This window comes from Aythya marila (genome assembly GCF_965140915.1).
Source record: "Aythya marila genome assembly, chromosome: 7".
Lineage (NCBI taxonomy): Eukaryota > Metazoa > Chordata > Aves > Anseriformes > Anatidae > Aythya > Aythya marila.
This window is the reverse complement of record NC_139048.1, coordinates 27911257-28407048: the sequence shown is the minus strand read 5'-3', so window position 1 is coordinate 28407048 and position 495792 is coordinate 27911257. Positions and strand designations below refer to the sequence as shown.

Here is a 495792-nt window from a genome sequence, read left to right as displayed (position 1 = left end):
CTCAGTAGGCACATTTCTGTGTTACCCACTGACTGAGACTAGTCTCTTACTATCATCAGACTCTCAAAACAGGGAGTCAGACTCCTTGACAGGACACAAAATACTAGGGCATGTGATGCCTCAGGAGTTTCATGATCTAATCTACGTGTGTGTCTCTCTCCCTCTCCACCCTCAATGTCCCTAAAAGCTCTCTCTTTGCTGTCACTGTGAAGGAGTTGTAAACTGTGAAGGTTGTAACTACGATTCTATCATAACATTTTGGAGATGGTCAGAGAGGAACAGCTGCAGCTTTGGTAGGGGTACAGTCTGTGTAGAGATGGTGGTAGGCTGCAAGGCTGGGACTGCTCCTTTCTTCTCCCTGTTTACACGGAGATTGACAGGTGAAGTGGCCCAGGTCAGCCTGTGAGGAGCTCAGGTGCACAGTGGTGTAGGACATAGGAGGACTTCCATCAGGGAGAAGTGAGGCTTGGATCAGAGAGGGCAGAGCACCCCCAGCAGCCAGAATGTGGGGGCTTGGGAGACCTCCAGCTGGGTGTGGAAAGGTGAGGCATTGGGGAGGTGGGGAAAGTCCTTACTGAAGCTGGGGCTGGAGGAAGGGAAGAGCTATAGATAAGGCCAGTTGCACGAAGCTGACATATTAGATACTCAGGGTGGGGCAGAGGGTGAAGGGGAGGAATAGCTAGGCTGACTCGTTACAGTCAAGGAAAGGTCTTGTAGCAAGAAATTAGGGTACAAGAAGCTCACATACGAATTTATACAGAACGGGTTAGCAAAGAAGGTCCAGGATCCCACCTAGTAATTTTGAAGTCAGCAATGCAGAAGGGTGACTGCAATATGTGTAAGTATAGCTGAGCTAGCTTGTGGAGTCGCAACAGAGAAAATGCCGCAGCACAGGCTTCAGTGGGAGCTGTACTAACTTGACAGAGCCCTGAAAATTTCCTTGGACAGCTAATCTGCACTGTAACGCATGCCCTGACTCCAGCTGGTGTCTGAGCAAGTGAGATTAAAGCTAGTTTACATATCACTGTGTGAGGTACAGTGATATCTCTGAGTGAAGAACAGAGATACCCTGAGGATTATCATGTAATAAATTTCCTGTTTTGACTTGTGCTGCTTCATAATATGGTCCAAAAGTAGGGAATCCACTTACCTGCCCTTGATATCTGTAATAAGATATATTTTTTGCACATATGCGAACCAGAAATTTGTGAATAGTAGTATAGTATTTTAACTTTCACAGGGGTAGAATCCCACCTAACTGCTGATACTCTTCTGCCACATCTCACCTTTGTGATATAGGGGGGAAGACGCATAGATAGATCTATAATTCAGAATAGGGCCCTGCAACAATCACTGAATACAAATGCTGTACAAAAATAGTGTTTGCAAGATGAATAATATGTACTTGTTTATGTTTTATGTCTTGTAACTGATGCCTGGGATAAGTCATAAGTTCCTCTAAATATTTATATTCATTCTAATTAACATGGGACTTTACATAATAAAATAAAGATCCTGGACCTCTGAATGATCAAATAAGAAGAGCCATCTTTTATCTAATTAAAAAGTGTTCAGTTTCTTTTCAGTCAGAGGCTTCAAAAGTGATCTTAATGCTTTTTCTCTTTTTCTGCTGCTTTTGCAGAAAAGAGTAAATTAAACATTTCCAAAGAAAACTTTGCTTTTATTATCTGAAAAAAAAGCAGAACACTGACCTGACTTCTTTTTCATGTTAGTTTTTAGTGTATTGGATTCACACACGGCGCATTTCTAAAATTAATTTAAAACAAGGAAAAGTATTTTACTTTGGTCCTTCAGTGGTCAGCACTTTGAGTGAAATGTTTTGTTAAAGACTATTCATATTTATGTTTAATAATGTGAATGTCCACAGCACTGAACACACTTATTAGTGTCTAATGCTGGGCACACTAATATTTATTGGCAATACTTGTCTCCAGGTAGCAGATGTTAATTTGTTTAGTATTTATAAACATTGGAATTTGAAACGGAGTGATTTCTTGCCTGCAGTGATCATACTAGAAGTCTAGGTTTTATAAAATATTTACATGTTAACTTGATGCCACAAGTGCCCTTGCTTTTAGATACATATTTTTCTTAAGTTCCTAGTTATTTCAGAAACAAAATATAGCATGGTTTATGAGGTGTGAGTAACTGTACTCTGCATGGATTATCTGTGCCAACATGAATAAAACAGTCTAGTAATAAAAGAAATGTACAAATACATTTAAAACTTTATGATTTGGGTATATTTATTAATATGGCATGTGAACAACTGACAGCTTTCAGTCATGTAGTACTGATAAGAAAGCATATACAAGGTTGTATTCTCTACTTCAGATTTGAAAATAAAAGCATTGGGTTCAACTGTATTGTATGTCAGTCTTGAATGTTTTATTAACCAAATTATGCTGTTTTAAACAAATATTAGTGTGCTTAAAAGATGCAGTGTATTAACAGTACATGTTGTAACTTAGCACGACTTGTATATTCACAGACCTTATTGTGTCAACAACTACTGTTTATAGTAACTTTACGAGGAATGGGTAACTTCTGTCTTGAGTTACATGGATGCATCTGAGAACAAAGTTTGGTTGCCTAAATTCAGGTGGGTGTTCTTCCGTTTCTTAGCAGAAGTGACTTTAAATAATATACAAAATGCTTTAAATGTTCTCATTGAACTCCAGTGCCAAAAAGTACTTCGAAATGAAAGGAGATCTTCGTATAGCAGCATGGCTTATTAGAACAGCCATTTTGTGCATTCCTAATCCACACCCCTCAGGCATGCGGTATTTTTAAAGGTACAACTAATTATATTAAAGCTAATTAAAAACTTAGATAATAAATGGACAGACTTGGCTTTAGATGGCATTTCAAAGTACAGCATAAGGAATTGCAACTTTGCACACTCTGATTTTATTTTATACCATAATTTCTGTTTACAATGTGCCTAAGGTAAAACACAATTCATAAGAATGACTAGAACGTACCCAGTTTGCTGTCAGTTCTGAACTGCTGTTTTTCCAGATTGTCTGTTCTGACCTTTAACTTTGGCATTAGCCATTTGTGCCTAAACAGTGCACCACGATCCCGGGAGAGTTCAGCTGTAGGAAGTGGAAGCAATAGAGGCACAGTACTGTGCCAGATAATAGGGTGCAAAAAAGTGAACAGAGCAAAGTTCATTAGAGAAGGACGTGGTTCAAAATAGCTTGACAAGTGTTGCATTAAGAGCTTCTTAATAGAAGAGAGGTTATACTTTGCTCTGAAGAAAATGGTGATTTCAAAACTATAGGCTTTGGCATTGTTTTTCCCCCTAAATAATGAATCTTAAATTCTGCCAGTTTCTGTTGATTAAGAAAAAAAGGAATGTGTGAATGAGATTGCTGAAACCATTATTGAATACACAATGAAATGCTTTGTTCTCTCGGCCAAATCAGAGAGTTATGGATGAGATTCAGATTATATTCAGGCACAAATTCTTTACCGTATGCATATAAAACATGCCCTTAGATATCTGTTAAAAGTACAGTTCCTCCTCTCTCAGGAAGATTGGATCAAAAGAAAACAGAAACAAATGTATTAATAAGGACTGTCAGACTGAGTCACACAATTTTTCAGTGTAATAAGCACAACCGGATTTTTTTTTTTTAGAAACTAACCCTTTGAACATATTTTTCCTTTAAAATTTTCCAGATTTTAACTGTGAGGGAATAATCAATAAATATACATAAAGTGTCGTTAATACATCTTCCTTTACTGTAAAATATTTTATAGTCTTGCTACTTTAGAATTCAGATTATTTTCATTAATGACAAAGATGTGTTATGGGAATTCTGCTTACTATGTGCAGTGTTACCAAAAAAGAGTTGAGGTCTTTCTGAAACTGAAGTTATTATTTATTTTTCCTTTAATTACGAGATGTACATTAAAAAGAAAAAATATAACTTTCAGTTTAATAAAAGAGATGGTCCTTGTGGAAGGAATACAACTTGCTACCAGAAAGCTAGGAAAGTTGCTGTTCTTTTGGAATGTTTTATTCTTATGGTGCATTATAGGGGTTGTTCTGGATTTCTGGGAAGCTTTATAAATATCTATATCCATAATTTCAAAGGCTCTTATTTCAGAAGAAAAGAAACATTTACAGTATTTTATTAATTTTAAGATCTAATCAAAGATCTTTTATTAGATTTTAAGATCTAATCAAAATTAATTTTAAGATCTAATCATAGACTGTAAAATAGTGTTGGGATCAAGGTTTAGCTTGGTTTAAAGACATCTTAATGCTGATGAATGCAACCATGCATAAATGCATGTATGGAACATGTGCGTGAATTGAAACAAGACTCGACTCAGAATTGCGTCTCTGGTTCCCTTTAACTGGATGCATTTTGTACTTGCAGTATTTCAGCCTAAATTGTTGGAGTCGTATAGTCCATTTACTATACACAGCATAATAATAAAGCATTAAACTGTATGCACTCAGAGACCTAGCTTTTGTTGTCAGGTATTTGTGCTTTATGAGAGAGCTCCTCTAGACTTGGCATGGCATAGGAGATGTGGGAGCAGAAAGAAGGGCACACTTTCAAGAATGTGGCTTCATATAAAAACACACCACTTCAGATGACAAATAAGAACTTTATTTATGCATTATAAACAAAAAAACAAACAAACAAACAAATACATTTCATAACCAGATGTTGTTCTGCAGTATCTAATGCCAGTGTTAGGCCTGCATCTTCCATGACCGTTTTTATTTTTCTTCCTGGAAATTCTACCCTGTGCTGATTCTGAGGACGTAATAAATTTGTCTATGTTTTCTGCACATGTGGAAACCTGAACTGAGTTACTGTTACACATGCTTGCAAGCTGTGTAATAATTTGGGGTAGGAAGCAAAGTAATGTGCTGTGAAGTTAAGTGGAAATGTACTCAGTCTAATGCATCCTGGAAATACCAGATTTACTGAAATTTATTGTGGATACACAATATATATGACAGTTACCGAAAGTTTCTGCTTTACTGACTGTACATTACATAGCATCTATGCTACACTGAACATACTTTTGGCCAAAAAATCATTGCAAGAAATGTGGTAGTCCTAGCCAGAGGGGTTCAGGTTCTAGCTATCATATCAAATATAGTGTACCTGAATCTAAACTCTTGTCATGGAATAATGACAGAGTACAGTTAGCTTTTCAGACAGTATTTCCACCAGCTGCTGCAGCAAAATATATGTGAGCCAGCAGTGTGCTCAGGTGGCCAAGAAGGCCAACAGCATCCTGGCTTGTATCAGAAACAGTGTGACCAGTAGGGCTAGGGAGGTGATTGTCCCCCTGTACTCGGCTCTGGTGAGGCCGCACCTCGAGTACTGTGTTCAGTTTTGGGCCCCTCGCTACAAGAAGGACATCGAGGTGCTTGAGCAGGTGCAGAGAAGGGCGACGAAGCTGGTGAGGGGCCTGGAGAACAAGTCCTACGAGGAGCGGCTGAGGGAGCTGGGCTTGTTCAGCCTGGAGAAAAGGAGGCTCAGGGGCGACCTTATTGCTCTCTACAGATACCTTAAAGGAGGCTGTAGCGAGGTGGGGGTTGGCCTGTTCTCCCACGTGCCTGGTGACAGGACGAGGGGGAATGGGCTAAAGTTGCGCCAGGGGAGTTTTAGGTTAGATGTTAGGAAGAACTTCTTTACCGAAAGGGTTGTTAGACACTGGAACAGGCTGCCCAGGGAAGTGGTGGAGTCACCATCCCTGGAAGTCTTCAAAAGACGTTTAGATGTAGAGCTTAGGGATATGGTTTAGTGGGGATTGTTAGCGTTAGGTAGTGGTTGGACTCGATGATCTTGAGGTCTCTTCCAACCTAGAAATTCTGTGTGAAAAGAAGGAGAATACAACTGTATTTTATTATGTGGATGATGATTTTCTGCCATCTGTATTATGTAGACTGGTTTCTGCAATGGCAGCTTTTCTGAGTTGGCATTCTGTGGTTACTTTTCTATGACCCTGACTAGACTGAATTCAAATTTGCAAAGATTTTGGTTCAGTTGGCAGAATTTATCTGTGCTTCTGTTGAAGGACTCCACTATTCCGCCACAACACTTATTTTGTGATTTTACACATCTTATGGATTTTAAACAGGCTGGTGGTGTTAATTACACCTATGCATGCCTATGGTTAGGAGGAACATCCTGAGGGATTAAATTCTTAGTAGCAAATACAAAACACGTTATCCCCCTTGTATAGACTTACATGGCTATTGGAGACTTCACTGATTTTCTAAGCCATCACAGAAGCTGCTCTCTGTTTGGAAGCACCCTAAGCAGAAAAGTTCAGTGTTACTAAAAAGTAGACAGTAAAGTTTGGGGGCAGCATATATCACTAGGGACCAGATTTGCACTATTTTGTACAACCTCAAACAGTCTTTGCTCTCACATAGCTCTCACCAGAGAAGAAGAAGGAAAAAAAAAAAGCGGGTAACAGAAATGCTGAGCTGTTACTACTGCTTCCTAACTCTGGTAAGACTCTTCATCCCATCCCCCTCCAGCTTCAGGAACTTTATTGGCACAGAAGGATATAAATTACATCTGTGTGCCAGCTTCAGAGAATCTGACCACAAAAACTTAAGCTGAGAAGATTTTTACTCATCCTGCTAACGAACAGTGACAAAGTCTTGTTTCTTCTGATCTAGTAACGTTATAAGAAAAAGCAACAATCTTCAAGCCAAATGTTTGGTCCTTTCATTATTAAGTTCCATTACTTAAAAATGAACCATTGCTATTAAAGAGGGCACATGTGAAAAGAGTAAAGTTAGATATAAATGTAAGAGTGTGAAAATGTAAAGAGAAAGTGCCGTTAACACTACAATTAACCACCCAATTTACCCTTCCTTTATTCATCACAGGATAATTCATTGTAACTGAATTAATGGTGAAAGGTTCAGTAATAGGCCTTCCTAAGGAAACAGGAGCAGTGTATCAGGATATCCTTCTTCCGCCCCAGAGTACCAATACTTTCAATTTTATATACAACGGAAGCAATTAATTGTAACACAAAGAAGCACAGCTGCGTTTCCTGATGGTCACACGTGCAATACCTACTATTGTTTAGCATTTTGAATGTGTACACTGAGAGCTGTTTGATTGCTTTGAACATTTTGTATTTTGGGTAGTAGCTTTTGAATTTATAATGGCATTTTAATATGCTACTATCTTAGATCCAATCCTGCATTCCTAATCAGGTAATGTTTTGCTGATGTCAGAGGGAGTTTGAACTGAATGAGGTATAGCTGCCAAATCCAGAGACGTGCAGACACAGGCCATTTCTCACTGGAAGCAAAGGAGGTTACAGATTGTTTGTCACCAGTTGTTTTTAGTTGCACGTGATGTTTTTTAAACTTGTTCAAGGTCCTGTGCATATTCAAGTATCTTCAAGACTGAGGGAGAAAAGCCTAATTTCTGTGCTTTTAATTTCATTACACATTTTTAGATTAGGTGGCTGCTGTGACTGAAATACAAGCGTATCCTCTTCTTTTTGATTTAGTAGACCTGTATTATATTGTTTGTGCGAGAGTATGGAAGAAAGAGGTCAGAGTATTTTGCTGCATTTCTTCTTATTTACTGGTGATGCATTCATGGTTAATTATAATTACTTGGTTCATTTGTTTTGTATAGGATTCAGATCTCTTTCATTCTAACAACCTTGGAACACAACATTTTCAGTTCTGTAAATGTCCCTCTTTGTAAATCCCAACACTACCCACCATAGCTGCCAGCAACAAAGCTGCTTGAATCCACACCTCTTGAGGACAAAGTTATATGAAGACAGACTTTTTTTCTGTACTATAAAGAGTTCTCCTTGTTTAACAGCAGGCTAAAAAACATTTTCTATTTTAGCATTCAGTTTCTGTAGCTGAAAAGGACAGTGGTCAAGAACTGTATTATTTGTTAAAAAGGCTTGAAGAGATGAAGCTTCAGCATCAATAGGAGAAAAGTTAATATGATATGGTTTTGGATCTAAGGATTACCCAAACTTGTAAAGGAGACTAACAAACGCCTCCTACAATAAAAGGTAGAGAAACACAGATATATTAACATATAAATATTCTCAGAGAGAAGCTAATAATTAAAGCTTCCTTGCAGATCATTTGGCACTGCAGAGTGGCAGTTAATTCTGAATGTCATGTTAAAAATAAGCACTGGACTCTAACCCTAAACACTTAATCTTGTTAGAGCAAATGAAGACTTTCTAGATTTGATTTGCCTGCATATAGGGGAAAACATATTCCTAGCTCTCAAAAAAACAACACGAGAAAAAACAGAAACGCGAAGCTCAACAAGGCATAGAAAGGAAAGGAAAAAAAAAAAAAAGAAAAAGCAACAGGAAATTTGGTTCTTGACTGCAAAATGTCTCCTAGAGCACTTGTAAAATCAGGCAAAACACTCCCATTACTACAGCCTTTGGCAAGATGCAGTTGTGGTCCCTACTACACAGCTCATTAAGGAATCTGTTTGCATCCCACAGCAGCTGCCTAAGGCACGTCACAGGTACAGACAGCTCTTATGTCCTCCTTCCTTGCTGTCTGCATGCACAAGGCTAAAGAAGAATCTGGTCGGCAGAGACCAAGAGGGAACCCCGGAGTACACCAAGTGCTTCACTGTGGGAAGAGTTTCCTGTTTCCTCCCGCCTGTGCTCTGCACATTGAGCTGGCACTCTGGAGTCTCTCCCAGTGCTCTCCAGTCCTGCCACGTGCTTGGTTCCACATCACGCCTTTTGGGCTGAAGGTTGCACAGGGCTTGCGATGCTGATGAATACTTCCTCCTTTTTAATATCAGTGCTTCATGAGCAGAAAGTTTTGCAAAACATCTTCCCCCACAGATAGATTGATTCTGCCTTATCAAATTAATTATGCTTACATTTAAAATACTTAATACAATCCAAGATATGTCTAACTAATAGACAGCTCAATTAATCTGTAATCAAAAGAATGTGTTTTCAAGTAAAACAGTTCTGGAAAAAGGCAAAGCCAAATTCACATCATTTAAAGTGAAAAAAATTGTGTCCCTGTCTGAAGGGTAATATTCTCTTAATATGTAACATGGAATATTTATTTTGGTAACAGTAACAGAGAAGCACTCATCTAATTGCAAACAGTTTTCAAAATTGCATTTGGCTCAGATTTTAGACATATGAATTCCAGAGACTGAAGTGAAGAAGGATCTACAAAGATAACGTCCTATCACATGGATGACCTTCTACCTATACATATGCCTTTGTTCTTAAAGATCTTATGATATTTAAGATTTGCAGTTCCCAAGTGATTCCAAGAACTAATAAGAAATTTCTGTAGAGGAAATGACAAAGAAAGCAGCTGGAAGGCTATCCAAAAATCATGATTTTATTTCTTTAATACAGCTCTTTTCATCCTGACAATCTTGAACTGCTCTTTCTGTATTTCATGCTAGGCTTCCACAGCCCATCCTGGCCAAATGTAGAATGAATACATGTTTATTTTCAGATTTTCAGACTGCAGTGTCTATGAGTGTTGCTCTATTAACAAAATAAATACCTCATGTTACCAAAACCTGACGTGTCCAAGTTTTTGCAGATTCCTAAATCCTGACCAGGTGACATGTCTGTTACTGATAACTAGCTGACTGGAACCCTGCATCTTTCTGAGTGCCTATCACCTGAAGTATTCGTCTTTGATTTAAACAGGTATCTCTACCTATCCAGCAAGGTAAACAGGGCAAAACAGATCAAGACAGGTTTGATTCTTCGTGTTATCCTTGACAAAAATCTGAGGTTAAATTTTCACAGTTACTCTCATTAGGAGAAATACAACTAGGCTCTTGCATCACCAGGTCGAACGTCTCACACATCAGCATTGGCCAGCAATCCCCTTTTCTCACACAGTTGTATGACTGTCAGTGCGGAATTTTACTTTAAACACATTGTTTTCATAGTTTTGTTGTTAATCCATACATTTCAAAAAATCAGTTTATACCTATACAAAATTGGAACCATACTGTAAGTTCTGTACTGTTTTGAAAGATGCCAGTACTTTCCACACGATGTTTCATCAGACATCCCTCACAATCCTGCGATCCAAATACCTTTTAAGGTTGTTCTGATTCATCATTTTACATCAAGATTCAGCTCTGTCTCCTACAGCCCTTATATTATGATAACGTAGTTTACTTTTACTGAATTTATTTTGTGATTAAGACTAGTATTTACACAGCCCGATACTCCTTACCAATGCAAAAAAAGATACACTGGTATGGCAATGAAAACCTCATTCTCAGCAACATTATTTCTGACCTAACGGGCTATCACTTGAGTGATACCACTTCAGTGCCTGAGTGACTTAAAAAGTAGCAGCTGAGAGAGTAATTTCTGTGATTTGCAAATTTACTTATTAGAGATTGGCTGAAAACAATCTATTTTGTACAAGGTTCGAAATAGATTTGTTTCGATCAAATTTCAAGGCTAGTGGCTTTTGCCAAATCCAGGCACACTGGATTCAAATCACTATCTAGCATCTGAAAAGCCCAGCACTGTATTACCACACAGATCATTATTTAAAGAGATGCTAGCTCTAACAGCTTTAGTTCTGCTTGGGAGCACACACACGCATGTTGCATTCTTCTTCCATATTGAGTGTCTATTCTGTTGCTATAATCTGATAGTAGACAGAGTGGAGGAACAGCAGACTCATATTTTCCTTTGAAATTATAAACATAAGCATAAAGGTTCTGTATTGCTTGGCATGAACACCGTGATCTTTTCTTTCTTGCAGGCTGTCTTTGTTTTGGACACTGACGGATTTTTCTGGATCATCAGAATTCTTTTTCCAAAAGTCTAGTAAGGCAAGACCTGTATTTTTAAATGCTGCTCACTGTAGTATCTGGCCACCTACAGTTACTGGGTGTGCCTTTAATTGTCTGCTTTTTAAAAGAGTCTGCAAAGGCGATAGGTTTGAAATTACATTTCCTCTTTTGTTTTGCTATATGGGATGGTGTGCAGGCTAAGCACTTGCCTAACAATCTGTGTGTATGATGCATGTGAACTGTAATGAATGTGAGAGCGCTGAGGTGCCATCTCTAGAGTGGAGCACACAATACAGATCCTATCTGAAACAAGCATGCAAACTGCAGCTGGGCTGTGGAGAGGCCATCACAGTGGGCAAACCAGTGTTTCCCACAATATATGCACATGTGGCTGTTCGGCATCCCTGAGTGAATTGGTTCTCAATTGGTTACTCTGTAGAAACAGTTTATCTGGGCAGGCATCTTGACACTAGCAATTGCTTACCATTAAAGGGTGTTTGGGGCTACAGCAAAGGAAAAGTCAGTAGGTTTTTGTTATCCATATGCCCCCATAGCTGGCTTCGCGTACGAAGTTCTTGATGCAGAAGAACCACATAATGGGACAACTGAAAATCAAGACCATGTCAACAACACAACCGCTGCCACTCTGCTGAGTGAAGAATTAAAAACAGCAGGCAGGGTGGGAACTGTGCAGCCTCCTTGTCATATAGCATACTATCATTAAGGCTCCTTTTGCACTGCTCTTGGGAGACATCCCTTGAAGACAGACAGACGAATTGTTACTTTGGTAATTCGCCCTAATGACGAGGAGCTTGGAAATGCAATGCAAATCATGGCCTTTAGCAGACTTATCAGCGAGCAAAGAAGCTCGTTGCAGGAGTTATAATGTATTTCGATCTAACTAACCGGGCTTATTCCTTTAGAGACACAGGAAATGGAGGAAAGCGAACAATTCTGGTCTTTGCAGCGGCACTCTCATCCCTCGCAGCGTCACTGGAGCGTCAAATTTCCCAGCGCCATTTTCCCACAGAGCCAGAAGGCCCGTTCGAGCCGTTCACTTCTCCACACGCAGCTGCTCGCCGCCCGCCCGCCCTCGCACGCAGGCCCCCCTCAACTAGCCTCAAGCACAAGCTACCGTGCTCGTCCCCCGCACCGCCTCCTCCGCGGGTCCGGCCGGGAGCTCCCTCCTGCAGCCGGCGGCCGCTCCTAGCGCGGAGGGGGCGGCGGGGCCCGTGGCGCAGCGCCCAGCCGGCTGAGGCGGCGTTGGGCCGCGGCCCACGCTGCCGCCCGAGGAGGGGCTCCAGGGAAGGAAAAGCAGGCCCGGCCGGTTCCTCCCGGCCAACGTTATCCCGGGGAGCCCGTGGGGAGGGACGGGGCGGAGGAGGAGGAGGAGGAGGAGGAGGAGGAGGAGGAGGAGGAGGAGGAGCGGGGTGGCCGCCGCTCTGAGGGGCCCCAACGGCCGCCGCCGCCCAACGGCTGCCCCGCGCGCTGAGGCGGGAGGTGGGGGTGGGGCGAGGTGGGGGTGAGGCTCGCGCCCGGCGCCCCTCAGCCGCCGCCTGAGGGCGGGGGCGGCGCGAGGCGGCCGTTGGCCGTCGGGCTGCGCGCGCCCCCGCCGCCCCTCTCCCTCCCTCGCGCCGTGCACGCGGCCGGCCGCGGCCCCGCCCCGCGCCGGGAGCGCCCGCCCGGCACCGAGCCTGCGCCGAGCCCGCCCCGCCCCGCCCCGCCCCGCTCCCCCCTCCCCTCCCCTCCCCTCCCCTCCCCTCCGGCCCGGCCCGGCCCGGCCCGACCCGTCCCGACGCGCGGCCGCCGCTGCGCACCCGTCTCGGCGGAGCCGCGGGGCCCCGGCGCGGCCTGCGGGGCAGCGCCAACCTCCGCCCGCAGCCCGCCCGCGGAGGATGAGGAGCCCGCAGCGACGGTGAGTGCGGGGCCGCGGCTGCCGCCGGAGCGCCCCGTCCCGTCCCGTCCCGTCCCCGTCCCGTCCCCGTCCCGGTGCCTTGGCGCCGCCGATCGGCCGCTCCCGCCCCGCCGCGGCGCTGGGGGCGCTGCCCGTGGCCCGGGACAGCTCCTGCGGGGGCCTGGGGGCCGCCCGAGGGCCTCCATCGCCTTCCCCTCGTTCCCCCGTGCCGCCGGGCCCTGCCCGCCCGCCGAGCCCCGAGCCCGATGTGGGGCCGGGCACCGCGCCTCGGGAGGCTGAGGCGCTGCCATGGCGCCTCCCTCCCTCCCTCCTTTCCTCCTTCCCTCGCAGTTTCGCCTTGGCTCGGCAGCGCGGGGGGTCGCGGCGGGCCCAGGCCGCGGTCGCTGTGGGTCCGTGGGGCCCTCGTCCCTGCGGGCCGGGCTCCCCGCGCCCCCCGACGGGCCCGGGTTGCTGGCAGCCCGTCCCCGGCCGCGCTCTGTGGCTCTTCGGGGCCTGCTGGCCCTAGGAAGGGAAGGGCTCGTTGGGTGGCTTGTGGCGGAGCCTCGTCCTCAAATACAAACCTGCGTGAAGCCATCGCACGTTGAAATGCTTCGTTTTCGTCTCTATCCGCTGGAACCCCCGTGTCGTGGCATTTGTAGCAGCCTGATCGAGTTCTCGTTGACAGCAGGTGTCGGCGGGAGGCAGGGTGTTGTTGCTGTCTGTCTGGTGCTTCCTTAGGGATGGCTGGTTTGTGGTGTCGCTGCGCCTGGGTTTTTTGGGTGCGAAGGGACGCGTGCGCCCCGGTGGGCTTTGGATGGGAGGTTTTGTGGAGGACCTTCTCGTGCAGCCATGAGTTTCAGCTGCCAGGTTTTCACGTGTCCCATTGGCGGCTCTCTTCCAGGGACAGTGAGTTTATGTGGCCGGACCTGAGTCTTAACCTCTGAAATCGTGAAGTTGTTTAGTTTGGAAGGGACCCCTAGTTGTTACTGGGTGCAGCCCCTGCACAAAGCAGAGAGGGCAGCTGTTGGTAAATGGCTAGCAAGGAACACCCCGCAGCTTGGAATTCACTGATCAAGTAGAGCTTCCTAAAGCCAACATGTGGGATCCATCTCCCAGTGGGTTTGATGGTGCGGTGCTCATCAAGACCCTTGCAGTGAGAACTTAATGCTTTGTTAGGAGAATTACAAATACATAATGTACCGTAAGCAATAAATGTACTTTTTCTGGGTGCCAGCGTTCAGGAATGAAGGGTCTAAAGCCGATGTAACCAAAGTCAATAACCGTATTCTGTGTAGTAGTTGGCATGCTTATTGAACTACTACAAGTTAGGGCCAGCCAAATTTTGATCCCATTTGGGATTGACTGTGGTGCTTTCTCAGAAGTGCAGTGCACCAAGTCTGCTAACTTCTTTTAAAATGGACATTTGCTGTAGATGAGTATTGCTGTGGTGTGAAATGCCATGGAGGGTTGCGCTGCGAAGAGAAAAGTGCTCTGAGGAACCAGTGCACGGTTCTGTCTGCTTCCTGCAGTCCTGAAACGCAAGCAGTTGATGGATGGCTTGATGTTTTTTTTTTCTTGGTTTAAAATTAGGAATGGCGGTCATGTTGTATTTGTTCTCTAAGAAGAAGTATAGAGATCACATGGCTGCGTGATGTATTAAAAAAAAAAAAAAAAAAAAAGCAGGGAAGGGCTTGCTTGAATATTCCCTAACTTAAAATTTTATGAAAAACCAATGCAGAATATATTTATATCTTAAAAGAATAAATTGCATTGAAAATAATGGTATTAACTCTGAATTAATGGAATCTCTCTTGAATTGTGCATCAGTCAATATAACTAAGAACTTCTGCAGCTTTCCAGAGCAGTGTCAGGCACAAATATGTCATGGGTACAGTTAAGGGTTTGAATACATCCCCTTCATTGAAGGGATCAAAGAACGGGTGATCCTGGTGCTTGCACTGGTTTTGGTATAGCCAGACTTTCAAAAGGACCAAACTCATCTTCTCCAAAGTCCTTAAAAACGAAAAAGGAAAAAAACAAGCTCTTTGTTTCCTTGTGGCTGGTAACTTCTCTCATGAGGACAGCGCCTTGTTCCAATGGCAGGTAAATGTCTGACATGTGGAGCTCTGTAACTTCTTCAGTCAACTGGGTGGATAAATGAGACGAGGCAGGATGTGACAGAGTGTATTAACACATGGGGACCTCTCTCCTGTGTTTGGCAAGCATCAGCTCAAGCCTTGTCTGTCTGGGTGTTTGGGAAAGCTTCTGGTATTTCTTGGTTCCCCAGTTTGTTTGTGTCTTGTGTAAAAGAGCATGTCTTCAGTGCCTGGGTTTTGCTTCACGTACCTTAATAGTTTCTGTCAATAAATCATGGAAGGGTCGTGGTAATTTGAAGATGGATCACTTCAGAGCTGTTACATGGACTCTAAGCGTTGATGGAGTGCTTAGAGCCTTGTTTCACTCATTAACATTCCCGAAATTCAGGGTTTGGGGGTGCGGAGACTGTGTGTGCTTAAATTGGACAGCAAACTTGCCTCTAGCTTATGATTTAGTGTTTTTTTTCTTTCTTGAACAAGATCTGCAAAATCTTCTGCAGTTGCTTTACCAAACTCTTGCTGATTATCCCTAGTCATGATGATGTCATGGAGTTTCTATGCCTTCTAAAACAGTTAGCACTTTAAAGGGAAAGCAGGGAATTTCTTCTCTCTTTCTTGTAACACTTAAAAATCGCAGCAAGGTCTGTAGAGTGGTTGATTTTCTCAGATGGCTTTATTTATTCAAAAACTGTTTAAAAACAAACGCAAAATTTAGCCTGCTATATTGTATCCTAAAAAAATTATATGGAGATTGTAGTAGGTGATCCTTGAAATAGGGCAAAAAATTGAAGCAGTCACCTCATTTATCTTAATTGGAGAGCAAACATCATGTTTGCATTCTTAATATTCTTAATGATATGCACCCAGTAGCCATTTTGTGAGGGGCTCAGTGCAGAGATGTATGCTCAGTCCTTTGCACTCTGCGTATTTATTTTGTGCCGCCACCCCCCACAAGCGATTTTCACCCTGGTCTTCAATATTGAGAATTTAGTTCTGTAGGGAGGGTGAATTTCAGGTTCCTTTGGTTTCTCTGAGAGACGGTGTCCCGATCCGTGAGGCAGTGGGGTGCAACCTCTGGAGGATCTGACGACGGGGGAGCAACTACTGTTGTAGTAGTTGGGGTGGATTGAGAGGGTGGAAGACTTCATTCGTGTTATGGTAGAGATAAGATGTGTTAGTTTCTGTTTGTGACACCGTTGTTTCAGCTGTATGAGGATGCTGTGGACGATATGATCATTATCTGTTAGATTTATATATTATCTGTCAGATTACTCCTCGCCTTTTTCTGTCATGTAGTGTCATGTAGTTGCCCTCCTATTTCATTTGAGTCGCGTGCGTTTCACTCAGCTGGGCTGTTACATGATGGTCTGTTAAATAAAAACAAGTATTAAAGCAGGAAAATCAGTTCTAGTTTGTGATTGCGTTAAAATGCATAGGTTGTGTAAGTAAAAGCAGAAGCAACACCCAAGCCTTAGTTAAGGTCCAGTGTGTTCTGCCTCAGAGTTTCTCCCTATGGGATGTGTTGCAGTGAAATGGGCTGGCTTGATGGAGCGCTTCCTGTGAGCTCATCGCTGGGATTGCATGCACTGAACTTATCAGTCTTTGTGTTCGCTGGGGGAAACGGCGTCCTGAATAGCGTGAGGGGTATGTGCATTATTTAAATACTTTAAAAGGTTCTGATACGATAAAATCTGTGAAGTAATAGTTGGTGGGGTGTGGTACCTGCAGCGTGCGGTTCAGTGCTCTGATACTTCTTTCTGCCCCAAATGGAATTTCCCAAAATAGAGATGAAAATGTGGTAGCTTTAAATGTGAGTTTTATTATGTGGTAGGTTGGCTGTACATTAAAAGGGGGAAAAGTCAGTAGTATTAATGCAGATCAACAGTATCGTGGCTTAATTTCTACGATACCTTATAACAGCAGCAACTTTTTTTTACAGAAGCTTGAAATCACATTTTCTCCATGTTTCTTCAGATAATTGTTTTTGGTGGCTTCAGTCAACTTCCTTAGCATAAAATGTGGAAGGAGCTAGCAATTCTTTGGCCATATTCCCTCAGTTCACCATGGTACAGGAGAGAAAAGAAGGGTCAATCTTCCTGAGTTTTGGCTGATACAAATACAAGCAGATGTAGCAGGCATAAGTTGGGAATATATCAAAGGAAGTCTCAGAAGTCCAGAATACAGACCTGGTTTGTGGAAACTATTTCCTTTTCACTGTTGCAGCCATTAAAATTTTCTGTATTTGCTTTTCCTGAAGTCTCTTGCCTTTACAGTGTTAATTATTAACCACTTTTTCTTGATTTGAGGGGGGAAAAAAAAAACACGTTCATGCGCCTTCACACCTCCCGTGTAAGAGCCTGATCCCAAACTTCCAAACTTGACTGGAAATCAGTGGCAAATCGTTCTTGTGAACTTAAAATCACAATGAAAATTGATAGGTTTTGGGGCCATGTCTGTCACATTTTCCAAGCTGAACCAGTGATCCTATTAGTGATAATTTCTCTTTAAAACTCTTATTGTGTACCCAAATTTAAGCATGACTGTATCGAGGTATCATTGATGCCTTGGTCTTCTGCTTTGGTTAGCTGAATGAAATTGTTTTTTGAACCGTGTTGACTCCATTTCCATATCTTGGTGCAACTTTTGCATGAATCAGATCTTCACTGAAGTAATTGAAGTTGACAGCCACTGGTATTGGTTTATGCGGATCTTAATGTTTTGTAACACTGTTTTGGTACGTGGTGAGTTACTTTTTTTTTTTTTTTAATTACAATTATAGTTTGTTTAATACTGTTTTTAGAAAGAATGAGGAATTGGAATGCTTTCCTACCGAAAAGTTAGGGCAGAGGACTATGGCGAAGTGCAGGAACATTCCCATATAGCTGATATTCTTTAGTTTCCTGCTCTTAAAATTTCATGGAAGGAATGCAGTGAGAGAGACTTGCCAATTTGGGTTGAACCAGGAACTGTGAAATAAAAGCCGACCCAGACAGGACAGTTTTTATTCAAACCCGAGCCTCCGTTGAACTGTCTGTTTTTGTTCCGCCCCTGGCCCTGCTTCACTCCCCCACCTCTCTTCAAATTCACAAGTTTTTAAATGCAGAGATGTTTCTAATTTAGAAAATTATTTTGGCGTAATGAACTAAAACAGAAAGGAGGGGACTAAACTGAGGGAGGTCAAAAAACAGATGGAAATAGAAAATCTGAAAACATCTAGTAAAAAAAAAAAAATCACTCTTGAAATAATGTAATCTAAATGCTGAAATTACACATCTGCTCGGCAGCTGTGCATTCCTCAGGCAGGGGTTCTGCTGCAGAAATGGCATTGGTAAACTTTTTCTCAGAGTTTCAGATGCCGTTGTATAATATTTATGCCGCTTCGGAATAGTTCAGGTGATGGTCTTAGAAATCTATGGAGGGGGGAACAGAGGTGGAGGGACGAGGTGGTGAAGCGGTGTGAGAATGCCCTTTGTCAGCAAGCATCTGTAGTGTTCAGCCTGTTCGCTGCACCAAGGTCTGTGACTTCCTTTCTCAGTGGTTCTTTGTGGGTATCTTTTAATCTGCTGGCTTGTAATTTCAAAGGTGAGTTGGTCACAGAAAAAATAACCAAATAAAAACACACGGAATGACAGTGCACTAGCAAAAGAAGAATGGTATAGATAAAGAAACCAGTCTCAAGTGTTTTGCTCCCAGCAATGGCCAGCATTAGCACTCCGGAGGAAAGCATGAGACAGTCTGCAGCAGGCAGCTGTGGAATTACACCACTCTGTGGCAGCTTCTCCCTAAATCCCAATAACCCGAAGCTACTGGAGACATTAAGTATGTTTATGTATCCACAGCATGTTTCTATACACTATCTTAGTATTCTGAAGAGTTCTGGTTTTAATTGAAAATGTCTTCACGAGCTATTAAGATATAAAAGTGTGTAATTTTACATCTTCCTTGGCGCTGCTTTTTTCTTCCTACTGTTCTGATAGCATTGGTTTTAATCAGTTGCTTGTTGATACTGAAATTTACTTATATGAGAATAGGCCTATGAGCACAGGTTGTAGAAACAGCGATTTACTCAGCGTAAGAGCCTGTGATGGCCTTTTGTTCTGTAAAAAAGGTTACAACCAAGATAATTTTGCTTCAAAGAATTTGGGCCCAAATTTTAAATATTGAGTTTATGTAGCGTACTACTAAAGGTATTTTTTTTTTTTCAGAAATTGAGAAAAGAAGCTCTGAGTGAACTGCAAATACAGGTGACAGTCTCCAGAGGATCTGAAAGAGCAGAAACAGGGCTTGGGGCAGGAGGGCTCGGGCAGAAGGAGACAAGACAGTGGGACAGCGAGGAAGGTTGGATGGATTTGAACTCTGCAACACAGGAGGGGGTGGGGTGGGCACTGTGTGCTTCCTTCCCCCTGAGAACTGCTCATGGTTCTCCATTTAGTACTGCATCGCACCTCTTTCCTTCTGTCTGTGCTTTTCCTCCCAGGAAGTAGTTTGCTTTCCACTGTTGTCATTTTTTGTTTCTCGCTCCAGCATCTCTGACCTCAGCACAGTGTGATAGGAGGTTTCCACTGCTGAAGTTTTGTCAGGATGCCGGTTCCCTCCACGCGTTTTACTGCTTGTATTTGCGTATTTTGATTTGACTCCACGTGCCACGTACTGTGGGATATACTGGGAACAAACAGGAGAAATCAGAGGCCACTGTCCCACTGAGATCCTGCGGTGGTACAGGCTGGGGACTGGCCTAACAGAAGGGCCCTGGGGTCCCTGTGGACAAGTGGACCATACGCCAGCAAGGTGTGTGTGCAGCAATGTAGGTGAGTGGTGTACTGGGCTGCGCTGGGAAGTGTTGCCAGCAGGTCGAGGAGCGTCGTTGTTCCTTTGTCTCGGCACTGGGAAGACCTATCTGTGTTCCCCGTACACGACAGACGGTGGCTAGTGAAGGGCCCTGGTGGTGCTAAGGGACTGGAGGACCTGTGTGTGAGGCAGGGCTGAGAGAGCTGGAATAGCTCAGCCTGGAGAAGAGTGCTCAGGGGTGTCCTACCAGCCTGTGTCAATACCTGAGGGGAGAGCAGAGCGTAAAGGAGATAGCCCCGGAGTCTTCTCGGTGGTGGTCAGTGGCAGGGCACAAAGTACAATAAAGGAAATTCCATTTAAGCATCAGAAACACTTCTGTGCTTATTCTTTAAAGCCTGTGAGGTTGCTCAAATAATGGCTCAGGTTGGCGGGGGGGCTGAGGAGTTTTCCATCTTAGGGATACCCAGAACGTGACCAAACATGCCTCTGGGCAGTGTGGGGCAGCTCACCCCGCTGTGAGCACTGGGCAATCTCCAGGGGTTGCTTTCCACCATTCTGTGTCTCTGTAAATCTGGCTTCAGTTGGTAGAAACCTCTTTTTTGCTGAAACCTCTTTCAGCCTAGACAAATCTGGGTATTCCCTAGGTATTCATTCCTCCTTAAACCCTTGGCTTTTCATTACCTCTCCTTCTGAATTTCTCAGAATATTATCTTTCAGTTTAGCCTTTCATTCTTAATTTTTTCAGGCCTGCTGCCATGTCAGTTGCAATTTCTGTTGGTTAGTTTCAAGTTGGATGAGTAAGGGAGCTGTGTCTCTGAAATATTTTGGCTGTTGTATGGAGTGAACGGATCCTCTACCTCCTCCATCTACCGTGCCATTAACCTGGGCTAGCATTTGTCGTACCCCTCTAAGTTAATTCAGGCCGCTAGTACAGCAGACGACCAACCCAGCCAGAGGGAGAATCAGCGTGTTACTTCTGGATTAGCAAGTTAAAATGACTTGTGGAAAGACGTGATGAACCAGAGCTGGTGCAAAAGGAGGCAGGGTGTCTGCGCTTTTGCGAGAGGGAAGGAAGGGAGAGAAGGGAGCTCTTAAATCTACCTGGTTGTTTGCAGAGCTGTGCCTGAATGTATTCAAGAGAATTCATCTAACAAGCATTATGTGATCTTCCTGAGGGAAGGAAGCTTCCAAGTTTTAAGTAACTCTACCAACTGCATTTCAGACAGGACTTGAGGGGAAGGCACTGTTCTCGCTCGGTTACTCTTCTGAACTAACTGGAAACTCGCTGTCCTCCATACTGGCTTTGCCACTTGCTCTGGCTTTGAAAATAGTTGAGCTGCTAGCATAACTTTTCTTTTTTTTCCCCCTCTGTCTGCAGAGTCACCAGGATTCAGAATTTTTCTCGATCTTTAGTATTCTGGCTAATGGTAAATAATTTTCACCCCTGTCTGTTTTTGTTGGTTTGTTTGGTCATTTTTTTTCCTTGTTTTTATGAGTCTGCTAACGAACTTCTGTCTGCTGCAAAGCATTAACCAAGTGTTGGAATGCGTAATTTGTCACACAAATTACCAGGGTCAAGAGTTTTAAGGGGAATCACTATGAATTTGCTTTCTGCTCACATGACTATTTTAAATCTGTGTTCTCTGAGAGAGAAAGTGAAGGTGGCAGACGTGATGGTAATACTGAGTATTATAGGCATGAGATATTCAGAACTAGGCCAACTGGTATAATGAACTATGATGTGTATATGCAAGTATTTGCACACACATATGCACAGACTGGGGAGCAGGCATGCAACTTGTATAAGCAGAGGTCATACCTTTCTTGTTAGACTTTCAAGGAACAACAGGTATTTGGTTAGCAGTATCCAGTTCATGAAGTCGTCTTGAAGTTAGGAAATATTTATGTCCACTGAAAAGAACAAAAGGCCAAAAAGCCCCCCCACCCAAAAAAGGAAAAAAGGTAGGGGGATAATTCTATCATGTGTCAATAATGGATACAAAAGAAATGAGGGGAAAAAGTAAGAAATTTGCAGTTATTTGTACAGTGGAAAGGTACTAACAGCTTCTTGGGAAGCAAGTGGCAGGGCCTGTTCCATTTTGTGTGTTCAGGAATGATTTGGAAAGGGGAGTGGACAGTGATGAAACTTGTAGAGGATACAGGGCTCGTAGACTTGCTGTAGCACTACTGAATGTCTGGAAGACAAAATACTACACTAAGTGCAATGGGATTTAATTCTGATGGGGAGAAACAGACTCAAAAGTAGGTATTAACATTCTGGGAGATCTTGGGTAGTTTTCTGAACAGCTCTTCATTGTGAAGATCTAACTTTAGATTGTAACTACCTGCTTACAGTTATTAAAAAGTCTTAAAAGTCTTAATTATTATTATTATTATTCTCTTCCATCCTCTTCTTTGTCTTTATGCTGTCAGTTTTGCATCAGAGCTAGTAATTGTGGCCAGGTGGAAGGTCAGATTTGCTTGCTGATCTGACTGAAAACTAACCCCTACAAAAAAGGCCTGGATTTTCAGCCCCTCCAGCTCGCCATGAGACCAGATGTGAAGTAATGCGAGAGGAGGGGCAGCACTTCCCTTCTTGCAATCAGCACAGTCTCAAATAAGCTTAAGCCAATTTTGAAGCAGCATTCTATGGAGTCATTATACGTGTTTTTTTAAAAATGTGATTATGCAGCTGTGCACATTGATTATACATAAACATGCGTATTATATAACTCTGGTAACACAATTTCAACAATCCCATTAAAAGTAGAAGGTTGGGGTTTTTGTTATTCTTTTTTTCTCTTCTCCCAGCAGTACTAATGGGATGCAATACTAAATAGACATGGGCTTCTTGAGTCGGGAAAAGGAAAAACAACTGAGAGGGAAATGTGAAGGTAATCTATCAAACCTTAAATGATGTTAAGAAATTGATAGGGAATAATTTTCACCACTTTTTTTTCTTTTCCACAACATAAGGAAAGACATGCTACAAGCACAACAAAAGGTGGAGTTCCTTGCCCCTCTCACAGCGATACTGTTGTTGAAGAGTGAATGGAGGAATGTGTGGCTTGGGCCAAAAGCATCGCAGGAGTTCAGGATGACACAGATGTGTTGAAGGAGGTGCCCATTAATGGCAATAGTGTGGTGACTTGTAACGTGGGTTAGGGACTGCGTGGGCTTCTGGGGGGGGCAAGGGAAGGTGCTGTTCCTCCCTTCTTTCCCGACAGGTCTGGTTACAGGCAATGTCCCAAGCAGAGGACTCAGCCAGACATCTGGTACAATCACTATGCTAATCCTTAGGCCTTTTATCACGCTCACACGCACACCCAGGCACATCAGCTTCTCTGCTGTGTATTCAGAAGTGTCTTTAACACCTCCTTTTTGTTACATTGCGCTGGCGTCTAGCTGCCTTCATTGACACATTCATTGGGTTTGGTTTAATGATATTGCCATCAAACGTGAAGTAACATGTTTTTGCTGTCTAACTTGTCTTGAAGATTTTCTGTTCAGGTATTTTATTTTGCTTAGTGTGGAAAGACTGATGATACAGTTTCCTGAGGACTGCAGCTTTACAGCCAGATAGGCTTCCATTGATGTCTGCCATGAAAATCTGCTAGACGAATAACTAACTAGCAGACTGAGGGTGGGTTTATGTTACAGATAAGCAAGCCCAGCAGCGAGGTGTGCTAGAAAGGCCAGTTCTGCGCTCATTACCACCACCCATGCGGCTCCTCACCTTTCCCTTTTCAGCAGCACTGTCATGCCGCAGGAAGTCAAACTACTGCCTGAAAGCTTTTTTCTTCTTCTATTTTTTTTTTATTTCTTTCCCCATTGGCTTCGCTTTTTGCCAGTCCAGCATGGTAAAGCTGAGGGCGGACCGAGCACCGTGTTGGCCTAGGGAATGCCCCTTGCAGCTGCAGCGTGCCGGCAGCAGAGCTCAGTGGGAGTGTTAGCCATTTGGGAACGCTGCTTTTCATTGCCTGGAACAATAGTCTGCCCGTGTAACTTCTTAGTGTACAGTGAGCACGTTCTCCCTTCACCCCCTAGGCAAAAATGGGATGAGTAGAAACTGTGTCTTCCTGTCCCCACATTCATCTTTGTTCTTTTCCTTCTGCAGTGCTGTCCTTTGCTTCAGTTTTGTTAAGTGTTTCTGTATCTGATGTAGTATGTAAGATTTTTGGATTTTGGCAAATCTCTGGTCCTGAAACTTTAAAAGACAAGCTGCACGTATCAGCAAGCTTGAAGGTTAGGTGTTTGGTAATATTATGGAGTGGATGTGTCACTGTTTTGATTTCAAAGGACTCAATCTGTGTTCGTGTCCCCAGAGATGAAGGATATCAGAAGTGTTTGGTAAGCTTGTAATGCCTGATGAGGGGAAGTCAATATGCACATGCAGTCCAGCCAGCGAGACATTGTTCGGCACCAGGAGATGTGGGAAGGAGACTGGTAGATAGCTGTGGTTAGAGGAATATGCATGTCGGTAGAAAAGTGGCTGCACTGCAAAGGATGGTGAGAGTGAAATCCTACAGGATATGGGGGGACAGCTGGAGCAATTGCATTGGGAAAATATGCATACCAAAAGAAAGCATACATCTGTAGGAAACCAGGCCTTCCTAGGTCTGTTGCCTGCTGTGCAATTTGTTTGATGGGTGGTGACTTTTTTTTTCTTCCTGAATGGAGAGAAAACTTGAAATGAAAAGAGTAGGAGAGATGTAAGAACCAAGAAATACCATGGTAATTGGCTTCGTGGCCAGGGCAGGAGTTGTCACTTCAACTAAGTTCTTTTGTTCTGTTTTCTTCGGGTAACTCAAGCTTCAGAAGAACAGAGAAAACAATAGAATCTTTATGGAGCAGCGTATATTCTGTTCCCAGATCCAAGCAATTTTACATAGTCAAAAGGAGCTTGAAAGGGCATAAATCTAGTAAGTGAAATGCGGATGGTCTTTTCTGTGTATTATACAGAGCTGGCTCATAGCTATGAATGGGGAAATACAGTTGAGAGCTAAATACAGTATACTTAAATGTATTTTCCAAAGAACTGCTGCACTTGAAGCAGAAGACCCACTTTTTGACAGTGGACATGATGGAAATAAATGCCATCTTCCCAGTGCAGTTGCTGTGAGAGAATAATCTAAAAATAGCATTGAAATGTGCAACAAGGTCCAAGGAGTACCGGTGTTTATACATTAGTATGTATGCAGTCCACACTCCTCCACCTACCAAACCCATTATATTATCCTAGAAAACAGGTTTTGTATAAACTGCCTGTTACAGGGTCACTTATTCCTAAATATGTTGGATTTGCTGAATGCTTTTGCACTGCATTTTCTTTCCAGTGGGAAGCATTAATTATTGTCCAGAGCATGCAGCTTTGGGAGGTATACCAGGAAATAGTTTATCCTCGTGAAAACTAATTTCCCAATTGCTATTGTTTTTGTTTATTTTAATTTGCAGAGTGCAAGTTTCTAAAAACATATTTTAATTATAACTTTTTTTTTAATATATTTAGTTGCATGTTGCAGAAGACTTTCTTCGTTTTTGAAAGCAGTAACATAGGCATAACTTCATTTGGTTAGACTCACTTCAGTTATAACACACTAGGACTACTTAGGCACAGTTACATTACAGATTGGTGTCTAAAGTGGCCCTTATTAAAGCTGTGAATGAAGTTCACAATTGCATTTCTCTCATGAAGTACATTTGGAAGGATGGTTGGTTTAGAAGGGCTTTTGTCAGGCTCGGTATACACCTAACCTTAGCACAATGAAAAGAAGTTAGAGGATGTTTTCCATTTCAGTACTGCTTTTTAACAGTAATTATTGTGCAACCATTTAACTGTAATTTATTTTGTCTCTTTTCTGCTGATAATCACCATTCCGCTATGTATTTTTCTTTGATACATGGTCTGTAGCTTTCAAAGAAGGTTGTGATTGTGAAACCACAAAATTTGTTACAAGTTGGTATGTTTCCTGACATTACTTGTCATTTATTACAATAATTTCCATGCAACTGTTTTGACCAAAAAAAAAAAAAAAAGGGAACTGTGTGAGATACACAGATCAAATAACAACCTAAAATAGTGGATTCATTTTAGACCTAACAGTCTGGGGAAGAAAGCAGAACTCCAATCTTTCATAATTGTTCTCCCTTTTCAATATGTTCTGGGAGCTTAGCGTTTTGGAGTGTTTTTTTTTGGTTATCTGTTCAGTTTTGTTTTTTTCCACTCCAGTGACTGGCTGTAATCTTTGCTGGAATGAAATCTGTGTTGAAGTGAAGTACTGAAGGCATTTGTGAGTGTCCTTATAAAACTTCAGAGTCATATTTTCCAACTGCTCTCTTGGAAAGCAGTGCACCAGCAGAGAATATCTTCAATAAAATATGTGGACATGTTTTATTTTAGGGTGGTGGGTTGTGTTGAAGACTTCAGGATGACTGTATTTTCAGTGTCCTCTTTATATATAGTGCCCTCTCTCTCTCTCTCTCTCTCTCTCTCTCTCTTTATATATGTATATGTATATAGTGCTTGTGTGCAGTATACCATTAAAAGGTCCTGGGGACCAGAACGCAACCTATGGGAGAGGAGAGTTGACATGTAAAGAAAAGGAGAGAGGGAGGCACAACTGCAGAGAAGATGCTGAGGATGGAACTGTTATGTCAGCCGTCTGGAGAAGACTCAACACTCCCAATGTTGTGCAAGCATTTAATATCTGTAGGGTAATCATGTTATGGTGGTTTGAACTTCAATTTTAATGTGTAAACATACTTGCTTTTCCACTCCTGACCACCAATTTGAATACATTTTATTCCAAACGAGTAAGCATTATTAAATATATTTTAAAAGAAAAATAACTGATTGTTTACTTTAGAATATTTGGGGAATTTCCTGTTACCTTGAGTTTAATACAGAAACATGATGTAAAACAGAAAATACAGTTAGAAATCATGATCTTGCTTTGAACTTTAGATATCAGATCCCAAGTTGTAGATCAGAAGTAACTGTTTCTGAAATAAATTCAATAGATGAGTAACAGATAAGAGCTGTAATACCCTTTTGTTTGGGGGCTGGGGGGGGGGCGTAGGGAGTAAAGATTTAGAGTTTTGCATAATGGGAAAAATAGAAGGTGTTGCATGTAATGCATACAGGAAAACAACTGTTTTGCTTTCTGTAAAATAAGGTCTTGCAAATTTAAGTCAGCATTTGCAGTAAATGAAGATATTGTGTAGAAAGTGGTTATATTTTGTAAGTATCAGAGGCATCTGTGTAAGATTTTTATTCTGATTCATCACAAAAAAAAAAAAAAAAAAAAAAAAAACACTCTGAATTTACTTTGCCTAGAATGTAAGGGTAAAATAGTTTGCTCTTGGTGCTTCTGATACTTACAGTGGTTATTGGTTAAGGTCAAAAAATATCCATAGCGTTTTGTTGTGTGTTGTTTTGTTTTTTTGGGGGGGTGGAAGGTGTTAAATGTATTAGAATATAGATAAGGGTGATATTTATAAACATCCAGTCTACTGTAATTTCTCTTCCACGTCTTAGGCCTTCTGGAAGCCCCCATCATAGTGGTATTTGACCTCCCTTACTGCATTCTGGGGTTTTATCATTAAAGCACTGCTCCAGTTCAACATCTCCCTATTAGAAATTGTTTCCATTTTGTAGTTGGAACCAGAACCAGAAACTGAGAGTTAAGGATTGTGTATCTAAAGATCCTTCAGCTCTGAATTTCCATTGCTGACTTCTTACATATGTTTTAAAATCTAGGCCCAGAACTTGATGACAGTTACGAGTTTCTGGCAGCCTTTGTTGCTAGTGAGATGTGTTTTTACACGAACAAAGCGATTCTGCAGACACAGAATACACTGTCTAAAGGTCTTTTCCTGGAAGAGGAGCAGAAGAGTTGCCACCCTTACCAGCGTTTTACACAGTCCTGTTTAGTTAAGCCAACAAAAGCACAAACCACCTCCTATGAAAGTCATGTAAGAAGAAAGTCAGTGTGAGCTCCTTGTCCTACTGATGCCCTAAAGACGCAACTCTCCCAAGGTGCCTTGAGGGCTTTTTTTTTTTTTTTCCTGTTCACTGTTCCTGATAGAATAACATTTGGTAATGTGTTGAGTAAGTAAAATTACTACTGCTGGAAAATGTTTTTCAGTGTGTTTTTTTCCTCGCTCCGTACACTGTGCTGTTACTAGAATGATTGATTAGTTATTTTCTGCAAGTCTTTGTCTCTTATCTAGTAGGATAATGGCATCTTACTAATTTCAGTATGTTCAGAATGGTAAAAATCTTGGCTATTTTGTTTACAGGAAAATACTCTGACTTGCAGCTGCCTTTTTCATGCTACAGAAACGCTGTCTTAGAGAGAAAAGAGGGAAAGGGTTTGTCTGTAAGATCAGCTTTTGTGTTTTCTTGAGGCATAGCTTCGTTGTGGTTATTTCTGTGCATGTGGGTAGGTGAAAACTTAGACTTCGTGGTGTAGTTGCATTGTGGACTGTATGGATACAGTTTGAAAATGAAATGACTTGATAATGAAGTCCCTTTCATTTGGGGTTATGAAGCGGCATTGCTCTGGGGGGGGGGGTGGGTCCCGGTTTTGGTACACGAGGCTTTGCTAAGGTACAGCACTGGTCCTGGGGCTCTTGCTCCTGTTCCTGGGTGCAGTTTATATTCCCCAGGTCACCGACAGCAAGGGGCTTGGAGCCCAGCTGGGGCCGGAGGCAGCCTTAGGGAAGCAGTGGGGGCTGCCAGGAGCAGGCTGGCCTTGAGAGGCAATCACTGGGCACACCGGCTGCAGGCGCCAGAGCCAGACGTGCGGCAGGCCCGGTTCCTCCATTTTACTTCAGGAGAGGCACGTTTATTTAAAAAAAAAAAAAAAAAAAAAAAAAAAAAAAAAAAAAAAGCTCTTTCCCGTGGCGGCAGAGCAGGCCCGGCCACGGACATTTTGTGCGGGCGGCTGAGGCGCTCCCGCCGGGCCGGGCACGATCGCGTTACGGCCCCGCGCAGCGCCCGGCCCCCGCCCACGGCCCCCGCCCGGCGGCTGCGGCTGGGGCCCAGCCGGGGGAGGCCGGGCAGGAGGCAGGGAGGGAGCGAGGGAGGCAGCGCCTCGGCCTCGGCCCGAGGGTTTTCAGCCGGGGAAGGGCTCGGAGATGGCGCTGCGATGCCGAGTGCTGCGGCCGTGTCGCGCTGCTGCCCGCATCTGCAGCGTAACGCACCTTCCGAATCGGTGTTCGCAGAGAGATGGAGGTTGGTGTGTTTCGCTCGTTTTCCCCCTCTCATGAATACGAAATAGCAATTTGAAGTAGTGTGTTTTAAGGATTATGTAATTTCCATTTAATGTCTGCCTTGCAGCAGTGCTGTTCCTCGGAGGCTGTGTACTTAGCACACACTTTTTAAAGGTTTCACCACTTAAAATAAATAAAACCTTCAGTAGAATATCATTATGGCTTTTTTTTTTTTTAATATAATTATGTTTGTATTTAAAGTTTCAAGTTGACTTTGGAACAAAATGCTCTGTGCAGTGTTTATTGCAGTTGTTATGGTCTAAAGATACAGCAATATCAGCTTATATCTGCTTCACCTCTAGGTCATTAACACATCATCTGTGTGCTTCTCTGCTGATGCATAAGTATTTTCAGGTAACAAAAAGTAAGGGTGAAATAAAAAATTGGAATTCTGACATGTGCTTCTGTGTTTTTTGTTGTTGTTGTTACCTCCCCCCCACACACACGTTTTTTGCCTCTACCTTCTTTGTGAGAGCACAAAAATGAAATATATAATGACTCCAGACTTGCTTCAAGAGCTCAGTGCAAGAGTTCATGGGTTGTCTCATCAAGGTTACAAAATAGCACGTCTGTTGGAGCCTGGATGGTGAACACTGTCTATATATCAAGTGCTGTGAAATGTACAGAACAAACCATCTGCAAATATATAACTTGTTGGGGTTGCATTATTTGTAAAATAATAAGAAGCTGTTAGATCATGGAATTTTTCGTCATGGCATGTAACCTCTTTGTAGCAATAGAGGTAAAATGATCCTGGTTGTGGTTAGCAATGCAGCTCTCATCAAAGGAATTCCTTTTATTCTCCTCCCAAAAATAAAAGCAATCGCCCACTGAAATTGGGAGTCCTATGTCAAAATTCCCCAGTTGTTTTAGTTAGCTGGCACAAAGCACTCACGGAGTATCTTGTTCTGATGAAAATTCTTTCTAGAAGCTGCTGCTGCTTTATCCCTGTATTCTCCCAGATCAAGGATCAAACTGTTTCTTTCTGTTTCACTGCAGTGAGTCTTTTCTGTCTCTCCCCTCTCCTACCAGAAGTGTCTTTCTTCTCTGCCTGAACATCAGAAATCTGTTCTCCACAAATTACTGTCTGCTGCACACGTTTAAAATGTGAACATGAACTCTGCAGGAAGGTTGGATTTACCCCTAAGAGTGAAAATGAAAAGAGACTTTCCATCTCATTTCCGTAGTGAGACTGGATATAGTAAAAATAAATGACTTGATCATCCATTCCTTGGCCAAATTTCTCTTGGTGTTTGCTCAGCTCATTGCGACCTATAACTGTCCTTGAAAATGTGTGTAGTGTTGGCTGAAAATCTTTTTATTCCAGAAAAGCAGCATGCAGTGGATGCAGCTGCAGAAAATGCCACAGAAAACGACTCCAAACGCACTCGTATTGTATTTTACTTAGGTACTTGTGCCAGATCAGAAACTTCAAGCGGCTTAGTGCTGATGGTGAACTCACTGTGCTGAGATTCAGGGCAGACCAGTGGATGCAGAGTGCTCTGTAAAACTACATCACCAGCACCCAGTTTCTGCCTTAGTTGAAATAGCTGCTGCAGTTGGGCTGAAAGCTAGCAACAGGCATATCGGAATTATGTAGCTTCTGCCCACACGTTTACCTTGCAAAATGTTTGCATAGATCTTCATAAAAACACTTCCCTTAATGTGCCGTGGCAAGCAACAAAATTATTTTGGCACTAAAATAAATTGGTGTTTCAGCTAACAACCGTGCAGATGGATGTTTCCAGTGTTGCTTTCTCTGTAAAATTCTCAGGTGTTTGTTCATCTGATAGTGCAGTGAGATAATGGCCAGAGAGGTGGATCTGCACCTTTCACTGCTTTTGTTATATTCCATCCAGCAACTGTGACAACTGGGTTAAGTCATTTCCTTTCTACTGAGCTGAGAGAGAAGTAAGCTGTCAAAAAAAAAAAAAAAAAAAAAAAAACCCTACCCCAAAACCATCACATCAGTTACTTGAGGAGCTTCATCCTTTGGTGAAGTGAGTACTGTCTCTGGTCTTTAATCGGGGGGTGGCGGAAAGGGCACTGTGGGACCCAAGCTAAACCTCATGGTTTTGGCTCATGGTTCTGGCAGATGGGATCAGAAGCCCTAGCCGGGTGCTGTGTGTGCTCGGCCTGCGAGGTGTGGGGCCACAGGAGGGGAGAGCCGGCCACAGCGGGGTGACTTGTGGCTGAGGGAGGAAGGGCCGCCAGGCCGAGGTGCTCAGTGCCTGCAGAGCAATGGCGAGTGGTGGCCTGTTTGGTGTCCTCAGCCACCTGGCACGTGTTCTGGGGAAGGTGGAGCTCGACTCTTCCTGGAAGTGTATTTTGGAAGGGTGAGAAATCAGTGGTTACGCATTACAGCAGAGTAACTTCTTACGGGATTTAAAAAATAATAATAAAGCCCAATTAGAATGGTGAAGTACTGGGGGACCTTACTGAGAAGTTGCAGCATTGCTGTTCTTGGAAGCGTTCAAGGTACTACTGGGCTACGTCCTGAGTAACTCAGCTTCACTTTGACTCTTTGGCTTTGTGTTGGGCAGGAGGTTGGAGTAAGCAGCTTCTAGAGGTCCCTTCCGACCTCAGTGGGGTGGTGGTGCCACTAGCAGCAAATCAGGCACGTGGGGTTGCTGGTTTGTGGTAAGCGGTTACCTTGTCTGCCTCCAGAGCTCTCGGCTGCTGCCCAGCCCCGTCTGACAGCTTGCTTGGTGGATCCTTCCTATTTGGCATCGTTTCACTTTACTTAGTCAGTGGAGGACAGGAGCAGGAATCTCTTGACATTGTCAGGCACCAGCCATGTATGTTTACCTGTCTGCCGTGGTTAAATTTGATTTGTGTGGCTTATCAGGAAATTAAAATGCAAAGTGGAACTTCAGTGTTTAATTTCCAAGTGTACCGGGATCTTCTGTTTGTTTCACACTTAAGAGAAGAACTCAGATAGTAGACATGGCATTGAGTGATGGCTTGTGCTTAGGGTCAGATGGGTGAGCTTTTCTAGTAGGTCTTTCTTTAGAAGGCAACCAAACAGAATTTATTGTTTTTCATATCATTTCTAAAATTAGTTACTTGTCGCTGGAGCTTGTTTATTTCAGATGGCCTGAATTCGAGCTTTCTGAAGGTTTAGGTTGCGGCATGAAGAAATATGTAGACTATTTTTTCTGTTTATCCCTCACTTGTGGTAGTCTTATTCCCTGATTTAAGCCTGTCTGTATACAGAGAACTGAGGCAGGAGAGCTGCCAAATGGTTTAGTGCTACAGGCTATCTGAAAATCTCAATCTGAATATTTTGTCAGTGGGAGCTGTTGGGTGGATGCCTAGCATTTTTTTCTTCTTTTTTTTTTTTTGTCTGACCACTTAATTGTCTAAATAGATCTGGGTTCCTATTTTATTTTACATTTTAGCATCTGAATTAACAAAAGTAGCTGTACGTAGTCTTGTGCTACAACAATTTCTTCTATTTTTAAAAAAATATCAGTGTTTGTGACCTGGGAAAGGGAACATAATACGATGGATGTTAATTGTTGTTTGTTTCTAAGAGCATATTTGAAACAATGGAAAGACTTTAAAAAATGCTGAAGTTCTGAAGTGTTTCTTCTGTCAGTGTTAGATTTGGCAGTGGTTCACAAACACAAGAAACAGTATGCCAGGAAAGGAGTAACTCTTCATGTACTTCTTGTGAGACCCATGATTTTTCAGCAAACATTAAAATCATATTGTAGGACTTAGAAATAAACTCCCCGCCCCCTCCGCTGTTAGGTGAGCTAATCGTAGATTTCTTTCCTCCTTCTGTGAGGTAGGATTTGAAATGGCTGTATGTGAAATTGTTGACCTGTAAGCAATTATTTTTATATATGTAACCAAAAACTTGCAGCAAATTTGTTCAGCAAACATCTATGCACATAGGGTTTTCTAACTCAAACGACAGTGATATTTCTGCAATAATCACTAATAAACTCTGGCAGGTTTTGAATTGGTGTTCTGACTATCTGCAAGTCTCACACGAGTAAATCGTTGGTTTTTTTTTTTTTTTCAGTTGGATTTTCTTGGCTATGTTAGCAGATGTCAGTGTTATCATCCAACTCCCCAGAATCCTTTTTAGTTTAAATGCTTAAATTAAATTGTTAAAGAAACCATGTTGGAACTTGATGGAAGACCAGAAACCTTGAGGCAGATTACAGAAGTAGAGAAAATTCCCCATATACTGAAGGCACGAATCTTCTTAACCTGCTGTTCTTTGTCTTTTTTCCAGGTATAAACTTTATACTGGCATTACGTAAGACCTGTTAGTCTATTGTCCTGTGACTTCATCTTTCAATTCTGACAGATGAAAAATGACAATTTCTGTAGCACACATACCTAAATGTATGGTGATAACTTCAAAGGGCCAGCGTTAGCTTGCAAATCATGTTTATCTGTAAGGTGATGCATATGTGTTAAGCCAGAAAACAAAATATTCCTTTATTTATGTTCTACATTGGTAGCATTTCTGCAACTGTTACTTCTTTTATATAGCCTGTTTGTTGTTTTTTTTTTTTTTTCCCCTAAACATCATTATAAGGTGGAAATGTAAACATTTAATATCTTTCTTGGCTTTTATGTAAAACTGTGTATTTGATGTTTTTCTTATTGTTAATTACAATTTACTGCAGCATCAACAAGAAATAGAATGAATCTCTGAACTGGAAAGCTTTCTCAAGTGTGGCTGTAGTTTTATCAAAGAAAAGTTAAGAAAATGTCAGGCCAATACAGTTAGTTGTCCTGTAGCAGAGGGGGTTGCTTATTTTGTTTTGTTTTTCCACTTGGATTAAGCACAGACTTTAATAAACAGTCCCTTTCCTTGGAATTCCTTGGAATCTGAGGTTTGCTTCCTTGTCTTTTGTCTTTTTTTGTTTGTTTGTTTGTTTATCATTTACATTTAAATATCATTGCTTTCAAAGTAGAGGTGCTTTTGCAGAGGATTAGATAATGAAATTCCTTCCCCTGATATTCTTTGTAACAGCTATATTGGAAAAACTTCACATATAAAAAATGACCTTTTTCATTATTTTATAGTAGCACATAAACTGAATAGCATCAGAGCAAGCCCTTTTTACAGTGGAAAAAATAAAGATAATAAGATGTATGTAATAAAGATAAGACTGGCATCTTCCCATTATAGTGGTTCACTGTTTCTCAGTGCCACAGTAGCAGGAGTCATGATTTCCAATAGTTCCTAGATTCTCCATAAACTATTCTGGTTTCACTGTTGTTGACAGTGGCTTGGAAGACTCTTTATCTTCTTCTCAGTGGCAGCTGTGTATCCCAGGGGTGTTGTATAATTGGTGTTTGTCACAATTATTTATCCTAAAAACATAACATTGGAACATTGTAAAGTATTAAATGGGCTTTTCTGTTTGTTCAGCACCGTATCCCATCTTGCTTTTAAGTGAAAAGAAGCCCTTGTAGCTCATCAAAATACCTCCAGCTTTAGGTGCACATAACCTATTAGAACTTTTAACAGTCGTGACCAAATGAAAGAAAGGGCAGCTGACTAAAGGGTGAGTTTAGTGGAGTAATTGGGAGTCAAAAAATACCGTTTTTAAAATGTGTGTTTTTATTTTGTTTTAAATCATCTAGGCACTGAAAGACCGGTAGAAAAATAATAGAGTATCCCTGCAATAATGCAACAATGGTTTGTCATTACTCTGTGGACAGTGGGCGATTTGCTCATGGGCTGCAGCACACCTGAAGCAGCGTGTCAGGGTGGTGGAGCCCTGAGGTGGGCGCTGCCTGGGCTGTGCGGCCAGCTGGAGGGCTGGAGCTGCTTCATCAGTTCCTGGAGGAGTGGTGGCTGAAACAAAGCCGTTCCCTCTCCGTATCCTTCCCTTACCTCTGCCGTGCTGCTACACAGCCTTCTTCCTATTCATCCCATTCAAAGTATAAATATTTTCAGTTACTCAGTTGTTTGAAAGTCCCTCCTGTACACATTGCTGAACGGACAAGCTTTGTTTTGTGACCTTTGAAGCTGACGGAGAATGAAATCTTGTTCTTCCTTCCTCAGCTGGTACCTGTTGAATCAAACAGAAAGGTACAGCTTCCTTCTGCTGGTAGTTTTTTGGCTTAACCCACTTGGTACGTTTAAGAGCATCTCGATCATCATGTTTTTGAATGATCAGGTGTCTTTTTTTTTTCTTCTTTCTTTTCCTCCCCCCAGCAGAGGCAGGTAATAGGGCTCCAAGGCTGGTTTTGAGTTTGTCAGTTCCAGGATCAAGTTACAATAGTGCGATAAGGATTATGTATCTAAACCACTGCTATTTTTCAGTATCTGAGAATGTTCCTCTCAAGAACTTAAAAATGTTTTTGCTACTTATAACAAGTAGGGAGGAACTACAGGCAGGTCTCAGCTTATTTAACAAAGCACACACGCATACCTCCCCCCCCAGCCAGCCAAGGAAACCCCACCTCCCTTAGACCAGTTTGCCGAACTCTGCATTTAAGAACTGGTATCACCATTGAACAAATTGCAGCGTATTAGATTCTGTTGACAAAGAGATAAACCTTACCCCTGAGTGAGCACGCAGGCAAGGAAAGCCCACAAGCTCTTCATTCATCACAAAATAACCTGAAGCCATTCTGTGTTTTTGCAAGCCTTGGCAAGACTTACCAGGGATGCTGTCAGGAATTCTTTGCTTTGGATCATGTGAATCTGCGTCCCTTGTCGCTGCCCCCATGTGTTCCCCAGTCCCTTCTCTGCTTTTAAGAAAGACCAAGACCCATGTAGTCCAAACTAGTTGGACGTTTTGTTGGCTTGATAGTCTAAAACTCATTTAATCAGATCACTGAATTACCATGAAACACTCTTGTTTATTAGAGACAGACATTCTGTGTATCAAAGAACTTGAGTATTTCTGGGTCTCACCTGACTTCCAGACATACATGCACAAGCAAAATATATTACAGCGTCTTGAACTCACTCATTACTGGGTTTCCTGTAACTTCAAGGTCATTTGTTTTATGTTGTTTTTGTTCTTATCCCAGATATTCTTTCTAACTAAGGATGAGTTAGATTATGGAGATACTTATACTAAACTAATGGCAGGCATCTGCTCCAGCGACTGCCAGAATATGATTGCATGCTTCTTTGATCAAGATTTAGTTGCATTGCTTAGATCTTTCAAGTTCTGTTTTCTTCTTAAATATAAAGAGCTCTAAGCTTGTTACTGACTTGTGTGGTTCTGTTTAAATTACTCAAATACTTGTTCCATTCCAGTTTTGAGAATATATTAATGTGAGAAGGAATGTGCAAGAGCACTGCTTTCATGCAGCACAACTTCTATTTAAATATTCATTTGTTTCTGCTTGCTTTGATAACTTTTCTTGTTTTATCTCACGACTCTTTAGAGCTGGCACAACCACGTCATCTGTTCTAATCTTCCTCGTATGCTTGCAAGCTGTTTCCTGACTTGCAGTCGTGTATACTTGAACAAATCACTTGAAGTAAATGCAGTGGCGTATCTGGGTGCATGCTTTCTCATGCAGAATCTCCTTTTGTTAGAGGAAAGCCGAGGAAGTCACCCATTTTTGACCCTGTGTTGAGCTGGTAGGGCCAACACAGTTTGAAAGGCTATGTACTTCTGTGGGGCGAAGTGAGAGGTGTTCAGACAGAGGGAGCCTGCTGATGCCTGACAGTGTAATTCTGTGTCAATTTCTTCTTTTTTGCAAAACTACTCTTAAAGAAAAGGATGGTTATTTCAACCTTCCTTATACTATGTGGCTTACTGAGAAGGGGCTATGTTCTTTTTCTGTTTTAAATGCAGCATCTTACAAATTCAGATGACTTGAATCTACAGCTCCTACATTTTTCCCCAGTTGTTTCCACAGTTGCATTTGGGGTTTAAACAAACAGAAGTGGTCATGACTGTGTGTATGGATCATGTTCTTTTGTAATCCTGTGTAATTGTGTGGTATTGGTGTTGGAGTTTGAAATTGATATATATTTGTGTAAAAACAGGCAAAATATTAATTACCAATCTTTTATAAAACGCTTGAGGGGAAAAATGACTTCATCTGTCATTTCCTTTCATTTTGCTCTTGTGCAGCATCTTACCTTTCTTCACCTGAACCAGGAGGTTGCTACCCCGAATCTGGATTCTTTTTTGTTTCCCACAAATACATTAGAAACTATCCGTTAAAATCTATCAGTACTACTGAGTGTCACATACTCATCACGTGGAGAATGCTGAAGTGCCAGGAAATCATCAGTGAGCTGAACTTCCTTTCTGCAAGGAGGATGGAAATTAATTGGCCTTCGGGTTCAGTGGGAACGATGTTATGCTGAGAAGGCCAACCTGAAAGCTGATGCTTCAGTCGTATATCTATTTAAAGTATGAAACTATTCTGAGGAATGCTCCCTTTGGTAAGGCTTGTAAGTCATATGGAAGCTTGTCACTTAATTGTAAACCTAGATGAGGCTGAACTTCTTCAGAGCCCCGGAGCTGTTTGTTTGGAGTTAGGCCCTTTTCTTGCTGAATCTTTGGGTACTGAAATGCATGAACTCTGTTCTGTATAATTTGCATTGTGTTATACTACAACATTAAAGCACAGGACTATATGAGGTAAGATAATCTAACAACCTTAAATGGGAGGCTTTACTGGTTTCCCCTGAGTTTCACAACGCTGATGGCTGTTTTACAGTTTCATAAGTTGCTTGGGCAGCTGCTCCGTAGAGTAGGGTAATACGAAAAGTCTTTAGCTGCAGCTCTGCTTAGGAGTCACAGGGAAGGGAGAGTGAAAGTGGTCTGTGTAATTTTATAAAATAGATGTCATGCATTTGAAGTGTTAATCAGCTGAGGTTCATATGGAGATTTAGAGTAGCCTATAAAGAAGCTACCAATGTTAAACATTTCAGTGGTTCTCTTATTTCTCTTTGTATTAATCCTGGTACTTGCTTGACAATTTAATAGAATCCAGATGGTTCTCAGTGTAGAGAGGGGCAGAGGTCAGCTCTATATTTGAACTCCTTTTGCATTTTTCCTTTCTTAAAACAAGAATTTTATTCACTTATTTGGATAGAATCTAAAATACCTAGGTTAAGGAAGCATGGAAAGATGCTCTGTTTTTTTTAGCTCTTGAATATCCCAGAATGTAATAATGAAGCAGCAGTTACTTAAGGTAATTAATCACTTAGTGTGTCTGTACGATTTATTACTTCAGCTTTTTTGTTAAAAGACTCGAGTTACAGGGTGTAATAGTGCATACATCTGAAATAGCTCTACTTTAAGCTTTTTTCCAAGATGATTTTTGTAAAAGCCTAAATATTAATTAGGAACAAATAGGACAGTGCTGGAAGAGAAGAGATCTTCCTGTGATAGTCCTTGGTCCGTGCAATGGGATTTTCTCTCCAAGGAATCCAGAGTGGTCCTGTACGTGGTTGTGCTTTGCTTGGGCACAGTTTTCAGGTGTGAGGAGTTTCATTTTAGTTTGTTTAAGGCAAGAAGAAATCTAGGTAAATGTCTGCCCAAGTGTGCCCTAAGTGCATGTAACTGCAGTGTATCTAGTGTGTCTTCTCGCAATGGAGAATTCACTGCAGTCATGAGTGAATCAGTCTGTAATTGATAACTCGTATGAGTGTATTTCCTGTTTGAATTTAGATGAAATTCAAATGTCAGCTGTTGGCTCTTGTGCCTCTGCTAAGTAGAAAAAGCTGCTAGCATCAGAGTTTTTCTTCCTTTGTTAAAGAGAAGGCACATTAAAGCAACACCATCAGGTATCTTAAGTTTCTTGCAAGGAGGCAAACCTTCCAGAACTAAAAGAAACATGGAAGTTAAAGCAACCAAACTTACTATATACAACTACTACATATAACTACAAACACTATAGTTTACAAATTACGTATTTTCCCGATGGAGCGTCTCAATGTTGATGGGAAGCTTTTATATTATTTTATTACAATGTAGACTTCACTGTTAACACTACCGAGAACTATGTTATTGTTTTATCCTTTCCTTGAGTACGAGTCCACACGGTTATACCTTCTTGCAGATGACATGCTTTCTGCGACAGGAAGTCCGAGGAGTCGTGCTTCATTAGATGAGGGGGATTCTATCCCCCTTCTCTGTGTCCCAAGAATAAGTGACCTACAGTTCGGAGTATGTTTTGCTCTAAAGCAAATATTAAAATTTGTGGCTGTATTTCAGCATTCCTTTTCCACCCCACATATGCTTAATTGTTTGGCTGTAAAACAGTTCCTCCCTCTGGCATGGGCCTTCTTCCATGGGCCTTGTGCTGCTCTCTGTAAAGAGGTGTCTCTTCTGTAGGCACAGTGGAGAGATTGCCTGCGTTCTCTGGGTCTGTCTGTGTCTGTCATCCAAAGCCTGTAGGACAGTGATACAACCTCTAGATTATTGAATTAAAAGTCTGTTTGAAGAGAAGTGTCTGACAGTTACAGTTCACATGAACATGCCCCCATTGTTGGAGTGGTTAAAGATGCATGCAGAACACCGAGCAGGTTAGACTTCTCAGCAGGCTTAAGCAGATGAGCTCTTTTCAGCTTGAGCAGTAGCAAACCTCTGGCTGTAGAGCTTTGTTGACAAAAACCTCTTCATGGCTGAAGAAGCTGAGCATCAGGTAAATCCTGCTTGTGGTGCCTAAGTCTTTTCATGGATTACATTTAAAAATTCTTTGTGAAGTTACTTTGGTCCAGGTTATAGCCAGTCTTTTACAGTATTTGTTCACAGATGGGTGGTCGTGCTACATAAAGTGAACCTGTTTCCAAGCAGTTAATTGTTCTCTGTGAGTGGCCTGTCACCAGTATTAAATACAATTTAATGAAAAAAAAAGATTGTTTTTCTTCAGTTCCTTGATGAAGGCACCAGTAGTCCTGTGCATTTGGAGAAGAGAATTTGAGAGTGATAGAAATTATTTACAGTTATTTACTTTTACTTATTATATACTTTTGAACATGTAAGTCAGTAGGACATGCAAGAGGCCAGATTTGAAATTCAGATAATTATTCAGTGTCCCAGAACTCTGTCTTGAGTTTTCCTACCTTTTATTTGTCTAAGCCCTTAAGGTCTATTCTGTATGTGTTTTTTGTTGTTGTTGTTTTGGTTTGGTTTGTTGTTTTTTTTTCCCCACAAATGTGTCTTTAGGTCAAGTTGAAAGGGTCCATGATTTGGTGGCCAAAGAACTACAGGCATACAGTGTTTCAGCACTCTGAACTTAAAATTGTTAGACTTAATAGTTAAAATGGCTGAGGATTTGGGGGCAGCTTTGTCCCTATGCTGAGTTACCTGTGGGTATTGCTTCCTGCATGATGCATTACCTTTCTCTAACCTGTTGAGCTCTGTTTGAGAAGTTGAGGCCACAGCAGCCTGATAGTTCAGACTTGCAAATCACATTCCATATCACCATGCAAATGGTAAGGGGGGCAACTTCTTGTTGTGGTCATTTTTTCCAAGATTCTAATGAGTAAAATGATGCTTTAGCAGGATCCATTTTATATTTATTAATAATTTTGGGGGAATTTTCAGGGACCAAGATTACAAGGATAAGTCCCTAGTGCAAACTTTTAAATCAAATACTTCTGATTCAATAATTATTGCATTATTGCTCTTTTTTTTTTTTTTTTTTTTTTTTTTTTTTTTTAGTGGTGATGTATATACTTACTTTAATGTATAATCTTTTTTTCAAAAAAAAAAAAAAACAATTGTTTTCCGGGGATGGGACTAATCATTGTCTGAATAACAATCAATCTTTCCATACCGAGAAGGGTTATCTGAAGGTATGACCCCATTTTTTAAACAGATGAAGGAAAGTCCAGTCCACTTGAGATCAGATGTAATCAAATGCTACCAAGATAATTTCATATAGTTTTCTGGGTTATAAAGCACACCTTCACTTTGCCTTACCAATAGAAGTTGAAGGGTTTTGTACCATTGATTTACGAAAAAATGGCAAAAATTTTAGTTTTGTGTCTTCTCTGCTGAAGATGTATAGTATTTTTCTGTAATATCAGTTATTTGCATAAAACCAGACCATCCTTTAAGATAACCTTGCAGAACATTTTGTGCTGGAGGAATATCAAATCCTGAATTCCTGAAATTTTATGCAAGAGAATCTGCTCTATAGGCTGTGGAAATAGTTAAGTTTCAGATAAAGCACTTAGAATAAATTCTGAAGTAGTCTAGAATAATTTGCAGTATTTTTATATGCCTTTCTTTTCTGAATTTGTTATGCCACCATAATGTATCTTAATGCCTCTAAAGAGAGCAGGGGGCTGGATGGGATCTCGTATTCTTAGCATAAAGCTGTTGTGTGCAAAAGGCTCCTGTCTTTGGTTGTCTGCTCTATAGATTTTTGGAGGTGAGTCTAGTGGTTCTCCACATGGCCTATCACCATTTCACATGAATGTGTTTGTATTCTGGGAAATATGGGTGGGTCTACTGGGAACCAAACTTACATATAATGTTCTTACTCCGGCTGTTGAGTCATCTGTATCACCAAATCATGCACGGGTCTCTTGCAGCTTTGAGCCTCCTTACCTGACCATCCTTATTATAGTCAGTTTTTTCTAAAGCAGTATCGATAAATCATAACTAGTCTGAAGGGAAACACTTTGCAGTACATTTTAATAAAATTCTAGTGTTGATTAAAGTATGACTAACCAGTTACACAAAATAAAGTAGCCATTGTGTATTACAAGGGATTACATCATTACATTTATGGTTTAGTATATAAATACAGTCTCCTCCATGATGTTGATGTAACGTGCACGGCATGAACTTAATTCATACTTGCCTTGATTTAATAGTCGCTGCCAATTTTAAGAGTTAATGATAATTAACTGATTCTTTTATTTTACTTTACAATGGTGGAAAGAAATGCAAATTTTAAGGTTTATATGTTTAGCAGAACAAATTTCTGTTGGGCAAGGCAAGAACTCTGTGTTTTTGTGCCTCCAATGCCAATAGGATTTTGGTTTCAGTAAAGGCCATTTAATGGAGGATGTGTATTTTTGTAGCCCCAAGGGTGGAGGATTAAACTCTGTCTCTGTGCCAGTTGCTAACTTCTGGACCGTAAGGTTTCCATATTCTTTGTAAATTGTTATCATCACTGACAATCAAAAAAAAAAAAAAAAAAGCATGTCTGACCTTCAATTGCTTTCTGTGTGTCAGATTTAAAAGTAGAAAGGATTCATACCATAAGCCTCTTGTTGTAGAAGACCAAGTTAAAGCTAAGACGCAGGTGCTTACATTGCTTGTGAAGAGGAACACTTTTTGGGGTATTAAAAAGTCTTTTTATGATTTTAGAATGAAGTTAATTTTAAGGGCTCTTACAATACATAAAGTCTGTTTAAGTTGCTGAAAATTACTTTGTATATTCTTGTATCTCAAAGAAAAAGTAGTATTTTTTTGAGTTTTAGCACGTCTAAATATTTTCTGTTGGGGAAAACTTCCGTACCTGATGGGTTTGCTCATGGTGGAGGCCTTTAACCATTCTGTGTGTGTGTTTGTGTGAGAGACTGATGGTTTCTGTGAAGGTTCAGTCACCGTTTCCATGTGCTCAGGACTGTTGTGGTCATGGCTCTATGTTTTTGGTGTGAAAGGACCTGAAAAAGCGATGGGTGGTTTTCATGTACCAGGTTTTGGTTTTTGTGTTCAGCTAATTCAGAAAGTGTGTAAACTAAGAGGAATGTTTTGTAGGTTTAAAGGCAGTGTTTTGGTAGTGTCCAAGACCATGCGACTTTGAAGTTGTAACGTATGTATATAAATGTAAGATACAAATATGTAATAAATAAATAAATAAAATCAAGGCATTCCTGAAAATCTTTATCACATTTGAATCACTCCATGAAAAGGCAGATCGAAGAAACACTTGACCTTTTTGCAGGAATCATAGCAGGAGGAGGAAAAGGATCACCTAGCAAAATGTGGCCTAGTGGGCCTGCAGCACAGGCAGAAGGTAGATTTCACTGGTGCTTTTGTCAGAGAGAAATTGAAGCCTGGGCAGCATTCCCAGGATCAGTATTATGATAAGAATGCGCGCCTCTAGGTCTGTGTGCCAAGTGATCACATATTGTTGTTACTTTCATCTGCATGAGGCAAACTACTAGCCAAGTGATAGGGCCCAGGCAGGTTTTGAAGCACATCAAGAAGCTGACTATGAAATTTGATTGATGACTGAACAGCGTAGAGCCTAAGTGTTTTTGATGACTTTCCAAAATTTAGGAAGACTTATTAAGTACATGGTATCGCAGCTAGCCGTGTTTTCAGGGACGTCAAATGCAGCTGAAGACGGTTAATTGTGAGGCCAGTCAGTCTTCACAATTCTGAGAGCAAGCTTAGGCTGTGGATGGGGGAGCTAGCTTTCTGCTGGGTATCTCCAAAGTTGAGGTAAAAGAGTTTGAGTTTTAGATCTCTTAAAAACAGAGGCACTTTTCAGGACTGTTTTGGGTACTTGGAGAGCTGTGAATGAAAGAAGTACTTGCAAAGAAAAGTCTCTTGTCCAGTTGTTTTAGTTACAAAGCTTGGTGAGTGGTATTCTGTTTTGACTTCTCCATGGTGATGCATCAGAGCAGGATTGTTCATCAAGCAAGTGCTGCAGGCTGATGGGGTTGCCTTTGGGGATGGCAAACTACATAATTGTTTTTGATTCAACACCAGGCTGTTGTCAGATAGCTTTTAGCCCCAAAGTGTAGAGAGTCAGCTGATATTTTTTCAGTCTGACTCATTGGACCTGTGGATGAAGAACATTTGAGACAAGTGAAAGAAATACTGAGGCTTCTTTGTGAGCGTAGAGCCTGCTTGCACAGTGGCTAAAGAGGATCAGCCTTGTGGAGTCCTTCAGGTGACTTCAGGTGATGTAGCTAGCTATGCCAGAAAGAAATATTCAAGATATCCTGCTAAGGAATGAGAAGGCTTCAACTTTCTGCTATAGGAAATTGTGTCTGTCAAGATGAGGTAAAAGCCTGGTAGAATTATCTGGCCCTACTGCCAAAGCAGACTTTTGTTACAGGTCTAAGTCAGTATCGCAGGAGGTTCATGTCTGGATTTTCATCATGGCTCCAGTAATAAATTCCTTGTGTCACAAGGCCTTCTGGAGGGTGCAGTGCATTGCGATTTATACAGATTCGTGTCACTATGTAAAATGCATCCTCTTTTTCTGTCTGTCTCATACTGCATGCGACGGTTTCACTCAGGAGTTTCTGTTCTCATCTTTCCAGATAGGCCCTGGGGCAATGATTTTTCAGAAGTTTGAGCATGTAGAACACTTTGTCTTGTGTCTCAGCAGGGAGCTCAGATGATGACAACAGAAACGCATAACAAGCACAGAGTAGAGTACCAAGCTGTGAAGCAGGGTGGGTCCTTCAAATACTACCTACTTAGGGTGTCTTCTGCCTTTCAGTAAGTTTGCCCAGTTGTAAGGCCTCGCAAGTAAAGCCTGAGGTTGTTCAGGGACCCTCTCCCCTATTTACAGGGGGGAGAACTGGTGGGCAGCACTCGTCCTACCTGCCTGCACAGGCCATCAGCCAGGTTAGATAAGTACTTCAGTTGATCCGTTGGTGTTTAGGTCTGTATTATCTATACGCAATATCTTGTTTTCATCAAACTGTTTCAAGGTAAGTTCAACAAATGTGCCAACAAATGATAAAAAGTTGTGGGGTTTTTTTTGTTGTTTTGTTTTTTTTTGTTGTTGTTTTTTTGCCATAAGGGATCCATACAGTAATCAGTGAAGATGATGAAATCCACGCTTTCTGAGAATAACTTACAGGTGCTAAAAGATCAGTGATATCGTGAGCTATTTTGAGAGTCACGGCCAGATGTGAAACATGATGTAGTGCTGGAATATCTTATTGTTCCTTGCATTTTAAATACCTCACAAGAATAAATTGGTGATTCTTTATTGAAATTCAAGGGAATACAGCCAGGCTTAAAATTAAAATTTAAAATCAGTTTTCATGCAGATATATTCTTAATGAAGTAGGAGATCAGTCAAAACTGGCTTGCCTCAAGGGTTGGATAAATGTGCTTGTACCATTTTTCAGGCTCTTCTTTCACAACTTGCTACTTGGTGCTTATAGGCTGCATACATGTAAGCTTGTTCAACCTAAGCATCAGTTTATTTCATGAAATGGTCCCATATATTTTGGAAGGGCTGTTTGCTCCAAGATCCTCGTATACCTGCAGTGTTTCACTGACAAAGCCATCAAGCCTAGTGTGTGCTGCAGTCAATATTGTATTTGCTTTACCAGTGTAGTGTGGGGTTTTACTCACATGTAAATTTATTGAAAAAGTTTTCCTTAAGAAATTCATATCCTTGGATGTGAACTTTGAAGTAGGATTTGGAAATTTGCTATGGCAGCTTTCCCTTTAGAATTCCACTCAAATTTCATGGCTACAGTAGACTTCTCATAGCAGTGTAATCACCATTTTTGAACTGTTTCTAGCTTACAGGAGCTCTGGCTAAATTTGCTAGTGGCAGTCATGAGACTGTTGACTAAAGCATATTCCACAGGCACAGTCTGGGCTTTTGTTATAATTTATGCATACCCAGAGTTATAAAAAAAAAGCCCCCCCCCCCCCCTTTTTTTTTTTTTTGACTATATTTTACCCTAGAATGGCTAGCTCTGCTTCTGAGACCTCTCCTGTCTGTTAGCAGAACCATCAGCTGGCTGTGAACCCATCTGCACTGCTTACAGAGACGTGTTGCCAGCACCACCTGATTTCCTCATTCTCCCTTTGCTCAAACCCCAAGTATCGAGTGATGAAGGTTATTGCCCCTGTTGTTTTCTGACTGTTATCACCCAAGCCTGTGATCTGAATTCACAGGAACATTAAAGCAAAGTTCTGTTTCATAAACTGTGATAAAGGTATGACTGAACTCGTGAACCCTGCAGAAGGGAAGCAGTGGTGGCTGGATTACTTAGGAGTGAGGAAGATGTAACTGGAAGCTGGAATGAATTGACAGGTCTTTAACCCATCATCTGTACCCATGAATTCTTCTGTGATCATGTACTTGATTCCAATGAATTACTTCAACTGCTATGTTACTTCAAAATTGCTTTCTAAACTTGTGTTCCTTAAATATGCATAATTTTGCATTTAAAATGCACACCTGAGTTACAGGAGCTTAACAGAAACTTCTGTGCAAATAGTTGCACTTTTACCCTTCTGTTCCTAAGATCCATGATAAGTCAGTTTCCATGTAAAGGCAGAGCCCTCCTGAGTCTCCTGTCCTTCACTCGCAGGCTTCCACTGTGCCAACCTTTCCTGTCTGTTTCTAGACTAACAGCTGTGGTGGTTATTCAGCTATAGATTTGTCAGCTATTACATGTTTACAGCCACATAGGAATAGCCCCTCGTCCACCTCTGTTTTGTTCTGCTCTAAAATTTCTAACTCATTGAAGGTTCCTTTTTTTGATTCTTTTCAAAATGCAGGATAATTCTCAATTTTCCCCAACTGCAAGATAAAAAAAGGTGTGTTTATGTGGAATAGATCATCTAAGAGAAATAAAGTTAACTGAGATGAAAACTGGTGAGGCAGTTGGGGATGTAGGAGGAATGACTTGGAGAAACAAAGCCAGGGAGAGTCAAGCACCAGGCAACTTCCTTCTCATTGAGAGTAGTGTGGACAGGTAAGGGGAGTGAGTTGTATGTGGCCCTGGAGCTGGAGGAACGGGAGCTGCTGTGAAGGGAAGCTGATCCTAGAGATAAGCAAGACGACAAGGAGGAGGAATCCACAGCTGGAGTCTGGTTTCTGCTCTGAGCTTTGCCACTACAAGTCCCTCCGTTCTGCCTGTCCTGCTCAGGGCTGTTCATTCCTGCCCCACATTAGCAGGAAAGCCCTTCCTCCTGCCAAATGAGGCTAAATCAGCTCGTGCTGGGTGTTTGGACTGTTCCCTGTGGCCTGCTGGTGACTGCAAAGTTACAGCTCTTTGGGTTAGCTAGTATATTATAGTCAGTATATTAATGTCATTCAGATTTTTTCTTTTCTTCAGATTGCAGGGCAATATTCCAGACTTAATAGTGTATGAAGATCCTAAGCTTAATCTTAATGATGCAAAAGTTTTCAGATAAATCTGGATTCAATATGTAACTAGTGGCAAGTGCTGTGAGCCTGTGTACTCTTGAATTTGTCAGTGCTTCTTGCAGCCATTGTAGTAGATGAAGTTCTAATAAAATGAAGATGGAGTTGTGTGAATAACTTATTAAATAGTTTTATTGGTTATCAACAGCATTTCTTCTGGGAAAATGCCATCAGGAATGACATTAAATATTTTGAAAAACTAATCCATTAATAGCTGAGCATTTTGGATAACTATAAATATTTAAGTCAATTGCTTTTTATAAAATTCAGTTTGTTCTTAAGTAGCATTGCATGCTGATAAAGAAATTGAAGAAATAGAATACTGAGGTTACTCTCATAAATTAGTAATTAGCATTAACTTCACTCATCTCTGAGCTTTTGTAGTTGTCCTTTTTTAAAAGGCAGACGTGAATTTGGAGCTGATGCAGAAATTGAGAGAGTCAGGAAAGAGTCTGTGTCCACATTACCCAGCAGTGTGGCTAAGAGAATGGGATCTGTCAGGTGCTGAGAACCTGACAGCCATGCTCTACAGGTTGTGGGGGTTTTGTTTCAAAGCAGTCCTCCTCTGAGTCTGTGGCTGAATTCCTGTGAGTGGTTGGAGCATCTACGATGTGCTTTCTGAAGCTTGTTTTCTCATCTACATATACTCAAAATAAATCTTCATGTGCACAGAGGCTGCCTTGCTGTGTAAAGTAAAGCAAGGAAAATAGGGGTGTTTAGGGAGATGGGTTTCTGAAGAGCACTACTGATTTGAATTCAAGTATGAACATACACAGTCATGTGAATCAGGAAGTTCACTAAAATCATTTTGTTTGTTGAGGGAACTTGGGTATCTGATACATGGGAGTAAGATCAAGAAATTCAATGAATACTTTATAGAAATTAACATTTACTAAGAATTTTCATCAGTTTGGGAGTCTGGAAAGAGGACATCATTTAAAAAAAAAAAAAAAGGACTAGCAGTGTTCAGAAATGCCTTTACAAAGCAGGCTTTTTAAATAATACAAAGTGGTCTTTGTATAATCAGATATTAGATACAGGGGATTTGGCCATGTTGTAAAAACAGAAAGCACACTGACCTTTTTCTGTTTATAGTCCTGTCTTCTGGAGTCCAACAGAAGGTGAACTGGAGTCTTGATGAGAGAGAGAGTGAGATGGATTTATTTTGCAGATTTTTTACAAACTCGCTTTAAAAAAAGCAAAAACATTCTACACAAACACCTTTGCATGGTGAGAATGTTTTTCCAATTCTACCGTGGAAGAAATAGCAATCAAGTGTCAGCCTGTCTGCTCCATGGAGACAGTTGTCTTTAAGAACTGCTGCTATCTGATATTCAGGATGGTTTCGGGTTGCCATTTTACACAGATTTATTATTTATTACCAAGACTATTAAACCTCAGTGTGTTAGAAACAGTGCTTATAAATGGACATGGAGACAGGAGTATCCTGACCTTGTAATGGTAAAGGTCCTTATAGAGCTTAGAAAGGAGAGGAGCGGAGAGGTGGACTCTGAAACTTTTCCTTTGCTAAAAATCATGTTAGGCTCATGATTCATGCAGTACTGTTGGTTTCCACATTCAGAAATAAGGTATTAAATCTCTAGATTATAAGATTGGTTGTATATTTTTTAACAGCACGTCTGGGTTGCTGATGCTGGAGCATTTGTTACTTTCAGGGTTATCTTTGCAGTTTTAAGACTAGAAGCTCTTATATTTCTGAAAGATTTGGATGATGGAAGCATTCACAAATTGTGACATTGTGATAAAGTGGGAAGAACTGGCAATATGTGCCATATGCTCGAGTTGGAATCTAAGTAGTAAAGCCGATAAGCCCAAATTAGCTTTCCACGAAAATGTTTAAAATCCATGGGACTTGACAGAAATCAGGCTTACTACGACTGTTAGAATGCACGGTAAGAGCTTGCTCCTTGCTTTCCTCTGATGCTTGGATGTAGGACAGTTCAAAAACATGAACAAAAAATGAAGCCCACCCTATTGCCAGTATTTTTACTTTTTTTCCCAAACTTCTTGACTTGCTTTTTCTTTCCAGGAACAGTCATACCTTTGCGTAGCTATGATAAACCTACTGCTTATTTCTCTGTATATTTTATTATTATATTTTATTTACTATATTATTATTTTATTATTATATTTTTCTCTGTATATGGCTCATTGTGTACTAGAACTAATGGGGTGACACCAGTGGAATTGTGTTGTGAGGCTTCAGTCTTGGATTCTTCTGTGTTTAATAAAGATTGACTTGGGCATCATTTTTGTTGTTATTTTTTCCATTGGTGTCACCACACAATGTGTCCTTCCTCTAATCTGTTGCATAGTTTTAAAAACAAATAAAATTGGAGAAACCTAGTGGCTTGCTAATCAGGTTGGTGCAGGCCAGGTGAATCAGAGTGTTATTGGGAAAGATTAGAAAGGCATATTTTCAAAAGAAAACAATACACAGGGTTTTTTTAACACCCGTCCTCCCAAGCATCTCCCTTCATCTAGGACAAATGTGTATGTAGTAGAAATAAAATTAAATTTAAATGCTTTTTAGTATCAGTGTTTTACAAATATACTTCAGCTGTACAACTACTACAAATGCAAGTGTCTAAGAAGTTTTTTTCTTGAGGCAGTTCATAATAGCAAAGGGCTTGTGTACCTCTGGCTATCAGTTTCTGCAGTTTGCATTATGTACTAGAAACTGACGATACAATTTCTTTGGATAACGCTTAAATCAAATTCTCTTACTGTTTTACAGATTGATAGAAATATGCATTTCCATACTATCACCTTTGAACTAATGAAGTGGAAGTACAGATGAAAACAGTCTGGAGGAAGCTTGAAGTACAATACAGTTTCATTCAGTTTCCTAATTCTGAGATAAGGTAAATGCATGCAAAGTTGTATTTTGAATGTTTCAGGAGTAAATATGCGTATAATAAATAGCCACCTTATCTTGCCTTTAAATTTTTTGAGCCTTTTATGCTGATAACAGAGCTTTTAATGCCATTCTGAAACAGCTGTTTGAACTATTTTCTGTTCAATGTTTCAGTTATGAAAAGAGACAAAACAGTATCAGCTACAGATACCTCTTTTATGGAGACATACTGGAAAAAAGTTACCGTACCATATCAGTCAAATTCTGTTCACTGCAACCTGTTCAGTCACAACTATTAGTAATCCTGTAGTTGAAGTAAATGACTATGCTGCGAACTGATGTGCTAGTTGGGCACCTTGTCTTCTGGCATAGTGCTTGATGGGTACAAAATTCTATTATGCTGTCCTTTTTATTATTACTGCTATTAATAACATGTTTTTTCATGATAAATTCCACTGCCTTGATAACTCAGTCATTCCTGTAATTGAGTGATGGGTATGGAGGTGTGTTGTTTCAAATTTACTGCCTTGTGGTGTCTAAAGCTTTTTTCGTATATGTAATTAAGATGTACAAACATCCTGAAACATCCGATTTCTGACACATTTCAGGACTCTCTCCTGAAGCACTAACTCTGTTTCAAGATAGTGATCACTGGCCCTCATACATCTAGCTTCTCATTGTTCTAGTTTTGCTTAACTAGAACTTAGGCAATGCCCACATGCAGTGTTGAAGATGTGATAGTGTTGGCCCTTCCTCTCACTTTTTCCCATTTGGGTAGAAACAGGGTTTTATAACAGGTGAGACAGCTTCAGAGACTTATGCTGCCAAGATTGATCAGTTATCCTCTGTTCTTTCTTAGAAGAAGTTTGTGTCTCAAATTATTGTAGTCCTGTAGATTGTGGCCCCTGTTACAAACTGAAATTAATCCCCTTTCCAAGAAAATAAAGTTCACTTAAAGCAGGATGATACCTCTTCCACTTACAGAGACTAACCAAGGAAGGTTAACCAGAATTCATATATTTGACAGGTATAACCTATCCATATAGGCATTTATCCTCTTGTGGAAGTGTAATTTTAGAGAAAAAGCTCCAAGGGAAAGATCAGCATTAAATTCAGGTAACCTGTATTTTTCTTATGCTGACTCATTACTCAAAAGTAGTAACTTCCTGTACACTATAAACACATTAACAAAGGTATAAAGTTAAACTTCTGTTGGCAAATGTAAGAGTTGTAGTCAATCTTCAGGTGAGGAAGATCTTAATCTGGTCTACATTGAACATGTCTTGATGTATGTTAGCTTCTTCCATGTTTCTGTTTTACTCAGGTTATTCTATGCTTGACAGTGCAAGAAGACAGGCAAGTGCTATTTTTTTTGTGTGTGTGTTTAATCCATATTCCACATATTGAAGTAAGGGTAATTACAAAGCCAGTTCTACTGTGCATCTTGCAACTAATATGACAGATGTAGCACACTTCCGTACTGCTAAAAAGTAAAGGGTAGTGCTGAAAATTAAAGGCTTTGTACTGTGACATGACCAAAAACTAATTTCCTCCCTTTTTCTCCCTGTGGGAGGGAGCAGATCATTTCTCATCCAATGACAGAGACAGTTGAACAACACATAAATTCTCTTCTCTCTCTCTCTTATCAATAAGGAGGACTCTACAGATGTGGCAGTCTTGTAAGGTCACTCTTTCACCTACCAGGAGTAACAGTTTCTGTTTTCAGCCATGTAATTACAAGAATTTCAGAACTGAGGTTGTGGGGAACATGTGCATACTAATAGGAAGCTGTAAACATTAGGGGCTATTTGTAGCAGTAAATAGCTTCATTAACCTAGACAGTCTGCTCTGAACACCAGAACCACATCTGCTATTGAGAAGAGTGATTAATGTGCTGTGTTTGCTTAAATCTCAAGGTTTTATAAGAATAGAGAATTGTAAGGGGTCGGGTTATCATAAAACAGTTTTTTATTGCCCACTGTTCTCAGTGATCCCACTCCCAATGCATTTAGAATTGATAACGATATTTATGCAAGTAGTCTTTTAAATTTTAATGAAAAAAATCTCATTCCTTTCATATAAGAGATTTGACAAAAGGTGAGTGTTTGAAGATACCAAGTATAGATGAGCTCTCTATGGAAAGAATACCAGTAAATTTCATTTTGTGTGTCTTTGAGATACTATCTGTATTTCCCTTTTAAGTATTCTTTGAAAATTAATTTAAAAAAAAAAAAAAAGAAACACCATAGCTCCACAGATTGCCCTCACTCCTTCCCCTTTGTCCATTATATTTTTTAATAGTATTAGCAATAGATGGGGGGGAAGGTGTTTTATGGTTTCCCTGTAAGTAAATAGGTGATCTGACAAAAAGTAAAATAGCACCACTGCTCCACCACAAGATTTCACTATCTTGACACAGCTTGTCCTGTTTTTACTAAAGATTGTGGACTTGTAAGTCAACAAGCATGCAAATAACAAGAAGGAGTGTGTTAGAACCAAATAAAAACAGGTTATTTTGCCAGTCGTTTGTGTTCCTACATGCTTTATCTCCTCTTTTTATACCTTGTAATTTAATTTCAATAGCCAAGTGACAAAGACAAAAGATGAAAAAAATAAGGTTATGAAAGCCAAAAGAGGGAAAGAATATGAATACTGGATATGGACAGAGTATATCTGCCCAGATGTTGATCAGCCAATTTATATACTTCGAGTGAGATCAGCAGTGTTGTATTTCACAGTGTGACCTGCTTTCAGTTGAATTTTTTTAGCCCATTTGTTATTTTGACACCCATAAAGCTCTGTGAAAGTGAATGCTTTAATCTTAAATATATATCATATAAAAGAAGATGTTAGCATCTAAAATTGGAGCATAGTTTGTTAGTTCCTAGATGGTGTACAGAGAAAAGTTGCAATTAACATGGAGGAGATAGAGAGATTTAAGGTTCAGTGAAGCATATCATACATGTCTGACAGTTTTTAAGATCTCAAGACGAGGAATAATCCTAGTTTATTTTAATCTTTAATACAGAATCTGATGGTAATATGGCACTTCTTGTAGTTTAGCTAATTGTACTTTATTTTTGAGAATGCAAAATTCTCTTAATGTCTTAGCAGGATACACGTCTTTTTTAATTGTAGCTGTGAATCTGTGCAAGTCTTCAACATTTGCATGATGTAATTGGAGAAATACAGTTTAGTGTTTTCCACCTAATCAGTATGGCTGTGTATGCTTAATTACCTTCTGCAGCTAGTCTCCTGTATCATGTTGTGTCTTTATTTAACATAAAGATTTTGTTTGTGTGATTACATTGCTTTCTTTAGAGTGCTGAAAACTGAACTTGGATTGCTTCTATGTATTTTTTCCATTAAACTGTGATATAGTCCCTTAGTTTGTCTTTCTTCTAGCAAGGCAATAATTAAAAGAAGATTAAAGGCCTGTGATACAGAGCTGCTTGGCCAGTAACTTCAGTTGATGGTTTTGGAATAGCTTCCTACTTTTCAGCTTCTAGTGCCTGTAGAATCCCAAAGTGGTGTTGGTAGAGCCATCTCAGCTCGTGGAACGGAGCTTGTTTGTTTAGTAGGACACACGTCAATGTCTCAGAACAAAATCTTCAAGTGATGAGATGTTCTTGTGATGATTTTCTTATTAACCATCAAGACTATGCAAGGTCTCCATTCACTTAGGAAGCTGTTATTCTGTAAGGTCGGGGTAGCTGTCACTGAATTTCCTTGGCAGCAAACTATTTGCTCAGAGTTAATTCCATAACAAACAGGCTCAGCCACTTCCGGCTCAAACCACGAATGGGGAATGTAGGTCAGCGTGCTGAAAGCATTTTCCAGGAGTGGAGTAACTAGAAATGTGTCCTCTTTTTAATCTGCTGATCAAAACAGGAAGTGTCAGTGATTCAACTGCAGAGCTGTTCTCTACTAAAGCATGTTGTCACACACTTTGCTGGTCCTTTGGAAAGTAAATTATGGCTCGTCTGTGGTCAGCATCCTCCTGGCACTACTTAAACCCACTTGTCCTGGTTTAGCCCAGGTTGTGTGAGTAGCATGACCATCTCAATCTCAGACAGCTTAAATTAAGAACCTTCCCTGCTGGACCTGGACTGCCAGGTTCAGGAAGATCACGTTATACTGTCCTACAGTCCCTTTATTTATTTATTTATTTTTAAACATTGAACCTGTCAGGCTCAGAAGCTACTGTTGAAAGTGTAGCATATCTCAAAGAAATCTGGGCAAGTTCCTATGTAGTAAGGGGAGACTAAATTTTGTCTTATTTCTGTATCTGAGTATGGGAATTTATGGTAGGATGGAAAATTAATTAAAGAATTTAAGGTGAGAGAAGTACATAGGAAATGCATTTACCATACAATCTGAAGATATTTATATTAATGTATTAATATTTTGCAATGAGATAGTAACACGAATGTGCGATTAGAAACATACACAGCTTTCTGTTTTGCTTATTTGTTGACTTGCTGTTTAGATTAAGAATGGTAAGATGTGGTTATCTCCTAAACAATAACACGGCTTGTTTTGTTTTCATTTGAAGAATAGGTTTTGTCTTGCTACTCCCCCAAGGCAAAACCAAGCAGATAAACACTTATTTATGATGGTACTGTTTTGAAACATTAAAATATTAGATATGGACTAGGATCCCCTGAGCTAGGATTAAAAGTTAAGGATGTCCTTCTCCGGAGATTCCAAATTGCTAACATTATGGTAAGCTTCATGAAATGTTAGGTGAAATGTTTCTGAAGTGTTAGAGTTTATAAACAGAATTACATGGAAATAAATATAAGAGTCCAGTTAAAATGCATTTTAAAGTAATAAACAGTTACCTGTTACAATAGCAAAATCTAAAGTTAGTTTAGATAAGGGTCCTTGTATAACATCCTTAATGTCCAAAAGAGGAAAAAAAAAAAAAAGTGTGATAGGAAATAATTAGTTTCCTCATTTCTAATGTAAACATGTGATATCCTTTAAAATATTAAATGTGAACTGTAGCCAAGTCTTGGTAAAGGCGGCGTATTTTTATCATGTCCTTAAAATATATTTTTTGCTTACGACGCAGTACAGGTTTTAAGGATCTTGAGTAATTTCATTATTTTCAAACCTAAATATCATGTTTTGAAATTCCTCTTTGTTAAAATACCGACAGTGGAATATAATCTGAATAATCAGGCAGTAAATATTCATGGCTTGGTTAGTCATATGCCATTTAGTTTAAATATACTGCTATTTTTTAGAAACAGGATAATCTGATAATACGTAGAATGGAGAATTGTCTGTTGATGGTGCAAGTTACTCTTAAAACAATTTACTCCATATACATTTTGTTGAAGTGACTTGTGATTATGGCAGTAGTTACTTCTAATAACATGAACCAAGTATTAGGATGGTAATGTGTGTGCATAGGGAAAAACAGATGTAAAACACACTGGCTCAACTGTTGCATGAGCAGCTGTGGCTGCCAGTCTGCATGGCAGCTCTAGATTCTAAGCCACTTCTGCTTGTTTGTAACTGAGTTAATAAAAATGGAATAAAAATACTCAATTTTCATAATGGAATAGTTTGAAAAAGGGGAAAAAAAAAAAAAAAGGCCAATGAGGTGGCTGTCTGCCAAAAGGTAACACTAATTTAGCTGTATTTCTTAATAATTTTGAGAGCAAGCTAACAGGAAAAATGCAAGATTATATAACTTGGAAAAAAATAAAAGGAAAATAAAGGAAGAACACAACTGTAGAATGACTGGTGATGAAGGAAAAGGTTACTTGATCTATTTAGTGTGAACTTAAGGAAGGAAAACGTAACTATTCAGGTAGAATGAGCAAACAAATATTTGCTTTAGTGGAAATGAGGCAAGCCTTGCTGCTGCCTTCACTAGAACGAGTTCAGTGTTGTCACAGTAGGCATTTATTTAATCAAAGTAGTAAGGCAGGTGGTTGTAAAATATTAAAACATTACAATAGATAAGAAATAGAGATGTAGACATTGAAGTCCTCACTGCCAAGTTTTAGAAACGTGATGGCAGAGCTGCGTTTGGAGAGCTGTGGGAGCCTGTGTCACCTTGATGAAGAGTGAGTGACCTGCCAGAACTGGCCTGGTACCTTCCTGGGAGCCTGGATACTGCCACCTCCAGTGCGTGCAGAAAGCTGACCTAGTGGATCTTCTTCTTCTTCGCCTTATCTTCTGCGACATTGTGAGTGCACAAGTCTGACTGCTGATTTAGAACCAAGGACTTGGTTTTACACAATCCTCAGAGGTTTTGCCTCTGTGAAAAGTTGTCAGGAAGAGCATTTAATATGTGTATTAGGAGAATAGTCATGTGGGGGGAGGCAGGGACAGGGCATAAGCTTTTGCCTACATTTGTGTATTTTGTGTACAGACTTCTGAAAAAAACAGAAGCTTCAATGCTCGTGACTTTTCTTAGTTTAAGTTTCCTGGAAGCTGCGGCTTGCTTACAGTAATGAGGAAGTTATGCATGGATTATTCCATGTTCTGATAGATACAGGGCATCGTACACCCAGGTTTTAAAGGTCTGCAATTGGTCACACTAATAGAAAATGCAAATCTGTTGGAGACAGAGTAACGTTAGAGGGGTCATGAGATGATCAGTTTCAACAGTGAAGTTGTACAGAAGGTCCTCCAAGGTGTTCAAATGCTTGTACTTATTCAGACATGTAGCTTCAAAGTGCTAGTTTTTGAAGGATGGGTTGCTTCAGTTGTCAGATAAAGCATATGAAAAGCTTTCACATTAACAGTAGCTGAAGCCTTCTGTGGGCATAAAGTCTCACAAAAATAAAGCATACTGTTTCAGTGATTGGAAACTTAAAAAAAAGGCATCTGAAAAGATTTTTTTTTTTTAATTTTGAACTTGTAGTTCTGCTTATGTACAAATGCTTGAATGTCAGATCTAAGGGGAGCAGTTATAATGTGGCATGTGATGCATTTATACGTCTGTTGTCTGGGAGGCATGTCTTCGATATGCTGTGCTGCTTCTCTGTGCTAGAATATTAAGAATATTGAAACTGTGCTTCTGATAGAGTGGATAAACAAAAATAGCTTGCTCTATGTCCTACGCTGTCCTGGGGGAGGTGAGTAGTAGAATGATTCTACGCATTAGGGAAGAAGTTGTACAGTTTTCTTGTCAAACTGGAGTTTGGATAAGGCATGTTCATGTACTTTGTGGCAACCAATTGATTGCTTATCAAGAACATTTGTGAAGGTGTTAGTATTAATGATCAGTTTCTAGGTTTGTGAGTTTTTGTTTTTAAATGTAGGGCAGAGCTACGCAGTGGTATTCGGTTATTGCAAACTGTTGTAGAGACTAAAATTTTGAATGGATTTAAAGGGGTAGATGGGTAAAGTCATGATGAGTAGCGCCTCTGTGGATATTGGTGTTATAGGTATGTTTTGCAGCAGAAGAAATGAAAGAAGTGGGACGTCTGGACAAAGAGCGTTCTAACTGTTCTCTGGGTTTTATACTCTTGCCCAAAACACTGCTTCTTGACCTCCTAAGGACACGGTAAGGTAATAGGACTAATCTGCCTCTTCAGCAGAGGTGTGTAAAAATACTGCAGCGGAGCTGTGCAATAATACCACAGTGTTTCATTTACTGGTTTTGTTTTCTATACTCTTCTAAATGTTTAAAAACTGTCACAGAAAAAAGAAGGGAATGGAAAAATACTGGGGAAGTGACAAAGGATTGGTCATTACAAGATACTGTGCTGCATTTGCTAGACATGGTTTAGTAATGATGACTTCTTCTGTCTGCCAAAAATAATTGCTTACACTCTTCACAATAAAAACTATTTCCATTCATTGAGGTTTTCCTGTAACCCTTTCTTTTCCCTTCACAGATTTAAATTGACTAATCAGTCATAATTCTCGTTACATTATTGTATGGCTACGTTAAGTCACAGTAACCAGCCCTGAAACACAAGTTTTTACCCAGTTTTATCCTTTCCCTTGTCACCTCTTTGTGGACCACATCCAAAACAATTTACAAACATTGATGCAATTTTATAATCTAGAAAGTTCAAAGAGCACTGCCAATGAACCTGTTCCATTCGGGAGGCAGAAATAATCAGCACTATTTTGTTCTACTAGCAAATGATACAGTTGTGCTGTTTTTTGAATTTTCCTACCCTCAGAAAGTTACTTCTGAAGTTACTTCACTTATAAAATTACGAACAGGAAAGAGGACTCTGCTGACAACTTCTTAAAGCAGTTAAAGTAATTTTGTTTTGCATGGGAATTGTCTTTTTTAGTTTCTATCTTGAGAATGTGAATAAATTCAGAAATCAGGGATGCCCTTTGTTAGACTTCTTGATACAAAAAACTTTTAGAGCTTGCAGTAACTTTTAAGCACTTGGAGGATTTCAGGTGGTAGAGATGAGAGGAAATATATATTGAAAGAATAGGATTTGGGGCTATTTCATGATGCAGAAGCAAGCTGTGTTTTACTTGAAAGTCAGTATGAATTGCTTGACAAGCATCATGTGCTTGAGCATTCTTCTATCCAGCAGTTCTGTGGAGTGCTTGCATGCAACTGTTGTGTCACAGACACTCGATGCAAACGCAGGTTTTGGATTGGGTTCGTACATGGTTCTTTCCAGCAGCAAGTTGAGTTCTGCCAGTAATACTTAATTTTTTCATTGCATCTGTCATACTTGCTCTAGTCAGCTGTAATGGAAGGAGTACCTGTTACCAGGCAGACCTGTCCCAGTGGCACAGCCTGGTGTTTGAGGTGTGAAGAATGTCTTTTAAGTTTTGCAGGTGAGAGGGATGGGGGCCGGTGACCCTCAACCCTTAGACAATTATACTGAAGATCACTGGTACAGCTAAGCCACGGTGAAGGTAAAGTGGGGGGTTGCTCTCTGCTTCACCTTAGCAGGTGATGCCAATACTTGATCTTGCTGTAAAGAAAGAAAACCAAGAATGAAAACAAAGAAGAAAGAATTAGGAGATTGGATATTAAATATTTCCAGTATGTGTATCTAGATCTGTCAACAACAAGATGTTTCTTTGCTGGGAATGCTCTGAGGGGTTGGGTTTTTTTGTTTGTTGTTTTTTTTTTTATATGTTTACATTGAGTGTTGAAAGTAGTAGTTTGACAACCAATATTATTATCATCGCAATGATTCCACTCTTCTTTTCCTTTATGCCTTATTAAGGCTTTTTTTTTTCCTTCCCATTCGTAGATTCGGTTTATATTCTCATCATCGAGGCTTCTATGGAGTTCTTCACCTTGACAGTAGTTCCTCCATAACCTATAGCTGCAGTTTTGGGGAAGTTAAGTACATCGTGCGTAGGACAATATGAATTTCTCACTTTCACAGGAGTTGGTAAAAACAGAAAGTTCAGATGTTTATGGCACAGCTGGTGTGTGAGATTGTTTGTAATGACCAGTAATAAAACCGGTGCTGTGTCTTGTGTTCTGTTTGTTCCTAAAGGACTGTGGCAGTCTCTGAGCAGACTATAAATCTTACTTCCTGCTCTTTGGCTTACAGAGAAAAATAAATTATTAATAGAGTGTTATATATTGATAGTGTTATCTGAAAAGAGCTTATTTACTTACAACTAAAGCCAGGGGTGGAGGGGAGCTTAGGTTAAACCTTGACTTCAGTTTTATAAGACAGGTGTCTAGTTATTTTACTGCAGTATAAAATGGTAGTAAAAAGTCAGGTATGCTTACGGACTGTTTCTGTGGTGCAAATGCACTGGACCGTTGAAGTGTGTGTAAGGATGGGGAGGTTCATCCTTGAAATACGAAGTAACTTATGCACTAACTAGGAGGTGATCAGTGAAAGATAAAGGATCATGAAAGAAAGAAGGTTTTGATAGTGGAGATGTGGAAGGATTATGTGACTTAAATGTGCTCATTGCCTTAACAGAAGTAACGTGGAAAAAGGCAGGATGTGGTGGTTACATGAAAGTGATCTTGAATGACTGGGGAATAACTCCTTTCCTGGTATATTTAAAATAACCTGTTTGCACTAAGAAAAAGAAGTGATGTAATCTCATGAGTACTAATGGGAAATATACTAATAATAAAACTATTAAACTGTAAGTTTAAATATTTTAATCTTACTGTGCTTTCCAATCGTGCTCCTTGTGTGTTTGTTTTAAGTGAATTTTGTGTGAAAAAAAGCTAACAGTATTGCTTTAGCACTTCACTGAAAGGAAATAGGGGACTATAACTGTTGAAGTATAAACATTACCTTTGAACTCTGTCATTGTCTGCTTATTGAAAGATTACAGTGTTTGGATTTAGAAATGTCTTTGAAGCCATATTCGATGAAAGTACATTGTTCAAACTTATGAGGAGTAGTTTGTGTGACATGTTGTTACTCTAGTTACTTAACCAAGCGAATCTACAGTGCACTTAGAGTTTAAGCAAATCGAGGTTAAACTCTCATTTTCATCTCAGCAAGCCTTGCAGAATACCTTATTAGAATACTAACAGGGTCAGAGAGGCTCAGCTGCATTCATCCAGTCCTGGAAAATTCTCCCAAAGCTGTCATGCTTTCCATGCATACTTCACAATTAAAAGCTAAGCACGGGGGATAAAAGTAGAAAGTGAATGTAGCACAGAATTAATTCTAGATTTGTACTGTGGAAGCACTTTCTTAGTATAGACATCTAATTTAATACCTCCAGTATTGTGAAATAACTCTGTACGTGAGCGTGGCATGCTTTGTGTATGAGCTTTTATCACTCTGCTATTGAGAACTGCATAGAACTTGGAAAGTATGAGGTTAGATAATGAATGTTGTAATTACAGAACGCTTGTTCTCAGGAGGATTTTGGTGTTTAACCCCCTGCCCTCCTTTCTGCTTGCGCCTGCTGAAGCTTTGTTAACCTCCTTGTATGTGTCAGGGCTGTCCTCGCAAGCCCCAGGAGTTGCTGGTGTGAGGGCTTGGGAGGTTGCTACCCCCGGCCACCGTGCTCTTTTGCTGGAGGTCAGTGCCTCTGAGGCAGTATTGAGCATGTGCCAGCTCATCGCTGCAGCTGTTCAGAGCCCAGCATATTAATTTAAACTGCCAGTGATTCTGGTTTAGGCTATGCTAGACTTGCCACCAACAATGCTTGCTCACTTCTTGTGCCCTCACTGTGGAGGTGGTCACCTCCTCATGTTTTGTGGCTGGAACTTGTAACCTCTTAAAAATACCCTAATGTGAGTTTCCAGGGTGAGTGTCGAGGCTCAGGGCTGACAGAAGGGCTGCTAGCTGACTGTTCGTGTAACTCAAGAGAATTATGAGAAGAGGTTAAAAGGGCGTGTTTCAGCAATTTAAAGTTAGAAGGGCAATGTGACTAACAGGGATAGCAGACTTGAGAGTTACATGTCACTTGTGAAGTACATACCTAAAATCTTGTTTCTGTAGTAAGTATATTTAAAAAAAAAAAAACTTTTCCCCTGCCCCATCTGTGTTAGAGGAGTTTGAAGGAGCAGCAGCTACCACTTCTTTATTCAGCCTGTGCAGTTATTGAAAGACCTCTTTGGAAGATTGACAGAGACTACGCTTTTGAGAATAACTGTGCTTTGTTTCTACAATGATTTGTGAGAGCAGCCATCCTGAAAATTTTTCCTATCAGCAGGCTATGGTGCTTCCATGGGCATGGCAAGCATGTGAGGAAAATGAGGAGTAAGGCTTACCTTGCCAAGACGCATTTTGTATTAGCAAGTTGTGATGATGTTGAACTTGTCAGCCTCGTCTCTTTGTGTTTGTATTAAGTAAATATTAGTAAAGAAAAATTTTTCTCTTTCGCATAGCAATGAGGAGTGAGTTTGATGATTTAAAAAATGATGTGGCTTATTTATGAAGTAGCGTTTGCTGTGTTTATCTTGTTCACAAAATGATCTGTGAGTTAATTTGGACATCAATTACCTCTAAGGGTAGCTTAACAAAAAAGTATTTGTGTTGACAGTTTATGCAGTTTGAGGCAAGCAGTCTGCTTCTCCTGAAATACTCTTTTGTTGACCTTTTTCTAATGTTGGTCACATGTCATTGGCATTACAAGGGACACTGGTGTCTTGGTCAGATACCAGAGGAGAAGTATTTGCAGTTTCAGGTAGGCAGCAGAGATTCCTGTGTTGAAGATGTCGCTACAAGCAGCTGGGGGGTTTGGTCAGTAATGCTTTCTGCCTGCTCCCTCCTGATCTCAACTTGAAATTCCATCTTGAGGAATAACTAAAAGGAAAGGGGCTTTCTTAAGGTCTCCATTCCGCTGCTTCCTACCAGAAATTATTTGCTACTCACTCTGTTTAGGAAGCATGTCATTTAAAATAAGAAGTAAAATTATAGCAGTTGATTTCACACACTTTAGTGTGAAGAGCAAAGGCGCTATGAGCAGCATTGCCAAGTTGACTCCTGTGACCTTGCTAATTACTGCTCTATTCAGCCAGGTATTTCTGAGCCTTGTCAGCAATGGTTATTGAGCACTTTATTTCATGCTTAGTTCTGGGAAGTCTTGACTAGGAAAAGACGATAGATGGAGACAATCTGAGAAGGGAGGGGAAAAGAAAAAAAAGTAGAAACCCCAAACCATGTTGTTGGGAAGGTCTTCTGGAGGGGAGCAGGCTGGCGGCCGAGGGGAAGCCGGTGCCACCATGCTAATCCCCGCTGCGGAGGGGCAGGGGGCAGCCATGCGGACAATGGTGCTGGAGCCAGCAAGTCTGCGTGCAGCCTTGCCGGGCGCCCGCGGCTGCACAGGGAGGGCCGGCCGGGGGCTGCGGTGCTCACTGCAGCTGGCAGTCGGCCGCAGGCCCGCAGAAAGCCCACCGCCTGCGGAAGGCGTCTGGGGAGGGGATGGGGGCAGCGGAGAGGGCTCCCAGTCAGTTCTTTAATGGAGGTTGGGGGGAGGATCGGCCCGTTGCAGATGCATTGCTCTCATTTTCTTCTCGGCACCAAATCTGACATCAGAGCGGTGCTTTTCGTGTGGTAACTGCGCTGTGGCCAGGCCACATTGCGTGTCGCGGCTGGGCTCCGCTGCAGACAGTTACAGGCCTGGCCGGAGGCTGGCTGCAGTCACCAGGAAAAAGCGCCACAAAACAAAGAATGGGTGCCAGAACTTCCAACCAGAGTCCAGGTGCTGGAGAACTCACCCCGCACCGGGGAATTTGCGTGGTTGTCCTCACTGGGACACCCAAGGTGGCCAGGAGGCCCCTTATCTGCCTTGGGCAAAAGCCAGCAGTGTAACAGCAGCGGGCTAACACCACGAGACCGAGCGTAATAAACTTTGCCCTGTCACTTCTCTGGTTTGTTTTTTTTTTTTGACATAGATTAATGAGCAATTGTTCTTAAATTAAGGAAAAAAAAAAAAAAACCCACTGTAAGGCTGTTAAAACATTCATTAATCATCTTTGTAATGCTGAAAGGGATGTTATGTGTTGAAAACCTTCTGATAAAAGCATTTGTATTTCTGAAGGTACTGGCCCTGACTTTAGGTCCATGCCTGCATTTTTAAATGGAAATAAATGCAGTGTAAGGATGTTCCCATCCCCAGCTTAGGTGTCTTATTTGTATTAAATACAGCTCAGAACCGAAGTACATTCTAGGTCTCATAGGCAGTGTAGTATGACCACATAATATCTTCAATAGTGACATGTGAAATTTGTAACAATTTTAATGGCTTTTTTCTCCAACTTGCATTGACTGGCGTGACAGTAAGGAACTAGCAAAATCGATAAACAGATACTAAAAACCAGTTAGGGGCGATAGCTTCTAGTAGAATAGCAGAAATCAATGCCTTCTGTGGTAGGAAAGAGCCTGGGTGTCCACTTGCCACTTCTCTTAAGTGCAGAAGCTCCCAGCCAGCTAATCACGAAAATGGTGCAGTTGAAAGAGGGAAACTGGGTCAAGATGAATAAAAACTGTGTAGTGAGATCCTGTTTGAATATGTTCAAATAACAGAATGTGTCATGTTTATAACACACAAGGATATGTGTGAATACCTGATGGCACTGGGAAAGTAAGTTTAGTGAATTTCATTACTGTTAATTTAATGGCAGAAACTTTGTAGCAGTTAATTGGAATTCCAGAATAACAGTAAGATGGGCATTCAGGAGTCCATTGAGTGGCGTCCCCAATTACCTAATTGTGCTGGGCATGGTAAAAAGCAGCTATGCTTTAATTTCTTCATGGTTAACAACTTTGTTTGTGAAACGGACAGATATATCATAATTCAGTAGTTTGCTTTCTAAAGTCTGCAGTAATACACGCATTTGTTTCTGGCGAGCAGTGTGAAATCTTCCTTTTGTAGGATTTCTGTTAGTGCCCAGGGTGGATTTTGGTGACTTCTCTTCCGGCTGCTCACAAATAAGTCCTTTCTTAAGAATGTTAACACTGCTGCAGAAGGTAATTGTTAGAGTTTATGGTTTTTGGATGAACAAATCCACCATTGCAGTAGGTGCATTATAAACACGTTTATAAATATTCTCTGCATAGCACTGAGATATGTTCTTCATTTCAGTCTAAAGGAGTGTATAATGCACACACACTGCATTTAATATTTCAAATTTTGTAGCAGATTGTGAAGGTAAAAAGAACATGGAAATAATTTAAACAATCTTTTTAGTTTTTAAATTTTGCAGTCACTAATAGTTTTAGATTAATATAATCTGCAGTTCAGTGGAATATTTTTGCGGACTTGCACAAATTAGCACCTAAACAAAAACGGCCTTCTTTGGAGTAGTTTTTGTTGCTGCCATGCAGACAACTGGCTTTCAGTATTTTTTTTTCCATTGACTCTATGATTTCTTAATAGATTTTAGCAGTTTTACCTTCATTTTTTTAAGGTATCATATTTGAAAAACATTTTAACTAGTTCTGTACTACCTATGTTTAACTTCTACACTTCTAAATAGTTTGTGAAGGCATGCCTTGCAATAAAATAATAGAGAGTTGTTTTAAAAGTCTGAGGAAAATAGGCCTGTACGAGTATTTGACAAAATTATGCCAGTACAGAACCTGAAACTTACATTTAAACTTCCTGTTGTTGTGGAATTGACTGAAGTTAAATACAGCCCTTTCTATGAACATGGAGTTGGAAGGGCTCTCAGATCAGTTTGTTCATTTCCCGTCACCTGCACCTATATCAGATGGTGGCCTTTATAAGCTACAGAGAAATTAAGTTTTTGGACTCTATTTAACAGTCTTCCCTAAAACCTAACCAGGGTTCAGAAATTGTCTTCCAATTTCTGATCTAAACAGACTTTAATAGCTAATCCATACCTTATCGTTGTTGAGCCAGTAGTTCTATTCAGATTGAATGCTTGCCCATCTTTCCATGTGTTTATTCATATTTTGTATTTCCAAAGTGTAATTATTTCCTAGCCAACTTTCACTTTATTAATCTTTTTTTTTTTTTTTTTTTTTTTTTTTTTTTTGTCTCCATTCATAGGGTTTTCCTATTCTCCAGATAATATTATCAGTCCTTTTAGGCATATGCTGAATTTATCAGTTGTATTGTCTCTTGTACAGTGCTGTTCATGCTTTACTGTTTCCTCTGGAAAATTTTCCTGCACGGTCTTAGAGTCATGTTTGCCTGTTTCCTAGCCACATCTCACCGGTGTCTCTGACATGAGGTATTCAGTTAGTGTACTCAAGTCCTTGGTTATAGCTGTCTCCTGTGCACGAATTCCTAGGCTACACAGAGAAGAAATTCTTCCTTATATGTTTAACTTTGCCGCTGTCGTGCCATTGTATTTTATTCCAGTCCCAACGCTTCGATTCTTCATGTGATCCAAGTCCTGCATAGAAACAACACTCAACTGAATTGACAACTCATGTTAGCCAGTGTGGCTTATCAACATTCTACTCCTTGTGCTTAGTTCTGTAATGAAAGTTGATAAATACTCTTGAATCCAGGTCTTTGAATGTTGTTTGAACTGTGGTTGTAATCTCTTTTCTCAGAACTACTTATTGTCTGCTCTGTAGTGAATTCTTTACTGTTATTTTTTTCATGCAAATCAATAATTATAGCACCATATCAGGTTTTCTAAAGCTCTAATAGTTGTAATAGAAAAGTTGCTGTTGTATGCTGGCTTAGACTGACAATCCAGTTTCTCCAGCATTCTGTGCAACCTCAAAGTTGTATGTATGATTGAGGCAGCATGCTTATAATTACCTCAACCACGTCTTGCACCCATTACACATAGGGGCTACATCTAATATTTTCCAGTTTTGCTTTGCCAAACAGATTTACTTGGTACTGTACGTACTGCTGCAAATGTTTTGAAACATATCCTGTGTGTTGAAATGGACTTGATGTTTTAATTCTTGGGAAGTTAGAGATTGATGTTTCTTTTGATACATTCCCTTTTTACAAGATAAATTCCCTTTTTACAATACTGTCTTTGTTGCTATGTTCAGCACTATCATTCTTTATTAAAATCTGGGATAGTGCGGCTCATTTGGTTTGGGGATCATGCTGTTAAAACTATTACAGAGCCACATCTAAAGAACAATTACAACTAGATTCCCTACTTCTAAAATCATTTCAGACCATACAACAAATCTTGTGCACTTTTGCTTCGTATTTTTGGAGTCATACAGAGCGTAGGGCTAGATGCCCATGCTGGTTCATAAATTCACAGCTGAGTTCCAATTTCAAAAAAAAAAAAAAAAAAGTTATAATAACAAAAGCATTATCGTCAATAAAATATTTCTAAGAAAGATAATAAATTCCACTGTAGACAAATCAGGCTTTACGATTTAGGAATAAATTGCTTTCTGAAAGATTATAGTTGAATACTTCTTCATGGTTATAACAGAAAAAATAGACATTGAGGAGTTTGAAAACAACTGATTGGGTTGTGGTTTTGAAGTTCTTCAGCATTACTGTGTTGGCAGACCGATGTTCCAGCAGTTAATTGGTGCTTTAACACATTTGAAGTGCTCATTTATTTGTGTCATTCTAGACTATTAATACCAGGCAGTTTTGGGAGAAATTCCAGCTATTACTTACCTCAGTGTGCTACAGCATGGCTGCAGACTTTGTGGATTCCCATCAATAAGGAACAACTTTGAAGAGGTGCAGCTGTGGCCCCTTCAGTTCTGTCAAATGGACTTTTTGTTGTTTTGTCTTGTTTTAATTAAAGATATTTTCAGACGAAGGTCATAACAACCACTCTTTGGGGTATGGTGTTTGCTAGAACAACTAGTCTGTTTTAAAACAGTCTGTTTTTTCAATCTGTTGAACTATATAGCTGTATCAGAGTACCAGGTCATGTTAAGAACTAAATATTTTCAGTTTCCTCACCTGAGAAGGAACAGCATAGGCTGTTGAACTAATTCTCATAGCTTAGCTCAGAAGCTGAAATCATAAAAAGGAAGAGCAGCTCAAAAGATGAATAAGAAACACCTCAAATCGTGTATGATAGCTGTGGCAGAGAAGCTTTGTTGGATGTTAGTGTGGTTACTGAAAAAATTGCCTCAGCCTGCCCACATCAGGTTTTTGACATTCATTTGTTGCTATTGAAGTGTGGGCAATAGAACAGGACATGTTCTCATAGTTTGTGTTGTGGCACTTTATTCTAAATCTGTTGGTTTTTGTTTGGTTTTTAAATTTGTGGCTTAAGTTTCCCTGCCGCACCATAAGACATCGTCACTGCAGCTGTAAGTACAGCAATATTTGTAGCTCCCATCTACCAAGGCCTTAAACCCGCTGCAGGGCTTTCCTGGCTAACAGCAAACCTGATGCTTCAATGTTTGACACTACAGAAAGATAATTCAAGTAACAATGTGAAGTCATATCATGTATGGATTTCAGGGGAACAGAAGGGAATTGCAGTCCTGCTGGGTTTTAGTTTCCATTTTTTGATGTATTCTTTTACGTGGTGATAAGCATTCTAAAACCAGAGTATTTAAAAATAGGGAATTAAAATTTGTTCCTGTTGTCATTTTATTACATACACTTTCATGTATATATTTATACGTATTTGTCTTCTGAAAAGTGAAATATTAGTGAAAGGAGGACCCAGGTACAAAATACGGGTTCTAAGCTGAGAGCATTATATCCTACAGGGTTGGACAAAATTTTTTGAAAACTCTTAGATTGTCTCTCAGAAACTAAAATCACCATGAAATTGGAAGTGAATTGCCTTAAAATGGTCTTTTTTTTCAATTTTTTCCTGATGCTATGGTAGCGTACTGTGTTGTGCAGTATGTAAACTTTTCTGAAAGTTTCAAACACTCCTCCTCTTGAAATGTGAAAGACAGTGAGAATAGGTGGCAGTTACAGAAATTTGCATGAAGAAGTGCAGAAATGATTTTTAAATGCACTTTAATCAGATTATTAGAGGGTTTTTTCCTTGATGGACTGCTACAGTGGTGTTGTAAATTAAACCTTTGCTTAACTATGTACAAGGTGTTGGCCGCTCATATCATCTATGTGTTTTATTGAGGATTGAAGTTCATCACAACTGAAACAGGAACTGCAGTAATAATATATAGTTTTATGTCGGTGTCCTGACATTTTTGTAATTAGAAGGACGTCCCCTTCAGCTGTCGGAATCGGTTATATTTCTTTTGATTGTGAAATGCTAAAGAGAGAATAGTTTTGTTACCACATTGCTTTCATTTTTGCCTGGAGAGGAAGTTTATTTTGCAGCTAGGAGTGTTCGAGGATGTTTGCAAGGCGTCTTGTTGTAAATACGGCCTGACCATAGGACAACCTGCCTTCCCTCATGGCAAACACCACTGCCGTGGTCGCGTCCAGGCGCAGCACGGCAGCTCGGAGGCGGCCTGTCCGAAGCGGACCCCGCGGCTGCCAGCGCCCAAGCGCTTTGTTGCTTCATTAGGGAGAAGTCAGAGATGTGTGAAAAGTAGGGCACGGGTCGGAGGCTGCATGCCCCTTCCCTGCCGCAATTGAAGTGACAGTCACCTCCCGGCTCTGCTGCTAATTTCCCTCCATGGCAAATGCCTCTGAAGCACTAATTAAAATTAAAAGTTCTCGGGTCTCACCAGCAGACAGATTGAGTTATTTATGGTGGAAGCGGCCACCAGCAGTAATTGCAGCACATCCTTGCACAAATGCAAGTGTTTGCATTCATGAGCAGCGCCAGGCTGACAGGGGTCAGGGGGTCAGGCCCACTGAAACAAGAGGCCGGAGAGAGGCAGAATCAGGGTTCTCCTCCTCTTCCTCCTCCTGCAAAACCGCTTTCGTTTCTCTTAACTGTTTAGGTGTGTGAGCTGCTCTGTAGTCTTTTGAGGCTTAATTACGCTTCCTTTGTTAATCACTGTAAAAAGTTTATTAAGCAGAACATGACCACGAATATGCACTGAATTGATGAGTAGTATTTGACCACTGTGGTCCAAAGAAGTAATTTTTTTTCAATTTGACTGTCTTATCTGTGTGCTTGTCCGCAGAATGAGAACAACTCCGTTTAATTTCAGAGCAAATTATGTGCACACATGATAGTGTAATATTTTGGGAATTGGGGTTATATACATGAAACTGGAAAGATACCAGGACTTTGAATTGCAGTTAACATTATTAACAAATTTTTGTTGATGCTGTGGATTGGACCAACTTTGTCTTCTCCAGCAAACACGATATAACATGCTAGTTTCCAAGAAGAGGGATTAGAATACAATTGATACTAAATAAAATTTATTCTTTATTGTTCGATGTTAAATGTTACTCGGTTTGTTTGTTTTTTGTCTTCTGAAATAGTACAAAATCTTTAAAGTAATATTGTAAGTAAATTACTTAACTAAGTATTTTAGTACAAATTTGGTTTTCATCCAGCTGAGAGGCTGGGTTTTTGTTGCTATGATCTTTGCAAGCATTTTTCAGCTGGAAGCAAAATGTGTTGTTCTTTTAGAAAATAACCCTGCTGAATTCTTCCTTATGAAAAATAATGAATATGAACTTTAATTCATGTAAAGGAAACAGGTTTTAAACATTAACTTTTGCACATTAATCTATTAAATGTTACCTATGTTAGCTGTATAAAAGTCTAAAATACATGGCTGTACCTAATGAGTTAATAAATCTAACAATTTCGATCTGAATATTAAAAAAAATGCTGTGAATCTGGTTATTACCAAGTATATTTCAGGGTAAAAACAACTAATGTTTTCAATTATTAATCTTAATAAATATATGCCTTTTTAATTATTTGAGCAACCTAGTTATGCTCAATGCAGTGAAGTATCGTGAGTTTTTTTTACCTATTTTCAGAAATGCAAGTAATGATTTAACATTTTGCTTTACTGTGTCTTTCAGGAAACAGACTTCGAAAAATCGCAAAATCATCTTTGCAGTCAAGCACCAAATCTGGTAGTAGGCTTCACCGAACAGACTAAGCTCAACGTTTGTCAAGCAGAAGGGCCACTGCCTTGCACAGGAAGGATTAGAAGTGAACAATGACTCGACTAAGAGTTTGTGAGCGATTGCTTGGAGCCTACCTGCTTATCATTTTACATGTTCAAGGTAAATATCTGCTAGCTGCAATAAGTGTATTTCTATAACTGAAGAATATGTGTATTCCAGTGGCTTTTTTGTTGTTGTTGTTTTGTGGGTTTTTTTTGTTTGGTTGGTTGGTTGTTTTAGAAATGAACTGTTTAAACACGAGGACCATTTTTTTCCAGTCAGGTGGCTTATCTGCCTGACATGCCATGCAGAAGCTTGACAAAAAAAAGCAGCGTTATAGTACGGCGGTCATATGTTGTTGTAGGGTAGATCATGGAGTAAGTCTAGTTTAGCAAATGCTTGAGTAGTTACCAAAAATACGTAGTACTCTCTGGAGCAACTTACGTGAGCATCAGATCTGCGGAAATTCTGTGGTGCAGAATTCCTTCTGAATTGCAATTTCCTGTAACTGTCTGACCCTTTTATACTTGACCCACTGAAGAAATTGCAGCATGGAATTCTCTATGCCTTCTAACATTCCCAGCACCTTGGATGGTGTGGCATTAAGTAATCTAAATGAATTGCTTGTCCTTATTAATTGGATGAAGTGGGACTACATAGTGGTCATAAGAGCCTGGTTTTAGTTTGTGAAAATACTCATTTGTGAGTCTGTTGATCACTGCTTATCAAAAAAAAAAAATCTGGACTTAGAGTTGTCATTAGGTCTCCTGGTCCTTTCTCAAACTGGGTTAAATTAAAATGTATTTGGAGTAGACAGACCAAAGTAGCTGTCACCTTGTTCTGACTCTATATGGAATTGAAGCTTAAGTATAAAGGCTATAAGTAGTTCTGTGTGGAGAAAAAAATAAACTGCCTGTACTGTACTGTTCTGATGGGTGCAAAGAGAATACCACTAGTGGTTGTTAGGATGGTGTCAGTGAATCCATTTTATTAACCTGTATCTGGGAATTGCCGCAGCTGCTAACCTAGGTGAGGAGAAGCACTTACACAGATTACCAGACTTTATCAAGCAGTAAATATAAATGATATTTCAAATTAACAATGGAAATCTCTTATTCTACCCATGTTGAGCCTAGCTTTTGGCGGGGGTGCAGTTGGACTAGACTGACATGAAAGATTCTTACCTGGAATTGACTGAGAGAGCTGGTCAGCTATACAAAGAATAAATGATGAGCACTTCTGTGCAAGGCTGATTATCTGTCAGCTTGTTCTGGTATCATCCCACTCACATTCACAGCTAAATTTCTGTGGAACACAAGTCCTCTCTCTGGATCTGTGCAGAATTGCAGTTTGTTAAAGGTATTTAAAGCTGCATTTCTTTTTGGCTGTGTTTGCACACATTTCAAGACTGGGGAAGAGCATGGGTATTGATTTGAAGCTTTGTGATTGTAGCAAAGATTTCAAGGTTAAAGGCAGCAGTACAAATAAACATGAATCTGAGTCTTGGCTACATTAAGTTGGGAGAGGGAAATCCTCAATACTGGTCCCTCATCCCGTTGTGAACGTGCAATCTTTAGTTAGCAAGAAATAGCTCAGTCTATTTAGACAGAAATAGCATAGTTTAAGTATAGTTGAAAATAGGATTTACAGATATTCAGAGATAGCTCTGTGGTAATTTTAGTGGTAACCAGAACAAATCACAATAAATGAAATTTGGGTGAGAAATTGAGGGGTGGGAGCAAACGCACAGTGAATGTGAACAAGCATAGAACAGGCTGCCTGAGAACTTGTCACACGTGTCCTTAGAGCTGTCCAGAACTTGATTGGAATGACTGAGCAACCTGGTCTAACTTCCAGGATGGTCCTTCTTTGACCGGGGGTGTGGTACCAGGTGCCTTCTGGAGGTCTCTTCCACGCTAGGTTGTTTTCAGACTTAGCAATTTGCAATAGAGCTTGTTTCATCAGTCACTTTTGCTACTTCTTGCAGGAGATACCAGCTTCTCCCAATGAAGAAGTTGGAAATTTGTTTTGTGCTTTATACTGAAATTGTTACCTGTTAGCATAGTCAATACTCGGTATTTTACTCCAGGTGGGAGAAACTGAAGGAGCAAAATTGTTTCTCTCTTATCTCTGAAGTAGAAGGAAGATAAATATGTAGGTCTTACAGTGACTTACAATTAAACTAGATTAATTCTTCATTTTAACAATGCTTCAATGTGTACCTTCTAATGTATATTACAATAATAAATTTCACTAAATAAAGTTGAAATACACTGGGAAACATAAATAAAATTTCAGCTTCTAAAGAATGAATTACTCTTAAGAATATCCCTGACTTTCAAATCAATACTGAGCAAGTTCTGAAAGCCCTGGGAAAGTTGAGCTAGCTGAAATGTTGTTTCTTTGATGCAACTTGCCTAAGGGCTTGTCTTCAAACACATGAAATATGTTTGGTTTCTAGGGGTGGCAAGAAAAAGTCGTCTCTCCGCTTTTTGTTGCATTCTTGGAGGAGTTGTGTTTGGGGGTGTGTGTGAAAGTTGATAGTTATCAAGTATTTGAAATTTTCATAGGAAAGGAAATCTAATGTGAAAAGAACAGTGTTGACAGGGAAGATATTTGCAAGATGTTGCAAAAATGCATCAGTGTACATATAGAAACCAGCAGAGGTGGAGAACACACAATAGGAGGAATCAAAGAGAATCTGTGTAACTTATAGAAAGAGGAGAGAAGAAGGGAGACGAGGAAACATTGAGCACATGTGCTTTCAGGGAGTGGTACCAAGGTTTGCTCGCTCAGTTGTGTTGGAGGCTGCTTCAGAACTGTGGGAGCTTCAGGGCTTACTGAGACCTGAGAGGATAGATAACAAATGTCTGTATACGTGCAAGTATATGTACACACATTCCTTAATAGGTAACTTCTAAAAAACAAGTGGTTGCATGTGTTGATTGATGTGAAAATATTCTTCCAACAAGAGCAGAAGGCAGGCAAATCCATGAAATTACTGGGGAGCAGCTGCTGCTTGGCTGTTGGTACTAAGGAGCAGGGGAACACAGCGGTCACCTTTTGGACAGGGTCCTCTTTTCAGTTTATGGGACACTGCCCTGGTTTCTGTCAATAGAGAAATGAACAAAAATGAATCTGGATGGCAGATAACTAAGTTGAGTAACAGCTGTTAAAAAACAAAATGCAAAAAAACATTGTTGTATTTCCTTTCTCATTGTGGAAGGCCTTTGCAATATCTTCAGGCTTGTGATTTGTTCTGCACTCACTACTGCTTTACATAGTCACCCACCTACCTCTGCTCATCTAAGGCTAGAGCTCGTCAGCTTCAACAGCAATTAAGTACTGTGGTAAATACGCTTTTGTCTTACCACTAGTGCAGGTTTTCAGTTCAGAGAACCAGTTATACTTCAGAGCAGCATTCTTTGTTTTTACAGTGCACTGATGAGCAGAGCTAATCAATATGTGTAATGGAGTGGTCAAGTAGCTTCAAATATAATTAAATGTGTTTTATGTTTTGCACTTTGATACAGTATCCTGACAGTACGAGGTAATATTACATATGTAGATCATCATGTTGTTGTGTGTCCTTCAGACATGCTGCAGGAGACCAGTATTTTAATCCTTTTAAATGAGTTACAAAGAAGTATTAATCGCATTCAATATGCATGAAGAAGTTTACTAGAAGTTAAATTTTCAAGTAGTATTAATATTAAATATTAAAAGACTTGTTAAAGTTGGTGTTGTCCATTCATGAGCTGAAAATAAATCTGTTGAGGCTTGTTTCAGTATTGTACCTCCTTTTAGGTAAAGATTTGATACAAAAAATCAGTTAACTTTTATGCACTTCTTGAATTTCAGGTGGAATAGTTTGTGTTTAAGTTCAGTAATTAATCTGGAATAAAAAATCTAAAATCTGCGAAAGGTATTTAGAGTGTTCAGAAGCTGATATTTTGTTGAAAAGTATTGTACTTCTGTTTACCAATGGTTTCCCCAATTAATGGCCACATCTATCTTTAAAGCATTGACAACAAACTTTTTAAATTATTATACATGAAAACTTGTCAATTATTGTTAAATATTTGGCTTATTAAGTTACTTTAATGAATTACCAAGAGATTATATATTTCTATATTGTAATCTGAATGATAGTTTTGAGTAACTTTATTCTTTAAAAATACATTTAATGTAAATTAAAATGCAGTATATATATTTTTTAAAGTAAATTATAAAGAAAATCTTGTTTATGTCTCTTGTATTTAAAGCACAAGAGCAGCAAACATTCTTCAGAAATGACATTTCAGGGAAGTGAGACCAGAGGCCAGGGTTTGCTGGGCTACCTCTCAGTGATGACCACCACGGTGTAACTCCTGGGGTAGCTGGAGGGTGGCAGTGAAAGGTTTTAAACAAGTAGGCTGGGAACTTGATGGAACTTCTGGTCCTTTTTTTTTTTTTTTTTTTTTTCTCTCTAGGAACCAGTTCTGCTAGATGGAGCTACCTCTAACGTGCCTGGTCTTTAGAGATCATAGGCTTGATATATTTAAAAGAAAAAAAAAAAAAAAAGCACTATGTGAACAATTAGCGTAAAAATGCCAGAAGCAGAGCTAATAGAAGTACTGAAGATGTTTCCTTTGTACCCATAAACCTCATTTTTGTGTTGTTTTTCTTTACTAGTGTTTTTAATGGAAAGCACTGATATTTTCTTCAAGCTGTATCAGTTATACTAAGGTTTAATTCATATAGCAGTACATGTTAAATCATTGTGAAAGTTTGTTATAGGCAGAAAGGTGACAAGTCCTTGTTGTAGTAGATGATTTGCAGCATCTGCATTGTGAAGCAAGGAAGAAGTAATTTAAACTGCCACATAAAAAAAGTTCCAATTATTTCTTTTTTATAAGCCAGGCCTTCCTAACATAAAAAAGGTTTAGATTAGTGGAGTTCTTCAAGGATAAATGCCATTTAAGGATAATTTATTTTGCAGTCAAAATGTTTTTATATATGTCTATATTAATTTTGTTAAACAAATCAGGGGAAAACTTATGAATTCAGAAAGCTGTTGAAGAACTTGACTGCTATAGGCTACTGGTTTTAGCCTTACAACTTTATTTGTGGAGATAGAGGTGATATAGTTGAATAAGAAATTATAGGCATAATTTTGGCTTTTGTATTTCTACCTTCCACTTTTTGTCCTCTGTGTTTCTTAACTGTTTTTTGTGTTAAACCTTGTCTTAGATCAGAAGACTTGGTCAAATGATATATGCAACCTGGCATTGAATAGCAGCTCAGTTCACAGTGGCTAATAGCAATTCACTGTCTTGTTCAATACCTTTTTAGGATTATCCATATTCATATTAGTGGTTGAAGATTTGAAATACATTTCCAGCCTAGTGCGGTTTTTCGTATATACTGTATTTTCTTAACATATGCTTGCAGTCTAATGTTGTTCTAAGATTGGAATAAGAAGTTTTTTGGATAATTGATGTTTTTGATCAACGGCTGAGTATGATACATTGGTAGGTTTTATTTAAAAACAAACTGGTTTTATTTAAAGAAGTTTAGTGGAAGTTTAGTGCTGAAGTCATTTTAACATCTTCCTGTCTGCAGCAGTTGCTCACATTTTTCTTCTAGAAATCTGTTAGAAGCAATGCAGTGCATGTGAGACACTGTCGTGATGGTCTGGAGCAAGTGACACTGAAGTTCCATCAGCTTCTCTTTCTCTGGCACTGTGGTTGCACAAAAAGATAATGCTCCAACTCACACGGATATTTGAGTGTTGTAAGTTTTAGCAATGGGATAAAACATCTACTGTATGGGAATTCCTATTTTAAAAGATAAATGGTGGAAGTATTCTCAAGGGTGGACAAACAGGCTGAAATTGGTCCTCAATCGTGATCAAGTTCTCCAACGCATGACTGTTCATGTAATACTAATGTATATTGCTTAGCTCCACCAGGCTTTTGCAATTTATGGGCAAAGGGTAGGAAATAATGCAGAAAGGAGCTTTGCTATATCTGAAGTCTCTGGTTACGTAGTAGAAAAGAAGCCATTAACTATATTGTCAAGGCGCTTCACAAGACCTCTAAAATGTAATTGTCTGTCTTCTGATACCCAGAGGAAGATAAAGTAGAGTGAATGTTTGACAGGCAGAGCTTTAACGTGTGGCAATAACAAGAGTGCTGGCACAACACTGCCACATGATTCCTGAAGCAAAATGTTATTTATTATATCCTTCATTCACACTTGCTTGTTTACTCAGTATCTATTAACCAGGAAAAAAACGCAATGAAACACCTTTGTGCCCCCATTTGGGTCGTGGTCTGCCCCTTTCACGTTTCAGTTGAATGGGAGCCAAATTATTATCCCTATTCATCTCCTCAGACCTACCATCTTGAAGATGGGCACTAATCACACTTGAAATGCTGAGGTTGAATTGTAGTATCACAGTGAAGGATATAGTGGGGAGCAAAAACTAGCTGTGAGCTATTAACTTTCTTGTGAAGTAATCCCAAACAGACTATTTTCCTTGCTCTTCCTTCCCTTGATACTCAGTGAATTGTCTTTTCTGTTTAATAGGAGTTCTCTTTGTCCTCTTAGAAAGTAAAAATGCAAGAGGGATGTGGTGTTTTTTTTTTTTGCTTTGTACAATTCAAATACAGCCTGCAAGACGAAAGCAGGCTACCATGGAATATTGTTTCTCTTTCCCATTCAAACATAATGAAGTTGTATTTTTGCTTTGAATAGAAAGCTTTGCCTTATAGACTGTACAAAATACAAATATATGAAAATACTGTTATCTAGCATGGATTTCTTGGGGTATTGATTTTTCATAAAACTTGCAATGCAAGTCATCTTATAGAATTAAGAGGAAAAATTAATTTCATCTTAACATGTACTGTTAAAGGGTGGTATATATGTAGTCATGCTGCAGTGTTAGTTTAAGAATAATATTGCTTGAAAAATGCCAGGCTGGTCATAAAATAAAAATGTTAGATGGTACCTTTGCACTGGCAGTGAATAATAAAAGTTGTGCTTTACAGATTTTTCTGTCACCAATCCTGGAGAATGATTTAGTCTATGTTAGCCTGGATCTATTGCAAACTGCAGTTCAGTATTTTATTCTTTCTCCCCTGAGCTAGGAGAAGCCATGCATTAAGGGTTCCTTGATAGTTTCTTCTAACAAATTGAGAAAATGCATTTCATGTTCAGGTTAGGAAGATGAATGAGCGACTTTGAGATGTAGATCATAAAGTATGCGGGCCTTTAACATCTGGAATGTCCCTGAAGTTAAAGTGTTGGTTTTTTTGTTTGTTTGTTTGTTTTTTACAATATTAACTATTTAGTTCCTAAATCAAGGAAAGATGCTTTAGTAGTTCAACAGAATTAGAAGGCAAGATAATATTTGTACATAGGCAGTGGCTTTTCCTTTAAGTAAATATTAAGTGGAATTACCTGTTCTCTGAGCAAGTAAGGAGCTCTTAAATGTGAAAACAATGTTGTATAATGTCTGCAGCACAGTATTAAAATGAGCTTTTCAGTTTTTGCTGGGAAGAAAACTAGGCAGACATTGGAGAAGTTGCCATTTCATACACGAAAATTTTATTTTTATTAAATTGGAAATACCTATCTCATGGGTAAACTTGATGTGAAGTTAACAAGAAGGTCCAGTGTGAAAAACAACTTGCGCATATTAGAGATATTTAACTCGGATAATGCTGAAATACTGTTTGAAAACTACATTTCAAATAAAACACGGCTTACTGGTTTGAGCGTTTAGGTAAATTAGGATGTACTCTTAATTATATCTGAAGGAGACACAATGTACTTTCAGGGAAATGGCTGAATCAGGACAGTGCGCTGGGTGTGCTGTATTAGAAAATTAGAAAAAAGAAAAATGATCAAATTTCACAAATATTGAATTGCACATTTGGCTGCATGACAGAGCAGATGTTAGAACAGACTCATGCAGAAGGTGATAGCTGTACAAGTTTTTCATCTTTTCTGCAAGTCTTCCAGACAAGGTGCAGCATTAGGGTAATGTTTTTATTACAGCTAGTGTTCAGTGGGTTTGACAAGAAGATGCAAAAATCTGTTAAAAGAGACCATGAATGTCCTCCAAAATACCTTCTATTCTTAGATAAATTGAAAGTTGTCATTGCAGCAAATCTTTTTGAGAGGTATTGAGGTACCTGTACTTGCTGAATTAATAACTGAATTCTTGAAAGCTTCCACAGTCCCAAGTGGCTGTTCTTTCCTCTTGCATGCTACGCATCCCACAGAGACTGACTATAAATTTTGTCAGTGCAGGTGACAGGCTGTTCCACTACTCTTCTGACTTTATTTGGCTCACACTTTGGGGACTTCCAAGTACTGAGAATACTGTTAGGAAATGAATAGAAAGAGGTTTTCTGTCAGTGACGTTATGTGCGATAAAACTGGAAGAAATGGGTGAAGATAATCTCATCTCTCATAGTGGTCACAAAGCATCTTCTGAAGGAGGCAGTTAATGTTCCTTTTTTTTTTTTTTTCGGATGTTCTTGCCTCAGAAGAAGACAGATGGTATTTTTCTTATGAATGCCTACATTCAGAAAAGCACTTCAGCAATATGAACTAGAATATATGATGCTCAAATCTACTAATGTTGAGAAATTGAAGGCTACGTGGAACATTATTTAGCCCTATTTTTATTCTCTGAAAGCTCATTTGTGTGGATGTTCATGTCATTTACTGAAATTTAATTTGCAAACAAGATTTACTTTAGCTGTTTTGAAGTACTAATGCATACAGAGATCAAAAAACCCAAGAGATTTTGGTGGAGTTATTACTACTCTTCTGTGAGACTGTGAATCCATAAAAAATGACTTCAGTTCAGAGAATTACAAAATTGCATATTAAGTATGTTTGGTCATGCATAAAATTAGAATGTTGTGCTTAACCAGCGGCCAGCATTTTGGTTTTCTGAGCAGAGGAACGAGAAGGGCTTTCTTCAGAAAATTGGTACCAGTCTTGTATCACTACTTTTTTGCCCCGTCTCAAAAAAAGGAAAAATATCCTTTCTGTTTATATTGATTATGGCTGGAAGATCTACTACTAACATAGAAAATATGATCTAGATAGTTCTAGAGTAACGTTATTAACGTGAATTTCTACTGTAATCTCAGGGAAGTTCTGATATCTTGCATAATTACTTGATAATAAAATTATTCTTTTGTGGTGGTGTTTTTTTTCCTCTGAAGTTCCAAAGCAATTATCAGAGATGCAGAAATGAATTTAAAAAAAAATAAAAATATTTCTATTTTTTAAATGTCCAGGACAAAATCTAGACAGCATGCTGCATGGCACAGGAATGAAGACAAATCCTGACCAGAAGAAACAAGCAAATGGGGTAACACTTGCTCCAGAAGACACCTTACCGTTTCTTAAGTGCTACTGCTCAGGACATTGTCCAGATGATGCTATTAATAACACGTGCATGTAAGTACTGAATACAGGAGAGAATGAGCTCTTGGAAGAGGCTTTTTGCTCATGAGAGCATGAAGTATCTCTGGTGTGCTGACTTAGGTTCTCTTGGGTGGTTTGATTGTACTTGATCAGAAACTGACTAGTTCTGTGGAAAGCTGAGAGTTAAAATCTGCAATCATCTGTATGTAAACAATAACCGGATCTTAGCATCATTTGCAACCAGCCATTTTGCCCCCAGCAGCTGCTTTGAAGGACTAAGGTTTTAGTGACCCATATGTAGCATTTTGTAACTGGGTGAGCATTAAATGACCCAAATCTACACCTTCTGATACAACCACATGCTTGTTTACATTTCTAATGTATCTTCACATAGAATTCAGAATATAATACTATTTTTTTACATAGCCGTTTGCTGAGAATTGTTCTTGTTATGTGTATGTTATTTGTAGAGGTGAGTGAGGGAAAGGCAGGGAGGGAGTCTCTGAACATAGGATATCTGGGTAGCTTTTAACTTGGATAGGCATAGGTATCTTATGAATCTTTTGTATCTGTCTCCATAAGATGTTTTTACTTTTATGTCCTGAAATGTCCTTTTTTCCCTTTCATTTTTTCGTCATTCACCATGTTCGATTTTTAAGGCCCCTCTCTTTTCTTCCTTAATTAACCCAAAGGTATGTAATAGAAAGCGTATCTCTTTCTGATGTCGCTTCTAATCGCTTTCTAACTCTACTTGAAACCACATTAACTATCTAAAACTGTCGTTTGGCATATAGTTTTTGTGGAACCTAAGGAGCTGGAACAAACACTGACAACATGTTTTGAAATGCAAATACAGGCAGTATTTTCCAAACATAACTCTACACCTAGAAAATTGTCAGATATTACCCAGTATTTTGTCTTAAAATTTCCTTTCGATATTTATTTTTTGCTTTTTATCGCCCTCTAGTGTGTAAAGTTGGGGTAGCCATTATTTTTTTTTGCCTCAGAAGTGGCTAATGGCAATATGAATGATTATTCTGAAATAAAGCTGTTAAAGAATTAGTAATGCATATGCAGTGAACGTATGCAGGGTACTTTATGGAATTACATTTCTCAAATCAGAGTGTCTTTAATTAAACAATCTTTTTGGGAAACAAAAGTATTTGGGGTTTTGTTTTCTTTAATGTCTGTGGTGAGGTAGTGAATGAATTTTGACCTTATAAAATCTTAAATTTATAAGTGTGGAAAGCACGGGCTTTGGGAATTGCTTTGGTATTACTTAAAAATATCATTGAGGTTTTCATATACTGTTGAAATCAAAAATGTGCCTTTTTTTTGTTAATAAATTTTATTCATGGCTGTCAGCTTCAGAAAGTGACTGTGGGTGTTCTGTTCAGAGTTGTTTGTTGTTTGCTTTCTAGTGTTTTTTGTTTTGTTTTGTTTTTTAATGTAGGTTGTTGCACCTTTTAAATAAAGATAACCAATTTTCACATACTGGGACTTTCTTTTCCATCATTGCAGCTTATCGTTATCATTGCAGCTTCAAGAACAGACTCAAGGGAAATGTTGGGCTTCTTCATTTGTTTTATCCTATGCCATCGTAAATCAATAAGCCGATTTGGTCCCATCTCCACTCACGCACCCACCTCAGTTGTTTCTGAACTAACTCTTTGTGTGGTTGGTTACCAGCAATCTGGAAGTGATGGGGGTAGGGAGGGAGGGTAGTAAAGGCAGAAACTTGGTAGAAAACATCCCTGCAATGTTTGATTTGAAAATAAGGGTTGGAGTGTGTGTTTGATCTCAAACTGTATGGCAACCACTGTGTTACAAAACATTTTTTTAGATACCACAGTTTCAGTATTTTTAATAAGTTCATAGTAATTTCTAATGCTGCATGTAAAACACCAAACAGAATTGTAAAACACAGTTGATCTGTTTATTCCAGAACTAATGGGCATTGCTTTGCTATTGTTGAGGAAGATGAACATGGGGAACCAACGCTTGCTTCTGGTTGCATGAAGTATGAAGGTTCAGACTTCCAGTGCAAGGTAAATGGGTGAAATGGGACATCATTAAGATCCAAGATCTCCTTGAAGATAATGTAGGGAAACTGCATAAGCAACAATCTCCATAGCTTGACTGCCAGCATAGAGTTTTGCATTTTGCTCTTTGCTATTGAGGAGAATATGACTGGAGTGAATAGTCATGGGTGAGCAGTGATAGAAAGGGCTCTTGATGGTGCTTGAGCAAGGATTGGAGTAGAATCCTGGCTTGATGGAGTTCTCTGGAAACATTTGCAAGTCACTGACAAAATGAAGAGAGGACAACAACCTTTTATTTCTGTCAGCTGTTGAAGAGACAACTTCACAATAAATCTAATTGATCCAAGGAGCTTAAGTTTTGATTTGTGATTCATCGATTGTTTTAATTAGTAATCTTTTATATATTGTTTTTGAAGATGTTTTCGAAGCAAACAGTGCTGCTGTGATGAATGCAAGATAAAAACTTGTAAAGAGTTGTTTTTTGTGTGTTAAAAGCAGTATTTATTTAATGTACAATTAACTGCTTTTAGCCAACCTTAAAAATTCTGCAGCGTATAAATTAGCCAGTTAAACCACAAGTGTCTTTTTGTGCACTAACATGAAAAATAAAAAAAATGCAAACACAGAACTTATGCACCCAAAAAGGTTGGATGGTGCGTGTCTGCCAGTGTGAAGACACCACACACCATATATTAAATGGTGAGGTGGAACTTTTTTTTTTTTTTGAAATAGAATGACCTAAACCTTTGTATCTGATGTTATATCTGTAGCATCTCCAGTGTCTGTCCTAGTCGATCACTTCAGAATCTGAATGTTTATTCAATTCTCCTTCAACAGGATTCACCAAAAGCACAGTTACGTCGGACAATTGAGTGCTGTAGGACCGACTTCTGCAATCAGGATTTACAACCAACTTTACCACCACTTGATAGCACAGGTAAACAGCTCCTAAGCATTCATACTGCTGCTTATGCTATTTAGGTTGTCTTCCTGATCAACAGATTAAAAATAAGGAGAAAATGTAATGTAATTACATGTATTGTAGTAATGTTTTTTCCTTACTAAGTCATTTTGATGTGAAGCTCAGAACTATGCTGCATACTCTTTCTCAGTTTTCTGCCACTTTAAATGAGGTTTTCCTCCACAGTCGCTTACAGTACGTTTACTCCATTCACTCATTCACTCTTGATCTGCATGTGATCTTCTGATCTGTTTATTTACACTGATGAATTTCTTCTGAGCCTTCTCTGAGCTGAGCTGAACGGTCCCAGCTCTCTCAGCCTTTCCTTTAGGAGAGGTGCTCCAGTCCCCTTCAACATCTTCATGACACTGTGCTGGACTGTCTCCAGTATGTCCATGTCTCTCTTGTGGTGGGGAGCCTGAAACCAGGCACAGTGCTCGAGGTATGACCAGTGCTGGACAGAGGGCAAGAGTCACCTCCCTTGACCTGCTGGCAGTGCTCTGCCTAATGCAGCCTATGATACAGTGCCTTTTTTGTGGCAAAGGCACATAGCAAGCTAATGTACGTTTATGAAGTTTGGAGTAATTCATCACTCACTGTTTTCTAAGCTCTTTGTGGTTTGTTTTTTTTTGTTTCTGTGTTTGTTTTCTTTCATTACCTTATAACAATCAGTGACAGTGATACAGCCATTCTTTGTGGCTTTTGTGATCTGTTTTCCCAAAGAAAATTTTGCAGTCACTATAACAACTTAATGAATCGTGATTTACTCTTAAAATACTTGGTCAGTATATGGACTGTGATTCCTGTGTTGAAAAAATGAATAAATTAATGAGACAAGTGGATAGATGAACCTCATGTTCTTGAGGTAGATTTGTCATCTCCCTTTTTTTATGTCACACAACTGCTTTTAATAACATTTAAAAGTCTGGGGAAGCAGATGAATTTTAGAGAATCTGGAACACTGTGAAATTTGCAATATATGAATTCTGTAATATCTCATGTGTGAGCTGGGACACCAGATTCTACTTAACTGTTCTTCCATTTAAATGAATTCCTGTTATATATTGTTATCTCTAATAAGCGTTTCCATTGGGATGACAGTATGGATTCCTAGAACATGTCTAATAGCAAATGAGTAGTTCTTAGAGACTAGCAAGCTCTACTTAATAATTTGCCAGTATAAATGTCTTGAACGTTGGCAGTTAAGAGTTTACATAGGGGGCCCTAGGTGCATGTTTTAGATAAGCTATGTTTACACCACATGTTTAATTGATAGACTGCATTGGAAACTTTTTTTTTTTTTTTCAACAGATGGACTCTTTGATGGCAGCATTCGTTGGATGGCAGTGTTGATTTCTATGGCAGTCTGCATAATTGTCATGATCATCTTATTTAGCTGTTTTTGTTACAAGTAAGGAAAGCTCTTCCTTTATTAGTGACATTTTTCATTTCCTAAGTGATTGTAAACAAAATAGGTTGGAGGTAAAACCATTGCAATTAAATTTCACGTCTATGTGGATACAAGTTAGCATTTTTAGGTTAAAATTAAACATTCAGAGCATAGAATTTAGATGAATGTGGTCCTTTACGCTAGATAACAAGGTCATTGCAGTTTTCTAAGCTATGTATAACTTTACTGTAGTATCTACAGCATCCACTTTAACAGGAGTATGTCAAATAATATTTGTATATTTGGATCTTTTTCAGTGATTTATCAAAATCACTTTTGATACCAAAACTTGATCTACTTCTGAGATTTACCTGTATATTCTGATTTTGCAAACGTTAAACAGCAAGGATGTATTTTCTGACTTCTGCTGTGTTTATAAGATTGACTGCCTGCTCTGTATGGTATCTATGGTAGTTCATACAGGTGCAGTTTAATAGACTGTGCCTGCTTCTGTCTGCTCCACCCCTTTGCTGGAGCTTAGCATTATTCTGGCAGCTTCAGCAGCAACGTCCATGTGTCAGCCTCGTTTGCTGTGGTTCAAGGTTCAGTCCTTTCATGTAATCCAAAACCAGTGGCGGGTTACATTAGTAACACTGGCTGTGAGCTGCTTGTTAAAAATGCTGCTTTTCTACATGACTCACAATAAATTGATGTGCTCTCCATGAATTGCAAAAATTTTTTTAATATTAAAAAGAACCTCTCTAGCTCATTTTTGGATAAAATTGTACAGCAAAATCTGCTTTGCTTAAGAAAAGTTGTACATTTGAATGGGGAAAAAAACTATTTAATAAACTGCATACTTCGAGTGTTTTGGAGCTCAACTGTACTTCTACCATTAATATTTGCAGGCATTATTGTAAGTCAATGGCAAAGAGGCACTGTTATAATCGTGACCTGGAACAAGATGAAGCATTTATTCCAGCTGGGGAGTCATTAAAAGACCTTATTGACCAGTCACAGAGTTCTGGCAGTGGATCAGGACTACCGTTGCTGGTAAATTATAAACTAAGATTTTCTTCACTGAATTTCTCTCCATTAAATAAAAAGTTTGGGTTTGTACCTAGTGCCTAGAGTAAAGCAGTTCATCCTTTAATTATTTTTAATATTCAATTACTGTGGAACATACAGTACAAACTGAATAAGTATGGGAACCTGTCTTCACTTAGTCAACTAAAGCAAAGTACAAAATTAGATTATTTGTGGGATCTCTCGACATCAGCAAAGCACAAAGAAAAATTAGAGCCTTAAAAACATTAAGATGTAAATGTATTGAATGGTTAACACAAGTATGCAATTCAGGGAACTCAAAAGATTTTTTTTTAATTTTTACCTTTTCATAAAATATACATGCTTTTTATTGGTTTGTGGTTGTTCGTATTTTCTGATTCAGTGTCATGTTTAATACTTCTGTGAAGATTTAGCAAGTGACATGGATGATAAATTTGTAATCTAGAAATAGAATGCAAGAGAATGCATCTTATTTAAATAGGAAATTGAATTCATATCTTCATAGTTTGTTAGACAATTCTTCCCTAGATACAGTAATTTTGGAATGAGATTATTGGAAAATAGTACAGAACAAATTTTCCAGCAGAATCAAAATTCAAAGCAATTGGGGCTTGACAAGCAGCTTGCCCGTATCTGTTTGTTTAGCTGCTTGATATTCTTCTTCTCCCTGCCACTTCCGTTCCTTTTTTTTTTTTGTAGGTTCAGCGCACCATTGCCAAACAAATCCAGATGGTGAGGCAAGTTGGAAAAGGACGATACGGTGAGGTGTGGATGGGCAAATGGAGGGGTGAAAAAGTTGCAGTCAAAGTCTTTTTCACCACAGAAGAAGCCAGTTGGTTCCGAGAAACAGAGATTTACCAAACTGTTCTAATGCGTCATGAAAACATCCTTGGTAAGGAAGCAGTGTGTTGTTTGTTTGGCAGGCTGGTGTTAGGGTGAAGGAGGAAGAGCTTTTAATGAATGGGATGAGGAGCATATGGCTTCTGCTATGGAATAATCAGTAAAATGTTATAGAAATAGTGAAAATATAGAAATAATAACCAGTAATATGTTATAGAAATAATAGATTCTTGCTGCTCTTGGTTGGAAACATGCGTCTCCTATCTCTTTGCTGCTGACCTCGTTTAGGTGAAATCTTAACTCTTTGTGTCACTAGTTTTCATAAGGGGAGTGGGTACCTTTTGGTACAGTCCTAGACAATATATTTTTAAGAATTCTTACCAAATCTGTTGAATAAAGAACTCACATGCAAATAAATTGTAACCTTATTTATATATTTGATAGGTTTTATAGCTGCAGATATTAAAGGAACCGGATCCTGGACACAGCTTTACTTGATTACAGATTATCATGAAAATGGATCACTCTATGATTTTCTGAAATGCACTACACTAGATAACAGGGCTCTCCTCAAACTGGCATATTCTGCTGCGTGCGGTCTGTGCCATCTACACACAGAAATATATGGGACACAAGGCAAGCCTGCTATTGCACACAGGGACCTAAAGAGTAAAAACATCTTGATAAAGAAAAATGGAACCTGCTGTATTGCTGACTTGGGTCTTGCAGTCAAGTTTAACAGGTAAATAGGCAAATCCTGTATAAATGGGAAAAAATTTATTTTATACATTATTTTTAATACACCAGATATCCAGTTTAAAATTGAGACTGAGTCATTTGGTTTCATGCTTTCAGGGTTTTGTTGTTGTTTTGAGATTAAAATGCAGTTAATCTCTTGAATGCTGGTAAGCATCAAGATGAAAATAGGTTGTTAAGAAGAGAACAATGAAAAAACCCTCTCCTTGTGGAAAGGAGTAGTTTTGTAGAGGAAAGGAAGAGAAGACTAATTTATGCGTTACTCAAAACTGACCTTTTATAGTAATTGCTATGTAGTTTCACTATAAATTATCTCATAGAAAATGTGAACAGTATAAAAGGAGTTGAAATTGATGAAATTAATGGTGAAAATAGTGAAAGTAATATGGTAATAGTACTCTTGATTATATATATATATATATATATATATATATATATATATATATATATATATTAAATCTCAAGAAAGACAGAAATGTCTCTTTCGACACTAGTGCCTGAAAGAAAGAATAAGCATTTGCAAGTAATTTTCGTCTAAGTTGCTGCCAAATACGTGTATCTTTATAGTGGTTTTTAATTCTTTTTTTTGTTGTTTTTAACATATTGCAAAGCAGGATGTGAGCTGCCATCTTCCATACTCATGTTTATTTTCATGTATAATCTTTTTCAGGGGGGTACAATATATTGTAATTGTAGCATTGAGAGGGAAATGCCAAACAAACAAACAAACAAACAAAAAAACTTCTAAATGGGAACTTTACATTGTAGTGATTGCATTATATAGGATTTCATACCACATCTTGTAGCATTCCACAATTCACTAACTTCTTCTCATTTTCACGCAGTGACACAAATGAAGTTGATGTTCCCTTGAATACTAGAGTGGGAACAAAACGTTACATGGCTCCAGAGGTCCTAGATGAAAGTCTGAATAAAAACCATTTTCAACCATATATCATGGCTGACATCTACAGTTTTGGGCTAATCATTTGGGAAATGGCTCGGCGTTGTGTCACAGGAGGTAAACTTCTAAATATTATATATAAAATCTACAAGGCCTTTGTCTTGCTTTAACAATACTCCTCCAGGAAATAATGTAACAAGCCTGCTATCAAAAGGCTTGTCTTATTTTGAAGCAGTCAAAACAACCTATAGCTTTTTCATATAGCTATATAATTTCATATATAATTTCATATAGCTTTTCATATAGCTATATAATTTCATATATAATTTCATATAGCTTGAAAAGCAGTGAACTAAACCTTTCTGATTGTTAGTTAAGCAGGTCAGGGTTTTTTTCCTTACTCAAATACCAAAATACCTGGTCTTGAAGAAGTAGTGGGATGTAGTTGTATTTCAACTACTGTGCTGTCAATGCAAATTCTAAAATGTAATTGTTGGGATATTTTGCTATAATTTATTGTGCTTCTGTTCTAATTCAGTGTTCTACACATTTTTGTGACTCATCCTTGCTTTTCTCTTTACTGTTCCTTTGTGGTCCTCTGGCTTGTATTCTGTTCTTCCATCTTACACTTTCTCCCTTTTTCTTTATAGCATAAGAGTGGGTTAGAAGATGCCAAATTCTACGTTATGTGTAAAAAGCCAAAGGAACTGCAAGGGATTAAATTTAAACTTGCTTTTCATAGTTGCTGGAGCTTTTCTGTTAAATGATTGTTATAATGATGTTTTTGAGTTTTTATTACAGTATAACAGTATGTTGCATTTGATTTGGCACAAAATTGTTATTTTTGCTCCTGCTTAAGGAAATTTGATGGTAGAAACGTTCTTTTTAAATTATTTTATTACTTTTTTCTTAAATGATGCTTGTTCTTTCACAATCATCTCCAGGTATTGTTGAAGAGTATCAGTTGCCATACTATGACATGGTGCCAAACGACCCATCCTATGAGGACATGAGAGAAGTGGTGTGTGTCAAACGTCTACGCCCAGTAGTATCTAACAGATGGAATAGTGATGAAGTGAGTATGCTGAAAGGAAGAATGAGTTCAGTTTGTTTATTACTACAGAAGGGTATTTTAGTTTAGAAATGTTAGTGTTGTAAACCACATTCAGTTATTCTGATATTTTTGAACCACACAGCAACAGTAGGTTAAAGATCTGTTTGAAATCAACACAAAATACCATATTTTTACATATCTTTTCAGTGATTTAAGAGGAAGACATCCTTAAGCAGTGCCCAACTGTATGAATACTGCTTTAAGTGCGATCCTCTATTTAGACAGTGGAGTGTTTTTTCAGTGTTCTGACCAAAGCTAAAACTAAATTTTTGTTTGTTTTTTACTAGTTTTAATGTATATAGCATATGTATTTGTGACATTAGGCATTTTGTGGAAAATAGAGCAATTTCATTACCCTTATTTTGGACAGTATATCCTGAGTTCAGAATATCTGACCCTGGAATAGGGTTATTAATAGCGTTATGTCGTGTGATTATTGTGATAGGAATTTTTTTCTTAATTTTTCTGGTACATTCCAGATCAGTCCTTCATTTTCAAAATACATTGTATTTATGCTATGATATTACTAAAATATTAAATATGAATGTGCTTTTAAAGGGCCACAGCTTGAACCCAATTAATAAGAATTAACTGTTTCACAGAAAGCTGCATATGCAGCTTTTCTTCTCCAAATACTTGATTTCTTTTATAGGAATTCCCACTTTTCCCCATAGTATTTTTGGATGGCTAAGAATTTTTGTCAATTCTTCATTTTCAGTGAGAAAGTTGTCTACAGTTTGTTTTGCTGTATAGATGGAGTGTTTTCTGCTTATTGCTATCGTTACACTGACTTCCTTGAGTTGTAGCAATAAATCATGGCAATTCATCTCTGTTAAACTAAAGAGATACTTCAGTTAATTCCAACTATTATAATACTAGGTAGTGGAAGGGAAGAGAAAGTTCTCTATGAACAAATTTGCTGAAAATGTGGATGTTTTAGATTTGGACTTGAGTTCTCTAATTTGGGTTTGACAGTGAAGCAAAATTATACACCTCTCAGGTCTGTCAGTTGTTAAAATACTCTTCCTTTGTTTCTTATTTAACAGTGTTTAAGAGCAATATTGAAATTAATGTCTGAATGCTGGGCTCATAATCCTGCCTCAAGACTCACTGCCTTGAGGATCAAGAAGACGCTTGCCAAGATGGTGGAATCACAAGATGTCAAGATTTGACTTAGTAAATTGACATTGGAGAGCAAAGCTGGACTCCTAGAACTTTTTCACCCAAACGTGGGTGAGACCTATGTGGAAAGAGGAAATAACTGAGATTCAGTATATTTTCTCACCACGCTTCTACAGGCTGCTAATCCAATCTTTCAGTACTTCATAGACTGTGATACTGAGAGCCTCTGTACACTACATGCTACATATATGGACAGCCTTGGTAAAATACACATTTTGTTTTTGTTTGAGCTGCATTGAGACTTCAGTCACATTTAGTGAGTCTCCAGTAAAACTCTGGGTACTGAATTGAATGTTCAGGTTACAGTGCTTTCTGTGAAAGCCTAACAAGCTATATGGATTCAACAGAGATGGAGAATATAAGCTTTTTATTTGCCTCTACCTGATAAAAACTTAGTCAATCCATACCAAGTTTTTGTGAAACAGCTTGTAGGTTTTGAATCTGTTTATGATACTACTCAGTTTAACAGTTCTTTATGCCTTTATGTGTGTGCCAGGATTGTTTTGCTGCCATTTGGAATAGATAAGAAAACATTTAAATGAACCAAGTTTTATTATCGGGGTTCTATTGTGTGGCTCCACAATTAGAGTTTTGCTACAGAACTTACTCCTTGCCATTAAGTTATCCTTCAAAAATCTCAGTTTTATTTGAACTCTTGTTTTGGTCACAAGGAGAACTGCTAAAATGTGAACAATTAGTAAATTAAGAAATGCCTACCTGGTCTGTAGAGCACTTGAAACAATCTTCTCTAGAGGTACAGACTGCCTTGGTCATCTTGCTTACAGAATAGTGGGCTCCATAATTGGATGACTGAAATTTGGTATATTCTTCACAATGCCACGTGCGGCCAGTATTCTTGCTGTAGGGTACTTTATATCTGAACAGAAAGGCCACTGATGTTGTGGTTTTGCCTTTACGCTTTAGTGGAACTCACTGGTAGGTGCCTGTCATAGTCTGAATTTTTCCGTACAGGAGGGAATTAGTCAGCTGTAGAAGTGTGCTTTCTCACTGTTTGACAAAACTAGGCAGAAGGTAAGTTTTTAAAGGCTTGAGAACCAGTATCATTTTAAGACACAAAAGGAGGAAAGATTAGAAGATTAGAGAATACAATAAAGGTCAAGACCTGCAGAACAGAATACGTGAACTGTTGAAGGTAAGATCCACAACATGCAGAAGATTTTGTGCTAGGTTGCTCTGATGTAAACGCAGGAGGTCATGTCTGTGGGACACTTAGTGGACGGTTGTAAAATTAAAGAATTGAGAAAAAGTAAATCAGTGGGTGTTTTACGTTCTAGTTAGCCACATTTTTGAGGAATGGCATTGAAAGATACATTATGAAGATACAATAAATTAGTATAATTGCAAAATTTGGTCCTATTGTGCCAAAGTTTGGCATGCACAAGAAACTGTAGTTCCTTCCTTTTCTCCTCTGATCCAGACAAGTTGGTTGAAAACCAGAACCCCTCCATGAGGTTACTGTAAGGCAGAAGTAATGATTTATAGTTTCTTTGGCACTTCTACTTTGAAGTCAGAAAATAGTACGATAAAGTTGAAGCTTCAACTGCATGAATCATCAGAAGAATGAAAACACAGTATTGGAATCATTGAACCTATTTGATAATTTAAGTGCCTATAACTTTGTACTGTAAATCTTGTTCTAGATAACTTTAAAAAGGGAAGTTATTTATACAGTGTGTTTTGTGCTTTATTAAAAAAAAAATCTAGTCCTATGTACATGTGTATAATTAGATACATGCGTGCACACACACATATATGCCATAGCTGAGATTTGAAGAAAAAAGGAATAATATGAAAATTGAATAAAAAATGGTAAAACTTCAGATTGCTTTATACCAGATTATCTTTTGTCTTAAAGTATGTACATGGAGATTGGTTTGTTATGTTTAAATTTCCCTTGAAAATACATCTGATAAAAAAGTGTAATGCAGAACTGATGTGATTTGTGAACAACTACAGCCTTCTAACATGCTTTTTTCTTTTTAATTCTGTAGTAGACATAATGTAAATGGTCAGGCAAAAGATAGCAGTATTTTTATTTTCTATTGTGATGTACAGACTTTATTTAACAGTGCTACATATTTTATAGATAACTAGCTATTTCAAGGGACGTTTCTTTTTTTAAATAAAGTCATTACTTTTGTTCAGTAATGCCTTTAAGTATTAATATGTATTCTGGCTGAAAAGTTCATAGGTGCATCAATTATAATTTTAATTTATTTGAAAATGGTAAAAATACACAATATTGTGCCACAATTCTCATGTTAAAGGTATTTGTAAAAGAAGGTTTCTCCATCCATTGCCAAGAAATACATGACACGTTTTAAATGGTTAATCATATCTTTGCGCATAATTTTTGCACAGGTAGTTGAAAAATAATTGGTATGAGCCAAAAAAGTAAGGGATAAGCTTTTTTTTGTTCTCATCTCTAGAATTTTTATCAATAAGAAGGAGAAATGTTTATGTAGATACCCTGCTAGCTTAAACTTTCAGAGCATGGAGATGTTTAAATTAACCCACTCCTATTTTTGTTTCTTTCAGAAGTTGCTACAGCATTATAAGCGGTAAACTTTTTTAAAATTAGTTGATCTCAAATCTTCAAGAAGCCATTGGTGGTAGTATAAGCGAAAGAAGGAAGTGTGACTTTCTATAGCTTTTAATTATTCATCTGTTTTCTCCTCTATTGTTTAGGCATTTGCAAGGCAATAGGATGGTGATCTTTGGTAGACATCTTAAGACTTGAATTGATTTATCCATCCATTTTAACACAGAAGAAGTAAGCTGACTGCTGCAAAGATGATGTATGATACTTGTGAGAAAAAAAAATCCTTAATCTGTAAGGTTAAGCTTAATTTTTTCAGCACTTCAGTTAGTAGGTTCGTATGCAAACATATGTTGCACGTGCAGTTTTCATTGTCATGAAGAGCTGCTAGATGTTTAGGTATTTTTTGATTCCTTAATATTAAGAAGAAAAAAAAAAGCTAACTGCTAAAGGACCTGGTTGCATAAAGCACTTGGCACATCTACATTCTATGCAAAGTAATCCACTGATTGGAGCTTAAGTGTGACTATACTGATATTTTAGCTATTTAAGCAGATCTTAGCTCTAAGCCAGCCTGTTAATTATAACATAATTAAACATACTCTTAATCTAAGCCGTTGCTTTATGCAATACCATAGAATTCGGAAGCCTTTAAGGTTAGGGTATGTGTAATTGGATTTGTCTGTCATGTATTTACCTCTCTTTGGATGAAATTTTAAGGATTTGTCATCTTAAAATAAGTCTCCTAAACCTAATGGATGGTTTATATATGCGCATAAATATATAAATAACAATCAGAAATGTGGAATAAATGTTGAGAGTATTAAGACTGCCTTAGAATTTCTTACACTCATGTACAGAAGGTTTATTTTAAATTCAACTTACTCCATGTGACTTTAGTTAGCTGGAAAATAATTTGAGTAATTTACACAATTATTGCTCTTACAGTAGTGGAAATATTTTGTGTTCCTGGCTAACTTGCAAATTCCACGATATTCCCACAATAAAATGTAGGTTTTCCTTTTGAGTTTTTTGAGTTTTAGTCAAAATGTTATTTTTCCTGAGTTTTACTCAGGAAACAGACAGTTTTCCCAAAATGCATCACTTATTTTAATCATCCTGATTATTTTCTTGATTAATCTATCTTGAAATATTCAAGATGTGAAGTGTAAAATGAATGTTTTAAGTTACCTCCATTAGATCTTGATCTAAGTGACCAATTGAATGTGTTTGTAAAGTGCATCATTAGGACACACTTCATCTACTCTATTTTTATAGACTGTATTTCCGCAGTCTAAAATGTTTGAAAAGCAAATACAGTAATTTATTTTTTTTTTAATTGGCTATAGCAGACATTTCTAAAGGGAAGTTACACTCATCTTCAGTCAAATATTAGAATGGTTTAGCACATGCTCATTTCTTCTGAGAGTGCCTCTGAAATCAATAGATTTTATCTGGTGCCCACAATCTTTGTTCCAAATAGGGAGTGATGTCTGAAATCAGCTGGCAGTGTTGCATGATACAGTGCTTTATGGAGCCATGGTGTATTAGCCTTGTTTGGTATAGCAGAAGTGGAGTGCACATTACTTTTAGTTTTTGAAAAAAATTTATGTAATTGTTGCTTTGTAATATTTTATATTTGAATGCAGTTACAAACACCCACATCATGTAGTAGTGACGTTTGTGCTCTGACATGCCGTGCCCAAAATAAAATGTACTATATTGTATACAAGAAGAATAAATAACATTGTAGTTAACGTATAGAAGATGTAAATAAAGTATGAAAGAAGAGTGGAACAAGGTAAATGGTCACACTCTCGTGTGTTATATGCCAGAAGTGTAGAATACTCCTTTAAAAATGTAACACGCTAATGTATTTTGTACAGCATCTGCTTTAAAAGGTGCCTTACTGAGTTTACCATGAATTGCTTGTTCTGTACACAGATTATGTCCAATGTATCATTTTTAAGTAAATAACCTTATTTTAGTACACATTAGTAATGTGTTTTGTTACTATAACATTTTGCCTTAAAAATATAATGGCTTGGAAGTCATAATACCCTAACTAAATACTCCCAACTTTTTAATACTTCGTATGTGTCTTTTTCCCACAGTTGTTGGTAACTTTGACTATGCAGTGGGGTTCAGAATTGCTTAGTGCTTTAAGTTTGTATTCCTTGGCCTAAAGTTGAGCACAGTGGTAAAACCAAAGCTTCCCTAGTCTGATTTTTATACTTGGCTTATAGCAAAGCCAGAAACAAGTGTAAGTTGAATATTTATCTTTTTGAACATGTGCAAGTTGACTACATGCTGCTTTTATCTATAAAAATTCACCTCAGCCAGTCGAGCTCACCAAGTAAAAAGGGAAAAATAAAGGGATGAGGGGATGTTTTTCACAGAGGGAGAACACATTCTTTTTGTGTAGTTTTATCCAGATAATGAGATTTGAGCTAATATGTGCTGTTGGTTACACAGTTATGTAGTTGTTTCTGTATACCTTAGGTTCATTCTGCTTTATGGTTCAACTAAATGAAGACCAATGAAGGGGATATCTTGTCTGTGAGTACACAGTTCTTTAAAATCTGTGAATGTGTTTGCTCATTGCAGTAATGCACCAGCTACTAAACTGCATATAGAGTTCAGGTCTAGTTTGCAAGGAGGAAAAATAAAATCAATTTCTACCCCTTTTCATCTGTGTATAGGTATGTTGGTATCAGGCATAAAATTTTCTTTAGACTTAGCTTTTTACAGTAGCTGGAAATGTTTCATATCTGAACACCACATAAACAGGTACCAGTATATTATAAAAATTTTAACATTTTTTCCATAACTTCAAGTAATATATTTGTGCATTAGTGTTCTAGAAAGTATTGTATTTAGTTTTTATATGTTTTTTTTTCCCCTCAACACATTATTGCAGAAATTTACAGAGCACAAAGATTTGCCCTCTTTACAGTTAGTATCTTGAAAGAGGAAACTTTCTCTCACCGTTGTGGCTATAGTTTGTAGAGTATCTTCACAGATAGCACTGATTGTGGTTGGGATGAAAATCTGGTTTTTAAATCATATTATAGGAGGACATAATTTAGGACTGTGGGTAACTAAAACTTTTGCACTAGTCTTTGTTTTGACCAGGCAATCTAATGTAGCTCCTTGAAACGGCCACAGGATGGTGCCATATCCTAAAGATATGAAAATCTTTCTGGAAAAAAAAAAGTGCTTAGATAACTGAAAATGACAAACTTCAAATTGCAGAAGCATCTGCAATTTGCAACTGTTTACATTAAGGATTGGGTTCAATTCCGTAAATTTCATTAATCCTTTCTCTAGCTTTATCATCACAGCACCCCAAGACACCATTTCAGTCCATCTCACTGATGTTAATGTTTTCAATACCAGGTGTGACTTGGATTCATGAGAGGACTGTTAATTATAGGTAAATCACCTTATGAAACTGGCTCATGAGGGGCGACCAATGTGGATTTCAGAAGCTGGCATGATGTGGATCTGTGAAATGGGTTCAGGTGAATCTGACCAGAGAATACAGGCATTGATAGGTATATAGAAAGTAAACTTTTTGATACACAGCGGGTACATGAATTGTGAGTGAAGTAAGGAGATCATCTTAGTAATGCAGAAGGAAAAAAAAAAAAAAACACATGAAGAGACTTTAATTTTAAAATGCAAAGCACTATAAGGTACTGACATTCATAAAGCAGTAAAAGTTTCACTGACAAAAGTTCCACAAAGACATTGAAATATGTAGGGCACTTTCTTAAAATATATATTTTATAAAGCTTAGTGGTTTCATTTGGAAATCAAGAATCTGGAACTAACAGCAAGGTTTTCTGGCAATTAGAGGATTTGGGGGAAGTACTCCAAGAAGTTGGAAAATATTTTTAAATACGAGTCTCAGGTTGATGATAGTGGTGGGTGGGTATATTAAAAAATAATAAATAAAAAGAAAAACTTCCTGGTTTATGCAGTCGATAGAATGTTTTAAACCATTATATTCCTTAAATTTTTGATTCATAATGCAAATACAAGAGTTTTCCAGTCAAGTATCTCTTCTTTGTGTATTCAGGTAGTTAACTTAAGCATGTATTTGAAGAATACAAACATGAAATCATCTTTATATTAAAGTTGTGTTCACACGAGTTGGTGATCTCTGAACTTGTCTGGCTTATTCTTCAACAAAAATAAACTCTGGTAAGCACGAAGATAACAAACCTTTAAAAGTCCTACCTGGATAACTGCTAGGACCAGAGATGACATATAGACCTTTCTCTGTTCCCTGCTATCATAACTACTACCTACCTTGTCCCTTTCCAAGCAGCTGTGTGGTTTTCATTCCACTTGAAGTTTTCTGTCAAAGCTTTAAAAACCAAGCATGTTTATTTAAATACATACATATGTACATATATGTACATATATATATGTACATACATATGTACATATATATATGTACATATATATATCCCCTCAGTGTGATTAATTTTGGCATTTGACCAGTAGCTGCAGAGTTAATGTGCCAGAAATGAGGTGCAGAGTTAGTGCACCAGAAATGAAGTGTTCCTTATTCTCTCCTGACCTGGGCAGTACACTTAACACTGCAGGATGCTGCCAGCAAAGAAGTCCGTAGTTGGAGGACTGCTGGTCAAAATGGCTGGGTCACCTCAGTACAATGACTTTTTACTAAAAGAACCCAGGCTTATAGATTGATCATTTTCTTCCTTTTTGACATTTCACCTCTTTACATTTTTCTTCTCTTCTTTCCCTCAGATACTTGAGCCATGTGAAGGGCAGAAGATGACGCTGAGCTTGTGGGCGCTCTGTGTTGCCTACTGCAGAGCAGTGCAGGCCTGGCTCCATGCCGGGTAGATGGAGAGACTTGTCCAGTTAGTCTCACACGAAGGGGAGCACTGACTAGGAGTATGTGGGGCTGCTAATCAGGTCAGAAATGGCATTTTCTCTTTCCAGAGTTATGAACATCTTCATATGTGGTCCTCTGTTTTTGAAACTCTGGAAGGAATTTAATCATACCAATTTTCAGATCCATAACATGAAGCAGTACCTTTTTACTTGTTTGTTGCCTTTTTCTGGAAGGAGAGTAACAATCTACCTAGCAAGTTGTAGCTAAGTTTTAATTTTATTTCAAAAGATGCTTGTCAAACTTTTGTCTTAGATGCAGTGTTTACTGGTATCAGTGTTTTTAATTAATTATCCTGTAGTTTAATGTTGCTCAGAATGCAGATAGGTGGGGAGAGAAACTCAAGAGCATTTTTCTAGTAATTGTTAGAAAATGCTATCTTAAAAAGTCCTAAAGTACACGATTGGAATTTATCTATTTCATCAAAACTATTGGGAATTTTTAGATATATTTCATTTTGGCAAATCTAACATTTTTAATATATTGTTTTGTAAGGTAAAAAATATGGTAAACAAGGAATAATATAACTTTAAAATGAAAGCCTTTGGAGATATTTCCTTTGACAGAAGAAAAATTTAGGACATGACCAGACATACTCATTTTGAGGTTTTTGAAAACTTTAACATCGGCAGTTCAGAAATTCCGCTCTTTGGTTTACTCTAACTATAAATTTATTTTATATTCAACAGTGGCAGTAGACCAGTGAGCATGTCTATTCGCTGTTGCTTGCTTGCTTGGTTTTAAACTACTAATTACATTTTGGACTGTCTGTGCTATATTCCCAACATTCTTCAGGAATAACTGTAGAAATAAGGAGCAGTTTCAACAATGTTTTTGAATATCATCGACATTTTCCTGATGTTAGGATATATTAGAGAAACATCTGGACAATATTATATTACTATTAAATTTTACAGTGTAGTTGAAATACAGCACAGACCTACAAGGAAAAAAACTAGGCTGCTTCTAAGATCCTTGCTTAACAATAAGTGTTACAGGGTGCACCTTACTGGGTTTGATAGATCTGTACTAGTGTTCATGGTATGTACGGACAGAAATGTTGAATTTTAGTGAACTGCAGAAGTTTGTAATAAAACAGTGTGTGACTGCCTATGGACCACACAGAACAGAAAGGTAAAATTGTCCTGGCTTCTTGGTTTTGAGCAGCTACATTTAAGTGTTAAAGTATCATTCTTCTTCATTTCTCTTTTTTTTTTTTCTTGACGATGAGGATATTTGCCATAAGGAGGGTGCTGTTTTTGCAGAGTCATAGAATGCCTGAGGTTGGAAGGTACCTTAAAGCTCATCTACTTCCAGCCCCCTGCTATGGGCAGGGACACCTCCACCAGACGACGTTGCTCAAAGCCCCATTCAGCCTGGCCTTAAACAGTTACAGGGATAGGGAATCTACAGCTTCTCTGGGCAGGCTGTGCCAATGCCTCACCACCCTCTGAATAAATAATCTTTTTTCCAATGTCTAATCTAAATTTTTCCTCTTTTAGTTTAAAGCCATTACCCCTTGTCTTACCACCTCACTCCCTGACAAACATCCCTCCCCAGCTTTGCTGTGGGCCCTCTTTAGGTACTGGAAGGGTGCTATAAGGTCTCTCTGGATTCTTCTGTTCTCTAGACTGAACATCCTCATCTCTCTCAGCTTGTCTTCATAGGAGAGGTTCTCCAGCTCTATGACCCTCCTCACTGCCCTCCTCTGGAGTCATTCCAACAGATCCACATTCATAGTTCGAGGCCCCAGAGCTGACTGCAGTACTCTAGGTGCTTGTGAGAAAGGGGGAAAGAGAAACAAGTTGTGATGTAAATTAAGAAAGTCCCACAAAGCATTTTTTCTAATTAGGTATAATTCTCATGGTGGAAGGATTTGGGAATGTGTGTCCTGATAACGTTTGGAGTCCAAACCATTAGGTTATCACTTGAAAGGAAATCCATTGCTGCTTATAAGCAACTAATCAAAGCCAAACACTTCCAGAAAAGAAGCTTGAAGACAAATCTAGAGTAGTGCTATGTTTAAACACATGCAGTAGGATTGAATACATCACAGATGAAGCAATAGTGAATTGATCCATTGCATCTATGGAAAAGATACCAGTAAAACAAAATGTCACTGTTCAAGTTTTAAATAGTAGGAATCCACCCATTGTTGTCCCGGGTGGACTCCGTTTTACCACAGAGCCCTGCAGCAATTCAAACCATACTTTCTCCCCTTTCTCCATTTCTGCCATAGCAAAAGTAGTCATAGTATTTCCAGTTGGTGTTTTCCTTTGACTGCTTGAGAGAGTTCTTTTGTACCCACGGCTAAAAGAGAGTTGTCCTAGTGCCGGTCCTGATCTAAACTCCACAGAGATGACAAAGAAGTAGACACCTTTGTGTGGTGCTTTAAAGTAGCCGTGTTCAGGGAAATAGCTCTGTCCATAATTGAGGTATGTTTCATTAAGTCTCAGAGTTCTTTCTTTATCCTTCTGGTCTGAGAATCCTACATGGAATGCCACCGATGAGTCTGAAAAAGAGAGAAGAACAGAATTTTAGCAATGAGAGACTAGAATTTTTAGCAATGAGCATTCTCTCTCCAGCTATTACTTACTATTTTATCTATACAAGAGCCCAAGCCATGAAACAGCTTTTTTTCATTGATAATTCTAGATCTAGTCTTTTAGAAACATTGTCTGTGATCCAAAACACATTTCCTCTTTTTAAACATAGAAGTAGTACTTGTTCTTGCAGCTATTATAAGATTAACATTATAAAAAGTGAGAGGTCAGGAAGAGGTAAAACTAGACCAGTTCACATCATTGGAAAAAAAGAACTGAAAATATCTGAAAAGCTTTTGGACATGAAAGCTCTTCTTTAAGTCATGCCTGAGACTGTTAGCAGAAGTAGAGAGCTTGTAAAGACATGCACCTGTGAGCCACACAGGGCTATGAAATGCCATGGTTTACTCTACACTGAAAGATAACAGGTTGCTTTCCAAGCTTGCTTTGAGACTGGGGGCGTTGCTTCCTGTGAGAAAATACTGCACTGCAGCCCTCCAGGAGCCTGCCCTCCTCAGCTGCAACGACAGGGGTGCAAAAGGCAGGAGCATTCCCATCGCTTCAGCCTCCTGGTTGTTATCTAAATGGAAACAGTTTAATAATTATTTACTCCCAACACTATTTTTATTGTAAAGAAATGCTACATACAATTGAACTTCTAGGACTGAAAATTTGGTCGGGAGATCTGTCTGCACATATTTTCAGGAGTAGTTTGTATGTTGCAGTATGTTTTCAAATTTGTGGAATGTCTTCTTGCAATTATCCTTTTTGGAGAAGCAAACAAGCACAAAGGAAAATTCCTTAATCAAAGAAAAGCCTCTTTCATTGAGATCCTGTGACATGAGTAGACTCTTAGTTTTCTATTAAAAGAATGTTCCTTTCTTCTTTTCACGTAAAATCATTAAATTAGGGTTCTCAGGAGAAAGATAAACATGTTTTAGAAAATACTTCTGTTTTGCTGGCACATGAGACATCTTATTCTTGGGAAAGAAGCAAAGTCAATAGAAGCTTAACTACAGTTTAAAAAAAAAAAGTTCAGAAATAGCTGAGGAAACAAATGTAGATTGATGTAGCTGAAGAAACAACTAGTTGTAGTGACTTAGGCAGATGTCACAGCAAAAACAGGCCTCAGTGATGTCTCCATTAAAGTTACTGTTAGATATAAGCTGGAAAACTTGTCTCTAAAGCTTAGCGCTGAGAGAGAGTTTCTCTGGTCAATCCTCCATGTTCTACTTGCACAAATTATAGTGAATTTAATGCATCTGTCCAGATAAGCTAGGATTTGTTGCTTTGAGTACATTCCTTCTAGGCTCAAGTAACAGAGGAACAAGAAGCAAAACAAGGAAGCCCAGCACTCCCTATCAGCTTTGAAAGAGAAAACTGTTACTGCATCAACATGAGCACCTAAAGACAGAATTTGTGTTCTAAATATCTGAAGTTCAATTAATTCAAGGCCAATTCCCTAGCAGCTGTAATGGGTGTCATTTTATCAGCTTTGAACAAAGTTCACCAGTGCATCGACTTGGTTCTCACTCAGAGTGTTGAGATGGAGGGGCATGATGTAAATTGTGTCAAAACATCTCCTTCAACATCCCATAAGATATCTGGCAGGTCACAATTCATATGCTTTGAGAGGGAGGAGCAGGACCTGTAGCAGGGCCCAAAATGAAGCTAGACCTGCACGCTAGCAAGTAAAACAAAAGAACCTACCTTTTTCCAGAAGTTCTGTCTGCACTGTATTTCTTCCACTTACTATCTGTGTATTTTCTCTGTGCTTCTCAAGCTTCTTTTTGTGTCTTTGCTTGTCTTGACCTTTCTGTTGCCTTCTCACTTTTCTGGTCAGCATTGACTGAATCTTTGCAACATCCAGGCTTATATTGGAGGCAACTAATTCTTCATTGCTTCCAAATAGCTTTTTGAAAATCAGCAGATGTTCCTCCAGCTTCTCTTTGATGGTTGCTAAATCTCCTGAGAGAACTTCCACAGAAAAGTTCAGTGGCTCCACTACATTTGTTATTGTATGATTGCAGCAGATATTCATGTCATTTCTGGCTTCATGCCTCTTGATTGCCAGGCTCAGATGTTTGATGTCATTCTTCAGAGTCATGATGTCACTATATGCTGAGCTATCCAAGGAGTCGTCTTTGGAAGCCTCATAATTAGGTTCCATATGCTCTACATTGCTGTGCTGACTAACGTCATCCAGTGCAGAGGGTGTCTGAGTTTCCTGTTTGGAATGCTTTGAAGATACACGAGCATCATGAGTACTCCATTGACCTCTCTCCAAGAGATGAAATCTCTTTACAAGAGATTCTAAGGTCATATTTTGTTCTTGGAGTTTATCTGAGATCTCTCTGAGAGATTCTTGCAGCTGAACCACTGATGTTACAAGGGTAGTAGGATCCTCTTCAAACAAGAATTCCATAAACTCTTCTCCCAGTAAAGCCTCCAGGGCTATTTTGTGCCGCATGGCATCTTCTAAAAGAGAACCAAAAGAACTGTTGAGATACTTGATGTGTCTATGAATTTCTTCATCTTTCTTCTTCAAGAGGACTATGTCTCCTGACAAAGATGTAACTTGTGACTGAAGCTGTCTGTTCTCTTGATGGAAGCTAAGGGACTGATGGATAGATGGAAAAGTTGAGGAGAGCTTTTCAATTTCATTCCTCAAGAGATCTTTGAAAACAGATTCTAACTGCTTCATATCCTTTAGGTTTGATTGCGTGCCTTCAATTGAGTAAGTGATATTCTTGAAATCTTCCTCGAGTATATCAGTGTCTGAAGATATCTTCTGGCAATTACATTCCTCCATGTACCTCAACAGATCTGAATAGTTTTCCCGAAGATTTGAGAGAGTATAGTTTAGCTCTGATATCTGCCTTTCCACTGCTGCTTTGTTTTCTTCTATAAGAAGTGATTTCTCCATTAAAGTTATTGTTAGATCTTCAGGCCTATACTTTGAGATATTTTTTTTTAACTCCTTAAACCATCTCTCTAAAACTGCAATATTCTGAAAGGCCACATCTGACTCCATGTAAAGTTCTTTAAGCTGTTTTCCATGCCCTGACAGCATATCATTTATTTGTCTGATGGCTAACTGGGTGGTTTCATCTTTGGGACCATGATGTGAGGAGAGTTCTGATAAATTTTTTTTCAAAGTATCAAATTTATTTTCAAGTTTATTTTGCTCGTGTTTCATGTTTGTTAAGCTGTTGTTCAAAGCTAAGAAATGCGATTGCTGGATCTTGTGGTACTTCTTGAGCTTTGTGTCAGTATCAGCCTTGATCATGGTGAGGTTATAGTGAATACTAGCCTGCTGCATTTGCAATTGATTTTCTATATCCCTTCTTATGTGATCAGCTTTCACCACATTTTCCTGGACTTTAGATTCAAACTTAGTTCCTAGCTCTTGGAATTCCCTCTTAGGTACAGTGCTCTCTTGAAATCTTTCTATGCTTTTCTTGTTGACTTCCACATCGTGGGACAGGTTTCTCACTATGTTGGAGAGGTTCTGTAAGCTTCTGTTGAAGCTTGCCCACATTGGGTTAAAATGTTTCCTAAGAAAATTCTCCACATGGGGAAACAAAACTTGCTGCAGAAGCCTTTCCTGTAAATCTGTTAACACAGAAAGATTAAAAAGTAATTAATTAAATTTAAATTCTGCTTTAAGAAAGCATCTTAATCTGGCCAGGATAACTTGAGTATCTATTTTTCCACAGTAACTGACATCTTACTCCCCAAAATCTGAGCACATGCAATAGTTTTTACAATTGCAAAAATAATCTAATTTTAAATCCAAGTTAGTGCAAAGCATGCTGTATCTTTAAGTCTGCAGACAGTAACTTAGATATATATTGTCTGCCCCATTTAAGTCTGAAAAATACTGCATTTTTAAACCCTTAGAGAACAGTTTTGTTAGTGGCCATAACTGCCCATTTTCACAATAATTCTCATTTGGTGTGCTTATTTGACTTTTTCATGCTGTTCTTTTTCTGATGCTTTCTACAATGTACCTTCTACTTCACAAAGTTAGGCAGCATCCTAGCATCTGAATATTCCAGGCCAGGACTCAATAACTTGAAAATTCTGTGAGTTATCTGTACTATGTGTGCATTATACTAAGGCTTGATTTTTAACTTTAGGGTTCAAACTGAGTGACTTGAAGTTCAGTGAAGACAATAGTCTGTACATTAGAAAATGTTTCTGTAAGCCAGTGGCTCGCATTAGTAGGTCAAATGTTGTTGTTTTTTCACTGCAATATACAGCAGGAATAATGTTTTAAATAAAGGGGCAAATTATTTTTATTACATACACCAGTCTGAGATTCAGCACATCATAATATCTAGCATGAGTATGAAAAAAGAACAAAAACCAAACCTAACACTGCATCCCCGCAGGAAAGAAGCGGCCAGAGAAGCAGAATAGTAAGCTAACAAATTAGTACAAGCAACCTCTTTATTATGTGGTTAAGGCAGATTCTGAAAGTTCAGGAAAGTACAAAGCGATCTGCCTTTCATCTCATCTCCCATTTCAAGTTTTGCTTGGATTTGGTTTGTTAATTTGTACTGGAATTTCACCCACTTTCTGCTCTCTTTGGAAGCTACCTGCAGACCAAGGGATATCAGTGTATTCTTGTTTCCAGGTTTTCCTTCTGATCTGCATGGTTTTATAGGGCCTGCTGGCAGGCTGATAATTCGTCAGACCTCTCACCTGCATTGCTCTGGTTCACTTCAAACACCATGCTTGTACCGTTGTTTTCAAATATTCTCTGTAAATCACCTAAGTTGCTGACTGCTTGATGAATATCACTTTGAAGATCATCCAGTAATGCCTCCTGATTTTGAATGACTTCCAACAGTTCTGTTGAATCCACTGATGTTGACACTAATCACAAGATTCAAGAAGAAAGTGTCATGCAATGGAGTACAGCGCGTATTCCTACAAGACCTGTAAGCTCTGAGAACACCACTGTACTTCTTGCTCTGGAAATCTTGCACTGACATTTAGGGGGTTATTGATTTACACTGACATTCTGACATTTAGGGGGTTATTGATTTATAGTAGCTTAACTCAGTTTCTTTGCAAAGTTGTTTTTTGTTTTTTTTTTTATTTTTTTTTTCCCCAACAGTGATGGAAACTTAGTATGTATTTAAATATTAACAAAAGACCTTCAGCCACGTTTGCCATCATGGCAGTAAAATATTCATGTAAGACCTCCCCGTGCCATAAAATATTATGGAATAATGACTGCTTTCAATCCAATTGAATGAAAGGATTGCAAAGTTTAACAAACCAGAATAAAAGGACAGGATGAAAGAAAAATAAAGGTGTTTCAAGGATTCAGGAGCATAGGGTTTACATGTCACAGCTGACTCTCTCTGAGTGGCCCTTTAACTGATGTTACTCTAAATAAATACCTGCTAATTTGAGCTGTAGAATTCAAAGTGTATGCAGAAACCCTAACTGCGCCATCCTCGGGGCCTCTTGCCCTCCAGGGTTACCTTTGACTTTTCAATCTAATGTTTTAGAATCTTGAATCCTCTAGAGCAACTGCTTGCTTATTCACTCAGTGCTGAGAGCATAAATTGAAGAAGACTCTCTCTTTCAGGGCTGTAATGCTACCCTAAACCCAGTTGCTAGAAGTTATTTAATAGCACTATGGGCCCCACCTTTTCCCAGAGGGTAAGGAAAGGTCCTTCTTGAATATTAGACTGGCAGGGCAGAGTGCCTGAGGTACGGTTCTGTGGTATTTCATAACAATATTCTCAAAGCTACTGGGTAGTTGCTCTGAAGTGGCATTTTGAATAGATATTTTTTCTGGTAAATCTTCTGAGCATGGTGTGCTTTCCTGTGAATCCACTGAGCGGAACAAGGAGTTAAACATCCGTACTAATGAAAGGTTTAACTCTACCAGTAGGTAGTGTTAAGGTTTAACACACCAGCACTCACTAGGTGTCAATAATGACTGACCAGCCAGCAGCTAATTTTTAAACTTTTGGCTGTTTTGTCAAGAGCATTCATGCAATGTTATAGCAAAAGCCCTCATTAGTGCCAATAAATGAAATGTCATCGAGTAAAAGCGTTCCCAAATAATGCTTTCACTACAGATAGCATTTATAGCTTATCATGTTAAAATAGCAGCTAAAAATGTGTCTTTTGGGGCAGTGACTGAGAGGTAAGGGAAAGGCAAGTAAAATAAGTTCAAGAACATACTATGGTTTGAGAACTCCTCTTCCCATCCTTCAGTTTCATTTCCTGGCACTGGAATGAAATTGGGATCTGCAATTGACATGTGATACATCTGTGAAAACATTTCAGATACAGAAACCACTACAGCTCAGCAAGGCAAGACAGGGCAATTTCATGTATAATGTGACAGATGTGGAGACAGGCTTCTGCACTGCAGGTTTCCTAGGGCAAGCAATATCATGTCAGGAGAACCTCACCTGTGGCACTGCACTGACATGCAGCACTGTGTAAATGCTAATGCTGTGTGGTAGGGGGGGTGTTTTTTAAATTCATGCTGTGTTACTGATAAGAAATGTGTCTGTTACAAATAGATGCTTGTTTTCTGGAGAGTCCTATCAAAAGCTCTGCAGATTCCACTTTGCTACTCCAGTTACCTGAATGTTCTGGTGGTACACCAGCTACAGCAGGTGATGCTCTACAAATGAGGAGATAAGGAAGCAGCTGGTTTTGGTCAGTGAGTGTAACAGAGGAGGGGCTGGACAAGATGCACTGCATTTGGTAAAATCCTGCTAACATTACAAATGAAAGCACATGCATCACCTTAGAGATAAATCTATGAAGAAAAGGTATCTGCAGAGAAAAGCTAAACTCACAGAGATGTAAACAGAAACTCCAGTTTTATCAGCGGAGTCCGTTTGGGTAGGTGAATTGGACAAAGATTTTCACCTTAATGTTTGACTCTTGATTGTCTTAATTACTATGGGGAATTACCTTTTTTCAACTTTTATTCTTCCACTTTCAAATGAAGTATTATCTGCTAAATCTTGCTAGTTTCATGAAGCAGTCCAGTCTTAAAACCACACCGTCCTCCCTTCTCTTTTACTTAGTAGCTGCAGGCATCATTATGTAGTGTTAGGAGCTGTGGTAGTTCAGGGTTTGTCTGAAACTAGATACAAGGCCATTTCCCTACCAAATTACTTTTTCCTGTAAACTAACTTTCAGACAGGCCATAAGCTTGTGTTGCTACCTAATTTCTTCAGTTTCTACAGGGAATTAGATGTTCCTAGGTGGAGCTGTACATCTGGCTGCCCCCCTCCTGCCCTGGCTAAATGAATACCTCTCTCAATCCGTGAAAATTAGAGAAAAGTAGCTGATGCTATACTAGCCTTATTTGCAGCTAATTATACCTATTGCTTGCCCCAGATCACTGCATAGCAGACCAAAGAATATAAGGCATCAATCCTCAAACAGGAAAAACAAATAGGCAAACTGCTATTTCTTGCCACAGTGAATATCATTTAGTCTGAATTCTCATGCTTGCTCTCTGGCTTTCCTTACCACGTTGTTCACAGTCCTTGCCAGTAAATCCAGGGCAGCACTTCCACTGCAAAGATTTCAAAACCTTCTGTTTGACTTGATAGATGGGCTTCAGGGCTGTCCTGTACCTAAAGAATAAGGGTCCAGGTGTTAGAGTCCAAGCTGCTGTCAGCTGATGGAAATTCACTGACTAACTGTAGTCTGGTGCCAAGTGTGTCCTAGATGACTAATACAGAAAGTGGTTAAGAAGTTTGTCATAAATTCTATCATTATTGCTCAGTAACATTTAAGCAGTAATTGACAGCATTTTTTTCCCCCGCATAAGATTGCTTTTCAGGACTGCTGCTTCCAGCAGGAGGTGTATGGAGATTCATACATGCTGGCGGAATATAAATGGTATTCAGTTAGCAGGGCTGCAGCAGTCTACTTCACACCCCTGCTGTTGTCCAGCAGAGACTTTTTCCAAAATATTGGCACTAGTATGACAGGAGTCTTAGAGAGATGTTACAGCTGGCAAATTTCTGTAACTATCAGAAATGCAACTTGAATATTTATTGTTTTAGTCCTTTGCACTTGAGCTTGGACTGAGCTTTAACATTTGCCATGTGCTGATGAGTTGTAGAGAAAGCTCTGTTTTTAAGCAACCATTGCAGGATGGCACTGGCACCAAGAAAGACATAAATTTGTTAAAACTGCCACTAGAAGTGATCGTAAAACTATTTTTGTTTCAGAGAAAAATGAATTGTAGTAACAAATAGCAAAAGCACTTCTATTTCACAAATCAATGAACGACATAAATGTGAAAATATTTATTAAATGGGTATTAAATATTGCTTCATTTAAGAAGTGAATTTAGAATCAATGTCTTACAACTATAAAAATGCATCAAGTATGGTGCCTTCAGGGACATTGCTGGCTTCCACCAGTGCCCTTTGGGCAGCCAGTCTTGAAGAGTGAGCACTTGGGCAATTGCGTGTCTCTAACTGTGAACAGTCTCACTGATGGCCACAGGCAGCAGTTGTTTTTATTTTTATTTTTTTTCTTTTTGTTTTTGAAGTTACTTGTGTGTGTGTGGTTGGTACTTCAGTTCTTTTTTAAACATGCCATTAAATAATTTTGAAAGTATCATTTAGATACTTCACAGAAGATTCTGTTGCCTCCAGTGGCTTTGTATGGGGTACTTACATGATCTTCTGGCAGTCTGAAGCTCCGTTCGCACAGGGCTGCTGGGAGTTGACAATGTACTTCTCTTTCATGCAGGCTTCTATGTATGTTACTAGGCGGGACTGCATGAAGGAACACCAGTTCCTGATGGGGGGGGGAAAAAAAAGTCAGGAAAAGAATTTGAAAAAGGTCTTTTAAAGTCTATTTGTAACAGTGTGAGATGCAGAGGGACCACCTTTTTTTTCTTTTTTTTTTTTTTTTTCCTCCAGCTGGAGAGATTTTCCTCATCATCATAGAAGTGGAAAATGCTTGCTAGCTTCTCCCTCAACTCCCAGTTCCTTTGTTTTCATTCAGAATGCTTATCAGAGTTTGTTTCAGAAGGGTTGATTGTCTGAACTTTGATGCATTAGTTCCATTTCCAGGCCTTTCATTTAGCAGGAGGCATTTGCAGCCCACGATAACCTGCAGGTTAATGTCACTTTAAATGTCAAATTGCCTGGGTCGGCGTGTTGCCAGTTCAGATGCTTCGTGTCTGACTCATCGTGTCTGGGCTGACTGCTTCTGGAAACTTAATCCTACAGAAATTCCATTAATAATCGGTGTCTTCCGAAGCATTGCTGCTTCAAGACGATCCAGTAACTAATCAGATTTTATTAATTAGGCTAACTTTGAAATAACCTCTTGCCATGCCCTACAGAAAAATAATATTGGGGAAATGAAGGTTATTTTCTTGGCTTTTGTGCTTTTGTCAAGGACAAGTGAGTTTCACTAATAACTACCTCAGTCAGTTTTCCAAAACAGAGCTGTGTAGATATCTGTTGATTTCAGAGTGCAGATGAGCATCTTTATTTTCAGGAGTTAGAAGTCAAGATGAAGTGTATTGTTGGTTGAAATTTGATGTTTAAAAACCAAGTTCACTAATGACAGGGTGTGAGAAGTAATAACTCTAGGGGGAAATGGAAAAAAAATACGATGAATAGCATCTGATTAATGTGTAATTGCAGCTATTGTTGGAAGTCTGTACACATATTGAATGCCTTATTTCAGATGACATGTTTACAGAAGTTCACCAGTTAAACACCAAGGCGCCCTGGTGCGCTCCATGGGTAGCGATGCGTAGAAGAGGGCCGTGACAGCTTTGTTGGGACCAAGAAGCTGTACAGAGACCAGCAGTCCCTGCTGCCTCACTGTTTATCTCTGGTTGTAAAATCTTGAGAGAGGGTCACTGAACCAGCAGCTGCATTTTACACACTACCCACCTTAAGGACAGGCATGGGCCTGGTGTCCCACAGGGGTTTCTGGTGGTGTGGCTCCGCGGTCCTGGCCGCTGCAGGGGAGCACGGGGATCTCTGGAGCTGTATGTACAGGGCCATAAGGAAGTCGCAGCATAACATTCAGCAGCATGATGAAAATGTGCTAATCCTCTTCCTTTAGGAAGAGGTAAGCTTGAGCAGTGGGGAGAAATAAGTGAAAATTATATACCGCCGTCATGGCTGAAGATAATTCAGCTTAACTTTCCAGAGCCTCTCAATAGAGGCAGGTGGAAGCAGGCTGCTGTGGGGCTGGGCAGCCTGTTACCACAGAGAGCTGATGCGCTTACTGTGAGGCACCAGCTCTGCCAGCTCGGCCTCTGCCTGAGGCTGTGCGGCCGCGGCTTCACACAGCCCATGTGGCCTGCAGGAACACAGCCCCTACAGCACAGCTCCCACTCTGCAGCAGGACCTGCAGTCCCTCAGAGCTGCTGGGAGTCCGAACCGAGACACACAGCTCCACTGTGTATATTCCAGAAGGAAATTCTGGCATGAGATTGGCTGCAAAAGCTGTCTGAGATCTTCATAACTCCTTATGGTAAGGCACCCGCAGAAGAACCACCCTTCTGATGGCCATGAAATTAGCTGTCCTGGTTGAAGACCACTGAAATCTCAAAAACTGAGCTGCTCTGCTGTTGGATGCCCAAGTGACAGGTGTATTAGTGATGGCAAGATTTGTTCATTATGGTTGTCTCTTTTGTTTGGTTGGGTTTTGTAACCTTGTTTTTCCTGATGCTGCCGCTAGCAATCTCATAGTCAGAAATTTGTTGCTGGAAAGTTTGAATGCACAGGACTAAATCTGGTGTTTAAACAGGTGCTATTTTCACATTATGATTTTTTTTCCTTTGTCTGCCATCTCTAACAGTATGCCTGCAGGCATACTCTCCCTGCCTGCAAGCATCCCCTATAGTCATAGCCATTGCTGTGAACTTACGGCTTGCAGGTGTCAGTACGTGCAGTGTATCTGCTTAGATGAAGCCTGAAGGGAAATTACAAATCATATTATATGCCATTGTGCATGCTGTTAAACTATTTTCACATAAGAAATAATCTCTAGATTCTCAAAAGCAGATTCAGGCCTTTTATAATACTGGTCATATCCCTTGGGATATTTGGAAAGATTGGGAGGTTTTTGTACTCCATGGGTTTGTGTTAAAACGGAGCAGAGCATTGTGTGGGGGAGAGCTGTGCCTCATAAACAACAACTGAACTTTAGGCAGTATATTTTTAAATGGGAACACAGGAACCAAATCTCTGATAATCAGCATATATGGAAAAAGTTTGCCTCTCTAACTGAGTTGCAGAAACAATGGGGAACCAGGTCGAACACAAAAGCAGAAGCTGTGGCCACAGCAGCGGAGGGAGAAGCAGGGCAGCCTGGAGAAGGGGAGGAAGCTGGAAGCATGGAGAGGGAAAGCAGAAAGCCTGGGCAAAGTGGGCACATTTTTCTCCCAGGCCTTCTCTGCTCCCTAGCTCCTCAGGGGGCAGTGTGACTGAGACATCAGTGAGCACCCTGCAGACAAAACTGTTCCTTTCTGAGAGGCAGGTGTAAAAGCTGAGCATTGAAGCGATGTGCTGTAGCTTTTCTTCTGATTCCAAGCCGAAAGAGCTGTTTTGGTGAGCTGTAGTTTTAAGTGAATGGCTGGATGAGTTTTTGTGTCTATTTTCTGTGGGAGCTCTGCCCCTAGGTACTTCTGCTCCCTAGGACTGAACCAGAGGTCAAATCCTCAAGCTTTTGTTAAATTATTACTCTTGAATAATCCAGTGCTCTGCCTGTGTGACCAGGCAGCACAGTTAATGTCAGGAGGCCAATGTACACGCTTTGGCTGTCACTTGGCTCCGAGGTGTGTGCAAGTCCACCAGGTTTTAGAAGTCTGCATTGCTTTTCAGTGGCAGCATACAGTTAATAACCCAGAAACAGAGACCTGATTTGTGCTTGTATTTATGCAGTCCTCTGTCACGTGCCTGGCAAGCCATCGCTGGGAGTGACTTTTCCAGCTCAAATCCCCTCTGCCCTTTTTTCTCTGGGGAAATAACTTGACCTGGCCATGCTGTTAGACCAAGCTGGCACTGGTACGAGGTGCAGTACCTCGGACCTGCCTGGTGGGATATCTGCCAGATCCCGGCAGGACCTGCATTCAATGTGAAAACCTCCTTTTCAGATAGGATTCTTTTGCTTTCATGTTTTGCTTTTCCTCGATGAAAACAATGCACGCCCCATGAATCATAATCTGTGCTGATTTGCTTTTCCCACCATATGCAGCTCCCAAACAAGTCCTTTGAGTCATGTAAGCCGTACAAATCTAAACCAAATGTTTACATGCATGAGCATGCGTGTGACCGAGAATGAGTGTTTTGCTATGTTGCACATCCAAACTTAGTAGAAAATATTAGGATTCTCTTCTAAGCCCACTGATGTGCTGCATGCGTCTTGTGTGTGTACTTCTAGTTTCCCACCAACAGAAAGGCGTTGTGAGCTATCAGGAGTTGAATCAATGTTTGATCCCAAACTGATGCTTGTTTTGGACACTTATGCATTATGCAGGACTAGTATGAACAACAGAGAACTTGACAGACTTTCAGTAAAAACTGTTTTTAATGATGGTCATGTTTATTTCTGTTTTTTACCTTCTCACTAGTTCTCCTTTTCCTAATATTAAAAGCTTACTCATGGAGCTGAGTAGCTGTATAATATCAAGTTTGGGTTTTAACCACAAAAAGTTCTGGTGGTTTTGAGTTTGAAGTTTACAAACATTTATTCTTCCATCAAGTACATAAAGCATATTTTCCCCATCTGTAATAAGCTGCAATATAGATATGTGTGCCAAAAGGTGAAATTTCTATTGCAGTATTTTTTGCACATCTTGTCAAATGCTTCCTTTAAGGGAACTTCGCTATCTACTACTAGAAATACTTCTTGACTCTATTAAACTTGAGGGAAATGTGTCATTCTTTATTGTTAGTGGAACAATTTAAAGACTTGAAAAGGCTTGATTTAAAGTTCAGTGAGGCGAGCGGGAATTCTGCTGCTGACACCAGTGGGCTATGAAGTCTCAAAGAACTGCCCTTTCACACATAGGAGTTTCTTTATTCAGCTTGTTTCTGGGACACAGAAGCTTTGTGTTCTGCTCCTGCATTTTTTCATCTTTGTGACTGTGTAGCTTCACTCGCTGAATATATATAACCAACTTAACACCCTCTGCTTTTGTTCCCTTTAATAGGGTTTCCTTTTGATTTAAGCCTCTGCTACCAAGGAGAGGGGAGTAGAATGAAGCTGCTGGGTGAGGAGAGCAGAAGAGCTTTCTCCCCAGGGGAGGGATTGGTAAAGTTTATAACAGAACTGCAAGTTGGAGCAACGCCTTAGTGAACCCTAGCAAACCAGGGCTACACATTTGTTCAGTTGCTTTTCCTGTTTTACAATCCAAGTAAATTGATCTTCTTTTAAACCCAGAAAAAAGCATCTGAATAGTTTTCTTTACTAGACTAGGTGTTTGTTTGTTTGTTTGTTTTTTTAGTCTTTCTTCTAATCTCCATATTGAATAGAGTCTTAACATGCATCTATTTCTGCTTTATTTTGAGTGAAGTGTATTGTTTTCTGTGAGGTTAAATAAATTTGGCTACAAGACAACCTATATTTAAATAAGATTCAGCAGATTTAGGTTAGTTTAAGCTCCTTTTATTTTAACCTTTGAAGTCTTAAAACTAAAAATTGAACTTAGAATTATTGTTTTTTTTTCTTATATGGCATCCTATCCCTGCTTCTACTGAAACATAGCAAAATACGGGCAGTTCTGTCTCTGCTTTTAGGATTTGGTCAGACATCCTGCTATTATAGCAAATGGAACAACTCTTCAAAAGGTAGGAGATAAAGCAAGGTGCCTAGTCTGCTATCAGTAACATCATGCTAAAATTAATGTAAGGTTGGCTCTTTTTTCATACAGCACTACAGTGCCAATAGCAGCGTGATGGTGGATGTGAATAATGTCCTCCTAGCTCAGTTATGTACTTACACGTTTATTTTTCTTGTTCTCCTGATTGGCACTGTAATGTGTTGCTGTAGACACTTGCTAAGTCAGTGGAATTTTTGCCTCAAAAGCTTCAGGACATTGTTTTTCCATAAGTTTTATTATTCCTTTGTCTGTACTCGTACAATTGAGTTGTCCTTCACGTCAGTTTCCTCATGTTTCTATCTCAAGGAAGCCAGTTTCTGTAATTACTTTGAAAACTCCTGCCCAGCCATTTGTGTCTATCACTGACAGAGTGCAAAACTTTTCAGGCCCCTGGCACTTTCATTTGCTGTGCAGTGCAAAGATATGCAATTATTGCTGCTAAAATGTGCTACTAGATGACAATAGAGGACTGCTCTGTTCAAATTTCTAGTGATTTTCCACTAAGTTATATGAACTTCTGACATTTATCAATTGAAGTGGAAAAAAAGATTGAGGTTTTAGCTGCAGAACAACTTGTGTGCTATTTTCCTTGCAGTGCAAAATTCTCACCAAGAAAAAGCATTCCATAAAACAGAGATCGAGCATTACATTTAATTTAGTGTAAGCCAGGGCCATGTGTGTCAGTTTGAGGAGGACGTATCTTTATTCATTGTGGAATGCCAAAGGGATTAAGTACTTGAAAAAGGTACTGGCTCTCAGAGGGAACAAGGTGTGGCCCTGCTTTTAATTAGCAGCTGGCATGTGATTACTGCTTACTTGTCAGCACATCAGTGAATTCTGCTCTGAGCAGCCAGCAGCGTGTATTACAGTCAGGCAGCAGAAACTACTACATTTCCTGCGTCTCTGTCTTTCCTTGCTAATGGGTAGAGCTCCCTCTTGGGCAGGAATCTGGGATTTTCCTGTACCTCATCCCATGGACTACTCCAGTTTTCCTTTAAGGTTAATTAAGGTAGACTGACTTATTAGCAGTTTACCTAAAGCTAGGCTGAAAGAGTGGCAGTGGTAGTGTCAAGTATTTGCATTTCCCTGCAGTGCTGCAAGTCTGCCACTGCCCAAAGCTGGTTAAATGACACTTTTATTTCAGCAGTAGTGCCTGTTAGTATGTTGTTAGTTGTCAGTTGGCTTGCAGAATGTTCTAAAAACTTAGTGCAATTAAGGCTTTCTGAGTAAATCCTGTCCTCAGCTTGGAGCCTTGCTGTAAGCAGGTGTTCAAGAGAAAGCAGACTTGGCTGCAACTGCTTTTGAGGCAAGCCCAACTGCTGTACAAGCTACTTCAGAAAAATAAATGCAGGAGGCTTTTCTCTCTTCACAAAATGTCTGCAGCCATTACCTCATGTATATTATCCTTGCAACAATACAAGTTCTGTGGCCCGCTCTGAGGGCAGCCTACACTTGGATTTCATCTTTTGATTTCTGCAGATGAAAGTTCACTGCTAATATAGCACTCTCACTTCTTTGTCAGACTTTGCCTTGAGCTAGTGTCACAGCCAGTGGCCACTTCCCAGCATGGCTGTGCTGGTGCCAGGGAGTCAAAATGCAGAGGAAGGCAAGCTTGCCAAACTGCGTGCACTCAGGGTGAGGACAGTGTGCACCAAGGTCTGTCGTCGTCGTCTTTTGGCTGGCCTTGGCAAAAGCTTCAGTTTGTTCAGGGCTGGCCACTGCCGACTTGTTTCAGGGATATTGGTCCCAGAAGCAGGACAGCATGGGATCCACCTGCTGGCAGTGCTGATGGGGAGTCTGTCACTGTACTAACAGGAGACCCCTTGCTGTCTGCTGAATTGCTTGAAGCTTGCACTAATGAGCTGTGTAACAAAGGAAGTAAGACAATCCTTTGGACACCAAGGGTCTGGTAACTACTGTATCACATGCAATGAAGCAGTGTTTCGTCAGGAACTGGTCATTCGCATCAAGTACACTAGTGGGGAGCCACTCCACGTGCTACTCAGGAGAGCTGGAGTCAAATAGCAAGCGGTGTTCTTGGCCAGCAGTCACCGTCTGAGGCAGAAGCTTTATCAGAGAATTTCCAAAAGTCCTGAAAGGAGCCAAGTGCCTAATTTTGATAGGAAATCCATTGCTCCTGTTAACGAACTTGGCACTGCACAAGCTATTGTTGAGCACTCAATGGCCATTCAACTCGTGTGCAGGATGTCAGGGGCTGAGGATCACATTTAGCTGCATTTCTTCCAAGGCCTGTTTTATTTTAAGCCTATGTTTTATTCCACTTTGGTGGGAAATTTCAGTATCCCATCAGCTTCCTAAGAAAGCCCCTGTGTAATTTGGAAGAAATAGATGAGTCAGTATTAAACTGGTCTTAATTAAATTAATGGATGTTTTCCTGTAAAAGCAGACAAAGAAAACAAGCTATTAAGGATGAGCATTCTAGACTTTCTCTAGAATAAGAGAGATTTTGGTTTTCTCTGCTTCTTTACACTTCAGAGGATAGTTGTTCCATATTTTGACACCCTGGCTAATCACAAGAAGACGCCTGCTTTGTGGCTGTCTCAGAGCAGAGCTGAAGGGAGAGGCGTGTGTTTCACTGAGATAACAATGCTCCTGCCTGACATCAGGAAGCCGCACTCTAATCAAAGGATGACTTGACAGAACTGCATATACAAACCTTGACATATGTTAATACAGTCAAGGATTTACTTATTCAGCAGATTTCTGCCTTTTCTATTTATAATTAGGGATTCTTTTTTTTTTTGGTAAATATTTTAATTGTAAGAAAAATTGCAATAGATGGGAGACTGAGCATGTGTTTGTGAAATAAAGGGAAAGGAGAACTAAACGACCTGCCCAACTTGGAGATACAGTAAATCTGGGCAGGGGCTACTTCACAGTGACTCCACTTGAGGAAAGAGAGAAGAACTTCTGAGAGACTCGGTTACAGACAGGGAATCCAGCTTTAGTTCCTCTGCTCATTCCCATCTCATCACCCCAGTCCATTTCTTCCTTACTGCGTGAGCCATCCATCTGGGACCAACTCTGTCAGCGTGGTTACTGAGGGGGAAGGTTAAAAAAAGCTTCTGCTTTTTCCTAAGTTTATTTTTAACCTGGAACACTTAAGTGGTCTCATTTACAGTGTTACTTGACAGACAGATCAGGCCACCTGAGGACACAGAGGACTTGAGGCTGTGCTGTCCAAGCTAGCATGTGATGGAATTGCACCTTTTAGATGCTTCATTTATGTTTTTAAATGAAATATGAACACTAAGTGCATGAAATCCGAGTTGTCAACCTGACTGTTCTTGGGGCTGCAGGCACACGGATTGGATTAAAGCCAGCCAGCTGTAATTCTTCTCAATGCTGAGAAAATATAAGAGCCTTCCACTACAGTGCTTTGGTAATGGAGCTGTGCTGCATTGTTTGGTTCAAGAAACAACCTGTTTGGAGGAAGGGGAAAGAAACCCTTCTGAATGTAATTACAGTATAGGTCCTTCCATGGATCTTAGACAAATAGAGGTGGGTTGATGGCAAGGGTACAGATAAAATGTTGTGTTCTTCCCTTGGCCAGGGACCTTTTTGTTTCAAAGGCTGGTTCATCACATTCATCAGCTCAGGCTCTGGCTACCTGTCATCAGCTATCTGATGGAAGTGGTTCTGAAGAGACAAAAATCTCCAAGGTGGCTTGTCAGTTTATGATGAGATTTCACAAGCTATCAGGTGTCGTTTACATAGCAATTTTCAGGATAACAACTGTGATGTATTATCTCCTTGATGTATTATGCCTTTCAATATGACTTGATCAGACAGTAGTTGAACTGGTTACACCTAGTGGTAAGTATTACAGTAGGTGATGAAGTGAGGCAAACTTGTAAGCTCTTATTTCATGTTTTCTGGATCACTTTTAAAACATCCACATGTCCCCAGAATGTTTTCAAGGCTCAGTTTAGCTGTCCATACCCACACAAAGGAAAGTCACTGGAGACGACAGAGCATTCCTATGAAGTTCAGCATTAAGCATCTGTTTCACATGGGAGATGAGGAGTGCACATGTATTATGGGTATTATGCATTGAGTATTTATGAAATCCAGAACTTGGTTTTATTGTTCTTACTCTTCATCTTTCATAGCTAAAACAGATGCTAATATGCTCCATATCTCCCCATATACTTGTGCTTTCACTTCCCTTTTTAATTCTGATGGAAGTGTGTGTACACATGGATCCATTTACCTCTTCCATGAGGAAGTAAGTAATGTCAAACTGATCAGATCATATGAGGCACAGCTGAGGGGAAAAATGAGAGAAAAAAAAAAAAAAGAAAAAGATGGTTTCCTGAGGAAAACTGTCTGGTTTTTATTTTGTAAATAACACGTACAAATACTTGCCCACTTTGAACATGCAAAGCTTCTCTGGTGCACTCAGATACAAGCAACAGCTAAGATACTAAACTCTTGCCTAGTTCTTCCTCTAAGGAACAGGCAAAACAAAAAGATTATTGTTCACACTTTTCTCATTAAAAGTCACCTGAGGCCAGTGACTTCTAACCAATTTTCTGATTTTAAAGCCCTTATTATTGTTATTCTGAGAAGAATTCATTAGTGAAGTCACATATCCAAGCATTTGAATGAGATCTAATGAGTCATTTCACGTTACATGCTGAAACAGAAAACAGGGTATTCTCTCTAATTACTGTGGACACATTAGTCATTATGATCTCCAATTATTCAAATAGCCACAATAAGAAAAATCATACTCTAACATTTATTTTAAAAAGATGTAAAGATATTTTGTAACAACCACTATTTTTGATACACTGGGGAAACAGCAAGAGTTTGGGCAAAAAATACCATTTTTGTGAGAAAGACTAGAAGTCACAGGCAAAGTTATATAGCCATAGCCTGTTGGTTTGTTTCCCCCACCTCAGCCTGTTCTATGGAGTGTGTTTGTCTCCCTGTGTCTCTTAGTTCCTCATTAACTCCTGGTGCTTTTTTCCTAGTTCTCTCTGGCTTCTCAATGGTTTTTCCAGGACACGTGTCACATTTGCAGGGAGGAAATACCAAACTCATGATAACTTCTTGTGTATGCACAGCAGGCTGCTCCGGCCACAACTACCTGATACGGACTTAAGGGCTTCAGGAGCCTGAAGGTACATTGTTTCAGCCATTTGCAGTGACTTGAAGAATTTGGAGCGCAGGTACAGGTAGAGCAGTGCCATCCCTTATTATCACCACTCTTTCCGCTCAGTTTTGGCCACAGTTCCTCTCAAAGTCTTGCATTTCTTTACTTGTGCACTATATATGTGATTTCTTCAGCAAAAGAACAAATACCTTAGAGTTACTGCCAGATTAGATTTTGATTGCCTGTAGTCATCAACGTTACTTTATAATTGAGGGAACATTGTGATTTGACTCATTACGCAACTATCTCCATAAAAGGAGGAAGTATTTCTCTTCTTGGGAGGAAATTAGGATGAGTAATAGCTTGTGCTGAACAGCATTACACAAGTTGCTGCTCAACAAAGTTACATAGCAAAGGAAGAAATCCCTATTAGCATATTATATTACAGTGTCTTGCTGACCTATGTGTACACCTTTTTTACACCTTTGAGTTTTTGTAATATTTCTAGTTTTTAGAATGCCCTCAGCGCTTCAACCAGTAATCAAATGACTGCCACCTTGCAGCACAGCATGCACGGAGGGCCAGGGCGCTGGTTCTGCTTTGCTTTCCTTGCTCTGACAGAGCATTAGTCAGGAGTTAGTGAGTTAACAGTATGTATCGTTATTGAACGCTATCCATCAGAAAACTGCAAGTCAATACTTGCAGGATTTGGAAAATGACTTAACAGTTTGAGCTACAGATTTGTGGGAGGATGTACTATGAAGGGAAACACCATGCAGAACAGAGGCCTTAATTTTACATGTAGATATGATTTAGAAACATGACTGCATACTTTCTTTCATTTTCACAAAAGGGAAACATGCCATGAACAAGGTTTTATAGTCTCTTACCAGCTCCCTTTTTTCCTTGCCTCAAGAGCATTTGAAGAAAAATATCGGAGCACCCTGAAGCAGTGAGCTGTGAACAGCACTCGCTGTGCTGCTCTTTCAGCTCTCCCAAACAAGGCTCTGCAGTAGCCTTCCATCAGTGCTATAAAAGATTCATACACTGTCCTGCTTGGTTTTCATCTATTTTAAACATTCAGAGACCTACTTACATGCTCTGTAAAACTCAAAAATGGCAGCGTTTGGAAATCTTTCTAGTGCAGTGCATTCTTTTTCTACTCAGACTGGCTGTGCTTCTGCTAAAGATGACCATGATGACAGTGAGAAGCATTTCACTATTGTTAAAATATGGTGTTTGTTTGTTTTTCAGGAGGAGGAATGCTTGAATCTGTAGTCATTTTCATGCTTATTTGTTATTCCTTTTATATTTATTCCTCACTATTTTTACTTAGCTAACATCCTGCCATTCTCTTTCCCACCTTTCTCTTTCCCAAGGCCCAAGTCTGCAGCTGGTATGTTCTGGTGCTAGGCAAAAGTTGCCACAGTCAGCAAAAATCCATAATGGGGTGCAAAGAGAAAAAGGCAGTAAATGAAGTTTGTCTAGTTCTGCTTTGCCAGAAACAGTGGTGGGTTTTTGTTGTGTTTTTTTGTTTGCTTGTTTGTTTGTTTGCTTTCGTCTTGTTACAAGAAAGCTGCAAAGCCCTGACCCCATGGCTTTGCTATGCCAGGTGTGTCCACGCACCTCAGTCCATTCAGCTGTCTTGGACTAGGAGAAAGAGTCAGTCCCATCTATGGTTTCATCCTCCACAAGCAATTAAATTGTATCTTCCTGTAGATAAAACATTTAAACCCCTCCTGTTTGGATATAGATAGTTCCCTAAAATCTAGTGTGTTCTAAAGAAAAACTTTAACCAAAAAATGTCTTTCATCAGCAGGATATCTTTATTGAACACGGTTCCACTATCGTTACGTGTATAACATGCATATTTGGGTACTTACCCATTTTGGGACTGTGAGCTTGCAGCTTCAAAATCCGCTCTTTCTTCTTGATGTGAGGAGATGATGCTTGAAGGGTAGTCTCGTACATCCTCCCTGCGCCTGTCTGCCTCCCAGTAACCTTCTTCCTCACGTGAGAGAGGAGTCCTCTGAGAGTACGCAGAGGTCTCGTAATTTGGTGGCTTTGAGCTGTGCATGGGTCCCTCGTGATGCCCATGATGGTCGGAGTGCCTGGCCAGCTTTGCCAGTCCTACTGCATGATAGAAGAGCAAAAGCTTCACAAGCATCGTGGGCTTTTTTCCTACCTGGTTACACCTGTCTCTTGTTCTTGTCTCTGAAGCGCAGCCTGAATTAGTTCTGGAATGCCCTGGCAATATTCTTTAACTGAAAAGTTGGAAGAAGGAAGGAAAAAAAAAAGATTTGTAACAAAGAGCGGAAAAAGCTTTCGACCCTCCCAGCTACTGTGGAAATGTCTGTGGCCATCGAACAATGTGAGCCTGGTTCCTGTGTGGGGCTCAAATGCCTCTGACAGAGGAAAGGAGAAAAAAAAAAAAAAAAAAAAAAAAAAAGGTGGTAGGAATATAACTTATTCAAGGAACTTCTGAGTTTGGCTGCCTTCTAAACTTATCTGTGAACAGGAACTCAGCTTTTATCAACTTGCCTTCTCCCTCAGGCACAGGAAAAGGATGTTAGCTCTAAAGGAAAGGAAGAGAAAAGAAAGGAAAGAAAATATTGAGTGGTGTAACAGGCTCCTGTTACTGTGCCAGAAAATATCACAGACCTGCTTACTCTAATATCTGCATTTTTTCCCCAAATGTAAAGGCTGAAATACCCCGGCTTTAGCGACGGAATGCTTACAGTAGGTGCAAAAAACTTAGACATCCATTTTTTGTGTGACTTTGCAAAATAACTCTGTGGATCTTTTTCTATTCCCACCAAATTTTAAGATTTTCAAGTAGACCTTCAGAGGGGTCAAGAATATTGAATATTTTTAGGAATTTTGGGGGAGTTGTCATCTCTAAATCTTAAGCCTAATTTTTTTATTTGTTCATTTTTAATCGATATCACAAGAAAGTATTTGCCAAGAGCTCCTATATGGAGCTACATCTGCCACCTCATCCTAATAGTAATAATTTTTAAAAGGCTGTGGAAAATTGATGTAGGTTTTTTAACTGGTTTTGCTTCACTTTATGGTGCTGCTTTTAGGTTTGGTTGCTGTCATAAAGCAGAGTATATTTCTTTCCTCCCTGTCTTGCAGCATGATGCACTCGGTCATTTTTTAAGAATAAAATTAAAACAGGGTTATGCTCCCTGACAAAGTAGGTGGGGATTCTGGTGCAGGACTGCTGGATCATGTCTTGGTTTGAATGATGAGATGTGCATCCCAAAGTTCAGGCTGTCCTGTGAGTATTAACTGTAAAGGGGTTTTGGAGTCATTCCAATGTCAGCTGAAAAATTGAGGGTAAAGTCTCTCTGTTTTTAGAAAATCTTGTTATTAAAGACTGTAGGATTGTATCTCCTTATCACAGGTTAGATCTGGAGCCCTCTATTCCTGCTTGCACCTCCTGTATGTGTAATGGAAGTACCTAGAAACATGGAGATGCCCTCTCTGACTGGTGGCTGTGACACTGCAGGGCAAGGGCACAGCAGCGTCACAGGGGAAGGCAGGGAAAGATTTTGGTCTTTCTAAGGACAAAACCTGCTCTTGCTATTGCAGTCACTCCTCCAGGGAGACGAAATCACAGATTCTGGACTTACGACTGAAAGAAGCAACTTCCCTCTGTTCCTTCCTGCTGCTTTTATTACATAATTGTGCACATCCTGCTAATATAAGTTAATGTTGATGTGTGACTGTTTTATGTGCTGTGTTTCACATGCAAATGTGACTTTCTTATAAGGAACTGGACCTGAGCATTGTGTTTGTTTATCTAAGGTGACCCTTTATAGGGAAGGAACTGAAACAAGCATGAGGCAAAATAAACAACAGGCTTAAAACCTGAATGGCTGTATGATCATGACTTGCAGAAAAGTGATTTTGTGCTGGAGATGATGAAGTTATCCCATTTGTGACCTATTTTCTAACCCTTTAGTCTTGTCTTTCAGCATACACCATTCCACTTAGTCAGCCATTAAATCTTTATTCTTCCCAGGTGTGGTATCTCACAAGTAAGTGGGGCAGAGTTGCTCTGCCATCCTCCCAGCTCAAACATCTGCTCTTCCTGCAGGTGCAGGAACTCGCTCTCTGTCTTTGCAGCGGTGCTGCCCACAGCGCAGCAGTTGGGAGGCACAGATTACTCAGCCATTTGCAAGTTGATAATTTAACGTGACTTTTGGGTAGCAGTTATGAAAGACATTAAAATATTGAGCATGCCAGGGACTGACGTCTCTTTCCTCGTGACGGGCATAGCACAGGATGCTGATATGAATACAGAAGGCGAGAATTATTCAAAGTACTCTCATTACCAAACAACACGAGTTAAGATTTCTGTCTAATTATTAACTGTCCTGGTTTAGGGTCCCTGAATAACATACTCAGTTTATACTGTTGGTTCATAACAATTAATATATTAGTGGACTGAGATGGAAGTTCTCATGTTTAACATCTGCAGAGGAGAAAGGTGTGAGGAGTACCTGTTTAGGAGCATGACACATCACTACATCACTTTATTTCTTGAGCTGTTGCTTCAGCAAGGAACCAGGGGAAAATAGACACACAAGGTCATTTTCTATGACAGTTTGCTCTTTGCCTTCTGAGGTCAGTCTCCTCCAAGAGACACCTACTAGTTGAGAAAGACAAGCGTGCACCAACTAAGTAGATGTCTATTCACTATTCCATTACTTACCTTATTGGAAACTCGGTGCATTTTACAGAGCTGTATGCCACTGCTGGAATGGAAGAAATGGGTGAGATAAATCAAATTTCAAATTTAATTTGGAAAATGATTTGGCAGTAGATGTTACTCCAAGAGTATACTTGAAAGCCTGTCAGTAAGTGACATAGTAATAGTGGTGCAGAGACATTTGGAGCTGCCCTGATACTTCTCAGAAGTTTCTAGCAGGTCTCAGAACAGCTAGAGAAAAACAAATTTGCTCTCTATGTTAGCAAATAATTTGACAGGAGAGATGTTTCTTCCTTCTTGGTTCCCAGTCATTAGTGGCTTTTTTCCTGTGCCCTTATTCATGAAAATACTTCTCTCCCCAGTATTTCTGAGAACTATTTCAAACGGTCTTCAGTCTTTAAGGAGTTGATAACAATACTAACACCAGGCGCATCCGTGCGCCCTGTGACCTTGCCAATTAACTGTCATGACTGCTCTTGCCTTCTGTTAATTACAGCTGTTTATGCTAAGCATAGCTCTTTACCCCCTTCCATGTTGCCTGCCCTGAGAACTCAATATGTGTTTTGTAGCTCCATAACCAAGGTGCCAAATAACAGTGCTGACTTCTGGGTGCTTTGTGGAAGACGTGAGATCCAGTTTCTCATCTTGGCCCCCATCTGCTTGCTTAGAGTCTGAGCCCATGTCGGAGCTGGACAGGAGGTGGAGAGCACAAGGTAAGCAGCGCCAAGCAGCGTGCTTGAGAAATGGCTTCTGTGCACTTGGAAAGCAAATGCACTGGTCATGCCAGACAGCTTCTCTGGAAAAAAAGAGCCCTTAGAATCGAAATTTTTCAATTAATACATTCAGACTATTTTTTGTTTCTTTTGTATCTTCCCAGATTCACTGCTATAATATATTAGAACAATTCTGTAATGCTCTTAAATTAATACTATGGCCTTAAATTCAGAATCTAAGAGTTTAAAAAGAAAAAAAAGATCTTTGGGAAAAATGTTTAAAAAAAAAACAAGAGAAGCTGGATTTATTTTAACAAGCATGAGTTACTCCAGATTTGTTTATCCCAGCTTCAAATTTCTGAAGCAGGCTGAATAATTGAATGCATTTGATGTCTGTGAAGAGGAATAGGACAATTTTGTTGATATCTGCACAGCAAGGGGGCAGCTACTCGTTCGCCATTGGCTTTTAGGTCTGGAAAATGCTGTCTCATCCTCTGCTCGCTGCTGCAGGCCCACGTGCGTGCACCCAGCCGGGCTCCTGCATGTGCAGGGCAGCAGCAGGAGCGCGACCTCCTCCTCAGGCAGGCAGCCGGGCTGGAAAAACAGTTCTTCAGTGATCTGTCCTTCAGGGGAGGAAGGTGAATTCTTGTTGACTGTGTATGTATCATTCTGCTCCAAATCCACCAATGGTGTTCAGCAGCGGAACTCAGCCCCTAAAGCCTGCCGTGTGCTGTACGGGCAGCGCCCTGCACGTGTGCCTCGCAAAAGGCTCCTCTGTCAGCCACCCGCTGTTATGGTCGCTCCCTGGCAGAGGAAATCATTCATTAGCTATGCAAACCTACGTACCCTACCAGCTTGGAGTCGTCAGCTGTGTGCCGGGAGGATGTCGAGCAGAACGGGTTGTTTACTTGGGAGCACGAAAATGAATCATCTGAGACAGTTCTTTCTGCATTTTGAAGTGTTCATAGATGGGGGGAGAGAGAGAGGATTTCTGTTTGTTTAGAGCGAGGTTTGATCCTGTTACTGTTAGTATTGTTCTCCATACAAAAGCATCCTGAACAAAGGATATGTACCAGCCACAAAGCAGCCTGTTTTTCCTTTCCGTACCTGTATTCCAGACATCATAACCCCTCAAAATACTTCAGTAGAGTATGACCAAATCCCAATCCTGTCGCCCAGCGAGATGCCTTAATCAGCTGACAGTCTGCAGAGTAAGTTCCTTGTTAAAGGACAAGGTTAAGGTGTTGTGTGCAGAGTAACTGACGATTTGGAAACTGAACGAGGGAAGAGAGACAAATTAATTAAAATTATATTTCAATCCATCATAGTCGCAAACAAAATGGCTCTAGAGGACAGGAGTCTTTTTTTTTCTTTCTTTCTTTCCTTTGCATTCCTGGATTTCCTTTTGCATCTGTGCTTTTGGGAATAGGTAGACTTGAGGCAGACCTGTCTTGCACATATTGCAGAGTCACTGAGAGAACCTGTGCATTGCATAGGCCTACAGGTACTAGCCGTTACCCCCAGGGAGAGCTGTGGTGTGTGGGATGTGGGATCAGCACCTTTCGGAGACTGTCAAGAAAGAGCGGTGGTGAGCAGCAAGAGCCTCCAGTGGGCAAGCCTGACCCAGCAAAATTCAGACTTTAAACGAATATCAGCTTGATGGTTTGTCATTACAGAGATGAAACAGGGCTTTCTTTGGTATTCTGCAGATCCACTGAGTTTTGTGAGGTACAACTTCACAAAGTGGTACGTGTTAAGCAAAGTAGAAACAACTGGGAGCTGACTGCAGCCCAGGTACCTCAGAAATGCCTGTCTTAGCTGGCTTCTGCACTATGTCCCCGGTAGGTAACAGGGAAAAAGAGGCTGCCACCAGACGGGGTGCAATGCAGAAGCCTGGGTTCTCTGAACTGTCCTTTGGAGGAACTCCTAACTCCTCTCTAGCTGCTGATTAAGTTGTTCTATCTACTACAAGGGAAGAACAATTTTTCAGGCACAAAATTAACCTGCTGTTATGTTCACCTGAGGCAGGACTGGCAACAAATGAAGATTAAATCCTTGGCTTAGAGTAGAAGTGGGGTACAAATGCCATGGGGTGGCCAATGTTCAGGAACTGCTATAGATGCTTGTCCTATATAGGTCACCTACAATGTTGTATTGTGTCCAGAGCTTTCCTAAAAGTGTTTCAAGGTAAAACAATGCCTGTGCAAGCTGCCTGCTGTCTTGGGAGTGATCCAGAGAGTTTTAAATACCTCTTGTGAGTTCTGTCTGAAGGTCATCAGGAGAGGAGAAGGCAGGAAAGGAGTATCCCACTCAAATGTGGGTTGATGCAGTCTGGTGATGACTCATGTTGGATAGTGCAGGATGGGTTGATATTTCATGTATTTGTTAACTTCTATAACAATGCCAAATATGTAGCATTTAATTGTACGAGATCCAGTGACAGAACAATAGCTTAGCAAAATCAAAATATACTTCTCACAGCCTTACCAGGCTAGACGTCCCCATGGAATACCCTGGGGGTTGAGCACTTTGAGTTGTGGTCCATTCCGCTGAATCTGGCATGGGATTTTTTTGTTTGTTTGTTTGAATTAACAGCTGGCAAGTTTATTAGTCTATTTAGTCTGTCAGAGACTTAGCTCCTCTATATTTGAGTTGGGATTTGTGCTTTATCAGCAAGGAAAACCAGTGGTAAGGAAAAGACTAAGAAATCTGTATCTTATTTTCCAGACCAACAGTCTAGTCTTTCGGTTGTTTCAGTATGGAGTAAGTCAGCACTCAAAAAACCTAAAGAAATGTGCTGACTTCAGCAGCCTGAGCTCTGTTTGTGTGCTGCCCCCATCCCACTGCTGGGCCTTGGTTGTTCCTTCTCCATTTGCCTGGGAAAGGAAAGCAGCCAGAGCTGGCCAGGGTCTGTGTGTGCAGAGCGGGGCTTCACAGCTACAGGTATGGCACCAGGAGCAAAATGCCACCTCATTGTACTGGTATTTGATTTCACACTCGCTTCTGTTCAATTTCAGTTTGCTAGTGAGAGGAAAGCTGATTTGGGCCAGTTAGGGGCAATTTCAGAAACAAACAAGCAAAAAATAAGCTAAATTACTAAGCACGTTAGGATATCCAGCTGTGATTAACGATCATGTGCTTTGATATTTTTGCTGTTTTTTTATTTTATTTATTTATTGTTATTTTTGATAATTTGAGGCCTTGAGGAGGGGAGCATTTTTGGCGGTGCAGGCTGCAAGGTTTCCTCCACCAATTGTTCCATTGAGGCTGCTTCTGCAGTGGCTCGGCCAAGCTCTGCCTACAGCCACTCCGAGAAACAAAGAGGAAACAGGATTTCCCCCAACAGCCACCGGGTTTTTCAGAAGAAAACCATTGTAACGGGACATGCAGATGAGCAAAAACCATCATTTATACTCCATGCCTTGGGGACCAGCATCAGGCATTAAGGATGTGGCTCACGGGACTTCCAGCCCCCTTCCCTCTGGCACCAACCTTTAGCTGGTTCCCCTTTCCTATCTGTGCTTACTAGAAGTAATGTTCTTGTTACTGTTTTGTGCAGGATGGGTTCTGGTAATGGCTAGACCAAGAGACCTGACCCTGTTGGGTTTGTTGCAAACACTTTACATGTTTTCTACCTCCTGGGAACCCATGAGAGCTTGTGCTTGCAGCCCCTGGCAGAGGCACTTTCGGGATCTCAGCTCTTTAGCTAAAACCTCTCCCTCTTTGCTTGAGAGCATCCTTGAGTGAGAGCGCTGCAGCGTATTTTAAAAGCTTCAGCTATCTGGAAAATTTCCAGTAAGTCCCTTATGTACCTCTGTCCTCCTCTCCCCCTCCCTTCTTAAATCTTACCAAGCAGATCCATATCATTAATATTTCAGTATCAGCTGTTCACAGGCATTGGCTACTCTGCAGTGCACTTCATCAATAAGAGCCAGCAAAGGCTGCGAGGTTTGACACACCATCCTCATCCAGCAGAGGAATAAGAGCAAAGACAGAGACTGGCAGGGAAAGCGAGCATCCAGCAAGGTCAGGGTTGCAGACTGCAGTCTCGCTCTCGAGGTGCTGCTTGCTGCTGCCCCTCACTCAGATCGTCCAGGTAGTACCCGAACAAGCAAAAAGGATGGATGTCTTTAAGAAAGGTTTCTCCATTGCTAAAGAAGGTGTGGTGGCTGCTGCAGAAAAGACCAAGCAGGGAGTGACAGAGGCTGCAGAGAAGACTAAAGAAGGTGTGATGTATGTAGGTAAGAGAGAGCTGCTTTTTATCTACATTTGAGCATGAACTGCCATGTAGATTGTCTCTGAGAAAGTCTGGGGAAATTATTCTGTGGCTGGAGCTTAGGAGTGAACATCAGGAGGTCTGGGTGATGTCCACAGCCCTGTCACAGAGCTGTATAAGCCTAGGATACCATGTCCACCCCGTGCCTCAGTTTCCCCAACTGCCAATTAGGCATAGGAACTGCTGCTGCCTGGGGAAGGCAGCACTGGCATGGTGCTGAGCAGCGTGCACCTGGGTGGCGGGTCTGTGCTGGGGCTGCTGGCCGGGACTTGCAGGGCATTGCTCGATCCCTGCTGCACCTTCTGCTGCATTCTGACCGGTCCCTGAGGGCCACCAGCAGTGTCAGTGTCAGGGCAAGCGCACCTTTCTGTCCTGAAATCCTTCCTTTGTTTGCCAGCCTGCATTGTTCCCTGTGCACACATTCATCTCACTTTATGAGAGACACCCTAACTCACTATGTACAATGGGAAGGCTCTGCGTCCTCTGCCCTGCCCAGAAATCTCTTGATTAAACCTCCCAGCTCAAGGTCACCCTTGGGACCCAGTACCTGCACTAGCTAGTGCATGCGATTTCATGGCTGGGTGGCCAGATACCACAGGTGCTATAAAAGCTGCAAAGGCCTCAGTTCCCAAGACTGATTACCCTGCTGCTTATTGCTGCCCCTTGTACAGGTTTTATATCTGCTGGATGAGGGAGATGTTTTTTTTAGAAGGAAAGTTTACGTGCAGACTCTTCCTGCTGTCATGCTTCAATATCCACAGCTGTATCTAGCTACTGTATTTAAAACAGCTATTTTGACAGTAGCTATACGTATATATGTACACATATAAATTAGAAATGAAATATTAATTTTATGTGCAGCAGATCTGATAATGTCTTTATCCCTGATTTCTAAACACTCAGCTATTGGTATGCTGTAAATGAACATGCGTAATGGTTCGCATTTCGGTTTGAATCTGACTTGCAAGAAGAAAAGTAAACAGCATCCCTGTAAATAATTAAACCAACCACAGTAATTGAAACACCAGCCTGTGAAATGTCATGTCTAGGTGTCAAACTGTGGCATCCCTATTGCTTCTGCTGCTCCCTGGTCTGAGCAATGTCAGAAAGGATTCTTCTGAATTTTTATACCTAATTCCTTGCATCTCCTTTTGGTAGTGTTTTATGTCTCCATATTCCGACCTGTTTTCCATTTTCACACAGCCATGGGGCAAAGTATGAAGTCTGCTCGTGTGATTGCAGCCTCTTCAGTATTATTTTCTAAAAGCCTTAAAATGACTGAATGAGGATCAAGTAAGGATCAAGGTAGAGATGAGGAGGTTTGTTTTTCTTTTGTATACCACCAATTCTGCCCTGTCATGCACTGAACAACACTTGGTCCTTCACGGACATAAGAAGCAAAGGCCAGATGCTGATTAGCTCACAGATCTGCTTTATAAATGAGCAGAGAAGGCAGAGGCCAGGTATAGCCATTAAAACTAGCGATGAGCACACAGTGCACGATGCCTTGTCTCTCTGTGTGCCACATAAAGGGTGAATCGGAGACCTGCGCTGCTCTTCCCGGGCACAGCCCTGTCCCAGCAGGTTGTGATGGAGCCACCAGAACAAAACACTCGCCGTGGGGTACCCACGGGTGCCGTGCTGCCACCTCTGCTGTCTCCGAGCCACACTGCCTCATCCTCAGCCTGTGCACCCCTGAGTGAGATGCAGTGGGAGAAATCAGGCAGCAGCCTCTGCCCAAACTCTGTCCTCCCCCGGGTGGTGGCTGCCCGGGCATCGATGGGGGTCTCACGTGGACAATGCACGTGGGCAGTTCGGTCAGCCGCTGCCTGGGGTGGGTTACATGGGGGATAAGTGATGCTAAGGTTAATTCATGAAGACAATGCAATGTTGCATCAGAGAAATGAGTACACAGTCATTAATGTAATTTAACATTCAGAAGCACTTCTGTTTTGCCAGAGCCCCTCTCAGTCACGCACACGGCAGAACCTCAGGCCTGGCCCCGCACCTGCAGCACAGAGCACCCAAGGCTGACTCCTGCAGAAGGGGCAGGATGCATGAACACTTAATTCCGTGTTCACCAGCCGCAGGTGAGGACTAAGGAGTGAAATGAGCTTGAGCATCAGGTGATCGCTTTCTGATTCAGCAGCTGTTGGTGCTGGCAGGGGCGCTTGGCGGAAGGTCGACCCGCATGTGGAGCTGGCGGTTGAGTCACGGGGCGCGGCCGGCTCCCCCTGGGCTGCAGGCAGCAGCACCTCCTACTGCTCTTGCTCCTGACTGAAATGTGTTCGGGTGCTTTTCCTCTGCCTGTGTCTCTATCACAAACAGTGCCACCTGCCTTTAAACCAAGAGCCGTGTAAATAAATGTACAGAAGTACAGCTCTTGTCTTGCTATGTTTAATGCAAAGCTGAGGCCAGGACAGCAAATTAAGTACTTGGTTTACCTCAGGCCTCCATCTGAACTGATTTTGGTGTACCCGGCCCATCCAGGAGCTCATGTTCATGGCATAAATGCAACGTGCAGCTGCTCTGCTCACTGCTGTACATCTGTGCACACTTGTCTCTCATGCACATCATTTTAAAATCCAGTTCACAGCAGTGCACGCATAGCATCTGCATAATTAGTAGATGCAGTCTGCAGCCGTAACAAGCACAAAGTGAGCATTTCATCCCTTCAGTTTTATCACAGTTTGGGAGGGTGGAGGGAAATGTTCAGGGCACATTGTAGCAGGACAGCTTTGTTTTGCCCTAGGCAACCACTGCAGCCACCAAAATAAATTAACAATTGAGAATTACGTTCAATAATACATACCATTATATCAGGCAGGCAGGAGAGAACTGGGCTCAGGCTGTTGTTATCAGGGCCCTGCACCTGTTTTGCTTTTCAGGCTGTTAATGGGAACGAGGTGTGGCTGACTTCTCCCACCACACCCAGGGATGCTCCAGTACCACTGGAGTTAAAGGTCTGACTCACTCTGTATTTCTATCGCTTTGAAACCTGGCCATAAAAACCATTTTGTTTTGTTAGTATGGAAAACTTGAAAGGAGTCTGCATAGGTACAGATGACTTACAAAAGGCAGCACAAAGGAGCCAGTGGAACATTTTGGTGTGTGTTTATTCAACTTCGAATAGAGAGATTTGTTCCTTTTTTTGGTTTTTGAGTGCTTTTTCCCTACTGTGAAATGACATCTAGTTATTGGGGGTGGGGGCTGCCCATCCCCTGTGTGATTCCACATAACATACGTGCTGCAGCGCGCAAGCAGAAGGGACGTACAGCAGGTCATTTCATGTCTGGAGGAAAGCTGTGGGGATTAATTATTCCTCAAGGGCTACTTCTGTTGTAAACTGAATGCCTCACATCCTGTTGGCTTTTCTGCCTTGAGAACAGCAAGATAAGTTACAATGTAAGCATATACATGGTGTGTATTTATAATTGTATATACAAACATCTGCATTCTGTTTATTGCTACCAGCAGGCACTTACCGCATGGTCTGAGGCACTGAAGTGGGAATCCAGGCAGTAGGTACATAGTAGGTGGGTGGCTGTGTTGTAGTCAGCCTCGAGTTTCTCCAGACTGTCTATTAAAAGTATGGGACGAACCTTCAAATGACCACTGCAGCCCAATACCCTGCTGAAAGGCAAGAGAGAGTCCTGGGTGTAATTCCATGTGAAAGAGTGAAATAAGCGAGATTTTACCAGTACATGTTTGTTTTGACTCTTAGCCTAACATTGACTTACCTCCACTCAACTGTTCTGTTCATTTGGAAGCACGCCAGGGACAGTTTTTTCATACTTAATCTTGTTAGAATCAAGATTTCTCAAGTCTGGGCATCTCCAGCCCACAGGTGGTTGGAGTTAACCTACTGCCTGCACTAAGGTACCCCCTGGCTTCTCTGGGGAAGGAAGCCAACCCCTTCTGCAGGCTGCATGAGCTGCCAGCAGTACCACGGCTCCCCCCCCCCATGCCTCAGAAGGCCAAAAAGCCACCCACGTCCAGACACCAGAGGTTCTTTGCCAGATAACACCGACTGACCACTTGTTTCCTTTCACAGGTACCAAAACCAAGGAAGGCGTAGTGCAAAGCGTAACCTCAGGTAAGTGCACAGCCCTGGGGGAGATGTGGAAATCTGTAATGGGTTGTTGTAGCCCTTGATAAGGCCAAATGCAAGGTCTCTGGGGAGCACCACTGATCTGTGTGACCTTCCATTTGATGAATGGATAGTGCTTGCCAGGAGCAAGGGTTCAGGGTCTGTCATTTGCACTGCACATGGATGGGAGAAAATATTTAATCAGCAGAGCAGGTCAAAAAAAAAAAAAAAAACAAACACCACATCTAACAAATGTTACTTGGCCAACTGGGCTGATTCACAGCAGTTTCAGCGTTTCACAAAGGCATACGTGCTGCGTGGCCTGCAGGGGCTGTGCCTGCTTCAGCTCCTGCTGGGGCACAGCCATGCTCTGTGGGACTCATGCCAGGTACTGTGGCCTGCCAGTGGCCCGCAGGGACTTTTCTGGGAGCCACAAGCTCTGAGGCAGTGAATGGTCTGGACTGCCTTGAAGAGAGGTGAATGGATCCCTTCTGCGGAGAATTTCCTGACTGACTTTCCTGACTTTCTACCCAGCTGTATTACGTTAAACAGAACAGACAAATAGAAGATACCTGGAGAGAGGTCATACACAGTCTGAAATCCAAAATACTTTATTTGCTCAATTATCTCTTATCATTTTACAATGAATTTTTCACTCCCCAGTTACCCATGAAGGCTTCAGCACCTGCAGCACCCTGAGCAGCATTTTGGTTGAGACAAAGCCCTCACACGTATGCTCTAAATTCTGATGTGCTCTCCTATTAAAAATAAATAAATAAATAAAATCCAAATAAAGTCTGTAACAGAGCTGATTCCTTCCCTTACCTTGATGCAACCGTTTTATTGTCCTAGCTAATTTGGCAGCCTTCTAACAGTGCCTCACTCATTGACTTTCTGCTGCTGTTGAAATCCCAGTTGCTGAGAAGACCAAGGAGCAGGCCAACGTGGTGGGAGAAGCTGTAGTAGCCAGCGTGAACACAGTGGCGAACAAGACGGTAGAAGGAGCAGAGACCATCGTGGCTACTACAGGAGTTGTAAAAAAGGTATCCTTGTGTCTTCTTTGGATTTTACTTTAATTATCTGCAAATGTTTGCAGTTTATGGTTTCACTTATTTAAGGTTTTCAACAATATCTGTTATTAAATAATGCTTTATATTATTACAAAATACTTAATATACAATCACAGAATCATCTAGTCTGAGTCCCATAACGTCAATGACAGCAGGATAAGAGCAAGTAGTCCAGGACTGTGTCCTATCAGGTGTCGATTATCTCTACGGATGGAGACTCCACAACCTCTGTGGGACACTTATACCATTGTTATGGTATAAAGAGCCTCAGGAGCCACAAGGCTGGCAGCTCTTTGGTAAGCCTGGTTGTTTTTGCCCTCTTTTCAGAGTTGCATTCAATAGCGCTGATAGTGACATGAGCCAGATTAGTCACAAAACACCCAAACCCAGAATCAAAGCAAAGAAAAGCTGGCCAAATTTGGTTTAATTGTTCAGACAGTTGGCTGATGAATTTCCTGACCTGAAAGTAAACACATTGTGATGTGAAATGGGGCTTTTACACACCACGTAAATCCTGAGAGAATAGCCTAACAAAAGAGGAGAACAGCAGCTACAAGTGATGCAAAATGTCCTGTGAATATGCAGAAAGGGCAGATAGAGAAGATCTGCTAAGCCCTTGGTATAAGGTTAATCTCTACTGCTCCAGGAACCAGCAGCTAGGCTGCAGGACTGCAAATATATCCCCCATATGCAGGAGTGGGCAACTTCTTGTACCTTTTGAGTGACCAAGCACAAGGGTGGTTGGCCCAGGAGAGGTAAGAATTTGCTGATGGCATAGGTCTGTCATTCAGACCTGAGCTGCCTGCACGTCTGGCTAGGGCAGAGCAGCAGTAGGCAAGTTTTCCACAGGATTAGGCTTCTGAACTGTCATTTTGGCACCTTCTGTCGATACCCGCCTGCTTAGAGTTAAAATGGGGGCTGATCAAGAGGAAAAAAATGTAGGATGTGTCATGCCAAAGGGCAGCATACAGGAGGGAGCCAGGAAACTGCTTCTGATACAATATCACAGTGTCATGCCAAATAGCAGAGGTGGGCAGCAGAATGAAAAGGGGGGGGGGGGGGGGGGGGGGGGAGCAAAGCAAACAAGTCACAGGAGAAATAAATGGAAGGAAAAAAAAAATTTTTTTTTATGAAAGAGAGGGGTTCATCTACTCTGGTGCTGTAGTTTAGTTTGGATTAGGAGTGCCAGTCATCCTCACTCACCATACTTCAGCTGTGCCAGTGAGGCACCCGGCCTCTGAACGCACCCCGAGCATGTCCTGGCTGCAAGTGGGCTGATGGCCATGGGGCCAGAGCTGCTCAGAGGGGAGACCTGGAAGCTGGGCTCTTGCACCAGTTGCTTTCTTTCTCTCCAGGCCTGTGCCTACCTTGCTGCTCAGTTTGCTAATGGAAATACAGCCAGAGGCTGCCAATAGCAGTACGGGGCACTGTAATGCATTTGAGACCCATTAGAGATGCACTAAGACAGAAAAAGGATAGCAGTTAGATGTTTAAAAATTGAATACGTACTGTGAAAACCTTGCAGTCCTGAGATTATAGGCAAGTGTTCCAGCCCTGAAGTTTGGGATAGCTGTTGCATCCCGTCCTGAGACTTGTCCGTGTCCAGCTGGTCCTTCTTTTCTACTGCACAGAGCAGCTGCTGAAGTCTTGCTTTTGTCTTCAGCTGCCCCCAGCATAGCTCCCTGCTGGCTGTATGGCGAGGCTGCTCTGTGCGAGGGTCTCTGTGGGTAGGTGGGGGCAGTGAGCAGTGCTGCAAGAGCCGGGTGGCCGAGGAGGCACATTCCCAGTATTCGTATCAATTACGGGTGGCTTGTGGACATTTAATCTGCACGTTTGACAGCTGGTGCCAGTGACAGACACCTACAAGCAAGGAGGAGAGATTCATCATTACATTTTGCTCTGGGCTGCCACCATGGGGTCTTTGAGCAGCACGGGTGCAGTAAATGGTGACTTTGGCTTATGGGAGTGCGTAGGCTTGGAAGAACCCAGCTCTTCCTGGTGGCATTGGCACAGCACGGTAGGGCCTTGTTGCTGCCCTGGTCACTGCTAACTGAGTACGTGAAAGGACCAACAGTTTGTGAGGAGTTTTTAAAATATATTTAAGTTAAAAGATTATAAACACTCCACGTATTTTTCTGATTTGCAAAGGAATAAGACCCATCAATAATGGGTTTTGTCTGTGGCTGTGTACCCATCTCAGTCCCTGCAGTAGACAGTTGAGGGATTTCAGTGAGATAACCACCCATTAAATATCCCTGTCTGAGAAGAGGATTAATTGTTTATCTGCATGACACAGCACAAACTTTGCTGCATTGCAGACACCGTGTGGCTGGGAGCGAGCACGTGTGCCTAAGCACACAGGCTCACACACGCACAGCAAAAATCCCTGGGGATGGGGGAATTTCCCCAGCAGCTAATGCTTCCCCGCAGTTCTCCCTCCACCTCAGTCTTCCCTTTACATCTATTTGTCCTGTCAATTTTCATATGGTTTAGTTGTCACCTCGTAGCTCTGCCATGCTAAATTGGTTTTGATCATTTTCCCTCTCGCTCCATGGACAATTTTGGCAGGTGTCAGTTCTGTGCAAGCACTGGGTGTGTTTGTGGCTCCCGTTGTTCCTCCTTGGGCTGGGTCTGGTGCACATGTGCCATGCCCGAGCCTGCAGCTTTTATAACCACTGCGTTTTGGATAGGAGCAGTTCGTGTACGTGTACTTAATTCTGCTTATGTGAAGACGGTTGCACCAGAGGAATTAAAAGCAGAAGCTGACAGGGCCACTCAGCATGCAGCCTGTGCTCTTTTCTCACTTGTGCACCCAGGAGTTGCACGCCTGTCCCGTGCAGAACAGGACGTCAGTAGCACCCGTGAGGCTTTGAACTCCACAAGGCTTGGCAAGCATGTTCCTGCCTGAGGGCTGTGCCCTGACCATCCTGCCAGATAATATTTGAAATACAATAAAAAAAGTCTTATTTGTATAAGCAGCCCCAGGAAACCCTTCAACAGCCTGGCTGTGAGGAAGATGAAAATCCCACCACCCAGAGGGTTCGCCTGGGCCTGCGCACCCACAGTGCCAGGGGGAGGCTGCACTTGCTTTGGCGTCAGGGAGACCCTCAGCCAGAGCTCTCAGCATTGTCCAACTGTGCTCAGCCCCAGGCAGCCCCCCACAGTCCCTTCACAGGCTCCTGGGGGCTCGGTAAGGCTGCCCAACAGCGTTACTTGTGCTCCAGCACGAGGTGCTCTGCTGCTGCAAGGGGCCGAGCCCTTCTCTGCCTCATGCCATTGGTGTCCCGTGGCTGGTTGTTAGATTTGTGGCAGGGTAGGTTGCCAGTGCACCTCTGTGGTTCTACACCTTTAAAATAATAATTATTTATATCAAATAATCTTGCTTGCCAGTGAATTTGTGTGTTTGGTACCTCATATTTCAGCATCCAGCATTTAAGAGTCTCCCTCCTTAACTTTATCAGGATTATCTCCCTATTTATCTCATAATTTGCGGGGCTGTTAAAAAAAAATGCCTAAAGCATAATATGGATAAACATATGAATTTAATTTCATGTACAAACAGAGAAGCATACAGCTCCAAGTGTGAGCTGAAGAAAGGAATTTCACAGAACCTGTAAAACAGAGAAATCAATATAGATGAACAGAAATCTATTCCATTGAGAAATGTAGAAACAGAGAATCAAACCGTAAATAATTTATTTGCAAAACCTGTGAATTTTTTAAATCTGTTTTTCACGAGCGATATCTGAACAGATAACCATGGTTCATACCTTTGAGAGAGATTATTTACAAAAATCTACTATAGTGTATATATTCTATATGCATATATATATAAAATCTATGTAGTATTCTTGTAATGAATCCTAAGGTTTTGTTTCATTCAACTATTATGTTAAATCATTTTCTCTCTACTCTAGCCAAAACAATTCAACACCTGCCCCCCAGAAAGTAGAAAACAGCCCATACCAATTGCAATGAGTTTTTTTTTTCCCATTTTAAATAATTTTTCTAAGACAATATATTTCTGAGGAAAAAAATAATTATCTGGTTGTCGTTCAAGAACAGGAGTAACATTTAACAGGTTACGTCATGGTTGCAACATGCCTTTCCCTTAGAACATTTTATTCTTTTTAATTAGAGGATGAACACTGACAGCAATGTCAAAGCTCTTGCTGTCCTTCATGAGAAGCTGGATTTTCACCCCTGCCTTCTTGCCCAGCAGCACACTGCGTATTGCTGTTACAGCTGGGGTTGTTACCTGTGAATCTCTGGCTCCTCATCCATCACGAAGCCCCTTACAGCACGTGGCCCGCTGTATGTATTGTTTTACTGGCTAGTCACCAAAAGCCCGGCCAGCTAACACCCAGCTGAAGAATGCAGCCGGTCCTCCTCTAGTGCTGGCTATTCTGGGCAGGGTGGGGAGCGTGTGAGAAAAAGGCTGCAAGGAGAAATCCTTAACACAGACTGACACCTCTTCATCCTGCAATTGTGCTGGTTCCTGCCGCCACTGCTTAGGAAAGCTCTCAGAAAGCATGGTTGCTTCCCTTTCTATAAATAGAGGGGTGAGTCACTCCTACCCTTTGTAACTCAGTCTTGACAGAGAGCACAACGTAAGGGATGCACCGGGCAGCACAGGGGCTCAATGGGGCATCGGCAGCGCGCTCCTCGCTCAGGTGCAGCTTCCTGAACGGGGTCCTGAGGGAGGGATCTCCTCAGCTCCCTGCTATGCTGGAATATAGATCTCCATCACATGCACAATTTAATATTTTTGGAGTGCCTGGGCTCATTTGGCGCAGGCCAGACCAATGCTGGCAATAATCACCTCTGCCAGCAATGCAATACAAACTAAGCACACATTTCTTAGGGAAAAAATCCCTCTGCGCTCATCATATGGAGCCACCCCCAGTGCAAGGCTCTATTTACAAACAAACAAGTCAGATCTCAGGAGCTGGGTGAAATGAATTCCCAAAGCTGCAGTGGGAATGATTTCTGGGCTGCCACTGGTACTTTGGCGATTGTCTTTCCAGGTGGCTCCATCTCTTACAAAGAACGTGAAGTTCAATTTCCTGCTTAAATTTTCAAGGGATCTGCCTAATACTCATAACTGTGAAATACGTGCTTTTTTTATTTTCTTTTAATTTCACATCATGTCTTCTTTCTTAATTCAGTACTAAAAGCAGCAGTGTTGGTTTCCCACTGCTGAGAGCGGTTGTGATGGGACAGGAAGGACACATGTAGAAGTGAAGGGTACCTAATAGCATTTTCATCCAGATGCAGTCCTAAAAAGCAGGAAAGCACTCGCAGATGTAGAGACAGACTCCAGGGAAGCTTTTTAATTTGTTCCCCAGGGATGTGGGGCTGTTCCATAGAGGCGCTGTTATTTCTGCTTCCTCCTGCTCTTGCCGATGACCTATGCCAATTGCATAAAAGTGCATCTCTGCTCTCTGTGCATCTGCTGTGCACATCCACCATGTTCAGGATTTGTGTCTTTTCTTCTCATGTGGTAAAAATCACTTTTAAAGTAATTTCCTGTAATATTTTTTTTTCTTTTTCTTTGAATGGGAAGGTAGCTGAAAGATGTGGGGAAGTAGCTAAAAAAAAAAAAAAAAAAAAGTGCTTACAAAAATGCTTGGATTTCAAACATAAAGAAAAGCTTGTCTTTTGATAATAAAATTTTATCTGAGTGATATTAATGCTACCACAATGCTTCTATGTAAAATTAGTTTTAGTCTGTGCAACCAGTGCTTAGGGTAAATGGGATAACGTGGGGGAAGGCTGAGCATGATCGTACTCTGCGTAAGTTTGTTTCTCCCAAGTTTCTTCAAACAGAAAGAGTCAAAATCCTCTTTGATCTCAGTGACACAAAATAAAACCTCAGGAAAAGAACTGATATCACATATGGTAGAACCTAAGGCAGGCTGCAGGAAATCAAATTTCTTTTTCTTAGGCCTCCTCTCTAATAAGCTACACAAAAAATGGATTCGGAGCAACACGTACCCCCTGCTGTAGCGTTTTACTCGCACATGTACCCTTGAGACCCAGTTTGCGCAGCCCCCTCAGGCAGCCAGCCCAAGCTGAGGGTGATGTCTGTGCTCGTGCTGCTGAGACCAAACTTCTCCTCTGTGGCTTGGCAGGAGGAGCTGGCCCCGCCGCAGCAGCCGGGGGCCGCGGGAGAGGTGGCCACAGCTGGGAGTGCAGAAGGCAGCAGAGAGGTAAGGAGACGGACGCCCCAGCCCAGCTTCCCTGCAGCCCCCCAGCTCGAGGCTGCACCTGGTTGTCCTCCGTGGTGGTGTTTTTCCCCAGGAGGGTTCTGCTCTCTGTACGGTGGTGATTGTGAATCTGCTGCACATTAAGCCCATTGGTGTTTCCCTATTAATGAATTATTGGATGAGAGCTGAGCTCAGAGGTTGTTTTGCCGCTTCCTTTTTAAGGACCAAGAGGTTGCCATGAGTGACAGATTGTCAACTGCTGCTTGATTTTGGCTTATTTTGGAATGTAAACACACATATAATAGCTAACGTTTTCCTATGGTTTTATCATCACACAGAATAGCTTTTCCCTGGTCTCAACCAGACTTTAATTTTTTTTTTTTCCCCTACTCTAGCTGCAATGCCCTTTTAAAGCCAAACATCAGTTTTGGGGTCGGTTCCAGCTCTTGAATTAGGGCAGTAGAGCTCTTGTTGCACAAGATGGACAAATACTGCCCAAGTGGCATTTCCCTGCCAACTTCAGTCCAAAGACCCCTGGCTGTCCCACAGTTTATATATGTTTTCCATGTGAAAATATGTAACTGTTCTCCTCTTACTTCTCTCACAGGGTGAAAGTGAAGGCAATTAATCAACTTAATGACTTCTAGCTCAAAAAAGGGAATCCCAAGAGCATACATGGAAATACTAGCTGACACTGCAACAAGGAAGTCCTGCTGTCCACAGACTAACTGCATTCAGCACTGTTGTCTTTCATTTGCCTCATAAACCAACCTTACTGTACAATGTAAGTCAGGCTCCCGATTGTAAGGAAAGTGTGACACTTGACCAGGGGTGATCCCCCTTCCCTCCATTTCCTTTGTGGCTTCCTGACCCCCAGCTTTGCGTGTTCTGGTGCTCTGGTTTGTTTTGGTGGGGCTCACTGATCCATGGCCCATGTCCACCTGCACTGGCACTTGGGATCTCTAGGTATTGTGGATTATTATTTTTTTTAAAACTAATAAAAAAAGTGTTTGAAAAAAAAATTGTTGGTTTTATTTGCACAGTTTACATGTCAGTACTTCTAAACTGAGGATCTCTTCCTGTGCAAGTGTGCCACCAAAATACAAGCATCTCCAGACCATGAGGGCCTTAGATCATGATATAAATGATGGGGAATAGTGACAACTTGTATTTCTGAAGTCAGCAGCGTAGGTAGGCCAGCTTTCAGTCTCTCAGGGTTGAAAAATAAAGACTTTCATTTTTTAAGTAAATAAAGTTAAATACAGACTTCACGCTTTTTAAGAATACCCTTGTGTTTAAGAGATTGTATATAAGGGGAATTGGGAAAAAGGGTGCTTTATAAAGGAATATAAAAGTCACCTTGAGCTTAGATGGCATTTGTTCATTGCTGTTTACCCTGTGCACACCAGAGCTTGAAAGCCCTATCCTGCAGCCTTCTGGGTGCAATGAACAGCCAGTGTGTGATTAAAGAAACGTGACGGACATGAGCCTGTGAGATCTAAAGTGTGTTACTGCTGGTACAGGCAGGTGGGATTACTGTGAAATGAGTGTGGTAGCAGATGTCAGAGAATTATTAGTTTGATGAGAACATGTAGGCTGCTATCAGTTATCACAGCCAGGCAGTCTGCAGGTAAGCTGCTGGGTGAGGCAGTAGAGACCTTCTGCATTCACAAGCGTGGAGAACTGAAAAATGTTACAAATTTATTTCTGTAAATATTGAAGAATAGTTTTAAAACACATCAATATGTATGGATCTAAAAGTGTTATATTTTATCAACCAATAGGCAGAGCATCCCTGGATTCAAGAGAAAGCAGTGTAACCTGTAGAGATTTAGGCTGCTTCAAAATCAGGCTGTTGACCTTCATTAAGGGGCATAATGATAACTACTGAAGGCGCTGCAGGAGAGACTAGCTATAGTGTGGAAGGATGTAGCAAGTGAGATACCAGCATCTCTCACTTATTAATGCTATCTATAAAGCTCTGCCTTGCAGAGCGTGACAGATTTCCATCCTCGCAGATATTTGATCTCTACAAGGGCAGGGAACAAAAAAGCACTAGCAGAGATAACAACGTCCCTCAAAGGGCTTTATATCCAACATGTGCACTCTTTTCTGATGCCTTGCAAAACATCTACAGAATTCGCCCATAAAATAACAAAAGCTCAGGACAAGATAAGAGGGTGTAAGGGGTTGTGATGCTCATGCTTAGCAGTGGGAGGCTAGCGGCTATTCTTAGTGCTCACTGGAGAGAGGCAGGAAAACAGACCCCTTGCTCCGAAGCTTTGCTTAACAGTGATGCAAAAAAAATGTTCTGCCAGGCAGAAGGAAGGTGGAGCTGAGCGCCCTTGCTAGCTCCAGCACATGGGGAAGGTAGGGGCACGCGTCAGCCTAGCCAAATTGTAAATCAAAGCAAGGAGGAAGCCACTCCCCAGACGCCTGTTGTCTCTTGCAGGCTTTGCCCTGGTTCAGAACAGCTTAAAAGGGAGAATTGGAATTGCAAAGCAAGGGGTGCAGAGGCACTGCGCTGCAGCAGCAGGGTCTATAACTGCCTGTGGGAGTGGCCTGCAGCACGCCACTTGTGGACGCTGCAGCATTGCTTTTCCTGTGGGAAGAAAATGATTTAACTGATGTTTACACACCTGTATCTTGATTTTAAAACACTAAAAACACTGCCCAGCTACTGCATAAATACCTGAATGCTGCCCAAAGCTCTGCTTCTGCTCCCACCAGTGGGCAGTTTCCTGGGCAGGCTGGGTGGGTTCGGCCCCTGCACACTCCTGCTCTGTCCCAGCCGTGCTCAGAGCTGCCAAGGCCATTTTTGGGCCTCGGGCAGGAGGTCAGGCTGTGCCCTTTCCTCCTGCCGCAGCACCTGCCTCACCCTGCCCACGCGTGGGCTTGGCAGCTTCCTCTTCCTCCCCGCCGCTGCCTCAGGCTGGCCTCAGCCTGGGTGAGAAGAGCGGAGGGCACAGCCCCGGTGGCCCTGACAGAGGTGAGGAAGCTGGAAATGTGCCTCCCCTGAGGGAGAAGGGTCTGCGTGAAAGAGCTGAGGGCTTGTCTCCTAATTACTTCATTGAGCTTTGTGGCATGCAACTATTTGGTTCGCCGTGTAGGAAGGACACCTGTGCTTTTAATGGGTGTTCACACAGACATAACTACAGGCGATGGAAAGAAACTGAAAAGCGTGAGCGTGGAGATGTGTCAGACAACATCCCATGGTGGGGCCTGAGGGAAACGCTGGCCACCTCACTGCCCCAGGTGAGTGCTGATGGAGATGAACAGGCCAAAAGGAGTCTTCTGCTGACAGGCCGTGAGCTGGGAGACCAAGAGGTTCTTCTGCACATCTCATGCTGTGAGTTATTTAGGTGGACATTGTCAGCATGGCACTGCTCTCACAAAAAATGTTAATTCAGTCCTGCTGTGGGGTGGCAACGCCAGCTTCCATCCCCGCTGCTTTTGGCTGGAGCTTGGTGGTCCCATGAGGCAGGAACAGCCGCTGCTCCATGGAGGTTCAGCTTTACTGTATGAATGACCAAAAAAAGGCTGATTTATTTATTTATTTCCCTCCATGTAACAGCAGAACTTACTTTCAGTGTAAAACCAGAGTTAGGCTCGATCAAGTGGTTTGTTCTGATGCAGGTCCTGGTCCTTGGGGGGGTTGTCCCCCCACAACCAGGCTTTAGCCAAGGGCTGAGGAACACACAGGCCAGGGTTTCCGAAGGGGTTTACCTGGTGTGCAGGTAAAAAAGCAGCGGGTCTCTCATGAATGCCTTAACCTGTGCTTGCTAATTTAAATGCAAATCAGGTAATAATAGACTTCTTAAAGCCCCACTTCACCAGAAAGCCCAGTTTTCATGTCTAGATAATGCATGCCCTAAATAAAATTCAACTCAAAGACCTGCGGCTCTTCTTCCTTTCCATGTATCTAGAAAATATCCACGGCCATCCCATGGTCCTCACCTCAGCTTTGAGCCCAGCTCAGCACCTCACCAGTCCTGGGAGAGCAGGACCAGGTCTCTCTTCCACAGCCTTGTGCCAGATCTCAAGGTGGTAGTCCAGGCTTTCTTATCTTTTTAACTCTTATAATCTAAGGACCAGACTTATTTTTTTTTAACTTTTTTTTAATTATTATTATTTTTATTTTTTTATTGCCTGACAATCCAGGAGTTACAGGAGAAGTCCATACATACTGGCCTTATTTTAATCTCAAGTCTGAAGCAGACCTGACTGGGGATTTCTGGGGGACATTACTACCCCTGCAAGGTAAGACTCAGTCAGACCTACTTTTCTCCCAGGTGAATTTCTACATTTGAACTGGAAGGTTAATTTAGTTTAATTAGAACAGCTTTAGCTTGATCTTTAAATGAGTAACACTTGACTTACATCTTTTTTGTCAGCAAACAGTTCTGTTTCTTAAGGTAATCATCACATCCTGGCCACTCTAGTGCCAGGCTCTTATAGCAAATGGAGATGTTGGATGTCACATACTTTGTTAGCTTCAGAAGTGACTTGTGCAAAACTTTTCAGCCCTGATGCATCATTGTATTTACCTTACTGTTGGAAACTCCATTTATCTATAAACCCCAGCCCTGGTAAAAGTATAATAGAACAACAACAGGAAAAACAAACAAACAAACAAACAACAAATACATGTCAACACTTTCCACTTAATTAACCCTGTTTGGCTATTTTCATGTGTACAACATGAGCTCTAGCTGTTGTTGAGTACCTCTCACACCTCTCAGGTAATGCGACCAGAAAGGCTGTGTTACTGATATATGTGAGGGTGTTCAGAGATGTGTCCTGCCATGGTGGAGGTGGGAATAGAAAGGAAGTCAGAGTAATTCCTGGTTTCCCTGCAGTGCCTTAAGCTTGGCTTTCAGTGTCTCAAAGCTAGTTGGGCTGCATGTTCAAAGGTGCCAACTAGCTCCAGGCAGAGCCGTGGCTTGTGGAGCCCTCCTACAGCTTAAGGAATCAGTGTTTGTTTTTCTTCCCCCTGAAAGGAAATAACCCACTGCTGATCAAAGGCACTGTCGAGGCATCAGACTGAGAAGGTGCAGATACAGAGAAGTCTGAGGAGCCAGGCAAGGAGCATCTTGGTGGGACAGGGTGCACACTGGAGGAGCCGTGCTGCCATCAGTAGTGATGTTTCTCCACATCTCAGCTCTGGCCAAGCAATGTAAGTGATGCACCCACACAGAGTAACTTTTAGAATAGCCTGAAATGTTAGGGGAATCTCAGCATGCAGCTCTGCCTGCACAACCTGGTGCCACAGCTGGTGTTAACTGGAGTGTCTGAAGTCTCAGCAAATACTAGGGACTGAATGGGGCAAAAGTCCAAACCAACTTTCCACCTGTGGGTGGTTCGATTTGACCTTAGGACACACTGAATGATGCAACCCAAGACCAGGAAACCCATTGAGAAAGAGGTAGTCCTTGGGAGGAAGAGGAGTAAAAAGCTGTAGGTGTACTTAGAGGCTGGAGCAGTGGGTCAATATCATGGAGAATTGAAGAAACTGAGAGCACAGAGGCCACAGGGTGTTGGCATACAACTTTCAAAATACTTTATAGTACCCTGCCCCACCCCTAGATTTTCTTTTCCTGAGACAGCACAGTTGAGCGCTGACAATAGCAAAATGAACAATCCCACAATACTTGCAGGTCAGGTCCATCAGGAGAGGGATGGATCATCTCTGACAATGGTGGCAGACTATCAAAAAGCATACAATAGAGTCAAAGCAAAGACTGGGATTAATGAAGACTCCAAGTTACTGAAAAAGCTCACCCAGATGTTCAGGATAGCTTAACTCCTACCGAAGCAGAGACAGCACTTGGAGTGCTCCCCAGGGCACCATGAGTGCACTGAAGTGCAGCTGCAGGCACAGGCTGGTGCTGGGGGGCTGGTGGTGGCCACCCACACCTCGTGGGCTCGGTACTTCCAGGGCACTCATGAGAGATCCACGGCAAGCCCAGCATGAACATGCATGGGGAGATGCTCGGTGAAACGTCTGTCAGGTGACCTGTATCCTGCAGGAATTAATGTAAAACCATATGGTTAGTTTGCATAGTTCATGGATCTAAAATTAGAAATAAGTTACGTTTTTACTTTTGCTATTCCTTAAATAGTCTGTCTGTTTCTCTTGTGATATTACTCCCTTTGGAGGCCAAGACAAGGCTAAATAATTTAGAGAAATACTTATTTGGTAAAAGCAGAAATAGATTTGATCTACATTAGCAATCTCAATATTCATAACAAAATGAAAACACGGGAACAAACTTCTGCAAATTCCTGAGCAAATGAAATTCAGGTCATCATATTTGCTCATGTCAATCATCCTTTTTATTTCTGAGCACTCTGATGTATGCCTAACATCAGTCCTAAATGCTTCATATGAGCTTTAAAAGTAACATTAACTCACAAAGTAAATAAAGATGATGTAAGACATTTCAGGAATTTTCTGAGGTGGCTTCATAACTCTGCAAGCCACCTGATGCACAGACCTTTTGGTCCCATCATGTGGGGCTAATTCGTACCCTACCATGGAGATACGGTGGAGAACGTATTACCTGGAATTTCTACATGGTAGGGTATGCACTAGCCCAATATGATTATTTCTTCTATTCTGGATTGTATTATAATGATTTACCATGTCATTTTGTTGGGGACATGTAATTGTCTTAACTTGGTTTTGGATTTGTGTATTCATTTATTTGTTTTCTGTAGTTGGGACAATTATATTAATGATAAGGGTTATATTAATGATAAGGATTACATCAGGGTAGGAGCCATACTGCTGTGCTGCCTCTAAAATACTGTTACAATACAGGGCTTGTTTAATATTCAGTACAAGCATGTTTCAGTTGTAGATGTTATCCAAATTCCTTTTCTCCCTTCCAGGCAGACTCCCTCAGCCAGAGCCAGTGGGGCCCTTGAGCTGAAATTCCAGCAGCACAGAAGAGATGGGAGGACATCTCTCTGGAGCTGTGACAACCTGCTTGGAGGACGCTGGAAAGCCTCTTTCTTGCTTTTGATAGTACGACTCCACACACAATTAATTGAGGCGGCAGCAAGCTGGCTGAGGGTGCTGAGAACTGGTGAAATCTGACTGTTGTGGTTTTGTTGTTGCTAGTTTCTTGGGTTTGAGCAAGAAAGATAAGTAGGTCTGTGGTGGTGTTTTTGTCAAAGAACTGCCACGAACCCCAAAATATTGGTGTCTTTTATCAGAGATTTTGCAAAGCCAAGTAAGAAAATTGATCAGAAAAAAGAAATCAGCAAGGAATCAAGAAAGATATGTGATGGGAATGCGTAACTAAATGCTAATTGACCTGTCTTGGAGGAAAGAGGATTGCTGTCTGAAATAAGTGAGCGGTGCCAGCAGTGCAGAAGTTGAAAAGAGCTCTGTGCAGTGCCAGCCCAAATAAAGCCGCGGAGGGAAGCAGTCTGTGTTTGGGCTTGTTTTCTGCTGCTCTTGCTCACTTGGGTACTAATGAAGTACTGAACTTACAAGAGCTGTCACTTCCCACCCTAGTTTATCCACGGTATCTTGTTCTTGTGCCCATTTCCCAACAAAAAGGCTTTACTCAGGAAGATGAATGTGGCCATGAGCGTGAACATCTGATCCAGGACGCTTTGTGCACTGGAGGCTGGTAATGAGGAGCCTCGAAGCTGGCAAACCCACTGCCCCTCAGCTCTGCCCAGGCACAGCGGTTTATTTGTACCGAGTTTCTTTGTGCACAGGATTGGTGGCAGAAAACATAAATTTCAAAAGCTGGCAGGAACCTGTGAAATGCCAGAGGTTAAAGCCAGAAACTGTTATTTAAGTAGTGATGTTAGGTGAGGAAATGATTTTAAACAACATTGCTGTACCAACAAAATCTGTAATACGAAGTCATACTAGGAAATAGTGTTTTTTCTTGTCTTTCTTGCTTCATGTGAGCTTTAAAAGTAACATTAACTCACAAAGTAAATAAAGATGATGTAAGACGTTTCAGGAATTTTCTGAGGTGGCTTCATAACTCTGCAAGCCCTGTATTTTTATAGAGTAAACATTTTCACACTTCCCCTTCCCATGATAAATATTAAACCATGGTGCATTCTTTTCAAGCTTTTTTTTTTTTTTTTTTTTTTTTTTTTTTTTTTTTTTCCTAGCTGTCACCCAGCCTAGGCAAGGCCTTCACAATGTTGGCTTTTTGCAATCCAACATAAACATGCAACTGGGAGGATGCCAGATTTGCATTTTCGTATGAAAACACAGGTAAAATTACAGCCCTCACAATCAGAAAGTATTGCATCTGACCAGAAAAGTGCATTGTGATTAAAACTGCTAAAATCTAAATGAAGTTTGGGCTGCAGCTTGTCCTCAGGAGGTTCAGCTCTGCCATAACACTTGGGGAAGGAAGGAGGAAGCCAGCTTGGCTAGGGTGAACTCTGTAGTAGTTTTCCAGACCTCTTTATGGAGCTTAGCTCAGTGGTTTTCTCTGTCTGTTATGGTGGAACAGGATTTTTTTTCTGGTTTTGAATTAAAAAAAAAAAAAAAAAAAAAAAAAGCACTTATAAACAAAGACAAAGCGATGAAGCAGAAATCTCCACCTGGGCACACCTTCTCATTGGGAAGGGTAAATAAACGTCTTTTCTGTTTAGATTTTCAGTTCTCATTCCTCAAATTCAAACTCCACCCATCGCACCAATCATCCCCAAAAGCATCGGCAGGTCTCCTGGCACATGTATAAAAGCAGACGGGGCAGGACACCCCTCACAGTGTGCTGTACGTTGCCAGGTGTTGAACTTTATTGAAGCAGAGGGCTGCGAAGAGGCATCAGGAGCCACCATGTCGAGTAAAAGCTTCCAGGGACTGAAGGAGCAGGCAGAAGGTGCAGCAAAAGATGCTGGTAAGAAAAATGGAATTTCATTGTCTTTTTGCAGGGGGGTTAGTATCTGCTTTCACTTACCCAAACCAAAATCTGAAGCTACAATTCTAGCTTCATTGTAGCTGATTAGACTTCCCGTTAACAGATAACATTTGAGACTGGACAGTAAAGGTCCTGACAAAGAGATGCTGCCCTGCTTGCAGGCAGGCCCACGCTGAGAGCAGGGCATGGCTTTTCCTTTCCTCTCCATCCCTGGGGCTACACTTTGGCCATCACCTGGAGCAGGCTCCAGCCCTGGCTCTCAGCACAGCCCAGGCACCACCACTGCCTCTGCAGAGCTGGTGCAGGCACTGCTGAGCACGGTTCTCCTTCAGCTCTCCCCAAACAGATCTTAAACCTGGTGGGTTTGAAGCATTGGAGCCTTTTTTTTTTTTTTTTTTTTTTTTTTAACGCTAATGACCTTTTGTATTTAGCATTTACTTTACTTTGCTCAGTGTGGTCTTTTTCCGTTCTCTGTGGTGGTTTTTAAGCTGCTCTCTGTTCAAGAGTTGGAGTTGGCCTTGAATGTTTGCTACTTGGCCTGAATACCAATGCCTTCTAGGAATACCTACATTGATCAAAATGGGCTGTTTGTAAGAAATAATACAATTGTGTTTCTATTGTAGTCTTATCCATCAGTGACCACCAGATTTTACATGGTTATATGTAAAATGTATATGTCATAAATATTCCCGTGTTGTAGGACCAAGTACTCTATTGTTATTAGCACTGTGCATTGGAAGCCAACCTTGCAATGCAAAGTATAATAGCTTCACCTTTAAATGAATTTAAAAAAAATAAAAATAAAAATGTGTATAGCTTACTACAGCGTTTTATAGTATGATCTTTAGAGTTTGTGTGCAGACCATTCCTAGGAGGGTATAACTTGTATTCAATACAGTGCTGGATTTAGGTCCTGCAAGCACTTTGCAGTATAGCTGAAACTTGTGAGTGACTCCACTGACTTCTTTAGAGTTGGAATAAGGTAGAGTAGAGTACTGCACATCTGGGAGCAAATGTAGAGTAGGCACAGAGACCTGGTGGTACTCCTTTCTGAAAAAATGAAATAACCCTTGCTGCTTCCTGAACGTATTCCTGGCATTGAGGGATCATTTCACCTTCTAGCAGAGGCGGTAAGGTAGCTGCCACTTTGATAAGCTGTCACACAGCTTGGCTACAATAGCACAAGACTATTTTTATCTTCTGATCTGTCATCTGTGTGCCCGGCTATCAGTAAGTGCTGATGACAATCTCACAGCAGCCTGCTCTGGCAGCACCCATACTTCATAGGGTGCTCATGAGCAAACCCCACAGCCCCAGCGTGTCTGTGGCAGGGACATAACCTTCCACCAACAGGGAAAGCCTACTGACACCTGAAACTCCTATGAGCATAAGTGTGAACAGATGGAAATGTATGTTTTGTGTCCCTAATTACAGCAAATTCACTGGGACAGGCTACACAGGATGCAGTCAACCAGATTACAGATGCCAGCCAGAAAGGTATGAGAAATTAGGTTCAAGTCAACAGGAGATGGAGCAGCTGAACACACGCGCAGCAGGCAGCTCCCATTGCCCCCTGTCCCATGGGCACGCTCAGGATGACAGTCCTCTGCTGTCAGTGACAATTTTGGCCTTTCACAAAACCCCTGGGAAAGGATCTCTGGATCTGCCCCTTGGTAGCACCATGTGCTCACCAGCAGATGTCCCACAAACAATGACCTGCCCCCAGTCACCGTGTCTGGTGCATGGCACTCAGCCTCATGCTCAGACTTCGCCTTCCTTTAGAGAAAACTTGTGGCAACAGAGCAGACAAAACTTTGTTCTTCCTCCCTGAGGCTGCAGCAGGCTGGCGATGCATCCCGCCTCCTCCAGCCCCGAGGGCAGGAGTCCACCCTGGCCCAGGCCAGCCCCGAGTGCCTGCTGAGGCAGCAGCTGGGGTCAATCATTAATGATCCAAGCTGGAAGGGCGCCGAGCACAGAGCTTTGGCAGCTCATTTCTTATCACTGGACGCTGGCAAGATATATCCCTGTATTCTTATAGACTAAACATTTTCACACTTCCCCTTCTCATCATAACTATTAAACCATGGTGCATTCTTTCAAGCTTTTTGCTTATCTGTTAATTTTTGTCCCTCTCTTTCAGTTATCGATAAGGCTTCCAAGACAGCACAGGATGGTGTAGAAAAAGCAACTGGACAAGCTGCAGAAGCCATGTCTGGCTTTGGGAAAAAATGTGGACTTAAGAAATAATGTTAATTTAAGCAAACAGTATTGCATGTCAAATCCATCTTAGTTCTGCAACTCCCTACTCCTGTGTGTGGAAAACTGAAAGCTGTTTGAGATCTGGATGACTACTCTCTCCCCAAGTAAAAAATCATAAGGCAGAATGCTCTCCTTATCCTTCCTATAGGAAAATTACATCTCTTAGCACATCTTGTAACATCTGTTCACAATGTTCTGTTCAAAATGGACTGTAAGGCTTCAGCAATGTTATTGCCCTGCTCTTACAACAGTGCAATAATTGTTGCCACATTTGTTGAGTGTACTTACAAAAATAGCAAAACTGTTAATTTTCTGGGGCTCCAGAATATTCACATGATGAAATTAAGTTTCCTCTCAGTAATCAAAAGTTAAGCTGGTGTTATATTTCATGGCGGTTGTTCACTCATTCTATTTTGCTGTATTTTCAGATTGAGATAAATAAAAAGTACTATTAAGATTTCCACCCCTCTGCCTCCCCGAAATATATCACCTTGTAAAGTACTCTTGCTGCGTCATTGGGCTTTCAGTAGAGGATCGCAACATGTCCTGCCAGCCTCTTTTGCTTTGAATCCCAAAGAGGCCAGTGACCGTCCCATAAGGTAGGTGCAATGAGCAGCAGTCCCTGAGCACTGGTCACAGGTACAGCACACACAGAACAGTGGGTACCCACTCTCGAGGTGTTGGTGCTTAGAGCTGGCTGTGCTGTAGAGCAGAGTGGGCAATCTGCTGGCCTGGGAGATGGAAATATTTATTTTAAATTGCTGATTGCTGAGCAATCAGAGCCTGGCTGCAGCCTGGCAGGATGCCCACTTAGGCTTTCCTTTGTCAACAGAAGGCACTATTACCCACTTATTCACAGTAAGTGCTCTTACCTTTGCCTTTGGATGTTTCTCATTGCTAAGCAATTTTGGCAATATTTGCCTTTTTTTTTTTTTTTTTTTTTTTGACTGTATTGAAGCCTCACCAGTCTGTTTTGGGTAAAAAGCTAATCTGGGCCTTACAAAAGAAAACCAAAGACTAACTAAAGGCATCTGGATCTAAAGAAACAGGGCAGCCCAGGCCAGGTTTAAACACCACTGTCTCACACCTGCTGGCCAAGAGCTGAGGGTGACAAGGGATTTTTGTAAGCTCTGATGTTTGCTGGTGCAGTCCTGGGACAGAGCAGCCCACTGTTGAACAGGAAGAGCACTGAGAATTGGCTGCAATCTGCTCAGGACTGCACAGACTGAAAAACCTTTAGAGGAAGCTATACGTGATGCATCACCTGTGAGCAAACATAGTCCAGGGCTTTGCACTGAGTGTCCCAATGCAATGTCCACTGTCATTTAAAGCTCTAAAAGCCTAAATATTTACCCAAGTGCAAGCTCACAGAAAAAGAGCAACACTATTGCACTGTCAGTTACCAGGTGACACTCAATAGTACTTAATTATTTAGTACTTTCCATGGTTACTTCCTTCATGGTGAAATCTTCAGAAAATGAGCACTTAGGCTGGAATTTCACAGCTTGGTGTTGCGTTTGTGGGTAATAGTAGGCCACGCACTGGTCTTCACTACACTTTATTTTCTGCAAAGCATTTCTTAGTTCATATTACCAAAAAGATTGGCAGTGTGTGTTTGTTCTGGTTTTCCCAGTAAAACCACTTATTGTCTTAAACAACTGATACTGTTCGTGGTGCTCTGTGCTCCTGGTACAGGCCAGACACTCAGCATGCAGGTTGCATGTTGCCTCGCTGCAGCCACAGAGGGGACTGCCAGGCTGGGGGCACACTAGAGGCCAGCCCCCTCCTCCACTGAGCAGAAATGCCAGTGTCTGTCTGGCTAAGGAGCACCAGGAGGCAACTCCCAGCACTCAGTGCCAGGAGCAGGGACGTGACATGAAGCCCTTGCTGCTTCAGCACTGATCCCAGGAGCCTGAGCAGAGTTTGTCACAGCTCCTTTGTCCTGAGGGCAGATGCTGTTGCACAGGCACCCGTGAGGCTGAGTCACTTACTGGCAAGTATTTATAGGGCTAAACTTTAGAGCTTTGCTTCACAAATTAGATCACCACCTTGTTCACAGTGCTCTTTGGCCTTGAAGTATTTGGGGCTCATCCTTCCCTTGTGTACCACACAGGCAGCCAGCTCCCAACCGAGTGCTGTGTATTCCTATCTAAAACAAAAGGCTCTGGATCAAAGCAAAACGAGAGCCTTACAGCTCCTACCAGCTCATGTGCCACGAGCCACAGGGACACGTGGAGTTATCTAACACCTGAGCTTCCACCAGCTGTGTTCTCAGATTCCCTAAAATTTGTTCCTGGGTGTGCCCCTAGCTGGCTGAGCCTCGAGGTCTGATCAAAGCAGATTCACCCCCAGCCTGGCCCCACCTGCACAGGTGAATGCTGCCAGCAAATAAATACCTTTGGGCTATCAAGGAACAGAGTTTTATGAACTCCTTGTACCCATTTCAGCTTTGGCTGCAGCAGTCCATTCACTAGGGCTGTTTCCCTGATTGCCATCGGCAGCAGCAGTAGGGACAACTCAGCCTGTAATCCTAAAGGATGAAATACCAGAACTGAGTCTACCGTCTCAGCTGCTCCTAATAACTTTTCCCAAACTCATTTTTATTTAGTAAAGATGTACAAAATCCAGAGAGTCTTCTCTAAAACAGAAACAAACGTATATTTTCAGTTTTCCAGACGTTTTTCCGTTCTTGTCGAGCAGCTCGCGTGTCCCCCAGGCGCTGGTCTTTCCCTGCTGTTTCCGTCTCCGGCCACGGTGTGGGGCAGGAGGCCACGGCTGCCACCCGGGGCCACGCAGTCGGTTTCACGCCCGACCTCACTCCCCCGGCGGATTGCAGCCTGCACCGAGCCCTGTGGCTGCAGCACCTTGTCCTGCTGCTGGCTGGGGAAAGCCCCTCAGCCTTTGGGCATGCAGGGGCCACAGAGGCAATGCCTCTAGCTTCCCTTTTGATAGGAAATGTCAAAATATTCAGATAGCAAATTGCCAGGAATTTCAGGCAAGCAATTCCTGTTCATAAGTAGCTACTTCTTCCCATTTAAAAGTAGTTTGAACATATACCTTTTCCCTTTTTGAACAACTTGCAGATCTGCCCCAGCGAGAACCACCTCCCTTAAGCATTTCTAGCACTCAGGGTTACTTCTAGGAGCTGGGCCAGCAGAGTGTGAGCAGAGTGTGTGTTAAACCTAAGTGGCAGAGAACACAAACACTCTGTGCAGCAGGCTGGCTTGCATGCCCAGGGAGGCATGCAGTGTTAAACATTAACTGAGCCCTGGCTAGGGGAAGCCACGGATGCCTCTCCTGCTGGGCTCAGCATAGCCAGCCCCATAGCTGGCCACCAGAATGGCACCCTGTCTCAGTTTCCCCCGGTTCCTGCTCTCATGCCTGCTTGCTTTAGCTTCTGCCTATGTCACGTGCCCAACCCAGGGCACATGGGTTTATGGAATACAGCCTCTGTCCTGCAGGACGCACCCTCCCAAATCAGCATCTGTGCCGTCAGCATGGCACCTGCTGCACTCCTGGCCCCGCAGCCCTCCTGGCCCTCCACAGGCAGCCGCTGCCCCAGGCCCTGGGACAGGGACAGGGACAGGATGGGGATGGTTGGGGTACGGGTGGCTGCTGGTGAAGCTGCCGTGGAGGCTGCTTTGTACTGTGCTGTTGTGTCGTGACCAGAAGTGCCAGTGCAAACAGCAGGAGCAGCACCAAGCCGTGGCAATAGCAATGGAGATTTGGGGGATTCTGGCAAGCTTGGATGTTCTGCAGCCTGTTCTCTCTTGTCCAAGCAACCATAAGTGCTGGACTGCAGATGTTAGAGGGGCCATCCTGGCCTGCTCCCTCAGGCCTCCATGTATGAACAGATCTGCCTATGAACTTGTCAAACCTCCCTTGGCATTGCCAACGCTGTCTGCTCCCAGAATCCCAGGTAGCAGCAGGTTCACTGGCAGTTGCCACTTGTGGAGGATGATCTTCTCTTCAGAGCTATCTCTTACCACTTACAACAATTGCCCCCTCACCCTGGCCAGGTTTGGCAAATAATGGCCCTGCTGTGGCAGGGCAGGGCACAGAACCTTCCTGAAACTGCCTCCCCCTGCCCCAGCTGAGGCCACAAAATAGCTGCTGGGGGGCCTGGCTGCAGGTGTGATGGGAAGATACAGCAGGAAGGTAGGAGTGCGAGGTGATTCCGCGATCTGGGGGAGAAGGGGGTGATGTGTGGTGGCAGTGGCTACCTGTCATAGAGGGTGTAGATGTCCTACAGCCTAGGCTGGTGATGAAAGGTTCTGGATTTTTTTTTCTTGCACGTACTGTCTGTCAGTATTTGCCCATGGTGGTTGACTGAGCTTGGCGCAAGTACCTGCTTGTGCCTTGGCGTCTTCAGACTGTGCCTTTGGTGCTGAAGAGAGGTGTTTTTGGTGCCTCTGACTAAGGCAAACCGTTGTTTTGTGAAATGTGCAAGCCTGTGGCTGATTTGTAAGGCTTGTTGCCCTCATGAATCTCGTACTGTGAATAACTGGAGCAGTAACAGTACAAGACTAGGAAGTTGCTGTTTCCTGAAAATGGATCTAGGTGTGGATAACTGAGGATGTTGTAGAGAACAATAGGTGAATTTTTTACTGCTCTGATGTTGTGCAATGGTTTTCCACAGGTCAAATGCTGTTCTGGGTTGTCAGAAATATTTCAGGGTTTTGCTACATTGTATGTTCTTTCCTATCTTCTGTCAAGTTCTCTTAACTTCAGGGAAAACTTTAAATGTTTGTCATGCTATTGTTGTTGTTTTTAAGTATATTTTGGTAAAAATTGTTTTCATATATGCTGTCAGAAGATAATATGATGTAGATGTGTCCCTCTCCATGCTCAGAAATCCCTCTGTATCCTATACAATTGAGTGCAATGGCCTACTCTACGTCAGTGAGGAACTGCAACAGTAAAATGTCTCTTTACTATGTAAACTGCAATGGTAAAACTGGAACTGCAATGGTAAAATGTCTTTACAATTCGCACACAGGTGGACAAATTGTAGAGGAGCTGTTCATGAAGCTAAATGTTTGGGGTAGAGAGAGGTACTCATAGAGCCTGCTGTGAGCAGACCAGGCTGCCCAGTCAGCATCTTGTTTTACGGTACATTACATTTCTATCTACTTTTGCAACAATTGTTTGACGAACAGAGTGAGAGATGCTTATACGTAGTGTGGAAGGGTGCAAAAAGCAACTCTACTAGAAAGCAGGTGATCTCAGCAAAATACAGGCCTGGTCACCATGGGTATGAATAGCCGGGTAGTGCACAGGAGCTCTCTTGGAGAAAATGGAGTGGGGATGAGTTGCCCTGACGCTTTCTGCCTCTTCCTTTCCCTGTCACAACTATACTCCCTAGCACAGGGATATCCAGAGGCAGGGCTGCATCCTGCTCCTCTGGTACAGCGTGAGCAGGACATACTTGGCAGCCTCCAGCACAGCGATGGCCTGCTGCCACATCCTGTCCTACCCAGCAGGGTGGGAGCACCATGGGCTTGCAGTGTTTTGCTATTGGAAAAACCCGTCTGTAACTGTTCCTTGAGCCAGACCCTGCAAGCGTGCACTGTGGGGAAGGAGGAAGGGCACCAGCCTTCCATTTTCAGCTTCCCCAGCCGGGTATTGGAAATGGAGAGTTAAAATGTTATGATACACCATGAAATTATTAGGCTTGTCTAACACAACAAAGATTTCATCACATACTTTTTTAAAAAAGCAATGTTAGCTCCGCCTGTTTTTTTTTTTAACTCTGCATTTTAAGTCTTGACTGGAGGGGGAAAAAGTTGGCAAGAATCCTCTGAAACTGGATACTTTTCTATGTAAGGCTTTGAAATATCAGAGCTGGTTTAGGCAATTCTTCAGCTGAGGATTTTGGATGTTTTTCTGCCCCCAGCAGCCTCCTGGGATGGTTTCATAAGGACAGCTGTGGAATGCGCTCTGTTTACCAACTTATTGCCATGGAAAAACAAAGCTTTTATTCCTGGGCTATGGAAAACTTCTGCCGATTAATCCACACCCCCTCTCTGGGGAGGAAAGCACAACAAACAGCAATGTCTGTTCACCCTTTTATGCATCGTATATTAATCACCTAACAAGGGCTCACAGCTATCCCGTGCTCCAGCCTGCATTTGCCCTCTAACTACTGGGAGGAGTTCTGCTTTGTCTATAAAAAGCTGCACTATGCTGAACACCGTAACAGAACCAAACTTAGGGACCTGATCACCCATCCTCTGTGGAGAGAGCAGACTGAAAACAGCCATGTTTGGGATTGGGAAGAAGCTCGCTGAGGAAGCAACACAACAAGCTGAAAGTGCTGCACAGGTGGCAGGTAAATGCAAACCACTATTTCCCTCTGCTTGTACCTCTTTTTAGGTGTTCAAGTATGTGCCCTGCTTGCACCCCAGTGGGCTTTCTGTCCTGTAGCATGGAGCAAATGTCTCATGTGTGAACTTGGCTTTATAGATGCTCTCCTCAGGGCTGTGGTTGGTATGTCTCCAAAACCCTTTGGTACTACAGTAAGTGAGGGACCAGTATGAACTACTGATTTCTACATACTTCTGCTCACTTTTAACAAGTGGGTGTCTAGATGATGTCCTGAAGAGATGAGAGGACGGTAGAAAGCAGATAGAGGAGGTGAGATGACTTAGGCTTTTTTTTTTTTTTTAACTATGAACAGCCATGATAAATACCAGTTTTGAAGTAGTGTAATGGATTAGCTTCCTGAGGCGCTGAGGTCTTTGATCTGTTCCAGCCCAGCTGATGTTGTAGCTACTCATGCCACTAAAAGCCTTGGTGTAATCACTGGGGCTTGGGCACCTGAGGCTTGCTGCTGTGACACACTTCCAGCATTTGCCCAGAATTAAGTAGCGTGCCACTGAGGTGAGCCACTGCTGGTGAAGCCAAGCAGGCACTGTAGTGATGCAATTCCTGAGGTGTTAGTGCTTCATATAACGTGAATGGTTGAGATTACCTAACGTCATGGAAAGTGAGTCTTGAAACTGGATACTGTGACCTCAAATGCAGTCGAAATAGGAAATAATATTAAAAAAGAATCTCTTTATGGGCAGATCGCCAGGCAGTGCTCAGTGAGGCAAGTGTTAAGCCTGCTACTAATTTACCATCTATTCCTGGGTCAGCTTGCTAGGAGATGAGAGCCCTAACCTCGCACCCACTACCCCCTATTCCTAAGAATTTGAGTTGATTCTTAAACCAACTATGTTTATGCTGAACCATGAAATAAAAACACCAGGAATTGAACAGAACTTTTTGTTTTTGAATGAAGATTCCCTCTTGCTTTTGCTATACAGTGGCCCTAGGTGTTTTTTTTTTTTGTTGTTGTTTGTTTTGTTTTGTTTTGTTTTGTTTTTGTGGAGGGTTTTTAATATTAATGCTCTGTTCCTTAATATTAGAGGAACATTACTGGTTTTTTTTGTTTGTTTTGTTTGTTTTTTTCTGCTAGAAGACTGACACGGAAGTCTTAAACGTGGCATTTGTCCATTTTAGCATGTCACTTTCCCCTTTTGCTCAAAGTGCTCGATGCTGAACCAGCTCTTTGGATACCAGCAGACACCTTGGCCTGAACCCCATGCGCATCTTTCCAGCATGCCCCATGTTGCAGTCCAGCTTCTCTTCCAGATGGAGCTGGAGCAACAACAGGAGCTTCCAGGCACTGGCCTGACTCTGGCCACTTCCATGCGCTGCTGCATGCCTTGCTGAGAGGCAGTAAATAAACAGCACGTGGTGCTCAACTTGTGCTGTGTCACTGCCAGTGCCGCACCCAGTCTCGGAAGTATTATCAGTGGAGGTATCCTCCAAATCCCCATTAAATGAAAACAAAAGGGGGAAGGAGGTTGTTTGTGCCATTTCTTTCAAAGCACAACAAGACTGTCCAACTGGTGGTTCTGCAGCTATTAATTAAATTATCTTTGAAATATTTGAGTGGTGCCTGCGTGTACCCTGAGGGCTTAGTCCCCTGAGCCATTGCTAAGTTTGGAGTGGAACAACTGGTCTTTGCCAATCTGAAATTGGCACCTGCTCCAGAGCTCCTACAGGGAGCCATGAACTTGGATGTGACCTGGGATTGGTACAGAAAGCATTTTCCTTAGCCTTGATCAGCCTGCATCATCCACCAGTTAGTAAGCTGCATCAAAAGACGATGCATGGTGATAATTAGCATAGCTTTTAAGCAGTAAAAGCTCATAGAAACTGAGGTTGAAATAGGCTGCTGGTTTATGAGATAGCGTTAATGCAACAGCTACTGCTGGAAAGCCATTCAGTCCAAGCCTGGAGGAGTTCTTAGGTGGGTGGGGGGTGTCTAAAGCTTCAGTGCTGTCCTCTCACCCAAGCAATAGCCCCTCACAGCGTGCTTGCATCCTCTTCTCTTTCTGGCTCACTCAGCCTGTCCTGCAGTGGCTGCTGGGCAGAGCAGATCAATGCCTTTAGAAGGCAGCATTTGGAGCTAATGTCAATAAAACATACAGGCTGAACTGAAGGCTGTTTACACCCCCCCTTTTTTTTAGGCAACCCTTCAAAGTTGTCATTACTGAATTTTGGAGAAAGATAGACTGCTTAATTTATGCTTACGTTTTCTTAATTCCAGTTAACACAGTGGGTCAGACTGTGCAGCAAGCAGTGGATCAGGCTAAGGATGCTGGTCAGAAAGGTACAATACTGTTTCTACTTCTTTAAATGCCATTCCAGTGAAATCCCAGATAGATCCCGCACCCCTCATCTTGTGAGAGGCTCCTGGATGCATTGGTGCCCTCAGTGACTGCAGCAGCAGGGAAGAGTACTTTCCCAGTACTCTCCACCCAGACTACAGCACTTCAGTGTTGATGTGGGGGCTCTGGGGATACAGCTAGTAGGGCTGTGCTGTGGTCCTAGGGCTGACCAGCCAAAAGCAACAAGGCCACGTCAGCCACTTTGCCTGCCTGGGCAGAACTGTACCACAACCAGACTCCTTCAGTGACTCCTATTATCCCCTCTAGACTCCCCTCCCACCCACACCTGGTGAGAAAGAGCAACTATTGCAGGAATTCTACAGTTTATCTTTGTTTTTCTGTTTTAAAAGCTCTTGATGAAGTCTACAAAGTTGCTGAAACTGGAGAAAAAGCTGTAAAAAACGTAGCAAATCAAGCAACTTCCTGGGGCAAAAGCTTTGGACAATGAGGATAATAATGTAACACCACTGAACTTTTTGTAAAATTTCTACTGCATGTACTCTTAAATAAATAAAACCCCTATAATCTACATGGTTTGCGTGCATTCTTTGGGATTACTTTGATTACACACATTGAATCGTAGTCATTGGTGTAGAAAGACTGGATTACTGCACAGAGCAGACTGCTGAAGTGGTGCTATGCTGTTAATCCAGCCAAGCACCATGTCTTTGTGTGAGCTACAGGATAGTTTTGAGTGGACACAACACAAGCCAAGGACTTGCAATTTGGGGTCCTCTCCCGTTTAGTCACTGAGCTAAAATTAGGGCCCCATCAGAGCAAGTCTCAGAAGCTGAGCACATAAACACCCATTTCAAGAAAAGGTATGTACCTATTCTGTGACTGCTCTCACTTCTGATCTTATCTGTAAAATGGTGATTAGGAATTGTGCAAATAAAGGCTGAAGCATGTTTAAGGTGTACAGAACAACCATAAAACAGTGCCACGACACTTGAACCAATGCTAACAGCAAAAACTGCTGGCCAAGCACTTAACTCACCGCTGAACTGCTTAATGGTGCCTGGGCTGGATTGTCAGTGCAACTTCAACAGCTCTCCACAGCAAAGTGTTGATCTGTAATGCAGTGCACAGTACAACAAAGGAGGCATCATTTGCATGGTTCCCATCAAATGCAGACAGACAGTAATGAAACATGAGCCAGAAGAACCAAGAACAAGTGGGCTGAAACAAAGTCACCACCCTGCATGTGTATGAACTTCAAGAGCAATGAGAAAAGAACTGATTTGCTACTTCGATGAGGAAATGGATACTACAAACTTGCTACTTTTTAATGGTATAATTTAGAAATCATTTAGCATCACAGTGAGAATTATCATGGTTCCAGCACTTTCTCCTGATGGTAACAGGAGCCTTCATTGAAAACTGATGTAGTACTCATTTCTCTGCTGGGATGAGAAATGATTGGCATACAAAATAGCCAGTAAAACAGATTTTTTCATATTTTGTAGCTTGCAGGATGCAGGTAACTGAAAACTGTAGTTGTCTTTATTGGGACTCAGCTACAACTATCCCCGTAGCACTTGCTCTAGCTAGTAGGCATGTTTCACAACCATTTCAAATCTGTGCTCAAATCAGACTTGAAGCATTGACTGGCTCCCTACCAAGCATCCTGGCAAATTTCTTGGTGAAGCGTGTAGTGGCGCGTCAGTGAACGCAAGCAGTGACAGTGATGCTAGCTGGAGGCAAAATGTGTGTGGCAAGTGTCTGTGCAAGGAGGGGAGTTCTTCATAAAGTTTGATCTCAGACTGAATTTGTGTTATAGTTATTGCAATAAAACATTATGGTTATATTTATAATCTATGTCCTAGGGCATGACTGCTTTTTTCACCTGTGGCTACAAAAAGGCTAGGGTTGCTCACAGCAAATGTGTGAAGTTTTACTACTTTTTTTGTGTGTTCCTGTTGCCTGGTTGAGAGAGAGGGAGGTGCTAAAAAATGTGATAAGGAACATTTTTTTTCCTTAACTATGTAATGACAATGGAACTAAGCTCCATGTTGCACTTATACTCAGTACTAGTGCACCTTTTAATGTAGGACATCACTTCAGTGCAGGACATCAATCACCAGAAGTCTGGATTCACCAATACAACTTGGTTCTTGCATTTAGCTACAGGCAAAGGGCAAATCTTCAGATCTGCTTTAATCTGAAGTCAAACCCCAAAGGTCAGTCTTATCAAGAATCCAGTCTCTGTCAGAAGGTACCCCAAGTTCTCCTTATGCTGAAAGTTGTGCCTCACAGGTCTCCACAGTGACACTGTTAACAAAAGGTCAGTGCAGCCAAATCGGCTGAGGGAGAAATTCAGTCAATTTTAAAGGCTTCTCTCTGGTAAAGGCTCATCTCTAGGTTTGGAGAAATCATGGCTGGTGGTAGGTCTGATTTCTTTGAGGATATCTTAGAGAAGCTCCTGGGAAATCACATACAAATGGGTGGGTATTACAAGACTGTAAGATGCTAATGAACTGGGGGATTTAAAGCTAGGCACTGCACAGCTATTACCTTTTTTTCTCTTCAGCCAGGACAGAAGGTAGAAAATTCCCCAGTTAGCTACCTGTGCTGGCTTCCTATGTGCTTCAGTACTGAAAGGGTCCCACTCTTCCTGTTTGCACAGCCAGATAGAAGTAGTGAGAGAGTAGTTTACTAGAGGGAAGGAGAGGGGGATGGGGGGGAGAAAACAGACAATTAGCCAAGTTTCTTTACTGCTACTGCACTCTGCTTTCACTAACCATGTCATCAGATAGTGTATAACAGCTTTTAAGATTAATTTTCAATAATACAGTTTGTGAATTTTTGTTCTCCAAGTTTTAGCCGAAGTAGACTGCAAGTTGCCAGAGGCATGCAGTCTTAGTTTTGTGTAATTATCTAGCATCTGCACCTGAAAATATGATCCAAGATACAGATCTTGCATTTAGAGATCTATCCCTTGATCACAGTATTTATGTCGTGCTCACAGCTTTTTTTTTATATAAATGTCAGGGTATTTATGCTGCATTTAGGTGATTTAAAGCACTTTTATAACCCTGGCTATTAGTATTTGTGATGGAGTAAGCTATTGGATAAATGTATCCTATAGCTCCAAGATAACTATGAGAGTAGTTCCCACTGCTAGAGCAGTTCTCTATACAAATTTACAGGAACATGTTAAAGACCTGAAACTATTTAAGCCATATATAACTTCAGCCATCTTGTTGACTGGCAAGTTTGATATATAGAGATCTATATTAGTGAGCCCCTTTCGATAACTAAAAGACAGTCTCTTACCAGTAGCCAGGTAGGGAATATACAAATGTGTTGTGACAATTCAGTTTGAAAAAACCTGAAGGCTATTTCATGAAATAGAAGACAGTAATACACCAACATAGTAGGTTTGGAAAGGTCAACTTTTTTTTTAATAACTGCTCTTCTCTCCATGTTATGTCATGCAGTTACAAAGTAGATAGAAAAAAGCATGAGTTTCTGGGAGGGACTAGTTGTCTTTCTTAAAAAAAACATTCATTACATAAATAACATCTGGCACTTCAAGGGGACTCCACTGGACAAAAGCCTTGAACTTTAAGAACTGTGCTTGATACAATATTGTGTTGAGGTCCATTTTGTCATATTCAAATATGGTCAAAACAAAACTTTTGAGATCTTCTGATGACCCAAAAGAAAAAAGGCTATGTGTTAAGACAGTGGATCAAATTTATAGCAGCATTTTAGCTCCTCTGTAGTTTGGCCAATAACTTCTGGGTTCAATTTCACTGTAGTTGTTCACTGAGGCAGCATCTAATTTTCAACAAGCCTCTGAAACGAAAAGACTGAAAAAAGAATGCTAAAAACCTAGGTATGATTGCTTACCAAAATTCAAACTATCCCTTTAAAAAAAAAAAAAGAAAAGAAAACCTGTAGTCAGAATAATTACATAGAAGCTTGATTTTAAAAATGTAACTAGAGTTGCTTGATAGTTTCAGCTTATAAAAATATTAGTTTGTCGACTCTACATATACTTCATGGTGATGGTCAAGCTAACTTGAACAAGCAATAAAATGCAGTCCTATAACAGCAGCACAGTAAAGAAAAAACATTGCTTAAAGAGAACCAGGCCCGAAGCTTTACTACAAATAAAAATTAGACTCCTATCAAAGTTAATCCCTGCTAGAGGCCCATTCTTCCTCTGACAATGCAATAGCATTGATCATACAAGGCCTTATTGAAAGTGCCAAAGCCAAAATTACATCATTAAACAAAAGTGCATGAAGTAATAATGAGCTAAGTGCTCATCTAGTACAGTATCTGATCTGAAGTTTGAGAAGTGGCTCAGGTGGCAAGACCACTCGTTCACACACAAAATGTACCATTTTGCTTTGTAGGTGAAATACCCAGAATGGCCCCCACAAGTGCAGATGAACTGTTATCTTCAGATACGTGCCTGTATACAAGTTCCTAATCCGTGGGTTTTTATTGTAAAAAAAAAAAAAAAAAAAAAAAGACTAGTTTGGACTGAAACTAATTGAGAATAGAATCCACTATAATGTCAGAAGAAAATAAATTTTTGTGGTTACATGTAAACTTGTGATAAGCTTTTCGAAGAAGAGGGTACATTTACGGCAAGAGGGATGGGATACAACAAGAAGCAGTGATGGCCTGCTTATGTAAAGGTCAGGCCAGCCTCATTGTACACTTTGAAGACTTTCTCAATCGCATTGACATAGGCAGCTGTTCTCAGGTCCAGACCCAAGTTGTACTTCATGGCAGTCCGCATGATTTGCTGAAACAGGAAAACTTACATGAGATTGTTGCAAGTTTTTCTATAGGAACTGTGTGAGATTTTGCTCATAGGATAGAAGTAGTATTTGAAGAACTCCTATACCGGTATCAGGGCTCATATTCTTTAAGGATCATGTCTAGAATCTCTCAATTAATCTCTGAGATCTAAAAGGGAACCAAATCTTTCACAGATTTCTGTTGCTTTTTATCAGGTCTTGGATCCATGTGTACTCAGATACAGGAAGCAACCAAGTTTCACATAGTGGGGCAAAAACTAATTAAAAGTACTGCATAAAGAGAGAAATCTAAAACTGCCGATGGCAAAGTAAAGCACTCTAAAGTATTTCTCAGGTACAAGAAGACAATTAATATGTTTCCAGTCACTATAGCTTCTTCCAGAAAATACCTCCTGATATATGTTAGTCTGTCTTCTGTGCCTAGTGAAACTTGGCCACCCTTGCACAGAACATGTATTTCAGAATCAGTGACATCCACTACCACCAACTGTGTGTATGTCGCTAAGCCACATTAAGTTCTTCCTGTAAGTATGGTTATTAAAGCAACACTTACCCGAGCAGAACGCTCCATTGTATAAGCCAGCCCAGAGTGGACAATGTCCTTCTCAGATGCACCCTGCAACAACACAGAATGAAATTAGGATTTAATCTAACGAATAGAAAGGTATTAGTCATATATTGAAACAATGGATAGGAGTCCCATAATTACTTGAAGCTTGCTCTCATTTTCTTCTAATGACTAGTGTAAGACAAACTGAATTGCCTACACTGTGTTACTTAAGTGCTAATTACAGTCAATTCAATCCTAAAACCTTAGATGTAAATCACTGAAGTCTAGCTTCTAGATGCGTGATGCTAGCATTTCTAGGGATGTTGTAACTACTGCTTTCAGCCTTCCAAACACACGGTAAATGTTAAACAAAAAAAGCTCTCAGAAGTCAATAATCTGTAGAAGTTATTTGTAATTATTCTGAAGACAGGTTTTAGGAAGGGTGTGAATCCCCAATTCATATATGCCGTGTCAGCCCTGTGCAACTCCAGAACCACTTGGTTCCCATTAGAATTTAAATACACTGAACAATAAATAATTGAAGATAGCCTGAATTGGGATGACTGAGCATCATCTTCCATGGTCCATCATCCTGACTGTTGTCACTTACTAATGATGGGGGACTTGGATTCATGAAGTACATGCTTGCCTTCAAATACCAATTTGGTCTAGGTGAGCAAATTCCTATACCGGTTTCTTGGGCTTCTCTTGAAGAGATCACAGCAATCACTAAGCCACTGAACCTATTTAACATACTAATCATTCACTCTAATGTTTTTGAAAATGCTAGCACCCTACTGGATCAGGCTAAAGATCTAGTTCTATCATCTGACAGCAGACCAAGTTTACATGTGCTTCCCCTGATTTCTGTCATTTACTGATATTTTTTTTCCCTAGTTATTTGTCTTATCTACTGAACTTGTGTTTAAAAAACAAAATCAAACAAACAAAAAACACCCCCCAAAAAACAAACTGGCCTGTACACCCCTCAGCAAGGTATTCCACAACTTAACTGCCTGTTGTGCTAAGAATCATTCATTTTCTTCATCCTGAATCTCCCTCCACTGGTTTTGTTTAACAGCACCTTATTTTTGTTCGCTCTTCCTTTCCAGTGATGGCTATTTTTATCCATCCATTTTCACACCTTTCATTTTACAGATTAATCTCCATTCCCAGACTATTTCAGGCTAATAGGGCCTAGGTTAGATTGTTGTTCCATGTATGAGGTGCTTTTGTATCTTTGATTATGTTTTTCTGACCTCTTTCCCCATTAGAGTGTTTTAAGATAGAGAACAAACATGCATGCATGATTGAGAAGGCAGACATGCTCTGGATTTATATTGTGGTGTCATCATAGTAAGTCTTATTCTTTTCCTTTCAGAACAGTCCCTAACACTGGATTTGCTTTTTGATCGCTATGGATTTCTAAACTTGTGTTGTCATTACCTGCAGATCTTCCTTCTGACTGCAAACGCATTCAAATGAGCTTACAACCTATCATTTTGTATAAAAATTTTCCCACTGTATGTTATTACCCATTAGATAACACTGAATTTCACCTTGGCTTTTATTTTTTTGCCCATTAATCCAAGTCTTAGAGGAACACTCTACAATTTTCAATCAGCTCTTGTCTATTACTTTGGAGTTACAGAAACAGCATATGAAGCTGTCTGGGATCTTACTGAAAGCTGTTTGGATATCCAGGCAACCTCTACCAACAAGATTTCTGAAACAAATTCTGGTAGTGTTTGAAGCAGAATTTCCCACTACAAAAGCTTGATAATGTCTTTGATGCCTGGCTATCAAAGATTAAAAAACATCAAAAGCATCCAAATTTCTAGTGTTACTGCACAAAAAGAGGCTGTATTTGATACTTTTATAATAGGAGATTGGTGTAAGCACTGCTCAGTAACAACTACAAACCCGTAGTGTTATCAGTATTATTCTTATCTTAAATCTAAAACACAGCACCATGCCTCAGCACCTAGCTACAATGAAGAAAATTAACTATATTGCAGCCAAAACTAGGACAGCATTTTAAATACCAATCTGACACTACAAAGCAGTTACAAATACAAAATGGGTCTGTACTAAAACTGCAGCTTTTCAACAATAGTGGAGATATATTGCAAGGCCTTATGAAAAAGAAAATCAAAATAGCTTACGTCCTGTATTCCTTAGTTCAGATCACTTGCTTCCTTTAATTGTTTGGCCATCTAGCTAACTATGCACTAATGCCTTGGGGCAAAAGCCTCTGTGATAGCTAGAAAGGTGAAATTTTGATTACTGTTAGTTAGCTGTATCCTGGTATTATAACTATAAAAACAAAAGGCACACCCACAGCATCTACTTACTGATATCCTATCCTGAAATTCTGCTGTAGGCACAACTGGTATAGTTCCACCATGTTTCCCAAATTTTCTCTCCAAGCTTTCCTGGACAGACACTAGAAGGGAAGAAAGCAGAGGAAATGTAATGGACAAGAAAAGGACAACTGCTAACAAAATTAGCTGTCCCCAAGATTACTAGCATTCCCTGGCATGAAATGCAGATTGTAGCGGCTAGGGTGACAGAAGGGTCATCTTAATTTTGTTTCCTGTCAAACAGGGAAGATGTTGTTTCCAATTTTTATATAGAGGGGAATTCCTCCAGTATTAGTAGTAAAATTCTTATAGGACTATTTCATGTGGCAAGCAACTGGGCTTTACTTCTCCCACCTCACTAAATTCATAAAGCTGACAAAAGCAATCAATATCAACATTCATAACTTGACCGGTAGCCTTAGACCGAATATTTCTTGAATTTGAAGCCATCAATTATCCCCTATCAGTAAAAAGAAGTGTAGTTTTAGCATTTTTTTTTTCCTTAGGACATCAGAAATGCTCTAATATTTTTAATCGATTGTTTCATCTTAATTATTGAAATATAACTAATAAGGTCTCATAAACCAACAGAGTATTTCAGAAAAGAACATTAACGGTAAGAAAGGGATTTCAGCTGGAATTACCAGAATCCTCAACCACTTCAGAAACACCTTGATGGGTGTCACTTACAAGAAAAGGCTGTATTTAAAAATACTCAGATGTCACCTTACTCAAACTTTGAATATTCTTCAAATACCACGTGTACAGGTGAAAGACATTTGTTAAGTAATAAATAATAGACCTAAGTTCATAAAGTGACTTCAGTACTTTCACAAAACTGAGCAAAGCCATCACTTCATGAATTACAAGATAACTGAAGTAAGCATTTATCCTCATTTGAGTTGTAATTCGGTTACCCTATCAAATCTTTTCTTCTCTTCAGCATGCAGCAATAATAGACTTACGGGAAACTAAGGTGAATTTAAAATAGGCTCTATACTCATTTCTCCCACATTTGGTGTTTACTAGTTCAATCTATCAATTAGGGAGTAAAAGCAGAAGGGTAGCACTTACTGAGCAAGTGGTAGTTTGAATCCCTTTCATATTTAAAAGTCAGGCGACCATAGCTGACATGGTTCAAGTTTTTCAGCCACTCAAAATAGGATACTGTTACCCCACCTGCATTCAGGTAAAGATCCTGCAAAGAAATAGTACGTGTCTTGAAGTGTTACCATGTGATAGACAACACTGTTGTATTATGGAAAAGAAAGCAGTATTATCTACAAATTTAAACCACAATACAGAAGACAATCCAGATAGCATTTCTATATATGATATAATATTTATCTTCTTCTGGCATCTACCGATTACTTCTACTGATTTAAAAGAGAACTTGACTTTAGAAGATCTGAAGTTCAGGTGTGCTTGACTATTTTATTTTAGCACAATTTTCTAATAAAGAAAATAAGGGCATTCTTGGTCTATGTCAATGAGTTAGAAGATCAGCTACTCTTTCTAGCTCTTCTCTCTGGATCAGGACATCCTTTCTCTGGGAAAAGGTATTGTTACACCTTTAGATCTTCAAAATAATCTCTATGTGCAAACACTTACTCTATACGATCTGCAATAAACAATTCTGTCGGAGCACCGCTTGTAGGCCCTGAGGTCTACAAACTGCCCAGTATATTTACTCTGCCTTCATTCTTAGTTTAGTAGGCTAAGTAACCAAGTATCAGTTCAACAGGCAAAACTACAGATTTAAGAAGTAACTGAATTTGCTCTCTTCTGAATATGTAGCCTTTGTGTACTAGCTATATCTTTGGGCATTTACAGTTGCAGTTGAGATCTCTGAGTAATTACTACCAATCTTGAGCAACACTAATACCCATTTCCAAGATACCAGTTGTTAAATGCTACTCTGAGAGAATGAATAAAAAATTTTCAATAAACAATGTCTTGCTGTAGTTTACAGAAATACTACCCTGTAATGAAAATCAAAGGTCATAATAGAATCTTACAGGAATAACCATGATATTCCTCTCCAAGAAGATTTTGTCAGCTTCAGGAGTTGTAGGCCCATTGGCACCCTCAGCAATAATCTGAAAAAAAGAAATTAAGAGAAATATGTTTCTGTTCATACTAATCATTGAATGCCAGTATTTAAACTGGCCTTTTCTACTTCTTATTTGTATTTGAGCTCTCCAACTTACTTTTGCTTTGACCTTGTGAGCATTGGCCTTAGTCAACTGCTTCTCGCTGGCAGCAGGGATGAGAATGTCACAGTCTGTTTCCAGAATACTGCCCTCAAGTATCTGTGCTTTTGGGAAGCCCATGATTGTCCCATGTTGCTGTTGGAAGGAAACAAACCAGAGGGATTTTAGTGTGTACTCATTTCACTCCCAATTCCTTCTTCTAACTTTTCAAACAAGAAAAAGAGAGAGAAAGGAGAAGCATCAGTAAAAAACATCTGACAGAAGCAGAAAGAGTGCACTTCTAAGTGTCCATGTGCCTGATTCTCAAGACAGCAATCTTTCAGAAACCTCCCTGCCCTGTTTTCCTGAGACATGCCTCATAGTTTAGTCATAAGAAAGGCAAAATAATCATGAACTCCAGTTCTGAAACCAAAATAATTAACCCACATGCATGCAATCCCTTGCCATTTCTTTGAGTCGGGTCAAAGGGTAAAAAATGTACATTATAAACCAAACAGACAGCTAAAGCCAAAAAATCAGTTAGCATTAATCACCTACATTCATATCGGGGATGAGGAGAAAGTCAGAAGAATCAATGTTCCTGCACCATTTTTTAAAGTACTAACTGCAGCATGATTTAACTATTACATATAGAACCTGTCTGTAGTCACGCTGTGTGCTTGCAGAGCTGGCAAAAAATGAAACCATTTCTGCTAATCACTAGCTAAATTTCTTACCAATTTGTAATCTTCTAGTTCCTTTGGGTCAATCCCATCAGGATTCCAGATAGAACCATTAAATTCTCCAACAGCAACACATTTTGCTCCAAACCGATGCAAGTATCTCATAGAATGCAAGCCCACGTTACCAAATCCCTGCATGTGAAAAGAGAAAGGGAAAAGTAGTTAACCTTTCAGCTAAAATGATGATTGTTGCTAGGGCTTATATAGCTTTAAATAGCTCTCTGTTGGTATGTCCTAGCATTAAATGATGCGTATGGGAAAGATGGAAAACATCTACATGTGTTACTGGCCTGAACAGTATTGTAGAAATTATACGTCGTAGCTGGCAACACAGTTTTGCTAAGTTTTTTGTACTGGAAAGACAAGTGCCAACATTACTATGAAAATAAAAAAGGATGTTTATCCACAGAGGAACATTACCAATACATATTCTGTAACTGCTATGGTCTTAAAGGGATTCATGGATTTTTCTATAATGACTCTGAGTTTTGACTAACATATGCAAGCTAACAAATATAAAACAATGCAAGTTGTCACGTTAAAACATATGAATTAGTAGGAAGGCGTGTTGTTTCTAATAAATTTCTGAAACTGTCCAATTCAAAACTAAGTTTAGATAACCTTGTATTTCATTAGCATTTCCTGCATCCCTCCCAGTAAAAAAACAAACAAACCCACTAGTTCTAAGCCATTATTCGACCTTCTGGAAGCAAAGGCCAAAGACCAAAAGGTTACACAATCCATGTAAAAATCTGTAGAAAGATTCCACACTGGTAAAAAGTTGAATATGAAATTCCAGTAAAATATACTTCAATTATGTTTATGATTTTTATATATACATTAGAAGAAAACTTTGATGCAGTTCATCACGCACTAGGTCTGGTTGTAATGCTGTGTCCTCGTTTTCCCAGATGAATTTTCAGTTATTTTTTTGGCCAAGGTTTCAGTCTGAGTTATGTTTAAGTGCCTGTCAGTCAGCCCTCTGCCAAGCGTGAGCATGCTTAAGTGCAGGGAGAGCGCGTCCTGCTGCATCAGTGCAGGGCAGAGATGTTTGTCTGAGTCCACTGGTTAACTAGAGGACAACTTGGAGGTTACTGTATTTCAAGAACCACTGCGTTGGTACTAAAGACAACTCAAAGCAATCCCTTAAATCCTCAATTTAACTTTCTTTTCTGAGCTGGTGAATAGAATGAGTTATTTCTTTGAAATTTTAAGAATTACATGTGTTACTGCATACCGAATCCTTTAAAAATTCAACTACATAAATTAGAGACTTGGGAAGTTTTATGGACATCAACACCAGGAGGTACATTCAACCCTACAATTTTAGGATGAGGTGTTGGATTCTGCTTTTCCAACTACTTATTCCTTAGTGGAACAAGAACATCATTCTCTTCCTAATTTTTTAATTCAAAAAGGGTGTAAAAACTTCTGTGTAGGCAGAATCAGTGTCATACCTCACTGAAAAGTGTGCAATGCCTTAGTTTATGGAACCCCTGTAATCTATTTCACTTTGCTCTTTGCAGTCTGTGTTTATAACGCCTGGAAATTTGGCATTGTACACATAGAGTGCAATTGAAAGTTCAGTTTCTATAAAACAGTCCAAAATAAAGGGCACCTATGTTGCTTGAAAAGCATTTCTAAACTTAAGGAGTAAAGGTTAACTTGGAAGTCATAAAACCCTAACAGAGTTTATTGCTACAGCCCTTTTTCAAAGTAGCTCTCCTTGAACTTTCTTTACCACTTTTTCCATGCAGTTGAAGGAAAAAAAGTTACCTGAACAGCAAATGTTTTATCCCCAAATCCCGGAGTCATTCCTAATATACTCATATACGATGCCTCATTGATGAAATTTTCAATCCCGTGGAAGAGACCACGACCGGTTGCAGATATACGCCCATGTATCCCACCCTGGCTGATGGGTTTGCCAGTTACACATGCATGTGCGTTAATATCCTGTAAAACAGGGAAGGACTTGTGAGTTATGGGAGTCATCAAAGAACAGCTGGAACAGGAAATTTTGTATGCTTCAGGGACAGGACAACAGGTATTGTGGGAGTTGGTACATGATACAGTTCACATACATTTAGTTTGTAAAGTCAGTTTCCTTCCTGAGCTTGTATGGCCAGCATCTCAGAAGCACTCTTGCAGATGTGAGAAAAGCTACCTAATGCAATGCTGGGTATGTGCTGCAACTTTTCTGTCGCATTAAAGTGTTTGTTAACTTGAATCTGCAGCTAATTACAGTGACATCTTCAGTGCACAGTTAGCACAGAGCAGACCTTTGGTAAATCAAAGAGCTCTGAGGGATGTGTTTCTCAATATTTGCTCCTATTCCAGCCGTATACTTTCCATCATTACTCTTGACATTTCAGTCTTTCAAAGGGCTTAGACACACCCTTTGGCTGGTCACAGCTAAAGCTGTTTCATCATCTATAAACATTGTTTAGTGTTCCTTAATAACAAAATCAGTTTTTTAGAAGCTACAACACAGGCCTAATACCTTCCTGTTGTTAGAATACATGGATATTTGATCTCAGAGGAAAATCTACAGCATAAGGGTCACATAGGAGAAGTCAGATAACCATTTACTGCTTTTATTTCAGAAAAGCAGTATATGCATTGACTGCTTGTATTCAGAAACGCAGTATATACAGTCAAGACTACTGCTTTATGTATGCTAGACAGCTACCCAAGAAAAAATAGACTATGTAAAATCAGACTAACTTTTCAGCTGAAATTAGTAATTTGAAAAAACTTCTCCCAGACTAGACGCTGCTCAGGCCTCGCTCTTCTGTCACCACCAGTTCCCACGTTCCCACACCCTCGGAGCACAGTCAGACAGTGCCTTGGCACCCGATGCAAGGGAAAGAGTGGGGATGAAAGGGAATCCACTGAAATGAGTCTGCCAGCAGCCGGATGGGTTTCTGTTCCACCAGCAGCATAGTCACTGGGAGGCTCCCTCCTCTCCATTACTTGTGCCAAATCTTTGCATGCCAGTGGTCTGAGTGCAAGATGCTTGGTGAGAGGAAGGAAAGGAACGCACAAAAATAAGTAGAGGCGAAATGGTAGGAGACAGCCAGAGCCATAATGGAAAGTAGAGCTACTTATTGTTTGAAAATAAGAGTGAGGTACACATAATCTCTAACTGCCCCTCTTTAAAAGCAATAAAAGGAATGGTAGGCTTGACACGCAGTTCCTAATTCCCAAAACATAGCTGCGTTTCTCTGACTAAGCTGTATGTATGCTCCCTCTGGTGGCATATCAAACACAAGATCCGTGGTGGTGGTTTGCTAGGAACAACTTGGGTGCGGTGTTCCGAGTATTACCATGTTTTTATTCTGTTCTTAGGACCGAACACACATTTTTAGCCTTTGTGCATTCACGGAGGAGAAAGTATTCTTTATAAATCATAGAATCACATGATAAAGACTAGAAGAAATATAGCTTTCTATCACATACAATACTGTATTTATTAAAGTCCCTTCAAATGTCATGTCAAACTGACTAGTAAGACAGGAAGTACAGAAGAGGGGCGAGGATGAATTTAATCCAAAACTGTAGCCATATTCTGTTCAGCAACCCAGTAACTCAGGATGGATTTTCTGGAACAGTTAACATGGTAGTTATTAAAGACTTGCATGGTTTGACAAGAAAACAGAGCATGAGCTGAGGGCAGGTCCCAGTTTTCTTAAAGTCACATAACACAAACCACATTTGATGTTGGAGTCCTGAAAACTTTGCTTTTATGTTGATTAAAAAAAAAAAAAGCGTATCTCAGGACAAAAGAAAGACCATGGTTTTTAATAAGGAGCTGGTAAAATGGCTTATGGCTATCATAAAAGAGTTCTGCGTTAGTCTTTGAACTTCGCTGGTGAAGTTCAGCCACTCTGAACTTCTGCTTGTTTCTTAACCCTTTTCCATGTTGCAGTAATGCTCTGCTTGTTTCTCCAGCTTTGAGCCTTTGTATGGTAGGTTTCAAGCAGACTTTCCCAATCTGTTCATCTCTTATTTGACTTTTCCTTTCCACATCAAGTTCTCTAAACACATCTGTGTGCAACCACACTGATTCATTGGGTCTGTAGATTTTTCAGATAGCTCCCTCTCACCAAAGAGTTATGTTTCCACCCAAGAGAACGTAGTCCTGTGCATAGCTTCTCCCTTTGCTCTCAGTTATGGTTAGCTTCTGTCCTTTTTTTTCCTCTTAGCTTGCTTTTCCCTCCTTACTCCATATATATCGTGTAGTTCCTTAGTCACCTTCACTTTTGTTCTTTGTGTCTCAGCCAGATACTTACCTGAAATATACTCCTCTACAGACTATTTCTGACAGATTATTCCACTGTTTTGCAGCCATGCCAGAGGTCTCACCTTCCTTCTCTACACTTGCTCGTTTTCCACAATAGCTTACAAGTCCCACTATGCTGCTGTTCTTTCATGCAGTCAACAAAATTAAGTAACCATGATTTAATTTTTCCTTATTATTTCAATTCTAATTCACTTTTCTGAAAAAAAAAATATCTAAATCCTCTCACTTGTTTTTGTTCAACATTAAGACACTGCCATGCAGGGAGAAGCTAGGAACAAAAGAAGTTGTAGCATAATTGGGATGTGATTTTATCTTCACAGTAAAGACAAACTACATCTTCAGTAGTTGCTTTCTTCAGTGACATATACATGTGTAGGATTACATAAGCTGAGATGACAAGGTGGAAAGTATAAGAAATTCAGCCATTTAAACATCTTCTCCTGGATGAACATTTAGTTTTCAACCACATTTAAAATGAATACACAACTGTATGTGAACTGCCTATTTAGAAATACAGCAAAAATTTAACCACGATGTGTGCTGCAAGCCTTCCGTGTCACTTTTAATACAGCAACACTATTGAATCACAGTGAAATATGCAGTTTAGTGCAAGGAGTTAAATATTAAAACTTAGAGTGCCTTGAGGCAGTAGTTTTCTCAAGTGTTGCAATGTTAAGTTGTGGCTGGGGAGCAAGTTGCTGCTTTGCACCTTTACGTCTTTCTGAAGTTATATTTTTGGCTTTTTATCAGGCTTACAGTTTTAAATAAGATTTATATATGTGAATAACAAAAGGGAGGTAGATGTCGCTGACTAATTTCCCTGACAGTTCTGTGCACGTGCCATTTAGCTTGAGTAATCAACAAGCTAACAGCCTATTCCTCAATCATTCACACACACACACACCCTGCAACATACTTCAGATTGTATTTCAGACCTAGAATAAAGCATGCCATCCCCTCCTCCTCTCGTTTAAGGCAACTGACAGCACAAGACTAATATTCTGCCAAGAGACTGCTCTCTCAGGAGAGGCAGACTCATCTGGTACAGGTATGCCACACAGAAATACGTGTCTGGCGGCTCTAATGCCTTGTTACTGGGAGTATACGCCCTGCTGTACTTCTGAGAAACTTTCGGAAGTAACTGCGGAATGTGAAAAGAAAGCATCTTAACAATTCAGAAGGACCTGGGTTAGGCAACCAAGCAATAGCTTAGCGTATTTACACCCTACAATGAAACTACGGTAAGATTCTTAGGAAAGTATGACCTGCTGAAGTAGCAAAAAATGTCTGAAAGGCAAGCTAGAAGGATTAGATAGCATGACAGTAGTGTTAAGTTGTCCAAAATACATTTTTCTTCTGTTCAATCTGTCAGAAGTATATAATGTAAGTATTTGCTTGATCAACAGTCATGGTGTTGGTACAGTCAACGCAGGTACAAATAACCTACTAAGCAATATAAGGACAAAGGTTGATTAATGGGCTATAATTAAAAATTAATTTTCGCAGACTTAAAAACATTTTTTTTTCTGTGTTATACCAGTAAGTGAGAACTTACATGGTCTCGAGTGCACAAAATCAAAGCATTTATTTAATGAAACTTGAAATTCAATAGCCTGAAAGTGAGAGATGTCAGTACTTTAAGATTATACCAACTATTATTAAATGATCATCTAGCAAACACAAAACTGTAATTATAGTACTAATGAAAAAACAGGGCAAAATGGTAGAAAAAGAAAAAAAAATCTTAGCCTCAGACTTTTAAAAAAGGTACAATCCCTTTGCTGCATGGTTGCTATCAGTATGGGACCGGACAAACTTAATTTAAGCAAATATAAAAAAGATTAACCTCTAGGTTGTTTTTTCTTTAACTGTACCCTAAAAACTCATATCAATTGTTACAGTTGTTAAGAATGTATCTAGATCCACATAATCAAATACAATTACGTGATAAAGCAGCATAGTAATAAATTTCTAGATAAAAGGACTTTTATAAGGCAAAGATAAAAGGCAAAGATTGAAAAAGCTTTTCTACTTCCAAGCCTCTGCTCAAAACTTACATAGTGTCCTATTGTACTGGCATAGGTGTCAGCAATCCAGGACATCTCCCTTTCCCCTGTGCTCATGTCAGGAGCAGGCACATCAACTCCAGGACCTGTTGGCAACAGCAAAAATATCATGTTAGATCCCTAAAAGAGGATCTAACATGAACAGTTATCTTCAAACATGACTCCCTTGGGAACTAAGCAGGGCTTGGCAGAGGGGAACTGTTTTCATGTTTAATCCTCAGTTCATTATTCAAGGAATTGCTTCTTCTGGGTTCAGTTCAGTTTTAAACATTACACCATAACACTGTCAAAACCTCCAACTTTTCACACATGGCATTCAGTAAACTGAAAGTCAGTTTGTCAGGGAGACAGAGTAAGATAATGCATCAAAACCATAATTTTACTTCTTCAATGATCACTGCTGCAGCACGAAGGGCAATATCTAGGTATGACTTCTATATACCATGCCATATATTTTTAATTAGAATTTCTGTATTGTTTCTGGCTGAGTATTTTTTTTGTTTAAAAATTTAAGATAGGCTCTCTCTAACCATTGCACTGTAGCACATACTTGATTTTACCCCTCCTTTCAAGAAAGAGTTTCATCTTCACAAACTAAGCCTTTGAAATAACTGGCACACATCTGTTGCAATAAAAGCAAATTCCGTTTTTCTACATAACTAAATAGAGCATTTACCCAACCTATATGAGATCAGAGGACCTTGATCAGCATGATCTTAAATCCAATTCTGACTCTACGAATTTGTTTTCTAAGTATTTAAAAAAGTCCTTTAAAAAGGACATAGCACCAGCCACAGGTTCTGTTATGACAGGCACCTATAGTTCTTGCCTATGCTTCCCTTGCAGCCTATGGTTGCCATGGGTGAAGCCAGCAACTTTCTCTGGGGTGGATCTTCCTTCCTGTTTCCTCAGATACCTGCCAAAAGCCTCAACTGAGGCTACAGGAAACAGTTGCAGTGAGCAGCTTGATATTAGAGATTAAAATTGCAACAGACTTGGTCACAACTTTATAATCTGTCTCTAAGAAAAACATGATTCATTTTGGATCCTACAAGCTCAACTCTTGTGGCTTTTCGCAGCACAACAGCCCACAGAAAAAGGTTAAGATATAGTTCCTTTTATGAGGTACTAAGAAGCAATGACTCAGTTTGCAGCTTCTTGCTGAAACTATTACACCCAAATTATTTACGGTTCTCAAATGCAATTCTTTTAAGGACAGTATCTAGTTGATGCTGCCAATGTACAATAGATCAGACAAATTTTAGCAGTAAAATTTATGTACGTAAGCAACATACCAATGAAACCCTTTTTTGCCAGCTCCATGGTAAACCTTCTTGTGATTTTTTCCAATTCATTGTCCTATAAAGAAAATGCCATAAATATTACAAGAAATCATTAGTGTTTAGGAATACTTGCTAAAACTTACACCCAAGTAGAAGACGACACCCTTTTCTTTTAGAAGAAAGGACGATTCATATGTTTATGTAGTTGATGTGCCATTTCCTAACAGCCCCTTGGTATATAGACAGCACAAGGAAATGTTCGACTTTCTTTCTGTACATTCTGATCCGTGACAAGTCAGGAGTGCAATGCAGTAAGAACCACCTGTGCAGACATTTCCAGTACACAAATCTGATATCCTATGTGAGAGATTTATACCCAGCGACAGCAGTAGCCAGCCTGTGGGTTACGTAATCAACACAGTTGAGTTACTTTGCACAAATCCTTACAGAGTGTTGAGTTCAGAATATCTGGTACGTATTCTATCTAGTATTCCCTTCTGTACAAGTTATTTTAATTGGGGAAGGAAGGAAATTCTGCAGTAAGCTTTTTATAAGCCAAGTTAGTTGTTATTTGCACTGGAACACTGCATTAAAAGGTTTAATGGAGCATAAAACTATGTCAAAAATAAACTAAAACATTAGCTTTCCGCTTGGAACAATTAAAGTTAAGCCTTTAGTAACAATGTCAACTTAAAAATATTCAAGATACGAATTATTTGTAGTCTTTTGAATTCCAAGATAACTAAGTTAAAGGATTCAACCTTTGAAACACATTTTATTTTATTTTTTTTTACCTATTGCATGCACAAGCTAAATTCCACCTCTACAGAAGCAGAAGTGGGAGGAAGTTTCAATAGGTCAGTAACACCCTTAGAAGAACTTTTTAAACTGGCTGGCTTCAGCACTACAGTTAACAGGGTATTTGTCTATGATTAATTAAGCTTACTGTGTAGTTCTTGGGATTGATCTTGACACCAGCCTTTGCCCCACCAAATGGCACATCTACAAGAATGCAAAGGAAAATAATTTTACTTTTTCAACAATACAGGCAGAATACATCAATAATATGTGTGAGTAAATAGCTTTTATCTTTGATTTTTGCACTGAATTTGCTTTTTTTGCTGCATTTAGGTCTTCACAGTGTAAGCTATAACCCAATCTAGGTACTTCTACTAAAATGATATATCTTTCAGGGGCAGCTTGAAAATGGCCTCTGAAATGCAAAAGTTTATGATTTAAACTTGCTACACTTCCAGCTTTTGTACTTAGCACCTGTAGAAGCAGCAAGTTCTACAGCATATATTTTACTGTTTTATTTCAGAAAATTGTTTTACAAGTCCTAAGTGAAGTGGCTCTATAATCAAGAAAGTATTTTGTTTTCCATCAATTGATGTGTAGATTCTGTCTAACCAGTCCTACAGTTTAGCAGCCCGTACTTCATTATGTCTGTAAAGGAAATTTATCCCTCCTCTCTCTCCACACTTTCAGCCTGAATCCTTCACAGGCTCTATCTGCTCCCTTAAAATTAGCCCCCTCTTAATCAAAGTTTGTCACACATTTGAGTTAAGGGAGCAGTACTTTTATAGGGGAATAACTAGCGGAGTTTGAACTTTCCAACACTTAATTTTATCCTTAAGATGCTTTTCTGTATAATACTTCAGTACTGATAGCAATTAAAGATCGTATCCTTACTTGAAAAACCATCACTTACCAACAACAGCACATTTATATGTCATTAGAGATGCTAAGGCTTTCACTTCATCCACGCTGACATCCAAACTATAACGAATACCTACAGAAGACACAAGAGATAAAAAAGAATTCACTGAACAACTTCACAGGCATTTACATATTGGGAAGGTTAATTCTAGACCAGGATGCAATTCATCAGCTTTCTTGCTTTAGGACTTTGAGAACAGTCACCCATTTTTCTACTTAAATATCTATTCTTTATCAAGAATTCAAGACTCAAGCAATTCTGTATGAAGTAGTTTAAAAGCAGCAACCAACCTTGGAGCAAAAGTGAATGTTCCTTCAGAGGAAGACAAGCCGATAGGTAACTCAGAGCAGTTTTTAGGAGGCTTATAATACTCATCAGCAACCTGTAAGATCTTTAGCTTTGAACTTCATTCATTGTTTAGACAAGATGAACCATGTTTCTGACCGTAACTTACCTGTGCATGTTAAAATCAACATCTCCTTACTAGAGTAACGCAAGCTGCTGTTAAGTTATGAGCCTTGCAACATATTGGCTGCGGTCCAACAAAACTATATGCTGCTTCAGGGCTCTGACTGCTAGTCACTGCCACGTAACAGAGAGCTGTAAGCCACTCCTTTAATTCAACTTTGCTTTAAACATTTTGATGGAATAACTCTACCCCAGAAGCTCGTGTGTGAGCAGGCCACCTGCCCTATACCATGTGGAAGCCAGCCCACACCTTCATCTGCTCTTAGTCACCAGCAGAACTGCAACCATGTGCTGGCAAATGGTCCAGCTGCAGATTGAAATCGTTGTGGTCTGATAGCAGCTAGGTTGCAAAATGGGCGATCACTGCCTTCAAGGCAGCTCAGCACTCAGCAGACAATGATTACACAGGGGTAGAGATCTGTCACCTGCCGGACTCTTACACGTCTTCTAAAACTGGGTTAGAGCTGCCCAATAAATAGAGTGGATTAAATGCTAAAATTCATGTATGCTGGAGGTAGCTGCAGAACAGAAAATATTTGTTACCAAACTGACAGCACACATGAGCCTAAACAGGAAGTTTAAAATCAATGTCATGCCCAAAGTGATGGGGCAACAGCAGAAAAGAAAAACACACTCTACAGCTGTACTTGCTTGTACCCAAGCTTCTCCTGCACCATAAAATAGAGCCCTGATGGATTTATTATTTCCCCCCTCTACTTCCCAAATCCTTGGCCATAGGTTGTGCCAAGTGGCACGGTGGATTGTAGCAGGCACAGAGTGTCCTTTGGATGCTAGGATATGGCACCGCGAATTTCCTATTATGTAAAGAGAAGACCATATTCAGGCCCTCAGGACTGAAAAAAGGCCAGCATACATTACCCAAACTAAAGCACTGTGCCACTCTGAAAGCCAGTCCTGAATGCTCTGGAAACCATCCCAGTTTCAGAGGAACTGAGTGCTGCTCAAATAAAGCTGAGGGCCCAGCTCTGCTTTCTTATGTGATTTCAATCAGCAAAAGAAAGGACCATGCCTCCATGGAACAGAATTTAAATTGTGTGTATACATGGGGGAGGGGTGGCCTCCAAAGGCGAATTCACTGGTTTCTGACTTAGGTAGCTTAAAGGTGGTAACAGCTGGGCTTTCAAGAACCTTCTTGCAGGAAGTAATGTGTGAAATCTACATGGTACCTATTAAAGCCCAACCCAACAGTAAGTTACAACATATGCTTTTACAGGTCTTACTGATCTTTCAGAGAAGCAGTTAGCTTTTTGTTGAGCCTTGAGCAAGAGCAAACACCACTGGTGGCACTGACCGTCCTGCCTGGGACCAGCGGTCCCTCTTGGCTGAGCAGGTACGCTCAGAACAGGGCTCCTCTGAAGGCCTTGCTCGAGCCAGCCAGCTCCAAAGCCCCGTCTATGCTGAGAAGAAATGAACTCTGCCCCTCCAACCCCATCTGAACTAGGTCACTGTGTATTGATTCAACCCATATATTTATTCAGACTTCAGCAAGTTGTGTACACAAAGTGGTTTTGCCAAAACTATGACAGAACTACTCCTGCAGGCACACAAAATGTTGTTCATGGATATACAGAAAGCACTAGGGGGGTGAAATAGTTTAGGATAGTTGTTCTGTATATCAACAGGGAAACAAAATACAAAAGGAGAGAGCAGTCTGTTTGCACCTCATATGGAAGACAGGGCATGAAAAGGTGAACAAGCAGCAGGTTAACCAGACGCGTGCAAAACAGCTCCATCTCCTTGTATTATAGTCACAGGTTGCTATAAACTTTCTTGTAATAAACTTTCAAACCAAATGAACTGGGGAAAAAGACCCAACACTATCAGAAGTATCAAAATGCCTTCAGCTGAGGCACATCCTTGTCACCCAAATACGCACACCAGAATAGGGACAGCTTTTAGACTTGAGGCTGAAATTATACTTTTCTGGGCAACTTTGCATTTTTAAGCAACTTTGCTTCTTTCATAGTCTTTTAACCAGTTTTAATTGAAATGGCTTGTTGGGTAGCTCATCCTAAGTAGGTGATGAGACAATTCAGAGTCATATTGACTTTGCTAGGCACTTTACTCCAGTTTATCCAGTAAAACATTTATTACAATGTCAGATGCAGTTCTGGGTGTGGATTTCAGGTTCCCTGAGAGGTGACAGGAAGTTCCTGCCTCCTGTGGCACGGATGGATAGCATTTAAGATGTGCTAACAGTTTGTTCCTTTTCACTGCTCAGCTAGTTACTGTTTTCCAGGAACCGTAATCCTTCCACAGGAGGCCCACCTCTGACAGGGAAGTTATTTGTGCTGTGCTGCTAGGACTGATGAGAACCAGGCATCTGAGAATGCTGCACATTCCAGCAGCGAGAGGATGCACACAGATAAAAGACTTAATTTCTGTTCTATTTGGACATGAGTGAAATTTAGTTTGACAGCTTCCTAATTTGGCAGGAGGAGAGCATTGCCATGCATTAGTATGGCTCTTTTGGCAGTGTTACTCTGCATTCAATAACCCAATTCTAAAAATGGACCACAGATAAAGTGCTGCTTTATTCGTTGTTTTGTTTGATTCTGAATATATAAGCAATTAAAGCCACCGCTGCACAGCAGTATAGTTTTTTAAACCCTGGCAAGTTCCATATAGTGAAGTCTCTGGAAACCTATGACTTTTACAGCCAGCTAGCTAGACAAAATAGTTTGAAGAAAGCTTCAAGTTACAGTGTGACTCACTGCTATGGAAAATACTTTTCATTGAAAAACATACAGATTCTTGTTCTGCTTGAGAATTCTTTTTCCTTGCCACACCCCACGAAGTTAAACAGCATGTGAAGCTGGAGTTTGTTTTTCTAAGCAGAAGACAGTCAGTCTAGCTGAAGAATTATTTTCATCTTAGTGTTGTTCATTACTGGTCTGTATATAGTTTGGGCTTTGCTACCACACTGCACTGTCGTGGCTTTTAAAGCTTCCATTTTACAACCTCAATTTGGGAGCTAAACTTTACCCAGTTAACTCCTGCACTGAGCCCAAAGCTTGTTTTGCTCAAAGTAAAATTTGCTTATGATCTAAGCTTAGATTCTTAGCTGTTACAGACTAGTTTTCCCTTTTGCAAAAGGAGATAGCAAAGCACTTGAGGCACAGCATTTTTGAAATACACGTCAAAGCAGCAATTAGCAGCGTGACTGTATTTTGGGTTCTGTGCTCACACAGTGAGTTACCATGCTAATCAGCTGGTTTCTATTAAGCATTGTACTAACAGGCACGTAGCGGGGCTCTGGATTTAAAAACAAAAACTGGCTAGGTTTAATGTTGTGCAGATGCCAGTATGTTTGTCATGCTGCCTCAGAAAAGCAGCACACAGAACCACCGACTGCTGGAGGATGATTGCTAGCTACCTCCATGTGATACCACACGCTTGAAATAAGTTAGTGTCCTTATGGCCCCATCCTGTAGTGAAGCGATGACAAACAGTGCCTACCTACGCTAAGAAGGAGCCCAGGCCAGGCCCCAAAACCAAACCGTTACCACAGCAACACGGAGGCAAAACACAGCGAGCCATGGCCTCTCATGTCTCCCGGGCCTCAGAGGGAAACTTCCCCACACCACCCAGCAAACGCCAGGCAGACCTCTAACAAAGCCAGATGAGTAATTCGGTGCTGGAAAATAAGAACATCGTATAACAATCGGCAACAAGAATTACTCATTCCTAAATTCAATTCACTGACTGCCAAGGGAGGAGATAAAACTATTTGTTTCTTCACATACAGCGTTAGTCAGCTACAACCTGGGACACAAAAGAGGCTCCCCTAGGGACAGGTCCCACCATCCTGACAACCAGGTTTCTCCCTGCAGTGACCAAGTGACCACTAAGGTACCAAGCCAGATAAAACACTTCACACCCTGCTGCTTCTTGTGCGCCTTCAGTAAGCTGCTGTGATTTGAAATGTATCTGTAAACATACATGTATGGTTTGTCCAGTTCATGAAGAGGACACTGGAAACAGTTTGTGGGGCATTAGTGAGGTCTTGCACTTTTAAATGTGAACATGGCAAGTTTTGTATACTGCCAGGGAGGCACGTAGTACCTGACCCTACAATACAGCTAGGAGGTAGGGTCTCACCTACAGAACTACCTTAACACTAACTAAAGGACAAGGATGTTCATTCAGCTGCACTCAGCACAATGTAGTGCTAAGGACTGATACAAAGGGATACGGCAACACTGCTTCCATGCAGATATTAATACCATGTGCATGGGTGTGCGCAGAGGGCAGAAATAACAGTTTGGCCATGGCTAGTTCAAATGCCATTGGAGCCACAAAACAATAAGCCACCACAGCGCAGACATGAAAGAGGCGAACTTTTATGCTGTGCCTGAGAGTTTATTCCCTAACAAGATGGAGCTGATGCAATGCATGCAAATCAGATGCAAAAAACACCTGCTCAGATGACCCAGAGAACACGAGGGAGACAATCACGCAAGAGGTTCCCTCCTCGCTCCCCCAGCACGTGTTTATCCAGAAAGCCCAATGCTGAGAGGTATGATCTCTCTATAAATAGACAAGGAGCCAACAGTAGCAAGGGAAAACAACTATTTAAGATCAAGGACAAAGCTGGCTACTGCACAAACAGTATGAGCTGATTACATGAGAAAGCTGAGGCTGAAACAGTTCGTAGCCAGAAGAGAATGGCATACATACCCTCCTGCAAGAGGATCAGAGGCAAAAACCCAAACTGATACAACTCGTTGAGAATTGCAGCTATAAAAAGACAGCAATAGCATAGGCCACCCATTTCTTATCCTTTTTTTTTTTTTTTTTTTTTTCTTCATTTTATTTATATATCCAGTATTAAAGGTTTGGTAAGCTACAATAAGAAAACAGAAACCTGTGAAAATGAGGTGTTCATGTAAGCTTTAGCTATAATGGTGAAAGTGTTATCACAGGCTAATTACCATTTTTTTTTCTGTTCAGCTCTCAGATTCCTTCAAAGTTAGATCAGCTTCCATGGTTTATTTCAGGTTGTTGATGGTCTAGGTTACCCTTCTGTCGGTTATATGGCCCCTAAGATAAATTTCCATATATTGCCTTCTAAGCCCCTGAGTCAAAGACATGACCCTCAGAACTTCAGTGCATTGCTTGAAAAAAAGAAAAAAAAAGCCATAATAACAATCCAAGATAAAAACAGCCTTGTGGAAGTGAAGGTACCTTACATTTTCAATCCTTAAACAAAGTTAAGAGGTAAAAAACCCACCTCCAAAGGGGACCCAACAGAGAATAAACTATGTCACAGTAGCCAAGCCAACACAAGGGGCTGTGCTGCTCTGTTGCAAACAAGGTTAGCATCATGTATGCATGCTGTTTTAAACAAGGTCATGTGCACAACTGCAGCTATTTGGTGACTGGACACTGTGATTAGCATCAGCCATAGATCTCTGCAACTGGAAAACTGTGGCAAGGGTAAGATGAATAAATGTCACCTTGTACAGTAAGAAGCTCATTAACATGTACTTAGGTCAAGGGACAAGGAAAAATTCTGATAGGCAGAACAGCCAAAACCAGAAAATTGGAAAGTTTTGTCATACTGAAAAAAGCTCCTTCCACTAACCAGCTGAAAACCACAAAGAAAATCAGATCTGTTCACCTCCAGCTCAACCGAGGAAATGAAATGTTATCTGTATTTTAATACCAATAGTAAACATGATTTTTGAAGTAACATATGACAAAGTTTTTCAAAATCCCTATTAAAATTTAAGTCAGACTAAATCTGCTCTGGAACGAAAGATGATTTTTGGTCTCTGTGAACTGAGCAAGCAGTTGAAACTCTGTTAGGGCAATCTGGGTGAGCGTAAACAACAGGTTAGCCTGTTTGCCAATTCTGATTGATTTGGGTTCATTGACAACAGACCTACTGGGCAGTCAGTTAACATGGGAAGGCTTTAAAAAGTTTTAAAACCATTTAATAGCTTTAGCCCTGCAGTAAGTGCTGCCTAGCAAACATGGAATCAGTTCCATACTACTGAGCAGGTAGGAACTCAATGAGCTTATTCGTATTTGCACAATGGTTATTTTCACTAATCTAGTCTCTCACATGGACCTATGAATGGAAACAGTTGTCAGCAGCTGCATGAGAAAGCAGCTTAACCAGTTTTATACCTTTCACAGAACCCAATAAAATTATTTACAAAGACCCATTATTTTAAATAGGAACTGCATGGGTACTTTTCAACAGAGTCATCTGTATTCAGCCATCTCATTTCCTGTACCCTGTTTGGTTTGTTTTAGTTCAGGCAGCTGTCACTGCAATGAACAAGAGCAGCTGTGGTTTCCTGTTAGTGCTGGCCACTAGCACGCAAGTCACCACACAAGCAAGGGAAAGAATAATCTGACCCGCAGCATTACTTCAGTTACCACTGAGCATCAGCCCAGTCTCAAATACTCAGCTTGGACCAAAAGTAACTGGAGTTCCACCATGCAAGAAAACTGTTCATGTCCAACTTCTCAAAGGGGTGAGGAGGCATCTAATTAGTTTCCTGTCCTGCAAACAGCTAAATTACACAAAACAGTCTTTAAAACCTGGATTTGTGTGCTGCAAGATCTACTACTTTAGTGGGTGTATTCAGGACCATCCTGTAAAGATACCTACAGCACAGAAGAGAAGCACACCAAAAGAAAAAGAACCACCGCCTTCTTGAGTTGCAAAAGTTTGCAGTCTTGAAAACAGAATTAAGGATTATTTTCTCTAAAAATGAAATATGTAAGTGCCAGAAGAAATGTTATTTCCAGGTTCCCTTGGTGATGTGAAAGAGACATTTAAGTTATAATCTAAAAACAAAGCACATTTCAGTACATAGCGCTCATTTTTCCTGAAAAGCATTTCTCTGGACCCATTGAAGATTCACATGTACTACTGTGTAGCAACAACTGTGTCTGACACAAATTGACTTGTGTTTCTGTACCCACTTGGTGGGAGAGGAGGGTAGGATAAGTAAGCCATGAAATAAAATCCTATTTATGTTAGCTGTGTATCAGAATGTTAGATCTGGGGCATTAAGAGCATCATACCTATACAGAAATAAGTCAACTTTCCCATCAAATTACAGAAGGCTTGCTATGCAAAAATTTATGCTTGATCTTGAATTTGCCTTCATCCAGCCCAGCCCATGTGGTCTGCTATTCCATGTCTGTATCAGGCCATGGTCTTCCACTCATGACCCTTATTTTCAAAACATGCCTCTTCTGGCGCTTGCTCTGCTCACTGAGTTCTATCTACTTGCAGGCAACAAAAGTGACTGCAGATAAGAAGGTACAGAAGGACCAGTAGTCAAGGAATGAATGGCTCAATTTCAACCGGCAGGTATAATTTGCATGCAGTTGTGTGTTTTAAACTTGCTTTAGAAAGATCAACTTTCCAGATTGGGGCTGGACTACTAGACAGGGATTGAGGTTTTACCCTAGGGGAGAATGAGCAGGTAAAAAAATTGAGGATGACATCGGTAGCTGCAGGAGACAGATTAACTGCTATGATTAAGCTGACACTTTGTAGAAAAAGTAAGACACTGCATAAACTGCAGAATTATTAAAATATTTATGTCGTTTGTTTCCCCAAGTAATCAAGCTGTCTCCAGGTTTAGAGCATTTCAATCAAAAATTTATTCGATTTACAGTACAAATTCTTGGTTAATTCATGGTTAAATCTGTAAATTATCTCACACAAAAAGGTATGAAGATGTAACATACAGTCACTTATGAAGTATTTTGGTATGGACATATCTAGAAATAAGAAGCAATTGAAGTAGGACAATCTTTAAAAGACTAAACGCAACCCATTGCTTTTTTGCATCCCATACATGAATCTTAGAGTGCTCTTTCATCTTCTAAGCTGCATACAGAAGAATGTATTTCACATTCTTCAACCAGCACCTCTTATTCTTCACCTTATTAATAAAAAGCATACCATGTACATTTTCTGTAAACGCACTTCAAGATGCAAAGCCAAATTCGATCACAATTGATAGAACATGTAAGGCTCAAGGAACACACAGGAGATGAGAGTTTAAAGTACAATGCTCCTTAAAAGAGTGACAGAGATGACAAAGCATACCTACTTGTTAGCAATTACCTAGCAGTAACTGAAGGCTCTTAGTACATGTCCATAAAAGCATTTGATAAAAATAAGATTTCCTGTACCAAACTTGGTTTTTCAGGCAGCACAAAGCCGAAGTTCACAAGTCTGCATCTGAAGAGACGTAGGAGCTGTGTTCCTCCTACTGCTCTGAAAGCCTTCCAGATGCCAACTCACCCCCTTCTTTTAAAAGGTGACCTTCTGTCCCTTGCTGTTTCTTGCTGGTGTGAATTACTTGCATCATACTCTGGACTCCACAGCATGTAGGACACTTACTTCAGCAAGTTTTTCCATTTCATACTACGATAAGAGTTTGAGTTGCATTTCCCTGGGCTTAGGATTTTTTTCCCCTGGGGAATCTATTAAGATCCTAGTTTAAAAGTTGTTTAAACAAAAGCTTAAGTTCTTGGTGCATTCCAGAAGGATGCAGAAATATCTTTAGCAGCCTTCTCTCTGCAGTTTAAGAAGAAATGTTCCAGTTCCCCCCACCTTTTTTACAGCAGGTCACAAGCAGTCTATCTACACATGTATCTCACATCCCATTTAAATTTACTACAAAGCCAGACCTGTCACCTGATAGGGAGCAGATTCCTAGAGAGCATTAGAAGGTGAAATCCATTTACGATCATGGTACTGAATAGAGTGGAAAGGAAATATCATTTGCAATTCCTTCCCTAAGCCCGTGGAGGGGAGTGGCATAGGAAGAAAAGCACAAACTGCTGAGAGCGGGTGTTTTCCTCAGCTGTCATTTCCAACTGCCTTGACATTTTCTGTGTGAGACTACATTTCATTAGCCACGTCATTTACTTTTTACATTCTAATTTCAGACCCCAAGTACGGACACCTATAGAGCCAAGGAGCAAACCCCAGAACGCGTCAGCTTGAGGAAGCTGCCTTGGACCGGCCTGGCAGGCAGAGCCCTGCCCTTCTGTACGCGCTGCAGTGCTTGCTGCCGCGTCAGAGCGGCGGGGCGTAAGAAACGCTCCTTCACCAAGGGTTTGTTTCTACCGAGGGTTTAGAAACGCAGGGATCGGGACAGAAGGCACCCGAGCCCCCCGAGCCGCGCCCTGCTGTTACTGCGGGAGGGCGCTGCGTGCCCGCGGTGTCAGGGCGCTGAGCTGCGCCCTGCGCTGGGGCTAGGCCAGCAGCGACCGCAGGCAGGCCGGGGGAGCGAGCCGCTGGGGAAGCTGGGGTTGGGGGCAGCGCTGCCCGGGGGCCGCCCCGCCCCGCCCGCGTCTCACCTCCCTTGCAGGGGGTGCGGTGCTGGCTGTGCTGCGCCCGGTAGCCCTCGATCACCTCCCACTCGCCGTTGTCGCGCTTGATGGGGAAGGAGACGCTGAGCACGTGGTTGCAGGGCTTGATGATGCGCAGGATGCCGCGGACTCGGTGCCGCCGCTCCTCCATGCTCTCGCGGGTGCGCAGCCCCTCCACCAGCTTGTCCTCCACGATGCTGGCGCCGCGGTCGAAGAAGCCCTCCACCATCTTGAAGAAGTTGGGGTCGTCCTCCTGCCGCGGGGACGCCGCCTCGCAGTAGCGGCGCCGCGGGCAGCGGCCGCGGCCCCACGCCGCCACCACCACGGCGCCGGCCGGCTCCGAGCCGGTGGCGGCGGCGAGGCGCGAGGCCAGCTGCTCGCCCAGGCAGCGGTACATGGCGGCGGCCGGACGGTGACGGGACTGCCCCGGGAGGCGGGGGGCGCCGCCGCCGCCGCCGCCTTTAAACGGCCGCGGGGAGGGAGGAGGGAGGGGAGGGGGCGCGGGGGGGGCCGGGGCACCGCCAGCCCCGCACTGCGCCTGCGCGCCCCGCCCCGCCCCCGGCGCCATTGGCGGAGGGGCCGAACGGGGCGCGGCGCGCGGGAGCCTGGCGGCGGGAGGGGCGGGGGGGGGGTGGAGGCTCGTGCTGTAAGCATGCGCGGGGCGGGAGGGGCGCGGCCCCGCGGAGGGTCCCGCTCCTCGGGCGCTGATAGGGCGGCGGCGGGAAGGGGCGGGGCTTCGCGTGCCCCCGCCGCTTCCTTTTGCTCCGGCCGCGCGCGCCCTGACCGTTAGGCGGCCGTTAACAGCTGGCAGCGCCGTGAGGTGAGGGGAGGCTGGGGCGGGCCTCCGCGGGGCAGCCCCCAGTAAGGTCAGCGGGGCTGTGCGGGAACGTGCCGCCTCTGCCCCGCAGCGCCCTCGCCAGGTTGGTGCCCGAGGAAGTCGGGCTGCCCTGGGGTCAGGCGCTCACGGGGAGGCTGCGGCTGGGCGCAGGGAGGCCGCAGGGCAGCAGCAGCCAGGAGCGCTCAGCCCTCAGGAGCTGTCTCTAGCCCAGGCTGGGGGAAAGCAGCGTGCCTTTTGCGTCGTTTTGTCAGCTAAAAGCATAGGTTTCTGCAGTGCAACTCCTCGCGTGAGGCACTTGATGTTCCAAGTGGTGTTTTTTAACCCTGAGCATCATAATAAGGCTTGTGGCTGCTAAAAGGATAAGGGTTGCCTCTTCATAATGAGGGTGGGTGTTAGTTGTAGCATGGAGAACAAAAATGCTTGATAGGAAGCGACAGGGAAACAACAAACTCCTTTATTGTTGTTAGCCCAGTTTGTTATTTGGGCGTTCACACCATGTCAGAGACAAACTTACATTCTCACATCTCTTTTGTTGCTAGCATATGTAGGTTTTAGATAATTTCCACTATGGTATTTGTTTTTATTTTGAAGCTTTGTGGTGTTCTTGGTGCTTGTATCAGTTTTGAGCTGTGATTTGATGTCCCTCATTTGCAGGTTCTTACTAGCTAAAGCTGAATTTCTGTAAAGCTTTTAAATTTTGTGAACCTGCAGGAAAAAAGGTGGTAATACTTGGTAAATTAAGTGGTAAGTAGTCCCTGTGAGCTAGGGATGTTCACCTTATGCTGTAGGTTATCTAGAATACCACTTCATACAGGAAGGTTGAATGAAAAAAAAAAAATAAATCGTTAAACCAGTTTGCCCAAGTGCATTGGCTTGGATCAGAGGGAGAAGGTGGACATCCTTAGCTGCTACACTGCCTTCAGCTGTGGCATCTCTAATCTATATGGACTTTACTCTATTATCAGTTGCTTGCAGCATCAGGACATCTTTACAATGCATACCTGTGAATGCGCTTTGCTGGGAGTGGGACCCTCAAAAGTGGGTCTCTCCATAGACTTGGTCATACAATTATATTTGGCGTAGTGGCAGTACCACAGTTGTACTATTTTCTAAACAAGTTTGTTTTTTAGCAAAAGGATGAAGCTGCCTGAATACTTAATAACTAAATCAGCATGCTAAATTTCTTATCTTTTCACTTACAAGACTTAAATAATAAGTAGACATTTTTTGCATGTTTTTGTGAATGAATGAACTTGCATGTACAATTTACAGGCTCTTTATGGAAACCAGTAGTTCCCTACTGTATATATATTTTTTTGCTTCACATCCCACATGGAGGTGAGAGTAACCAAGCTGCCAAGAATCATATATACAATACCAAGCTTCTTATATGGCTGGTGGTGACTAGTCAAAGCCAAGTTTCCGTAAACAGGAATCTATAATCTATAAAGAAATCTAAAAAATCAAAAAAATGCTTTGGAAAGAAGGCTATCAGGCTTGAGAATGACAACAGCAATGATGAAAAATTAACAGCATCTTCTTTGTTCTTGCAGTACCTGTGGTGCTGTCAGAAGATCCGTATTTGAGCAGCATCAGTAGAAAAAAATCCTGTATGGCTTCAGAGGTAATTTATTTGTTCTTACAACTAAGAGTTGCATTGCCTTTTAGTTTAGTGTTGAATATATGTACCTCCCTTCAGATGCAAGCGTGTGTGTGTATATATATATCTTTTTTTCAGTAGTGCCTGTGTGGTTAGGAGCTGTCTGTATTACTCATGGTCTTTGTGATGTGGTCATTTTTAACTGTGCATGTGGTAGGTTGGTATAAGTTGTTACTGAAAATGTGTGGAGTGTAGGTGAGGAAGATAAACAAGTTGGTGTAAGTTTTTTCCTAAGCTTTTGAAACATCTTTATATACACTGTGAACTGATTACTTTTTAGATACATGAATAATAAACAGCATCATACTTTCCTCACAGAAATCAGTTTTAAGGTTGATATTATCAAGTTCAAAGCAAATGGAGTAAAATGTAATGTGTCAAGTCTTGACACATTACAGTTGAATAAAATGAGATCTAATCGGAAATCAGTAATGTCTGCTTTAATATGAGAATCTTACTTGAAGTATTAGCTGTTTGACAGTATCTAGGTGACCAGGGTAATCTCTTTCCTGTGTTTAACATCATTAACAGCAATGTCATAAATGGAGAAAAATATTGCTATAAGGTCAGGTTCGGCATAGTGTTCTCTATCAGTGTTGGTTAAAATGTGCCTAAGATGTCCTGATGCTAAATTCTCTCAGAAGCTAGGATAGCTATTGCCTGTTCACATCCTGGTCTCTGTATTAGCTCACCAAAGCAGGTGAGAGATCCAAGAAGCTTCAAGTGAAGCTCTTAACAGCTCTGCTTCTTGGCTGGCTGAGCCCCATTGAACCCAGGGTTAACCCCAGGGTTACCCCCAGTTTAGTGTTTTCAGTTGGACCATCTGTTAGGCAATGTTCAGGAGTAAAGCTGATCAGTATAGCAGGCAGAGAACTAATTCATTTGGAAACTTGGCAAACTGTGTAAATTCCTTGGTAAACTGAGGAAACATTCCTCTGGGAACAGGAATGGATTTTGAAATACACTGCAGATGGAATTACAGTTGTTTCAGCAAGCTTCATTTTGAGCTATCAACCATATATTGGTAATTTACACATGTAAGACATGTTATTTCTGGAATAACTTGAGGAAAAAATGTAGAGAGTTGTAAAACAAATGTTCCAGCACAGTGGGACAGCTAAGAATCCCTTCGATGAGTTGAAGCAAAGTCATGTTCCCCATTGAATTCCATGTGAGTAGATGTCCCTTCCTAATTTCACTAGAAATGACAAAAACATTTTTATTGGACTTAAGTGTTATGCAGCGTTGCTTTGTGCCTTTGTTTTAATGTAACTGTCATAAATCTAAGGAGTGATTAGAATGACCTAGTCCTAGCTTTCATTCCAAATTAGTTAGTAATACTCTCTCATTTAGATCTGAACCTAAGTGCTGCTTTCCTTGTTGCGTTCTTTCTTTTTTATGCAAAGTTGGTGCTTGATATAACAGGGATGAAATGAGAAGTGTGGCATGGTCATCTGGCTTCACAGTCAGCATTGCTAGAGGGCTGGTTCTAAAAGTTGCTGTTAAAGGCAACGTATGAATTAGTTACATCCCAGAAGATGATTTATTTTGGCTTGTCTATATAAGCACTCCAATAGAATGGACTTGACTAGAAATCTGAATTTATTTCAGTCACTTCATTACAACCAATTAGCTGATGAAAAGGCTTTTCACTGGTAGTGTAAGGTATCAATGCCTAAAAATACCTGCATAGAGACTAACAGGGCACCAGGTGAACTTAAATTTCTGGTAAACCTCTATGAGTCCCTTAACTGTCTGATGTCTGAGAGGTGACTTTTCTTCTAAATAGCTTCATCTGTGTTCAGCCGTACCAACGTTAGGAAACAGACTGGCAGGTTTTCTTTATTGGCGCCGTTTGCCATGCTGTGAAGACTTGGCTTCAGTGGCTCTCCAGGCAGGCTGCAGAAATGAGATATGCCCATGCTGGAGATTTGGGATGTGAGTTCTGTAATGCAGCAGAGCTGGAGAAAGGGGTATGTTGGTGACTTTGAAATAAGACTTCAAAACTTCGAGTATATATTGTTGTTAGTGAGATGCTTAGATACCATTGTTGGTTTTTTTTTTACTTTTTTTTTGTTTTGTAATTAGTGTGTTTTCATGATTACTAAACTATAAACTGCTAACATCTTGCTTTTATATATATATATATATATAATATATGAAAAAAATGTTTTGTCTGTCTATAGCACTATAACAGTGGGGAATGCAACTTGTACAAGGAAATGAGTAGCCTGTCAGATTCAGGCATAGATTCAAGCATAGATTGCTTTCTATGCTTGAAGCATTGCTGCAAAAGTAATCAGCAGCAAAATCATGATTAAATTATAATTTAAACAATTGGAAGGTTTACTTGTTCTGAACATTAGAAACAGGGTACCCTTTCTTATTTTACAGTTATGGCAATAGAATTAGTAGGTTGTTTTGCAGAATGTCAGCTTGAGAGGGTTTTCCTAATTATCTGAGTGAAAGGTACTTGAAAAGCCCTCAGTAAGTGGAACGGATCCTCTACCAGCATTTCAGAGCAAGTGTCAGAGGGCAGCATTCTGAGCTTTTTAAATGTTAATAATTCTGCTGCAGAGTCAGAAAATATTGAATTGATTCTGATAATTGCTTCGTGAGTAAATACACTTTTGATTGCTGTGAAAAGTGGTGGTGCTTGTGTTTGTCAGCTTTGAAAGACCTTCTGTCTCCATCTGTTTATATTGTTGCTGTGCATGATGACTGAGGTTGCCAACTGCTTACTTCAGCTCTGTGACAGAACAGATATAAAAAGCTCTTCAAGTACACAGGAGATAATGTCCTCATCTCTTGTTTAGACAGTCTATAGATATGCAAAAATTTTCAGTGACATGTTTTGGTACTGTGTTACTGTCAATATGTTAACTAATAGCTGTTTGTCAGATAGTACACTTGAAATATAAAATGCCTTTTTTAATAGCATTTATGGTAACTTCATTTCTGGCTTTCAGATAGGTAGGACAAAATAATTTTATCTGGAGGCTGCAGACCTGATCTGAAGCTCACTGAAGTCAGTAACAAATTTGATTTTGGTGACCTTTCAGTGAGCATGGCAGTTCGTTATGCTATAGAGGTTCTTAGGGGTCAGTTGGAAGACTTGCCTTAGTTCCTGTATTAGTGAGAATCTGTTAAAGCAGTTGTTTCGAGTCTTTGTGGAATAGTAGCTGGATTTTGCTTGGTGCTTTCTCACTTTGACTTTCAAAGACAAACAAGGGGATGATACAGTTAGAAGAAGCCAATATATTTGAGATTCTCACCCGACTGTTAAACACGTTTGAAAAAGCTATCAATGGGAAAGCTGATAGGCGTACAGGCATAAAAACATTCAGGGATGCACTGAGCTTGAAGCTTTGGTCCCTTAAATAGAGTGAGGAGGGAAGATATTTTAGTCAATTTATTTCCCAGAAGTTACTCTTTTTTTCTTTTTTAGAATTGCTGTCTATTTCAGTCAGCATAATAAAGAGTAGAAAGTATGGTTTGCTAGGGCAAACAAAGCATTGTTAGAGAGCAACATTTACAGATGAAAATTCTATTTTGCGTCTTTTGCTGGCCTTGGTTGTCTGGCTGAAAATTACAGCAGAGATTCTGTCAGCCTGGAATCTCAGCATCGGAGATAGCAAACCAGTTTTTTCTTGCTTTAGTACTGAACTGGCAATCAGAAGTTCTTGTTGCCATAAATGAAGTGTTTGTTGTTTAAATAATAAGCAAAGCTATTAAGGACTAGGGGATACTAGTCTACTGTAGTGCTTTTGTATTTCTTACAACAAAATCAGCTTTATCCTCTTTCATTTTTTAAGACATTGGATATGGAAGTCTTAAAATACTCAAATGCTTAATTCGAAAAAGATGATAGCATTAGTGCCCTTTGGAAAATGTTGTTATCTCAGCCATAGATTGAAGGAGTTAAGCTTGTTGGTATAGTTGAAACAGTTGTTGATCCGAAAAGTCGAGATACGTGCTGGCTGGTAGTTTTCAACACTAGAGACTTCCAGAAATTTTTCACTGGTTATGCTAAATGCTAAAAATCATGTGATACCTTTTCTTTCACAGACCTAAACATCCTTCACAGTATCTAGAGATCCAAAGCAGAAAGTTACTGTGTTACATAACTCATCCCCAGGGAATCTCAGAATGAGAAATCAGGTCAGAAGAAGATATATTTCTGTTTTAATTGAAAACAAACAAAAAAAGCTAGACATTTTCCAGTCTTTTTAGTTTGTCTTCTAGTTAAATGACTTGGTTTGTGAGTCATGCCTTCCTGTAAAATATTAGAGTTCTTTAAAATGACCTGTTTTGTATGGTGTTTAAGTGCCAACATGCCAATAATGTTAAATAAATAACCATTATAGAGTTGTGGCAAAACATGCACAGACAAAATCTGGTTTTCTCCTCCTTATCCTGGAATTGCTTCTGGACTACTTGTTGCTGCTATTGTAGCTTGGTGCCAGTGTGGGAGCAGTGGAGCAAGGCTGGGATGAGTCCAGTGGTCTCTGGAGGTATGAAGAGCATCTGAGAAGTATTCCCAGTTGATGTGAGAACACTTTGCTATTACTGCCATAAACCTTCATCCCAGCCATAAAATCTGATTTAGATAAGCGTTTCCTTTTAAATGCCAAATTGAAGACTGTTGTATTTCAATATTTCTTGATTATTCTTTGTTGTCTAAGCTTGTCAATGTTGGCAAGATAATGTCTTACTTATTATCTGTTTTACTTTATCTCCTCTAATTTTTTTTCATTGAAAGTCAGGATGTTGAGATAAGCTTATTTTGAAATACTTGTAAGGTAGAATGTCTGCATCAGTGCTGGTAACTGATTTTTTTTGCTTTTGGAAGGAATATTATATTGCTGTCATCTGACTGCCAGTTTAAAATGGTCATGGAATTTGTAAAAACACTTACCTTGATTTCTTTTGTTTTGCCTTATCAGTTTTTTAGATAAACTGGCGTTTGTCTTCAGTAAAGGAAGTCTAACTGGCTGTCTAAACATACACTTTTACATTGTTCACAGTTATCATTAGAGAAATTAACTTGAACACACGATCACCTCAAGTTTATAGGATATACTGCTATTATGGCAGTTACTTAAATGTAACACTGGGCTATATAAAAACTGTAGGCTATATAAGCAGAAATGGAGCTGCTGCTTCCATGTGATAAATGCGTCATGAAGGTAATAGAGGGGAAGGAGGGAGAAAGCCAGTCTCCTTCACCGTTTCTTTTCCCTCTGTACACTTCATGCATCACTTAGCAGTGAACCAATACTTGTAGTGCAAGTCCATTAGTGTTATTTAGTACTAGATTTAATTTATTCTTGTTTATTACTTGGCTAATTCAGTGGAGGTTATTTTAAGTCAAGGAAATTAATGGGCCTGTTAACGAAAAGAAAAAGATTTTTAAGCAAAATGTTGTACCCTCATCGCCTTTTTTTTCTCCCAGAACATGCAAGTCTTAAAGCCACATCAGAATATAGCACAGTATCTGAGGAAATAAATCAAAAGGTAGTTTGCAACATTTTGAAAATCTTAACTTTTGTGTGGGTTGGTTCTGCACAGTACATAAAGAAGCTGTTAGTTTATAAAGAGAGAACATGTTTGTTTCAAATGGTATGAGGTTCAAGAACTGAACAAAAAGAACACTAAGCACACTATGTTAATACCAAATTTGAATTAATTGGCTATTTATGCTTGTATAAATTAGTACCTCAGACCTGGAATAAGGAATAAATGCTTGAGGACAGTGTCTTACACTACAGGTAGAGAGGAAATTAGATATAGAAATGGGTGGCTAAACAAAGGTGGTAAATATTAAAATGTCAACAGGTAAGCTGAAAAGTTAAAAAGGATATTTCTGTGATAGTTACCTTAAGTCAAAGAACTACACATTGGGCTATGGCTGCGCAATGTTTGAAGGATAAGCATTAAATGTTTGCACAAAGTGAGTTCTCTGCTAGCTTCAGCTGATTCTGTGAGCTGAAGTAAATCACTTAATCTTTCTTGGCCTCAGTTTCTATAAGAAAGGGGTGATAATTCCGTCCCTACTTAAAGGTATGGGGAGGACAAACACACTAAGTATCGTTCAGAACTTGATCTGTTTTTGCGATCTTCCAGTTGGTGATGAATGTAGGACAAATTATGCGAATATACAGTATTTATTCTCTGAGAAATTAGGAACTCAGAACTTGCATTTTCTAACCAGCTAATAGAGTTTTTCCTCTCCAAAGTAAGGTTTTCTCAAGAGAGAAGTCTTAAGATTGTCTAAAGTGATAACTAAAACTTATTGTCTTGAATGTTTATCCTTTGTATCAGAGCATAATCTTACTCAGCTATTTTTCTTCCTAGGAACAGAATCCATGAGCTCTAATGGAACTACAGTTCACTTTTTTGTAGAGTATTAAAGAAAACTAATGAAAAATTAGTGTAGAATTTTCCAGGTTCTGTAGAATTAAGATAATCCGTGGAAATTAAAGAAATAAGCAGAAGTTCTCCCCGTGGGAATAACAAACACTTACTGTAGCTGCCTCTGTAAGGTATTTCAATACATCAGTTCGGATGAAAGGAATGATTATCAAATATCAGTTAAGTAGGTTTTTCCAGTAGATTTTATTTCAGTTCTTTCCATCTACTTAACATGTATGAAATCAGACTCTTAAAGGAAGTCTGAAGATGACAAACGAAGAGAAAGTAATATAACTTGATCTGTGACTGTATTTGGTTATAAAGCTTTCTAATATACTCATTGAGTTGAAATTACTTAAATGAAATAGATGTTGGAATTGGCATGAGCTGCTTGGGCATGTGCTAGTGTAGACAGGACTGCCTTTGGGTATGCTGAGAAGACATGTCAGATCAACTTAAACTAGTGTAATTTCTTGGGCTGCATCTGCACTCATCTTTCCATTTTGTTTTTCCATCCAAGATAGATCATAAGATAATATAAATTAATAAGAATATAAATAAAATAAGAATATAAATTCTGGAGGTGAGAGGGACCAAAATGACTTTCCCTATCAGATCATAATTGCATGCACTGCCAATTCTGAATTGATCTGTTGGAGGACAAACGTCACGGTTCAGCTACTCCCTGGTCTTCCAGTGAATAGCAAATGGGACCCCAGTGGACAGAGCTTTGACTCCTCAGCTGGGAGGTGGTTTGATTCCTACACTAAAGAGGAATGTTTTTTCATCAGTGCTTGTAAAGCTCTTCTAATCTTAAAGACCAATGACAAGCCTTCCACCAATAGTGCTGCTCTTGAAATTTAGTTCTTGGCCTGAGAAGTCAGTAGTGTCTTCTAAAGGTAAAGGTATTAGACCAGTCTTTGAATTAGAGCAAGCACTGTTAACTAGTACAAAGCATGGTGGCAAATTTCTGTCACGGAGCCTGGAATTAGACCTGAAATATGAAGTAATATGGAAAAAATGTAGGTAACTTTTAAAAGGGAGCTGTTCAGTCCCTGCAAAATTGTATTTTGCCTCATAAAAGATTTGTTGTTGAGTAGGTACTGTACAGTTCCTTCTAAGTCTCACATGATATTTCCCCACCCCTTTGATAAATACTAATGTTGTCTTAGAACAAGATCGGTTTTTGAAAGATAAATGTGAATCAAGGCCTTTCTTTATGGTCTTTCATTTTAACATTTATAGTCTTAAATAGCTGAGTTGTGACCGGGGAATAAAAATAAGGTAAACTTGGTATAACACAACTGTTCTATACAGCAGTACAAATGGCTTTGCATTTCTTAGCAGTGAAGGATACTACTTAAGGACAATCTCTATTTTTACTTGCCAAGCAAAAATCTTCAAGTTGCCTACTAAACAATGTCATTTCTTTTAGTTTAAAACCATTATTCCTTGTCCTGTGACTGTCTGTGTAAGAAGTTGCTCTCCATCTTCTGATAAGCTTCTTTAAGTACCGAAAGCCTCTGGTGAGGTCTACCTGGATCCTTCTCTTCTGCAGGCTGAACATCCCCAGCTCTCTCAGCCTTTGTTCATAGGAGAGGTGCTCCAGCCATCTCATCTTTATGGCCCTCCTCGGGATCCACTCAATCAGTTCCATGCCCTATTGCTGGGGGCCCCAGACTTGGATGCAGCACTCCAAGTGGAGTCTTGTAAGGGCAGAACCAAGGGGGACAGTTGCCTCCCTTGACCTGCTGGCCATGCCTGTGTTGATGCAGCCCAGGACACAGCTGGCCTTTTGCAATCTGCAGATTTCAAGTCTCATCAATTAAATTCTTTTGAATAAATGGTCTAAGTGTATTTCTGCCTTGAAGTCAGTGAGGTGGAGGAGGCGGTGAAAGGTTACCTGTCTTTGAAATGGGGAAATTTACATCTAAAAGGCACCTTTGGTTCGGTCAGCTGTGTTGATAGTTACTCAGTGTCACCTGTGCTCTGTTAAAGCTTAACTCACTTGCTAAACTAACATCTATCTAAACCATTGAAATGTAAAGGCTTATCTATTAAAAAAGCTAATGGTAATTTCCTTTATGTAGCATATCTTAATTTCTTCCTAGGCAAATGCTAAGGAACTCTTAAACTTTGAGTTCAGATGTATTGCTTCAGTTTTCACAAATTTAAAATACTGTGAAATTTTATCTTGATTTTTTTTTTTCTGGTAGTGCTCTAGTAAATTAACAACCTTGCTTCTTATCCATAATGGCTGTGAAAGTTTTTGCTTGGCTGACATTTGTACAGTCCTATAAAGAAAGGGGTGGGTATGCTGCTTCTGTAGCCACAGTAAGAAGCAAGCATGTGCAGTGAACCATCTGTGATCTTTGTAGTGCCATTCACTATTGTACAGAACCAGCTTGGCCCGAGTCTGAAGGTTATAATTACTAGAAGGAGCTTTATCTCTGAAAAAATTTACTTTCTAACTTGTAGACAGAGAAATATATATTTTTCAGTAGCTAAGATCCCCAAACAGCCTGGTAATTTTGCTGCATTTACAAGAAGAGCAACTGACTTGTATTCAAGTCTCCGGTGTTGTTATCATGTAGTTTAAAAAAAAAAAAAAGGTGATTTTTGTTTAAAATACAATGCTTACATCAAAAGCATATTGCACACTATCCTTTGGAGGTTTCAGTTTTATAGAGAAATTGTATGGAGACAACTTCTTCCTGAGCTATAAAAGTATCAGCAGAGATTACCTGTTTAATATATCCTATCACCACTTAGTTTGCACCTCACAAAAACAAACTGACACCACATGAAGGATGTAGTTGTGTAATGAAGAAAATGAAGAAATAGTTGGAATTTGTGGGACATATCTGTATCTTGGGGGGGGGGGGGGGGGGGGGAATGGAAGAAGTCTGGTGCCATAGACTCAGTCATACTAGAAAATACTTGTTTGTGTTTATAGGAAGGTTAAATATTTGTTACTCTGGAGGAATTCTATGTAAACAGTGAGGGGGAGAATGAACTTTTGAGCTGTTGGTGTAAAGAGGTCTTGAGGGTTCTGTGCTATTTGGCTTCTGAAACTGTTCAGGTGGCTTCTAGTTTTGCACAGCCTTCAAGCGTGCGACTTCGTATCTCTGGTATGACTCCTTTGGGTGGCTGGCTGGATTTTTCAGTTAAGCATGTAACTTGAGTTGCTTAATGATGCTGACAAATGAAAAATACCTCACTAGACCTCAAAATGCAAGAGGAAGTGTGACTCTTGAACTCTAGTGCTAATGTCCACTTGTGGAGAATGAAATGTATGTAAGTAACACCTACAACTGATTTGCATAAAATTGTGTTCATTTTGTGAATGATACCTTCTCACCACCCTGTCTCCCACAATACCAAGGCAAAAGCACAGCAGTCTTATCTCCCACTGTTGTTCCGAACACCAGTGATATCCCATTTTGTGTCTAGGAATGTGCAGTCAGCATCCACATGTTTATAACTTTCATTTTTGAGTCACCTTTTTGTAAAAGTAAGAAAATAATGGTCCTTTGGTATTGTAAATGACTTTTGTCTGCCATAGAATTTACTCATCCATACTGTATTTCCCAAACCTCTAAAGCAACTGCAGTTGTGAGAGCAGCCTTTCATTATGGCTGTGTGCTACAGCCAGCTAAAGCAAGTAATAGAAAATTCTTGCAGAAGATGGATTCTAGTAACTTTGGTAAAATGTGAAATACCAGCTTGTGTTTTGATCCTGAATAAGGATCTTGGATTTTTGGAGAAATAACTATTTGTGCAAGATGTACTTGGTTAATATTATGCGTGTTGCACAACATTAGTGATGTTCTGATATGAATACTTGAAAGGCATTTACTAGTCCAGAAATAGATTTTACAGAAAATCATTAAATCAAAGGCCAGTGAATTGTTGCTCAGTTTGGAAACCAACTGTGTTCTACTGCTCAAAAAGCTGTTTCAGAAAAACAAGATATGAGGCTTGCATCAGTTTTTATTTTCTTCTTGGAAAAGTCTTTGATTTTTATCTTAATCCTAATAAATCTACATGCAGTTAATCTGATGTAAATAGGTCTGTTGTTGTCACGTTTCTTGAGTATGACTAGCTGCCTCATTTTTGTCTTAGGTTCTCCCTGTACTTCTTTATCAACCTCAGTTTATCAAAAGATTAAAGTCCTAAAATAGGTTTTCATTGGTAATGATACCTTTGGATAATTTTCTGCAGACTTGGCTTTTCCTTCTGAAAACAAGCAATAATTATGTCTTTTTAGTATTGTGAGGTTTTGAAGTATACTGAAATACCTGAAAGAATATCTTTTTTGACAGATAATATAGCAGTTCAGTTGACTAAAATAGTTCTCAAAGTAGAGAATGCATGTTCTTCAACAAAACGTGCACGTAACTTCTGTGTATCTTTAACCTTTTACCTTTATCTCGCCTTCCTACTCAAAAGGTCACTGTTCTGAAGAACTTTTAACTTCTTTTGTTTGTAACAGCCACTGTGTTCATCTCTATTTGTGTTTTTGAAGTATTGCAAAACAAAAATCAATAAACAATGTTTATTATTTAAAAGGAGATCTTGCAAGGCACAAAAGGAGTGAGGAATGAATTATTAATTGAAAAACACAACTACTTCGTTTACTCATTTTTTTAAATGCAAGGAAGATTATCTCAGTGACTGAACTGAAAATGAATTGTCTGAGCGTCCATATTTTCGCATCATTTAGTTTCAAAAAATAATCTTTTTAAAGTGATGTCTGATGCAACTGGTAAGTAGATAGCTACATACAATCCAAACACAGAAGAAATGTCTCTAATTCAGTTCAAAGAAAATACTCCTCCTTGCAGCATAACTTTAGAAACCATAGGCCTTGATCCCGCAGGCATTTAGGCATATATTAAACCTAACAGTGCCATTTGATTTGTTGCCTTAGCTATTACTGAACTATTATAATAACTATGAAGAACAACAGTGTGTTTCTGGCCTTTTATTCTGTATTTTGATTAGTATTGTATTTTGAAAAATGTCAACCTATAGAACTGTTTAAAACACTGTCTAGTTTTAGGCTTAAATTATTGATCTCACTGCTTAAGCTTGCAGGAGTGCTTAGGAAGGTTTTTCATGAAATGCCCAAACCATAGGTGTTTAATATTTAAAAAAAAAGTGTTTGATTGCTGACAACTCCATGGATGGGAAAAAAGTTTATAAATCTTTTATGGCAATACACACACACATCTATTTGTAAACCAGTTGTGTATGTCTTGAGGCCAAGTGATACAGTAGTCCTCAGGTAATAGCAAGTAACAAATTCAGTACTAATAGATTAAAATGTCTGCTATTTAATATAAATAAGTATTAAAAGAAATGTATACTGAAAGAAATAAACTATTCATGTTATATTTAGAGGTAACTTTATCCTAATTATTACGGCAACAGTATTCCTACTATCAAGTGAAGGCTGGTGACTTTCATAAATTCAGACACTGACTAGCACAGTTATGGCTATACAACAGTATCTACCCATGGATGGCTGCCCTGTGCACAGTATTTTGGAGAATGGGAGCTAAATAACCATCTTGAGTTAAATTAACAAGCTTAGTTATAGATAGGCTTTCAGGTAAATACTGTAGATCTGTATTAAGACTTAAACAGTATATGGTGATAGTAACTATCACCAATGGATATAAGGAAGGAGATGAAAATGTTGAAGTAAGGGATGACAAAAATGAGATCTGTTATGGCCTGTCCTATTCATTTTCCCTGTTACTCCTGTGCATATGTACTCCTATTCTCCCAAATATGTGTTCTCTTGATTTCTTGGTAGGTCCACTGGCTTAGTCTAAAACAATCTATTCAAGTCTCCTTGTGCTGCCAGTGCACCAGCAGAAATATAATCTTAGGTCCATATGGTACATCCCTTACTCAGATGTAGAGTATTAGACAGCTTCTGTTATGAGTTGCTTCACTTAATTTCTTCTGACAGTCTGTTTTCCATAGGGCTGTCCTTAATACATGCAAATCTGTATATTGGGACCAAGCACCTTATTGGTTGGGTGGGTAGGTGCTGCTGCTGATGATTCACATGTAGTGCAAGCAAGAGCTGTTGGTATTGGTAAGGTCATTTTTCTCGTTTCTCGCACAAGTTGCAATCAAATGTGTAATATTTGGGATTTAATCTCTTAATCCCAGAATTGTTTCAGACTTTAAAAGTATATGAAACTGTCACTACGTTGCTTGCAGTTGGTTCAGTTTTTTTCTTTTTTTTTAAGCCAGGTACTGCTACTGTACAGAGAAAACTTAAGTACTGAGGGAAAACTTGAGCAGCATGGTAAAGGTGTCAGAAGATTTTTCAGTGATATAATAATCCTGTATGCAGTGGTTTATTTCATTTTTTCCTTTGACGCATATCTTAAGGGATTTTCTATTCAACCATCATAGGGGACAACTTTATTCAAAAAGGATACTATAGTTTGAATTTATTTGAAAGTGGATAACCTGAAGATGTCTGTTAAGAACTCAGTTTTTCTGTTCTGAGGTCAGTGAAACTGTCTTCATGCTACAGATAGAAATATAGAATTAACCATACAAATAAGAGGGAGGTAAAAAGCTTACAGTAAAATTTAAGATTTAGAAGTTAAAGAATATCCTACTTATAGGCATTTGTTATCTAAAGGGCTGGCATTTGAGCAGGTGATGGCCAGTGTTTCTTTGCATATTACAGGAATCACGTTATGAGCTACTTAAAGGTTAAGAAGTTCAACATCAAATCAAAGCTGCAAGTTAAATGCACATGCTTTTTTGTTTTACCTCAAAGCTTTGGGGTTTGTAGGTGGTAAGAATTTCAGAGGGGAAAAGAAGCTACATGTTTGTGTTACATTTCTTTAACCCTATGTCTTCTGATATGTTACTGTCTGTATTTGTGTATATTTAATGTATAAAGCCATGTTGTGTAACAGACATATGAAGAAATTGTTAGTGAGAGGTGAAACTCCTGCAGTTTGCTTTCCATATGAGCAATGAAACATTTATTAAAATCATATTGGATATAATTTTTGAAAATGGGTTTAGGCATTTGGCTATTGATATTTAAGACTGATAGGCAGCTGAAACTGACATACACACTTTTAAATTACCTTGGCTGAATGCTTAAGTTATGCATGGTGAGTTGATACCATTAATGAGAACTGAAATAAGGAATAGAAGTTATCTTTTAAGGTAATTTAAGGGCATTAATTTAGCTTCACACAAGGTTGCTGAAGAAAAATCTTCAAGCTGCTTTGAAAAGTATGTCTTATACATAGCAAATGACTAGAGATTAATAAACTGTTAGTGACAGTAGTATGGGAATTAAATTAACAGTATTTAATATTACTGTGTAGGTTGGAGGACACATGTGCCATAATGTATTTCTTGTCATAGGTGCATTACTCCTTTGTTGCAGTGTCTTGCAAATGTAAAACTTGCTGATGTAGTTAGTGCTTTTAAAAGATCATTGACCCGTCAATCAGACTCTGACCATTTCAGAGATAAAAAGCGAGGCTTTCATTGGCTCTATGAATAGAGCACCTTTTCACAAATTAAGAAATGGTGTAATAATTAACAGGCATAATGGATATGTGCATTCAGGTTTTGGTTATATCTTTATGAGCTTTAGCTCCTGTTATCTTAGTAGCTAACCCTCTGTCCACCCACGGATCCTTTAAATAAGTGATAAAAATGAATCATTTTGTGGCAGTGATATCTGGTAATATGATTAGACTGATAGTTTTCTTTATTTTAGAAGATTTATAATAGTCTGGAAGAAGAACAAAAGCAAGACAAGTTTAATGACAAATTTAATTAAGTACTAACTCTGTTCTAAAGATTGCTTAAACAATCATTGTTATGCTATTTTACATATGGAAAACTTATCCAAACTTAAAAGCATTTTGTTAATTTACAGATGTAAATAGTTATAAATACAGATGATTACTGATACTGCAGTTAGTGTTTTTAATATAACAAACCATTCAAATTGCCAAATAAAGTCCCTTGCTAGTGGACCTATTAGGCGAGTCAGGAAGTAGGTACTAATCATTCCTAAGATCTTAAGAATCAAAATTGAAGGCTTTGGAAACATAAATGCTTCAGTTTCAAAAAGTCATTAAGTAATAGAAAGATTCAATTGCTTTGATGTAATACCCTTATACTGCTTAAAGATAGGAATCAGGAAAAGACACCTAAGTTTAGAGAATTCTTGGAATTGGAAAGCTAAGGAAAACTTCCTGAAATTACTTATAACATCATTAAAGAGAACCAAAAAAAAAAATACCCCAAAGAGATAGTTAAAGGAGATGAGAGGTTTAGCCACAAGAATCTTATTTTTATGTAAGAAGAATTTATCTAGTTGAATCTCGAGGATAAAAAAAAAATAGATTTTTATTAAGACCTTATGGCAAGAATATAGTAGCTTTGTCTAATTGAGACTGCATAAGGAGTTTGTTTTCCATATACGGTGTGTGTGTAGTGGGGCTATTGAGATGCATTTAAGTTCACATTTTATTGCTTTTATAGGTTGATAAAATTTTTTTTCTTGAGAATTAAAAAATGAAGCTAGTTTCCATGGTTTTAGTCATAGGGATTTTACAGAATTACAAATTAAAAAAAAACAAACAAACAAACATTGTAATACTGTTCTTCAGTGATTTTTTTCCTTGAAGTGTTAAACTGAGTAATTTATTATTCAACATGATTTATAGGAAGAATGCATTTGAAATATAGTACAGGATACCTCTGCTGGAAGTCGGGTGAAGTACAAGTACATTTCTAGGATCTTAAACTTAATTTCCTACTGAACTTCAGGTATTGAAAAGACATGCTTACCCATGAAATACGTAGTTACATAAAAACCTTCCTTTAGTACCGTTTTCTTCTCCTTAGCGATTGATTCAAAGATCGAAGCCGAAATTCCTTTAAGTGGTATATTCTTTATTGCAGCGCTGGATGCACGGGGGATCTCTCCACCTATCGTGCATACCCAAAGCAAAAAGCAGTCTTGAATTTATACAATCAATCTATCAATATTCTACAAGCACCTATACATATGCATTACCTATCCCCGCCTTCCCTCGCTTCTCATGCTAATTAGCCTTTTGGCACCTTGCGCCTGCGTAGAGCCTTCCAAGAATTGTGGGCAGGGGTCTTTGGGACGTGGGCAGGGGTCTTTGGGAGGAAGACCCCGAGTCTTCCTCACAGTGTACTTTTCACCTTTGGTCAGGAATCTGCTGAATTGGCAGGTTTATTAATTGCAAGAGCTGGTTGTTGCTAATTCTTCCGTTTGTTGTATCTTTATAATGAATTCCAATGTCCAGTTTTGAGATTTATAGTCCTTACATTCGTTTCTCTGTCCGTCTGCCGCTTCCTTATCATGAGTTCCAGTGTCTTGTTTCGAGATATACAGTCCATGTCTGGGGATTGCCCTTGCCTCCCCAATGCCTCCCCAATACCTCCTTAATCAATCCCCCCTTTTCTTTTCCCATGCAAATTCTTTTGCATCAGATACTTTCATTATTTACAGTAACACAACAAAGCAGGCATCTAAACAACATGCACACAAATATTCCTAATACTACTAATGCGATTAGAGCAATGAACACTTGTTTCAACCATTGAAAATTGGGCAACCAGGAGGTTAACTTATTCCATATTTCACTAAAACTCCATGAAAGATCATCTTTACTGATCTCATGTAGGATCCTTGTCTGCTTCCATCTTTCTTCCAGGTCGGTAGAGATCCTTCCACTCTGATCTACATACATACAACAACTTGTGTTTATTACTGTACAGACTCCCCCTTGAGTGGCCAGTAACAAGTCTAGGGTCATCCGATTTTGTAATACTACCTGTGATAAACTAGATATCTCTTCTTGTTGAGCCTTTATAGCATACAGAGTTTTGTTTTCTAACTTCTCTATAATTGCAGAAATATTAACTATTGCCTTTTCCAATTCACTCACTCCTAACCATGTGATAAACCATCACACAAAACTATGAAAAGGGGTGTGTCTCTCTACCAATGTATTGTTAATTTTTCATCTGATTCTCCGGATATGATTTCTCAAGTAACCTCGAGGCACTACATCGTGTACTGTCATATTGGGGACTACCGCTCCAAGAGTGCAAGTTCCCTTCCAATTCTCAGGCAAGACCTTACGGGCTGTATCATTGCATAGCCAATACCACCTTTTTCCTTCTGGAACTGTCCAGCTGGTTGAATTTGCCCAGCCGCTAGTCGTACTAATATCCATTGTTCAATTACAAGATGTCTGATTTCCCACATAAGTAGTATCCGTATTTATACAATGCTGTTTTCCTATACCCTTAGGCGGGTTACACCTTTGTACACATACATAATAGGATTCTAACGGCATGAAGCTACTCACTTCTAGTTCCAAAACTTCTTAATATTTTCGACCCCAAGATGTGTTTTCCCACAAATTAGTCCAAGATAAGTTTGCAGGCAAGGGAATCCCGATTAACGATACACCCTTATTCCCATGCTGTGGCAGATGGGTGCATACCCAACAGTTCGTCTTATTAGTTACTTGAGAAATTGTTTGTATTAAGGTCAGGTGTAAGTTCTCATCCCAAGTTGCCCACCCCGAATCCGAGAACCGCACCCCTGCAATCATTAGGATCTGGAAAACCATAATTTTGTTGGTCCAATTGGAGTGGTGGTCTATATCCTCGCCGGGACCTTCTTCACCCTTGAATTGTGGATCCAAGCTGCTTGCTTCTTAATCTTAATGGCGGTGTGTGTTGTCAGTAATACTTGGTATGGTCCCATCCACTTTCCTTCCATTTTTCCTGTAGGGGTTGTCCTGAAAAAGTCTTTATATATATATAATTCCCGAGCTTAAAGGGGTGGATTGGTTGATCCAACCCTCTAGCCCTGGTCCCTAAAACAAATTTATGTACTTTATTTAATTGTTTCTGAAGTTCAGTTATATAAGCATATAAATATTCTGATCCTAACTGCGTTAGGTCCTCTCCACTAAATAGAAATTGCTATGGCCTTCCATATAAGATTTTGAAGGGATTCAAATTCCCTTTTATTCTAGGTTTAACTCTAATTCCAAGTAATGCTAAAGGGAGGGATTGAGGCCATGACAAATTAGCTTCTTATCCAATTTTAGCTATTTATTGTTTAATTAAATGGTTCATTTTTCTACCTGTCCACTTGCCTGTGGTCTATAAGGAGTATGCAGTTGCCAATCTATCTTTAGAATCTTACTTATCTGTTCTACCAGTTGTGCACAAAAATGTGAACCTCTATCAGAAGACATTGCTACTAGAATCCCAAAGCATGGTATTATTTCATTTAACAAGACTTTAACCACTTCTCTTGCTTTGTTTCTTCGACAGGGAAAGGCTTCAGGCCTTCCTGAAAACATGTCAGTCAGAACCAGTAATAATGATATCCCCCTTTTCTAGGGAGTTCTGAAAAATCAATTTGCCACTGTTGCCCCGAATAATTTCCTTTACCGATTATTCCAAATTTTATTCTATTCTTGGTATTGGGGTTATTGTGTAAGCAAATGCTACATTGTTGAGTTATTTGTTTTATCATATCGTCCCACTAATGTCTGACTCAGGCTCTTATGCAGTGTGCCAGCTCCCCAATGCGTTTTATTGTGTTCTGTAAGAACTATGGGCCATGTCAAACTAGAGGGTATTACTATGTGGTTATCTTTTAAATATACTCATCCATCTGGTTTCATTTTACCTTTCAAATCTTCAATTAATTTTAAGTCTTCTTTTGTATAATTTGGATATAGTTTGGATTTTACTGTCTGGTATCAAAGACAATGCCTTCACCTCAGTTATTTCAGCTGCCTGCTTAGCCTCTGCCAATCGATTTTCCAATTTCAAAATCGGTGTTCCCCTTTTGGTGTCCCTGACAATGCACGATAGCTACCTTTTTCTGGTTGTTTTACAGCCTCTAACAATTTTAAAATTTCTTCAGCATACTTTGTGTTTTCACTGAGCGGTCAGCAATCCATGTTCTTTCCAAATTGCTCCATGAGCATGTACCACGCCGAATGTATATTTAGAATCTGTCCAAATATTTACCCTTTTTCCCGCTGCCAGTTCCAATGCTCTCGTGAGAGCAACTATCTCTGCCTTTTAAGCTGATGTTCCAGGGGGTAAAGGCTTAGACTCGATTACCTGCTGAGTAGTTGTTATAGCATATCCAGCTTTACGTTGTCTTTGCATAACAAAACTGCTCCCATCCGTGAACCAAGTTTCTTCCGCATCTTCCATGGGCTCCTCCTTAAGGTCTGGTCGGCTGGAATACACAGTCTCTATAGTTTCTAAACAATCGTGAATCACAGGTTGTGCTGGAGCATCACTAAGAAAAGAGGCTAGATTCACAATATTAGTTATCACAATTTCCAAGTTGTCCTGTTCTACCAATATTGCTTGATATTTCAAAATCATCAATTCTTGTTTAAGTTGTTTAAAGACTTTTTGTGCTTCTCCAGTCCAGACTAACTTTGACTGGTTAATCTTTATCAATTCACATAGAGGCTTTACCAATAGTCCATAATTATAAATCCAAAGGCGACACCAACCTGTCATTCTTAAAAAGGTTTGTAGCTCCTTTACCATTTGAGGTTCTGGAGTCTGGCAAATGACTTCCTTATGTTCAGTTCCTAGTACTCGTTGTCCTTCCGAAATTTCAAATCCCAGATAGGTCACACTTTGTTGAGCCAGCTGGACTTTCTGTCAAGAGACTTGATATCCATTTAAACCCAGAAAATGAAGACGACTTATAGTCCATTGAATACAACTCCCTTTAGTCTCGGTAGCTATTAAGAGATCATCTACATATTGTAACAAAGCACCTTCAGTGTCCGGAGGCATCCATGTTTCGAGTTTCCTTGCTAATTGGTTTCCAAAAATAGTGGGGCTATTCTTGAATCCTTGAGGTAGTAATGTCCACCTAAGCTGCGTCTTTCTGCCTGAATCGGGATTTTCCCATTCAAAGGCGAATAGGTTTTGGCTTTCTGTGGCTAAGCCTAGGCAAGAAGAAGGCATCTTTTAAATCCAGTACGGTAAACCAGCTTGACTATTCTTTAATTTAGTCAGCAAAGTATAAGGGTTTGCCACTACTGGATGTATTTCCTCAGTGATTTTATTTATGGCCCTCAAATCCTGAACTAGCCTATAGCTTTTTCATCTGCCTTTTTAATTGGCAATATGGGTGCCTTGTATTCTGATTCGCATTCAATCAATAATCTATACTGTAAAAATTTATTAATTATCTCTTTAATTCCTTTCCTATCTTCTATCCTCAAAGGATATTACTTAACCTTAATGGGTTTCTCTCCTGGCTTTAATTTAATAATTATTAAGGTCACATTTTTACCTCTTTCAGGGGTTTCAGTAGCCCAAACTCCTGGGCATACTTGATCTGTGATCTCTAAAGGTATTTCAATTTAGGGTCAGTTTGTATTAGTGCCAAACTTAACACATTTGTTAGTTGTTCTTCTCCTATACTTAATTCCATTTTCCCTTTTTTCAAAAACAATTTCTGCTCCTACTTGCTCTAATAAATCTCTACCTAAGAGTGCCCATGAGGAGCTAGGCATATATAAAAATCTGTGTATGCCCCATTTTTTCCGTAACTTGTACTTCAAAGGTTCACAAAAATAAGCCTTTTCGGTTACACCTTGTCCTGGTTTCAGTTAGAACAGAGTTAATTTTCTTCCTAGTAGCTGGTAGAATGCTGTGTTTTGGCTTAGGATGAGAAGAGTGCTGATAACACCCCGATGTGTTAATTGTTAAAGAGCAGTGCTTATACCAAGCCAAGGACATCTCAGCTTCTTGCTCTGTCCTGCCAACAGGCAGGCTGGGGGTGCAGTAAGAGCTGGGAGGGGACAGACCCAGGACAGGTGACCCAAACTAGCCAAAGGGGTATTCCATACCATCTGACATCATGCTAAACAATATATAGGGGTGGCTAGCCGGGGGAGGGGGCCGGACTGCTCGGGGTTAGGCTGGGCATCGGTCAGCGGGTGGTGAGCAATTGCATTGTGCATCACTTGTTTGTACATATTATTATTATTAGTAGTAGTAGTACTATTATCATCATTGTATTATTATTATTATTATTATTATTATTATTATTATTATTATTATTATTATTATTATTTTGTCTTATTAAACTGTCTTTATCTCAACTCACGGGCTTCACTTTCCATTTCTCTCCCCCGTCCCAGAGAGGGAGGGGGAGGGTGAGCGAACAGCTGCGTGGTGTTTAGCTGCCGGCCGCGTTAAACCACAACACACCTTTTACCCTAACATAATAATTCTGTGAAGGCATTAATGCTTGATTTAGAATTGAATACGTTGCCCCATATCAATAAGAAATTTCACTTCCATTCCTCCCCTAGCTTCATTATAACCAGTGGAGGATCCGCTATGGTAGATTCCCCAGGTCCCCGTTATTCCTGTTGAAATCAGGGGTCAATTACCCTAGGAAAAGGCTAGTCAATTTGTCCTCCGAAGCCAGGTCCAAACCATTTTGTTTTATTTATTTATTTATTTATTTTCATTACATTTCAGAGTTGGTCCAAAAATTCCATAGGGGTTTCTTTTAGACCTTGTTGGAAGCATATTCTCAATTCCCAATTCATCCAGGTTTTAGTATTTATTTAACCGTTCATAATTTTCAGGATGATTTGGGTCTTAGTGGGGGTCGGTCAGGGGAATGCAATTGTCCACAGTTCCCTGAGCGGTCCCATCGGCAATCTGAGCTCGCACATGAACTCAGGTTGTTTTAAGAGTTAACTGCTTTTCTGTTTCTGTGACAACTCTCTCGGACCCATCGTGGTCCCTTTGCCCTAAAGGGCTAACACCCGTGATTTTAAGATCTCTGCCTCGGGCAGAGGCAGAACTATTAACATTCCTACATCCTCTTTCCCTGCTCATTCAACTTCAAACACCTTTAACACTTTCAACAACCCTTTTAACACTTCCTTTATCTTTCTCCAGCCTGTACTTCTCTAATGCCATCATCAAAGGCTCAGTCAGGGGCCAACTTAATTCCATACCTTTTCCCACCAAGATGCTGAAACATCAGTATACAACATTTCATCCTGTTCTGCTTCTCAAAAAACAACATTAACTGTAGCAAAATATTATAGTTTAAAGTTCCATTTAGGGGCCACTTTTCTCCACATTCCAGCTTATAAAGCGGCCACCACTGATTACAATATTTCATCAATGTTTTCCTGTTCACACTTCCACCGGCAGATCCTCCAATATCCTTCCAGTGACTTAAAACACATCCTAACACACTTTTCTTTAAAATTTCACTGCTTGTTTGCCCCCCCCATTTTCCAGTTTACACTTTCAGAATACACATGTTACTTGCAAAAGCGTATCACAAAACGTATCACTCACAAAAATACGGGCACGCAATATCTTTCAGTAGCGATGTCACAAAGCTACTATTACCAGCAATATTGCTAAAATCACAATAACAATAGTCAGAGTCAAATTCCACATGCGATAAGTCAGAAAACCGAACTGTGTAACACCGTAACGATATCTCTCTTATAACAATGCCACAAACCTACTATTACCACCAGAAAAATAGCCAAAATCACAGTAACAATAACCAAAGTTAAATACCATACTCCATGAGTCAGAAAACCGAAATAGACAACACAATTCCAGATGGACCTTAAAGCGAGCTCTTTCCTTAAGGTCCCCAAATATACTTATGGTGCTTACCACAAAGTATATACCAAACACTGCCTCGCAGAAGATCACCTTCTGACTTACAGACAGTTCCAGATACAGATGGACCCCAAGGTCCCCAGATATACTTGTGGCACTAACCACAAAGTATATACCAAATACTGTCCTGCAGAAGTCACCTTCCGACTTACTGGACAGTCCCAGATGACCGGTCTACCAGAAAACCAAACCAGAATAAAGAATATACTCACTTACAATGATGGGGTCCTTGTCTGCCTCCGCAGTGATCCGGTGAGTCGAGGAGTCCCTCCGGGAAATCCCGGGGGTACCCTAGGGAGTCCTGTCCCCAGCGGGTCCTGCGGTCCGGCAGAGAGGTTGTCCCATCTAGGGTGCCAGATTGATTCAAAGATCGAAGCCGAAATTCCTTTAAGTGGTATATTCTTTATTGCAGCGCTGGATGCACGGGGGATCTCTCCACCTATCGTGCATACCCAAAGCAAAAAGCAGTCTTGAATTTATACAATCAATCTATCAATATTCTACAAGCACCTATACATATGCATTACCTATCCCCGCCTTCCCTCGCTTCTCATGCTAATTAGCCTTTTGGCACCTTGCGCCTGCGCAGAGCTTTCCAAGAATTGTGGGCAGGGGTCTTTGGGAGGAAGACCCCGAGTCTTCCTCACAGTGTACTTTTCACCTTTGGTCAGGAATCTGCTGAATTGGCATGTTTCTTAATTGCAAGAGCTGGTTGTTGCCAATTCTTCCGTTTGTTGTATCTTTATAATGAATTCCAATGTCCAGTTTTGAGATTTATAGTCCTTACGTTTGTTTCTCTGTCTGTCTGCCGCTTCCTTATCATGAGTTCCAGTGTCTTGTTTCGAGATATACAGTCCATGTCTGGGGATTGCCCTTGCCTCCCCAATGCCTCCCCAATACCTCCTTAATCACTATAAGGTGCAAGAACTTGCTTTAGTATACTACAAGAAGCCTGCAATTATATTCACAAGAAGCAGTCTAAGATGTGACAGTTCTTAATTTTGAGTACTTTATGCTATGTATGCATTGTATCTATTGGTATAAGCACTAGCTTATAGCCTCTAACTGTATTATTCTAATTCTCACTTATTCAGCAACCAAAGTGCCCTTCCATTTTCCTCATAACTCATCAAAAACTAGGTGGATTCACTGCCAGTGCAGTTGAATCTTTTTCCTTACAAGAAAATTTAGAGCTCTGTTTCTTATAGGCTTAATCTGAGGGTAGAGAAAATAGGTATGCAAATTATTTTGACCTGATCACATAATGAATTATTAACTTAATAAACTTATAATTAAATTAATAATCAAATTATAATGAATATTTCTGCAATTTGATATACAAAAGCTTGAGAGTTTTGCAGAATTTAGATAAGCCTCTGAAATCTCTTCTAGGTTAAAAAGACATGTGACAGACAGACTGGGACAAGACTGAATCTTACGCCTGTGGCAGGTCAGTATTCTGTCCTTGTAGAAGCTAGGATGTTGAAATGAAAGAACTATTCCTAATTCTACAAAGCCCAGTTTGACATTATTTCACCGATCTTTTAAGTTCTTTAGGAATAGCATAGATCTCTGTCAGATTTTAAGCACTTTTGTATTACACATGGAGAATAAAACTGTTTCCTATTTCATTTGAGCCTTTTATTCACTTGAGCCTCCTTATTAGTAGACATATTGTTCCATTGTAGGGTATCTAAGGTTATCCATATGTAACCAAGGCAACTGAACTAAAAAAAAAAGCTGCTATTAGACAATACATTTTGAGATGGAAGAAATAATTTAATCTTCTCAGTTGGGTTGCAGCTCTAAAGTTCACATTCAATAAGGATAAGAAATTCTGTTGTAGTGTATCTATCTGTTCCTGAAATTGTTTTAACTCATGTATTGGGGAGACTTTTGCCTCTTACCTACAAAAATTGTTAACATCACTTAACTTCTTCAATCTTACTGGATTCAGTCTTACTGTCACTTTTTTCGTTCTTACCTGATACGTTATTGCGTTGAACAGTTCATTCTGTCTTTTCTTTTGCTGAGTTGTGTATTATTATTCTATAATTATGTAATATAATGCTTTCAAAAGTATAATTGTCCTTTAAAAACAGCTTTATGAGCATAAATTTAAATGTATAACTGGAGAAATTTGGATACTCTTCGCGAATTTAAGTGTTACTCATTTTGGAAAACTACAACACGAGTTCCTCTGTTTTGTAGCTTCTTTATATTATGTTGACATATTTAATTTCAGCAGTTGTACACTGTTTTTCTAGTTACATCTCTAATACACCTTAGTTTGGTGTTCCAGGATGTTTGCAGTTTTTCTGTTACTATGAGCTTTGTAAATGTGCAGATTTATTGACCCCTAGTGGATTGTGAACAAAAGATCTCTTAATTTAATAAGTGTTAAATGAAAACTGCAAATATTTTTGATTTGTTTCATCTTTTAATGTTCTTTCTTCTGCTTGCAGATGGATTAGTTCCTGAATTTATCTGCTGGTGTTCTGTTTTCTACCTCGGCAGAATTCCTTACAGCAGTAACTTATTAACAACACTGCCAAAATTTACAAACACGTAGTTAGGTGTCTGCATTTTAATGCATAAAATGCTTGTAGCTGTAGCTGAGTACTTTAAAATGACAATATAGCAGGTAACTTTAAAAAATCTAGGATTTCTCTTTTGTGGTGTGTAAGGTAGGTAACTTTTTAATAAGCTTAGAAGCTTTTGAACTTGAACAGTATGATAAATATGTGGATTAAAGCAACTTGTAAATTGTTTGCTCAAGCTTCACTGTGACCTCTTAATGCTTATTAAATACTTTTAAATTTATTGATAATATCCTAGAATCTGCCTTTAAAATATTCTCTTACTAAATACAGTATATTTATGCTAAAAGAGTGATGTTAAATTTATAGCTATGTAAATTATGAATTTCTACTGATTTTTTCTGAAATTTTAAGAGACTCTACTATATTTAATTTAGTTAAAATTGATGTTTTTTCCAGGGGATGAAATTGTCCCAACTGTTGTAAAAGTTTAAGGCACTTATTTCACATCAGTTAAAATGTAAATTCACATGTTTATTAGTGTAATAAGTGAACTTAAGTCTGCTCAGGTGATAGAAGACTAATAAAAGTTAAGTTCCTGGAAACTTTGTTAGGGTCTTCTCAGTACATACTGAACTTCACTACAGGTCTGCATCTGCTACATGTTTCCAAGTATCGGAATCATAAATTAAGCCCTATTGTAGATTATTTACTGGGTCAAGCTTATATAACATACTAAATTACTTCCTTTTCTATCATGCATTTAATTTTATAAGCATTAACTAGTATTTTTACTAGTAAAATTATAGAGTATTCCTTTGAAATTTAGGTATTTTAAACTAAGAAAAATCTGAAATCATTTTTGTTGTGCTATTGTTTAGTGTTGTAGTTACTGCATAAACCATACTGTTCAAAGTCAAACTTACCCAACAATCAAAAATGTCAAAAAGATCTCAAATTCATATTTTTGTTGGAGCACCCACTATTCCAAGCCAAATGGACATGTCTGAAGAAAGTAGTTTGGCACCTGCTGTTGAAAAATGGAGAGAACTCCACTGTTCATTTGATATACACAGTCTTTTTTCTGAAAAAATCAAAGGGACAGACTGCTTAATGTTTAAGGCAGGAAGCTCCCCAGTCACAGCAGTTTCTGCAAATGATGACAGCTCTCAGCAGCCTGAACAGGGGCAATTAACAGCAGCAAAAGAATATTTGTCATCTTTTGTGCCTATGGTGGGAACGTGTGCCAGTACACCCCAAAAGACCCGAAGTTTAATTCATTCTGATTGTCAAATATCCAGAGATGGACAGGAACCTGCAAACATAAATCCGGCTGCAGATCAACACCTTCCTCAAAAACTTGTGAAATCCAGTAGACAATGTAAGCAATCACAAGACTGTTCAAACATCACTGAAGTAAAAGGCAGTCATTTAGAAGATAAGGGTTCTGACATTTCTAATTTGGTGGCTAGTACAAAGGAGATTAGCATACACCTAAGGTCTGTGGAACAAGGTGTTCAATCAGATGATAGAAATGATCACCATGAACATCTAAGTCAATATCTGGATATGTTTTTCCCCCAAAATCAAGAGTCAAAACCAAGAGGAAAACCAAGTGCTTGTGTAGACCTTGCAGTGTCAACTGATACTGAATTTCGTAGTATAATGACTTCAAGTCAAGTGGCTGTTTTTGCACAGAATCACTTTAAGAACCAGAATGAGATGCAGAGAACTGTACAGCTGTTAGAAACAGAAACGGGAAATAAATGTGAAAGACCATGTGATCACTTTAAATTTGAATCTGATGCTGGAACATGTCTTAGTGTGGTTGAAAATGGCTGTGGGCAGGAGTATGCAAGTTCTCTTGAACTTTTCACTTCGCAGTGTGATGAGAAAAACATTTGCTTTGAAGCTACAAGAGAAGTGAGTGCTCATGAAAATTCAGTGAAGTCTCATGAATCTCGTGTTCCTGCTGTGCAATTTGAAAATGAAATCCATATTGAACAATTGAGCTCAGGAATACTGTGCTCTCAGGTAGAAAGTTCTCATAAGAGCTCTTCTAAAAGAGCCCACAAGTCTGAAAATTTTTTTCATATTTTCCCATCAACATTTAAAAGGCAGCTGAAATCCAAGAGACCAAAATTGAATTCTCCTCCGGTTGGTCCTGGAATGAGAGTAGATCAAGAAGGGACAGATTTCAAGCAGTCTCAAAGGAAACTACTGTCGCCACTTCAGAACTGCTGCTGCAAGAATCTAAAGTACAATGTGTTGGTTACAATAGTACATCCATGTCTTATCAAAGAAATACAGATTAAGGCTAGACCAAAATCTTCATGTAAAGTGCCGGTAGCAACAATTGTAGTTACTGACCAGTCAGAGATTGAGAGGAAGGTGGTGCTATGGCGTGGTGCTGCGTTTTGGTCACTCACTGTGTTTCCTGGGGATATTGTATTACTTTCAGGTGAGAATTCTCTTTTTTTTTAAATGTGGATCTTTAATAATGTGGATCATTAAAATGCCTGTTACAGCTAGACCAATGTGTAATTAGTAATTTGGAATTGCCTAAGCATCTGTTGGTATCTTTATTACATTATTTATATTGCTCATATCGCTTAGTATTGGTTTGAATTCCTGTAGTCATACTGCTATTGGAACATTGAATATCCCATAGAAGATGTCAATCTTTCATGTAGTCTCTGATCAGAGGTACAGCAGTGCATAGACACTGGAGCTGTGCTGTGGGTAGTAAGGTATGTCCTGAAACCTACCAGTGTTTTAAAACAGCTGTTTCTGAAAATGTATATGTGCTGCTACAAACCAGATGTGCTAGTATGCATTGACTTCTGTAATTCTCTGTTGGACCAGCATACAGACCGGAAAATTGTGATGTTTGTATGGTCTCAGGATGTGAAATACTCTTTTGCTCATGTGAAAGATTTGTACCTTAGCGTTAGCATCTTAATCTGGATTATGTTGTGAATTACTGATATAGACTGCATAAACTTACTGTCTTCAGTTTCTTTTTCTTATCAAGTCAGCTGGTAATAAAGATTCCTCCCATTGAATCCTTTGTATTTGTTAATACGTAACAGGAGAAAAAAAATCCAGGATTAATAGGATACATGTCATGTAAGAGAATGCAATACTATCAAGGACTTCATTATACTAGAGCTGGAGTTGACTAGAACTTGATAGTCATCTGGCCATTTAGTTATTGCAATTTTGAAACAAAAACCAAATAAAAAAAAAAACTTGTTTGAATACTTCTGTGGTTTAAGATGCACATGTCTCTTTGTTAAGAGTTCTTAAAGGGCTTACTTTGCAGTGGTAGTTATTTTAAAATGATTTAAGATAAGCTGGGCTTTCTTTGCTGTTTAGACTTTCTTATCCTAAAAGACATCAAGTGTTTCTACGTAAGCCTAGTACTTTACTTACCTGAAATGTGGCATAATAAATTATCCCGTACTGTTAGCAATTTTGTTTATACGCTGCTTCATATTGGGTTATTAAATATTTTATAAGAATAATTAAACTACTGAGCAAATGTGATTAAGTCTTTGTAAGTGGTTTTGGTAGGTCCTAAAAATCACTTTGTTTTCAAGTAGTCTCTTTCAAACTCAAATCTGTTTATATAACTCCAGAAAATGTGTGGGAGTTACTGTAGTTCTGACACCTTCTGGCATCCTGCCATTTATTAAATTTAGCAGCTTGCTCTATTGTTGGCTGTGTGTATCTGCTCCCGTATTGCTCCCCTTTGGTGGCTTCTTGTCAGTCTCCTGCTTGCACTGGGTAGCAGCATTCAGCACGAGCAGACATAACGCTTAGATAGATGTGATGACAGTGGGTCGGCTGGGAAAGTAGTTGGTACAGACAGTTTTGTCTGTTTAGGTTGGCACATAGACTGTTCTGCACCCAGAATGTAACAAGTTTTTCCTGCGGAGCCACTAATAGCATACACAGCCATGGTTTTTGGGTTCTGTAACTTTTTTCTCTTAAGTGGCTTAACTAGTATTTGCCACTTTTGAAGGAAGTCCTTTAGTATTCCTTTTTACTCTGAAACATTTTAAGATTTTTTCTCATTTTTTTCTCTTACCATGCAAATTGTTCATTAGTAGCAGTTCAAGAAATTAAAGCAGATGTACAGCTCCCAGTGATCTTATGCAGAGCACTGTATTGTTATGCTAGTTTCAATGTGCCTTTCATACAGCTTTTCTGTCAATTGTCCATTGGAAATGGTAGTAGATGTTGATGTGCACGCTACATGTGTCTGAATTGTGGAAGTTCCTTCAGTTTACTGTCTATGTCAAAGAACATATCATAACCGTTGGAATGACTTGATTATGTGCATTGTCTGCAAGACCCTTGTAATTATAAATGTCGGCCATAGTTGGCATACCATGAGATGCAACAAGTCCTCAGTAATGAAGGGAACCCCTTGGGGGGGGAGGTAGCCATTTTAGAATGAAGTATACAGTAGATAATGAGGTTCTGAAAGAATAGCAAGGTGAATGGAGAGGATTCAAAATTGAAGTTCTGATCTAAAGCCAACTTCAAGATTTTTGATTCTATAGCCAATAATATGATACACTTCAATATTTTGGATGCATGAATTGATAATTTTTTTTTTCCTCCAGATATCATGATGTATGAGAATCTTTGGTATGGAGAAATCATGCTGCAATCTACATTTACTAGTCAGTTACTGAATCTGGGGAACTGCTCAGCTCTCAATCCAGAAGAATGTAAGATTGTGCATAAGTTTTCCCCCAAAATCACAGTAAAATACCTATTCAAAGTAGTCCATTTTATTTGGAATGCCTCAAAATACACAGGGTGAAATAGAAATGTGAATGACTGAGAGTTACAAAACACTGCGGTAACGTTTTACAAAAACAGCTATTAGAAAATGTGGCCACAATGCCATCAGATAGGCATGTGGAGTTTATGGCGAAGTTGAGTGGTTAACATTCAAAACTCTGAATCTCTTGATCTTAGTTTAAGAAACAGTAGTTATCACAGGACTCAACTGCAAGAGGTTTGAGATTTCATGAGGATGAAATTGTTTGGAAAAATTTTAGAGACTTAATTGAATGGATAACATTCAGGGAAAATAATTAATTGCTGGTTATTTAAACATAAAGACTTCAAAGATACATGAGCTATGGAGCAACAGAGGCTAAGGGAAAATACAGTGGAAGTATCATTGAACTTGCATTGTTCTTAGTCTTCCTGATGGCTGTTGCTGTCAGCGATTTAAGAGAGGTTCAGGGGTAAATGATCAAAAGGCTGTCCTTACCAACTACAAAACCAGGTCTCTTTCCAGGTTTTGGTGTAACTTAAAATACCATAACTGCGCGTAATGTTGGAATGTTATCAAGAGGAGGCAGATAAAGTACAGTTTAATTTTCGATCAAATATTTCAAATCTCAATAATTTCTTGCCTTAGAATTTTGTAAGTTTTGGGTTTGCTGGTTTAAATATGTACCAATTTTATACTGCTAAGTTGAAAAAAAAAAAAAAGTGGTCCATCTAATTTTCGTTGTTTTTACACAAGTTTATCATATAGTGGATGGTGATGTTCTCCATGGCTTACTGGCATACGTAGCATCAGAATTTCCTCACTTTGGACACATTCCACGAAGGCAAGTTCAGAGACTGAATAGTGTTCAGTATGCTCAACTAGACCAGCTTCAGCCAAATACATTGGTTCACTTGATCTTAAAAATCGTCAGCATTGCCATATTAACAGGTAAGTTCATGCACTGGACTTCAACTTTCAGAACTTCAGAATGGCCTTGCAAAATGACTGTTTAAATTTTACCTATTGCTGGTTGTTTCTCATTCCATACTCCAGTCTTTGATAGGAGTCACAAATAAAACCTTTGTGAAGATCCACTTAGAGGTCATAGCAGGTGAAATGGAACTAATCAGGAAGGAAATAATGACTGAAGTCAGCTGCTGAGGGAAGTTACTGCACACTCTGATCAATAGCGTACACATCTGTTCAAAAAGCACGCAGTCAGAGCACTGATACTCAGTGTTCTTACTTGCTGAAGGATTGTTATTTTCACTAAGGAATGTATAGTAAGAGCCCTGAGAAGAGAGAGATACTGAATGTACAGCAAAGGAACAAACTTGTTTTTAATGGCTCTTGAAACTCACAGGTGTGTTGTTGTGATAGCCTGCTGCTTGGAAAAGGTGGCTGGTTTATAAAAATGTCACATGGGACAGTGAAGTTTCACTAATTCAAACCTTGCTTTCCAGATACCTTCCATGTAAGCCTCCTGTTATTAAAGGAATACTTGTGGTTAGACTCTAAATCATGTGGTTTTCAAAATGAAATGAGGAAATTATTATTTTAATGTACTGTTCTAGGATTTGCTCTTTTCTTCGTAGTGGAACTGTTCTCTTTCCTGATGCTTTATTCAGAACACTTTAATTATTTCTTTCTGTTTTTTTCCTAGGTAAAATAGATTTTTAAAGCTAAGCATTTCTGGTGTCTTACATATCTGCATTTGTGTTATTTCTTTATTGTCTTTACTTGTATGCCTATTTATGTAAGTTTTCAGTGCTGAATTCCCAGTGTGAAATTAGTGTCTTACTGCAATACTTACGTTTCCTTTGCATAAGCAGAACAGAAAGCTACCTCGTTAATATATAACTTATTCACAAAATTTTTGTTTCCTGTGTATTTCTTTGTGTATTTGCAAAGACTGCTTTCTCAAAGTGTCTTTGTCACCAATTCATGTGTTTAATGTGATGGGTTTTGTTCTTTCACACTACTTAAAATAATGAAGGTGGTTATTTTGGGATTCCTTTTACTGAAGCTGTTTTCCCCATTAAAATTTGTAATTTGTTTCCATTACTTCACAATCAGGCCTTACAGCTGCTGCTTAACATTTTGTCCTGGTTTCAGTTAGAACAGAATTAATTTTCTTCCTAGTAGCTGGTGGAATGCTGTGTTTTGGCTTAGGATGAGAAGAGTGCTGATAACACCCCGATGTTTTAATTGTTGCAGAGCAGTGCTTATACCAAGCCAAGGACACCTCAGCCTTTTGCTCTGTCCTGCCAACAGGCAGGCTGGGGGTGCAGTAAGAGCTGGGAGGGGACAGACCCAGGACAGGTGACCCAAACTAGCCAAAGGGGTATTCCATACCATCTGACGTCATGCTAAACAATATATAGGGGTGGCTAGCCGGGGGGAGGGGGCCGGACTGCTCGGGGTTAGGCTGGGCATCGGTCAGCGGGTGGTGAGCAATTGCATTGTGCATCACTTGTTTGTACATATTATTATTATTTTCCTATTATCATCATTGTAACATTATTGTTATTATTGTTATTATTATTTTGTTATTATTATTTTCCTGTCTTATTAAACTGTCTTTATCTCAACTCACGGGCTTCACTTTCCATTTCTCTCCCCCGTCCCAGAGAGGGAGGGGGAGGGTGAGCGAACGGCTGCGTGGTATTTAGCTGCCAGCCGGGTTAAACCACGACAGTCTTTTTGGCGCCCAACGTGGGGCCCGAAAGGTTGAGATAACGGCAGATCTGACCACAGTGTGTTAAACTAAAATTTGTGTAAGTATTAGACCTGCTTAATAGTCACTTGTCATAATGCTGATTGCTTTAATCTCAACTCTGCTGCGCCTGTTTTCCAAATTGAGTATTATAGTACATTATTTTCCGTATTTGCTCTCTGTCATGTTGTTTATCCTCTCCGGGCCCTGGTTTCAGATCATTATGGTACTGAGTGTTGTAGCAATGGCTTATGAGACGATGAGATATCTGGTCATGACTCTAACTTGGTATTTATACTCAGTAACATCGTCGACTCTGTATTTTGGAAACTGTATCTTGGAAACTATTAGCAATTATACCTATTGTTTTTTTCCATTAGGGAGTCAATCTGTGGAGGGGAAAGGGGAAGATATTTTTTCTTACTTGATTACTCTCCCTTTCTCCTTCACCACCCCTGTATCCTCCTGGATCACTCTGCCTTCCTCCTTCACCACCCTCTTACCCTCCGAGCTTGCTACAATAGCTCTCCAAGATATTGAATATCCTTGGGATACTCAGACCAGCATAGTCTTGTTGTTCTGCCTCCTGAATGCACTTCAGGTTCTGCTTAAAGTTAAACAACTACTTAGGAAGCTCATCCGGAGATCTGCCCAGAGGCAGTATAGTTGTGGGTGGCAGGGAGTATGGGAGGATATGGGCAGGCATCTAGAGCAGTTGGCACCCCCAGTGTTTTGGAAATTCACCCCTGAACAACTGCAAAATCCTCAAAAACTGGCAGAATGCTTGAGAAAAAGGTGTCGCGATTCGGGAAGTTCCAAAGTAACACAAATCATTGTAACATGCTGGGGCCTGGCTCATGCCTATCGAGCTGCCATTGATACTGCTATCAACTTAGTGACAGACCCTGCGGCCACGCCAAGCCCTGTGACAGATCCAACGGCCACTGTGACCCCTACGGTGGACTCTGCAGCCACTCCAGTCCCAGCTCCTGCAGCCGCTCCAGTCCCAGCTCCTGCAGCCGCTCCAGTCCCAGCTCCTGCAGCCGCTCCAGTTCCAGCTACTAAGACTGTCTGAAACAGACAATCTGAAACAAACAAAACCTAACTGGCCTGGGGCTTTCTCAGTACTTTATGCGGTGTTCTGCCGTACTTTTTCTAACCCATGGGAAAGGAGTTTTCGTCTTCTCCCTGCTTAATCGTTCTGATGGTCTTCCTTTCCTTACAGTACCACTGTTTCTCAGTGCTTGACATAATGCTTTTCACTTTGGTCATGTTCCACTGGCATCTTGTATTAGTGCTTGCATCAGTCAAAAATTCAAATGACTTTATCACTGTCAATGTCACCTTAACTCATTAGAAATTGAGATTTATTTGAAGATAGAAATCTCCATAATTTATTATTGTACGTAGGTCTCAGAATGATTAGGACATTTAAAGCAAGAGTTTTTATGCTAGGATTTGGTTGATGAAAAGTGTTTAGGAACTGAAATGTACAGGTATTACCTGTAGGTATCTTAATCATTTCAGTTAATATATACAGTTACCTTTGTGCTGTCCATGACTGTAACTTTATGAAAACTTGTTGAGAAATATTTCTTTCAATATATTCCATAGGAACTTTAGTTTCCCATTATGGCAATCGATTGCTGAGAGATTGAGTACATTTTTTTTCTACTTCTATCAATTAGGATGAGTAAGGGGTACTCAAAGATATTCAGATACCTGCTATTTTAAAGGGAGAGGTCTAGTTGCCAAGTAGTTAAATGGATAAGGGTAAATTAATACTCTTTATGCATTCCTTTGAATTAGATTGATCTTACTGAAGAAATCATTGTTTTCATTCTGTCCTGAAGAAATTGTAGGTGTTTTCTTGTTTGTTTAGAATTAACTCAAAATGTTACAGTAGTATGATTTTATCTTAATGTTGAGGTATGTTCTATATGCTTTCTACTATATAACAAACATGTCATAAATTCAAACTTTCCAGAATCTGTGTATAGCTACAGAGGCGGCAACCAGAGAAAAGTTATTCTATCAGTAGAACAGAGCAGAGATCAACACTACAGAATGGTGCTGTGGGGAGCAGGAGCTGCCTGGTGCCCTCAACTTCAAAGGAGAAAAGGTAAAGTCTTTACCTATAAGTAGGTTTTTGTAATAGTATTTCTTTGATTCTATTAGTAGCTTTAACATACCCAACTGGTGGTATTTCCCATTCAACCTTTATATACTGCCCTAGAAAGGGCAGTATATGTTTTTTTGAACTTTAACACTATTTGGAAATAGTGTCATCAGCAACAGAACTTGAATGTATTCTTTTTACAACATGGTAGAAGCATGTATATTCAAAAATTTGAACCTAGATACAAACCTAGTCATTAACTGACTAAAAGCATCTCTTGTAAGAACTACATAGCCAGTGTCTTAGCAGTGCCTACTACTGTTCTTTTAAAGTACCTGAAACTAGGTTTTTTAATTGGAAACTAGGTGTTTAAATTGATTACTCCAGAATTTGCCTTTCTGATCAGTGGGTACATTTAGGAACAACCTCAGTGAATATTGACTTGAGTTCTGACTTTAAATTTAGAAATTCTGAATTCTGCCAGTTCCGCTTCAGTTTAGTAATTTACACTCCTTAAAAAATAAATAAATAAATAAATAAATTGCATAACTGCAAGATCTGCCTCTTGGACTACCTGAAGAAGACAGTCCAATTTAAGTATTAACCAATTAACTTTACTTCATAAAACCTACATGGCTTTTACTGTTGTGCATACTTCAGTGTAGGCAGGTATATGCTATTTATTAGATAAATGCTTAATTTTTCTATAAAATTTAGTATGCTAGAATATTAGTTCTTAAATATACAATTCTGAAGTATTTTTTATTATGTATTGGAGCTGCAAAAAAAAATTGAGTAGATTCCACGGGTAATTTCTAAGACAGAAAAATATGTAATTACCTGATGTTTAAAGTAGAAAAGCAGAAAAGATGGTGCAGCTCTGTAGTGTAAGTGCTTATTGTGGTAAAGCTTGTGTCTTATTCTCCAGCTAGAGTTCTGTGTATCTAGCGGTTGGTATTTTAATGATTAAAAGATTATATCTGAAATTCAAGGTAAGAGTGATTTCTCAACTGTTCAAATATGCATCATAGACAAACTGTGAACATTTGATTCTCGTAAAATAGCAAAAAGATATCTCATGATACCAAACAAGCATATACAACACAGCAGCTAATAGTGTGAGTGGGTTACAGGAGGAAAGCACGTGATATTATTCTTGCTTCTAGACACAGATGAACAGCTGGGACATGTGTTACTGTTTATACTAGTAGTTTAGGTAACTCAGTTTTGTAGTGGAAGGGATGGAGACTAGTAAATTTTGAATGGTGTATATATTTAAAGTACAGATTATACAGCTTTGAAGCATCTAAAAATCATTGCCGATAAAAGTTAAAATTTTCATCTATTTCTAAAAATTGGTCCAAGCTTTCAGTATACAATCATCAGACATTCAGTAAATACGTTTTACACTCATCTGCCATGTGCTACCAAACACATCAAATACATTTCTGTAAACCAGCATTCTTGGAGGATGAGGATAGCTGTTACTAACATGGGGTGAAATTCTGAACCCATTGAAGATTGATGGGGAAAACACAGAATAAGCTTTTTAAGATGAAGTAAATACTAAAAAGTGGCATTTCCTTTTGTTATAGGAATGCCTTCATAATTTAATGAGGGACAACTTGTAGAAAAAAAGTTGTTTTGAAAGCAATAGGTAGCTTTCTTAACATTTTAGCTCTACCCCCAGAGGGGTTAAACAGTATAATAGTGTGCGTGCTCACATGATTTATGAAAAATCAACCACTGCAAGAACCTGATCTGGTCTCTTAACATACCATGCAAGCTCACTGGTTCTTCAAGGATACTTCTGTCTCACTGCAATGTCAATTCTTCTCCAAATAATCCTTTGTCATAACTGTTATTTCTGCAAATGTCTGTCTTTTTGCCCCAGAACTTCAACAGAAAAGGTTTGAAAGATTTTTAAAATTTTCTTGCTGAAACCTGAGAAGCAGCAATATGCACAATAGAGATTCTTAAAGAGAAGTACAAGAAATTACGGTGTAAAATGTTCCCATTTGAGCAAACACTGCATCAGTATCACCTACCTGACCCATTCCAAAAACATGAAAATGTTACTTATCTTTTTTATGCTTAGATTTTTTTTTTTGAGCCTTCTCTGAAACCTCGAAAATGTTTTTCTGGTATTCTTAAGGATCCATGCAATTCTAATGTAAAGTTCATAGAGAAAGGGAAAAAACATGTATTTCATGAGGCTTGACCTAAACTTGCTGGAACCAACAGTATTAGAAAGTTTTGCTGATTTGTTAGTCAATCTTGTAAATGACTTCAGTTTTCTGTAAAGTAACCAAGATATAGAAATTAAACTCTTGCTTTGTTTTCTGCTCTGTAGGTCATCTATGGGACTTTAAATACCTTCTGGTCCAATGTAGTTCTGTCTCAGGTGACTTGGAGCTGCACACAACTCCATGGTCATCCTGTGAGTGTTTGTTTGATGATGACAAAAGGGCCATTGAATTTAAAGAAAAGTTTCAGAAAAGCAAAACCACTGTCATGAAAATGACAAATCTATCAGCACATTTGGATGAAAAATGCTCAGGTAAAGTTGTTATTCTTAGTACTGTGGTATCTGTATAGTGCGGTGCATAGCTAAGCAAAATAGATGCTTCTTATTTAAGTTAAATGTTTTTTTTTCGAGTTAACATAGTTCTGCTGAGAGTCCAAACTGTGAATGCAGCCTTCATTCAGGGAGCACACAACTGAGATAGCTGTGGTATGTGGTGTCATACAAAGATAGCTTTGAAACATATGGGGCAGTGCTGCCTTTTGTTGCCTATGTCAACTATTATAATAATGCAATTAACCATTGGAAGAGTTTGTGGAAAACTACTTTGGATACTGTGGAATACTCTTGAATTCCCTGAAGCTAGAGTAATACAGCTACTGCTATTAGAAACTTCTGTAAGAAGATCAAAAAAATCTGTTGGACAGTCATCCCCTCATAAATAGGCCTAGAGGATTGCTAAGGTTGGTGTTAAACTTTAATAAATCAGTAAAATTGATTTTTGCAGCGCTTAACTTCTTATTTATGAGTATAGCAGCAAACAGCTTGTTAAATCTGTTTTTTAGTGTCTATCTCTGAATCAGAGTGGAGGCAAAGCAATTAGTTTCTGTTTCTGATCTAATCATGGCTTATATTCCACTTCTATTGACACACCTCCTTTTCAGAACAAAGTTTTTAGAACAGGTAGGTTATTTTACCAGTATACTGTGTGAATGCATCTAATACATCAGATCATGGACTTGACTTGCAGGAAATCCACGTGACAAACTTCATAGTATTTTTCCATATCTATAACCTGTATCCAAAACTTGTATAATATGAAATTTACTTTGCTTGTATGCATTGAGATCTATAGGTGTTAATGAAATCATTTTCCATTTGTTTTGAATGTACTTATTTCATTCTGTGCACTTAAACTCAGTCTTCACCATTGTGTTCATGTGATATAAAAGCAACTTAAGCTTCTATTGATAATTTTTCTTAAAGATATTTTGATTACCACAGAATAATGTTTGGCCTGCCACATTACAAAAGTTGTCTTTCAAGATTAACAAAGTCATTTTGATTGTTTTCTGGTACTGCTGGATTTCAAATTTTTTTTTGCAAAATTCTGTGATTTGATCCTTTATTCAGGCTCTTCTATATTGGGAAGGCTCTTCTATATTGGGATCTACTACAACAGTAACAAAGTACTACAGAGTTAGGTGTATTTTATAGATGTAGTGTTAAAGTACGATGAATTTTCACTGTTGAAATTCTCTCTTATATTTGAGAATGTGCTTCTAAAGAAAAAAAAATGCTTAAGGTTAAATTGATGACTTTTGTTTTTGAATCAGCTGTACCTCTTACTTTGCTTTATCTACAAAACTGAATGGAAGTTTGATTGAAATTGTTGTTTCTGTAGGAGTGATTCAAGTGAAAGCCCACATCATAGAGCTGAAGTTTACTGTTTTAACTGGCCAGTACAGGCAACTCATCTTCCATGCTGACACTTCCCTGGAGTGTGTGTTGGCTTCTCTGCCTATGATTACGTATTCAGGCTGTGCTAAATGTGGCTTGGAACTACAGGCAGATGAGAACATGATCTACAAGCAATGTTTTAGATGTTTGCCATACAACAAAGTAAAAACATTCTACAGGTAAATAAGATAAAGCTAGAGTATATACTATTAAAGAAATAAACTACAACTTTTCTGTTTTAAGTCTCACTTATATCAAATTGTGTATTTAAGCTGTGGTTAGTACTTTATGGTGTTCTAATGAATTTTCAACAATGTGTTCATAAATTGCTGTACTAGATTTAAACAAAGAATGTCACCTAGAAGTAATGTAACTTTTTACTTTCTTTGAATACTGTGTTTGGTAACAAGGTTTATCCAGTACTGTCTCAGTGAGTTAGGATGAAGTAGAATGTTCAGGACAAAAGTAAAATTCCGTGAGCCTCATATTTCAGCCTAAGTTTGAAATTGTGTGAACACACAACTATATTTCTAAACTGGTAAATCTGTTTTAGCCTTTTGGGAATAGAACTAACAAATGTTTTCATTAAATATTCTGAGGGAGCAGGGATGCAAGATCCGGTAGATGGCACTGTGACTCAAGATGAATATGGATATTTACTAAAGAATATGAAATTCCAGCTTATTTGGATTTGGTTGATGTAGAAATACCTTGAACAATAAGTAGTTACATTTCAAAAGCTCAAAGTAAATTTAAGAATCATAGTAACTTGAAAGACTAGTAGGTACAGTGAATTCTAAGACAATCATAGAATGAATAGAATTCTAGGATATGTAAGTCTTCAATCAGTTTTCTTCCTATAAAATTATTCCTAAATTACTTCATAGTGAGTTACATTAGTGAATCATTGCATACTCAATAGTATTTTACTTGACTTTGATTTAAATAATATAAGCCTATTTGTGTAACTTTTGATCATTCTCTGCTCTGTAAAATAGTTCTGCATCTTAAGAAAGCATTACAGCAACCGAAGTCTTCAAGAAAAGGCGTAGTAGATATGAGTAAACAGAACAATTTTTTTTTTAGTATCTAGTTAAAAATATCTATATTAGTTTGTCTTCATGATAGAACCAGTTTTGCCTGTCAACTAACAAAAGAAAACATGTAAATCACTAGAAATGGAGTAGGTCTAAAACTCATAGGATGAAATTGGTAATTAATAGAGAAAACATCTGGATGCATGGTTTTTCGCGTATATTTATTTTGCTTATACAAGACATCAGATAACTTAGCAACTTGACTGGAGCAAGACAGCTTTTTATTTATTTATAAAAGTGTTCAGAAGACATGGACTTCTATCACTTCATGTGCAGACAACTCTCTTTTTTATTCAGATCAGGACAAGTGCTACTTGTTAGGTGAATTTCTTCCAGATCTGGTATAGGTTATGTTCGCATGTTTAGGTTTTTGCCCTGAATATTATCAGAAAAAAGTATTGGAATACAAGACTGAGCGTTTCTCAAGTTGACTGATAAGGTTCGGCTTTCCATTGCTATTACAGTTCCTTTTTACATTTATCTGACCTGAGAAATTTGTTTCTTAAATGAAGGAAGATTTTTTTAATTTTAGCAATTAAAAGCTCTATCTTCAATCCACTTTAATCTCGAGAAGTGAAATTCAGGCTTTAGCAGAAACATCAAATGTTCAGCTTCATGACATCTTGACATGTTTATGCTTTCAGGAATTAAAAACATCATTTGGTGCAGTTCGCATCGTCTTTCAGGAAAAAAGCTGATGTTGCTTAAAGGATTGTTTTTTGCAGTTGTCTCGAAGTAAGGCTTGCTTAATAGCTTTAAAGTTATTTTTAACATTGTGTAGTGAAGTTCAGTATATATCAAGCTCATTACAGCTCTACAGATTTGACTGGTAAGAGCATACAGATTTTCTAGTTCCTGATATGTCTGAGGGTAGTATTACATCATATTACTTTAATTTAGAAATGTTACTTAAACCAGAAAAAATATTGCAGCTAACTTCAATGAGTCTTGTGTTTTCTTACCTAGGCCTGCTTTGATGACAGTAGAAGATAGAGGATGTGAAATTAATATTCATGTGGTGTCTGAATTGATGGAAAAAATCTTCCTCAATATTCCTGCCGACTGGCTGAACAGATCAGTAGGTACTGTTTCATGAATTGTGGTAGAAATACTATGGGCAGCAAAGTTTGCTAAATATTCAGCTACTAAATGGATTTCTCATAGAAAATAAAATCCCTTAGAAGTTTTTAGAAATAGTTGCCATACATTAATTATGTAAATTACTATAATGGTGTTGTATCAGACAGGCTTCCACTGATGATACTTCAGTTTGGATTATTGAGGTGGTGTATATGATTCACAAGCATAGTTTAATGAGAAGCACTCTGCATATTGCTGTCTTAAAGTGATGAAAACTGAAATCTAATATCCTATTTGGATGTTAGATTACATTTCCAGTAATTCAGTGTAGCTTTCATGGATGTAGAACTTAAATGTTAGATGCTATTATGAGAGTATGAAGTAAATTGTTCTGTCTTTTGCAGTTCCTTCCTCAGATATAACGTACAGCACAATAGTAGCAGATCTGTGTCATTCACTGCTAGCAGATACAGAAGCATTGTACTTCTTGGAAATTAAGAGCCATTTTGTGCTAGACGAAAACAGCTATCCTTTGCAAAAGGATTTCCATCTGCTAAATTTTCACCCTGATCTTTGAAGCATTGACCTCTGCCACAACTGAATAACACTGTAAAAACAAGATTGCAAGCAGAAGAAAGGTTAATTAACTCAAGGAAGCAAATATTTTTTAAACTACAAGAAGGATTTTTGCATTTAACTTATTTCCCCTCAAAAAAAAAAAAAAGGACTGGTATGGAATATCTGCTAATTATGTATACTAGTGCTGTAAAACTGATGAATTGTCATAAAATGTATTTTTATATATATATTTTTATTTTAATAAACTCCTGGTGGTATCTGTTTTCTACTCTCCAGAAAAGTTTTCTAGTATTAAGAGACTGAATTTTTCAGATATGGCATATTGGAGGAAGATGGTCACAATTTAGTAGCATCATTGTAGTTAAAAAGACTTTCATCCTGTCTGTTACATCTTTGCGCTTTACTATTCTATTGTGATTGCTTTCTGTCTTTTAACAGAAAGATTTCTGCTGCTCTGCGCCAGGATTATTGCTGTTTGTTTTCTCTTAAAATAGCTCTCTGAGAATCTAATCTTGCGTAGCTAGAAGTTATTGCATCAGTTTGAGTGGTCTTAAACAGTTTCAAATGTATAAATTTTATTTGCCAATGTTGTTTTGACATTCGTAGTGGGCTTCTCACCTTTTTGGTGAGGCTACTCTGCATGGTGATGCAATGCACTGTAGTCAGGCCTGATAACATCATTGTCAATTCTTAGGTCGTTTTGGGTTACATCCAAATAATGGGTTATCATTTGTGTGCAGAATTCAAAACCAAGAATTGAAATTTACTAGTCAAAATAACTAATCCTGGTGATCATATTTGTCTTCCTGTTTGTTCTGCTGAATGTTAACTAAATTGGAAAAAACATTTTTAAGAGGGGGCAAATGGAGTTTCAGCCCACCAGAGACAAGGTCTTCTGTTTGTGTTTGGGGAAGGAAAAAATACAGTTTCTTTTTTCTACCCTTGTCTCCTTTGTGTTAAATGATCAAAGGTTTTCTGCCCTTTTGGGCACAAAAATAGCCTTTTCCATAATGTCCATACACTAATGAAAGATTTTCATGAGGTTATGAAGGGCAGTGGAAGCTTCTCTATTTTAAAGGTGGTTTTTTTTGTCTGTTTAAAAAGCCCATTTCTAAGTTCAAATATAAGACCAAGCTGATTTGCCTGTGTTCACATTCTGTAACTTTTATTATTGTATCAGTGAGAATTCTGGAAGTGTCCTAAGAGACTTCCTGCCCAAGTTGTGGCACTTTAACTCTGTCCATTTCAAATGTATAGTGTCACTTTAACAAATACACATTCTGCACATTCCAGCCTTGACCAGGATCAATTTGTTTTCTCTGCTTCTCAGCTGATGCTGTGATTATTCATGCTTCTCAACTGCTTCATATGAAAAAATAGTTTTGATTTCTAAGAGAAAGTTTATCTCTAGAACAGCTTAGATCAAGCTGAGAGTGTAATGTTTTGTGGAGCTACATGTTGTACTATAGTCTAACTTTCTGGTTCATTTTCTATAATGTAACATGTATCTTGTGGTGTGCATGTCTAGGTCTTGTTTCTTACCTTGGCCTTTAGAAGTGAAATTTTTACATAGTCTTTTATCTATGAAGTTGTATTTACTATACTTCAGGGTTATCACCAAGATGTCTTAGTTTAGAATAGAGGATAAAGGTATTCATTTTCCCATCTTTATGATCCATCTTTATGATTTTTGTAGTGTTAGCAACAAAAGCAAGGAGTCAGGCCTCCAACTAGGAATATATATTTCTTAAATATTTGTCTTTTTTTTTTTGTTGTTGAACTTTGACATGTCTGCCTCCTGGTTTTGGAAATGTACATAGCTCATTATCTGGGAAGAAACCAAATACTGTGATTCTTGCTGCATTTGATGGGCCTTTACATATGGGTGATTTCCTTACTTCGGTGGTGGTTGTTTAGCCCTCTTGTTTTGTACACCAGAATGATAATACTGTGTTTTTTTTTGTGGCTGCTTGGGTGGAGGCTTTCTTCTAGCTTCAGTGAAGTTGAAACTGACGTGGAAAAGGCAGGCATAAGCACTGGAAGAGATATGTAGAAAAGGTAAGCATGATCAGCTGCTGTAATGTTGCCCTTAAGCCTTCTGAAAAATAGGAAGAAAAGTCATAAATCAATTCAGATTGTTTTTAAATGTCAGAACACTCAGTCTAAACAATATTCTCTCACAAAACAATTTTCTAAAATGTATTGATTTAAAAATATGTTCACTGTGCTTCTGAGACACCAAATTAAATGTTTGCATCTTTTACCTTATGATGGATTTTATTTCTTAAACTGGATATCTTCGTGAAATATTTGCTCAATGTATTTCACACCATTGTGTTTACAGTGAGGTTGACTGCATGTAATTACTAAATGCTGTTTGCAGGAACACCACGTGGCAGAGGATAGAGAAGTACTTAAAGACAATAGAGTGGTAGAATCAGAAGCACCAGTAGATCCTTCTAACAATAAGTAGTTTCAGCTTAGTTCAGTTGGCAGTTTCCCTCTGAAGTCTAATCCCTACTGGAATTAATACTTTTGAAGTTACAACAGATTGCTTTCAGTGAAAGGATTTTTTAATTTAATGTTAAATTATTTAAATTTTAATTCCATTTGGCAGCTCTAGGCGTTTTATGTGAAATATATTGGAGTTCTACTGCCTTTTCCACCACTTCCTTTTATTTGTGAATTTTAACTTTCACAGTGGTGGTACCCTTCAGCTAGAATGGCTTCTATAAGGAAGGATATCTTTTTTTTCCCAATTACAATGTGACTAACTTTGAGGCTAGTGTATCAGTCAGGGACACAATAGACATGGAGCTGTAGGGAGCACTGATGGGCACCCTAACTACAACAAACGGTTTACATGTACATCAAGAAGCATAATTGTGAAAGGCAGAAATAATAAGAATACTTAGAATTTCCATAGGGCCTTTAGTTCCCAGGCTCTTGAATTGTGCACCAGCTTTAATTACTGGTAATTAACCATCATGAAAGCTTTTTGAGGTAATAGTTAATGTTATCCTTATTTTATAGGTTGCTTAATATTTGGAATTCCTCCAGATTCACACTTAATGAGATAATAATTTCTTCCCACAACCTACTATTGGCTTTGAACTGGTATTTAGTTCTTAGCTTTAGCTTGCTATGGAGATGTGACTGTTTCATAAAAGAAAATGTACTCTGTCATGAAGTATCCTGTGGTGGATTTATTCTGGGAGCTATTTGTCAGTTTCCTTTCAAAAGAAAAGTTGGGAATGGAAGAGTAAGGGCATCCAGAAGGGAATGGGTCTCCAAGAAATGTTTTGTCGTGGTTTTCCTGATGACTGTTGTTGAATGCTTTATGCACTCTGAGTGGCCAAGGTCACAATCCAGAACTGGTCAGCCAGTAATACTACAGGTATAAAACAGTCGGGGTTAGAGACAGGGCCAAAACAGAGAAGAGGAAAAAAAAAAAATCTTTGAAAGCTGCTACATTTGGTGCCTTTAGGACCTAGGGAGAAAGGCAGCTGAAAAAATAAATAAAAGATAGCTGTAACCTAATTAAGGAACCCTAGTTTGTGGTTCCTACTTAGTCCAGGAAAACCCCTGACACTGTAGCTAACCTTGATATTCTTCATAGAGAGTCAAGCCAAGCTTCCAACTAAGTTTATCTGTTCCACCAGTCTCTTTCTAAAGCAGTGGAGCCTGTGAGCTTATGAAGTACTGCTACAGCTTGTGCAGAACATGCTGTGCAAGATAGACTTTTACATACTTTGCTCTTTTGCTGGGTATTTAACTCCTTGACAGACAGGGACACAATGCATTTGCTTCCTCTTCAGGGTCTTCTTACAGGTCTTCTCTCAGCAGTGTTATAGTATGCCTACTGATATGACAGTGCACATAGGTCTGCGTATCACCAATTCTGCAGAACTGTTTCTTTTTCTACCTTACATTTTTAGTTTTGCTCACAGTATGCTGTAACCATTGGTTTTCCCTAATCATAATATTTATGCAGGCTGTAGCGCCACGTGCTGTCCAATGTTGGGCTTTGGTGTGCATTGATAGAGTGACACAAAGTTCTCTTAAAGGTGACTTTTTTTGGTATGGAACTGAATGCAGAAGATGTCCTATGGCTTTTAGATGACCTTTCCTGTTTCACAATAAGAATTTCAGAGATACTAAGTCTGCTTTTACTGTAACATGTTTGCATAGCTTATTTTTGCTAATGTAAATTGCATTGAAAAAGTTAACAGTTACTGCTGTTCTAAGGAAAAAAAAAAACACAGTACAAATGTTCCTTTAGCTAGACTTCTGTTAGTAAGGACCAAATTCACAGATGTGTGCAAGGCCTACAGAGACTTTTTTTTTTTTGCAGAGATGACTTGTGAAGCTCTGGGTCACACGGGTTTAGAGCTTTCTGGGGTTAATGTCTGGCTTGTAGTTTTGTATACCACCTACCCTTGGTAGTAATAATCTAGACTCTGTAGCTTTGACAAGGCCTTGTGAGATTACTTGTGTACACATGCAAAGTGAACTGTTCACACAGCTGTAGCGATGAAGAACAAATGTTGCTCAAAGGCAAAACTAGTTTTTATTAATTTTTAATAGGTGTTTTTTCCTAACTTTCAGTCCCTCTGGAATAGAGAACAGATTTAGACCAAGCATAATGTAAACCAAGTATAAGAAGTATAAAGCAAACAGGGAGGGATTGCTAACCATAGATCTCTGTAGGCAGAAATGTATCACGAAATTTGGATGAAGTGTAGAAAAGCCCAAAATCATATATAAAATAATATAAAATATAAATATATTAAATAAAATATAAAAATCACAATTATATAATATATGTATAGGATTATGTGATTTTCTGCATAATGGCATAGGTATATATAATGGCATAGGAATTATGTCATATTTAACATAAATCTAATTGATACAGCCTTATGGGATTATAAATTTATGTCAAAATTGGATCTTTGTTTGGGGAGTAAATAAAATCTGTTTATTTTAACTTGTGATTGTTTCTGCAGGTACATAGATCTAAAACTTTTGTGTATAGTAATGACAGATTTACAGATGCCATCCCACGCATTTATGTTAAAACAAGCAACAACAACAACAAAAGTAATTAAGCAATGGTGCCTAAAAATCTGAGTCTATTTAGTGAGACTAATGAGATTTTGAGGATCAGGGATGTCCCAAGAATATCCTGACGGTAGGTGAAAAAGAATAAACTTTTCAGCTAATTAAGTCCTTATTTTATCCGTGTAAGTGATCCCCTTTTTGTACAGCCTCTGGGGGCTGCAGGCAGCTCGCAGTTCTTTGGCTCCCTCTGGTGGATTGCAATGTGCAACCACTGCACAAGTCAGAGCTAAGTGACTGACCCAACTTCTGTCAGACTGAATGAATCAATATGATCACAGAATCCACTGGGAAGCCATCATAATGCATAAGGGGACTTTGTATAAAAAGGCACCGTGCCTATTCTTGCACTGCTTTTGCAGCAAACAGTGATATTTTTGCAAATTGTCCTGCAAATAAATCAGTGTCTTGTGTGCATCAAAAATAAATTATGATATGTCCTCAATACACATAATACAATCGGGTTTGGCCCTAAATGCACCTAATTCCAAATGATATCAATGGACTTTGGCCTATCCATAAATCCTCAATGCTAAGGATTATTTCGTTGGAAAATAAATCAGGAACAGTGTTGGTATCAAGAAGAAAAAAGTGCCACATGGGCAGTATCATAGCAGCTATGTGAACTATTCAATTGACAGATATATATATATTTTAATATTTTTAATTCAAATACTAAAAAAAAAAAAACAACACCCTAGGTTAGTGCTTAGCCAGACGAACAAGCCAACAGAGGTAAGTGCTCACAGGAAGGGCTGAAATAAGCAGATGTGGGCAGGCTAGCAATTACTGGAACTGTCTGCTGCGGCCAGAGTGCTGCACACTGTCTGTTCCTGTTGCTTACTTAAGGTATATATTCTAAAAAAAAATTCAAGAAATACAGGAAGGGTACAAGTCGGTCTTACAAGCTAGCAAGAATCAGTGTCATTCCCACAGGCACTGTTTCTTCACTTTACTGAGAAGGGTGGTGTCTGAATGGTTGAAAGCAATTTCTTTTCCCTTTTTTCCCCGCCAGAAGCCAAGTAAACCATTTCTATTCCTGTCCTAGCCCGAGGTTCAAGTTGTACATTGTGCATTGGAAATGCTAACCTGAAGCATTCCTGCCTACTGTTATCCAATTTACTATGTACTTTTGGTTGTATATAAGTTGCTTTTTAGGACTTGAGTTGATACCTTTTTTGCCATACCAACCTAACTTTTCCTCAGAGAATGAATGAGATCTCTGACAACCTGCTTGTGTACTTGGCAACCAGGGGCTAAAGGATGTGAGAGAGTTAAACATTTTCTTAGGATTTCTGAGGCCTATGAGTCAGTATGTCCATGAGCAAAGGTTACATAAACTAATAGATTAGAACAAGATTTAGTTGCATAAACACTGTTACTGCATTTCAATCTGTCACAGAGTCAACCCTGCACATTATTGCAGGCAGAGCTAGCCTTGGGTTTACAGTCCATCCTGCTGGACTCCCTCTGGCACTGGTCACATGTGAAATAGCATTACTCCCTTCCTGTGGGGCTGTTCTGAAATCTGTGTACTTCACAGGTCTTACCTGTGCATGCCATATCTAATACACAGTACTGTTGCTCCCTGTGTCTAATTTGGAACATCACAGTGTATTGCTCGCGTAACAATTTCCTCTTTCATTTAACCAAGGACCATGCCTCTTGTGAAGGTAGACCAATAAAGGCAGCCGGAGACTGTCTAAAGCCCCTTCAAATTCCCCCAACTTCCCTGAAGTATGTCCTCTGTCTCCCTTCCTTCTGTCATACTCTCCCCCAGCATATCCTGAATACAAGAGGCATCAGGAAGACCAGTATAGGAAGGCATGGGGCGGAGATGGGGGTGGGTAAACTGGCCAAGCATGTTACCAAGGAAAGGGAGGCTAGATCAGCAGTGTTGAATGGGCTGGAATCAGTCCATAGGCCATCTGACAACTGCGTTATGATGACCGTAGGCTAAATCAGTTGGGAATATTCCAGGTCATGAGAAAACAAAGCCTTTCTTGGAGCCGCAGAGCTGTTTCTTCAACGTGGGTCAGAGTCAGAAATTATTTTCCCAAGCTGCTTTCTTCTTGTACAGTGTTTTCCTTGGTGCTTTCCCCAGTTTCTTGATACTATTTCCTCATTTTACATCTGGTTACTGAGGCATCCAAGTTCAAATCCTTATTTAGATGTTTAACTTGGTCTAAGACGGTTAGTAGAGCTAACTGTCTATACAGCAGGCTTTGTTCATAGCACTCAGCTCTGGGTACAAGCTAAAACTCAGAAGGCTGCAATACCTTTGTTTGTTGTACAAAGACCAAATAATTCTTTGAATTATATTTGTGAAAGAAAACTAAGGAGGATCACTATATGAATGAACGTGCTTTTGAAAAGACTTCAGATCCAAGTTTGCAAGGCATAAAACCGAATGATTGGGCTGCTCAAAGTGTAATGTTTTGTCCTGTGGTGTGTTCTTTTTTTTTTTTTTTTTGTGGGAGCCTGAGAGCAACAAACAGGTGGAAGACAAGCAGCAGATAGAGAGTGAAGCTAAAAGTGATTAAAACTCTCAAAAAGAACAAAGCCCTTATTCTGTGAAAGGCAGCTTAAAGCTACCCTGAAACTGGCTTGAAGGGGTTTTGCTTTTTTTTTTTTTTTTTTTTTTTTTTTCTTGCGTGTATACAATTATTTACTGCTTGTTCCTCCTGGATATTGAGCGATTGCAGAGAACAGGGGAGATGTTCTGGTGGTTGTGCATTGGGGCAAATGAGGTCTGGGCAAAGGATAAGTGAGAGCAGAGTGCCCATGTGACTGTCCCTTGTTTTTAGATGAGATTTTAGGTTTCACATCATGAAATAATTTGTTTACAGCAAAACTTGTTTTAAGGAGGGATCAGCATTCTTTGTAATCAGCTGTTGTTCTATTCATTGGATAAAACAAACAAAAAAGCAGTGCTGGGTAGAGATTTGCAAAGTCTTTGAAATATGAGATTGCTTATATCAGCAGGGTGCCTTGCAAACTGCCAAGGTAAAAGAACTTGGCTGCTTTGTTGAGAAACCTGCTCTCAAATCCAACATGAAAGAGAAAGGAGATGACATGGCTCAAAAACACCAATTTTCACAGCACTAAAAAGCCTGACAGCTTTCAAAAAGATTAATCCCCCAAAGAAGAGTACCACATCTATGCTGCTCCTTGAACAAAGTCACGTCAGGAGCATTAGGGCATTATTACCAAGAAAGATGAATGTAGATGACCTGCCAGATTTCATAATGACTTTATGAAACCAACAGATGAGATAAACCCACAAAAATCATCTTCCTTTTTACAGAAAAATAAAGTTAGAGAATATAGGCTTATTCAGGGGCCATGCTGGCTACGGCTGGGCTGTCTTTGCAAACAGCTCAGCTTCTTAGAGAAACCCTGCACATGAAAAGAATGCCTGTAGTTTCAGGTGTTTCTAATAAGGGAAGCATTTCTATATAAAAGGCATTGCTTTCTTGTGTTCAGATGGTTTAATTTGGTAAATTATCATTGAATTACAGCTGTTGGAGGTGTGTAATTTTACTTTAATTTGAAGTTTTTGTGATATTGTTCGTCTGACAGTTGCTTTCTCTAAAATTCTATTTTTAAAAAATTGTGCTGCCTATGTCAAATAGTAGGTGATGGTCAGTTCCATGCTTTCAAACAGTCCCACTTACATTTTATTTGCCTACAGTGCATGTGAAAACAGACACTCTTCTAGCTCTGGTACTGGACTGGCTGGTACTCATTCGGGTTGGCATGAGCACTCTCCTGGATAAACACTGGCAAAAACTAAAAATCTGGCACTGCATACGGGATGCCAAGTTCAGTAAGAGGTTAGCAGTATCTAGAGTGGAGAGCTGCCAGCAGGTTTTGTGCATAGTGGAAGTTAATTTTGGCTATGATTTTGAAGGCTCACTCAGACTGTACTGAAGCGCTGTTACTCTTCAGAAACCCTCAATATTTTACAATGGCAATGTCTGAGACCTGATCCAAATTGGCTGTGGCAGATGACATTCAGGCAATTGAGCAGTGTTGCCCACAAGACAGCATACTGTTCCCGGAGGGCTACATTATTGTCATAAGCTAGTACATATACCAGAAATGCATTAAGCTAAAATTGGCCTGGTTGCAGGTGCAGCTTCACTGGCTTAAGTGGCTTTGAATCATCAGACAGCAAATATCAGCCTTCCAGGGGTTGCGTACAGAGTCTGCAGACAGAGAGAGAGGAACAAACTGCAAGCAGCATTTTGTGAGTCAGCTCAGAAGGGCACTTCTGAGTGGGTTCAGGAGGGGGTTCTTCACAGAGAGGGTGGTTGCACACTGGAACAGGCTCCCCAGGGAAGTGGTCACTGCACCGAGCCTGTCTGAATTTAAGAAGAGATTGGACTGTGCACTTAGTCACATGGTCTGAACTTTTGGGTAGACCTGTGCGGTGTCAAGAGTTGGACTTGATGATCCTTAAGGGTCCCTTCCAACTCAGGATATTCTATGATTCTATGATTCTTCCTTTCTTCCCAGGAGAAATCCACAAACATTGTCTGGATTTATTCTAATGTATCTAAAGATACAGTAGGCTATTGACTTCTCAATTTCCTTTAACTGTGAGCTTGGTTAAAGAAAGAATAAATTGTGCAAACGTGGGTTTGAGACATCTTTGTGCCTTTTCTTATTAAATGGAAAGTTAAAGCTATATACCCCTCACAATGTTATGGGTGTTATATGTAACCCCTTAAGGTACAAGTTCATCACCACTATCTTTCAGTAAGCATGTTTTATGCTTTCAATAAAAATAGTCAGCCTTGCTGGACATACCAATTCCAGGATGAGTAAGTTATGATACTTCATCCTGTGGAGGGTTTAAAGAAAATGTGATGGCATCAGCACATTTTATTGTGTATGTTCTTGGAATATTGGACAATTTGCAACAAACTTTGAAAATGCATTTGACTGGAAGGGTTGTGTGCTGAATCACTTCACAGCTGGCATCTATGGAACAGTGCTGGAATATCTGCAAGTGCCAGAGTGTTTCTCATCACTGGCTTTCTGTTGGAATAGAAAGGAAGTAAAATGCTGTGAAGTTGTACTCTCCCCATAGCACTCACAAAGTCCTATACCACTGTGGGGAGATCTGCTTGGACATGATCCCGGGCTACCAGGAACACCAGTAAGAGTGCTCAGGAACAGAAGGGTTCAAGGAACTTCTGTTTTTCCAGCCTTGTCGGATGCATAAGGTCAGCACAAGCTGCTGACTTGAACTGCCTACTCTGCTTCATTATTGTAATAAACATGGCAAGTAAAATGAAGTGGCCGGAAAGCTGCTGCTGACCTAGGCATAGCTGTTAACTCCTGAAATGCTTTCTGACCTGCAGCCTAAAGGAGTAATTGCACATTGTGTGTGTGGAGAGGTCTTTTAGGTGCAAAGCCTGGCTTCACATGGACATTGACTTTGTTTTTGTAGCCTGTTTTGAAGACTCGAGAAGCACTCTTGTGTTCACAAAAGCATTAGGTGGGGGGTCTTGGTCCCCCTTTCCCAGCTGAGTGAGGTGTGATGGGAGGGTACTAGGTGAAGACCCAGGAACAGACTGAGAATGTGCTGTGTGTGTGTGGCTTTGGTTGACTTACTTTTTTAATGTTTTGGATTACTTGAAGCAGCGAGTGTATCCTACTGGTATTTTTACATTTCCGTGAGGGTTGAAATTGAACACATGCAGGATAGCTTGGTCCAGGTGCTGGCTTCTTCGTATAGCTTTTATCATTTTTTCTCCCTATCATTTATATTCCTTTCCCTCTGCTCCTCCTCTTCCTGCCTCTTTGCCTCCCCTCCCTGTGCTTCCCTGGCGGCATTGCCGGCTCTGCACAGGCCCAGTTTCTCTAATCAGATGAAGCTGCAGGATTATCTCTCTCCCTCCCTCCTAGGCTCCATTTTATTTCCTTTCCAGCCAAGGGGGGAGGCAGGAAGGGGCGTCACCTCTAGGCGTAGGAAATCCCATCTCCCAGTCTCCTGCCTTTGATGCTCTCTAACAATCCCCCCTCCTTCTTAAATGCTTACCTTAGTGTCAACAGCATCAGGCAGATCAAGGAGCCCAGTTTCTAAAGGAAATCTGAACTCTTTTGGCTTTCATTCTCCTTACATTTCTGAGCATCAATTTCAAATCCCCTCCAAGTAACTTGGGCAGGGAAGCTGGATGCGCAGTCTCTGAGTAGCAGGAAGGTAAGGACTACAGGAGTCAGGCACTGCCCGGTCTCTCGCCTCCTGTAAGGACACCGAATCCTCTCCGTTTTGCCAGCAGGTCTTTGAGAGTAACAAAGCAGATGAGGGGAAGGGAGAGGAGCTGCAGAGAGACAGACCCAGGCTTCTGTAAGTGCTGTGTTGGCAGTAGGGGACTGAAATAGCTGGACTTGAAAAGCATAGGAAATTGTAGTTTTTAGTTCTACTAAAAAAAGGGACCTAGGCTCTGAGCTTTGATCAAATTTAATGTCGTTGTGTAGAAGGTGTTTTTCTGTGGTCGTGTCTTTAACTTAGGTGTGTATGTGTATGCCTTTTAGCATGTGTTTGTAGAATATACTTGTTACTATATTTCTAGATTTTGTATAGCTTTAAATTGTTACTGTTTGTACTAATCTGGTTTCTTTTTATTTTCCATAAAGTATAACATGTCTTTTTTAAAAATTCCTAAGATGTTAATATCTGATACCGAAAGAAAAACTGAGAAATATTTCAGTGTCTTCTGAATATCAGCTCTGTTTTTATGCTTTACTAAATAGATGATCAATCACTATTTAGGATGACCAATAAAATTTTCTCTCAAGTTTTCATTTTTTTTTTTTTTAAGTTGAAGGTTTGATTTGGTTTGGCTTTTAGTTGTCGTTACAGTCAACATTTTAAATCAGAAACCGTAGCAGAAGACTGTTTCTTCTGTATGTTGTGGATTACAACCTGTGATTAAATGTAAGAGTTTGTGCTGGTGCTCTTCTGGATTTTGGGGAAGAGGTTTAAAAAGGAGAGGGAAAATGAGCAGTTACTTCTGCTTAGAGAACTCTAAGCATGACAGGTGACAGAAGGTGCCAACTGCATAAATATGTAATATGTTGAACTTGTGCCTAAATAAGATGGACCATATAAAGATCAAAATCTATCTCTTTTCTAGTGACTCTTATTTCAAAGTAATCAGCCAATACAAAAATATCAGTGATTTCCTCACCAAGATGTTGATTAAAGCCTGCCCATAGTTTTTTGCGTGTTTAAGGTTAAGCATGTGTCTGAATGGTTGCAGGACCAAGATTGCAGTAAGGTCCGAGCTCAAAGACCTCTGCATGGGGTCTATGTGTAAAAAATTAGGTCTGGGGAAGGTTTCCTTTATGATGGTGGCTTTGTTGAGGGCTTCATGTTTTCTATGTCATGGCTCAGTCACTCCATAAATACAGTTCTCTGGTTCTGTTGATTTTTGTCACCCATGTGTTTTATCTTAGCTGTACTCGTACTCTATCTAGAAAGTTGTCGTTGGAGTCTAGATGTTGGCACTTAACTAGGATTGCATAAACAACAAAAGCAGTAAATTCTGTACAGCATAGTGGTACTTGGGCTGGTTTACATTACCAAATCTCATAATTCCCCTTTAGTTAACCGCTCCAAATCTGCATTTTTCCTTCCATGATAAACTACATGTTCTCAAAATCAACTTTGGAAAAAAGAATGTATGAGGGAGAGTGCAACAGACATAAATTGTTCCTTATGATCACTATAGTTCTAAAGTTTAGTATTCTTTCTGTTTAGAGCAATGGCAAAATTACGTAAATCAGAGGTAGCTTTAAAACACTCCAGGTGAGCAGAAGTATTTGCTGCATCAGTGAGATAATGCTATACCTGTCGGCAGGCTAGTTAGTTCTGTGCAGAACAGCAGCAGAATCCTCTTCCCTCTTCAGCAACTCTTCTGGAGATTACAGGCTGAATTTTACATTCCTTTCCCCTATATTTAATGTTTTTAAAATGAAAACGGAGTGTGTTTGATGGATCCCTTGCATTTGTGTTTGCAAGCAGTTTTACACCTTGTAGGAGAATGCAGTCCAGGAAAGAAGCTTTCAATGGGTTTTATGAGCACTAGCCTTTTGGTGAATCCTTGCAGTTTCCTTGTACAGGAATAAGAAAAATACAGAGGAAGAGAACGGGAATAAAAAATTAGCCTTTGCAAAAGAGGATTTATATTCTAAGTTACTCTGCACATGGGTATATAGAAAGTAGTGTTTATGATAACACCTGACGCTGCTTGTATTTCCCTAGTAGGAGTTCATGTTGATGTCCTTTCCTAAGATAACATCACTGATGCTTACTTGAACGTACATGAAGAGTAGTCAGGTACATTTCCCAGGGAATGCTGATTTTTTTTTTCTGTAAAAGCAAAAAGAGCAGGGGGAATGAAAAAAGGAGTACAGAGGTTAGGAGTATCTGCAGGAGGCATACAATGAGAACACAATGAGGGATACTGAGAGATTTTCGATGAGGCATTCTTTGGTTAAGATCTTCGCAAGATTTCTTATGGATGCATTAAAACTATTGAATTAATCTGAAGCTACACAGCTGATAGTTCATATATGTGTTAAGGATCTTCCTGCAGCAATACCCTTCATTTCTTTAGTAGGTTGTTGGAAAGGTGGTCTTTCCTTTACTAAAGCTGTTAAAGATCTTCAGAATGAAGTCCCACTTAGGGCAATTACATTCAGCAACAGGAACCTCCAATAAAAACACTTGGGGACTGCTCAGGAATATATATTTGTTTAGAACATGGGAATAGGTACAGGCTTGCTAAATGAAATCCCCATCAGCCAGGTCTTTGCCAGCATGGTGTTCAGTGTGAGCATGAGCATGTGAGTTATTTCCAAGTGTCATTCTGCACCTACAAAGCATCGTAAGAAAGATCGCCTTTGAAATTGTCTGTCCCTCTTTGTGCATCTTTAAGCTGTGTGTCTTCACAAGTTATCACTTAACTCTTATGCACCATGGATTTGATATGAAACAGAGAAAGGAGTGGGAGTCTTTCTCTATCTGCAGAATATTTGCTAATTAAGCTTCAGCAAGGGCATACCTCAGTGTGCAAATGAAGGTTAATGGGATTGAGCAGATGTTAGACCTACATTTGGCTTGCAGAAGCTTTACTCCAGTCAACAGTGCATAAGACTGATGGAACTCAGTTCATCTAAGCTGAATTGGACAGCTCAGCTTCCTTTTTGACTCAAACTATGCGAACCTGAAGTAGAAATTGGAGAGACAATGGCCAAAACCATCCTAACTCTTCTGAACTGGATTGTTTCTAGGCTTTTAAAAATATTTTATTGCTTCTTGCCAAGGATCTGCTAGGATGTTCAGAGTTTGTGACTGAGTGAATGTACAGGGTGGCTAAGTGTCTTAACATATTGTTAAGGGAAAAGATGTATTACATTCCAGCAGCTTTATTTGGTTCTGAATGGTCTCTAAACTGTGGAAAGAGTTAAGTGCTTTTGTTGATTTTGTAAGAAAAAAGGTGTTAACACACTGGAAAAAAAAATGTTTGGAATTCATTGCCTCTTTCATATGTATCACCTTGGCCATATAATACAGGGATCCCTTTTGCGGTTCCCTTCAAAACTCATTTTTGTTTTACCTTGTTTCAGTAAAAGCTGCAGATTCCACCCAACTGTTAAACAAATGGTTTAATATTGCAGAATGGTCACACATTTCAGCTTGAGACACAAGATGAGAAGCTTCGCATTGGCAATGACAGATGGAAACACAAAAGAATGGAAACAAAAATAATTGAATCATTCAGTTTTGAGGAGTCCTTGGGACCTCATCTACTTCAACTCCTGCTCAAAGCAGAGATGGCTGTGAGGCTAGATCAGCTTTTTAGGCTTTTGTTTACTGGGGTCTTGAATATGTTCAAACAAATGTTTGAAAAGCAAGTAATTTCTTTAACAGATGTCACAGTTCTTCATAATTGGTATCTTGTTGCTAGCAGATAACAGGAGATGCTTAACTGTCTAGGTGGTACAGGTGGGATCTTCCTCTACCCTGGTAATCACCAGAGCCTGCATTGTCTTGCAGTTCCTGGGTCACTCTCTTTATACCTCAATGTTTTGTGTTCCTGACATTGCTAAATGTTAATAAGTGGAGACTTCCACAGCTCATTTTGTGGTTGAGATTAGGGAAGAGGAGGGGACACTTGCTTTTTTTACACAGAAGGGTGTAAGTATACGTTCTTGAGGAAGTTCTTCATATGCTTGGATTTAGAAAATATTTGCAAGCTTTAGTCTGCTACTTTTCTGTGTCTTTTTTTTTTCCCTGTAGTGTTTGGTGTCAAACAAGCTTTGGATAGCATTTTGTGAGCACAAACCCCTCCTCTACCCAAGCTCCAATGCTTTTTTTTTTTTTTTTTTCCCTCTCAGTCCTGAGAGAGTAGAGAGATGTTCCCTGTTTAGACGTTTGTCTGCTTAAGTCTGATTAGACCACAGAGGAACTGGAACAGTTACTTTTTTTTTTGAGACATCACAGAATGGCATAATAACTACTATTTGTGATGAAATAACAATTTTGAAAAGGAAACTTATTCTTCAGTTCCTGCTCTACTCTTTGCTTGTATGGTTTCAAAGCTAGCATATGCTAGCTTATGCTACAGTAGGAAAAAAGGAACTTTTAGCAGTGTTAAAAGTATAAATGAATAGACTTCTTTTTAGTCCTTTTCCTTTGTGAACATGTGTATTACCACTTATCTGTCTGGAAAGAGATTGTCAAGTCTTGTCCAGCTTAAGTATATGGAAAAGACAACTTGCAGTGTGACTCAAAGCCTTAAATTTGTCACAGAATCTTCTGTAGCTCCTGCTGGAGATTTTCATGAGAATAATCATCACAGTAAATGAAAGCATGCAAGTGAGTGAAGCTCTGCAGGACAACATGATCTCCAGTTGTCAGCTTTGCTTATAAAGGTATAATGAATCTACTTAAAGTAAATCATTGCTGCATGATGTAGCTGGTACTAGCATGCATATCATATATCTTATATGATATATAACATATACATGATCCTATTTGAGAAATTACATAGGTTTTAGTGACATAAAACTGCTGTTAATAGTGGTTTTATATATTTGGAATCCTTAAGATTATTTGTCCTGGCCTGATGCTGGGAAGAGGAGGTGCTTTAAGCAGATGCTTCACAGACACACATAGTAGCTGAACTGGACCAGTTAGATGAGTTTTCTGCAAGTGCAATAAGAATTTCATGTAAAGAGATGCTCTGTTTATTTGTTTCAAACCAAATATTCTGAAAGAACCCACAGAATATCTTCTCAATGTCTTATATTTAGTGCCTTTCATCCTGGGATTTCAGAGTGCTCTGCAATCATGAATTAAGCCTTAAATTCTTACATCAGGGGCTTCTGTATCTAATCCCTGAGTCACGGATGAATAAACTGAGTCACAAAGTGAGTGACTTGCTCAAGGTCATACAATTATGTCAGTAGACAGAAGCAGAAGGCAATTGTTTCCTCTTTCTAATCATATCAATTCTTATTTTTATTATATAGAAGTCAGTTGTCTTGCTCTTTTAGGAGGCTGGGCATATCAGATAAAGGGTCAGCTGTGTGCTTGGGCCACCACCTTCCAGGCAGCACAGAGCACACATGTAACTGTCCATCAACTCACGCAGGTTGTGACAGAGCTTTAGGTGTCAAATGCATGTTAATTTGTCAGGGTGGAGTGTCTTAGTATCTTCATGCTCTTCTTAATCAGAAGTAACTAACCACAGTGCTGAATCCTGAAGTTAAAGCTAGGATATCCATATGGCAGGGAGGCTAAGCCAAGCTGAGTTCATCTCTTTCCTCTATCTGTTCCCATTAGGCTTTCAAGCAAACAGCGGAAATGATTTGAGTATTTTCTAGTGCGACACATGAATTTACAAGGAGATAGTTTAATCACTTAGCCAGTTTGGGTGATTTTTTTCACTGATGTGTGAACTGCTGGCCTCCTAAGCAGGTTGCATTAATATGCAGCTGTACTCCCTTGCTGTGAGACTGGAAGTAGGCTGTAGCTGGACTTCTGATTTTCTGTATGATTATGATGTGATGCTTCACAAGCAACCGTGATCCATGCAGTTTGCAGGGTTGGGCCTCTGGTGGGTAGAAGCTTGCTGAACAAGCCATAGCCATGTGTTTTTACACAGTTGCAGATCAGTGGGTTTGCTCTGGAGGCATGCTGTTTGCAGCTGAAGAGTGGACCCAAAAAGGGAGCTCTGAGGAGGACGAGTCATTTGATAGCAGACTGACCCTGACACCTCCGAATTCATACATGTGATGAAATAGGTTTTGATCCTCTGCAATGAAGAAGAAAAAGTTCGCTCACATCTGTCTCTTTGAAATAAAACCAAATGTAGATAGGTCATTGCAAAATCTGTTCATTAAAGATTAATTCCTAAAGAAATTATGAAATATTTTTCTCATATGACTTCTGCAATAGCAGCGGATATCAGTAGCTAGCAATTCTTACTAGCATAGGTTTGGCACTTGAATTAACAGTTTCATTTTGCATAATTCTGTTCTGCTTCAACCAACAAGGCAATTTTATTAATGTGCCACTTCTGTAGGCACAGTGTTCACTGTAAGTATGATTCTATGTCACTGTTGCCTGATCTCATCATACTTGATGTTTTTTTTAAAGCCCCAGCTGCTGAAACCATCTGATTCCATGAGCATATCAGCATATTCCATTCGTAATTTAACAAGTTCTAACTCTTTTGACTGAAAAGGTGAGCCTTGAAAAATTGAACTGGCACTATATTAACAGTAAGCATCAAGCACAACTGTACAGTATCTCATGGTGTTTTAGCTCTGTCAGGTTGTACAGTGGAATAGGTCTGTGTGTACAAGGAGATACAGTGGCAGTAATGTTTGCATGTAAGTTTATTCTAAAAAGTACCAAAATCCTAAGCAGATCTTTAACATTGTTTCTGGGACAGATGATGAAACAAAGAAAGGTGGTGAAGAGGACGCAGGCTTGCGCAATGCATTGTGTGGTGGTGGTGGCGGGGCTGCATCCCAACATGTGCCTCCCTTGTGATACCCCTTTCTGGTTTCCCAATAAGTTGTTTATAGCCCAGTGTGAATTCTCCTTGGGAATTCCACTGAAATTATCATAAAAATAGCCTCCTTTTGGTTCATACTTCTCAGCCTTATCTCCCATGGCAATCTCGTTTTAGAATTTAGACTTCCCAGCTCTTCTTTCCTGGCTCAGACTTTGCCAAGGCCATTTCAGCCTTTTATTTTTCTTGGGCTTGGTTCTGAATGTTGATTTACTGCCTCTAAGTGCTTAAATTCTTTCAAGTGTGCAGTGATGTAAACAACTTTGTAGCCTGCTGGTATCTAGGGTTCAGCCTCGGGCTACTGAATTTCTCTTTCCTGATCCCATCTAACAGCTGAGTTTTACCCACTTCAGAGGATAAGTACATTAATAAGAACTAAGACTGATTCCCAAAATAACATGCAGCTCGCTTTTACAACTGTTTGTGGCGGAACTCCCCAGAAGGGCTACGGGCTGTGCCTGATGTTTTTAAAAGGGAATGCTCATCCTCTTATGTGACATTTTTGTAGGTAATTGTGGACACACTGGTCTTGTTATGTTGCCTGGAGGCGTACGTATGAACAAATGTTTGAACCTGCTTATTTCTGACATGGTAATTATTTAATTTATCTGCTGGTGAGGTCACTGGTGACAAGGCTACCCGTGGTAACTTTAGTGTTTGGGAGAAGAGGTCTCTGCTTGGATCCTACATAAGGAAATAGCTACGGTTCAGCAATTCCAGTAAAAGGGTACTCCTTCTTGTTGCCACACACAGAGGTGTCTGTCCAGACTGCTTAGCTTCAGCTGGTAGAAAGACAAAGTCAGGGCTGAGAATTTTAAGCTGAGTCTGACAAGCAAAATGATAATTAACAGCAATGAAAGAGAAGCTGTGAATAGTCAGTTTATATGAATATAAAATATATGTGATTTATGCTTTAGATGTGATGAGTACTGAGTGTCATAACTCTTCTGCTCTTGTGTTTTCTAGCCTGTCAAATGTACTCTGCCTCCTACAAGGGAGCTCTGGTGATCATCACTGTCACCAGTGCTCCTTGTGGTGCAGGGGAAGCAGCAATGTACTGTCAGAACTGAAAAATAATCCCATTCACATACGCAGTATGTACTTGTCTGTTGTGTGCATATGATGGTATTTGTAGATACCCAGATCAGTCTGTTTTCTAGAACTGACTAATACTTGGAAGAATTACAAGATGACACAAATTACTAAGAAGAAGGTATTAGCAGATTTAACTGAGCAAGACATAGTCAACATACAATGCCATTCCAAAATGGAAAGCCTAAGGGAAGATGATGGATTACAGGTTAAGTAATTGGGGTCTCAACCTGATTCTGTATTAATCTAGGTGCATTGATTTAGTTGTATTTACAGATTTTAGATAAAATCCTCAAAGTTCCTTGATGAGGAAGATCTTTTCCCCTTTTCCAACTCCTCTGTTTCTTCCTTTCCCTTATAGCTTACCAAAATAAAATAACAATTAAAAGGACAAAAACTAATCCCAGACACTTGAATCTTTAAGCTTTTTAACATGGCTAATCCTGTTTTGCCAATGCCTTTTGAGTGGTTTGACTCTCCCCCACCCAACAAGTGATGCTAATGATTGTTAATGGACTATTTCTTCAAGGGGGGTAAAGGAAGGAAGACTCATAGGTTTTATAAAGTATTATCAAATAGCACGTCAATCTTCATGTAAATGCAGAACAGGTAGATCTTTCTTACCTTGTTCAAGTTATCACTAATTTGCAGTGTGGGCAGGCAGGACCAAATTTTTAGATACAACCATACTAAAACTTATAATTTTGTTGGTATGAGTCTCTTTAAAATTATTATAGCTCTACAGGAAATTAATGTTTTATTAGAAAACATTTCTTTTTACATAATTTGCCTATGGTAAACTCTATCTCAGAAGTTCAGTTGTAGACACTAACAATGAGGATGCATTGCTTAAAATTCCAGGCCTGAAGAGAACACAGTGTGAACATGCTGCATTGCTTCTGATGCACAAGGTAACTTGACTATTTAAGCAGAAGTTGAGTTTTCTGTGTGTGCTGCATTGTGTCTCAGGCAATGTTTATGGCTAACTGACAGCTGTCACTTAGGTTGGAATGAAAGTCGCCTTATTTTAAAGGCTAGTCTTGCCTTTTCAAATTTATAACCATGGTGTCTGTAATAAGATTAAACAGAGTTAAGAACCTAGATACAGCAGCCTTCTATTCGAGTAAATCTTGTAAGTTAATTAAAATCACACTATTCCTCTGGTATAAAACATGCATGTGTTTGTCTTGTAGAATGGTGCTATTGCAGAAATTCTGTGTTTCTCTTATGCAGCGGATTATTATACAGGTTAGCAAGTGCCAGTGCATAGTGGGGCCCTGGAATGATACAAAGGAAGTAGTGAATTTCTTGCAAAGACCTAGCAACCTCTTAATGTTTTGTGTTTTCTTAGAAAGTGCTGCTGCTTACCATGGAAGGGTCTTGTCTAGTACCTGCAATTAACAATTGTCATCCTAAACTTTTGGTATGGATCAAATCACCCAGCTCTTCCAAATTCCACATGTACTTATTAATGCTCTCAGCTCTGTAGCAGACCCTGTTTTTGTCATTTATTTTGTAGTTAGATGCTAGTTTTAAAAACAGAACATTAGATGACAAAAGAATTTTCTTCTGATGCTTCTAAAAAATAGCTTTTTTTTTCCTGATTGTAGGACCAGAAAGGCCAATGCAGGGAAGAAAGCAATCACTAGCACATAAATGATGCAGGAGCTAAATATGATCATACTGAAATATCGTGTGATATTACATATTACATAAAAGCTTGGTCTGTATATTGACATGATCATAAAGAACTACTCTTCTTTTTATATCCAATTGTTTGTTGTCAAAATTGTACTTAAAAGTATGTGCATGCAATATAAAAATGCTGAAGAATTTGAAAATGATATTTAACCTATCATGGAATATTTCAATTGGTGACATACATGGTATTTAATACTCTGAGACTGAATTTCCTAGTGCAGTAAATAGGTCGCAACTTTAATCATAAGTCATAGCAAAATACACATTTGTTGCTTTAAAGTAGTTCAGTGGAATTAGTGAAAGCAGACTAGATCCCCTCATAAGCTATCTGAAGCTAAGCCAAAAATAGTGGATGTTAATTCCATTTCTATCCTAATCCTTTCTCTGCTTGTCTAACAATTTTCTATATATTCATAGCAGGGTGTTTGTCTCAAAGTTCATGCTTTCTTGTTTGCATATTCAGGTGCAGATTTCCTTTGAATTTTCAAATGAAAATCTCAGCTCATTTCAGAATATACTATAGGTATTTTTGAATATGATTACTGTCCTAGAAATGAAGAATTTCCTTAAAACAAACAAAAAAACCAACAAAGTTAAGCAAAGCAGTCTTCACCCAATGTGTGTGAAGTTCCAGGTCTGTAAGTACCCAAATCAGCTGTGTTTGTGTTCATGTTTCACACGGGTAATCCATTTCCTGGTTAGCTGGAAATACACAAAAGACACAAAATGCAGTGGCACTGCATGACTATAAAATTGTAGCAGAGAGGTTCCTCATTTTGATTTTTATTTTGCTTGCTTTTTAAACAAGCATTGCACCATTCTCAGCACCTGTCTCCAGCTCCTCCCTGGTAAGCAATAAGTGTTGGTGTACACACCTAGACACATCTGCTCCTTCCACTTCTCAGAAGCCATCAGCTGGATGCTGTCTGCCTGTACTCATGTAGGAAGGATGGTATCTCCAGTGTGTGTGCATGCGTTGTTGTGCCACCTCTTCTAGGGAGGCTTATGTACATGTGAGTTTTTGCATGCTCTGGGGAATCAGCTCCAGCATTGTGCATGTGAAATGAAGATGTTTGGGAAGGCAGGTACGGAATTGCATGTAATTTCCAAAGTCTTAGGAAGAAAGGCACCACTTGTGTGGGTTTCCTCTGGTTGCAGTGGTAAGTGTTTCTTCAGAGGGGATGGTCTTTGTTTCCTTCCTCTGCTGCCATTAGTGATCAGTGCAGCTGGATGTTCAGCTGGATTGATGATCTGATGTAGTGAGTGCTGAGCCAGTTTAAAAAAAAAAAAAAAATCTGGGTCAAGAAGCAGATGGAGTTTGTGACACAGTTGTGTGCACACTCACGCTAATATGAAATGTAGTGGGAACACTTGGCTGCAGCGGAGGTGAGCAAAGGCCAGGTCTACCAGACGTTTGTTCTGTATTGCCTTTTCCAGAGCTCCATGTGGGCGCGTCTATCTCACAGCCCTGCCTGTGTCAGGTGGGCAAAATGTACTGGTTGTGTAAGGGCTTGTAGGTCTCTCAAGAGTAGGAAGGGAACAGGCAGTAGAGGGGGGAAAGCAATAGGTGGCCTATAAATGGGGAAATGTTCAGGCTGTGTGTGAAAATGTGAGTTTGGATTTCAACATGACAGAGAAGTGCATTATTGTGAAGGAAGCTGATTCATCTTGTTTCAATGGGGCTTTGTTTTTTTTTTTTTCACTTTTTTTTTTCCCCATCCTTAGCTATGTCCTAAAGTACCTGGTGAGGTGCTGTTTTGCTGAACTAGTGTGTGCTCATTGGTTTTTAAGGTCCAAAAGTCATAGGGTAATAGTTACATTTGTGCTAGCATGGAGGAATGTTTGTGTATCTGAGCAAAGATAACATTCAAATGGCGTTGATACCTCTTGATTATGCTGTTATATATGTATTGGTACATGTGTAAGATATGTAGCATTGGCCCATGTTTAGTTATAATTTCAGCTGCAGTAGGAGTCTATATGGGTGCGACAAAAAATACGACTCTCGGGTGTTCTCTGAAGGTTTCATTGCAAACATCACACAAGATGTTTTCAGTGATGTATACTTGGACTGTTTCATTCAGGAGAATGTTTCTGCTTCTCATTCAGATGATGAATCAAACTGAAATTTGCATCAGCTCGTTACACAGGTGTCTGCAGAAATGCTATGTAAAGCACAGATCTTGTTACCTGTGTATGCATACACATTTAAATCTTGTCAACTTTCTGAGAGAGCTCTTTAAAGCTTCCATAGCCTTATAGCATTTACAGCAGGTTATGTTTGAAGTTTTCTTTTGCTTGAGACTCAATATTTGTTACAGGATATTCTTTAGTAAATGTCATTTCATCCAAGTGTGTGAGAGCCTTTGCAGGTGTTATCTTGTAAAGAGATTAAATATAAGGTCTTCACCTTGCAGACAGCTATGCTCTGGTGTTTAATCCTATTGACTCCTTTGAACTCTATGTGGCAGACTATACCCATAGGTGTAAGCGGCTGCAGGATAGATAACATTCTGGAGGAGGGGATGAGGGAAGTATTTTAAAACTGTCCCTTTCCCAGCTCATGCTTCTCTTCTAAGTGTAGGGGGAAATTTTGTGGAGGCTTCTGAAAAACTCATAGAAATATAGCAATAGCCAGCCTGGCAAGAAGTGATTGCTCTTGACTGCAGCTGCACTCAGCAGCGCCTCTAACCCAGGAATCTGACATTTCATACCTAGAAGAAAATATGCTTTTGTTGCTGGCGTTTGTGGGGGTGTTTGTTTTTAATGTTGGCATCTTTGGATGCCACCAGTTGGTGGAGTCCCACAGGCCAGAGAGGCTACGTGACAAATAGAGCAGGCTTGCTGTGGTTGCAGTCCATAACGAGTTTAACTTCTAACTGAACAAATATGAATGAAGGAGGGGAAATTGCCTTTTTTGGCATACAGTTTTGTCCAAATTTGAGCAAAGCCTAATGCTAAAGGATATTGCTGCCAATCGCAAGTCCATGCTACAAAGTGCATGTCAAGACTCTTCTCAGAGAAGTGATTCTACCCACTGTTACTTGAAATGTTGTCTTGCTCACAGTAATTTCATTATGAAAAATAGCCAGCCCAGGTGGATCTCAAGTGATGGGAAATTTGCAAGATGAACTGCTAGCTTGCTAAAGTTAGCAATGAAAACACAATCACAAGTGTAAGCGCTGATGGCTGTTTGGATCAGCAGAAGAGCACTTGGTTTGTAGATGGAGCAAAAGGTGTGCTCTTTATCAGTTACGTTGGCAGTTGACTCTCTGATCCTGTAAATATCATATTAAAAGAATCATGTTAAAAGCTCCTCACTGAGAGGTTTGAATGTGCTCCCTTGCTGGTCTCTTGGTGTTATGAGTGAACTTGCATGTTATGTTTACAGAGTGCTTTTGTCCTCCATGTGTACATAGCTGTCTTGTTCCATGCACTTGTTTCCTCAGTGAATATGGTTCACAAGAAATTGTGAGCTTTTTCTGTAGGAGTTCTGCTAGGGATGCAGAATGTATAGAGCAGCTCATCTGGTGGAAAGCTTCTGAAAATGGTAACTTGTGGCTCCCACCATACTTTGACACAGCAAATTACCTAGCTGTACTTGACCTGGAAGCTTTATCTGAAGCAAAGAATTAATGCTCAAGATTTTTCTGCTCAACGGAATGAGCTTGATATGTATGTGTCTGTGATACAGGTATACTTCCAGTATTTGTATAGCAAGTTATTTTAATATGCAAGACATCTGATGCTGAAGGAATGTGAGTTGACTACTCACAGTGGAAAACCTGATTCAACTGGAGAAAAAAAAAAAAAAGGGGACTACTAAATCTGGGTAGATTCAGAAACTGACAACTTCTCCTAAATGTGGGTGTGTTAACACACACTAACAGTTTGGAAGGGTAACAAAAGGATAGTATGCTAATCAGTTGACGCAAGTGTTTTCCAACACCGGCAGTGGCTGCATGCGCTACAAATAGGACAGAACTGATTTTCCATCCAGCTCAGTGGGTCTTGGGGGAGTATCACCTCTGGCCTTTCACTGGATGATCCCTCTTTGCTGCCACCTCCTATCATGTCAGTGGTAAGCTAGAAGGCATGAGAACCATGCTGTGGGCCAGGTGGGTATCTTCGACCTATGCTCCCCAGCTTACCGGTTCTGGGAACACTGGCACTGACTCTACACCAACTTGGCAGGACTCATCTCCTTTTGGTGGTCAAAATGGTTTTGCCCACGTCTTCTGTATGGGAACTACTTGATAAAACAGTTGACTAATGTAGTGGTGGTCTTGTGAAATGGAGTTGAAAGAAGCTTGCTAGGAAGGGTAAGGAAAAAGGGAGAACTTGTTCATTTGTTTAGATTCTCAATATCCTTTTTGTTTGAAAACTCCAGTGGTGATTGAATAATTTTTGAAATGATAACATCAAGAGACTAAAAACAGTATTTTGCTTCGTTTTGACAGTACACTTAGCATTGCTGGCTGATGACCATCATGGCAAAAGCTGTCTTTTTTAAAAACATACCTGCCTTTGCTTAACTTGCACGATATCTCTGTATGTCCCCAAAAATGGCTCCAGTAAATTCAAAGGACATGGTACTTGGCACAGTTTGGATGACTATTTTTAGAAGGTAGAAACCAAGGAGAACTTTTTTGTATTGCCTTCTTAAACTGCTTCTTTTTCTCCTCCACTATTTCTTGCAGATTCTTCTTTTTTGCCATGTCAGCTGACAGCCACCAGCTCCACACTCATTCCCACAGGGACACACTGAGTCCTACTTGTCATGGTCTCTTGAATGTCAACAGTCACCCCCTGTCAAAGAGCTCTTCGAGTCTGATCTGTTCTGGGCAGTCAAGCTTAGAGGAAACGCAAAGCAACAAACAGGAGCTTAGGAAAAGCCATAGTAGCACTGTCTGCCAAACTCTGGGAAATGAGAGTGATGCCAGGAGTGTGCCAAGTCCAAGATGGTCCTTCTCACAGTCTGGGTTGATGGTACCAGATGGATCAGTAGTCCAAACCATGAGCAATCTGTCACCTGATAACAATTCACAGAGCAGAACTAAGCCTGCAAACCATTTCCTTATCGTTGAACGGTCCCCAGCATCCTGGGAAGTGGGTGACACTAAGATGTGTGTGAAGAGCAGCACTGTTGAGAATATTTCTTCAGCCTGCACTGTACACCAGCATAGCACACGCCAAATTGAAGAACCAGGAATTGCTCTTCAGAGAAGCCACTCAGACTTAACTTGCAGTTGCAAACAGCAGAATTACATCGCTCATGTAGAAACCAGCGCTACTCACTCCAGCCTAAGTTCTTCCAGCAGCAAGCATGGTCCATCAGTGGCGAGGATGTCTTTCCAGTCAGAGAGAGATGCATCAGAAACAAATGAAAACACATCTCACTTTCAAAACCTTGGGACTCACCTTTCAGCAATACCTACAGACCAAAAAGTACCCACAAATAGCTTTGACAGTGGTGGTATTCCACGTAACACTACCATTTACACAGATCCTGGAACATTTCACAGTGCTGTTCTTGGACCCCACATGCCTGGCAATGGTTTCCCCAACAGAACAATGTTCAGTCAAGCCACTGGGATTATTCACGGTGGTCTGATTTATGGTAATGTTCCAAACTCTGCATACTCACCGATGGTGGTGCCAGTTCATAACTCTGCAGCACCCTGTAATATAAGGCAGGACTCCTGTCTGAAATTAGATGCTACTGTCCCTGCCTATTGCCATTCTTTGCCCATACCATCTATACAACTTGTTCCACGGTTGGTGTGCTCGGTTAGCGAGTCAGGAAAAGAGCAGGCAGCCCCTGGCTATTTTCATTCCTTTTCTACTTCAGACATTCTGACATACCCTAAGCTTGTGTCTTCAGTAAGTGAATCAGGCCTGGATGCCAAGAGAGTCCTGAAGTGCTGTAGCATTCCTGGAGAACAACTGCAGCATGCTCCGCACTGCACTCAGCAGGAAAGATCTCCTCCAGAAGCACAGGCTGCCTGTGCTGCCTTTAGCAACCATCAAGGCACAGATGTGGTAATGAAAACCAAGGATATGTGGACTATGACCTCTGTGAATGATCTAACCAAAGGACTAAAAGCAGCTCTTGAGCATAGAGATGCCGAGGTACAAACTCTTCCCACCATGGAATGCAAATCTGTGGCAACAAGCCCAGCAGCTGCAGCAGAAGGTCACTCACACGTGTTCCCAGAGGTGAACCTGGAGCAGCAAGACCTGGAGGCCCCCAAATCTCCTGTACGTGAAGTGAGATGGGATGATGAAGGAATGACGTGGGAAGTGTATGGGGCATCTGTGGATCCAGAGGTCCTTGGCCTAGCCATTCAGAAACATCTTGAGATTCAAATAGAACAATTCCAGACAGAGCCCCTTCAGCTGGCTGGGAAAAGAAAGGAGGATTCTTTCAATAAGGAGACGACATCTGATAAAACAGGGAAGAAAAGACCCTTCAGAACAATGATGCATTCCCTGAGATACCCCAGCTGTTGCACTCGTTCCAGTACTGCAGTGGAGTGAGCATAGCTGTAGGACAGCCATGCTTTTTTTTTTTTTTTTTTTTTTCAATTGTAAATAATGCTGGCTCTTAAGTGTGAACACAAGTACATGTGGACAATCCACTTTGGGATAAGTGGGAAAAGTTCAGTGGCCATCAGCTACACAGCAAAGCAAGGAAAAACTCATGATTGGGCAATACAACAGAGGACGTAGGGTTGTCTCTGTCATGTCATCTGACTGCTTTGACTGTATTTAATGTAGCCCTTACTCTTCTATGTTGGTTTTACATAATATTGTAAGGAATAAGACCTTTTATAAATGATGCATCTTTTTAAAATAATGTTGATTTTTTTCCGTTTTTTAATAATTTAGGGTTAAGCAGAGTTAGGAAATGATGCTTTAATCGAAATTCTTAGCTTTCCATCCTGCTCACTAAGTTTCGGTAGCTACTTTGCTGTTAATTTATGCTAATACTGACTGTAAACCCACTTGAGTTGTAGACAAAATGACAAAGTGGTGAATGCTGTATTACAAATAACTAACTTTTGCTACACAATTCTGTGATGTGACTGTTATTACTAGCCTGAACTCATCCCTTTGCAAGCTGATGTGTAATTGGAGGATGCTCCTGCAACTTTCAAAATAGTCTGTAGTTATGATGAATTACACCCTCAATATGCAGAACTGATGTTTACCAACTGATGCAAATGTGAAGTATTACCAAAGATGACTCATGTAATGTGAATTGCGTATTGAATGTTTATTTCTTGAAGACACGAAACAAAAGCTGTTCATAATAGTCTGTCACACTATCATACCCTACAACTCAAAAGCAGTCTTGTTTTTCTTATATTAAAAGTAATTTCCAGAGAGTTCCTTTTATGTGTGTCTGTCCTGAAGTGGTTACTTTGTTGTGGCATAAGCCACAGAGGACAATTTGCATGTAGTGTTCACCAGTCCCATGCTCCATATCTGATCTGATGTCAAGTGTCTGATTTTGTCTTCATCAAAGTACAGCTCAAAATAAGATTATTTGTTCTGAGTGCCTTAGTCATTCAGGCAGCTTAAGGATTTATTTTCTCTCCAAAACAATTTTGTAAAGCAAACAAATTCCCATTGAGAAACCTTTTTTTTATACTGTAATACAGATATAGCGCAGAGCCTGTTTGAAGTGAAAGAATTGTCAAGAAACCTGTTGGTAACAAAAATAGTGTTTGTATCTATGGATTTCCTATGATTTGGGAAAGGTTTAAAATACAAGACATGTTAGTGCACACTTGGAAAAATCCCTACTCATCTGAATGTTAACTACGTGGATAAAATAAGTTGGTTTATTTGTATGGTGAATGCATGTTTAAAAAAAAAAAAGATTCACTGCATTTGGGTTCTTTTTTTTTTTTTAATTGAAATTCAATCAGGTTGTACTTACATATTCTTCATGTTAGATCTCTGTTCAAATGTTAACTGTTGTAAATGTGAGTACTACCTCTGTTTTTGAATGCTTTCTAACTTAGGAAAATCAAAATCCATTTCATTCTACTTTATATATAAGTAGAAGGAAAACATGTTCTAGATTTATAGTTGAGTGGATCTATGCTAAATCTAGATGTTTGTCAAGCAAGGGTGAAATCGGAGTGTGTTCTTTTCTTGAGCCCATTTGAAAAACAGTTAAATTGGGCCTGCGTTTGGTACAAATCCTCAGTTTCCAGAACTGGCAACTTTAACACTTCTGCTATGGTGCTCTTTCTTTCCTTTGAAACATGGGAACAGCCACCTGCAAATGCAATGTTCCAGATATGGTAAGTCATCCCTGCACGGTAACTGATGTCTCTAGAAGGACTGAACTGTAAATGCTGCTTGATGGCTATGGGACTGATAATGGGCTGAGGTGCTTAGGTCAGTGGTTTAGCACAGACTGATGATATCAGTATGCTGATAAAACAGCTCTGAAGAAGTTATAATAATTAATTTCACTCAATTATTATAGTAACAAAGGAGGTATGTCACCATATTTACTGTTACTGTTCCCAGAGGAGAGGCCAAGACCTGTCAGACATTTGTCACTGACTGAGTTCATTATCACACGTGTAATTTGAGGTCATCTGTGGCTATAGGATTAATAGCTGAAGTAGAGACTGCTTTTCTTAATGCTTTAAATAAAAACCTTTCATAGTTAATTCATTCAAATAAAATAAATAAAACTACCCTGAAGAGTTGCTTAGTCAGTGTAACACCAGTTCTAAAACCATTGCTTTTATTTATTCGGTCTTCTCTGGCAAATTTAATTTGCTTTTGGCCTCGTGTTGCTGGAAGCGATCTTTCAGTTGCTAGCTGTTACAGCCTGGATCCTGAGCTGGTTCTGTTAAGAATGGCCACAAATCTCACCCTTTTTTTTCTCTTTTGCTTTAGGAACATCTGCGCTAGAATAAGCTTCACTTCTGGATGTAGCTTGAGAAATTGTGTCCTGTGCAGCTGAGCCAAAAGGCCCCACAGAGCAATGCTACTCCTGGTCTGCTCAGACTGGAGTGAGTGGGGAGGAAAATGCAATCAGCTGTCCTGTGCCCAGCTGTAACCACAGATGTTTCAGAGGAAAAAAAAGCATCTCTGCTGTATGGCCTGAGGAATGTATTTCTTCCTGATCGCTTCTCTGCTTATAGACAGTAAGAAATAATGGCAAGCTGGACTAATTGCATTATTGGATAGACATTTAGTCTTTTAAATCCAAAGTAGTAATGACCTGTCTGGAGACATGCTGAGGTAAGAGGCCTTCTGGAAGGATGTTATTCCTCGTTAAAGATGGAGTGATACAAACTGTGCAGCTTTGCTCAGGAGAAGCAATGTGTGGTGAGGTTAGAATAAAGCAGAGTCTCTGGGCAGAGACAAGACCAGGGGTCCTGGCTCCAAGCGTGGAGCAGGGCCAGGTGCCCTCCAGACACTGCTAGCCCCCTCTTTTGGGAGCTTTTCCAACCGTGAAATTGCAATGTTAATACTTCGTTGCCATCTGTTCCCTTCAGACATGTTGAGGTGATTAATTCGTCTTCCTAAGCCCCTTGAAAATGAAAGCAGTCTATTAGTGCTGTTAATTGGCAAAAGAGAGGGAGGCAGCATGTGGGTTTATGAGATGGAAATAAATCATTCTAATCAACTCCTGCCATACCAGTTAAATAACCTGGCTGCATCAGTCACTTGTGCCTTTCCCTTTTAGGACTCTAAGTGAGAAGGGGGAGTTTTGGTTTCTAAGCTGTCTTTTGTTTCCTGCTATTCACAACTATAGATCTGAAATGATGAAAACAACATGCCTATCGAGATTCTTTCCAAAGCCTTGTTATTTAAATAGGTCAAAAGATCCAGCTGGCTCTCTGCAAATAAGGAGACTAATGCCTGTGAGCCTCTGGGTAGAGCCCTAGGCAGCTCGTGTCCGTGGCTGAGAGATGGGGCAGTCAGTGGCAGCCCGCTCACCTGCCCTGCAAGGGGGCTAGCTCTAGAGAGCACCACATGGTTTGTGAAGGGGAAGAGATGGGTAAGTTGTATGGCTTAACGGGATTTTGTTCCTTTTCTCACTCGTAAAGAAGCTTGCAGCCAAAAATTCTGCCCTGTATAAAAATGGGTGTGCTCCTTATTCACCTATGTAAGCTTAAACAAGCATACCCATTTTGTGGGGCAACACCTCTATACTCCCCAAAAAATGGTGTTGCTGAGTTATTTCTTCTTCCAGAAGATGCTTTGCAGACAGGTCCTTGGAGAGGGGCTGAACTGTGAAGTCCTGGTGCAGGACTAAGTACCCCATCTCTTGTGCTGACTGGCATCAAAGAAGGAAATGAGTGTTCAGCTGTTGGCACAGTCACTTGGGTGTCCAGCTTCCATCTTTCTGGGTCGCTGCAAATGCTGGGCCTTGAGTTGGCAGCCATCACATGTCCAAGGGCCAATGTGTGTTCAGATAGCAGAGTACTAAGCTGTAGCTTGTAAGTCTTTAGAAGCATTAATCCTATCAAATATGTGACCTAAACAGATGTCATCTATCTTATTATCAGCCTTTCAATACACTATAGCTACGCCACTCAGACAGCATGTGAAGGAAGCTTAGAAAACGCAGAAGAAAGCCCGAGCGAGGAAATGACGCTGCAAACCTCCATCCTGTTCCAACCACCTCCTGCTCACTTACTGGCAAAAAAAAAAAAAAAAAAAAGGCAACTCCAACAACAATGCTGTTTGTGTGGCTGTGGCTCAGCAATGTAGTAAAGGAGAAATTTCGTCCCCCCTGCGGTTAAAGGTAGCATTATTTCACAAATCTGGGTCAGGAGCCTTCCATGAAGTATTGTGCAGTGATGCTGCTGGCCAGAACGCATCTCCTAGCTCCACCTGGTGCTCAGCCTGGCAGTACAGATCCACTCCTCCCCCCTTATGGTCCCTGCTTCTATCCTGCAACTTTAACTGTAAAGCAGAGATGGGTTCACAGCTCCCTGTGCAGTGAACCTTGCAGAAACACCCGTTTGTTTGTGCCTTCCAGTGCAAAACTGCTGACGAGCAGCTCTCTGCTGCGTGCTAAGCAGGCAGAACCATTGGGGCTTGGGTGGTGTGATCTGACCTGTGCTATACTGCCCTGACAGCAGGAGCTGGTATTTCGGGTCCTTCCCCTGCCACAGACACTTCACCATCAGTAATGATACATGCACAAAAAGTCAGTCCTTTCTCTCTTTGCAATAGCTGCAGATAATTTACTTGCCCTACTGCTAGCACTGGCTGTACTGCACGTTTCTTCACCCCACATTGGGACTGAGCTGAAATCCCTGCATGCGTATCAGTTTAATGCTGCCCTGTGGTCGTGTTGTCTGGAAAACCCTACAAATACTATTGCCTCTGAGAATCCAATTTCATGCAAGCCTGTATATTAATTTGAATTTATGGTGTTATGGTTTATGTTATTCATTTCTTCCTTGTTTTCAGCGATCTGTATTTGCTAAGTGTTATGACTTTTCAGCATCAACCTCACTCTAACAGAATTATGGGTTAATTTATGGGTTAATTTAGTGCCATGCTGCTGTAGTGGCTTTCTTTAAAAGGATCTTGGAAAAATATAAGTGTTTCTGAAAAAGCAGAAGAGACCTGTTTTGGCTGCATAATGTCTGTTGTTCAGCAAACCACTTCTGCCAAATAACAGCAAACCCTAGAGCATAGCAAAGCTGTCAGATAAAGCAGCCCTTGTGCCTTAAGCCTACGTTGGGATGCCTTTCCTGTTTCAGTTCTGGCTGGAGTGTTTGTATAAATGTGTGTGTGTGTATTTATATATGCATATGAGGAAAACCTTACACAGCTGTTTCATTACAGTCTGAATCTGTGATAGATCTGAAGTAGGCTGAAGCTTTGTAAAAACCAGTTTTAGGTGAGTTAGATTTGTTTGACGTTGCACGCTGTTCATATGCCTCCCTCCCTGCCTTTGTGAGCCTGTGGGTGCTGTGCATGAGTGCTGACAGAGCCCCTGCCCCCCAGGGCTGCAGAAAGCAGGTCCCCGGCTCTCTGCTGCCATCACCTCCCCGGCAGCCCCACTCCTGCCTTCCAGTACAGGTGCTGCTGTGGCGGGGGAACCCACCTGGGTCAGCTCCACGCCTTCCACACACCCAGGAGCTGGATCCAGCCTTTGTGCTGCAGGCACCACGGCAGCAGTGTTCAGGGTGCTTCGTGTCTTCTCCTCAGGTTCTCATTCAAGATAGTCCATGTTTCTGTGAGAGAAACAACAACAATCTGGGTATTTTATGGCTCTGTGTGACATAAAGTATTTCTTTCAAGTGGGGACATGAAAATTGGAGACTCCTACCCAGTACCAGATGCTCTTCCCTGCATCATTTTCCTGGCTTTCTAGCTTTGCAGAAGCCAAATGTCTTTTGCCAAGACAATTAATTATAACCTAGTCAAGTTCATCCCTCCCAACCCTGCCATAACAAGCAGGAGGTAATGGATGATTGGAGAAATACACTGTGCAGGAGTACTTTTTTTTTAATGCTTTTTATATTTCTAATCTAGATGCAAAGTAAGTCTCTGGGAACAATGTTTCAGAGAAGATGTCCTGAGGCCACTGGAAACTTTGTGTTCGATAACTGGGCACAAAACTGATTGCTCACCCTTAGCCTGCCTCTGAGCCATCCTCAAAGCAGCCAAATGGAAAGCAGCTGTCCTGCCCTGTCCCCCCGTCCCCCAAACCAGGTAACTGCAGGGTGAAAAACACAGGGGCTTGCAACCCAAAATGCAGCTCTTCAGGAAACTAGGTTCCTGAAATGTGAGCAGTGAGCTCTACACGCACATTGTAAGCTTCTCCATTGATGTTCTGACTTCTTAACTTCACAGCCTTTTTAACATCCCACGTGTGCTGTGTAGTTATTAAAAAATGACCATGTAGTTTATACAGGACGTTACAAAGGACTTGTTTACTCAACTCCTTCCTCGCTATTTTAAGTTGTTGGAGCCACTGAGTCTGGGATCAGTGAACCACTGTTGGGGTATGCCTTTGCTTATTGAATGTATTTCTCTGTATTTTAGACTGGCCAGCACACTGTGGCAGAGAGTATTTTCAGCCAAATGCCACAGGGACAATTCTGTCAGGCGCTGAAGCAAAGCAGTAGTCCTGGCCTTGGAAGTCTAGCTACAGGTATGCACTGCCTTTATGACAATTTTTCAGTGACACAAATAGTGTGAGTTGGAAGTGGCTGCTGTTGAACCAGTTACTGATAAATAATAGATCATGTGAGCAAAGTTTTGTCTGGCTTTGGGCCATGCCTGCTTACACTGAAGATGTGGTCAAACCTATTCTAGTCCTACAAAACACATACAGGAATTCCTCTCATTTGTAAAGCATGGTGAGTAGCACTCTGTACACATCATATCTGAACTGAGGGTGCTTTCCAGTTGGTAACTGGGAAGATGTAATTTCTGGCCATCAAAGAATCTCCTGTATCTGCAGAAGCTTATGTGTGTATGAAGTGGTCACAGAGATGTTTCTACCAGCTGAAGCTTCGGAGGCTTTCAGGAGAGAAAAAGGGGGAAAAAAAAGGCAGATCAAGTTGGGTGAGGATTAAAATGACTGTATTGGTGGTTTTTACTTTCATTACATAAGTGAAGTATGTGTATAAAGTACACACGTACTTCCCTCGACCATTTGGGACTGTCAGCTGCTGCCTGCCCAGGACCAGCACTGGGGGACAGCTGGGGATGGATGTGTGTGAGGCTGCTAGAAGGGGATGAGGCGCAGGCCCCAGGGGCAGACGCTTTCCTCTTTGCCTGCAATGATGCCTTTTCTCTAATTTCTGCTGTGCTGTGGGTCCACTGCGGCTGCCCTGTCCTGTCTGTCGTACAGCCATGGTGCCAGCTCAGCTTAATAAAAGTAAATTATGTTATGGGGTGCTGTCAACACAGCTGGTTCCCTCAGATTACTGCCATTATTGAAGGACGTCTGGTCTAACTGAGTGCCAGAAACATTCTTTTAGAGGCTGTGCATAAGCCCTGTCCCATTTGCGAAGAAAATCGCTGTAGCAGCGAGCGTTCCTCAGGTGCCGTGGTGGGGCTGGTGCCGAGGCACAGGGTGCAGCAGGGCGCTCTCTGAGACCCCGCTCCCTCTTCAGAGGGGGCAGCGGGGCTGAACCCCCGCCCGTGCTGCCGTCGCCCCGTGGGGCTCCGCCTTCGTCCCCTCACCGGCCCCGCCGCCATTTTGTGTCCCCTCGGCTCCGCGCCCCGCCCGGCGCTGCAGCCGCTCCGCCGCGCCGCCAGGGGGCCGAGCGGGGCGGGCTGGGGCGGGGCTCTCGCGAGAGCGGCCCGGGGTCGCCGTTGAGCCGCGGCGCCGCCAGCCCGAGGGAGCGCTCCGCGGCAGCACGGTGAGGGACGGGACGGGGGGAGCCCTGCGCGGGGCCGGGGGGCTGCGGGTGCCGCCGGCCTCGGGACTCAGGGGCGGGCTGGGCCGGGAGGCGGTGGGCAGCGGGGAGCCCCCGGGAGGCGGTGCGCGGCCGGGTGGCTCGGGCACAGCCCGGCGGCCGTCTGCAGGGGTAGCTCCCCGCCGCGGGGTAGGGCCCCTCCGGAGCGCTGGGGCTGAGGCTCGGGCAGGGCCGTGCCGCTCCTCGCCGCGCTGCTTCGGGTTCTCGCCTGCTGCCCAGCGCCGCAGCTGGCTGCCCGCAGAGGGCCCGGCTCCCAGCCCCGCAGCACGGCACCCCCCGGCTGAGGCTCCGCACAGGTAGGCCGTCTGTGGCGTTGGCGCCGTGCTCGGAACGGCGCTTGTTATTTTTGGATTGAAATGGAAATTTCTGAGATTCGGCTCTTACGCCTACGGTGCTTCGCTCCTTGACCGCAGCTCCCACGCGCCCACCCCGGGATGGTCCTGACGAGGAGCTCCTGGTTTGGTGGGGCAGTGTGGGAGCGAAGAGGGCCTTCGGGTCAGACAGGCCAGCTGGTGGGAAACCACATGAAGCCCGGGTGGTGAGCCCTCGGGAACAGCCTGGCCCTGGCAGCTCAAAGAAATCATTCCGTATTATAAATAGTCTCTTAAACGCGAGTTTTGTTCGGGGCAGCCTCCTGGTAAGGGCTCGGGAAGGTCATCTTTTTGAGGGTTTGCACTGTGCATTGGCAGTGGAAAACAAGGATCTTTTCAGCAGCAGCAGTGGTGGCTGTGCTGGAAGTGAGAAGCCAGGAAAAGCAGTTTTCTGCCGGCCTGTCAGCAAGCCGTGTGGGAAGAGAGGTTGTCCTCTGCTCCCAGCTGCACTGTGCATAATTACAGCCTTAGAAAACAATTTCTGGCCAGGAGGTTGAGCTACAAAGAAAATCAAAAGATCCCAAGGCTGAGATTATGCAGAGCATTAAGGGGGGTGAAGCTGTCAGCACCAGGTTTAGCTGAAGGGGTTTTGTAATACCAGCGCTCCACTGAAGTTTTTGGGTACTGAGAAACAGCCAATTTTTTCTCCCCTCCCCTGTAAAGACAAGTATTTTATGAGCAGCAATTACATTATCTTCAAGCCTTGTTCAGGCGTGTTGTTGTTTTCTAGCCCCAACTTCTCCCCCGATTACGTGCAGGGAGGCGTGCTGCCTTATCAGCCGGTGGGGCTGCCAGCTGAGCCCTGTGCCTCTGGGGCCGCCGGTGGTGTTGGGGGCGGCACAGCGGGGCCTCACCATGTCCCAGGGGACGGGAGAACTGAACCGAGGAGCCAGATCTGGCTGTTGGCTTCGGCTGGGACGCTGCTCGCAGTGAAAGAACGGCCATTTTAGGGGGGCTGCAGGGAGGCTCCGGTGGTGCCAGAGAGAGGCTCGTGCACAACAAAGAGGAAAAAAAGAAAGTATTTTCAGAGATCATATGGGGACCGTGTAGGAGTTTCTTAAATTTACCTGTGCCAGTATGAAGTTGCTAATCTACATTGTAAAAACTGAGGCAGCTTGTCTTCAGGCATCCTGCAGAATTCCCCTGTGACATAAATTCAGAAAATGCTTACATAGCAGTGCGGTATACTTTGCTCGGACTTGGCATTTGTAGATACACGCATAACGTCATTTGCATGACAGCCCTTTAAGTGCATTATTTATGCTGTAAGTAAACAAGGGAATTGCTTTCAGCCTTTCAGACTTTGACTGTGGTTGTTGCACAAGAATATAATCAAAAAAATATATATTTTTTTTATTTTGAGTATACAACACCTTTGAATATATCTTGTGTCATTCTTTTCTTGGCTGGGTATCTCCCTGACTTTGTGGTAATAATTTTAGATTACTTCTGAGAGCTGGGCTCCCACTTAGGTTTTCCTGCAGGATGTACGTCAGACAGTGGATACGTATTTAAGCATTTGGATCGTACAGGTACAGCCATCCAAAACAAGAGGGGCAAGAAGCAGCTCTGTTGGTTCATGTTGTATTTTTCGTGTTGTATTCATGTTGTAAACTGCAATTTTTGGATTGAAGTTTGTGCAGTTGTGGAGTTTGGCAGTTGCGGACTAACTAGCTGCTCAGTAACATGAGCTCTGTGGTCTTGTTGTATTGGAAATACTCTTTGAGTTACCTCCAGTGGGGTGGTGAAATCTGTAAAGTACTTTGATTGATAGATGTAAACCTCTTAATTCTGCTGATGGTTTCCATAGCTGTTATTGCTGAGTTTTAACATTTTAAATGGGGTGTTTTCTATAAATCTTAAGTTCAGAGATACTGTGAAATTCTTCAGGGATCCTGTGAAACTGAACAGGAGAATTGAAACTCTGGGGTAACAAATACCCATTGTTTAGAAAACATGTTTTTAACGGTTCTTCCCATTTTTCGCTTAAAATCTGTATTTAGTTTTTTCCCTTATTTCCAAAATCCTTACTAGCATAACTTCTTAGAAATTTTGTATCTGAGCCCTGTTGAGGATATGCTGAAGCTAAGAAAGTTACTAAGGCTGTGACCATAACAAAAATAATGGGCAGCCACAGTAAGTTTTGGCCTTTGCAGCTTAGTAAAAAGAGTGGTCTTTGTGTCAGTGCTTGGTTTTTGAGCTGATCAGACTGTGTAAGAATTTTCTTATTTACGAGGGAATTTAAGGGAGCTGATTAAATTGCCCGCAGGTGAAAAAAGGATGACTCAAATAGTGGCTGCCACTTGCCAGGCCATTCTTCCCAGCTCCTGCAGCTCTGCTGAGCCCTGCTCGGATCAGCTCCTGAGTGCTGGAGTCTGCTGGCTAGGCACAAATGCCAGAGGAATGTGAGCAGCTGGGAGGATTGCCTAAGCTCCTGTGGTTGGACCTGTTGTCAAGAATCTGTTGGTTTTCCTGTGGTTGTGTAAATTCCCTGGGCAAAGGCATTTCTAGAGACCGGTGTCAGTTGCACAGAAAGCTTCCGTCGGTGTAGGGTCTTAGGCTGTTTTGTTCACCTTAATAGCGAAGCAGTGCAGATGGTTCTTCATGTGATGCCCTTCTTCTTCCCTTAAAGAGGAATAGAAACTATTAAGATTTTTTTTTTGTCCTATTTTAGGAATACTTTAAGAATGAGTCCACCACAAGATAGAAGTAGAAATTCCTGCAGCAGCGAGCCACTGGCAAAGTGCCTTCAAGCAAAGAAGGACTTGGAAGCAGCTATATCTGGAATTGTCAAGGCTGAGCAACAGATTAAAGAGAACTGGCGGGAGGTAATTTTTAATTCATTAGAATGCATTAATAACTAATATGACTTTGATGACAGTTTTAATTGCTCTAGAGTACTTTATCATATAATGATGATATGAAATCTCCCTAGAGACAGGCAAGTATCATGGTGTGTAACTTGGGTGTGTTTTTGATAAAGTTACTCCTGTGCTACCAGCTTAGGCACGCAGAATTCTCTGTAGCTGTTGGCTGAAACATCAGAAAAGAGAGAGATTGCAAACAGCCCTGTTATTTGATACTCCTTCAGAGGTAGCCTTGGAACTTGCACTGCCTTGTGAGTCATGTGCTGCGGGCAACTGTGGTTAGCGTTTGAGAAATAAATGGGTACAGAAATACCACTTCTCTGTGGCAAATGTTTTGTAATTAGCACAGTATATGCTTGTTGTGTGACAGATATTACAGAAGTGGTGCCTGTTGCCTTACAGGTAAAAGCTAAGATTCACAGCCACATAAGTCGCCACCTGGAATGCCTGCGCAGTCGTGAAGTTTGGCTGTTCGAGCAGGTAGACCTCATCCAGCAGCTGAAAGAGGAAGCATTGCAGCAGCAAGCTCAGCAGCTGTATTGGGTAAGATCTGGCTGCAAATTGATTTTGTTGCACTGGGATTTTTAAATAAATTGTCTCTGCAAGTATTTTCTCCATTGTAACTTGAGAAGCGAAAGCAGTAATGTGTGTTTTGTCTTTGTGCAGTATTTGGGACAGTTCAATTGCCTTATTCATCAGCTGGAGCGCTCCTACAGTAACGAACTAGCAAACCAGATTTCAGTGTGTCTGGAGAGGTAAATATTGTCTCTGCAAGCTAGCATAATTGGTATTTATTTTGACTTAAGAATTTAATCCAGTTTGTGATTCTAGGAGAACTAATAATAGATCTAATTCATAATAGTTAGTTCCTAGAAGTAAGATCTTTAAAGCAGTCTGAAGTATGATTCCTCTCATCTTTATCAGATTGAAAAACCCAAAACAGAACCATGAAAAGCAGTGGGCTTGGACGTGCAGACTTTTTCAAATATTAACTGTTGAAATGTGAAGGAAAAACTTGTGTTTTGTTGGCTGTTTACTTTCTTCATGGTTTGTGAACAGGCATCTCCCTATTTTTGTGCAAACGGTAAAAATCTTTTAGTTAATTAGTGCCAAATCACTTTGGAAACCTTCTTATGAAATAAGACTGATTTCCCAAAACATGACAGATGACATGTAGAAGGTTGCAATTTTCTTTTTAACATTTCTGTAACTACCATCTTATTTTTTCAGACTGGAGAGTCTTACTCTTAAACCAGAGGAGTCTTCTGTCCTGAATTTTGAGGCTGACACATCCTACCTTCGCCAGGCTATTACCTCATTTGGTTCAATTAAAACAATGGTAAGCATCAAGACTTTTCCTGGACTGCAATACTTCATACACACACAGATATGTGTATATATAGGCAGTATTGCAATATATCCCAAGTAGTATTTCCACTTTCAGTCAGAGCTTGAATAAATCTTGTGTACAAGTCATGTAGTTCTAGCTATGTAATATATACACGGTGGTTTATTAATTATGCACCTAATTGTGATTTTCACTGAGCTTAGATCTAGTTTTGTATATGTTACTTCAATATTTTGGCAGAGACAGAGGGAATTATGGTTCCAGCAAATGAAAACTGATGATAATATTTTCTTTAGATGTTAATACTTACATTGTAGAAAGCTGTCTGTGATTTATAAATGTTTTGGGATTCTTACGTAAGCAGTGTATCTTCTGTATTATTGGAGATAATTCTCTTAAAAGGCAGTAGAGTGGGAGCAGTATTTTTAGAGCAAATCTTTGTGTTTTTTTTTTTAAATATTGAGAAAATGATTAGCTACAAAGAGCTGACCAGCTGCAACTGCGCTTTGCTTCTGCTTCATTGTAGAAATCATCCTTGAAACTGGACAAAATTGAGATTTAAATTGAATTTCACTCTTCTTTCCTTATAGCAGACCTCAGAGAGAGAGAATGCTTCTCCCTGGTTCCCAGGGCAGAATTTTCCCCTAGTGAACTGTGAGCAGGTAAGATTAGGACTTGTATCTGTGAACGTTTCACTGTAAGCAATGGTAAAAGGAGAACTCACGCATAGTATGTTAGCTGGCTTGAGAAATGACTTTTGTTCGTTCAGACGTTTGAGCAGCCAGTAGCAGTTGCTGTGGTAAGCATTAGTAATCTGATGTTCTAGCTGCTCCAGGAGCAGACATGCAAGGAGATACATGAATGTGAATTTGGAGTTTGATTGTCAGTCCAAGTATTTTAACTGAATGTTGTCACATCAGGACTTGGAACTATCCAATGAGGTTTAATCCAGGAGTTCACAGGAAACAGGATGTTGGGCTCTGCTCAGAAACAGTGTCAGTGAAGATTCAGAGGGTAGCAAATTAGTAACAGGAATTGAGGTCAAAAGGAGTGTTACGGCTGGATTATGCATCAGACCTGTGCATTGTAGAAGTTGTCTTTTCCTTTCTTATCGTTCCCTCTCTGAATAATCTAGGATCACAAAACAAGTCATACAGGTGATCGAAGATCTTTTTTTGTTGTTGTTGTTTTAACTAGAAGGAACTTTGGGTTTTTCTTTTGGTTCAGAAATACTGATGTGAGGTATTGCTCGTTTTGATGTTCACCATCAGTTGCCTCAGCAATTACACACTTCCATAACCAAGAATGCTTTTTACCAGCAGAAAACATTGTGTGGGACAGTGGGTGCCTCGCTTGCTGACTGGTTACTTGGAAGCAGACCTGTGGGTGTTTGCCAGGCTCCATATGTTCCCAGCACCAATCTTGAAGAATGGGTTACCCAGAAATGCGTGTCGGAACCCAGCCAGGTACGCCTTTTATGCACTAATCTAGTTTAATAAAGGGGACAGTGGTTAGAGATGCATCACAGTGGGAATTAGATCTTCATTAATTCTCTTTACTCTGCCTCATGCTCCAGTAATACTTCTGCACGTACCAGAATATTCTATGATAAAATTGTGGCAACAGGTACTGAACGTTGTCTTTTAGTGCTAATAAATGCATTTTGATGTGTTTTTACTAGGATTTAAGTTCTCCCAAAGTCTGTTATTTTGAGCAAGCCTGGGGAAATCTGAAAGATTTGGAAAACTGGCTCCTGCAGAATCAACAGCACAATGTTGCTGGGAAGGCAGATTCCCCTGCTTGCAAGGACTCCACCTCTACTTTCAACTCATCCTTTTCCATGGAAAAGGTGGAGGAGTTGGAATGCCTGGAACAAGAAGAGGTGGACCTTTCTGACTGGCTGCTTACGCCTGTGGTGGAAAATGGAAGTAGTGCTTCAGATGAGAAATGGAAGTATGAATTCAAACCTTTTAGGGAAGAATTTAATATGAATGATTGGCTCCTCAAAGGTGAAATGTGCACCAGTTGTTGTGGCAGCCAGGTCAAAAGCGTGGAAATTGAGAACCTGGGAAACCTGAAGTGCCTGAACGAGCATCTTGATGGAAAGAAATCACCCACTACATCTGCCGTAAATGCTTGGCTTCTTCAGCATCCTCAGGCCCCTTTCAAAGTGGAAGATGTGTGCAAAGCTAATGAGCTATGCACCAGCTTTTCAGAATGCGTCTGTGATGAAAACTGTGGAAAAGTGGCTCTATGTAAATGGCTTCTGAAGAAGGAAGGGAAGGATAAAAACGGAGTTCCAGTAAGCCAGAAAGCTGTACCAAACCCTGAGCATGAGAAGACAAAGTCCCTTGCCAACACCTGGCTTAACCCCTCACAGCAGCTCGCAGGGGAGCCTGTTAGCGTAGAGAAAGTGGATTATTCAGCAGAGATAGCAGAACCATGGAAAGTGCTGCTTGAAAGGCCTCTGACAAGCTGGCTAGCCAAGTCTGAGCACAAAACAGAAAGTGCAGAAGAAAAGGCAAGCAGGGAAAAAGCGAATAGTTTCAAGAGTCCTTTTGTAGACCTCTTGGCTCCATTCCACCTCCCCTTGAACGTAAATAGTTGGGTGTTGACTTCCAAGAACCTAGAAAATGCTAACCCACCTCCAGTGGAAGATAAATGGCTCCTACGCAAGAAAGCACAAGTGAGCATGCTCCTAAGTTTTTGCTACTGCTGTGTTTTAAGCTCTTTTAGTGTTTTCAGCAATTATTACTTAAATAATTAAGTAGATGAGGCCAGTGTTTAACATACAGAAAGAATTAATTCTGAAGTGTCTTAACTAAAGTAGTCTTAACTAAAATGAAGTTAGTCTGAAATGAGTCTTAAATGAAGAAGGTATTAATCTCAAAGGCTCAGGATTCAGTTTTATTTTCTTTATGAATGCCTGACAGAATCTGAAGAGGCACTAGCATGTCTTTATGTGTAGCTATCAGTAATTAAAGTGATTTCTTTTCCAGGAGTTTGGCCTTCCTACAGTTTGTGACCTTTTTGCCTGTATGAAGCTCAATGGAGATAACGAAAAATGGCTGTATCGCACTCCTTTACAGGTAGGATACACAGAATGAGTACCTGAGCCTAAACATAAATTGGGTACAGAACAGAGGAGGCAGCAGCTTTCATCTTCAGAGATCTATAGAAATGGTATTTAACAGCATCAAGATCAAAAAAGGACTAGATGTAGAACTTAGTGACATGGTTTAATGGATTTGGCAGTGCTTGGTTAGACTGGGCTAGCTGATTTAGAGGTCTTTTCCAGCCTAAATGATCTCTGTGGTTCTGTAAAACTTCCTTCCCATGCACCTTCTTAGCAGCTTGGGCCATTCTGTTTTGTTCACTACTCCTCTCTTGATTCCAAGCCAGGAAGGGAAGTTGACTAGATCACAATTAAACATTGATATTTGGTGAAATCTTGGTAACTTCTGTTGTAACTAAAACATGTAATTCATCTCTAAACGTCTAGGCGACTTCTTTCTTATTTTGGTAGTGTATTTGCACCATGTTTGTCCTCTCTGCCAAGATTAACTCTTAATCGTTGTTCTTAAAAATGACAAAAGGCATTCTTCTTAGCAAGCAGGTGTTAGCAACCCCTACAAGGCAAGATACCGAGTTCTAGAAACTGTTCTAGATTTTTTTCTAGTGTCTTATACGTGCTTTTTCCAGAACTACTGTTTTCTGTGTGTCATAGATTGAAAAGAATAATCCTATTTTAAATTTGTTTAGATGTGAAGAACTGGAAGCACTGAAACTGTCCCCTTCCTGCTGATCAATCGCACATCACACTGAGTGACTGCAGCCAGCTGATTTCTTGTGTTTGTGTTTGGCCATCTGCTTTTTCTTCTAAAATTATAGCAAAAAATATAGGAGTTATGATGCAGAAGATGCCTCTTTGTTATGATTAATTCTGAAATGTACACCCACTGAGCATAAGCAATCTGAAACTATAGAGGTATTAGTAAATTCATATCTGTTCTGGGACTACATGAATCTTCTTGTAATGGATCATCAATTGAAGTATACTGAAGCCAATGCAAGTATAAAGCAGAATCTCTCTGGTGCTGTCAAATGTCCACCTCTGGCATCAACTTCAGAAATGTTGCATTTACTTTCAGCTGCTACAACTTTGATGTGGGTTGGGTTCCAGCTTATTGGGGTTGTGAGGTAGCTTAGGCTGTCTTTGGAAGCATTTTTTTTTTATTGAGCAGTTGTTTACTATAAAGGTTTTGTTTGCATCGTGTATCGCTGTCTCCCAGCTGAGTATGTGTAGTCTAGATTTTGAAAAATACATGAATGTGTGGGACCTGACACAAGACAGGAGACTTGGAAACATAGTTCTAAAAGAAAACTTTCTTGCAACTTTTTGAGCCAGTCAGAGGACAGGGTAGACATGGGTTTGTCAAAGAAATAGGGCAAAGTTGGATTGATGGGCTTTTCTAGAGTATTCACTTTCAAGCATCAGTAGATCCAGAACCTACTGTGTCCCCAGCCTTCAGTAACTATTTGAATTTCCCTGGAACAGCTGTAAAACGAAACGTGTATGTTTCTGGTAGTTTTAGATAATTCAGAATGAACTTCTGTTGACTAAGCCACTGGAAAACAGGCATCTTGGCCACATGGCGCTTAATGGTAATACTTGGGGAATCAGATGCTTTCTCATCAGATCGATGTTTTAATTGGGAAGCACTAACTCAGCAAACTGTGGATCCCACTGTCTGTTCCACTGTAATGTTGTAGCTGTGGAATTCTATTGTTGTGCATATAAAAGTGGGGTTCCAATAATTCTGATCCTTATAGCTGTGGACATATGAACACTATATTTAACCTTTTGAGTCCATAGGAAAAAAAAAGAAGTCAGATAGAAATGTGGATCACATCTGTCAGTTTGCATGAAAAAACTGAAGTTTTGTAGTTTCTGGTACAGCTTCCACTCTCTTTACTCTTAATGACTACAGAAAATAGCTCCCCCTCTTCCCCGTCACTGAAGCCTGCCTGAAAACAAAAGTGATTTAAATTCTTTGCAATGCTGTAGAAAAGAAACTAGCAAGATCCAACACGTGACCACATTCCTGTCTAATAACCTGTGTATTTAAGTTTTGAGACGGGTACACTGCACATCTGCAAGTAGACCCCAAAAGGGCTTAACATCAGCGGACCACTAGAGGCTTGTATGTTAATAGTTGGGGCTTGCTCCTGAAAGCAGAAAGATGGTTTTGAAGTTCCTTTTCCCCTTTGAACGTGTTCTTGTTGCTGCACAGGAAGACCGCACTGTGACTAACTCCAATAATAGCCTAATTTGATTAGCAGTTGAACTTACTGAAGGTGACCGAAGTGCAGCCCACCTCCTGTCATTCCTTGTAGTCCTCATTGTGTGCTACCTTGTCAGTTTCATTGTAAGCCTTTCAGACTTGGGGTATGTATTCCTTTACTTACTAACTGACTTATCACTAATTGATATTTATGTAAAACATCGATTTAGTCTTTTCCATTAAAAATAATTGCAGCCAAGGTGTGTGATACGGCTTCTTTGTAAGGTGGGTAACAAAAGAGCGCCGAGGAGACTTGCCTGGTTAACGTATGCTTGGAGGCTGCCACAGCAGCGCACCCATCCCAGAGCAGGGCTCACGGCTTAGTTCTCTGTGTGGCTGCTGCCCACGTGGCCGTGCAGTCAGCTTTCCTAGCCAGGGAGCCCTGGTGCACTCCTGGTGGGCAGCCTCCTGTTGGCCTGCGCTGGGACAGAAGGCCTTGGGACACTCAGCTGGTAGGGCTACAGCACCCGGCCTTTATTCAGGTGCTGCAAGAGACAGATTTAGACAGAATGGTGCGTTTGAGTCTTACTGCCCTGAGTATTTAAGGAGGATTTATGGATTTTTTTGTTCTAATGTGTTCCAGTCCTCTTCTGTGGCTGGCAAATATACCTTGTCTGGCTGCCAAGTTAGTCCTTCTCTAGCTCTTATGCTGTCCTTGTATTTGAATATCAGACTGACATATTTTATTTCTCCTTTGAGGATTTTCTATTCCTTTAAGCTGCTCTGTACCCTGAAGAGAACATTCTTGTGAGACAACACGCAGCTGGGCCTGGCAGCCTTCCAAACAGGATAGCCTGAATTTCATTTGTGGGTGTGTGCACATATACGCACGTTTTCTTCCAGATGTACTAGAGCTAGCCTTAGAAGCAGCTACGTGTGGAACTCCTCAGCATGAAGGCTGAATGTACAGCTTTCAGAGACAAGGCATAAATAGTTCACACAAGACAAAGTAGCAGGAGCAGAGAACACTATTTGTGGCTTCACAAGTATTTGGAGAGGCTTTTTTTGAGTGAGCTGAGATTATTAGTGATGCCTCCTACTGAGGAAGAGGGGTGCTCCAACACCCAGTTCCACAGCTGTTCCAGGTCCATAGGGAGGAAAAGAAACCTCCCCTCCTCCCTTAAGTGTTGCATTTCCCTAACGAATGGAGACTCTAACTAGCTTCTGTGCAAAATAACCCACCCGCTCTGCGACCGCATAGTGCCTGCTGGCGAAAGCAGGGAGCAGCAGCTCTGGGCGGGGGGACAAGAGCCTGGTCCAAGCCTGCTGCATCCCGGCACCAGGGCTGCTCGAGGGGCATTACACATGGCTCCTGGGGGGATGTAAGCCCAATGTTAAGAACACCGAGAGCACTGAAACAGGCTCTAGTACCCTCTGGAGTCACTGTGGTGCCTGGCATGCAGGAGCACCACTGCTCGCAGTACACAAGGCCCCATTTAAAGCATACCAATTTCCTAACTGTCCTGCTTTGCTGAGGAAGTTGAGCTTGCTGGGCCATGCCTAATGATTTTTCAACAACTTTTCTCCAGCTGTAAGAGAACTCACTTGCTGAAAGGGAATAGTGAAAGAGGAGTTTGCCTTGCTCCATTCCTCAGGCTACACAAAAGCAGCTTTACAAAATTCATCCAGTTTTCCCTACACCTGTTACCTTAGACTCCCTCACTTGCTGCCACAGCACGGAAAGGTGCCGTAAATCTATCAGAACTCTATCAGCAGAACTTGATGCTGTGACTGGCACAGCAAGCAGATAAAACAGCGCCCTTGGGGCAGCTGAGACCTCTGGTGCCCACAATTCTGTAATTCTCCATGGGAGGACTATGGCTTGCTAACCGAACCCTACATTTGCACCTTGCTTTTACTTCCTTTTACTCCTACTGAACTCAGGTGCGCTTTTGGTCACAGCTTGAAGAAGCAGCAGCTTTACACTGAGTGCGCACCAGTAAACTGTGAATGCAGCAAGTCCTGTAGATAAAGCACAATGAAGAGATTCCTTACAATGCAGTTTTGCTTTGGAGAGCTTGGAGCCACAAATACAAACAGAAGCTGATGCTACCAGATGGCCACTGCTCTCTCCCCGCTTGATAGCAGTGCTGCACCCAGAGCTCACTTCAAGTGCTCAGCCCCAGAGCCAGCCCCCGGCTGCTGCCATTGTGGTTATGTTTGGTACCTCAAGCTAAGCATCACTGCATGCAAACAGGTTACAAACCAAAGCTTCTAGTGGCCTTAGAAACAAAGCTACTGCAGAAAATCATACAGCTCTGCCCTGAGGCAGGCAGTTCCCAGAAACCTGAGGTGACTGCAGACCAGATAACAAACTATGCTGCCTCAGAGTCAGCCTCACCTTGGGGTTGTGGCACCTTTTAACGCAGAAGCTCATTCCTATGTTATCCACAGTGCAGCTGAAGGAGGAAAGCCATTTGCTCCAATTCACAGCTTTCCTATTTCAGCTAGGAGCAGAGAGCTCCTGGGTCACATTTCATTCCTGACAAAGTCTCTAGCAAAAATACGAGATACCTGGCAAAGTTCCAGACACTTAAAAGCAATCCTCCTCCACCAGCAGCCCCAGAAGTGGCCAACAAGCCTCTGTTGTTAAGCGCATAGGAGTACAAATCCTATTAAATGAAACCAAGAAGCACAGGAGGGGAAGATCCCTCTGATGCCAATGAGGAGAGAAAAAGCAGCCTGGAGGAAAAAAAAAAACATATGCATTTCTCTCGTGTCCTGCTGCGCAGCTAGCACCCCAGTCACCTTTCTGCAGTCTGCAGGTAGGACAAGAGTTTCTTGTGGTACAGCCCTGAAAAGAGTATGCACTAGGTGGGCTGACTCTTACACCACAACACTGATACACAACCTACTGAAAGAAAGCAGAACGTAAGTAAGGTTCAACAAGAAACAACATTGACAATGCTGGTGAGAAAACAGTCTGCTTTCCTTTGTGCTACATCTAGCTCAGTGCTGGCATGGAGCATCTGCTTTGAGCTGGTAGCAAGCAAAGCTAACTGAGGTCAACTGTGAAGGCTCGTTAGCTAAAGAGCTTGCTATAAGAAGGTGGTCTTCAGACCTCTCCTCCTCAAGAAAGGTTTCTTGACAGAGAGAGAAAGAAAGGTAAGCACTTACACTTTTTTTCTACTGCCCTATTGTTTCTGTTTTGTTGGGTATATCATAGTTATCAAAAGTTTTGCATTACGTTACCTGCTGAGCAGTACAGTACATTTCTTGCCTTTTTCCCTGACCTTTGCATTATCTCTGATCTATTTAGTTATCCTACTTAAAAACTTAAATAGCTTTTATACAATAATTTTAACTAGCAAATTAATTCACAATTCACCATTCAATTCATTTGCAAAAAATACTTCATACCTGCTTTTGCTTCAACACTGAAGAACACGTATATCTATCTATCTTGCCAATAACCTACCAATACTACTTAGGGAGGTAGAAGGGAATGCATTAATTATAAATCCTGTAATAGAAAACAAGAGTAGCACTTCTGTGTCTTGGTTTCTGATTATTGGCTGAACAAGTTTTAAGGTCCTAGAAGGCCTAAATGTTTTTATAACCCAATGACAGGGGTCTTCCAACAGTTACTGGGTTTCAGGCACAGCACCAAAAAACAACTACTTTTGTGTTGGTTACAAGTCAGGGAGCAGGGTCAGCCAGCCCCTGCCCAGTATGCCTCACTACCATTGTGCATCACCCATTAGTTCTTTTCCTCTCACCCAACTCCCTCATGACTCTATCCCAGCAGTCCTTCTAAACTAAATTAAGGAGCAGCCCCTCATTGTCTTAGCAGCAGGAACAGCAAAGCATAGGAAGAAGTGTTGCGTAAGTACCACCCTTTTTATTAATTCCAGTATCCCTTTTAACAGCTTATCCTGAGCTGCACGAGTGCCAAGCCTTGCCCTGTGCCAGCCGCTGCTGGAGCTCTGGGTGTTGAAGGAGTGCAGTGCAGCTCTACGGACACAGACTTTATTAGGAGGCGCTGTCGGGGTGGGACATGCCACCCAACCGAGCAGCAGGTACAGCTACGGGACTGGAGCATGCTGTGGAGCTCTGGCCCAGGGCTAGCTGGCGAGCATGTCAGGGAGACTCTATCTCAGTGGCCACTCTGCTCACTCGCGGGTCCAACAAATATTGCTGCCTCCAGCAAGCAGCTGGCAGGAGGGAAAGGGCCAGTCCAGCCAAATGGTGTCAAGAGGTTCCTCCCAGCGTAGCTTCCCTTGGTTTCACGCTAATTGTAAATAAAATAGGAAGGGGCACCAGACAGGTCTTGCAACTGATTTGATTGGTGACTGCAACCGTGTCCTCTGTCCAGCGCTGGCTGCCCTGCTCAGAGCGACTGCCGGGCTATGGAGCCCTTCATGTGCTCCCAGTTGTTGTACAGAGCGTAGAGGCCAGTGAGCGTCAGGCCTGCGATACCACCGCGTGCTATCCCACGTACTCCACCTACAAAGAAAAAGATTAAAACTCAGAGTTCTTGCTTCCAAGAAATGGTTAACTGCAGCAACTTCCAGGAATTTGTCCAAATCCAGAAACATCTGAACACCGGTTTGCTTTTTTAGAGTAACCTTCCAGCAAGGGTACCTGTGAGACTTCCACCCTCCCATCAAACCAGCTCCCAAGCTCAGGAGAGGTAACTCCCTAATCCACCCACTAATTCTGATGGTTTGGCTGCCTGTCAAATTCCTGCTGACGTATTGGCGCTGTGGCCTTAGCAAAGCACTACAGAGCAGTTCACACAGTAATAACTGACCACAACAGGAGCTGCTGTAGACATAACCTGGGGCACTAGAGAGTCATGAGGGCCATCAGACAGAGCCTATCGCTGCTTTCGTGTTTTGGGAATTTTAAGAGCTTGGTGGAGGGGGAGGTGGAGATGAAAGGGATCAACTGGCAAGAATTTACTAGGGCATGCACTGGGTAACTTTCTCGATTTTTATTACTATTCATCTTCAAAGTCACCTTGCAATGGCAAAAACTGAGTCACATGGACAAACATGTTTCTTAAAGCTGCTTACTCAAACCTTGGTCAGGCTGTGTGCAGTTAGCAGTGTGTTCTGGGAACACCTGAGCACTTGAGCCTCCAACACTGGGGAAAATTCACTGAGTTTTGATTCTGCAATGTTTATCAATCCCAAACTAAGCAAGCCAGATATGTGTACAGTATATAGGACAAGGACAGTTTCAATGTACAGCTAGATAAAACCTGCCTGCTTTATTGGCAAAACTGACAGTGGGATTCAAGCTGCTCAGTCTTTGAAAGGAAATGCATCCCAGCAATTGGTGATTTACCCCCCCCTCCCCCCCAATTATGGCCCATAAACTGTCTCACAGGTTTGCCTTTAGGCTTGTAGTGAGGCAGGAAGCTGTTGGCTGCAGCTACACTGAGGCAGCCTTACATGTGTTGCAAGGTTAGATGGATGTCAGCGGAGCTGTTAAAGCAATTCTGGTTGCCTGGGCACGCAGTGGAACCAGGAAGCTGCAGAGGGCACAGCCGCACTCGGACTTGGAACTAGAGGTCACAGCTGGCTACGCTGCTCGGAAGCTTCATTGCCAGGCTGGCTGTGGGTTGGGTTTTTAGGGATACGAGTTTGCTGCCCTAACTGCTGAGAGCTCAACAGCTCTAAGCAAAGCTCCAAGCAGTACGGAAAGCTGTGCCACTTCGGTACCTACCTGCCTAAACCAGGCTTTAAGGGGACTCAAATATAGGTGCCTGCTTTTGGTAACTTATCCTCAGTTTGTTGCACAAAAAGCCTTTTCACATGAAGGGCTTGCAGCTGAGTACACAATGGTGTGCACAGGATAATCCAGCTGCAAACAGCTTCTGGCAAAAAGCCACAGGTGACATTTAAAGGACACTTTGTGCAACACTGATGTGTGGGATTACCTGTAAAAATACTGAATGCTTGTTACTTTGTGGGGAAAAATGAATGAAACATGAGCCTGGTGTTCTGCTGTTTATGTGAAGTAGCAATTCTTCATGGAAGAAACTTCCAAAAGAGGGCTCCTACCCTCTTGCAGCTATACAGGGAAATGCGTGAAACATGAACATCCTCACAGAGCACAATGCAGTACAGGGCTATGGCTGTTTCTGTAGGCCCTTTCCTTGACCTCCAGGTCTAATTTCCCTCTTTTCACCTTGAAATGGTGTTCTTCCTAAGGAAGAAAGGTAGGTTGGAGACTGATCAAGCCTTGTTTCAGGTTCTGGGAAGTTAGGATTGTCTAAGAGAAATATTTTTAATTTGGATAGCTGAGCCATTTTGTAGCATCCATACAGACTTGGGCACGGTGCTGCTAAGATGGCTTCAGCATATGGAAATACACACACCTCTTAACACCTCCTTTGTGCCAGGAGCAGTACACCAGGTGAGGATGGCAACCCTAAATCCACTTAAAACGTTTCAACTGCATAGGCCTAAAGCAATCTGTGGCTCCTGTAGCCAGTTTATGGTACCTACGACTTCGCTGAAGATGTTTCAGTAGAAGCCTTTCATGAACAGAAAATAACCTTGTGCAGTTCATATTAGATGCATTACAAGTTAGTTTGGAAAGTAATCAGAACAGGAACCCCATGAGAAGTGTTTCTTAACAAGTTCTCTGTTTCTGCTATGAAGTTTTACAAAAAAAAAAAAAAACAAACACAAACAAAACAAACAAAAAAACCCTGCCCTGTAACTTGGTCTCTGAGCTACCCAAAGTAAATTAAAAAAAAAAAAAAAAAAGATTAAAGAAAGAACTTTCCTCTCCACAACTGGTTAGATTTGCATTTGAGTAAAAACCTCCAGGTCTGTGGCAAACATCAAACAGCAATGCACTGCAGAATGCAGCCCAGTTGCTGGGCAGGAAATATTAAGCCCTCTGAGAAGATTACCTTGTGTTTAAAAAAATAAAATTCTCCACTCCCATCTCAGCTGTGTTTCCACGATAGACCAAGTTCTCACCCCTCCTCTACAGTCACCCTTTGCAAGCCTCAGATACCAAGTCTGCCTTGATAAACCCTGCTAGAAATGTGGTTATAAGCCTCTAATCTTGCATGTTGGAGTAAGATAAAGTTCCAGCTGACAGACACTTGTGAAAGCAGGTATTTTTGAGATCGGGCCGCTTTCACAGCAGTTGAGAAGCTGTGGCTTTCTGAAGGACCATCTGATGATCTCTAAAATGACAACTTCATGTGCTGCTTGGCTGCAGCTGATGCACCCTTCCACCAGAGTTCTGTCCCTATGAAATGTTTCAGAGTAGACTGCAGTGACTCCACACTCTAACAGCACAGCTCTGCATTTCTCGTGGCAGGAGCCACTTCTAACACTGCATTTGACTCACAGTAAGGAAGACCATGACCTACATCATATAACATAAGAACAAAATCTTTTTTTAGGACCTCACTGCCTCTATTTTCAGAATGTGTTACTTCACTATCACTTTGTGAGATATTTAAAGCAAGAACATCCAATGGTAAACATTAGAAATACCTTAACTGAAAACCCAGACCCTTATATTGCCATACAAAAGCACTGTAACAGCTAAAATATAATTAGTTTTGCCTTTCTCTCCGATACTCAGAATGCAAACAGCTTCCCTTCCTTTAGGGATTCTAGGAACAAAAGTATTTCTAAAATGACTTAAAAGGGTTGATTTTCCAGATGTACAAGGCAACCTCAGCTTTGATTCCAAATTGAAGTGTGGTGGTAGCTAACTGGACACTCCGAACCTTCAGACAAATATTTGTTGAACATCTGTGGGTGGTCCCATTTCAGGAGAAAACTCTAGGAGTTTCCTTCTGTTGCTCCATGGGAATAATTTAATGAAATCTTTTAAGTGTGGGCCAAGTCTGTGGGTTCAGGAATTACCGAGGAAACTGTAATAATTTTCCTTTCAGAAGCAAGAAACATTGCAGAGAAATGTTCTGTTTTCAAACCGCTGCAGCTCAGACAGTACCTCGGTGAAAACACAGAAACAAGAGCCTAAAAGTGAGAAAATTTCCTGTAGCAACCATGTTGAGAAGGCCACATTAGGAAAAAATGGAAGCATTTACCATTCAATTTACAATTCATAGCTATTAAAGCTGTTGAAGTTGTATGGCATGCAATAAAATTCCATCTTACTGAGTGAGGCCAGCAGCACTTAGTTACAGGAGACCAGTGCAGGTACTGTAAAAGGCAGCACGAACCCTGCAGATCTCTGCAGCAGGGAGAGCTTCGTTTGCTGTTTCTGCTTAGCAGATCTGGTCAGATGGCAGCGCTGACTCAGTGGCCACGAGTATTGTTGGACACGAACCCTCAAGTAACCAAAAAAAAAAAAAAAAAAAGCCTTGACAAGCTGTTACCTTGAACATCTGCTTGGAATTTGCCCTTATCTTGCTCACTTCAGACCTGAATCAAAATTCTTTCAGCAGGCACCATTTGATTAATAGTCCTATAGACTTGTTATGATGTTAAAGGAGGTTTTAACAGAGATTACTCATTTCTAAAGTGGCTGACATAAAGCTTAAGTTCAGAAGCAAACCATTTACTTGCTTTTCTCCAAATAACGCAGAAAACTAAGATATCCCAGAGCCATACCTGCAGCAGTCTGCAAACAGCTCCTTTCCATCTCCCCCACCTTCCCAAACAGAACTGAGAGAAGCCTGTCTGGCCCTAAGAAAAAGATTGAACCCAAAGGGAAGATCCTCTTACAGCTGTAGATGTACTTAGCTTACCCAGCTGCCCTCAACTCCTACCTGCTGCAGTCACAACACTGATCTTTAGTTCTGTCTAGACTTTACTGCTAGCAATATAATATTTATCCCTTCTTAATTAATTAGTGATATATTGACTGAGGTCTTAAAAGGACAACTATTGCCTTCAGTTATTGCCAGCATGCATTTCTCTTCAGATGGAACGATTTTATACTAAATGATGTACCATCTGCTGTGCAAAAGCATGAGGAATCCTATCAGTTCCCTACTGCACAGAAGTACAGTAAACAAAATAATTTAATTTGTCCAAAGGACTAGTCTGTTCTTGCTCCTATCTCCTCTGCTGTCCAATGGAAAAAAAAAATCTAAGAAACAGAACAGCTACAACCTGAGTAATGCTCAGATAAAAGTTAACAGTTATTTAATTTTTCTGTTCAGTGAACTCCATGTCGGGAGATTCAGTGAGAAACCACTGCCTGTCACCCTGGGTCAGAGCAAAGTCCCACCTGGTTCGGTATCTTTCCTCCTGACGGATCAATACCGTGAGCCGAAGAAGGCGGGTAGGATCCTCACCCACCTGTACCTTTGTGACATGGCCGGAACCACGTGCATCACTGATGGGTGAGGGGGAATAAGTGGCAGAGTGCACAGGGACAGGCAGCGCTTGGAGTTCTGCTACTTTCAGAGTCCAGTATAACAATGAGAAAATGAAAGATGTTTGATTTAGAAAAGAGCTTGAAAACGTATACAAGAGCTAAATATGTATTTGTTCTGAGCTGGCAGAACTAACAGACCTTCATTTCTACCTTGGTTTGAAGCTGAAGAATAAAGAGTAACGTCTGATTAGAAGGAAAAGCCATCCTGGTGGACTTAGGGAATCAGACTGCCATCTAGTCAATCCTGTTTTAGTTTTGCTATGTTGCAACACTATTTTGTATGCCACTGACAAGGAAACACAAAGACTTTTTTTTTTTCATCCATCCCATAAACTGAGAGTTCTGGATAAAAGTCAGGGTGGGAGCTTGCAGTGTAGATTTCATGAAATGCAAAGTTTAGTGTAGCTAGCTAGTGCTGTACTTTAGTAATGCAACATTTGGGATAAAAGCTAGCCAATAATCCTAGTATTAAATTTCACTTCAAACCAGTGTGAAAGCTAGAGGTGTGCTGCCTCCAGGTTCCTCTAACTAGTTCTGCTTTCAACACATCTGTTCACCTAAGGCACACCCGAGATGGGTTCTACGTTAATGCTAACTGTGGTGAGCTGACAGCGCCTGACTCACTGCAGGCCCATCAGAAGCCTTGGGGGCTGAGCTGCTTCAGTCACTTGCAATGGGGAACTTTCAGTGACTAACCCTGCTTCCAACGAACATAGGAGGACAGAACGTCCACAGTCCTCACTGCAGGCTTTTTTAGACCTCTGTGCATAAGCTGTGTGAGTTAGGTAGCTTTGCACAAAACTGCTTGCAAACCAATGGCTATAGAGTGTGGGTGCCTCAGAAAGCTTTTTTTTTTTTTTTTCTGACTGCTAGTATTTTGGTAATGATTAACACCTCTGCAAGGACAACTTGTGAAAACTGGGACCAGTTTGGGGCAACAAATTTCAACCTTCAAGAAATCTTTTCCTTCTGTCCACTCATCCCCCTCACCAAAGGCTTCATCACTCCAGTTTCAGAAACTCTGTCTCAGGGAGGCTTTGTATTATACACAAAAGGGGATTTTTTTTCTGTGCAGCGGAATTGCTGATGTTTGTTCCATCAGTGCTATGCCAGGAAGTCATAACAAAAAAGCCAGGAAGTCATAACAAAAAAAGTTGCCTTCCTTTATACAGTTTCTTTTTAAACACATTCCTTACCTCTTTACAAAACAGAAATGATGGAAGTGGAAACTCTGAGTGCTTGAACAACGCTGCCTCTACCAGCTCTGTGTCCACCCCTTCTGAATTACAGAATAGTCTTGATTTGATAAGGGGTGTTTGTGGGAGCTTCTGGCTGTCACTAAACTGATGAGGGCTTTATAGGAAATATTTCAGCCTTCCAATTTTTCTTTTTTAATGCCAACACAACATGGCATTCCACAAAACCCCATGATTACAAGCTTAATACACACCACAGATATGAACTGATCATTTGCATATGGCTCTAAGTATTTCAGGCTTTTTAGATACAAGTATTGACGCTGGGTAAAGGTGTAGCTTTAAAAGGAAGCTCTACCACACTGAATTAGGAAGGGCACTCTGGTATAAGGTGACAGGAAAGGAAGCATGGGAGAAAAAGCAAGATGGGTAGAACAGAGAAAGGGGGGATGGAAGAAAATAAGGTTGGAATTCAGCTCCTCAAACAGTTGTAGATATCTTTCACACTTCCAGAATTAAGGCTTTACCTTCAAGATCTACTTTGCCACTCAAATTCCCTATATATGGTGAAAATACATTTTAGTTCCTGTGCCTTTAGTTCCTCCTCCTCCTTAAGTAGGAGGCATACTTGAAATACAACACTGTAATGAACACAAACTTATTCACTATGTTTACCTTTATCAGTGTGACTATTACCTCAATAGATCTTATGTTACAAAACAGAAGTGCCACTGTGCTCGGGGAAGGTATTATTATGTCAGATGATGGCATGTGACAGGAGTACTTATGCATGGTTACACAGCACCAAAAGAGGCTGCACATCATGCCACCTCTACTTCTGAAAGGCACGGGGGAAGCTTCCTCTGGAGTGCAAGATGGCAATTCTCCTTAATGACTTTGTACAGAAAATGTTAGAATTCGATACTGCCAACCTATCCTGCTGTTGTTGGCAATCTGACACATCACTCATGAAATTCCAAATAAGTAACATTACAAGAGAGCCATATGTTCTTGCAAGGGTAAGTGCACAAGCTAGCACTTACAAGACTGCTCAAGCCAATTACTTTTGCTTTTAATTAGGTTAGGTGAAGAAGAGAATAAGATTTCTCATGCTGTCTTGTTCTATATATACAGATGACATTCAGGAATATTTCTAAGGCACTAAGGCTCAGTAAGGTATGCAAAAGCACATGGGTTAGCTGTAAACTATCTCCTTAGTAACATACAATCTAACCTTTACCAAGATACTTAAAACTCATGTATTTTTTTCCCATGGTAATGTCAATCTGTGGTACCCAATAATCCTCTTAAAAAAAGCATTTTTTCAATTGTTGAGCCTGGAATACGTGTTAGCAGAAGCTTTGCTGATGCAGTTCAGCCCCCCTCTTCTGCAAACAATTCAGTATTCATCAGCCAGCTAACCTTAAATCCACGCTGTTCTCAAATAACATTGTTTGCTGGTCTTGATCACTATGCAAAGAGTAGAGTCCTACCATAAGGCAACAGCTGCACAAACAACTAAGTTATATCTTTACAAATATATTGATTTTTCTGCACATTTTAATGATGTGAATCCATAAAAACTCAGCTTTACCAAAAACTTTTCTCAAGTATTAAATCTGAATTACTGTGTGCTTTTTTTAACCTTCCTCGCAAGTGATTTTAATTAACTCTCATTTCAAAAGTAATTCTGTCTCAAATTATTTAGAATTGTACTGGACAAATATCACTATTTCATCTACGGTTAGAGAAGGCCACAGTCTCACCTTACTTTAATATATCTGGTCGTTGCTTAACCTCAATCTGACAGCATCAACCTACGTTTTTTTCTTTACTTGCATAAATAAATAATTTCCATTAGCTGAAAGAAGATACTTAACTTCACTGAATCTAGCAAATAACTGAGACCTAACCCAGCCGTTTTTCATGTAGCTAAGACTCCTGATGGGAAACTTGCACTTCATACAAGTTCCTTTTCTTTCTAACTTGCACAGACCTAACAATAATCCTGAAAGCCTCTGTTTGTTATATACTGAATAAACAGCCTAGTGTTTACTTAGGTTTATAGTGAGATCATACAAAATGCACACCCAGCTCATTCTTAGCCATGTTTTTCAGGTATAGCAGGAATAAAAACCAACACTCTCAAGTCTGCTAGTGGATACAAGGGAATGGGAATTGCCATCCACAATGAAGGGGAGGTTTGGGATGGGAGGTGAGGAATATACAGAACACAACCTGATTGCTTCAAGGCGAAACCTGCTGCAAGTGACATAGCAACAGCTACCTTCCAGTTCTGTGCCTAACGAACCATTTTTATACTCTCTATTATCACAACAAAGCAGTATTTAGGAAAATTAATAATCTTAAAAGAAGAATAAAGCACAAGAGGAAAACTAGAAATATTCCGTCACTCTACCAGTGCTTTTGTATAGCATTCCTGTCAAGGTTCCAGCAGCTATGGTATTCAGGTCATCCTCTGCACCTCGTGTTTTTTCAATGACGACTCCAAATGCACTGTAAAGTAGAGCTGGAAAAGAAAAGCATTAAGAAAGCCATGTTAAAAGTCCCATTCTCTGAAATGTAAGGCTTAGAATTCAGGGTCAGTGTAAATACTTAGAGTATGCACAGATTCTTCCCTTTTCTTAAAGGGTGAGAATCCTCTACCAAATTCTGTCTGTGGTTTTTATGCCAGACCTATTTGTTTCCACAGATGATCTTTCCTTCTCTAGCTGTAATTTGGTTATAAAGTAGAAATTAGTACTAGACATCATGAAAAATGCTACCTCAAGACCCAACAAACAGAATATCTAGAGCACTGACAGAAGCTTAAGCCTATTTTCCTAGTTCCAATTGTTTTATAAAGCTTCTGAAGGTTTAACTCCATACTGGCAGGCTTTATATTGCCCTCTGCATGACACTACTAAGCTATAATATATGTATAATGCAAGTTTTTTAGGTGTAGCATTCAGATTATGGTATCAAGGACTGGACATCAATGGCCTACGTTTCCTGTATATATGCTTATTACATTGCTTAGGATTTGACATTTATGATTGCTTCACCTCTGCCTCATATGACAGCCTTGTCCCAAGGCTCGGGAAAACTCTGAGGACTGTCCCAGAAGGATTACAGGGTGTAATGCATGGGTTTCCAGTACGTATGCACATATAAACTAGGCTTTCTGAAGAAAGGAGAAGCTCCCCCATCTACCCACAAGGAGTCCTGTGATATGTTTCACGGTTACAAAGAACAGGAGTAGGTCGGTGTCTTAAAGTGAAAAAGACACTGCTACTTTCAGCCCTGGCCCTCCAAGAATTAAAATCCTTCCTTCTGCTTTGAGTTCTTCATAAGCAACCATATTAAAGTCAATGAGACAAAAGCATCTTTTTCATGCAGCATAGGCAATGATATTTTCCTTGTCTTAGTAGCATGTCGTATAAACAATGACGGAAAGGAGGAGCCACATTAACCCAGGTGTTAATGTGGGTCTGCTTAGGAACAGAATGACAAAAATTATCAGTAGGGACAAAAGGAATTTGAGACACAGAAATACTGCAGAAGTGAAATCATATGCAAAAATAATTCAGCTTTTTTCAAAGATGTCTCATAACCAGGACAAGGCAGAGCTCAAACCAACTCCCAAAATATCAGTTCTGCTTAACCCTGTGACTCGGGAGCTTATGCTTTACAAGGAAAATAACAATTTGTTGTTGGAATGCACAAATATCTTCTTGAGTAATCTTTCTTCAAACACAGCTGAAAGAAACAGTTAATGTGTCACTCATCCATGAACCTTGAACTGCAGTGTCCCTGCATCTCATCTTTCAGACATGTTTTGATTAGAGTTGAAAAAGAAAATCCCCACCTCAGGCTCCCTCACAAAAAAAAAAAAAAAAAAAAAAAAGAGAGAGAGAGAAAAAACTACTAGGCAATAGGCATCCCCTATGGAAATTGTCATGCCCGCTGTAGTCCAGGATCCCGTCTCTAGCCATGGCCTCTACATTATGCCTCAAAAGTTGATGCCTGAATTAAGCAGCAAGCTAACCTACTCTTTAAAAATAAGACTAAAAAAAAATGTAATAAATGCAACTTAGCCTGTGCTTAGTATTTTTTCAAAATTAAAATATTTGTAGAATGGATTATGATGTGATTTAACTTGTTTTAAAATATCGATGATTTTTCTTCCATTACCACTTTATGGTGTAATGAGTCCCATCATTAGTCTACTTCAAAGTAACTTCTTTTCATCAGTTCTTTCTCCTTTCAAAGTATCTGAGCCTCATTTGTTCTTTTAAGACTGGGGAGCAGGAGGGGAATATACAGAACAAACCCAAGGGTTTGTTCTCTAGGGCATTAGTTATTCCCTTCACTTTTAAGAAGTTGTTTTTCTGAGGCAAACCATGTGATTCTCCCCTCTCCCCAACCTCAGCCTACAGAGAAGTTTCTTTCTCACACCAGGTTTTTGATTGCTCTTTGCCCCTTTTTAACCAGTAGTAATTCAATCTGTCTTAGTTATAAGCAATGTTTAGATCTGAAGTGGGATAGAATCATCTGCAATTTTTCTAAGCTACCACCATAAAAGGATAAATCTTTGTAGTTGCTATCACATTACTTTCACAGAACATTTTGACTTTTTAACTGGAGACAGACATTAGGCAATTGCTCATATGACCAAAATCTTTTTAGGTTGTTAAGGTTACTTCAAAAGGATTCATTTTTTTTTTTTTGCCTTAGGTTGCAAAATTAACTGAAACTTAATAACAAATAAGCATTGCCTACAGTTTTCTGTTATTCTTGTTATTCCATAGCAAGAGTTCTTGCTTCTAATATGCTAAAAATACTGTTTTCTAATTACAGGCCTCTGGCTACTTGTGCTTAAAACTCAATTTTGGCCTTTAATTCCTTTCCAGTGTCTGCTGAAACAACCTCATGTCTCAAAGGAACCTTTGCATTTCTTTTTTCCTGGGGGAAGTCATAAGTAACATTTAGAAGGATACACTTTGCCTTCAAATAGTTACATCTTTATAAATTATTTTCCCATAAAATAACAAGTTCACTTACCCAGAGATCCCAAAGTATTGGCCCATAATGCTCCTTGCCTTGTCACCATATTTAGAATTCTGTAAGGGAGTTTAAAAGGTATTAAAAGCTTTAGTACTATGTTTACATTGAAGGAGCATCCAAAGAATTAATGCTATAGGGTTTATGACAGCAGGTGTAAAGTGTTTACACATTTATTAATAAAACTGAACAAATGAACTAAAAAGACTTCCAAAACAAAGCAGTGCTGAGAAGCACACAACTCGGTAGTACAATCTCTTCTATCATGAATACTACAAATGACAGTGGATGCAATACTCGAGGCAAATATTTATCCCTGTCAAGTCTTAAGAAGAATATCTTTCTTTCACGTCAGACCTGCACCATACCAAGAGTCCGATCTCTTCCTTACAAATGACTTTCTAACCTTAGTACCTTGTTTGTTATGCAGTGACTTCATGTAGCTATTGGGAATGACTGATATGCTTATGCTGATTTAACTGGGTAGAAGAGCTCTAAGAAAGCTAGAGTGCTCTTCCAGAAGCTGCAGGCAAAACTGGCATTGTGTGTCAGGGAAAAAATGGAGTAGATATCAAAAGCAAGTCTGAAAAAAGAGCACATCAGGAGGAAAAGAGGCAGTCCTTCTGTGCTTCCACTTGTCAAAGGCAGCACACAGCAAAAGCAAGGTACCCTGAACATTTCTGCGTGTATGCTTCCGGACTAGCACTAGAGGGATAGCAAGCCCTTAGCACACTCTCATGGAAGCACAAGGCCACTTCTCCTTGGTTTCAGCTGTCTCCAGAACGGAGACAACAGCCAGAAGAAGTGACTGACATTTATCTCCCAGCAGTGTAACACCATCACAGGCACTGTGCTGCCCTGGACAGTTGACTACCACTGGAGTTTAGTGCATCATTTAATGAAATGACACTATCACACACTGTGTTCCTTCTGATTTGAGTTCATTTCTTGCTACTTTTCCTCTTTTATAACTTTCATTAGCAGACACAGGCCATTTCCGAATGTGGTTAGATAATCAGCTAAATTATTATGGAAAACTTCACTTTGAAATCAGAAGAACACCCAAGAGACTGGGGTATTGATAATTTCATTGAGATTATAATCCCCATCTTTTTTTTTGTCAATATTCCATAAGCTTAGAATTGATGAGAAAATTCTAACTTTAACATCTATGACATACCATGAGCTATCCGATGATGGGGGATTAGTAGCAAAATTCAAATTTCAAAAGAAGCATACATTAAGGATAAAATTTAAAGGAAATCTAGAAATGCATGTCACCTCCCTGCCTCTGACTAGGAAAACGTGGAACTTAATATGCTGCTTCAAGACGATGATGACCTTCAATGTGCCTTTTCCCTTAAAGGGCAAGGGCTAAACAGCAGCCTGGGCACTGACTGCCACCTGCTGGGCTGGAGCCATCAAAGTCACACTTAACAGGTATTTGACTCAGCTCATCATGAATGCGTAAGATACAATTCTGTTTATCTAGAACATTACAGAAGAGATGTAATTCTAGTGGAAATACTTTGGTTCAATAGTTTAAAAAGAGTGCAGCTAGTATAAACGGTACTGTGAAATACTGAACTCCTCCTCTAAAATTACCTCTTCCAAAGTATTTTGGAAGAATGAGAATGGTTTCCCCCAGTTATTTCACTTCTCTGATTTACTGTGGCTTCCTCACAGCCACTTGTTATTTTAGTTGTGTCTAAACTACCAGTAACTCTAGGAGTAGCAAACTGCATGAAAAAGGTGTCCCCAGTTTTATTGCAATATTTCAAAGTATCAGAGAAGGTGACAACGTGGGAATGCCATGAGTGTTCGTGGAGGCTGTGATCCAGAAAAAACTGTACCATGCAATGCTTGCTCAGTAGCAGACAGTAATTTCATCTCTAATGCAAATCCAGGCAGGTTCCCCCATTCCTCCAAACTCTTTCTGGTTTTGAAAAGTTCAGGAATGCAGAGAACTTGCTCTTAAATAAATGTGAGGGGGGGGGAAATATCTCAGATTAAACTACATTTCTTCTGGAAATATTTTCAACTCATAAGTGTTTTTATATGTTGCAATAGATTTCCAGTAAATATTGAAATAGAAACCTAGTCTCAAGTACTAAACATAAGTCAGGGAACCTACCGATTGTCACTAAATGAAAAGCAAAAACCTTGAACTGAACAACTTTATAACTAAAAGTGTTTCATAACTTGATGTTGATAAATACCAACTCTCGTTTGTCCTGACCAAAGATACAAAAAATACATTTATTTTTGCAACTTATTCGGATCTTTGTGCAAGCTAGAAGAAAAAACTTTGTCACCAAGATGAACTTTTTATTTTGCAGTAAGGCACTTACTGTACATTTCTAGGTTTTGACCATGCCATGTTCTGAGTCTCCTTCAAGCCAAGCCGCAAACCGTTCAGTGCACCAAATGCTGCCCCTGGCGTTACCAGGAGAAAATGAACAAAAAGACAGTATCAGAAGCAGGCATTGAGAATATTCAAAGTGTACAGTGTGAAGTTAAATAGCTGTTTATGCAAGACTATACATAAAGATTGCAGAATGAGACACTTAAGATCTCTAGTTACTGCTGTAATCAGTTTCATCTGGACAGCTGGGAAACGTACAAACATGACCACCTACCTGTCATGCAACATCCTCCAATGGTAAAAAATGCTAGCTCAAATCTACCCCGAGTTTTGTTGGCTCCTGTAGGCAAGATGAATTCATCTGTATCCTGGCAGGGGAAAACAAACAAACAACTTTGTATTGTGTACCTGCTTTGAAATGTAGGCCTTTTTTTTTAAATGCATGCAATGCTCTAAAAGAAAAGCAGATACAATGAGTATTTCTGGATACCTGTTGTCTACAGCAGCATTCAAATGGAATATGCAACTTATCTATTCTAGTAAGAACAGAAATACTTCAAAACTATAAACTGATTTGAGTGCTCTTTCTTTTCCAGATGTCATAACTTTATAAATGGCATCAGGCAGCCATGAAATTTATATTCTGTGGTTTTTTTTTTGACAACTATTTGCTTATTTATTATCTTTAAGCAGGCAATACAAGACCCACTGTACTTTAAAGGCTCTCCTCTTGTCTGTGTAGTTCCTCACCAAGCAGCCTATACGGATGCAGTAATGCTTAAGGCTTCCCACTACTTTGACAATAAAGGGAAAACCGTCCTTGTATTATACAAAGTATTTCCCTGCACTCAGATATGTGACCTACTGTGAAGAAATGAGAAAAGTAAGGAATGCATTCAAAACCAGTGATGATTAGGCATGAAAAATATGAGGCTGGCAGTTTTTCATTTGTTGTCTTTCTCCCATGAGGACAAGCTTGTGTTCTTATAAAACTAATTAGTCTAAAAAGATGAACCGATAAAAAAACCTGCTGCTAATTAGCACGTGGTAGAGGTATGGTCAGCCAAAGCACTTTTTTCATTATGAGACACTAACAAGATGTACACATGTTGATAAGGTGCCTAAGCATTAAAACCTTTTTTTATGTTTCTGTGCTTTCTAGCCATGGTATTATTCATCCCCTTTTTACTTGGTGCATCACCACAACTGCAGGCACAAGGAATTTGACTCTAACTGGTTTTCTTAGTCCATACTTGGCACTAAGGGTGGATCGTAATAGAGAAGGACATGCAGCTTCTAAAATTATGAATATAGTATTAATAAACTGAACCTGTAACATATTTATCTCCTCTGTAACTACATATTTGGAGAACCGTGGCGTATACGCTAGTTAGCGATTTGTCTACAGCTTTTACTATTCTCCAAAAAGTGGAAATTGAGCAATCACTGTATGTAGTGTCTGTTTTTGCACAGACAAAAACCTAGGAAATCCACTCTCTAGTTCTGTGGCAGAATGTCGTGCCTATTTATAGTGGATGCCTGATGAAGTAAACAAAAGCATTGCAGAAAACGCATTGGTTTCAACCTGCATTGAGGAATTAACAAAGAAAGTAGGTTTTAAAGTCATGAGTACCACCACTAGAGCGTTCATTATGGCCAGCATTCCTGGCCTGTAAGGGCAGGATCAAAATTAAAGATTCTCAACAAAAACACTGGCTTTCACAGGGAGAACTATTCACTCAGTGTTCTGAAAGTGTATTGATGCTCTTTAAATACAAGAGCTATATAAGATGACTTTGGAGAGTATTTTGGGTTGAAGTCTAAATTTCTTGGTATTTTTTTTATTGAATAGTCAACAACAGCAAGCACGATAATTGTGCCAGTGAATCCCTTCCAAGCAGAGGCTGTACTGGGTCTGGCTGGAATGTCCCTTGTTGCCTACCGTTACAAGAATGTTAGGTTGCAATTTTGACTAGAACAGCTTTTAGTGAAAGAAATAGAAAAAACAGCCCTCACTACCACATTCAGAGCTTTCCACTTACAAAAGATGCGGTGACCTGGTGTGCCATGAAACAAAAGGCACAGATTAGCAGATACTATGCAATGGTTGACCTTCAGTGCTACTGCTGCAAAATTTCACGTTCGCACACAATGTAAGCCATATATAAATAAATGAAATAATTGACATGCATCCTTACTGGATTAACTTGAATCTTTTCAGCCTTTGGTAAATATTGTTGAAAAAGAAATACTGGATTTTTATTTTTTTTTCCTCACAGTGGATTGTAGGCTATCACGTTAATTACTACAAAGTCATTAGTGCAATAGCCATGTTATTCTATGGGAATAAAACCCAAAGTTTTACTTCATAAGGGCTTCACTCCAGCTGAGAAGTGACACAGGAAAAGCAGCATAAGATTTATGGCTGCTGTGATGACAGCACATATCTTTGTGGAACCCGTATCAGGTTTTGGCTGAACATCTTTGTCAACTGCTTCAGCTCGCCACAGTACAGAGCGGCGATCCACGTGCACTGCAGAGCTCCTGGCTGCTGTTAGGGGTTGGACGGGCTCGGGGGAGGGTGTGCCAACTTGTGCAAGGCGTGCTGGGCCCATGTGCCTGGAGCGGGAAGGAAGGAGAGCAAGGCCTCTTCTGCTCAACAGCAGTGCGCTGACACAGCTGCCTTGCCTATATTAAAGTGGGTTTTCTTCTAGATGCCACGGCACTGTACGCTTTTAGTGGGAACAACGTAAAAAAATGATTCTTTCAAGGGCTGAAGCCGGGCACGCAGTGTGGAGCACTGCGGGCATTTTGAGGTCTTTGTGCGTGACCGCCTCACCTCGCCTCACCGCGGCCCGCGCTGCGCTCACCTGCACAAGATACCTGGGGTCCAGGTTCAAGTACGGGGACAGGGGGCTCATTCCCGTCACTGGAAGAGAAAAGAAACGCTCGGTCACCGCGGCCGCCTCCCCCCGCCCCGTCAGCCCGCGGGGGCTGCCCGAGGCCGGGCACCGAGCGGGGCTGCGAGCCCCGCACGCGCCGCGCGGGCTGCGCCTCAGGGAAGGGAGCGGGCGGCGCCATCTTGAGCCCGGCAGCCCCTCAGCCCCCCGCCACCCGGCCGCGCCTCGGGGGAGGGCCGGCGGCCGCCCGGCTACTCACGGGGCACCCCGGCCAGGTCGGCGTGCGAGTACCCGGCCCCGCCGGCGCCGAAGAGGCCGCCGAGGCCGCTGCCCTTGGAGTTGCCGCCGCTGCCGCCCTCCATGGCGCCGCCGGGCCCGCGGCCGCCGCTGCCGTAAAGCCGCCCCGCTTTGCGGCTGCCGGCGGGGAGGAGTGCGGTCGCCATGGTGACGGCGCCATTTTGCTGCGGGCCGCGGCGGCGGCGCCCCCCGCTCCCTCCGGCCGGGCAGCAGCGGAGCGAGCGCGGAGGATGCGGAGGGGCGGAGCGGACGCCCCGTCGTCTCGCCCTCCCCGGGGGGCGGCTGCCGCCTGGCCCCGGCGGCCGCTGGCGGCCCGGAGGCGGCCCCGCCGAGGATGAGCGCGGGCTGCGGGCGGGACCCCCCCGGGAAGAGAGCGCGGCTCGGGCCCGGACCCGGACCCGGCCCCCGCCAGGAGGGGCCCGGGGGCAGCAGCTCCGCCGGCGGCAGCCCCGGCACCGCCGTGGGGAACAGAGGTGGGCGCCGGGGGGCGGTGGCTGAGGCGCGGGGGGGGGGCGGGGGGGACCGGCCCGGCTGTGGGGGCTGCGGCTGCATCCCCGCGCTGCCGGAGGGGAGGGCTCCTGTCAGGGACGGGTTTGCTCTCTGTAAGGCTTAAATGCCCTGAAGCTTTTCACCCAACGAGCCAAAGCTGTTTTGTTCTGTTCCGCTGCTGCTGTTGCTTCTGTTTACTGCGCTAGGTAATAAGCTTGCCTTTCTCCACACGAGTTTTTACCTCAAAAGTTAGCTGCCTTTGAGGAGGTTTTATTCATCCCCCATTTCAAGAGGGGATCCCTTCTGTTTTATCTGGCTGCTTCTTTTCCCCTCCGTGGTACAGGTATGCTTGTGTCCTTAATCTACGTTTCTCTTGACATTACTCCCCAGTGACCTAGTCTCACATGGGCACAGTTTTTGCACCATTGTTTCTTTCGGATCAGCTTAAAGTTACTTAAATAATTTGTGGAGATTTCCTCTTTGTGCTAGAAATTTTATACTTTCGATGAAAATATTTGACAGTCAGCTGTGGAAAAGCATTCAAGGCCTTGGCTGTTAGGGAAAGTGTCACTGAAGCAAAGTCCTGAAGTTGCCTATGGCCTAAAGTACCTGTGTTACGCAACTTCCAGCAGTAAAAGGGTGCCTTTCCTTAGGGACCATGAATCAGTATAGCTGAATCTGTTGTACTGGTTTTTAAGTTCTGCAAATCTACTGTTGCAACGAGGGAACTAGTTTTACTTGCCTGCCTGACAGCAGTGAGGAAACACCTTGAAAGTTAGAAATTACAGGCAGGTAAATTCACCCAGCGAATAGAAAGAAAGGGAACTGAAGCCAATTGCCAAATGTTCAGAACTGGGTTTGAGAAACAACAACAAAACAAAAAGAAACCCTGCTTATGCTAACGAAAATTACTTTCCAGTTGTGAAATAACTGCTTTGAGTTTTTTTCTTCCTCCCAGCCCTCCAGAGTCTCTGCATAATTATTTTATGAGATGTTCTTCTATTGAAAGCTTGTCTGAACTGTAGCCTCATGGAAGTGAGGCAGGTCAAACAAATGTGATCGATGTGGTTGGTATTGAACGTGACAGAAACATCCCTCGTGTTTTGTTGCTGTTTAGGGGAGTAAACATCAATAGGCTTTATCAACAGTTTATGGTTGAAGGGAAAAAAACAAGTCCTTTTTTCAGCAGTGGTCACTTGTAATATGCACAGTCTTTATATTAAGTCTCCCTCAGGATGCTACATATAAATAAAGTTCTCAGCTGGATGTTTTAGGATGCCTCCTCAACAGATTTTGCTTTTGAAGTTTTGTACTATCACTTCTTCGTTCTGAAATCCCACACAAGTCTTTCAGGGCTTACTGTATTGGTGGCAGTAATTAAAGGTGATAATGACAGCAGTAAAATTCAAGTTGCTATTTCTTTAAATCTTAAGATTCACTGTGCAGTTTTAACCTTATTTTTAAAATGTGTTGGAGGGGAATAAAAACAAGAAGCCTGGAGTTTTTAAAGCTATACCTGCTTGCTATGTTACAGATGAAATACTGCGTCGCAGGTAGTTTTAGTAGTACTGGTGTCTGAATGCTTCCTGTGCTAACAATAATAGACCTAATGGAGATGTTTTTATCTTAATCCAATACAAGTTGTCTTATTCATATGTAAATGTGTTGCAATTTTATCATTTTCCATGTAATAATGTAGTGGATTGTGTTTTTTTCAGCTTGTAAACAACGGACAATTACCACTTGGCTGGAGAATAAAGGACCCAAGACGACAGAGTCTACAAGGTAAAATGCACAACATACTTGTTCATGAGCAGTGTTCTCTGAGTGGGCTTGTGGAGAGCTGAGTGCAGGTTGCTGGTACAGCTGACTACTGAAAAAAGCAATCCCATTTCTGCTGTGTTCCTTACAGTGCCTCCTGTCCTAATTATAACTGCCCAACAGAGTTTCACTACAAAAAGCTAATTAGACTCTACTGAAAAAAAAATGTTTTGCTGACTTAGCTTTCTGAACCACCTCACTGTTTTGGTTGTTCTCTCAAAGGAATAGGTGAGAACGTGCAGCAGGGGAAGGCAGAGTGGGACTGCTGCTATCAGTGGCAGCTGCCGTTAGGTCAAGTTAGCTCCAGTTATCAGGCTGTGTCCTTAGGCAACAGCTCTGCTTTAACATAACTTAATAATAGCTGGGGATTTGGGCTGTATTCATCTCTCAGTTCTGTTGTTAGTTTACAGACGAAAGTCAGTTTTGGTTTATCTCGTTGGACTGTGATTGTAGTATAAGTACATGTAACTTAATATAATTTTACCAGAAATTACAGGGTGTTCAGATGTGCATTCAAGTGAAAGATATTATATAAGTGTTACTTTTGAATGGTACCAGCTAAAGTTTTGAGAATATTTTCCCATTAATGGAGTCTGTCAGGAGCTATGTTTGCAATATAACATTAAAACAAGATACCTGAGCATGTAACTATCTGATCCAGACATATATCAGATATCACTCTTCTGTCATTACAATTATAAATATGCAAGTTTATTTTTTGTTGGTGTTTGTTAATAATTAGAGATCAAAATCTATAGCACTGCTAAAATGATCAACAAAACCAAGGAAAACTTGTGAATATGATTAATCCAGCAGTATGGAGGGCTTGGTTACAGGCTCACGGTTGCAAAGATGTTAAAAGGATGCTTAAGGAGGAAGTGAATCTTTCTTCTTTAAGGCTCCCTTTAGAGTGTTGCTTTTAAATGCCCTTCCCCAGCCTCACTGACCAACTAAAGCCTAGTCAGTTTTAACCAGTTAAGCAGCCATGTAAACACTTAGCCTTCCTCCCTATGGCTACTATTGGCATGATTTTAATTTATTCTATTGGAATTAGAACACAGCATTTTTTCAGATTTTTATCTCATTTTAAGTTGCCAACATGTTTTGTCAATATCTTTAACCAGTCATTGATTGAGGTGGTTGCAGTAACGTAACATTAATTTTTCTTCATCAGAATTTTGGTGCAGGAACAAATGCATGGTGGGGATAAGGTAAATTGTAATATGAAAGCCTCTAACATCCAACTAATTTTTCTATGGGATAAGTTCCATTTTATCGTCTGTTATTCCAAGCCCCCTGTGTTTCTGGTGCTGTGTTTTTGTTTTGTTTTGTTTTGTTTTTTTTTCTCCTCTTCTGTAGTGATAAGGGTGTGAATGCTTTCTTTTTGTCCAGTGCTCTTCTAGAAGAGGTTCTGTTCATTTGTGAAGCAAATGAATGCCTTCAAGAATCCATTAAGATGTTCAGTTGCTGAATTTAGGATTGTGTGATACTTGTGTATTTCCCTGTTAATTGTAGATGGGGAAACTGGGCAATAACCAAAGTTTAACATGCTTAGTTTGCATATGAAATGTTTTAACAATATGTTCAGGAGAAGGTGTTGTTTGGAATGGTATGTTGACCAAGACTAGCCTTTTTTTTTTTTTCTTTTTAATATTCCTATATCATCTTAATATTTCTCCTCATCAGTCAGCAGACACTAAGATTAGCACATAGGGGTGAAATGACTTGTCAGTGCCTTCCCGAGAAGTTTCAGCAGATCATATGAAGTTTAGTGCATTTTCCCTTGTAATTGTTAGGACATATTTGTTTCCATTCTTTGTATAAGACTTGGTGCAGGACAAAAAAAACTAACAGTTGATTTTATGTGTCTTTTATTGTTTTATCATAGAATCATAGAATCATAGAATATCCTGAGTTGGAAGGGACCCTTAAGGATCATCAAGTCCAACTCTTGACACCGCACAGGTCTACCCAAAAGTTCAGACCATATGCCTAAGTTCACAGTCCAATCTCTTCTTAAATTCAGACAGGCTCGGTGCAGTGACCACTTCCCTGGGGAGCCTGTTCCAGTGTGCAACCACCCTCTCTGTGAAGAACCCCCTCCTGACGTCCAGCCTAAATTTCCCCTGCCTCAGCTTAACCCTGTTCCCGCGGGTCCTGTCACTAGTGTTAATGGAGAAAAGGTCTCCTGCCTCTTGACAACCCCTTACGAGGAAGTTGTAGACTGTGATGAGGTCCCCCCTCAGCCTCCTCTTCTCCAGGCTGAACAGGCCCAGTGACCTCAGCCGTTCCTCGTACGTCTTCCCCTCAAGGCCTTTCACCATCTTCGTAGCCCTCCTCTGGACACTCTCCAACAGTTTCATGTCCTTTTTATACTGTGGTGCCCAGAACTGCACACAGTACTCGAGGTGAGGCCGCACCAGCGCAGAGTAGAGCAGGACAATCACCTCCCTTGACCTACCAGCAATGCCGTGCTTGATGCACCCCAGGATACGATTGGCCCTCCTGGCTGCCAGGGCACACTGCTGGCTCATATTCAACTTGCTGTCTACCACGACCCCCAGATCCCTCTCTTCTAGGCTGCTCTCCAGCGTCTCATCGCCCAGTCTGTACATGCAGCCAGGGTTTCCCCGTCCCAGGTGCAGGACCCGGCACTTGCTCTTATTGAACTTCATGCGGTTGGTGATCGCCCAGCTCTCCAACCTGTCCAGATCCCTCTGCAAGGCCTTTACGCCCTCATTTGAGTCCACAACTCCTCCAAGTTTGGTGTCATCAGCAAACTTGCTCAAAATACCTTCTATTCCTACATCCAGATCGTTTATAAAAATATTGAAAAGTACCGGCCCTAAAATGGAGCCTTGAGGGACCCCACTGGTGACCGCCCGCCAGCCTGACGCAGCTCCATTTACCATAACCCTTTGGGCCCTGCCCGTTAGCCAATTGCTCACCCATCGTATGATGTTTTTATTTAGCTGTGTGGTGGACATTTTGTCCAGTAGGATCCTATGGGAAACTGTGTCAAAAGCCTTGCTGAAGTCCAAAAAAATCACATCAGCTGGTTTCCCTTGGTCCACCATACGGGTGATCTTATCATAAAAGGAAATCAGGTTAGTTAGGCAGGACCTACCCTTCACAAACCCATGCTGGCTGGGACCAATGACTGCTTTGTCCCCCAGGTGCGCCTCAATAAGTCCGAGAACCAACTTCTCCATGATTTTACCAGGCACTGACGTGAGACTGACAGGCCTGTAATTGCTAGGGTCTTCTTTCTGACCCTTCTTGAAAATCGGCACAACATTTGCCAGCTTCCAGTCTACCGGGACCTCTCCAAATTCCCAGGATCGTTGAAAAATAATTGATAGAGGTTCCGCGATGACATCCGCCAGCTCTTTCAGCACCCGGGGATGAATCCCATCCGGACCCATGGACTTGTAGGGATCCAGGTGGAGTAGCAAATCCCGCACACGTTCAGGGTCAGTTGGGAGTTTGTCATCCCCACCGTCCCGGTCCTCCAGCTCAGGGCACCCTGGGTCCCGAAGCCCATCATTGGCATTGAAGACAGAGGCAAAGAAGGCGTTAAGCGTCTCTGCTTTGCCTACGTCATCGTCTGTGAGGAGACCTTCCCTATCAAGGAGCGGCCCTATGTATTCTTTAGTTCTCCTTTTTCCATTTACATATCTAAAAAAACCCTTTTTATTTTCTCTCACAGACACAGCCAGCTTCAACTCTAGCTGTGCTTTGGCCACTCGAACTTTCTCCCTACAAACACGAACAGCATCCCTGTATTCTTTCCATGACGCCTGGCCCTCCTTCCAGTAGCGAAACACTCTCTGTTTCCGCCTAATCTCCATTAGAACATTCCTGGTTAGCCACGCCGGCCTCCTGCCCCGCCTGCCTGACTTGCGATATTTTGGAATTGCCTTATCTTGTGCTTCTAGGAGGCATCGCTTAAAGAGTGACCAGCACTGGTGGACATCGAGGCCTTCAAGAGCAGTTTCCCAGGGGACCTTACTGACTAGTTCCCTGAGCAGCCTGAAGTCCGCTTTCCCCATATCTAGGGATGAGGTTTTGGTGGCACTTTTCCTTCTGTCACCATAAATTTTGAACTCAACCACTTCATGGTCGCTATGACCGAGGCGGCCACCAATCACCACATCTCCCACCAGACCCTCTCTGTTTTCTAGCAACAGGTCTAGGAGGGTCTTTTCAGGTCTAAATATACAGTACTATTACAGATCTTCCAAAATCAGAATACAAAAGCAGAGGTTGCTTATAAGACTAAGGAAGGAATATGACACTGTTGAGATTGTGGGTTACTGTGTCCTGCTTTTATAACAGATGAATTTGTATCACTGAGGGAATAGCTACAAAATTCAGTTCTTACTCTTGCTCTATTTAGCTGATTAAAAATAAAGTTAAGGAGGATGATGACTTTGAACTTTTTATTTGGAGAAAATACTTAAAAAACAAACAAACAAAAAAGACTTAATACTGATTTGATTTGAAAACAAGTATAATGAATGACTGGAATAGATCACTAGGGTGAGCAACTGATTTATCATCCTTTAGATCCTTTACATGGAAATAGGCTATTACTGGAGTACATTCTTCATTTCAGTAAAACTTGTTGGTCCTGACAGTGCTCGCTTAGGGTGTAATGGGTGAAATTCTGTACTTCCTATTGTGTGCTTATAATGACTCCCTTAAAAAAAAAGAATACAGAAATTTCGCTTGGAAATAAGACATTAAATTTCTTTACTTCTCTTCCACAGTGACAATACTGAAGCAAGTACCAAGATGACTTCCATTAAAAAAGAAAACTTCTGTGAGCATGATGTGAAAAAGCTAGAGAATGTTTGCCAGCAAAATTATCAAAAAACATCTGTGGAAGTTGGTGCAAAGCACGTAAATTTGCCTCAGACAGGCAGCATGTATAACTGGGAGGCTGAGGACAAAGATCCAATCTCGGACAGAGAGCCTGTGAAGGTCGGGCAGTCCGGAGACCTCTTTAAAAACGCCAACATTGATCAGATGCACAAAACTGGCAAGCAGGTTCAAAGAGGCTGTGAAGAAAGCGGTGATGCTTGGACTCAGAGGAAGCTATCATCGGGCCGGTCTTTGAAAATGGGAAATACAAAACTTTCTTCAAAAGACACTGAGATAGATGGACAAGTGGCTTCGTGCAATTCGCAAAAGCCGAAGAGTTGCAACTCTGTCAATGTGGTCTGTTTAATGGGTGAGCAAGAAGAAGGGGATGTAGTTCCAGAGAGCCCACTTTCAGACGCTGGGTATGATGCTTGCGTACCTGATCTGGGGGGTCCTGGGAAACTGAGCAAATGTCCAAGTAGTTCAGGGGATTCACCTGCTTTTGAGAAAGAAAGTGAGCCAGAGTCACCAATGGATGTAGACAATTCTAAAAATAGCTGTCATGGCTCAGAGGCTGATGAAGAAACAAGTCCCTTTCTTGATGAGCGAGAGGAGAATAATATGTCCAAATCCATAAGCAAGTCTTTTAGAATTCAGTATGGGGATGCTGAACTGGAGTCAAGGAAGTCACGATTTTCTGCCAAGGGTTGTGAAGGCTTTGAGGGAATAGATAACTCCCTCAAAGAGGACGATCTGCATACAAAATCACCTGGGATCGCTCCTGCTACATCATCAGAATGCAAAGGTGCAAAACCAAGTGTGAAGAAAGACTCCAAAATCACCTCTCACTTCATGAGGATACCTAAAACTGAGGAAAAAAGGTAGTGTTTTGTCTGCCTCTTCATCCATCTGATTCACATTGAAAATTTCTCTATTGATAAACTTCAGAGGCTTGTGTAAAGAGTATTGCAAAACGTATTTTAAGACATAAAGACTGCTTTGATGCTGGCTTGAAGTAATTTATTTATAAAGGGACTACTTTTTTTTTTTTTTTTAAAGGATACCTTTGCCCAGTGCAATTTTCTTTAAAATCATTAGAGATTTGTTAAAACTGGGAATTAATGATACTGTAGGAAGGTGATTTTCTTTATTGAAGAAGTGATTTAAGATCATGAGATTTGATGCTGGAAAACAGCTGGTGGTACAGGATTGCTTTACAAGCATGGTTCTAGCATTCATTATTTCATTTATAACATTTAGGGAAACTGACGTATTATAGTTTTACTTTAGTTTTTATCTCTGCTGTCAAACTACTGAATCAATTTTGTTGAAGCAGCAGTGCTCCCGATGCTCTGATTTAGATGGACATGAAAAATTTCATTTTTGAAAGAAGTTGTAAAGATGTGGTTGTTTTTTGGTCTTTCTAATCTGGTGGAGAGGAGGACTAGTGACTAGATACTACATCAACAGAAGCCTGAACATGACCCAGGACTCTGTATGCTAGATGTTCCATAAGGACTAAAGGATAACCTCTGTCCTGAAGAGCTTAGGTTCGAGAGGGATCTGAGAAAGTGAATAAACAGCAAAAGAGAAAGTGGAAACGAGGACAGTGTGTGTTGGTGCCAAAAGCAATTGTCTCAGTAAGCTGTCTCCTCTGAAGTCCCAAGGTAGGGCAAGAAGGTGGCTTTGCACCTCTTTGTTGGGAGCTTCTTCCAGACATGAGTAGCTGCAGAACCCGTTCTTTCCAAGGAATTGAGCCAGAGGGTGCTGGAGGGTAGCTGCCTGTTGGGAGGAGCTTGTGTTTGGTAAATCTTGGGAGATGAGTAGGCTGGGGGTGGACTTGGAAAACAAAAAGCAGAAGTTTTCTAGAAAGTTGGATGGAAAACTTTCTAAAAGTATGGAAAAGGTGGTCATAATGTTCAAAGTGGGAGTGGGGGTAATTAGTGAATATTCTTTTCACTAAATTAAGTAGTGGCTTTTGTAACAAAGCAGCAGAGGTTGAGAGAGGCAGGCCTGCAGTTGTCTGTGTAGGCACATAGTATGTTGCCATAATTGCATGTTTAAGAAGGGAAACTGACAGTTTTTGCTGTATGGGTAGATGGAAATCCTAATAGTGCTTTACAGAATAATTACTGGGTAGGGGACGAGGCTGTGGAGATGTTCTGAGTCTAAGCAAGATGTGAAGGTTATAAACCCCAGTGCCCTGCAGGGTAGTGGTGTGGTCTGTAGTGCTTAGAAGGCAATTAAAAAATACTAAAGCTTTCCTCTGAGTCTTCATTAGACTAGTTCTACAGCGGAGAACTTAACTTGGGGAGGAAGAAGCAGAAGTGTATGGAACAGGTATCAGTAACGGGTAACTCTGCCAGAGTCGCTGTTTGGCTGTCAGATAATGCACAGCAGGCCCCTACCAAGCATGGTGGGGCTGTGCCAGTTTGCAAGTGATGAGGTCGGAGCATTATCTGTGCCTGAAGGTGCTGGCTTATGCAGGGACACAGCGAACAGGTTGGACAGCATCTTTATCCAAGGGTGGAGCAAGTTTGCTAAGGGGAATTTAGGGGTGTAAACAGGACCTCAAAGTGTAGGCTTTCATCTTGTTTTGCATTTTGCTCTGTGAGCTTTTGGTTTTGCATGAGAAACATCTGGTTTCACATCAAATATACAGCTATGGAGAATTCAGATCTCTAGGAATGGTCATAGCTGCAGTGCAGAGGCTCTTAGCTGGTCTGGCCAAACTAGGTGGTTGTGATCCAGGGGGGAGAGGAGTAGGAAGGTCTGCTGAGAACAGCATAGGGGCAGCGTAGAGAAATGCAAGCTGGGCAGACATGCAGTTAGCACGGTCAGTGCAACATGCTGAGTGACACTGCATGTTGTGTGATGGGGGTGTTTGTGCTGGGGGAAGGGAACCAAGTTTGTAACGGACTGGCATTTCTCTTCTTGTTAATTTCCAAGTAATATTTGTCTCCTGTGTCAGTTTACAAGGCTGCTAAACTTGGAACGCATTTAACGCAACAGTAATCTAAAAGCAGCCTTCTCCAGAAATAAGGTGTAAGTTAAGAGGGTTTCCCTGTAGTTATATTTTCTGATATCACAGCAAAACATGGGGAAAAAAGAGTTGTTTTTTTTTTTTTTTTTTTTTTAACAAATCGTGTGGATTATATGCTTAGCTCCACAAACTTTTTTTCCTGTTTGAATCTTCTTTAAAGGAAAATTAGTGCACCCATTGCAAATGTTCCATGCTATTCGAGCAGAATTGGTAGAGGTTTCATTTTTGTCTTAGGAAAAAAAAAAAAAAAGGAAGCTAAAAACAACAACAAACCGAAAAGAAACACCAACAGAAGAAACTGGCACATTCTCTCTTATGGTATAAAATTTTTGATGCATTTCACAGCTTCTCAAGAGCATTACTGCATCAAATGCTCAATCAATATGATTATATTGATAAACTTGTATCCAAGTTTTATTTCTATCATAGGATAGATTTAGTTCTGTTACTGGGCAAAAAAGGTCTGCTTTCTCTGTATCTGTGTGTAACGAGAGTCTCTTTTTTTGTTGGTACAGAGTTGGTTTGTTGGGCATTTGCATGTTTTGTATGGGGGTTTCAGCAGGTTCAGGTTTTCTTCAGCAAAATGTCTTGGATCCGTGGAAATACCTATGATTGTTGAAGATGCTTTGTTCACCTGTGTTAGGTTACTTTTAAATTTAAACACTTATTGCAAATATAGTTGGCATGACAAACACAACCCTGGTGAGAAAAGGTGATAGAGTAGGTACTAGTTTAAAGGAGTATGTGCATCTGTGCATGCACGCATCTGTATTCTTGAGAAGAGTCTGTAGAAGAGATTCTGGCAAATGCTGACCTGTCTTCTGTGCCTGGTGAGGTCTTTGCTAAGGAACAAGATAATGATCGAGCACGTGGTTAAACAGAGCCTGTTGGGAAAGAGCATGGCTCTTCAGAGGAAAAAACTGCCTTGCTAACTTCCTGCAGTTCAGTGAAGGTGCCTGTAGAGAAGAGCGTTTTGATGGGCACTGTGTACGTGGATGTGTCAGGGAGGAGGCTGTTAGTGGTAGGTGTTTTCCCAAGACTAATGTTTAACCTGGGCTCACAGCAAAGACTAGCAAATAAACTGGCTTGTTTATAAATGTAGGCTGAAGTGAAAATAAAATGTTTCAATGTATTTCTGTTTTAACAGCAGGAAAGAAAAGTGTGAATTCAAACCCCAGAGGCCAGGACGGAAGACTCCTAAATATATGCCACCTCCTCTTCCAACTAATAAGAAGTGGTTTGGGACACCAATTGAAGAGATGAGAAGAATGCCCATGTGTGGGGCCCGTCTTCCTCACCTGAGACCCTCAGCAAATCATACAGTAACCATCAGAGTAAGATACTTATGTGCTGAAATCAAATTTCATAAAGAGTTGGTCAATAATGTGAAATGCCATATGTTAGTCTCGCAGTAGTAGCAGGTTTTGGGAATCTTTCTTTGCCATTCCTTGTGGGACAACTGACTTTCCTGAAAATTGACTTTTTGATGCATAAAATTAGGGTATTGGGATTCTAAAGAAATGTAATTTGGGCTTTACTGCCTCTAGACTATTAGGGACAAATATTTGTCTTTTGCGTAGGAGCATGTGTCTGATTTGAGAACTGTGGGAGTTTAAATATATCTGCAAGTAAAATTTATACTTCAAAACTTTTACGTTATATTTTAATTTTAATGCAATTCTGGTTTTGGTTTGGGATATACAAAAGGTTCAAAGTGTTCAAGATATGAAGAGAGAAAGAAAAGACAAATTGCTAGCAATTTTATCACTGTATTTTAGGCCAAATCTGACATATATGCCTTACTACTTTGGAGTAATATGCAAATTATTTTTTAACATAAAATGTGACCAGTAACCTGTAAGGTTATGGGTGAATCCTAAACAAAAGAAAAGCACATGAGGTTTGAATGCAAATAATGAGAAAATCAGTGCTGCCAGAAAGATGTACAGCAGATTAGATCTTCAACATCCCATCACTTATTTTTACATTTCTGATACTCTGTGGAATATACTTGAAATATTACTACATCTGTAATGATTTATCATTCTTTTCAGTCTCAGATTAAAGAATGGAATTTCTATACATGGCAATGGTTACATTTGGAACTCTATTTTAAGTATTTGGAAAATATTTGCATGAAACTGTATAGATGCTTAAATTTATAAATGAGGAAGTCTTCAGCTGATGTTTGGGACATAAAAATAGTGTCATGTATAACCTTTATTTCACTATGCATCAAGAGATCAAATGATAGTTTTTTCACCAAGTTTAAGACTTGAGGGGATCTTCAAGATTCTGTAGTTTTTACCTCTAGTCTGAAAGGAGATACTGAATATTTCCCACTCATTTGTCACTGCACGTACATCTTTGGCTTTGAGCTGTGTCTAACGTTACTGTGGATTTAAAAGAGTGAAAGATGGATTTTTCTAACCAAATAACTTGTAGCTTTCCCTATTCCAAAAGAGGTAGTTATAGATGAGCTTTTTCTTAACTAAATTTCTGATCTTTATTTTTTCCATTAAAAAAAAAAAGAAAGTAGACCCTAAGTGTTTTCTTTTTCCTCCTTCTTTGTTTTAGGTAGATCTTCTGAGGGAAGGAGAGGTGCCTAAACCTTTCCCAACTCACTACAAAGATTTGTGGGACAACAAACACGTTAAAATGCCGTGCTCAGAACAAAATTTATACCCTGTAGAGGATGAGGTAAGACAAAATACTTACAGGAGTGCAGTAAAATAAAACTGACTTACATATAGATAAGTTTTCAGTGTACTGTGTTTTCATACATACTTGGTTATCAAGCTGTGTATGGAAACTGTAAGATCTAGTAGATGAGCAGCTGGTCTGAAAAAACTGAATTCTGGATTGTGATGTTTCAAACAAAGGGGAAGACTTTTTCTTTTAGTTGTTTTACCTAACCCTCTATGTGATTATGTGATGGTGTATGTTACATGTTTAGTGTTTTTTTTTTTTTTTTTTTTTTTTTTTTTTGGACACCAACAAATATGAATGAAAGTGATACAGAGGTATTGTGCAGGTACTCAAAATATTTTGTTTATTTTAAAGAAATTCACAAAGTAACCTTTAAAATTTTGTGGCAAGGAAGTTAGTTATTACTAAATATATCATTCTGTTTTGAATAACTTCATCTGACTTTATTTTGGGCTTTTGTTTTAAAGAATGGAGACAGAACTGCTGGAAGTCGATGGGAACTAATCCAAACTGCCTTACTTAACAAATTTACATGCTCCCACGATTTGAAGGTAAGTTTATTGGTTTGAAATCAGGTCTATATACATAAACGTATAGAAGTACTTTCAGTCTTTCTGTGTACTGTTGTCAAGAAGTCTGGTTCAGTCCTATATATTTGTTATTAAAAATAAATGAATAAACAATCTCTGCTGTTCAAGGCATTTCGTAATGAATTCTACAAATTCAAAGGTGGAAGTTGGGAAACGTTTTGATTTTCTCCCTGTGATCACTTCTGGTACCTTAGATTTTTATTAAATAACAGCTTTGCTGTACTGCTGCTCTGAATATAATAGCTGCTGAACAGCATTATCAAGGTCGTGTGTTTAATTCTCTTAAATGAGGTGTGTGGTGTTAGCTTATTGTCTGTTTTTTTAAACTCAATTATAAAAAGATTATCACACTGTTTTTGGAACTTCAGTGTATAATCTATTTCCTTCCCAATTAGGACTCTCTGGTTAATTAAAAGAATTAAACTGAAGGTTTAAAAATAGTACTTTCGGTTGTTTGGAATCTATAGTCTTCCTCTACCTTTTTTTCACGTCTTCTGATATAGTTCTATTTTGAAGAACTCTGCAGGTTATTTGATGCTTGAAAAACAGCTGCTCAGAGTGCTAGGCAGCACACGCATTGAATAAATAATGCCACCAGTAATTTTAATCAGAAATTATTCAGCAGTCAGTTACAAAGAAATTACTTTATTGTGGAAGCTACAAAGACCTTCATGATAAAAACGTCCTTTGTAAATGGCAAGGACGTCACGAAAACTGGGTTGTGATGAAGCTGCTCTCGGTTCCTGTTAGATTCTCTGTTGGCTTGTCATTTCTTAGATCGTGGGATGGAGCATAAATATCCCTGTTAGCTCTGCAGTTCCCTATGCAGATGCAGAAAGAATTCTAAATTTTCATCTGTCTAATGAACTGTTAAACCTTGCTGAAGTCTTTATACTGACATCTGCTGTCAATATCAGATGCTCATACATGACTCTTAAACCTTGGTATTTTGCTGTATCACGTTTAATCAGGGAAAAAGATTTTTATTACTGTGTTAAAGAGGCGATTCTATCTGAGAGTTTCTATGGCTTGCTTGATGTGTTTTCTTGTTACCATACTGCTTAGAACAAAGTCCTGTATATGCAATGTGCTTGCATACAATGTCTAGGAAAAAAGTTCAGGTTCTTAAGTGTTCCCACTGAATTTCTTAGCTCTTGTTAAAACAAATTCTACTCCATAAATCTATACAAAGCTGTCCAGAGGTAGCTACTGCTTTGTTGATAAATATAGCATGCAGGCTTCTTCTATAGCCAGGAAGGTAGGGTGATGCACAGAAAAGTGAGTTTGAAAAAATAACTGTTCACAACAGCATGCTCAATTCTAGTTGCTGCAAAAATCTTCAAGTTTTGGAGACTACTGCTCTGTTGATAAATCTTACTGTTCTTGTTGGCTCTTCCATCAGGAATTAATGAATTTTAATTTGTAGCAGCTTAGAATTGCTATTAGTGTTTTTTTTTTCTTTTTTTTTTTCCTAAAATTAACATTATTCAGATTATCCCTGAAAGGCAAAGAAGACTATAGAAAAGCTGCAGATTCACTTTAGATAACTTCTGTCCCCCAGCAACTTGTGAAACTTACTTTTGTTAATTTTGTTTTTATTTGACTTTTTTTTTTTTTTCCTGTGAGCTTTTTAAAGGCTGAAGGGTCTAGTTGATTTTGTTATGGTTCTGATTCTGTAGTCTGCTAAACTGGTAAAAATTCTGCTAGACTGCAGGGGGATGCTTTTTCTACCTCTATAAAGAAAGCAAGTTCTGGGCAGGGTGGAATGTTTATATTGTGTGTTGTAGGCAGATGCAGGTGTACCGTGGAGCACTACCGACTCTAGTGTGCTCAATGCTGGACCTAAAATACGGGGTTCAGTATCATGCAGAGCTGCACCATATTAATACAGTTGCATGGATTTAGGTAGGCTCTGTGACAGGTTGTATCCACTAGATGGTACTATTCCTTCAAAAAGGAAATTAATAAAATTATTTTTCTTTTGTTAACTGAATGTCTCTGCTTTATTTTGTTGTGCTCTTTCCGCAGGAGGCCATACTGAGATACAACGTTGCTTATGCCAAGAAATGGGACTTCACAGCACTTACTGACTTCTGTGACAAGGTAAACCAAGTCGCTTGAAAATGGGAAGAAAGGCAAAATGTAAATGACTTTTGTCTTTGTGTCATAGTACTTCTGGCTTCCTTTCCCTTTTCAAGAGTAAAGGTATTGCAGTCATTTATGGGGATAGTTACTTGCCAGATAACTCAGTTAAAATTATAATTAGACTTTATAAACTAGATTCATTTTAAATCATAAGAAGCTGATTTGAGTGCATTGTAACTACTAAGGTTACTGAAGGTAAGGTGAGCAATGCGTTTTTTTTATGGAAACTGTGCTTATTAATCGTTTGTTTTGACTTTTCCAGTGTCATGGTTTATTGTTTTTAAAATGTTGCTTTGTACTTCCTTAAACAACTTTAATGCTGTATTACAGTGATGTTTATATAGACCGTGCTTTGGTGGTCTAGTGTATGCTGGGATGATTAATTTAAACTGTGAAGACTCTTGAAAGGTTGCAGTGGTTTGTATCATTTTGTATTAGCTTCTCAGAAAAGAATGGAATAGAAAAATGAGTAGTAGGTGACAAATGCAGGTTGGGCTACTTTTAATATATATCCTGACTGATGGTAAGAAACTAGGCTAGTTAATACAGTACGGGAGATGAAAATGAGATGTAATAGAGAGCATATTATTTTTTTGCAACTCAGAAGTTGTGTGTACCTGTGCTTGTTTTTTGGGTAAGGGGTTGCTAAGTTGAGTTAAGGTTCAGTAGAAATTAAATTTGATTTGAAGTGGATTTGTTAGTTACATATGTTTAAAACAGATGTCTGCTCTGTTCATGTGATCAGAGGACTGTTCTTTGGTTGCCTCTTTCCGTTGCTGTTAGGGACTGCTATTTTACAGGAGTTTTGTTTTGCATGCAATGCAATGTTACTGCTGAGAGAAGGTAGCTACAGAAATGCTGGTGGTATCTCTCACTATCTGTTGGGCATCAAATCTTTCACCAAGAGTGAAAAGGCAATTTCTGTCACCTGGGAATGATGATTTACTTCTGGGACTCCCCGATGAAGGGAGAAAATCAGTTTAAAAACATGTATTTTAGACTAACTTGAAGAACATGCAGCACTACGTTAAACGAGTAACAGTGAAGCACTATAGAATAGTGGCCCCTTAAGTATGTACGTAGGAGCAAAATCCTAGCCTGGCTTTGTTTGTGGAATATGTTGAGTTCAGTGAAGGGAATGTGTGGAGGGGAAACATGCAGAAAGATGCTTAAAATTGCTATTATCAACAGAAGTGGGAGCTCTTCAAGCTTTGTAAATCAATGAGGCGTCTGCTTTCAAAGCATTTACAGTCTGCTTATCTGAGCAGCTTCTCAGTGAGAAGGTGAGATCCTCTCTGGAAATGCCCTGAATACAGTAGCTGTAGTGGAGTGTACCTTTTGGAGCTCTTGTATTTGGGAGCTAATGATTAAGGGCTTACCATTGGCTGTGTGTTTTCTTGTTTATCCCATGGTTTTGAGGGAATAGGGAAAGCATTTCAGGTGATATTTGCTTGCCAGAAGTTGAATAGTTTGCTTGAAAAGAAAGCTGGCTCAAGTAATCAGGCAAAGGGTGGAGCAGCCCAATAGAGAGCTGTGGGAAATAGTCACAAATATGTATTAAAAGAAAAAGATAAGACAGTCCTTGAGCCTCAGACATCTGTGCTCCTGGGCACTGTCAACTCCTAATACGTTCTTAACCAAGAATTCTGAGGTCTGATTTAGAAGGGAACTGGTTCCACAAATCTAATGGTGTGTATTTCAGTGCCTCATTTGGGCCATTGTGTTGAGATAGTACTTTAATAGGCCTGTGTTTGAGGAATTATAAAGCCTCATTTGATACTGTATATTCCAATTCTGGGCACAGCTCACCTCATCTATTAATCCGTTAAAGTTTTCGTATCAATGGGTTTCTCTTACTTTGTGTTTCATACTTTAAGTAGCTTCCTTCCAAGTTACACAGACAAAATAGGTGATCTTTTGAAAACCTACCTGTGAGTTTCAAATAAATTTTCATCTAATAGTAATTACCAATTTCTTGGACTTGTTTTTCTGTAAGATGAAACACTTTCAACTTTCTCAAGCAATAGGAAATCAATGCTGTGTATGTTTTCTGCTGTGTAGGTGTGGGTCATATTTTTTCCACTGTCTGGTACTAAGATGCATGTTCACTACCAAAAAACAAATTGACATGAGTAGACATCTTTGTCGTCCTGTGCTATATAGAGACACTTACTTTTGAATCTGTCACATTGAATTAGTAAAAGAGTGATTTTTGTCTCCTGAAGTGGACTTTTCTGTCTTGCTGAAGTTTTCTTTTTTAATGGTCAGACTTGTTGGGTGGCTTGGTGGAGGCTTCCAGGAAAGCCTGGTGGTTTTATGCAGACTGTATGGCTTTACTTGGTCCCTGTGCCATTGCTTGCTCTATAGGGCTGACCGCAATACTGATGGTTCTTGGATGGCAACAGGAGTTCAGTGGTGCATTAAAGCAGATGAAGAAATGTATATGCAATAAAATAAGTGCCCCTCTCCCTCACCATCCTTTATACTTGCAGTGCAGTTCCTGGCATCCAGAGGTAACCCCAGCATGTGGTGTAGAGCTGAGCATCTTTGTCTTTTCCTAATACTTAGTTTGCAAGGTACGCCCCTTACGGCTGTGGACAGTATGCTAATGGCAGTCTTCCAAAGGTAGCTCATTTCTTAGACCTGTAACTCAAACGCAACATTAAGGATATTTTCCTCCTCTTAAGATTCTCTACCATACTCGGTCTTCTGTGTAGCTGTGAACAAAAGTCTGTAGAATAAAATGTAATATAACGAGCTCATTCGGGGAGACAAGTTTCACAGGCCAATTCAACTTCGTCACATAAAGCCAACAAGTTAATTGCTTTGGAATACCCAAGCAGCACCAGGCTAAAGCTTTGTTTTATTTTATAGTACTGTTTTACAGAAAGAGCTGTTATTTGGGAGAAAAAAATAAAGTCAGGTATCAGCACAGTAATGGTTACTTTTGATGTGTTTCTGGCTGGGTATGTTTATGAAGTTCATTGTCCTTTTTCACCAAGCTTTATCCCAAAAGTTTGTGTCTATTTACAGTCTTCAGGCATAAATGGAAAACTAGGCATTTTGACATTGTAGGCATAAATTTATCAGCAACAGCCAGACTGGATTTTGTGACATATTTTGCTTCTTTGTGTTTCAAATCTTGGATTTAAAATATAATAGAAGTCTTTCTGTATTCTTCTCAACACAAAAACAAACTAAGAAAAATGAAACATGCATACATACCGTGACAAATAGAGGTGGACCAGTCCTACAAAGCTTCGTCAGAAGAGGGAGCCCTCACACTATTTTCAAAAAACTTCAATGCCAGTCAATGTTTGAAAGTAAAATTCCTATTTGTACAGTGAAGTAAATTTGGGGGCTTGGTGCTGTTTTTTCTGTTGTTGTTTCTTTTAAAAAGTTCACGGTACCCATCAGTAATGTACGTAAAGCTCTTGGTGGCTTATTTGCTTCAGACATCTGACAGGTTTGTTGTCCTCTGTGGAATTTCCGCACAGTCATATTGATTTGTTCTTCCGTCTGTTTGTTAATATTGGCAAACAGGCTTAGGATTTATTCAAGTTATTACTTACTGGGTGAGAATTATTAGTGCTAACATTTTTCATCTTACTTGCAAAATTCTTGTCATTTGAAAGTCATCCTTGCATTATTTTCCCAGAAGTTAACTAGAGACCAGAGAAGAAAGTACAGAAGGCAATCAGAAAAGGGAACATGAGGAAGCTACTGTGGATTCAGCTGTCTTGAGACCCACACCAGTGTGCATGTGGATGAGCTTTGTTTACATGAATGATGATAGCACGTAATACATGGACAGTCTTGCAATCTACACTGCTATGTACTATAGTAGGTTATTTTGTGTTTGTTTGTTTTTGTTTTCCCTTGTAGATTGGCCCTTCCGCTTCCAGGCAAGTCCAAACACCTCTGTTCTTTCCAGAGTGCAGGAAATAAGTCATCGTTCAGGACTGAAGCTTTATACTTACCTCTAGCAGTAGCGCCTTTATTTAAAGGGAAAAAGACTGTTTATCATTTAAGATGATCACGTGGCCTGCTGCTTTAGTTTGGGCTTGTTGTACTGGACATTCTTTATTATTGCATTGTTCTAAAGTATCTTAGTGCATAGGCATAATTCTTATTAAGGCTGTTTTATGAGTTCTTCCTCTTAAGGCTTACATTTGTTCTGTTCTTTCAGGAACAGGAAAGTGTTTTTAAACCTGAAAGTTACAGGACCTTGTATACATGGTACCTAAATTCCTGAATAGGTGATCTTTTAATAAATAAATAAATCCGTTTTAGTTGTGTAGTGTACGAGAACTTAAGTCTGTAGCACTTAACATTGTGAAGCTTCAGGAACTTAATGATATGGAACCACTGTCATCATTAAAATCTGAGCTGTTCTTAGATGAACCTGTCTGTGAACAGCCTCATGTTTTGTTTTTGTCCTTTGCACTAGAACTGCATGAAATTGAATTATTGGGTCATACCTGAAACTTGGGAGATTTAGCAGCAATACTTAATAACAAATCTACTGGAAAATATGCAGGAAAGGCACTTAAAGTTTCGAAAAGGAACTCTTTATGCAATGAAGCAACAATGGGAGCTTTTATTGCCTACATTGTTTAATTTCAGACTTCTAAAGTCCTTTGAAACCTGGAGGATAACTATGGCACTTGCATCTTAGTTTTAGTGTCAGAAAACAAAGGAGTATTCTTTATAATTTTACCTTGCAAGCTATCTAAGTTATAGGTTCTTCTCATATGAGTTCTGTGAGTTACTGAAAAAATGTCATACTATCTCTTACAGATGTTCACCTTGAATCTGTAACTATTTTTGTTTGTCTGGACTCCTTGAGCTTGATCCTATTAGTGAAAAGCTTGTACCTGGGAAATGGAGAAGATAAAATGAGAGGAGTCAGGAATGGATTAAGGATATGTAATAGCTTCCATATGAGGAACATTGAAATAGTCTAGGAATCTTATTTTTCGTCTTAGTTGAGAGAGAGGTGAGGAATAGATATGACAGTGGTGTCCTAAAGGAATATAACAGTCAAGAAGAAATGACCATTTATTCCTCTAGTACAACAGTTAAGGGACACTGCACAAATATTCCTATTAGGTGTGGATTTCAAAAATGAACAAAAGGAATTACCTAATTAAATAATGCATAAAAAGCTGTGGAACTCCTTTTCTCAGGGGGAGTTGAAGATGCTAAGGGTTTACATCAGGTTTTGAAAGGACTTGCACAGATCCCTGGTACAGAGATCCTGTTAACGTATACACAGATACTGTGGTGGTCTCTGGGCATTTTTTAAACACTGATTACTACAAGTAATGGTGGTGTGCTGAGGGAGTGTTGCTGACTGCTTGCTGTTAGACTTTGCTAGCCATCTTTTATTCATCTCTGTCAGACAGGTTTGAGGATATTGTGGACATTTGTCCATTTTTACATTCTTCTGACTTTGGATTGAGGATGAGAGGCAGAAGTAGCCTTCGCATTCAGCCTGCACTGTGTTGTAACACCAATATGAGATGTTGCTGACAGAAAGACATGGGAATCTATATGCTACTTGCTTTTAGAAGGACAAAATAGTTATGTTAGTTGACACTTTAAGTGAGCATCACTTGAAGGTGCTTATGCCTTTTAAAATTATTTTTTTTCAGGTGTGCTGCAGAACTTTAAACCCCTTGTTCCTACTTGATGCAAGTAGGAAGGCTTGAATGGAATACACTATCATTATCTCTACAAAGAAGCTCTCTTTCTCCACTACATAATGCTTGGTTTTCACTGACTGGGTTTGGCTTTTGATGTTCAAAAAAGCACGCGTGTGGTTGCAGTGACAATTTATGGACATTCTGTGGTCTTTTTGTCTTCTGGGAAAGCTGTTTGAAGCCAATCAAACTGTGTAATGACAAGGATATACACAATTGATTACAGTGTAAGCAAGACTCACTGATTTAAACCTTAAAGCTGGCTATTAGAAGTTGTGGGTATGTGGGTTTGGTTTTGTTTTGTTTTTCCCTTATGGCAGTCTCCTTATGGCAGTTTCCCTTATGGCTGATTCTAAAATCTGGTACAAAGTTATGTAGCAGGAAAACAAGGTCAGTTGTCACATTGAAGCAATGCATTGTAATTTTTCTTCACTCTTTGTGCTTTTATGTGATTATAGGATATAGGCTATTAAAAAACATTGTCTTAAAACTGCAACTAATTAATTTTGAACCAGGATTAGAAAAGGAGTCCTACTTCTCCCTGCTTCTTTCCATTAAAACTCACATGATGATCATTCTTCTGGATGTTAGATCCTTTTGGAAGTCTGGAACAGTCAGGGCATAAGGCTTCATTGTCATCTATTTTTATGCACAGGAGTCTGTAAATTTCTAGAAGAACAGTAACTCTTTCAGATTTCCTATAAATATTTATTAAAATTTATCAAGTTTATATATTCATTAAAGATAAACGTGTAGCAAATAGGCAAATAAATTTATAAATACAAATGTATAGTCTTTTCTATTTTCTGTAAATATCATGCATCCATATTACAGATGTTTTGTTCTTTCAAAAGGCTCATCTCCTTGTTCTTGAAAAAAATTAAGTTCTTCATTGTGCTACAAATTTTACATTTACACAAATATTTATTGTCTAAAATTTGGCTTAGCAACATTCATATGGAAATGTGCCCATACTTTATAAGTTAGCACTTTTTTCTACTGTAGATGTTCTGTGCAGTTTCTAGAATATAGGAGGATGTTCTTAATGAGTGGTGCAGGAGTCTCCTCTACAAGGAGTCTTATTCCTATTAGTTGGTGCTTTGTATTTAGGAATAATACAAAGAAATGGAAAAGAGATGTGGTATGTTACACTGAACAATGTAGCAAGTGTGTTATGTTGAATTGTGGCATAAAACTAGTAAAACCTGGGATAAAATCTACAAGATGCCTTTACTGTATCTTTTGGTGGAAGTATAGTTTCCCATTTGAACGTGTTGCCACATAGTATACTGGTGCATCTGGCATGAGCTTGTTACTTTTAGAAGATGTCAGATACAAGTAATTGATGTAAGAGGGACCACATTTAAAGCTTGATAACTTAGTATTTGCACCTCTGATTTTTCTACTGACAGTTTGTCTACTGCTTCTCTAAGACTTCCTTGTGTTTTGAGATCACCAAGCTGATAAGAATGAAATTAAAAAACATGCTCTTAAGTAAATATTTCCATTGAAAAATTGAAATTGCAAAATTTCACAACCACAGAACCTCAGCCTGTGGTCTTAAGCTTTATTAAATACCTTTAAATTTAAGATTAAGAAAACTTAGAAAATACCTGGACAATTTTGGAAAGGATACTTCCTTTGTTTTAAAACATTATTTCCATCTTTTCTTCTAAGAAAGAGAATGTAAACTCAACATATCTGAAGATGATTTGACTGTAGTTGGATTATGACTGAGCTCTGGATTTTCCTTCATTTTTTGAAAAGGACTACACTGTTAAGAAAACTATTGCTGTTTAGTATATGTGTATCCTGAGAGATTTTTGGTTCTAATAAGGCTTTACGCTATTCTTGACTCCTAGCAGGTCTTAGGAACTATGTCAGTCTTTCCTGTATGCTTTGTTGTTTGAATGACCTGCTGGAAGAAAATGATTGCTGTAATCAGAGGTATTGGAACAGAAAGAATTTTAAAGGACCAAATTGTTCTGGTGACTGTTTTTTTGATAAATCATTTTTATAATTGTTTGGACAGTACTAACAGAAGTGAGCATTGTACAGAGATGTCAGCATTACAAAGGTAGGCTTTTAAGCAAGAAACAAAATGTCCCAAGGCTGAAAAGAGCCTATCCATTGCTCTTCACTGGATTTCATTTTAGTCCAGATGTTTTCAAACAATTTTCATTGCATCAGCCTACCTTTTTCAAATCTAAACTGAAAATGTCTTTTTGAATGTGCTGAGAAGGGTTTCCTTTTCACAGCATCAGAAAGGAATTTGTCCCCATATTGTAAAAAAAAAAAAAAAAAAGTAAGCTTCTCTGGGGAGAGAGGGAAACATGCATTTTGTACCCATTCAAAATGCTAGTAGCTAAGCATTGTAGAGGTGAAATGGCAATGTGTACTGAATTGCTTATTGTTCGTTTTCTGTACTTCCCAATAAAACAGCTGAGTATTTTTGAAGTGGTGCTTTATAAGCACCATCACAGTGACTGTTGCATAGACTCAGGATTACCAGGGAAGGGATTTCTACATATACCAGTTGTAGTTCTAATTATAAAGTCAAAAGTGTTTGTGGATATGTAATGCTTTGAGACAATGGAAAGATAACCCGTAAGATCTCTTCAATAGTTTTACCCTGTATTGGGAACATTCCTGTTTAAAATAATAATAATAATGAATACGAAGATCTGTGGTTTAAAGTCTACCTTCTGTTAGTTGTTTTGTTTGTTTGAGGGCAGAATGCTGATGGAAAATTTTCTTTGCTTCCATTAGATTACATTTTTTATTTATCCATACTTTACCCTGCTATCGCAAATGAATGAAAGAAACTTCTTTTGTTTGCTATGGTTTTCCTTAGCTGCTTTATGCCTTTAAGTTTTTAATGTCTGGAGCAGTTAAAACAAAAAAAGTGGTGGTGGTAATAAAAAAACAACAAAACCTCATGAGATACTCTCTGAAATAATAGTTAAGTATCTGATAACTTTTAGATGTTCCCCTAGTATAGGTCTTAGCAGATGTTTTCAAAATCATAGCAGTAATGAACTTTCCCCGCTGCCCAAGTATTTTTTTTTTAGGGAGGTAAAAGTTTTGAATGAATGTGGAAACTGATCTATTTTATCCTCATCTTTTCAGTCAGGTGAAAGATGGAGGTTTTTCCCTCGTGTTATGGCCCTGCTATAAAAACAAGGCCATAGCCTTTTTCAGTGCTTTGTACTTCCCAACTCAGGAGCATTTGGAAAGTGGTATTTGACTCTTCCTTCCAGGAGTCTGCCATTGCTTTGGATATGGTTGTGGCACTTCCGCTCAGGATAGAATTGCTTTTCAAGCATGTGCAGGTGGAGCCTGCTTGTGGCCTGGGGAGAGCTGGGACGCAGGTTTCACTCCTTGCCAATGAGCGTGGTTGAGGTTAGATTTCTGGTACAGAGGAAGTATAAAAGGGGTTTTTAAAACCATTAAAAGGAGATGCAAAATTAAATATATTTATTTTTTTTTCCTCTCATAAATGACTGGACTTTATCTAGAATGTTGAAAAGCTTTAAGAGCAAAGCTGCAGTTGTTAGGGATGATACACCTGAGAGAGCATTTCAGGGCTGGATTGGCAGAAGACGTGAATGAGCCTTCAGGGGGGAAAAAATAAACAAAAGTGAATTAACCTCTGCCTTGTAAGCTGTCTTCCTTTTTCCTTTTGAAGTGTCAGTTTGTGGTTTTGATAAATGTCAGAAGCATTCTTCTTCTCAAATAAGAGTCTTTTCTGCATAATCCTGTGTTATGTCTTTTTTTTTTTTTTTTTTTTTTTTTCTTCCTCCCTCCATAGATTACTTTGTCCTTGCTCTGGTTTCTAATCAGACAAGGGCTCAAGAAATGAGATGGATTTGACAGCTAAGTGTGTTTCCTACTGAATTAGTTTTGTAAGGGAGCTAAAGGAGGCAGGTGAGAGTTTATTATTTCCTGGACTTGTAGAAGTTCATTAACTTAAATAGGAACTAAAGTAAAACATTGGGTTTTCCCTGCCCCCTCTCTCATCTATTCCTCCCCCGTGCTTTGCTTCAAGGTTTCAACCTTGTTTATACGTATAATATTTTGCATTATGGCCAACAGCCTGTTGTACATATGCATACAAGTCAGTGTGCTGCAGCCTGAAGTCTCTGTCTAGGTACTGGGTATGCCAGTAGTGGAGGCACAAGAAGTTTAAATAGAGTTCATCTGCTCTCTGGCCAGAAGAAAAGACTTTCCAGAGAGTATGATTTAGTGAAGCTTTTTATTTCATGCATATTAAATTAATATACTAGTTTTCAAAGTCACTTAACAAGAACTTGTTTGGGCTTTTTTGTTTTGTTTCCCAGCTGTTCCGAATAACCCATTGAGAAAGTCTGCTTTCAGGATTCTCTGACTCTTAAAAGTACTTATGAAAAGAATGAAAGTAAGGAAGGCAGTGCAGATTGGCAATCTGAGGCTGTTCTACGTTCTGGTAAAAGACTTGAATAGTGTAGTTCTGGTATTATAATTCTGCTAATAGACTTGAATATAATGGACAATGGCTTGGTTATTTTATTGGCACTGAAGTGCTTTAGTTGTGGATGGAGACTCAACCAGGTTTAAGTGTTGCACAAACAGTGAACAAAAAGCATTTGACTTCTATTTGGGACAGAGGAGAACAAGTATGTAAGTGTAGCGTGCTCAGGAATTAAGAGAAAAGGAAGACATTATACTGTACACTAACAATCTGTTACATGATTGCTTAAATACACAAGTTTTTGTATAACCATCATCTCAAAGGAAAGCCTTAGCTTAAGGGGAGACACTTCAGGATGTCTCGGAGGGTCTTTTGTGGAACACACTTTTGGGAAAAAAAGTGGGAAATGGAAATTATGAACATTATCAAAATGTGGACAGGAGCTAATATTATGTAGAAAAGTGAGAGCACAACAGAGCTTTTCTCTCAAGTCAGCAATAGAGGACCTCTTGGAAGGGAGGTACAGTCTGTGCACTGAATGGGGGAAAAATATCATTTTAAATGCTTACAAATAGAAAAAAGGTTTTAATGCTCTTTTTAATTTCTTAAGAAATTAAGCCTTCAAACACAAGTTCGTATTCTCCTTTTTCTCCCAAATTAGTTCTCACTTTTTTCAGTTTTCTGTTTTCCCTGTAATCCTCACCAAAATTGAAAAATCACAAAAGTTGATCAGACTTCTATTCAGAAAACCATTCTGAGTTGCATTAGGCTTCATGGTTCAGACTGATACCAGATTTCTTGCATGTGGCACTGAGCTAGTCTTCCTCTTTGGAAAAACGTGACTAGTACTCCTTTGTTCACTTTCCTCCTTCAGGTCTGCGATTCAAAGACAAGGAGATATATTAATGGTATGTATAGGTAAACTAGATACGTTATATGCTACGCTTCTATTTGCTGTCAGGTTTCTCAGTTCGGAAGTGTTTGATATGTAGATCTTAATGCCTTGTAAATAAATACAGAGTTTGTTTTATTTGAGACAAATTGAAGGTAGTGAGGAAAGAATCCTGAGACTAGTAGAATAAGATTACTGTGAATACAGTAGATAGAAGTTACCCAGTTGGTCTAATGTATTAGTTAGGAGGCCATTACCACCTGTAACCCTATGAGATCTTACATTAGAGCAATTAGGAAAACTCACTGGAAAGGCAGTTCAGTGCAGTAGCTGATTATACAGTGCATTTACAAGCAGGAACTGAAATAAAGCAGTTCTAAGAAAGTACAGGCAGCACTGTGACAGATGGGAAGGAAAAAGGAGGCTGAAACCCATTAGAATTAGGGAACGAGACATCAAGTCTGAAGTCTGACCTCTGTTTTTCCTCTTCGTCCTTAAGAACGTGCGTGGTTCAGGTGGTCATTGTCCTGCTGCTGAAGTTAATATGGGGAAGTAAAAACAAATTGAAAACATTAAGCTATTGCTGTCTTAGCATCTTGTTTTGCCTGCTGACTTGATTATTCTATCTGTCTTCCCATGTGATAGATGGAGGTGTCCAAGTTTGTGTTCTGTATGTGTAGCTGGTTTGGTTTGATGAGCTGTCAGATTTAGATTTAAACTCTACCATCACTATCAACCCATGCTACCTCAGATCCTTCTTGCTGGGACTGTCAGGCATGCTCATTCGTTACATTTTGGAGGACTAGTTTATAGTGACAAGAGGCTATTACTTACAGCAGTAGTTAGACCTCTTTGCTGCTCTGTAAATGTTCATTTTGTAAAATTGCAATGCAAGTTTGGCTAAGAGCTCTTACCTCTGCTACAGCTCGCTGAACCATTTGCATCTTATGAATTGGAGCCCTAAGTCATTTTTGTTTAGTCAATCACTCCACTGCAAATACTGATGAAATCGCTGAGGGATTTCTTTGGAAAAAGGCAATTCATGTTTTGTAACTCTGATTACATGTACTTTCCCGTTGGAGATAACCCCTGCTCTTATTCCATTCCTAAATAATTTTTACATGATTGGAGGACTATGAATAAAGTCAACAATATATTTTTGTTTTGCTTCGAACCCTGAAAGAAGCTGCAGAGGGTATGTATGTATAATAAGGAAAGGAGAAAAAGATCAATTCTTTTAAAAAAAACAAAATTGCTATGGTAGCTAATGTATTTTTTATCAAAAACTCTTGAAAACCATTTTGTATTTTAGAACTCTTTAAGTTATAAAACAAATACTGAACATTCAAAAATGAAATTCACTCCTTTTTCTTAATGTTTGCATAGTTGCAGCCTTGAAAAAGACTGTATATAGTTAAAAGCACATTACTGAATAAAGTTACTGAATTTTAAAATACATACAATAAAATACAGGTGTCCCTGTACTAGACATTCTTCAGTGAGATTCTTCTTGCAACAGCTTTGCACTAACTGCAACGCTGCTTCTTCAGCAAAGAGTTGCTTTGTAGCCCATTGGCAAGGGGACTGTCTGGTTCTGTTTTACCTACCCTGCACCGGGTTGGTAATGCATGACCCTTTGGTAGGCTGCTCTGACTTACCTGTCCTCCACTGCACTAGTCCCCCGGGTTATTTTCCTGTTGGGTCAGTAAGCTGAAGGATCTCAAGAACATGGGGTGGGTGGGTGTATTTGAGGATGAAGAATTATACATCCCTCTTTCAGTGACAATAAGTAAGTAGAATATGCAGTACGACTCTAAATAGGTTGCTTCTTATATCAGTACAAGTCATTGCTTTCTGAAAAGAGGGTTTCCTTCTAAATAAATCTGTATTCAGTTCTGTGACCAGGTGTTCTCTGTGCTGCTGCAGGGTTCTCCCATGCTGGTGTTTGTATCGTGGGATGTCTGTCAGGTGTCAGCACTCCATATCCTGGAGTCTGTTTACCTTCCATGGCTGTCATTTTTTTTCCTTTTTTTTTTTTTTATTGTTTTCTACGTCTGAGAAGTGTGTTACAGATGAAAACCAGGCTCCACACAGCACTGAGCATAGCTGAGAACATGTACTGATAGTGGGTGGCCTAAAAAGCTGCTGGTATGCTGCTTTGGTGGTCAAGAGGATGAGGGTGAAGCAGACAGGGTTTTGCAGGTGTTCTCTGCCTATGAAACCTCATAGGAAGAACCTGGGCAGAAAAGGTAAGGGTAGGATTACACTGATGTGGCTGTGACTCAAGTTACTTGGTTCTCTAGGAACTTAAAGGTGAGGAAGGCTGTGTGCTTCTGACTTATTGCTGCTGTTCAGTAATGGCTTATAGCCTCAAGAGAAGCACAGGACTGAATATTGCACCCAAAGAGTTGTTTTTAGGGAGAAAGTTTTTGGGAGAAGTCAGAAGAGCTGTGCCCAAATAGGGGAGCATTTAAAACAGGGACATTTAGGCTGCTTGGTTCAATTAGAGAAGGGTAGAGCTGGCAGTTCCTTGGCAAGGTTTGTGAGCTTAGCTCTTGTAGTGGTCGTATTGAAGTTGTGGGGTCCTTCAAGTGACTTACCCTGTGACAATCCTTTCAAAAAATACAACGGCAGCAATAAAAAGTCGTTTGTCATTTAGATGTAGGAATAGCAACAAAAAGCCATTTGTCATTTTGATGTAGGCATAATCTGTCTGAAGTCCAATGAAAATGCTTCTGAGCATTAACAGCTTGCGATTTTGATGGTTTTGTTAGCGAAGGTCTAGTAAAAATTGTGTATGGGAATAATTTAGAAAGGAGGCTGTTCTGGTACAACATTAGGAAGATAAGGAGAATGAAAAGTAGCATTTCAGAGTTGAAAAGTAAACTTTCTGGTTATGTATTCTTTCTGTATCAGAGCTGAGCTGAACAGTTGCTGGCCCTGCTTCTGCTTTGGGAAGAAATCGTCTCATACCATTGTTATATTGTTTTAAAAGAAGCATAAAGAGAAGGTTGAAGCCTTGACAGCTATGACAAAGTCCGGTGCCGTAATGTGTCACCAGATAAGTGATACTGTACAGTCTGTGGCAGTCAGCAAAGCACAGCAGCCACTCTTTATGTGTCAATTCTAGAAGAGAGGAAGTGTTACCCGAAGGGGAGAGAGTATCAGAATTTGACAGCCTGGTAGACATCTGAGGTTAAGTGTCATCTCTTGAATAGATTTAACTTACATATTCATTTTATTTATTGAGATCTGAAATTCAGTCCTTAAATGCATATTTGGTTTGTTTCTGGTAAGTAAAAGCATCACACATAAGAACAGGGAAAAGTTTCCTGCTAGAGCAGATGATGATAAAGTTTGGGTGATAATTTTCAGTATCTGACCTATTCTGTGTAAAACTAAGTATATATGTAGCCAACAGCAGTAGAAGTGAGATGAACATTTATTAGTCTTAAAGAAAAAAAAGTTAGTTGCATTCCTCCTCCATTGAATGATTTTCAGATCTCCTAGGTTTGCTGTTCTTTGTAAGTTCTTGTTTCAATTCACAATTAATTCACCTTGTTTGTATGTATCCCTGAGCAGCATACGTAATGTATGGGAAGTAACTATGTAGGCATTGGGATTATTATTTTATTCTTTCATACAGACACATACCCACAGTGTGCTGTTTGTTCTCTATTTGTTTTGTTGTTTGTTTGTTGTTTTTTTTTAACTTCCTGAGCACTCGGCATTTCATATCACTTGAAAGAGGATGGACTAGAGCAGAGATACTTCTGTTATTTTAATGATCTCAGAAGATCCGAAACTGCTAGCCTCCAAACAATATTTTCAGCTTGTGTTTTATGGGGAACAGTACGTGTTGGAAAGTAGGCATCTTCATTTCCGTTGGTTGAGCTTGGAACTGGCATTTGCAACTTAGAAGAGAGAGCTGGGCTCCTTGCTGGCAGCTCTGGCTGCATTGGCTTGATAACCAGATTGGACTTGCCAAAGCTGCCAAACACACAGGCTGCGGGCCAGGCAGTGTCAGGAAAGGAGTTGAGAATGGGGCAGAGGGGCTGGGTGTGACCAGGTCTTGAGTGTAAAAGCTTTGAAAAACCTCGTGTAGTTGCGGTCTCTCCATCTGGGGAAGCCAGTTACAGGAAGAGGCCGGTGAGGTGGCAGCTTCAGCATGGGAGAACTTGAGGGACCCGGCAGGTTGCATCCTTTAACAAAAGTAATCCGGTGGCTGTGGGTACTGGGGGAACGTGATGAGATGGGGGTGAGGAGCAGAGTGGCCAGGCTGGCGTGCTCTTAGAGCATTTCCTGTTGCTGCTGCTGAGGACCATCGGTCTGCCCCACAGTGTGTTCCGGTGTCCTTAACAGGAGAACGTTACAGGTGCTTGCCTTGGTGTATGGCCTGAATATGAAAGTAAATCAAACCACGCCAGTACTTCAGTGGTTATGTAGTGATTTGTACTAGTGGAGAATTTGGTTCATTGCTTTGAAAAGAGTTAAACTAACTTATTCAAGATTCTTTTGTAGTGCATTTGATGACACGCAACTTTTTAGAGAGAGAGAATAGTTTGTATATTTCAGTTTAGTGGATTATTGCATAGTAAAATGCAGTGAGGTACTATGATAATAAATGCTATGGATTTGAATTAAGCTAATAGAACCTGTTTTTTTCCTTCCATTTCTTTTGAATGCATCCTGCCTTCACAAACTTGTTTTGTACAGTTATTTCTGAGATTATTTTTTTAAATTATTCTTTATAAAAAGGTCTATTTTTTCCCTCTTGAATAGGTTCTTGAAGATGCAGAGGCCCAGCATTTGTTTCAGTCCATTCTTCCTGATATGGTCAAGCTTGCGCTTTGTCTCCCTAGTATCTGCACACAGGTAAGTAAACATAGCTAGTAAAATGTTCTCTGGCAGACCGGTTTTCTGCAAACTGAAACTAATGGCTAGGGTCAAAAGATCAAGCTTACATTATATTCTTAATAAAGATATAGCTTTCGTATTGAATGTAGCTGAAGCTGAGGGAACAGAATGGACAATACACATCTATAACAATATAATAGAATCACACTTATCAACTGAAATACTTCAATAAGCTTGAAACACCTGATTTTCACTTCTTAGAGCGTAGAAGTAATGTTTTCATAAAGCATTCTGTGAGAGCATACTTTATCCTACTTAGAGCATTGCAATACTTGTGCACATAAAAACTTCAACTAATTCTTTGTTATTGTTACAGGAATCAGTTCTGTGGGTTGTAAAGCTAATAAAAGCCTTACTGTGAATAATTTCGTTGAAGTGAATAGGACTAGTCAAACAAGTGAGGTTGCATGATAACACACTGGCAGGATTAGGACTAACTTCTAAGCTCCTTTGTCACAATTTTCTACACTGATTTTTGTTGAACTGGTGCAAGTTCAACAAATTTTTTCTTACTTCGTGCAGAAGATGTTCTATGACAGGTAGATAATTTCAAGCAATATGAATATTGAAGCTTTTGCTTTCACTGGTAGGACAATTTTTTGAGACTGCCAAGAAGTTTCTGAACACAAAGTAACACACAGGATTCAGAAGTTCATGTAGTAATGCCTATTATAAAGATGTACTGTTAGCCAGTACAGCCAGTTCTTAACCATTAATAAATGGTTAAGGACTTCGTCAGACTTCATTTTTGGGTTATATGAAGCTAAACTTGTTCCAGTAAAATATACTGTTCAGCATAACCTAGTTTTGTAGGCTTATAGGACTGAGAGCTTCTCAGACTTCTTTTCCCCCCCTCTACCTGTGTGATTTCAGACATCATAATGTAGCTTGTTACTTAAATAGGCAGAAAACAGAATGAGATGCAGTGAATGTAGTAATTACAAGAATGAAGGAAAACTTGTGTTGTGGAGTAAACAGGGCTGTGTATTCAACAGTCTAAATTAGCAGCAACTTCTGTATTCATAACTGCAAGGATTAAAAGGTAGCTGCTCAGCTCTGCTGGGGCTAGGCTAATGGCGAAGGCTGAGTGTTGGAAGAAGTGAAAACTCTGTTCTCTCCCTTCTGCCAAGGGGATTTATCATAATTGTTACTGACTCCTTGGTAAATAGAGGTGCATTTTTTATTGCTTTTTTGTTTTTGTTTTGTTTTTAAATAAACTACCTTGAATGTGGTGAGGGAATATTCCATATCAATAGACTAAACCCTGATAAAATGGAAGATGTGTAACACTTCAGGTTTGTTCCCCTCCAATTTTGTTTCTATTTAAACTGGAAAACAACAACAACAACTAGAGTCAAACCCCAAAATGAAAACCAAAATGAAGCTGTGCTTTTTTTTATTCATTCAGATTATAAAAGAATCAATGATCCTATACTTCCTGCAAAGATTATCAGTCCGTTTTCTAGTTCAGGGAGGATGGAAAAAAAATGAAGTCATAGGATGATCTGTGGAGTGACCTCCACCTTTCGTTGTAAAGTACAATGCTAGATTATTGTAACTGAAAACATTCATTAGGGGTTTTTAACTGTACAACTGTCAAAATTGCTTTTTTTTTTTTTTAATTCGGTTTTTAAGATTGCCCAGGAATTGCAAGCCCTGTCTATTTTTTGTCCTCTCTTTCCCCTGGTTTTGTTTGATAAGTTGTGTGTTCTTGGTCTCTTTTTTTTTTATTATTATTATTGATTAGAAATCTGCAGTTTGTCAAGCAAGCTTTTTCCCAATTGTCTTGAATAAACTGTTCTTGACTTTAATGGTGCTGCTGATTAAAGGGTTCGCCAATGGCCTAAATTACTCTTGCTCTAATTTAACAAATGTAATTTTGCACTGCTGTTTTTTCTTTTAAAATGGGTAAGCTAATTATTTTTCTCTCTCCTTCCCTCCCTTCTCTCCTGGCTCTCCCTCCCCCTCACTTCTTTTGTTCCCACTTGGTAGCCAGTACCTCTACTGAAACAAAAGATGAATCACTCCATCACAATGTCACAAGAACAGATTGCTAGCTTTCTGGCCAATGCTTTCTTCTGTACTTTTCCACGTCGCAATGCGAAGATGAAGTCCGAGTATTCTAGTTATCCAGACATTAACTTCAACAGGTATGGCACTCTGTAGTAAATGGAACTGTTAACCCTTCAGTAAAAATACTGTACTTGTCATTTACAGGTAGAAACCTCTTTCCTCTTCCATGTTTTTAGAAGACTGTGCTCACTTGTTTCAGTAGTTTGTGTTCTTCTTATTTTCTTCTTACCTCTAAGGGACAAGAAAGCTATGCAACTACTTAAAAAAAAAAATAAAAATGGGGGGGGGGGGCAACAAAAAACTTGCATGCAGGAAGATTGTTTAATATTTTCTTTTTTGTTTCCTTGTGCGCATGTGCACAAGGCACACTCACACTGGCACAAATAAACTGATGCAGTTCCCTGCTTCTGTATATCCATTTGTCTATGAATGGCCTAGTTTGGTTTTGCTTCAGATATTTTGTATGTATTTAATTTAAAGGTCAGGGCTTCCGCAGACATGTTCCTGTTGTCTCCTTTGTGTTAGCAGTAGTGATCGGCATGTTGAGTTGGGACTAGGACTTGATTCTTCAGTAACCATACATCTGCCTATCATTTTAAGGCAGTTGTAGAGCTTCATGTTAAAATAAATCTGTCCTGCAAATTAGTCTAGGAAGCTTCTAAGACCACAACATTAATTTAACTGAAAATACTTTGATTTCTAAACAAGCCCTTATTCTTTTTTTTTTTTTTTTTTTTTCCTCAATACTAGCATGCATATAGATTTAATTGAAATATTTTCTTTGTATCTTTTATTGCATAAATGTCCTTATTTCAGTTATAAATGGGGGAAGGGATGAGATCATTTTCTGCTGCAGGATAGTGTAGTTCGCACAGACTCCTAGATAGATAGTTTCTTTTCTCTGGTCATTTCCGTACAATTCCATGTGGATTAACCTTAGGTTTATTGGTCTTGGACAGATCATCATCTGGAGGTTTTCCTCATTCCCCCACAGTTAACACGTAGCATATATGCTCTGAACATTGAGACGAGATACAAAGATGCAGTGTTACCTGTGATCCAGCACTTGAACATTTGTGTCGTAAGAGCTACACTAGGCTCTAACTTCCTGAAATAAATCATGTCAAATGTGCTGGTACACTGGTTTTGGTGCTAAGAGTTAGCTTAAGTTTCTCTACACTGAGTATTTCAGAAGAGAGACCAGAAAGGTGTACTTGGTAAATGTTTCCTGACTTGGTGTTTAATCCAGCAGTGCAGTGGGGTAGAGAAGTGTGAGTGGTCATTTGTGCCCCCTAGGGGCTCAGCGTATTTTGCACCATCAGCTCCTAAGTACAAATAAGTGAGAAGTAACCATCCATTCGTTAAAGCAGCTTATGTTCAGAGTAGTGGGAGAGGACAGCAAGGTTCTGGACAGGGGCCTGTTTGACTGTTTGTTTTTGTTTGTTTGTTTGTTTTTTAAAGTACTTGTATCAGGTTTTTATTGTACCTTAAAGATAGTCTAAACCAAGCAGTTAAATTATCAACTGTAGAATAAAATGCTGCAAAGTCATTAAAATAAATTCACACAGAACATTGCACAGGTACATAAAGTCACAGTATTAGTGTAGTGGTTAACTCTGGACATAACGTTTTGAACTACTTTTAATACAAAAAAAGCCTTGGAAAACTATTAGGTAAATAAATTAGTGCCATAGATTTAAAGAATAGCCAGTAAAAAGCTCTAACTGTTCAGGATTTTTGCCTTATTCTGGTCAGTCCTTTGCTCTTTCTTACTTGGCTTCGTAGTGCTATTACTCTTAGTAAATTCCTGTAATATTATTTAAAAGGGATAATACAACAGGCAATCTTCCCTCTTGTGTTGTGTCTGAAGTAATGCTCTGCTTTTGGTCACAGAAGGTAGAAAGGCAGTTTTACTTGCCTAAATGCAAGAATGTTGTAACCAAACTGGAGAAAAGAAGGAATGCTGATGTCCTCTTTCTCCTGAGGTTTAAAAGTGTGCGTTCCTCAGCGTTTGTCAATGCATGCTTTTGTGTGTTCTTGTATAAGAAGGCTTATCTTTGTGATCCTTTTTATTTAATCATTTGTTGGCCTAAGGTTATTTTTTCCCGTGGTATTTTGCATTTGATAACGTGATTTTTTTGATTAGTGAAATAGGAAAGAGGTGTGACTAGCAGTAGATAAAATAAGAGCAAATGTGTCTGTGAGAGGGGAACTGACGGGATTACAGCAGGAGATTGAAGTGAGCGGTGTAGAGAATACTACAAGAAATTGCACTGTGTTCTATCATGCTACTGTATATAACCTGACTTTGTTGAAATCTAAAATGAAGGGGAGGAGGATGGGCAGTATCCCATTTCTCTTCCTCCTGCCAGTCCTGTATTTTCTCATCCTGAAAAGTTTTTTAGGAGCAGGAAAAGACAAAATGTCATGTTTTCAGCTATTTTTTCTGTGTACAAGATGACAAGGTTTGTTCCGCTGCAGTGTGTATCCTCAGGTTTTACAGAAAAGCCTTTCATGAGAAGCTGGATGTGTTAAAAAGGCAGCAATAATGGCTGAAATTAAGATTGTTGTGACTTTTTTTTTTCTTTTTACTGGTGTTTTGATTTAAAGGCTTTACAGGCTATTGGTCTGCTCTGTTTAGGGATGGGCATAGCAAATTGTTCTACACAGCAGCCCTTTCTCCCCACAGTATTGTGAACCTGCAGTTTTTTCCAGACTTGGTTCTTTCCTCAGCATAATTTCTGCTGCATGACTATGAATGAATTATTGCATTCTTGGGTGTGGAAAAAAAAGTAAATCTGCCATGATTCCCTAATAAAGTAAAATTACTAAGTGCATGCTAGCATTTGGGAATTTTTTTCAGTGAATGCTGTGTTCCTTAATTCCACTGTGCATGCACCTTATATGTTCATACAAAAGGCTTCCTTCCACTCTTTCCTTCAACTCTGAGACTGAAAAAAATAAAACTTGTGCCTTAAGTTAGAAACACAAGTGTGTAATCTGTTTCTTATGTTTACAGTTTTAAACAGTAATCATATATCAATTCACTTTATGCAGACTTAAACATCAGTAGCTGTTTATCCACTATAAAGTAGTTATGTTTTCTGTATTTTAAGTGCTGTCATGTTCCCTTCTCCCTTCCAGTCTTTGCCCTGCTGTAGGTTTCTATGTGGTGTTAAGTAGGATACTGTGATACCCACTGTCCACGCCCAATCAAGACACGAATCTGACAAAATGACAGATGCTGAGTGCGTATAAGATATTAAGAATACATTTTTTCCTCCTCTGTTTAGTACTTTCTGGTGTAGCAGTGCTTGGCACTGTTGCTGCAGGGATGATGGCATGTGGCTTGAATGCTGGTGCATGCGCTAACAGCAGCAAGTGATTGGAAGGAAGGGCATTTTGTATGTTAGTATTAACAGAAATCATCTGTGCCCCTCCTCTCCTGTCTGTGTTTCTGGATGAAGGGAGAGGAGAGCGAGCCTTCCTCATTTGACACTGAAGCACTTGGGTTAATGGTATGTTGTTACACTGAGTGTCTAGTTTGATTGTTCATCATGCTACAAAGTTGCTTGTATAATGAAATACTCTGAAATTTAATTAAATTATTTCCTTTAGAACTTGGCAAGGATCGGCCTCTTACAGTTCTTAAGTCATTAATGACATAATTCATTAAAATTGTAGTTAATATAATGGCATTCATAGTTTAACTTTGAGAGCTTGAATGGTTATGAATTTTAGTAGATGGAATGACATCTGTTCAGTGGCCAAATAATTAAATCATACAAAACAGCAGAAAGCGTTGCTTTCATTCAAACCAAACATCAAACCAAAATTTAAAAGTTCAATTTGAAAAATATGCTTTTGTAACATACAAAAAGAATAATTATATTTTTCATTTTATCCCTCATACTGATAAATTTCCCGTAGAAGTTGCATGCAGTTTGAATGTAAAGAATGAGTTGTATTGACTCTTTGGAGATCATATCTCAGATTATGATGATGCTCACATTTTAAAGCACTTTCTTCTGGCAATACTCATAATGAATCTTCTTTGTGGATACTTCGTGTTTTAGTGTAGAATTTTCATAAAGCATTTTCCTTCATGAAATATATCAAAGTTAAGAAAGAACAATGCTTTCTTGTATTTATTTTTGAGAAGATACTGAAACCCGATACAGTCCAGTGTCATATAAGACTTTGCTCTGGGGAGTTTTTTCTTCCCTGTGTATCTTAAGGTTATAGTATTTGGTAATTTTGGAAAACTATCAAGTCTGATTATATGTAAAAGAAAAGTATAAAGAAAAAAACCTGCAATCTCGAATCTGTTTTCTAGATGACTGAAATGGAAACTGGTTTGTTGAAGAACCATTCTTAGCTGTAGTGTCAAGTTGCAATAACTTGTTTATTTTCTTTTTTTCAAAAAACTACTGTAATTAAACTGGAGATATGAGGCATCTGTAATAGTTCCTGTCAAAGCAAGCGAGGCTGTAATACAATTAAAAATAGCATGTCTAGTAACAGAAGCCTGGTGGATCTTTTAGCACATACCTTAGTGAGATGCTCTGGTCTGAAACCACCGGCATTCTACTAGGACTGAATTTCTTCATCTTTATCAAACAAGCTTTTAAAGTAATTTCAAGTGATTAGAAATGAGGGGAGAAAAAAAAAACAACAACAGTAGTTAAGATATATATGTCTTTTATGGATTGTATAATATATGAAAGGAAATGGGCAAACTATGGTACGTTTATACAGGAGAATTGAAATCTAATTTTCTAGTAATGCAATTGTCTCTTCATAAACAACATCCATTTTGCAACACTAATGAGGGTTCTCTGGGGAATAAATTATCTAGTGACTTTGAGAGAACTTGATTTGGACAGAGAGATGTATTGCACCTCTGAAAGGTAATTCTAGGTTTTCTTTGTCTATAGGCAGTGGTCCTGTTACACCTGCCTTAGGTCTATGTACTAATTAGCATAGATTTCAGTGGAGCATCATTTCCTGGGAAAAGTTAAAATCAACGTGTGTGGTGGATGATGAAATGATCTTTAAATAGATGGCTTAGAAGGACGCCATTCCTAACAAGTCTAGTAATTACTTTGCTCTGGTGATTGCAGCAGTACTCTGAGTACTTCTTTGATACCTCAGTAAATACAGTCATTGACTTCAGAACTCAGTTTTACCATGCTGTGGTAAAGCTTTTTGGGTTAGATGTTCACTTTGAAACATTTTACCCTGCTGTTTCTTGGTGTTGAGTACTTGGGGTTAGCATTTTTATCATTCCATCAGTCATATATCAGCATGCTGTTTCTTAGACTCCTAAGTCACTAAAGCTTTTTCTTAGGAGCAACTTAAAATACTCCAAGTTGCTTTCCAAAATGAATGAAAGCACAAAATGAAAAGTACAGAGCAGGAGTCTGGTTGTATGTGAGAAGGAAAGGTGGTTTTAGCCTCTAGACGACTAACAAAGTCACATTGCTTAATTTCTGTATGCTTATACAAATCTTAAAAATTGATATTTAATCCAAAGATGGAGTCCTAATTAAACAAAACGGTGTTGAATGGTATGATGCCTTAAATAACTTTGAGATGATGACAGCTTATACCTATAACACAGCAGTAATTAAGAAATTGCCTATGAGGTTGAATCATTGAATATATTGTTTTTATCCCACTTGATGCCAAGGGAATTCAAAACCTCTAAATTGCTTTCTGTATAGACAGAAATAGAAGGCTGTTTTAATTCAGAAAGCTGGGATTTGGGTTATTAAATGGGGAAGACGTACACTAGCCACCAGAAAAACAGAACTGATGTTGCTGTACTTGACTCACTTAAGGTTGTGCTGGAAGTGTGAGATCTAGATAGTGACTTCTCCTTTTGTGCTCTCACAGAGCAAGTTATTTTGTCTGCCTTTTGTCTCTGGGCAGGTTTCTTATCTAGATTGTCCTGCTTTTGATTCCTATGAAGTCCAAAATACATGAATTGAAATTTTGCTATTGAAAAGCTTTATTTTTAGTTCTCACTTAAACTATTTTCAGTAGTAGCAGGACTTTCTAGTAAGGGTTTCTATTTTACATTGTATGTAAGAATTCCAATTTTTAATTTGTTTAAGATGATTTCCTCGTCTTAGATTGTGCAACTGTCATTTAAGTTTTTAAAACTGTCTAGGGCAGGGGTCTCCAAACTTTTTTGATCATGCACCCCAAGAGAAAAAGTTTTTTGAGCACATAATATATGTTTATTTTTTCCAATACATATACTACTGTGGTAGCATTGTCTGTATTTTATGAAACACAAAAATAGGAATTAAAAAAGATGAAAGTTTTAAATAACCATTGTTTTAAAAATGTTTTTTATGAATGGTACAAAATTTTTTTCTTCCTGTAAGAAAGTACTCTTTCTGTAAGAAGGTACCTGTGGTAGTTGAGGAAAAAGCTCAGGTGGTGAATTGTGGGGACCATAACTATAAAGTTGTGCACCCGTATTTTTTGCAAGCAGCACATATGAAATGTCATGGATTTATGAATGGGAAGTTTGTACGATGCTTTGAAGTATAATCCATACTGCACATTTTTGCGTGTTGTTACAGTGTTGACAGTTTTCTGGGCCTTAGGATAGGTTCCAATTTCAGTGTTAGAAACACCTGTGTACTCTTTGCCAAGGAGCATTTAAAAAAAACTGCAGCCTGGGGGTGGGAAGATGCAGGCTGGGAATGGAAATACTGATAGGAAATTCATGTTAACTAGCAGCCTAAATCACAAGGTTGTAATGGTTCTTTCTGCTTGGGAAATTACAGAGTCAATTCTTGGTGTAACATCAAGGGATCAGTTTAGCTCCTTGGAAATTAAAGTTTACAAGTAAGCTGCTATATTTTGAATTACACCTTAATCAGAAGCAGTGCGTTATGAAACCATTTATCTAAACAGTTTCAGCTTTTCCCCAGTAAACTGTTTGCATGCCAAGGACACTTCTGAGTAGCTCTTCATGTTATTAGATCATGTTGATGTTGCTTCATTGGAAGGGTACCCTTAGAAGTACCTTTCAGATTGACCACTTGCCAAGATACTTTAGATGTATAAAACGCCACGTGAGAATGTGTTTCTTCCATTTGTGTATTTGACACTCTTTTGCATCTGTGTTTCTTGAAAAGACAACATGGTGTTTTCAGCATTACAAAAAAAAACAACTTAGGTTTTGGTTAGAGAACTGTTTACAGTTTCCAACGCACCAGCCCCATGTGAGGTGCTCTTCGAGGCATTTACAAGCAGGTTCCTCAGAGCTCTGCCTTTCTTTTTGCTTACTGCCTTTCCAAGGTAGAAATGTTGGTTGAAAATAAGACAATTCTGAATTTGCAGTCAGTGAGGCTTCAGAAAGCAGAATATTGATTATACTTCTAAAATACTTCTTCCACCCTAAGATTTCAGGAAAACATTACTATAAAATAAGAGCACCTGTTTTTGCAATAATAAATATTGAAACAGTGCAAACTATTGCCTTAAAACTTTACTGCATGTTTATTGATGGATGTTGAGAATTTTTTTTATTGAGCACTTTTTTTTTGCATATTCCCAGTAGCTGATCTTGCTGTTGTTGGTGTTTTCTTTCTCATGTAGAAGATTTCTCTTCAAAAAATTGAAGTAGGTGTCTGACTTAGCTAGGAAAGAGTCTACATGTCGCCACAGTGACTTTAATAATCTTTAACAGTTTTACCCAGTGCTACAGGGCAGGACAGAAGTACAGATCTCTCTTATTGTTGTAATTATAGAATGTGTTTTGGGAATTTATCTGCTGTAAATGAGATTTCCGAAGCAATCAGCATTACTCTAGCTTTAATCCCAGGAGAGAAAGAAAAGAGGTATTTATCACAGCACTTAACAAGAGAAAATACAGTCTGTTGCTGATCACTTCAGGTTAAAAAAAATGTCTATTTGGTTAAAATTCCCTACTGACACGGTGACTACATTTTGGTGAGTAATTGTAATGGATGAAACCGAGTTCATCTGCCTTGCTGTTGTTCCCTTTTAGCTTGATCTGCCTATTCCAAGCATAGTTTTTTCAGCTCTGGACTTTTAGCACAGTGTGCTAGTTATGCTAAATCATGTACTGCCTTTGTGCCATGAAGAACTCACTCCTGGGAATGTGCAACATGAGCAAGATTTCAAGTTGAAGTTGAGGCAAAAAAAATAATGATGAAGGCATGATTAGGCTAATATATAAACTAACCAGTTTAAAGGATTCATACCAAATAAAACTTCCAGATAAAAAGTCAGAGATAACATAGGGATTTAGGCAAGACTTAAGTGCATAAAGACTTAACTGCTTTTTATGGAGCCCCTTACTAGTTGAGAAAGCACAACCCCATGCTAGAACTTAGAGATGGGTCCGTTTTAAAGTAGGACATGTACATATAAAGTTTGCCTTCTTAAAGTCCTAATTTGTTGTTCCAAGACTGAGGTTTTTATAAGACCTTTCCAACCTTTATTAAATGTATTAACATTACAGGTACTACATCTTGCTTACAGATTCTGGGTCAGGTTTCAGATTTCATGCAGTATACCTATTTAGTCCTTTGTGACAACCTAAAATTAGCTTCTGTAACTTAAAACAGATTTTGGATAAAATTTATGTCTTCAGCATGCGTATCCCATAAGAATTTTTAAATACTGGAGAAAAATCTATTTTGCTTTATCACTAAAAGCTAAGTTTACCTGACAGTATTCTGCTTTTAAAGGCAGGTTATCATTCCAATGCATGGAAAGAAATGAATAATGTTGTGTCATTGCTTTCCTCACTGTTGTGGCTTTTGTGTTGTGTTGTTTGTTTGGAGGGGATGGGGGCTGTTGCACCTTACATCCTCAGGGCTTTCACTGTATCAGACATCTTTTAGTGACCTTCCTGTTCAAAAGATATTATTTCTGAAGTCCCCACTATTCTTCCTTCCAGATAAATTCCATTATGTTTTGCCAATAACAATGCCTTGTCACTTTATTGGAAGTGAAATTAAGTAATGCCTGTTCAACTTGCTGGAAGATGGATGACGCTGTAAAAATATTTCAGTTAACCTTAAAAGCATACATTCACTTAATGGCTAAAAATTGGATGCTTCTTTTTAATGCTTAGTTTTTTACAGATGAGTTTGAGAATGCCAGTAGTAGCTCAGTGGATAAAGCCGTTTCTGCAGGGGGAGGATTCATTTCTTTAGAAATGCTGCTGGTATGATGCAGCTCTTCAAAGCAATATAGTTGCATTATATTCTCTTCTGCAACTCACTGAGCTGTAAGTAGGGTAAGGCATTTGGATCCAGGAATACTCAATGTGCTTGTTTTCACTCCGGGTCACTGATTTCAATTCAAGACAGTCTGCTGCAAATAAAACTCATAGCTTTCTTGGACATTCATATTGAAATTATATTTTTTGATATTACAAAATCAATAAAAGATGGATATTTCGTTATCATTTCATCAGAAACTCATCGAGTGAATGAACCTAAGAAACAGCTCTACTTTGAAGAATGTGCTTTTATGAAGGTGTATGGTTTTGACTGTCTGCCTTTAAAGTGTACTACACATATAAGCACGTAAACGTACTTTCCAAGTAGCTGTGGGAAATGCATCATCTCAGTGTTTGTGTAGAATTCAAGCCTGTTATCTGAATAATGAGTGGTATGAACGGCATAGTTTCTTTTCATGATCAAGGCAATGGAGGCACAGTGTAGCAGCCTTGTGAGTAAATACTTTATGGAAAGAACTGCTTGGACAGCCCCTTTGTGGCTTAGAAGTGGTTGACTTTACGGAGGGCAAACTGCTTTTCTGTTTTTACATACTGCGTAGTAATTAGGCGAGGTGTGTTTCCCTGAAATCTAATCAAATTGCTTCTATGTCTGTTTTCCAGATTGTTTGAAGGACGGTCACCAAGGAAGCCTGAGAAACTTAAGACGCTTTTCTGCTATTTTAGAAGAGTCACAGAAAAAAGTAATTCTTGTTGTAATTCTTTTTTTTTTTTTTTTTTTTTGAGCTATGAAGCAGACACATGAAGAATTTAATCCCATTCAATTTAGAAATGGCTATGTGGCATTATGATGGAAATGTCTAACAAAAGGCAGCACACCGAGTGCACTGATATTCTTCTTAGTGTCAATTTATCCCATATAGATGAGACATGCAATTTCATTTTTTGCATGGAGCTTATTCTTTGTTCCTTTTTTCTGAAGAGTGTTTTTATGTATGTCTAAAATATCTGTATTTGCATACAGATATTTTTACACACACATTTATATAAAAGCTATATATCAAATGTGTAGTTCTGTATCCATAAACACATATTGTGTGTGTGTGTGTGTATAATATATGCAAATACTTGGTGCACCATACCAGAGTGAGAAAGCAGAAGGAACTTAACAACATATATAGTCATTAAAATTACAGGTACTATCTCTTGCTTAAAGATTCTGGATCAGTTTTCAGATTTCCTGTAGGATGCCCATTTAGTCCTCTGACCATGACATTTTTAATTCTAAGTGGTTTTTCCTTGCTTGTGTTGATACTTCAGGTTTTTCCCTTCTGTTCATCCAAAACAAAGCTGCTGTGAACTTTTCCCAGTTTAAAATAAAGTAAATGGTATCAAGAAGTGGGATGTCTTCAGCTCTTTTAGAAATTAGCATGGTAGTTTCCTTAGTGTGCGTGGTCAAATATTCTGTTGTTGCCATTAATTTGAATGCCTGCATAAACTCTCAAAAATATATTTATCAGAGTATGAACTGTATCAGATCTTATATATTACATTTTTAGGAGAAAGGGATTTTACTGCTGTTGCATATGTTGCATCTGCAGCAATATCTTACAGAATTTTTATCGAACTTTCTCTTTTTGTGTCAGTATTTCACTATTAGCTTCATATTCTCTCAGAAGAGTTTGTTCTAAATAGGAAAACAGCTGCAAGCTATTATAGAAATCCTTGTACTTGGTTCAGTCCATCTTTAGTTCGTCATTTTCATTCACAACTAATTAAATGCTACCTCCTGTTTCAGCTAACAAACTTTCAGCAGTGTCAATAGAAATAAATCTCTGGGGTAAAATGTAAGTTGTGATCTATGTGTGTAAGTGAGAAGGGCTGTAGTGTACTGGCTTTTTCTTACTAGTTTAGTAGTGTTTTAAAATTTTTGCAGCTGTCTCTGGCCCCCTGTGCATCAGAAATCTGTTGGGAGCATGCTTTATCAAAACTACTGTATTACATTTCTTAATGTTATAACTTCAAACTACTTAATGACATTTTTGCATGTTGTTTTCTTGAATTAAAAGTTTGTATTACACTTTTAAGACCCAATTTCTTGGTTTGTTTGTTTGTTTTGAAAGGAATTAGTAAGACAATAGTAACTTAGCTCTATAAATGACTGTAATAATTTCACAACTTTTTTATTGCAAATGGTAATTGAATTCCTTGTAAAGGAATACAGTAGGGGCTATGTAAACTGAAGATGTTGTCAACAGGTGAATGCTTAATTTTGTAAATAAATAAATATAAATAAATAAAAATATAATAACAATATATATAGCGCCACTGATAACAGTATTCCCTTGTAGAGAAGCATTCATTTATTGAAAGCTTTTTGTTTGTTTTTAGAGCAAGCAAATTTATTTTTGTTCTCCTCAAACCCATACATGCTTTTGAAGTTAACTTCTGTTTCTGTCAGGAATTATGCTTGTTGTAATTAAAATAATCTAAAAGCCTAGCAGTTAATACTTTTTTTTTTTTTTTTTTTTTTTTTTTTTTTTCCCCCTGGGGTTTGTTTGCTTGTAGAACCTACTGGGTTGGTGACGTTTACAAGGCAAAGTCTCCAAGAGTTTCCAGACTGGGAAAGGTAAGTCAAATGTCTCGTTAAATGTAAGAATTTGCTTAGTGATTAACCTGAATCCCATTAAAGTTGAATTGATTCAGGCCAGCAAGTGATCCGGAAAATAATGTTTGGTTTGGCTTGCTATGGAGAGAAGAACAGAAAGAAGTGGGTGAATGGACACCGACAGTTAGTGTGACTGGAGCTTGTATCTGTTTGCCTGTGGAGCAGACGAGTCTTAAGAGATTTTTTTAAAACAGTAATACCTTTTTGTTTGTTGCTTGAGAGGAGAGAAAGTGAGAGCTGACTTGATGCCAGAAATGACAGAAAATATAATGAATTAAAATGCTATGCTTGCAGCTTTTTTCCTGGTTAGCAAGTTAATGTGGTACAGACTCGTGTGAAAAATGTGGAAATGAAACTTCACTTTTGGGGCTTTGTAATGAAAGAGGTGGAGAAACTGAACCATTGACTGTGTTATTAAGCCTTAATAAATTGTTTCAGAAAGGCAAATGCATTTTCCTTAATCCTTTGGATTTTTTTAACCACCTTACGCTTAGGTGCATAAAAAGCTAGGTTTTAGACGGGTTTTCTCTTAAATGGATGTCTCTTTGGGGATCCTGTAATCATCTTTTCTGTGCAATATTTTTTTTCCTCAATGATAGATCTCAGAAAAAACTGTCTAGATTACATGTCACCTATGAGGGCACTATTGAAGGCAATGGACAAGGTATGCTACAGGTAAGTGCATATACCAGTAAATGTGGCTTTATCTCATGTTTTTGTCATATTTTTTAGAGTCTGTCAGTTTAAAATTGTTTATCCTCAATTGACTTAAGTGACAAAGCGTTATGCATGTAAATGAAACATCAAGATGAATTCCATGGGCAGAATTAGTGATATCAGTATTCCCTAGCTCACTGAGGCTGGTAGATGTACCTGTTACAGAGCTAGCTGACAGAAAATCACAAGCCCTGGACAGCTTCAGGTCCTTTGGTTCAAACTGGGATCAAAGATTGACAAGATAAAAGTTTCAGGCTGGAATTTTGATGAGCTGCCAAGGGTTTTGGTGTTCTTATGCCTTTTTTTTTTTTTTTTTTTCTTTTTTGTTATGATGGTTGTGCCCCAGACAGTGACCAGGTCAGGAGTTCAGGAGACTTTGCTGCTACAGCACCACTGTTCTGGTCTGAGAGCCAGTCAGTTGAAATAAATTGATAAAGGAAGATGTCCTGTCCATATCGATAGCAAGGAATACACTTGAGTTTTCAAATAACCTTAAAGAAAGAAGGAAAGCAGTCTGTCTTCTAGAGTTCTGTTACCATAAATTAATTAATTAGAAAAAAATTAGTACTTCTTGAGACAGGAAAAAGTGGTGCAAACTTCTTAAGGGTTGGTAACTTACATAAGTAGTAATTTATTGAATAAAGCAATTGCTTTTAAAACTGTTGTCTATATAAAAAATGTATTATTGTAGCAAAAACTAGAGTCCATAGCTTCCCTGTATCAGGCAGAAACTTTGGTGATCAAAACGATGGCGTGCCTTGTTCCAAGTGTGTTTCAAGGACAATCCATAAGAGATTCCTCTAAGTACAGAACAACTGGTACAGGGCAGTGCTGAGCTAAAAATGCTTCTGTGTGGACAGCCAAGGCAGAAAGCTTATTAAAGGACAACTTAATAATTCTTCTGTGTCTGTAAAATGCAGGAAGGATACTGTAATCTGCTGTTTCCATTTTTCACACTTACTGAAACTTTTTATAATTACATGCATGCCCTTTCAAAACTAAAAATGGGATTCAGAGCCTTTGATATGCAGAACTTTATTTTGCTGTATAATATCTCACTTGTCTCATTTTGATTTTTCTCAATCAAAAGAAAGGGAAGAATGAGATGGGCATGCTGTGAATCAGGTTCTGTCCTGCTGTTTGTATTTTTAAATGGTAGCAGTGGATCTCAACAGAGTTGAAATTTGTACAGGACTTTATTTACCTCAGTAAATGAAAGGATTTTATGCTGTTTGCTTATCTCTTAATCCTCCTGAATATATTTTTGTTAGGTTGATTTTGCAAACCGTTTTGTTGGAGGTGGTGTCACTGGGGCAGGACTGGTACAAGAAGAAATTCGGTTTTTAATCAACCCAGAACTGATTGTATCGAGGCTCATCACTGAAGTCTTGGATCACAATGAATGTCTCATCATCACAGGTTAGTTGTTGCAGTATATGTTTCACATCTTGTTCTGGTTTTCTATGTAGAAAAATATATTTCAACTTGTTCAGTATGCTTAAATGTTGTAGGAAAATAAAAAGATTGTACTCACTTAACAATAAGTTTCCTTGTTCACCCGACTTCTTAAGACTGTAGGGCCACTGTTCCAGTACATCCTTTTTGAAGGAAGGAAACAATATGAGCAGATGAGGTGTTACAGAACTCTTCTTACCTTATATAAATTTGTTTAAGGACTCAGCATCTTTAGGCCTACATAAGGAATACTGTTGGGCAACATAGGTAAAAGACAATTACTAGCTATTAGCAGGTAATGCTTCTGATGTGCCAAAGCAGGGTGGGTTTTGTTCCTGTCTGGAATTTGTAACATTCAATGTAATCCATGGGACTGAAAGCTCAATCTGAGAATAGGAACTGTCTTCTGGTTACCAAACAGGGAAGGAAGCGGTAGAAGAAAAAATGAGCATCTGTTAAAAATGATAGAAAGTCAGGAAATGTTTCTTGAGAATGTTGATTTAGTAGGTTACAAACATGTGTTCATATTACTTGTTATCGGTTGTGTTCATAACTTGCAACATCAAAAGCTAAGTGCTTCTCCAGTATATTGTTGTGAGTCTGTGTGCACTGTCTGTCCAGTGCTTCACTGAAAATATTGTTCCTTTTGTTCACCATCTGTTTAAAATTTGTGATGTTTTATTACACATTGGATCAAAATAATTAGGTGAGAAAACAGCTAATGTCACTGGTAAGAACTGGCCAGTCCCAGGTAATGCTGCATCCTGGTTGTATACATGGTAACACAGCAGCTAGACACTGTGTGACTGGCAAAATAATAAAATGTTGATAGATTTTTTTTCTTTATAGCTATTCTTTGGAGTAAATAAAAAATATTTTATCAAGAGATACACTATTTGCTTGGACTAATAGATTATGTATGTTATTTTTCAACCTAGTAGAGTGTAAAAAAAAAAAAAAAAATCGTTTTTCATTACCTGAACTGACTCAACAGACTGGAATTTGTGGAGGCATTGGAACAGTTTTCTTGGAAAAAGTCCTTCCAAAGCACTCATTCTTTCTTACATGCATGGATGGTAGAAATTTGAGCTTATATCTTCCAAATCTTACCCTGCCCTGAAACTATTGGTTGTAGTGGCCAGCACCTCTTTTGTTTTCAGTCTTAACCTTGGTAATCTTTCACCCAGTGTTTTGGTTTGTTTTTCCACCCACCAAAACCCTTGCCTTTTCTGTGAAAACTTTTAGGTAAACTTGCTTTTGTGATTATTTTTAAAAATAAATGCTAAATTTCTTGGCCAGTTCTGATTGTTGTCTTGTGTTTTGGATATGATGCTGTAACAAAAGTAATTTATTCAAGTATTGTCCTCTGAGTGAGCCTTTTTTGGGGAGCATAAGAACAGAGTGCAGCTATCTGTCTGTGTACTAACAGATTCCAAATACAAACGTTTTGAAAGAGCTGCTTCCATCCTTCTCTAATGGAAATGGCCATCCCATCATTTTCATTTTATCCCTGGACTTCTTCCATCTCAGTTAATAGCCAAGCCTCCACTGCATGTCACAATCCTCCTGATGAATTAGTTTTGTGATGCATCTTGACTCAGTGGCCTAATGGGTAGAACTGCGTAGCTTAAATTTGCAGTAGAGTCTGAGAAATGGGAGAGAAATTGAATTCATTGTGATTGCATGGTATCTGGTTAAGATCACCGCTGTGCTGAATATGGAAGTGGTCATGCACAGTCAAGTTCTTCAACACAGACATCTACCTACTGAAATGTCAGCAGCAATGCCAGAGATTCCTACAATTGCATTTCTGGTAGAGCTGTGAAAGCGAGTCACGGGTTTTCATTCAGAATTTTTTCTTTATTATGGTATTTTTTTGGAGGGTGCGTTTTTTGCTTTTGTTTTTCCTTCAAGTTTGCGTATATTCAGACACTGTTAAGAGTCAGTGAAGCTGTGTTCCATGTTTGCTTTAAAACTGCAGATTGAACAATGGCCAGTCCTATCTGTGCCTCAGTGGTGCATGTTCAGAGACTTCTAAGCACGTTGCTCATGCAATGAACTTGATCGGGTAATTTGTGCAGCTGAGAATTTACTTGTGATAATGTGTTTTTTCAGCTGGATTGGCTGATCATGCCATTGTCTGGAGGGCCAGGAGAGCCAGAAGACTAATGCTGATGCATATGTAATAAGTCAGAACTGGTTGAAAGACAGAGCAGGACCTTCCCTCATCTTTGGCAGTAAATGTGCATTTATGGCAGTAACTACAAAACCACATCCTTGTTTTTTCCATGTACTAATTTTTATGAGGTGCTAGTGGTACTATTTCTTAACAATCCCTCTAAAGAAAAACGAGAGGGGACAGTGTGGTACTTCTTTCATCCCTATCCTAGGGAATTTGATAATGCCACATGAATTGTATGCAAATGAAGAGCGAGACTGTGGAATCTGAGGAGGGAGGGGCATTGTCCATTTCATGGACCAGGTCCCATAAGTGCTAGTACTTGGAGATGTCATTATTCTTCTGCTGAAGAAAGTTTCACTATGGATGTGTTTTTTCAGTCATCCTTGTATATACTTTGTTTTGACTTTGGGTAAGTCAAAATTCTTTTGTGTATTTTGTAGTTGCTTTTAAAGGTCAAGCTGTGTTATGCTGCCTTGTTTGGCTCTTTTTTTTTTTTTTATGGGATGTGGAAGGAAATTCACCGGAAACAAACATATCCAATTTATCCTGTATTGCTTCTAATCTCCCAGCAATAGCAGTTTATATCCCAGTGGTTCACAGGCCAAAGTGTTGCCAGTTGAATAATTGTTTTTGTCTGACATATTTCCAGAGCTTTGCTCATGAAAACCCATTGATTTTCATTATCCTTGGGTTGCTGGGACATGAGTTTAGTGTTTGTGTGTTTTGACTTTTTCTTCTTTTTATATATGTGCTTGCTTGCTTGTTTGCTTCTTGGTGCTTTTGTCATTATGCACTGCACTTTCATAAAAATTAATAAAAACAGCTTTTGAAAAAATAATCTTAATACGTTGTAATTTATCTTGTTACAATATCTTGCTAATCCAGTCTTTTCCCTTCATATGCTTTCCATGTGCTTTCCATTTCCACAAAGGAAATGCTTTCTTCGCAAAATTGAAGTTTTGTTGGTTGTCCTCTAGTAAGGGTTGTCAGGGAAGTTAAACGCTTCTCTTGTTTGCCTTTTCTTATTGTTAGCTCAGACACTATTCCCAAGTATATCAGTAAATCTGAATTTTAGCTAAGTCAGGAGGTCTTAACTGACAATTGATAGCCTACAACTCAGTTTGAAGGCTGACCTCTGAATATCTAAGCTAATCACGGTTGTCGTGTGTGTAAGGTCATGGATGAATATGACTGTATAGGAATGTTCTGCCATCACATGGTTGTTTTTTTTACTTTGATTTTGCAACAGTGGGTTCTTGGTGAGCAATCTTTTACCATCACAATCACTTCGATTAGCAACTTTCAAAAATAGCCTTGAGTGGAGCTTTTGTCCTCAGTGTGGTTAATCGTCTAGACATATCTAAATAAATAACGAGTGGATAATAAGACAGATGAGTTAAAGAAGCACTGATAAGTCATCTTAGTAAAAATGGATTTGTGTAAGTGGGGAAAATGTCTTGAAATATAAGCATCAATTTAAACATTTTTAACAGCTTGTGTTTCATATAGTTAAGGCTACTGAAAACAAGCATCCAGGTTTCCTTGTCAGATAAGATTAAAAGTGAGCAGTTTTATGTTTCTGATTTTCAATGTTTTTAATTTCCTATTTAGAGATTGAAAAACTTGTCTTCTCAGAATATCACCAACCTGTGCAATAGTTAGGCATGACTCTCTTCTTAGTAATCACTCATTTTGTGCTGTCAGTGATTTTGAATGCTTACAGATCTTTCTAAACTCTATTTTTCTGTTATATTTACTGGCATAACTGATGTTGCTGTTTGTGTTTAAGGGGTTGCTTAGCAGTTGTCATCTTTTTTTTGCACTGTTTATAACGTGCCAAACTATACCGGTATGAGCAGAAATTTTCCAAACAAGGTGTTCTCTTCAATCACCCACCTTTTGAAATTCAACTGAAAATAGTTCAGCTGTTACAAGCCCAAAACGGGGAAGACTGATTTTGCTGTGGCAAAATACTTCAGGAGTGTTTCTTTGCATTTTTGCATATTTGAGTTTTGAAGCAGGAACCTGAGGTTAGGTAAGATGGAGTGGCCTGTTAGGGTTATGATCTTTACCCCCTGTTAAAATGCTCTCCTTGTTCTCAGGGTAAACCTTTGAAAAGTAGTTTGTGTAGTAGAGCAAAAGAGCTAAAATGACTTGAGCTACTTAATGTGCTACTTTCCTACAGCCTTTAATGCTTGCAAGATACCCTGCTGGGCTTCTTCACAGGGCAGCCAAGTATGTACAAGACATGATTTTCTGGGTCCTCAGGCTTTTACAGAAGTAGCCTCCTGGTACTGGCCACCACAGCTGGGAACAGCGGCCTTTCAATATGTTCAGTGCCATTAATTGCAGTAATATTTAAGAATTCATGTCAGCAGTCATAGTGCCAGAATCATACTGAGCAAACGCAAAACAAAATAACAAGAGGAAAGGAGGGATTACTGGGCAGTGAGACTTGGAAGCTTAACAGTCCTACCTAGCCTTATATAGGGTTGCCCTCAAGAGGTTGTAGGGCAGCAACTGGAGTAACAGTAGTGTGTTGGAAATCTTTGTTCCTACCATTGGGCTTCTCTGTGGATTTGTAGACACTAATTTTGCGTTAGAGAAATAAAATAATTCAGTGGAAACATGCAGCCTGCCACATACACTTAAATCTTCTTTATATCCTTCATCTCATGTTTCTTAAACCATCAGCTCAGCTTTTGGCTAAATTGTGATGAGGTAGTATTGCCAGGTTTTAGGTAGTGGAGCAACTCGTGTTTACCTCAAAAATGTCCTTAGATCTGAGTTGTGCTAATTAATAACTTGTATCATGTAGTGAGTATAGACTGCATGTAAATGGCATGGTTTTTCTTTGATTCATTTAGAATTTATTTCTTCTTCCCTGCTTGGTTCCTATTCCAATTTCAAAGCACTGGAACTGAGCTGCTGTCTTTAAGAGAGTCCTGATGGTTAATAAACATATGCCAGTCTACCAAAAACTATGAAATTATCTAGTTTTTAGAGGTTACCAGGTAATCAAAACTGAGAAATATCCTTGCTGCTCTGTTTTAAACAAAACAAAGCAAAAACCAGCCACACCTATGGACTTCTGGTTTTCTATATTATTCAAAAACCATAGCCTTCCTTTGTTAGCCTGACATTGTATTCCAGTAATGCTGACCAGACACTTTTTGCTCTCACGTTTTGCTCCTCAATGCATTTTAAAGGAAACCTTGCTTTCATTTTGGTCCCCGTGCTGGAGGGGAGACGGGCAGTCTTTGTTAACTACATATTAACCAGGATGACTTCAAAGAAGACAGGCAATTTATTGAGAGCCTATTTGATATGGGGGTGGAAAAATCAAAAACTACCTTCTAGTTATATACTGGACAGCACGCATACAGGACAGCATACATACAAGATCTATGTTTGCAATGTCTGCCACAGAATAAACATTACATAAGGTGACAAAAAAGCCCGTACTGGTTTCAAGAATTGTATACAGCGATGAATCTCTAGCTTCTGTTGATGCTTCTGAGAGGTGCGTTTTCATTCAGAGAGGCAGTGATTCCTATGAAAAATTTTCCAAGAGAAAGAAATATCTAAATATTTTGTATGTAATATGGTAAATCATTTGTTTCAGGTACTGAGCAGTACAGTGAATATACAGGCTATGCAGAAACTTACCGGTGGGCAAGAAGCCATGAAGATAAGACCCCAAGGTAAAGTTCCACATATATATTTCAAGTGAAGGAATAAACATACGTCTTAAACTTGAAAACTTGAGTATTTGTCTTAGCAGAAAAATGTATTGCTTGATCCTGTTCTCTTCAGTAGACGCAACAAGCTAAGAAAGTTATCTCCTAATCTATTGTCTTCCTTGCTTTAATGATACTAATGATGGTACCTGCCAACTTGTCAGTCCTTAAATCAACAGCTTTTATGTTACATGTATTGAATCCAAAATTTTCTGAAGATACTGACTGAACTGTGGATTTTAATTTGTCACAAGAAGTTTGACAGTGGTACTCTGAGTGTCATGGTATCATTGTATACATCATACTACTATTCGTATGGCAAAATCAGATTTAATATTGTGAGTCTAAGTAGAAAGCTCTTAATTGTCTCTTGACAGCATTGTCAGGAAATTAAATTCATAAATATACAAAATTATCAATTTTGTATGGAAATGATTAAAATAAAAAAAATAAAATAAAGTACTCTCCAATATCAAGTGTTTAAGGTCAGGTTGTATGGGACTTCTAAGCAACTTGCCTAGTGGACCCATGGTGGTGGCAGGGAGTTGGGACTGGATGATCTTTAAGGGTCTCTTCCAACCCAAACTATTCAGTGATTCTATAAATTTTAGAGGTAGGTAAAGAACCAATGTACTCTTTTTTTGACCATATGGTGTTCCTCTGTACCTAATAAACAGTATTGTTTAGATTTGTGCCACGTTTCTACTTATACAATCAAAGTCTAGGACAAAGTATTTGTAAATTTACACAGAAACCTGTCTCTCTTCTGATGCTATATTCAGTGCCCCATTGTTCCAAGAGTACCTTTCTAGCTTCTACGAATGGAGAAGCTCTGCAGGGAATTGCTTATTTTAGATCATGACTATGTAGCCAATGATAATAACAATAAACACTAATTTTACTGTCATCTTTTCTTCCTCCAAATTTAGGGATGAATGGCAGCGACGCTACACTGAAATTGTAGCTATAGATGCATTCCACTTCAGATGTTTCCTTGATCAGTTTGGTCCAGAGAAAATCAGAAGAGAGCTCAACAAGGCAAGGAACTTTTTACAACAGCCTGCAGTCTAAGGCTGTTTCATTGTTTGCCATAACTTTCCAAATATTTTTGTATTATCATCTTCAAATAAGAAAGTTTTTGCTCAGTTGTCTTTTACAATAGCTGTATTTCAGGGTTTTGCTGTATGTTGTTAAAGTAGAAGCTTGTCAAATAGAATGATTTATGTGGCATGGATTCAATGGGTTCAAAGGGGCATTTTACTTCATTTTCAGAACTATAAATAAAAGCTATATGTTTTGCAAATTCTTCCCTGTCCTGCTTCTAAACTGGTAAGTTCTCTCCATGATTGGCTCTGCTGAATCCCAATCAGCCTTTCGGTCAAGGTGGAGAAGGGGGCACCTCATGTGTTAACATGGTGACAAAACATAAATATGGTGCCACTTCCTTCTCTTCTACCTTTCATGTAAACTCTTGGAGTATTTACATACTATGTGAGTTGTTTGGGGGTTGTTTTTGTTCTGTTGTTTTGTTTTGTTTTTTCCCTTCTTGCTTTGCTGCTGCTGCTTTTCTTGAAGCAGAAGTTCTTCAAATTCTTGAAGCTGATTCCCGTCTCTTGAGATTGTGTTTTTGCAATGACTAATGGTAGTTGCCATCAGGGAGCTGTTTTTAAACCAGGGGCTCTAGTTTTCAGCCCATATTAATGTTTTCAAGACCTTTGCTGTTATCTCATTCTTAAATTGTGTCATAACAAGAGACACCTGTCATCAGTCTGCACACAGCAAATTCTCATAATAAGTTGATAACAGGGCCAGATGGAGGGCCTTGTGTGGTTAGCATAAGGCATAGGTAGTGCAATGTCTGCAGCCTGTTGTAGCAATGGCAATGTGATTTTTCTGGGCAGTTGAGTGCAAGAATGCTTATACAGTTACACTGTATTAGTGTGCTTATGTTTGGGTTAAAAACAGGCCAACAGTCTGTGTAGCGTGCTTGTACGTTAATAGATGCAGCAGGCCTATGCTTTACCTAGAGGGTTAAATATAAGGCCACGAGCCTACAAGTGTTAGGTCTCCTACTTTCTGTGGTGTAGGAGGGTATATAAAATATTCTAGGGTGCATCTGAAACTTAAACGTAGATTAGATTCCTTATTTTCAGCTAAAAAGAGAAGAGGAATGCTAATCAATTTTTTTCCTCCCAGAAATGATGTACAGGACTGAAGGACTTAATCTAAGGTAGTTTTAAAACCTTAGCCCTGTGACTAAAGTAACATTCATCAGCTCATTTCTTTATGGTTGGCAATTAAATTATCCCTGAAAAAGACAGTAAATCTTGTAAACTTCAGTGATATCTTGGTACAAAATTCAAATTACCTATGAAAGTGGATTTATGATCTGCCTAAAATTTTCAGCATTATTAATTGGATTTGGATTGTTTTAAAACAAATCATGGTAGATCCATGGAACTTTTATACAGCGTATCAGTTTGGATGGTGGTGTTTGATGAAGACTGGTTGGTATTTAAATAAAATCTTAATGTGAGTAAATGATATTTTATAGTAGTAAACAGAATTAAATTTATTGGAGACTAATGTTCTAACAAATCAAACACCTTCAAATGTACTGTAGCAGCTTTTAAGTCTGTTTTAAAATTTGTATTAACTTTAAGATTTGCTCATGGGTGTAAGCAAGTTGACAGAATAAGCTGCATCTTTATATCTACTGTTTTCCAATAAATTAGGACTCCGTAAGGACAGTATATGCACAGAGGCTGTAAAATATGAGTGTATTATGGATTGGTAGATGTAACTCATCCTCCCTTCGTTTCCAGAGGCTCTTTTGTCCAACTGTAATTTTGGAACAATAGGAGATGATTGAAACAACTAGAATGGAGGGGTCCTTCTTACAGTTCATGTTTTCTTATAAGCCTGTATGATTTTTCCTTTATAAGATCTGTTTGCTTTATGGAACCAGATGTTCACAATCAGTTTCCTTGCAAGCTGCCTGTCTGAGGCTGACCCTTGCTTCTAGTTTAACTGAAAACAAGATTAATAGTGTCTAAAGTCACCTTTTCAGAATGAGGAAAAAAATGGCATCAGATTTCAACATTAAGATTTGCAGATATTTTTGTAAGAGATGTGATCTTTGTTAGCTTTGCTAGCCCCTTGAGTTTATTGCCTCATGAAGTCAGTCCTATCAATAACTCTGTCACCATTTCCCAAATGCTAAGGAACAACTGACTTAACAGTTGTGCTTGCAATCCCGGTCATAAATGTCATGAAGCCTATTTTGATGACCACTGATTTAAAAATAATTAAAATTGCTACAGCTTCATACTTGGCAAGAAATGCTTCCCTAAAAATTATGGTACACAGAACAGTTATGTTTCAAACAGGCTTAGCTGTGAGAACTGTATTGAACCATTTTAAATGAAAAAAAAAAAAACAACTAATTATAAACATCACACAACTTCTAAATAAGGTGAGATGCAATTTATAGAGGGTTGCTTATAACTTAAAGCAGATTCATTCATGTAGTTCAAATGGAACAGCTCTTTTTTTTCCCATACAGAAGCAGTTGCTTTAAAAGTACCTAGGTGGCTTTCATGTTTTTGTATTCATAGGTGAAAGCTATTTAAAATATCAGTGCATTGTTTCTTTTCTGGGAAGTGATTAGTTCTAGCTTTATCCTTTACTTGCTGTAAAAAATCATAGGGGAGTGAACACTCACTTAGATAGTCCTTTTGCTGCTGGTGTCCTTCCAAGCATTTGCTGACTTCCTTACTGTGTCTGACAAGACAGTTTTTATTCTGTTTTCTTTCCTGGCTAGCTGATGAATACATGCCCATTAAGTAGAATGTGAGAAGAAAATGTCATCCTATTGTGACACCACTCCATTTCTCTCACTGGGAGGATGGAGATGGATCATTTTCCAGACAGCCAGAGTATGCTTTTGCTTGGCCCGCTTTATGTATGCATTTAGTTAGTCATTATAAGCATGCTTGGGACACTGAGGGTGCTGGTAGTTCTGACTCGAGAGTTTAAGAAGCTGGAGGCACCTGATGGTGTCAAAGTGCTCTTATGCAAATTCCGAATCATGGCACACTGCTAAAAATGTAAGTAGCAGAAGTGTGAATTTACTGCTTAGATCAGGTAAGAGTGAAAACATGTACTGCGATCTGTACCAGTGTTAAATAATTTTTTGTATCATTGAAAAACTTCCTAGAGGGATTTAGACACTTTTTTCTGTATATGGAAGCACCTGCCTTTACTCAAGATTTTAGATAGTATTTGCTTTTTTCTCCTGTCCTTGCTTATTGTTTTAGACCTGTATTCTAAGATGTCATTTGGTATCTTAGTTTGTGTTAAGGAGTTTTAGCAATACTGGCTGCAGCAGTTTAGCTGTCATGTTCAAGTGTGCCAACAAGAAACAGATGTAATATCATCTACTCCTGAAGTTATATTCTCTGCTCCAGCTATCCTGAAAACTTTCCTGTAGCTTTGAAATCCTTAAGAATCTGCACCTGCATCTAATTGTTATCTTGGATCCAAGTAAGGCAAAATTCTCACCTTAAATTCTTTATTGATACCATGATTGACTTTGAGTTTAAAGAAAGACTAGTGATATACTGAGTTTATTTTGATGTTTTTATTGCTACAAGACAGTACTGATTAATGTTATCATCTAGTTGTTTGAAAATAGCATACCAGATTGCCTGTCAACTTCATCTTCTGACTCATGTCTGCCTGTATGTCTGCCTGCAGGCCTACTGTGGCTTCTCTCGACCCAGTGTTCCGCCACAACATCTCTCTGCAATAGCTACAGGAAACTGGGGATGTGGTGCCTTTGGAGGGGACTCCAGATTAAAAGGTAAATTGTAGTAATACATTAATGTCCAAATGAATCAAGTAACTTAAATTTTGATTTTTGACCTTACTCTTTTTTTTCCAGGTAAGTACATTTTTTGGCTTTCTATAGTGTATTAACTGTTGTTCTGATTCTTGGCTAAAGTTGATTAAACTGTTGATAGAACTAGTTCGTTAGCATTGATATTTAGTATATGAACAATACGATCTTAAACAATAAAAATGCATGCTGCTTTTCTATGCTGTTTTCAGTTTAAGGTTTGGAATAGGTACGTGGTGGTTTCTGAAATGCCAGGCTTACAAGGATTTGTAGCACTGAAAATTTCAGAACCATGGATATTCAATACTACTTTGCAAAAGAACCTACGCATTCTAGTTCTCAGTCATATAAATCAGTTGATCTTTCTGGACTGGTCTTTCTAGCCTATGCCTAAAAATTCATACTCTGCAAAGAAATTCACGTTTTTATTATTTTCAAACATTTGGAGAGTACTTTTTTTTTCTGAACAGCTTTAGGGCATTACATTATCAAATAAACAATCATCGGGCTATCAGTTTCATTAGTCTTCGATCTAATCATCTCTTACTCATTGAGAATCTATTTTTTTTCAAATTTCTTTGTTTTCATGACAGTTGTTTTTGATTTCCGTTAAACTGGTTGCCAAGTGCAGATTGTCAATACCAAAAGTAGGATCTGATCATGTTTTATTAAACCTTCCTAGCATGAATCATAATCAATGTTTTGATTTACATAAGGACTCCTAAGGACCCCTCTTGGATCTGATTATAATATCCCTCTTTTTCTGTTGTGTTGGTGTCTGATAAAAAATACTGCTCATCTGTCTAGGCTGTAACTTGTTCAGCACTGGATGTAACTTTTGGCCTAAGGAGTGCTTCCTGGATTGCTTTATTTCTCCTCCATCAGTCAGAGCTCAGAAGCAAGGTATACTGACAAAGACCACCAGAGTTGAGTCCATTTGTTGAGGAAGCCCATAAGAAAAGATGTCTTTGTCAACAAAGAAATGAGCCATGAGCTCATGAGAGTCAATAAATCTGCAGTGAACTCTCTTTAATTTTAACATAAATGAAAGCTCAAAATAAAATATTATGAACTTTTCCTCTGGTTTCAGATCAACCTTGTTTTTCCCCCCAGTTTGCCAGAATTAATGTTTAACAGCCAATTGCCGCTGTTATGAAAGTGCTCATTAAAATGTGTGTGTACTCTTAAGTCATCTCCTGTTCTTTTGGCAGGCCTTACAGAGAAAGAGATCAGTAACTCCTCAGTCTAATGTTGCTCTCTTGGAAACTGAGCTTAATTTCTTAGTTGACTCCGCAAAATCAATACTTAATAAAGAGAATTAAATGACAGGGACGTGCTATTGGATATGGACATAGTTTTTAGCATGTGACATCTTTCTCTGAGCCAATGCTGACTGGAAATAAGATGATTTAATTTTTTGGTAGACGATGAGCTAAGAAGATGGTACAATAATTTGTCTTGTGTGTTTTTTATGAGACTTAGAGTTGCACTTGATTTGTGATAACCAAGTGAAACCAATGTTTCTAGCTCAGATGCTTTTACATGGCCTTAAGTAGTAAAGGCGTTTCTCCCTTTGTTCTGGAATACTGTATAAGGTTGGTTTAAACTGCAAATTCTCTCAATGGTTTCCACTTCTCTTTAACCAAATTATACTGCAGAACAACCTTTTATGCTTCACAGGGATTCATAAATTCCTTGTTTCAGAATGTTTTTGAACTCTAAGATTATCAATACGACAATGTTATGCAACTCCCCAAAATCTTTTTTGATTACACTGGCTTGGCAGCGCATTGTAATGTCAATTTTCATAATTATTAAATTAAAGATGAAAATACTTTTCATGTGATATTCTTAAATATATACACCGTTATCCTTTCAAATGTAGTATCTGGATCTGTAACAGGGACTTCAGAACAACCAAGTGACTTTATGTAAATGGATATAATTGGATAAGTTCCATAATGCAGTATCGTATTTTACCATGATTTCTTTAGTCATGAATTGAAGGAACGTGACCATGTATAAAAACATGGATACAATCAAGGTCATAGATGTTGTGAAAACTGAAGTGTTTGAACTGAATCTGGCTTTATGAATGAAAGACCTGATAGCTGGAATTTTTCTCATTTTATCTAAGTTAGGGATGTTTCCACAAAACATTAGTGTGAACATAAGACTTCAAATACTGAAAATGTATGATTATATGATTGGGAAAGTTGGAAGATCTTGTCTTGGTTTTGAAACCAGAGGATGATTTAACCATTTATAGGTGCAGGTAACCTGCTGATAACCTCTTTTCCTCTGGGAAATTGGACTGAAGCAGAACTTTGTTGTTCCAGCTGCTGGGTCTGCAAGGCTGTGTGGGTCCCCGGGAGGATCTGTATTATGCTGGTGTCCTGGGCTCACCAGGTGGTAGAAGAAGGTCAAGGATGGCAGCAAAACCACTCCTTCGGGTGTGGGTCCTGCAGAACCAAACACGGTCACATCAGGTGGGGCACAAGGGACATGAGTGCTCCAGTCCCCTGTACCCCAAGCTCTGTTACTGGTGGTCTCTTGTGTTGGTACGATGGAGGTTTTGGATGGCCTCGTGTATTGTTAATGCCTGGAAGACTGTGAAGCCTGGCTCTTGACAGAAATTTCGACCCCTGTTTCATGAGATTTATAGCAAGCCAAAATAAACAGTAGAATACTTTTAATATGTCTTGTGTAAAGTGAAACTGCATTGTTTGTTTGGAATGAATATGAAGATTCATTAGATTCTGTTCCCCTATGCAAGCTAGTTAATTAGGCCCTTTAAAAGCTGAACTACTGAAGCTTTACCAAATCCACAGCTGGTTCAGTAGTTTAATTAAAATATCATTCCCAGATTGAGATTGATTTCGCATGTGAATCATGTAATTTATAATTTTACCTATGGATTTACAAGAGTTTTTTGATTAGAGAATGCAATATTTTATTAAATTTCTGTTCAGAGCTGAGCTCTGAAGAGCTTTCTACTTAGTTTCCACTAGCAGGTAGTAATTCAGTACATATGCTGTTTTATTTAGAATAAAATGTTTTCTACCCCGTAATTAATTAAAATGTGATTAATATTGTTATTGCAAAGATGATTATTGAAGCAGTACCCATAAGACCCCCCCCTTTTTGGAGGTCAGAACAAGCCATTGTATTTCATGCTGCATACTTCTATTACGAGTAAAATTGATACCTTAAATTGCACAGTAAGAGGCTGCAGAATCACAGATCTCTTGGGAGATGGAAGTAAGATCAGCTCCTGCTTTGTGTGGCTAAGCCAGTAAAAAAGTAAGCTCCATTCCTTCAGAAGGAAGGTGGAGAATAGAAACTGTGACTTGCTACAGTCACTTTGTACCCAACAATTTTGACTCAATTATAAATAGGTTAAACCAGGATATAAAGTTTCTTGGCTTGTTTCCTTATGCTGATGCACATGTTTAGTGGATAAGTAACAGCTGTGTGCATCTTGGGACGGGGGATGGACTTCACATTTTTATTCTTACTTTTTAAAGAGTTTATCCAGAAAGTAAGGGCAATTATTGCTAGTGGCTGCACCAGAATACTTGAGTGTTCTGAGCTGCAATGCCCAATATTCTGTACTTTGTTTTAAAAGTGGAAGCAGCTTATCTGCCTATTGTTCAAATTGCTTTGCAGTGTTCACCTGGAGATGGGTGGTATGGTGATTTGCTGTAAACCTTAAGCTGTTTTTTCCCTTCAACAACTTGTTTTATCCTGCATTCATGAGTGTAATCTCGTTTTCTGTTATTTCAGCCTTAATACAGATATTGGCAGCTGCTGAGTCTGGACGCGATATTGTTTATTTTACCTTTGGAGATGTGGAGCTGATGCGAGATATTTACAGCATGCACACTTTTCTCTGTGAGAAGGGCCAAACTGTTGGTGAGCATACAAAAATCTTTTCATTCAGCAGAGACTTCTCTATAAGTGGAAACTGTCCAGTAAGAATTACTGTAATCAAGTTCTGAACCCAAGCAAGTGGATCTCAGTTTATTTGCGCCTGTTTTCAGAGCAGGGAGCTCTTGATTCAGGGTCAGCTGAACAATGTTAATCTGTTGGACTTCCAGAATCCCTGAATAACACACTTTGGAGTTATGCTCCAGAATTTGGAAAATGAAAATACATATGGTAGACCAAAGATTTGTAAAAGTTTTTTTTAATGTAACTCAAAATAATTCCCCCAAAAAATATATCTGTTTACACCTTCTTCACATTGTTAATAGAGATGTCTTATCATGGTTCTGGCTTAATCCTGTAATACTGTAAGAAGAATTAGTAGTCAGATCTGTTACACAGCAGCAATACAAGAAAAGCAATACATCCCTTGCCCCACTGTAACTGAAGTGTCTGAGATAGAAGCACAAAGCTAGGTAATTGGCAGTACGTTTGTAAGTGGTACGTATGCAAAGTAAAGGTCAGATAGCTTCTGCAGAGAGCTGAACAGAAAGTGGAGGGAGTCCACCCTATGTTCTAACAAACTTGGAAACAGGAAGGCTCCCCTTATGCAGTTGTCTACTTCCTCATTCACTTCTCATGTAAAGAATGTTCCTGGAGAGCGTTTCAGTGTGTGCGCGATTCTAGTCTTCAGTTGCAGCCATACATTCTTTGCATAGCATGATCTTACTTTTTTTTTAAACATTACTCCTTTTTATTTTTAAGGGGACATTTATAGGCTGTTACTCAGATACTACAACGAAGAATGCAGATGCTGTTCTGCTTCAGGACCAGATGTCAAGCTGTACTCGTTCATATATAACACCGTTGAATCCTATGCAGATTCTACTGACGATGATGATGAAGAAAAAGGGTTGTGCTTTGAGGACTAAAATAAATGTGTTTGGTCAGAATACTGTTCAGCTCCTCCTCCCACTGGTATATTGTTTGAATTGCTGAGTGTAATGTATGAATTGGATAACTTAATATATATTGATTGCATTGGTAGTTATCAAACATCAAACAAAAATTGAACTATGAGAGGTTTTTCTGTTTGTTTGATAGTTTCATACATGAAAACCTTGTTCATGTGTGTACAGAAGGGATTTCCTTGGTAAATCTAGTTTGCATTATACCTTGTTAAGCAGGAGATTTTGGACACACTTGTATTTCAGTCAAGAGATTGCTGAAGGACTTCAGAAGATTTCTCTGTACTCTTTTGCCTTTATTTTTGAGAGATCTTATCTAGATTTCTTACTGAACTTAGTGCTGGAGTATGTGGAGCTCTATGGCTCCTGGGTTGATTTTAGAGAGAAGCATTGTAAGGGTCACTTGTACTGAAAGTTGTAATAATTTGATTACCTCGTTAAGACTGCCACGGTACTTTCATTGTTCTTACCAACTTTTTCATTCATTTAACTTAATGTCCTGTTTTTAATATACTTTTTAATAAATGGCTGAAGACGAAAAGATTGTGGAGGGAGCTGTAAAGTATTTCACAACTGCTGTATCTTTACCAAATCAGACAAAAAGTTATCATGAAGAAGTAGAGAAAGTCTGAAGTATAGAAGGCTGGGAAATGAGAAACATGATCAAAGTTACAAACAAAAAGAAACATTTTTCACATCAAACTTAAAAGCCATTTTGTTGGTGCTGTTACAGCACGGAACAAGGTCTTAAACATAGTATATCTGAAGTTTCTCAAAGTTCACTGTTGTTGGCAACTTCATCAGAATTAATCGTGTTTATATTCTCATATCAGTTCTCCTTTATTGCAATATGTATGTATGTGAGCATAAAATCCCCATGGGATAACATAAGGTAATGGAAATCGTTTACTTATCAGTGGGAGGAGCATCTTCAAGCTACAGATAAGAACTAAGGTCTTGTTAGTTGTTTGTGCCCTTGTCTTTCGAGACATGGGAATGATTATGTTGAAGAAGGGTCAAAAGCTGTGTAAAAGCTGTGCTATTACTGTCTCTGTGAATAACAAATTAATGTTTCTATAGTACATTAATATTTTACACAAAACTGCAGATGAATCTGTGAAAAAACTTCTCCAGGTCTGCATACAGGGCCAATTCAATGGAATGTTAGTTTATCAGAAATTTAAACTGAGATTAAGTTTAAGCCCAAATTGCTTAGTTTAACCTCTTCTGTATTAGATTTGTCTGGTCTGTCATAGCTATTACCAGCTTAGCAACACAAGTAAAACAGCAGCAGGAAACGTAGGGAGCTGAGGCTGTAGTACCAACACATCCTTTTGGCTAATGTCTGATAAAACCTCTCTAATCCTGAAGTATAATTTAGACTACCAACAGCTTCCAGCATTTAGTTACTGCCTTGCAATAAAGCACTCACTGCTTGAGCTGCTCATGTGGGAGAGCAGCAGCAAAGAGTTTTGGTCATTTGCAAGTACCTGCAGAATTGACACTGCAGTGGGAAGGTTGGAAGTGTGTTGCTCAAAAGGTGATGGACACAGCAGCTTAAGCGATTTCTTCCTATTATTCTTACCAGCTGTGGTTTTCTCTACTTGTGTCCGTTTTAAGAAAAAAAAATGGGATAGAATTTCAGGCTGTTTGCAGCTTGCATCCTCTAGGTTAGTGGAACTCTTTTCTCCTGCTCCTAGTGTTTCAGTGTTGGTTGAGATTCTGTCAATAGGAGTAAGTGTTTTATCATAAGCTCTTATTCTGGCATTTAGGTTTAACTATGACAGCATTTCTAGATGCACTGCTGATGACAAATGCCCCTGGTTAATTAAGAAGAAAGAAAGAAAATTGGTGCTAGCTGCCAAGTTTTCTTCACTTAACTACTCAGGATTTCCTATAGAAAAGGTAAACAGAATTTGTTCCTAACCAACTGGAAGAAGATATAGCAAAAAGCTTTAGGTGGCTAGAGGTGACCTCCCCTTTCTTGTAAATAAATACATCTTTATTAGTGCAATATTGTGAGGGGAAGTGATGTTTTTGTGTATGAAAAATGTACCAAATAAGATGGCAAAAAAATCTACTTCAACTCTTTTGAATCAGCCCAATATGTGTTCTGCATCTCACTTCTTCCATCCAGCCTCTGTTCTCCATTTATAAACTACCTGAGATATTTCCTTCAGCTAGAGATGAGTTTTGGTGCTCTGTTTGGAGCAGTGTGGAGTGGAGAGGCTGAGGATCTTTGCAGCCTAGTAAGCTTCAGATTCACTCTTCCAGAAACTTGTTTATGGAGTATTGTTTTTTTTGTTTTTTATTACTTTAAGGATGTTTGATATATGTTTTCAAATAAACTTCTTACCAAAACTATTGTTTTATACTTGTTTTAGCAGCTAAATTGAATCCTTAATATGAAACAACAACAGGCAGTCATTTAGATTGCCATGTTGCCTCATAGTAAAGTTGGTGACAGAGCGCTTCTGTTTGTTTTACAGCTCTTTCACCTAAATTCCTCAGTTATGAGGTGTTCTTACCTTAGGATGAGTACCCATTACTGTATATATTAATTTATAGACTGGTGAACTGTTCCTGACATTCTTCAAAACTTACAGTTTATGCATCATTATATTATATTGATTTTTTTTTCTGGATCTGTATGCTAATGTTTACATGATTTTTGTAGGAATATAATTAAAAAAAAAAAAGATTGAAGCAATGTGGTCTGCTTTGTCTCTTAATATACTTCTGAGGACAGAGAAATTCCCAGCACATTTGAATGTAGATGACAATGCTAGTGACTACAGTAATAGTTGTACCTCGTGACTGTTAATCCTACAACAGTAGTTAATCTAATAATTATTCTGTCTCAAAAATAATACGTTTATGCTGTATGACAATGTAGCAGATGATTCAGTCTGCACAGCAATTTAAAACGGAAGTAACTACTGTGAATATGGAGAGTGTGAGCATTAGTGGGAGATTTCATAAATGTATATAGCCATATGCAGACATTTTGATATTAATCCCTAATTTGTGTTTGAGAAGCAACTAATTGTTCAGTTAGTCTTTGAACTTCATGAAGGAAATACACCTAAGAGCCTAAGGAAACAAACAGTGAACGTGTTGTGTAAATGTTTTTCATGGTTTGTAAAAGTGGGACTGGTTCCTCCTAAATGGGAGAATGTTACTGAGTTTTTTTTCAAAAATCAGTAAGGAATTGTATTTTTAACATTACAGAAAATTAAGATAAAATAAGCTCTGATTGCTCCTAAGGTTTTAGATGTATCTGAATTTATGGAAGTTCGCTGTGTGATTGAAGCCATTAAAGTCTATAGTCCAGCAGCAATTGCAACAAAACATGGATTTCCTTAGAGATATTTTAACATTTGTATCATTCCAGCCAAATATGTTGGATCTTTGGATTTCTCAAGTAAGAATCAAAAATGACATTTGGTGCGTCTAAAGAAGTTGCTGTTTATAATGTCAGTGGCCTTGTGGGTTTTTCATCTCTATTTTGAAAGAAGAGGAAGCAGGATTAAAAAAAAAAAAAAAAGGGCTTGTTTTTAAAAGGTGCAGTTGTAGAATTAGTAAAAACCTTCACTTGCAGTGTGCAAGCAGCCACCACGTTTACTGTTGCAGTAGACCAGGGGTCTGAGCTGGTTATTTGCTACCTCAGGGCGTTTCAACTAGCTCTAGCAATACAGGGTGGTGTTTATGTGGGGGCAGATGAACCAAAGACACTGAGAACCCAAGTTCTCAATTACCGTGAGCAACTGAACGCTAAAATATTTTTCTTAATTTGCCTCCTCAGTTTGGACATGCACTGAGGATGTTTGTGTATTTAAATACCATGCAAATCAGCCTTAAGTCAACCTCAGGGCAGTTCAAATGGCAATCCCTCAGAGCAGCTCCTAAATTAGATGCTCTTGGTGATTGCTCCTTCCTATTGCTGTTCCATCCTGCAGTTGCTCCCATTTCCTGGCTTATTTATGACCCTCTTCTTCTAAGAGTAAGCCATACCTAAATCTGCTGTGTGTGTTAAGTAAGTTAACAAATATGCAAATCTATCTAGCGTATTTGGTAAAGGAAGGTTGGTCTGAGGCAGAACTGTGCTTGTAATGCTCAAAAAAATGAGTCTTTGGTGGCAAACAGAACAGGGAGGGCCTGATAACGAAGTGAACCAGAACCACGTGAGTGAGCGGTGCTGACCAGGGGTGTCCTGCGCAATGCTCTCTCCGGCTGCCCATGTGCTTGCTACTACACAATAGTTCTCCCTTTATCCTCAAGCACTGCTTGTTGTTTCTGGTTTTAATCTTTCTCGCACAAGTGGCTGCAATATTATCACTACGTAAGAGGCATCTGACTAAGCATTGGACAACCTGGAGGTGGTAGGCTTCAGGTAGTTGGACTGGGTAGAACAGGGTTGGTGCCGTTCATGTTATAACCTGTAAATCCCAGGTGATGAGGAAACATGAGAACTTGCTCCAAGACTCTGCTTCTGCTTTGGGAAAGCGGCTGCCAGTCTCCTGTCCCAACCTGCCACCAATCTAACTGCGGCTGGCAACCTCACTTAGGAATAAATTTTGTTAATGGCAAGTACAGCCCTGACGAGAAAACTCCTTGGGGATAAACCACAATTGCAATCCCACAGTTGTCTTTTTCTTTCTCAGTTGCAAACCATTGGCTTCCCAGCTATGTCAGTACTTGGATACTGGAGTCCCAGACAACCAAATTTCTCAACACCCAATGTTTACATTCCAAGCTGTTAAAATGTTCTCTCAGCCTAAGCAACTTCCCAGGAAGGATGGATGGATGGATGTAGAATGCTGGGTTACCAAGAGCGGCTTCAATTTCCTTCAGGTTCACCAATGTATTTGTGGATCAGCCAGAGTATGGTGAAGCAGTATTAGTGAAATCTGGATGGAGAACTTGTGTGTGTGTGTGTGTGCGTGTGTGTGTGTGTGTGTGTATATATATATATATATACACACATCAGTACATATCTATATTTATATAAGCATCCATATATCTACCAAAACCCTCCTTTTTGTATTTTGTGGTACATTTTTGACAAGAGTGAACACAGCCATAAAGCCATGGAAATTGCAAGATGCTGCAGCTGTCTGAAGTTGCTTAAGTTGCTTTTTTTTTTTTAAAAAAAAAAAAAAAAACAACTAAAAATTGAGTATTTATGATCTTGGTTTGTGCTAACAGTGTTTTATGCTCATTTATCTATCATTGCTTAAGTGAGTGTGACCTGGAAGCTGTACAGGAGGTATCTGTCACTGATAACTCCATTACAGCAATACCATCAATTTTTGTTTAACGGAGCTGTCAGCTAGGGTTAATTACGTGGTTCTGGCAGGTGGCGCTTGGTGCGCAGTTAAAGGAAGCCCTGGTATGTTCCAAGTCTTCTCAGTAATACTGTGGCGCAGGGCCAGGAGGTTTATGGAGGCATGGGGATGCACACACACCATGCTGTGCACGCTGGTTGATGCATATTTTGCAGCAGCTCCAAGAAGCTGTCACAAACAATTGGGAGAGCAGGTTGTTAATGCATAGTTAATCAGCTGTAAACCTCCCAAGCAGAGAGCAGTGGAACCTGTACACAGCAGAGCTTCTGCAAAATATTTTTTTTCCCATTGCAGGAATTTGGACTGTTTCACTTCGAAAGGAAATCTACTTGCTGAATTAATCTGTTATGCTGTTTTCACATCAGGTGTACCTACAAAGGAACGAACATTCAGGCAAGTTAATTATCTCAAACGATGACCTGTATCATAGAATAGAATCGTCGAATATCCCAAGTTGGAAGGGACCCAGAAGGATCATCGAGCCCAACTCCTGGCACCACACAGGTCAACCCAAAAATTTAATGTGTGTATAAAACTGTTTATTTCCAGTTGGAAGCAAAGGAAGCTAAATCAAGCCAATTAATTTTGAGGAGTATCCACTTAAGATTTAGATGTAATTTACTAAATCTGCTTTAGAGATGCATCGGAAGAACCCTCTTGTGTGCCTTTATTAGTAAGGACATCACTCCTGTTCAGATGTACACTGCTTTCAGCTGGAATTTGATGGAAAGTGCTGAATTTGTTAATTTATTTCATTCTTCAGAATGCCTTGGCACACCAGTTACAAAAATGATATTGTATAAATCAAAGTGTGTGACCATGGCAAGAAGTTCATTTTGCTAAGATCTGAAGATTTACATTTTCAAAATTAAAGGTTAAGAAAACTGCTTTGAATAGCTAAATTTCATCATTGAATAATGACAAGATTTTCTTTAATGTACTAAGAATTGATTGGATCCGAACCAAAACGTCATGAAAATAAATTAAGGTAATTGTGTTTTGCACCCTTTTATATAATGGATAAGGTCCTAAAAAATTGTATTTTCAAATCCAGAGCTAACTCTGTCTTCAAAATGCCTGCATTGTAAGGTAATTATTCTGCAGGAGCTTTAAGTCATTATTTTGCCTGTTGCCTGAGGAATTTTACAGCAGAACAGTATTAATAAGATGCCAGGAGTACAAATTTAATAACTTAATCTCTGTCATAAACAAAATTCGTATAAACAAAGTGGCATTTTCATTCATAATTACTTGACCTACTCCAAATATGGGTCAGGAATTAAGGGATGCCTGATTGCTACAAGCTGTGGAAAATCAAAACTTTTGCATTTAGAGGAGAAAGACAAAAAGATCAGTGTGTGCTGAGGAAGGACTGAACATACCATAACTGGAGAGAAGGCGGCTTCTAATTCTTTCATGCTGTAAATCTCAGCCAAGTGGCGTTTAGACTTTATTGTTGGTGATGACAATTCCCTGAGCATTGATGATGAAAAAAACACCTACTGATTGATTGGGTCCACCAGTCCTTCATTCTGCCATCTCCACACACAAAAAATAACAGCCAAATACAGGAGATTAATAATGCAATGAAATTTAAGCTTTTTTTTGCTATCTGAAATTTGACCACTTGATTATGGGCAATCATGAGGACTAGATTTTTTTTTTTAGTGCAAATTAAGTACCTAGTCAGGTGGAAGACAGATGACTTTATGATTTTTTGTTTTTGACTGCTTAAATTCGTTTGTCAGTCATTGGCATGTGAGATCCAGGAACAATCAGATGAACTTGCACCTTCTGCATGTCAGTTTTGGGCGTTGTTTCCTTTGCCTATTAGGAAAACTTTTGGTCCCAGCAGTTTCAAGGGTTTCAAGGCTAATTGAATTCCTGTTTGCTTTAAACAAACATCCCCATTTTTGCCTCAAATCTTGATTACATGCAACCTTCAGATAGCCCCCAAAATGTCAATAAATTACTTTTAGATTGGTTTCTGTTACAGTCCAGTAAAAGCTCCTGACAGATTTGTGTAAAATTGTACCCATTAAAAACATTTGGTCTATGGTCAAATAATGCATTTACACATTTAAATGACCAGGCTAAGTAGGGCTTTGCTGTTCTGAAAACTTGTGGCAATGATCCGATAGAACTATGACTTCAGAAGTTAATTCCAGCTTCAAATCCTGATCCCTCGTAATACTCAGCCAGTGCTTTATTGAATGGTGTGCATGTGATGTTTAGATCACAATGACCAGATCTGTTGTTTCAAAATAAAAGATAATGCCAGGTATTCACTGCTGCTTTAGTATTTCTTCAGGGTTGAGACAAAATACAAGTAACTGGTGGCCAGAGTACCATACTGTCATGTTTAGTAGTTTGTATCTTAGGTATTTCCAAAAATGAATATGCCCAGGTGGGGGAGATTATCTAAGGTCGTCTGGGTGAGAGAATGAGACAGAAGGTCAGGGACCTGAGCTGCTGTGTTAGGGTTCAGGTGATACAGGTTGTATGTTTTTGTTACAAAGGGAGAACAGAGAAGTGCCACAAAATTTGACCTCCCAGATGAGACCCATGTGTGTTTTGGCCTGTGTTTGGGAAGGTGCTAACTCTGTCTGAAAGGCTTTGTTTACACAAAATGCTTGCTTCCTCTCTTTGTGCTCTGGTCTGCTGGCCACATTGCAACTCGGCTCCTCAGTGGTGTCTCGCCGATGAGCTCAGCCGTGGCCTGCAAGGTTCACCCTGTCTGCACGAGGGATCGTAATTCAGTCTCCACCTCGCTCCATCTAAGCCTCTGTCGCACGCGGAGCGCCCGTGGTGACAGTGTGTGCCAGCTATTCTTAGCTGCTTTAGAGCACTGAGTGAACTGTCAGCTTCAGACCCATTTACGTAAGACTTGGGCTAATCACAGTCCCCAAAGTGACACGCAATCCTTGCTACTCAGAGCTAGATCCTTCTCTTGCTACAATGTGCAGCGGTGGTAATGAGTGAGGCTCATGACTTGTTGGCTGGATTGAGTATGAAATGACAGGTAGGATTTATCTCTCACTTTCCAAACATCTTTACAGAGTTCTCTATTTTTTTCTTTAATTGGCTTCAGTGACAGCCTTCCACAAACAGTGTGCAAGTCCATGGGAGTGGGTGTTATACCAGAAAGGTCCTCTGCTCTTTTAAGGCAATGTCTGTAATTGCCTTTGACTGACATGCAACGGGATAAAAATAGGGATAAAAATCCAAACCTAACATCATTATGATCTAAATCTCATCTCACTGTGGCTTCTGCTTTTCACTTGATGGTTTTCTTCTTCATGTAGCGTACTGTGCGATCAAGGTGATATTATGATTAATCAGCCCAGGATTTCACAAACGCACTCAAAATGCTTTAAAATAGAGCTGTAGCAGCACCGCTCTCACCTTAGTGAAACAAACGCCCTAAAGGCGCCCTTTGTTTGCTGGCCTGGCAAGAAAACTAGAGAAACAAAAACTTACAGTGTTGGATCCAGAGCACCACAACTGCCTCATGTTAAGAAGTGTTGATATGATTCAGTGAGCTCAGCATCCAGATGAAGATTTGTAACATGGGAGGACGCGTAATGTGAAAGCCTGAGCTGTACACCAATTTAGTCTGCAAGGAATTTAGAGCAAATTGAGAACAACTTACGTTGAGCTAATAAAACAAGCACAAAACAACATGTTGGGGGCAAGCTTTGGCTGAGCTGTTGCATTTTTCCAATAACACCACCATTATGTTTTCTGAAAATCCATCTAGTGATATGGCGGCTGCTAATGGATTTGCAGGCAAGGTGAAACACGAACTGTGAGCTCATCTTGATGACTGAGATTCTCAGACTATTTCCTACTCCTAGAAGGAGTACTTTCCTACTTTCCTACAAGGAGAACAACTTTACAGTAAAATACAGGCAACAAAGATTAAAGGAAGCGCAAAGCTGCTTCAGTTATAAATAAGAAATTCTAATATGGTCTAGCTGCTTCCAGCGTTGTGAAATTTTCCTAATGGTGGCCATTTAGAAACAAAGAAATTATTGTTACTCTGGATGTGATAGATTTGATGTTTACAGCCCACCCTTGAGCCCTTGGATATTTTACATTAACACTTTTGATAACGGTCCCTTTGGGTCAGGCAACAGGGGAGAAGGGGTTGGGGGCTGCAAGAGGAAAGTGTTAGAAAGAAATTACGAAGTTTTAACTGTACAACAGGTTTGAAGAGCAGCTTCAAAGTATTCCATTAAAAAAACAAAAAACAAACAAACAAAAACAGATATGGTGCCAGAACAGAAGTAAACAGAAAAGGCTGTATAGTTACTGGAGAATAACTCGGTAGGAACAGTGCATCTAAGAGAACTCAGGCTTTGAGGCACAACATGGTGTTGATTAGTGCAAATAAACCTCTTCAAGAATCACCTTTCAGCAATTACAATCAGACACTACCACTGTGGCTTCAAAAGCTTCATTAGCAAACCTACTCCCAGTGAGAGCTGCAAACCTCAGATACCCTAGAAGTTTTAACTGATGGTGAAGTGTCTTGCCTTATTTATTTTCTTCCAAATTAAAGAAGAGGTAAGATAATTACACATTCCCTCATCAGGTTAAATAGCATTAAAAATCAAAATAGATCCTCCTGAAGAAAACACAGCCAGTGGTATAGAATGAAAGATGAGGATAATTATTCCATTGCTGATGTCAGGATACCTTAGAGTTTTATTTTTAACTAAAAGGACAATCTGAAAAAAACGTGGTGTGTTTTAGATGTAGCTAAAATAAAGTTATCAAGAATAAATACTTTTTGTTGTTGTTGTTGTGAGGAGTCTCTTATGAAACACCTGCAAATATTGAAAACAATTTTCTAGCAATTTTCTCCTAACTCATTGTTAAAATAGAAAACTAGCATTTCAAATTCTTTCTGAGTTAAGAAAACGGCAGTTAGCACTGCTTCGCTCATCATCAACATACCAAATGCTGGCAGGCTTTTTTGCAGTGCCAGCATTGATTCACTTCCACAGTTAGTGGGAAGACACTTTGCTGCTTCCATTGCTAACTTCCCAATAAAATACTAGGATAAGTTTAGTGTTCTGTGTAATTTCAACAAGAATTCATTATCTGGAAGCTAAATGTTGTATGCTGGTGTTCTTCCCTAGCCTACCCCTCTTGCTGCTTTGTATGTGCTTCCTGGATATAATAAAGTCACATATCAGAGAAATAATTACAGCAAAGGGTTGCTGTTATTGTATTTGTAGTGGGCTAATCTACTAGCAAACACTTGTGAAAGCCAGACAGAAGTTACGTTTTAATGATTTTCATTTGGCTTTATTGCCTAGTTTGTCTGTCTCAAATGGATTCACGGACCCATAAGCAAGTTCCTACAGTGTGATTCTACCTATGAATATGTTTGAAGAACAAGAACAAACTTGAAAACAACCTGTTGGCCAGAATTGGTTGAGAAGCTTCTTCAGTTACCTTCATCTTCAGGAAAGCATTCTGTACTTCTAAGGCACTGTTTCATCCAGGGCAATATAGCCTGAAAATTTAGAATGAAGAAAAATTGAAAATGAGACAAGTGCTATCCATCTAAAACTACAGGTAAGAGTTTAACTGTTGACCAAATCATAACTGCATGCTTAACCTTAGATTTGCCATGACTTCTGCTGTGAAATTGGTATGAAACACAGATGCTTCTGTCATGCCTGCAGGAACTTTGGAGGCCAGACTGGGCAACCTCCTGCTCAAAGCAGGGTCAACACTGGAGTCGGACCAGGGCTTTGTCCAGTCTTGCCTCAAAACCTCCACCAATGGAGCATCTACCATGTCCCTGGGTCCCTGTTCCACTGACAAAAAGCAAAAGAGACTGGGAGAAAGCACTGGTGCGTTAGGGGCATGGATTCACGTGTTGACTTCATAGCAATAGCAAGTGGAATGTGCTGAACCTGGCTGTGCACCTGCTGCAGATAAGAAGCAGGGAAGGGTGTTCACTGGAACTCCTTTGAGCCAACTACTGCAAGCATCACAGGATATGCACTGCTTGTATTGTTAGGCTCATACTGAGCACATGCCTTAGCATTTCCCATGTGCCTTGCTTCAAGAGATGGTACTCTAGATGCAAACCTATGAATACGTTTTTAGATTTAATGTGTAATAAACACATTGGGAAATAAAGTAAAATGGAGTTTCTAGACTTGGCTTATGAGAACTTCTGGTAAGCATCATCTCTAGTGGAATTGCATTACCAGTAACAATGAAGAGTTGCCAAAAATAAATACTTCTATCTCAGGAGGGGAAGCTATTAATGAGATTGTCCTTCTATGAGTAATCCTGTATCCAGACCACCTCCTATGAGATTACCCTTTGAAGAAACAAGCCTACTGAGAAGTCATGCTGTGCTATTGAGAGAGTTGTGTGAAGCAATTAACCACAGGAACCGCAACGCTGATTGCAAGTATCTGCTGATCCGGCAAGGATACTGATATACCAAAACCAAGCAAGGACAGAGGACGGCGTTACGGAGTCATGAGATGCTATACAGTAGAAAAAATGATAGGTCACATCAAGCCCCTTGCTGTTCAAGAGAACCAAAGGGCAACGCAGTGTATTTCCACAACCAGTTTGGTTCTGGATTTGTTAAAGTGTGCTTTGGTTTTTTTTGGTTTGTTAAAGCAGGTTGGTTCTAGTCTTGTTAACTCATGCCTGAGTTAAGAGACAAATGAAGATATAGTTAAGCAGTGTGTTTTTTTACACAATATCCAGTTTTTACATCCAACTTCCATTCCAGAGGCACTATTGCAACTATCCCCTATTACATATTTAAATAGTGCAAAACTTCTCTGACATATAAACATCAGTTTGGTACAGAGCTGGCATCAGATCCTTAGCGCAGCAAGAGCTGATGGGACAGGCATTGGCAGTTGAGTGGGAGTGACAGGAGGGAAATAAATAGTTCTGACAAGTACTGGGAAACTTGGGATTTGCTCCAAAGCACAGTAACACAGTTAGAATTTTGCTGTTTCAAGCCTGCATATTCCCAGTGTATGAAGCATTAAAAAAAAAAAAAAAAAAAAAAAAGTTGTGGAAAAGGGGAAAGGCTACAGGGAACAAAATAAACACTTAAACCCTACAGTAAAATCTTGGTGTCCACCCAACCGTATGTGCCCTGTTCACTGCGATGGCGTTCAGTCCAATGGGACACATGGGTTTCCCTCCCAAGTGGAGGGAAGGCCTGCTTGTCCTCACCATAATTTTTAATTGAATTCATGTTCAGTCAGCATACCGTGATTGCTCTAAAGATGGCTTCTGCCTGCTCCTAATGAGGTTAGCGCTCAATTAGCAGCTGTAGCGCCCAGCGATGTGCCACCCCTTGCCAGGAGGCTCAGCCAGCACCTAGCCAGTCGCGAGCAGCGGGGGCAGCGCGTCTCCCTTCGCAGGGCTGGTCTGAGCCCCCAGCACTGAGGCCGTGCCACAGAGCACCGTGAGGCTGAGGGGGACGGCTCAGAGCCTGCGGGCAGCAGCACACCCGCTGCAAAAAAGCGGCACTAATAAGCGCTGAACACCATCAAGGCACCAGGGGTGCGGGACCCGGCCCCAACATGGCGGCGGGGGCGCCGCGCTGAGGGGCCGCGGGGTCCGGGGGAAGGGGGCGGGGGGCGTGGCCTGCGCGCGGCGGCCCCGCCCCGCCCCGCCGCGACCTCCGTGCGCGCGCGGCTCACGTGACGCAGGTAACGGTCCCCGCCCGGCCCCGTCCTCCCCTCCCCTCCCTCAGCGCGGCCCGGGCCCGGGCCGGCCAGGTCGGTTAGCGGCGGGGCGGGGCGGGGCGGGGCGGGGGGCGCCGGGGCCGGGAGCTGCGGCCGGGCGGGGGGCGGCGCGGGGGTGCCGGGGGCAGCCTGCTGAGGGGGGGGGGCGCTCCACGGTTAAACGCCGGCCGGGTGGTCGGGCCCGAGGGGCTGAGGTGAGAGGAGAGAAATCCAGGCACCAGCCCGGTGCCGCGCCCTGCACCCGGGGCGCAGCAGCCCCCTGGGCCGCGCCGAGCTGGCAGCAGCCTGGGTGGTGTCAGGAACCGTGTGGCGGCAGGGGTAGGGGGGTGATCGTCCCCCTGTACTCGGCTCTGGTGAGGCCGCACCTCGAGTACTGTGTTCAGTTTTGGGCCCCTCGCTACAAGGACATGGAGGGGCTGGAGCGAGTCCAGAGAAGGGCGACAAAGCTGGTACAAGGTCTAGAGCACAAGTCTGCTGAGGAGCGGCTGAGGGAGCTGGGTTTGTTGAGCCTGGAGAAGGAGAGGCTCAGGGGAGACCTTATTGCTCTCTACGACTGCCTCAAAGGAGGCTGTCCCGGGGTGGAGGTTGGTTTCCTCCCAAGCAATGTGTGATAGGACAAGAGGTAACGGCCTCAAGCTGCACCAGGGGAGGTTTAGGTTGGGTAACAGGAAACATTTCTTCACAGAAAGGTCCGTGCAACACTGAGAAAGGCTGCCCAGGTGGTTGAGTCACCATCCTTGGAGGTATTCAAAAGACATGTGGGTGTGGTACTTAGGGATGTGGTTTAGTGATAGACTTGGCAGCGCAAGGTTAACAGTTGTACGTGGTGATCATGGAGGCTTTTTCCAACCTAAATGATTCTGTGGTTCTATGAACGCATAGCCTGTAAGCTTCCTCCCATTCATTTTTTTGGATGGAGAGCTGTGCACCTTTATACAGTGTGGTGCCATGGCTGAAATGAAAAGCACTTAGCATGTAGAGTTACATATTCCTGAAGCAGCCTTATTTGATAAAACTATTCCGTGCCCCTCTAGTTTCAGTGATCTGTTGCAGCTTTTGGAGATGCTTCCAAAAGATACTAGCCTTCACAACATATTTATATTTAATGTGATCTTGAAAAAAGCTGGACAAACACTTTGTTATCAGATTTGTTTTCTTTTTCATGTGCTTCTACACCCTCCAGAAACCTAGCTAGAACAATTCCCACAACTGTCTATGACATTGGGTCACATCCAGACTTGAGGGTGCCAGGGTGAAAGCTAGCTCATATTGTGAGATACACATCTAGTACTGCAGAACAGCTGTAGAGATTTTCACCTGCTTAGGGCTTTCATTTACTTCCAACATGGTAAAGGTGCTTTGGTGCGTTAAATATCAGGTATTTGTTCTGCTTCATTGCTTCTTTCTTATTTATTAGATCTCCGGTAGAGGTTTAATTAATATCTTCCTTTAGGTTGTTTCTTGCTCAGCTTGTAGTCTTGCCAATCACTGTTTTCATTTCAGGGGTTGATTTAGGAAGCGTAGCAGAGTGAACGATTCTACCTATTTCTGCTTTCTGGCTGCTGTCTTGTGTACTGATTTTTGACTGACAGTCTGAAGGCTGAGTAGGCTGGAATGGTCTGTGATCATGCTGGTGGTCTCCAGTTCGATTAGCTGCTGACAGCTGCGCTAAACGGCGGCATGTGCAAGAGAAGGAAGTAAGAAAAAGTCAGTTTCGTTGAGTGAAATGAATCCGTAGTTTAAATCTGACTGGAATTACACGATTGTCAGCTTTGTCCTTTTTATTTTCATATCTGCGTATAAACTGAGTCATTAATTTTCCATCAGATGGGAATAGTGTCTGTGATAACAGTTTTCTTCACCTGTGATCTTTATATCTTCACAGGAATGATGTAGTGCGTATCCGCTCTTGTAGGTGACGTGTTCAGTAGTTATACCTCGAAGTGTGGTTCTGACCCCATTTCAGAATTCAGATGGAATTTGGAGGAAGTGACTGGTACACTTACAAGCTCTTTGTTTCTAGTATATATTATGTCATATGCGTAATTTGCATCCATTTTCAAATCTCCTAAATTCTTACTTTCCTATACATTTTTCGTTGAGTGCTAGAAAGATCTACACATCTGCAAGGCAAGCATTTTAGCACAAAGGAACGTGAAATTACATGTGCTTGAGAAGTTTGTCACTGTAGTATGATAAGGAACAAATCTGCACCCCCTGAGGTATGTGTGCAGATGTTTGGTGGCAGACGGTGGGATTCACATGGGATAAGATCTGCGCAGTAAGAATCTCTAGCAGAATGGGCACAGGTACAGAGGCCATGTGACATATCAGCTCTTACTGTTCGAGTACATTGCAATGCTACTAAGTTGTGTGAAATTATGTCATGTGTCTGTAGTGGCTTTAGTGCAATTATGTCTTAGAGAGAATGATGTATGTAGACAATACATTTTTAAGTCTGTTGTCCCAGTTGCTCTGAGCTGTTGCAGGCTTTATTCTGGTTTCAAACCAGTGCTGATGGTATTTATCTCCCTGTGGTTGACTAGGAGCCCTAATCATAGGCAACGTGTTGAGACAGGAGGAAGTCAATGTTGTAATAAACTTTAGATCTGTAAAATGGGAAATGACAAGTGAATACAGGTAGACAGGAAATAATGCTGATGTGTAGAGGATCTAGCATACTAGTAGCCTAACCCTTGCCAGTTGGCTGAAAACACCAAGTGGAGAGAGAAGAGCACGTGGTTTTGAGGTGGTTTTTGTTCGTTTGTTTAAAGGAGGGTTGCATACTGCTTTATATGATTTTGGTGATACTTCCTTGGGGAATAATTTCCAGGTATCTGGGCACCATGGAGAATGTGAAAAGAATAATTTCTTTTCACATTACTGTTATTCTTTTGCAATTTTAGCATCTTCAGCGTTAGGATTAGACTATTTTTGGTCTGTCAGTAAGCTATGTGTGTTCTTTTTATTCTCAAGGGAAGCTTTGATTCCCTTTGCTAGTCAGCATTTCCAAGATTCACACCCTTTTTTTCTTTTAATTGTGTTCCAAGTTATAAGGGAATCTGCTTTTTTGTTAAAAAGTTGGTAAGAGGTCATTAAAAGGATGGGTTAAATGTTGCGAGTTAGGAGAGAAAATGGAACTGAGCCTTATCTTAAGGTAACACCAATTCATGTCAATATGAAGGCTTAACTAGCACTCATTATTGGTAGTATTTAATTATTTTGTTAGCATCATTGCATGTGGCCTAACTTAATGGCAGTAGGCTTTTTTCAGCCACTGTATTTGTGATTGGAACTGTTTGTTGAAGCAACCCCAGTTTGGCTTCCTAAAAGGTCACATCTTTTTTCAGCTGCGCAACAGCAGCTGCAGTTGCCAGGAGCTCTGGAGAAGTCAATGATTAGCAGGGCCGTTTGTTCGCAGGGAACCTGGGCTCTGGGGGCATGCAGCACGAGCGGTGTCGTGATTGCCTTAGAAATCAGGCTGATGTGATCACTTACAGGACCTGTGAGGTGAACTCCGTTGCGTGGGGATGGCCAGCAGCAGGTCCACTGCTTTTCGTGTAGCTCAGCTGTCAGCCATGGAATGGCCTCTCTCCTTGTAGTGGGTTTACGTGGCAAGGTTTTGGTAGCAGGGAGCCATAGGGGTGGTTTCTGTGAGAAAGATCTAGAAGCTGCCCCATGTTTGGGAAGGGCCCCATTGTTTTCCAGATCCGAGCCAATAAGCGATGTTGTTTTGCGCCTCTGTGAGAGCATATTTAAGACAGGGGAAAAACACTGCGCCACACAGCAGCCGGGAGAGTCAAGGGAGTGAGAGAACAGCCTTGCACCAAGGTCAGTGTAGAAGGAGGGGGAGAGGTGCTCCAGGCGCCGGAGCAGAAGTCCCCTGCGGCCTGTGGTGAGGACCATGGTGAAGCAGGATGTCCCCCTGCAGCCCATGGAGTACCACGGTGGAGCAGGGTTCCACGCTGCAGCCCGTGGAGGAGACCACGGTGGAGCAGGTGGCCCTGCACCGACGGAGGCTGCCGCCTGTGGAAGACCCCTGCCGGAGCAGATTCCGGGCCGGACCTGTAGCCCGTGGAGAGGAGCCCATGCAGGAGCAGGTGACCCGGCAGGAGCTGCTGCCCGTAGGGGAGCCAGGTTGGAGCAGTTTTCTCCTGAGGGATGGACCCCGTGGTACGGACCCATATCTGGAGCAGTTCTGAAAGAGCTGCTGCCTGTGGGAAGCCCACGCCGGATCAGTTCATCAAGGACTGCATCCCGTGGGTGGGACCCCACAGCACAGGGGACGAGAGTGACCGAGAAGGAGCGGCAGAGAAGAAGTGCTGTAGACTGACCATAACCCCCATTCCCCGTTCCCCTGCGCCGCTCGGGGGGAGGAGGTGGAAGAGGGTGGATGGGGGGGGAAGGTGCTTTTGTTTTTTTTTTTTTCCTTTGTTTTCTCACTTCTCTCGCTTGTTAGTTGTAGGCAATAAATCTTACTATCTCCTTATGCCAAGTCTGTTTTGCCCGTTACAATAATTATTGCGTGATTTTCTCGTCCTTATCTCAATCCTTGAGCCCTTTTCACATATTTTCTCCCCATTCCTCTTTGAGGAGGGGGAGTGAGAGAGCGGCTGTGGTGGAGCTCGGCTGCCCACTCGAGCGGAACCACGACACTCCTGAAGATAAATAACTTCCTGCCTAGGCCTGAGATCTGTTGAAGAGCACTCCAGCCATAAACTTCAGCTTTCACAGTGAGACTGAATGCCTCTGAAATTCATTTGCTGTTTTTCGTATTTTTTTGTGTGTCTTAATAATAGGCTTGGATCTTCTGTCAAATAAACAACCATGAGTCATCTGAAGTTGTTTGCGGCTACGGTGAAGTGGCATGGCATTAAACTTCTGCGAAAGCAAGATATAGCCAGAAGGGTGTTTTTACATGACCAACAGTATGTTTCATCAGGAACCTCAGAACCGTTCCTGAGTGGGAGTAATTCGAATTATGTGGAGGAAATGTATTATGCGTGGCTTGAAAACCCCAAAAGTGTACATAAGGTAAGTCTAAAACTTAACTGTAAATGATGCTATTAGGTTAAGAGTGGAATTGATTTTCCTGTTTTTAACTTCTGTTATAAAAACTCCAGAAAGAAAGTCTTGTGCAAAATGAAAACTGTGAAACTAATTTCCTACATATTGATTGTTCTAAGATGTGATATTGCAGTAAAAAAAAAAAAAAAAAGTACAGAAGAGCCATGGGTATGGTGACCTCAGCTGAAAGAATGAGAAGTCCACACTAGACTCAGAAACTTTCAGCATTCTTCCATGGAAAGGCTGTTAAAGCAGATAGATAAGTAATTAATAACACCCTGAAGAAGATCCAAGAAGTAAAAGTACTTTTTTTTTTTTTTTTTCATAATGGGGTTATATCAGTGAGTATGTTATAATAAAATGGCGTATGTTGGTGTTGGTACTTCTAAACTGTCTTAAGTGAACTGTACAATCATCTTCTTAGCTAACAGCAAGTTGTAACCTTAAAACTGAACCTGAAATTGTCAGAAAAGCATTCTTAATTATCTTGAGAAGTGAATTCTTCTGTCTCTCTCCAGGCTACTTCAGTGGTTTGCGTTTTTTTTGACGATGTTATTGCTAAATTCCTATCTTAAGAGCAAAATATATGGAGTTGTTTATTTGTTTAACAAGCTTTCTGCTGACAAGCAAGGCTCTCTTATGGTGATACATGTATATTAACTTAGGTGGTTGATGAGAAGTCTGATCAATTCTGAAACAGACGAGCCATTTTCTGTAGAAGCATTGTGAATTGTGTCCAAAATGTTTTGCCAAATTGGTTGTGTGTTTCCTTATTCTTGAGGCACATATATCAAAATGCCACTTAGAATTTGTTGCTCTAAGTCTGATAATCTGTCTAGAGAGTGAGGAAGCGACTCATGTTCAGGAGAAAAAAGGGAACCAAAAGTAGCAGTTTGGAAACTTTTTTTCTGGATGCTGTGTATGATCTTAGCTCTGTTGGGAGGTGGCAAACCCAGCAGCGACTCTGAAGACAAGGTAGTACATTGTGTGAATGCATAGATTTAATTTGAGATGCCCTCAGCAGCTGTTGGTGTTCCATATTGATTTTAGCCTTTGTTTTGTGAGTGCGCTGGATAAACTCACGCACAAATGCTGTGCAGGGTGACGTCTCCGTTTTAGGTTGCATCAGCTTGTGTCAGCTCCCTGTCCCTTAGGAGGAAGGAACATGCTTGTTCAGACCCCTTGCAGCAGAGCACCTTCTGCAGCGGCGAGGTTCCCCTGGCATTGTGAGGCTGAGCTTAGCCCTGCCGGAGCTGCCCATGGTGCTGAAGGGCTCGGCCCTCCTCAAGCACCTTGCGTTAAGGAGCAGGTCCTGGGAGCCCAGCAGCTCACTTTTCTCATGCTCAGGGATGGGTGGAAGTGCTAAAATCCCACCAAAAGGCTCTCTGGCTTGTCTGGTGGTCTTCCATCACCTCATCCCGAAGGTGGCAGTTCGTATGTTGAACAGCAACTGATAAATTGTTGGGAACAGACAGACATGTGCTGGTGGAATAGGTTGTGGCTTAGGGAGTGGATCCCCACTGATTCAGGATGCATTTTAAAAATGTGTGAATTCTTTTCCAGGTTTAGTGTGCGTAAGGTAATTAGAGCAGTAATGAATTGAAGTAAACTCACTGTTTGACAGGTTTTTGAGGCTTAAAAGGATATGATTGATGGGTACCATCAATGCCTTTACAGCTATTTTTCCTTAAATAATTGTTTGTTTGTTTGTTTTTTTCAGTTGGGTGGGGGAGGAGAACAGTGTTGTGATCATCTTTTTTTTTTCTTTGTTTCATCGGTAAAATTAATTTTAAATTTCTTGAAAACCACAGTATTTCATCAGGTAAAAACTAAGTTATCCACCCCCCCAAATTTTTGTTGACAGAAATTGTTTAATTTGGCCTTTAAAAAGAAAAAAAAAAAAAAGGTAAAAATATTGAGAACTGCAGTCGCTCTCTTTTCTTAAAAATAAGGAAAATGTGTGCTGTAGCTGTATGACGCTAGTTGAGGTTGTTGTTTTGTCATTCTGCTATGGAAAGCAGTGGAGGCGTTGGAAAACAATGTCAGAGACACCAGCAGCTTGTTTGGTGTTGGTTATGGTTATCACTAATAATTTGGATCTCTCTGCAGGCCACTAATATTTCATTGTTCTGTCCAGTGTGTCCTGCATTGCTCAGAGACCCAGTTTGTGCTAGGCTTTTAGACATTACTTTTTCTTTCCTCTTTTTTCTCATGTTTTTTTCCTCATGAATATCTCCTTATCAGTGGGGATGTACCTCCTTGTTGTTAATGAGATGAAAAAGCTTTATTTTTTTTCTGGGCTTTTAAAATGACGCTCTATCCATTTTTACTTAGAAACTGCAATTAATCAAGGCTATTCAAATTATTCCCCTCTCAGAAGAATCGATTAGGCATGTCTTCCCATGTATGCTTACTTAAAGCTACTGTTTGAACTATGGCTATCACATGGAAATAACCACATTCAGTGCTACTATTGGTGCTTTTCCTAAGAATGTCTCCTTTCTTTATATACTGTGGTTGTATGTCTAGGATATACATTTTTTTTCCATAGGAGCTTTTATTCCTCGTGTAAATCAGTTCCTGGTGACTTCCTGCTCTTCCTTGTCTTTTGAATTTTCCTGTTCTTAAAGCAGCTAAAACAACAATCAGAATAAAATGATGTGGGCTTTGAGAAAGGCATCATTATTTCTGCTTGAATTGTGGCGTCAGGGCCATAGATCATAAGGGAGAAGCTTGACAAGGCTCAGTTATTACTATCACAAGATTAATTACAAAACTGCATGGCTGGATATTGAGTACATAATGGCTACCATTTTATCCTGTATGCAGCTGCTCTACAATGAGTGTGTAATCACTTCCTTGTTGTATGTACTTGGAAAAAAGGTGGGCTTTTTTGGTTTGATAAGTTTGATTTGCGGTTGATAAGTATTACAATGTTACTAGAAAAAAAAATCATCCAGATAACTAATATGTTGCTTGTTACACTAAATGTAACACTTTTTATTAAATGAGTAGAATATTGCCACTTAATCACTTGAATTGTATTAATTGGGAAATTAGAATCGTGGCTAACTACAAAAAAAAAAAAAAAAAAAAAAAGAAAAAAAAACACACGAACGGGGCAATGTATCATGTATCACTACATTTTTTTTTTTTTTTTTTTTCACAGATGTGTTTTTCTTTTATTAGCCTCCTCTACCATTTTTTAAAGAACTTGACTAATTTAGTTGAGAAGCTCTAGGTTTGCTGTGAGACCAAGTTTGTCTTCTGGCTGTTCAGTAACTTGGCAAATGCTGTTGCCAAAGACTGACATTGATACACAAGACTTGAAGACTATAATCTGGTATCAATCTTGAAAGACACTGCAGAAATTTTTAAAGGCTTTGATGGATGTGTGTCTAGAAAAAACTAATTTTCTGTAGCCAAATGATATATTTTCCCTCCCCTCTGATTAAATGTCAAGCCGGCTCAAGAAATCAATAAGTTCAAAAATGCAATAGGAAGAAATAGTGTGGGTTCCTTCTGTCCTGGCTGGCTGCATCTTCAGGTGTAAACACTTGAAGGTATTTCTTTGTATTTGTGAGTTTGCATGAAGAAAGGGTCCTCTGCATGTTCTTGAACGGGTAGGCTGTTGGGCAAGTCTCCCTGGGTTTAGTTAGCAACTGTCTCAGTAGACCACTTGTTTAATATTCCTTTTTTTTTTTTTTTTTTTTTTTTTTTTGTGGGACTGCACTGTGATAACTTTTAAATCTGAATGAAAAGGATGAAAAGGTTTTTTTTTTTTTTTTTTTTTTTTTTAAATATGATCATCCTTGCATGCGTGTATATGATGGTTCGAAAAGTTGAGGAAGGAACCTTAAGATAAACAAAACATATTTCTTAGTAAAACTTTGCATGAATGCCAAATGTCAGATTTGTCACAGTTTAAAATGTGTGTTTGGAACCTATTAATTTAATGAAAGTTAATAACCGTGTATTGCCAAAGTAATTCCTGCAGTTTAAGTAGTCTTATTTGTAACACAAAGGTCTTGTGTCTGCTTACCACATTCTTGGGGCTGCAAACTCCCAGATGAGGTGCTGTATAGGCATGGAGTAAAAATATGGTTCTTAACAGACAGTAAGAGGGAATACCAGGGGCAATACATCTACGCTAACAGTCTTGTAGGCCACTTATACCATGTTCTGTAAATTCAGTCGTCTAATCTGTGGTTGGTGATGTGTCAAGTGAAGAAGAAAATATGAAATAAGCGTAAGTGATAAGGGGTGAAGAATGAACTCTTCATTCATATGTCTGGAACTGACCACCAGCATGTTCTGCCTTGATTTGCCAAGGCATATAAAATTAGGCTGTGTTTAGATCAAGTCTGAATAAGAGAAGTGTGATTAATTACATATGTTTAGCGTATTCGTAGCAATGCAGCTTAATGACAAACCAAAAGAGGTGTCTTTAAAGAGTTTTTCTCTGGCATTGGACACATGTTCACGATGAAATTCTTGCATACAGGTTCAGTGTCCCCCCAGCTTCTACAACCTAAGCTTGGAAGATTGGGTGAGGCTTTGCTCTTGTAGGCTGGCCCCCTCGTAGTGTTCCTGAATGCCTTGAAGCTTGTAGGAATTTCTGTAAGAAGACTATTTATTAATGAAAATAAAATTTTATAAATACTTTTCTGTTGTGTAATTAGTATTACACTACAGAATACACAAAGGAATCAAAACAATGAATATTTTAAGTGGCTTGTGTAAAAGTATAGAAGGGAAGGATTTTCTGCTTGTTGTAATTCAGTTTCTGTAATGTGTATTCTCCTGAAGTTAGGACCTGCAACTGAAACCAGGGCCATAATTTCTTTTGTAGTAAGGTATCCTGAGCTAGTCAGGAGAGCATTGTAGACCACAAGCCTCCCTCAGCACAGCTGTAATTGCTTTTCAACAATTTTTTCAAGAAAGGCCCTTATGGACAGATTTGGAGTTAGCATATTCATTGAGCATCTTGAAGTATCATGAATTCTTTTAAGTATCATTACAGGAATGGATTAATTTCATTTATTAGGGTTTTCAGTTTTATAGGCCTGATAGCTCTTTACCAGCCAGCGTACTTATTATACCCATTACTGGTTGCTTGAATAAACATATCAGTTAAAAAGAGCTGTGTGAATGAATAATGTACCAAGATGATTTGCTGGAGAGCAAAATGTGCTGGAGAGTTTTCTACTGAACAAGCTCAGTGTAAGAGATCAGACAAAAAAGTTTGTGTGTAAATAAAAATATGCAGTTGCTACAGAGGTGTGGAGCATATCATGTGTAGGAGCTGGACTCCATGATCCTTGTGGGTGTCTTCCAACTCGGGATATTCTCTTCTGTTTTATGTCATTGCTTATGATGTTACAGAGACAGTCAGGACATACAGACCTTTCATCTTGTGTTGAATTTATGCTCTCCTGTTGCTGGCTATTAGTCGTGCTTAATACTGTAATGCAGTGAGGTATGATTTCCAGCTTGAAGCTGATGCATTTGATGGAAACTTTATTTGAAGTAATAAGTCTTCTTCCTTCCTTTCTCCTCTGTACACATGTCCAGTCCTGGGATTTGTTTTTCCGCAATGCTAATGCTGGCCAAGCATACGATCCCCATCTACCAGATCAGTTGGAAAGAAAGGCATCATTTCTTCAGAGCCATGGCCTGGCCCAGACACCAAGTAAAGCTGAAAAACTTGTTGAAGATCATCTTGCTGTGCAGTCTTTGATACGAGCATACCAAGTAAGTGTACTTTGGGCTGGAGGTGGGAGGTTCTCTCCTTGGCAAACAACATTTTTCTTTCTTTTAAGGTTCTTGTTTGTCCTCTGATCTTAATTTCTGTCTATTAGGATTTTTTTTTCTTTCTGACTTAGTAAGACACTTGACTAAGTTGGAATGCTAAGTAGTAATTACCTGAAGTAATTTTCCTTCATATGAAGAGAATTGTCCTGGATGTGGTGGTACTAATGGATGTCCTGATGTGTGCAATGAAATAAGAACTTTTCCCACTCTTCAGCTGCAAACCTTTTAATGATCCAAATCTCTCCTCACCTCTGGGGAAGCTGTTACAGGTCTAAATGCTTCAGTCTTTCTGTACGACAGGAGGAAATGTGCTTTCCTTCTCATAGTGTGAATTTTGAGGTTTTTGACTTGAGCAGGATTATAAGTAAAAAGAGAGAGAAGTAGTAATTAATTAAACAGAGATTGAATTTTGGGAGGCTGAAAGTACTGAGTTTGGGTCAGCTTTGATAATTTCTCGTAGAAAAGATATTCATCAAAACTGACTGTTTCACACAGATTTTTTTTTTAACCCTTTTCCTAAATTAAGAAATTAAGTGTAATTTCATTTTTTCCTCTAAAAGGAAAAGGATTCTGGAAATGCTACAGTAGTTTTGGATAGATGTTTTCTAAATGTAAAACAAGATTAAGTATTTTTATTTGGACTTGTGTTTAATATCTTAAATTCAATAAGGGCTTGAAAACAGTGTGAAACAAACAAATAAACAAAACCCCAAACCTATAGATGTGTGTTGAGCAGAATATTCCAGTTTGATTTTTAAATGTATTTTTGTTGCCTTTTTAAAAAAAAAAATAAAAAAAAATTGTAACTTCTCGAGAAGTTAGCTACAGTTTGACTTGAACAGATCTGTTCTTCTCAACACTACAAATTTTATCTCCTGCTTGCTATGATGGAGGAACAGAAAATGAATGCTGTTTTTTTTTTTTTTTTTTTAAATAAACATATTGCCTTTCTGCATACATTGCCTTGTCACTGTTGATTCAAATATGAACCCTGCTAATGCAGCTGTTGGAGAGGTATGTTGTTGGAGAAAGATTTGTGAATACAGACAAAACAGGAAATGCAGTTTGAAATATCTGTGCAGTAAACTACTTCAGCCCATTCACTTTTGCTTGGAGTAAAATTTTGTTGAAGAATCAGAGAAAATTAGAGAACATTGACCTGCTTTGACAGCATTTACTTGGAATTGTGTTGTTTTGTTTCCCGTGTTTGAAAAAGTGTGTTATCTGACTCAAGTGATGGAATAGAAATGTCCCTATAAATGGCAGGCACCTATGTGTCTGTGACAAACAATGAAAGAGGATTACCTAAGACAACTGTCTGTTTTTAAAAGGTATTTAATACCCTCTAAATTCAGCGTTGAAGGGATTAGATCAATTTGTGACCTTCCTTTGCCTGATAATGAAATGAAACTGAGAAAGATACAGAATTTTCATTTCTCAAACCTGTCAGTGTTTTATGGTTTTTGTGGTAAACTGCTTTGTGGTCTGTTGAGCAGGTCTCCTGGAAAGGCAGTTAATCTACTGCTTTCTCTAAATCAGAGCACGGGATGCAATGAAAGAGGGATTTCCAGTGAAATGTGCGTGCTTGACAAAAATGAGCTTAGACACTAAAATGACTCTAAATTAAATGCTTTGGTTCTTCTTTTCTGAAGTAGATTTTCTTTTTGGAATCTATGTCTAGAAAGCATGAACAGTGTATTAGAATGGTGTCTCTGACTACTGCCTCTGCTTTGATGCGTTGTGACTTGCTGAAGTGTGTATTAAATGGGTGGCTGTTTTGATACATTTAACGATAATGACATTTTAATTTGAAGCTGAATCAGGTTTAGGGTTTAAAGTTCTGTATCAATGCAAAACACTCATGGATTTTGTTTGATATTTGGAGCAAATATTTGAAGTCTGTGACCCAGCAATTCTTGGGACTTTTTCCATTTTGGCTGAAATTCTTTGAAAAAAATAAACTTGGCACTAGCTCAAAAGTGTACCTGTTTTTGTCCTGTTTCCATTTTAGTAATGTGGGGAGTTCTTTTTGTGGTTTTGAGAGAGCATCATTATCAGTGCTGGCTCAAGGGGTTTTTGGCTTGGTCCTTCAGAGTTTGTGAATCCTTTGACCCTGCATATGGCACATTTGTATTTTGCTGTTATTGATTTAACTCTTAAAATGTAAAACAAATTCAATTAAAATACAAATACTTTTAACATCTCTGCTAAATATTAACTAATTAAGATATTACATTTATCCTTCACATTATATTAGAAAGGGTTTATCTTTTCCTTTTCCTATCTGTAGCAAAGGATCTCATGTTCAAATTGACTGTCTTCTTAAACTGTGTTTTCATAAAATAATACAGAATAAGACTAATTAGTCTTGTAGCACTTGTAGACTGTGTAGTATGGTAGATCAGGGGTAATTTTTCTTAAAATTTCTCTTTTCTTTTAAGTTACAACAAAAATTGCAGGAGTAGCCATGTCCATTTGACTTTCTCTTTATGTTTGTAAACAGCGCTTCTTAGCACTGTGGTTGATGAAATAGTACAGAAAGCCTTCTGGAGGTGTGAAGGATCGTATAGTGTCTTCTGAAGTGATGTGTACGTCAGGATAATAGGAGGCAAACACTTCAACTCTAACTAAAAGTGTTAAACTGAAAAAAAAAATGTCTTTATGACTTTTGTTAGTTGGAAAAAAAAATAAAATCACATTAAATTTAAAAACATTAAAATTGTCCTCAGTGCACTAACCGTTGCAATGGCCTTCAAAATGATAACTTCGTTTACAAGACATTACTAATTTTTGTTCTTGTTACACATTAATCTCTAGTAACTGATTTGTTTTCAGATTAGTAATGTATTTCTCTTCACGTTAAAAGATCCCTCAACCCAGGAGGAGAGTTAGAAAACAAAAACCAAACCAAAATTTGTTTGCTCTGAAACAAGAAAAATAATGAAACTTTTTTTGCCAAGATCTGCAAATTGCTTTACAAATGATGAATCAAAGTGCAGTGTGGTACAGTACTGTAAATTTAATTTGATGACTACAGTTACGGTATATAGCATATACCGTATATAGGTTTTGGTTTTGTTGCTGTCTCGTAAATCAAGTCAAGAGCAAATTGAGCCAGCGTTGTGGTTTAACCCAGCAAGCAGCTGGGCAGCTGTGGCCAGCTTGGGCCAGCTGACCTGGCTGTGTCCCCTCTCAGCTCTGCAGTACCACCAGCCTCCTCGCTGGCAGGGCAGCATGAGGAGCTGAAAAGTGACCCTTGGCTCTGTGCAAGCACTGCTCTGCACCAACTAAAACATCGGTGTGTTATCAGCATTGTTCTCAACATTGTCCTTGGTTCTCAATGTTCTACATGGTCCTGAATCCAAAACACAGCGCCGTGCCGTCTACTGGGAAGAAAACCAACTCTATCTCAGCTAAAACCAGGACAGCCAGTTTTAAATACTGTCAGTTGTAATTGGCACATTATTCTTATGAACCAAAGGATGAGGATGCAGCTGTCTATAGAAGTATATTGTGTGTAATTTTCATTAAGTACTTATGCACTAGAAAGATACAAACCTTTTTGCTTGGGAGCATAGACGTGTATAAAATTTGTGGTATATGTAGTTTTTTTTTTTTTTTTTTTTTTTCCTATGGGCAAATCATGGCAGGGCATGGGGAACCTTTCCAGAACAGTATCATTGTAGTAACAGTCTCTAAATATTTTTACCTTTGCATCACTTTATCATCTCCCAGATATTTGTAATCTCTCCAGGACTAGTGATCAGAAGTCTCTTGTAGATGATGAATCTCACATGTGGCAGTTTTGACACTCTTACTTTAGGCCTTTTCTTGTTTTGTTAATTTTTAAAAATACCCCTTCTCTTCCAGGGTTGATGAATTTAACCCATCTTGCAATGATTTTTTTTTTTTTTTTTTTATCCTTTTGGTTTCCTTGAGGTCCCACTTATTATGGGTAATAATGACTGTTCTGCAATCAGAGTATGAGCTCTGTTGTGTAACTTGTTTGTAGGTGGGTAGAAAAGAAGACAGCTATGATTTTCCCCATCCTGTACTACTGAATTAATACCTCTCTTTGTATTGTGTGTATTGTATTAGGCACATGCTAGAAAACTAGATTATTGTATACATTTTCATTATAATGGAGTGTCTAGTGTTAGCTTACCAGTTATCTGTTGCCAAATTGTTAAGTTTCCCATTTTGGAGTGCTGTTATTAAAAAGTAACTTGATATTGTGGGAAATACTGTGCTTTACTTAAAGATCTGACTGCTCCTGGCATGTAACATGGCACAGCGCTTTACTGATTTGCTCTTTTGGGTTTTGGCGTTCTTGCTAATCCTCATCTTCCTGCTAATACTGCGCAGCAGATGTAGCTTAGGGAGGTGAATTCTTTCCTGTTGATGATGCTTGAGACAGAACTGTTTGCTTAGTTCCAGTCAGATAGACTTTGTGCTGCTGTAAACAATGAGGTGGCACAGATGTTGCCATGGGCATCATTTGGCCTGTCAGAGCTTTATTGCTGGTGATTCATGAGATGCAAAGAATCTCAGAGGCCAGACTGAATTTACACGTCTGGTGGTTCTACAAAAGATGCCTTAGTTTGGTTTGTTTGCTTATGAGTGGAAGGGATTTTGTTGGGAACTTTCCTGCAAATGTAGAATATCTGAATAGGGTTTTTGTAAGTCACTTGTAAATGAGCCACGCTTTAATCACTCTTTATTACTTTGTGATGTAATTATTATTATTATTATTAATATTGCAGTGTATTAATATTTTTCCCAGAGACAATTAGAATACTTAGTGTGAATGAAAATCTATCCAGGTGATCTGAACTTTGTCCTTAAAAAGAAAAGTAATAAGGAGAAAACAGTAATATGTTCATTAAAAAAAAACTTTCAGTGAGCTAATTTGGTACATTCGATTCACGTGTAAGAGACATTGCATAAAACAAAAAACTTGTGTGGCTCTATTGAACCAATTAGTTATTTCTTCAGCAATGTCACACATTAATATAATGCACTAATCTATAGCAACTTGTGGCACGTGTTGACACCAGTATTTTTGCTAACACAGAGTGTGTTCCTTGATGTCTTGAATATCATTCATATGGTAGATGAAATTACCAAAATTCCTTGAATGAAAATAGATGCTGCTATGTGATATGGAGCCAGGCTCATGAAGACTGATCCATTCAATTCCAATAGAAATTTCTTTTTCATCAATCCATGTTTTAGGTCAGCAATGCCATATTTTGGTATTCTGCAGCTGCTGAAAAAAGGATTCAGACAAAAATACAAAATGACAGAAATAGCAAATGGTTTATAGACTAGTCATCTTTTCTTAATTTTACCCAGAGATTTAGATTTTACCATCTTTAGCAGTTTCTTTACTTAGATTTCAGTGTAATTTTACTTTAAATTGTGTGCCAGACACACTAAAACTTGCATCCTAATGTATAGTAAACAGCTATTAATAGAAATAGTGTACATATCCTGAGATATAATGCTTATTTTGTGTTCTTAGGGGGAAAAAATGCAAATCTGACTCTCACTTGACTTTAGTAGTGCTTGCTTATTTTGACTTCATGGCCTATCTACATACTTTGGAGAGATATTGGTGACTTTTTGTCTGACTTTCATTAGCATGTTTTTTCAGATCCGTGGCCATCATGTCGCTCAGCTAGATCCTCTTGGGATTCTGGATGCAGACTTGGATTCATTTGTTCCATCTGACTTAATCACTACAATCGATAAACTTGGTGAGTACACTGTATGCCTTATTATTTGCAATAGTTACTTGTTTTTTTTGTCTCCTGGGTTGAAGTGATTAAAGCAGACATTTCAGGGAGGCTTCTACATTTTCTGCTTGATGATATCACAGAGTAGTTCTTTGTGCCTCTGTAAGGAGGCTCAGGTTTCAGGATGATGGAATTTTTACTCCAAAAGCAAAGTTAAGGTTCCCGTGAATTCACCTTCTCATCAATAATGATTATAAGCACAACATAAAAAAGGAAGTCCTCTTTTTTTTTAACCGCACCAGACATTATTACTAATCAGTACAGAAGGCCAAGATTCTGGTGTTCTAAATTGCTTTCATATCCTTTATGCTTGATACTTGTTTTGACTGGGGACATACGTAGGCTAATCAATATGGAAAAAAAAAAAAACAATAAGCAAAATTGTGGCTTGAGGGAACTTGGTAGTAGTTCTATGCCAAAGTTGGATTCTAGCCTCTGCTACTTATCCCTTCTGTTAGACTTTGAGAAGTCTGAAGTTTTCATGAGGAAAACATGAAAACTGTAGAATTCTTGAATTGTATGTAATCCAACAGTGAGCATTTTAGTTTGCTGCTGGAAGAATATACTACACTGGGATCTGCATTTGCAAGGGGTTTTCTGGTTGGTAAGAGGATATTTCTTTGAGGAATTGTTCTGATCTTTTTTTTTGTTCCAGCTCTATTTCAATAAAGAAATGTCTGATTGATTTTCCTCTACTTTTTAATCCACCTGGTTTGCTTAAAATGGGGTATTCTACTTGCTAAGGACAGTGAATCAATTTTTCTTTGATATGTAGGGAAGCTCTTTGGATCTTACATAAAACATAGTGCAAGCAGTAGATAAAACAAGTTCTGCTTAGTTTTACTTTAAGTACATCTACGGCCTCTTTGCTTCTGTTCTTTCTATTTCTGGTTGTAGGAAAGAAGCAGTTCTGACCTTTGATTGTTCAAAGGCACTAGTAGAGTGCGTAAGTCTTTAAGAGCAGAGGTGCTTTCACAAATCAAGGTTCACTTTGAAGTTTATCAGTTTTAATTAAAGGGAAGTACTTACTAGAAAACACAACAGAGTTTACTAACTAAAAATAATTTGTTCTGATCATGGGTAATTGTTGGAAAGTCAGTACAAATTTCTTTACGTTTTGCAGACAGCTTAGTGCAGTGTTGTGACTGACCAAAAAGGATCATGCTGAAGGCGTTGTGAGCACCAGAAAAATGTGCTGGAACTAAATGATTTGGGAGGGATGTGCCTCAGAGTGTGGTAACTGAAGTGACATTTCACTTTGTGAGGGGAAACAGTTGCTAACCTAGTCTTGGAACAGGAGGAAAAAAAAAAATGAGGGAAAAAAAAAAAAAAGTATTTCAAATGCTGTCTGACACAAAAATCCTTGAATGTTCCAGGCAGAAAACTTAAAGGCCTCTGATAGTCCAGAAAGTATTTTAGTGTTTTTTTTTTTTTTTTTTTTTTAATTTTCCTTGTCTCATTTTCTGGTTTGTTCTTCTAGAAACTTCATGGTAGGCAGTTTATTCTGAGAGTTTCTTTTAAAATGCATCTAGTTACAGCTGTACCTACCAAATAAGTGGTTCAATTTCTAGAATTGCTTTTAGTAGCTTTTTTTAGTTGCTTTTAGGATTTCAGTAAGATTGTATCTCTTTAAACATGAAGTGATGCTTCCATAAATATGCAGTGCTATGGTATGAAGCACAGATGTTCTGTGTGCGCCTGCATGTGTTCTGTTTTTTGCATGACACAGCATGAGGAGCCTGTGAAGTCTGACAGAAAGACAGCAAAGAATAATAATATAGGATGGTAGCACTACTTTGTTTCAAATGAAACTATGCTCTCCATTTTTGTGTATGTATGTGTTATAGAAAAAGAGAATTAATTTGGTCCTGAAGAAGATAAATATAGTGCCAGAAAGAAGACAAGGTGGTACACAGACACCTGTTTTAGTCATGTCAGATTCAATGCTTTAAAATGTATTGTTTTACTATATATTATTTTAAAATATCTATGAAAATATATTAACTTTAAAACAGAATGTGTTGTTACTGAAAGTGCTGTATAGTAAAAGTGATGGCGACAGGGTTCTTTGGCCTGACTCCAACTCAAAATGCTAAGTTCCATACTTACTCAATCTTTAAATTGCTTTTTTATCTTCAAGAAATAAGTTTAAAAGGGAATGCAGAGCACTATTATACATTGATTTAAGAGTTATGTGCTGGTTGTCAGATCAGTGGATGTCTGCAACATATCTTGAATCAAGACAAAGCATTCAAAAATAAAAATAGAGAAACTTTATTTTTTAATATTTAAATACTTTTAAATATTTTATATGTGCACACATATAATTTCTCTCTATGTAAATATTTATTTATAGAATGTATTTTAAATTTAATACGTATATACACACACAATTTTAAAAAGCCATTTTTCCTTTTCCCATTCAAGTTTAACATTGTCATGCATAGTCTTTAACTTGCATTGATATCAGTATTGTACTCCTTATCTAACAATAGCTATTTAATGAACACATTTCTTTAAATTCCAGAATTGAATTCAGCTCATTGTACCAATGGATGCATTCAAAATATTGACATTTTCAATTCTTGATCTGTGTCGTTCTTTTTTAGTATCTCTTTATTAAACTTCAGTTTGTGGTGGCTTGAAAAACAATTCTAATTTCGTTTTTGTTTCATACCTTGCTTTGCTAATAGATAATGCATATGTTGTAGGGTTTTATGGTTTACATGAATCGGATTTGGACAAAGTCTTTCAGCTGCCTACAACCACTTTCATAGGAGGAAATGAGAACAGTCTTTCTTTACGAGAGATCATCAAACGGCTGGAGGTCAGTGTGACATCTTTGATTTGTGATTTGAGATCCCAAGACAAGTGAACATTTTTCTAGTTGTAAGTCACAAAGAACTGACAATTATTAATACAGCAAATGACAGCAAAATAACCCTTGAATGTTTTTTTTAGAGATGGTAGCTCCATTAGTTTCGTTGACTGGATGTCTGGAATGCATAGATTAAGGATGAGTATAAAAATGTGAATATGGTAGAATACTAATTTAGGCCCTAGTTTTGCAAAAAGAGCTTATGTTGCTTGAAAGGAGTAGAACCTTTAGTACTTTGTTTCACAGATAAAACACTTGCATACAGTTACTAAGGGAATGTGTTGACTTGCACATCTGACCCATGGTTAGAGCCGCTTATCTGATGCATAGGCACATTTGTGTTGTGCTTTAGAGCTCTGTATTTGCTTTTTGGTTTTTGTACTTCTAGCATGTCTGTGCAGCACTTTTCAAGAGAATCCTTAAAATCATAATGTACAAATAAATGGAGAAGATAAATAGGAAAATCTAAAAGCCTCAAGACACTGATTTGTGTTAAAGAGGAAATAACCTTCCAGTTTTCCCTTCTCTTGCCAGAGCTTTAGATTTTTTTTTTCTGCTGAAATTAACATTAAATTCCTTTTTAGAGGTAGCAGAGAGCACATACTGTTTGTTCAGAATGGTTTTAACTCAAACTCACAATGTGTTTTTTTATTGACTTTGTTTTGAACATATTTTTGGGGTGCAATGTTCTTTTTAAAGTAAGAAAAAAATAGAAGGAGCTAAAAGTTTTGAAGTGTTTTTGCTATTTTTTCCTCTCATTTCTCTGGTCTGAGCAGCTTGGTTTATTTTTTGGATTTTCAGCCTTCTGAGAATTGACAGCTATCAAGTAATTTGCATGAGGCTTTATAGCTGTCTTATTGCCATTACGTGACTTTAGGTGGTGTTTTAAAAAGACAGGATAAATTTTGATAAATCACTCAATCTTTGCATATAAGAAAAGACTGTACTATGCCAGTAAGAAAAGCTTCAAATTAGGTGAATAAGCCAGTAAGTTTAAGGCAGATACGTTGACCTATTTTGAAAGTATTGCATGATGCTGGATCATCATGCAATACTTTTCATTTGAAATGTTGCTTTGTAGAGAAAGTTTTAATTTACCGGCACACAAACTGGATTCATTAAAATACTTGTTTGCTTATAGGACTAGTGTGGGGAAGATAGCTTTCAGAAAAGTAACAGGATAATTTTAAAAATATACTTGCTTCCTCATGGCCAGTTAATTCCTAAAGCTTCTGTATTGGTGCTTTGGCATCCTAGAATACCTACTGCCAACACATAGGCTTGGAGTTTATGTTCATCAATGATGTGGAGCAGTGCCAGTGGATCCGGCAGAAGTTTGAGACGCCAGGTGTTATGAAGTTTACTAATGAGGAAAAAAGGACTTTGTTGGCAAGGCTGGTGCGCTCAATGAGGTATGCTGGAGTGGTGCTGGGAAACTGCTCTGTGATTGCTGGGTGTAATCTGGTGTGGGAAGCTAGTGGGCTCAAGCTGCTGATGTGGAGGTGAAGTCTAAATGAAATCTGGAGTACAGGTAAGTGCAGTTAACCTGGCTACGATGACAAGGCAAAGTGTGAACTGTGAGGTATGTCAAGATCTGTGTAATGACTTCATGTTCTATTTTCTTAAAAGGAAGTCTGTGTACTTTAACGCTTGCACAGGCTTTAGTGGTGAATCTGGCAATGTTTTCATTAGCTTCTGGAGAAAAACTGTGAAAAAAATGTTTCAGCAGACTAGTTGAAACATCTTACTCCTATGTGTTAAAGATTCATAACCTGTTTCAGAAAACAGAACAACTTTGGATACAGATCTGACATTTGGTATGTACTGTACATCTTTCTGGTAGCATGTCATCAAAAGAAGTTGTCTTAACTGTCAGCTCAAGGAGGATTTGTAGATAGGTGAAACGTTGACATGAGCTTTGTTTGACTCGCTGGGTTGCTAACAGTCTCTTTAGAAAACAGTGCCAAGATGGGACTGGATTTGAGAGAGACAGTGTTATTTCAAGTCATGTTTTTGCCCTTTGCCTTTTGAGGTACACCAAAATGTGCTCTACTGTTGCATGACCTGGCAGAAAGAATTTTGTTCTCTGCAATATCTGAAAGTATGTTTGGAAACAGCTCATTGATTGCTCCTGTTGTGGCTATCTGTATAGAAATACTGTATCACCAGAGGTTGAATTACCCTTTCTTCCCTAGAATAAGACTCTCTTCTCAGGCATGAGATTTATTACAGTTCTTACATTTTGAAACAGTTTGCATATGTGATAAACATGAGAGTTAGCAATATTTGAAGGCTTGTTTATCGATTAAGCTTCTCTGTTCAAATACTTTAAAATGAAGTACCCACTGGAGGTCTTGGAAGATATTTTGCCAGGTATTTTGTTTGCCAGTATCGTAACAAGATTATCTGGCTAAAAGTTAAATCTAAACAGAAGTTTAAAAAAAAAAATAATAATTAAAAAAAAATCACTTAACAGCAAAGTGAATATTGCACTTGAGTAAGTCTGTTTAACAAGCCCTCAGTATGAACCATCTCCATTTATCTTGAGACAGCAGCAAAAATGCCTATTCCTGCCTGTCCAAGCTGTGGAAAAATCTTCAGTTTCTAGTAGCATGAAGGAGCCAAATGTTCTTCTGATAAATTGTCTGCTGAAAATGGAGGAAAAAAGTTTAAATAAGTTTCCATTCATCTATCTCTAGCATGTTTGTTTTGTCTGAAAATGATCAAGAAAACTGGTTTTGCGAACAGCTGGTTGTGCTCTTGAGAATAGTGGCTTTGTAAAGCCCAATCATTTTGCTCAAGAATCTGTTCTTAAAAATGTTACTTCGAAGTACTACATACTTAGGTACTTGAAACTGTGTTTTACAACAAGATTTCTCATCCTTTGTGGTGTTTACAAACAGTTTATTGAACAAAAGGTATTCCTGCCATAAAACACTGCATATTTTGAGTTTCTATGTGTGTGCATCAGTCAACATGTCGAAGAGAGATGATGACTGTGTAGTCTGGTCTGAGCATCTTCTTACACCTGTGCAGGGTCAAGTCTTTCCAGATTCCTCCTTCTGTCAGCAGCTGTCTTTCATCAGACTTGCTCCTTGCTGGGTACTGAATACATGCAGCGACAGCAGAGCTGCCTGCCCTTGTGAACTCACACTGGCATATGTGGGGGACTTATGAAATACTGTAATTCTATATGCACAGTGACAGCCTGCCTCAAATGATGAACTTTCTACTTGTGCAGTGCTGGCTTAACTGGCAGCTAAAGGAGAAGGAAAATGGTCTGTCCAACCACCACTTTGCTTTGCCCTGTAGGGCCTGCTGTTCACATAGGACCCTGCTTTCAGTTTATATGAACTGGCATAACCTTACTGACTTCTGAGGAATTATGGCAGCATATTTTAGCTGAGGATCTGGCTTGTTGCTCAGATGCCTGAATTGTAAAGGTATTCATGGGTTAGCTAAGGAGAGTCTTTTCATTTCATTTCTTTTACAATTTCATTCTGAAGAGGTAAATGTCATCATTCTAAGTGAGGAGTAAGCCAAACACTAATGGATTATGGCAGTGTTATAAGCCCAGCATTGCAAAGATGATGTAACTAATACAGTTATTTTTATGAAGATGTATTCTGTTTGCATTTTGTATCTCCAGGCTTTACAACATACGACCCTTTCAGCATTTGTTAAAAGGTACATTTTAACCACTTGCATTGCCTCTGGCCCAAATGCATTAAAGAATGAAAAAGCAGAGAATTGTCAGAGATGGACATCTGTCTCCAGCTGCAGCTGAGGCAGAGATTCCAGTGTCTTTGTTCTTGGCATGTTACCAGCCAGTGCCTCACGTAGTCTGTGGAGCTCTGTCATTGAAATAGGCATGCTTTCTGCTCCTGTTTTCTTCAAGTATTTGTTACTTCCAGCAAATACCAATTCTCTTGTGCCTTTTTCAATCCATAGAGGAGACTTCTTTGCTGGAGAGGGTTATGCATTGAAAGGAGCAGGGTTTAACTTGGGAAGTGAATTTTATCTGAGGTGGAGACTCTTCTTCTCATCTGAATTGTTTCAAAGTTGTGGTAAATATTTCTCAGATGGAGGAGGAAGACTTAATTCTGTCCAGGGTCTTCTCCATCTTCCCACCGGAGGGCTATAAATGTGCATTCACAGATGTTTTAAAACACGGTAATGTAATTTTATTTGATAAAAGATTTTGACAATACTTGCCACATTTTCTTAATGCAAACACTGTTTCTTTTTTTTTGTGTGTGTGTGTGTGTTTGTTGTTTGTTTGTTTTTTTTTTTTAATAAAGATTTGAAGATTTCCTTGCTCGCAAGTGGTCTTCTGAGAAGAGATTTGGTTTGGAAGGATGTGAAGTAATGATTCCTGCACTTAAGACCATCATTGATAAATCCAGTGAAATGGGAATTGAATATGTTATAATGGGGATGCCTCATAGGTAATGTCAGTGGAAGCCCCTCAGTGAATGGACTTGTGTTTTAAGACAGGCTTTAAGTTGTAGAATTTTATTAACAAAGGTGATACTAGAGAAGCTGGGGAAGCAAGAGATTGTTATAGTGATTAATGGGAACACAGAACTGTAACAATATGTCAGTGGGAAGCTACAGGCTTCACAGGTGAATGCTAAATGTAACTGTGTACTTTCAAGATGAAAATAAGTGTAGCAGGAACTGCAATAGTTACCCCATTGAGTCTAGAACTGAGAAAGCTAGGCAAGATAATCTCTCTTACTTCTGCAGTCTGTCTTAATTATTAATGCTATCATGTAAAAATTGCATGTTAAAATTTATTTTTGTAAAATTGCTACAAAATTAATTGTTTATACCTGGATAAGTAGGTGTTATGGGCTGTCAGTGAGAATGTGTTGGAGGAACTTTGCAATGGGATGGTGAAGGGTAGAATGAAAGATTTGAAGTTCAAAAGGTTAAAGTGAGTTTCTGAATTGCAAATTTCTGATGGAGGTGGTGGCTGTTTAAAAAAATAATAATAATAATAATTATACTGTTAATTCTGTTATTACCATTTTTGAGACATACTTGTGTTTGGATTTTTTTAGAGGTAGGCTGAATGTATTGGCTAATGTCATCCGAAAAGAGCTGGAGCAGATCTTCTGTCAGTTTGATCCCAAACTTGAAGCAGCTGATGAGGTAAGATGTTTCTTCAATACATCTACATAGAGTGATCAATATTCAAGGTTGTTTTTAGTCATTTTAGGTCATAGTTATTATCATAATAGTGTTATCAGCTGCTGAAATGCATTGTCTTTTTCTCTAGTTTGAGAAACATGATCTGAAATTAACAAATTTAAAGACTATACTGTACCTGTAACATGCAGAAGGTATCTTAGTTATAAAGCCTAAAGAATGATTGTAGATAGGTCAGTTACACATCATATAACAGCGTTTGTAATCTTTAGGCATCTTTCTTTGTTTTATATATGGGAAATGAGTATCAATTCTGTAAGAATTTGTGGCTTCATGCTGGCAACTAGCTAAGCTCCTCCACACCAGTCTCTCATACCACCTTCTTAACAAAACAGGGGAAGAAAATATGATGAAACAAAAGCTCGTTGGTTGAGATAAGGACACTCACCAGTTACCATCACGGGTAAAGCAGACTCAGCATTGGGAGATCAATGTAACTTATTGCCAGCTAACAGACTAGAGCACTGAGAACTAAAAGCACAATAAAAACACATTTCCCCCTTTCTTCCGTCTTTCACTTCCTCCTCCCAGGTGGCTCAGGGGAACATGGAAAGGGGGTGCTGGTCAGTCCGTAACACTTCATCTCTGTTGCTCTGTCCTGGTCACTCTCTTCTTCTGCTCCTGCCCAAACTGATTCTACTTGGGCTTATGGCAGTCTGGAGTTCCTCAAGAACTGCTCCAATATGGCTCTGTACCATGGGATGCAGTCAGTTTGTGAAATCCATTTAACAGAATGAAGCAGAATTTATAGGCAGTTAGATATAGTTTGTATGAATAACATTCCTGAGTTGTGACTACATCTTGCGTGTTAGGGATCTGGGGATGTAAAATATCATCTGGGAATGTACCATGAGAGGATCAACAGAGCAACAAACAAGAAAATCACTCTGTCCCTGATGGCTAACCCTTCGCACTTGGAAGCAGTTGATCCTGTTGTGCAGGGGAAGACAAAAGCTGAACAATTTTATCGAGGGGATACGGCAGGGAAAAAGGTAAGGGTTTAATGTTGCAGTAAGTCTTACTGGTACATTTTAAAGTACTTTTAATAAAAATAATTTACCAGTAATTTTGTGTTGCAGTCTTCTTCCATTTCTGCTTCACAGAAGGGATATAGCACCCATTGAACTAGATAAAGCTTTTAGCATGTTACCTTAAGATTAACTTCAGGAAGCAGGCTTAAAACTTAACCTCATTTGGGAACTCAACAAAGGCAACAGAATGCTGACAAGTCTATATGGTTTATTATAAAAATACGGTTCTATTTTACAAGGACTACAGAAACATGGAGTAGAGAAATCCTGCTGAGAAGCTTAAATTGCAGTTTTGCTTTTAAATATATGTGTGTTTGTGTGTATTATCTTCCCTCTTAGGTTATGTCCATTTTATTACATGGGGATGCTGCCTTTGCAGGACAAGGTGTGGTTTATGAGACATTTCATCTTAGTGACCTTCCATCCTATACCACAAATGGCACTATTCATGTTGTTGTCAACAACCAGGTAATAAGCAGAGCATTTCCCAATCAATTTGTGTGCCAAGTAGTTGCTAGTGTTTATTCCTTTTTATTAGCTTGATGCAATGTCCCCTCTATTCATTACAATGGCTAGGATGTTCCTGAAACAATTGTAGTATGTAGTAACTCTGACTTGATAATATTTTACCAGCAACATTTATTTCGTTCAGTTTGTAACACTTAACTGGATTAGGTTTGTTTTGTTTAGTTTTAGAGGGAGCAAAGGAAAAAAAATAATCCTATAGGTAGCCAAAATGAAAAGCCTAAGACTACTGTTGTGTAAAATGACTGTCAAGTGAAAACATCAAGCATTCAAAGCAAAGTATAGGGAGATGCCCACGTCATCATTTTAATGGAATTTTCTGGAATTTTTTAGATTGGCTTCACCACAGACCCCCGTATGGCACGCTCCTCTCCATATCCTACTGATGTTGCTCGTGTAGTCAATGCTCCTATTTTTCATGTGAATGCTGATGACCCTGAAGCAGTGATGTACGTGTGCAGTGTAGCTGCAGAGTGGCGGAACACATTCAATAAAGATGTGGTAGTTGACTTAGTAAGTCTTGGGTTTCTTAACTTTTCATTCTGTGCATTTATGTATCATTCTCTTAATTTTAATGTGTCTTAGAAGACCCAATCAAGAAACATAGTTTGATTTCAATGACCTTTAGTTTCTTAATTAAAAAAAAAAAACACAACCCCACAAGAATCCATAAATGTTTTTATACCATAAGGCTAAATCTCTGTAAAACTATGTAAAATGAAGTTTTTAAATTTCATCTTTCTTTACCAACAGAAACAATCTTTCCATTTGTAGGTTTGTTACCGTAGGAGAGGGCACAATGAAATGGATGAACCGATGTTCACCCAGCCTCTGATGTACAAGCAGATTCATAAGCAAGTGCCAGTGCTGAAGAAGTATGCTGACAAACTGATTGCAGATGGAACTGTAACACTGCAAGAGTTTGAGGTACAGCATGTCAGCAGGCTTAAAGGGAACTTACAAAGCTGTCAGTAGGAAGACACAACTGCCACTGCTTAAAAATTTTCCTCCCCTTACTGTGATTGAGTCTTCATCCTTTGACGCTTTCTGTTTCAATTTGGTTTTCATGTAAAATACAAAGCTTTAAAGCTTATTTCCATGGAGGTATTACTTTAGTAATTTTCTTAATTCTTGCTATATAATGTAATTAGGAAATGTAATTAGGAACAAATCTCATATAAATGTACATAAATGTTGCTTTAACAAAGGGACTGAAAGTGCTATGAAATACATAGAGTAGAAAAAAATTGACTAAATTCCAACATTTGTAGAAGTTGATTATGTGTGAATGAATCCTGTTTCAGCAGTGAGATGGTATTTGAATGCTCACGGGTACGACTGTAGCTTCATGTTGATCGCCTTATAGAAATGGCAATTCTATCTAGCAATAAAGAAGTAAAAGCAGCTTAAGCTTTTTATTCCCTTGCAAAAATTTATCTGCCTTGCCTCAGAGATAACAGTAGGTATCATTTTCAGATAAAAGGGTGTTCTGAAAACAAAACGTCTTGTTCCACAGGAAGAAATCGCAAAATACGATCGAATATGTGAAGAAGCATACACTAGATCTAAGGATAATAAGATTCTACACATTAAGCACTGGCTTGATTCACCTTGGCCTGGTAAGAACTGTCCTTTCGTATATCCTAGTGTTAGTATCACTGTGCTTTTATTTTGAGTCCTAGGTCTAGTACTCTTAAATGTACATCAGTGAATGTTTCTTTCGAATAAAGTTGTGTGACTTTTAGTTTTCCTGTGTTAACAGAAAATAAAACATTCTGCCAGAACAATTTGCAAGAGGAGCCTTTCTAAAAAAAAAAAAAAAAAAAGTGGAAAACAAGGTGTGACTCTGAGCAACCTGGTCTAGTGTAGTGAAGGGGTCCCTGCCCTGCCCATGGCAGGGGGGTTAGAACCAGATAATTTTTAAGGTTCCTTCCAACACCAACCATTCTATCAATCTATTCTATGATTCTGTGAGAAAACCCTCTCTTCAGTTTACTAAAGAGGGTGTTTTTCTTACAATATTTTCTTTGTTCCTTTGGGAAGAGGGAGGAGTATGTCTCATGCTCCCTTCTTGGAGGGACTGAAGTGCCAGATGCCTTTTATTGCCTGTCTCTGCCCACACAGTTGGACTTGATTTGCAGGGAGTGAAAGTAGGAACAAAACAGATCATGGTGTGCCTGTAAGATCAAGTACTCTTATCATGCAGAAAATGGAAGTGATTGTCTTCTTTTGAAAGGTGAAGAACAGGTTTAGGCTGCTGCTTAGAATGTCTATTAAGAGTTGCGTATTTTTAAATAAATTGTATATAGCATAGAAATCTCTTAATTGTTCCCTGAACTTGCTAGTTTTCTACTTCCAGGATTCTTTAACGTGGATGGAGAACCCAAGAGCATGTCCTGTCCTCCAACTGGCATTTCAGAAGACCTGCTGACTCACATTGGCAATGTAGCTAGTTCAGTGCCAGTCAAAGACTTCAAAATACATTCAGGTCAGCTGGAGTCTTTGTTTCTCCTAGTGGCTGCATTTCTTGCTCAGGTTTTGTATTTCTGCAAATGAGTTGCTGTTGGGCCTTTTACCAAAGGGGAAAATGCCTGTGACTCGTCTTTTATTTTACTTCTTCTACCCTAGGGGCAAGGAGAATGTGACAGTTAAGGTTCTACTCTGTTATCAATGTAATATCCTTTCAATGTCACACCACTTCTGTTCCCTACCATATTAAAACAGATTTTTCTCTGAGGGAGGCAAAACTCATTGTAATGTTAAGTTAATAGTCCTTTAATTCATCAAATGCTCATGGAAAGTGCTGCCTCTGCACAGCACGTTTTGGGACTAACTCGGAAGTAAGGTATCCGTCTCAGAAAGCACTGTTATGGTTTTTACAAATGCTAAAACTACTGCTAATTTGGGATTCACTCAAGATGCTTTTCTTGTAGTTAGACAAGTTTCTGCTCAGGAATAGAGCTTGGTCTTTTCAAACCTGGCAGCACTGCTGTTATGCTATGAGCCTAATTTTAGTACAGCTGAATGAACTTTGTGTGGCCAAATTCAGCCAAAGTTTTCCTTTCAACTTAGCAGGTAATGTTGATGATAGCACAAATCCAGCTTTTTCTCAGGAAGTCTTAGCTCTTGGGGTGAAGAAATCTAGTTTTGAATTTAGCATCTAATTGCAGTAGAAAGCTAAATGTACTTGTCTCACTTAGGGATTGCTTGGCATTATCTCAGGCTTCTGAGTTAATTCTTTTAATCCCTGGTCAGGTTGAAGTCTAGCAGCTCTACAGGGAACAAGGATGTGTTCTTTTCATGGGGAAGCATGGAGCCACTTTGGGGATCTTTTTTTCCTTTGGGGATCTTTTTTTCTTTTGTTGCCTTGTAGGGAATGTATGTAGGATCAAGAGAGAGAACTTTTTTTTTTCTGGATAAAATTTCTAGATTATCTTTCATCTCCAGAATCATCCATTGAGGAATAAAGTGTGTTTGCCCTAGATGTTCCATGAGTTTGTGTTCCTTTGGCACAACTAAGCACTGCTACAAGCAGTGAGAGTAAGGCATTCCTAGTTATCAATAGCAAACGCATTGAGCGCATACAACTAACAGGTGTACTTAAACTCTTCTACATGTTTGTGCACTTTGGTGATACTGATAAATTTGAAATTATAGTTAGTCAATGAAATTTAGTATTAAGCATTCTAATTAAAAAAGTAAGTCAACCTCTATTAACTTGATTAAATCCTTGACTCAAAGTAATATTTGCCAGTATATGAGATAGGTTCATCTTAGCATAAAGCATTCTTATTGGATAAATAGTTATCAAACTTTGGTCTGCTAGATTCTTTTATGCAGTTTAAAAGGCCATGAGAGAGAAAATGTGGGGATAATTAGAATTGGAAGAGGATGAAGTACCTTTGAAGTACTTTGGCCTTCTACTAAGAAAAAAACAGTTTAGTATCTCCTTGTCTTTCAAAAAAAAAAACCAACAAAACAAACACAAAAAAAAAACACACACAAAAAAAAACAAATTGGAAGACAGTTTTGTTTTATCAACTGCTTAGTATATTATAAAGAAGATATGGTTTTCAAGATTTTCTTGTCTACAGTGAGATGATTTCTAAGAGAATAGTTGTACACGGAGAGGAAGCAGGGTGATTTTTGTAAAGATGGGGAAAGTAACAAAGAGAAGAATGGGAAAATAACAAATAGAACAGCTTGCCAGAAGCATAAATGCAGATGTGAAAATAAGGTGGTGTCAAGTGACACTGAATTCAGTAAGCTTACATAACTTCAGAGCTGGAAGCACCTGGATGCATCTTCAAAGTTTTTTTCTGTTCCCTTTGAAAGTCACAGTGTTGCAACTTGTGTTTTGGCTCAGCAAAGTATGTCTTCACTGTAAAAAAAAAATATAAAATAAATAAATAAAACAAAACAACAACCATTGCTTACCAACTGAAAATCCATTGGCAGCTGGTACAATTTCCTATTTGCCTGATATTCATCATATTGATTAACTCTGCCTGTTTCTCTCTTTGTAGTATCTCCAGAATCCAATAAGACAAATGCCAAGAGAAAATGAGTGAGAAAGAGAGAAGAACCCAATAGATGACATTTTCAGTCTTTTACAAAAGAGTACTTGGTGCTAGAAATGTGAAAATAAATATTTAGGAAGAAGTATTTGACCATGAGTCATTTTAATTGTCCTCAGTAGTTTCTGACAGCCATATCTTATTTTCTTCTGCTAAAACAAGGTATGAAAAACATACAACCCTTTGCCTAGGAAACAAGTTATTTTACTTTGCTAGCAGTTCAGGCCTAGAAGAACTACTATGATAAACAAATTGAATTTGTGTTTAACTTGGCTGCAGTTATCCTGCATTTGATGAAGACAGTAGATCAGCAACTAAGACTTAAAGCATCAATCTAAGCTTGGTTGGTTTTCCTGTTCTAGCTTATTGTAGCCAGTGGGGAGAATGGTGAATGTAATATGAATGTCAAATTTCTCTAAAGTAGGACCATTGATTTCTTATCTTTATTCTAATGTAGGACTCTCTCGGATTTTGAGAGCTCGCTTGGAAATGACCAAGAACAGGGTTGTTGACTGGGCTTTAGCAGAATACATGGCTTTTGGCTCTTTTCTGAAAGAAGGGATCCATGTCCGACTAAGTGGACAGGATGTGGAGAGGGGTACTTTTAGGTGAGTACTGAGATAACTCTTAAAATCTGTCCCATACATAAAGGAACATGTTTGCAATTCGTAAAGAATATGTTCTTTTAAGGGAAGGGGAAAGCTGATACTGTTCAGCATCAATCTTAATGTCGTTGTTTCCTTCAGTTGATCTCCTTTAAAATGCTCTGTTTACAGACACAGAATAGTAGTTAAGGTAGAACAGAAGTTCTTAAATATTTTCTTCCTTACATGGCTGAAAAGTAGAAATTATGGAAATTATTTTTTTTGCTTTCCAAAAAAAAAAATCAGTCACATTCAACCTAATTGCTGAGAAGTATGAGCAAGGTATTTGCTGCTGCAGATTCTGAAGTGTTTAAATACTACTGCAGTGGTGGCTGCTTGGAGCTCTGGTATCCTCTGAGCAAATATCTTGCCAGTTGGCAAGGCTCTTCTAAGTGAAACAAGATCCTTTGTACTGAAACTCTTAAAAACTGTGGAGCATGAATGAATGCTGAATCTGATCACTTGGTAAAATATATACGGTTCTGCTGCCTTACCTGACTCTCCATGGAGTAAAATCTTAATGATGTATTTAATTGAACCCTTTGATGCGAAGCCCATTGCTGGGGTTGAATGAACGAGCAGCTGCACCATGCTTTGTTGTGAATGCATGCAGAAAAGAGATCAATCTTGGTGCCTGTCTTGTGTGGTGCAGTGCTCTGTGGTGCGACTCTTCTGTGCTGAGCTTCATTTGGTATCAAATCCTTTGGGCTTTCTTCTTTTTTTTGTCTCATTCTAATGGTAATTTAACAAAATCCTTCAGACAAGACCTCAAAACAAAACTGAAAATCAGGAGATTCTCCCCTCCCAACCTCCGATTCCTCATCCTCCTTGATTTCAGTACCAGGGTCTTGTAAAGTTGTGAGCACCTCCTGGGAGAGGAACACATGTTCATTGTTCAGCAAGCTAACTGCCTGAGTCAGGTGAGTGCTTAGTCAGGTCTAACATAAACCTATAGATTTGTCTTAGGAATACCAATCCTTTCTATTCTCAACTCTCTTGACTGGTGCAAGAGGATTTTCCTGAGCTACTGTCCAGACTTTCTCAATGTTTTAGAATAAAAATAGTTGTTCTCACAACAATATAGAGAAAACAAAAACCAAATAAGACAAATAAAAAGCTATTCAGACTGGCAAAAGCTAGCTGAGGATTACCGTGCCATCTTGATTTTATTATTCAGTCTTTTAAAAAAGAGTAAAAAGATGCTCACATAACAAGAAAAACTTGATTTTATATTAGTATGATGTCACTAAAACTGACAATTTTTTAACAGCAAAATCTGAGTTTCATGTCTGTATATTTCTGGCTGTCCATCTATGCTCATCGTAATCACCTTTTCCTGAGGAAACACAAAACTGAATGTTCAAGAAGTGTATTGCCTGACTAGGCCTTTTATCTTTGTCCGAATGACGAAACTAAAATGAGTGTTGAAAGTTACTTCTGCTTTAACAGCTGTTTGTGTGTGTGTTTGTTTTCCTCTTTCTGCCTCTCTCCTTGTGTTGGTCTTCAAAGATTCTGTCTTTTCCTGGTCGTATTTTGTTGACTTCTAAATAGATTTCAGAGGTTTTCTGCTAGCATTCATTACAGCAAAGGGAAATACGAAAGAATTCAGTCTTCAGTGCTGGCAGCTATACAACACACAGTAGTTGTTACTAGTGTAATAACTGTCCTTCTGTTAGCGGTTGTAAAGCTGGACATATTGGTGTGATTCACTCAGTTAGTCTGCTCAGAGAGTTAATGGATTACAGTACTTACTTCAGTCATCTTTGTTTTCATAGTGCTCCTTGGTGCCCCATTCTAATGCTGATTAATGCTGTTCCAGAGAACTGTAAATGGTGTGAATGGAAATAGTAGGAAAGAGGATGCAACTGCATCACGTTTTGGTGCACAGATTAGATTAGGTTTTTGGCATAAAAACCAAACAATTGTCTTAAGGAAAAAAATAATAGAATTTGCCAGGAAGGCAGAGTGGAACATTTTGATAACAATTTTTCCTTCTGCTTTTTGGCTTTTATTAGTCTAATATGTTTTATAACACCCACCTGACCCACCCAGCCACCCACGCTGTTCTACTAGTAATGATGAACTTTCAGTTTCCTTGAGTGCTTGAGACCCAGCCTGGATAGTCGGTGAAAGTCCTTAATGGTGCAGCAATTCTATTTAGACAATAATATTACTATATTTCAACCAAACTAGAGCGTTGTGTAAACCACAGATAGTTCTGTTGCTTACATAATTTCTAGAATTCATTTTTGAAGGTTTATCTTTGAAAGTAGCAATGTTAAAGCCTAAAGGTTTCTTAGCTAACAGATTTGTTTTAACAACTCTTTGCAGCCATCGCCATCACGTGCTTCATGATCAAGAAGTTGACAAGAGAACGTGTGTTCCCATGAACCACCTCTGGGAGCAGCAGGCCCCCTATACTGTGTGCAACAGCTCCCTTTCCGAATACGGTGTCTTAGGTATGTTTTGGGGTAATTATTTGAGATTTACTAAAGTTTTAATGGGTCTCAAACAAAACGTAGGAATTGATGACTGCTAATTAAGAGGATTTTTTTCAGATTTTGCTTTAATGAGGTTAAGCCTCCTGGCCTACAAAGTTTTGCTTTGTTATTTGAGTTTGCCAAACTTCAAAACAAATAAATCGCTCCTTCTGCTGGCATTTAAAAATGAAAACACTCTGCTTTTGTTATATTTCAATATTACTGCATTTGTAACCGTTTACAAAGAGCCTGGACATACAGAACATATATCCTGTATTATGAGCCAGGATTTAAAGAACGGGGGCCTAAAATCCAGTCAAAATGCCTAAACTGATTTCCCCACCTGCTCCGCCACCTGAAAGCAGTAATTCTTCCAAGAGATTCAATGAATGTACCTTGTTCATTATAAATTTTGCTCTTTGTTGCCTTATCTTGAAGGGCTTTTAACAATTGTTGTATTATAAACTTTAAGCCAAACTTTTTTCCCTATAGCGTGCTATGATTGATCTCTTGATTTTAACATTTTAGCATAAATTAAAAATGAGATGGGAAAAAAATCAACTTATGTTTTTCTAAAGTTTTGAATGTGTTGCCTCTTGTATGAGGAATATGAATTTGCAGTTTTCAATGTGCTTATAGTGCAAAACTTTCCACACTTTCCTAATGGTACATACGCCTATTTACGTAGGCTGCTTAGAACCTGTCTGTTCTTCAAAGCATGTAAACTGGGAGACTTAAGTAGCTTCTGTTAGAAAAGGTATAGAATATACTAGCATTGGTCTCATTAGTATTCAAGAAGAAATTATATAGTAATGACAGAAGGTAAGCTAAGTATAAGAGAAGCACAGCTCAATGAGGATGAGCGTGTTGGAAGAAAGCTTTGAAAGAGTTATATATGAGACTAGTATCAAAGCTCTCAAGTCCTGGCATCTCTTAAACAAGCATTTTCACGGGCTACAGTTGTTAGATTAAGATGAAAATAACCATCTGTTGTGGTTGATTTTAGCAATGCTGGAACATTCACTTAATGCATTAACAAAAGGGGAGGAACTGTCAACAGGTCACTTTGTAACAGATATAGAAATCTATCCTAGCTTTATCTGAACTACTACTCTGACTGTGCTGTACTAAGAAAACAAATCCTTGTTACATGTAGCATTGATCATAGTGGATTACATTTTTGCTACAGGAAGACATTTAACTTCACAATGAATGGATAACTTCACTCTGACATGATGAGGGTGGCAAGAGGGATGTTGAGCACAGAACAAAGGCATCTAATAATTTATCAAAAGTGTTATTGATTCTATGGATAAATAATGAAATACTATTTCATATCCAATTAATAACTTATAAAAAAGGAAAAGATGAAACATCGTAATAGATAAAGATGGTAATTTATAACTAGTTGCCTCAAGTTTCCATAAATATTTGATCACATGGTCATTATTACTTATGCTACATATTGCCTATTGCTAATAATATTAAAATTAAAATGGTATAAAACAGCATAGTTGGAGCATGGGCTGACAAATTGACATTTTTAGATATTTTTCTTAGCTCTTTGGCAGAATTGGTGTGAGCGGAACTTTGTAAGCTAATACAAGACATTTACATGTAAACTCTGAATAGGAGAGTACAAGAGAGAATGTGTATAAATATAAGAAAATGTATTTGGCATAGAAAGCAAGAATTTAACTTCAGAGAATCATTTTTTGTTGCTGTTCCAACAAAAATTGTTCCAGTTTCCTACTGTTTCTCACAGTTTTGGTCAGAGGTTTCTTAATCTGAGTGTATTTATAGCGTTGCTACAAATTTTATGGGCAACTGGGTCATAAGTTTCTGGTTTTGTTTTCTTATATTCAAATAATGTATCCACATGTGAAAGTGACAAAGTGATGTGTTCCTGAATATTGTTGAATCTGATATAGTTCCAGAAATTACATCTCAATTGATCAGTCTAGGAAGTCTAGTGTTGATATGGAGTGAAGGCTAATTCTTATTGCAACAATTCTGTTTTTTAAAAAGTAACCAACTGAGCTTCTTTTGCCTTTTCCCGTTTGCTTTTTTTTTTTTTTTAATTTCATTTCATCCTACTCACTTCTACCTCCCTCAGCAGCAGAATGAGAAAGTTGATATAATACCTTGCACTGAATGCAAGCAATGGGGCAAAATATAGGTTTGTTTGTACACTGAAAACAAGAGTACCATTTCTGTGCAATTCTGCTTCAGCAGACGTGATGGAAGATTTTTAAAAGTTAACAATACTGATTTTTAGGTTTTACAGACTTTAAATCCTTCTTGTCTGAGACATTTTCTGGCAATAAAGGACATTATGTTGGTATAAATAGTTGATGGGTGGCGATTATTTTACTGAAAATGCCATATTTCTATGCTAAAATGAATTTATAATTAAGCTTCTGCTCCCTTGTTAACTTTTGCATATCAGCCTTGTCAGGTATGTTTACTTGTGTATTGTATCCATACACGTGCCTTCTAGTTAAGCACTATAGAGAAGCTATTGGAACTGTTACCTGTTTGGCTGGTAACATCATCATTTTAGTGTCTGGAAGAATGAGTGAATGTTTACAATTCAAGGAGTCAATTCTTCAGGAGTTCGTAAAATAGGGAGAAAAAACACAGATTTGATTTTAGTTACCTGTTACTTCTGCTGCATAAGCCTGTTATGCAGAAGGAGTGCAATCAGTGTCCTAAAGTATTTGGGGGAAGGATAAAAAAAAATAATAAAATAAAATGCTATTAAGAATTTGATTTACAACTGTGTAAACATGCAGCACCTCGGAATTATTATGGGAACTCCTTTACCTTCTGTGAATTAGAGCTAAGTAAAAATAGATTGAGCAGACTGATTCTCTGACATGATTAATTTGGCTTAGAAAACAAAGGCAGTCTTGTTACCTTATAGCTCAAACAATCGCTTATGTCTTGTATACCAGAAGCAATGAAGTGTTTGCAATGGGACATTAAGTCAGGGTATTTAGCAGCCTCTAATAATCTTATTAGACATCTTATGTCTCCTATTTTTAGCTATATCTAGATTATTAAAATTCACTTCTGTGTCCACTCATCTAGCTATAAGTTTTCACTTTCATTGAAACTGAATGTCTGGAAGTATGAAGTCATGAAGAACTTTGTCTGCATTTATTTGCTGATCAGCATAGAAGAGAAAAGCAGAACTAACTTACAGGCTCTCCACACTGCCTCTTCAGCATTTTTAAATACTCAAAATGATCTCCTGTCTTTCTTTACTACCCTCAGAATGACTTGTGTAGTACTGATCCTCCAACCAGGAGGAGCTATTCTCTCTCAGCTTCAAAGCTGCCTTTAAGAGGTCTTGAGCTGTAGCATCCCCTGTAGCATCGGAAACTTCTAGAGAGTGTTCAAGCACGATAGACTTGGAGCTAGTGTAACGCTCAGCAAAGTCTTTAAGAGACTTAGACTACAGCTTTTTCAAGGGGGAAGGTCGTGGTTAAAACAGAAGACAAAGGGAAAAGGACAGGTGTTCATTTAAACTTTTTTTTTTTTTCCACAATGCACTCCTAGGATGAAATATATAGTGTTACTGCTCATTCAGAACAACACGTTTTTAAGGTTAGGAGTACAAAATATTCTTAACTGTCAGAAATGGTGTTGGGGAATACGACAGACTAGTAACCAAGGATCAGGTTTTCAGTGGCATCTACATGGAGCTCTAAGGCTTCTTAAGTTTTTCTGTTCTGCAGGATCAGCCGCCACTCCTGGGCTATGTTTGTGTTTTTGAAAAGATATGCATCCCTCTGTTAAGCTCTGAGCTTAGATTTTCCATTAAACATAGCACATTTTTCTTTGTAACTTTCGTCATTCTGCTGTTACATCCCTGCACTGACAAGCCATCTGTGGCTATTAGTTAACTTTGATGCCTTGAATCCTTTTGAAATCGCACTGAATTAAGCTGTAGCCTTGCTTATGTCAATTGGAAAAACTACAGTTCTTATGACAACGATGCAAAATGCTGTGGGGGAAAACCACATCATCATATGCTGTGTAAGCTGCCACTTTGCTTGAAAGCACCCCTTTCTCTGCCAGAGTGATGGAAAAACAGTAAGGGAGCACAGCAGGAACTGGACTAACAGACACATGCCTTTCTGCTATGGCTGCCATCTAGGGACCTTAATGAACTTCAGCAATTAAAACATTAGTTTTGCAACCTTAGTCAAGTGCTGTGTATTTTTGTTTGGTAGGCTTCCAAACAGAGGGAGAGAGACAAAACTGCTGTGTGGGTACTGGTCCCCTGTGCCATGGTGTGCTCTGAGCCCTGAGAGGCTGCTTGCGAGTTCAGGAGCTGCTTGGGGGCTCTCGAGCACTTTCTGGATGGTACAGATGCTTCACCTTTCCTTCTTTGAATCTTACGCCCTGCAGCCTGCTTGACTTAGCACTCAGTTTTGTCACAGCTTAAACCTGTTCTCTCAGTGTCTAGCTGTATAAGAATTAATGCTTTAAAATGACAAAGTTTGCATGGGGTTATGAAGAAATGTTGTTCAGTTCTGGTCTCTGCGGACATGAGCAATACAAGTTTGTAATGTCTTCTGCAGTTTTTTAACCCTTTACTCTTGTCTGAAGTTAAGCCCTCTCAGGGGGTCCTGGATAGCAAGCTGCTCCCCTGTAGTCACACCTCATCTCTAGAACTGTGGAATCTTTGTAGCGCAGGTCAGCTTCCCTGACCTGGATGCATCTGGTGCCCCAACAAATCCCTTTCAGGAAAAGCACCTCACCCTGTCCTCCTGGCATCTGTTTAGACAGCTATCTACCTATATATGTATATATATGAATATATATATATATTTAGCACTATTTAGCTCTTTAAATACTTTTCTCCACGTGCAGCTAGAAGCAGTAATTGTCAACAGACTTCTTAGCAATTGCTATAATTCCTGGTAGAACATCTTTAATGTCTTTAACATCTTTAAGACTCTTACTGTCATTTTCATGGTGGAAAATGAGTTCTGATATACCACAGACACACGTTCCATGAAATAGTAGTCCTTGTTGTAGTAATTTCAAAATATTAATCAGAATGTGTAGGTAACATTTGAATATACTTTCTCAAGTATATGGATGTCAGAAAGCTTGCAAAAGGTATTGGTGTTGGGATTGTATAATAAGTTTTAATACAACTTCACCTGTGACAGCGTCACCTTGTGGAGGTTACTAGCACAAAACAACAAAATAGGTAGTGAGAAATGGTGCTCTTTTTTCTATGTGAAATTTTAGGGATGGTTTCAGTATATGAAACAAAATCGTGTGTGCTCTGACCACGTTTTAAATGCGCATTTAGCTACATACTCTTCAGGAAGCACCGTGTGATTACTGAAAGCTCAAAGTGGTCAAGACCTCAGGTTTTTCTTCTCTGAAAGCTAGATTACCCTATCCTTACAGAGAGCAGCATATGCACAAATAAGCCTTGAACATATTGCATATTTTCTCAACCATGTCACCCAATCAGATGAAATGGTCTCTTAATGCTTGTGTAAAATTAGAATGGGTTTCAAGCCTACCTAGGGAAATCTATTTCTCAGATACCTTTGGGAACATGCATTGAAGAGTTGTGTAGGTTTTTCCCCTGTTTGCATTATGCTAAAATCAATAGTCACAGAAATAAGGAGGACAGAGATTTAAAATATGTTGTAAAAGAAAGGCCTTCCAAGTAGTCAGGCTGAAGGGAGTGGTCAGCAAAAAACATCCTCTTTGGTAATACACTGGCATAGCCAGACTGTGTTTAAGTCGCTAACTTATTGATCTCCTTTTGCCCTCACAACCTGCCTATTTCCTTTTCGTGAGAACATGAGCATCTGCTGGAGTCATGGATGGTTTGTTTAGAGTTCAGCAAGTGACTGAAGCCAAGTGACTCGAAGATTTCTTGCTATGGAGATGGTAAACAAAAAGCTGGGTTGGAATCACTAAGGAGTATGCTATGAAGACACTATAAAAATGTAATAATAGCTAAAGCTGTTATCTCCACAAATAGACAATTTCACTTGGAGCTTGTCTTGCCTGTTCTCTCATGCAGTTAATTTGTCCTGTAGTTGTCCACCTACAAGAAGGGCCAGAAGGTCGACCCAGGAAACTGTAGGCCTGTTAGTTTGACCTCAGTTCTGGGGAAGCACGTGGAGCAGATTATCTTGAGAGTCATCACGCAGCACTTGCAGGGCAAGCAGGTGATCAGGCCCAGTCAGCATGAGTTTATGAAAGGCAGGTCCTGCTTGACGAACCTGACCTCCTTCTATGACAAAGTGACGCGCTTGGTGGATGAGGGAAAGGCTGTGGATGTGGTCTACCTTAACTTCAGTAAGGCTTTTGACACCATATCCCACAGCATTCTCCTCAAGAAACTGGCTGCTCGTGGCTTGGACTGGTGCACGCTTCGTTGGGTTAGAAACTGGCTGGATAGCCGGGCCCAAAGAGTCATGGTGAATGGAGTCAAATCCAGTTGGAGGCCAGTCACTAGTGGTGTTCCCCAGGGCTCGGTGCTGGGGCCGGTCCTCTTTAATATCTTCATCGATGATCTGGATGAGGGCATTGAGTGCACCCTCAGTAAGTTTGCAGATGACACCAAGTTAGGTGCGTGTGTCGATCTGCTTGAGGGTAGGAAAGCTCTGCAGGAGGATCTGGATAGGCTGCACCGATGGGCTGAGGTCAACTGCATGAAGTTCAACAAGGCCAAGTGCCAGGTCCTGCACCTGGGATGCAATAACCCCAAGCAGAGCTACAGGCTGGGAGATGAGTGGTTGGAAAGCTGCCAAGCAGAGAAGGACCTGGGAGTTGATAGTCGGCTGAATATGAGCCAGCAGTGTGCTCACGTGGCCAAGAAGGCCAACAGCATCCTGGCTTGCATAAAAAGCAGTGTGGCCAGCAGGTCTAGGGAAGTGATTGTCCCCCTGTACTCAGCTCTGGTGAGGCCGCACCTCGAGTACTGTGTTCAGTTTTGGACCCCTCGCTACAAGAAGGACATGGAGGTGCTTGAGCGAGTCCAGAGAAGGGCGACGAAGCTGGTGAGGGGCCTGGAGAACAAGTCCTACGAGGAGCGGCTGAGGGAGCTGGGCTTGTTCAGCCTGGAAAAGAGAAGGCTCAGGGGTGACCTTATCGCTCTCTACAGGTACCTCAAAGGAGGTTGTAGCAAGGTGGGGGTTGGTCTGTTCTCCCATGTGCCTGGTGACAGGACAAGGGGGAATGGGCTAAAGTTGCGCCAGGGGAACGTTTAGTTTGGATGTTAGGAAGAACTTCTTTACTGAAAGGGTTGTTAGACATTGGAACAGGCTGCCCAGGGAAGTGGTGGAGTCACCATCCCTGGAGGTCTTTAAAAGACGTTTAGATGTAGAGCTTAGGGATATGGTTTAGTGGGGACTAGTGGGGTTTAGTGGGTTAGTGTTAGGTCAGAGGTTGGACTCGATGATCTTGGAGGTCTCTTCCAACCAAGATTCTGTGATCTTCTAAACTTCCAGGAAAGTTTGTATACTGCCATTGGCAGAAGATTCTGTTTCTGGGGCAGAAGGAAGAAATCCTGTAGTCCCAGTTTGGCTGTAGCCATTGAGTTAAGCTAGAGCAATTTCAGTCTCATGCATAGATGACCAGTGTCCGTGTAAAGTGTTGGAGGGATATTCTTGTAGTTCTTGTTAAGAGAGGGACTTGCTTTGTGTGTGCCTGGCTTGTACTAGTTTTGCTATGGGTTTTCGCTGTGGAACTGGACAAGCTAGTTTAAAGTTTCTGTAATGATATGTTCATTGGTTAGTCCTTCACTCTTTTTTTCCAGCTTGTCAGTAAATCTCTCAGGGAAGGAACTACTTGTATGTGTTTGTGGCATCCAGCACGGGAACGCCTCAATCTTAATTTAGAGCTCTGAGTATCTCTGTGATAGCATAAAGTTGAACAGCATTAAAAAGGGCAAAGAAGGTCTGAATAGGCTTGACTTGATCCTGAAATATTCTTCACAACTTAATCAGTTAGCTTGCACCGATAACCTTAAAATAACTCGTATTCTGCACATGCCACAAATTTTCTACCTTTTTTCCCTCTATTCCTGGTATGCTGGGCCATCACACAAGTATTTTTATTATTATTATTATTTTATTATTGTGTATTGTTTTCTGTTACTGCTTATTGTTCTGGTTTTATAGTTTTGTTTGAAGTTATTCCTGTATTCACTGAAGATAAGCTTAGGTATAAATCACAAATTGTATGAGGCAGGCCAGCTCTCACTTGGTGGTGACTGAAGCAGTTTTCTGTGTGTGGAGAATATTGAGATGCCAAATTCATCTCTTCCAAGCAGTTTGAGTTTTTCAAATACAGATTTAGGCATTCAGTATGAGAAATGGTGTAGAAAAATACCCTAAATTTAAGTGTGGTCATTAATGTGAGACAGGTACATTGCACATAGCTAGGTTTCCTTATTCTGCCTGACACGAGATCCTGCATGTTAAAGCTTCACAGCAGAAGCCATCTAGCACCTACAAACACCCTTGTAGGTTTTTTGTAGGTTTTTTGCCTTAGAAGAGCCACTAGGAATCAATGACCTAGCTTATACTGCAGTAGCAAGTTTTTTTTTTCCCTTTCTCTTCCAGTCATCTCCCCAGTCCCTGTCATAGAGCTGGGGCTTTATCACACTGTTGCAGGGCTTTCAATGAGAGAAGCAATTCACTTCTGACTTCATTTCTGACTTTGAGAGAGATTCATGGAGCCTTCAGTTATGTTCGAGTCTTGACAAGATTTAAGAGCAGACAGCAAACTGCCTGGCTTGCTCTGTGCAGAACACCTGTGCTGTTGTCAGCACGGCTGCTGTTGTATGGTTGTCCTGCTGTGTTAATTTGACGTAGCTGAGTAAGGAGGGGTGCAGGGCTTTTCTGTTCTGTGTGGAGTTGTTTGAATTCATAGTCCAAACAGCACAAGGTTAAGGAATTTCTGCACTTGCCTGTCACTGTAAACCACCTGGAAAGGGGCATAGATGTGTGATAAGGAATGGAGAGAGAGGAGCGTGTCTTTGTTTTCGTTAGCTGAAGTATGATGTCCTCTCCACAAAGACCACTTTTGGTCTCCTCTCTGCCACAGAGGCAGAGACCTAAAGGATTCATAACCTTGCCGAAGGCTTACTGTGCGGCGTGTCTCCACGCAGCTCTTAGTTCCAGCTCTTTTAAAGATCTGAAGGCTGTAATCCTGCATAAGGACTCAAAATTGATGTCACCAATAATTTTGTTCCTGCATGAGTTGGGGGGGAAAATTTTATGGTGGTGTGCTGGGCCGTGCAAGTCAGAAAATTAACAATTAGGTTGTTGAACTAGTCCTAGACCATAAGTAGATTTCTACAAGAGAAGATGGTGTATACCTCAAAGACCTCTTGGGAAAACTTCACACAAAATTCTGAGCTGGAGGAGGTGTTTTAATTGTTCATTTAATAATCCTGTGATATTTACCTGTTTGAGGAAATTTCTGAAGGATTGGAGTCAATATTGCAAAAAGGTTATTTGCTAATCTTTCTGTTGAAAATGTTACTACAGAAAACTGCTTGATTTATAACAGGGCTAAAAAAGTCCAGCTCATGCTCTCATTTTGGTTTTCTTTTAATTTAATTTTATATGAGAAATTAACAGCATTCTCAGCAAGTCTGTTTCTTGTTTAATTCTCCTACTTCTCTTCTTCTTAGGTTTTGAACTTGGCTTTGCTATGGCGAGTCCCAATGCCCTGGTGTGCTGGGAGGCGCAGTTTGGTGACTTCCACAACACGGCGCAGTGTATCATAGACCAGTTCATCAGCTCTGGCCAGGCTAAGTGGGTTCGTCACAATGGGATTGTTCTGCTCTTGCCACATGGCATGGAAGGAATGGTAAGGCCTGCTGACTGCGGTGGTTCCACACCAAGGACCGTCTAAACTCCACCACACTGCACTCTTGCTCCCTCTCCTTGAAGGGGCGGGGAGATAAATATAGTGGGGGAAAAAAAAAGCTCATGGGTTGAGATAAGGATAATATAATTAAAGGAAAAAGAGAATAAATAACCTTAACCCTAACCCTAGTGCTACAAAAATTAACGTGAACAGATTGATCAGTGAGAACAAAAGAAAAATATTTTTGAGTGCTTAGCTCTGTGTTCTGTTTAGTGGTATGCACCTCTTTTTCCTTGCTATGTGACAAACTTAATGTGTTACTGGCTAGTAGCATGTGAGTGCAAGAAAAAAAAAATCACAATAACAAAGAAAGCCACATAAGACACTGCATCTTTTCCCTAGAAAGCTGGATTCTTAGTGTACAATAAAAAGGAAAACATGCAGTACTCAGTTTTAAACTAAGCATGTTTGTGTAAACTGCACTAAATTCACTTGTAATGAAATGATACAAAACTTTAAAACTTCTAAAATCATTGGCATTAGGTGACTGGTATTTCCATATCATGTTCATGAAGTTCCTACCAGCAGTAGAATTGTTCTTCAAATATTTTAAATTATTTTTAAAGGTTATATTTGTATCATGTCAGGCTAGGTTGATTTTCTGCTTTTCAAATACATTGACATTCATGAATTGATGCATGCATGTTTCTAATTTTCTATTAAGAAAAGCATGGTGTGAGCCACAGCAGCAATCTCTAGCAGTAAAAATGCTCCAATCCTTTTGCTACAAACTGCGTCATTTCCATTCTCACAAACAATTCAGTTTATTTCCATTCAATTACAATCCTGTCCTGATATGCTGGGGTGCATTCATGTCTTATGAATGGCTTTCCATTCCCATTTGTGTGTATAGAATGAAAGGTCTGATGCAGTTCACAAGAGTTTTGATAAATTAATATATTTTTTTCAAGCGAATCAGGAGGGACAGCCTGAATGTGCCCTCAGCAGGAAGTGTGGTCCTCTGCAGGGAAGCACTCAGCTGAGGGGAGTTGCTTCTCTGCTACTTACAATACATTAATCTTTCTTTTCTCATAACCACTTGGCAGCTAAGATTTGCCCAGCTCTTCTGAAACACGCTGATTTTGCTGCTAGTGTCAGGTGTTTGGGGAGTATTTAAGAATCCCACCAAGCTGCTGAAATCCGTTATCTTCCTGGAGGAGTTTTCCATTACAGGAGTGCTATTCTCTCTAACTACAGTGGTGGGGACAGAATGATTTGGGGAAGGGTTCGTAATGGGATATGGATCCCTTCACCTCTAGGTCATGCATTCACAGGCAAGTTGGCTGTGATTGAAAGACTCTGCTGCCGAATGGCTCCGTGGGGACTCATCTGCAAGTAGCTAATGGATTCAGTATAGGTCTCACTGGAGAAGTGGTCACAATAGAAATAAACCCTACCCCATCCTACGCAGCAGCCCCTGGCAGTCTGACTGGCATTGTCAGTAGAGAAACCCAAGATGGATGGGAACACTGAGGCTCTGGATCGAGGTTGTTGCTGGGGCAACGTGTGTGTGCGCATGTTAGGGAAGCCTCGTGTGTCTCTCCTGTAATTGTTTTTTAGGGACATCTCTGCTTGCAGCCTAGTCAATTCAGTGTGCTCGCAGAGCAGTGTGTACACGTGTAGTTTGTACTCAGTGTAGTGTTCAATTTACTGCAAATAGATGTGTACAGTAGTGGTACTGCAATATTGGGCTGTTTCTGTGCACCATAGTTTTGCGTGGCTTTGCTGCTGCTTCTTCTCAAACACTTACACATTTCTAGCCAGAATATTTGGCATCTCAAAAGTGGAGACAGATTTCAAGAGAATACTTGTGCAAGGCACAATTTGTGGCTGTTTCTGTTTCTCATTCATTGCCAGTGAAGAAACTTTTTTTTTTTTTTTCCCTTTGGGTTCCCTCAGTGCATGGCGTACAGTGAATCCTGCACTTGAAAGCAGAAACAATCATGTGTTGAATCAAAATAAACTACTAGCTTTTAAAATAACGAGTGATTTTGGAGACCGTACATTAAGGTTTCAACACAGAAAGTTATGATGACAGACAGAGACATATAAAGAAAAAAGCTCTTTGTAAATATCATTAGCTTAGGAGCCATGGAGAGATTTGAGAGGTGTAATAGTTCATCTCTTAAGGTTAAAATACCTTGAGCCTGTCTCCAAAATGAAAGTCCTTCCTAACAGTAACTGTCACTTGAACAAGCAAGGGCCGCCAGCATTAGCAATAAATAAAAAAGCACACTGTCTGACTCCTCACAGCTTTCCCTCATTCATTACAAATGAGGATGTGAGAAGGAAGACAACATTGTGTTACACTTCTTATTCCTGATATTGACTGTGACCAGCAGGCACGTTTTGCTAGTATAAAAAGGATCTAACAATATCTGAGCATTAAAAGAAATCACCTTGGGTACTACTGGTGAGAAAGCAGATGTAAGTGTTCATTTTGCATTCTGCCAAAGAACTGCCTCTTGAGGCAATAATCATAGGCTAATTTGGCAGATAATGTTTACTTGCATTTTGATCCATTGTAGCTGTAGGCTATTTTGTCCCATACTGGTCAATGAGTGATGGTAAGAGAGAGATCCTGAGCTTGCATTTTTTGCTAATGTTACAAAAATAATCAGCAGTTAACATTGCTTTGACTTCTTTTTAGCATACAAGTGTGGTTTGCTCCCAAAGTACGAGACACTGCGGTATGCTAAAACACACAGTGTTTCTCCTCCTGACATTCTTCCTGCACCTTTTTGCCCTGCATTAGCAAGGTTGTTTTTTTTTTTGTCCAGATGGACCTATTACCCTTTTTCAGGTAAAAGTGTTGGAAATTCATGTGAAACCTAACCTTCCGCTATGAAAGCAGTTTGTGGAAGACAATTCCAGTCCTGTGGTATGTCCTTTCATCTCTTCTCACTGCTGCAAGCTCTGATGTCTTTGTCTGGGGAGCAGGTGTGCAGTCCGGTTCGGGGTTGCGAGGGTGAAAGGAAGTACTTATGCAGCGAGTGGCCTAGACTGATATCCAACGGCTGATTTGGCTTTTTAATGTTGTTTTAAATTATATCATTACTAGGGTCCAGAGCATTCATCAGCCAGGCCTGAGAGGTTTCTGCAGATGAGCAATGATGATTCTGATGCTTATCCGGTAAGTGGATTTGTCAAAGGCCCTATCCTTTTTCTGCTCTTTGCTTCTCAGAGATTTATTTTGACCTGGGTTGTGTTGGCTTCATCATCTGAGAAATCATTTTATTGCCATGAGTAACAATCAGTTATTTGCCACAGAAGAATAAAATTTGAGTTACTTTTTTTCTTTGGTCAGAATCATGTTTTTTTGGCTAGGTGTAGTGCGATAAAATTCAGCTTCAAGAGTTGGTGTAACATTAAGTTGATCCCAGTAAAAATAGTGGAACTGTGCAGTCTAGGCTGTTTCATTTCAAAGCTGAGATCATATACAATTAATCTCTGTCTGCATGATCTCTTTATGGCTGTTCCTCAGGGCCAGTGATTCTGCCTGTATGTATTGCTGTGCATACTGCAAATAGGTTTCTCTAGCAAATTTCTAGTGGACGCCATGTGAAACTACTCCTGGATTTTTGCAGTAGTCCCAAATTATACTGCTGGGAGCATGAAAGTAAAGGCAATTTCTAAATTTGATTCTGTTAAGACCTTTAGAGTTTGATAATTCACTTCTACAGAAAAAGTACTCATCTCTACAGGATATGGGGCATCCTCTTTCCCACTTCAGATTCCTAAGAAGCGCTGTTATACATCAATTGAAAATGCCATCCGTGTATGTGTGTGTATATTATATATATAAATAAATAGAAAATGGATGCATTTCAGTTTTGGCCCTGATTCTGTTAACTTGGTGGTAGTGATAGTTACAGATCAATGTTCTTCTTCATCTAAAAGTGTTTTTTGTCAGTCTACTGGCAGAATAAAGACGTGTTTCACTGACTAATTTCAAGGACTGTTATTTGCATATAATAAGCAAGTTATAAATTTTATCATACGAGCTAAGAGTTCAAGACATGAACCTGGATGTCACTGTGTTAGATGCTGCACCAGTCTGTACTGAGATTATACCTGCGTATATGCTTGCTTATATCCCTATTTGCATTCATATATGTTTATAGTAAAACTGTAGTTATAAAATACATAAGCGTAGAACGTTAAAACTGTGTTTTAAGATAATATAAGAGGGCAGGACACTTAAAAAAAAAAAAAAAAAAAAAAAAAAAGAAGAATTGGGGAAGCAAAGGGGATCTGCTTTGTGCCTTATACCTCCTGAAGTGCTAGTCCTCCTCACACTTCCTTCCTGGACTTCCTAGCTTGCTGAAATTAAAGGAAGCTTTTTGCCTTTATTTGCATACGCTTTTAGGAAAAAGTAGGAACAGAAGAGTGCTTTGTAGAGACACTTCCCTAGCTAATAAAATAATCTCAACAGAGCTCTGCTAATTAAGTTTGCTGAGAAAGGGAGTTGGTGAGAGTCAGAAATAGAAAAATGTCTTTTAAGCCTTTTTTTTTTCTGGTCTTTTAGATATTTTTCTGATGGCTTTAATATCTCTCTCAGGAGTTCAGTGAGCAGTTTGAAGTTTCCCAGCTGTATGAATGCAACTGGATTGTGGTGAATTGTTCAACTCCAGCCAATTACTTTCATGTTCTCAGAAGACAGATCTTGCTGCCTTTCAGAAAACCGGTAAAGTTACTGTTATTCTAGGTGTATTAACCCTCATGCGAAGAGGGGATCTTTGTTTTGTGTCTGTCATACTGCTGGAAGGAAGGTTAATCCTTGGTGCTTTAATCCTGAACGCAGGTTGGAGGTGGCCAATTTGGTGGAATAAAACTCATCTCTCTCTAAAATTCTAAAACTTGTTTTTCAGCTTTACTTCTTTCTGGTTGTGCAGAACTTTACATGATTTTGACAAGACACTGTGCAGCTAACAGGTTACGTAATCTGCATGTCTAAGTGCTGGTACTTCGAAAACATGGGTGTACTTGTGTAGGCAGTGACTGCCATCTTTAAAACCGGCTCTTTGTTTCTGGAGACTTATACTGGTTTTACTCCAGTGCCAGACACTTTCCCTCTCCTATTTTAGAGATATTCTACAATATTAAGAAGAATTCACAATGGCAGATTTCTTCATGTTTAAGCTAGGATAATTACATAGTGTAAGGCACTGTGATTTGCATCACTGCATTAAGGTGTTTACTGTAACTACAATAGTGGATGCTGGTACAGCAAGAGAAAACTTGGAAGATCAGGCTGGGTTTCCCTAGAATACAGCTTCCCAGCTGGTTTCTATTGGCAGAGTTGACCAAAGTCCTCCATCACTCTGAGATGTTTATCCTTTTTAGACTTTGTTTAATGCTAAAATTGTGTAGTGTTGCTGTTGTTTCTTCCTTTCAAAAGTAACTGCTGTGAATTCTTTCAGATGCTAGCTGACTTCAGCCATGGGTGTCGAAACACAGATTTTTGGAGAAAGCTCTATGTTTACCTTTGAAGCCATTTGGCTCCTCTGTAACTTGAATATTAAGATACAACTATTGGATATTTTAGTGGTTCATGGTGCTTTGATTTTGTTCTTAAAGGGGAGCATAAAGCAATGTTTTTTGAGAACCTTTATAGGGAATGAATTAACCAAATCTTCTGAACAATTATGAAACTTCATAGGCTTTCAAAACATGAAAACAAACAACAACAACAAAAAAAAACCACATAATTTACTGTGTGTGTTGTTCACTTTAATTAGATCTATAGCATTTTTAGTTTGTGGTTTTTGTATGAAGATTGTTAAAACTATTGCATATAATAACATAGATAAAGCTGCTCTTGAGTGCTGGAAAAATTTGTTTTACAGCTCATCGTTTTGACACCCAAGTCACTGCTGAGGCATCCAGAAGCTAAATCCAGTTTTGATGAAATGGTGTCTGGTAGGTCATCTTAAAATACTATGAACAAATAATGAGCTATACCAAGTCACACATCAAATTGGAAGTGTGAAGAAGATAAACTGTTCTAGGGAGTTTGCCTTTTCCTTTGGCTCAATTTCTGCAGAGCTGTTGTAACAAGATCTAGCCTGGACTTTGGCTGAAAACTCTGCATTCAAATAGATTCTTGATTTTAACAGGTTGTCTAGTAACCAGACATTAATCTCAAGGGCTGTGGAAAGTGCATTCCCTTCTCTGTAACGATGTTCTCCTTAATATTAGGTTCCCCTGCTCTTTTTCATTTAAAAACTTGAATTGCTTTTCGTACTGTACCCATAAATGTGAAAGAAGGGTTGTAATCACACTGTGCCCATTTGGAAGAACAAAGATTTCATTTCCTTATTACAATACTCAGTTCTGGGGCTGCCATGTCACAGCAGTGATCTAAAGTAAGATGAGTGAAATAGTGAGTTCAGATCTGGACCCTACTGCCCATAGCTGCTGTTGGTGAGCCATCAGCACCACCAGATCATGTAGCAGCAGCAGATGTTAATATCAAAAGAGGAGGAATTGGTCTTGCCATGCACTGGCTAGAATGGCTAGAATGTATTAGAGTGGCATAAGGAAATGCAGTGAAACAAGTGAAACATAGTAAATTATTAAAGTGGTTGTTTAGAAGTGAGCCAGTGTGCATGGTTGTGGTAGTCTGTTTCAAGTTCTAGCTAGGGTCTTGATTGCTGTCAGAAGAGAGCTCAGGTTTTTAAAAGTGTGTTATAGTTGCCTAAACATTGACTGTGTTACATGTCTAAACCTTGCAATGTCTCCGTATTTTAAGTGAGTGAAGCTTGCTTCTCAAGCAAAGAAATTTGTGGGTTTTGATTACTACTTAAAAGCTTTTTTGAATGAATCAGATTAGAAATTTTATAGGGATTGTGATTTGTCTCTTTAAGTCTTGGGATCCTCATGTACTTCAGGCTAATCCTCAGTAGCAGCCAAAATTCCCAATTAACATCCAGTTCTTCATGTTCCTGCTGAAGATGACAGCAAGAAGTAAAGTACTGCTGACTCTGAGCTAACTCTTTTTGCTTTGTTTTTAACTGAAAGCTGAGCCAGCTGACCCAATGAAGCACAGATTCAGGTTTTTTTTTAATGATGAATTCTGCTGTTCAGTGAGACAGGGTAATTCTGACATAAATCAGTTCCTCTTTCATATGTTTGTGTTGCTGCTTTTCTACCCCCAAGATAAATGGTTCTTCAAGCAGTAGCTTATTCTTCTTGTAAGTGGGTGTGCTGATTCAGACTGGGAGGTCATGCCACTGTCTGCTGCCTTCCAGCTGGTTAATGTGGGAATAGTTCTAATCAATCATAGAAAGGAGCAAAGAAAAGGATCTTTTAGACCATCAAGTCCCTCTTCCTGCCAGTGCAAGACTACTGGCTTTCATACTTCCCAGTTTCATATATCCCAAGCAAATTGCTCTCCTGGGAGATGATATCACAGGGAAAAGATATCTAGCAGTCAAGACATGCATCTGAAATTGTATCTTAGCACTTATACATATGACTCAGTACTATGCTAATTCTTCCTTTGTCTAATGCTGTTTTAGCTCTCAAACAGAGGTTTAAATCACATAAGTATACATCAGTTGTGTGGGTGCTTTTGTAAATATTTCTACAGTTACCATATTTAGTTCCAGTATGAATATGTGCTCTGCTTTTATATATAAACTTCGAAAATTCTGTAATTGTGTTACTGTTACGTGGTTGATATCATCTTGGAAAGAAGAAAAAATATTTCAGGTAGATCTCTGAATACAACTGTAAGCAAAGGTGAGCTATCCCAGCAACTTTAATGGCATGAAGCTATGACAGGGGAGGTTCAGGCTGGATATTAAGAAAAAGCTCTTCACTGAGCGGTTGGTTGGATGCTGGAATAGGCTTCCTAAGGAAGTGGTCATGGCAGCGAGCCTGCTGGAGTTCAAGAAGCATTTGGACAACACTCTCAGGCACATGATTTGATTTTTGGGTGGTTCTGTGCAGAGCCAGGAGCTGGACTTGGTGATCCTTGTGGGTCCCTTCCACCTCAGCATATTTTATGGTTCTGTGATTCTATAACTTAAAACTGAAGGTGTAATGCACAACACAAAGCTAAAAAGGAATTCACTGTTAATATATTTTTCCTTTTAAATGTGGAAGAATGGATTATTTTCAGTCTTTTAAATTCTTGTGAACAGTCTGAGAAGAATGCAGGTCTGAAAAGTTGTGAGAACAGGGAAGTAACAGGATGCCATGACCATTGCAACCTGATGATTACTCAGTAAAGGACAGTTTCTAATGCTGCTGTATTCCACTGTCAGTTCCACTGAGAGCACTTTTCTAATTTCTGCTCTAATTAGGTACCACCTTTCAGCGTGTGATTCCTGAGAATGGACTGGCAGCGCAGGCACCACATGAGGTCAAGCGAGTGATTTTCTGCACAGGAAAAGTGTACTATGATCTTGTGAAAGAGAGAAAAAATCAAGACTTGGAGAAACAAGTAGCTATAACCAGACTTGAACAGGTGAGCTCTCTGACACTCAGTAGATAGGATCTTTGGGGAGACTTTCAGCAACAGGTTGCTATGCTTTTAAAGATGACACTTGCCAGAAATGATGGCGATAGCTGGCATTCTTAAAGAGCTAACAAGACATTATCTAATCCTTGTGGCCTAGTGGAGAAGGAGCACATCAGTAGTGTAGTGGACAATGAGGTCCAGAATGCTTGCTGAGTTTTCCAGAACAACATAACAACAACAAAAATGTTACAGCGTGTACAGCATGATGGCACCTTAAATTTATTTATCCAGTCTGTTGGGTTTAGGTGTTGTGAATAACACTTGGCAGCTATATTGTCACACCCTAATTATGGACTTGTATTGTGGCAGCTACTTTACTAGAAAAACTTGTAGGAATGCAGGAGATATGGACTATATATGGAATATATGTAGGAATGCAGAAGATATGGACTATGGACTACTTCTGTTCATATCCGTGAAACAATAAAATAAGTGTGTATTCATTTCTGACAGCATGAAAACAATTAAAAAAAAAAAAAAGAATTACGTTAACAAACATATGGCTATTAAATTAGTGTGGTACTAATTGGTACCAATGGTTGGTTGCAATATGCGATAGTTATACTGCCATGTGCTAAAACCATGTAAGAGAAAGCTTTGCGAGTTATTAATGTCTCTTTCCAGATCTCACCATTCCCATTTGACTTGCTCAAAGAAGAGCTTGAAAAGTATCCAGGTGCTGACCTAGTTTGGTGTCAGGAGGAACACAAAAACAGTGGATATTATGATTATGTCAAACCTCGTTTCCGCACTATTGTAAACCACACACGACCCATATGGTATGAGACTTTAAACAGTTGCTCTATCTCCTGGCCTGATTTGTTTGACAGGTTTTTGACTTGAGGGTTTTATTTATGGGGAAGACAGGTTCCCCACAAATCAAAAAACCCTTTGAGTTGGGGTTCTCAGGTGAAGGAGGGAAAAGGCTAGGCAACTGTTTCTCAAATAGATAATGTGTATCTTGTTCCTCCTTGTAGTTCTAAAAGAAAATCAGTAGCAACTAGCTCTGTATTTATTGCCACTTAGCACAGTGCTTAGCTCTCCTAGCTTTTTCTTTCTTCTTGTCTAAGAATCTGTCTTTTCTAAAAATTTCACTCCACCTTTCACATTTCTGGAGAGAAGAGCGGTTGTAAGAGCTCAGTCTAGTCAGATACCTTTGCATTTATTTTAGATGATTGACTTTCAAATCTGCACATACAGCTGTTGAAGGAGTGAGAGTCTTCATTGCCAAAAGCAAGTTACCTAATTATGATACAGTGTAGCTGTCTGCCATGGGAGGGATGGAGGAGAAGATGCAGTGAGGGGGAAAGAGGTGGAAGCTGACTGGAAGGTATAACTGATGGTACAAATTAGATTTGATTATATTTTATATTTTTATTTAAGAAAGATTGATGATAAAATGTTCAAATCTGCCAAGTTAACTTAAATGCATTTAGCAGCATGTTCATGTGCTTGTTAGTGTCAAAATAATTTCTCTTCTTACCTCATTTCTCTGCCCAATTATTTTTGTCACAAAGGTATGTTGGCCGAGAGCCTGCTGCTGCAGCTGCCACAGGCAACAAGAACACGCATCTGGTGTCGCTCAGAAGGTTCCTGGATACAGCTTTCAACCTGGAGGCCTTTGAGGGAAAGACATTCTAACTGCAGGGCACCAACTCATCTCCATTCCAGTACTGTCTCAAACCATTGCATCCAAAAAAGAAATAAAAGGGATTGGGAAAAATACTGGAAATTATGTAAGGATCCAGCAGCTGACTGCATTACACTACACCTTGCTCCCCAGTTTGTAAGAAAAAAAAAATCCAGCTTACCTTCCACCATTTTTTGTCACTTCTCTATTTAGATTGGGAACTCTCTGGGACAAGGAGTCTCCTATCCAAGGATGCAGTGTCTAGCTCAGTGAGGCTCTGATCTCAGACTGGACAGTGTCTAATTGTTGTAAGTAAGTAGAACAGGCATGGAAAACATGATGCAGCTGTGCATATCCCTGAAAAAGAAGAGAGGAAGCCACTAAGGAAACAAGATGCATGGTTCCAGAACAATGATTGACAGTTAATTCTAGATATATTGGAGAGGAGTAATTAAACCGAAAAGCAAAGGGTGCTACCATCACACCTATAGGTGATTTTGGTAGGGAAATACACAGGGTGTGGGTATTGGGAAGAGATGGTAAGGTAGCCTGATGACGTGAGGAGGAGGCTAGAAATAGGGAGTCAAGATTACAAAGTTAGTAAACTATGGGTAATTAAAAAATGGTGTAGATTATTTAGGTATAAGATAGAGGCACCACAATGGCACTGACTACAGCTGACAGAGCAATTAGTTATCAGTTGAAGTTAGCAGAAGCCAACTGCTGGACAAATTCCTTCAAAGTAAGAGGTGATAGCACCAATTGCTCCCACTCTCTGGGCTATCTGATTTGACATGGTAGCACCTGTAAAAAGGCTGTATTTGGATGAGAAGTCTGTGTTTGTCAGCAAGTCATGGGTTCTCTACTTTATCCACTGCTAATCCCTGCCTCAAATTTCCTTGGTGATATTAATTAAACTGAAGTACCCCGCGGCTGATTTAACCATCCATTTTTATGGTGAGGAAGGTGGGCAAGCAACCGTTGCTGATTCACCAAAAGCACATGCCGTGTTTTTGTACAAGAAGTAATTGATTTTTTGTCCTTTGTGTTTACCTGTCGATCAGTTGCCACGTGCTTTCAGTATGGACATAAAAGGGAACTGCATCTAAGAGCTGGCCCTGTGCCAGAGAGCTAGGGTACAGCGGGTCCATGAGCAGAGGTTCTGTGGCAGGGATCAGCAGGGGGTTGCTTTTCTTCTGGGGAGAGACTGCTTGGCTTTATTGGTGGCACTGTGTAGCAGAGTGGTCTCAGACTGCTGCTGCTTATGCTTCTTCTGCAGTGCCAGAAAGAGGATGGGTACAGCTTTCTTCTCTCTTAATATAAGATCTAGTGTCAGAAGTCCTGTTCCATCTGCCCCAGGAGAGCTTGGGGCTGGGTGAGCCTCGTGACTGCAGGCTTCTGTAACACTCTAGGCTATGTAGTGGCAGGAGATTTCCTCTCTTCATTGTGCTGGATGGCAAAGGGAACTGCACAGTTAAGGAACAGTTAGTGTAACAGGAAGCAGAGGAACGGCCATGCCTGTGTTGAAGTAGGAAAAAGTAACTATCTGCAGGAGGACCCTATGCCCCTGCAGTGCCTGAGGGTTGTGCTAGATCTGCTCAGAACAAGTGACTGGAAAGCACATAGATGAGACTTCACCTGTTTCCAGTTCCCTGTCCTGAGCATGCTCTTGGGACATGCTCGTGTTCCTGGCAGTAAGTTTTACCCTGCTGTTGCAATATTGGCTGTGATATAATAAGGCTTGACAGTTTATGCCTGATGCAAAGAGTCAAGTGATGCTGAAAAGCTTCTTATCTTGTCAAAATAAAAAGCTTTATTACAAACTTTGAGTTATGATCATCTACTACTAGTTCCAAGTAGGTTACCAAAAAGGGATGTGTACCTCATGCTGTTCCTTCAATTGGCCTGGAGACAGCAAGATTTTAAAAATAAAACAAAATAACATAAAATAAAACAAATTCTTCTGCCAGAGCATAAAAGTGGTGTGGTAAGTTACTTACCATGGGTTCCAGAACCAAACTTGGTCTAATATTTATGAAAAGCAGTAGCATCCTTTTAATTTAGACTAGTTGCATTGGGCTTTGCTGTCATGGAAACACTGAAGTTAGTTCAGTCTTTTGAAGCCTAATGAACTTGGAAAACACTGCAGATGACACCACCAAAGGTTGTCTCCTATCCATTTCTACAGCTGAAAGCATTAAGCTGATAGGCAGTAACTATCACCCAAAGTATTTTAATGCTTTAAGGGGTTCATGATTTTGTGGCGAGAATTGAATGCATCTAAATACTGCTGGCACCGTTTATTGTATTCTCAGTCTGCGGAAGGCAGGCCAGTGCTGCATGAAAATTGATAAATGCATTTATGCCACAGTATATGCAAAGATAGAAAACAAAATAAACATAGAAATGTAAGTGGTAAATGGCAGGTTTCCATTTTCATTGTGTATCATATATTGTGGCATAATAGTTGCGTAAAAATTCCATCAAAGAATGTAAAAATAAATAAAAATATGCAAGAATGAAATTCTCTGTTATGCCTTTTCTTTTTGACAGTTTTTCCTCTCAATGTTGGCATTAGTATCCCATTCATAAAAGTGCTAGGGCAGCTCATTCTTCTGTTTTTGTTTGTTTGCCTGGTTATTTAAATAGCTTATTTAAATTTAGTAGTAAAGAGGGAGACACAGCATTTGAACTGGAAAAAAAAAGATAGTTACTCAGAACCATTGGGTTACAAGTACAAATTAAGGCTTTGAGGTTCTACTAGAATATTTTTTGGTTTATTCTAAATTAAGGAATAAATCAAGTGAACACATTTATGTTTAAAGCAGAATTTTCAAAATGATGGAATTGGACTGGATTTCATTTCTCTAATTTGAAAACACTGGAATAAATCTCTCTAAATATGTTGGTTCAATGTATTTTTCTTTAAAATTGTTTACTGTTGCCTGTAGTTTCCAATAGGAACTGTTCAAAACATGTTAAAGCATTATAAATTGCTAAATGCATAGATTACACCTATTTGCAGAATTTTGCTGCCTTTCTACAGCAAGGTCCCTTGAATAAAAACCACAAAGTTTTGAAATAGATGCACATTCAATAAGTGCATTATCAACAATGAATCCAAGATCCTCTAATGGCGCCTTTAAACCAGATTCAAAATCTCTCTCTGATCTCACAGAAAAATACCATCGCATTTAACGTGCCAGCTAGTTCTTCTTTATATACTCAATAGCGATCAGTTAATCTGTGTGAAGTGTTAGAAAAATACAGAAGGTATACAGAAGAGAGAGGCTTCTGCAGCTCACCTGCACTGAAATTCAAATCACAGCTTTATAACTCAGAAGGAAGAATACAGCGAATATGAGAATCAGTTTGACTTCATTGTATCTGTGGGTGAGGTATCACATCATGCATGTCTACTGTAGCAAATGATTTGCTACAGCACAGCCTCCATCACAGAATTATTTTTGTTTCCTATTAGCTACCTGATGAGATGCACTAGCAGCAGGGGTGTGTTTGATGGAAACTTTTCCTCTACCCGTGGTGCAGTTGGAGTCATAGTCTGATAGAGCAGAGACAAGAGTCTGCTTGACCTGTTCTCCAGAAAGGGAACCATTCTGCTTGTTTGAGGAGGTAAAAATTAATATCTGAGACTAGACAAGAAACAGGAATGTATGCTCATTATTTGAACTGCGTAGATAAAAGTATGTGTGTTAGGGAGGGGGATCTTTTTTTTTCGGATCTTTTTTTTTTCCAGAGCTAGGAATAACCACTATTGCTGATAATAACAAAACCTTGGGAACCTTTGCTCTACATGCACATACACACGCACAAAAATCTTCACATCGATATTTTGCCTGTTAACTTTACACAAGTGTCACAGATTCTTATTTCTCGATCTGGCCTTTTCCACTGGTGTAATGCGACTTAAAATGTTGCTCCAAACATGAAATACAGGCACACTCAATCATGTAAAGCCAGAAAAACCCTGAAAACAGATGCAAAGTTGTTGTAAGTTTAACAGGTCTGATCAAAGATGGAGGAAAAAAAAAAAAAACCTGCTGCTGTGCTGTGCATTGGTTCAGTGATTCAGCAGGATTCACGTTTACAGGGTACTCAGCAGGTTGCAGCTGGGCAGAGCAGCGACACGAGGAGCCCCCACCACACCTGGGGGATGAGTCACCTGGCACAGGTGGCTTCTTAATTATGGGACTGGCCTTTGTGGGGTGGCAAAGCAAAAGCTGTCTGTTGTTAGCTGGTTAAAGCCAAAGACTTGATCCCAGACTCTTATCCTTACTTTTGACACACCAAAATGCATCCCCATTTATCCCAGAATGGAGGGCTGCAGCTGGGCCCGTGGTGGGACAGAAGTTCCTGCCCAGGCCGCTGTAGGACACTGCCCCCCATTTCTACTCCAGAGAGGACAAGAGCTGCGGAGTTTAACTCCAGCGAAGGAGGCTGAGCATGGCTGCAGGGAAAGGCTCTGGGAGCAGGAGGCTGTGGGATCCCGGCTGCCTACACTTTCTACAGGCAGGTAAGAGACAGATGTGGCTGAGGGGAATTGGGCAGGGTGCCTTGTCCTGCCATTGGGGTGGAGGGGGCACATCCTTTGCACAATTGTAAGAGCTTCTGGGGACTTCAAGCCCTAGAGGAAAACACATGACAGTGCAGTGTCTTTCTGCTGTGAGCCACAAGCAAAGGCTTCTCAGGATGTAAAATAAACTTGCTACTTGCTAAACTTGCTACCAAACTTGTAGCATGAGCACAGTGAGGCTTCTTTGGAAGAGGTGAGTAAATCTTTGAATGAAAAATAGTAGAGAAATGTGTGTATATATATATGTAATATATATATATATATATTTTTAAAAGGCTTTAAAAATCCCTTTCCTTTCTGTGGGTGGAGGTGAAGAATGCCCTCCCTTTGCCAGGCTGCAGCTGTGATCCCCATCAGTAAGATCTGTTGGGAGGGACAAGTGCTGGACTGCTTCCCTTTCCACTGTCTGTGTCCTGGGGATGTGATTGTGGGTCCTTGGGCTTTGATCAGCCGGTGGAAATAGGCACCAAATAATCTGTGTAGGTGAGGGTAATTTTGCATGCATCTTTCTGCCCTTCCTGGGTATATAAAGTTACTGAGCAGAGTAAGCAGAACACCAAACTTTAAAGAAACTTTAAATGACAGAAGGTGTTCAAGTTTTCTATTAGTTCTAAGATGTTTTGGGTGTTTTTTTGTTCCTTTTGGTCACTTAGTAGTTCTGCAAAGTCCAGTTGTGTAGCAATAGGTGTCTTGGCTTGATGGACTTTACTGAATAATCATTTAAAAAATGATTATTTAAAGTTTTTTGTAATGTTTATGCAGGCCAAGGACAGAGATTAAGTGGCTGTGTTTTCTTAATCATCAGTGTGAGGTGTTAGGAAACAGCATGTGGACTGAACTAAAAATTAAACATATTTGAAAAAGGGAAGCGGATGAATGTTGCCTCATTTCTACATCTTTTTTTTTTTTTTTAATTTTATTATTGTTAAGTCACTTCTGATCATAGATACTTCTTAGTTCAGATTGTGTTTTTCTTAATGCTGTTATTTAAAATGTGCCTTATTATCCAAAAGGAATAAAAGAACAAAAGGAAAAATATTCAGGAAGGATAATGTGTTAGAGATTTATTAGCTTTGATTGAAAATATTTCTGAGACTTCTCCAAAGTTTTCAATTATTAATAAGCGCACCAGGCGGTTTCTTTGTGATATTTAAGTGATGCAGTCATTAATGGCAAATGGAGATCTAATTTATTTAGAGGGGAAAACAATTGTCATCATTGTTAAAGATGCTGTGTGAAACACTGAAACATAATTTCTGTTGCAGAAATCTTTACTTCCTATGCAATTCCCCTAAAATCTCTGATATTTTCACAAAGGGGCACTGAGAAACTTCCTGCCCATATCATAGCCAGCCTTGTGTCCTCCTGCCTTGGAGGGTGGAAGGAGTGCTCAGGCTATCACAAGTGAAGCAGGTCTGGGTCAGAGCTCAGCTCAGCTCGAGTATTTTCCAGGGGTGGCCATTAGACGTTACCTGTATAATGGTTTTGTTTTAGTAGCAGTTTAAGCAACCACATTTGAGTTGGTCTTGCAGTGAAATAAACGGTGTCTGCACAGGGACTTTGCTGGAGGGCAGCGAGTTTAGTGTTCTAGATTGCTCGCCGCACCTTGCGATGTGGCTCTGTGTAGAGGAAAAAGTGGAGGGGAATGTTAGGAAGGTGCCTGGATATGCACCTCTGGTATCCTTTGTCTGGGTGTGTGTTGGCTTGTGTCTCTGCTCCTTGGCCTGTGACAGAGGACTTTAAATTTCCACAATATCCATTTGTTTATAAGTACCTCTTACTGGACATCAATGGACAAACTGGTGAGGTTGCTGCTCCATAAGTAAGCTTAATTATTAAAAAGCAAAACACATTTAAGGAAATAGTATATTTCCCCAAATAAGTGTCTCTTCTACTATGGATATCAAAGGGACAAAATAAAGTTGTCTTATTCAGAACTTGATAAAACAATTGTATGTAATTCCCCTTGACTAAAAATAAAGGTTTAGCAAACTGCTCCCAACAGGCTTATTAAAGATGAAATATTTATTACTATATGTTAATTACAGATTTCAAGAAATACTTAAGTAACGTAGAGTGATTGGCTTGGTCTTGCTTTGAAGAATTTTATGTGATTAAATCCTTCTTCACCAATTGTTCTTTGTGCTAAAGCAGTTTTCACAATCGTTCTTAACTAAACAATTTTTGCAATGTTGATTATGTAGCATAGGATGAATAGTGGATGTTTTTTTTCCATCAATGTCATTGCCCAAGCAAAATCAAATTCCATCAGTCTTAACATTTTTGTATCTGGACTGAAACACCATAGCTGTTCAAGTCTAGAAATCCTATTAATACAGTAAAGTTATATTTTAGTCCAGGAATATTAGTCTCTGACACTAAAAATCAGTTTTAAAGAAGTTTGCACATACTGTCTTTTTTGGTGTAATATATCTGACAAATACGTATACGTAACATACACTGCATAAGTTGTCTTTTTTCCCCTGAGCAGCCTAAGTTATCAAAAGAACCATAAATATCTTGCAACTTGATGTCCTAAATGCTATTTCATGCCAGCATATTTTGTACAAAATTACTTTGAAGAAAATTATTGTTTTATCAGAATTTCAAACTATTGTTGACAAAACTCTGTCATCCTAGAGTTGATTAAGAGCTGAAGCTTTGTGTTGCTTTGGGACGCTCTTCTTTGCACCAGCCTACTGCCTAATCAGAAGGAAGGATAAACAGAAATAAAGCAACTTAATCTCCAGTGATTCTAAATGGTTCCTAGTTACACTCTTAGATAATTAACTTCTCCTCTGATATGCTCATTTAATAGATATTTGGTCATATGTGGCAATGTTTATTTAATGCATTTTGTGCTATTTATACCACAGTACACCCTTCTCATTATATAATAGACGTTCTTTAATTTATTTACACACATCCAGAACGTTTCCTTGCTCTAATTGTGAAGTATAGCACAGGTAAGTTATACAGCACTCTTTATTGGAGAATTGGAAAACAGGGAGGATCTCTGTGGCTCAAAGCTGTTGTCTTCATTTCAGACAAAGGGGGTGAAGTCACTTCCTCCTGACTGCAAACCAAATTAGTCACAGACTCCTATTAAGTAAAAATGGTGCACTGAAATTGTTAGTGCTGTCATCTTTAATATAACAGTGCTGGATGGCCAATATGCAAAATGAAGAGGAAGGAGATTTATCTATGTACAGTATTGATAATTAAAAATACCAAAAAACTATTAAAATAATTCAACTTTTTTTCTCTAGTCAACTTTAAACTTTTTTTTTTTTTTTTGAGAACTGTGCTGACATCAGCTGTGGAAAGTTGATGATTGCCATCATACAGTAACTTTAAAGCAAGCAAAATGTATTTGATAATAAATAGGATATTTTAAACTCTTCCTGAGTACTTGTAAAGAGTGATTTCCTTCTCACTAGGAGCAATGGCCAAGAGTAAAATCTTCCTACTTGCTGATAGTGCAAAGAGCACGTCAGTAGTGTGCTGACTAACACCAGCATGTTCCTTTTGAAACATGCATCTCATGTGAGGAAGAAGCTTCATCTCTCTTTTTGGTGTTTAGTTTCAAACAATTTAAAAGTGCCTAAATTGGAGCCTAGTACTCAGCAGAGATCTGAATTGCTCTGTGGAGATGCCTCTCTCCATCAGGTACAGAAGTTGCTGAGGGTAAGCCAGCTCCTAAACTGTGTGTTTCAATAAAGTGTCTGCAATTAAATGTGATTAAATGCAACTCAGGCTTCGGAGTTGCATTCTGCAAGAAGAGTGGCTTGGGTGCTGCACAACTGCTCTGCTGGGCAGCCCATGCTTGATGCATTTTTTTTTTGTTTTTTTTTAAATCAGGTGTTGTTAATTTGTTTCTTGATAGCTTTTTTTTTTTTTTTTTTTTCTCTCCCTTTTTGAAGAAATTACTGGAAAAGCTGACAAATTTTGTGAGCCTTTTGCAAAACATAAGGAAATGCACATGATAAGCTTAATCATGTTATAAGAGATTGTTACTCTAAAAGGCAAACTATTTTAGTTATATTGTGTTGTTGTGCCATTAGTACCATTTGACTGCCAACTGTGCAACAGTGGGGCTCCAATCAACAGGAGCCTTTGTGTGTTTGCCATTGCAAATAGCGCTGAGGAGAGAAGGGCGAGAGGCTCTTAGTGGTACAATTTTTTCAGTGATTAAAAATACTTGAGATCCATTTCAGTGATCAGAAATTCAGAAATGTGTCTTAATGAGACAATTAGTCAAACCCTAAAAGCTGCACTGCAATTTAGTTGGAGATACTACTGGAATAATTTGCTGCTGCTGCTTTCTTTCTCCTGATTTAACTTCGCAATAGTCTGGATGAAAGTCACCGTAGAGAGGATTTGCAGGCTAGTTATACTTGTTCAGTTGTTCTCAAACGGCCATGATTATCTGTGGGGCTGATAATCCCCTTACAAATGAGGGAGACTTTGAGGAGAAAGTGGTTATTTCACACACATATATATGAAAAAAAATATCAGAATCCCTTTGTCCAAGTGGCTACTCCAGTGCCTTCAAACATCCACCTGCCTCCTAGTGCCATGGCAACTAATCACAGGTAGTGTTTGGGGAGTGGGTACCAAACCAAAAGGGCTACTTCAAATTTGTATGTATTTTTCCCATCTATTACAAAACCCAATAACAGAGTCTGAGATCTCTTTATGCATTCTAATTGGTAGTGTTCGAGATGTCTGATGGAGTTTTTGTTTTTGTTTTAAATTTCATTGTCATATTAAAAATCTTGTCCATCTCCAGTCTTTGACAATTTGGTCATAATCGTACTCTAATGCAGAGTCAGAGTAGTTACTCTCAACCCATACTTTTTTTTTTTGAAGTTTGCTACTTCTCTCTGAGACCTGAAGCCTTCTGTTCCTCAAAGCTTGTTCGTATTTATTCAAGTTAAACAAGCTGATCTATTATGTCTTAATATCTCCCTACAAAACTGCTGCCATTCCAACTTGGAGGTATGTCAAAAATGTTCTCAGGGTGATGTTACAGAGGGCACTAAACACAGTAAGACCTGAAAACTTTTTTTTTTTTTTTTTTTTTTTTTAATTTAAAAACAGAACTGGTTAGGTCTTTTTAGAGTGTTTTCGTTGATGTTCACAGCATTTCATGCTCAGGAGATCTGGGGAGCTTAGTCTTCTGTCTGTCTCTGTAGTTATGGGGTCAGAACCCCAGTGAATGGTGAACTAACTCAGTATTGTCCAGGACAGAGCTAGAGTGGAGCAAATGATGAAAACCCAATCTCCTCTCTTTGTGAATGTCTGCTCCAGAATGTGCTTTTCTCAGCTGTGAAAGTGTTAATTTTATTGATCTTCTCAATATAGTCAATATTAGAAAGTTTTCACTTTCTAATCTAAACTAAAAACATTAGTTATAGAAAGCAAAAATGTTTGTCTTCTAGAACAGTGTGATTTTTGCTTTGCTTGATTTTAACTATTAATACTTTTTTCTCACTTGCTAAAGAATATTTTTAATACCTCTGGCATCTTTAGGATATAATTAAGAGATTGTATTTTAGTATAGCAAAGCATTTCTTTTGACAACATTTCTGTTTTGGATCAGTACTGCAGTAGAGGTACTTCAGTTATTTGTAACTACCTACCTTCTTGCAGCTTATAGGAATTATTATGAGTGCTAGGATTTATTTGTCTTTGGCTCTGTAATGGTCAGATGGTCTTGCCTGAAGCCCTACTAGAAACTGCAGCTGCCTAGCACTCCTTAGCCTCAATGTATGCTGTGTTTCTCTGTTCATACAACTGCGTTAGACTGCAAAAACTAACCACTTTCTTTCATAAACTAAATATGGGTCAAGTTGAAAATTGTCAGAGCACTGGTGTCCTGAACATATGGCTGCTTGCAAACTGTTGGATTCACCTTGACCAGAAGTAGGTTTTAACTGAGGTTGAGGGTGTATGTAGATAAATCAGGAACAAAACAGTAGCCTCATAATCTAGTTACCAAGGGGGGAAAAAGGGAGGAAAAAGCAGTGTTACTTTTCTGATACCTGGAATATTGGTAATGGTAACTGCAGACAGCTTTAACCCTGCCCTTATAATCATGCCAGCTTGCTTCTCTCTGTACCCTTGGGCTGTGTCTAAAGATACGAAAACATTCTCTGGAATATTTGCGGCCAAGAGAAAAGTAAAACTGGCACATTTGTGTGAGTATGTATGGATTGATCAGCAGCTATTAACTTTGAAATGACTATCTTTAACATAGGAAACTCCCTGAAAGTTAAAATAATGCAAGATGTCCAGGAATTTAATTCTTCTTTAATTAAAATCAGATTATTTGAACTACTTATTTGTCACAGTTCTATATGAGTTTGTGACATTCAGGGTGGTAACACATGACTGGTTCTGGAAAAGGATGTATATTCCTGTCTGAATGACACATTAAGAGAGACAGAAGCATGAAGAGCCAACTGTATCATAAAATTTCTAATACTTTTGTGATGCAAGCAAATTGCCTGGCAGAAAAACAAGGTAAAAGAGAATGTGAACTTATAAATCAGTAAGCACTGTGAACGTATAAATTAGTAAGCATTTAACACTGCTTTTCTGGCTTCTTCACAGAGTGGATCCAACTTGCCATCACCTCCTAAAGGAGAAAAAACACAACTTAGAAAGTATATCCAAATAAGCTTATTCATATCTTACATCTGTAGTCCTTGTTGTAACATATGTGTTCCTTTGCATTCTCCCTCACAGTACTTGGACTCAGTTTGGCTCTACCCTGTTTAACTGCATAATCTGAGGCTGATTCACTTTTGGTCTGGATTTGAAACAAGGCAAAAAGTGAGTGCAGCAGTGCAGGTGATTCAGCAGACAGTAGAATAGCATAGATCTAATACTGCAACAACAACAACAACAAAAAGGTTGTATTTTATTGGAATAAATTTCCAAAAGGAGCAGTATTGGAACCTCCCAGTTACTGTTTCTTTTTTTTTTTTTTTTTTTTTGTTTTGTTTTTTGTTTTCTGTTTCTTTCCTTTCAGGAAGGTGAAACCAACCAAGATGTGGTGCTAAAAATACCTTTGTGCTTGGTCAGCTTTCTGCTTTCCCTTCATACCTCCAACTTCCCCAGCCCTAGAGAAGCTGTTGAATAGTGGGGAGGGGAGGAGTGGTGGCTTTCAGCCTTTCTCTGGAAGGTAGTTGCACAGGAAATGAGAACTTGAGCCCTCAAGCTCTTTGACTCTCCTGAATCAATATATATAAATATATAAATATATGTATGCCTCTATGTGGGGCACTGCAATGGTATTATTTTTGGTTTGCCAGGGGAGAAGGAAGGGGAGCTGAATAAATAAATAAACTAAGACCCAAGCATATAAGTTTTAACTGTGGACTGAAATCTAACTGGTTTTCTTGTGATTGTGTAGTGGTGCATGCAGGAAGGCCTTGAGAGAGTGCACTCCTAGGCATTGCCTTAACTGCTGAACTGTTCTCTCTTCCTGATTGTGCCCTTTAAAATGCCTCAAATATAAAGTAATGCAAGCTTAGAAGAGTTAATGTTGACAGAACTTGGACTGTTTATGCCTTAGGAAGTGCTCACTTCAAAATGTAAGTGCTTTCAGTGAGAGACTGGGATGAATAAAACTTTGTGCTTACCAAAATCCAGGTCATTGATGTTGCAGCGAAATACAGTCTCCTCGTTTACTATGAGTTCTACAGTATTCCAGTCTGGTATCTCCTCTAGAATCAGCTGGTGCCCATCTGCCTGCAGGACAGCTGGAAAAGGGTGAAGAAGCAGTGAGCGGTATTGCATTTGCGTGCTTTGCTGTGAACTCCTGGTATATTGAAGTTCTAGGGCTTATGAGAGCAAGAAGCAAATAACAGTGTTAATGTAACTAAGTGCTGTACAAAACTCCCTACAACTCCTGTCTGCTTTGATATCTAGCTTCTCTATTATTACAGTAATGGATCTCCTTTGAATGAAGCCTCCACCCTCTGTCATTTCTAGTTCTAGCAGTAAAAGGCAAGAAATTCATTATGTACTCATATTTGCTATTAACTGGCACAGCAGCTGTAAGAAACACAATGTATTTATTTGCAAGTACCATGGAATAAGATTAAATACAAAAGAAATCTCCAGTAAACGTTAGGATGGTGCTATAGAACAGCTGGAACATTAAGTGAACAACCTTGATAACCCAATTGTTCATTGACGCATAATTCATTTCACTTCTGCTTAAAGAGTAATTCTTCAGTAAGGAGTAATTCCTCAGTACATTAAAGCCTTGAGATTTTGTGAAGCTGAGAATCAAGCCAGAGGGGACAAAACCTTCTCTCAACCTACGTATTTGTTTAGCTGAATTAGGTGTGTTTTGGGTTTATTACAGTACATTGCATAGTGTTGTAAATTAATCAGAACAGGGGAAGTGAGAACTCGATGCAGTTCCAGCAGCACATAAATGTCTCATGCTTCTGCATGGGCACCCATGGATTTAAGGATTTATTTATTTGTTTGTTTGTTTATTTTATTCATCTCATCCCATGGCTTTTTGTTTGTTTGTTTGTTTGTTTTACTAGGCAGAAGCAGGCTCCTGGATACTTAACATTTATGCTCTTGCCTTTTCAGTTTTTATTGGCAATGTTCTAAGGCTGAGACCACGTTCTGACCACTGCACATGAGTTATTTTGGTCCATGTTTTATTGATAAAAGCAGATAGGAATATCGCTCTCACTGTCCCAGTTCCATAGCAGTTGTGTGACTTGTCAGGGTTTCAGGGTTGGTGTTTCCTTGCTGAAAGTGGCATGGCTCAAGCACTTAACCTAACTGTATCCACCTGTGACGGCAACTCCTAGCATTTCAATTTACTGAAGAAACAATAGCGAAAATGGCTGAGTGAGGAGTACAGTTCATGAAGCAGCATGATGAGTTCCTGCTGTGTTTTTTTTTTTTTTTTTTTTTTTGTCAGCTGAGCAGAATCCCCATCAGACGATTTTCACTGCTTTCTAGCAAATTGCAATGGCAATCTCTGGCAATTAATTCATGCTCATAAAATGGATGAGAGCTGGTGTCTCTGTGCTGTTAGCTGGAGATCCGTCCCTGGGGGGACAGCTCCCCACAGCACTTGTTGGTCTTGCGAGGTAAGGCCTGGTCCTTCCCAGTCCCTACCTGAGGTCGCTGGGGTGGCCTGGCAGCCCCAGCCGGGTAACCTGAGTGGAGTGCCAGCAGCAGCAGTCCTGTGAGTGAACCCGGGCTCTTCGTATGTTTCCAGTGCCAACCCAGTACTGGTTTGTCCGAGACTTGTTTGTCTATTGCTGTTGTATCTATGATCTAAGGCCTTTATAATCACAAAATGTGACTTGTTTTAATACTTCAGGTCACACAAGTACAACGCGATTTATCTGGTAACTTTAGATGAATTTTGCTAGGCAGAAATCTTTATTATGTGTCCTGTTATAGGCAGAAAACGTTAAAATGAAGGGAAAGCGTTGCTCATTCCCTAATGAGCAGCATCTGGGCTGCAGCAATCCTTGTTTTCTCGAGGAATCGTTTTCAATAGACTAGCTACACCTCATTTCTCGGTGTAGCCCCACCCGCCCCGTCCCGCACCTCGCAGGCCCTGCAGGCGGGCGGCGCTGTTCTGCGGCAGCCCGTGGCGCCACGCCGGGCCCTGCAGCACCCGTACCACCGCGCCTCGCGCCATGTCGCCGCCTGACGGGGCGCGCGCAGCGGCCGTTGGGTGACCGTTGGGCGACCGTTGGCGGCGCCGTCGTCCCCGCTCCTTCCCCCGCAAGGGGCTGGGTGGTGGTGTGTGGCACCAAGAGGCGACAAGCTGTCTTCTGGGGGCTTTTATTGGCGGCGTGAGCTGAGGGAGGGTGTCCAGCGTCTGCTCCAGGTCGCATATATACATATACGTTAATACAAGTACAGATAAATACGTTCCAATAGAGCAAGAAACATAACCGAAGCGTAATGTGCTATAAATAAGCATTTACATTTGTCATAAATCTATACTATCTTATAAAAATAAAAGTTATCACTAAAATAGCTCTCTATCTTGTAACACGTGCAGCAGCAGCAGCAGTTCAGGTGCGTTGTCACAACCATGCCCCGCTCTAATCACAGACAGCAGAGGGTCTTGGACAGCACTCACAGGAAGTGAGGTCGGGTTCTTGCACCCTTAAAACACCAATTTTGAAGTCAAGTTTCTTTTGGTTTTGTTCACCGTGAATATAGAGGTTCACAAAAATCTGCTTTTTAATTGCTACATCCCAGTGCTGTGTGTATGTGGGAGCAGACCTATGAAGAGAATGAAATAGTTACCACCTTAAAATTATCTTGCAGAGAGTTTGTATTTCTCAGGTCCCACTAAGAGGTCTCGTTTAATCATTGCCACTTGTTATATTAATGGCTTAGGCTGTCAATCAGGATTTTCAACCTTTTTAATAAGAACAATCTATTCCATTGTTTTCTGGTTGGAAATATTTTAAATGTGTCTCATTTGATTTCCACAAATACATGTGCACAGAATGTATTTTAAAACTTAAGAAGAGAACTTAATTTGTATAATACAACTAATGTTAAATAAACTCCTATTTCCTGAAATCCTTGGTAGGTGGATCTGCAGCATGGGATGATATCATACAGGTGTAGGGGATTCTGGTAACTGAGAAGCAGCATGGTCCCTTATGAAGTTCCTGCTGGCAAACTGAGGATAAGTTTGTAATGTCCTGTGCTGTGAATTTTATCCATCTTTAAGTTATTCAAGACTCTCCAGTTTAAACAAACCAGGAACCAAGTCTGAAATTTCTTAAATGGAGTAAGGTACTTTGCAGATGCTACAGTTAGCATGAGTAATGACTGAGGTTAAACACATACATAAATGGAGGGATTGAATTTGTTGAAGCTATTCAGGTATTCAGGCAGATCACTAAGTATCTGAGGTACAAGGATAGAATGCTTTGCTAAATTAATAGGAAGCGTTGGGTGGTCACTGGTTTCTTTCTCAAGTAAGAATAAGATGTCAGCATTTTCCACCACCAGTATTTTCTGATGTCAAAAAATCCAAAACACTTGTTATAGCAGCTACAGACAAGGTGCTCTTAACAATATATAGGTATAAAATTTCAGTAGTTGGAGTTTCTGCCTGAATTATCAGTAATTGTGTGCTGAGTACAGTGTCTGAGCTACTGTTAAAATCCCAGACAAAAAAAAAAAGTAAAATGCAAACACAGGTAATGTCTGCAAATAAGTATTTACATCTATCAAACTACGAATACAAAATGAAATGATATATTTAATTAGAATTAAATTAATAAATAATCAAATATCAATTTCGGCATTTTATACACTTAAAGTATGGTCATAATTTCAAACAGTTATATAACAAAAATCTTGAGATTGTAGTGCTACATTTATGTTAAAAGAGCAGAATGCCTTTGCAGTGACATAAGACAGCAAAATTACTGGGAATGTTTCAAAGTAATTTTTGTAATTATAGCATGGGAACAATTTCAAGTCATAACTTGAACAGTATACCCATTAAGTGAACATTCAGTTTGACTAACGCTTTTTAAAAATTATTATTATTTTTTATAGGGACATTTTAGGGGGACATTTTAACTTTGGGGCAGCTTTTACAACATAGTATTATTTACATAATTTAAAAATAAATTCTGTCTTTGGTTTGAACCACACTCATGGAGTAATAAAACATACATATTTTTAAAACAACACATTAATTAAAAATAAAAATAAAAAGAGCCCAGCCCTCAATCACTGTAAATCAACATAGCTGATTTGCTCGCACATAGCTGACTTGCTCCAATTGATTATTAGGCTCACTGTGCTTTCCTATGAGGAATTGTGGATTGCAGACTATTTAATTGGATGTATGCAACTTGAAAGAGGCAGTAAAATAAGCATGGGCATAAGTAATCTACTGAGTCAGTATCTAGAGTTCTTAGACAGAAACATATCTGTGCTTCTAGTTTATTGTAATAAATCCATTCCCTTGCTTTCAGGCCTATGAGTGCTAAGATTCAGTCTACAAAGGAAGAAAAAAGGTCTCCGCTTCTCCACATGCAAGTCCCTGTGCAGACTTCTGAGTGTGCTCCAGTGTGCCTAACAAAAGATCAGCGCTGGATTCAGCTAGTGTCTTTAGTCTGTCACCAAGTTATATTCTAACAATTACGACTGAACAGTGCTAAACAAGGCAACATACATGTACTTCAGCTTGAGAGAAGGTATCTGAAAATACCAGTCCGTGGAAGGATTTGTAGGGAGTTAAGGAGATAATGAGAAAAAACTCAGGATTATATGCATAGAAAAGGTGGAAATTACCAGGTACTATATTATTTTTGCAATTGAATTTACTGTATGTTGCAGAATATGATACCATATATCTGATATTAAAAAAATATAAAATATAAATCTCTCCCAGGTGGGATAATGCAAAGCTGATATGAGTACCACTGCTCTTAAACTGGTATTTATTGTTCTATCTTGGGGACTTCCTCGTCTTGCAAGTTTGCCTCTTCATGCTAGTTATTTATTGCTGTTTGATTTTCTGTGGTTGCATACAGCTGTCCTGATAGTCACAGGGACAGAATTCATTCCTGTGCAAACAAAAAATTCCTGTGCAAAAAAAAAAAAGGTTTTAAGCAGAATTGAATTGCACTTATGCTTTGTGCTTTGCCTCTTTGTTTGTTAGATTGGATTTTGCTCACTGGCAGAAAGAAATAATTAAGTCAATTCATTATGGACAAAATTCTTCCATTTCTATTTGATGGACCTTATCTCAAATATGCTGCTTTCAGGATGGGCCTGTGCTTGAGGCCGTTGCAAACCAGAATAAAGGCAAAACTACTTGTGCAGCATTTTTGGATTGGGGGAACATGCAGATACTGTTCTGATTTTCTTATAATCTGTTGTTGTTTGTAGAAATACATGGCAACCACTATTAAAAATTATCTGCTTTTATAATGTTGGAAATAGGATGGTGGTATTCAATACTCTTCATGCAAATTTCATGACTTAATGACAACAGCTTATTATTTACAATGTTATGCTCAATATACCTAGTAGGGGAAACTACTGTTTTGTTTTTTTCTTCTGTTTTCTTTGCATGCAAACCTTTCAGGAAGACATGAAAATGATTTAGAACTACTTGCAGGGGATATTAATTAATTGGTGTGCTGTAGTGTTTTATTCATGTCATAGACAAACTTAATTTTTTTTAGATGATAAAGTGGCATAAATCAATTATGGTTAGAAATAGTAGTACAATACAGGCACATATTACTGCCTCCTTCATTTCAGCCAGTGAGACCAAACCTTTTTGCTGACTCTCAAGCATGAAATGGAAGATTTCATATTTATAGGGCTTTAAATGTTGGCAACAATGTAAAACACATGACATTTTTGTTCTACACTGAAATATTACTAGTACTATCTTGCCTTTGAACAACTATGTCATTGTTTCTTCATAGGGTGGATTTAGCAAAATAATTCCCACAGCCTCTTAGGGTTTGTGGTCACTGCAACCGTCTGGCTTCTTCTTTTTTAGCAAGTGGCTTTGCTGCGGTAGAGTTGTATTTGCTGCACAGATCTCTGATTTCTAGGAGACTTTCTTCCACAGCTTTTGCCAGCATGTCTGAGGAGGTTTCTTTGCAGTCTTTAAAGCTTGAAATGCAGAATAATATATGCTCTGGCTGAGGGTTATAACATGCCCCGTAGCCGTTGGGCACCACAGGCCCATAGCAGCAGAACATTTCCATAGTAGTTGGAACCTGGGTACAGGGAGAAGGTAAGGAGTGATTTCTGATTAATCAAGACACCTGAAATCAGCTGGTTAAGAATGAGGAAAAAGATAAACAAATTCTACTAATGCTCAAAATGTGGAGAATCCCCTTTGTAGAGTATGAGTTCCTTCAGAAGTCTAGACCTGGAGCTGATACGTGGAAAGTAAAAGCTGAACCCGGTATAGAAGTTTGTTTTCCAAGGTCTGAGAGTTGGTATCATTTGAAGGGGATAAAATGCATTTCTCACTTGATACAGATATTTAACATATATAAGCTTTGTTCCTGACAGATAAGGAACTTTTAAGGCTGTATGTAATTTTGATACATTCTCATGATGCATAAGACTTTTCTAAGGTTTGTAATTTCATAAGGTTATCTTAAGGTTATGTTAACCTTCTAGTGTGAAGAGCGTAATCAATTATAGAAAGTAGTATCATCCATTTCTATATGAGCTTATATTCTAATAATAATTTATATTCTAATCCTAGTATTCATTAATTGTGATGCTGTGTAAAAGCATATTTTAATGCATCTGGGTGCTATATTTCCATTACACCTCAGTTTAATCCTAGCATAATACAGGAGTGAAACACTTTCTCCTGGAGAAAATAAAAGATATGTTAGAAATCTGTGCTTCAGACTTTGTGCACATGGGCCTTCAGAAATGACATTTGGCTTTTTAATGGTGTAGAACAAGCCATTAGTCCTGCTAATAGAGCCATAGAATTGTCAGATAAATTTGCTGCGCAACAGCCGAAGGCCATAAAGCTATTCAGAAACACTCTTTGCTCACGGATAGTTTCTTGGAGAATTTATGTAGTAGGGTGTTGGTTACATTCACTCATGTCTCAAGCCTACAAACATTATGACAAGATCAAATTACTTATTAAGGCTTTATGCTGTAGCATGATATTATAAGTCTTTTTTGTTGCATAGTTCCAATCCATGCTGCTGGGTTAGTGTTTCAGAAAATGAATTCCTGCAGAAATTTCTTCTTTCATTAGGATTGCTACTATATGCAATGAAACATTTAATTTTTAGGCTGTATGCAACAAAGGATGTTTCCTTATTCAGAATATTAAATGTAGGAAATGTTCGCTCTTAGAGTATCTTAGTATAGTTGCACAGAACTGTAAATCCGCAACTGTCTAAAATGTCTGTAAATCTAAGAATCATGTCTGCACGGATTGCAGTCTTACACTGAATAACTGAAGGCTCTTGAAGATTTCTAACACAGCTACTTTTAAGAGTAAAATTTCCCCATGCCTTTTAGCTTTTCTTTCTCAGAGCGGCAGCCTGCCTGGCTTGTGGCTGTACAAGTCACAGGAACAGAACTCCCACTAGAGCTGGCACCTCAGGGGAAGAAGGAAAAGAAAGGAAACAGGAAGATACATAGTATGGGAAGTGAGGAAACACCGAGCCCTTGTACAAATTTTACTGAATTTGTATGTGTGCATTTCCAGAATTTCTGGGAAGGGCTTTGTGATGCTGTTAGGGAACTGATAACTTCAGTAGATACTGAAGTTAGATCAGCCAGTAGATACTGTGCTGATTTTGAAGAGCAAGACAAAACTGGATTAAAAAATTTGCAGATTTCTTGATGGTACTAGCATTTATTTATTTATTTATTAATCTATCGTTCCCATTGTGAGATACAGGGTCTGGCAGAACACAGATTAATTAGCCCTTGGTTAGCAAGACCAATGGATAGGAAAAACTCACCTGGCTGGTTGAAAGGATGAATCGATTGCTTGTCAAATACGTCTCATCTGTAAATATCTCTGGCAGTTCCTTGAAGTGTTCTCGTGCCGCCTCTCTCAGGCCTAGTAGATGATTGTCTATTGCCATCCCAGTAATAGCCTGTGTACAACATGACAGACACCAGCAGTTAACTGAGTACGCAGGCGCTTTGCTGGCTGCTGCTGCCTTGCTTTCTGCTCAGAGCTGATGAACTTTTCTTGAGTGTTGTAATGCCAGTAATGTGCAGATATTGCTCAGAGTGTGTGCTTTGCTAATGGTCAGTAACTAGATGTCCATATGGTGCTTTGAAAATGTAAAAATTAGGAAGGAGATGGTCTGGAGATGTGTTTTGTGCTGATGTTATCTGGAGTTCTAGGTGCACATAATTTCTCAAACAAATATTCTCTGTGAATATCACGGAGTGGGCTTTCAGAGCTGCTGAAGGGAGCAGAAAAGAATGGAAGTTTCAAAACACTTCCAAATAAGAACAAATTAATCTTTTGTTGCCTTACTACCTGGGTCTCATTCTGGCAGGTCTGTCATTGCATAAAAGCTAGATCCAAAGATCTAGTAGATGTCTACTACCAGATTTACTAGGGATCACAGAACAACTTAATTTGGAAGGGACCTCTGGAAGTCTTTCTGATTCCACTACATCTCAGTGCAGAGCCCATATAAAAGTTAGATCCAGTTTGAAGTGTAGAATGGATAGATCTCCCGTTCTATCACAGATCTGCTAGTGTTCTCCACCACTTGAGAAGACTAGGATTAGGGGTGCAGATGTCTTCTCTGTTTCATTCACTGCCCCAATTTCCATTTTCATTGCAGAGCTGGATTATCTCAGGGGCAGCCCTTACTTTAGCCCTCCCTCTAATGAGGCAATTGAAAACAGCAAGTGTAGGAAGCATAGGGACGTGCTGGTGTCCAGCTGTCAGGAGCTAACTAGTGCCAACCCTGCAGTAAGTCTGTCCCCTGTGGGTTTACTGTCTAGCTATCTCCCGCTGTAGACTTCAGGAATTTAATTAGCTTTAAGATCTTTCCCTGCTAGCAAATGTGATTGAAGATGGCTAATGGGATCAAAAGTCAGTAGAAAGAGTGGGCAGACAGTACAGTTACGGGAGCTTTGTTGCTTTAGGAAACCAAGTCAAAATGTTGGCATCTGAAGAAGAGTGCTGGGCTGATCCAACCAGGCAGGAATTGCCTCAGATGATCCTTCAGTCTGGGCTGACCCTTGCTGGAGAGGGCACAGTTTGTAAGGACTGAGTTGTGGCTCATTCCTGGATAGCAGGCTAAAGTCATGTAGGAAGGAAATGTAGAACAAGGGAAACAAGCAGCCAGAGAGAGCAGGTAGGATTTAATAAAAATAAAAATAATAAAAAAACCAAGCTAGTTTTCCTCTTAAGGGGAGAATTAAAATAAATAAATAAATAAAAGGCACAAGCTTGGTTTTCCTCTTGAGAGGAGAATCATTTTAACCACTAATGAGTGCCTGAAGCAAGGGGCTGGGAGTGCATAATCTTATTTGGCTTAATAAGGAGTAGGCACCCATTGGGAAGGGGGCCATTTGTTCATCAGCCCAGATGGAGCAAGGATGCTGCAAAAGGTAGCATGCATCAGGGTAGTGTTTATGTTGTTTTTTCCCATAGAGGGAAACTGACTTGATAATCAAAGGAAATATTTTGCTATCGCACAAGATTTATAAGGCTGTTAGCAATGACATTTTTGCAACATAGATCAATGTCATGTCTGAAGAGAGGCCGAGACGGGCTAACGAAATAAACTGTGAGTCAACGCATAGGAAAAAACTGTGCTAAATTGAATTTTAGAGCTCCACATTTAAGATAGCAATGCTACTAGTAAGCCCTAACAAGGGGAAATAAAATCATGAAATTGCTTTTTGTTTTATGAAGTAGACTTTTTTGTTTTTCTTAGGAGCTATTACATTTCAGTCTGTTACACCCAATTTAGTCAGACCATGGAAGTCTTGCCCCTAGTTTAAATGCACATCAATTAAATCTGCTATTCTGACAAAGAAAGGGGCACTTGGTGAGAAGAAATACCTAAAGGCCTTTTAAAATGTAAAGATAAGTAAAATCACCATAGGAAAATTAAGTATTTTCCCATGAGCTGTACTTGAGGGTGAATTTTATAACATTTTCTTGAACAGAAATTACTTGGAGGGAAGGTTTTATAGAACATATATATATAGGTGTGTATATATATATATTTAAAGAGATGTCATACAGGAAATCCATCGGTTGTGACCTAGTAGATCTGCAGCATGTTGTGTTCATTGTGTGATTTCTCTGAGATGGTTCGGGTGAGATAGTTACTTGTCTCTGCTTTAGAGATGTTGTTGTGTCTTAGCTTCAAGAAGGCATGGTCTTGGCATTATACTTGAAACACAAAACTGCTTTCCTTCCCTGGTTCTTTTGTTTCACGGTCCTAGGAATAAATCCTGCCTCAAAGCAACACTTCACCTCTCCAGTGCCCTGGGTATACCTCTGAAACCACCCCTGGACGTGAATGATTTCTTGAATATTACGAGTAGTTAAACAGCAATCAGTACTGTGGGTTTGTTAGGCAATGGTCTGAGGCAAAACTACGGGTAGCAAATTCACTTAACATAGCTGGTTATTAACATGTATTAATTTCATGAGTGGTTTGACAAAGTTGTTTGTAGAGGAAATCTGTGCTTTGTCCTGGCACAGTGGGATGTGGAGCATTACTCAGGCTGAATGGTCTCATTTGTAATCAGCAGAAAATGAGTTGCATTTGATACCATTCAGCGAAAAAATAATCAGTTTAGTGTCTCTTCCTTTTGTTAGACACTACATTCAGGTCTTTAAAAGACTTACTATAATTGTTTCCTCATTGTTAATGACACTTTTTATAAATTACACTTTGCCCAGTATACTGGACAATCTGAGGAGCTGCATTCTCAGCTGCTGACCACTGACTCAGTCAAAATTACTGCTTTTGTCAGCTGAGGACCAGGTCCCAGATAAGGACCTCTCACCTCTAGGGAAGAGGAACATAAGAAAATGAACAACTGGTTCATTCTGAAGAGAAAAAAACAAACATCTCTGAATATGTTACAGTTGTCAAAAGCTTGTATGTAATGTTATAGCTTATGGATATGAAAGCCTGTAAATTTGGGGGATCTGGATTTTGAAATTGGAGTTCTATTTTGTCTGCGTATTACACTGCAGTGAAATCAATTGCTTTTAAGCCTTGCTTACTTTTTTCACGATAAGGTGTTCAGTTACTGCTTCATCTTAGAATACCTCATTTCCACTTTTCTTGGCTATCTGCATGGCTAATTCTTCATGAGGGTCACAAGAAGCACAGAATAAAGGCTTATTTCATCTGGTTAGTGTTCTGCATTGCAAACCTTTCAATACTTTTTTCAACAAACAAAACAAAACGGAAAACAAAAACCAATACCACAACAAAACAAACAAACAAAAAAAAACCAACACTCTGTTGTTATATTTTGATTGCAAACTCTTTACAGTGAAAGCCATTTTTGAATTGTTAACTTGTACTGCACAAAGCTTAGTGGAATCCTAATTAATGTCTGGGACTCCTAATTATGACATTGATACAAATTATAAATGTTTAAAAGATGCACGTTCCCCATGCATACAATGAATACAGAGGGTCATGCTCCATGACAGATCAAGATGTGTGAGGTGGTCAAGAGTAGTGGTCTTGCCATTGATGTTTTTTGCAGAATTCTGTTATTTTGCTTTCCAGGAAGTGAGTTTAGGTGAATATGGTTATTTGGAGGGTGTTTGGGTCATCAGAAACGTTCGTGTGACACAGTGGATAATTTTAAGGTTTAGAGATATGTACATTTTGTGATGCTTAGTTAATGATTGTATCTTCAGACTTTTGGTGAAAAAACAACTAGTTCTTATTCAGACAAAACAGTATTTTACTTACCAGAATAGTGTAATTAGTCTGAGCTGCAATTGCATCCTTAAATCTCTGCATCTTCTCGGAGTCCTGTTGGGGGAATTGAAATATCTCTCTTATTGCCTAAACTCTTAAAGAAATCACATTGTCCAATAATTAACCGGCAACCAAACAACAGGCACTCTCAAAATGTCCTTTGTTCCTTGCTCAGGTGTAAGTACTCCTTATAACTGAAAAGTCATGGGGATTCAGTGTCCTGCTCAGTAACCATGCCTGGCTGTGCAAGGGTTGAACAGGCTCATTGGTGGCGGTTTGTTTGAGGTCAAGGAAAGATCTGCAGCTCCTTTCCACGGATTTTGGGTGTGTAGGTTATTACTAATTGAACCACTCCATCTGAAGTAGTAAAATAATTGCTGAGTATAATTCAGTGTTTTCAAAACAGCCAGGCATCTTCTCCAGCATGGTTCATCTGGCCAATGACATTGATATTAATGAAAACTATTACTGATATTTTACTAGCTGGTCCAAAAAAAAAAATAAAATAAATTACTCCCCTGTGTGAAAGGGCATCTAGAATTTTTCAAGGCTGTTCTACCCTGCACAGATGCCTTGGATTTCAAATAACAAGCTAGTAAATTTTAGATCCTGTCAAATGTACATCGAATCAGATGCTGCAACTTTGGGAGACCCTGAAACAGGCAGAAATGACTGGGCCCACAGATGAACAGGGAGCCTTCAGCTCCTATGAACGATGAATGATCTTTTGAACAAAGAAATCATTTTAGAAACAATTCAAGGCCACCATCAGGGACCTTCGAAGTTAGAGTCTATTTTTTTCATAGGGCTAGATTCAGGCCTTAGTTCCCTTAGAGAGATTAAATTACCACATGCAGTCTTTAAATCTGTTTAATTTACAGCTATTCAAGCAATCTCTGCAGTGTCAGATGCTGTTTTTTTTTTTTTTTTTTTTTTTTTTTTACAGCAAGTGTCAAATGCATGAGATATTTCTCCTTCTAGAGAATCAATCTGACTCGATCAATCTTTGGTGACTGTTCAAGCTATCATTTGACAATCATTTTTATTAGCATCATATAGGAAATTTGTTTTTAATTTGATTTGGATTAATGGCTATTAACAAACTGTATTTTGGGGGAGTCCAAGGATACTTGAACCAAGTGATGCATCTCATTGTCCAAAAAAAATTAAAAATGAATCCATTCAAATCCAGAGGCAATTTGCAGGTCTAAAGAAGTCACCTTAGAATAGAGTTAAGTGAATTTTGTTTTTCATGAATCTGTGATTGCAATATATACATATTATTGTTATGTATATAGTTATATATTATATATATTGCTGTACATATATGTAGTTTTGGATAGAGAGATGCTCAAATCACAACAAAGATTTCTGTATTATATAAGTTACTGGGAAAGAATAATTACAAATCAGTTTCTATATCCTTTGAATCTCAGTGGACAAGAAGCCAGAAGAATGATCGCTGGATTGGATTGCATTATGCTTGCACATTTCTCAGGGAGAATTAAACCATTATTCTCTGTGTTTGGTACTGCCAAGGCATGCAACATGAAAATTCAGGGGGTGAGACTGAGCTCACTCTGGACTTGCATGGCATTCTTCTGCTTGTTTGTGTGAAGCAATACAATTTAGAACACTGTTAAAAGTGGGCACAGTCTTAGATTTGGGTAGTAAAACAGTGAGAAATGCCAAAGCTTTGGGAGAACTGCAGAAGTCAGTAAGTCGTGGGCCAAGGAGGTTGGAAAGAGATTATTGGAGGGAACAAGAAGGATCTGGCAGAGCAGTGTACCAGGAGCAGGCTGGCTCCTCCTCAGAGTGCTGCTGGCCAGCAGGTACCTGTGTTGGGGCTGAGCCTATGCTGAGTACCTGACTGTGCGGGGGCGGGGAAAGTGTGCAAAGGTGACACCAGCTTCTAATGAAATACCATTATGAGCTGTGTTGTGGGCAGTCAGATGGGACACGAGTAGCAAATAACACAAGCCTTCTCTTGTCTTCTGCACAGTAGTCACTGTAATGTGTGATGGCATGGTCATGATCTGTCCTGAATTAGCCACTCAGCATAGGAAATTACCTCTGCTTTCCTTTGAGTTATTACTTTAACGTGGAACTTATTCAAATGTTCATCATGAGCTAAATCCTGGACGTGGTAACCAGAAAGAGATTGAAAAAGCCATGGAGGAACAATAACTATTTCTCTGGATAATTTTTTCCTCACTCTCTGGGGTATTAGGGCTTGGTTTACAACAGTTTGTTAATTTACACTTAGTCTGCAGCCTGGCATTACTTCTAGCGATGCTATGTTTGATGCTACCTAACAGCAATGTGAGTTGATGCTACTAGATTGGGTTTGCTCTGCAAAATAATTTATACTGTGGCAGCATGTTGCATCTAAACAGCAGCCTGGAAATTCCCTGTACAGCATCAGAGTGCAGTGGGTGGAAGTGGCACACAGCGAGATGCTGAGGGAGGCTCTGCAGGGACGACAGGAGGGACAGGGGCATGGAGCTGTTCATGCAGCTACAGTCTCAGCTCTGTCAGCCAAACCTCTTTGCATGCCCAGCTAATATGCAGAGTACTCATGCTTCTGGCAGACTCTGGCAGCTTCTGGTGGTGGCTCAAAGAAAGGTAACAATTGTTCTTTTTGCAGAATGATGTCAGGACAGTTTGGAGCATTTTTTTTCATTAGCCTGATGAAACTTTTTCATCATGGAAGTTCAGTCCCCTTGGAGAGCCCTGAAAGCTAACGCTATGTGGCAGAAATACAGCTTTAAAACCCAAAAGATCAGCCAAAACTTATCCACTGAAATCCAAGCATGTGAATTATGTCACTTCACGCACTGCGATCTGCTGCAGAGCTACCTACTGCAGGGGGCCAGCCAGGCATTCCCCCTGGTGCAGCAGTATAGTGAATGATCCCAGAACTTTCCATGTTCAGCCTAGATCTCTCTAGAATTGAATCTGGTGATAGTACATTCAGAAGGCAATATTAAGTCTAAAATCAGATGTTTTGTTTCTTTCAATGTCTTATCTATTGAATCCTTTATATGCTTAAGTTAAAAATAAAAAAATAAAAATTTAGCATAACAGTTGGTTTGCACCAAGAGCAAAATCTGTGAGGCCAGTTACTCAGTGCTAGGCCTTTAAGTTCTCAGTTAACAAAGTGAGGTACTGGGGATCATGAATGTATATTTGCTTAGGGTTTTGCCAGGGAAGGCAGAAGGAGACAGACCAACATACCGATAGAGCTGACTTGTCATCAATCATTGCTTTTACAAAAGCAAATGCTTCCGAGGTGGCAGACCTAATATTGTCAACTCTGCCCTCATCAAATCGGCGTATGGAAGCGCTTTCATAGGTAGGGACAAGTCTCCTGTGGCATCTGAGAGAATGAAGTAAGAAAAACAAAGACCAGTTATTTCCAAGGCATCGTAAGGACTAAAGGAAATATAGGCTTGGTACGCTTTACTGTTACAGCCATGATTTTATTTTTTGCATATAGTATTCATCCTAATGCTGATAGAATTCAATAAGAAACTTAAAAAAGATGAATGCTCACTCAACTCTAATATGAGGAGCTTCATGCAGCAGTTTACATTTTAGTTATGTATTGCCAGTAAAAAAATGACTTGCTGTGTAAAAACAAGGCTAGTAAAACTAAAATCTACTGAAAGATCTCAAGGAATGTTTTATTTGTACTGCATCGTAAAATAATTGTGTAATTAATCATTTACTTATAGGAGTGAAATATGTTTTATTTAAAACAAGGAAAAATGAACTCTGAGTGTCAATAAAAAACAGAAAATTAATAGGAGAAAAGCATGCTTTTTGAGACCGAGCTGGAATGAAAACCCACATTGCAAATAAAACAGAGCACAGATTGTTATTTAATTTGGACCCAGGACTATAGCTACTGTTCCTTGCTTCAGAGTGTGCCTTATCTACTTCCAGTAGAATCAGGGGTCTCAGTTATGATGTAGCTGTCCCTGAGGCTGTGGGGCTTTTTTGCATATGTGGGATTTAAATTATTGCTCAGATCCAGATGAAAGTCTTGGACCAGGTCATTGTTGGAGCTTGGTCAATGGAATACGCAAAATGGATGTTTAACAGATTTTTATGGAGTACACAAAATGTGTTAGGCATCTGTTCATTTTGGCTAGGTAAAGACCACTTCAGGATTTAATTTGACATGATAAAGAATTATTCATGTAATAGGCTGTTCTGCAGGAAACCATGCAACCGATCTCTAGCCTGGAGCATTAGCTGTTCTGACAATGTATAAAGCAGCTTTTAACTTTGACAATACCATGGAAATTAGAGGATATTACTAAATCTTGGGATGCCTGTGAAGGCAGTAGCAGAAGTTACTGTCCTGTATAGGAACTCTGATCTGAAATCCTGCAGTAGTGTTTTTCCCTGTGGGCAATTTACCCCACTGCATATGTTGGGGGCACTTGTATGCAGGGAGCTATGGGTTATTGCCACGGTTCCTCCCAAGCTACCCTCAGTGGCAAGGAAGTGGTTTTGGGACTCCATAGCAGCTCCTGTTGCCATGGGTGGTAGGACTTTCTGCCACTCCCTGCCACATCCCTCACCCTCTTCTCTGTGCCAAGCCCAGGACAGCTGTGGGGAGGGCAGTGGCTGGGAATGGTGTCTGGAGGAGACAGGGATGGGAAGGCAGAGCAAAGAGTGGGAAAGGCAGTGAGGGAAAGGAACGCTGTGTCCCAGAGCTGGGCGGCAACTTCTATTCTGCCTGACTTACCGTTGTTAGGTTAAATCATTCATTTCCATGCAGGGGGCATTTTTTTAGGGTGTTGGGAAAAACTGGACCCTCTCTATAAACAACCAGTTGTGAGTTCTCCCCTCCTGCTACCTTGTTCATCTGGTTTGAGTTAACCTTACCTGTAAAATGCCAGCTGAAGTGCTACTTGAATGTAGGCATCTGGGCTAATCCTTTGTTTCTTAATAAACTCCTTTCCATAGCTTTCAAACTTGTAGGCAATAAAGTCTAGATTTTTCACCATCCTGGAAAACAAGTAGAGGCAGTTACCACGGGGTGGGGGGGAATGCAGGAATCTCACATTCCATTTCAGACTAAATAAAACCCAGAGAAATGTTCCTGCCTGGACCCACAGAGGTGAGGGGGCTTCTGCTGTTTGGACAGTCCTGGACCTTGGTGACTTCTTCCTAGTCAGTGACTTCTATTCGTACTGATCCTAGGCTGGGTTTGTAATCTGCGGCCTTAAAGTGAGCTGTGGTACTCAGGGTCATCTGCGTAACATTCCTACCCAGCACCCCTGCCCCACCCCCCCCCCGTTTTTTTTTTTTTTTTTAAACCTAGTGTTTTCACTCCTGAAGCCTAAGTCAGGGCCTCCTTTGTTCAGGACAAATTTCTTTAAGATTTACAAGTGTGAGAAATGGGTCAATTAAAAACCTGATGGAGGCCATGAGCTCCTCATAAGTTTCAATTTAGAGGACTACTACCTTTATTTAGAAACAAAAAGGAATTACTCTGCATTCTGAATGTTTGCATACTTTCCTGTATGCTTCTAGCCACTTTGTCCAATGCACTGGACATACAGCCGATCATATCATTGTGTTAATTCTGTACAGAGAGTTCACGTCAGCACTCAGGCCTGTGATCTAAATAATTTGAAGAAAATCTCTTTATCCTCCCACCCCCTCAAATCATGCAAATCTTTTACAGTCTGGAAACACAATCAGAAGAACTAACCTTTGTAGGAGCAACATGGATGTAAACAAATAAAATTCCTGAATTCAAATTATTTATTCAAACCAGTTGTAGTCTACTGTCCCATATACTTATCCCCCTTGCCATGTCCTCTGCTTTAGTAAGGTCAAACCCATAAAATGTACCCGTAAAAACAGAGGTCCTGTACCATTTGCATCCTGTGCAGACAAGACTTTTTTCTTTTCTTTTTTTTTTTTTTTTTTTTTTTTTAAACCAGTGGTGGTTACTTTTCCTAGTATTTAAGTGACAGGACAACAATGGCACTGCAATTCCTGAACACCATGAAGTAGCCCCAGCCCAATAGGGTACCATTCCGCTACGAGATGCTAGGTATGCCCGTGCTTAGCTGTGTTTGGGAAGAGTAGGAGTAGGAGGGCAGGGGGGGCCCTCTGTGGGAAAATCCATCCCTGCTCACACTGTGCTGGGTAGCTCCCAGTTTGCAGTCATTGAAAAAATTGAGGATTATGTGCTACCTTTGGAGTTTTTCTGCTGATGATGCCAAGTGTGCCTGAATTTCAGGGGAACATTTCCATCTTAGTCTCCGTGGAGCAGGAAGCTCGCTTACTGAATCAGCTCGGACTAATTTCTTGGAGCTTTCTTTCCTGTTAGTATGTGAGAGAAAAGTCATTAAGCTCACAGTGAGAGTCTATTTGTCAAACATGGCTTTTTTAGCAGGTGAGTGACTAGTTTCCAGCAGCTGAACAGGGCTTAGTGGCCCTGTGCACCAGGGGAAATTTGCCACTGGCAGAAGCTTCCTGGGGTAGTTGCTGCACTGAGAGGGGACTCACATGTGCTTGAGCAGGTGTTCAGTGCACTGCACCAGTACGATGCCATCGAAAGGGGAGTGTTCACACACGGTGCCACAGACTCCGTCTCTTCCTACCACAAACTAAGTAAAGGAGAGAACAAGTGCAAAATATGTAGTGAATAAATCATAGGTTACTCATGATGGCAATCTAAAAAGTGATGTTGTCATTGCTCGCTTCAAGGACTTCCTTGACTTAAAGATCAGTGGGACACTTACAGACTTATCATGGGAGACTTTCTTGTCCTGTGAAAGTCTTTACGTTCGATCCCTTTCATGCTGCTGTTTTGGACTGAGGCCAATGAGAATGTAAACTTTGGTAAATGACCATTGTAATCTGGACATTGGATTTAGCATCTGCTTTATGGTACTGAAAACCCCAGTCACTAAAAAACAAATTAAAAACTTCACAAAAAACAGGCTGACTTTCTTCCCCAGCTGGGAGTAATGCAACTACTTTACCTGGGAAGTCCCTTAGTATCACATTTTATTACAATTTTTGTATCAAGTGAGCAAGCTCATCCTTGTTTGATAGCTTTCTCATGGCTTGTTTTAATGTCCTGCTTCCTCTTTGTGTTTCTGGTGGTGTTTTCTTCATTCCCCTCATCCTCCTTGATTTCATTGCATACTGGTATAACTGCTGCACTGCGAGTTAGTGATACCCTCATGTAGTCAGTTATTTCTGCACCTCAAACAACAGCCAATGTCTCAGAGCAAACTGCAACCTGTCTCATGTTTCCTGACTTTTTTCTTTATCCTCCACCCCCCTTCTTCTGAAGCATCTCTGGCTGGACTTTTCACACTCAGCTCACTCTGTAAATTTGTCCTCATGTGCACATCCTGCCTCCTTGGTCTCCAGTAGTTTCCATGAGGCTTTCAGAGTGTGTGTGTGATGCAGAAAGTTTACCTGGATGTTTCCTGATGCCTTACTGCAAAGCTGAAGAAGGGTATGGAGGGAAAGAGCAAGTCTTTCTGTGGAAACGGCTATCTATGAAATCTCTATTTGCATGAAAGAAAATGGGATCTTTTTCTCCCGAACAATTTCTCTTCACCTTTGAACTACTTCTGGTCTGCATACATCGCACCAGGTGCAGCGCTCCTGCACACTATGCAAATGTATTTGTTTCCCACTATGTTCTGACAGTAAATGAAAATAAGGGCTTGTTTATTCTCATCTTCTTGAAACATCTTAACTAGTGGCCCTGCAAATAACAGAGGAGTCTAACCGCAGACAAATGGGTCTTACAGACAAATATTTCATTCTTTAAAAACACAGCACTGGAGTCTGCTAACGATGTCATTTGCAGTGGCATAAATCAGGAATGACTACTGAAATAGATTTGCGCTAGGATAAATCAGTGCAAATGAAATTTGTTTAGTGGTCTCTCTTTTCATGTTGCCGTTCTTAGATATGGCAAAAACAACCAGCATTGCGCAATCAGTGGATCAGTCAAGGTTTTTTCAATTTTTCATGAGGTGTCAACAGTGTTGACAGTTGGAGATTAATACATTGCTTCACCCTGAGTCTATTGCAAACTGAAAATAACAATGTGACACTTTCAAATATGACAATCAAAGCTTGATTGGGAAAGAGGCTTGAGAAATCAACACTTCCAGGAAAGCCTTGGCAAGAATGTTATTAAATGAACATGCAGTCTGTTAAGTGGAACTTAATACTAACTTAAACACAGACTAAATTACAAACAGTAGCATTTCTAGGATGTAGGGAAAATGTGTAAGAAGAGAAATCAGGGAAAGCTATTGTGCTTTTCTGTTTTGTTTTGGACTGTTTGTCCAGCATTTTTTTTTCACTTGATTGATTATAATAAATGTGTACTGCTTTTTATTAGAAGTCTGCCTATCTGTATGTCTGTCTATCTCCCTGCCTCCTCATGCGCAAACACCAACCTCGTGGGAGGTGAAAGTGTCCCTGTGTTGAAGACCCCCAGCCAGTGAGGCAGTAGGTCTGCTTCCCCTGCCCCACAGGGAGCACCAGCCCTGCCTGGTGGATGCAGACACCACCTCCCTCTCTCTCCCATGTGCTTCTAAGTGGTCCCTACCACAAGCACAACTGAAGTTCTTTGCCACGTGCAAGTAATATCATAGTACTGTAAGGTTTTTACCTGCATAGGTTTGTCATACCAGCGATTGGCCCCGTTTTTATGGTAGCCTCCCCCATGTAGCAGTTGCAATGCCATGTTTGTATCACTGAGTTCCACCCCGCTCGGGCTGTCCAGGCACACCAGGCATATGCATCGTTCAATCATATCAAGAGAGTCACGGTTAGTGGAGTCTGGAGATAAAAGAGTGAAACGTTCACATCTTCTTACCTGTAGTGCAAGACTGGCTGGGGAACCTGCTACCTTGGACAGCATTAAAGATCTCACTCTCACTCTGCCGTGAGCTGCTGTCTGCAGAGCTCTCAACAGCAGAATATCCTTGGTGCAAAGAGTCATTACCCCAAGGCATTCATTCATGTGTTAACTTTGTTGTGATTCAATATGATTCCGTAATGTCCACTTTCTGGCATTAATTTCCTGAAGTACTAATACAACCAAATAGATTGATTTTGCTCTTATAGCAAGCGCTGGTTATTTATTTTATATGTAACAGTTACAGAGAGGACAGGTGGAAAATGGAGAATATCAGAGCTCATGCTATTGCTGCAATGCTGTGGTATTCTGCTGTGGAGCAGTAGGACCTATGCTGCTTTTTGCTGTTCTCACATTAAAACCCTTTTCTGGACAAGAAACAGCAGGGCCCGTGTTGGTTTTGTGTTGTTCTTGCATCAAAACTTTTAACTCTTTTATCACTGATCATTTATTGTTGCAATGCAAATAACCCCTGGACAGGGTGAACTTCCTGTATCACATGGATAAGGTTGTGACACCATCAGTTGCCACCTTCCACTTCCCCACCATCATTTGTGTGTTTCTGAATATAACGTGCTTTTTCTGGCTGCTTCTGAGTAAAATGTAAAGGTAAATGTTTGCTGTGCTTCTGAGGGCCAGCTTGAGGCACAGGAATTATTTAATTCTGAGGACTTAATACAGCTCATAATTGAAAGGATAGAAGTGTGGAGCCTATAACAAAGACTTGTTTTCTTCAAAAGCATGTAACATCATTAATTGCTGTTAAATGGTTGTTAACAAGATCAAAGGATAAAGGACTTTTAAACATTGAGTTAAAGTTCCTTCTGCTCTTTACGGATCAGCTTTCATCTGTTGTTTTTTGCCAGATTTCATGAAAATGTTTGCTTGAAAATGTTTTTAACTAAAGATATGAATTCAGATTGATCAAAATTTCTTGCAAGTCTGTTCTAAGTTCAGCAAATCTGTGCTCAGTTCAGGAGATGCATTTGAAATATGGAGCAATCTCAAAATGTACATGTTTCTTAGTTTTGCAAATATGAAAAGTAGTTTGATCCTCTAAAAGAAAAGCATTTTTCAATGTTTAAAAAAAAAAAAAGAGTCCTTTTAGAAATGAGTAACGTAGGTTAGTGACGAGCTAGAAAGCAACACGTGCTTGATATGCAGGGTCATTCTCCAGACTCAGTACAGAAAAAAGTGCAAATATGCAATAATTGTCAAAGGCGACGAGAAGGAAAGGCAGGTGATAGGGAAGGAAGGGCAGGCTGGGAAGGAAGCAGGGAGTTGTAGCCTCTTGCGGGTTATGGAAAGGTGATGTCTCTTGCTGTTTGTTGTTGGCTCCTGCAAGGGAGCACTGGCAGCCAGGGACCCTGAGGGACAGAGGTGGCCAGCCTGGCTTCCTGCAGGCTGTGTGGAACATGGTGGGGCACACAGTACCTCGTCTGCTCCTGCCCATGGAAGCAGAGTCCTAGGGAAGGCACCTGGTGTTCCTGCCACCTCCTAGAATGACTTGAGCCAGGAACCTGTAATTGATTTCCTGGTTCCTGTGAGCACATAGGCTGAAGTTTCTGCACCAGATGCCAGTGACCTGTGCTTCCCTGCAACATGTGAAACACTGGTGGCCCTGTTAGTTGTCTTCTAAGGCATTCAGAAGCTTTATAAAGGATAAGTGTCCCTATCCTCTCGGCCATAAAGTTCTTTTAGTACATGACACTTGTTCGTCTGAGAGTAATGGTGGTATTTATTCCATAGATGCTCTGGGCTCACAAACACAAAGGCTGAAAAGGGCTGTGTGAATGAATGTAGCCCTGTATACACAAGCTGCTGGTATTTGTGGACAGGCATCTTCAAGGAAAAACTGGATAGTGATTTACAAAGTGCTCACAGTTTGCACAGTGCCCTGCTTTATTTTATCTGATGGGTTTATAGATATTGTATTGTGTCTGCTGCCCTCACATCACTGACAGATATAAAGCCCTTTTGCTGACATATGGCTTCAGGGTAGCTTGATTGCAGGTATTACAGTGAATAAAATTAAGATTTGCTAGAAACAGGAAAGCAGTTGAAAGATGTCCTTACAGACAAACCAGGCATGTTCAGAGAGCTGATCAAACACTCACAAAATTATCATATCAAGCAATGAGATGCACAGGATCTCAAGAACCATGACTAGATATGGGAAATAAATCTTTCAGAAAGAGCTGAAACAGAGAAGCACTAGAAAAAGCCTAAACCCCTGCAAGAAGTGTTTTTTTTTGTTTTGTTTTTGTTTTTTTTTTTTTTTGTTTTTGTTTTTTTTTTTTGTTTTGTTTTTGTTTTTTTTTTTTTCTTCTAATGCACATGAATACATTAATACATTGACTTGGCCAGTCAACTTCTGCTTTGTTGAGGTTCTGGGGTTTTACTTTAAAAAGGAAAAAAATGCAAAAAAAGTCTGGAATTGAATTCAGATACGGTAGGCATGAGACAGCAGCAGCCCCTATACTCAGGAGAGTGGGTTAATTATGCAGCCTGAATACAGTTAAAATACTGACTGTATTTATAAATCAAAGATGTCTGTGTTTATCACCATTCCTTTAAAATTTCCTCACTTAGAAGACCTTCCCTCTACTTGTTGTCTATGCAAGCATATGTCTCCTTTGTAAGCTCTACAGGCTGCTGTTTGTCCTTTCCTTCCTGAACCATCCTCTTTTCTGGCCCAGTACGGAGCAGTTGTGGAGTGATTCCTTCCACCTCATACTGCTTCACCAGTGGCTTTTCTATCCCTGTTAGTTACTGTTGTAAGAACAACAGGAGTTGGATTCAGTGATCCTTGAGGGACCCTTCCAACTCAGGATATTCTATGACTCTAACATTTCATCACTGATAAGGAAGAAAAACGGTCTGTTGAGTCTTGTAAACATATGTAACAGCAAAGCGTTGTTGTATTTAGAGGAGCTGTACTAATGCAAGTGGCCTAGGATGGGATCCCTGCTTAGATCCTTTTGCTAGTGCAGAGTCTGTTTTTTTCAGCTGCGTAACTAAGTTGATTTGCTTCATCATTAAAATGAATATTTTGGCAAATGCCAAGTAATCCAGAAACACCACTGAGATGGTTCTATTAGTTTTTGCTGATTTTTTCCCTTTTTTTCTTTAAGATGACATGGGATTGCAAACATTATTTAGCTGCAGGTGTCAAGGTGTATTCACTGTTTTATCCAAAGGTGCAGCCTGAAAATAAATGATTAGGTGTTTATCTTGGTTTTCATTAAAATACAGGAATCTTTCTCTTCCCTGCTTTAAAAAAAAAGATGGAGAGAAAAAAAGCCTGAAGATGAAACTGGTACCGTATTATAGGCTTAGACAGTGAAAAGCAAATAACAATATTTTTTGAAATCTCATTTTGTTTTGCTTTCTGCACACTGAGATTGCCTCAGAGAATTACTGTCTACATAGACAACTTTCCAGCTCTAAGTAAGAGCTAAGAAAGTAACATGGATTAACAAGATGGTGACAAACCACTACTCTTGTTGGCATTGGATCTACTGTGCCAAGTTCACTGAGTCACAAAATTGAGTTTAGTGACTGCAAATCTGGTATTGTTTATAACCACTAGTAATTTTGTTGTCTTGTTAGAAGTACACTGTAATCAAAGAATGAGTTATTTGATGTGAGTAGAAAGCAATAAGAACAGATGAAATGATAGGTGTGAAATGGAAACAGTATGCTTGGCATATATGCAATAGGAAAGTGCTTATTGTCTGTTAACCCAGGCTTAACATGTGCAGAAAGTGGAAATTAGAAGTCAAATGAGGCCTGGACACAAGAACAAAAAAGAGCAAACAGAAAATGAAGGAAAAGCATTTATGATCTAAAGAAAGCAAATATTTTTTTAATGCTGGTTTCTAGTGTCCTGACTATAGGTTTGTTGAAGCTGGTGATGTTTCAATGAAATACTTCAATGGAATTCACTCTTCAGTGATGATTACTTTTTAATCAACCCAAATAGTACTTAGTTATTCAGTATTATGTGTCTATTGAATAGAATGTGAACCCATTTTCAGTGAGACAATCCCCAACTTTTTTGCTTTAAATGACCACAACTGACTGAAAACAGTCTGTTCTCCTGTAAAAATGCATGAAATGAATTTCTCCTGTGAACCTATGATTTATTTTAGGCTATGTAATGGATTATGAAGAAATTGAACACTGACTGTAGTTCCAAATTAATTTACCCTACTGATGATGTGTAGGCACTCATGATCTCAGAGAAGCTATGACCCTGACAAAATTTTGTGTGGGTAGAAAGGAGATTCAGAAGAAAATACATCTGCTTTTTTTCCTTCATATAATTAACAATAGCCTTATACCGAAAGAGTGAAATATTGATCCAAATGGGAGAAGAAAATAAAGGAGGTAATTTTGAGTTCTGATGCCAGCTCTTCAAAATTATGAGCGTCATCTTTGAGGGCAGAAGATGAACTTAGCACGTGTAGATAGAGAGGATGGCTTTTACTTGGTTAACACCTTTGTGCATCATCGGGGTCTGGACTCTGCTAGTATGGAGCTAAGAACAGGAAAACACTCACAAGTCTGAAGTTGCATGTAGAGTGGCAGGGGCAGAATGATGTCCACACATGTTCCAGCAATTCAAGGAGTAAGGTGTGCCAGCCCCCACTGGGGCCGGCAGTTTTGAAGGTTTCCCTTCTAGCCTTGCCTAACATCCTATTTGCTTGGCTCCTCTTTGATGCTGAAGTAACCTCCCCATCCAGAGAAGTTTCTTTCAGGTTTGTTAGACCTTCTAATTCTGCTGATTATTTGAGAAGCACAAGCAAAACTTTTGCTGAGCAGGGGGACAAAGAAGTGGAGCTCCTGAGAGTGAGAGCTCTACCAGCAGGAGGTTTGACAACCAAAGCAGCTAAACAGACAGGGCCTGGCTATGCAGCATTAATGGACTTAAAAGCAAACGAGAATCTTAGAGAGTCAAATTAGAGCCAAGCATTTCAGAGAAATAGTATCCAGTGTCAATCCAGAGAGGTAACATTCTTCAACACAAGTGGATTTTAGCCGTAATGTCATGCCTTGCAGCTCTGAATATCTAATTTTCCCTGTTCACGGAATGAATCTCATTGCTTTAACAGAGGTAAGCTAGAAGGTGCCTCCGAGTCACCTGTCTTAAAAGGCACTTTCTGAGCATCCTTAATCGTGAGAGTACACACACCAGAATTCATCAGCACCAGCACTCACTAGTACAGGAGTGTCATACCCTGCAAATTGCACCAGGTTGGGATCTTGTTATTTTAACAGGGGGAAAAAATCGTATTTCCTCTGTTAACTTTCTTTATCTGTTAACTTTCTTTAAGCTACTGTGTTACAACCTGACTGACTGAGCGTGAGGAGAACACAGTGGGATAGATGCTCTGTAGTTCTAACATGCAGATTTTAGGAAAGCCAGAGAATCTTCTGGTTTATGCATTCTGGTATCATTCATCAGTTAAAAGTTTAATAACCTCTCATTGTTTATAGACTATGTAGCCTTGCAGAAGAATTACTATTGTCTTTGTTATCTATTGTTAATCTGTAATATCAGTCAGGAGCAGGTGTATATAGTAACATATATAACGCCCTAATAAGCACAGAGAACTTTGAATAGGAAAAGGGAGTATCTTCCTTGGGATGCTAAAAAAGTTTTGAGACTATAGGCAGCTCTCGTATATTCCATGGCGTTGGTAAAACGGCAAACTTTTCTGTGGCATTACTGAGTTGGGAATAAAGAGTTGAGTTAACATTTTTTCACAGGGGAAAAATGAATACCTCAGTCATCTAAAAGGATAAAAATAGGGTATTTACATCATTTAGCTTCAAGGTGAAATATCTAAGGTGTGAAGCAATAGAGATGACTGATTCCACCCTTTATTTTCATCTGTTTCAAAGTCGGGCCTCCAAAGTCCAGCTAAATGCTGTCTGTTGTTGGAAGAGAGAGGTAACTATCCCCAAATTATAATTGGTGTCACCTTTCTTAGATACGTAAGATTTGGGTGAATCAGTCTTTGTAGTTTCTCTTTTTTCTCCATTGACTAGAGAGAGTACACAGCTAGATTAAATAGATGCTTAACGTTTACATGCCTTTGTTAGATGAGATGAAAAACATCTAATAGTTGCCAAAAGCTGAGGGTACATCACTCCTATTGGTACATAATGGATATGAAGAAAGAGACAAATCACAAAATCTGATGTAATGCAATTTATGTGATGAAAAGCAGAAAATGGAACGAGAGGTATTTACATGGCGTAACACTTAAACATACACAGCCACAAGGTCAAATCATATCTGCTGTTTCCTTTGTAACGTACATCTGAATGATTACAGGCATTGAGTTTCCTCCTGCCAAAAAAAATCAGCAGTGAGGTTGCACATTCAGTCCTATATTTGCTGTAAGGTTCACTCCCAGCAAAGAAAGGCAATGATGGTGAGGAGGAAGAGGAGCAAGAAGATGAAGAAGAGAAAGCTGGGATTGCTGCTGCTAACCTTTCATAAGGATTGTCCTGGCCTCTGCCCACTCTGTTCTTCCATCTGTTGTCAGCAGGCCAATTGGAGGCAACATTTCCTCTTCATTCTCTGCCATTTTGGCTATCTTTCGTAACTGAGTGAAAAGATCTCCCTCACTGAGGCGACGGAAATTAATGACAACATCCAAAACAAAAAACTGGAAAAAAAAAAAAAAAAAAGACAGAATTCAGAAGAACAGTCACAGATGTGTTGGGCCATTACTGGTATAACACTTTGACTTCGCCTGGGTAGATGTTCTCAAGGTGCTGAGGTCCTGCCTGGAGAGCCGGGCCTGTGGACCACGGAGAGCAAAACCACTGGGGACTGGCCCAGGGCTCACCTCTACTGGGTTTTTACAGCAGTGGCTATATGGTACTTGCATGGTACGTTGGACTCAAATAAAACAAACATATGTTATTTGAATAAGCGTAAAAACACAAGAGAAGATAAAAACACAAAGTATGTAAATACTTTCTGTGGTATTATTTGTTTAAAAATGGCTTACAGAACCCAGAGAACTTCCTATTGAGGTGAAGAACAGGACTTCCTGGAAAAGGTACTTGCTGGGATCTAATCCTTCGTTCAGTGGAGGCCTGTGGGTACACTACAGCTGCAGTGCTACACAAGCTGGGTGATGAGGTCTTCTGCCCAGCCAATGTACTCTGCTGCTTGAGGGGACTTGCTGGTTGGGCCAGACTCACTCTAATGCTTCAGTATTTCTGCCTGCATCTGTGCTGACTTCTGCAGGTATAACTTAGTCCCCCTTACATGGGAAGGTGGTATATATGTCATGCATTGTGTGCCAATCCTTGACTGTCAAGAGAAGAGTATTTCCAGCAAATGCACTCGAATAAGATTTTTTTTCCTCTGTGGTTTCTCCTCTGTTTAATAAACATTTTTGTTTGAATAAGAAGGCAAATGAATTCTGCCACATTCCTCTTTTCTGCATCACTGTACTTAGAGCATAATGTGGGCTAAGGACAAAAATGCTGCAGAAGCATCTTTAGGAAATATTGACAGCAAATCCTCGGTAAGCAGCGAGCTCATACGTAGCACGCTAATTGTGTTTCTGAACAGTGATTTGATTAGGCTCTTCTTGAGTAAATTTAAACAAACTAAGAAATATAGAAAGGTATAAAAAAAGAACACCCATTTACCTGATTGTTACAAGCAACAATGATGTGCTCTGGTTCTGGCATTACACTGCTTTTCTGGGCCACAAGGGTATCTTTGGTATGTCCTGGAAGACGATAGGAAGAAAAGAGTCCATAGTATTGCTTCATACAGAGAGGATGACCAGACAGCTGTCCACGAGCAAAATCAACAGGTAAAGCATGGCTGGAGAGAGAGAAGAAGAAAAACAAAGCCAGAGAAAAAGAGGGGAGAGAGGGGGGAGAAAGAGAGAGAGAAAGAAAGGAAAAGAAATCTAATCTGTCCTTTGTTCTGTTACAATTAGATCAGGTATAACACAAATTGAATAATAAAACGAGATTACGGTATAAGGGAAATAGATGAATTCCCATAACAAAGTTAAATACATCATTCCTGGCAGCCTCATGCATATTCATTAAGCAATTTCATTATCATCTAGTGGAAAAAGAAAAAATAGCAGGTCACGAGCAGTTTTGCAATGTGCTTGGGAAGCCTGCCTAGGAGGGACCCCAGAAACTTGCCCGGACAGAAGCCAGCAGCAGCAGAAGGGCTGAAAAAGATGTAGCAGCTTGAAAAAAAGTAGTGATGGAATTCAGTGCAAATGACAGCAGCCCTGTTCTGTACCGAGTAGTTAGAGCGACATGTGAGAAGGCCTCCACTCTGGATGCAAGGGCCGTGCCTGATGAACAGGAATGGCTGGAGCAACACAGAAGTCATTTCTGTTTTTCAGAAAGCCTTGCTTATCCTTACTTAGATCTATGGGGAAGTAAATACTGAAAACCCATTCCCCTTTAATTGGAAGGCACATGGAAACAACACTTCTTAAAAGGCTTCTTTAGTGGCAAGAAAAAAAAGTTATTGCAATTATGATTATGGACTGTAAAATATCCCACTGACACTGCAGCAGGAAATAATGGGATTGTCACTTAGGAGAGGCTGCAGAGACTGCAAGAGGATCTTATTGATGGTTTTAATTGAGGTTTTCCCTCAGCAAAAAAGGACAAAGCTTCAAGCCTGCCTGAAAGGGACCAGGGCAAAGCAGCACACAAGGAGGGTTACTCTCAAGCAGCTGGTACAGGATAGCATTTTATGCTAGTTTAGCTTGTTTAACTTCTTTAGGACTGCAAAAATTCTAAACCAGGGATATGCACTTCAGTTCCTGGTTGTTGAAGTCTCGGTAGTCCTTATTTCCTTGTAGAGTTGCTTCACTTTTTTTTTTTTTTGTTCCTCATCAGCAAAATAGGATTATCAGTGTTCCCCTTCTCTCCTTTTGTATAATGCAGAAATCCTCTTGTATTTAACATGTTATTTAGCACACAAGTGTTAAAAAGTCTTAGAGAGCATCTATGGTAATCAAAAATAGTGGATTAGCATGGTAGATTTAGATAAAGCAGTCTGTAGTTGCAGCAGTTAGGAAGGGAATTATAAACTTTGACTGATGGGACCAAAAATCTTATACCAATTTAGTAGATGTCTAAGATCTTGTGACTGTCTTACATTAGCAAGTTTGGCATGCTCTGAAATATTGATTCCTGGCACTTGTATGGAGTAACTGCACAGTTAAAACTAAACACTTGGGTTTGGGCTGGGATGTGCGCATCTGTGTGTGAGATGACCCTGGAGAAGCTAGCAGCAGACTTGCTGGTGGAAGTCCTTGGCAGCAACAAGGAACTGAAGATGGTACAATTAGAGTGTCCTCATAATTATACAGGAGGGCTGATAAACAAACAGCAATCATAATACGAGGGTGCTCTACTGAGGACTTAAATGATTATTGACCTAAGGCAAGCAAATCTGATCACAGGAGTCTTTGGTTCTAGAGTAGTAAGGCCAAAATAATAATTTAAGTTATCCTTTGGTTGAGTAATGCGGTTTCTTAGCTCATCTCAGATGCTGTTATATAAAGATGCAATGAACTGCATTAGTATGCAACAGTACTTCATAGCACATCAGTCCTGGTCTATGACATATCTTGCACAAAAGTACTTCTTAAAAAAGTACTACTTCTATACTTTCTGAGTAGCTGTCAGACTTTGGAAGTGAAAAAAACAGACCTTTTCCTTTTTTTTTGTTTTTTTTAATCTGATTCATAAAAGATAGGGACTATGTTGTTTAAATATGGATTTTGCTTTCCACATCCAAATAAGCATTGGTTACAGCATATCACACAGGCCTGTTGTATTTCCAGCCAGGAAAACGATCCCTTCTCCTCTATGGTGTGGTGTCTGCTGTGCTTGGTTCGCCGCTATTTCTGTTCTTCAGGGAGCAGTGACTTTAGCAGTAAAGTTGGAACACACTGGGTGAGGCTAGGTGGTGCTTTGTAAAATGCTGTCATGAGCTGCCTCATGACTTAAAAAAGAATGGATTCCCTTCCTGAGTTTATATACAGAAAGTAACAATGGAATATGCAACCTGTTTGTTTTCATTACCCACTGAATCAGACTGTTTGTGGTAAGGCTTCCTTCTTCTGGTGGGATGTGTTATTTTTCTTTTGGTGGGGGTGCAGAGGGCTGATGTTCTACATGGAAGGTGCAGTACCCGGTGGGTACGGCACTGCGGCAGGTGGCTGGTACCCAGGTAGGGGTGCGGGCTGCGTTTCTGCACTGCTGCTCTTTCGGTCTGGGGAGCACGGCCCTCCTGGCATGCTTTCAGTAGCTCTGTTAGGAAGATTGTGTGTGTCCTTTGGGTTGCACTGCACAAGCGCAAGTGATGACTGCCAGGCATCAAAAAGCATCCTTCCCCAAGCCATTAGACTGCAGTAATAAAGTGGAAAGCACATAAAAAATTGCTGAAGCAGCCGTGCTGGATCTCCAGCCCTTCCGAATGTTGGAGAGGTGTGACACAGCCTCACTTTGGGCATGTTACAGCACCCTTGAATCAGAAGCCCTATAGAGCAGGGCTCCACAGCAACTCTCCTTCCAAGTTACTTACGTGTCTAGTAAAGCTTTATAGTCTTGCACGCCCGAAATAAGATTGGCAGCAAACCTGCAAGTAACAGACAGAAGTGACATCAGTCTTTTGTCATTCAGCAATGCTGGACTGCTTCCGAGAGAGAGGAGAGCCTGAATGATTGATGACACAGCAAAAGGAGAGAAAGTCTTCTGGGTTGGCAAGAAGAGTCCCCTGCCTACACCCAAATCCTAAATTAATTCATGTCAAGAGAAATATGCAATCCCAGAGACGGACCCTTCAAATGGTTAAACTGCTAGAGTAGGAAGCCTGAAAGCATTTATTTAGAGAACGGGAGCAGAGGCTGAATATTTAATAGAATCCTTACCATGGGTTTCAATATCAATACTCATAAGCTGTCCAATTTATTAGAGTACTTCCTGTCCTAAGCAGATATTCTTTCTGCAGGGCTGCAGACAGGTGTACTATTTCCTGACACTGCCCATTTACATTGTGTCTGAATGGGAGGCTCTGAGAGAAATATTTCCATGTTTAAGCATGTGCATTAGCAAATGCAAAGCTGAGGTTTTTAGAAAGCTGTGCACACAATAAATTCAGGCAGTAATGAATGGAAGCATTTATTGTTATGTTTAAAGTAAAGTAAAGAGACACACTGGCTGTCTATGCAAAATGTTAAAATAACATATCAGCTTTGAGGTTCTGGCTGGTTTATAACAGCATAAATTTATATGCAGTTAATTCTTCCAGTAATGAGCAGCTAGAGAGTGCTAAAAGCAAAGAGGAAAATTGCATTATATGAAAGTAGATTTTATCTAGTTTACTGTTTAAAAGGAGAAAATGTTTTGGCAAAAGCTGAAAAATGGAATCCTGTTTTAGGGGTGTCTGGAGAGGTATATTCTGTGCTTGGCGACTCCTCTACCTTTCCACTTCTGAAATTACTGTAATTGCCCATAACAGTTCAAGGGAGAAAGGTGAGTTCAGGAGCTGGGAAAGATGGACCTGAAGGAAGCCATGTTCCTCAGGAGGAATGATCTCTGAATTCCTGTTCTTAGATCTCCTGTATTTCTAGTGTCCTTTTGAACACCTGGAAAGGACAATTTAATGCCAATATGGCCTTCCGGTTTGCAGGGTGAGTAGGTGTCATAATGATGGCATGTTACAGATTATATTCCTTTAAACAGCATGTCAGAAATTAGTATTTCCTTTTCGCATCAAAAAATGGTTAATTTGAATTATACAATGTAATACTTCGCATATATTCCTTAAAAACAAAAAAGAAACAAACAAAAACAACAACAAAAAAACAACAGATAAATGCTATGACATTTTTTCATGCAATAAATGCAACAGTAATGACACTTATTTCTGAATTGCTCTATGAGTAACCTCAGTTCTTCTAGGAAATCATTTAATGGTTACAGCCCTTATTTTTCAATGAAAGTTGATTGTCTCTTTGCAAAAGCAGTATATTTAAAATATCCTTTCATTTAGTGAAAGATACAAACTCTAAGTATAGTACCTCAGCTGGTCATTTACATCCTTGAAATACTGACGAGCAAAAATAATTGCTGGGCTGGAATTGACTGGGAGAGGCAGCCGGTTGTTGAGGTACATGTCATCCAACCAGTAGTTAAACACCTGAGGGAGGGAAGGGGACAAAACATGGTCTTAGAGCTAGGAGTGACACCCAGAACAGCATTCGGAGTGGGGGGTGCTTGGTGCCCCCGGTGTCAGGCATGGGCTCTGATTAATGGAGCCACTGAGCATTTTCAGTCTGGGCTCTGTGACCTCAGCTCAGCTGAAATCAGCCGCAATTCCATAATCCCATTTTCAATCAATGGCAATTTACAGCATGTTCCATTAAAAAGCAAACAAGCCCTGTATTGTGGTGGTTTTGGTATTCTGTTGTTTGCTTCCCTCTACGAGAAAAAGATCTCTGAGTACAACATTCTAGCTGCTGACTCCTGCATAGTGACTGGGATATATTGGAGAGGCAGACAGAATTTTGTTTAGCAATGGCTTTCCTCAAGGGGCTACAAATATTTGTCAACAATGCCAAGATGCTCTGTTGTTAGCCGTCAGATACCATCCTGAAAAAGGCAGAGTGAGATAAGAATTTTCTGAGCCTAATGGCTTGGTACAGGAGATACTGGCACGTGAATAGGGCCCCTGGAGAATTCCCTCTGTGTCCACTGACACAAATGCAAATCACCAGTGCTTGACCCAGACAGTCTATATTTCTAACCATTTTTATTAAAAACGCAGAGGTATGGTAATGGTATTCTTCATGTCTGAGTAAGGCTTAAAGAATTGTTATTTGGAAAATGGAGGACTTCCTAAAATGATGAAATGGTCTGTCTGAGTTTAGTGGGCATGCTTTGCGTATAGGAACTATATACAACAATGAAATTATGCAAAAATAATTATGAATGCATGCATCAGTAGAAAAAGCTTTCCTCTGAGATATTTCATTGCTGTTAGAACAGATGCATCCCCCACAGTCTCTGGAGTCTTCAGGAGAACAGAGCAGAGCTGTACCCTGTCAAGTAAAATTCCCGGTAAAAACAAACAAACAAACAAACATTTTTGATTTAAGGATCAGGTTTTTGTTTTTAATAACCAGTATTTAAAGCTGAGATATTTCAGAAAATGCTTATATGTCCTTCCTTTGAAGGTTTTATGCTCTAAGTGGTTAAATGAAGAGTTTCCTCTTGGCATTAACAATGCCATTTAAGAAATGGTTAATGTAGCCACCAAAACCATGAAGTTCTATGATCTGAATAACAAAAGCAGATTGGGCGGTATTTAGTGGAGTCCTCAGACTGTGGCAACAAGTAGAAGAGAAACTAAGCACTGCTTTTAAAATAAAAGCACTGCCCTCACTGTAGCTTTTTTTTCTGACTATAGAAAGAGAAACAGAGTATTCTAGTGGATCACATAACTGACCAGTTAAGGAATAATAACACTTCACTGACATCAGTAGCAAGCCTACAGGATGTCACTAAGTCCATGAAACCACTTAGTGGCTCTTTCCCTCGCTGGGCTGGAAGGACTTCAATAAAATCAGTGTTTCTATTTTCCAGTTGCCATATTCTTACATGGCGAACGCAGGCAGGATGAGCTGTGACTTTGTGGAAGTTTGAAATCTATTTATTCTATAGCTTATTTAATTTTCCAGTCTTGGAAAGGAGAAACCTAAACAAAAAAGGCTGAGGTTTCATTATTGCCTGTGTGCTATATATATGTATGTGTGTGTATATTCTACCAAGAAGGTACTTCGGAGTCACTACATTAGTACACCATGACAATGAATTTCAAACAGCAGTCTTATTTGAAAGAGGAATTCCTATCCCTAAGTATTCCGTTCCAGAATAATTTGACAGCAAAAGAGCTTTGGCTAGATGGGTGTACAGCATACTTCTTATAGCCCTATCAGATTTCGTTTTTCATTTGATTAAAAAATCTAATTGAGTCTAATTGTCATTGAAGAGAAAAGCTGAAACTACATCCCAAAAGGATGTAACATAGTGCGTCCTATAGGTAGCACTTACACCTGGGTCCTGAAATGAATGAATTCCCTCATTTATCTCAACAAACTGTTGACCTGAAAATGTAACAATGACGTGGATTTTAACACTGTTTGCAAATTCTAGCCTAATATGTCTGAAATATTCATTCCCTTTGGTAGAACCTGACGTGATCCCTGTTTTGCAGAGACCTGTTGAAAGAAAGCAGCGCTCACATATAGAACATTGCAGATAGTTTGTAAACGAGCATCTTCCAATACAGCAATTATATTTCTAATCTGTATTTTCTTACCCAGTTAGTTGTCTTTTCCCTTCTTTCCTCAAGGATTTGCTGTAACGATTCCCCCAGGCCTCCTGCAATCCCAAACTGTTCCACAATGACCTTGGTCTTTCTAAATTGCTCTTCTGGCACCAGGTGTTTCATGCACTGTAGGTACATGTTTAAGGTCTGTTGCAGTGGTGGAACGGGAAGTTTTGGCACAACCTGATCATAAATAAAAACAGATTAGTAAGCAACTCAGCTTGTTCCCAAAATGTCAGGTTTTGTTGTTGTTAGATAGGCAGGGTGGATGTTGGTACGCTGTTGGGTTGGCCCCAGCTGGCAGAAAAACACCACACAGTTGCTTGCTCACTTCCCCAATCAGGGGAAGTGAAAAGAAAAGTGGAAAAAAAAAAGTGAGGAAAGAGAGGAAAAAAAAGTGATGCGAAGGCAATCACTCACTGCCTTCCACAAATAGACATGCCCGGTCAGTCTCCAAGCAATAGCTACCCAGCCCAAAACTGCTGAGCATGACAGTACATGGGATATCCCTTTGGTCAGTCTGGGTCAGCTGTCCCGGCAGTGTCCCTCCCAGCTCCTTGTGCACCTTGATGCTGTGCAAGTACTGCTCAGCAACAGCCAAAACAGCAACATGTTATCAGCAGTTTATCAGTCAGAAATCCAAAACACAGTGCCCTATGGGTTGCAGTGGAAAAAAGTAACTCCATCCCAGGCAGACCTGGTACAGCAGCATTTTGTAGCAGTAGTAGTAGCAGTATTTGGTTTGTAGTAGTAGTATATGGACTGGACACTGATTTTGAGATCTGTAAGTGCAGGCCAGTGTATATCAGAATGGTTCTGTGGGCTGAAACCAGTGCTTGCCTAGCCCAGCAGTCTCTGCTAGGTGTCAGTAACAGATGCTTTGGGAAACGGAGAGGAACCAGGGGAGGCCCAGCCTACATGTATAGGCTCTTGCACTACCCCACAAGCAGTGGGTTAGAACAAATTGGAGACTTTGGTTAGGGCTGTTGCATTTAACAGCTGTGATAGTCCTGTTGCATCCCTTTTTGAATCCATTTATTCTGTTTTAGCAGTTGAGATGACTGATCACTGCAAATGTAATTGTGAGACTTCAGTGGAGTTTCATTAGGTCATAAAGTGCCTGGACTTTAGGCCATAGTATGCAGCTGTACAAAATCCTGAAGTGGTGCTGCCTCTTCAGTAGCTCTATTTTTAGGCCAATGAATTTTTCAAATGGATATGCCAAGAAACAAGTGGGAAAGAAAAAAAAAAAAAGAATATAAGAATATTACAAAAAAAAAGAATATTCCATAGTAAAAATTCTAGAAATCCTAGGACAAACAAACAAATTGGCATGACACAAGCATATATTCTGAACTAGACTCAGGAAAATCTTCAAATACATTCAAACATAATAAAATAATTCATTATGAGAAGGTACTTCATTAGTAAAGAACGTACTTAGCTTGTGATCAGTAAAACCCTAAGTTAATATTTGATAACATGATTGGTTATAAAATTGCAGAAATAGAAAATGTGCTGGTCTGCCTTTTTGTTAGCACTGACTACATACAAGAAGACCATAATGAGAATCCTCAACACATCTGAGTTTCACCCTACCAAAACTCTGTTGTCAGTCAGCCTGAAACACTTACAGAAAATGTGATAAAAAACATGTCTGTTGATACCTGCTTTATCCATATTCTGTTTGCTAAAGGAAACCAATAGGATCTGGGAAGAAAACAAGCTCATGCTGTCCAGACAATTGATCTTCCTTTTTTTTTTTTTTAAATGTAAAATTAAGCAAGTAAAGTGTAATTAGTCATTTAAAAGCCAGAGGAATTATGGAGGCACTGGGAAAATCAGGCAATGAAGTAATCCATGAAGGACTGGGAAATTGCAAAAGGGTGGTCTGATGCTCTAAGCACAGATCCTCGTGGAGGTAGACATGTCTCCCAGTTGAGAAACAATAGTGAGTGTGGACCATAAATTTTTGGAGAGTCTGTTCCTTTTATTAGATTTTTGCCTGTCTCCTTAAACAGGTGAAGTTCAGCTTTTTTCACTTGCACTTGATGTAACAGACATTCATTTTCAGAAGATTGTACAACCACAGCATGATTTCGTTCAGAAGAGATGCCTGGCAGTCACCTAGTCCCACCTGCTGCTCAGAGCAAGGCTAGCTGCAAACTCCTTTGCCAGTGCATGCAAGGAGGGAGCAGGATGGAGGAAGGGCTCTGAACAGACAGCAGAGAGTGGGTGTCCTCTGAGCTTAAACCCCTGCACTGCCTTGTCACAGCCACAGGAAAGTCAGTGCTGCGCTGCATTTCCCTATCTAGAAACTAAAGATGACAGATGCTTATACACAGTGTCATTGGATTACCCATTACTAATGGAGATGCAAATCCAGTTTAGCCTATAATACACCCTGGATCTCAGAAATAAAAGAATGGTAATTCTTCAGTTTCAAGCTGTATTTAGTCTGGAATCTGTTCTGTCACTGATTTCGTTGCTAGAGAAAATAAATGTGCCAAATTTCTTTTTGATACGTAAGTTTGGCCTGTCCTTTCTGGATAAGGTTATTGTACATTTTCATGAGTCTGCTTGAGGGAAAAAGCTTTAAACACAAAGGGATTTAAATGACTAATGATAGGCATAAACATCCGGCATCTTTTAAACCCACTTGCAAATGAATCATATGTGATAGTTTGATAGTTTTGTACTGTTAAGAAATAATTATATGCCATCTCTGCCCATGTAGTAGTGCATCTGTTTGTTGTATTGCAATATTTCACTTGCTAGAATTCTTCATGGGATGTTGGGAAGAGGACTGTATGTGGATATGGGAAGCACTAATATTAGTTCCTGAGTATAAACTGCTGCAGGTTAAGTAGTGTTCCATGAAATAAAGAAAACTACTCTAGAACAGAGCTTGGTTTACAATCATTAAAGTAATTAACCTTAATTTACAGCATTGGTCTTACTGTCAGCTGTTAAAAGTAATCCATCTTGAACCTGATTTTTCTTTTTTTTTCTTTTTCTTTTCCTGGAAACAGTCACTTACCGTCTCATCTTTACTGGACGAATCTTTCTCCTTCTTCTGCATGTTTTTTTCTAGGACAGGCATTCCTGCATTTCTTTTGATATTTTTTGTAGAGGACAGAAATTGAAATCACTTGGGGGCACTTACAGAGCCTCACGCCTCAGTTCTGGAAATAGAAAAGATTTAAAGTCCAGTCAGTACCCATTATTTATAATCAAAATGTTCATGGGAAGTATTCCCTGCACAAGCATGCACAGAAGCTTCAGAATGCAAAACTGAAGAGAAATAGAAGTACAAGATTCAAAGCTAGCTGATCTGAGCCCTGTGGAGATTGCTCTGACAGTCTGTTTGTCCCATTTCGCTATAAATTTATTTCTCTAAAACTATCTGATGCACATAAACAGTCCCTTCTCAGCAAGCATTATTTTCTCACTCTAATCTACTTTGCAATGCATTGTGCCATGATCTGCACACTTTGTATTACTGTTAGACATTAGCTGGAGGAGAGAGGTGGCTGTTCTATGAATGTACTTGTGTCAGGACAGGTAGCCATAAGGTTGCAGTTAACTATGTACGGATTTTATATGCCCTCCTTTACCATTTTATCTGAAAGCACTGCAGTCTTTAAATGTATTGATCCACTGACACAGTAAGGTGCTGTCACCTTCGTGTTAGAGATGTGGAAGCAGCAGAAAGCAACTCAACGGAGATGTGCCTTTCCCCCCTGCAGGCTGGAAGCTCACAGGGTGTGGGTGCTTCGGGGCATAGCTTCTGGGCTGCAGAAGGGCTGGGAAAGGTGGCATACACTGTGTAGGAGTCACTTGGACCTGCAGCCTTTCCAAATAGCATCTACTTATCCAGGAGATGGCTTATCCTGACACAAGTCACAGAAGTCATCTGTGACAGAGCAAATACTTTTGTGCGTGTCTCTCTGGTATTGTGCTTATCTTGATTTCCAACTCTAAAGATGCCTCTTACTCATTTTCTGTACAAGAATAGGCAAGACATATTTCTTTTCATATAATAGTGCCCATGCCGAGCCCTTGTCCTTCAGTTACGGTGGTACAGTTAAAACAGCAGTAGTTCTGTGTGTGCAGACAGGTCTTGACAGATCACAGGAGTTTCTTTTTAATTACTTTGTACTGTGGGTAAGCAAAATGTAAAAGAGCATCTGTTGACTAAATAGAAAAAGTCATATTTTCTTTCTGAAACCCTTGGGACTACAAATTAAGGGCACATGAATTACTTCTACAACAGCTTTTAAAAACATTTTGAATAAAAAGTTCAATGGATGAAAGTGAAATGAAGAGTTTTGGCTAGAGATGGGCAGGGGGGACTTTGTGTTATTCCTCTCCTGAGGAACTGGCTTGGTGATTGCAGTCTTGTTCAATTTGTACACTGTCACTGACACCCTGAGTAGATCCTGTCCTCTCCCTGTCCTGCACTGCCAGTGGGGTTGTGTGCTGTGAAGTAGGTTGTGTAAGGTTGAGAGATGTCCCTGGGGCACTGCAATGAGCCACACAGCAAACTCATGTTGATCTGTCATCTGCTCAGGATTTCAACCCAGGTGAGAGATGATTTCCCTTGCCGAAAGGCCACATTAACCCGCTGCACTGTTCCACTCCCTCTTGTGTGCTACACAAGTCTCATCACATAGCAGCGCACTCTACTCCTAGCAACCCAGGTTCAAAGCTCTGCAAATAACAGGCACGTCCTGCAGCTCTTGGGTGGCTTGCTCACTTGTAGATGTGCTGGCCTCAGCTCCCCGCCAGCATTCAAATATCGAGCAGCCATTTTGTCTTCAGAGACCCTATTTTCCCCTAGAGGAAAACCTTGCTTGCTGTTCTCCTTACTGGGACTTCTGTTCTTTCTTTGCTGAGGTTGTTTGTCAAACTGCAGTAAAAAACCACACAAACTCCAGGTCCGTACTAGCTCTGTGTCCGTGGGAAGTAGTGCTAATAACAGACTCACATATTTGTGAAATGAGTGTGATAAGGAGTTTGGTGGTGATAGAGTGAACTGTACTCTCCTCTGTGGTACGGATGAACTGAGGCTTTGTCTCTGGTTTGGCAGCTGCCAGCTTAGCATCACACCCAATCCGATATTTGCTTAATATTGAACAAGGCAAACTGACACAAGAGAAAAGCCTGCAGAAATTCAAGATGACTTCAAAGTTGCTCACTGGGATGGTTGTGAGGTGCATTGTCAAAGTTATTAAGCAAAAGAAAAAAATAATCCTAGCTGTTTTTATTTACAGCTAGCTGAGCTGGCAGGCCAGGGTGAGCGGCTTAGCGGGACGGCTGCGAGTCACGGCAGGCTGGGGAGCCGGTGGCTTTGCCTGCAGCTCCCAGCAGCGGCTCAAATCCGCAACAAAAGGCACTGATCTCCCGGGCAGCTGACAGCAGCAGGACAGTGCTGTGAGCACTGTGCTGACATACACCGAGTTCTCCGTGCAGTCGAACCCGGAGGCAGCCTGCCGCACCTCGCACCGCGGCGTTGCGCGACCCCCTGTGCCGGTGCTTGCCCCGGGCGGTGTCAGGGAGCCCCGCTCGAAGTTCCCGGGCTCCAGCGCTCGAAGTTCAGGGGCACACAGGCGGGGTCGGGCCCCGCTGCTGCCGCCAGGAACCCCCGCGGCTCGCAGCCGCCACGGGACCGCGGGGAGCGTTCCCGGCACGGCAGCCCTGGGCACCGCCGCCCCTTCCCTCGCCGTGCCCCCGGGGAGGGCACCGAGCCCCCGCAGTACCCCCGTCCCCCCGCCCGGCTCTGGCCGTCGGGGCCGCGCCGCCCGCCCCTACCTGCTGCTGCTGCTCGGGGCGCTCCGCAGCGGCTCCAGCCGGGGTACCGCCACTGCCACCTCCTCGGCGGCCGGGGCCCCTCTGGGCGAGGGCGAGCAGAGCGCGGCGTGTCCCCGCCGCCGCCTGGCTCCTCCCCGCCCCCGGCACCGCCCGGCCCGGCCCGGCCCGGCCCTGCCCTGCCCGCCCCTCCCTTTGCGCGCAACAGGCTCGCCGCCGCGCCCCAAGCACCGTCGAGGGCAGCCGAGAAGCTCCCCGGAGGCGGCAGGGGGAGCTTCGGGGGCCCGCAGCTCTCCGCGGCACCGGCTGCCCACGGAGGGCATCGCCGGCGTCGGGCGAGGCCCCGGGCCGTGCGGCTCCGCCTGGCTTGCACGGCGAAGCTGGAGGCTGCGGATTAGGGGAACGGGGCTCGGCTCCGTTGCCCTCGGCCGGCCCCGCCGTGTCACGGCGCCGCCGCGCTCTTCTCGGGAGCTCTGTGCCCCGTCAGCGGCGGCGCGGCCGCCCCGACGGGAGCTGCGGGGCTGCGCGTCCCGGGCGGCAGCTTCTCCTCCGCGCCCGGCTCCCCGGGGCCGGCCGAAAGCCCTTCAGTAGTTGCCGCGGCTGTTCGTGTCTGCGCTTTGCTTCTCTCGACAATATAAGTCTTTTATTTCGTTTCCTAACGAGGGAGGAATTAAAATAAACGATTTTGGTTTATTTCAAGAGAAATTTCCAGAGCAAAGCACGCGCCCAGGTTCCGTTGCGGATAGATCGAAGGTTTCCACTTTTGGCGACCGTTTGCCCAAGCCCTTCTCCCCGATTTTCTTTGCTTTGTTTAACCCCCACCGGCTGCGCTGGGCGCTTTCAGTGCGATCGCGGCAGCGTTCAGCACCACGAAAAGCTGCTGGCAGTGTGACCAGCGGAACGTTTGTAATTCACGATCGGGAAAACTAAAATTAAATTCTTGTGAGAGTACGACTTGGGACCACGGGGCCGTTTTTAGGCGATGGCCAGCATGTTGGCAGTGCAATGTTGTTTGCTCGGCCCCGTTAACGTATGTTTGGAAGAATGAACGAGTACATTTCCTACAGGGCTTTCCTGCTGGGCAGTTTGGTACCCGATGCGATCGGTGCTAGGAGGAATTGTTATCGTAGGGGTTACACTGAGCAAAACCAAGCTCCCTCTCACAAGCAGCCCGCAACAATGAAACAAAGACAATCGATCCCCTTCAATTCCATTTATTCAGGTTCTATTATTCTTGTAGTTCGGACTTCAACATAATACAGCATATTGCACTTACCAGAGAGCAGCACAAGAGAAAAAAAAAGAAAAAAGTACAATACTTCAGTTTATTCCCAAGGTAGAATAAGACATTGTGATAGTTGTTGCTCTTCTTAAATATATGAAACCAACTGAAAATCTAAGTATATGTACACCAGATTTATTAAGTCCCTAAATACACCATTTGAAATTTTACACAGCCTTTTTTGCTTTTCTTCTTATTTTTTTTTTACAGAGATATACAGTATTTCAGACACAGTTTCAGCTCAAGAAAACTTTGCACAATTATGCCCCAGCTATGAGGCTGTTTTTTTTGGTTTCTGTTTGTTGTTGTTTTTTGTTTTTGTTGTTTGTTTGTGTTGGAAGGACCCCCTCCTAGATTTATGCCAATGATCACTCTGATAATGTTCTTCAGGATTTCCCTTCCCCCCCAAACACACCTTGCCAGAATGCTGAAGGAAATACCGATTAAAATAAGTCTAGAAGAAAGCCATTACATCATGACAAAGGTTAAACTGTATATATTGCACGTCGGTACAGAAACGGAATGCAGTAGTACTCTCACCCCCCACCCTCCCTTTCCCCTCTCCCATGTGTCCCGCCTTGTTCCCAGGTGGTGTGGGAGAACCTAACTGTACTCATAGTCTGATGAGTCCTCCTCAGACACCCCTGTCAGGTCTCTGCGGTAAGAGTCCGTGCCATTCTCCTCTGTCTCACCCACTGGCCGCAGGCTTTTGCCCACGCCTTTGCGCTCCTCCATTTTGATGGTGTCATAGAGTCCCTTAGGTCCTTCTTCAAGGAGGATGTTCCTCTCCGAGTGTGAGGGTTTCATTTGGCAGACATTTTTGAGGAAGAGGAGGACAGGGGCATAGAGCACGTTGGCGAGCCCCATTCCCAGGTTGAGCTGCGCGAAGCCCATGGTGTGCACGATCTGGCCGGCCACAATGGGCCCCAGGGCGTACGCCACGGAGTAGGAGATGTCCGCAATGGCGTAGACGCTGCCATAGACGGAGACATGGCGTACGTCCACCAGGAAGGCCAGGGTGGGCAGCAGGGCTGTGTCCACCAGAGCGATGCCGAAGCAGATGCCGCAGAGGGGAACGATGACCTGGCCGAAATTCCTGCAGGCAGGCACCAGGCAGGAGCTGGCGCCGATGATGGCCATGCCCAAGGCCCCGTAAAACCACTGGAGGTGTGGGTACGCGGCAGCCAGCCGGACGGTGACGTAGACACCCAGCACGTGGGGGAAGAAGGCGGGCAGCCAGGTGAGGCCCACCTCCCACTCGCTGGCCCCCATCGACTCCTTCATCCAGTTGGCGATGGTGGGCTCCAGGAAGGCCAGGGGGATGTTGCAGGTGGTCAGCGCGCCCGCCACCACGGCGATGTAGGGGTCGACCATGAGGCGGTGGATCGGGGTGCCCACGGGCATGTTGGCCCGCGCCCCGGCGCCGCAGGGCGGCTCGACGGCGAGCAGCAGCAGCCCGTCGAGCAGGCAGACGGCTGCCAGCACCAGGAAGGGCACCCGCTTGCCGGCGAACTGGTAGAGGACGCCGCCGAAGGGGGGCGCGGCCAGACTGCCGAAGGAGATGCAGGCCAGCGCCGTGCCCAGGGCGCGGCTCCGCGCCGGCTCCTCCGAGTAGCGGTCGGCGATGAGCGCGATGCCGGCCGTGTCGGCGAAGGCCGAGCCCAGCCCCTGCAGGCTGCGCGCCGCGAACAGCGTCGCGTAGTTGGCCGCGAAGGCGAAGGTGAGCGTGGAGAGGAACATGACGGCCAGCCCGGCCAGCAGCGGCAACTCGTAGCCCACGCGGTCGATGAGGGTGCCGCTCAGCGGGTTCACCAGCAGCTGCAGCATGGCCTTGGAGGCGAACAGCACGCCGATCTGCACGTCCTCGTTGCCCCCCGTGCCCGGCGGGTACCGGGCGGGCAGCAGGCTCCGGTTGCCGCCGCCGCTCTCGTTGGCCCCCGCGGGCGCGGCCCGCCCGGCGGCGCCCCCTCCGCCGCGCATGGCCGCGATGTAGTCGGGGACGATGGGCACGATGACCATGTAGAGCATGTTGTCCAGCAGCAGCGCCACGCACACCACCAGCAGCAGCAGCCGCCGCTGCCGCCGTGCCTCCCCCATGGCCGTGCCCAGCCGCCGCCGCCGCTCGCCCACCGCCTCCGAGAGCCGCGCCACGGCGGCCCGCGCCCGCCCCGCGGCCCCCGCCTCTGCCTCTGCCTCCGCCATCGCCGGCAGCGCCGCCCCGCCGCCGCCCGCAGGGGGCACGGCGGGGGGGCCCCTCCGCCGCCGCCGCCTCCTCCTCCTCTCCTTCTTCCTCCTCCTCCTTTTCTTCCTCCGCCGCCGCCGCCGCCGCCGCCGCCGCCGCCGCCGCCGCCGCCGCCCGAGCCGCCCGCCGCCGCCGCTCACCTCTCCGCGGCCGCCGCCAGCCCGCGCCGCCGTTGCGAGGCGGCTCGGCGGGGCCGTCCCTCCATCACCACACTAATAAGCGCCGCGCACCGAAACCCCACCCGCGCCCCCCCGCCCGCCCGCCGCGCCCCGCCCCGCCGTGCGGCGCCCAGCGGCCGCGGGAAGGGGGCTGCAGGGCCGGCCGGCACGGGGGGGCTCTGCCCGCCCGCCCCCAGGGCTGCTCTCGCCGCCCCGACGGCGCGGCAGCACGGAGCCTCCGCGGCTCGGCGGCCGCCCGTCGACGGCGCGGCCCCTCCGACACCGTCCCGGGTCCCCGCGGCCGTGCCTGTCCGGTGTAGCGCCCAGGCGGGCAGACGGACGGACAGACGGCCGAGACGAGCCGCCGGCCGCCGGGCCGTTACCGGCTCCCCGAGCTGTGCCCGGCCGGGGCTGCGGCTGGAAGCCCCGCGGGGCGGGCGGCATCGCTCAGCGCGGCGGCTTCGGTGCTGCTTCTCGGCTTCCCCACGAAGCAGAGGGGAAATTTCGTTACTCCCGTAACCGAAACGTTACGCGTCGGCTGATCCAAGGAAGCGATCTGCCGAAGACTGAGAAATAACTGGATCTCCCAGCCCAGCGGTTCCTGGGGGGATGTGGAGTTTGGGCGCCTTCATTTGCTTGCGTAGCTGGGCTTCCGCAACTGAAAGGGAGGTGATTTATCTGTCAGTTGCAGAGTCTTGCTCTGTTGCAAGAAAACTGTCTAGATGACCAGCAGGACTTTAAGACAGATCTCTGCGTGGAGTGGCATACAGAATTGTGCTTACACACAAGTGGAGGCTTAAAGCACACTTCATAGTACCCCAGGACATCCATATTGTCATTGCTATCTTTATTTCGTATTTGTTTATTGCCCGATGTAAAACTACAGAAATACACCACTGACAATAGGGACAGAGCTCTCGAGCTGGGACTCTGAAGGAGCCAGTATCCGAACGCTCCAAAAGCCTCCTTCAGAGTGTAGGAGCAGAGAGAACAGAAAAGTCTGACTGGGAGGGTGCTGAGCTGAAGGCCAGGGCTGTTACACTTGGCTGCATGGTTCAGGCTACTTGTCACCCTTGAAACTGATCTAGATGCGCAAAAACGTACCCAAATGCCCCAAAGCCCATCTTCCTTGGGTCCTTGAACAGGGCCTGGGGAGCAGCCTGAGAACACGTTTCTGCAGGGCACTGGCAGAGCAGCTCCTGGGATGACACGGAAGCTCCTGGCAGTTGTACCTCCTGTTTGGGATGGATGTCACGTTTGCAGTAAGTGGTAATGGGCTGGGGGCAGATGTGACTTTGGATCATTGCTGTGCTGCAGTCAGGAGTATTGGAATCTTGGCTCTTACTTGATGAGGCACTTTATTTGATTAAAGTTTCCCTTTTAATCAGAGATATGGCTATTTCCCTTCTCTAAAATGGAATCTGGCTCTGGGGGTCATGTCTGGATAATAAAGGGACTGGTTCTCTTGTCTCAGGGGAACTGATATCGAATTTATTACCATCAAGGGAAAGCAGAATTATACTTGTAAAATGTTGCATAATAAATTTAGCCTTCTTAGTAAATCAAATCAGTGGATACCCTTATCTACAAAAGATGCGTCATCACTACGTGAGCTTCTTTGACTAGACAGAACTAATGGGGCGGAAATGTACCTTCAAAGGTGGCTAGAGTTGATGGACCCACAGTAAATTAAAGTTAAAAAAAAAAAAAAAAAAAAAAAGCAACAACAAAAAAACCTTCTCACTGGTGTTTGGCTTAGAAACTTATAATTATATTTGGGATGGGACAGCAGGGTGAGATGAGATGACTTTTAAAATTTTGTTCTTTTATCCCAAAGCAGAGAAGATGTAATGAAGAGGTGATGTAATTCATTCATCCTCCAGTGCATAACAAGCAGTTTTGGAAAGCCACTTTTAATGTCAAGGAGAAGGAGAAGGTTTTAGTTTTGTAGAAAGACCAGAATTGACTGCACCAGGACTTCTTATTACTTTTCTTTGTTCGAGACACTGTGGATAAAGGAAAATGCAGGTCACGATAACTGCTTTGCCATATACAGGAATTTTTTCTTGAGTCCAAAAAGGCCCAGAAATTATGTTTAGGATCTTCCTAATTTCAGAAACAACAGAAAATACATAACACGTCTATAAGTATGTAAACCTACAGGTCTGATGATACCAGTTAGAGTTGAACATGCAGGGAGAGAGGGGTCTAGAAAGACCAACTGGTCCCACTTCTAACACCCACTTTAGCTTCAGAAGAGAGATCTACCTCTGTTGGGAATTTCGGAAAATGAGAAAGTTTTTTCTCCAAAAATCAAAATAAATGAGTACCTAAAGAGAAAAAATGGCTGTATACAGTCTGTGCCTGCTTGTCCTGCTACCTGCAGAATTGATAGTCCTTGCACTTTGGAATGACAGTTGTTTTTGATGCTGTATCAGGAAGATTTAACAGAGAGAGAGAAGCAACAACTGCTAAGATGCAGCCTGCTGTCAGCAATGGGCTTAAGTTAATTGGGTGTCCTTAAAAGTCTTCCTTCCACAGGAGAACAACTTTCTGATAGGAGGAGTCCAAGCACAATGACTCAGAGAGTTAGAGTTCCTCTTGTCTGCGAAATATTAATTTTCTTAATAGCCCAAGTACTTAATGTTTGCAACAGAGAGCTTGTCCTCTTAAGGGTATGGCAATAGTTTTTAGCACTTAGTGCTAAACTAATTATGTGTCTCTCTCCTACATCATTTCTGATTAAAAGACCTGCTTATCTGATCCTGTCCAGAGTAGAGGCTCACCTAGTTTGACAAGTATGTTAAAAACTTTAGAAGTGTGATAAGGGAAAAGGAAGAAGATAGGAGGTGAAGCCCATTTACGGGAGCTTCATTTCAGATGCATTTCTGTGCATGAAATAGTGGGGCTGTCAAACAAAAACCAATAAATTATCGCATGAGCGGAATTATTGAGAAAACATCAGTCATTTTGCCATGGCCACTAGGCAAAAGCCGTGTATTTCTGTGTGCCAGTGGCAGCTGAGCTTCCTGCCCTTCCTGCTAGGCACCGCAGCCTGCCTTCCCAAGGCAGACAGGCACACGGCTGAGGGCAGAGGCATAGAAAAACACACACAGGAGCTCTGGAAGGCAGAGGAAAGAGGGAGTCCTGGCAGGGGCTGGCAAATCCCATGGCCAGTGGTGCCCATGGGGTGGCACTGAGGGGGCAGGTAGGGCTCAGTGCCTGCTGGGCAGGTCTGGTCGGCAGTGTGGGGGGCATGAGCATCAGCCCCATCGGCTGACGGGCTTTTGGTGTAAGCCCCCAGGGACTGCCTGTCTGTGGTGACGCATTCCTGAAGATAAAACTTCATGCGTGGGACAGATGTGATGAGGGATGGGGGCTGTACGTGAAAGTGCGCCCATCCATTTCTGTGAAAGCTGTGTTAAATAAAGCAAAACCCCTTTTTAAAATGGTTGTCCTAACGCTTTTTCAAGGAATGGTGAACGATCTGTTTTGTTTTTACGCTGTGCCCATACTTCATGCTGCTTCACCCTTTGGCAGTAATGCTTAGAGAGAGGCAGAAAAATAGATGAGAAGGAGAAGATAGAAAGTAATTCAGGGGTTTATGCCTAGGCTTATGGTAGCTCCAGCAATACTTGATGTTCTTGTTAGTTGTAATAGACAGTTATGCAGTTAGAGATAAAAGAGAGATATTGAATTATAGCGTGGCTTCCAACCCTGAAATTGCAGGACATACCTCTACTTCTAAATGGCTGAGCCAGTGGAAATTCCACTTCCCCCCTTAGAGAATACTTTGCTGTCCAATAAAATTCATGGCTTGAGTAGTCTCCTAATGTTCAGTCTGAAATTTCTTTTCCTGTTTTGTTCATGCTATGCCTGCGTCTGCTCTGTGTGTCACCTTAATCTGTCCTTGTCTCTTCTTTGTATCCTTCAGACATTTGCTCTGTCAGTCACAGGCTAGGCGAGGACTACAAATGCTGCGCTGGTATCCATCTCTGAGATGCAAGAAGCAGCAATAAGACCTGGGAAAATTCTTCCCCTCCCAATGACTGCTTCTCTTCCCAGCTCTTTGGCATCATTTTTGTCCTATCTTGTCTTTGCTCCTTTGAGGAAGCCTGTCAAAATGTTCTGCAACCAACTGGAGAAGTATTGTTTTTTCTCCAAAGACACCATTTTCGGCTATTCGATTGTAAGAATACAAAATCTATTCTTGTTCCAAAAACCCTCAAGTTCATGCCTGCATTCATTTCTCATCCAATTTTTCAGTGAGCAGGAACCTGAGGTATGTTTTGACGCTACTGATTCTTAGCGTGTTTCTCCGGTAGCTACTCATGTCTGTTCACCTTTTGGGGCTTTGCTGTAGCCCAAATCAAATTCCTCATTAGCTCCCTGTTGCTTAACAGCCTCTCAGAACAGAGGCAGCAGGAGACACATCTTCCGCACACTCACAGATAGTTTCTGTTGCTTTAAAAGCAGTGTCAGATTGGCAATCTGATTTGCTGACAGTTTAAATGTACGTTTCCATCATGCTGGGCATTTTTGTCCTGCTGGCTACAGAAGGATATTTCGAATAACCTGTCAAATGTTTTAGTTTGGTAATCTGTAAAGGGATCAACATTGTCCCAAGCAGAATGAATTGCATATGAATGTTTTACTTAAACAGGGAGGCAAATCTCTTGGCAAAGAAATAGAAACATGTTTGCACAATATATTATTTTGTGACATATCCCAGTGACAGGATACGAGTCAGCTTATATCTTCGTACTATCTAAGTGAAATTTCACTGTCTCTCAAGAAAAGCTCTGGCATCTGGCAATTTTCGTAATTCCTTTCTACAAAATTATCACAAAGGAGACAATTCTGAGTAAAGTATGAAATAGGTACTGGCCTCTGGGGGCAAACATTGTCACGGCTCCCGCTTTTCCATGTGACTTACAAAATTCGGAAAAGATAATCCTAGAATAATTATTGTGCCTTAGATATTTACTCATATATTATAGGCATATTAGGTGATGCTGTGAGGCAGAATTTATCACTGGTCTTGCCCATCTATTCTCATGTATTCTTTTATTCACAGAAGTTACATTCATAAAAAGCTTTCATCCTTTGAGTTAATATTTTGAATACATTGAAAAACATTTCGAATTGTGAACTATAGAAAAACACTTGAGTGCGAGGAGAGAAAATGCTCCTTTTCACAGCATAGATAAAATAAGCGGAGATTGAAGCCACCTTATAGGTACTTGCAGATGTGTAGGATTGGGAAAATTTACACAAATTTAGGATGACACAGCAGGTGTGCATCAGGGCTGGTTCCTCAGGAAGGCATAAAGCCGTGTCTGAGCCCATTAAGGAGGATGGGGCAAAAGTGTGCTGGCTTGAAGATACTTGTTGGAGTGGGGGCCTGAGACAGACTGTGGGTGGAGGCAGGAAAGCCAAGGTAGTGATTTAATTGTCCTTTTTGTCAGCTGGAGTATCTGCGGACCTCTGTGTCGGTGCTGTTTCAGAGCAGCATATGGGCCGTGTGGCCCTTCTCAGCTGGGGGCTCTTAGTGAGGCCTCTCAGCGAGCCACAAAGGGCAGTGGCTCCTGCTGGTGCTTTTAGATCTATCAAAGCAGCCTTTGATATTTTTGAGTAGAACTGAATGAATGATCCATAATTAATAATACATATTAATAATATATTATATAACTTTTTTTTTTTGTTGTTTTTTTTTTGTCTTTGCTCATGAATCTTCTGAGGATACTTGTACAATTGTCTCACTTATTTTGTCTGAAAATGTGAGTTGCTCTCAGCATGAGGGTTGTTCTCCAAGAACTCACTGCAAATACTCCCTGCTACCTGGCTCTAGAAACATGGGCTGCTCCAGCTGGCTCCCAGGGGCCAGGCACCTCCTGTTGCCTCCCTGCATGGGCCAAAAGTGTGGCCAGCTAGTGTCAGTCCTACCTCCTGTCTCTTCCCTGGAGTGCCTATGCTGATACAGAGCTTTGGGAAAGCTCTGGTGGGGTTCATGCTGCTGCAGACCCTTGCTGGGTGAGAGCTGGGCTTGGAGCAGAGCGGTGGGTGGTGCTGGCCTATGCATGTGTCCTACCCCCTGCCCAGGGCAACTCCGGCCCCATCCTGTGGCTGCGAGGCTGCTGCTATCAGGCTCCAGACAGTTTGCTTGGTTATGCCCAAGTTGGGTCTCCTTCCCCTGTGTTTAAAGGGGCTGAGCTGGGGCTGGAACTTGGTTCAAGAGAACACATCTGCAGTTAAAAAATAAATAAATAGGTAAGTTCCTCCCCCTCTCCCCATGGGTTGGAGAAGGCTACGTCATAGGTGGAATAAGTTTCTTAAGAAGTGCTGAGACTTCTCCGCACATCCAGGAACTTTGTGTTTAGGAACAGTACCAAAGACTGTTTGAAGGATTTGCAGGTGTGAGAGGAGTGAAGTTTGACTGCTAACTGAGGCGGGACAGGCTGAGTGATGGGGGGAGCACCTGGGAGGATGAGATGAGAGTCCCCGATCTGAGCCCTGTTGCTGATAGGGAAAATGCATGGGATTTGCTGTCAAAAAGTGATGAGCCTGGTGTGTCCTAGCTGTGATCCCAAGCAGTGTCTGGTTATGGTTATGTAGGTTAGAGTCAGGATTGGAACTTGTTTTCTTCGGCACTTTGGCAAAGAGTCTGTTTTCCTTTTCCCTTCCCCCCCGCCCCCCCCCCCCCCCCCCTTTTTTTCTTTTTTAGAAGCACAAATGCAGGGGGGCAAACTTTCTTTCTCGTTCAGTGAGATGGTGGCACCTGCATGAAATTCTTTCTTACTGAATACATCCAGTTATTTAATTTTGAGCACAGTGGCAAAATGGGAAGTATTGTGGGCTTGCAGGATTTCCTATTTTTTCCTGAGTTTTCCAATCTTTATTACTACTACTGAGAACCCTGGAATAAAACCCGTTTTTTATCTCTCTCCCTGCTATCTGAATGTTCTTCCCTGCACATTGCATGACCTAAACACTATGTGTCGAAAAGAAAGCTGTTTTGTGCAGCCTTCTGCTCTGTGTGCATTACTGCAGTGAAAGGGGAATGCAGGGAGCACACAGCGGTGAGCTAAAAGATGTTGAACATGTGCTGTGAGGGAAGGTACCTCTTTAAATGGAGACAAATGGGATTATGTCTGAAGGGAACCCTTTGCCTCCTGATGAGGTTTTAGGATTTCAATGGGCTCCAATAAGTTCCTAACAGTGAACTCAAAGATATCTTCCACTTCCTTGATTGCAGCTATATTTGAAGAAGATGGCACTTGAGAATCAAGAGCAGGAGGCAATGACCTTGCCTTACCTGCTGCACTGGTGGGAGCCATCTCCTCTTAGCGCGGTGTAATTCTGCTCTTGCTGTGAGGCTTTGCTTGATTTCGAGGCAAAAGGCTAGAGCTCCTGTACAGGAGACTGCTGTCCTGCCTCTCTTACAGAGCACACATTAACTGGAGAGCAGGCATCTGATTAACGTCCCTAGTGCTGTCATAAATCAATCTGTGTATGCTTAAACAAGTTACATCAGCCTAATGGGAAAAGATGTGCTGAGACAATTAAAAGAATTAACCCAGAGCAGGGGGGTTGATACCATGGGGTAATCTATTGCTGGAGTGTGACGACCAGGCGCCGTGGCAGTTCTGGCAGCCAAGCCCTGCAGGAGCCGGGCCCCAATCTCTCTCAGGAGGAGCCTGATGCATTTTCTGAGGATCTGGCTCTGGGGCTCTCAGGCTCCCATACGCTTGAAGGCTGATGAGGTTTAATTATTTTTGTTATTAATTTTTGTTGCTCTGAGGTGGAAAGCAGCTGTGTGTGAATGAGCTGAGTGGTGTACATGCGTGTGTAAATAAGCCAGCTCGTGCCTTTCCTGCCAATGGCAGCGGAGCATAAGCAATAGGATGCAATTGATTGTAGTGATTTGATACTGTCTAGGTAAGCTTTTTTCTTATCCACTGCCTCAAGAAGGTTGTCTTGCAATGTTCCTCTTATGCTTTAGTGAGTTGCCTAAATCAAGCAGTACAAATGGCTACCAGTGGAAAACAGAAACTCGTGCTTATTAGATTTAGAGTGCAGTGGTCATTATGGGGGATTTAATTATGTTAAAAAAAAAAAAAAGTTTAAGAAAAGAGAAGGAGTAAGTTTGTTTTCTTTTAGTTTTCTCTCCTTACATGCAGACAATCAAACTGATAATGTGAGTCTATTAGGCTTATATCCTTAGAGCATGCATTGCAAGCTCCCACTGAAGTTCAAGAGGGTCCTTGGCTGGGGAAGACAGATTCATTTTTGATATTCAGTACCTGAATCC

At 40.2% G+C, this 495792-nt stretch overlaps 13 protein-coding genes across 41 annotated transcripts; 8 read left to right on the top strand and 5 right to left on the bottom strand.

Annotated features, from left to right (window-relative positions):
- The first annotated feature begins 12582 nt into the window (after positions 1–12582).
- Positions 12583–94381, top strand: BMPR1A (bone morphogenetic protein receptor type 1A). 2 transcript variants are annotated; one of them, XM_082764459.1, is made up of 13 exons: positions 12583–12747; positions 49711–49837; positions 70072–70278; positions 79467–79629; positions 81542–81644; positions 82476–82575; positions 83911–84010; positions 84898–85042; positions 85757–85949; positions 86342–86639; positions 87499–87674; positions 88502–88632; positions 89718–94381. In XM_082764459.1, the coding sequence occupies exons 3-13, from the start codon at positions 70212–70214 to the stop codon at positions 89841–89843; spliced, it is 1602 nt and encodes a 533-aa protein (XP_082620585.1). In that variant the 5' UTR covers positions 12583–12747; positions 49711–49837; positions 70072–70211; the 3' UTR covers positions 89844–94381. The 2 variants fall into 2 exon arrangements, with proteins under 2 accessions (XP_082620585.1, XP_082620586.1); XM_082764460.1 differs by lacking the exon at positions 49711–49837.
- Positions 94382–96095: 1714 nt separating this feature from the next.
- On the bottom strand, positions 96096–121660 carry MMRN2 (multimerin 2). Of its 4 annotated transcripts, none has more exons than XM_082764441.1 (7): positions 120762–121660; positions 108578–108700; positions 107414–107520; positions 106100–106147; positions 104597–104770; positions 101597–103501; positions 96096–99855 (listed from the first exon to the last, which is right to left on the bottom strand). In XM_082764441.1, exons 1-7 carry the CDS (start codon positions 121043–121045, stop codon positions 99467–99469), a joined length of 3030 nt encoding a protein of 1009 aa, XP_082620567.1. In that variant the 5' UTR covers positions 121046–121660; the 3' UTR covers positions 96096–99466. The 4 variants fall into 4 exon arrangements, with proteins under 4 accessions (XP_082620567.1, XP_082620569.1, XP_082620566.1 ...); XM_082764440.1 differs by having other exon boundaries at positions 96099–99855; positions 106100–106165; positions 120762–121659; XM_082764443.1 differs by lacking the exon at positions 104597–104770 and having other exon boundaries at positions 96097–99855.
- Positions 121661–127822: 6162 nt separating this feature from the next.
- SNCG (synuclein gamma) lies at positions 127823–140698 on the top strand. Of its 2 annotated transcripts, XM_082764462.1 has the most exons (6): positions 127823–128106; positions 128190–128552; positions 132642–132683; positions 133593–133720; positions 139882–139959; positions 140564–140698. In XM_082764462.1, exons 2-6 carry the CDS (start codon positions 128432–128434, stop codon positions 140582–140584), a joined length of 390 nt encoding a protein of 129 aa, XP_082620588.1. In that variant the 5' UTR covers positions 127823–128106; positions 128190–128431; the 3' UTR covers positions 140585–140698. The 2 variants fall into 2 exon arrangements, with proteins under 2 accessions (XP_082620588.1, XP_082620587.1); XM_082764461.1 differs by having other exon boundaries at positions 127823–128552.
- Positions 140699–148712: 8014 nt separating this feature from the next.
- Positions 148713–151134, top strand: LOC309880038 (uncharacterized protein). Its single transcript, XM_082764464.1, has 3 exons — positions 148713–148841; positions 150297–150359; positions 151003–151134. The coding sequence occupies exons 1-3, from the start codon at positions 148781–148783 to the stop codon at positions 151107–151109; spliced, it is 231 nt and encodes a 76-aa protein (XP_082620590.1). The 5' UTR covers positions 148713–148780; the 3' UTR covers positions 151110–151134.
- Positions 151135–157136: 6002 nt separating this feature from the next.
- On the top strand, positions 157137–160373 carry LOC309880037 (uncharacterized protein). The gene is made up of 3 exons (XM_082764463.1): positions 157137–157452; positions 159724–159786; positions 160195–160373. The coding sequence occupies exons 1-3, from the start codon at positions 157383–157385 to the stop codon at positions 160290–160292; spliced, it is 231 nt and encodes a 76-aa protein (XP_082620589.1). The 5' UTR covers positions 157137–157382; the 3' UTR covers positions 160293–160373.
- A 2848-nt stretch (positions 160374–163221) lies between these two features.
- GLUD1 (glutamate dehydrogenase 1) lies at positions 163222–190277 on the bottom strand. The gene is made up of 13 exons (XM_082764458.1): positions 189683–190277; positions 179840–179920; positions 179075–179130; positions 178141–178204; positions 176837–176931; positions 172250–172429; positions 170468–170605; positions 169749–169886; positions 169557–169637; positions 168613–168736; positions 167530–167621; positions 165179–165241; positions 163222–164609 (listed from the first exon to the last, which is right to left on the bottom strand). Exons 1-13 carry the CDS (start codon positions 190260–190262, stop codon positions 164490–164492), a joined length of 1812 nt encoding a protein of 603 aa, XP_082620584.1. The 5' UTR covers positions 190263–190277; the 3' UTR covers positions 163222–164489.
- Positions 190278–190408: 131 nt separating this feature from the next.
- SHLD2 (shieldin complex subunit 2) lies at positions 190409–262132 on the top strand. 14 transcript variants are annotated; one of them, XM_082764452.1, is made up of 12 exons: positions 190459–190514; positions 192086–192156; positions 215788–215845; positions 216861–217082; positions 217817–219396; positions 221570–221677; positions 222490–222684; positions 226440–226574; positions 228925–229131; positions 230501–230735; positions 232620–232735; positions 233138–235608. In XM_082764452.1, the coding sequence occupies exons 5-12, from the start codon at positions 217875–217877 to the stop codon at positions 233308–233310; spliced, it is 2691 nt and encodes an 896-aa protein (XP_082620578.1). In that variant the 5' UTR covers positions 190459–190514; positions 192086–192156; positions 215788–215845; positions 216861–217082; positions 217817–217874; the 3' UTR covers positions 233311–235608. The 14 variants fall into 14 exon arrangements, with proteins under 14 accessions (XP_082620576.1, XP_082620578.1, XP_082620581.1 ...); XM_082764450.1 differs by having other exon boundaries at positions 190409–190614; positions 216861–219396; XM_082764455.1 differs by lacking the exon at positions 233138–235608 and adding an exon at positions 259033–259226 and having other exon boundaries at positions 216861–219396.
- Positions 262133–268562: 6430 nt separating this feature from the next.
- Positions 268563–279286, top strand: NCOA4 (nuclear receptor coactivator 4). 6 transcript variants are annotated; one of them, XM_082765115.1, is made up of 10 exons: positions 268563–268710; positions 271813–271966; positions 272408–272548; positions 272672–272760; positions 273236–273344; positions 273944–274015; positions 274673–274819; positions 275035–276039; positions 276353–276442; positions 277116–279283. In XM_082765115.1, exons 2-10 carry the CDS (start codon positions 271826–271828, stop codon positions 277119–277121), a joined length of 1800 nt encoding a protein of 599 aa, XP_082621241.1. In that variant the 5' UTR covers positions 268563–268710; positions 271813–271825; the 3' UTR covers positions 277122–279283. The 6 variants fall into 6 exon arrangements, with proteins under 6 accessions (XP_082621241.1, XP_082621240.1, XP_082621239.1 ...); XM_082765114.1 differs by lacking the exon at positions 268563–268710 and adding an exon at positions 268932–269063 and having other exon boundaries at positions 277116–279284; XM_082765113.1 differs by lacking the exon at positions 268563–268710 and adding an exon at positions 270382–270403 and having other exon boundaries at positions 273947–274015; positions 274676–274819; positions 277116–279286.
- Positions 279287–282519: 3233 nt separating this feature from the next.
- TIMM23B (translocase of inner mitochondrial membrane 23 homolog B) lies at positions 282520–299964 on the bottom strand. Its single transcript, XM_082765116.1, has 7 exons — positions 299813–299964; positions 299524–299582; positions 296928–297021; positions 296640–296724; positions 294289–294347; positions 291644–291754; positions 282520–283144 (listed from the first exon to the last, which is right to left on the bottom strand). The coding sequence occupies exons 1-7, from the start codon at positions 299913–299915 to the stop codon at positions 283029–283031; spliced, it is 627 nt and encodes a 208-aa protein (XP_082621242.1). The 5' UTR covers positions 299916–299964; the 3' UTR covers positions 282520–283028.
- A 64-nt stretch (positions 299965–300028) lies between these two features.
- PARG (poly(ADP-ribose) glycohydrolase) lies at positions 300029–366044 on the top strand. Of its 2 annotated transcripts, none has more exons than XM_082765109.1 (18): positions 300029–300323; positions 302058–302124; positions 306933–307907; positions 311220–311403; positions 312647–312769; positions 313246–313329; positions 315397–315471; positions 331343–331435; positions 333470–333627; positions 343449–343528; positions 345354–345414; positions 346053–346128; positions 347442–347589; positions 353433–353511; positions 354477–354585; positions 358306–358411; positions 362234–362362; positions 363140–366044. In XM_082765109.1, exons 1-18 carry the CDS (start codon positions 300185–300187, stop codon positions 363304–363306), a joined length of 2853 nt encoding a protein of 950 aa, XP_082621235.1. In that variant the 5' UTR covers positions 300029–300184; the 3' UTR covers positions 363307–366044. The 2 variants fall into 2 exon arrangements, with proteins under 2 accessions (XP_082621235.1, XP_082621234.1); XM_082765108.1 differs by having other exon boundaries at positions 311217–311403.
- An 8023-nt stretch (positions 366045–374067) lies between these two features.
- OGDHL (oxoglutarate dehydrogenase L) lies at positions 374068–433273 on the top strand. Of its 5 annotated transcripts, XR_014317940.1 has the most exons (24): positions 380390–380541; positions 381241–381475; positions 387083–387262; positions 392979–393081; positions 395832–395947; positions 397256–397410; positions 400300–400446; positions 401065–401155; positions 402025–402204; positions 402583–402711; positions 403102–403281; positions 403543–403695; positions 404285–404387; positions 405128–405256; positions 407803–407953; positions 410321–410448; positions 420161–420339; positions 423461–423532; positions 424961–425086; positions 426249–426321; positions 428712–428875; positions 429554–429708; positions 430447–430665; positions 430773–433273. XR_014317940.1 is itself a non-coding variant. In XM_082765105.1 (23 exons), exons 2-23 carry the CDS (start codon positions 381269–381271, stop codon positions 430568–430570), a joined length of 3045 nt encoding a protein of 1014 aa, XP_082621231.1. In that variant the 5' UTR covers positions 374068–374279; positions 381241–381268; the 3' UTR covers positions 430571–433272. The 5 variants fall into 5 exon arrangements, 4 of the variants coding, with proteins under 4 accessions (XP_082621231.1, XP_082621233.1, XP_082621230.1 ...); XM_082765105.1 differs by lacking the exon at positions 380390–380541 and adding an exon at positions 374068–374279 and having other exon boundaries at positions 430447–433272; XM_082765107.1 differs by lacking the exon at positions 380390–380541 and adding an exon at positions 376450–376474 and having other exon boundaries at positions 430447–433272.
- A 15396-nt stretch (positions 433274–448669) lies between these two features.
- On the bottom strand, positions 448670–483855 carry CHAT (choline O-acetyltransferase; the record flags this gene model as incomplete). Its single annotated transcript, XM_082764666.1, is given in 16 exon segments — positions 448670–448688; positions 448690–448937; positions 450672–450809; positions 454638–454700; positions 457884–458025; positions 459546–459668; positions 460869–460997; positions 461184–461284; positions 463324–463493; positions 470078–470255; positions 471256–471436; positions 474182–474235; positions 475680–475798; positions 477980–478171; positions 481029–481173; positions 483803–483855. Coding segments are annotated over 15 exon segments (1920 nt in total). The 5' UTR covers positions 481092–481173; positions 483803–483855.
- Positions 483856–485671: 1816 nt separating this feature from the next.
- SLC18A3 (solute carrier family 18 member A3) lies at positions 485672–487283 on the bottom strand (the record flags this gene model as incomplete). The annotated part of the gene is made up of 1 exon (XM_082764665.1): positions 485672–487283. One exon carries the CDS (start codon positions 487281–487283, stop codon positions 485685–485687), a length of 1599 nt encoding a protein of 532 aa, XP_082620791.1. The 3' UTR covers positions 485672–485684.
- Positions 487284–495792: the final 8509 nt, after the last annotated feature.

Coding starts and splice junctions, on each gene's coding strand:
- BMPR1A (XM_082764460.1), top strand. CDS start 70,212: ATGACTCGACTAAGAGTTTGTGAGCGATTGCTTGGAGCCTACCTGCTT. Junction 81,645..82,475: donor GTTCAGACTTCCAGTGCAAG/GTAAATGGGTGA, acceptor CTCCTTCAACAG/GATTCACCAAAAGCACAGTT. Junction 85,043..85,756: donor GATCAGGACTACCGTTGCTG/GTAAATTATAAA, acceptor TTTTTTTTGTAG/GTTCAGCGCACCATTGCCAA.
- MMRN2 (XM_082764440.1), bottom strand. CDS start 121,045: ATGCTTGTGAAGCTTTTGCTCTTCTATCATGCAGTAGGACTGGCAAAG. Junction 103,502..104,596: donor AGTGAACCAGAGCAATGCAG/GTGAGAGGTCTG, acceptor CTGTGTTAACAG/ATTTACAGGAAAGGCTTCTG. Junction 99,856..101,596: donor GACAGAACTTCTGGAAAAAG/GTAGGTTCTTTT, acceptor TCTCTTTTTCAG/ACTCATCGGTGGCATTCCAT.
- SNCG (XM_082764462.1), top strand. CDS start 128,432: ATGGATGTCTTTAAGAAAGGTTTCTCCATTGCTAAAGAAGGTGTGGTG. Junction 133,721..139,881: donor CTACAGGAGTTGTAAAAAAG/GTATCCTTGTGT, acceptor GTGGCTTGGCAG/GAGGAGCTGGCCCCGCCGCA. Junction 139,960..140,563: donor GTGCAGAAGGCAGCAGAGAG/GTAAGGAGACGG, acceptor CTTCTCTCACAG/GGTGAAAGTGAAGGCAATTA.
- LOC309880038 (XM_082764464.1), top strand. CDS start 148,781: ATGTCGAGTAAAAGCTTCCAGGGACTGAAGGAGCAGGCAGAAGGTGCA. Junction 148,842..150,296: donor AGGTGCAGCAAAAGATGCTG/GTAAGAAAAATG, acceptor CCCTAATTACAG/CAAATTCACTGGGACAGGCT. Junction 150,360..151,002: donor TACAGATGCCAGCCAGAAAG/GTATGAGAAATT, acceptor CCTCTCTTTCAG/TTATCGATAAGGCTTCCAAG.
- LOC309880037 (XM_082764463.1), top strand. CDS start 157,383: ATGTTTGGGATTGGGAAGAAGCTCGCTGAGGAAGCAACACAACAAGCT. Junction 157,453..159,723: donor AAGTGCTGCACAGGTGGCAG/GTAAATGCAAAC, acceptor TCTTAATTCCAG/TTAACACAGTGGGTCAGACT. Junction 159,787..160,194: donor TAAGGATGCTGGTCAGAAAG/GTACAATACTGT, acceptor CTGTTTTAAAAG/CTCTTGATGAAGTCTACAAA.
- GLUD1 (XM_082764458.1), bottom strand. CDS start 190,262: ATGGCGCCGGGGGCGGGGCGGGGCGCGCAGGCGCAGTGCGGGGCTGGC. Junction 178,205..179,074: donor TCAATCCCAAGAACTACACA/GTAAGCTTAATT, acceptor TTTTCTTTATAG/GACAATGAATTGGAAAAAAT. Junction 169,887..170,467: donor AACTAGAAGATTACAAATTG/GTAAGAAATTTA, acceptor TCCTTCCAACAG/CAACATGGGACAATCATGGG.
- SHLD2 (XM_082764450.1), top strand. CDS start 217,875: ATGTCAAAAAGATCTCAAATTCATATTTTTGTTGGAGCACCCACTATT. Junction 222,685..226,439: donor CAGCATTGCCATATTAACAG/GTAAGTTCATGC, acceptor CAAACTTTCCAG/AATCTGTGTATAGCTACAGA. Junction 232,736..233,137: donor CTGGCTGAACAGATCAGTAG/GTACTGTTTCAT, acceptor TGTCTTTTGCAG/TTCCTTCCTCAGATATAACG.
- NCOA4 (XM_082765110.1), top strand. Junction 272,549..272,671: donor AAGCTCAGCAGCTGTATTGG/GTAAGATCTGGC, acceptor GTCTTTGTGCAG/TATTTGGGACAGTTCAATTG. Junction 276,040..276,352: donor TCCTACGCAAGAAAGCACAA/GTGAGCATGCTC, acceptor TTTCTTTTCCAG/GAGTTTGGCCTTCCTACAGT.
- TIMM23B (XM_082765116.1), bottom strand. CDS start 299,915: ATGGAGGGCGGCAGCGGCGGCAACTCCAAGGGCAGCGGCCTCGGCGGC. Junction 299,583..299,812: donor CGACCTGGCCGGGGTGCCCC/GTGAGTAGCCGG, acceptor TTTCTCTTCCAG/TGACGGGAATGAGCCCCCTG. Junction 297,022..299,523: donor ACCCCAGGTATCTTGTGCAG/GTGAGCGCAGCG, acceptor TTCCCCTGCCAG/GATACAGATGAATTCATCTT.
- PARG (XM_082765108.1), top strand. CDS start 300,185: ATGAGCGCGGGCTGCGGGCGGGACCCCCCCGGGAAGAGAGCGCGGCTC. Junction 307,908..311,216: donor CCTAAAACTGAGGAAAAAAG/GTAGTGTTTTGT, acceptor CTGTTTTAACAG/CAGGAAAGAAAAGTGTGAAT. Junction 331,436..333,469: donor TCCCTAGTATCTGCACACAG/GTAAGTAAACAT, acceptor CCCACTTGGTAG/CCAGTACCTCTACTGAAACA.
- OGDHL (XM_082765105.1), top strand. CDS start 381,269: ATGAGTCATCTGAAGTTGTTTGCGGCTACGGTGAAGTGGCATGGCATT. Junction 400,447..401,064: donor ATAATGGGGATGCCTCATAG/GTAATGTCAGTG, acceptor GGATTTTTTTAG/AGGTAGGCTGAATGTATTGG. Junction 401,156..402,024: donor AACTTGAAGCAGCTGATGAG/GTAAGATGTTTC, acceptor CTTGCGTGTTAG/GGATCTGGGGATGTAAAATA.